The 501,620-nt window shown below is 49.2% G+C and overlaps 10 protein-coding genes across 26 annotated transcripts; 4 read left to right on the plus strand and 6 right to left on the minus strand.

Annotated features, from left to right (window-relative positions):
• Window positions 1-288: 288 nt before the first annotated feature.
• Window positions 289-56,572, plus strand: UNC13D (unc-13 homolog D). Its single transcript, XM_075014471.1, has 32 exons — window positions 289-336; window positions 18,938-18,970; window positions 19,573-19,680; window positions 20,494-20,553; window positions 23,709-23,775; window positions 24,117-24,309; window positions 25,302-25,346; window positions 26,302-26,370; window positions 27,748-27,817; window positions 29,011-29,115; window positions 29,611-29,703; window positions 30,620-30,723; window positions 31,474-31,591; window positions 34,120-34,244; window positions 34,898-34,988; window positions 35,456-35,512; window positions 37,778-37,875; window positions 38,276-38,327; window positions 38,945-39,075; window positions 39,570-39,690; window positions 40,882-41,025; window positions 41,341-41,439; window positions 42,661-42,867; window positions 43,329-43,397; window positions 45,752-45,831; window positions 48,387-48,492; window positions 48,589-48,660; window positions 50,743-50,826; window positions 51,656-51,776; window positions 52,583-52,706; window positions 54,024-54,229; window positions 54,668-56,572. Exons 1-32 carry the CDS (start codon window positions 334-336, stop codon window positions 54,772-54,774), a joined length of 3,162 nt encoding a protein of 1,053 aa, XP_074870572.1. The 5' UTR covers window positions 289-333; the 3' UTR covers window positions 54,775-56,572.
• Window positions 56,573-61,226: 4,654 nt separating this feature from the next.
• Window positions 61,227-140,116, minus strand: UNK (unk zinc finger). Of its 2 annotated transcripts, XM_075014160.1 has the most exons (17): window positions 139,726-140,116; window positions 102,010-102,219; window positions 98,117-98,293; window positions 97,554-97,684; window positions 97,298-97,433; window positions 91,718-91,835; window positions 90,864-90,948; window positions 86,669-86,811; window positions 85,756-85,803; window positions 84,278-84,478; window positions 77,316-77,384; window positions 76,542-76,716; window positions 75,156-75,257; window positions 73,267-73,455; window positions 68,616-68,797; window positions 67,594-67,851; window positions 61,227-67,210 (listed from the first exon to the last, which is right to left on the minus strand). In XM_075014160.1, exons 1-17 carry the CDS (start codon window positions 139,821-139,823, stop codon window positions 67,055-67,057), a joined length of 2,478 nt encoding a protein of 825 aa, XP_074870261.1. In that variant the 5' UTR covers window positions 139,824-140,116; the 3' UTR covers window positions 61,227-67,054. The 2 variants fall into 2 exon arrangements, with proteins under 2 accessions (XP_074870261.1, XP_074870262.1); XM_075014161.1 differs by lacking the exon at window positions 75,156-75,257 and having other exon boundaries at window positions 139,726-139,950.
• Window positions 140,117-144,666: 4,550 nt separating this feature from the next.
• On the minus strand, window positions 144,667-174,526 carry LOC142023369 (uncharacterized). 3 transcript variants are annotated; one of them, XM_075014163.1, is made up of 16 exons: window positions 171,278-171,353; window positions 166,615-166,722; window positions 166,302-166,377; window positions 164,241-164,397; window positions 163,843-163,888; window positions 161,172-161,230; window positions 161,023-161,058; window positions 159,826-159,878; window positions 158,982-159,114; window positions 158,435-158,631; window positions 156,880-156,925; window positions 156,709-156,774; window positions 155,113-155,172; window positions 154,640-154,722; window positions 154,136-154,230; window positions 144,667-144,818 (listed from the first exon to the last, which is right to left on the minus strand). In XM_075014163.1, exons 1-16 carry the CDS (start codon window positions 171,312-171,314, stop codon window positions 144,790-144,792), a joined length of 1,281 nt encoding a protein of 426 aa, XP_074870264.1. In that variant the 5' UTR covers window positions 171,315-171,353; the 3' UTR covers window positions 144,667-144,789. The 3 variants fall into 3 exon arrangements, with proteins under 3 accessions (XP_074870264.1, XP_074870265.1, XP_074870263.1); XM_075014164.1 differs by lacking the exons at window positions 144,667-144,818; window positions 171,278-171,353 and adding exons at window positions 150,212-152,173; window positions 174,389-174,526; XM_075014162.1 differs by lacking the exon at window positions 144,667-144,818 and adding an exon at window positions 150,212-152,173 and having other exon boundaries at window positions 171,278-171,348.
• H3-3B (H3.3 histone B) lies at window positions 148,840-150,763 on the plus strand. The gene is made up of 4 exons (XM_075014167.1): window positions 148,840-148,973; window positions 149,555-149,691; window positions 149,805-149,958; window positions 150,062-150,763. Exons 2-4 carry the CDS (start codon window positions 149,564-149,566, stop codon window positions 150,188-150,190), a joined length of 411 nt encoding a protein of 136 aa, XP_074870268.1. The 5' UTR covers window positions 148,840-148,973; window positions 149,555-149,563; the 3' UTR covers window positions 150,191-150,763.
• GALK1 (galactokinase 1) lies at window positions 174,073-187,692 on the plus strand. 2 transcript variants are annotated; one of them, XM_075014166.1, is made up of 9 exons: window positions 174,189-174,496; window positions 177,304-177,493; window positions 178,167-178,286; window positions 179,521-179,656; window positions 180,817-180,998; window positions 181,798-181,948; window positions 182,367-182,529; window positions 183,055-183,273; window positions 186,590-187,687. In XM_075014166.1, exons 1-8 carry the CDS (start codon window positions 174,329-174,331, stop codon window positions 183,124-183,126), a joined length of 1,182 nt encoding a protein of 393 aa, XP_074870267.1. In that variant the 5' UTR covers window positions 174,189-174,328; the 3' UTR covers window positions 183,127-183,273; window positions 186,590-187,687. The 2 variants fall into 2 exon arrangements, with proteins under 2 accessions (XP_074870266.1, XP_074870267.1); XM_075014165.1 differs by lacking the exon at window positions 177,304-177,493 and having other exon boundaries at window positions 174,073-174,496; window positions 186,590-187,692.
• On the minus strand, window positions 183,741-253,110 carry ITGB4 (integrin subunit beta 4). Of its 6 annotated transcripts, XM_075014159.1 has the most exons (41): window positions 251,740-252,199; window positions 238,735-238,829; window positions 238,179-238,261; window positions 235,000-235,101; window positions 232,742-232,946; window positions 231,746-231,842; window positions 230,761-230,932; window positions 229,805-230,068; window positions 226,932-227,021; window positions 226,633-226,755; window positions 225,305-225,472; window positions 224,562-224,638; window positions 224,128-224,339; window positions 219,565-219,668; window positions 218,849-218,947; window positions 217,284-217,413; window positions 216,957-217,079; window positions 215,871-215,977; window positions 214,861-214,894; window positions 213,917-214,105; window positions 213,253-213,356; window positions 212,891-212,949; window positions 212,104-212,127; window positions 211,443-211,591; window positions 211,165-211,344; window positions 209,714-209,862; window positions 208,548-208,752; window positions 205,037-205,197; window positions 203,399-203,579; window positions 201,113-201,250; window positions 199,433-199,615; window positions 199,139-199,270; window positions 195,497-195,718; window positions 194,481-194,651; window positions 193,599-193,757; window positions 192,113-192,256; window positions 190,886-191,074; window positions 190,374-190,529; window positions 189,802-189,966; window positions 189,181-189,297; window positions 183,741-187,838 (listed from the first exon to the last, which is right to left on the minus strand). In XM_075014159.1, exons 1-41 carry the CDS (start codon window positions 251,742-251,744, stop codon window positions 187,699-187,701), a joined length of 5,607 nt encoding a protein of 1,868 aa, XP_074870260.1. In that variant the 5' UTR covers window positions 251,745-252,199; the 3' UTR covers window positions 183,741-187,698. The 6 variants fall into 6 exon arrangements, with proteins under 6 accessions (XP_074870260.1, XP_074870257.1, XP_074870258.1 ...); XM_075014156.1 differs by lacking the exons at window positions 195,497-195,718; window positions 251,740-252,199 and adding an exon at window positions 253,074-253,110; XM_075014157.1 differs by lacking the exons at window positions 195,497-195,718; window positions 251,740-252,199 and adding an exon at window positions 252,208-252,238.
• Window positions 253,111-264,530: 11,420 nt separating this feature from the next.
• Window positions 264,531-322,821, minus strand: SAP30BP (SAP30 binding protein). The gene is made up of 11 exons (XM_075014450.1): window positions 322,698-322,821; window positions 317,165-317,274; window positions 313,550-313,597; window positions 282,003-282,045; window positions 275,209-275,297; window positions 270,905-270,996; window positions 270,347-270,407; window positions 269,442-269,493; window positions 268,927-268,985; window positions 267,496-267,580; window positions 264,531-266,537 (listed from the first exon to the last, which is right to left on the minus strand). The coding sequence occupies exons 1-11, from the start codon at window positions 322,810-322,812 to the stop codon at window positions 266,356-266,358; spliced, it is 936 nt and encodes a 311-aa protein (XP_074870551.1). The 5' UTR covers window positions 322,813-322,821; the 3' UTR covers window positions 264,531-266,355.
• A 219-nt stretch (window positions 322,822-323,040) lies between these two features.
• On the plus strand, window positions 323,041-381,460 carry RECQL5 (RecQ like helicase 5). 7 transcript variants are annotated; one of them, XM_075014629.1, is made up of 20 exons: window positions 323,060-323,239; window positions 324,245-324,380; window positions 325,086-325,207; window positions 327,444-327,962; window positions 329,925-330,030; window positions 330,484-330,595; window positions 334,838-335,000; window positions 335,848-335,930; window positions 367,574-367,801; window positions 369,163-369,262; window positions 372,238-372,274; window positions 373,499-373,557; window positions 373,715-373,788; window positions 374,345-374,438; window positions 375,065-375,205; window positions 376,876-377,549; window positions 377,817-377,895; window positions 379,240-379,491; window positions 380,040-380,112; window positions 380,274-381,460. In XM_075014629.1, exons 2-20 carry the CDS (start codon window positions 324,257-324,259, stop codon window positions 380,372-380,374), a joined length of 3,141 nt encoding a protein of 1,046 aa, XP_074870730.1. In that variant the 5' UTR covers window positions 323,060-323,239; window positions 324,245-324,256; the 3' UTR covers window positions 380,375-381,460. The 7 variants fall into 7 exon arrangements, 6 of the variants coding, with proteins under 6 accessions (XP_074870736.1, XP_074870732.1, XP_074870733.1 ...); XM_075014631.1 differs by lacking the exon at window positions 380,040-380,112 and having other exon boundaries at window positions 323,053-323,239; XM_075014633.1 differs by lacking the exons at window positions 324,245-324,380; window positions 325,086-325,207 and having other exon boundaries at window positions 323,062-323,239.
• Window positions 345,104-362,823, minus strand: SMIM5 (small integral membrane protein 5). Of its 2 annotated transcripts, XM_075014655.1 has the most exons (4): window positions 362,441-362,517; window positions 353,019-353,305; window positions 349,076-349,232; window positions 345,104-346,421 (listed from the first exon to the last, which is right to left on the minus strand). In XM_075014655.1, exons 3-4 carry the CDS (start codon window positions 349,200-349,202, stop codon window positions 346,303-346,305), a joined length of 246 nt encoding a protein of 81 aa, XP_074870756.1. In that variant the 5' UTR covers window positions 349,203-349,232; window positions 353,019-353,305; window positions 362,441-362,517; the 3' UTR covers window positions 345,104-346,302. The 2 variants fall into 2 exon arrangements, with proteins under 2 accessions (XP_074870756.1, XP_074870755.1); XM_075014654.1 differs by lacking the exon at window positions 353,019-353,305 and having other exon boundaries at window positions 345,106-346,421; window positions 362,441-362,823.
• A 2,751-nt stretch (window positions 381,461-384,211) lies between the features above and the next one.
• On the minus strand, window positions 384,212-474,664 carry MYO15B (myosin XVB). Its single transcript, XM_075015016.1, has 63 exons — window positions 471,980-474,664; window positions 471,844-471,905; window positions 469,787-469,850; window positions 468,139-468,248; window positions 466,503-466,577; window positions 462,276-462,372; window positions 460,683-460,786; window positions 459,474-459,537; window positions 457,537-457,650; window positions 454,659-454,820; window positions 454,041-454,154; window positions 452,113-452,171; window positions 451,890-452,013; window positions 446,990-447,121; window positions 445,449-445,574; window positions 445,096-445,173; window positions 443,627-443,775; window positions 443,368-443,413; window positions 442,800-442,924; window positions 440,874-440,994; window positions 439,545-439,715; window positions 434,731-434,808; window positions 426,032-426,089; window positions 423,907-424,037; window positions 423,177-423,272; window positions 418,490-418,725; window positions 418,225-418,403; window positions 416,496-416,568; window positions 415,123-415,320; window positions 414,937-415,034; window positions 414,634-414,731; window positions 414,337-414,424; window positions 412,768-412,881; window positions 411,773-411,867; window positions 410,520-410,735; window positions 409,498-409,594; window positions 409,023-409,112; window positions 408,119-408,284; window positions 407,906-407,993; window positions 406,917-407,121; window positions 404,481-404,599; window positions 403,604-403,663; window positions 403,302-403,377; window positions 401,335-401,453; window positions 400,367-400,479; window positions 399,567-399,708; window positions 399,331-399,442; window positions 398,584-398,744; window positions 397,797-397,909; window positions 397,625-397,688; window positions 397,370-397,442; window positions 396,040-396,122; window positions 395,596-395,663; window positions 391,725-391,855; window positions 390,995-391,089; window positions 390,737-390,814; window positions 390,136-390,232; window positions 389,345-389,493; window positions 388,337-388,458; window positions 386,899-387,032; window positions 386,337-386,470; window positions 385,813-385,953; window positions 384,212-384,347 (listed from the first exon to the last, which is right to left on the minus strand). The coding sequence occupies exons 1-63, from the start codon at window positions 474,662-474,664 to the stop codon at window positions 384,291-384,293; spliced, it is 9,627 nt and encodes a 3,208-aa protein (XP_074871117.1). The 3' UTR covers window positions 384,212-384,290.
• Window positions 474,665-501,620: the final 26,956 nt, after the last annotated feature.

Consider the following 501,620-nt stretch of genomic DNA (forward strand, 5'->3'; position numbering starts at 1 on the left):
GCTGATTTTGTTACTTCAGGGCCCAGTCTGACTCCTGACAGATGCCCACAGGAGGGGATCAGGGTCTTAGTTTGAAACGCTGGCATTTTGTTTTTGTTCTAAAAGTGGGACACCGGAAGCAAAGCAGAGCAGTTGTGTTATAGGCCCAGCCCATAACAGAGGCGTCCTTGTGATTCTGCCAAGCAGCACTAGTAATAAAATCTGCATTTTGCATTAATTTACTTCCAGCTGCAGCAGCTGAATCACATAAGCCTTGTCACTGGGACTGCAGTGGAACAAGCCTGGCGAGCCAGCTGCCCCATTCATATCCTGCATGCAGCTTTCCTTCCAGTGATGGTAGGGCTGATGCCTGCCTGCGTATGCTCGTAACTAATGGAGAAAGCAATTGATTTTGTCTCTAACGTGGTGATTGAGGTGGTCTGGCCTATCAGCAACCATAGCCTGGGAAGCTGTTTCCCATAGCAAATGCAAATGGGGAAATCAAGGGGCAAAGTTCAGCCTGGAGTATTTCAGTAGCAGGCACTGCAGGGAGTGCCCCTGTGAGGGAATCTCTCCTGATCCCCTCAGGTAAATGGGTTTAGTCTGTTTGAATGCGTGTTTGAGTTGCCTGAGAACAGCTGGAAAATGGTTTGCATCACGCGTACGCCTGGATGGGATTGAGGCAATGGGTGTGTTTGTTAAAATGGTGGCGACTTGGGCTAGTTCCAAGGTTCGAGGTTTGGCTTGGGGATGAGGTACTGGGCATGGGTTTGAGATGGCTATAGGCACCTGAGCTTCCGAAAGAGGGGATGTGAAACCTTGGGGTGGGGGCTTTCTGAATTGGCCTCTTGCTTGCAGTCTAGGAGCATCATTTAAGGGGGGGAAAAAAGGCATCAGCCTATAGAATATTGTGGGCGGTTTATACGATGTCCTTTAAAGTTGGGGGGGTGCAAACATGGCACATACAGATCTGTGTGGGGGAAGGCAGAAGGACCTGCCAGTTACAGTCATGCCTGGCCGTGCTCATACCTCTGCGCTGGACAGTGAGTGGCTTATGTTGCATGGGGCTGATCGTGGGATTAACCTGGAAGTTGTGGTTGTGTCCTGGTTGCTCTGGTGTGAGCTGTGCTGCCATGGGAAGTCGTATGGTTAAATACTGAGTTGCTGATAAGCCAGGAATGTTTTAAAAGGGCTGGATAATTGTAGGGATAATTGTATAGTTGTGCCCACCGACAGGGTGATCAAATCTGTTATTTTAGGGGTGTAAATTGATGGGTGAGGGGCGGGGAGGGCCGGGAAGGAACTCCACCCTACCCGCCCCCATCTCCATGAGCTGCATTGAACAACTGGTCACTTGTGCAATAGGAGTTGCTGCTCTGCGGAGCAACAGGCACCGGCCCTTTTCCAGTTAGCTGGCCTGGTGATCTGATCTGGTATGGAAATCCCGACCTTTTTAAACCTGCCTTTACACTGGGCGGCGGTAAGGTATGAATTTCTCCCGTGGGTCAGTGCAGGTAAACCCATCTTTGCCTGGCTTCTGGCTTGCTGAGAGTACATCTGCATGCTGCTTAAAAATAAAAACAAAACAAAAAAAACCTTGTGGGGCTGCATTTTATAGCAGGGCTGAGCAAACTTCTTCCATCAGGTCCCACTTTTTGTCCCTACAATTAGCAGGGTTCCCCGAACCTGTCTGATCTCATCCAAATTGATAGGAATTTTGGTTATGTTTCTATGAAAATTAAAAAAACAACCCAGTCTGTGTAAGAAAATTAGTGTCCAGAACGTAAAAGCTTTGCTGGGTATATAAATGTGAATACGCCTACCTAAGACACTTACATATTTCAGCATTTTTAAATGAGAGAAGCCTAAGACCCAGCAGCTGATCATGCTGTGTCCCCCTTAGGAAATTTCATGCCCCCTTGCAGGCCCACCCCCACGCTTTGCACACCCCTGCCTTAGAGCCTGTGTCAGCTGAGTTGTGCTCAAAGGCTGCGGAGCTAAAAGTTGCAGTGTAGATGGCTTGGCTTGGGTTGGAGCCTGGACTGTGGGACTGTTCCGGGGAAGGTCCCAGAGTCCAGCCCATGTCCAGACATCTACACTGCAATTTTGTAACCCTGTTGCCTTCCCAAGCGCCCATCATGCCCAGATCCCCACTGTCTCCTGCACCCATTGCCCTGACCTCCCTTCCATGACCTCGCTCTCCAGGCCTGCTGTACTCCCCACCTTTTGAGCACAGTACCCACCTGTAAGGCTGGCCCTGACTGCGGTGGGAACAGGGTCAGTATAGGCCTTTTAGATCCTGAAATTTGCTTCCTCCACTGGGCCAAATCTGCTGATCTTCTGGGCCCATTTCTTTTCCCCAGGTTCTCACCTGTGTAAGGAAGGGGTGACTGTGGGGGGAGTATTTAGGTTATATGTGGGAATATCGTAATATCGAACCTGGTCAATAATCTTGCCCCTGGGCACATATGATAGGCATATTGGATATATTATCACACAAACTACTTGGCAGCCCAGCAACATGGCATCGCCTTTCTCAGCAGCACCTGACTTGGGTTTATGGGGAAGCTGGTGTATGTTAGGATTTAAAGACGGATGTTTACGACAGAGTGAAATCGGTACAGGAACAGCTTGCAAACTCTGAAGCAACTCTTTCTCCCCCTCCTATAGCAGTGAAACAATGGCTGCTTCCCAGAGCTGGGCTGTTATGGCTGATGCTGGTGCAAATGTAAGGAAATGGATAAACAGCAGAGAGCGAGGTTGAATTTATCCTTCAGGAACCTGCGCAGGGAGGTAAAAAGTGACCCAGCTACCTGGGTTAAAGATGAAATGACTAGAAAAGGTTATTTTAACCTTCTGAGGAGAACGGCAAATGGAATAAATGTCCAATACTTTAAGACGTGGTTAACATCCTCCATAAGACACAGGCAACTGAAAGCTCATTCAATCTAATTTTAAACAAGCCCATCCAGGGCAGTAACTGGAGGATGGAAAAATCAGACAAGGTATGAGTCAGAAACCACTTGTCTCTCCATTAACTCTTTAATCACTGCTGTACTGGGCTTGTCTCCATACCAGTGCTCTACAAAGGAACGCTGGGGTAATGAGCCGCATGGAAGGTTTTACCCCTTCATTGTCACTGGAACTCACAATCATGAGGTGGACTGTCCTGTCCTGACCTAGCAGGTAATGCAGATTAGGCTAGGAGAGCTGGTTCCTTGGAATGTTGAGCCATGCCGAAAAGATTGTGTTATCTAAGAATTTCTGAGCCGATCTTGGAATTGGGCCTGCTACAGAGGCTAGCGAGTGGATCTGTGTCAATGCGTTGCTAGGTACCTACATGCAGCTGATTTACGGTAGCATAAATGGCACCACCAAATCAATGTTGTTGGCAAGGGCCAAGAGAGAAACTTCTTAGTTACGCAATTTGTTCAGTGCAAACCATTCCTCATACCTTCAGGAATGCAGCAGCTCCTGGCTTGGAAGAGCTAGGGTTGTGCGTTGCCTTTTGATAGGGTGCATTTAATGTGAGAACTATACACACTGCCCCGGGAGGCCTTGTGTGTGTGTGGAAATGCGTGGTACTGTACTGTTAGGGTGAGGGCTGAAACCCAGCTCTTCTCTGCTGTGGATCTGCATTAAAAGTCCCTGGCACTTCTTGTAAGAGTAGGTGTTTGCCCTGATGTCTAAAATTCCTTCACTCGTGGGCAATGTGCTTTGCATTTGCAGTTTCTTATCACCCGGCCCAGAGATGGCTGCTCTTCTGCAATACTGGAGCTAAAGCAATTTGGGCCTTTGGCAGGAAGGAAGACTTCCTCAGATTTCTAGGCAGGAGAGCTATAACTGGTGTGTGCGTCCTCCTGACTGTGTGTGTAGCTAACGAAGTGCAGCCCAGAGAGTGGGTGTCCAGTGGAAGAGAAAGGAATTTGATTTGCATCCTATTCAAGGTAAGGAGTGGCAGCCACTAAACATTCCCTGCTGGAGAGACCGATCCTGGAAGGCTTAGTCAGCTGATGGGATGACTGAGGCTTTCAGCCCAAAGCCAGCAGCATTATCTCAGAGAATCTGAAGAGGAGAAGGGTATGTTCTGATTGCATGATGAAAGTGCTTTCCGTTTTTATGCTGCTGTAGCCGCCTTATTTTTTTTTTTCCACTTATGACTTGTCAGAGGCAGGCAGCAGGCAGAGGAGAGTTTTGCATAGTCATTGGACCCAGCCTTCTCCTGAGCAGCCCCCTGGGCGTTAAAAGGAGAAGTGTTGAAATAATTTTTTCAACTTTTCGTGTGTTTCCAGCCTGGTGATCAAGATAAGAGTGGGGAAAGGCTGTGGGCCCACCAGCAGGATAGCCACACCAAGAGGTAGGAAGACAAGTGGTTACTTACATTTACAGGGAATTGCTTTCAGAACAGTGTTCTCTTAGGAAATCTATTGTAAAGGGTGACTTTTATTGATCTGTTCACTTTTCTCTGAAGGCTCCTATAGCAGTGAACATGCCCAAATCACTCACCTGGGGCATCATTTACTTTGGTATATTTGTTCGGAGGGCTCTGCTGTATGATGCAACGTTCTAGTTTGGGTACATTCAAATTCAAAAGTGATTTTGGGATCCCACTTCGAGATACCTTGAAGGGGGTCTAATTTTCAGAAAGTGCTGAGCATTCCGTCTTTGCAAACCCAGTGTCACTCATGCTTACTCTGAAAAATCTGGGCCGGTATATTTAGCTGATCTTTCCATTGCCTTTCTGTTTGGGTGCTCCACCAGTCTCTTGACCTGGGCTTTTTTGAATGATTTGCATGGGTGTGCCTAGTTATCTGTGCTTTGGTTGTGAAAATCGTTCAGAAGAAATCAATAAGCTCATAAGTCCATGCTAGTGTAACCCGGAGGCACTGAGACACTGACAAGGGAGAGAGAAGTCTCACAGTAAGCTGGATTTTAGCTCACGCAGTAGAGGCTCATGGCTTTAGATCCTAAAGTATCAGGTTCAATCCAGGGCCCATCAGCTCTACACTAGGAAGCAGAAAGTGCAGACTTAACACTAATTGTGAACACGCTGGAGGTTTTATCTTCTCTTGTGGAACATCCATATTCAGAACATCCCTATTCAAAAATCACAGCCCTAGAACATGCATGCAAAGTTCATGACGTTGAATGTTGCGAGTGGGGAAAGTTCAATCTCTTCTGTAACCAGTGCAATCTCGGTGTATAAATACAGTAAAATCAGACACTTGATCCTAACGGTGTTGGATGATATTGTCATGCTCTCACTCTTTTGCGAGGAGCCCAGATGCCAGGAGAGAGGCTGCCTGAATAAACACTGGGCTGGATGGAGAGAGCTCCTATCCAGGATTCAGCTGGTCCCTAAGTTAGGACCCGCAAGGACCTTGCCCCTTCTGTGCATGCGCACACACTGCGATTCATTCACCTTCCCTTGAAACCCCGAGCAGGGTCCATAAAGAGCAGGTGTATTCAAAGGGAACTGAGCATTGTGATCATTGTTTTAAAGGAGGTCGAATTTTGTATTTCAAGCACTCGTGTCTCCTTCTCCCTCCTGTCCCAAGCCATGACTGGTGTTTCCAAAGAGCACAGCGAAAGCAAGCTCAGGTGCCTGAATGCAGTGACCAGCTCAAACTTTCAGAGGTGGTTGAACTGTCCCTCACATGTTGAAACTGCTACTTTCCATGTTTCTAATTTAAGATTCTTTCTAGAATGATAAAACCACAGCGTTGTGGCTGGCCTGTGCCTGACGAATGCCTGTTTCATGGCGTTTCCTTCCAAACCAACTTTGATTTGTATTTCTTGAGTCTTTGAATGAAAGATACAGCAGGCACAAGGACTAACTAAACTCTGAAATCATCTTGTCAGTCTTTGTAGGGATCAAAGATTCCTTTTAGTTTTGTTACTTGACATCTGCAAGGTGCTGTCAGCTCATGGGGACAGAAGAGGTGTCTGTGTTTTACGCCACAGCTTCTTGCACCTCCTGTGAGCTGTGCTACACTAGATCTTGTTCTTGCAATTGCATGAAGCTTTGTCGTCTGTCACATGGCACCGAAAAGCAAAGAAGAAAGCAGGTTCCTAAAGTCTGACCTAGCTCATAATGTTTTGTCTCTACATTTCTTCAGATGTTGCAAAGCAAATCGTCAGTAGGTTTTTCCAGGGGAAACAGTAATGATCCTGACCAATAATTCCAGTCCACCAGACAGGGCTGGGGACAAACTAACCCCCTGTTGTGCAAGTCCAAAGTGAAGCAAATACCCAGCTGGAGCACCCGAATGCTGGCAGACACAAGCAGTGTTACTGGTGGAGGAATACCAAGATTCTGTGCCTACAGAGTGCTTCTGCAGATGTATCGGCAAAGCTGTGCTTGGCTGCAGCCTAGTAACACCATCCCGATGAGCAAAAACAACGTACCAGTAAAAGCCCAGCTCTGCTGGTATAACTGGGTCTACACTAGATACTTTTGCCAGCACAGCAAGGATCACACCCCTGACTGTTCTTGCTGTTCCAGCTGAAATCCAGAGCAGCCTGGTGGTCTCGGTTGACCACAGAGGAGTGTGTGATCTACTGCAGTGGGTCAGGACCAATGTTCCCACTAATTTCTATCCATAGATGGAATAAATTTTGTTATGGGCACCAAGGTGCGTGGGGATGTGCACCACTGCGCTGCCAGCTGTGGGCTCTCTGCTAATCAGCTGGGCAGCAGCTGAATCTCTGCTGGGCGATTGCCCAAGTGCTCAGCTTACAGGGAACACGGGTCAGTGGGTCAGTCCGTGTGAGAGTGGAGAGGGAGAGGGAGAGAGGCGGCCCTAAGGCTGAGCAACGTAGCCAACGTGCAAGGTGGTAGCACAAAGGCCTAGAGCAAGAGGTGAAGGTTACGAAAAATGCATTTCCTCCCCCGAGTTCCGCCAAGGCTGTTGTAATGTGCACCAAGATAGCAGCAACCAACTGAAATGCTCATTGAACGGATCTGCCTGCGAGGCCCTGGCTAGGAAACGACCTGTGGGCAATGCAGACTGAGCGTGACCTGTCCGCAGGAAGGGGAGCAGTGGGGTTATCGCATGTGCTGTTGAGAGAGAGCAGGCACGCTCTTCGCCAGGCACCGGCGCTGGGGGTTCATTGCTGGCCCTTGCAAAGGAGGAACCCGTGTCTCTAGCTGAGAAGGTTTGACTCTCCAGAGCTGGGAGTGAAAGCAAATGCTGTTGGGAGTTCTGTGAAACCACAAGGGAGTTGCAGTGTCACTGAATGGTGATCAGCAGCAATGAAAGGGCATGGGAAGAACTCAGCCTTTCCATACTCAGTTGCATCTCTGTTGTCTGATCGATGGACTAGTGTTAACCTCCACTTGGAAGCTCACTGGAAAGTCTGTGCAGAAGGCCCTGGCCTGCTTGCATGTCAGGGGGATGTGCAATGGGGATGAGATGTGAAACCAGTTTCTGGCTGACTGGGTCGTTAAGGACATTTGTCACAGGAGTGGCATTTTTCACTAGAGAGAAGGCTGTTAACCCACGTCCTGGCAAATTTTCTCTCTTGTAATTACCCACTCCCGATTTCAACTTCCGCTGCATATTCAGTTGGAAAGGAAATCCTTGTCTCATCCAAACCCAGGTGTTTGATTTTTTTTTCCATCATGTGCTGTTAAACAGCTGCTGTGTTCCGCCCCAGAAGGAGCCTACACTGAGTTAGGGAACTGTTGCAAAGACTTGAGTTGGAAGAAACAGCTAGTAGCCTCACTTGTCCTGACACAAGTGTTTTCGACATCATCCATGCACAGCACACCTACCAGTGCTTGCTGGAAATCCTAAAGTACTGCCCACAATGTACGTCGTTGCTGCGGAGAATCTGATCTTTATTATTATCTCCAAGGCAGACCACTGTAATATGGGTTGGAGTTAGCGGGGCTGCTGAAGAGGGACAGGCTGCAACCTTTGTGGCTTCCTGTCCCTCTTGGGGAGAAATCACTGTAGATTACAGGGCTTCAGCAGAGCAGGCAGAGCCCTTGTTGGTGTGCTGCTACCAGTGGTACAACCAGTGCTTTTCACGTGCCAGAGACAGCTGCTGCATGGGCACGCAGGTGCTATAACTCCAAGGCATTCCAGCCTAGTGCCTTCTGCAGTGCTAACTTCCTCCATTGCAGACAAGATCTCAGCGATGTGTAAAATGATCCCTTAAAGATCGAACCAGCCAGAAGCTGTTTTTACATCTCATCCCCTTTGTCCACACCCATGATAATACAGTTGGACCCTTGTGAACCTTAGGACCCTGCTTATGAAACCCAGTGGTGAGCGTGTTAGGGGTCTCCCGTTTGGTGCCCAACCTGTAGAGGATATGAATCTACTATGGCCCCAGCTGTCTTCGTCAGCTCAAGCTGCAGCAACTCATGGTTCTAGCTCTAGAATGTCAGTCAAGATGCTGACAAAACAACCCAGCAGTCATGTAGCACTTTAAAGACTCCTCCTCCTCCTCCTCCTCAAGTGCCCTGCCAACTGGCGTAGGCGATCATGGCCCTCCACCCCTGTCTGTTCTGAGTGCTTTCTAGCGTTTTTACAGTGCTTCTGCACCGTAACCAGGAAGTAATACTATCCCATAATTTTAAAGACCCACTTCTGGCCTGTGAAATCTCATCACCCAACACATTATTTTGTTAGTCTTTAAGGTGCTACATGACTGCTTTTTGTTTTGTTAGGATACAGACTAACCCGGCTGCCTCGCTGTCACTAGTCAAGATGCTGGAAATTACACTTAAGGGCAGTGAACATGTAGCTCTATCTAAATGTAAGACCAATCCTATCCTTCTCTGCATATACACGTGCACCAGGGCATCTCATCTCTTTCCTTCAAGCTTTCCTAACGTGCTTTTCTTCTGATTCTGGGGTTCTCTCGGTTCCCATCTCTCTTACACATCAAGAGAACAGGAACTCAGATCCTTTTGACTTGATAGGCGTCTCTTGAGTGAGATGACTGTTACTGTCAACAGCCCTTAACTCTTCTGTCTGGTGATCTGCAATCAGATAAATTGTATGGGAGAATGAAGAGTGCCAGTAAAACCAAACTTGTAATTCTGCTTCCCGTCGCTGGAGAGGAACTGCTTCTCTGAAATCTGTTCCGCCTGGCCAGTGTTCCCGGTAAGCTGAGTGCCTGTGTGGCTGCTCAGGAAAGAGTCAGATGCTGCCCCGCTAATTAGCAGAGTATCCACAGATGCAGTGCGTTTTTTTTCTGTGAGCAGTGCACGTCTGCACATGCCTTGGTGCATGTAACAAAATTTATTCTACAGAGGGGGTGGCAAAATTTAGAGGGACCATTGGTCCCAACGTGCCCCTTTCTGGCATCAGTATGGATAATTCCCTTCTCCATTCCCAGCAATCCAGTGGGATGATTGATTGATTGAATCAGTACTTTCCAGTGGCCTACATGAGCTGCTGAGATTGGAGTAGGCTCAGCTTGACCTCAGTTAAACACGATCACCTGCGCCTGAGTGGCATTTCTTATCCCCGCTTTCCGGTGCAGCGGCCTTTGGTTGGAAGATAGCTTCTGCTTTTGACAGGCTGTCACAGGAGTAGAATCTGGAGGATTCACTCACGCGCAGCGTTTCAGAGTGCAGTAAACTCCGCCCTCTGATACCCAACAGCTGGCTTCGCGTCCCCAGCCTCAACGCCACATCCTCACCTTTGACGCTCTGCAGGACTCTGACCCCATTGGCATCTTCACATGGCAGCTGCCCGCCACGCACCCTGTGCTTTGCTGCTGTTCCCTTCTCGTTCCCCTGCCACACCTGAAATAGCATCGTGCTTTCTCGCCCCTTAATGATGCACCTCCTTGGTTTCCTGATCCTTTGGCAAAGCCTTGTCCAGTCAGTTATATCCCTGACAAGTCTGCTTCAGAGCCTCTCTTGTTTCCTTTGCATTACTTTGGGTCTGAGCTGAGCTGTCAGGTGTCTCCTTCGGTGTCTGTGAAGTGCCACTCTCCCCTACGACCCTCGATAGCTAATGACTTGAAAGAAACTGGGTCAGCGGAACAGGGCCTCCATCCCTTCCCGGCACCAGGCTCCAAATGCAGTCCCCAAGCAGGGGAGAAAGTTGCTCAGCATCTATTGAAGGAGGCCTTGGTGCATTTCCGGTTGCTGCTAAAATGGTCAGGGTGAGATAGAGAGTGTGGTTTCCTCTGAACATGTGAACAAGGGGAGGGACGGAGGCAGAGATGCTGGTGGGGAGGGCTGTGGAAGACTAAATAAGCAGAGCTGTAGCTTTGCTCTCCAAGGCTCGGCCTCCACATCTCCTCCAGCATCCAGCTCAGGCTTGCTCCGCTCCACCCCAGCATGGAGTCCAGCAGCAACATGCCAGCAGGGGACGTCCCTGGGGAGGACGGCAGTGAAGTATGTGGTCTCTTTACTCGTGTTTTAAACAGGTGCTTACACTGCATGCTGTGCCTCTCTCCTTTCATGCCTGGTGCTCTCACTTCCCCTCTCTCCCACTTCGCTCAGCTCTTGAGATGGTACTGCACAGAGCATCTTCTTGGGGGGTAGCAGTTGAGAGGAGAGATGCAGCTACTGATTTCTGTAGCTCCCGGAGTTCCAGAATTGAGGGCTGAGACCTTCAACTTGGAAGGAGCTGAGAGCGCCCAGCCTCTTGGAGAAGGTGCGTGGCCCCGTGTCCTCTGTCTCTACACTAATTTGCTTTCAGTCCTTCGCGGCTGTAGCATTATGGTTGCTCCATCAGTTCTGGTAATCATGGGAACTCCCCTGGAGACTTTGTGCAGGTGTATGAGAGCTGGTAGTAAAAACTCTGCCGGCTGGTCTGCAAAAGCACAGTCACCGGGCCGTGTACCAGTGGAGCAGTGATGGTGGGAGATTAAGATTGGAAACCTCCATGTGCTCCTGGTTACTGAGCAGCAAGTGCGAAAGTGCCCAGTGAGAGGCTGAGGCAGACAGGAGGTAGGGCATTTGTTCTATCCTTTTCCCCAGAGGTGTTCTAACTTTCCAGTTCTGGTAGCGAAGGAGGACGTACTTGGAATATCTTTCTCCGTTAAAACAACCTCCGCAATCGAGGGCCTCTGCCCTTGGATTAAGTTTAGCCACAGCCTTTGGGTCCTTCTGGGCTCCTCCCTCTTATTGCATGCCCAAGTAGCACTAGCAGCTACAAATATGGACCTCCAGCTGCAAGACGTACAAGGACAGTACCACTGCTGATCTAGTGCAGGCTTGATTCCTGCAACTCAAAGCCACATGCTCTGGAAAAGCCTCTCACTAGTACAAAACGCAGCCACCCGTCTGCTTGGTCGTAAAGGTTGGTGTGAACACATCTTGATGCTGTGTGTGCTGACTCTCCAAGCTTCTCTGTCCTGATAAAACTCTCCATGAGCCGGGCGCTTGCCTCTCTCTCGGCACATCTGCTCTTCCACATGAGGTCTGTTCTGCCTGACCAATGAAGCTGCCCGCCGATGAGAGAGGCACATGTGTGCAGACTTTCACAAGGCCTGGACCTAGACCGTGGAGCTCCCTCCCACAAGAGGCAGGAATGACCACAGGCCTCAGGACCTTCGGCACTAAATGCAAACTGGTTTTGCAACGTTGTTTTGCCATAATAATATTCACGTGCACACAAATGAGCAAAACAGCCCAACCGTCTCACCCCCAACCAACTCCAGAACAAGCACCCGCCACTGCACTACTCAAGCTTTCTCCTATTGGCTGCTATAAGAAAGAGACTGTTGTGTCTATATGGGGGGGGGAGGCATGAAAATGTTGAGCGTGAGAGAGAATGAGAGAAGGAGCCAAAAGGAGCTCTTCCTCTTCTTCCCTCTTGCAGCCCTGCTGCAGCCTACATCTGCAGAAGAAGTAGAACTGGGGTCCAACAGATAAGGAATTGCATGAAGCATAACAAAGTCCTTTCCACATGCACTTGAAACTCTGCTGTACTGGTGGTTTAGTCTGAAGCGGTTGGGGGCTGGGAGGCTTTTCATCATGAGAAAGAAGGCCTGGGAGAAAAATCATTACACTCTGCCCAGTGGCCGAAGGGGGAAGACAATCCTTCGATTGAGGCCTGGCAGAGGACAATGGAGTTGTAGCCTGGAGATGCTTCAAGACTAGAGGACTGAGAGGCAGGAGAAGCTGGAATGTGCTGCTTTTAGAGAGGATCTTTGCAAGCAGGGACTACCAAGTTAATTACAGATCCCAGCTGTCTCCTGCTGTTTGCCAGTGATAACCCAGCCGACTGGAACAATGTGGGGTAGAAATGGTTTTCCCCTCCTCCTGCCAGTATGGGGCTCAATTTATCCAAGGTGTAACTACATACTTTAGTCTAATGCCCCAGGGATTACTATGGCCCTAATTTTTGTCTTTAAAAGAAAATTGTTTCCTTTTCTTTATCGTGGCACAGATCTTATAAGTAATGCAGCTAATGTTCCCTCTAATTTTTTCCATCCATGGGTGCAATAAATGTTATGTGCACCAAGGCATGTATGGATGTGCACCAGTAATAGAAACACCTGTTGCCATCAGTGGGTGTCTGATAATCAACTGGGCAGCACCTGGCTTTCCTGCACGGCTATCCCAAGCGCTCAGCTTACAGGGAACGCTAAACCCAGCTGTTGCATCTCCGCCATTCCAGTGCTCCTGAGCCTTCCTCTGCTTCCTCCAGTGGACATCATTTGCTTGTTTGCTCTTGGACCTTCCCTGAGCTGTGGGGGCTGCCGCTGGTGAAACTGAGTGGTGGTTTTGTGATGTACGTATTTGCTGAGCCCTGAGCTAAAAGGAACACTCATTTCACTTGTGGCCTAAGGAGAATTTGAAACTGATCCCTCACAAGACAATGTGATAATGCTTTTTCACACTGTCCTCCAACCATCCCACGCTTGATTTCTTGTGCCTCATCATTGTGCTGCTATGAGACATATGACACAGGCCACATGAGAATTTAAACTGTACCATGTTCAGTTGAGACATAACCTGATCACCCAGTTTGTGGTGCTGAAATCACCCCTTGTCAGGCAATGCTACGTGCCAGGAATGTGTTGCTCGGTTCTCGGGGTGTGGGTTGAGTGAGGAAATATCTGAAATAAAGGCCCATTCAAAGTCTGAGCTCATCAGGCATGCACAAACCCTTTTACTAAGCTGAGAAGACTCTGGAGAGAGATAATTTGGTGCTTGTGAGAACTTGCTGGTATGTGGCTTTGGTGGAGGAAGAGACATTGGTTGGAAAATTCCCATTTTGTTTAGAGATGAGCTTGAGCTGCAAAGTAGGGAGCTGAACTTCTCCAGAGTTTGAGGCTGTTTAGAGTCAGAAGTGCTAGGCCCTTCCGTTACACCAAGAAGGCCACGTGTGCACTTGTGTTAGATCCAAACTGGCTCCATGCTTGGGCATTCTAGGTCCAGCTCCTAGATGTGCTTTTTCAGTTGTGATTGAGGTTTTTTTTGATGTAATGCATAAGGTAAAAAAATTTTCAAAAACTCACCCAGCAGCAATATAAGATCCGCCATGTTGTCATGAACCACTTATTGTAAAGGCAACAATGCTTGGTCTTAGAGATCAATTTGTTGCTGTTCATAGTAAAGGTTAAATGTGTAACTTGCAGAAAATCAGATACTGTTACTACCCACGTTCCATTTCTAGGAGGCATGCAGGTATCAACAAAGAGCAACGTAACAATGCTGTCTAGACAATATTTCCTTCCTGGAAAACACGTGTAGGGTTTAGGCATCCTCTAGGCTTCTCCGTGTTAATTTTACAAACCCGAACCAACGCTGTCGCAAAGGGAAATGCAGACTGACAGTGTGACACGACCATGAAATGCAAATTCAGTCACCATAAACAGAAGAATTGTCTTGCTCTGTAACGAGGAATGGTTCCTGAATGCAAAGTGTTCCTTGGGGTTGCTGCCATCATGGTGTTTCTAGGAGATCAAGATGTATAGTGCAAGTTAGTGGCTCCTTTCAACAAATCTTAAAGCCGCTGCTTTTTAAAGAGCCTCCAGTCCCCTTGGTCTACGGCCGCAGTTCCTGGAATCCCCTGATAATCCCGTCCGTCCTCTCTTCCATCACCCCTGCTTACTACTGACCTTCCGAATGATGAAGCCACAAGACGCTTGTACCTCCATGTGGCTCAAACATCATATTAGCTTTTCCCCCGTTCTTTTGAATGTACCTGTCCTCACCACTATCTCCTGAACTGAGTCGAGATGTGTTTGACACAAGTCCATGCTCTCACTCACGAATGCTGGATTCTAATGAACTGTCTGCAGGAAAGGGCTCTGTGGCCGCTTCCAATCAGCTCTGATAGGTAGTTGGATTGGAAGAAATTGTTTCTTCCTCCTGATCAGGGATTTTTTTCCTTCTCCACGTTGAACAGCTGCCTTTTCAGAAGGGGTTTATTTCTGTGGTGGCAATGACACCATGCGAGAAAGTGAAACGTTCCAAAATACCAAGAGATCCCAGCATCTGGTGGTTAGTTCATGCAGATTCTTCTCTAAAAGCCTCTCAATGCTACTGAACCCAGGCCCAGTGCAAAGGTCATGCTGTGCTCCTGAGGCACCTGGGACTGGTCATGCCATATGACCATCCGTCCTTCAGCAGTGGCCAATCTTTGAAGCTTCAGAGCTAAGAACCCAGCCTAGGTGGCCAGTTCTGCTCTTCTGGCTACGTCTACACGTGCAGCCAACATCGAAATAGCTTATTTCGATGTTGCGACATCGAAATAGTCTATTTCGATGAATAACGTCTACACGTCCTCCAGGGCCGGCAACGTCGATGTTCAACTTCGACGTTGCTCAGCCCAACATCGAAATAGGCGCAGCGAGGGAACGTCTACACGTCAAAGTAGCACACACCGAAATAGGGATGCCAGGCACAGCTGCAGACAGGGTCACAGGGCGGACTCAACAGCAAGCCGCTCCCTTAAAGGGCCCCCCCAGACACAGTTGCACTAAACAACACAAGATACACAGAGCTGACAACTGGTTGCAGACCCTGTGCCTGCAGCATAGATCCCCAGCTGCCGCAGAAGCAGCCAGAAGCCCTGGGCTAAGGGCTGCTGCCCACGGTGACCATAGAGCCCTGCAGGGGCTGGAGAGAGAGCATCTCTCAACCCCCCAGCTGATGGCCGCCATGGAGGACCCAGCAATTTCGAAGTTGCGGGACGCGGATCGTCTACACGGTCCCTACTTCGACGTTGAACGTCGAAGTAGGGCGCTATTCCTATCTCCTCATGAGGTTAGCGACTTCGATGTCTCTCCGCCTAACGTCGAAGTTAACTTCGAAATAGTGCCCGACGCGTGTAGACGTGACGGGCGCTATTTTGAAGTTGGTGCCGCTACTTCGAAGTAGCGTGCACGTGTAGACGCAGCTTCTGGTGGCAGCTGCCGGGGAGAGAAAATTCATTTTTTTCCTGATTCCTGGGACAATAAGAGGACTCTCCTGGAAGCATGAAGCTTGTGTCCTCATCTTGTTATCTTCGCTTGCCTAGTTACAAATATTTATTGGCCACAAAGTTAACTAGCCTTTATAATTGATCTACAGCATTTGTCTTGGACCTATGGCTCCCAAGAATTTCTCATGTCAGCTGTGCCCTTTACGAAGGGTTCCTAATAGGGTTGTTCCCATGGGCTGTTTCTCTCCAAGAGGGTGAGCAGTCTACCCTCCAAACGGAAACAAACTACAATGTCTCCCTCCCCTGTGTACAGCAGGCAAGGGAAGTCCATCCTTTATCTGGGATCAATATGAGCTTGCAGTTATTTCAAATAAAAGCTCTCCTGTCTTGAGAGACAAGTAGTATTTGCCTTCTCTCAGCTCTCCACTATCACCTGTCTTTCTGTTCTAAGTGGCTCTTCTGGCCCCTGGTAGTAAAGCCATAGGCTGGAACAGCTACGGTAAGCAAAGTGCTGCTCGTTAGAAAGGCAAGCAGGCCCCGTCTCCACACCAAACCCTACCGGGCCACACAGAACCTGCCTGAATCCCTCATAAATGGAAACCTCAGACAGCCTTATCCTGCTGGCGGCTCAGGGAAGGGCATGAGTTTCTGTTTTGTCATTTCTCTGAGCGTTTCGGTTTTATGCTGCGGGGCCCTTGTTTACTGACCCGTGATGAGTTAAAGTGGCCGATGCTTTCGCTGTGAGTTCCTGGGAGGCGTACCTGCCACGCCTCCAATTTGCTGCGTGGCCCTGTTGGCCATGTCCATTTGATGTGGTGGAGCCGCTGTTTTGCAACCTTCTGGATCCGCATAGCAAAGCTTCGGTGTCTGTGCTTAGTGCAGGTTGCGCTGGTGGCATGATACTGCTCGGGCTCCGGGCCTGCGTGAGCCACCTGTATGGACCCTGCCCTTCTGCCTGAGAAGTTTTGTTGGCGTTCTTGTCAAAGTTTTACAGTACTATGAGCTCACCTGTGAGGGGCCTGTTGTATGGAGACATGACTCCTGCAAAGCTTTGTGGGTACAGCCCTAAAGGTACCTTCTCAAAGCCCTGTGTCATGAGGAAGCCCTCCAAGGATGGCACTGTTAATTGTTTGGCCCTAGGCAATGATTTTGTGACCAGCATCTGAAGGTGGGGCCCTGCAAATCCACAGATGTCCACATTATATCTGTGGATGTGGATGTGAATATCCAGGGATCATGTTTTCAGAAGTGGATGTGGATACAAATTAGGCCCTGGTGGGTAGAGATTTTCCATGCAAGTGTGTAATGATGCCAATAGATCAGGGGTGAGCAGTAAGCAGCCCATGTCCCGGATGCAATTCACCAGGGTTATCCTCAGGAAAGCAGCTGGCATTACATTTACCTGCGTCTCTGCAGGTAAAGCTGCTCTGAGCTCTGGTTGGCCGCAGATTGCCGGTCCTGGCCAATGGGAGCTGTGGAAGGTGGTGTGGAATGGCAGTCCGCAATCAACCAGAGCTAAGAGGCCAACAGGCACAACAAGTGGCCATATCTGCAATTGTGCAGGTAGATCTAGCGTGAGAGACCTACCAGGGGTTAACCCCGGTGACCCACGTCCAGCCTGTGGGCCACTTTTTGCTCACCCCTGTAACAGACCATCTGGAACAACTGTTCTCAGTCCGGGGTACAGACACCTCCTGAGGATACACTGACTCATTTAACTATTTCCCTAGTTATGGAACAGGCGAGCTGAAAATACCAATAAAACCGATACAAACTAAAATTTCATCCGGTGGCTCGTCGTATCGCTCGACATGTCATACGCTGACCACATAAGTACAGTCTGTTCCAGCAGAATTATTCTGTAATTGTAGGGTAAAACGAGAAAGACAGCAATCTGCCAGTAATCATGTGCTGTGACACCTTTGTGTTTTTGTGTCTGGGTTTGTAAGCAAGTGGCTTTTACCAGAGATGAAACTTGGGATATATGGTGCAAACCAGACTCCTGAAAGGGGGACTATATCTGGAAAGTGGGGACCCACTGATCTAGAAGTACAGGTTAGAAATGTCCTTGTGCCTTGAGCTGAAATAAGCTGTGACAGTGCAGGTCAACCACACCTGTGTTTCCCCCTCTGTGATCCACCCAGGGCACCTGCGGAGGCGTTGCACCGCCTGCTGTCACCTCTCTTGGGTGGAATCGTGAGTCTTTGTCACTGCTGACCAGGGTATTTCCAGACAGCCCAGTTCCCTGCCTGCTCTGTGAAGTCCCCAGCATGTCAGGCTGCCCAAGCAAACCTGCTTTGCTTTGCTTTCCTTTCTCAGAGCAACGTAATTCCCCACCGTTAAGTTACAACACAGTTCTTCCTACTCCAGTGTGGTTGGTCTTAAGGCAGAAGAACCTACAGAAAACATTAAAAATGATCAGTGCACCTGCATGCATGTTAATAAGCTTACCAGCGATCACCGCAGCTCTGGCAGGTGATCAGTCCTTCAAAAGTCACCAAAGGGATTTTTCAGCATCCCAAGTTGGTAGCCGCTCAGAACAAACACCCCCAAGAGCAGGCCAAGTCCTTGCAATCTGTTGCAGGGGATTGGGACCCTCCTTTGACACAAACGTCTGTCAATTTGCTGGGTTCAAAAATGGGCCCTGAGTCCGTTTAAATTCAGGCTATTTATCCAGCGTCTTTTCACTGTCATTTGGTTCTCTAGAGCAGGGGTGAGCAAATTTTTATGTCGGGGCCCCACTTTTCTGCCCTGCAGTTAGCTGCCCCCAGTCCCCAACCTGTGGGAGGACCACAGGAAGGGATGGGGGAGGGCACTCAGGAAGGAGGTGGGATGCTTGGGAACAGAATACGGGGGGGCATTTCACGGGGTGCCCCACAGGGGGAGGATCTCAGGAGAGTATGTGAGGGTCTCGAGGGGACTCACAATTGCACCATGTTGACCAGCAGGGGTGACAGCAGCCCGCATGCGGCTCTGCACCCCTTGGGCAGAACTAACTCCTCACCTGCATCTCGGGGGACTGCCAGGGACCAGCATGCACAGGCCACAGGGACCGATGTGGCCACCTTTCCAAGCCAGGAACTTGCCTGCTTGGCCCTACCACTTGACTGAGGGCCTCAGAACATTCTGGTTGGCCCAGCGGTGGGAGATGGGGACCTTCCCTTAGTGATAGCAGCATCAGAGGCTACGGGGGAGGAAGTACAGGGCTGGGGAGGAGCCGATCACGCTGCACTCACCCTCTGACAAAATGTCACACGCCACACATTACACACCCCTGCTGTAGAGAATCTGGTTTGAACCACAAGAAGTGGGCCTCTCTGGGTGATGGCACCTCTTGCGGGGTGTTACCAGTGAGTCTGTGTCAGTTGGCCTAATCACCCCTTGACCATCCTAGAGACCTTGACATTCCACAGAGAAATCCAGACAATCCCTAGCCCGTAATTGCTGTCTGCACTTAACACAGTACGGTCTCCCAGTGCTGGTGGAGGAAGTTGACATTCCTGTCACAATCTACATGTAGTTTTTAAACACGTGCAGGGAAAACAGTTCTGTGATGCCAGCAAAACTGAATGGCAACATGTCTCTCTCTTTCGTGTTTCTCCTAGATGGACCTGTCCCACCGATTTTCCAAGCGTGAGGTAAGAGTCGGGCATGGTTTCTTTAATCAAGGGAGTGTTGGTAAAGCCTGGGATATGGATGTTCTTCTTCTGTCCGTACAGACAGGTGTGGCAATGCAAGCTGCCCTGCACAGGTTCCGTCCTCACTGAGTACAAGTCCTCTGTGGCGCCTGCCAAAATCCAGGCTCATTAGTGGCAAATGCCACATTGACAGACCTGCCTCTAGAACTGGCTTGTAACAGAACAACGTCCAGTTGCTAGCAGCCTGGTCCAGCTATCCATGATGGCAAAGCCCAGGGAGGGCATTGCTGTAGAACCCGCCAATCACCTGCAGGCATCTGTTTGCCTGAAAGCAGGTGTGTGCATGGGCTGATGCCAAAGAGGGAACGCAACAGGCTTGATCAGAGGCGTGGAATAACAGAGGAGCTTCCTAGACAGTCTGTCCTGCTGCTGCTTCTGGGCAGCCAAGGCAGTTTGGGAGAGCAGAGTAGAAGCCTTATGGAGCAAATGTCTCATGGAGGCCACATTTAATATTGTGCATGCATAGAGAGCAGACTGGAGGCTAACTCGCGCCATGTCTAGTAGAGGAGCTGACTGTGACCTGTCACCCCTTTGCCCTGCAGCTCAACCTCTTGTACGAGGAGGTTCTCTACACCATCCTGCACCGGCTGGGCAAGCCCGAAGCCAACCATGTTGCTGACACCGATGAATTGTACGAGTATGTGCAAAAGGTCAGGCTCTGGGCCCAGCCCCAGCCCCAGCCCCATCCAGGCCAAGGGAGGGGGCGTGTCCTGAAGCTCCTTGCACTCTTGCCCTATGTTCCTGTCTCTTGCTATTCTGCAACTGGGGAGAGGCTGGCTCTGTACCTCCAGCCCCCAAGACCCCCTCTGTCCCACACTGGGAAGATGCTGCCACCATGCCCCTAACCCCGGAGTTCCTAGGTCCCACACCGAGAAGAAACCTTTGTGTTTTGGATCCTAGCAGCTGCAACTAGCCAGAACAGAGCAGAAATAAGGCCTGAATCTTCTCCGAGGCCCTGCAGTTGGGGTGTGTGTGTGTGTGTGTGTGTGTGTGTGTGTGTGTGTGTGTGTGTGTGTGTGTGTGTGTGTGTGTGTGTGCGTGCTTGACACAGACATTGTCAGAGCACCACATGGTAGCATCAGGCAGTGCTGAGTCACATCCACCAACCATCTGATCAGGGTCACAGGAGACCTGGGAGTGGGAAGGAAATAACAGCCCACCTACGAAGGGCAATGGAGTCTGCCCGAAGGCCAGGGGCAGAAGTGCCGCCAAGAGGGCAGTGTGGCTGGGAGGAAGCCTGTGTCTAGGGGAGGGGAAGTTTTTGGAAGTCTGTCTGGACAGCGCCCAAGTGTTCATGAGTCTGGGTCTTGATTAGGCTTAATCTGAGCTGTCATCTCCTTTCCCATCAAACCCTACCTGAGCACCAGCTGGCTCCTAGAAGAAGGGAAGGGTCATCCTTTGGATATAACCCAGGCTGCATGTTACAAAGTTCACACTGTTATCTTCTTCAACGTATTGAACAGGCCTTCGGCATGGACCCAGAGGAGCATGACGTTATCCTGCAGCGAGTTCAAGAGCTGGAGGTAAAGTCTGGACTTCTCCCAGATCACATCACCCATCAGCGGGAGCGGGTTACCTACATTTCTATTCTGCAGGCACCTGCAGTCCCCACAGAATTAGTGCGGGGTCACTTCCCCTTGAGCTTGTAGGCCTAGCCCAGGTAGAACTCCCACTGAGCTCAGCAGGTGCCTGTATATCAACGTGTGTGAGTTCCAGGAGTGGTCCCTTACGTTTGTCTCCACCCCAGGGCAGTGCAGCTGAGCAAGACCTCAAGGTATTCCCCGTTCTCTGGGGCGGTAGCCTGTTGTGGTAATGTGGCTGTGTGTAGCTATGGTCTGCACACATGGTACTGATCTCAGTGCTTCGGTTACATGGAATAACAAAGGCCACGTCAATGCCAGAGGTCCATTCAATGTGGATATCTGCATGGCTTGATCCTAAATTCTGTGTCCTGGTCAATAGTAAAATAGCAGCTGGTTAGCTGATGCACATATGGGCTATCTGTACTCCAAGCTTGCCCTTTGATACTGTCGGTTGCTGCTATGAAATGCCCAGTGCTTTGGGGAGCCAAGAGGGGAACCAACTGACTGCGTGGGTGGTGTATAGTGGATGCGCCCCAATCCCTCAACCTTTGTCTCCTCTGCAAACCTGTGGGGCTGCAAGACCAGTTATAAAAAGGGAGTAGGAGCCAGAGCCTGGGTGTGACTGTACAGGAGCTGATGGTGCAATTTCCAGCTCAGGCAGATGTCTGCATCCCAGTTGTCACTGAGCGAGCACACTAAAAGCAGAAGCGCAGCTGTGGTGGCAGGGTGAATTGCCTGCACCACTGACAAACCCACTGGGGACCCTAGCCCAGCTCTCGGGCTGCACCCTGGCAGCTACGCTTCTATTTGTAGCCTGCTAGCTCTGTGAGAGCTGGTGAGAGTATGACTCGATGATGGATTAGCCACTGGGCCACCAGGGCCTGTGCCTAGGAAAATACACGCTTCGACTCACTGTGCCCTCATGGTGGTACTGCTGGGGGAGACCCCACTCCCCAACCCTGCTCCTCTCCCGGAGTGGCAGAAGGGATGGGGAGAGCCCCCCCACTTGCTCTGGCCCAGGGCCCCACAAACCCTTAATTTGTCTCTGGGATGTCTGCCTGAGCAGAAAATCACACCTCCATCTCCAGCAGAGTTACCTGCAGTGGCCTGTTCTCTCTCACTCCATGCTTCTTAGTGGAATTACAGAGTACAGCCCAGTGGCCAGCAGAAGCCCTGTCAGGAGCCAGCTCTGCTGTTAGTATGGGAAGGAGCAGATGCTGGAGGAGAGAGATCCCATAACACCTGGCCTGGAGCTGAGGGTTGGGAGCAATATTTCCCATAAATCCCCTGTCCCCAGATGCTTTCTTTGGCCTTGCCCATTCTGCAGTGTGTTTCCACAGCTCTGATGCCCAGAAAAGGTGACAGAAAAGCTTCCTCATTAGTCTCTCGGAAGTTCAGTGACTAATTCGTTCCCAACCCCCACCCCCCAGTGCAGAGGTGGGAGAAGAGAAGGGCTCAGAAGCCATTGAAAGTATCATTGGTTGGGTTTGGTTTGGTTTTAGTTTCCTGAGAGAAATTTGCCACCTCTCTCAGCACCAGCCTCTGACAGCAAAAAGGAGAAGAGAGAGTCACGCAGGGATCTGCCTGTCAGCACCTTGCCAGTCATATCTGTAAAAGGGACCCAGCTGGCATCTGCATACATTGTAACCCAGCTGTTTGTTTAGGTCCAGACTTTGGTCTTCAGAGAACTGGTATGGGCTAATGACTGGAGGGGACTGGCAGGGTCAGAAGTCAGGATATGATGCTATAAAGACAGGCCTATTGTTATTTACTTTGTGTGCATGATAGCACAAAACCTAGTCAGTTTCACGGCTGGGTCCGTGGTCAGTTTCGCTTCCTATGCTGCTCTGAAGGGAAAGTTGTGCTTGATCTCTCCGGAGGAGGGAAGGGTTTGGTGTTGGAACAGAGTCTGGACACTGTGTTTGAAGGAAGCAGGAGGGTTTATTACACACAGCGCTGGTGGAGCGCCACTTCGCCCATCAGCACTCAGTGAAGCACTGCCAGACGATGAGTTACAATTGATTATATAGATTATTGATGGGCGGGGGGAAAACTATGACATGGGTGTCACCCACGCCTGGATATGTTCTCGCAGCAAGACAAAATGAGCACAGTAAGCCAATAATCTAAAAAGGTTACAGGCTATCCCTGCCCATAGCTTATCTCTAGTACAGGTGGTTTCCTCTGCATGTTAACCAAAACAGACATACAATGACCAGTTTGTGTCAAGATAGGATAGAGAATGTGGCGTTGTCTCCACACTGGCGCCTGCGGGAGGGAGGGAGGCTGTTATCTAGAAGATTTAAAGCCCAGGTCATTAACACAGCACTAACAATGGGTTTCCACATGTAGGACCTCTCCTTGGTATGTAGTTGCTGAAGCAGCTGTTCCTCCCTTCAGACTTCAAGGCCCTTCCTGCCCTTCTCTGAGTATTGTGAGGGAGATGAGGGAGAAGGGGGCCCATCCAGGTATCTGGTGAGAGAGATAAGGGAGAAGGGGTCCTAGCAAGGTATCCTTCCACTCATGCTAGCTGGGTTTCTATATTATAGGCCTACTCCAGACTCTAAGAATTGAATAGGGGGGTCTTTAGCACAAACCATGGCCTGCCTGAGGAATTTTCACCCTACTCGTGGTGAGAGTGGGATCGCTGTAAAAGCTGACTTGGAAGGGCCAGCAGACAGACGTGTCCAGTGAGGAAGGAAGGGGAGAGCTGTTTTTCTTAAATCCCCAGCCTCTGGAGTCATGTTGTTATGTGAGAATTGGCTTTTAATTTTTAGAAGACTGAACAGCTAGTCCTCCGTGTTGTGGAGAAGTGTGACCTGAGTGCTCCACGAAAACTAAATGAAAACCCAGAAGGCAAATTAAAAACAAGCCTTTCAAATTTATTATTTTAAAAGGTCTTTTCTCAGCCATTTTGTCATGTTTTGGGGGGAGCCTAATATTTGAGTGTGTGGGGGTGATGATATTGTAATTATGTGTGCTGCTTCCTTGGTTTATCAGGGGCTTTACATATCAATCCAATCCACATTCACTTCAGTGCAGGATGGAGATTTTTCCTTCAGGTGAGATGAGTTGTTTGTTTTCTTTAATTCCAGAAACCCATTTTTTGTCTGAAAGTGACGGTGAAGCAAGCCAAAGACATTCTGGGTAAAGATGTCAGTGGTGAGTGTGAATAAATGCATGACACAGATATATTTGTACCTGGTTAGAGCAGGGAACTGGGCACCAGGAGCTCTGGGTTCTGTTCTCACAGTGCCTCTGACTTTAGGCCAATGAGTCACCCGTCAGTGCCTCAGTTTCTCTAATTGTAAGAAGTGATGTGGGGATTAATATTTGTGAAGCACTTTGAGCGCCTCAGCTTGAAGGTGCCCAGTGCAAAATATTGTCATCATTGCCCCTGCCTCTGAGAGGCCGGGGGACCTTGGCACACACGGTGGCTGCTGCACTTTGTCACCATGGAGATTTCTGTCGGAAGAATTTTTTTTGATGCCTTGCACTTGCAGGGTTCAGCGACCCATACTGCCTGCTGGGGATAGAATCAAAGAGGCCAGAGCCTTCCAGGGACAGCAGCTCCCATCAGGAGAGCAAGAAGCGATTAAAGGCCGTGGTGAAAAACATGATCCCCGAAGACCAGACCCACCGCACCCAAGTCATAAATCAAACTCTCAATCCTGTGTGGAACGAGACCTTTGTACTGTAGGTCTCCCCCTTGTCCCTTCCTTTACCTGCTCTTCTGCCCCAGCTGTCTCCTCTTTGCTTGCATGGACAGTTGGCATCCTACGTCCAAAGTGTGGTCTTTTGCACTGACATAATCTGGGAGGTAACGTGGGCTAGTGGTTAAAGCAGGTTGTGAGAGATGGGATTACAGGCCAGGCGGCTGTGCTATAAACACTGGCCTCTGTGTGTTCAAAGAGCAAAAATTCCTGTATCATTTTAGCCTGGTGAAGAAGTTGGAGAGAGTGGACGAGCGATGTCCGATGAGCTCTTGGTATGTCTGCGCTGCCTGACCGAATGCCGCAGTGCTGAGTCGTAGAGCCCAGGCCTTCAGACTCAGACTCATGCTACAGCGCCGAATGTAGCCGTTGCTTGTCAGACTGTGAGACCCTACGAAGGGGTTAGAGCTTAGAGCCCCTCCGTGCCAGCCTGAGCAGGAATGTCTGTATGGCTGCTCTTAGCACAGTAGCACAAGTTGGAAGGCCCAGGCTCTGAGGTGAGCTGATGCGTGACTTTAAAATGTTTGCAGTTCACGCACTGAGTGGGCATCTTGCAGGCCAGGCCAGGCTAGCAGACCAGGTTTATTGCAGAGATTAGACTCCCTTAGATATTCCACCAGTAATTTCGCCCTGTGTCTTCCACATTTGGCAGCCATAAAGCTTCTTTCTGGTGTTCATGGGCAAGCCAGAAAACACTGAAGGTTGTGCACCGAAGGCCTGCCCCCGGTTCTGAGATACAGGACGCAACATGTTGCCTGGGAGTACCCAGATTTGAATCTGAGAGCAGTTGGGATGCTTCAGGTGCCGGACTTGTCTCTGTTCATTGGCACAAAGCAGCATCCCCAGCTCTAGACTGTTTCTACCCAGAGTGGGGCGGAGGGGTGGGGGAAAGGCGGCCGCCTGCCTTTAATCTCTCCCTTCCTAATATCTGTGACCATCTCAGAATCCTAAGAGTAACATTTTCTGTCCCCGCAGGGAGTTTGATGACGAAGCCAATTCCAGCTTCCACCTGGACATGTGGTGAGTGTCATGGGGCGCAGGGCACCTGTGCCAGCTTGGGGTGAACATACCAGGGTGGTCTGTGAGGAAAAAATCTTGCTCATTTGGACTGAGCCCTGAGAGGCACCTGCACCTTCACAGCTCCGTGCGTGGCGCCCCGGTGATGTCCTCTGATCCTGGCTCTCCGCTGCCACTGGCCGCAAGCTGGGCTTCACGCGGTGTAGAGCGAGTGGGCTGGGTCAGTGTACGAGAGGAGCAGTGTTTTGCTTTCACTTTGCATGAGTGGAAAGGGTCGCGCGAGGGGCAAGGCTACGGCGCCTCCGGCCCTGAATTCGGATGTGGAGATTCTAGCGAGGAGGGAGACGTGTGAGCGAACGGGAAACAAAGGCCCTGTGCCCTGAGCCGGTGCAATCTCTGTGAAGGTGATGTGCAAAGGCTTTTCCAGACTTGGGCTTATGCCCCTTTGTGATGGATGAGAAGGACTTTGAGCGCAGGGAGGGGAGGCTTGTTGCCACAGGTACCTCAGAACCTCTGCAGCTCTTGTCCCGGGGACGTCTCTCCTACGTGGGAGATCGATTTCACGCAGCTGGTAGAGACGTGTGAAATCGAACTATCTGGGGTCGGCAGTCGACCCCCGTGCCCCCCAGTACTGCGAGGAGTACGGGAAGTTGGCGGGGGCGTTCCTCCTGTCAAACTCCCTCTGTGAGGACCTCCAGGTAAGTCAATTGCAAAGAAGTCAGTTCTAGCTCCTTAATTCCCATAACTAGACTTTTGTGTACCTACAAACGACTTACCTGCCTGGGATAGACCTGCCAGCACCGCAGGGTTTCATACCGTCCCCGGAACTACACTGTATCTGAGCATCATCTCGCCTCCTTTACCCTCTGATTTTCTGCCTTCCACGTCAGAGTGGCTTCCCTGTGGCCCACTAGCTAATGGCTTCCTCACCTGCTGTGTTTCTGCCCGTCCCCTGCAGGGACTTGGATGCTGTGGAATCTGTGCGACAGAAGCTGGGAGAGCTGACGGACCTCCATGGCCTGAAGAGGTGGGTTCTGGGGAGCGGTGGCTGGTCTGTCAGTGACCCAGCTCTGTCAGCGGTGCGCACACTTGACTCCCATGCTGCTCTGTGCGTGGCACTGTAAGGTCCTTGCTCAGCACGTGTTTGCGCCACTGCTGAGTTTGGGGGTGAGTGTCAGACCTTTGCTCTGCTGAGCTGCAGACATGGGAGCACCTCTGCCCTGTGCTCCCGTCCTCCCCTGTGGTGAGTTGCTCCTCAGCTCTGGGCCTTGTTCTTCCCACTAGTTAATCCTCACTTGCAGCAGTAACATTTCCTCTGGGGCTACAGTGCGCAGCTTCCTCTGAGCAAGCTGCACCCTGGGGAATGCACCAGAAGACCTGCAGAGAGCTCCCTTTCCCTGCCCAGCACCAAATAGGTCCCAAGAGTTATGGGCCTGCTGTGCTCCAGCCTGGGACATGGGTGTCTGCTGTACTGGACTAACAAGGCCCAGCGCACACACAGTTAGAGACCGGGGTACATGGAGATGAATTTTGGAGGTGGCCAGGACTTCAGTGACTTGCACCTCCTTGCTGGGCCACAGCCTCTCTTCCCGCTCCGGTCTGCATCCTGCAGGGCATGTCTCCGTGACAGGTGCAGCGCGTGTCCTGGCTCACGTACATGCCGGTGTGAATCAGCCAACCTGGCTGTGAGAGCCCATGTGTCTGCAGAACACGTGCCTGGTTCCCTGGGACCTCTCCGGTGCTGCAGCCAGAGTTCGTGGCACCTCTTCTCTCCAGGGACTGTTTTGTGGTGTGCTGCGGAAAACTTGTCTGTCTTCCCTGGACTCCTTTGTGGATGGGGCTGTAACCATCCTGCACCTTTAGCTGAGGTGCTGCTTATTTCTCTCCCTCCCAAACCTGGGACAAGCCAGGGATCTCTCAGGGTGCAGGTTAGGGCTCAACACAGGCCTTGCCGCATATCTCAAGATAAGCCAGATCCCTTGATACACATGAGAGCTTTCAGAGTGGATTACAGGTGGGTTGGACAAAGGCAGCCAGCCTGCAATGCAGACATGCTGTCTGTGACACGGGAATTTGGACACCACTGACTCTGACTTTGGGGGACCAGGGGCTCATGTCTTGGTCCACAGCTCATCTGCATATTAAATTGCTCAGCTTGCATACCGTTGGAATAGAAATAAGTACAGACCATCACTGAGTGGTTGTAGTCCCTGCATCCAGGCTGTTTCCAGCTCTGCAGGCATTTTGCATCAGAAGCAATCAGTATGGAGATTCCAGGGACACCCCTCTCCTGGGCCCAGTGCTAGATTGGCCTGTCCAGTGCACTGCACAGCCTGGAGATGTCTGAGATTCCTGGGACATAATTGTCTTATTTCCCCCAGCTGATTTACATCTTCTTTTCCAGGATCTTTAAGGATGCTCGGAAAGACAAAGGGCAGGACGACTTCCTGGGCAACGTGGTTCTGCGCTTACAGGTGAGAATGGGGTTGTAACAATACTGTATTGTTCGGGAGCATCTTTCCTCTGAGACTCTAATACCATGTCACAAGCTTTAATTCGGCCTCTCCGGGGTTGGGCAGCACTGTCATTGCCATGTGACAGAAAGGGAAACTGAGGCCCACAGTGCCGGCAGACAGCAGGGCCCAGCTCTCCCATGCTCTCACCACTAGGTCACACTTCCTCAAAGAACTTATCATGAACTGGGATTTGTTGGTCCCCTCCACACCCCTGGGAGTCATCAATCCCTCAGGCCCAAGCAGCGCGATCATGAGGGGGGGCACAGGACCTAGGGCAACCCCCTCAGTGGCCCAGGCATGGGGCTCAGGGCAACCCCTGTGCCACAGGCCCTGCCACAAGCAGAGCATGACAGCAGACAGCAGTAGCAGCCTCAGGCCAGCCATAGCTCAGTGGTTTAAGCATTGGCCTGCTAAACTTACAGTTGTGAGTTCAATCCTTGAGGGGTTCACTTGGGGATCTGGAGCAAATAGATTAAAAAAGAGATGGTATTTGGCCCTGCCAAGAGGGCAGGGGACTGGATGTAATGACCTTCTGAGGTCCCTTTCAGTTCCCAGACACGTGTGTGTTTCTCCCCTTGGCCTTCCCCCCTGTCTTTGTACTCACTGCACAGACACCATGAGCAGCAGGCTGGGAGGGCACAGCATGGAGCAGGCTGTCGCTCACACTGTCTGTGTGACAAGTGCTGGGGTGGGCAGTGAGGGGAATCAACCCCCTGCTGGTGCAGCCACCACCTGCTACCACACCCTGGTCCAGGTAATCCTCTTCCTCCCTGCCCATGGGGCGGCTGCTGTGGGGCCCTCAAAAGTGCAGGGTCTGGGGTGGCTGTCCCACCTTGTCCTATGGACGGGACAGATCAGGGCTCAAAGTAACGTGAGTGCAGTTGTTAGCTGTGGCGTAAATAAGCAAAGGGTTTTTGCTTGTGATCAGTGCTGAGAGATAACAACAGCCGTGCTGTGCCGTGCCGCTGGTGCATTTTGTATTGAAAAATCAAAACAAATTGAGGAAAAGGGCCCCCAGCCGTGGGTTATTTTTAAAATTAAGTATAAATTCCACGTTAATTTGATGGATCCTGTTCTCTGAATGGTTGCTGGTGTTGCTGGTGTTCCAGTGTTTGACATCCATTTGTCTGTCTGTCCGTCCCTGTCTACAGGACCTGCATTGCAGGAGTGACGAGTGGTACAACCTGGAGCCACGGACGGAAACCTACCCTGACCGGGGGCAGTGCCACCTGCAGTTTCTGCTGACTCACAAGAAGGTAGGAGGAGCTTTTGGTGAGGGGAGGATGTTAAACAGGAGCTCTAGGGTTGTAGGCGAGGGGGGTAGCAGCAGGCCTGACCCTGTGACTGCCTGCTCTGGGGTTACAGAAGTGTAGGAGGCCCGTGGGCTCTGTAATGATGAGTGGGGAGTCCATTCCCATGTATCCTGGTTGTTCCCTTTTCTCTTTGGCACCTTCTCACATCTCCATGGATCCTCCCATGCTAAAGTCTATGCCTCAGCCTCAGCGGTGCCTCATGATGGATTACCCTGAAAACCGGGGCACTTGGCTTAACTCTTCCAGGAGGCTGTGTCAAACCTCCCACCAAGGATGCAGTCGCTTGGGTATGAACGCAAAGTCCTGCCATTAATCAAGGGACCTGTGAGTCCAGCTCCAGGTTTGTCCAATGGCTTGGAGGTTTGGGTGTCTGGTGGAGACGTGCTCCCTTCCATCTCACGCTCCGAGCCATCTCTCTGCTTTGGTTTCTCGTTTCAGAGGTCCACCTCTTTGAGCAAGACCCAGCCAAGCTACACCATCCACCGTCACCTGCTGCAGCAGATGGTGTTCTACGAGATCTTGCAGCACCAGGTACATGGGAGACCAGGAAGCTGGCGGGAACTAGGGGAGGGTTTAATTTCATGCAGTGCGGATGAGTTGGATTGCAGCTGTCTTTGGAGCTTGTGGGAATCTCCCAGGAGACTTTCCGAAGCGATGAATTACCCCCAGTGGTGCAGACGTCCAACACAACTGCCCATGGTGCTGAGAAGGGACATGCTGTGTAAGATACCGAGATCGCTAACATCCACCTGGGAGAGGCAAAAAGGGCCCTCTTTGATAAAAGAGGGTGACAAGGAGGAGGGAGAAATGCTGTTCTCCTCGGCCTCTGAGGATAGGACAAGGAGCAATGGGCTTAAACTGCAGCAAGGGAGGTTTAGGTTGGACATTGGGAAAATCGTCCTAATTGTCCAGGTGGTTAAACAGTGGAATACATTGTCTAGAGAGGTAGTGGAATGTCCATCTTTGGAGACATTTAAGAGCAGGTTAGACAGACATCTATCAGGGATGATATAGATGGTGCGTGGTCCTGCCAAGAGGGCAGGGGACTGGACTCGATGACCTCTCGAGGTCCCTTCCAGCTCTGGTATTCTAGGATTCTATGTCTCCATTAAAAGACCTTGGTTTCTGTGGCAATTGTGTGAGGTTACGTGAAAACTGGACCAGTCCCAGCAGACCTTCAGCCTTGTTCCTCACTCCTGCAACAGCTACTTGATCCAGCACTTTCCATTATCTTTCCAGTAAGCCCTTCAGTCCATCTGAGCCCACGGGTGGCTGAACCATGTGGGTATCGCCTGGACTGGGGCAAAGCCTATGTGGCTTTGAAGGGTCAATCCTAGAGAGGAGGTGCAGGGGAAATTAAAACCAAATACAAACCATAGAAGGATCCAGATTCTTTTCTCTTCTGTGGGATGGGATTAACTCCCTTGCTCTTTCCTTCCCTGGCCAGGCGGGGAGTACTTCCTGGGATGGGGAGCTGAGTAAACATGCCAGCACGATCCTGTACCTGCATGCTGCTCAGAAAGACGTGTCTGACTTTCACCAAGTCATGGCGTGAGTACCCCTGCCCGCAGCCAGCCCGGCCAGTGTTGGGCTATGATTATGACACGGGTATATGGGATCTAGGAGACCTAGGTTCGATTCCCCTCCTCTGCCACTGAGTCTGGGTGACCTTGGGCAAGTCCTTTAACCCCCACACCACCCCTTGCCTCTGTTTGTAAAATCTTACAAATCTAACGTTGCCCTATTTCACAAGCATTGTGAAGTCAGACTATGCTTAGTGGTGTGCTTTGAGATTCCCAAATAACAAGCCCTGTGGAAGTAGGAGGTATAGCATAATAATAATAATAAACAAACTGGAGATGCTCACACCTCCTGCCCACAGCAAGGTCAGTAGTCTGACTTCCTTGCTCTTCTCCATGCATTTGGTCACTTCTGCCTGGTACAACAAACACCTCTATCACCAAATACCCCTGACGGCACCCCACAACACGCCCTCTCTGCATGTTTACAGTAGCAGAACTATTGGAATTCTCTCCCTTGGCCGTAGCTATGGGTTGGGACGCATGGCGGTTGGTGCGGGAGCACTCACTACTGCTATCCGTAGCTTCTGGGGGCCACAAGAAGCATCTGAGCCTGAATCCCTTGGTCTCCTGAGAACATGTTCCAACCTGAGGACGTCCCTGGGCCTGGCCTACATGATCTCATGGCCGTCAGAATCACCCTTCCCCCACTATCCCGGTTCCCTTTGGTGCCTTCTCGCTTCTTGGGTGCTCAGAGTGTGTCTTTTCCCCTTCGTTGTAGCCAGTGGCTGGCTTACAGCAAGCTCTACCAGAGCTTAGAGTTCAACGGCAGCTGCTTGCTGCACCAGATCACCAGCATCGAGTACCAGTGGGTCCAGAAGAGGCTGCGACCTGAGCAGGTAGGAGCAAACACCAGAGCTGTGCGTGGGGAGGAGTTCCAGGGGCCAACGAGCAACCTCCAGTCAGAGGTGGAAGAAGTACTCCAAAAGTTACTTCAGTAAAAACACACCTGCTTTTTTTAGGCGTGAGGGGACAAATGTACTTAGGTGTCCCTCTGGAAAACTACTTGAGTAAAAGCGTACGTGCACACACGCACACACACGTGTCGCATCCTAATTGTACTCAAGCATCCAGAAGTGAAAGCAGCCGCACTTTTACTCAAGTAACTTTGGGTACTTTTTTCACCTCTGTCTCCAATAAGCCACAACAGCTGAGGGACCATCTTCACATCACCTCTCTCGGCTCCTTGTGGGCTGGCTGAGAAGTGCCACAAATGCAAGCGACTGGTTTGGCGTAGGCGGGGGCTCTCTTTGGAAGGAGCTTGTGGCACATGCCAGCGAGGTGAAAAACCTGACCGTGGTCTAAGGAGCTGCTTCCGACGCCTCATAATACAGACGGTCATTAAAATCCTGTTGTCCTCTAGAAATCAGGTTGAGATGGTTTTATGAAGTACCCCTTTTGCAAAACACAAAATTATAAGTACTCCAAGACTTCTCCGCATGCCCCTAAGGGTACATGTACCACCGGTTGGGAATTGTGGTGTTTACGTAATCGGAGGTCTTGTAACATGTGCCATTCAATCTTTCCAGATCACTGCACCCTTTTTAGGAGTCAGATTTGCTTTGCAAACCACCAAGTTACACCACGGTTAAAAACTACCATCCGACAAAAACATGCAAAAATATCACAGAAGACAACTACTGCAAACGTGCTGACATTCTACCATCACATTATCAAATGCGTGAATTGGAATAGAAATACTGTTTACCTGTCATTGGCTACGTCTACACGTGAAGCCTACATCGAAGTAGCTTATTTCGATGTTGCGACATCGAAATAGTCTATTTCCATGAATAACGTCTACACGTCCTCCAGGGCTGGCAACGTCGACGTTCAACATCGACGTTGCGCAGCACCACATCGAAATAGGCGCTGCGAGGGAACGTCTACACACCAAAGTAGCACACATCGAAATAAGGGTGCCAGGAACAGCTGCAGACAGGGTCACAGGGCGGACTCAACAGCAAGCCGCTCCCTTAAAGGGCCCCTCCCAGACACAGTTGCACTAAACAACACAAGGTCCACAGAGCCGACAACTGGTTGCAGACCCTGTGGATGCAGCATGGATCCCCAGCTGCAGCAGCAGCAGCCAGAAGCCCTGGACTAAGGGCTGCTGCACACGGTGACCATAGAGCCCCGCAGGGGCTGGAGAGAGAGCGTCTCTCAACCCCTCAGCTGATGGCCGCCATGGCGGACCCCGCTATTTCGATGTTGCGGGACGCGAATCGGCTACACGTGCCCTACTTCGACGTTCAACTTCGAAGTAGGGCGCTATTCCCATCCCCTCATGGGGTTAGCGGCTTCGACGTCTCGCCGCCTAACGTCGATGTTAACATCGAAATAGCGCCCGGCGCGTGTAGCCGTGACAGGCGCTATTTCGAAGTTAGTGCCGCTACTCCGAAGTCGCCGGCACGTGTAGACGCGGCTATGGTCTCAATGAACTTTTAGCTTGTACTGACTTTACTAGTGTTTTTATGCAGCCTGTTGTAAGACTAGGGAAATATCTAGGTGAGTTGATGGACCCTCTGGAAGACTTCTTTGTACCCCCAAGGGTATGTGTACCCCTGGCTGAGAAATACTGGGCTAGAGCATCCTTCACCTCAAGGTTACTGATTCAAACCCAACTCAGGGAGGTGGGACCTGAAGGTCTTTACTATCCAGCAGCTCCTCATTGACTGCTCTCGCTCCTATCCAGAGAGCGCTCACAGAAACTGCCCTTCCCCAGGAGGGCTGGCACCTTGCGAATAGGCGGGGGAGACCACGCTGTCCTCTTGGCCCTAGGGGGTGATCTTCTTAGGCGCATTGGAGTGGAAGCTGGTGCCTCTGTCTGTGCTATACCCATCCTGTGGTTTAATTCCCAGTCAGAAGCTGCAAATAACACTGATAGTGTATCCAGCTTGTCTGTCTGCTCGCCCATTGAGAGTCCTCAGACCCGGTCAGGCTGCTCTGAGGGAGTTAAAATGTGCCCATGTTCCCGCCTGGGAAGATCCTGCCTTTGCTGTATTTGTTCCATGGGTGGGTTGGGGGGTTATTCCCTCACTCAAATGCAAACCTCGGGAGCCTCAACCAGGGGGCTTCTGACCGTGCCTCAAGCAGTCGAGAAATCCATTCAAGATGATTCCCTTTTGCTTTTCCCCTCTCGTTTCTGAGAGACAGCTGCGAGTAATTTCAGCGCCTCCCTGGGAGGGCTGCCGTTCCTTTGTACTTCCCTGTACAGCGGGACAGGTTTTGGAAACAGGTGCAAGTTGCAAAATCCAGAATGAGTCCCTTCTGTAGCGAGACCATGTTGATTGGGGCCATGTTGTCCCTCTGAGGTGCTGTGACTGTTGGTGTCGCTGTTGATACATCTGCCATTTCTTCTTCCCAGAAAGCAGAGCTGGCCGAATCTTTCCAGTCCTTGCTGGCCTATGGACTCTCGGTCCTCCAGAAGTACCGCATCGTCTTCCCACTCTCTTCTGCTAGGTCTACACACAGGCTACAGTTGCTGCTCAGGTCAGTCAGCTGCAGTGCTTCATAAAGAGAACCACGCCAATCAGGGAAGAAACAGCATCCTACCCTAAGGAATACACAGACTTCCCCCATTCTAAACTGGCATCTTGCTGTCCTTCATCCTCTGAGGCCTAGGGAGTGTTCCCTTCTGGGTGTGCACTGGCTGAGTTAAGTGTAGTAGCCTTTATGCTATGGGATAACGTGAACTCCAGAGAAATGAGTAACCCCCCGGTCAGTTCCTGTTGCAGGTCCCCTCCGCGTTGGAGCATGTGGGTCTCTCAGAGCCCCGCTAGGTCCCCGGTTCAGCCCGTGGTGTGTGTGTTGGCCGGAGGGGTGGCTGTCAGCAGGAACTAACTTCCCCCAGTCACAGCTCCAAACCATCCCCTTTAACTTCTCCTATCCCAGGATATTTCTCAGGTGGGAGGGTGAATTTGGGTTGTGGACAACAAGTCCTGCCAAGCCTCATTGCTCTGCTGACAAAGTATTAGCACTGGGTCGTCTCTCCCTCTGGCTGTGACCTGGTAGCGAGGCCATAATGTACCGGGTAGAAGGGAGCTCTGTGGACCTCTGTGTATGGGGAGAGGCTGGCAGCAAATCTCTCATTTTGGAAGCTCTCTGGGTGGAGCTGTGGCTCAGCAGCGATTCTCTCTTCACAGGGTCCTGGTCCAGGTCTGTAAAATGAAAGCCTTCCAGGAACTTTGCACTCTCACCCCCAGCCTGCAGCAGATGGTGACGGAGGCTCTCAAGGTACAGTCCCACCTCTGTCTTCTCTCCTTCCCTTGGCCGTGGGGGTTCCTCTGACCTCCCCTTGGAGCCACCAGCATTGTCTCTTCCCTTACGCCAGCACACAAAACCCATTAGTCCAGAATGTGATTGCAGCAGGGGGTGGGAAGTAGTGTTCCCAAAGCTTGTCCAGGTTGGGCCTTTGACTGCCCAGTGGGGCCCCTCTTGAGAAGTGCAGCGTTCTCCTTTTGCTCCAGGACTGAACTTGCCACCTGCTCGGGGTGAGAGGTGGAGCCTGGACGACTAGCTCCCAGTCCCCTTCTTGCCATGCTGAGGGTCGCTGGCCTGCCCGTCTGGCTTTCATTCCACCTGGAATCACAAGGGAGGCGTTGTGCTGTTGTGTCTCTGTTGTGCCTGGCTGAATGGCACAGCTGGGTTGTCTCTGCAGCTCCTGCTTCTCCCCACTTATTCTTTCTCCTGTTCTCTTGCAGTCGGGAACCACTGACTGGTTTAATATGCAGAAGCAGCACCTGAAGCCAATGGTGAAGGTCAGATCCTCCTTTTCATTCATACACCTGTTTGCTGGGCCAGAGCCAAAGGGCTGGTTCCACAGGAAGAGGGAGGACTGGGGTGATGCTTTCTCAGGCCACACTCTTCAGAAGCGATCAGTGATTTTGAATGCCCAAAAGGCACGGTGAGCCCAATTTTCAGAGGTGCTGGGAACTGCAGCTGGAGTAGAAGGCAACCAGCTGTCCCCACCAGAAGAAATGAACAGCTGCCACTCACACCTGTCTCCGCCCTTCCTGCGTGTCAGTCTCCTCAGGTCATTCCTGTGAGCTTGGCACAGCTCCCCTTATAACACAGAATGGAGCAGCCACCCAAAAATGGCCCTCCTTCACTTGGCAGCATGGCCTTATGGTTAAGGCACCTTACAAGTGCAGCTGGACGTCTGGGCTCAGTGCCCAGCCCTGCCATTGTGTGACCTGTGGGAAGTTACTTCCCTGCTGTCTGTGTATCAGCCCCCACTGTGGTGATGAGACAGCCCTACCTCCGAAGGGCATGGGGAAGGTAAATCTATCAGTGAGTGTGAGGTGTTACTGCTAGATACATTTGTGGCAAGTTGGGTCACAGAGATCCCCTTGGGACTGTCTCTTAATGTGCTGAAAATACTGCTGAGACTGCCTGTCTGCCCTCTGGGGTGCCCTGCCACCCTGTCCTTCCCTGGTCTCCCCAGCGAAGGCACAGATTTGGGGCTGTAGAACAACACAGACACTGAGATGGCTACATCACAAGGACTTGACACAGCCCCCAGGTGCCGGGTCCCCAAGGACACTGAGAAGGGTCTGTCACTGCACCCAGATGCACAGCCCCACTGGGACCAGAACCCAGATAAATTTGTCTTACTTAGCATAACGTTTACCCAGGGTGATCTCGTAAGTTGTTTGCCCCCTTTCTCAATGGCTGAGACAGATGCCAGATGTTGTCCTCCTGGTAACAGTTATTTACACTGGATTGAATAATAAACAGAAGTGATTTTATTAAACATAAAAAGTAGGATTTAAGAGGCTTTAAGTGGTAGCAGACAGACCAAAGCAAGTTACTAAGCAAAATAAAGCAAAACACACCAGCTAAGCCTGATACGCTGAGAGAAAGTCATAATGTCTCACTCCAGTTCTTATTTCAGGTAATGTCCTTCTCAGGCCAGAGATGTCTTTTGTACCTGGGTGGAACAGTTCCCTCCACTCCGCTCATTATAGTTCTTTTATTTCCGGCTATTTTCATGTATCCCCTTGCAGGTTGGGACGCAGTCTATAAACCCTCATTGGGACGCAGTCTATAAACCCCCATTGTTTACTTCCCTCACCTTAAATAGACTTTGCCTCGGTTCAGTTCCCCACCCCGTCATAAAGTATCATGTTCAAGATGGAGTCCAGCACCGGATGACGTCGACCCATATCGGTGTAGCACGTCTGCAGGGAGAACGCACTGGTCTCTTTCTTGTTCTTGAGGCCTTGGAAATAGGGTTTTTCTCAGCGTGAATACATTTATGATAATGGTACAGTCAATATCCCTCATTTCAATACAGAAATGGTAGAATCGTAGAAATGGGGCTTGGGAGTCCATCAAAGCTGGTTCCCTGCCCCCTCTGCAGGACCAAGCACCAGCTAGATCGTCCCGGATAGATGCCTATCCAACCTGCTCTTAACTATCACCAATGACGGAGAGGCGTAGAGCTCCAGGTTAGGCTTCAACTCACAACTGCAGCATGTCTATTTGCCTATTAGCCCTATAACTGCTATTACCAACTCACTGCCCCTCTTGAGCCCTTACTACAGATACACAAATAAAATATACACGTTCAGGGGATTACCTGCTTTCCAGTGATTGCTTGCATGCAATATTTTGCATAAAGATGGTGCTTGGTCCAGCCAAGAGGGCAGGGGACCGGACTCAATGACCTCCCAAGGTCCCTTCCAGCTCTATGAGATGTGTATCTCCATATTAAGTTAACTCAGTGTAATGGACGGTTTCAATAGGAAAGGAAGAGCCTACGGGGAATGGGTAGGTGATATAATAGATTGGCGCAGAGCTAGTCTATAGAAACTAAGCCACTCCTCACTGGAAAGGGAAAGATCAGATGCCAACGGGCACCGAGCTCATGGTGGTTGCTGGTAGTCGGTTAGAATACATTCATATTCATGCGCATATTTCCATAGAGAATATGAGGTGCACAGTCACTGCGTGCGAGATGTTCGGCTCTGAGAGGTCAGGGGCTCTAAACCCAAGCGGACTTTCTGCCCTCCCCTTTGCAGACCATGGAGGAGCACGGGAAAGCGCTGGTCCGGCTTCTCCTGGAGGTGAATGGGGATCTCCAACAATGCCACAAAGTCTGGAACAAATTCTTCACCAAGTAAGTACCTGGCTCCTCCAGCATCTGCCTCTTCCTCTCGCAGCTGCTTTGCTTCGTGACTCGAAGGCAGCAGCTCCAAAAAACGTCTCCCAGCAGCAAAAGCTATCGTAAATATAAAGAGATTGTGAAATCAAGGATGAGACTGGAAAGCCCCGGGCACCGTTCCCTCCTAGGTCCTTATGTACTCCAGCTGTCTGTTGCTTAGGGAGCAGAGGTTAACAACTGATGTCTTCGCTTCCCAGCATTACTGGCCCTGCCAGCTGGCATCTTTCAGATTCTTTGAGTTCTGTCGCTTTTTGTCACTTTAGTTCACAGTGAGGGGCTCGGGAGGGGAAGGGTTAGTTGCTCTGGCTTTGAGCTGTGTCTGGCAGATTCCTGACCTCCCCTTTCTCCCCTGCAGCACAGTGAAGGTGGATCTCTTCTCCATTGCCTACATGGAGCTGCAGGAGGTGGTGAGTGTGTGTTCCAGACTTTCCAGCCAGGGCGGCAGAGAATAAAGCAACAAGGAGGCCCATAGCCAGCTGTCAGAGGGAGGAAAGAGTCTGAGATTCCCTCCCTCCCCACCTTGTGTGCTCCTCAGTTGCTGGTGGGAAGTGATCATTAGCAGTGGAAAAACCTTTGTATTCCAAACCACTGGCACGGAGGGGCAAATTCTTTCCCCAGCTCCAGAGGCCTGGGTACTGGTACGAGCCAGCCACTTGAGAAAGGCACACTTAGACCGTGCAGCCTAGTGGCTATAGCAAAGGAGCGTCAGCTTCTGGCTTTGAGGCCTAGCTTTGGAACTGAGTCAGCTGCAAGTCTATAAATCGACCTTGTTGCTGAAATTCTCTGAGCCTCTATTTCCTGTCCCATAAAATGGGGATAAATGGGTTTTCCCTGAATTATCTGAACCTCTTGAGCCCTCCAACAGCTGGTGTCCCCATCTTACACCACTTCCCTCTTGTATGACCATTGTTAACGACACACTTCCTTTCCCTAATCCTTTGGCAGGGCAAGCCTTCATAAGGCCATTCTTGTAAACCTTCTGGGCCTCAGTGCTTTCCCTGCGGTTTCCTCTCCTCTTACGCAGGTGTCCCGTCACGTCCAGGAAGAGCTGCGTGAGATTGACAGTGGCATGTCCCAGCTCACGGCAGAGAACCTTTTCCAGCTGTACCTGAGCCTGCAGGAGGTTTATCGGATGAAGAGTTTGCTGTGCAAGAGGTGCTGAGCCAGGCCCTGGTCTGAGTCCAGCCACCGATAAACCTGAGCAGCACCAGGAAAATGGAGGGGGTGGGAGGCTGGGATCACTTCAGTGGCTGACTTTCGGCTGGGGCGGTTAGAGTAGATGCGAGTACATTCCAGGGGTTTGCTGGCCTGGCTGTCTGTCGCTTTAGATTCGTGCAGAGATGTCGTAAACCTCTCCCAGACCACACGGGGGGTTTTAACGTAACCAGCACCTGCCAGGTCTCAGGCACGACGCTGAGCGGGCTCATGGTGTGCGAGAGCCGTGGATGCAGGCAAGCGGGATTCTAGGAGGCTCAGACAGCTACAGAGATGCCTCAGACAACACTTCAGGATGTGCTTCCACCAGCCTGTGGATCTCTCTCCCGAGTTGTCCGGATGGTGGCTGTGCGGGATGTGCTTCCTTCACAGCCAGACAGGACTATGTCAGGTCCGGTGCGTTACAGAAGCCAGCTGTGTGTCTGTTTTCCCAGGGACGGCCCCCTGGCTCTGACTGACTTCCACCTGTGGTTTAAGGAAGCCATCCCCAAGTGGCTGCAGAAGACCTACACAATAGCGCTGGAGAGGACCCAGAGAGCTATCCAGGTGGACCAGGTAACTGCGAGATGGCCATGGAGGGGGAAACTGCCCACAGCCTTCCTGAGGCTCTCAAGCTTTCATCATTATCTGAGCCGTCCTTCACTTCCTGCCCTGTTCTTCCCCACCTCCGCCTGCTGCACCCCTGCTTCTACGGAGCAGGCTTGGGACCCTTACAACTATTGTCTCCTGCACCCCAATATTTGACTGGCTCCAGCCCTGCTCAGAGCCCTCGTGGCAGGTGCACCGGGCCTGACAGATGGGACACACCTTTCCTCTAGGAGCTGATCCTTTGTAGCCCAGGGCCCTGGCCCTGCACGGCCTCATGGCATTGCTGACCCCGCTGTATTCTCATGGGTGGAAGGCCGTGCCTCCAGGGCACCCTTTTGCAGTGAGTTGAGCTGACCCTCTGCTTCGTTCCTTGTCACAAGCCGCAGGCGGCTCCAATATTCTTTGTCGACTTTTCCATCAGTGGGCGGAATATATTTGTTATATGCACTGAGGCGTGCCCGGAAGTGCACCAGCCGTGGGAACACACGCTGTCAGCTGGGGGCACTTGGCTCATCGGCTGGGCGGCACCCGAATCTCTCCTTGGCAGCAGCTCCAGCACTCAGCTTATATGGAGCTGTGGTTGGGGTCTCAGAGGAGGTGCCGAGGCTGGAATGGACCTTGGAAGGAAGGTCTTGCCAAGATGGGTGGTAGGCCAATGTGGGGGAAGCCAGGTGTCTCCCTCACGGAAATCTAAGGGGCTCAGCCCCATAAAGGGACCCACAGGACAATGTTCCCCTTAAGCTGAGTGCTTGGACACCTGCCCAGGAGAGACGTAGATGTCACCAGCTGACTAGCAGAGCACCCACAGGCAGCCACAGCCGGCAGTGTGTGTTTCTATTGGTGGTGCACATTGGCACGTGCCTTGGTGCACATAACAAAATTTATTCTGCCCATGGATGGGAAAAATTAGAGGGAGCGCCGGATAGATGTCCTGGCAAGAGAGAGCACAGGCTGACTCATACTCTACCACTACATGCAGTTGCTGTGGCCAAGAGGGATGGGTCTGGTCCCAGACCAGTGGCCATGGGGGGGGCAGAGGTGGGGAAGGGTCCGGAGGAGGGTAAACAAGGGGCCAGTAAGAGCCGGCTTCAGAACTGGTTCACTGGTTTATTTTCAAGTTTCTCAGTAAAATGTTTCTTTCTGTTGCCACCCACCCAGCTGGTGCCCCTGGGGGAGCTGACGAAACACAGCACGTCCACTGTCGACCTCTCCACGTGCTACGCTCAGATAGTAAAAACCTGGCAGCAGCTGGACTGGCCGGACCCAGAGGAAGCCTTCATGATAATGGTGAAGTTCGTTGAGGTGCGGATAGTGGGACGATTTACCTGGATCAGTGACAATGAGTGGTAACTCTGCTAAGAAGAGGGGATCAAATGTCATGCTTCAGAGCATCAGCCGCGGGGGGTCAGGAAGGAATCCCTCTCCTCCCCATACACGTTGGCCAAGTGCTGCGGGTGGGTTAATCCCTTTCTCTGAAGCCTCAGACACAGGGCACCAGAGTGAACGGTTCATTTGTGGCTGTGAGGCAAAGCCGACCTCTGCCCCCAGTGCAAGTCTGTGCAGGGTTCTGCCCGTCGGGCATTACCCAGGCTCACCGCTTGTTGCCCTCTCCCCTAGGACATGTGTAAAATCGCTCTGATGTACTGCAAGCTGATCAAGACCCGGGCAGATGAGCTGTCGTGTTACCAGGATGATGAGGGGGATGCAGCCAACAGGGTGAGTGTCAGTGCCGGGCTCTGTGGGAAGATCGGGGGAGGAGAGAGATTGGGAGGTTGTTCAGGGAGACAGAGCAGCCTCTGCAAAGGGCATGGGGTGCTGAGTGGGGATGTGGTTGTGGTGATTCAGTAGGGTTGAGGGCTACTCACAGCTCAGCCTTTGTCCCGTGTTCCCTGTAGTAGGAGGTGCATTGGCAGGTGAGTGGCCCAAGCTCTAAAGTGAGTGAATTTGAGCTGCAGAATGCTCTGCAAGCCCTGGGACCTTCTGGGATGGAAACTCTCTGAGTGGGGGAGCCAGTGAGGAAGGATGGTCTAGTGGTTAGTGCTAGCCTGGGTCTCCGGAGACCTGGTTTCAGTCTCCTACTCTGCAGTGGATTTCTGGGGGACCTTGAGCATGTCAGTTCGCCTTCCTGTGCCTCAGTTCCCATCTGTACCGTGGGATGACAGCCCTGCCCTTCTTTGCAGGGGTGGTGTTATGTGGACATATGCGTTTGATTGTGAGGGGCTCCGATAGGGTGGTACCAGGGGCCAGAGAAGTACTTGAAAGACCCATTTGCTGCCTGGCTCCCGTGACCCTGGGGAACATAATCCCACCCACCAGCTTCCACCTGTCTGCAATGTCTGCTCTGCTGCTGGCCCAGTCTTCAGTGTGCCTGTCCCCAGAATGCCTGTGATTGCCCTCAGTGTCTAATAGCCACGGCCAGTTTGTGGGGTCTTGGCCAGGATCAGGCCATTGTTACCTCCCCAGCAAAGGCGGCTGGATTGAGGTGCAGGGCTTGCCTGTTGCAGCTTTCGTTACGGCCTTGTGCAATCAGACTGCAAGGAAACAAGTGCCCAGCCATGGCTCTGCCTATGGGAACTGGGCACCAGCCCACCCTCTAATTAGTTCAGATCGTTCATCGTAGTGTGATCGTAAAGGCTTAGAAGTCAGCTGTCTGGATCTGCCATCTGCCTACTAGCCCCCTGCCTCAGTTTCCCCAGTTGCCTATGCTGCTGGATACTGCGTGTGTCCCAGCAGCTGTTTGTACCAGGCTGTTCACTGATGTCCTGCTGGGTGCCGGTTGCCTTTTGCGATGAGCCTCTGGGTGCTGCTGCGCCATGGCTGCACGAATGAGGAGCCAGGCCGGGTGTGCAGGGGATGGAACAGGGGAGTGGGCTGCAGGCAGTGAGGGTAACGTGTGTTCACCACTGACGTGGACTTTTCCTCTTCCCTCCGCCCCAGCTCTGCATCGTGGTGAACAATGTGGAGCAGCTGCGGCTGCTGATCCTGAAACTGCCAGCACAGCTGGACTGGGGGCGCCTGGAGCAGCAAACGGAGGGCATCATTGAGCCAGAGCAGATCCAGCACACCCTGCACAACCAGCTGCAGGGCACCGTCACCTGCCTGGACCATGAGATCAGAGACGTGGTCGTGACCCTGGCAGCCAAAGTAACCCCCCAGCCTGGGCTAAGGCTCAGCCAAGTAGGGCCAGATGCAAAGCCAATGGAAAGGCACCCATTGGCTCCAGTGGCTGTTGGGTCTGGCTGATAGAGATGCTGTTGGGATGACGCTAAGTCCTGCCAGCTCTCCCCTTGGCCCTGCGTGTCCTGAACCAGTCGGGGCAGCCAGGGTGGGATGAGGCAGCTGGGGTGAGGTGAAGATGAGACCCTTGAGATCAGGCCCTACAGTGGACAGGACCCAGTCCAGTGGTGGGTTGGAGGCAGCAGGGCAGAGCTCACGGCTCCCAGCTGCTGGGATGGGATGGGTCAGCTGCCTCGTTTGGGACCCCAGTGCTGGAGCGAGACAGAGGTTGAGCTCTAAGGACCTGGCACGGCAGGTTCTCCATCAGGAGCCTCGGGAGGCATGTGCAGGGCCAAACCTAGAGCTCTAAGTTTATGTTTCTTTGGCAGCTGGATTCAGGGATCTCCAGGCACATCCAGGAGCTGGCAGCCTCCAGTGACTCGAGGGAGCCAGAAGATGTAGGTGCCAAGCCCTGATCCGTGCTGCCTGTGGGGGTCACTCAGCCAGCGACAGCCTGGCTCTGCATGCCCTGTAGCCCGGCCGTGTGCCACGCCCCATCGGGGTTGGCCTAGGAGTGCTCAGTCCTGCCTCTGCATGGGGCAGGCGAGTTGACTCTGTGCTTGCATCAAGGTCTAGGTCATGGATCTGTTCCAGCTACGGGTGCTGCCGAGTCTATAGTTGCAGAATCCGAATATCCTTTCCCCCACTCCTGCTGAGTCCCTGCTCATTAGGAGTCCATGCCCCCCTGCTCACTCCATCCCCCCTCCCTCTGTGACTCCCCCTCCTCCCCCTTTGCTTACCTGTGTGCTCTGGGCTGGCAGGGCAGGGCAGGGCGTTGGCATGCAGGCTCTGGCTGGGGGTGTGGGCTCTGGGGGGGCGGAGGTTTGTGGTGCAGAAAGGGCTCCAGGCTAGGGCAGAGGAGGTCTGGGCTCCAGGAGGGAGTTGGGGTTAAGGAGGGAGCTTTGGGCTGGGGGGCAGGTTGGGTGCAGGCTCCAAGTAGCACTGACTTCAGCCAGCTCCTGGAAATAGCAGTGTTTTCCTTCTCACTCACTGCGTGCTGCCTTCAGCTGCAGGCACCACCACCATACTTCCCATTGGCCACATTCTTGGCCAATGGGGGCTGTGGAGCCAGTGCTCGGGGTGGGGGAGCATACGGAGTATCCCTGGTCACCCCTCTTCCCAGGAGTCAGGGGATGTGCTGCTGCTTCCAGGAGCTGGGTGGAGCCGGGTAGGGAGCCTGCCTGTGCTGCAACCAGACTTTTAATGGCCCAATCATGGGTGCTGACCAGAGCTGCAGGAGTCCCTTTTTGGCCAGGCCTTCTGGTGGAAAACTGGCCACCCGGCAACACCTGAGCCCGCCCCTTCACCCCATCACAAATGGAAGAGGCCCACTCGGGCCCTCTCCTGCTGGAATCACAGCACCCCCTGCTGGCTTTTGCCTGTAACTTTCCTCCTCCTCCCACCCAGGCTGTGCTGCCCTTTCGCCTTCCTCTGTGTTTTTGACAGATCACGGGGGGCGGGGGGACACACTGGAGTGTGCGCACACACACACACACACACACACACACACACACACACACACACACACACACACACACACACCCTGCATTGGCTGGGCAGTCAAAGTGCAGCTCTGGCAGCTGAGAGGGCAGGTCAGGACTTCTATGGGATGCGATCATGAAGAGGACTGGGGGTCGGTGGGCTAGGTCTGTGTTTGGGGAGCCAGGTGGGTCTGTGGTTATCCCTGATCCAGCTATACGCTCTGCGTAGCCCAGGTACCACAGAGAGAATCCAGGCATGGGGCGAATGTCGCTCCTAGAGTCCCTGTCAGTGTCTGCTGCTTCCTTTACAGACACATCTCAAAGGCGCACTGGCTCTCTCCGGCTACGTCTACACGTGCACGCTACGTCGAAATAGGCTATTTCGATGAATAACGTCTATGTGTCCTCCAGGGCTGGCAACGTCGACGTTCCACATTGACGTTGCACAGCACCACATCGAAATAGGCGCTGCGAGGGAACGTCTATACGCCACAGTAGCACACATCGAAATAAGGGTGCCAGGCACAGCTGCAGACAGGGTCACAGGGCGGACTCAACAGCAAGCCGCTCCCTTAAAGAGCCCCTCCCAGACACAGTTGCACTAAACAACACAAGATCCACAGAGCCGACAACTGGTTGCAGACCCTGTGGATGCAGCATGGATCCCCAGCTGCAGCAGCAGCAGCCAGAAGCCCTGGGCTAAGGGCTGCTGCACACGGTGACCATAGAGCCCCGCAGGGGCTGGAGAGAGAGCGTCTCTCAACCCCTCAGCTGATGGCCACCATGGAGGACCCCGCAATTTCGATGTTGCGGGATGCGCAACAACTACACCGTCCCTATTTCGACATTGAACGTCGAAGTAGGGCGCTATTCCCATCTCCTCATGGGGTTAGCGGCTTCGACGTCTCGCCGCTTAATGTTGATGTTAACATCGAAATAGCGCCCAACACGTGTAGCCGTGACGGGCGCTATTTTGAAGTTAGTGCCGCTACTTCGAAGTAGCGTGCACGTGTAGACACGGCTTCCAAAGCAAAAGCCAAACATGCAATTCCAAGCCTGCCTGGAGCAGCCCCCTTCTCTACCACAGGGTCAGGTGGGCACAACAGTGTAGTAGGATGGTACTGGCTGGTACCGCAGAGCTCTGAGGCTGGGAAACGGCAGAGGGGTGCAAAGAGCCCGCGAGCTGTTTGGCACAGAAATTTCAGATGGAAGCTTAGCTGGCGAAACCTCTTCTCCGTTGAGTTCCTGACTCCCCTCTCCCCTCTCCACAGTCCGTCATTCCCCTAATGAAGTTCCTGGAGTCGGAGCTGCAGTACATGAACCAGCATCTGGTCCAGGAGAACTTTAATTGGTGAGCTGTGAGGCTGGGGTCAGCCATGGACTGGATATGGGCAAAGAGGGTGGGGTGGTTGATCAGCACCAACAGCCTAGTGCTATGGACCGGACTATAGAGTTCACTGAGGTCCTGGCTGATTGCACACAGCAGTCCCCAGTAGGGTGTTTTCTTGGCTGCTATCATTCCTCTGTCCTCTTGTGACACTGGTACTTTATTCAGAGTGATGGACCCCTAAAGATCCCAGAGCACTCTGCAGCCCACATCTGTCGAGGTCTTCACCCATTGCTGAAATGCAACCACATTTGGGGTGGAATAAGGCAGCCTTTCTAGCTCAGAAACTCTACTGTCAACTCACAAGGCCAAGGCCGGACAGGATTTACGGGATTCGCTTCAACATAGGGCCAGTTAGGGATAACTGTTCTTTATTAAGTATCAGAGAGGTAGCCATGTTAGTCTGTATCTTCGAGAACAACAAGTCCTATGGCACCTTACAGACTAACAAATATTTTGGAACATCAGCTTTTGTGGGCAAAGACCCACTTCATCAGATGCATGAGTTCTTTATTAAGCTTATCAACTCCGAGTTACTGCACATTATTCACAAGATACACTCTAGCAAGCAAAGTACAACAGGATGTTTACGTCTGGACAAGAAGCTATTTGGCATGCTTACATCCCTTTCTGCCATGGGGAGTTCTGGTTCCAAAGCGCCTCACATCAGGGCCACGGTGGATGTTGCTCCAGCTGGGGGGGATTCCTGGGGCACCCTTGAAGCTGAGTCTCCCCAGCAAAACTCAGCTAGGAGCAGGACCTTGCAGTGATTTTTATCCCTGAGCTGTTTACTGGGTGAATGCGTACTGGCTCAATGCCAGTTGTAATGTTCTCACGGGAACTGAAGCCAAGGTTGCCCTGGTTACTGTTTTCTCTGGGTTCCTATGTTCCAATGCAGGTGTTAAGGCTAATTGCCTCAGTGCTTGGCTTACACTAGTAGTTACGGGGCAGCATCTAATAAGACCGGCCAAGGATGACCTGCTATATATGCTGATAAATTCAAGGCTGCGTTGAGCAGTACATAGCAAGTGTGGGAATTTCTACTTCTGCTCTCTGAGGTCTGCAGGCTGCTCTCTGAGGCTTCTGGGCCTGCAATGGACCTGCTGGTTTGTTACACTACATCTACACACAAGCTTTTTCAGGGGGATTTCAGCCAAAAAGAACTCAATAATCACAGTGTCCCAGCCAATTTACCACACAGGAAACAGCCCTCCCTGGTGTGGAGTAATGTGGGCTTTTTAACCACCACAGTGCTCAGGGCCTCTGCTTTCAGTTTAGACACTCAGGAGGCCATCTTCAGACTTGTGGTGCATTCCACCGCTGTACAGGGACATCGGTTCGGCCCTGAGCTGGAAGAGTGGTGTGCTCCCTCCCTACTTCCTGTCACTTCCCAGCTGCCGTACCCACCTGAGAGACATGTTTATGGGGGTCTCTTAGAACTTCGTGCCCAGCATTGGATATAAACTAGACATCAACCAATTTGGGTCTGAAATTAGGCTAAGGTTCCTAACCTTCAGAGGAGTGAAATTCTGGAATGGCCTTCCCATGGGAGCAGTGGGGGCAAGAAACGCAACTGGCTTCAAGACAGCGTGAGAAGTGTATGGAGAGGATGGTGTAAAGAGATTGCTTGCAAGCAATCCACATCTGCAACCCCCAAGTATCTCCCGTGGCAGGAGATGGCACACCGCATGGGGAGGGCTCTAAGCCACTACAGAGAATGGTTTCCCATGTGTCTGGGTAATAGACCCACCTGATCCCCATATTTGGTGGCTGACCTGGGAAGGTATTTTCTCCCAACTCAGGTTGACAGAAACCCTGAGGGTTTTTTTTAACCTTTCTCTAATGTGGGGCACAGGTCACTTGCAGTTTTAAACTAGTGTAAATGATGAATTCTCTGTAACTTAAAGTCATTAAACCATCATTTGAGGATGTCAGTGACTCAGCCAGAGGTTATGGGTCTATCACGGGAATGGGTGAGTGAAGTTCTGTGGCCAGCCACATACAGGAGATCAGACCAGATGATCATGATGGTCCGTTAACGTCTATGAGGTGAGGCCATCACCCCAGTTTGACGTGTACAGGCTACTACTGCCATAGATTAGGCCTATTACATTGCAGTGGAACGAGCCTGTGCTCCTCTTGGATAGAAGTGTCTCTATAAGTTTCATAAGATCATAGCTTCCTAGGGCTGGAAGAGAGTGCAGGAGGTCACCAAGTCCAGCCCCCTGCCCAGAGCAGGATCAGCCCTAACAATCATCCCAGCCAGGACTTTGTCAAGCCGGGATTTAAAAATCTCTTCCTCTTGCATCCCAATATGGCTAATGCCTTCTCCAACTTCCTTCCTGGTCTGGGTTTTCTCTTTGCTCATAACTTAGCTAAGTCTGGTGGTGTTATGTCTCCACTGAGCAATTACGGTCCCAGGTCTTCCAGTCCAGGGACTGGCAGTATCGGCTGGGCTGGCTTTGTTACAACTGGCTGGGTGCTGCAATCCATTCTCTGCCTTTCCCTACTTGGCACAGCCTCCTGGATCTGCTCTGGAACCACACCCTCAATGTACTGACAGCTGCAGTGAGGCAGCAGCACAGCTCCTCCAGGTACTACAGGAAGCTGCAGTTTGCCTTGCAGGTAAGCAGCACCGGGCAGCAGAGCACGGAACACAGGCCTGGCTTTGGGGGGTCACCGTCCAACAAATAACTCTTGGCTTCTGTCTGGTTGCCGTAGAATCTGGAGCTCTGCTTCTATGCTGAGGGCTGTGGGCTGCCAATGAACACCCTGCACACTGCAGAATTCATGGTAAGAAGCTACTGCACATCCCATAGCTGGTGCTAGCAGAAAAGCTGCTAGAGCCCCTTGCTTTCATTGCATGCCCTAGTAAATCACTAGGCCTTTCCCGTGCATGGACCGAGCTCAGCACACAGTCCCCTCACCTGGGAGACATCTGGGAGGAGTGAAGGGGACTGTATACCATTGTGGAGAAGCTAAATGAATTTTTGGTGTCAGTCTGTGCTGCAGAGGATGTGAGGGAGAGCTCAGCCCCTGAGCCATTCCTTTTAGCTCACATGTCTGAGGAACTGTCCCAGACTGAGATGGCTTCAGAGGAACGTATTGCTCAGTTATACAGTAATAAGTCACCAGGGCAGGATGTGATCTCAAGATTTCCAAAGGAACTCAAATATGAAACTGCAGGACTGCTAATTGGGGTATGTATCCTGCTTCTTAACTCAGCCTCTGTACCAGATGACTGGAGAGTAGCTAATGTAAGGCCAATCTTTTTAAAAGGCTCTAGAGGTGAACCTGGCAGTTACAGCCCAATAAGCCTAACCAGGCAGCTTGGTTGAAATTATAGTGAAGAACAAAGTTATCTGACACAAGAACATGATACATTGGGGAAGATTCAACAGAGCTTTTGTAAAGGAAAACCGTGCCTGTTTGATCTATTAGAATTCCTTGAGGATTTCAATTAACATGTGGACAGGAGTAATCCCAGGACAGTGTCCCTCACCAAAGGCCCGTAAGCAAAGTAGGGCGTCATGGGATAAGAGGAAAGGTCAGTAACTGGTTAAAATGTAGGAAATAAATGATCAGTTTGCATAACAGAGAGGGGTACATAGCGGAGTCCCCCAAGGTGGGACCAGTGCTTTCAACATGTGCATAAATGATCTGGAAAAGGTGATAACTGGTGAGGTGGCAAAGTTTGTAGGAAATACAAAATGACTCAAACTGTTTAAGTCCAGAGCTGACTGCCCGGAATCACAGAGGGAGCTCACAAAACTGGCAGATGCTAATTGCAAAGTAATGCAGATTGGGAAAACAACATCATCCCAAGTGTACGGACCTAAATTTACTGCTGCCACTCAAGAAAGGCATCTCTTCGGTGTGCTGCAGCGGTCAGAAAAGCTAAAAGCCAATACCGTTAGAAAAAGGGATAGATAATAAGGCAGAAAATGTCTTTGTGGCCACATATAAATCCATGGTCTCCCCACACCTTGAGTACTGACTGCAGTTCTGGTCTCAGAATCTCAAAAAGGTGTATTAAAATTGGGAAAAGTACAGAGAAGGGCAGCAGAAACAATTAGGCGTATGGAACAGCTTCCTTATGAGAGGAGATTAAATATTGGAACTGTTCATTGTAGAAAAGAGCCTGAGGTGGGTATGAGAGAGGCCTGTACAATCTGGGGAAGGTGGCTCAGGCTGTGTCATTTACCCCTTCCCAATACACAAGAGCTAGCAGTCGCTTTATGAACGCGCTAGGCAGCAGGTTTCAAACAAACAAAAGGAGGCACATCTTCCCACAACACCGTCATCCTGTGGCACTTGCCGGGAGGGTTCAAACCCCAATTAGCTGAGCTCCTGCAGGACAGCTCCATCAGTGGCTATTGGCTAAGAAGGTCAGGACGACAACCCCATGCTCTGCCTGTCCCTAAGCCTCCAGCTGCCAGATGCTGGGATTAGGTGGCAGCAGCTGCATCACTCAATGACTGCCTGTTCTCTTCATTCCCCCTGGAGCACCTGGCAGTGGCTGCTGTGGGAAGCCAGGTACTGGGTTAGATGGACCATGGGGCAGAATCTGTGTGGCAGTTCTTCTGGCACAAAGGCTCCAGTGAAATGTTCCCATGGTGGTGGTGGGGCAAGCGCCAGCAGCCTGCGAAGGCTTCTGGAGCTCCCTGCTCTTACAGCTCTTGGCTGGGTCATGGGAAGCCAATGCCCCTCGATCGCCTCCCACCCCAGACTTCCTGGTGGCTTCTCTCTGCTGCTGTTCCCTCTCTCTGGGACTCCTGGCCTCAAGCTCAGGTGCTGATCTCCACTGGTGTGTATGTGTGTGACTGTGGGCCTGCCCGTGTGCTTTCCTCACCCCCTCTCCCCTGCATTTCTCAGGCTCTAGAGAAAGAGCTGGCGCTCCGGGCTGCCAGTACCAGAAATCTCATCCAGCAGTACTTCAGCGAACGAATCCGGGAGCAGGTGAGAGCAGGCTGGTTTGGCCCTCCTAAGGAAAGCCCCATTACCCAACGGGCCAGCCCCTCACTTCACTCCTCCATAGCCACAGCTGGGAATGGGGTTGTGATAGGGTTAACTGAGCTACCCAGTGAATTCTGGGATAGAGGCTGGCATCACCCCAGCCACCCACTCCCTTCCTGTTAGTCAATGGGAATTCCAACCCAGTTAAATAAAGCAGAACGTTCCCAGCCTGCAGCCCTGTGATTGTGAGCGGACTTATTTTTGCTGCATTGAACAGTCCCTTTACAAAGCACAGCCCTGCTGTTTGTGTTTCCTTGTATGAACTGGGCCCGGCTTTTACGGGTTGTGCTAAGGGTCTGTCCATCCTGTAATAAAACACCTGCAACTGGCCCAGGCTTGCAGGGTCCAGGCTGCAGGGCTATAAAACGGCAGTGTAAACCTGCGGGCACTGGGATCCTTCCCCTTTGTTGGCCAACACTGTTGTGTTATTGCAATGTAGAGCTGTCCTAGCAGTCAACAATCCAGGACTTGCCTGCAGCCCTTCCTAATCAAACCCCAGTATCTTCCCATCCTCTCCACCCGTAGCGCAGGCTGGCAGGCTCCACTGTGGATGGAGAAGGTCCTGCTTAGCCATGGCGTGATGGGGAAGGAGAGGTTATTGGGCGCTCAGCAGATGAGGTGTGAGGGGCGAGCCATGGCTGTGTCCACCTTCCCACACCTAGTCCCCAGACCGAAGTGTGGGGAGCTCTCTCTCGGTCGGTGAGCCTGGCTCTGGCCTCCGTACCTGGCTGATACACCCGTGAGCAACCTTTTGTTAATCTTCTCATCCCAGCTGGAGACCAACTCAGAGAAGTACGGCGCAGTGACCATTAAAGCGCTTTACCGCCCCTTGGAACAAAAGCTCCGCATTGAAGTGCTCAATGCCGTGAACCTCATCCCCTTGGACTCCAACGGTGAGACCTCCTGGGCCATAGGAAAGTCAGTGGCCAGGTGCTGCTTGGGTCCAGCACAGCCACAGAGCTGGTGACGCCAGGGTAGGGTACAGCAGTGACCCTGTGCAGGGAGGACGCTGCTGCCACATGGCCTAGAAGGCCCCTTTGCGGTCAGCTGTGCCCAGAATCCCAGGGAAGGCTGTTTGCTAGCCGGGTCCCAGCCTGTGAGATCCCCTGATCTGGACCACACACTGGAGCGGCCGCCAGGGGACGAGCTTAGCACAGAGCCTGTTGGATTCAGTGTGGGGTGGGGGTGGGGGGGTGCGTGTCTGGCTCGCTTCATAGAACTGGTCCCAGTTTTCCTGCTCCTCTGGTAATACGTGGGGCACACGCAGAGCTAGTGGGGGGGTGTCAGACTGGAGCATCTGCCAGAAACACATGCACTGGGGGACTCCCCAGGGTTGAGGCTGTAATTCATGCAGCTGTCCAGCAGAGGGCACCCTTGCTTCACCCGCACGCAGGGGGCAACCCATTAGCGGAGATACCCCATCCCACCCCCCGCCCCGCCAGCGCCAGCCTGGCTTTGCTCTCGCGCTTTGAAGAGCGGAGACAGCGGGGGAGGGAACTGAACTGCAAACCTGCAACTCGTGTGCTGTGTCCCCCCGCTGCTCCCCTGCGTCCTGGTGGCCCGCTGCCTGGGGGAGGGGCGGCCTGCTGCCCCTGGCACTGCTGAATAAACAGCCCCAGTGTCCTGCAGGACACTGACTCTGGGGAGCGGAGGGGATTCCTGCGGCCGTCTTCTACCATCTCTCCTGCCCCTCCTCTAGGCTCCAGCGACCCCTTTGTCCAGCTGACCCTGGAGCCGCGACACCAGTTCCCCGAGGTGGTGGCGCGCACGACCCAGTGCCGGAAGAACGAGCTCCACCCCCTGTTCGACGAGGCTTTTGAGTTGTACGTCCGAGCCGCCTCCCCGGCTGCCCCCCAGGTGGCGGTGGGCAGCCCCCACAGCCATGCGGATGCCGACCCTTGGCCAGACCTGCCCTTCCCACTGGGATCCGCTTGCCAGGGTGCAGCTACCACACTGGGGGCCTTCTGGGAAGAGACCCACATGACTTTCCAATGCGATTAGCGGGTGCGGTGCAGGAGGGCTGGCCTCAGGCTCGTGTGTGCACAGCCTCCTGGGTAGGGCGAGCCCGGCCCGGCGTGGAGCAGAGCTCCGGGCCTTTCTTAGCTGCTAAAGTGACTTGCACCCAGAGCTGCTCTGGCTCTTGGTGGGCCCAGCCAGTGTCTGCTAGTTGGCACCCAGCCCTGGGCTGCCTGCGGGAGGTGTCACCACAGCAGCGTGACAGTTACGGGGGGCACAGCGGACAGTGAGCCTGGGGTTGGATCCTTCTCTCTCCTGCTGACAAACCAGCCAGTGAAGAAGCAGGGGCTGGGCGCCCACGCACAGGGCCCTGGGGTGCTACAGCCATTGGCCGGTCACACACACTGCAGCTGTGTCCCGGCTGCACAGCCCCACTGCCGGCTTGTGGGTAACTACCATGGGTCAAAACGCCCAGATCCGGCATCCTCTCGTCCGACAACATCCGTCTTCCGCCAGGACCCCGGATCTTGCAGGGCCAGAGAGTCCCGAGGCTGGGAGGAGGAGGAGGGGGCCAGCCAGACCAGCAGCAGGAGCCCAGGACAGGGCAGCCACAGCTGGTGTGGGTTGGGGGGCAGCAGCCAGGAAGCCTGGGCAGGGAGCAGCGGTAAGGTGGGGGAAGGGCAGCTCGCAGGTGCTCCTTGCAGGGGCTGGAGCGGCTGGCTGGGGAACCTGCTGGGGAGATAGACAAGGGGTCGGGGAGCCTGGGAGTAGGGGCTGAGGCCAGCAGGGTGCAGAACTGATCACCCCGGTCCAGCAAAATCACTGGGCCGGGCCCGTTCAGGTCTCAGCAGTGCCAGGCCAGGGAGGTCGAACCTGTGCGGGAAGCCTTGGGAGCAGGGACGGCTCGGTCTGCACAGGGGCTAGCGTGCTGGGTCCTGGCCTGTGACGGGCGCCAAAGGGCTCTGGCACTGAATCCCTCCTCTTTGGGCTCCTCCGCCCTGATGCGAAAGGGACGCGAGTTAGGCCCCTTCGCTGCCCGCTGGGTTTTGCTTCAGCAGGCCCCAAAGTGCCCCTCACCGTAGCAGCTGGGCTTCAGCAGGCTCCGCGCCCCCTGCTTGGTGCTGCCGGCGTCTCCTTGGGCCGTGCTGCGCCTGAGGCGGCCCGGGCCTGTCTCTCGTCTGCAGCTTGGTCCCTCCTGAGCCATGCCAGCTGGACTGCGCTTGCCTGCTGCTCACCGTGTTCGACTACGACACGGTGGGCGCCAACGACCTGGAGGGAGAAGCCTTCTTCCCGCTCTGCGACGTGCCGGGGCTGACCGGCGACGAGGAAGCAGCTGATGCAGGCCGGGTGTCCCAGACCCGGTTGCCACTGATGCACCCCAAGCCCTCAGGTAGGCTCGGCCCAGCCCCGGCTTCCTCCCTGCCCTGGAGCTGCTTCCCTCGCTGGGCCAGCAACTTAACCTCACTGCACCCGGCTGTGGCACCGGCCCTGCTCCAAGGCTGGGCACGTGGGGTTAGCGCTGCCTTTTGTCTGAGCCCGGGCCCCGGCTGTACCTAGCACTGGGGCAGGGCAGTGCCGTGCTGCCAGCGGACGGGCCTGGGAGGTGTCTGTCTTCTCATGGTGGGGGTCCCCTTGCAGACGGGGGTTCTGCCCCTGAGCACGCCCACGAGAGCACGGCTCTAGGGTCACGTGGGGGCAGCCCGGCTTAGCCCTGAGCTGTGCTGTGGGTCCTCATCCGCGCGCGTTGCTGTTCCGTGGGCTCAGCCTCGCCTCACCTCGCCTCGCTCTGCCCCCTCCTTTCTAACCCGGGCCTCTCACTCTGCTTCAGGGGACCCAATCCTGACGCTGCTGGAGTCCAGGAAAGGGGACAAGGAGGCGCAGGCCTTTGTGAAGCTGCGCAAGCAGCGGGCGAGGCAGTCCAAGGAGAGCGTGTGACAACTGCCAGGCGGGCACTGGGCCTGGAGCCGAGCCGGAGGGGAGCCGGGCTCAGCTGCCACGTCCCAGGGGCTGAAGCACCGGGGCAGTGGCCCAGAACTCCGACCAAGCCCAGCGGCTTCTGGCAGAGGAGGCCCCCGCTGGACAGCCAGGCCCCGGCAGTTTCCCATCCCAGCCGCAGGGGCCAGCGCCTGCCCCGAAGAACCAAGACCAGCAGCGTGGGCTTCAGTTTGGCTTCAGGCGGGCTCCCTTTCCCAGTGGCCGCTGCCGGGAAGTGACGGCTGCTCTCCCCACTTCAGCACTGGTTGCGATTACAGCTTAATGGCACAGGGTCGCATCTGACCACGGCGTGGGCTGCTGCTCGTCACACTCCAGCCCCAGCAACCCTGGCCCGGCAGCAGCAGCCTGTCGGGTGCCAGCTGGGCATGTGAGACGCCCCCTCTGCACAGCTGGCCTGGGCTTGCCAGATAGTGCAGGCGTGCAAAGGGGGGGAGGCCAAAGGGGGGGTTGATCTCTCCCCAGCTTGGCCCCCCCCCCACAAGCAGCAGCAGCAGCTGTTAGCTTCTGTCTAAGCCGCAGGGAGCAGGTGAGCCAGCGCTGGTGTCGAAGGAGAGGAGCTGAACAGCTGAGAAGGGCAAAGCAGCAGCCAATGTCCCTTAGTAAACACAGGCCGGGCCAGCGCAGCCCCTGCAGCAGCCACCGTGGGTGCTGAGCCCGTGCAAATCACGGGGACTCCTGCTACGGCTTTTATCCAACCCAGCAACCACCGGAGCGGCTCTGGGGCAGGGCTGCGCCCCTGGGTGGGGGCCAGGGCCGCGGCAGGCTGCAGTGGTGCTGCAGGCACTCATGATATTAGAAAAGGGTCAGAGGAGCAGCGTCGTCAGGCAAGGCAGGGGCCCTCTTATCTCAGAGGGGCCAGTCCCACCCCAGGCGCTGGGCTGCTCTGGAGAGGTTGCAGGCCCCTGAAGGCCACGTAGCTGGGGTGGGACAGTGGAGCCCGGGGGTGCCCACTGTGCAATTCCTCAGGCCGGCCTTCCCCAGAGTGCCGGGGTGGGCGAGGGCGCCGCTGGGTCCTTCCTCCAGGCATGTGCCGGCAGCACTAGCCACTGGCCAGCACAGCCGAGGGGCTGCGCAAGTGAGTGCTGGCTCGGGCACATGCAGGGTCCACCCACCTGCCTCTTGCGGGGGTGGCTGATTGTCTCAAGCTGCTGCAGCTGCAAGGTAAACCCAAACCCACCCCCGCCTCTTGGCCTAAGTGAGAGCCGGGCAGGGGCCTGTTGGTGTAGCCCAGTGGCTCAAGAGTTCAGGCAAGAGCTTTCCACCTGCCACTAACCGAGCCGGATCCTTGACAGCTTTTGAGTGGGTCCACGGGAGAGGGCTGAAGGCAGGATGAGCCAGCCTCATGTTCGGGCTGCGCTGCTCCCCTGAGGCTAGCACGAGGCTGCAGCCATGCCCGAGTTGTAAGTAAGGGCGGGGGCGGGGAGAGGGGGGACTCCATCCTCGTGGCCTTGGCCAGCCCCATGCATGATTGACAAGGGAGTCAGGTGCACCAGCTCAGCCTCCTGTGAAGGTATCTCAACTAAGCTATTCTTATTTAAACCATCAAAACAAAAAGCAGTCAAGTAGCACTTTAAAGACTAGCAAAATCGTTCATTAGGTGAGCTTTCGTGGGACAGACCCACGTCGCAGCTGCATCCCTTTAAAAGCCAACCTGCCTGACCCATAACTGAGCCAGGTAGGGCAAGGACCTGTCTGTGTGTGAGATTGCAGGCCAATAGGCAACAAATAAAGAGGCAACCACCTCCAATTAACCTGTGCCACTCTGCGCGGGGTGGGCCCAGTTACGTACACAATTAGCTGCAGCACAAGCAGCAGGTGTGGCTAGACGGCTGGGGCCGGGGCGGCCACAGGAGCCTTGTGCCATGGCATTGGGGGGGGGGTGTGTGTGGAGATGTTCCCCTCCCTGGTTAGGCTGACAACTGCTCAGCCCCACTCCTCCCCGCTTCCCCCCGTCCCGCCCAAAACCATACAGCGCCCAACCGCATCACTCCACCAGCGCGGCCAGGTGCTGTGTGGGGTTGGCCTGGGGATAGTTTAAATGGATTTAAAAAGGAAACGGGCGCCAAGGCCAGAACAGACACAGCTAAATGAGCTCCCGGGGGTTGCGTTACGTTCACCCCAACCAGCCAGCTGTGGTCTGGCGCAACAGGGCCATGGTTAGTGCAGGCCTAGGCAGCAGGTGCCCTGGAAGGGTTCCACACTGCACCAGTTGCAAGGGCCCCCCCCCCCCCCCCCCCCCCCCCGGCTCAGGGCTGCCCACACTGTAGCCTGGTGGGTTTGGCTACAGGCCTTGGCGCACTAATTGAATACCCTGTTTTTTTTTTTTTTTTTAAAAACCCCCAGCCACCATGTTACCCGGGGGGGGGGGGGGGGGGGGGGCGGGGGCGCGCGCGTAGCTGGGCACTGGGAAGAGCCAGCTGAAAGAATGATCCTGGCCGCGTTGCAGCGGAGGCATTTGACTCGCTGAGCAGCAGCTGGCTTTGCTGCCGGCCTCCCAGAAGTAGTCAGGGGCCTCTGGTGCACCAGCCCACACCAAGCACTGGCTCGGCAGGCCCCATGGGCCAGGCCCTGTGGCCAGCGTGCACTGGGGGAGGCGACGGCGCACGCGTGCGCACAGATCCTGCTCGCAGCCCTTGTGCCTAGGAGTGGGCTATGTTGGCTGTTCCCCAGACGTGCGCTGTGGTATGGGCCAGCCCGACCACCCCAATTTCCTCGGTGCCCCCCCCCCCCCCCAAAAAAAAAAACAACAAACACCTTCCTCCAGCCTGTGCAGCCACTTGGTGAATGGGCAGGCGTTTGGTGTTTTTTTTTTTTTTTTTTTTTTTTTTCAGGGGAGGGAGGACAGGCTGCCTGGTTGGGGTTGGGGTTTGGGGGGGGGGGGGGAGGTTTACATAAAATTTGCTGTTGCCCCAAATGAGGCCCAGCAGCTCCTGTCCATCCATAGAGCAACCACACCGGGTTTTGGGGGGGGGGGGGGGGGGGGGGGGGCTGTGCCCCATTGGAGGCCATGGGGGCTGGGGAGGGTTAGCAGTAGGCCGGGTGCTGGCAGAGTGAACACATGGACCGAAATTGGTGCATGTGACACACACACACACACACACACACACACACACACACACACAGAGAGAGAGAGAGAGCGCGAGAGCGAGAGACCCGGCATCACCTGGGGGGGGGGGGGGGGGGCCACGGCACTGGAACAAGGCAGGGTAGTGTCAGAGCAGGGGCAGGAAAAGACTGGGAGCAGTTGCGGGGGGGGCGGGGGGGAGGGGACACGGACTACTCACTGTTGCTGGTCCGGGGGGGGGGGGGGCGGGTGGGCAACGGGGACTGCAAGGCCCTGACGCTCAGCACCCGCCGATGTGTGAGGCCCAGGGTGGATGGCCTGGTCCTGCCTGCAGCTGGGCTGGTGCAGAAAATCCCAATGGTGGCGGGCACAGGGCCCACTCCAGCTGCTTGGTGGTGCATGGGCAGCCCTGTCCCAGGGGAGCCCCCCCCCACCCCAACTTCCAGGTCATGGGGGGGGGGGGGGGGCGGGAATTTGTAGCCCTTCCCCAAGTAGCACAGCTGGGCACTGATCCTCCCCCACCCCCATGACACTAGCCACCAGCTTGGGCTGTTGGGGGGGGGGGCACTATTTCCCATCACAACCCCCCCAAGTGAGGCCCCCCCCCCTCCCCCCACCGCTGTGGCCTCCCTGCCCTGTGGTTTCCCCCCCCCAACCCCCCCCCCCCAGTTCCCACCCCATGCTCCAGCCCTTCTAGGGCCCATTCTGCCTCCCTCCTGCCCCACGTGCCCTGCTCTGATGTCCCTGCCCCCCCGCCAACTGGAAGCCTCCCCAAGTTAGCCAGCTCCTTGGGCTGGGGGGGGGGGGGGGGGGGCCTCCCCTGTGCTCCAATTGCCTCATCTCAGCCCCTTGAACCAGGGATCCCCCCCTCCCCCCCCCCCCAGCCCAAACTACTGGGCCCCAATTTCCCCACCTCCTGCTGCTCTGCTTTTCCTGGCCCCTCACTGCAGGACCAGCCTTACCACACCTCCTTGTGCCCTGCTGTCCCCATCCCTGGCTCCTTATTCCAAGGATGCCCCCCCACCCCACAACAGCCCATGCCTCAGTTTCCCCACCCTGTGACTCCAGAGTGCACAGTGAGGCTGTGGGTCAGGACCAGGTCGCCACACTACCGCTTTTGAGTCAGGCTCTGTGCCAGGCCCACCCCAGCTGAGGCCCGTGCAATGGCCAGGGGGCAGGGCGGGGGCAGTGAACCCACAAGGCTGTTGCCTTCCCGCCTGCAGGATGCTACTCAAGCCGCGATGTGCTTGGCGGACACGGGCTGGTCATCCCTCTTCCACCTCCACAGCCAGCCGGCTGGTGTTTCTGACCACGTTCGGGCTCTTGGTGTAACAGCCCCCCCCCGGCTCTGTGAACAGCTCGGACAGGGCTGACACCTGTCTTCCTCGCGGTGGGACACATGGCCATTCTTGGGGGGGGGCGAGTGAACACAGAATAGCCCCGAACCCAACCCCCCCAACCCACCCTCAGGCTTAATACCCCAGGTTTACCGCCCCCCCCCCCCAGCCCCAGAATGCCCCCTCACCTGCCCCCAGGCGTAACCCTCCCCACCCCCCAGCCCTCCCCAGGCTTAACCCCGCCCCCAGGCACCCTGCACCCCACCCTTTTAAGAACAGTGCTACTGCCAGCTCCACAGGCTGGATTAAAAGGCTCCCTAGGCCCGAGTCTGGCCCACAGGCCCCATGTTGGACACCCTGAGCTGGGGAGTGGAGTCTCTGTTCCCATCTGTTCCACTGCAGCTCGGGGGTAGAACACAGGAGGAAAACACCCTGGTTAACATGGAACAGCATCGCTGGGAGGAAAGCAGGGTGGGGTTGAAGCTGTACCTGTTCTTATGGGCAAGAGCAGAGGGGCGCTGAGGTTCGTGCCCTCGGCTCAGACAACCTCGCAGCCGGAGGTCCTGCAACCAGGGCTGCCACCTTGGTAAAGAGGTGGAGCAGCGAGGCCTTTTAAAACTCCGTTGACCATGACACCGCAGCAAGGCGCGCACAGGTGGAATGCTGATAGGGTGGCTTGATGAGACCTCCCTGTGGAGCCCGGCAATCCTTGCCCTGTTAGATGGACAAGGTACCGAGGTGAGCATCAGGGACAGGCTCTTGTGCCAACCAGCTGGGAACGCTCTTCCCCTTGGTCAGGTGGCCCTTGCAGCCAGTTTCCTCCTGCCACGGAGGACGTGTCTGACCTGGTGTGAGCATCAAGAGCCCCATCAAGTTCATCCACCGAGCCGTGAGCTGAAGCAAGTCCAGAGTTGGGTGCCAGAGACAACGGTGGTCTTCCAGTAGAAGGACCAGGAAATGCGGTAAGGTGACCAGGGCCGCTACTGCCGTGTCTAGAAGGGATAGATACCAACGCTCACAGGGCCAGGCTGGTGCTATCAATATGACCTCAGCTCATTCCCTCCAGCTTGTGAAGTGCACCTTGAGCACAAGCTGCATGGGGGAACGGCCGAGAGGAGGAGATTCCCCAGGAGAGGAGGAAAGTATCTGCACAGGAGCCAGGGCTGTGGTTCTGGAAGGAGCAGAACAGGTGGCTCTTTGTGTTGCGTTAGTGACTAGGTCTATCTGGGGACAGCCCCACTTCTGTCAGACCGAATTCGTGATGTGTGTGTGACAGGATCACTCATGGCCTTGAAATGACCTGCTGAGGCGATCCGCCAGCTCGTTCTGTGGCCCAGGGCAGTGGGAGGCATGCAGCTGCAGGGCCTGTTCCATACAGAAGCCCCACAACTTGAGGGCTTCTTGGCACAGGGCAGAGGAGCAGGCACGCCCGGTTGTTGATACAGAAAAATACCTCCTGTATCATCAATCGACTGCTGCATCATGCCCTGTGAGGTGTGCCTGGAAGGCTTTGCACGCCAGGCGCACTGCTCTAATCTTGATGCAGAGGGCGAGACTGATCTGATACCAGAGACCCTGTGTTTAGAGGGGGTGGAGAGAAGGAATGAGACCTGCTGAAGACCCAGTTTGAAACCTGATCTCTCAGGCGCAGCCACTAATTTGGAAGCACCTGCCAGGAGTCTTTTGTGGCCCTCTCACTCCATTGATGGGACTCTCAGCCATGTTACATGCTGTCGTATAGGCTCAATTTATGTGGTTCACTTATATACTTGATTGCAAACTCTTCGGGGGAGGAATGTGAGCTGCAGAGCTGCCTGGGAGCCCCTCCCACCACCCGCACCAGCCTGTTACAGCTGCATCCAGGTGAGCTGGGTCTATATCTGCCGTAATTTCACAAGCTCTTTAGCTCCCAAAAGCAGGGCCAAGGCACACAGGAAGTTGTCCCCCGCCCCAGGTATACTGTGCGCACATACATACACAAGCTGCTTGGGGTTTTTTTTATTAGCAAAAAAATAAAAATTTATTGTCCTCTAGAAAATCCATCCTGCCCTTGGAAACTGTGACACAGACTGCGTTCCTTCCAGCCCCACATGCAAATCCACTCTGCCAAGAAAGAGTCTAAACCAGGTTTCCGACAGCCAAAACACGTATTTACAGAATACGAGAAAGAACAACAGCTGAAATCACAGTCTATACATGGAATCAACACCACATTGTACACACCACAGAATACCATTCTGCCACCGTCTACGCAGACTGAAGGACGCTCCTTCCCAAGCTCTTTCTCTGGGAAACTCTGAGAGAGACTGGTCAGGAACTGCCACCAGATCTACTGTAGCGTGTATTGTTTAACTTATTTATTTTGTTTTAACATCAGAAGCTACAGAGTGGGGAAGCCCCATAGATATCTTTGATCCACAGTTACTAATTTGCAGGAATACTTCACTTTTGCAATACTTTTCTTGACACCAGTAACATCTATTTTCTGTTTGCAGTGTTCCAGGGATCATTACAACCCTGGAGGAGAACACGGACAGGAATATTCTGCCTTCTGGGAGGAGGAAGAGGGAACAAGAGGATGAACCGTGGCTACGGGAACAGCAATGAATTACTGAATCCTTTCAGCACTAAACTTCCTCACACAGTGAGGAATTCACTTTATTGTCTGCATTGTTCAAGCCCTTGCTAGTGGCTCAGGTTAAGCTTTGGAGATTTAGGGAAAGTATAAAACCCTTTTGTCTGAGAACAGCTGCAGAGATCCCTTTGGGGGATGATAAAATGTTGTGCTCCTTATTTGGGCCATTTCTTCTGACCAGCCAACTACTGGGCTACCTGCCCCAGGGCCACAGTTCGGGTTTGGCTGGGCGGTTCACATGCTCAGGAGATCAGAAGGGCCTGAGTGCCCCTTGGCTATGTAAATGCACTGCAGCTTCCCAAACATGGAGAAATTCTCAGGCTCAAAACTATTCTCTAAGGGGATTTTCTAGCATTTATATATCTATATATGTAAGTAAGTAGGTAGAATACTGTTGCTCTAATTCATCTGTTTCAAATGGACAGACTTGTATATTTTTTCGTAATAAAGTATAAGTTTATTGACCTTTAAGAATACTGTGGTTTCACAACACAATTAATAATACTCCCTTCCCTCAAATCTGGGCTAGGAAACTGCCAAGCAGGCAGAATTAGTCATTGAGGTCAGCCTTGGTAGTGACATTCAGGGAGGAAACTGCTAATTGTCCAATAAAGACTTGGTGTGGAGGGGTGGGATCTACGGAGGGGCGTTCCTAGACCCACCCTCTCTATTAAGCATCAGCCAACTGTGCTGCCAACTCAGAAGTGCTAGAAACTGTCCCCTTTGACTAACTTTCTTACTCCTTTTCATGTGACTCAGTCCACAGAAGGGTCCCCTCGGTTGGATTTAATGATTCCATTCATTATACTATGGACTTTCCTGCTCCAGAACAGACAACATGTGACAGCACATTATAGGAGCTGGGTACCTGAGCACCAATATTGACCAAGTCCCCTTTTTGGAACACAAAAGCTGACCACAAACTCCTGCTGCTTTACGAGCAGCTCTGTGGCTCCGTGCAGGTATCACCTGGCTCAGATAATGCAAAGCCAACAGGCGTATGAGACAGTCAGAGCCTTTGCCTGAACTCGCTCTAGTTTTCTTGGCTTTTTTTTTTTCTTCAATTTCTAGCAAGAAAAGGGGGCCCCACAATTATTCACCAAAAGTCAAGTCCTCTGTTCCACCAGGAGCAAAGGAAATCCTTCACATTTCAGATAGTTCATGTTTTGCAAGAGCGGGCAATTAAACAGTTACAGAAACCTAGATTTAAAAATGCCTTTGTTAGAGGACTAGAGGAAGGAGAGGAGAAGTCAGTGTACAAAAAAAACCCAACTGAAATACAATATACTGGTGTGGGGTGGGAGCTGGGGGGTGGGAAAGGCCACACTTCATGCCAAACCCTTCAGCTGCCTCTGCCCTGTTTGGAGTGGGGCAAGGGAGAATTAAGGGAAGGGATGTGGAGGATTTCGATTCCAATTTGGATTCTTTGGTCCTTCAGGCTAAGTATTAGGCAGAGAAACTATTTTGCTCAGAAGGCAAAAGTAGGAAGTTCTCCAGGTTGGACTTTCTCTTGTATCCCACTTGGCTAAGCAATCTGTCAAACAGGGAAAAGTCTGACCCACCTCCAGCACCACCAGATAGTTCTGCATTACCGAGGAATTACCAAATCCTAATGGGACAGATATGAGTAAGCTGCTCATGGGTCCATGTTATCTTGGGAGGATATAGGAACGCATCGATAGAACTTCCCCTGTAGGAATCAGTTGTGATTATGCAGCCAGTTCTCTGGGCAAACCAATTTGTCCAAAAAGCACAAGGTGACAAGTGACAATTTTACAAGGAGAGTAATAAACCACATTGTTAACAAAAACAAATGTTACAAACCATCTAGTAATCATGTGGGCTGATCAACTTCAGCACTTATAAATAAAAACAGACCTGATCTGAGAATTTATGTCCTATTATTTTTCCATTAATTACCAAAACAGTATTGTAGATTTCAACTTCATTGTGTTTTTTCCTCCCCCCCTCCCCGATTTTTTGTAGTTTTTAATTTTTTTAAAAGAATGTTCACACATTTTAACAAATGATCTTTCTTATGATCAAACCACGGCAGGTTGACAGGCCTTTGAGACCAGGTCCCACCTCATGGCACAGACATTCAAAGGCTATAACCAAACAACATGGCCACAACAGTCACCCAGCAGAATCTCTCCATACAAAAAAAAATTAAAAATTGATGCTAGTTACAATAAAATACACATAGAAAAAAGCATTTTTACCAAAAACAAGTTAATGGGAGGTGAGGAGGGGCCACAACTACACAGAGCTGCACTTAAGAGATCATCTGGGAATGCATATTAGCCCCTTCCCTGCAGAGGAAGGATGGAATCATGGAAGCAAATCTAATTATTTCCTTGCATTAGATACAAAATACATTGAAAGTCTCTGGTAACAGTTTAATTGTTCCTATTAACAACCAGGGGATTTCCGGTGCACTTCCAGGGTGGGAAAAATCAACCAGAACCGGGAGTCTCTGATGGGATTAAATTAATTAATTTAATCAATGCAGGTAACATTCCCAGAGATGGAGGTTAGGGTCCTTTCAGACAGAGCAGGAACTTTAGTGTGTGTTATAGTGTCTAGAGACTGCCTGTAGGTGCACCAACAAACACTTGAGAGACTCTGATGAGAGTTTTAGTCCTGCAAATAATGTACGATTGAGCCACAAATGGGCCCTCAGAAAACAGCATCAAACTCAGGCCTCAGACACATATGCAGAGTCATGGGTACCTGAAAGGGAAATTTGCCCCATTAGCCGCAGCCTGTTCGCGCTGCCTGTTCAGAGCTGTGAGCACCAGTGCCCTAGAGGCTGCCCGCCCTGTATGGTGAAAAAGGATACTAAATTAGTGACCTGGTTGGCCAGATGGTTTGGAATCCAGCAAGATATTGTCATGCCCCGAAATAAAATGCCAATTTACACTTAGCAAAAGGGTGTCGCAAAGCTCAGCTGCCAAATAGGGCCCTGGCCAGAGGCATTTTTTTCTTCCTGCAGGGAGCAATGAACTTGAAAATTTGCTGCTGGTGTAGGGCTCATCTGGAGGTTCCCACCTCTTCCCTTGCCCGGTCTAGCCTAGGAGTAAACTACATCTCCAGCCAAGTGAACGAGCAGAGGGTGAGCTCCCCTGCTGATGGTGCTCGGAGGAAAAGATCCATGGTGCGTACAAGAGGCCAAATCCCTTGGAAGGCTCCAGCCAGGGTTTGCAGAAAGCTGCATGGCCCAGGGCTGAACCTGCATGGCAGGAGGAGAGAAAGAGAGACACCCCCACCCCCACCCCCAAAGGACACAGGAAGATTTTCCTGGCAGCAAGGAAAAGGAATGTCTTGGAAATGGAAGTGTGTTCATGCGACTTAAGTTCCTCCTTTCTCTTCTGTCCCCATTAGCAGAAGATTGAGTTTGGTGGCATTGTATCTTTCCTGTTAACTTCTCAGGTCCAGCAGCTGCTGCTAACCACCTGCAGGTTAGATTCTATTGCTAAATCCACCAACTCACTAGGAATTTTTGCGCACACTAGCTGGTGGCGTGACGATTTTCAATGTCAGGCTGAAATTAAGTTCTTTTCCTTTCTCAGCCAACAAGGTATCTTCTTCTAATAACAGTATATTAACCTGTGGAACTCCCTGCTGCTGCTGGACAATCCTGAGCAAACTGGCTTTAGTAACATTTCACATCAGTGTTGTACACGTATGTGAATAGGAATAGAATCTGCAGTCACACTAGTGGAGTTTAAAAGTCACAAGCGTTATCAGCTATCTTGTGTCAGTGTATAAAGTGGGCAGCGGTGGATGAGAAGAAATAACTTACACCTGGTTCTGAGGCCCCTGGCAGTGGCCACTGTTCAAGGCTGGAATAGGTGGAAACACTTTTGTTGCCATTGGCATAATGCTGTGTCAATAGCATGAGTACGACTGGAACCTGTAGAAAGAGTGCATCTGGGGAACAGCAAACAGAGCGTTTATCACCGTCCTGTGAACTGCCGGGCTGGTTTGGCTGAACTGTCCCTGTTCGTGACACAGGTTGGGGTGGCCATCTGTTTACCATGGCACAGCAATGGCTCTGCTCCTGGAAGGAGAACCCTGCACAGGGCTCTTGTGAAAATCCAGTACTGAAAGTGCTAACTATAAACCAGATGCACCGGCCAAGAAAAACTACAAATGGATGGGAGCCCTGCCTCAGAACCCAGGAGCTCGCCCACCAGAAAATCCTGGGGAGCGCAGAGCTGTGGGAATCCTGCTACCCTTGCAGCAGTGACACTGGAAATATCTGACCAATTCAAGTAGAGCTCAGCTCAGCTCCTGAGCCATCACTCCCACTCGCCTCTTGGAATTGCTTCCACATGCACCAAAGGCAGCGATTGCAAAGCAGATTCCCAGATTTCCATCTGACCTGGAGGTGCTGAAATACACCGCCACAAAGATGCTGCCGGGGGCTGCTGAAAAGACAGACTCGGTAGTTCCATCTCCCGTAGCTTGACAGCTGGGCAGCATTTCTAAGGACTCTCAAACCCAGGACGCTAACCACTAGCCTTGCCTGAGCTGCTTTAAATTCACTATTTGTCCCTTGTCTTGGTTTCTTACAAATATACAAATTGTGTAAAAAAAACCTCCAATCTTCCACAAAGTGAACTTTGTTGTTTAAAGGGACAGGCAAAGTTCCCATGTATTCAGAGATTGGCAGGCATCCAAGCGAGCAAAGCTCTAAACCCCCAGAAACCTGCTAGGGTTTCTGTCGTGGGGAGAGCTTTAACAAGCCAGGTCAATAAAAGAGGGCAGGTTTGAAGATATGATTAAACAATGTGACTTCCTCTCCTTCCTCCCCCATGAGTCCAACCCTCGATGTGGAAAGCGCCCAAAGGCCCCTCTCCCCAACTCCACTGTGCCCCCCTAGAAATAGTCAAAAATTTGTTATATCCTAAATAGAAAAGAGGGAAAACACAGATTCTTTGCAAATGGCCCTTTGTGCTGTATTAAAAACAGCTCTCAAAGTTCCGAAAGGGTTAGAATTAGTGGGGAGTGGGAGAGGGGCTGTTTAGACGGGGGGGATGTAAAATATTAAAAAGTGCTCTGCAACTAATTTTTTTATATATATATCTATATAGATATATCTATATAGATATATATAGATATAGATATATAAAGTTAAAAAGTTCTATGTGATATGAGAAACCAAGTGTCCTCGAAGGGTCACGATTGGAGAGTATGTGGCCTGTTGGGCTGGCAGATGGGGCATTCGCCCTCCTCAGCACACATTTCACACAGCACGGCGTGTTGGCACTGTAGCACCACCCGGTTCTCCTCCTGACACTTAAGACATTTCACCGATTGCATCTGGAATACCGCCTGCAAGAGAGGACAAACCAAAACACAATCGTCAGAGGCAAGGGAGGTGCTGGGGAGAGGGGAAGTCTCTTCACCTGCACAGGGTGGGGGCGTTCCCGTCCGCTTTATGACATGAAAATGAGGCAGCACAGGCAGGTGTATTGAAAGGCGGGTCCCTGGGTACTTTAGGTTCTGCTCTGACCAACAGGTTTAAGATACAGCTGGTCTCTGGAGCTGTGATGACCAGGGCTACAGCATTTGTTTAACTTGGTTATAACTCAGTTTGACTACTACCCATTCAGGCTGGGCAAAAGAAGTGGCTAATTTCTGTTTTGGCTGTGTAGACAAGGCCTCAGCTCTCTAGTGCCCAATTGGGAAGTAATTCCAGGGTCCCTCATGCTCACCTTGTCGACTCTCTCCAGGTTGGCGCGCAGCTGCTTTTGCAGGGTGTACAGTGTGGAGAGTGAGAGGGTCTCTAGATCAGAGAACGAGCGCAGGAGCTGGGGGTCCTGGCCAGCATGAATCCTCTCCATCTCCTCCTGCAGTTTCTTCACTTGCAGCTCCAGGGCTTCCCTCTGTTCCCGGGCCAGCTCACATTCCATGTTGGCTGTGGTGGCACGCTCATTCGCTTCCTCGGCTTCCTTCTTCCAAGCATCACATGCCTGCGAGTCCCGGCAAAAATAGAGCATCATTATAAACCTCTGCCAGCGTCCAAAACCAGCTCAGACTCCCTTTTACTGACCTACCAATTTAAATTCACACCACTATTCCAACATGTAATTTATATTCCCTTAAACTCAGCAGGCCACTTTCTAAGGTGTACTGGCATAACTTGAATGCTTAGAGACCAGGGAAGAGGTGTAGCAAAAAACCAGTGGCTAACTGAAAAACGTTAAGAAAGTGCACGTTACTGCAGAGACCGACACTGGTTTTAACTAAGTCCTTGTCTACATTGGGAAAGATGCAATGGTTTAACCAAAGGTGTGATTTTCCACCAACTTAATTCAACTGTCGTGAGCCTCTCTACAGAGATTTTTATTTCTATTTAAAACCCGCTGATTTCAATTTATCTTAAACAGATTGCTAATTGATACTAAAATGAAATACATCTAAACTGAAATACAAAGTGTCCACGATGTCTTTTTTGCCATTGTAACTAAACCAGTTAAAGACGCACCTTTCGTTAAACTGGTTCAATTCCACTGTGCAGACAAGGCGTTTCATCCTTCCAGCTCCTGACCACATGAAGTACATACACCAGCTCTCACTACTTAATCCATTGGTAAGTGGGTGTAAAGAAGCTTAACGGACCCGGGCTCTAAGAAGCTCTAAATTACTGCTCTTTATACCACCTCTAAGTTTGGAAAAGCCTCTTTGGCTGCTCCTTGATGTCCGGTCGCCACAACCCCTGCGAACTGCACTGTACCTGTTTGGCTTGTTTCCAGGACTCCTCCCACTGCTTAATTGTGCTGTTGGCTTCATCCAGTTCTTGTCGCAGTCTTGCCAGCTCAGCAGCACCTGGACCTGACAGAAACGCAGGTGAGGTACTGGGCGAAAAACTCCCCGAAGCAAAGTGCTCCCATATGCTGCTGTTCATCCCATTTAAACCTGCGTCACGAGGAGACAGAGAGGGTTATGTCACAGGTGTCGGAGGTTTCCCCACTCACTCACAGTGACCCTTTGGGAGTCAGAGGACTGTTTGAGGAACCAACTCCCTCCGCCTGGAGACGGTCATCCACTGGGGGACAGCACTGCTCGCACATTGACCCTATCACAACCGTCGGGCAGATGAGCGGGTAGTTCGGGAACTGACCCCTCTGGCCTCCAGAAATTAGCAAAGCAGCAGAGGCTCCCCTGGGATGTGGCTCTGCCTACACAGGCTACCAAGGGGGGTTTTCCAATCAAGTTAGCTTACCCAAAGTGAGATGCCCCCTTTTCACACCTAGCACAGGTGCACTCCCCACAGATGGTTTCAGCTTGTCCTGCCATAGCTTAGCTAACAGTACGCTAGCTCAGTAGCCCTCAAACGTCACTGCAATGCCACTCCCTTCTGACAACATTTACTATATAACCCCCAGCAGGCGGGACCAAAGCGTGAGCCTGCCCGTGGCCCCAGGCAGGCGGAGCAAAGCCAAAAGCCAAGGGCTTCCGCCTCAAGCAGGGGACCTAACCTGAGCTCTACCACCCAAGGCTGAAGTGCTTGTGCTTGGGCCCTGAGCAGTGGGGCTTGGGCTCCAGAGGGTGGAGGTCCTGACCCACACTCTGAGAACCCTTGCGCTAGCCTGACTGCAAACAAACACTTTGCCTGTGTAGACCAAGTCAGGTGTGACTTCACCTTTGGATACCACAGTAGGCAAACCAGTCTCATGCATGTCATCTCCAAGCATTAAGAGGGCAGTGATCTAGCTATGAGCACATTCCTAGCCTACAATATACAAACCCATTTCCCCCCCACCCCCACTGCAGGGCTCAGGACCTTGGGTGCAGAGGTGGAAGAAGTACCCCAAAAGTTACTCGAGTAGAAGTGCAGCTCCATGCACTTCTGGATGCTTGAGTACAATCAAGCTGTGGTGTGTGCATGCATGTACTTTTACTCAAGCAGTTTCCTCAGCAGAACACCAGTGACCCACCCCACCCCGCAGCTGAACTTTTACTCAAGTAACTTTGTGGGTACTTCCCCCACCTGCTCTTGGGTGACACAGTGGAAATACATGACAAACAACACCACACATTCGTCATGAAATCCGGGCTTTGTGCCTTACCAATAACAAAGTATTTGTTTCCGCTGAATAAACCTCAGCAGCTCTCATCCAGGACAGAATCAGCAAGAAGCTGAGTTCGGACTGGTGCACATGTAGCCGAAAGCTCAGAGGACTCAGGCATTGTCTGCTCACCAGCTCGCAGCAGTTTATTGAAAGGGTTGCTTAAAAGTGATCTAGTTGAGAGTGATTTAGTGGCAAATTCCTGTGAGGACACTCTTTAATTGATTTAAACTTGGCTTATGCAGAATTTATTTTAATCGAATTTCTAACTGTATTAAGCAAAATTGATATAAAAATCAGGTGTAAAATCAATGTGAGAGTGTCCACACTGAGGTTTGCACCAGATTAACCCAAATTAAAGATCAACCTTAAGTTAAACCAGTGCATGCAGACCAGCTCCTAGAAGCAAGACAGAGCACAGCTCGGTCAAAAGCAGCACTCAAGAACCAAGAAGCTGGTTACCCTTGCTAGGTATCTCAAACCCAGTGCTAGTCACTGACTTATTTGGGGTCTCTATTGCTTCTTTCAGGGCACGTCTACACTAGATTATTGTACCAGTTTAACTAAATTCTAAATGCGACAATGCCGTAGTGCACATGCAGTTATAATGGTGGAAAGGTGCCTTAAACTGCTATAGGGTAATCCTGCATGGGAAGGGGAAGAAATCGTACCAGGGCCAAGCACTTTTAAAGCAGTATAACTGCCTCCACACTAGGGGTTGTACTACTATAATTATTTTCTGGGGGAAAAAACCTCCCACCCCAACTGTCACAGTTCTTCCAGTTCAAAATCTGCCCATGACTTCCCACAGCATCCTCTAAGGAGACAACGTGTCCTGATCAGGATCAGCAGCAGGGGAAGTGAGACCTGCAAGAAGTTTAATGTTTTATTTTTACTACTGTTCTACATTTCTTGAAAAGGAGTTTGGCAGTGATGAGCTTGGTGGTGTGATGATAGCACAGCCCATCAAGTTGAGCAATGAAGTGTCATTGTTCCCTTGTAGTCCCCTGCCAAGTCTGGCTCCACGGGTGGTCTCGACCTAGGCTGCAAGGTTTCGGGAGAAGAGACCATCATTTCTGTTTGTCCAGCAGCTAGTGCTATGGGTCCCTGACTAGGGTAACTAGGCACCAACTACTCAAACTACGCATTCTGTCCTGCCTGCGTTCAATGAGCATATCCTAATGGTAAGTTGTTCTGGTAAGAAACTTTATCAAAAACTCAAACTCCCTGCAGTCTGCTCTAAGATGTATTTTGCTTTTTTTAAAAAAAACCTCTGATCACTAAATGCATTTTGCAATTTTATTCTTTTTATTTGATTCTGCACTCATCTCGACTGTGTGGCGATCTTTAACATTTTGCTGCTGAAACCAAAGGTATATTTTTATTAAAATCATATTTGGTTATATTTCCCTTTGCTTACTGAAACTGTGACTTCTCCCATGATAAAAGCCAGCTGTAATTAAACACGGATGACTTCTGAGATGTCTTTTCTCATTAATGTCATTGTTTAAGCCATTCAAGCAAGACCTAAAAGGCTTGTTCTGAACAAAGAAAGAAAGTGATTACAAGCTAGGCGACACAGCATTGTTAGATGCATGGAGCAACAGATTAACAAAGCATTTGTCTACTTTACTGAGATTTAACATCAATGAAAATACCTCCCAAGTTTAATAAATGCTCTGTGTTACAAAGGAAGCCCTCTTGTCTACTACTGCAGTCAGACAGGTTGATAACTCAAGTGTCACTGCAACATTCAGCCAATCAAATGATTTGCTTTCTTAAAACATCTCTGGATTTTTAAGAGACCCAGCTCCCCCGTTCTGCTGGAGTTGTGCCCCTCACAGCTCTAAGTGCAGAAGTCACACCTTTGGGAGTGGAAGTGGGAATGCGGCTGGAGAACTGCTGCATTCTGCTGGGCTTTGGCAATAGAATGGCAACAGGAAGGGAACCGCATATGGGCGTATTCTGCAGTAAGCTCGAGGCTGCTCTTCAATCCTGCAGGGCCAGTCTGGTTCCCGTTTGTTCCCAAGAACGGAACGCGGCTAAAACCATCTTCCCTTCCCCAACTCAGCTCTGTTGTGCTGAGGATCTAAGGCAGGGGTGGGCAATAATTTTCACAGGGGGTCACTCCATGAATGTTGGTATATTGTCATGGGCCAGCTCTGGGTCCCCAGAAGAGGAGGGGCTTCAGGTGGATGGGGGCAGGGCTGAGGGCTAGAGAGAGGGGGAGAGACAGAGAGAGAGAGCGTGTGCAAGACAGAGGCTTTGTGACCCAGACTGGTGCACATGTGGCACAGTGACACGGTGTGTGGCACAGCATACATATGTGACACAGCCCACCTGTGTGACGGGCTGTGTCCATGGATGCGTTGTGTGACACAGAGTGTGTGTGTGTGTGTGCTGGCTATCCGAGCAATGCCCTGCGCTGTCTTTAAGACAGGGAAAGTTACACTGCTCTATGGTCCTTCTCCCACCCCCCCATTCTGCAGAGATGGGGTATGTGGGGGAGAAAGAGAACGTGTGTGTGTGTGTGTGTGTGTGTGTGTGTGTGAACAAGAGCGAGCGCGAGCAAGCGCATGAACTGGCTGCTGAAAAGAGCTTAGAAACAGTGCACTGCCTCTTGAGACAGGCACTCATCTCAGTCACTAAACATGCTTCAGACAGGAGCAGCTCTGCTGTGCTTGGGTGCGTGTCTGTCTCGGGCAGGAGGACATTGACTTCATTACTCCCCTCTCCCCCCTGTCTCTGCACAGCTAGCAGGAGGGTCCTGGCAGCAGCGTGACTGAAGGATGGAGCAGGGCAGGGGAGAGGCAGGTGAACACATGCTGCTGGCTGTAAAGTACGCACGCTCTCCTAATCAGCTGGATGGGCTGGAGAGAAATGCTGGATGGGTTAGATTGGCCTGTGGGCCATGTTTTGTGCCTCGCCACCCACGGATCTAAGCTATACTCTCAAGAGCCCTGAGCTGAAAGGGACATAGTCTATTTGTCTGATTACATAATATGAAGCCAAGAAATCCCAAGTTTTCAACCTCCGCAAGTCATCATTTGCACGATGTGAACCTGGCCAAGTCACTTAACCCCTCTTCTTCAATTTCTCTGTCTATAAAATGGGGATATTTCCTCCCTCTAACACAGACGTGCCAGGAAGATTCATTAAATTACATGCTGGTGAAGCAGCCTGCAGTACAGTTACTATGGGAAGGAGAGGTACAAATGGCAACAGTGAAGTTAAGACATTCAAATTAAAGTTAACTTAAAATACTTACATGGTATAGACACGTATGTACATGTAGCACACACACTGTGCATTTACCTAATGATCCATGAGAAGCTGATGTCCCCAAGAATGTGTTTTCTGATTGGCTTAAGTGTCCCTGGGGCTGATGGAGGAAATGCGATGATAGGCTGACCGGTGGAGAAGGAGAGGCAGAGTGAAAAGAGGCAGAACTTCCAAGGGACCCAGGGATATTTACAGGAGCAGAACTTTGCAGCAAACTCCCACCTGGACAAAGAACACACAGAGAGGATGGGAATGTATGATCATGAAGTATGGGCCAGAGCACAGCACAGGGGTTTAGAGCAGCCGAAGTCCGCTTCCCTCTCTTCATCAGAAAGGAGAGCCCTGGAATTGTCAACATTTCCCTTCTACCTTACACAGCCTCTTAACCATACTGTGGTTAGCATCCTTCTGGCCAAGTAGGACCAGATGCGGCTCCCTTCAGAGGATGCCAAGACTGCTGGGCAACCAACCAAAGCCAAGAGGGGCACTCCCTCCAGGCCCTGAATATGCACCCCCTGCAAAGTTCAAACTCCCAGCCAGCCTACGGAAGACCATTTGTTTTAGATCTCAAGTGAACAACTTTGCAATCAAAATTCACTCGCACAATCTGCTCTTCCTTTTAATACCAATAACCCATGGGGCAGTCACCAGGAGGACGACCACATCACCACTTGGTCAATCTAAAACGAGCAATTGACTTCAGCAGTATGTGAACACGTGCATCTAGTTAAGACAATGAGAAGTCCTGTGGCATCTTACAGACTAATGGATTTTTTTTTTTGGAGTATAAGCTTCCGTGGGCAAAGACCCACTTCATCAGACACATCAGAGGTGGGTTTTTGCCCACGGAAGCTGATGCTCCAAAATATCTGTTAGTCTATAAGGTACCACAGGACTGTTTGTTGTTTATGCAGATTCAGACTAACTCAGCTATCTCCTCTGATACTAGTTGTAACAGAGTCAAGTCCTCCCCACCCTCGGAACATCACACCTCCTCCTCTAAACCAGACAGCAGTCTCCTTTCCCCTTCCCCTTTTGTACTGATCTAGCCCTGCTTAAAAGGTAATGGTTGGCACCCAGACCTAAGGGGAATGACAGAAAGATCACCATTCCTCTAATTCCATGCTTTCTGTCCCTGGGCCTACAAGGCTGAGCCCCCATGGGCAGGAATGGGGCCCTCACAGCACACACAATCTGGATGTTAAATCTGTAGGTTGCTCAGCTGAGGGGGTTGCATCTAAAATGATCCACAGAACGGAGCCTGGTTTCTCAGGTAAGGTTCTAAGCAGTCGCTGCACAGGCAACCAATGGCCATTCAGAACCAACTTCACTGAGTAAGGGAATGGTGGCAGTTGGGCCCAAACGTTCGGTGAAAAGAATCCTGAGACCTAGAATTTTTGAGCCACTAGAGACAGGCAAAATGGCCCCTGGCTCACACGTTACATACAGAAGAGGAGACATACAGTGTATGCTTTGATGGAAGGCCACAGACTATCAAATGACTCTGACACAGCAGATACAGTCTTGCCAGGTCACTGGGTTCCTTATGACTTTGATTGGGATTTTCCTCATGGGAGGCGAGTTGGTGTATTTTCGGCTGCTTTTTTAGCTGCCAGATACATTTACGTATTTTAGAGGGTCATTGTTTACAGACCAAAGACAAATAAAACACACTCATCTCAGAAACATTCCTAGGCCGCTGGCAGAAACTCCACTCTGTTAGCCATGGAGAGTGATTTTTCGCTTTCAGGACTCTCACTGGCTGCCTGAGTTAGTTACAACTGTTGCTTCCAAACAATAACCCTTTTTTTTCCCCCCCACTGAGGCGGGTTTTAGCGCTTCAAGGGCTGGCTCAGCCCGGCTGATCTGGCAACACTGCAAGTTGGCAGACGATCAAAGAAAGCTCATTTGCTTTCATGTACCTATCATGATGCCACTCGTGTGGGGCACCGTGCTGCTGTCAAATGTCTTCTCCAGGGCAGCCACTCCGAATTCGTTCAGGTCCAGGTCATCCAAGGCAGATTCTGCCGGACACAGAGGTACCAATTATGTTACAAAGGACCAACAACTTCAAGAGGTAGGGTGGCCCAAAAAGCCTACATACTGAAACAGCCATTGCTGTCTACTGCTCAGTGTACTCAGCCCTACTCCTGGTCCGGCGTTATATCATTACTACATGATTCGTTGTGAGTCTAGCAGCCTAGCTTTTCACTGGTCTCCTTTTCTGGTCTGATTCCCCAAGATTTTTGTATCAATTTGTTCCCAAGAATTACATGACAACAAACATACAAATCTCAAATCATTGCAGTCCTCCCAGATCTCCCCCATACTGATGGTCTGGTTCTGTCCTCGGACGATAACACCTGCCCACGTTCTCTCTGGTCATGGCTCATGCTGTATCACCAATGCACTGAGGAGAGCCCTAGAAATGGACTAGCAGCAGCAGCAGGCAGACTGCAAATCAGGTGAGGGTCGAAGACAGTATAAGGTGATGAAAGCTTACACAGTGCCTGTCCAATGCTATATGTAACCATGTTATTAAAATATACCTTATCACAGACCTACAGATATAGATCCACATATATAAACCATCTATCTATCTATCATCTCCCCAGGCTTATTGATTTGTTTTTGTTGGGGTAATTAACTGACATGGGAAAGGCTGGCTCATGAAAAAGGACACAAAGAATTTGAATGAGGAAACAGAGGAGTGGGCCCTCCTGGGGAGCTCCCTGCTCTGTTTGACTGGAGACTGTCCTGCACTTGGACCTCTGGAGGAGACAGACCTGCACCCAGCTGGTATAACCAGCCCTTCCTGTCAACATCCTCAAGGGGAAAACAAAGAAGTTTCATCTCTGGAGACTGCCACTGTGGTTTTCTGCTCTACGCAGTATACACCCCAAGTCTGAGCAACACAGTCACTTCTCACCAGACCAGGTTTTATTCTTATACAGAGTGAACGTCACCCCTGTGCAGTGGGCCAGTTTACAATCTATGCCCCATCACACCTCACTTCAGCACTATTCTGAAGGGCCAAGTTGCACTTAAGGAGCGTGCACGGTCCTTGTGCTGCTCCTCTGGGCAGAGGTGAAAGTCACGTAGCAGGGATCTGCTTAGCCACATTCACAGAAACCCCAGACTCATAGGGAAGCACGAACACTGGGGGGCCAGGGAGGGGGAACGTGAGATAAGAAATTAAGACCAACGTCACATCCCTCCACCTCACGGCTGCAGTATGTGATTCCAATTCTCATGCTTCAGGAGTCCCTCCTAGGGGCCCCGCTCAGTGTAAATGCAGAGGTAGTTACCTATAACAGACTCCACTGTGTCGCTGGTAGGGTAGAAAGGCAGGGCATTGGCATTCATGCCTGGGACGCTGCTGGTGCCAGCGGGGCTCGGGGGTGTTGCTGCCAGACTGGAAGTGATACTGGAGGAGATGCTGGAAGTCAAAGGGCTGCCCACTGGAAGAATCCCCAGTATGTCCTGAAACAAGAGTGGGGAGGTAAGAAATTAGATACATCCATGAAACTATCACTTCAGTAACGGGCACAGCCAAGGCATGTTGGCAAATGTGTTCTTTGCTGCTCCCCTTTTGACCGATAGGTACCACCACCAGGGTGGGGGTGGGAAAAGAAGAGGAAATGAACTGTTTGTGTTTCATTTCTAAAGGTTTGTTTCTTTTCAGCCTTACGAAGATCCTTCAGGTACCACCGAAATGAACTCACATGACCCACAGGTAGTATCGTGGTACGCACAGGTCTGGGTCACTCACCCAGCAAACATTTCCTGTAAACAGACAGGAAACCCTCTTCACTGAAACCCTCTCCCTGCATGCCACACTCCAGAACTGTGAATCTGCACTGAAATCATGCAGGCTTAGGCTTTCTCACCCAGGTCTCCAGAAAGCCCTGGAGGGGTGAACCCTTCTCAAAAGGTGGATTCTGACATGAGTGCCCTGACTCCGTCTGACCTGCCACTGGCTTCTGGCTGATTCATTTGGCTCTACAGATCAGGCTAGCATTCATGTTTGAGGTGGGGATTGCTCCAAGCAAGGTCTCAGAACCCTTCTGGAATTACTGTACCTGTTTGGGCTGTAACAGCGGCTGCTCTTGGCTCCTGTATTCCAGCGAATGGGATTTTATTTTTGCCTGCTGCAGTAAATAAATGGAACAAAAGATAAGCAAGTAGGTTAACTGCTAATAGAAAATGGTTGACTCCTGGCTTTTGGGAGGCCAGGAAGAATCATGCACGGCCTCCACCCCTTAGGCTGTCATGGATGCTTTAGAATTGAAAAAACAAGGCCAGGTGCTTAACGAACAGGGAACCCCCATATTGCTCATCCTCTCAATAAATTGACAGTCTGCTCAGTTGCTTAAGGATCTATTGCAAGTATGTTTATATTTAATGATATAAACCCCATTAGTAACATTAAGAATTTCTTAAGAATACAAGACCAAGAGTAGATTCCTTTCCATTGCTATAAACAGCTCATAGACTGCCATTCTTCAATAAAAAGAGGCAGAACGGATTGGAACCACACTGCATTTTTATGTATTTTGGGAATTATTTATTTTTGACAAGACACTTCAATGTTTATTTTACCACTTCCCCAGAAAAGGCCTGAGCCAGGATTATTTAGTTTAAAAAGGCGATAGAAAAGAAGTGACATCAATTTCCTCATCTGCAAAATGGGTGTAATGATACTGAGGTTCCTTTGTGAAATGCTTTCCGAGGTCTTCTGATGAGAAGAGACACAATATTACTATAAAGGGATATAAAAAAATAGGGTAGAGATTAGCCAGAATCTCCTAATTTCCCATTAACAAAAACAATAAAAGAACAGGTAACAGAATTAGAGCAAAAAAAACCAAGAATTGAGGCAAAGAAATCATTTTTAACTTGTGGAACTCAAAGACACAATATATACTACTGTGCTAAGAGTTTAGGGCATGGGTGTCCAACCTTTTGGCTTGCCTGGGCCGCACTGAGTGAAGAGGAATTGTCTTGGGCCGCATATAAAATATATAATATAGTTAATGTATATAAATCACATAATAATGTCAAAAGTTTACGATCTTGTGGGGCCGCATTACTAGCTGTCCAGGGCCGCATGCAGCCCGTGGGCTGGACACGCCTGGTTTAGGGGGATTCAAAAACAGAGTGACAAGTTTCAGAAGAAAAAATCCTGTGGCACTAACAGGTATTTTGGAGCATAGGCTTTCGTGGGCAAAGATCCGCTTCGCCAGATGCATGATTGGGGTAGGGGTATGAGAGGAGGATTTAAAGTGCCACAGGACTTCTTGTTGTTTTTGAAGATACAGACTAATTTGGCTACCTTTCTGATAAGTTTCAGAAGGGTAGGTGTGTTAGTCTGTTCTAGCAAACACAAGGAGATGTCTTATACATTTACTTGGGTATGAGCATTTATGTGCTGAAGCCCACTTGATCAGCCCCCCAACAGCTTATGCCCAAATGAATTTGTTAGTCTATAAGGTGCCAGAGGACTCCTCACTGTTTTTCCTAAAACTGAGTGGAGATCTATATGGAAATATATATATTCCACAGTTTCACTACCTCGGATAAAAAAAAAAATTACAAACTTCAGGGGAACCCCTGTACTACCAACTACAATAACTGGGATCAGGAAGAATCTTCCCTCATGAGCATGCCACTGCACAATGGTTTATTATGGAGATTTGGCTGCTGTTAATCTGCTGTACCTATGATAGAAGACAAAGACGGGATCAATTACACACCTTGAGGCTGTGAAAAGGTGCCCAGGATTGGCACTGCTTGTTTCTTTTCTTAGGCAAGGTCCTTGTGGTTCAGTGAAAGACACTGCAGACGTTATTCCGAGGGTGCAGAATGTGAACATATCCAGGAAAAGCAAGGCTAGGGGAAGGCTCAGGTGTGATGCACAACAGTATCGCACCTCTCCTTCCCGTGTGAAGAAAGATGGGGTGGAGAGATGGACAAAAAAAAAAAAGGCTGTTATGAAAATGATGAATGATTGACTGGTGAGGACAGACACTGTAACCCCATGGATTAAAGAGCAGGAAGAGAGCAGCAGAGTATAGAAGTCTTCTCTTGTACTTAATTGATTCATCTTCTCTCTTTAATCTGAAGCCCAGAGGAGGCCAAGGTCTGTCCAACAGGCAGGTGAGATATGGACACAAAACCCTTTCTGTACTGCTTTCACTAAACAGTGCGCCCTGCGGACGCGGCAGTCACAAGTGAACTGATGTCAAGCTTGTCTTTCATTGCGTGCAACCGATGCTGTGTCACATTAGCACATCTGCCTAAATTTGATAACGTGCCTGCTAGATTATCCGGTGCATCTTTTCCTTGCCAACGCTCCTCTGAAGGCAAAATGTGACATAAACAGGATTCAGCATTCGAGTAGAGTGACAGGCACACACAAAAACAGAATCAGTGACCATTGTTTGTCCCATGCCTGCCGAGAAGATCCTTGCCAATATACCTGGCAATGTCACAACTAAGCCTCACTGAAGGATTTTAGTACTTTCAGGGCCAGCCACCAGATCTGCAATCCCGAATTGGTGCAACGGTTAAAAACTCCACATTTTCACACATTTTTCTTCTTTATGTATTTCTGAACAACATCACATTGTGCAAAACTAACCCCTCCCCGCCCCGCCTCTCCCCCCAAAAAAAAGGGTGCGGATCAATTAAAAGAACACTGGAGTCAATTGAAAAATGCCATCATTGAAGCTTGTGGAGAAACCATTGGCTACCAGTCCAGAAAGCATCAGGACTGGTTTGATGAGAATGATGTGGAAATTGAACACATGACTGAGGCAAAAAGGAAAGGCTTTAGGGCCTGGCAAAGTGACATCAACTGCGCAATGGAGAGAGAAACACAAGCCCAGGCAGAAGTCCAATGTAAAACGAGGACTCTGAAAAATCAGTGGTAGACTGAGAAGGCACGAGAACGCCAGCATCTCGCAGACATCAACAATACAGGAGGTTTCTTCACAGCTACCAAAGCTGTTTATGGACCGAGAAACCATGGAATAAATCCCCTGAGATAACAAGGATGGTGCCCAATGCTTGCAAAACAATTAAGCCGCTGCTCCTCGCTGGACGGAGCACTGTAACAAGCTCTTGAACTGACCTTCCACCTTGGTCATAGAATCCCTTGACCAAATCACTCAGTAACTGCCTAGGGACGATCTTGCAACACTTCCTACTGCGAGTGAGGTCCAAGCTGCCATCAAAACGATGAAGTACAACAAGGCACCCGGACTAGACGGAATCCCGGCCAAAGTCTTCAAAGAAGGTGGAACTGAGCTCCAGAAACAACTCCTCCTCCTGATTCTCAAGATCTGGGGCAGGGAACAGATGCTGCGAAATTTCAGAGACATGCTGATCGTCAGTCTCTTCAAGGAGGGTGACAAGTCGGACCCTGGAAACTATCATGGCTTCTCCCTCCTGGCAACGGCAGGGAAAATCTTAGCTTGAATCCTTGTAAATTGACTCCTGCCACTCTCAGAAGAAATTCTCCCAGAATCTCAGTGTGGTCACCGACCATTCTGAGGAACAGAGCACATGATCTTCACTGTCCGTCAGCTGCAAGAAAAATGTTGTGAACAAAACCAAGCCTTATACAGGAGTTTCACTGCCCTGGCCAAAGCATTTAACTCAGTCAGTCGTATCCCCCTATGGACCATCCTCTCAGAGATTAGTTGCCCCAAAAAATTCAGTATCATCTTGAGGCTGCTTCACAACAACATGACTGCCAAAGTATTGAGCAACAACAGATCTCAAAATGACCCACGTGAGGTCAAAATGGGAGTCAAACTAGGCTGTACTCCATCACTGTTTCATACCTTCATTGCCATGACCCCTCACCTCATGGATGGCAAACTTCCAGATGGTGTGAAGATTGTCTATGGAATGAACAGGAAGCTTTTCCACCTCAGAAGAGTGAAAGCTAAAAGCAAGACCTCCACGACCTCGATCATGGAACTCCAATACACGGGTGACTGCATGGTTGCTGCTCCTTCTCTTGCTGCTCTTCAGACCATCTTAAGCACCTTCACCGAAGCATATAAGAATCTCATCGTCACACTGAACAAGAAAAAGACCAAGGTGCTCCACCAACCCTCAACGATGGAATACTCTCTCATGTACTTTCTATTGAAGTCAATGAAGAACTGCTGGAAAATGTGGAGCACCTCCCATATCTTGGAAGTCATCTTCGTGCTAATGTTGACACCGATGCGGAAATCCAGCATCATCTGAGCCACGCAAGCTCTGCTTTTGCCAGCCTGAGACAAAGGGTCTGTGAGAACCGGGACATCTATCCCAATACAAAGATCCTTGTACACTGTGCAGCTGAGGTTCCAACACTACTGTACACACATGAAACCTGGACAACATACAAGCATCATTTGAAGGCACCTGAATATGATCATCAACGCTGCCTCAAGAGAATCCTAAATATCTCTTGGGAGGATAGGTGCACAAACACCAGCATCCTGGAAGAGTCGAACGTGACCAGCATTGAAGCCATTCTCATTCATTCATTCGTCAATAACTTTGTTGGACGGGACACATGTTCAGATGTTTGATCACTGCCTCCCAAAACAGATTCTGTTTTCTGAGTTGGAAGGATGACAGTGGAAGTGCTATAAGGACATGCTGAAGAGACATGTAAAAGTGCAGCATCAGCATTGACACTTGGAAGAACCCTGCCCTAGACAGTCCTCAGCAGAGAATGGTAACCCATGAGGGGGTGGCACAATTTGAGAGGTCCTGCCACAGTGCAGATGAGGAGAGGCGGAGAAGAAGAAAAGAGCATCAAAAACCGCCCCGCGCCCCTCCAACAGCTACTAACACCTGCCTCTTCTGTGATAAGACCTGTGGCTCCAGAATTCGGCCAATCAGCCATGAACGGCCTCACAAACAATAGGGTGACATGAAGATGTCCTACTCGTTATCGAATGACCGCTAAGAGAGCCAAACATACATGTTGGTTTGGGGAAAAAGGTAAGAGACAACTTCTCATTGCTTTGAGAAGAGCATTCTCAAGCCTTTGCCGTTAGCTAAACATTAGCTAATGTTTGAAAATCTCTGTAAACATGAAGTTATGTAGATGCTAAGTGTTGATGTTAATTACGAGCACCGATGTTAGCTTACCCCTGCCAAAAGTTATCTTCAATCAAACAGCAAAAATGGCATGGGTAACTTCCTCTCCATTTACCTCAAAGACAGAGCAACAAGATGTGATGGAGTGGGGGATACCTGTGTGTGTGTGTGAGTGTGAGTGGCTCACAGAGGGTGTGGGGCTCCTGCTGAGGGTAACCCTGACAACCAGGTAACACCTTTGTACTGCAGACAAAGGAGGAGGTGGAGCCTGAGGGGTTTGAATTGGAACTGGGAGTTGGGAAGCAGTTAGTCTGGGCTGGGAGAGAGAGACAAAGGAGGGGGCCAGGCCCCAGCTCTGGGGCCCCCTCGGGGCCTCCTCTCCCCAACATGGATTGGACTGGCTGTCTCTGCCTGCTGTACTGACTCCTCTGTACAATGCTGTGTCCTGTCGGCTAATAAACCCGCTGTTTTCCTGCTGAGTGAGAGACTCTCCTGCCTGCGGACAGGGTGCAGAGCTTAGGGGACCCCAGAACCCCATCACACAAGATGGCCCTTTAAAATACCATCACAATAAAATCTTCATCACACCCAGCTCACAGATCTAGGCAAAAACCTCTGATCCAAACATTCAGCTATGAGCACCTAAGGTTGGGTGTCTAATTCCTGGCTGATTTTCAAAAGTGCTGAGGTTACTCTGAAGTCAATGAGAACTGCGGATGCTCAGCACCTCTTAGAAAAATACCATACCATTTTTATTTATTAGATGCCTAAACAGGGATCTAGGCGCCTATTTTGGGTGTCTGCCTTTCAACTTTGTAAATTTTTCTCTCCAGGGCTTTTGTACTGTTCAGTCATAGTTACTACGTAAGTTGGCTGCATGCACACTAGAAGGCCACACCATCTTAGAGCAGCGTGCCAGAACTCAACGTGTTCGTAGCGCAAACTGGACCTCTCCCCCACACTCATCTGGAGACAGGGCCCTTCTAAAAATTATATTTATATTCCCTCCTCGCTTCCTTCTCAGGTTGGGCTCTTTACCCAAGCAGGGTCTCCCTCAGACACACTCTCTGCTGGCAGGAAACTGGGATTCATTTGACCCTTCAGTCCTGGCGCTTCCTAGTTACTCCTTTTCCACAGAACTTGCAGTGGATAACGAGCATACAGCTTTTTTGTTTTTAAACCAGAGGTGGGAGCCTATGGCCCACATCTTGCCTTGATTCAGCCCATGAGGCTCAGGGCTCTACCCCCAGCAGCAGAGAGCTGGCACAGGCGCTCCCCTGCACGGTGGGGGCATCAGCACCGGCTCCCTGCGGCTGGTGGGAGGACGGAAGCCCCAAGTCTCACAGGCCAGATCAGGGCAAGCCACGGGCCATATCCAGCTCATGGGCTCTGCCAGAAAGGGAGTGGGGAGTGGCTCTGTGTTGGAATGGCAGCTCAAGGCCCTGCACTGGCTTGTAGGGTCCACTTCTATTGCTCCCATTGGCTGGAAATAAGAACCAATGGGAGTGTGTGGGGGGGCTGGCGGGGGGTGACTGCCAGCACGGAGTGGCACGGAGCCTCCTGCTCTCTGCATCCCCACACACGAGGTGTGCCAGGTAGGATTTCAGCAGGGGAGAGAGATGATTAATGCAGGGATTTTCTAAAATCTGTAGAGAACCTGGATGTGGAAGAAAGAGAATCAAATGACATCGATGTGCCATCCAAAGTTAACAGAGATGGAAAGGAGCTACGTTTTTGGCAGACTCAGGTTGCAATGGCAGCAGGACACTCGGGAGTTGACGCAAGGTTGAACAGACTGACAGAAGCTGGGAGCGCAAACGTAGATTTGGAAATCAAACACTGTGGCAATAGTGTGTAACTTTTGTTCTGATGGAGGAATCAACCCAAACTAAGCCAGGCAACTGCCCTTCAGTACCCAACACTCCCATCTTACCTGGCATTTGAAGTTCTTCAGATACTCTGCCCCCACTTGATCCTCCCGCTCAAACCCTGGTGCCTTCTTGTAGCTGCTGGCCGCTGTTACTGAGTCTGTGGGAAAACCAATGCTCTCCAAGCTGTGTGGTTTCCCAATGGCACCAGGAGGGGACCCACATATATTAGATGGACTTCCGAGGCTGCTGTTCCTACAAAGAATCTAATAGGGAAAGGAAACGTAAGGGTCAAACATTCAGGACCACTGAGTCAAATGATACCTAAGAACTCTGATTCTCTTACATCCTTGTTTGTGTGTTAGTTTTATTGATGGTCAGCCCAAATAGGTAACTTGAGGCACCCAACAGGGCAGAGCACAAAGTACTGTTTTTGAGCAAATCCCTCAAATATAATGGCTCTTTGTTGCACCTTCTCAGTAATGGACTGGTAGATTTAAGAGAGTGATCTTTAACCTGGGGCTCTAGAACAGATGTCTACAACCTGCAGCTCCGGAGCTCCATGTGGCTCTCTAAGGACTTTTTTATGGTTCCCAACACCATAATTGCAAAATAAATTAAAAACCCTCCTGCTTATTTTTGATAAACGGTGAATGCTCTAAAAGCTCAAAATTGAACAATTCATATCTAAATAGCAAAACAAGATGCGATCTCGAAACACTGGATAACTCCCCCTTGCATCCTCCACAGAGAGAGAGAGGGTTCAGGAGTGAAAGCCAGTGATACAAAACACACATAAAGTGTGAGGAAAGAGAATACGTAAAAAGTTTGTGAACATCCTGCAGTAACCATGTCGCATTACAAATCATGGTGCATGCACTGTTCTTAGTATAGGGCTTACAAAAAGTAGGGTCTGACGTCATTTATTAAGGACTGTCTCGTATTCACACGCATTGCAGCTCTTGAATTATTGATTTTTTTTTAAACGCACTTAAAAAAAATGGCTCTTCTTGCTATTCTGGTTGCTGACCCCTGCTTTAGACACACTTCCCTCTGCACCTTAACATGCAACTAATGGAGTTCACAGGCTTGCTCAACATTTTTCTCATTCTCCTTTGGCTAGAGGTTAAGTCAAGTTAGGATTCTGTCTGCACTTTGAGAAGGATCAGCGTTTTAAACTTGCTAGACAGCAACAAGCACACCCAAGCTGGCCTGAGCAGCATATATGCTACAGTAGCTAACAGTGGATCTGTACCTGGTGGTCTGTAAATCCTACTGTCAACAAGATGCAAGCATCGACAATCAGAGTTTAAATCAGGGGTCCCCAAATGCTTCTCTTCTTCAGGCCATAGCCATGCATCATGCATTTAAACAGTTTTATTTTTGTAACTTAGAGCTACATTTGCACATGGCTGTTGCTCCCACAGTCTGAAATGTAGCATGAAGAGGGCTGGAGTGAGCAAGAGGGACTGCTGGGATCATGATTTGTAACAAGGGCTGCCTGCTATTTTCCCTTCACTGCAGTCACAAAGTCACTACTTACTGTGGTAGAGGAGGGGCTAGTTGGCAGAGTTCCTGGTTTATTCCACACCTATAGCAAACATACAAAACAGAACAACCAACAGAGGTTGGTTACTTCATTGAATATTTTTCTTTGACTATTTACTTGTGAAAAATTATCATCAGCAAAGCTGTAAGTGTTTGCAGGTTACATGCAAATGACAAAATGGCATGTGTTTCTTATTTTGGTCTGTATTCCTGGATTAGGGAGGGAGCCATTTTCAAGACTGAAGAGCTCCAAAAAAGAGAAAACACCTCAGAGATCATCAGATGGAACAGACATTTGGTTTTCTCTGTGGCTTGTCCACCATTCAGACGGTGCTTTCATGGATAATAAAAGAATGTTTGTACTTTATTCCACAGTGTTATTTACTAAGAGAAAACAACACACCCGCTCCATCTTAACGATCTGGCCAGGCATTCAGGACCCAACAGATACGGGAGGACTTGGTTCTCCCTGGTAAATCAGATATTCTATAATACGAAGCCCTTTGCGCCCAGGTTAAACCTCTTCGAGCTTTCATGCATAAGCAAACTAAAACTGCAGTTTCATACTCAGATTATACTGGCTCATGGCCTGTACATGGAAACAGAAGCCCTACATTCATCTCCAATCAGAAAAGAGTTTCTGTTGCACTTCGCTCTCTGCTTCCCTGAACTAAACCTCAATCCAGAGCTAAAAAAGGAAACCTTTGAGAGAATGATAAGCAGAGCAATGCTATAGCCATGGAGTGCTGTTCCTAGGAGTCAGGCTGAAACTGATGCTTTGCCTCCCATATGCCCTCTGAAGGAGCCAAAAAATTCAAGTCCTTTGGGAAATGTTCCTCCTCTGGAAGATAGTGGTATAATAAGTCAGGGAAATGTGTGGACACATGCTTCCTAGTAGTAGCACATACATTGCTAAGGTCTGGGGCATGTGGACTAGAAGGGCTCACGGGAACAGAATCACCAGCAGCTGATGGCATATACATCACAGGGCCTGTTTGTGTTGGGCTGGATACAGAGGAGGATGGCTGTAAATCTTCATTGAGCGGCGGCTCTGCAAGAAATAAAAGGACATGCATCATCATTCAAGGCTGCATGAACAGCCAGGGATCACAACATATTTGGGAAGAACAGCAGCTACATACCTCTCCTGCTGCTAGCTCTCCACAGGGAATGTTTCATGGATTCTTAATCAGTATAGAAGCAGCAAGAAACCCTATCAGGCAAAATGGGCATTTCTCATCTTATATTATTACTCCTTCTCCAATTCTGTAATCTACTGGTCTCGAGCTCAGTAACAGCTCTTCTTCCAATAGTATTTTTACTAAGAGAATTGCATGCTACACATTCATTCAGGCTATCCTGCACTACTTCAGGGTTTTAGTCATGCCCTGAACACAGCTGACAGATGTGCTACAATTAAATAAGGGTGACAGATACCTTCCTATAAGTCCTCATGCCCAATCCTGACAGAACATGGTAATGTGTGTACAAGGCTACGGAATTGCCCCCTTCCCTTTAAATATCACAAATACCGAGGAAAAAGTGCAGACTTTTGCTGCACTCATCCAAAACATTACACAGTTCTCCACAATAAATGGCTAGTCACACATGACATTCATCAGGATGATTTCCAAGATACTTAGAAGTTGTTGGATAAGATCTTATTTTCCTTTCTATAGGGGCTTCCATCTATGCATCTCAAATCACTTCACAAATAGTAATTAATTAAGCCACATTACATTTCTGACAAGACAGATATTATTTTCACTTGCTAGATGAGCAAAACAAGGCACAAAGAGATTTGCTCAAGATCCTGCAGTGAATTAAATCTCTGTGCAACTTCTAGGCCCCAGTTCTGCTGGCTTGCAACCACCCCACTATAAGAGTACCAAAAATTTAGCTTTACAACTTGAGTGCACAATCCGAGAGGAACAATGGCATATGAAAGAGCTGCTGGCCCTCTTTTATAAATGCAAATTACTGACATTAGTAACCAAATTTATCCACCACAATAATGACAACGAAACTGAAAAGGAATGAAAAGATTGAAAATGACTTCCAGTATGGAAGTCCCAAATTCAAACAGACATTTGTAAGTAGCAATTTACAGTCATTTGGCTTTATTTTATTACACCCAGGCCGTGTCTCCAGTAGCCCCAAACTTCAAAATGGCCACGCAAATGGCCATTTCGAAGTTTACTAATGAAGCGCTGAAATGCATATTCAGCGCTTCATTAGCATGTGGGCGGCTGCGGCACTTCGAAATTGACGCGCCTCGCCGCTTGTCCCGACGGGGCTCCTTTTCGAAAGGACCCCACCTACTTCAAAGTCCCCTTATTCCCATGATGATGAGAATAAGGGGACTTTGAAGTAGGCGGGGTCCTTTCGAAAAGGAGCCCCGTCGGGACGAGCCGCACGGCGGCAAGGCGCATCAATTTCGAAGTGCCGCGGCCGCCCACATGCTAATGAAGCACTGAATATGCATTTCAGCGCTTCATTAGTAAACTTCGAAATGGTCATTTGCGTGGCCATTTCGACGTTTGGGGCTAGTGTAGACGTAGCCCCAGAGAAACATGAAGAACAAGCTAACAGCAGACTCTCTTCTCTCTTTTAAAAGGGCAATGGTCAGGAAGTATAGAGGTTTTCTAGAAGACAGTAAAACATTGCAAATTCTACCACTGCTGTTTTTAAAAATATTAATAAAAACAACTATCAACAGGCTTTAAATGAAGAACCTGCATAATAACATTCCTTAGTATTTACACAGCACTTTTCATTTTCAAAGCATATTACCATTAGTTAAATAATCTTCACATTAAAATGCTATTGTTACTTTATATGTGGAGAAACATGCTCAGGAAGTTGAAGTGTGCAGCTCACACTAGATGACCATAAGAACAAGAAGTCTTGTGGCACCTTATAGACTAACAGATATTTTGGAGCATAAGTTTTCATGGGAAAAGACCTCCTTCATCAGATGCATGATTAGATGACCATAATGGTCCTTTTTGCCCTCAAAGTCTATGACTCTCTGCAGTTTTGGACAAGTGAGTCAGGGTTGAAATTGGGACTGGGATTCAGAAACAAATCTATATTTGTTGTCTAATCTCAGTTACGATACAAGATGCAAACTAAACACACAAATGGTAAAAATAAATGTAATTTTCAAACGTTTCTGAGCTCATGTTAGAAATGACATTTTAAGGCTTAAGAACACCAGTGACAGAATAAATAGTTGTCTTTTTGTAGGGCTACAATCATGGTTATAATTTGCTAATGCAGCTTTCCGTATGCTCAAATTCACACACACACACACACACACACACACACACACACACACACACAGAGAAAGAGCAATGTCTTTCTTCTTCATATGGTTATTCTGGGGCACAGTCAAATTAATAGCACAAATTCTTCCCGATTCATTGTTTGTGTCCATTCCACATTAGGTGTGTGCGCTCCCCATGTGCACTGGTGCTGGAAATTTTCCCCTCAGCAGCACTTGCAGGGGAACAGCTCTGGCAAAACCTGGAGTGGCACCTCCATGGTGCAGTATAAGATGTGCTGCACACTTGCCCCATCTTCAGTTCCTTTTTGCTGGACACCCTGGTCATAGAGCAACATCTCAAGGAGCACCAGTTACAGAACAGGTAACTGTCTTTTCTTCGAGTGCTTGCTTATGTCTATTCTGTATTAGGTGACTCCAAGCAGTGCTGGCAGAGGTGGGTAGGAGTTCACAGCTCAACTGCAGCACAGCTCTGCCAAACCCAGCACCATTCCTGGCTTGCCAAGTGATGACACAGTGAGATGTAAACATGTGGAGGCTCTACAGATATCCTGGGTCGGCATATGCAACAGAAATGCTGCAGAAGCCCCTTCAGCTCCGGCTGAATGGGATCAGATGATCAGTGGAGGAGAGATTTCCTAGCTTATAGCAGCTCCTTATATACAAGGTGATCCAGTTAGAAAACTCTGAGTAGAAACGGGCAGGGCCTTTATCCGATCAGCCCGTAGTGACAAAGCTGTCTCAACTTACGGAAGAACTTGGGGCATTCCAGGTAAAAGGCCAAGGCCCTCTGGATGTCCAGGGTATGTAGACATCTCTCCACTGCTGTCTTGTGAGGCTTGAGGTAGACACAGGACAGAATATGTCCTGGTTCACATGGAAGGAGGAAAGCGAAGGCCTGGTGGGACCACAGCTGGACCTTGTCTTTATGGAAAAGCTGTGTAAAGCTGCTCTGAGATAAAAGCTTTGACTTCTGAGACTTACTGTACAAACATCACGGCAACCAAGAAATCAACCTTCGACGACAAGTAGGAAAGGGAGTAGGAACCTAGTGCTTTGAAGGGTGGACCTGTGAGCCTGGAGAGACCCAGGTTAGTGTTGCATTTCAGGTTGGGCCAGGTGGGTCCTCATATCTGTGGGTAAAGCCACGTGAGGCCTCTCAGGAATCTCGTCATGTCATGAGAGAATACCAGGTAACCCTGGACAGGGTGGTGGAATACAGAGATGGATGCAAGGTACAATCGGATGGTTCAGAGCGCCAGACCCTGGTTCCCGAGGTGCAGGATGTTACCGAAGATGGACTGCACTGAAGATCGTGAGGATGAAATGCTGCATTTGGATGCCAATTGGGAGAAGCTAATTAAGAAGCTATATACAACAAAAGAAATTGCATTCGCAGAGACAACAGACAAACAAGACCAGCCAAAGCCTCAGCAGTTGTGTTGCACAGTCACTGGCGGCAGGAAGAAACTGAGCATTGGAGGAGCATCCAGAGCTCTTTATACTGCGCTATGGAGGCACCACTCCAGGGTTTGCCAGAGCTGCTCCCCTATTGGTATTACTGACAGAAAGTCTTCTGGCAATGGTGAATGTGACAAGCACACACCGTTAATGTGCAATGGACATTAGCCGTCAGTCTGAGAAGAATAGCTATAGCCTTTGGCTGCGCTCACATCCCCTACTGGCATCCTGACTCTAAATGAGCTACCAAAGAAAGCTCTCCCCCTTGTGGTCCTATTTACTCTGGCCTGCAGCTCCAAACTACAGACATTCATGGCTAAAGCATCACTGGAAGATGAGAGAAGAAGCCAACATACGTTCTACATGTGCAAAGGCACAGAAGGGTCCCCGAGGACAGCTGCCAGACTGCTGCATGTCATTGCACTTGGTGGACTTGTAGATCTGAGAAGAAAAAAAAAAACAAAATAAAAACTCACAGAGACATGGTAAGAAAAGACTGTGTGCAGCAGTTCCGGCAGAGAAATGCCTAACATGGATTCAACAGTGAGACAGACAGAAATACAGTCACAGACACAAAGATCCCAGAGAATCCACATCAGTACTTTTCCTTAAAGAAGGAAAAGCTACCAGAGTTCTGGTAACATCATCAATCACCCCCATCAGAGCTAAGCTAAGGGTTAGCATTTGCCGTCAGTTCCCAATGATTTCAGTGGGAGCTTCATCAGTGGAACAATAATATATTACAATGCTAAAGGAATAACTAATTCCTAATGGGCTGGCTAGAAAACTGATCTCATTTGCTAAGAAAAGGACCAAGAGCAGACAATGGTTATCAGAGATGGGTCGCCCCTTCCTCTGATGGCGAAAATGACATTGACAGCATAGACCAGACAGAACCATTTTCAATGCTGTAACGTGTAATGTGAGTGCAGCATTCTTCCTGTAATTGTTCTGGAAAAGGCTTGGGCCAGTCTGCGCCAGCAATTAAGCCATTTTCACTCCTGATTCATGGGAACCCGATACTCACAACAACTATTAATTACTGACCATCTTCTGAGTACATCAATCCTATTAGTTCACTTGTGAACCCATTCAACACATCTCCAATACACACGCATTCCCTACGCACTCCTCCTCCTCCATTCTCCCTCACACTCAATTCTCCCTCTCAAATAGCAAAATGTCGGATGGGAAGGTTGGGTTACCATACCTCTGGGTGAAACTGCTGCTCTGTACGTGTGTGGCAGTACTGGCATGTGTCCCCATTCTCGCACTTACTGGGGTCTCCCCACTCGTCGCCGTGTTTCACACTGGGACATGGTGAAGATCTGTATAAAGAAGGGGTGGTGGAATGCATCAAACACAAAAAGGTATACTGGCCACTCTCAGCCCTGCCTCCTGACACTGCAGTGTCCTAAACTGTGGGCCAGGCTCTGCTCCACTCCAGCGTGCGCACAAACTGCTCTCCCAGCTTCCTCTCCTGCACACACTTCTTGGTGCCTGTACAGCTTCCTCCCGGCTACCTCTGCAGCTTGTGTCGCCTGCATGGACCACCAATTAAAGAAGTGGTTTTTTTCCCCCCACCGTTTGACTTGAACCAAAAAGTTTAAGTAGCCATAAGTGACACGATCAGTTTCAAAGATGCTGGGCCTGTTCTGTTTCACAACTGGGTTTTCATATATGTTCATAAGTGAATTGGCTGATCCCAAAACACAGATCACTGTGAGCTAGTCAGTTTCCAGGGTTGCACTGTGGCCCTATAGAAGACAGGCTGTGTGGAGCACCAATAAAAGGCAAGCCTGTTCCCTCTCCTTGTGCTGGGAACCGCCTCTATTTACTGGGCTATACTCTTGGGCTGTCTACACTTGCATTTCTCTGTCGAAAGAAAAAAAGGGGAGAAGGATTCTTTTGAAAGAGCAGCGTCTACACTGGTTTTCTTCTTTCGAAAAAAGCTATTTTGAAATAAGAATATGCAAATGAGGTATCAGATATGCAAATTTTACCTCTTCTGCATTTTCAATTTACCTCATTTACACACCTCTTTCAAAAGAGTAATGCAAGTGTAGACACAGCCTTGATGTGCCCCACAGACGAAGAAGTTACTCCCCTTGGGCAGTAATGATTGTTCTTCGAGATGTGTCCCCCTATGGGTGCTCCACTGTAGGCGTATATGTGCCCCGGCTCCTCTAATCGGAGATTTTTAGTAGCAACGCCCATTGAGCCTGTGCATGTTGCTCTCCTTTAAGGCTATCTTGCACTGCACAGGTGAAAACTCTTGCTTCCTTCCCCACCACAGAGCCCTATGGAGAACTGCAAAGTAAGGGGGAGGAGAGTGAGTGTGTCAGGTATATGAGTCAGATTTGTCATGGTCAAAAGGCGCCAATTAGAATAACTCTTTGTTTGTCTTGTTGAATTTTCAACAGGGTCTTGGATAGAAGAGAAAACTGGGAATAGGCATACAAGAGATCCCTGTGCTGTGGGTGGATGAGAGTACCTCCAAAGGAATGTTTCCAAAGGCCAGGTCAGGATATTTATTCTTCCAGTCAATAGTGACAAGATCTGCAGTCATTTCCCCTCCGCCCCGCTGCCAAAGGGGAAAAATACTTGTGAAAGCAGCTCCAATTTTAGATCCCGCTCACGGTTGTGCCAGAAATTCTGACTGAGACTGTTGGCTGCCATGTTCCGTATCCCTGATTGCCAGACAGGTGGAATGAGCACCTTCTGCAGAATGCGCCATTTCTGAAGTCTGAGGGCTTCCTTGAAGAGGGAGGAAGATCCAGGACAACCTAAGCGATTTATGTAGAACACAGAGGTCCATCACGACTTCCACGTGGGTATTCTTGATGAAAGGCAGGAGTATGTACAAGCACTCCTGCCAGAACTTAGCCCCCAAGTGATATGGAGGGTCATTTCTGTGGAAGCTATTTGCCCTGAACCTTGTGGTTGTGTAGGCGAGCCCCGTCAGGGACTGGGTGGAGCAGTATGTACGGATAATGGTCCTACCCAAAAGTAGAATGCAGGAAACCTCATCATTCTAGAGCTGGAATAATGGCTTTTACCAGGACCTTCTTGAACATTCGTGTCTTTCTATATTATTTAATGCCCTGGGATCTAGAATGGGACTCCAACCTCGCTTCGCTTTGAAGATGGGAAATAATGGCAGAGAACCCCCTTATGTGCCTGAGTTGCACCAGGAGTGGTTCAATGGCGTAACAAAGGACGTACTTCCTGAAGAAGGAGGTTCTCAGGAGAAGGGTCCCTGATGGGGGGACAGGGAAGGAAAGTTGGAATGGGGAAGAGATGCAAACTGAAGGGGTGTAACACTTTGAAATGATCCCAGGACCCCTCCGTCAGAGGTATGAAACAGGTCCAGATGACTTCTGAAGGGCATGACAGGTGTGTAGGTGGCAGCCGACTTTGCATTCAAGCCCTCGATCACCTCATGAAAAGTGCTCAGAAGAGGTGGGTTGATAGGTAATGGACTGAGACATAGGCTGCTTCTGCTTTTCAGCTCTGACCCTCTTACATGTTAGCTCGTAACTGTGCTCAGATGTGAGTACTGAGTGGCAGAGAAGTGTATCTTCTTTTCTGCCTTGCAGTGTAGATTCCCGGGGAGCACAACATGATCCAGGACTCCAGGACTGGATAGAAGAATCCATCTTTTCTGTGAAGAGTTTGGGCCCTTCATCCTGGAAGTCTTCTCCACCTCACTGGGCAAATCAGAAAGCTGTAGCCTGCTGCAGTACCACTGTCATGAAGACTGGTCAAGCTGTTTTATCAGCTCCATACAGTGTTGTGTCTAGCCCAATGTGATTATTATCTGATCCTCTTTACGAATGGCCTGTAGAGGGCAGCTCTTCTGGTAGAGATAAAGAGTTAAGTCTGTTGGAGGGTAGCTTTCCCTTTGAGTCCTTCCTCCTGTTCTGAAAAGCTTCCTCCAGCTCTGACTCGGGGGCTCTGGACAGCCAGGCTGTAGGGACCATCTGGTGGACTTTCTCTGAGAGACCCTGGATGGCTGTGATATGGGTATTGCCTATTGCCAAAGGACTGCAACAAGGCAAGGAGGAGGGGAGGGATGGATGATGGGACTACCCCATTGTTCTATATCACACTTACGTGCTGACTCCATGGAACAGGGGATGATAATTGTATTGTGACAGTGGGTCATGAATTCCTCCTGACGACTGTCAGACTTGCCTCTGGGTAGAGGCAGCACTGACTGGGGTATTAGCAGTATACAGCTCGGTGCCAGGAGTGATTCTTGGTGTCTGTGTGTGCTTGGTACCAGGGCCTTGGTACCACCGCTGTCCTTCCCCAATCACCTGGTCTCCAGGGTACCTGAGGCCATGTGATACCCTTGGCTCACTCTGTACCACAGAGGAGGCTCCATGATACTTATGTCTGAGAGGATGCAGAGCGCTTGCTAAGATACCAGAGCTTACGTGTTACCATGGGCTGACACTGTACCTCAGAGAAGGATTCGTAATACATTGTCTTTATTATTGGTTGGGAAGAGGCTGAGCATTCCCTAGATGGGAGTTTTACCACACCTGCTGCCAAATGTTTCCTAAGTGCCCTCTTTTAGAGATAAGGTAATTGTGTGGCTCTTTACTATTACCTCAGAGCCTGACCACCTCCGGCTTCTCAGGTGATGTGCAGCCCCGGCTGAAGAATAGACTGAAGAGTGGGCACGGTGGCCTGCTGAGGGACACACTGGGGAACACCCTCCGACTGGCCAAAACACTCCATAGCATTTTTTTTTCTCTGTTGGTGCTGAGGGCTGCAGGTTTTTTAACCTCTCCCTCTCTCTAAAGGAGTTTTTCTCCTGAGCTCAGGGCTGCTGGTGTGTGTATAAACCCCTCCACTGGGCCAATCACTGGGAGCTTGTTTTCTTCTGCTGCTGAGGTTGGGGGTGGAGGAACCCCCTCTGCCTGGCTAATCACTTGAAGTCTGCGTTGCTCCAGTGCCCCTGTTCTTCTGCCCAAGGGCAGCACTGGGGGAATCCCCTCTGGCTAGCCAACTACTTAGAACTCCCCACTTTTAGGAGGCCTTTACAGGAGTCCACCCCCTTTGAAGTTAAGGGCTCTGGATGGTCCTTCAGTCTCCTGCACACTGAAGTGCCGTCTCCATAAGGGGTTTTAACTTCAGTTCACAGGTCCTGTGAGACTGGCCCTTTTAGCTGTAGCAGGCAAAACACATTTTTTTTTTTTGTGAGGCTGAACCAGGCAGCAGACACAGCGAGTGTCTGGCTGGTAAAGAAACCGCTTGCAGGAAGGCACCTCTCAGAGCTGGGTAGCTCCAACCATGAGGAAGGCAGGAGAAAGATTTTCTTCTCTTTCTTTTCTTTACCTGAAAAAGAAAACAACTAGTCTTCTGAAGCTGGGGGGGAGGAGAGACCACTGGACAGGAAAGGAAAAAAAATCTTATGTTCTCTGTCTATTTTGCCCTTTTTTTTTTTTTAAACTCCTAAGGGAGTTTTAAAAAAAGGAAGCATTAACTATCCTAGACCAGTAAGGAGAACAAAGAAACCAAAACCAGCTACGAAGGATAACTGATCTCTCTGTGAGAGGCCAAAGGCAGCGGAGAAGGAAGTGAGGGGCTTTCTAGGCCGGCTGAGGCAGACCACATGGGAGAGAAAGCACACGCGTGGGCTCAATGAAAACTGTTACCAAAAATCTCTGATTACAGGCACAGGGCCACACATACACCTAAGTGGAGCACCCACAGGGACACTACTTGAACTCCCTGTTCTGTATGGTCCTTCCCATTTCCTCAACAATCTGAGGCACACAGCTGTGCCGGGGCAGCAGCCAGGACTGAGCAGACAGCCACATCAGTTGTGGGAGGAGGATGACCAGCAGCACAGATGTGGGTGGGTAACAGGATGTTCTCCATGCACTGCTAGGGAGCCCTCAACTCTTCCAATGCTTGTTAATACAGCACAGAGATGTGACAGAAAGATGGGAAAGAGCTCCTTCTGGATATAGGAGAAAGAGTCTCTGGCTATCACCCGACAACATTCATGACGTGCATGCTTTTGCTGGAAGTGAGGGGTTAATGATCCTTTGATCTCATGGGGTTTTACAACGGATTGGGAAAACGTGACAAAAATGTGAGGAGGAAAATGAGAACATTCTTGCTTTGCCCCTCACATTTTTAAGAGGGACTGAAGAAAAGACCCTTTCCCCCGGCCATAGTAGAAGTTCTTTTATGTTCTAGAAAATCAGAACCACTAAGCCGGACAAACTGTGCTCATGAATGAAGACACGTTAATGGTGACGAGTCAAGAGATAGTAAAATGATGTGATCACCTGTAACCTAAGTGGCAGGACCATTTACTGCAAAGCGAGCAGCACTGGTTATCTTCTGAAACCTTTTTCAATCTCAATCATCAGACAACACATGAGGTGGCCTGATAATTCTGAAATCTGCTTTCAGTTAAGCCCACAAAAAACGTGCCCTACATGCAGTGTGTGGTTTCATTTACAAATGTGACCAAATTCCCCTTTTAGTTTTTTAATCCCACATCACAGACAGACAGTGGCTTTGTTCACTTGTAACACAGTTATTTGTTTATTATAGGCATCTTTTACTGACCCAAGTTCTAAGACAAACCCCTAGGCCCAGGGACTAGCATGTTAACTCAACCCTTCTGACAGCAGAACTGTCAGAACAGGCCTTATGAAAGGACTAACTGTATTCAACGAAGCAAATCCAAGGTCCTTGACTGGAGACCTGCACCAATGCTCAACTCCTAAGCCAGAAAATGAAAGGCTCGGGATACGGGTACCTGTATTTGTGTTTTCTTGGGCTCCTTCTTCTATCTTTGCTGTTGTGGTAGTAGGGACAGGCATAACCCTGGCGACAGAGACGAGGAGGCTTCTTGCATTGTTCTGTCTTGTAGTTTCCCAAAACGTACGTTGTGTCTGTTAATGAAGGTCCCACTGGTTACTTGGAGATGACAGGTGCTTTGCTTACTATGCAAAAATTCTTGATGGGACCAAGCACACTGAATTGCCCCCTGTGCAAGACCCTAAGGGACTCACCTTGCCACCGTGGCTCCTCACTGAGTATTTTCTCTATCATGGCATGGCTAGCAGCGACTGCAGACTGACCCTCTATGCCACCCTCTGTTGTGGTCTGACCGTTCTGCAAAGCCTCCATAGCCTGAAGCTCCCTTCGGGAACAGAGTTAAATGAACAATAGACAGACAGAGCAGATGTAGAGACAGAGATGTACATCTAAAAATTTTCTTACATAGCTTCAAAGTCCAGTGCTCATGATAGTCACTGGCTTTTGCCACAACGGGCCTAGAAACAAGTGATCAAACAGCAGGCGTTCATTGCCTGGGAATTTCAGCCTCAGAAGCTTGAGCTTATAGGGTTGTTGGGCATGGTGCCACTAGCCTAGCATTCCACCTCTTTTGGGGAACCCTCTTCGAAGAGGTTTTTGCGTTTTTCCTTGCTAGGGAGGAACCATTGCCACCACTCTGATACTCAGCAGCAGCTTGTTACATTTGTATAGATTGGTTCATCCGCTGACCTTCCCTTACAGCTCAACGATCATCCCACACTGCACAGCCCCACAGTGAAACGTCACCCTCTGCTACCTGATGTCATAAACAGGAGAGCGCAGGTCATGAGGCCCATGAGCAAAGGCGCAGTGAAGGCCGTTCTTTGTGCAATTTCCTTTGGCATCAGTCTCATGGATGCAGATTCCGGTTTTGTAGTAACGCAGATGATACCTCCTCTCTGTGTCACCAGTGGTCCTGTGCAAGAACGGACACCTGAGACACAGGAGAAGAGACAGACAAATTCTGGTCATCGTCTTTTTGCCACGGTGGACTCACCGGCAGGAAAGGACAGGCTGGTGACGAAGACTGCTCCTGTTATCGTCAGCTTTACTAATACTGCCCCTCTCTTTCATCATGCCTTGTCGCAGTCTTTAAACTTTAAATCTGCCAAGGCATACTAGATAACAGCTTCTCTCACAGACAAATAACTGGAGCCTTAAGTCTGCAGAGGCTCCTTATTTTGTAGATCAGCGAGTGGCAAGGATCCAGAAAAGAGCATCAAGGCTTTATTGTTATATCAGAGGATAAGCTACGAAATAAGATGAGGCTGGTGCTTATAAAAGAAGGAAAAATAGATACAATAAAGCGGCATATCCTCTTTAGCACATCTATGAATTTCAGAAGTCAAGGAAAACTATGCTTCCCATATGCCAAAGTCTCTGGGACAGCATTCATCTAAAAAGAATTGTGTAGGCTACTAGAAACAATGTAAGGACTCGGGATCTTACTAGCTTAAGATCTAGCCATGTAAATTATATTACTGAACTAAAGGGGAGGAGGAAAACAAACACTGTTTCCCATACTATCTGCTTGGAAGAGGACAGAACATCATACCCTCTAAGGGAAGAAGGTTAGGACCACTGAAGTCCAGTGAAGCAGCAGAAAAAGCAGTTTGCACACTCAAGGAAATGACGACCTAAAACATAAGACAAGAGACAACTGCAGCTAGCGTCACTGAGGGGCAGCAGGAGCTGACATCTGAAAACAGTAGGTCACTGCTGTTTGAAGAGCCTGTCCTACCACCTCCCCCAGCCACCCCAGGCAGCTCTTTTAACAGCAGCTTCCTGCTGCTTAAAGAACCCACCCAACTGTTCTCCAGTAGTCTCAGGCAGCTCTTTCTGTGGCTGTTTCAAGAGCCTGCCCCACCTGTTCTCCAGCTCTCCCAGGCAGTCCTTTACACAGCAGATCAACGCATGGGGCAATTTGCCCTTTTCGGGAGAAAAAAAAAAAAAAAAGCCAGGATGCTCTCCAGGAAGCTGAAATACGGGACTGTCCCGGTAAAGATGGGATGGATGATCATCCCTTAGCATGAGACACCCTATGGCACACACATTTCCTCTGCTTCCCGCCTTTCATTTAGGTTCCTAGCTGATAATGTTTCCTGCTACTAAATGGCTATAGGGCCTGAGGGCTGTGCTAGCCCATCTATAGCTAGACAAACCCCTTACAAGAGAGCATGAGGTAAGAGAAGAAAAACAGAACACTATCATTTTAGCTGACACTCCATTTTTTTTCCCACTGCATCTTAGCCATCTTCCCCTAATTGGGAAAAAAATAATCACAAACCTGGCAGTGAGAAATATAAAAGAACCAGAAAAATAAGTGACACTGATGTACTTGTGGGACCTGTCCAAAGATATGGAACAACCAACAGCAGTAAGATGGCTTCATTCACTACTTTCCTTGGCCAAATATGAACCAGTCACCTGGAAGTCAAAGGCTCCATCTGCTATTACCGGCTCATCCAGAATTAATGAGAGAGAATCTGAATAGAAACTGACAGCAAAGGTCTGGTGGATTGTTTCACTCTCTTCCACCTACCATACCCTTTGGCATATTCTGCTAATTGAGTACTTTCCCAACATGTACAAGCTGAATCGCTTTAGTCTGGCACCACACAATCTGACATGATTTTAATTAACCGGACAACCACTTATCATGTGTGTGGCCAAGTTTCCTGTTGTCTCATATAGTTTGTTTACAACCTCAGTCCTGGCTCTCAGTGTTCTGTGCTGTTATGTAGCTGTAATTTACTCCTACGTGTCTTCCAAGGCCCAGTAAGCAGTGGAAGTGTTGAGACAATGGTACTAGACAGTGCTGACCTCCCATGGACCAGCAAATTCTACCGTTCACCAACAGTCAGGTCCCAAGGGTGCTGGACTAGAGAGGTTCGGCCGGCAGAACCTATTTTGTTTATGTTGGCATCACAAAGCACAACTGCAATTGCATCACTCTATATTTTGACCACAGTCAGGATATGCTATTCATAGAAACATAGAACGCTAGGACTGGAAGGGACCTCAAGAGGCCATCGAGTCCAGCCCCCTGCCCCAATGGCAGGACCAAGTACTGTCTAGACCATCCCTGATAGACATCTATCTAACCTGTTCTTAAATATCTCCAGCGATGGAGATTCCACAACCTCCCTTGCCAATTTATTCCACTGTTTGACCACCCTGACAGTTAGGAACTTTTTCCTAATGTCCAACCTAAACCTCCCTTGCTGCAGTTTAAGTCCATTGCCTCTTGTTCTATCCTCAGAGGCCAAGAAGAACAAGTTTTCTCCCTCCTCCTTATGACAACCTTTTAGATACCTGAAAACCACTATCATGTCTCCCCTCAATCTTCTCTTTTCCAAACTAAACAAGCCCAATTCTTTCAGCCTTTCTTCATAGGTCACATTCTCTAGACCTTTAATCATTCTTGTCGCTCTTTTTTGGACCCTCTCTAATTTCTCCACATCTTTCTTGAACTGCAGTGCCCAGAACTGGACACAATACTCCAGCTGAGGGCTAACTAGTGCAGAGTAGACCAGAAGAATGACTTCTTGTGTCTTGTTCACAACACACCTGTTAATGCATCCCAGCATCATGTTTGCTTTTTTTGCAACAGCATCACACTGTTGACTCATATTTAGCTTGTGGTCCACTATAACCCCATTATTTATTCCATTATAGTTTATCTTGTCCCTGATTCAATATTCTCCATGTCCACTCCTGCATGGCTAATGTCTGCCTTAGCATACTGCACCAATAACCTTCTAAAGTATTTCTCTATTCCAACAGAGCCTACCAAAATAGATGGCATTCCACATTTCTCCTTCTTGTGCATCTCCTATGGCTCTACTGAAGAATGAATGGTCATTAGGCATCAGTAAATCGTAGAATCATAGAACACTAGGACCGGAAGGGGCCTCGAGAGGCCATCGAATCCAGTCCCCTGCCCCGACGGCAGGACCGACCACTATCTACACCATCCCTGATAGACATCTATCTAATCTGTTCTTAAATATCTCCAGCGAGGGAGATTCCACAACCTCCCTTGGCAATTTATTCCAGTATTTGACCACCCTGACAGTTAGGAACTTTTTCCTAATGTCCAACCTAAACTTCCCTTGCTGCAGCTTAAGTCCATTGCCTCTTGTTCTCTCCTCAGAGGCCAAGAAGAACAAGTTTTCTCCCTCCTCCTTATGACACCCTTTAAGGTAAAGGGTAATTAAATTATATAGCTTTAAAAGCTGAGGCTGGATGGTTCAGGGCAGAGTAACAGGACACGGAGTTTTTCACAAGTTGGACATCAGTTCAGTTCCAGCTCAAGTGAAAAGTGACCACGAGCCATAATTTGGTGCATACATGGTGGCCTTCCTCCAGCTCTCAAGAAAAATCTGCTGAAGATGCCAGGACTAAAACAGGTGATGGAGACACAACTCCTCTCTCAATCCTAGAAGTAGTTCCTCTGCATTAGGGCTGAAATACACAGGTTGCTACTGTATTTCTCACATCTGGTCTTATGTGACTCTGTATGATCTTAAGTTTAAAAAAAAGCTTTGCTGAAATGTTTTGTCTCTTTAAACTCTGGTTAGAATAAAACACCTGGATGGATGCCAAGAGCTAAGTGGCAGAAAACAGGAATGAGCAGACTTTACTTACTCATCTCCTTCTGGGCAGATTCCTGTGGTCTCATCATATTTGGTGCAGTAAATGTCAGGGCTGTAGTTAAAGGTGCCATCCCGACGGCGGATAGATCTGCGACGACGCTGATTGACAAAGTGCCAATGGAAGCAAGTATAGGGCCGGTGCTGAGTGCATTTGTGCTGCACGAAAAGCGGGCACTGCTCCGTGCGGAACTCCTTCAGATAACTGCAGATACAAATCAAGGAGGACGAGGTTAGGACGAGACTGGTTATAACCCACATCAACTCACTCAGCAGAGTCCATGCAGAACTACACAGCATCCATCACAGAGATGCATGCTGTCTCTCCCATACCCTCTCCCACTTTAACTCTCAATAACATTGAAAGCTGCTGGTTTTCTGTAGCCAAGAGACATTAGTTTCCAGGTGGCTCAGCTCAAACTTGGAATTTAAACGTCAGCAATAAAAGCTACTGTAGGTTAAACAATTTCCTATCATATTTTTAAATACCATTTAAAAGAGGGCTATCTGAATGTTCAGTGAACTGCTTAAATATTTGGTTAGCAAGCAGTATTTCTAGTACAGGTCCATCTATTCCACCTTTAACTCAGAAACATGCAAGTGGGAAGAGATTTTTCTTCCCTTAAAGAGATACAGACAGGTTAAATACCACCACCATAAAAACAGCTTTAGATTTTAAAATTCTTTGGGTTGTGATAAACAGATATTTTTCTTCACTTGTCCTGACTGGTTATTTTTGCTTTTTCCTAAAACAAAAACAGTTTCACAATCTGGGTTTTTTTTCCATTAAGGACTCAATCCCAACAGCTGCTGAGCTAGGACTGCCACCCTTCCAGGACTGTCCCAGACTAGAGTGCCAGGAGTTAAGGATTAATCTCTGTCCTATCTAGCCAATTCATCAATTTTTATTTAGTTTTTTTCCTACCTGTCTGTTAAATTCTCTTCGTCTCAGTTATCATTTACCAGAATTTTGCAGATATGAAGAAGTGGGTCTGTCCCACAAAAGCTCATCACCTAATAAATTATTTTGTTAGTCTCTGAAGTGTTAGAGGGCTGCTTTTTCGTTTTGTGAAGATACAAACTAACATGTAAGTATCCCTTTAAAATCTGTATGTCTTCTCTACCTTCAGCATGAAAGAGGTCTTGAGCCTCTCTGTTGGTGACACAGCAACAGCTGAATCTCAAAAACAACCAGCAGAGGATTAAAAAATGATTTACTTTGATAGTGATCTGACTGGGATCCGGATACAGATTATGACAAAATACCACATTGGTCAACATTAAGTTGCTGTGAGAAATTTATTAGCAATGTAAAAACTGTCCTAGTGTGTCAGGCTCAAGGGCCATCTCATCCAATACCTTGTGTCTGACAGCGACCAGTACCATGTGCTTCACAGAAAAGCGTTAAGAACCCCAGACTAGGTCTCACTTGGGTCTCTAATAATTATTGTTTTAAACCCTGAATCGTGAGATTTATTCATGAGATTTATACTCTGTAAGGCGGGAAAATAAAATACACTGAGCTCTGTTAAGTACTTTCTCCTCTCTCAATGTATTGTGTTTTTTTAATATGGATTTTAAAAAACAGGAATGCATCACATTCTTGAAGACAGAGAAAATAATCTCAGGCTGTTCCACTACAAGGAGAAAGGCGTGTTTATAAAGATCACTGAAATACGGTGTCTAACACATTTCAAAAATACCCTTTCACCCTTGAGGCCTAAGAAATGGCGTAATATATCCCAAACCTTTCCATTTTCAGAGACCAGAACTCTTGCTGGCAAGGAGTGTTCTACAGGTTGATTCTGCAACTGAGAATAGCAAAAGCCTTTTCCAACTATTCATTTCCAAACATCTCAGTCCAATCCATGTTCAAGACCTGATTTTCAGAGGCGAGCACCCACCTATTCCATTGCCTTCTAGTAGAATGGCATTTAATTCTTCTTAAAATTGGGCTCTAAGGCTATCAAGTCCCAAACCACTTTAAACACGCCTACAATGCAGTTCGACTGTAACACCGAACAGAGTTATAAATATAGCGGTCATACGTTATAGAGCATGTCAAAAGCTGTGCTTTGGACTGGGTTTTATTCATTACCACTCTTTTGTTTTTTAAAAGGCGGCCTACTCCTCCAAGAGGAGATCCATGTCTCAACCACGTTCATGACAACTGTGCTGAAAAACAATTGCCTAGTAAGGCTGCGCCATGCTTGAAAGATTTTCTGGCACAGCTGTTCCCAGCAGTTTCAAGCCACCGCAGGAAGAATCACTCGTTGTAAAGGGCTCACCCTTATCAAACATGTAAGTTTTAGCTTATCAAGCCCAGCTGCTTTACCACGCCAATGAAAAACGACTGCCCACTGATGCCTGCTCCTTGGGGCTGCAACGACCAATTATGCTAGTTGACAGAATTTGAGAAGTCACAGAACTACTTAAAATGCCAATACCTAGAATGTTTTTCACAGTAAACACATAGCAGCATATAGCCCTTTGCATCTGTGGATCGCCAGGTGCCTCACCATGGTGAAATAATCAGAGAGGTAGCCATGTTAGTCTGTATCTTCGAGGGCACAACAAGAAGTCCTGTGGCCCCTGATAGACTAACAGATATTTTGGAGCATAAGCTTATGCTCCAAAATACCTGTTAGTCTACCAGGGGCCACAGGACTTCTTGTTGTTCTCATGGGCTACGTCTACACTAGCCCCAAACTTCAAAATGGACACGCAAATGGCCATTTCGAAGTTTACTAATGAAGCGCTGAAATGCATATTCATCACTTCATTCGCATGCGGGCGGCCGCGGCACTTCGAAATTGACGCGCCTCGCCGCTGCGCGGCTCGTCCCAACGGGGCTCCTTTTCGAAAGGACCCCGCCTACTTCGAAGTCCCCTTATTCCCATCAGCTCACACTATAAGCCTGCGACAGTCAGCAGCAACAGGACAGACAATTTTCTAACACCCTTGCTCCGTTCTTTGCCCACTCTGCAAGACCTCACCCCTGCCCCTCCTTGGAGGCCCAGCCTCTGTTCACTTGCCCCTTTCCTCACTCTGGGCTGCAGAAGAGGGTGAGGGCTTTGGCTGGGAATACAAAGTTGGGGATATGGAACTTGAGGTGTTGGAGGGGGCTCCAGCTGGGGCCCAGGGGTTTGGAGTGCTGCAGAGGATGAGGACTCTGGTAGGGGGTGTGGGCCCTTTGGTGGGATTGGAGAGGAGAAGTCTGGGGTACAAAAGGGGAGGTCCAGGCTGGGGCGGAGGGCTTTGGAGTGTAGTGGGGTGAGGGTGCTGGGGAAGGACTGATGGGTCTGGGGTGAAGGAAGAGGCTCCAGGCTGGGGCTGAGGGGTTCAGAGAGTGTGTGAGGGGGTTCAAGGATGGGGTCAGGGGTTAGACGGGGGGTTCAGACTAAAGGCCCCAGAAGGGAGTATGGTTGTGTGTGGGGGGGTGTTCAGGGCTGGTGCCGTGAATTGGGGCGTGGGAGGACATATGGGGTGCTGGCTCTGGGAGAAAGTTTGGGTGTGAGAGGAGGGTCAGGACTGGGATAGGGAGTTGGGTGCAGGAAGAGGTTTGGGGTGCAGGCTCTGGGGGGCACTGACTTTAGATACCTCTTCCCAAGAGCCACAATGTCCCTTTGATTCCTAGGTGGAGTGGTGGCTATGGGGGCTTTGTGCGCTGCTCCTGCCTGCAGGCACCACTCCCACAGGCTGTGGTTCCTGGCCAGTGGGAAATGCAGAGCCAGCACGTGGGGCTGGGCAGCCCACAGAGCCTCCGTGGCCAACCCGATGCCTCGGAGCCAGAGGCGCATGCCAGCTGCTTTGCAAGAGCCACATGGAGGCAGGTAGGAAGCAGTGTTCCCTGTAAACCGAGTGCTGGGGCCGCTGCCCATGAGAGAGTCAGGTGCCACCCAGCTCAGGAGCAGAGTACCCACAGCTACCCACAGTGAGCAGCATGTGTGTTCTATTAGTGGTACACCTCTGCACATGCCTTGGTGCAAATAATAAAATTTATTCCGCCCATGGATGGAAAAAATTAGATGGAACACTGGTAGAGAGCCTGCCAGCCCGGTGCCAACCGGACTTTTAATGGCCCAGTCAGTGGTGCTAACGGTACCTGCCAGGGTCCCCTTTCCACTGGTGTTCCTGAGACGATCTTTCCGAAAGGTGCTGTACCCCGTCAACTGCCACTGAAATTAATGAGGTGAGGGAGCAAAGCACCTAGCAGGAACAGCCCACTGGATTCCTGTCTCCTAGATGTAAACGTGCTTGAGTATGAGCACCCATGACATTGCCGGCATCACAGACACTTGGTGGGATAATACACATGACTGGAATGTTGGTATGGAAGGGTACAGCTTGCTCAGGAAGGACAGACGGTGAAAAAGGGAGGAGGTGTTGCCTTGTATATTAAAAATGTACATACTTGGACGGAGGTGGAGACGGACAGAGGAAACGGATGTGTTGAGAGCCTCTGGATTAAGCTAAAAGGGGTAAAAAACAAGGTGTCCTGCTAGAAGTCTACTACAGTCCACCTACCCAGATGGAAGAGGTGAATGAGGCTTTTTTGTAACAACTAACAAAATCATCCAAGGCCCAGGATTTGGTAGTAATGGGGGACTTCAACTATCCAGATATATGGTGGGAAACTAACACAGCGACACACAGACTACCAATAAGTTCTTGGACTGCATTGGAGACAACTTTTCATTTCAGAAGGCTGAAAAACCTACCGGGGGGAGCTGTCCTAGATTTGATTTTAACAAATAGGGAGAAACTGATTGAGAATCTGAAAGTGGAAGGCAGCTGGGGTGAAAGTGATCAGGAAATCATGGAGTTCACCATTTTAAGGAAGGGTAGAAGGGAGAACAGCAAAATAGAGACAGTGGACTTCAGGAAGGCGGATTTTGGTAAACTCAGAGCTGGTAGGTAGGATCCCATGAGAAGCAAGTCTGAGGGGAAAAGCAACAGAGGAGAGTTGGCAGTTTTTCAAAGGGACATTATTAAGGGCCCAAAAGTAAGCTATCCCTCTGCGTAGGAAAGATAGAAAATACGGCAAAAGACCGCCTTGGCTTAACCAGGAGATGTTGCAGAATCTCAAAATAAAAAAGGAATCACATAAAAAATGGAAACTAGGACAAATTACGAAGGATGAATGTAGGCAAGCAACCCAGGAACACAGGGCCAAGATTAGAAAGGCAAAGGCACAAAATGAGCTCAAATTAGCTACGGGCATAAAGGGAAACAAAATGCTTTTTATAAATACATTAAAAGCAAGAGGAAGACCAAGGATAGGGTAGGCCCATTGCTCAGTGAGGAGGGAGAAACAGTAATGGGAAACTTGGAAATGGCAGAGATTGCTTAATGACTTCTTTGTTTCGGTCTTCACTGAGAAGTCTGAAGAAGGAATGACTAACATAGTGAATGCTAGTGGGAAAGGTGTAGGTTTAGAAGATAAAATATAAAAAGAACAAGTTAAAAATCACTTAGGAAAGTTACATGTCTGCAAGTCACCAGGGCCCGATGAAATGCATCCTAGAATACTCAAGGAGCTGATAAAGGAGGTATCTGAGCCATTAGCTATCATCTTTGGAAAATCACGGGAGACAGGAGAGATTCCAGAAGACTAGAAAAAGGCAAATATAGTGCCCATCTATAAAAAGGGGAATAAGAACAATGCAGGAAACTACAGACCCGTCAGTTTAACTTCTGTGCCAGGAAAGATAATGGAACAAGTAATTAAGGAAATCATCTGCAAACACTTGGAAGGTGGCAAGCTGATAGGGAACAGCCAGCATGCATTTGCAAAGAACAAATCATGTCAAACCAATCTGATAGCTTTGATAGGATAATGAGCCTTGTGGATAAAGGAGAAGCAGTGGATGTGGTATATCTAGATTTTAGCAAGGCATTTGATATGGTCTCACATGATATTCTTATCAATAAATTAGGCAAATACAACTTAGATGGGGCTAACTATAAAGTGGGTGCAAAACTGGCTGGATAACCGTACTCAAAGAGTAGTTAATGCTTCTCCAACCCGCTGGAAAGGTATAACAAGTGGGGTTCCGCAAGGGTCTATATTGGGACTGGTTCTGTTCAATATCCTCATCAACGATTTAGATATTGGCATAGACAGTACACTTAAGTTTGCAGATAATACCAAGCTAGGAGGGATTGCAACTGCTTTGGAGGATAGGGTCAAAATTCAAAATGATCTGGACAAATTGGAGAAATGGTCTGAAGTAAAACAGGATGAATTAAAGTGCTCCACTTAGGAACAATCAGTTTCACACATACAAAATGGGAAGCGACTGTCTAGGAAGGAGTATGGCAGAAAGGGATCGAGGGGTTATAGCGGACCACAAGTTAAATATGAGTCAACAGTGTGATGCTGTTGCAAAAAAAGCAAACATGATGCTGGGATACATTAACAGGTGTGTTGTGAACAAGACACAAGAAGTCATTCTTCTGGTCTACTCTGCACTAGTTAGCCCTCAGCTGGAGTATTGTGTCCAGTTCTGGGTGCCGCATTTCAAGAAATACGTGGAGAAATTGGAAAAGGTCCAGAAAAGAGCAACACGAATGATCAAAGGTCTAGAGAACATGACCTGTGAAGAAAGGCTGAAAGAACTGGGCTTATTTAGTTTGGAAAAGAGAAGATTGAGGGGAGACATGATAGCGGTTTTCAAGTATCTAAAAGGGTGTCATAAGGAGGAGAGAGAAAACTTGTTCTTCTTGGCCACTGAGGATAGAACAAGAAGCAATGGGCTCAAACTGCAGCAGGAGAGGTTTAGGTTGGACATTAGGAAAAAAGTTCCTAACCGTCAGGGTGTTCAAACACTGGAATAAATTGCCTCGGGAGGTTGTGGAATCTCCATCTCTGGAGATATTTAAGAACAGGTGAGATAAATGTCTATCAAGGATGGCCTAGACAGTACTTGGTCCTGCCATGAGGGCAGGGGGCTGGACTCGATGGCCTCTCAAGGTCCTTCCAGTCTTAGCATTCTATGATTCTATGATATTATTTTAAATAAAAAATGGAACACCTGGAGAGCAGAGCGATTTAAAACAGTTTAGCACAGCAGGGAAGTTCAAAAATGCATTTGCTGACTAGGGAGTTCAGTCTCTGGTGTGTCAGTTGTTGCTGAGCCACAGTTCAAAATTAATTGCATTTTATGACTGGCTAAGTTCCCTGGAGATGCATTTATTATAATGTAAATGAGAGAAAATTACATCAGTAAATGGTTCACAAGAAAAGTGTTTAACACCTAACAGACTTCATCAGAAACTCATTCTTTAGCGTTGCCTATTAAACAAATGAACTCTTACTTTCAAAGCGAGCCTTGAAAACACTGAGTTCCATACCAATGCATCACAAATGTGTATAAACACTTCTCCAATATAGCTCAACAGTGCTAAATGAGGGACGTCAGCAGTTCCAAGACTTCCACTCGCTGCTGTAGGCGCAAATTCAAAGGCTACGGTTTTGTCAGACTAGTGGAACATTAAAAACCACTTTCTCTGCAACGCAAAGTAAATTCCCCTTACTGTCTCGATCCACGATGCAAAATCTGGTTCCAGTGGGAAAATATGAAAAACAGACCATTCAACCAGCCTGGATGGAAACATCCTCTGTTTTGAAGTGCATGCAAGGGTGAGTGGTCAGCATACACAGTGAATTGCCAACCAAACAGATATGGCTGTAGCTTGCCAAGAGCCCACACCATTGCCGGACATTCCTCCTCTATGGCTGCGTACTTCTCCCAAGGCAGCAACTTCTTGCTCAAGCGCACAACGGGGTGTCTCTCCCCATTTTCGTCTACCTGCATTAGCACCGCACACAGCCCAGCGTCTTCACCATCAGTGGACATCACAAAGGGCTTGCCAAAGTCTGGGTTTATCAGCACCGGGGCCCTAGACATTCTGAACTGCAAGTATTCTGACATGGTCATGTGCATCTCTTCTGCAGCTGAAGACCACACTTACCATGCTGGACTAGCTCAGAAACCAGTCATTACAGTGCTCTTTGCCTCTGTTGAGATGCCTTGCAGAGAGAATACAGTGTCAAAACAAGCTCTCACGTTATCGGAATGATCTCTAGACAATTTCTCAGCAGAGCTGAGATAAGCAATCTCTGGAATGACCCCTAAATTTAATAACGTGTAGTCAAAGTAATGGTTGGTTAGTACAGGGTCAGCCAAATGATGCTCGCAGGCAGGCAGGAAGAAATATAGTAACGATGCTTTGCACTTCTCATCTCTGATCCAATGGTCTCAAGAAACTTCACAAAACCCCTGTGTTGCAGGGAAGCATTATTAACCCCATTTCACATACAACTATCCCTATATTTACGAAACAAACAAAAAAAACAAAAACAAACAAGGCACAAAGAAGAAATAAACCTACCCGCTCTGCTAGCATTATCTGTGGTGTCCCTTTGGGTGCCTTTTGTATATCTTTCCAGATTGTAAGGCTTTTCAAGAAAGAGGCTGTCTCTCTGTGTTTGGAAAGTGTGTCTTTGGGTGTAATGCAGTCAACATAAATAAAATGGTAACAATTATTGGGGTGTTTACAATTCCTAAACCCATAAAGCCACTCTTCATTTTAAATTAGAAAAGAGAAAAAGTAAGTGATCAGCAGAACAATTCAGATGAAGATACTAGATCAAACTGAACCTGTTGATGAAACAGCTGAAAGCAATATTTCAGGTTAATATAATTTGTCCAGACAGCATCACATCCATTCCAATGTAAGTATGTGCGTGCGCATACCCCATTGCTGGAAAGTTTTCCCTAGCCTGTAGCCGGTGCAGCTCCCCCTGGAGTGGCGCTGATATAACGCTCAATATAGGGACCACCTGACCCACTCCCGCCCCCACTCAGCTCCTTCTTGTCAGCTATTCCGACTGTGGGGAAAGGCGGGAGGGGTTTGGGATGGACATGAGCAACACATCTTGAAGAAGTTACGGAGGTAAGTAATGTCTTTTCTTCTTCAAGTGATTGCTCACGTGCATTCCAATGGAGGTCAATGCAAGCTGATGTTAGCAGGTGGGGCTTGAAGCCCCAGAATGATTGCAGGACAGCCCTACCGCGTCCTATGACTGGAGGACAGCCCTGCACCGTCCTCCCTAGTGCGCTGTGTAATAGCGTAATGGGCTGAAAGAGTGTGAGTGGAAGACCACATGGCAGCCCTACAGATTTCATGAACAGGGACATGGGCTAGGAATACGGTGGAAGAGGCCTACACACTTGTAGAATGAGCCCTGATGTGAGGAGGGCAAACCCCTGCAAGCTTGTAGCATTCCTTAATACAAACCACTATCCAGGAGGAAATCCTTTGGGACAAAACTGAGAGGCCCTTCATCCTGTCCACTACAGCCCCGAAGCCACCGTGACTTTCTGAACAGCTTGGTCCTGACTATGTAAAAAGCCAAAGCCCTATGAACATCTACGGTATGTAAACTTTGCTCCCTCAGAGCAGCATGAGGCTTAGAGTAAAACAAAAGGTAATACACTATCCTGGCTGACATGAAAAGAGGAGACAACCTTTGGCAAGAAAGCCAGATGGGGTCTCAATCTAACCTGGTCCTTGTAGAACAATGTATAGGGTGTGTCCACTGTACGAGCCCTCAGCTCAAACTCCCTTCTGGACAATGCGATGGCCACCAAAAAGGCTGTTTTGTAACTTAGAAACAGCAGACAGCAGGAGGCAAGGAATTCAAAAGGGGGCCCCATGAGCTTAGCCAGAACCATATTGAGGTCCCAGGAGGGTAACGGGTCCTGCACCGGTGGCTTAACCTTCTCCAAGCCTTTCATAATTCTCTTGACCACAGGGTCCAAGAACACCAACAAAAGACCTAGACCAGGATGGAAGGCGGAAATAGCCACCAGGTGTACTTCGATGGAGGAAAGGGACAGCCCCAAATGACTTCTGAATTATTCATGGCACCTAATTGAGGGGATTGTGGCCTGCAAGGGAGATAACCTCTTCTGGGATGCTCAAGACTTTGAAGCCTGGAGATCTCGGCATGACCAGCACTGAGGCCTTGAGGAAGGGGAGTGGCCTCTCTACTCCAGCCCAAACTACACAGCTACGACAAATTACAACTATTAAATCATTTAACTTGTTAAACTATTAAAATTATCACCTAATTAGAACCATTTACCATAAGAACTAAGTGCTACTAGCTAACTGATAAGATTGCCCACAGGAGCCAAGGGAAGTTCCAACAACCCAAAGGCAGGTAAGAAGGAACTGAGTGGGGGTGGTGGTGTGGGTTGGAGGTAGGTGGGGTACCTCTATTGAGTGCTATATCGATGCCACTCCAGGGTGCGCTGCACCAATGGCAACTGGTTAAGGGAAGACTTTCCAGCAACCGAGCATGTATGCACACACACACTACATTGGAATGCACATGAGATAATCACTCAAAGAATATAAACCAGATTACGTTTAAATTAAAGTTGGAAACCATGTTTTATTCTAGATTTTTTGTGTAGGCTGGAATATGCTTTCTAAACTCAGTTTAAATACTATTTCATTCGGTTTCTAGGGGCAAATCATATTATGTTTCTACTGAGCTAGCATGAATGTATCTTGTCTATGAGATTGATCACACCAGGGGACCCAGTGGCTGAATATTTCAAATAAATAAAAAACAAGATTTTTGAGTGACTCAAAAACTAAGCTTAATTTAATAAAACATTGCATGGAAGGAAAATTTAACCAAATTTAAAAGCACCTCTGAATTGTGCTAAACCCTCCTCAAGACACAATTGTGACATAACTCAGCACTACCCATGTTGCCCAGCTGATGTGTTTTAACCGTGTCAGGGAATTACTGATCCCTTAACACAATTGTTAACTTTAAGAACACAGTTGAACAATTATGTTTAATGGTCTTGTACAGAGTAGAATTTACATACCTCCCCAGCTTCCTAGTCCAATTTCACAGACTGTTTGAGTTAATAGATTTAGTAGGAACATTCAAATTTACCACTCTATTCGGACTTCTTTCCTTCTGGCCCAACTAAAATCTCAACGTCTCTCTAGCATCCCCGCATGGATGTCGAGTCATCAACTCAAGCTCTACATGAGTAAAACAGAACTCTTACTCTTTTCCCCAAGCCCTTCCCCCAACCTTTTTTTCCTCCATCACTGTGGACACCACCACCATCCTGTCCACCACTCTGGCCTGTAACAGGGCCTCATCTATAGCCTGAGTTCATCATATCTAGGCTACACCTCAATCTTGCCAGTTCTATCTACGTAACATCTCAAAGAGACAGCCTTTCCCATACAGCCACTCAGCTAACACCCTCATCTATGTTCTCATCATACCATGTCTTGCTTACGACACCATTTTTCCTCTGGCCTTCACAAACACAATCTTGCTCTGCTCATATCCATTCAAAATGCAACTAGCTAACATGGCATAACAGTATGCCTTCAATCCTAATCAAATATATGGCCTGAATGATTGAATTAAACTAGACAGCAGCATGTCTCTTTACCTTTACCGACTGTATCTGCACAACTCAAAACGATAGAAATTTTCTGCATTTACAAAAATGGATGCTAACCTTAAACATAAAAAAATTGCAGGATTCACAACTTTTCCCCAGATATGCAGGATTTTCTTCTCCACTTTGAGGATATATTTTTGGGAGAATTTTGACATTTATATTTCAAGGACATAATTCAGTTTATGAGACTCCACATATAAAGAAAGTTATACACATGCTGAAGTATTTGCAGGACTGGGCCAAAAGCATTTAAGTGGGCAAAGCACGGAAGGAGGGGACCCAAAAAATCTTTAGGCGCAGAGATCAGAGAAGACCCGTCAAAGGCTAGACTTCCACACAGAGCCATAGAATGAGGAGGAATCTTGAGTTGCCTGCACTCATGGCTGGACAAGCACCATCTAGACCACACCTAAGAGGCACTTGTCTAACCTGATCTTAAAAATCTCCAATGATGGAGATTCCACAATGTCTCTAGGTAATTTATTTCAGTGCTTAATCTCCCTGACAGTTAGAAAATTTTAACGTCCAACCTAAACCTCCCTTGCTGCAACTTAAGCCCATTACTTCTTGTCCTATCATCAGAGGTGAAGAAGAATATTTTTTGTTCCTTTTCCTTTTAGCTGTAACAATACTTTAAAGCTGTTACCACGCCTCCTCTCAGTCTGACCTTTTCCAGACTAAACAAACCCAATTATTTCAATCTTCTCTCCATTAACAGGTCATGTTTTCTCAACCTTAATCATTTTTGTTGCTCTTTTCTAGACCTTCTTCAATTTGTCTATATGTTTTCTGAAATGAAACATCAGGCCAAAGCAATCTCAATCTGGACACCAAGATATTCTGTCATCAAGGATTAATGGACATTTTTGAAAATTTAGACCTTAGCCTTTGTGTCTCAGTGGTCACAGCTGTAAATGGAGACACTTTCCTAGCTCATAAAATTGTTGTGATGCTTGATGGTTATAAAGCATGCTGAGCTCCTCAGATGAAAGCCACTATAGAAATAAGAAGTGTTCTTAGGGTGGACAAACAGGCCCTACGATAGTGCAAAACTACATGGTGTCATTATAAAATAGCACTGATGGTGGAGGTAGTTGTCCAATAGCAAAGAGATCTTCTTGGGGAGGGGATAACATGACTTATATCCACTCAGAGCCTTTGCTTTTAGAGAGGTGGCCATCATTGTTCCTCCATTGCCCTTTGAAGGAAGTTTAAATAAAAATTTAACGTCAGTGTCAGGAAAATGTTGATGTTCCAGACTAGGTTTGGTAGGTGGCAATATGGTGAAGGCTATCCAAAAGGACTAATTATTCTATTATTTCATACTAGATCTTACTTCCCGTTGGTCTGGTCTGCTCTCAAGAAAGCCACGTGTGCTGAATTTCTGACGATTTTCAAGATTTAAGGGTTTCATACAGAGTTTTTTTGTTTGTTTTGTTTTTATAGACCCCGTGCTTGCTGCACAATGTGAGTTCTCATTTGAAATAAGATTTTTAGTTTTTCTGATGATAATGACAGTTTCAGAATGTAAGCACAAAGTGTTAATGAGCAAGATAAGATGTTTCCCCCATTCCTCTCAACATACAGTAAACCCTTGAGAAGCACGACTTCAATTTGCGCTTAACTCGCTGGGAGAAACCGTGGCATGAGCAGCTGTGTGGGCCCCCCCACAGCTGGGAGAAGCCAGGGGCCGCGCGGCTGCCCCACTTCGTCCAGATGCCCGCTGCCCTAACCCCTCCCAATTTACGTGAAATTCGATTTATGCAGAGACTAACCAGGATGCAACCTTTGTGCAAATCAAGGAATTACTGTAGTATTAAGTCTAAAGCCCAATTATGACAAATTTAAATACCAATGTTAACTATTTCACAGCTGATATTCTTATCAGAAAATTCAGTGGGGCTGGGTACTGCATTCATTTGAAAGGACTTTTCACAGGAAGAAGGCTGAAAAGCAAATGGACTTTAGCTGCAAAAACACTTAAATGGCTCAGGCAGCTACACCACTGTAGCGCTTCAGTGGACACACATGACAACAATGGGAGGGGTTCGCCCATCTGTGTTGTTAATCCACTGCCCCAAAAGGCAGTAGCTAGGTTGGCGGAAGAATTCTTCCACTGACCTAGAGCTGTCTACACCGGGCATAAGATCAGCTTAACTTCACTACCCACGGGTGTGACAGTCCTCTGAGTAACACAAATGGGTTGATGTAATATATTATTGAAAACCTGGTATTTGCTTAATTTTATTCTTAATGAGGGACTTTCACCTGCTACGATGGGGTGACCTAGTATCCCAGTTCATTGGAGAAGACTTGATTTTGTTTGCAGTGCCCTGAGTGACTGTACTGAAATCTGGGCTTTGCTCCACTTCCATTATAATCTGCTGACAAGTCAAGCTCTTTCTGCCCTTTGGCTGCGTGCCTCTCCGCACTGTACAATATCACTCTCCCTACATTACAGGATCCAGCTGTCTTAGTGCCATGCATTGCCTGCCAAATGCTACAGTAAATCATGCGTGCCCTGGGAGTAACAAATGAGGCATGCCAAAGCCTGGTGGGAGTGATCTCAAATCAGGGAAGTGGGCTGGGAGCACATCAAGGCAACCAAGCCCTAAGTTTCCCATTAAAGGCCCGACCCAAAGCCCTTTGACATAAACAGAAAGACTCCTACAAACAGTTGCTTTAGAGCGGGTCCTGAAGAAGGGAGAGTGCCAAATGTCTTGATGTTGGGACAAGGAAATCAGGAGGACTGAAGTGAGAAGCGCTGGAGGAATCTGGTAGTCAAAGGGGGCAAGCCAACAGCCTTTCCAAAATCTTCTCTCTCACACGACTACAAAAAGCACCCCCAACTCTCACCTTCCAAACTCTTTCAGCATCTGCTTCCCCAGATGGGGGAAAAACAAAATAAAAAAGCAGCTCTTCGCTAGTCTCAGCCCTTCTAATCAAAATTCTTTCAGCACCCATGAAGACGTGAGGGAATGGAATACTAGAGAACAGAGGCTGGGTAGTCTGCAATAGTGTGATATCAGAGAAAAAGCCTGGCCATTAGATAATCATTTGACTAATCCTTGCTAAGACACCGTCTACAGAAATTAGGGCGAAAATGAGATACATGGTGTTGTCAGCTACAGGGGACCTCAGCTACACAATGTTTTTTTGCTCATAAGTGAAGTTATACTAGGGAAGACCTCTAGTGTAAACTTGTATAAGAACTGCAGCATGAGAAGTGACTTGCTATGGTGCAATTTAACCTTGGTTTGAAACCAAGTGTTTTTAATAGAGGAAATTGGTATTAAAATAGAGGCAACAGGGTCAACAGAGCTGAAAGCAAAAGGATCATTTCTGGCAAAAATCTTGCTGGCTTTCCCTGGGATTTGAGGGAAAGTCCTGTGCAGATTTTACCCACTCTTCCACCTCAGTTTCTAGTGCTCATGGACACAGCATCCCTGTTTTCTTTCCTGTATTCCACTGTGGCCTCACGGCAACAGGCACATTATTTCTTAATTGGTGGAACTGTGTTGGCAGGGAGACATTACACACAACAATCATGCTGAACCAGAGTTATAGGCATGCAAGAAAATCTATTTTTGGACTCCCCCTAATCTGAATATAGTGTTACTTTCCCATACAACCAAGCACAGTTAGGCAGCCAGACCTTTTCATTTTGCATTTTGAATTCTCCCTCTTACACACATCTTCCTTACGCAAAATACAAATGTCTCATTTTTGGACATTTCCCTGAAGTACATAAGTATTAGCCAATTTTCTTCCCTCTATCCCCCACAGACAGAAAGGCAGTTGTGTAACCTTTGAAAAGATTATACAGCATTTAAACTAAAAGAAAATAAAATGGATCCTGGTATGAAAACAAAAGGCAAACTGGGAATGCAGGATGCGAGGGGGAAGACGTATGAGAAAAGAGAGACTGTTGTGCTTGCATCTGTCAAGATGACAGCATTCACAAGCCTCAGTATCTTCTTTATCACCTTAATAAATTGAACCACCAACTGAAAAGAGGTCACACTGCAGGCAACGCTATGTGATTTTAGAGCTGTTATAGTTCCCCTCCTCCATCAGCTCTTGACAATACTGTCAGTCTAAGGACAAACAAAGAAGGGTGAAAGTAGAGGAGATTTATTAGAGACCTGTGGTTTTTTTGGTGAAGTGTTCACATATTTCTGTGCACTTAGTATGCCAATTGCCTCAGTACGTTGAGAATGTGCTGTATGTCTTAGTGACTTAAAAAAATCATCTTCATAATTGTTTTAAATGTAACATATTGTATGTCAGAACGGAGAACGTTTAACAGTCTCCCCACCAAACCCAACCACAGCTCATGGCAGGAGGCATGGGCTAGGAAAGGAGAAAGAGTTTGCTCTCCTTTTCTAGACAGCTTGACAAAATGATGCAGCTCACAAGTAAAATGGCTGTGGTAATTGCCAACTAACTGCCAATGGCCAATAAATATTGCCTGCCGCAAAATCCACTGTGCAAATGGCCAGATTTCACCAGATTCTGTGCAAAGAGGTCCCGGGGCTAGAAGAGCAGGAGGTCAAGAAGGTCCCAGGGCTAGAAGAACACGTCACATTCAGTGATAATATTTTGGCCTCCTAAAGGACCTCCATTTTAGGACCTCAAAGTATGTCACTAAACAATTAATTTAATCTCTCCGGTCCTCTGACAATAGCAGTCTAGTACCACCACTTTACTAATGGTGCATCTGAGACACACAAGGGTTGAATGACATGCCCAAGGCCACACAAAGAATTAGCTGTACTAGCACAGCTGTGTTGGACCTTATAAGTAAAATCTCACGGAGTTACAGATCTTAAAAGAAGTGACTCTCACAGATAGCAGCCACCCCTTATTTTCATGAGCACCATATTCTCCCACAAGTTTAAACATGGAAATATGCGTCTAGGATTCTCAAGTGATTATGTCACAGGTGAAGACAGGCAAGAACATTGACAACTTTCTGATTTTGAGTAGTATAGTAACAACTGTCAGCAGCAGTTTTAAAACATTTGTGATGCTGTTGTCTGAAGTGGTTACAAGAAACATGTCTGCGTTCACAAGCAGATTTTTTCATAATACAATTATAACACCAACAGACCCAGGTTGCTGGCCTCAGGGATAGAACCTGCAAGCACAGGGTCTAAAGTCCTGCACTCTACCACATGAGCTAAAGGCCAGAGCCCTCTATGCCAAGGCTGTAGAGCAGAGACTTCACTCATCCCAGATACGGTCTCAGTGCTTCTGGGTACTACACAATCATTAATTGTGGGCACCCCCCCAACTCAGGTGGCTGCATTTATATTTGTACATTCTGGGAAAATATGGGTAGGTGCACCATAATGCTTCAGCAGATGATGGAATACATAGAGGACATACACAAAAAACCCACACCAATGGCGTGTGGCAACACACTCTGGGATGTACGATTTCACATTGAGGTGGGACAAAGGAGGACCAACACTGTTACATGGGCACAGTTGTCAGAGGAAAGTGGGCTTGTCTATGCTGAAAAAGAAAACAACCCAACCCCCCAAGATGTGACAGAACAATTACAAGAAGACAGCCACGTGCCAATAAAAGTCACTGACAAGGGGAAAACACTGTTAGTCTCTATTGTTAGTACAGGGTTGAACATCTCTAATCCAGAACCCTCTCGTCTGGCAGCATCCATAATCCAGCACGATTTTAGTTAGCCAGAGGACCACTTATGTGTGTGGCCAAGTTTCCCATGGTCCCATGAAGTTTACAGTCAAGTGTCCTGTGATGTTATTTAGCTGTAATTTACCCTTAAAAGTCTTCTAAGAGCCCAGTAAGCAGTGAAATGTTGGTAGTGAAGCTACAACAGTATTTCTCAACGTTTCTTAATAAATTACAACCCCCCCCCTATTTTTTTTTTTTTTAAGAAAAGTACCTCCAGCACCTGCAATTTTCAGACACACCATTTGATGAAAGAAATTGCCTATAAAAATCGCCTGTGCGTATGATTGTGCCAAAAGGATAAATTAAAAAAAAGTTAGATGAACATAAAATAAGTCAATTTTCTTTAATTCCTAAAAAGGTTGAGAAACACTGAGTTAATGTATCCTCTGGAAGAGCCCTGCGTACCCCCAGGGGTACGCGTACCCCCAGGGGTACGCGTACCCCTGGCTGAGAACCACTGTGCTAGACAACACTGACCTCCGGTGGTCCAGCAAATTTTCTCATCTGGCACTGGTCAGGTGCTGGGTTAGAGAGGTTCAACCTGTAGGCAAGTTCTAACTATATTTTGTGGGGGCACAGAGCAGAGCCAATCTTCCTACTGGACTTTATATTGATGGGCAAAAAAAAAAAAGAGATGTGGTTTTCAATCATGCTATGCAAACAACTGAAAACTGGGCATACTTTTCCCATAAACACATGCCTGACTGGCTAAACTTGGTTAAATTTGCACTGAAGTCAGGGCCTATAAAGTATCAATAGAAGAAGATTTGTGTTCACCATATACACCTTCTACAGACCTGACCTACACACAAAGTTGCACTCATTTAACTGCACAATTGTTAACCAACTTAGTTAAAACTGGTGCAATTTTGTGCATGGGCATTTCTAAAATTTATTTAACCCTGACACTGATTAAGCTTGAAAGACACAAGGGCAGTCTCCAACATAATAATTTGTATACAGATTTAGGAGTATTTTCACCAGCGTTTGCCCTGTTTTAATATACCAATTTAACAACAACAGTGCAATTCTATGCATAGATTAGCCTGTAGCTGCAATGCTATGTTTCAGAGCAGAAGTAGCTTTAAAAGCTGTTCTGTACAAGCTGAAACCCCACATACAGTCTGCTTTTAGGCTTCTTTGTGGTTGGCTTACTTTTCATAATCTAGATAGGTCTGAACACATATTTAACATGATTTTAACAACTTGACACCTAATTTAGACAGAGTACATAATGGTTAAAAACCAGTTAACTCAGTGTTTCCCAAACGTAAAACATTTGCGTATCCCTTTCGGGACTTCAGCCTTATCAATGTACCCCCTCTCCCAGTCCCGTTCCAGTGCTTCTCTCCTGATTTTTAATAATTTATTTTCTGCCATGTACCCCTTGAAATCCTTTCGCGTACCACACTTCGGGAAACACTTGAGTTACCTAGTTGCGGCCAACTCTAGCTAGCATGTTTTTAAACATGACTTGACTTATCTGCACTAAAAGCAAATACATGTTTAAAACAACATTAGTTACCATGTGTTGAAATAGGACTTATTTTCCCAAACTCAAGGAACCTGTTGTTGGTTTGCTGGTTGATCCCGACTTTAGACAGAAGAGCATTTAGCTGACAAAGATTTCCAAAAGCCACCTGATGCATTGGGTCCCCTCTGAGCATACGAGCTGGACAGTAAAGCCTTGTCTACACAAGAAAACGTATTGCTGTAGTTAAAGCAACCAAGGTTCCCATATACGCAGTACCAGGAGGATGGAAGAGTTCTTCTGTTGACCTTCGAGCTCTCAGTGAAACGAATGACCTTCGTCAGCAGGAGACTGTCCCCCATCAGTGAAGACAGTGGCTACACTGAAGTGCTACAGCAGTCCAGCTGTAGCGGGGGCAGGTGTGATGCTGTGGCATTTTAAGTGTTGACAAGCCCTGACTATGACAACAGAAAGGGCTCTGCAGTCAGTAAAGATAATCTATCTTGCTGAGTGGGGTAGTTCCGTTGATTGAAGAATCAAATCGACACATGGACTTAAACTGGCTTAACTACATTTCCCAGAGGTGTGAAAGATGTAGATATGCCAAAGCAAATTTTCAATGAAGACCAGGCCTGGGCTAAAACTTTCCCAGTACGGAAGACATCAACTCTAGCTGAAGTCAGAACGACAGCTGTTCATCGCAATGAGGGGTAAATGCTGATACTTGACCATAAATATTTATCTTATCTAGAGTTTACCCCTTGCTTATCATGATGATACCTGAACACCAGTTTAAATGTCAACATCATTAACTATTTTATTGATGGTTATTTAGCAAAAATATCCAGCTAACATGCTTCTCTCCTGTGGTAATTACAGAAATTAAAGGGATGTTTACACTGGACTATTTTGTACCTCGAGTTAATTGGATCTAAACTACCGATGTTTGTTTGTTCCCAAAATATCTGTAGCCTGGATCAAATATGTGGGGAGTGCCTAGCCTTTAAATGCCTGAAGTTAACTGGTACTATATTTATAATCAATTTGCTCAAGGTTAAAAGGTCCAGAAAAGATCAGATGAAAAAGACCAGAAACGTCTATGTTGTGCAAATCGTGACCCCTTGTTCCAATAGCTCTCTCTGCAAAGCAATTCTCTCACTGTTGGTCTAGCACAGGGGTCAGCAACCACAATAGCAAGAAGAACCCCTTTTTTTTTTTTTTTTTTTTTTTTAAAATTCGGTAAAAAAAATCAATAACCGAAGAGCCACAATGCATGTGAATAACTAGATGGTTTTTAATAAGTAATATCAAGCCATACCTTTTATGACCCCTATTTTAAGAACAGCGCGCGCGCGCACACACACACACAAAATGATTTGTAACATGATATATGCTTACTATAGGACGTTTATCATATATGAAAAATAATCAGGAGGCTTTTTTTTTTTTTTTTTTTTTTTTTAAAAACACTTTGCAATTATAGTGTCGGGAGCCACAAGAAGTCCTTAAAGAGCTACATGCGAGTCTAAAGCCGCAGGCTGCAGACCCCTGGTCTAGCATCAACATTACTGGTATAGGTTAGGTACAAGTGTACTGAATTGAACACTATGTCACTTATGCTTTCCAGAAGTTCCAAAGCTCATTATCCCCAGTGTGGGAATTTGCAGAGGACACCTCAAAGAAATATTGTTTTCAAATACTTATTATTGAATGGTGGGGAAACACACACTGGTTTTCAGCTACCAACTATTTTACAGGTATTTACAGTAGACCAACCTCTCTCACTCTCTCTAATTTACAAATTCTCAAGAAAGACAAGATCAGTAATCATCTCTATAATAAACAGACAAAAAATCTTCAAGATTACTTTGGCCAATGAGTCAGAGACTCCCTCCAAAACAAGACAGGAGAGATAATTTGTAAAGTGTTTGCAGACCCACACTCAACCAGTAAAGGAGGACAAAAGCTCTACAAAAAAATCATTGATTTACAATGGTTCAATCCAGCCTAATCTGAGTTTTACACATATATATGCATATTTATATATATAATTTGTTTCTTTGCCTGCTAAACATCAGATTTGTGGTAGGGCCTTTCGATGGGCATACAAAGGTGAACCGAATTTCTCCACTGTGAATTTCAATCAAACACTGTGATTACCTACCAAATATGAACCTGCACATTATATCACACATAGCCAACAAAGAAAGAAAGCCAGATATCAAGAAACTGGTTTTAGAGAGATTTCACTTGATGTTCCTTTTGCTGCAACCCACAAATCATACTTTGTGTTTTTATAAAGTACAGTGGACACTTTCAGCACTTGTTAACAAAAGTGTGCCTTTCTTTCTGAATAAAAATCTATATAAAATAAGATATAAATTAGGTGTGGCTCTTACATTCATTGACAGTTGCCAGTGTGATAATGTATGCTGCAAAGATTGTGTACCTCTGCTCTACAGTATTGACCCATGGTTTATTTCTCTGTTGTGATGATAATCCAAGTACTCTTACCTACATTTCACAGTCCTTTGAAGGTTGCAAGGAAAGCCAGCTTGCATAATATAGGGATATTGATTGATGGACAGCCTTCTTTAGTGTGTAATATAGCTGGATCAAAAAGAAAAAGACCCAACCAGTAAGATAATCTTAACTTTATAAGTAATTCAAATTCTTCAGCAGTTAATTACGTAGTATCTGGGGAATCTATTCTCCCCTCTGTATGTGTGTAATGCCTACTAACCTTAATGGGGATAAGCACAAAAGGACTGAAAAATAAACCCATTAAGGATAATCTTAATAAATCACTGAGCTCTAGAATATGTTGTTAATAGTTTTGCTCATCGTTATACCAAGAAGTGGCCTAGATTTTGCAGGAATCTAGGCAGCTCCTACTAGACACCTGTGCAGGTTTCCACCCTACGTGTTATGGTAAAAAACAAAATGAAATCTATTCAATAATTTTTCATCTGTGACTCTTTTCGAAAGGGTTAAGACTGGCCCAACTTTGCTCAGCAAACCAATACTTTTATCTGCACCATTGTGCTTCAGACTTTAATATTTCTTCTTTTTTAAAAAACAAGTTAAATTATAGCTTTTATTGGTGCAAAAATAATCTCTGATATATGAGTGATGTAAAAGTGAGGCAGTGATGTCTGTAAAAGCCAGAGGACAGCACTAAGAAAAGCCTAACCTTCTCCTTTTCATTTCAAGGGAATGTTAACCCTAATGCTGACATTTTAAATCTCAGTGTTAACCGTTTCAGTACCAATCAAAATACACAAAGAAAGTTTGGGAAAGTACCACCTCTACTGACAGAGGCCTGAAAGTTAAGACAAGTTCCAAGAAGGCAAGACAGTTAGGAAATTCCATCTCTTCCACAGCCTGTTAGAAACGGAATTAAATATTAATTCAGATCGTGAGTAGAAAACGGATGGGATCTATAAATGTGAAACATGAAGACATGCACCTAAAGCCTCTACAGACTTGGGTGCCAATGGTTTCATTGTGACTTGGATGACCATATATCCTGTTTATATACAACTGTGCATTAGAAAATTAATTTAAAAGAAATTATTTGAACATTATGACTCCAACTGGGAAGAACGCCTTTTAAAATCCGCTCTGTGGGTTTCTATATCAACTTTGTATATGTAATCCAACTAGTTTCTTTGAAAATATAAAGTTCTGAAGTTACTATTACATGCCAACATATAATTGCTTTTATGAAAGCAATTTTGAAATGATTTTGTTTTGCCTAGGTCTAAAAACTGGTCAGTTTAACTCATGGTTCTGTACAGAGAAACATTCTGACTGAGAAGTTAGTTTATGACATACATAGAACCAAGAGCAGACTGAAGAGTATTTATCAAGCATTCTAAAATACTGAGGGAAGGAGAAAGCATTTGCTGGAGAGACACATACATAACTCAGGCTGAGCAAAACTTTATAATAAAATTAGCCTTCACTCTACTAGGGTATAGAAGATAAAAACTAGATTGGGTTATTAAAATTTTGACAGAACCATTTTCATCTGAACACATAGCTCTGTTGAAAATGAAAAGCTTCAAGAAACCAAGCCAATTTTGCTGGACTTTAATTTTGGAAGAAAACCAAAGCCAAAAAAGTTCTGGCAATATCAAAATGTCCGGTTTTGACATTTTTAAATGAAGCCCTTTTTTTGACTTTCAAAACAACTTTTTGTACAATTTTTACTTTTGTGTTATATCACAGAAAAATTTAAAAATACAAATGAAACACAATATTTTAATTTTGTCAAAACAAAATGTTCTGATCAACCCCAAACAATTATTTTTCCCTTGAATTCCTCTTCCTTGTAATTTTTAAAATTTTTTGTTGTTTCCTATTCAAAATTAAGCCAAATTTAAAGATCTTTAAACCTTTCCTGAAATGGAACTTCTGTCATCTCCACAGCATTAGTTCACATGCTACACAATACTCACCATTGTGTAAAATCTCTTGACAATTCTGAGTCACTGACATGACTTTCAAAAGAAAAAAAATTGATCAATTGTCTGAAAACTATAATCTTCCAAACAAAGACCCCAATCACAAACTGTGGTTTAAGTTAATGGAGCCGCATACGGGTATAGCGTCAATCAATGGAGCTCAGCAAGACGCCACATGGACTTCAATCCAGGGTTGATAAAAATTATTTATTTTAAATATTTTTATTTACATTGGATTTATTTTATTTAAATCTGATTTTTTAAAAATCACCAATAAAATGCTATTTTTGTTTAAAAATAAGTTACAGTTAATCACAAACGTGCCACACCTATGCTTACAGTGTCATAAAATAAATTAATGGCTCTGGTATGCTCAGCTTAACTACCAACTCTTCTTTCTCGAAAGCTCTAGATTTTCAATTTCTGTGTCTCAGCAGACTAAAGTAACATGTTCAAAGACAAGCCACAGTACAGATGGGATTTGTTTTGTTCTCTGCGTATGTGGTGGTGGCCATGGGCCACTCACTGAAGAGCGAGTTAAGACAAAGAGACAATATGTAGGAAAGGGCGGAGGCAGCTTAGGGTACCACCTACACTTATTGGGAGATCGATCCACTCAGGGTCGATTTTCCAGGGTTTAATGTTGTGCACCACACGGGGATGTGTGAAATTGAACTATCAGGGGTCGACTGTTAAGCCCTGTACTTCTCATTCTGATGAGGAATAAGAGAGGTTGAAGAATTCAGAAGAATGACTATTCAGAATCATTTCTGAATTTTGTTTCAGGATCCCACTTAAGAATAAGAGACTTAGATGGTCTATCTGCAACGACTTCAGTCATCCACTGGTACTTTTAGCAGCAATGCTGCAGCTAAACATACTTCAGATAATAAAGTATCAGTATCAAGCAAAGAATTTCAATCATCCAGTAAACCACCACCATGGATGGGTTTGTAGTAAGAACCAACAAATTCCAACAAGACACCATAGATGAAAAGGCTTCTGGGTTCATTCATGCAACAAATTCTCTCTTTTTGCACTGATAACAATACACACATTCATTGACATAATTGAGTCCTTATGACCAGCTATGCTCTACCTGGCAGAGCAGACAGTGAGGGAAAGTTGCTAGATACAGTGCATGCGAAGGAACTTGAACAGCGTCTTAGAAAAATGGAGGGGAAATGTAACCGATTAAGCCTTGTATGCACATGACAACAGATGATGTATCTATTGTTTCTGAAAGATACCCAACCACATCGGGAAATGCTCGTACAAAAATATTCAGAAGAAGTGGCTGTGAAAGCTGTCATAAATTGTGAACAAAAATTCAACTGTCATGTGTGCAGTTTTGTCACAGATAATGCTGCAAATAAGGCAAAGGTGAGATGATACTTAGAAGATACAGAAGGATGCTCCTTAATAACATATGGGTGCAGTTCCAATTTAATGCATCTTTTAGCCAAAGGCATATGTACACCTTTCTCCAGGAACACAAGAAAATGATATTGAAGTAACAAAATATTTCCATAACAACCATTTTGCTTCAGCATTGCTGAAGAGAGCACGACGATACAAACTAATCCTCCTTGAAAACGTTTGATGGAATTCTGTGGTCGATTGTTTTGAACAATTTATTAAGAATTGGCCTGTTCTCACAAAACTTTGTGTAAAAAAGAACAAGACTAAACAGAAGTATTTTATTAGAAATATATAATTTTGGATTAATGAGGAATGCAGAGGATACACTCAGTACACCAAAACCTATCACCCATAATCATTAAGAAACTTCACAGAAATTGCTCCAAGCACTGCTTGAGATGTCAAAATTTGGAAGGCACTTCAAGAAACAATATTGAAAGAAGAAACATCTCACCAGAAAGTTAAACTATAGGCAAAAAGAAGTAAATGGGTCAAACGTTAAGTCCAAATCGTTTTCTTGCAAACGTTCTTAATCTCAGACATAAACGTAGCTGTCTAACTTCCGAAGATGATGCTGCTGCCATTGCATGGGCATCTCAAAATCATTCCTCGGTTATGACAGTCGTAAAAAATTTCAGGACTGGAGGAAAACCGTATAATCAGTACATGTTTACTGATGACGTTTGGAACAAAGTCACTCTCTTGAACTGGTGAGAATCATTATAGCCAAGCACAAAGAAAGAGAGTTACTTCAGTTGCCTAGTCAACTTTTCACGGCAGTAGCTTCCTCTGCAGGCAGGCAAAGACTATTTTCATCATTTGATGTTATTCACACAATTCTAAGAAACCAACCGAGAGATGAAAAACCAGGAAAGCTCTTACTTATGTTTCAGTCTATGAATCAAAATGGCAGTGGGAGTGGGGACGATGAGACCTAGTTGTAGAAGTTTTAAGGACATTGTACATTTAGTGTTCTGACAACTTGTCTGTCAGAGTTAATAACATTTGAAAATTAAAAAAAAAAAAGAGTGAGAGAGTTAAAGGACAGCCATCAGCCTGCAACTCAGGAGACTGCTGCAATTGCAAAACGTGAAACATTTATGTACAATTTAAGATTTACTTTAATAAAATATAAATGCTGTTGTGCTTGTGTGTATGATGTAGTTCTTAACATTGCTAATGTACTGTTGCTGCATCTGCAGCTTGACACAGGTAACGAGTATCAAGTACTATATGCTAAATCAATAAAAATCAAGTTATCTAAAAAAAATTACACAACATTTACCCTCTTTTGTGTTATAAAACGCTGTACTGAGTTGTAAATTAACATGTTCTAGTGATCAGACTGACACCATGGTTTGAAGGAATATGTAGTACCAGTGGGAAACTTGATTGAAGTCAATTTTTGTGTGTGTGACTTACATTGAGATTTAAATCCATAGCTTAAATTGCTTTGATTTAAATCAATCCATCCTGCTTCAATCCCAGTGCAGTATCAAGATAGCCTAAAAACTTTAAACATCCTCCCACCTAAAAAAACAGACCAAAACCACCTAATTTTATTCAAAATCTGAGAGTATAAAAGAGATTACTGGTTTCTAGCTTGCCTCTGTAGCCACTTTCTACAGCAAACATACACTGTAAATGCTGCATTCCTTGTAGCTGCTCTCGTACTTCACATTTTCACCTCCCTGTTACCGTTCACACTTCCGAACAACAATACACGATGGAATTGCTTTCTGGGAGGTTCAGTCTGCCAATAATCCAGCCTCTACTTGCCCAACAATGTAAATAAACATTTACAGGTAACAGAATACAGCACTGTGACAGTTTCTTGTTTTAAATTTTCTAACAGTAGGCATTTTGGTTTTTTCCAGGTACCTCAAGAGGTATCAGGCCTGACCAACACTAGAAGATTAGGTTGAATTTAGGTGATTTATGTTGATTTTCTAAGCAATCAGTCCACCTACAGGGGTGGTTCTATCAACTTTAAGGGCTCCTAATGTCAGCTTTTGTATTCCTGTTTTTCATTAGTAGTTAACACCAAAGATCAACCTTGCTTGGTCAACTTTAGGGTACCGCAGATGGAATGTTGTGAAATTTGATGTTCTTGGCCTCCTGGAGGTGTCCCACAGTGCCCCAGTGTGACTACTCTGGCCACCACTTTCAATTCTGCTGCTCTTGGGGTGTGCAGGAAATGGCTTGGGAAAGTAAATTTCATCTCCTGTTTGGCCAGTGTAGAGAACAGAGCAGGAAGCATGCCTCAGCAGCACATATGGCCACGAATTCCTAGCATCGCTTGCTAGCTCCAGCATGGAGCATGTGTAGGAGATCTAGGACCTCATTCCTGGGGAGGGGTTGTGAGGGAGGGGAGGGATGAAGCTGTGCTGACAGAACTATGAAGCAGCAAAAGAAACCTGGCACTGAGTGTAAAAATCTCACAGGACATGATGGAAAAAGGATACACCAGGGATGCCCCGCAGCGCCGCATGAAAATAAAGGAGCCCCAGCAGGCATACCAAAAGACAAAGAAAGCAAACGGATGTTCTGGGTCATCACTGCAAACATGCAGCTTCTATAAGCAGCTGCATGGGTTTCTAGGGTGGGACCCAATCGCCCTCCCCAAACAGGCCATAGATACCTCTGAAGAGGTTCCTCAGGCAACCTCTGGCAACAGCAGGGAACACATGGTGGACAAGGAAGAGAAGGATGACAACAGTGGTCAGTAAGCGAACTGAGCAGCTGATCTAACCAACAGCCAGGAACTTTTTAAAACTTTTGATCTTATCCCCTCCTCCCCAGGCAAGGAAGGCACCTGTGGTGAGTTCTTATTTTTACTCATGCTACAAGTAGGTTAAGGCAACTGGGTGTGATCTGTGGCAGGTGCTGTACCTACACACTCTGGGCCCCCCCCCCCCCCCCGGAACAACTCCTTAATCTGCCTGGGGATGGAGTGCCGGTCCTCCCTGCACATCACCAGACAGCTCTCAGACAGGTACTCTTTAATTCTGCTCAGGAGGTTCCTGGGAAGGCCTTCCTTATTCCAACTTCCACAATAGGACATTTTCCTCGCCAAGTGATCAGTAAGGAAACTGGCGTCACTGCACCACAGAACAGTGCGGCACACCAACCAGCCTTCTGTCCACATTCAGTCAGCTTCCATTCCTTACCAATGCTTGTTATTCTAAAGGAAGCTAGTATCTCTCTTGGCAACCTAGAGGAAACAGGGGAAGGAGCATTAAGCTATTAAGACAGCACAGGATGCTCTGCCACGGCTGGACCAACCTCCTCCTTCCCCAGACTCTTACAGGAAGGGAAACTTTTGGTGCCCAGACCAGGCAGGAGGAGAGTATGCGGCGACTGTGAGAGCCACACACACAACCACAAGAAGGAAAGCACAAACTGCATTGCAATGCCTGAGGGTCAGGGGAAGCACAAAGCAACCATAGAAGCCACGCAGCCCCGATAGCACAAGCTACACTGCCACACCGCTCCCCAATCTCATCTCTTCCCGGGACTCCTAGGGGAAGGGAAAAGCTCAATGTCCCAGCAAACCAGGGAAGAAGAAGCTCATGGTGACGGTGACTGCCACTGCCACAGCCCCTAAGCCCCGACCTCCCGCTCGCTTGCGGCGTGCACAGGTGCAGAAACTGCTTTTGGAATCACAGGCTTGAAAGCATGCTCAAATCTGTGCCGTCTCATGACAGTAGTGAACCCAGTCAAGCAGGTCCCTTAAGATCTTTGCACAAAGGACTTTTTAAAGACAAAGTTTGTCCTAGCGTATAACACTTCCCTGTTGTAGTCCACAAAAGCAGTTTCATGAAATTCTTTTGTGTATTGCAAAACTTATCTCATCAACAATAAACCGTTCACTGGTTTGAGCATTGGCCTGCTAAACCCAGGGTTGTGAGCTCAGTCCTTGAGGGGGCCATTTAGGGATCTGAGGCAAATAAATTAAAAAAAAAAAAAGCGGGCTGGTGCTTGGCCCTGCTGAGAGGGCAAGGGACTGGACTATGACCTCCCGAGGTCCATTCCAGCTCTGTGAAATGTATGTGTGTATCTCTATAAGAAGCAAATGCATCACCCTAATGTCTGGCCTTTACTCCTGCTTTGTTGCAGTGTGCTCAACAGTGGGCTCGCTGACCACCACTCCCCCTCTCTCCAGCTGTTACACTGGCAAAGATCTGAAAGAGAAAATGAACATGGAAAGATATGTTCCTAGAGCACATAGAAGATGCCCCCACAGACAGGGCACTATTAAGTGCATGGAGGAGAACCAGGATGGAGGAGAAGAGGGCAGATCAGGAAGGCAGGAGAACAGATTGTGAAGATAGCGCTCGCTGGCCATGTCTACACTAGCCAAAAACTTCGAAATGGCCATGCAAATGGCCATTTTGAAATTTACTAATGAAGAGCTGAAATGCGTATTCAGCGCCTCATTAGCATGCAGGCAGCTGCGGCACTTCAAAATTGACGTGGCTTGTCCAGACGGGGCTTCTTTTCTAAAGGACCCTGGCTACTTCGAAGTCCCCTTATTTCCATCTGCTCATAGGAATAAGGGGACTTCGAAGTAGCTGGGGTCCTTTCGAAAAGGAGCCCCGCCTGGACAAGCCGCGCGGCACTGAGCCGCGTCAATTTCGAAGTGCTGTGGCCACCTGCATGCTAATGAGGCGCTGAATACGTATTTCAGCGCTTCATTAGTAAGCTTCGAAATGGCCATTTGCATGGCCATTTCCAAGTTTTTGGCTAGTGTAGATGTAGCCAGAGAGCGTGAAGTCCAGACCCTAAAGAAGATGTTGAAGCTAATGGTGTAACAAACAGAACTCCTAAGGTGCCTGGTACAGGAACACAAAGCCCCACTGCAGACCGTGATGAACCACACACCTTCCTCACCATGCTCTGTACCCTTCCCCCATTGGCACCCCAGAATGCGGGGTGTGGGAGTCAAGAGTGGCCACGCATTGCCCTCCCACGGATGCTTGTCAGAGGAGAAGGCTAACATTTCCCGACCCTGTGATGGCAAAATGCCTCTTGCCTTTGCTTACACCCCACAAAGCCCCTTCCATTAACTCTTTTACTGTCCCCTAAACAAAAAACAATTAATCTTGCAAAAATAGTGTATTTACTGCTTGTTTTGTGGTGTGGGGGGGGGGCTGAGGGAGAGGGCAGGGGAAAAAAAGAGTTTACAGGATTTACAGACCAGCACACATCATGCAGGTGACACCCCCTTAAGAGCAATAGACATGACTGTCGTGTCACTATGTGGTCATTCATAAAGCTGTTTTTCAAAGCCTCCCTGATTAGCAGTGCCCCTTGCTCTGCTCTCCTCATTGCCCTGATGTCTGGCTGTTCATGATTAGTGGCCAGGTGATCTGCCTCAGCCCTCCAGCCTTGCATGAAATTTCCCCCCTCGCTGTCACATAAGTTATGAAGCACACAGCAGGCTGCCAGCATAAGGGAAATGTTGCTTTTGCTGAGGTCTACACGAGTCAGGAAGCACGTGAATCTGGCTTTTAAATGGCCAAAAACACATTCTACTACCATTCTGCACTTACTCAAGCTGAACTGCTCCTTACTGTGGCCCAGGCTGCCTGGGTATGTTTTCATGAGCCAAGGAAGCAAGAGGTAAGCTGGATCACCCAGGATCACTACTGGCATCTACACATCTCCAATGGTAATTTTGCAGTGTGAGAAGAACATTTCATTGTGCAGATTTCTGAACAGACCAGAGTTCCAAAAGATGTGCACACCTTTCCTGACCATCCCACGATGATATCAGTGTGAGGACCCTTGTGATCCACTGACACCTGCAACACTATGGAGACATATCCCTTGCGGTTTGTGTACTCTGTGGCAAGGTAGTCCTGTGCCAAGATAGCGATGTGCATTCCATTTATCGACCCACTGCAGTTAGGGAACCCCACTGCAGTAAAACCATCTACTATGTCCTGTACGTTTCCCAGAGTCCCTGTCTTTCACAGCAAAAGGGTATCGATTACCTTGGTTAGCAGGATCACAGCAGCCCACATTGAAGATTTGCCCACTTTGAATTGATTGTCCAGTGACCAGTAGCTTTCTGACACTGCAGGCTTCTACAGAACTATTACTACTCACTTCTGAACTGCCAGAGAAGACCTCGTTTTGGTATTTCAGCACTTGAAGGCAGCAGAAAGCAATTCCCAAAATTGTATAAAAGTGGCCTTAAACATGCAGAAGTTTTGTACCCTCTTCTGATTGTTCTGCAGGTATGGGACAATGTGGCCCTACTGGTTTGAGTTTTTTCATGGCATCAGAACCAGCACTCCATTATGTAACAAAGCACTGAGTTCAGACAGCATCTTCCTGTTCCTCCTCTCCAGTGTTTCATATTCACGTATGTCCACGTCCTCCTCAGATTCTCCATTATTGTCACACCTGCTCAGGTTCCGCACACAGCGCAACAGAATGTGTGAGGTGCTTACAATACTTGCCACAACAGTTTGATGCTGGAAGTGTTCCACACTAGCACTGCCATGTTGTCTACATGAATATGAAAAAAGGCTTGAAAACACGTTTTGCTGTTGCTTTCCACAAGAGAGGCAGGAGATAAAAGCACTATGGGACGCTGATGACACAAACCCAGGACTACCCGCAGAACCTTTTTGTCCTGTCAGATACCAAGAGCTTAATCCATAATGTAAGAGGACAGCAAGAACCGTGGGATAGTACCCACAGTGCATTGCTGACAAAAATCAAAGCTGCCCCCCAGTGGGGATGCATTCCATCGGCTTCATGTACCAATGTGGTCAGGCACCCTTGACTTTACAAAAATGGATACTTAAAAAAAAAATAAAAAAAAAAAAAAAAAAAAAAAAAATCGACTAACGAATTCAACTGAATTGCTTAATGTAAATAGATGTACCCTCAGTGAGTCTGAAAGCTATCTTTAAAATGCATGTCTCCTTTTAAATATGGCCAACTTCTGCTGTTTCCAACCCTAAATCCAGATTTAAAGGGAGTAACCAGCGTAATAGAGCTGAAATAGTCCAATTTTTTATTATTTGAAGAGTACAAAAGGCAATGTTTGAAAAACCATAAAAACCTAATTTTAAACAAGCTGCTTGTAAGTAAAAAACATTTCTGGGTAAACTGAAAAGACCACTTAAAAACTAGACCCATTTATAAGATTAGACTGGAGAATATGAAGTCCACTGAGGTAATAAGATCACTAAAAGTACCAATCTAATGCACTGCTGATATTAAACCATATTTCCAGAGCCGGTTTGTGCATATAAAGTCAGAACCATTTCTATACCACATTCACCTTGTCATCTCCACCCAATGATAAGAGTTGTGCTCTTAAATCTTAAGGACTCACACACTGCAGACACTCCAAACTCCCCCCCCCCGCCCCCCCCCCCCCAAAAAAAGATTTCAATGGTATGCTTATAAAAATGAAAAAGTGACTATTGATGAGAAAGAATTTAAACATAAGATTGTTTGCCAAAGGAATTCCGAACCCACACAAAAACAGTACGATCAGCTTTCTTATGATGTAACATTTATACAGCAGCAGCACCCACTGAGAACCCATTGGGTTAGGCCAGTGGTGGGCAATAATTTTTGATGGGGGAGGACACCGAGACTTTAGGAAGCAGTCAAGGGCCGCCCATTTTCTACGGAGGGGGTGTGGGGTCCGGGACGGAGGATTCCTGCTGAAGGGAGCTCAGGGTAAGGGACCAGAATGCAGGCAGGCCTGCCGACAGAGAGAACTTAGGGACCAGTTGAACGGTCGCTGGTGTTTGAAAGGGGTCTGGAGCTCCCAGCCATTGCCTCTGCTACTGGGGCAGTGGCTGAAGCCCTGGGCCCTTGAAATACTGTGGAAGTGCTGCTCCGCATGGCTCCGAGGACTGGGGAGGGAGGATCCAGCTCCCCGCTCTGGATGGCACTAAAGGCTGACTGTTCTCAGTTCTGCCTCTTCCACCCCAGGCTCCACTTCTTCTGGGGGCGCAGAATGGGGCTTCCCCACACCTTTCCCCTGGCCCTGCAGCAGCTGTCAACCCTGCTGGGTAAAGGATAGGGTGTGGGATAGGAGAGGGAGTTTGGGTGAAGGAGGGAGTTGTGACCTGGGGCAGGGGTGGAAGGTGTTGAGGATGCAGGAGAGGATTCTGGCCTGGCAGAGGAACATAGGAGCAGGTGTAGGGTCTGAGAGGAAATTATGACCTGGGGTAGGAGGGAAAAGGGTGCAGAGGGTTTGGGTGGTGACCTGGGGCAGGGGATTGAGCGCAAGGACCAAGAGGGGGTATTGGTGCAGGAGAGGATTCTGACCTGGAGAAGGGATGTAAGGGGGGATGCAGGGTCTGGGAGGGAACCAGAAGGTGCCTACCTAAGCAGCTCCTGCCAGCAGCACTCTCAGGAAGCCTTCCAACAGGCCTCAGCCCACTAGCTGTTCCACACGGTTCCCTCAGCTGGGGAAGGGAGAGCTTCCCATGGTGCTCCTACCTCAGCAAAATTTCTCAGCTCCCACTCCTAAGAGGAAAGCACACATCAGGGGTCAGTCATTCCTCTGCCCCATCCTGGCACCAGCCAAGAGGGAGAAGAATGGAGAGCTATTCCGTGCTTTCCTCTCCTTCCCTGAGAGGGACGGAAGGTCAACAGCTAGCAATAAACAGCCCCAGTGGGAATGGAGGGCTTCACCACCTCCTGCCTTCCCTAAAGCGCACCCAGGGATGAGGCGGCATGTGCTTAGGACAGTTCTGGACTGATACGGGGCATTCCCCTAACCTGCCCCTTTTGCCTGCCTGGTTCATAGTACAGAAGCCCACAGGAGAGCCCCCGGAGCCTAGCTAGGAGCGTACACCTCCTCCCACAGCAGAGCACCCCAGCCATCTCTTATTGAGGCGCACTGCCTTACTTTCACCTCTGGCCTGAACTGAAGTGTGTTCTCTCAGGGGAGTAGAATGGAAAAACAGGTTACTGTTCAAAACAAAAGTGAACACATAGATACGTATATTAACGAGTCTCATCAAATCTCACCCACATCTGATTGTTGGGATTTCTGTAAAGTTCTCAAATAATCTGGCACTCAGGGGAACATATGCTGAAGACAGTATTTCATCTTCACTTTTCTGGACACCTTATGACACCTAGGGTGCGTCTACACTTGCATTCCTCTTTCAAAAGAGATATGCAAATCGGAAATGCAAATAAGGCATAAATTTGTGTATTCAGCACCTTGTTTACATATTCTAATTTCGAAAGAGCTTCTTTCGAAAGAAGAAAGCCAGTGCAGACACTGCTCTTTCGAAAGTAAACCCATCTTCAAAAGAATCCTTCTTCCCTTATTTAACGGGAAGAAGAATTCTTTCGAAGATGGGGCTTACTTTCGAAAAAGCAGCATCTACATTGGCTTTCTTCTTTTGAAAGAAGCTCTTTTGAAATAAGAATACACAAATGAGGAGGTGCCAAATATGCAAATTTATGCCTCATTTGCATTTTCGATTTTCCTCATTTGCTTACCTCTTTCGAAAGAGGAATGCAAGTGTAGACACACCCCCACAGTTCAAAACTGTCCAGTGTCACTAAAACCAAACCAGTATTCATTATGTCCAAATGGACAAGGCTAACTAGGTCAAAACAAAATCTTCACTACATGACAACTGGTTTTTTAAAGGAATTGATTACTTGCTTTCCATTTCTTCAAACCCAACCTCTATTCTGATCTGCAAATTGTGGATATCTATTATGACAACTATACCAGTGACACACAAGAAACAATGTGAAATAATGCAAAACACACAGGTATTTCCATGCACTATTTAAAATATTTGAATAAGGTTTTACAGAACACATAAAAGGATTTTTCCTCATGCTAATGATAATCTAAAGTCTGACCAACAAAGATGTTACGCGAAACAACACATCCAGCCCTTATAAACCTGAAGACTGGTTTGGGTACCTTAAGGACATTACTGTACTCCTGCACTTAAAGCAGTACCACAGGGAACCATCATACATGTTAATAGCTAATACAATAAACCCAGAGACAAATTAATAACAGAAGGTACTTATAAAATTACTATTCATTTGAATTCTATTTCTGAAATCAAGAGATTTGAATAAGAAAATAAATGCCCAGAAGAAAAAAGCACGTGTAACAATGTAATAGCTGGCAATGAAGTACTATTGCCACTAATGGAAAAGCTAACATTTTATAAGATTTTTGGTCAATTCACAAAAGAAGTAGAACAAAAGGCGCAGAATAGTAGCAACAGTTGTTTCTTGTTTCCTTCTGCTGTTTTTCTAGAGCAAATAAAAAGGACCTTCCATCCACATATAAAACCACAGTTGAAAGTAAATTAGACACATATCAATAGTGCCAACAACTCAAATACCAATAAGGAAACTGGAACAGTTCCTAATAAACACAACCAAAATTCTTTAAAACAGATTCTCAGTGCTGCCCCTGTTCCCAGAGGATAGAACAGGATGTGGCTAGTTCTATTTGAATTTACACTTTGTGACCCTAACATCCCCTTACTGAAACAAAAGGAACAAAAAAGTACAATTAGAGATTTAAATCTTATAGCATGCTCACATAACAAAGAACAACCAAAATAGGTTCCCTTATATTATAGAAAGAATATGAAATAGCGTGCTATAGCTCAAAAACATTCTAACTATTTCAAAATAAAGACCACATCTTAAGAGGCAGTTTCACACACATCTCGCTTGCCATCCTGCAATCATGCAGATCACCTCAATATTCCTGTGGCAACTCTAGCAATTGCTTTTATGGATACAGATAAGTATTTTTAGCTGCCTTTTATGCAAGAGCTTTTTGTCCTCTTTGAGAAAAGTTAATCATATAAACTTTGCTCTCTTTTACTTCCTTTTCCTTTGTCCATTCTTCTCTACCATTCAGTCGCCTTCTCCATTCTGCTCCGAATGTCCCATTGCCTAGCTTCTCTTCTACTGCATGAGATGTTTTGCTGCTTGGTTCCCTTTTCCTCTACTTTTGTAAGTTTGCTCAAGAACCACATGGTCTGCTTCTTGCTATGCTACATTCGACATATACCTAAATTCTTTTTTCATGTGGACATTCCCCTCCCACTCATGACTGATAGGTTCACTCATACTGGTGACTCCAGTCCCAAGGACAGCTCATTTCCCCGCCTCTACCTTTGTAGCAGCAGTTCTAAGAAAGAGAGCCAAGATAGCTTTTCATTTGTGCTAGATTCAAATGATTCCCAACACTGTATCTGTTGAAGTGGCTAGTAATATGAAGAGCCAGCACAACATGACCAAGTCTCTCTCCAAACAACAGTTGGGAAGTTGACGCCGGTAGTTCTTGTAAGTGACTGTAAACTAGGACTCCTAAAATTTTATTCCAACATCTGCTATAGACTGACCATGATTTCTTGCAGGCACATTATTTAACCCTGGTAAACCTAAATTTACTGCCCTGTAACATGCATGGAAGTTGTGTGATTTAGTGCTTGTAAAACACTTTAGGTTCACTGGATGAAAGGAGTTACAGAAATATAAAAAGTATTATTTTCTAGCAGAAAAAAAAAAGTCCACAATCAGCTTTAAGGAAAAACAAAACAAAACACAGACTACACTCTGGAACTAAGACACACACTAGTGATATGAGTAATTTGTTCTAGTACTTTTCCCTTCTAGCGGCCAACATATCCTAAGAAGGGTGACAAAATTCAGGGATTTTTTCTTCCCAGGATACAGTTCCAAGATGCACAAGAACTGCCACTTATTTCAACTCTCATTGCCCCCATCACCAACTCAGCCCTCACCATGATCCTCCTGCCACTTTCCACACTTCCATCTTCTTCCAATTTAAAACAGGAAAATGAACTTTATTGCCACTGTTTCCAACCTGAATACTTCAGCTGCCAAGGGGACATCACTGGCCAGGAGCACTGCACAACAAACTCTAATAACATTTTTATATTCTTGCAGAGGATGTGCTCCAGCAATAAATTCCCTTGTGAAGAAACAAGCTCTAATGAGGGATGCAACACATACTGGAGCTATTGCTTTCATGGAGAAGTCATGCTTCAGCATAATGGGAGTGTGGTGGGAAGGAGGAAGAGTAACATGCTCTGCAAGAGCTCCTTGAGAAGGAAACACTTTTGTAACATCTGCCACATGTGGGTCGGTCTGTGATATCTCCCGTATGTGCATGTGCAAAACATGGGAGCAATAATTCTTTTCAGGCATGCAGGTTAGATAGAGAATTCTTCACCAGAACCTACACACGATGCATTCTAGTAGATATGCGCATGCAGCATGGACTTCCTGTAGCGCCAAAGAGCTGCAAATGACAGCTCTGCGACGGAGAGTGGAGCTTAGACCCTCCAAATATTTTTGGGGGTGGGGGGGGAAACTTGGTGATGTCTCCTTCTCAGGTCCATACCTGAATTTATGACCTTCCCTGGGGGTGTGTCCCAGTGGGCCATGTACCCTGTCCAAGCATTACTAATCAGAAGTGCACTTGTGGAGGAGATGAGGCACAACAGACAGACATGCGCAACACGACAGCCACCCAGGCCACAGATGGGAGGAAGGGGCTTGTACTCAGGCCCTGGGGCCCACACCCCCTTCAAACAGGGGGAAAGACAATGTATTGGGGGGGTTGCACACAAGCCAAGAAAAACCAGAAGGTGGGGGGTTAGCAGACTCAAAGTTGGGGTGCTCCACCTTCTTGCTGAGGCTGACACACTCTGCCACAACAGCCCCACCATATGGCAAGGAGCCAGGCAGCCTCACCCAGGGGCAACGTGCCCTGATAAGGGGAGGGGAAGAAGGACCCCCGCTCCAAGGCACCCCGGAGACAGGGCTGGTGGAAGAGAGAACTGAGGCCCCACTGCATCATGGTCAGTGCGTGTAGGTGTCTGCGCGTGGGGGGGGAAGGTGAGTCACTGAGTCCCTGCCCCGCCCCCTCCCCTAAGGCGGGATCCCACCGGCCCGCGCCGGCCACGGCCGGTTCCAGCCGGTGCAGGGCGGGTGGTTGGTCTCCGTGCGCGCGTGCCGCACGCTGCCCGCTGACGTCAGGCGTGTGTGGCGCGCGGGCGAGCGCCGGGCGGAGGGCAGCGGCGGCGGGTGTTCTCGCTACGTACGTGTAGTGCTGCGGTTTCTCGGGCTGCGCCTGCAGCGCGCTGGCGGGGGCCGCCGGCCCGGCCGCAGGGGGGCCGCTCGCCACTGGGCCCTTCGACATGCTCCTGCCTTCCGCTCCCTCCGCCGCCGCTACCGCCGAGGAGACTTTATTATTCACTCTGCGCGGTCCGCACGGAGACCGCAATGCGCAGGCGCCGCCGCCGCCATTACCGCCCCGGTGCGCGAAGCACGATGGGACTTGTAGTCCGGGCGCTCTTGCGAACTCCACCAACCCGGGACACAGCGTGGCGGCGTTTCCCGGCTCTAGAACTACAACTCCCAGGGACGCTGTGCGGCCATTGCCCCGGATTTTCTTCAGCGCGGGGCCTGATGGGAATTGCTGTTTGGGAAGTCTTGTTGATTCCTGAGGTAGGGGGAAGCGCTCTTAGTATGTGAGGGTCGTTGGGGACCTGGAGGGACTGCGAATTCCGCGCGGCGCGTACACTAGCGAGTCACGCCAGCAAACGCCGCCCAGACAACGAGGGGCTTATGGTTAGACTTTGAAAGATGACTGGTAAATGTTGACTTCTCTGCACACCCCCCACACCAACCCTTGACAAATATTTTCATAAACACAAACCAGCAATCACGTAGGACTTGAAAGACAAAATAATTTATGAGGTGATGAGTCTTCCTGGGGCAGACCCACTTCAGGTGAAGAAACAAGCTTCAATAAGGGATGCAACACACACTGGAACTCTTGCTTTCATGGAGAAGTCATGCTTCAGTATAATGGGAATGTGGTGGGGAGGAGGAAGAGTAACATGCTCTGCAGGAGGTCCTTGAGAAGGAGACGCTTCTGTAGCATCTGCCACGTGTGGGTGGGGCTGTGATATTTCCCCTATGTGCATGTGCAAAATATTGGAGTGATACTTACAGAAGTATCAGAGGGGTAGCCGTGTTAGTCTGGATCTGTAGAGCAATGAAGGGTCCTGTGGCACCTTATAGACTAACAGAAAAGTTTAGAGCATGAGCTTTCGTGAGTTAACTCACTTCTTCAGATGCATCTTGAGCATCTGAAGAAGTGAGTTAACTCACGAAAGCTCATGCTCTAAACTTTTCACTTACAGAAGTGTTTCCTTCTCCTCAAGGAGCGATTGCAGAGCATTCCTCCTTCCCACCACATTCCCATTGTGCTGAAGCACGACTTCTCCATGAAAGCAATAGTTCCAGTGTGTGTTAAATCCCTCATTTGAGCTTGTTTCTTCACTTGAAGTGGGTCTGTCCCACAAAAGCTCATCACCTAATACATTATCTTGTTAGTCTTTAAAGTGCTACGTGACTGCTAGTTTGTTTCATCAGAATACAGACTAGCACGGCTACCTCTCCCTACTTTCCATAAAAATGTATAGTAAGATAGGCAAAGTAAGAAAATACTGCTTGAGAAGTATGGGGTTTATTTTTCAAATGTGATGTTGACAATTTGTTTTAATTTATCCCAGGAGTTCTCATTAATGTGAAAATGTAAATAAATAAAAATGCTTTAAAATATACTCCAAAGGATACAAAACTAGAATTATGTCTTGTTATGGTTAAATGGGTTGTAGGGAAACATGCCGTTGTGACAATATTAATACAGTAGTCCTTCAAGTACATGAGGGTTGTGTTCCCATGGACCCTCGCAGAACTCAAACTTTGTGTAAGTGGGGTGGGTGGCTTTTTCCTCAGCGGAACATACATTCTGCAGCCAGGAAAGCAGCAGGAGCACCTGGTGCTCCTTTTGAAAGGTAAGTCCTGAGGTTGGAGAGGGCACTTGGGAACGCTTAAGCCTGGCAGTGGGTCAGGGCCATGGGAAGGGGGTAGGGCTGCAGGAGGGGTGGGAGGGTGGAGTTGAGCCAGAGCCTTGCAGAGTGGAGGGTGTGAATTGAAGCCACAGGAGTTTAAGCTGGCGTGGGCAGGGTTTGAGCCAAGTTTGGGGGTGTGGGGAGTGGGATTTTGAGTTGCGCTTAACTCACATTAATAGGAGTTAAGCATAACTCAGAATTGTGCGTTTTGAGAGTTTACTGTATATGGAGATATACCTATCTCACAGACCTGGAAGGGACCTTCAGAGGTCATCAAGTCCAGTCCCCTGCTGCACTCACAGCAGGACCTACCACCATCCCTGACAGTTTAAAAAAAAATCTATTTGCCCCAGATCCCTAATTTGAACTCACAACCCTGGGTTTAGCAGGCCAATGCTCAAAACAATGAGTTATCCCTCTGTTGTTGTTTTAAAACAATAGAGATGTGGTAACAAATGTAGTCCTTAAGTAGTGTCCTGATAACAGCTGGCTTCTTTTTCCTGCTACAGAAATTAAGTGTAAGAACTTTGTGAGTAGTGTGTGTTTTGAGAGATCTCTTTTAAATTAGGAGTCCGGACTCTAGGACCTCCTGTCCCTTTCAATTCTAACATTCTGTGCAGCTTTTGTGAATGTCATGGATGAATGGTTTTACAAGGGATGAGGGAATTATTTTCTGTAGACAACTTCATTTTCTCCCCATCCCCTACTTTAAAAACAAAAGGAAGACTTTCCAGCAGCATGCCATGCAGAAGTTGATTGTATAGTAATTTTCCACTCTGCCTTTCTCTGTGCTGCTTACCTTATGCTATAAGGCAGAAATGTCCAAGAACAGTCAGTGAATAAGTAACAGCATGCTCCATTTGAGGATTCAGAGGATTGTATGGAGCATCCTTCTCTTCATAGGTATCCCAAACTCTGTTATCAATGCTGGGTTATCATGTGATTGTGCATACCTTTCTTGCTTCCAAGGAAAGGAAAACCTTCAGATGAACATTGCTTCAGGAACTTGCAAAGTTTTCCACATTATCCTTCAGTATAATCTCTTAGGCTAAGGCTACACTACAGTTTCTATTGTGGTATACATTTGTATCCCGAAATAGAAACCATGTGGCCAAACACCACACTTGAAATAGCAGTACAAGGAGGCTTACCAAGAAGCTAAAAATAGCATCTTATTTCAAACCCCAGTGCAATGTAGCCTGCATCGGGTTTGAAATAAGGTAGCTCAAAATAACTTCCACGTACTGCAAATTGAGTAAGTTATCTCGAGCTGGGGTACAGTGTGGCCATAGCTTCACTATAGACAGGGGAGGGGTTCCTCTGGTGCAGTACTTAATCCATCTCCCCAGGAATTCTCTTTTTGACCTAGTACTGCCTACATTGGAGGTTAGACTGGCTTAACTAGGGTCCTAGAATATAGATTTTCTTACCCCTAACTGATGCAGCTTTGTTGATTTAACTGTGGAATGTAAACTTGGTTTATAAGTATGATTTATTTATTTATTAACTAGAATAGCTATTCAGCTACCCTGTGGACACTGACACACTATAAGAGCTCATTATCCGACATTTACAGAAATAAGATAAAATGTATAAGTATCTTATAATGTAACTATGTACTTATTTGGAAGAGTTGTACTACTTTAACTATATCAATATAGTGAAAGTGATATACAAATTTTGTACATAGACAAGGCCAAATAGATAAAGTCACAGTAAGAGATGAGCCTGTAAAAGGATGAAATTTTGGATTATGAAATACTACTCAATTCATAATAAAATTTTAATTATACACACGCTCCAATGAAGACTAACATGTTGGGTCATACACCTGCACATTCACTGATGCGATATGTGTCATCACATGCCAGCAATGCCCCTCTGCCACATACAGTGGACATACTAAACACTCTGTGCCAAAGGATGGATGTAAATCTGACTTCAGGAATCGGAATACACATAAACTTACGGAGAAACACTGTAACCTCCCTGGACATTCAATAAAGGGTTTAAAAGTAGCCATCCTTCTACAAAAAGAGTTTACCACAAGGTTACAGAGGGAGACATCTGAATTGGAATTCATTTGTAAATCTGACACTTTTAAATTGGGCTTTAACAGGGATCCCAATTATCTTATGCACTACAAGGGCAATTTCCCCACCTTTGATAGTCACAGCAATGGCACACATCCTACTTAACTTAATTTGCTTCCACTATTGGTCCTATTAGTGACAGGTGACTTTGTTTTTTCTCCTCATTCCTGCCCCGTTCCCATATAAACCCTGCATTCTAACTGTCCAAATCTGAGGAAGTGGGTTTTACCCAGGGAAGCTCATTAGCTAATAAATAAATTTGCTAGTCTTTAAGGTGCTACAGGACTGGTTATTGTATGTTGTGATGCTGTTTAACCAGGGGAATCCCAAACTTTTCATAATGCTCTTGTCTAGAAGATCTAGCCTCCCAATTATGGTGGCACTTAATCCCTGTAGTAGCTACATTTGTTTACAAAGTAATATTAGATGAACATGTAATCTGTTTGTATCTGTCTTTTAAAGGAAGTTAGTAGCTACAAACAAAGATTAAATCAATACAGGTTGGACTCTCATCTGGCACCCTCAGGACCTAACAGGTGCCAGACAAGAGAATTTCTTGGAGGTCGAGAGGTCAATATTGTCTAGCACGTTACATACACTTCTACTGCTTAATAGGCTCTTAGGACATTTAGGGGTAAATTACAGCTAAATAATAGCACAATAAATAGGACTGGTGGTTGTATACAAACTTTAGGAGACCAAGGGAAACTTGGCCACGTCCATGGTAAGTGGTCATCCAGCTAATTAAAATCATGCTGGATTATGTAGTTTGCTGGATGAGAGAGTTCCAGATTAGAGAGGTTCAACCTGTAGGATGTAAATAGTCAGCTTTGTGGACTGCCAGGAGTGGTTCTACACACCCACATTTGAAAATCATTAGCTTAAGCTTACAAACCGACTGACTTTTTTTAGATCAATTAGTCCTGGCACTATCTTGGTTTCCTCTGCTAATTCTCTTCACTATTCCAGAAAGGAAACCCCCATATACACGCTGAAGGAGAGGCAACAAAAACAAATTAGATTTTACCTGGTAAGTTTGCTTTGTCAGCACTTTGTGTTTTATTTATGCATGTCTGAGTACATAAATATATTGCTGGAATTTTGTATATGTGCCTTCCCCTCCTGTCTTGTTTTACTTGTGATTTCATTTTCAGTAATTGCTGAATAGCTCCTCAAGTCCTAAATCAGAACAAAAAGCTATAAAAGTATTTCAATAATTAGAAGCTTGGGCAATCATAATTATGGAATCAGAGGAAAAAAGTCAAAAGTTAGGACATACTAACTTTTTTTTAAATGAATCCTAACCACAGATTTATCTGCAGTATGAATAGTGTACCATCCAGTAAAAAACAAGCATTTGATTACCTTCATGCCCTGAGCAAAAGCCTGTATCTCTATTGTGTTGTACGCAGCAGCTAAATCTACGGATGCTGTTCCAGTGTTTAGACTCCCCTGGAAGCCAGACTTGATGTGACCAATAATGATGAGAACCTGATTGCAGCAACCTTGTCCCAATGTAAAGCCGGCCCGTTCCTTTTGCAGAATGACCTCAAAATATGGGTGAGATGGGGCAGTAATACCCTCTTGTGATGAAGTCCCTGTCTAACCTCCCCCCATCCTTGACTGACCCAAGAATTGTTCAGAGACTCATCTTTTAATGCCAATTCTCAATAATATATTCAAGTCCCTTCCACTATCACCAGTATAGTGCAACACAAAAGTCCAGTTTATCCCCATGAGAGCCCTGGGAAGACAAGGGAGCTCTTTTCTTTGGGATCAACTTCAGTCTGGGCAAAAACAACAAGTCCTGGGGTACCTTACAGACTAACAGATATTTTGGAGCATCAGCTTTTGTGAGCAAAGACCTGCTTCGTCTTGCCCATGAAAGCTTATGCTCCATAGTATCAAGTATGGGAGGGGTAGCCGTGTTAGTCTGGATCTGTAACGGCAATGAAGGGTCCTGTGGCACCTTATGGATACGTGTCTATAAGGTGCCACAGGACCCTTAATTGCTGCTCCAAAGTACGTGAGTCTATAAGGTGCCACAGGACTTCTTGTTTTTGCAGATACAGCCTAAAACTGCTACCCTCTCTGAATCTGGGCAAAGTGAGCCCTGTCCTCCCACCTAAAAGTTCTTCCCTGCCTTTTATAAATACTGTCATCTGATGGACCAATTAATTCCTTAATTCATCCTTCCCAATTGATCAGCACATTCCTCCCTATTTTCTCAGTCAGCCCTCACTGGAGAAACTGAGGCTACAGTGATCAGAGCACTGACTCATCTGTCAGGCTTACAGCTCTCTTATCGCTCAGCTATAATTTATGATCTTGAAAAGATGTGCCAATCATGCTCATCCCTGGAGGAATTTAGAATAAATGCCATTCTGGATAGCATCTTTGCCACTGTGTGTGGCCATAAGAGTCTTATTTATTTCTCCTCTAGTGTATCATAGAGCTTTCTTGGATGGTAAGAATGAGTTCCTTCTGAATCTTCTGTACTTTTGGGAGTGTGCAAAACCTGGTACAATGTCTATTTGACCATATTTTTCAGTTTGGAGGACATACAGATGTGATCAAGAATCAATATTAACCAGGCAGTTTTCAGTGTTTGGTTTATGGCCTGCATACAGTACTCTTGAAAACTCATCTATAGTCCATGTGAGGCAATTTTGAGCTTAATCCTGTTTGTCCTGATCAATTCCCATTGAAGTAAAGATTGCAGCTTTAGCCCCTTGGTTGTTTAAAATGTAATTAAGTGGTTTCATTTAATACAATATAAACCTTGAGATGGGCTTTCCTTAAGAATGTGGAAAAAAAGGTGTCTTCTTGAACAAAGGCGCAACTGATGAAAACCCCAATTTTTCCCACAGAGATCTACGTTATGTTAATGCTGTTGACAAAAAGAAAATGGAAATTTTTGAAATATGGTATTGGTGAAGAATTGCATATTACTAATCTGAACTTTGAAGAATTTTTTCCAGTTATGATGTATTCATATTTTTGCTCTCCAGTTTTGAAAATAAGTTGATACATTTGTAAACATTTGCGTGTGGAACATAGTGCTACAGGATGGCAATTGAAGTTTTGCATTCGTAAGAAGTGGAGAATGAGTGACTAGTAGGTGCCAGAACCTCAGTCTTGCAAATACTTAAAAATAAGCTTTATTTTACGCATATGAACTGGTGAATTCCTGGTCCAGCTGAAGTTAGTGATCAAACTCCTAAGTGGATCAAGATTGTACTAGAGCAGTGGTTCCTAACTTGGGGTCCATGGACCCCTGGGGGGTCTCTCGGGGGATACCCAGGGATGCATAAAAAAATAAAAATCATCACTGAAAATACATTTTAAATAAATTCAAAGTTAGTCAATTATTTTTAAATTAAAAATCTTCCATAATGTTATTAATTGCTGTCTGAAAATCCATGCTGTGGTTTCCTTTTTCATTTAATGAAATTTACATAGCAGCTAGAATTGGCCGCAATGAGGGGCTGTGAAGGGTTTGGAGGGGTGATTGTGGGTCCCCAAAACAGTTTGGGGAGGTGACTGGCGGTCTGCACTAGTTAAAAGGTTGGGAACTGCTGTACTAGAACCCTATTTTTTAAATACTTTTCCTGTCCTGCCACCACCCTGCAATACACACTTCCATCCATTCCTGCATGTTTTCTTACATTTTTATCCTGCTCTCAGCCACAAAAACCTTAGATCCCACATATCCTGGAAGAGAGCCAGATTTCCCCACCAAGTTACTAAAATAAAAAAGTCAGTTAATATATTAACAGAATTCAGTCAGTTTTTACTACTAAAAGAATAAAACGTATCTTCCTTAAAGGATGTAAAATACTGTTATACTAGATAACAAATCTGTATCCCTTATTTAAGTATTAAAATTTTTGAAGTGATTTCCCACAAATTACTGCAGTCTGTCTTTGTTTCCCACCCAATCCTTTACCCGGATCTTGTGGGATGGGCAGGATATCAATTCCGCTGGAGGACTCTGGATTGCACCTCTTGACTTGAGTGGGACTACTTGTGTGGTTAAAGTTACGTCCACATGTGTTTCTAGAACTGGGCCTAAATTTTTCTTATAGGGTAATAACCATAATAATAATAGAGCTATACACAACTATAAATCAGATTTGTTTGTATGGTTTTAGATACAATGAGGAACATTCATGTTGGAGAGATGAACAAAGACATATATTTAACTTTATTTTTAAGTATGCAAAGCTATGTATCTGTTCTATAAAAGATACCATAGAAAATGCTAATAATTCTGTGTATGAAACACATACAGGAAATCTTAAATGATATTAGTATGTGCATGAAAATCACTACCACACAAGGCCCCAATCCTGCAATACACTCCATGAGGCCCAATCGTTTAACTTTACACCTGATGTAGTCATGTAGGATCAAGGTCTTGGTACATAAATGTGTCGTAAAGTCAAATGTATGACATTACTGATTGTTTTGCTTTATTTTTAAACACATTTATCTACTCCGACTGTCCCCATTTAGAAAGAGCCATCCTTATTTTTTAGCCAAAAATTTATAATATTCCCTGTTGTCTTTAAACAACACATTTCAGTGGAATTAAAATACTTTAATTCGGAAACATCCCTAAGTTTGTCACAAATTTCAAATATTGGTACATACAGTATGAAAGACATTATATAGAAAATAAATTTTACTAATCGTTTTAAGCCTGAACAGTGCTTTGGAAAATGAATTTAATTAATTATTCAAAAACGAAAATTCAAAATGCATTTTTGTTAAGATACATTTGCTTGAGGGACTTCAGGAGCTGGTCTACAGACATTAATAAAGCCTACTGCTCCTACCAGCATGTTTCGCGAGCCCCTGTCCCCCAGCTGTCCTCCCAGCTGTGCTTAGGACGTTCACGCTCCCTGCCTTCCCATTGCCTTTCTATTGTGGAGCTTCGCAACAAAGGGTAGGATCCAAAGCGTATTCCTTCGTCCAATCAGAACAACAAACGCAGAGGTAGTTCTCATTGGGTCGTTCCTGCCTCCCAGTAGCCAATCGGCGTGTTACTTTAACAACCAATCAGCGGTGAGGCTGGCATCCAATCAGCGCTGAGAAAACGGAGCCCCACCTTTGTGTCCGGTGACGGCACGGCGCCGGCGGAAGCCCCAGCCAATGGGGAGGTGCGCCTTTTTCAGGTATTATGACGTCACCACGCAGCATGCCGTCCCCGATATAAAAAGCAAGTCCCCGGAGTGGGGAGGGTACAGAGAGGGGAATCCTGGGCTGCGGTGTGCTTCGTGCGCGGAGTGGATTATAGCGGCAGCAGGCGGAGGGACCCTTCTGTAGGCGGTGAGTGGCTGTTCCGCGCCGGACAGCGCTCGGCCTCTCTGAGGACAACAGGAGGCACCACCCACAGCCGCGGCCCCCACTGGCATCGGACGGGACGTGGGCCGGGCGGCGGAGCCGAGTCCGGGCGTCTTCGCCGGGACACCGCGACCCCTGTCTGGTGGCGGCCGCCCTCCTTGGCTTCCCCTGGTTCCTGCCACCACCCGGCCTCGCCGCCGCCTGGGGCTCGCCGGCCGCTGGCGGAGAGAGGCGGCCGTGACTCACCCCGCCCGCCGAGAAGGGCCACGCTGCGGAGCCGTGGTGACTCCTCCTCCTCCTCCCAGGGGAGGCTGCTGGCTGGCAGGCTGCCTGCCGCGCGGGGGAGGGGAGCCAGCCCACGGACATCTGCCTTGGACTGGCAGCCCCAGATCCCGCTTCCCCGTGGGGAGGAAGACGAGGGCGTGCGGGGGTCTGGCTGTCTCCCTGCCGGAGCGCCCAGCGTGCGTGGGGGGCGGGCAGGTGGGAGGCTGCAGGGTGGGGAAGGAAAGGTTGACTCGTGGGTAGGGACTTTCCTGTGTCATAGCCGCGTTTGCTCTTTCCGTCAGTGAGGGAAGATGGCCCGTACAAAGCAGACTGCCCGTAAATCCACTGGTGGCAAAGCTCCTCGCAAACAGCTGGCCACGAAGGCGGCTAGGAAAAGCGCTCCCTCTACTGGCGGAGTCAAGAAACCTCATCGCTACAGGTAAGGGAAAGAACCCGGCTGGTGCACTGACAGGGCTGCCGGAGAATACGCTGTCACCGGAGACGTGCATCTCGCGGTGGTACCCGTGGGCTGAAGTCTCTTCTTTCTTCCAGGCCCGGTACTGTGGCCCTTCGTGAGATTCGTCGTTATCAGAAGTCTACAGAGCTGCTGATTCGCAAGCTTCCCTTCCAGAGGTTGGTAAGGGAAATCGCCCAAGACTTCAAAACAGACTTGAGGTTCCAGAGTGCAGCCATTGGTGCTCTGCAGGTATTGTACTGCTGTTGAGCTACCTGCCTCTTTTATGATAACTGAGGGAGCAGGTGTTTTCTGAAGGCTGGTAACACGCTTTTCTTGCCTTTTTTAAAAACAGGAGGCTAGTGAAGCATATCTGGTGGGTCTGTTTGAAGACACAAATCTGTGCGCCATCCATGCCAAGAGAGTCACCATCATGCCCAAAGACATCCAGCTGGCTCGCAGGATACGGGGGGAGAGAGCTTAAGTGAAAGCAATTTTTATGGTGTTTTGTAGTAAATTCTGTAAAATACTTTGGTTTTAATTTGTGACTTTTTTTTGTAAGAAATTGTTTATAATATGTTGCATTTGTACTTAAGTCATTCCATCTTTCACTCAGGATGAATGCTAAAAGTGACTGTTCACATAAACCTTAGTGATATGAGCCTTGTTGCTCAAGGGTGGCAAGTTGCTAATATGCAGAAGGGATGGGTGATCTTTCTCGCTTCTCATGCATGTTTCTGTATGTTAATGACTTGTTGGGTAGCTAAAATTGTAAGGTACTAGAATTGATATAAATGTGTACAGGGTCCTTTTGCAATAAAACTGGTTATGACTTGATCCAAGTGTTTAACCATTGGGGCTGTTAAGTCTGACCATACATCACTGTGATAAAATGTGGACTTTCAGAGGGTGAAACTACCAAGTCTTAACCACAGTGTAACTTACAGTTTCCTAAAAACGTAAACCTGGCAGCTATAGAATACACTATGTGCATTTATAATAGCTATTTTATATATTGTAGTGTCAACATTTTTAAATTAAATGTTTTACATTCACACATGAGGTGTCCTGTTGTTTGGTGTCCATAGAGTTAAAGAGCAAGCTGGACAAAATCTAAGGGACTGTTAATACTTTGCCTAGTAAGGGCAATTACTTGAGCATGTCCTACTTTGATGTAGAAATGAGCTCCAATGGGGAAAACTTGAGCATTTTGTCCTTGAGCTGCTTTGAAGGTTAGGGGTGTTAAGTAGCAAGTGGCCTTTTCCAGAACTGCTAGGTCTTAACACCTTAGATCACAGCCCTATGGTGTTAGGTTTTTTTGTTCTAAAGGAGGTAGGCCTTAACATACTCACCTTTAAGGAACAGTGTGATATGTCTTCCTCCTACAGTCAAAGCATAAGCTTCAGGAACAGCTGTCAGAGGGCTTTAATAGTTTGAATTAATGACTACTAAGCTATGGTGTTAAGTCACTTCAAAGTGCCTTCTCATTTTTAAGGGAGGGAATAGTAAGGTGCCTAATTTAGGAGACAAGTATTGGAGGGGTAGCTGTGTTAGTGTGGATCTGTAACAGCAACAAAGGGTCCTGTGGGACCTTATAGACTAACAGAAAAGTTTTGAGCATGTGCTTTCATGAGCACAGCCTCACTTCTTCAGATGCACATAACTTAGGAGAAGCCTCCATCTGACAGCCTATGAAATTTTAGGTGCTCTTGAAAATGTCAGCCTTTCTTCATTAGGCAGGTGGGAGCAAGCTGTCTAAGGGAATGCACTCTCTTCACCATCCCTGTGTTTACCAGAAGCAGGAAAAGCTTTGCTCATAAAAGGGCTATACAGAGTTTGAAGGGATTGGCTTAGGAAATATTTCCTTGGGTTTAAAAGGGAAAAAAAAAAAAGTTAGCCTTTCTTGAGGGCTGGTCATAGTGACAGCCATAACTTTACTCCCACTGAGAAACAAACTGGTCTTAATTCCAGTAATTGACACTGCAATTACTATTTTGTTTTTTTTTCCCCCTGGGAGGAGGGTGTCACTGTCTTCCTAAATGTAGAGTTGATACAAGTACTTTATCAGTCAGGCATATAAAAATTGACACTAGGAACAGCTAAAGTATTCCTATCTTGATTTATTCCACATAAATGTGAAAGCTTTCAGTGAAACTCCATTTGGAAGCTTGTTTGAGGGAGACAGTGGGCAGTAAATTAGTGGTTTCCAGACTAAGTTGTTCAGCAGTGGATGCATTTGAAACACTAAATTACAACAGCTTAAAAATAAAATCCTAAATTGAGTTCATGTTACAGGTGGAGACAGTCTCTTAATCCATTATCAGGATCTCAATAGCAGAACACTGGATGGAATTATCAGCAGGGCTCCAACTGTGGGTCACTGGAGGGCTTAGAGGATGCTCAGCGATAGAGCCACTCACTCCCCTTTCTCATCAGACAAACCATTCAGTATGTTTAAATCCAGCAGCTGAGGGAACAAGTATGTTACCATTATACAAACTCAAGTTTTAAGGGTGGCACCAGCCCCCTCTAAACTGTTGAGTTAGGGACAGAATGCCACAGTAATAACCCCTTTATAAATACATAGAAAATCTTCCATTTTTCTCAAGTCTTGGATACTCTGAATAGCATCAAAATAAGTGCCCAACTACTATGTAATACAACATTCTTGTACATGCATCAAATTATGTAAGTCACTTGAAAATTAAAAGCAGAGAGTTGAGCAAACCAGAAATGAGGATTTTATTATGAAGGGTGGTCCAGTGGTGAGGACACCAGGATTTTGGAAATCCAGGTTCAATCTGCTCTAGTAGACTTCCTGTGGGTGAGTACCCAAGCCTCTACTTTAGTTCCCTCCTCTCCTGTAAAATGGCAATAAGTGCACTGCCCTTGATCAGATGCTAGATAGATACCTGGAGGTGCTACACAGGGAAGAAAAAGACCTGCAGCACTGAGTCTCAGAGCCCTGGCCAGCCAGCCTGAACTCACCACTCCAATGCTAAAAACAAAACCAGCTATAGGCAATCTAGGCAAGTGAGTGGGGCACAGGGGTGTCCCTCCATCTCAGTGGGCTGCACAGCTGTCGATTAACAGGTAACAAGAAGTCCTGTGGCACCTTATAGGCTAACATTTTGGAGCATAAGCTTTTGTGGGCAAAGACCCGCTTCATCAGATGAAGCGGGTCTTTGCCCATGAAAGCTTATGCTCCAAAATATGTTAGTCTATAAGGTGCCATGGGACTTGTTGTTCTCCAAGATACAGACTAACATGGCTACCTCTCTGATACTAATCTGGGTAGTTTGCTAATTGCACTCCTGTGTATCTGGAGTTTGGGGCTTATGCCAACAACAGCAGCACTTTGATCAAATACAGAGGGAGAACACAGCTCTCACAATGTTGCATACAATTCACACACACCTCAGTTCACCTGCCCTTGCTTTGTGTGTTCATTTAGGAATACTGGTAGGAAAAAACCAGCAGAATCTGGAAGCTCTGCACATGAGCAGCAGTAAACAAGAAGTCTCAGGGCCACACACACACAACCCTCATCAGCCACATATGGCTTTTGGGCTGCAAATTACCCAGCACTGGTGTAAAATGTTCAGGTTGGAGACCCAGACTCCAAGACTTGGCGCCTGCCAGCTCCAGCCCGAACATCTACACTTACTTCTAAGCCCCACATTACAAGGCCAAATCAATTGAAACAAGCTCCGAGAGTCACTGCTGCACTTTGTGCTTTTTCTACCTTTTAATACCTGGGTAAATAAAACCCAAGGCATGTAAGCAATGAACTTCCCACAGCTTGATTTAGTCCTACTTGGAGTTAGTATTGTATTTAAAAAGATACTCCTCCATTGGTTGAGTGGAGATACTGAAACTGGCATATTTCTACCCGCTACTACCTTAAACAAGCTGGGTATATGACAGATAATTTAACCACAATATTCTAGGAATCATTAGAATAGTTCATTTTACCTACTTATGCGAAGTAGACATCACAAATAGAAATGAAAGTAAAAAGTTACTTGTGGTTTATAATTCTACCCCATGCCTTATGCTTTTTCAGCCCACCTGTTCTCACCGGGGACAGTTTCTAAAACACCAAACTTCACACACAGATACAGCTCATTAGATCTTGTCATTAGAGCAGTTTAACTGAGAGGGTGTTTTCCAGAGAAGAATTACTTCACAATCTCAGACCTCAATTCAGGAAAACATTAAAGCGTACATGTGGCTTTAACTTATGGACAATATTGATCAACTTCAGTAGCAAGTAAGCACAAGCTTTTAAAGATCACATAAAATTCCATTTTACCTGCATGGATACCTCACACACTACTTACACATGTCAGGATATGGTGGCACACAAAGAATTTCCATCTTTTTACTCTTAATTTATATTTTAAAACAGTAAAATATTTAAACTTACCAATTCGCTTGATAATTTCTTCACATTCTTGCTCAGAATTTGATTCAAACACCAGACAGTCAAAGGTACTATGTTCAGGGGTCCCTGGTGAAACCCTGAATAAGAAACTTCCTATCAATAGGCAAAAATAAATCCAGTAATTCATAAAGGGGGCTAAAATGATCTCCAGGTACAGGAAGCACAATAGAGGGCCCTCATCAACAGCTGGTGCACCTGCGCCTGTTTCCAGTCAAGTAACAGCAAGGCTGGTGGTCCATGTACAAGTACAGCAATGGTACACATCTATTGAACCCTACACTGATAGCCCCGTTTCATTTATTGACTGTGGCACATGAAGGCAAGCGTGCCAAATCCATTCTCCAAAAGAATATACAGAATATACAGATTTCCTACCACTAACTTATATGGCAGTGGTTTAAGATGTTACATGAAAATGTGATTGATAAGTCTGTGATCCCAAATACTGGGCCACTCGACTAGGTTTATCTCACAATCAACACTTACGCAACACAGAAGGCAAAATGATTGTTGCTATCTAGACGGCGACCCACACAGGAGATCTCTGGATAGGGGTACTGGAACAGAACCTACAGCATGACAGTCAAGAGAGAAAACAAGCAGTCCTGTAGCACCTTTGAGTCAAGAGAGATACTGGGTTAGCAACAAAGCTGACAGTTCAGGATTCGCTCTCTAGAACCTGCTGTTTGTCCACTGAATTGGTATTACATGAATTGCAGCAAAGGGAAATTCTTTTCCCATGTTAAATGAAGTCAGAGCTGCTGTGCCATGCATGAGAGAGAGACGAAATAGTTTCCCTGCTTTGCCACCACTGTGTACACACAAAGCTCAATGCACTCTACAAGCTAAAAAAACTACAAATGCAACATCTAAGAGAAATGAGAAAAAACAAATCCGGGTATTAAAACATCACTAACGTGTCGGAATGTTTCAGCTACACTCGAGGACATCTCTCTCACCTTGGAAGAGGTTTTCTCTTGTATGAGGACTTCAGTTTCTTTCACGTCAAATAAAACCTCCTGAATAAACAAAACAAAACAAAACAATCAACTTTTTAGATTTATTTTAGAGGAAAAAAAACACAGCAAGAGTGTCCTTAACCGGAAGTGATGTAAATTATTCGGAAGCACAGTTTTTCAGAAAGCCTCCCACTGGTGGCAAAATCCACACATCACAACAACAGGTTGGTGCAGCAAGTTACTGAATTTACTTTTCAGCTTATCAGATTTTGGTTCAAATTCAGTGTGCTCAGGAATAAAAATAACCATGGTGATAATCTCTGTTTAACCCCTGGTGGTGATCTGACACGACACGACTAAATTGCCACATAATTTAGTTTGCTTATTCCACCTGAGTAGAGAGCCACTAAAGGATGGGGAGCCAGGACAGAATATTTCAGGTCAAGACAGGCAGAAGAGTGAGTGGAGAAGGAGTTATGCAATACTCATGTTCTCTCCCATTGAGCTCACAGGACCCTATTCACTGTTCCCCTCCACACTGTGCAGTTCATACTGGGTATTAATCACTGCCACGCTAGGTACAGTAATGTTTTAAACCTACTTCACAAATACCCACACAAGGTTTGAGGCAATAGTAAGTCAGGCCCAAAAATACAGACAGACAACTGACCGAGAATTTAAATCCTCAGATTCTCTATTTTAAAGGCTTTTCTGGTTGCGAAGCTCCTTTGATTAATCAGATCTCTCCTGGTGGATTACTGAATACACAGCCCTGCTAGTTCAAGCTGGAGCTAGAGTATGCAAACAGCTCTGGCAGAAACAGGACCTTCCTGTTTCTCTTACTGAGGTGTGGCGATAACTTCAAACTCCTAGCTCTGCCAGCTTTAATGGGCCTGTATTCATAGCACACACCCACCAAGCTTGAATGACTGAAGAGCAATTGTAAACACAGCTGGGGCTGAGTCTCATTTAGACTACGTCCCTCTGTTTTTGCCAGCCACATCATCCCCCACACATGCTCCAACCCAAATCCCTCTGTTCTGTGCCTGCTCAGCTGACAACCATAGAATTACTCACCAGCACTTCTACAACGTGGACACTGCACTTTACAACCGGCCAGTAGGCCAGACAAAAACCAAAAATGCCACCCTGTGGAGTTTCCGTACAAACAGACAGGCACAGATCCAGGACAAGAATATTTAAGGTGGCCTGAAGAAGACAACTGTGTGCCTTTATTGTCCTCCTTCCTGAGCTCTAAGAGAGGCCTGGCTGTTTTTAACAGGAAAGGGTTCTGCTTGTATTGTCTCCTTAAATCTGATCAGAAGTGACTGGACTTGTCTTCCCAGGGTTTCCTGATGTGCACTGTGTCTATTCTCTGACTACGCCACAATCCCAGGCCCCCAGTTCTGGAAAGCCCTGAAGGCTGGTCAGAAAGGTGAAGAGCTAGAGAGTCTGCAGAACGCCCGTCTTAGTCTTTGATGTGCTGTCCTTGTACTTTGCAGGTCCTCAGGAGCAGAGACCCTTCTGCCACACACACACCCCCTGATGCCAGGTCACCGGTCTATTTTTCCTGCGAGGTCACAGCTAGGTACTCACCTTTGGGCACTGGTGCTGCTCTAGCACTGTGGGTATGCCTTGGTCCAGCACCTCTTTGCCACCATACTGAAAACAGATTGGGAGGCAATGAAATCACGAGCATGTTAAATGAAAGTCAGTGGAAACAAGACACCTTCCCCGCCCTCCAGCCCATCAGAATCACAACCCTACCTGTCCTACATTGGCCTGGCCCAGGTACCGCAGGTTGTACAGCAGCCTGAGGAGAAAGAGAGGGAATGAAGCCAGGGAGTCCATGCACTGCCCCCTAAGGGGTTGCCTGGCTCTGGGGGAAGAGCACAGAGACAAATTTATTTTATCTATCTATCTAGAGATGACAGACATGTTGCATGTTATATTTTTATCTGTGTGTGGCTCTTTGCATTCTATCCACTTGCCTCTTAAGGGGGAGGCTGTGGTACAGCTTAAAGCATGCGCTACACCCACTTGCCCTCATAACGGCATGACTCGGGCAGCTGGATGGTTGAAAGTCTAGATCAGTGTTTCTCAACCGTTCTTATGAAGGGTCCCTTCAAACAAAAAAAAAAAAAAAAAAAAAAATTTACAAGTTCCTCCAGACTTTTCTCACGCACCCTTAAGGCGGCAGTGGCCAATTTGCGGGGCTCTGAGCCATTAAACGTGGCTCCTCCTCAGAGCCACGCGCCGGAAGCAGTGGGAGAAGCGTTTGGAGGCAACGGCGGCAGCAGCCCCAGTGAGTTACCAGCATCGAGTTAGAGCAAGAGGGGGCGAGGAAGGGCATTGAGTTACAGCGGGCAGGGCTGAGGGTGCCTGGATCTGGCGGACGGGTGGGGGATTGTGTTAGATTGGAGGAGTGGGGCTGCCTGGCTCTGGGGGAGGGCATTGAGACACATTTATTTTTCTCTCTCTCTATACAGGTGACCAACAGGTAAAAAATATAACACACAACACGTAGGTCTTTGCACTCTGTCCACTTGCCTTAGTCCCTAACAGGTTGGCTACCCCTGCCTTAAGGGTATATGTCCCACTGGTTGGGAAACATGGTCTTAAAGTATCCTTAGGTCTTGAAACAAGTGCCAGACAACCTGTCCAGATTACTGTACCCTTTGCAGGAGTCAGACTGGTTTTGCAAATCACCACATTACACCTCCCTTAGAAACTACTTACAAACACATGCAAAAATAAATATCACAGAAGACGACTGCTGAAAACTTGCTGACTTTCTACCATCTTATCCAATAAATGAAATGGAATAGAAATATTGTACTTACATTTCAGCATGAGACATATGAAGCAGTAGAAACAGTCATTGTCTGAATGAATGTTTAGATTGTACTGACTTTACTAGTCTTTTTATATAGCCTGTTGCAGAACTAGGCAAATATCCAGATGAGTTGATGTACCCCCCAGAAGACCTCGGTGTACTCCCAAGGGTGCACGTACCCCTGGCTGAGAAACTGATCTAGACGAAGCTCAGTACCGGAGCCAAGCTTTAGGATTTCCACAGTGCTAGGTGTGGAGCGTGCATTTGGGCATAAACACCCAGCCTCCAACCCACACTGGGCAGCTGAGCATTGCACCAGAGCACACGCTGCAGCGAAACCCCCGCCCAGCCTCCCATATGTAAGAGACTCTCCGCCCTTCCCCCTCCTAGCTTGGCTTCGTTTCAGGGCCGACTCCAGGTTGGGCACATGGGATCATTTCACCCCTAGCAACCCAAGGCACATGCCTCTGGTCTGTCCAGCCCTACCTGCCCCCCTGCAGGCACCGCTCCTCCTTCTCCTCTCTGTGCTTGTGCTCATGTTGGAGCTGGAAGCTGGGGAGCTTCTCCCGCAGCACTTTCAGGTACGGCAGCAGCGGCTTGTACGTCCCTCCGTCACGCCACTTCCAGCGGATCAGGCAGAAGCTCAGTGGCTTGCCTTTCAGCTTCTGCAACACAGCCCCAGCCTGAAGGCAAGGCGAGAACCGGGGCACTCACTGAGGGCAGGGGGACTTGGCTCACCCCAGGCCAACACCTCCCTCATTTCTGTGGCGCGGCTGCGTGTTAACATCAGAACAACCCGGCTTGGCCACACCCTTGGGATCTGTGCACAAGCTGCTCACCACAGCTCCTCCCCTTCCTGCTCCCAGAGCTTGGGAAACCTGTTCTGTACCCATCCCACCACCAGACACCTCACCCGCCCACCCACCCTGCCCAGACCAGCGAGGTGTTCACTTCCAACAGGATCTCAGGGGAGGGGCAGCACATCAGCCCCTGAAGGCAGGCGTTAGCCTGGCCACGGGTGCTTCCACCCCACCTGGCCGTTGCGTGCATTCCTCAGGGAAAAACCATTGATCTCATCGATGACATCTCCAGCCAGCACCACCTCGTCCACCTCGGCCTGGCTCTCAGGAAGCACCTCGATGACGAAGATCCGGCCGTCCAAGTATCTGAGGGCAGGTCCAAGACACAGTTCAGCCAGAAGGACCAGCTGAAAACATCTCTAGTGGCTGGAGAGGCCAGAGTCCTCAGGCTAACACAGCTCTACATCCCCTGGCCCAAACAGCCCGTGTAGCTGCGCAGGCCCAATGCTGTTTTTCTCTGTTTTTGTACTGAAAACTTCTCATAGAATCATAGGGCTGGAAGGGACCTCAGAAGGTCATCAAGTCCAGCCCCCTGCCCAGAGCAGGATTGACCCCATCTAAACCCCAGCCAGGGCTTTGTCAAGCTGGGATTTAAAAACCTTTAGGGATGGAGGTTCCACCACCTCTGTGGGTAACACATCCAGTGCTTCACCATCCTCCTGGGGAAATAGTTTTTCCTAATATCCAACCTACACCTCCTCCCTCTGTAACTTGAGACCATTGCTCCTTATTCTGCCATCGTCACTACTGAGAACAGCCTCTCTCCATCCTCTTTAGAGCCCCTTCTTCAGGAAGTTGAAGGCTGCAATCAAATCAGCCCTCACTCTTCTCTTCTGCCAACTAAGGAAGCCCAAATCCCTCAGCTGCTCCCTGCAGGTCATGTGCTCCTAGGTCAACTTCTCATGTTTCAAGTCCATCAATCATAGCAGCACCCTAATCTCTCCCATGGGCCCACTGCAATACGGCCAGGGGGATGCCATGCAGCAGCAGAAGGGAGGAAGAAAGCTGGCCTCTTACCGCAGCACCATCCCCAGTTCTCTGCAAGGTACGGTCTCATAGGTCATGCGCACCTGGAACACAGCATTGGTCAGTGCAGCCTCCAGCTATGGCTCCAGGTAGCACAAAGATTCCCCCTCCAGCTCCTTTCAACCTTGCCAAAAAGGAGGCCACTTTGCTCCCACTTCATGTTTGTGCCATTTACACTTGGGGGGGGGGGGGGGGTTGCTCTGAGAGATACCAGACTGAGACCTCTGGAGTCGGAGGTCATCCACTTATCCACAGAAAAGGTGCAGCAGCAGCGAGTGCCAGCCCAAATGCAGAAGCCCACCGCCATGTCTTTCCAGAGTCTGCTCAACGCCCACCTACAGGCTCTGCTAGTTTTTGGCACAAAGGACACTCTCTGATCACGGTTGGCCCCAAATTTAAGCTTTGCAAGAAAAAAAAAAAATTTAAAAATGAAAAACAAACATTTCTAGGGTCCTGAAAATCCAGTGCAAAGAGGGAGGGGATAATTTCTTTTAAAAGTTAATACCTCCCTGTAGGTTTGCAACCTCCTAGCACACACACAAAACAGAGAGAGAGAGCCGTGCTAGTCTATACACTATCAAAACAAACAGCCGTCAAGGAGCACTTTAAAGACTAGCAAAATAATTTATTAGGTGAGCTTTCGTGGGACAGACCCACTTGAAGTGGGTCTGTCCCACGAAAGCTCACCTAATAAATTATTTTGCTAGTCTTTAAAGTGCTCCTTGACGGCTGTTTGTTCTAAAAATGAGCCTGAATGAAGCTGATTGGCCTATTTTCATTATCTAACCCCAGAGAAATAAGTGCAAGCTGTATGATGCAAGAACAGTAGTAACAACAACAGGAAGGAAATGAGATTTTAAAAATTCCTCCAATTCCAGATAACTGGGGTGTTGTAACTTAACCCTAGTCTGTCAACACTGACTTACCTCTTACGCTTCACACTGCATTGACTTGGATGCAGCTATGCCAATTTGCACCAGCTGAACAGCCAGTCCAATAACTTTTTAGTTTAACCTGAACCACAGCATCGGTCAGTACAGCCCCCAGCAACGGCTAACCCTAACCCTTTCGAAGTCTACCAATGCGCTGGGTTTATTATTCACAGAGTAAGCCAGGGGCCACCCAGCAGATGGAAGGAGGAAGCAAAAATTTTTGGATCCCACCTCAGAGGGAGAAGAAGCGTCTTACCGGCAGCAGCCAACTTTCATCCAGGAAACTGGCATTCTGCAGACAAAGCACACCACAGCAACTGCTGTCAGGGAAGGCGACCAAGACCTCGGCACACCGAGTTGTACTAGAGACCCAAAGCTGCGGCCCAGCTCAGTTTGTCACCATACCTGCAGATCCAGGGAGAAATTCATCTCTGACACCACCAGCATCAGGGAGAGGAACGGTTCTGTAAGAGGGGGGACCAACAGCCAACATTACAGCCGGACTCCTCACCGGCAGCACCCTGGGCTCAAGCCCGCTGACGGGAATTCCAGACCCAGGGCAGCACAATCCATGAGCCCCTTTGTCCACCCCACATCAGCCCCCAGGCAAAACCCGAGCACAACGCTGCGCTCAGAGGAGCCCCTGGTCAGCCACTACCCCATCCCCCACCTGCCTGAAGGTGGTTCTACTCTCTGCCCCCCAGAAGCCCTGTGCCAAGCTCCGCTCCTCTCCCCTCTGCCACCTCCCCAGCCCAGCTTCGCCCCCAGCTCCTCTGGGGCCTGCTCAGCCCCTTCCTCTCTTTGCCTCTCCAGCAAACTCCCCACCCAACTCTGCCCCGAGGGGTCCCGTGCCCAGCTCAGCCCCTTCCCCTCTGCCCCCCACCCCCAGCCCCCCTCTGCCCAGCTCTGCCTCCCCAGTGTCACTGTGCCTAGCTTGGGCCCTTGCTCTCTCTGCCCCCCAGACCACTTTCCCCCCACCCCAGTGGTCCTGTGCCCCCCCCGGTTGGCTTCTTTCTTCCAGCACTCCTCTGCCACCAGCACTTTGCTCTTTTCCCTTCCCAGCCCTGTTTCTCTGCCCTCTCAGCCCTCCCCACTCACTCACACCACTACAACCTCCCAGCCCCTCCTGCCCTGCAGCTCCTCGGATCCCAGCTCCAGGGCTCCCCACAGTCCTACCGTGCAGCTACAGCAACGCTATTTAAAAGGGCCTGGGATGTGGGCAGAGCCACAGCGGCGGCCCTGGGTCCCCTGAAGTCCACTGGGCCCAATGCACAAACATTTGCCCCATTCTACACCCAAAGGGTACTTTCCATTTCGCCACTGCCTCGTATCCAAGGATCTCAAAGCACTTTACAAACCTCAGTGGATTAAACCTCATGTCAGCCTGTGAAACAGGCATTATCATGCCCCTTTTAAAGAAGGGAAAAGCACAGAGTGACTTGGCCCTGGAGGCCAGCCAGTTCAGGCTTAGGGCCTAAGGTTACACAGCAAGGTCGTGACAGAGCCGGGAGAAGAATCAAGGTCTTTGCAGACCTCTGCTGTAGGAGCGCATGCTAGGTCACGCGGTCACAGAACTCTGACCAAACCCGCACAGCAAACTAACCAACCTCGGTGCACGAAATCGAGTTCTGCTACAGAAGAACAGCTGGTGGAGAAGCACGCCCGACAGGGGAAGGATGCCTCCATGGGCACACTGGCCTGTGGACACCAAGGGATCTGCCAGATGGCTAGTAGGGCTTTTACACCTTCACTTCTGGCAAGCTGGCTTTCCCCCATCCTGCTCCTGGCCAGGCCCAGGCCTCTAAGACCTTGTTAATGCCAGTGTGGTTTTGTTTTTGCAAGAAAGCCCTTCAGAGCCCTATCAATAGCATACCTCTCTGCACGGCTACTGCCGATGGAAGGGCACAACTGAGGCACCTCTCTGCACGGCTACTGCCCCCAAAACTTAGTCCAGACACCCATCTAGAGTACAAATAGAGATGGGCCTCAATGCAAAGGCCACTGAGTTCAGTGAGTGTCCTTCCACTGGAGTTCAACGGGCTTTGACTCCTAGAAACTCCCCCTAGCAGGTAACCTCTTCCACTTCTGTGTTTTTATCTCCAGACTCTCTTTCCTCTCCAAGGCAAAAGCTGCAATCATATTAGCAGCCCAAAGTGATTTAAGAACCACTAGGGGTTTGAAGCCAGTGGAACATCTCTTGTTTGGATCTAAAACTCCCTCCAGCATTTGTAGACCAGGTATCACAGCCCAGTACCAGGGCAGAGAAGCAAAGCTACCATCCATTTAATTTTCTAAGCAAAAAGAAGTGGCCGAAGTAAGAGGCCTCAGTGCTGGAAGGTTTAGGAGACATTTAAGATTCAGTTGGACTCAGTCGCAAGGTTGCAATAGGGACCTGAAATGGGAATGACTTGTACCTGGAGCGCTTCTTTAAGTACAATGCAAAAGACTGATTTATTTAATAGGTAACGTACGGTGTATCCTCACTATGCAGAAGATCGACTTGGTCAGGGTCCATCTTCCAGGGCTCAATTTTGCATGCCTAGTGGGGACGTGTGAAATTGAACCATCTGGGGTCGACAGTCGGCCCCCGTATTCCTCAATATCGTGAGAAGTAAGGGAGGTAAATGGGAGAGTTTCTCCCACTGACCTCCCTCTGCGAGGACAGCCAGGAAAGTCAATTGCATGTAAGTCAATTCCAGATACGCAATTCCTGTAGCTAGACTTGCGCACCTATGACCAACTTTAAATGTCAAGTGTAGACCTGGATCCAGCAGCCTAAGCCCCCCTGATCCTGACTGTAATTAATAAGCTCGTTCAATTTCTTGAAAGGGTCCCATCACAGTGTCTCTATTCAGGTGAAATTCCTAAGGAGTGAATGAATAAGTAGTGAAGGTATAATAAAACCTGGAACTCCAAACAAACAGGAGGTTTTTCAGGATACAGCACTGTGGATCCCGGCTTTCAGTCACCTTCACTACATGAATGGGGACTAAATGTTTTTAGATCAACATCTCAGCCAGTTGTGTGCTTTTTTCAAAGTGCCATTACTGAATTTTGGAGGAAGTCTCAACCTTACCCATGAAATCTTCATTTCCCACCACTGAGATCAGAGGATCGTAACACTGAAATTAAAACATTTAAAAAACAAAAACACACACACACACAGATACACACGATTTAGTTGAATGCCAAGAATCAAGCAACACGGCCACAAAACCATCTCAAATTCTACACTTTACACTGCGTCTGTGGTACACAGAGATGAAGGAACCCAAAGAAGTTCTGGAAGGTGACACCAGACCTAGGGAACTCCAGAGAGACTGGGGGGTTCTTCCTCTTTTTGGCCAGGCTGTTCATACAAGAAATCAACCTTTCTCCTTAGGCCCAAGATTTGGGTCACTTGTTAGTTTAGCCCAAACTGGTTCCCAACTGCCCCTCGTCATAGAGAGATTTCATGCTAAAACCTCCTCCTACCTCCAGGAGCTTTGGGGCCCGAGCCAGCTGTTGAATGGTGGTAGCTAGTAACTTCTGATTTAAAGCTAGGCGCAGGAAGTACCGCCCTCGGCCCTGTGCTGTCAGCACCTTCTCACAGGAACTGGCTTTCTCTATCATGATTGACAAGGGGGTCACCCTGTAAAGATGAAAAATTAAGAGGTGCTAGAAGTTACCCGCTACTTCTTTCAGCTTTGATGCCTGGAAACATTTAAAACATCTGCAGGCGATGACCCATTCCCAGGCTCCGGTCATCTGCCACAGGAGTCACTCGTAATTGGTATTCTCTCACGAGAGCAAGTAGTTGTGCCAGTTTCTGTAGTGCTACTAGTTGCCGTTCAGGGAAACTGCAGCTGTATTCCTCCTCAAGGGTCCTGCCAGGGTACCCACTCTCAGGTTTCCTGCTCTCCGGCTGTCACCTTTCTTAGGTGGAGATATGCCTCGCTCCCGTCTCACTGGGGTGTTTCCAAGTTGCATTGCTCCCTGCTCATACTATGAATTGACTTGCAAAGTCAATCTGCTTTCTTTCCCTACAGAGATGGCACACACTGTAAGTCCTGCCATTATCAAAGTATAGGTTGAACCTCTCTAATCTGGCACTCTCACGACCTGATCGGTGCTGGAAGAGAGAATTTGCTGGACCATGGGAGGTCAATATTGTATACCAGCAGTACCAACACTTCCACTGCTCACTGGGCTCTTAGAAGACATTTAGAGGGTAATTACAGCTAAATAACAGCACAGAACATGGAGAGCCAGGCTGTAAACAAACTTTATGGGACCACAGGAAACCTGGCCACACTCAAGGTAAATGGTCATTCTGCTAACGAACATCATGCCAGATTACGGAGGTTGCCAGACGAGAGCGCTGCGGATTAGAGAAGCTCAACCTGGACCACACGTTTCTCCCTATGCAGGACTGCTAACGGCAGTTCCGGGCCTCTGGAGCAGAGCAGTCAGTGGGCCCCCATGCACGCCCAAGCCGTGCCCATGCAGACATAGGCCGCCTGACAATTGGGCAGTGCTGCCTCTGTGAGGGAGCAGGGATGCAGGGTGCAGGCTCTAGGCTAGGGCAGGGGCTTGGGTGCAGGCTCTGTGAAGGAGTCGGATGCTAGTGCCACACCGGGCAGGAGGTGGGAAGTGTGGTACAGGTTCTGTATGGGGTTTGGGTGCTGGCACTAGGCTGCGGCTGGGGGTTGGAGTGCAGGAGGGCGATTCTTACCTCAGGCAGGTCCTGAAAGCCAACCAGCACATCCCTCTGCCAGCAGCTCCCAGGCAGGGGCAGCCAGGGAGTCTCCACCCACTGCTGCCCACGGGCCCTGCCTCTGCAGCTCCCGTTGGCCACAGTTCCCAGCCAATGGGGACTGCAGAATCAGTGCTTGGGCTGGAGGCAGCACCCAGAGACCCCCTCCCAGGAGCCACAGGGATGATGCTGGTTGCTTCCGGAAATGATGTGGAGTGAAGGCAAGCAGGAAGCCTCCCTTAGCCCCGCTGCAGCCCCTGGGCAATTCGCCCTCAGGGGTAGGCCTGTCCTTATAAAAGCTATTGTGTTCCTAAGGCAGGAACGCTCCATTAGAAACAATAGAAGAACTTCCACACATGCTAATAAGCTTAGCAGAGATCACTGCCACCCTAATGGGGGGCTCTGGCAGGAGCAGTCCTTTAAAAGCCTTCGCAAGGGATTTCAAATTCATCACAGATTCAGCCTTCTGGGGGCCTCAGCAGCCCCTGTCCTTCCAACCCTCGGGGTTCTCCGTGGATCGGGGTCCTATCCACCGGCTGCATCAGGAAGAAGGCCTTGAGGCAGTTTAAAACAAGGCTATTTATCCCCAAATCCTCTCTTTGTGAGTTAGGCCCTGGAGAATCCACTTTTAACTGTATACATGCACCTGTCCAGGGGGTGGCTTCAAAGGGCAGTTCACAGAGGAACTGTAGCATCGTTGTCCTGGTACGGAGTTCCAGCCATTCACATATATACCAACCCATTTTTCATGCCATAGACCCAAAATTTGTCCAGAATCCCGTTATGCAAAGGCCACTCACCCACTGCAGGTATCCTGCTGAGGAAGCTGCTCTAACCAGTGCCAATAATCTCGCCTCTTGAAGCCCAACACTGGTTCTGAAGGAGAAAGAAGAGGATCTCCTTGAGACAGGCCTGGAGACAGGTAACCAAGAGCCTGTTTCCCTTGGAGAGACTGGAAAGGCCATCGCTGTTTCCGCATGGGGCCGCCCCGCCACCAACACACGATTCCCCAGGGAGTTCTGGGGCTCCCTGGGCTCTGCTCATTCTTACCGACAGCACCATCTGCCCCCGGGCCTTCCCTGCCGCATGCACAGAGCAGAAGTGACCACTCACGTTTAATTCCCTTGCGAAGGATCGTTTCCAGGATCTCGCAGAAGGGGGCGAGGTGTGGGGAGGCGTCCGTACACATACTGCTCCCCTCCTTGAGGCTGAGGATGCACACTGTAAGAGAGCGGGAGGCAAAGCGCTGAGGGAGCCTGTTCGCATCATCGGCTCACGGGACTGGACAAGCTGGTGTTTTAACCAGGGCTACGGCAGCAGCTCCCGGGTAACTCTGCAGGCAGTCAGCTACCAGCAGGCTGTTCCGTTTGGCTGGAAGGACCACGAGCAGACCAAGCTCAAGTCACTTGGCCAAACCATGTGCTCAGCCCCCAGAGACAGAAGGTCAATGTTAAATACCAGGAGGGAAACAAACTCCCTCCTTGCTTCAGGCCTGGCGCACAACAGGTACTTGGGTCTGAGGAAAGAACACAGGGCTGGGCTTCAGCACTGCCCGAGTTTAATTCCAGCTCTATCAACAGGTCGCTCAGAGACTTTGAGCAAGTCACAACCCTGGGAATTACCTACGCAAGAGGAAGGCAGCACCATTTCCTCGGCCTGGGGAGAGGGTTAGAGAACGTCTATAAAGCACATGGAAGAGATGGAGCATTCACAGCCTTTGCTATGTAGCATGCGCAACGGGGCCAGGACTGAACTGTGTCAAGAGCCCTCAACTCTCCCCGACGGTCAGAGACTTTTGAGAACGCCTGATACTGGCAGAACTGGGCACAAAAGCGAGCAGCCCTCCCCTTCTACCCAAGAGGAAGGTGGGGATTTCAGCCACTCAGCTGGAAGTTGCAGTTGTCCCCTTTCCACCCACTGATGGGTCAGCCCCATTACCGACTGGAGCACAACATATAAAAGAAAGTGGCTTAGAACATGTCCCAGGGAACAGGGGAATCTCTGATCACTGCCTGGGACAGGACACAACTGCCCTGCTGATTAGTTTTACTTCCTCTACTGGGCTCCTGCCACGTTGCCTGGTTTCTCTGAAACCAGCAGTGTTTCCCTATTTCCTAGTACACTGCAAGAAACCACCAGGTGCCAACAGAGCTTGAGCCCGACAGTCTCACTTTGTGACCACAAACTGCACTTTTGCAACAGAGGCCAAGGCAGGACAACTCAAAGCCTCAGCTCCTTACGGACTCTTCTCAGCAGCAGCAGTTTCCCAAGCTGTAGCAGAAGCACCTCCTTTCTGAAGCTGTAACCCCTCTGGCTCCATACTCCGAGTCATTCTCCACTCCCAGTTGCTCAGGCCAGCTTTTGCATGGGCTCTGCAAAGCACCACGTGGACCACTGGTGGTGTATAAACAGTAACGGGCTAGCGAACAGCGGCTGCAAACCGAGGACGTTGCAAAGGGAGGCGCTGGCTGCGGGTTACTTCTGGCAGTCGCCAGTGCTCCAAACCTGTTTGCAACCCACCCGCTGTAGAAATGAGGAACCATGGTACTGCCCTGGCTTCCAGTGATGGGGATTCACCCCCCAAAAGATGGAGGAGGAGAAGTTGCGTTCCCCCAAGGTTGGGAAGTTTGCAGTCACCAGCCCCAGGAGGAAATGTAGGATAGTTGTGTAGGTTAAAAAAAAATGGAGACTGGTCAAAATGAGGGGGAGAGCATGGGCCATTATAGGACGAACAACAGAGAGACAAGGGGAGACAGAGCAGAAATTAAATCAGTATCTTAGCTGTCTGCACCCTAATACAAGAGGTTCAGGGAATAAAGAGGTTGAGCTAGAAATGCAGATGAATTACAACAACTATGACATAGGTGGCATCACACGCTGATGGGACAATGACTGGACTATTGGTATGGAAGGGGAAAGCCAGCTCAGGAAAGACAGGGGTGAGGGGGGAAAAAAGGAGGTGTTGCCTTGTATGTATAAAAAACATGTATGGACTGAGGTTGAGGTGGAGCTAAGAGACAGATCTGTTGAAAGTCTCCATGTAGAGATAGAGGGATGAAATCAAGGGTGATGTCACAGGAGAGGTTTCTTACAGACCACCTAACCCGAAGAAGAGACAGAGGAGGCTTTTTTAAAGAACTAACAAAACCATCCAAAGCAGGACTAGCAGCACTGGGGAGAATAATATCTGCAACATACCCACAGAAAACACCATGTAGCAACACAAATATGCAGACACGCACAGTGATAGCGGCACAAACACACAGAGAACACATGCACACAGTTACAATGCAGAAAAAAAATACACGCATAGACTACATTTACATGAGATGGTTCCCCAAGCCTGAACTCTTGCAGCTCTGGGAGAGCGCCGGGACCCTGGCCGAGGGCAACACCCCCGTGTAAAATTGTTGCAGGAAAAAAAGCAAACACCATTCAGGGATGTATTCGTAGGACTACTGCAAACAAGACAAGAATTCTTGCTTATAAGGTTTTGACTGGAATATTCTCTCCAGTTCTGGGCATCACACTTCAGGAAGGATGTGGACAAACTGGAGAAAGTCCAGAGAAGAACAACAAAAATTAAGCCGAAAACATGACTTCTGACAAAACGATTGAAAAAAAAATTTAGTCTGGAGAAGACCAAGAAGAGACATGATAACAGTTTTCAAGTCCATAAAAGATTATTAGGGGAAGATGGAGAAAAATTGTTCTCATTAACCTTTATGAAGAGTCAAGAAACAATGGGCTTAAACTGCAACAAGAGGGATTTAGGTTGGAGAGAAATTAAAGCTTCCTATTATACTAGTGAAGCTCTGGAACCAATTGCCTAGGAAGGTTGTGGAAACTCCATTATTGGAGGTTTTTAAGAACAGATTAGGACAGCTGACATGGATGGCTTAACTATCACATAGTCCTGCCTTGAGTGCAGGGCACTGGACTAGATGACCTCTTGAGGTCCCTTCCAGTCCTACTCCTCTATGATTCTAAGACTCCTCCTCCCAACATCTTTGACACCTGGACAAGCATCTGGAGACACTCCCAATTATCCATGAAAGGACAGTGTTAGGCTTCTGTAAATATTGATTCATTTTCTCTGGACTATATGCTCTGCCCTTCAATCCCACAGGTCTGACAAAGCTTTGGTGGGACAGATCCACTTCTTCAGATCTGGAACTTCTGAAGAAGTGGATCTGTCCCATGAAAGCTCATCACCTAATAAATTATTTTGTTAGTCTTTAAAGTGCTACATGATTTTATGAGGTATCCAAGACGTACCTTAAAGTAGTGAATCCAGGATTCGCTCACCCAAACCACCCCCAAAATAAAGGAAGTGTGGGAGGAGAAGAGTCACCAGAAGAAAGTGTGTCCCCAAAAGGTGTAAAAGTTTATCAGAGATAACAAAGATAGAACCAAAATATGCAAGTGAAGGGATGCCTGGTTTCCAGGAAAGGGAAAGATGGGGTGGAAGGAAAGAATGTACAGGGGCTCCACCCTTCATTACAGGAGAAACTGGATTCTACTTGGAAAGGACAGCAACCCACAATAAAAGCGACTAGGGATTATTACAGCCTGGCTGAAAGACAAGACAAGACTTTCCTTTAAGAGGGCTGTTGATTCCTTAGCAGATACTATACAGCTGTTGCAGCAGCATTTGTTCACCAGGGCAGCTTGGCAGGCAGCAGCTTAAAAACCAGGAGTGCAAGTGAGTGTAAGGCCCTTGCACATAGACGGTGTCCCAAGAAATGCACATGCAGGTCACAGCATCCAGTGCAAGGCCCTTGCTGATAGAGAGTGTCCCAGGGAATGCACATGCAGGCGACAGCATCCACTTTTTCCACACTCCCTAGTGTGTCCTAAGGCACAAAGCCGGTGTTCTGGCAGCCATGTATGCACAGAGGAGATGTGTGATGAGGGGTGCACCAGGAGCATGCCTTGCTCCCATTGAATTACTTTCCTTAAACACCCTGTATTGGTCAAACCATCCTTCCCAGCTGTAAACAGCTCCTACCAGAGCACTTTAATGCCACCTCTTCATTCAGCCGCTTTGGGGTCACTCAAGAGTTCTGGGAGAGGAAAACTCTCCCCAGGGCTGACCATGCTGCCACTGCATTGTTCTCGGGTTGGCCCACGCAGAACAGTCTCATTCCCACCGCCGCTGGTTTTCCATAAATGCCCTCGCCGTGGCGTCTCAGTGCAGCATCAGAAAGCAGTTGCGTTATCTCAGTGGATCACCGTGGGCCCCAAGATCAATTGCAGGGCTCTGTCAGCAGTGTTCCCTGTAAGCTGAGCACGCGGGTGGCCACCCAGGAGAGATACAAATGCTGCCCGGCTGTTGAGCAGAGCGCTTACCACCAGCAGTGCGTGCTTCTTGCTGGTGCACATCCACACGTGCCTCAGGGCGCATAGCAAAAAAATAGTCAGCACATGGATGGGAAAAATTAGAGGGAAGTCTCCTTGTCAGTGTCCACCGTCCCCACAAGAAGACTAGCCACACCCAGGAAAGCCATGGCAGGTGATGCCAACCTTGCAGGGAAGGGAGCTCAGCAATTACACTCAGACCCCCTGCAAATACCAGTGCCCCAGCCTGGGGAGTCCTCGCTCAGTGAAACACCAGGGCAGCCTGGCTCTCGAGTCTCCGCCGAGCCCTCCGGCTATCAGGCACCTGCCCTGCTCCCCGCAGCATCAGCCACCCCCTCGCCGCTGCCCCCGCTGCTTGCAAACCCAGCCGGCCGTGCACAGGTGCCTGCATCTCCCCCCACCTCCAGCCACGCACCTTTCAGGGTCCCCAGCAGCGGCTCCTTCCCCGTCATGCCGCTGCCGCCCCACTGACACCTGCGGGCTCCACCCAGCGGCGGCCCAGAGCCCCTTCCGCGAACACAAGGTAACAGACTGGGAGATGCCACTCTGTCTGCAGGAGGCGGGGGGGAGCAGACGGGTCAGGGCCCCGTGCGGTGCCTTTGCTCGGAGCCCACGCGGCTGTGCACGGGCAGCAGGAACGGAGGGGTCTCCTCAGCTCTCCTGGATGGGGACGAATCGTCCCTCTGGGGCGGTGGTCCTGGGTGGATGATGAAAGGCGACGCAGCCACCCCTCCCCAGGAAGCGGCTTCGGCTGCTCCACCTGCTTTGGAATGTTGATAGTTACGAGCCGGCAACAAGTCCCTGGCTTCGATGACGCGGCTCGGGGAAGCAGCGCCGAGCTGGAGGCTGGGTTGCATCCTGAGCTCCCCGTGGAGGGCCGAGGAAAAGCCGGGCCCGTTATCATTAATTGCGATGATTGGCGAATGTGCCTTTAATACCCATTAAACACACGTCGTGATCCCCAAATAGGGCAACGGTCCATCAACTCTTCACATTACTGTCTGTGCTACCAGCATGCCATTAAATCTGACTAGAACAATTAGCAAGGGCCAAGTAGCGGTGCTTGCAATGACAAACAGGAAGGCTGCGTCTCTGACGTGAGCCCCAGGGCTATCAAGGCGCGCCAGAGTGCGACTTAAAACTGATCTGCTGAATGAAATTTCAGTATTTCATTGGAACAGATTTTGTAAAGGGTTTCACCCTCAGGAAGAAATTATTCTTAAATGATATTGTGTGCCCTCGTGGTCACTGCTGTAATATTGCCTGGAAGCTACAAAACTGAGTGCTATCAGACATTAGATAGACCCACAACTCATTTAAGGATTCTCTACGCATCTGCAAACTGAAAGCAAGCTCCCCTGAATGACACATTGCTCTTAGAGGTTACAGATAGCACAAGTTGCCAGTGGCCCTGCAAGCTGATAATTCCACGTACAATTAATAATATTTAATTAATACATTTTATTTCATCTGCATTCTTCATGCAACATGTCCCAGAACCTTATACATTTTTTAACTTCTCCAGGCCTCAACCCCTCATTCATAAAGTGACCTGGCTTCTTAAAAAGTTTGTTTTCAGTGGCTCTGTGAGTTAATGTGCTGGGCTGCCTTCGTGTGGAATAAAGGTGGGATGGGAAAACATAAATGCCAAACCCCATGATTTAAAATTTGTGTGTGTTAAAAGCAGCAGCAGAAGGTGGAAAGGCTGAAACCACTGTGATTAGCGAGATGGATGGATGAAGAGTCTGAGAGGCCATATGGCTGACATGGGTGGAAAAATGATTTTACCGCTTGCAAAAAATGTTTAATAAAAACTTGAAAAAATGTCTTGGTCTAGTTTCCTGGGGTAACAGTGTTAGTCTGTTTCAGCAAACATAAGGAGTCCTGTGGCATCCTAAAGACTAACACATTTATTTGGGCATAAGCTTTTGTGGACTGGAACTTCTCATGAACTGGGCTTCCAGCCCTCAAAACCTTCTGCCCAAACAAATTTGTCAGTCTTCCACAGGATGTCTGCTTATCTTTCTTTTAATAGTTTTTGGTTTCCCTTGAAGAATCTAACTGCCGAAACTGATTTTTTAAAACTGCATTTTTTGTAACGGACAATCACTTTTTTATTGTTGTTGCTGACAACTGAAAAATGCTTGGGCGTGTTAGTTTTTCAAGGAAAACCAACACGGTTGTGCTGAAAATGGCCATGTTTGGCTCCAGCGGTGCTCCAGAGATATTCACATGGAACTACAGTACCGGAATCTGGAACATCCACTTGAAAAAGGCTGTCTCCTCTGCTATCCCTTCCTTCCCCTTTGCACGGGACAGCCGTGCCTTATCCTCATTCCTGAGGCCCTGTCAGTACTCCATTGCCCACCTCAGTCTCCGAGCATCGCTGGGAATTCTAACGTAGACAGGTCAGCTGCTCCCATCTGGGTGGCTACTGTTAAAAACAGCAGCACCCAGTGGCCCCTCTGGGCTAGGATTTCCAAGGTAGCTGCCCCCAGCAGAGCTGAGCTGGTGTTAGAAAAACAAGCAAACCGTCCCTACAGTATACAGAACCCAGCTCCTGACAATGACTACAGGTACCGATGGCAGAGAGATAGCCCTGTTAGTCTGTATTCTATCAAAACAAAAAAGCGGTCCAGTACCACTTTAAAGACAAACAAGATGATTAGGTGATGAGCTTTCGTGGGACAGACCCACTTCTTCAGATGAAAATCTGTTCTACTGAAAAGGAACTTCTAACAATTGCTTACAGAGAGAGTGCTCAGAACCGCCATTTATATTCAAATTCGACACATTAACACGTGGTTTGAACCAGGACAGCAATACCCTGGCCCATTATACGGACTCTTTTACCTAATTTGTTTCATCTAACTCCTGACTTCCCCGCCTCACACCCCCCTCCTGCTGCCCCTCTGCTCGTCTGATTTACCAACCTTGGCAACAAATTTTTCTGATTTGTCAAACATCATTTTTGGACCTCTGTGCTTGATCTATTGCGCCTGCCCTGGCAGGGCTGTGCATGGGAAGAAGTGGGTCTGCCCCACGAAAGCTCATCACCTCGTACGCTATTTTGTTAGTCTTTAAAGTGCTCCTGGCTTGAGACAGGCCCGGCTGGAACGGCCCCTCCTTCACCACAAGCACATCGGCAGCTCTTCCCCCCCCCCACCACACCCCCGTGTGGCTGGGGGATGGCTCCTGCTCTTAGGGCGCGCGCCCTCCTACCGCGCTTTGAGATCCTCCGGCAGGTGGGAGATGCAAGGGGTTAACAACGTCACACGGCTGCTCTTTGACCCGCCCACGGGGGGAGGCGCCTGGATGAGCCGAGGTAAAGAAAGGCACCAGCAGCGGGCCGCGGGGCGTGTCCGGAAGGGTGCGCGAGGCGTGGCCCGGCCCGGCCCGGGAGCTGCTGCAGCCGCCGCCAGGTGTTCCGAGCCGGAACGCTGCAACACCGCGCCCCCCGCTGAGCATGGCCGGGCCGCCGGAGGCCGATCTCGGCTCGCTGCGGGCGCAGGCCCGGGAGACTTACCGAGGCGCCTTTGGCGGGGCGGATCCCGAGATCGCCGCGTCGGCCCCCGGCAGGGTGAACCTGATCGGGGAGCACACGGACTACAACCAGGGCTTCGTGCTGCCTATGGTAAGGGGGAGGCGGGGGTCGCACCAAACCCGGGCGCTTGGCTCCCATCCCCTCCCCTCCTTCCGCGGAGGAGCGGGCCGAGCCGGAGGCCGCAGGGTGGCGAGGAGCCGGAGCAGACTCCTGCGCGTCCGTGGGCACGCGCGTGGCCGTCTCTCCCCGTGTTTCTGCCGCGCCCGCGGGGGCCGCCGCCCCCCGGCTCGCGAGACAAGCCCTTGACCTTGCAGAGAGTCGCGCGAGGAACCCGCCCCCTTCCACACGCACCCCTCCTGCCGGGAGGACCAGCGCAGTCAGGCGTGGCCCCCGTCCCAGCAGCACAGTCCCAGTCACCACTGAGTTCTCCCCTCCTCCCCCGGCTGCAGCCTTCCGCCAGAGCAGCACCGGGCCGTGCAAACGGTAGCCTGGCCTTTGTCCGGGCCACAAGGCTTTGTGGCAAAGCCATCAGAGCGCACACGCGGCGGTGTGATATTTCTGGGGGGAAAACACCCAGTTTTTGGCGACAAAAGTCTTTCCCCAGGACCAGAGACTTTTTCTTTTCCCCTTCCCTTTATTGTCCGTTAAGAACCAGTGTAGCTGCTGCTGTTAGTTTTATCGACAGAACTGGCTTCCACCAGTATCCCCCCCTGCCTGCCCTGATGGCTCTGCTGCCCTGCAGGCATGCACCTCTCCCCTTTCAAAGCCCTGAGCTGAGTGAGCTGTTCTGGGTGGGGAACAGCGCAAATCTCTGGAATGCTCCTGTTCTGCTCTGTGCTAGGAACACAGCCGCAGGCAGATGGCTGCTGCAGGAGGATGGGCTGGGCTGCTGTGACGGGGTGGGGGAGCTGCTCATCATGACACTGCCAGCAGCTGAAGAGGCCAGGGGAGAACTCCAGGAGTCCCAAAATCTGCAGCCGTCAGCTCTGCCTTCCCATAACACTGCCTGGTGGGATCCGTACTCCCAGTTGATGATGATGTCCCCAGTGTGGACATGATCTGTGGTCAGAGGGAGCAAGTGTGAACACCCTCTGGCAGGGTTGGCTTTTGGTTATTGATGTAAATTTTTGTTGACAAGAGTTGGTAGTGTAGCCGTGTGCCAAGTCACTTGGCTCTGGACAGAAATCCGGCCTCAGGCCAACAACAGTAGTAGGTGATGAGCCTTCATGGGACAGACCCGCTTAGAAGCTCATCATTGAAAAAATCACTTTGTCAGTCTTCAAAGTGCTACATTTCTGCTGCTGTGTCTTGTTGGAGTGCAGACTAACACAGCTGCCTCTGTTACTATTCAACAGCAGTAGGTGTTAAGATCCCCTTGTTTGGGTGTAACAGAGCTCAGTGGCGGCTGTACGGCTCCACACAGTGGGTATATTTGGAGCACTAATTTGCACCCTCTTGGCCTGCGTTTGGATTCACTTCCCCCAATGAGAATCCTATTTCAGAGGATAACTCAGTGCTGAAGGTTGGAACCAGTCTCCTCCTCTTGCCATTCCAGAAAAGGGGTGTTAATCCATAGATATAGAGCACCCCCTTGTGGGCATAGTGCTACGGGAATAACCTTTAGGCCTGTGGTCAGCAATCCCCGGCATAGGTGCCAAGAGTGGGGTGTGAGCGGGGGAGATACTCGTTATGTATCTCTTAATGAAGCTGTTGGAAGTAGGAAAATTAGTGACTTTAAAAAGGTATCGCCAGCACTCAGACTGAACATAGAGGTCAAAAGGTCCGATTTCAGCAAGCACTCTGTCCAGGAAAGGTTGCTGACCCCTGCTTTAAGCCAAGATGTCCCCACACCTGAGTTACATGGCCTGATTTCCAATGGCACTGAGCACCCAGCAGTTCTCTTCCACTTCCCAGGCTCAGCACGGCTTTCAAAGATCATCCTGCTTATTGAGAGTCTAAAATATGGATTTGGGAGACAGTCCTTTGACCATAACTACAACTTCCTTTCCTTCAGCACTGCAGACTCACCGCTGGGCTGGGCATGGGTAGATGGGTTCTACTGCCCTTCCCCTAATCTGAAAGTATGTTCCCAGCCAGCAGCTGGGCAGTTAAACTGCCTAATTCCCCTTATCTTTCTTGCGCCTCCACCTTGTGATTTGCAAACACCTCTGGATGCAAACAAGTGTTTTTTCCCCACTGGTGGGACTGCTGAGGTTAGTCCTGACTCCAGTTATTTGATCTCCGGGGGGTGGGGGAAATCAAATTGCCAGTGAGAGCACGGGGCACCCTAGGAGGAAGGGCTGGTGGAATGCCCTCATTTGCCACAGAGCCTCTGCTGTGAGGATGGTGTTTATGATGTGATTTGTCCACTAGCAAAGAGCAGAAACCATCCTGCTTCCAGCCTCCCAAAGAGCCGACGCAGCATAGTTGCATCTTCAGGTCTCCTGCACTAGGATGGCAAATCAGTGATTTAAATTTATTCCGGCACGCTGCACATGAACAAACCAGCTCAGGGAGTAAAATTCTGAGAACAGCCATGTGTCGTTCTGCTGCTGTGCATAGTAAGGCTGGGGTCTCTCTGGGGTTAAAGTTAAGTTGCCTAGATTAAGGCAGCCTTAATTCCTAATCGCAGGGCACAGTAGCAAGGCCATGACCGTCCTTGTGGTAAGAGGCACAGAGAAGCAACCAGTTCATAGAGAGTGGGCAATTCCAGCTCCTTGGAGCTTCACGGAGTCTGCTTCCTATGGCCATTTTTTCATAGGATCAGGATCCCAGCCTTGCTGCCAAGACCCTTGTATATCTCTGCACTGCTGGTTGTTCCAGAAGCTGGGGGCGTTGCATATATCCCTCGTTTCCTTTCGCACCGGGTGGGCTTCAACCAGCATCTCTCTCCATAGGCCCTGCAGCTGGGGACAGTGATGGTTGGGAGCCCCAGGCAAGATGGAACAATATCCATCATTACAATCGCGGAGCTGGCAGAGGAGCCCAAAAGGGTGCAGTTTCCAGTTCCAACAGAAGGAAACCCCCTGAGGCCTGGGGAACCTCACTGGGCCAACTATGTGAAGGGCGTGGTCCAGCATTACCGGGGTAAGGTTCAAACACTCCTGGTTGCAGGCTCTGAATACAGCAGGCTCCTGTTGGGAGGGTGGGACAGACCAACACACTTCTGTTACAGTGGGACAGAATTAAGAGCAGCTGGAGCTTCACCTTCTGATGAATGTGAGTGGAACGCAGCTGATTCCAGCAGCTGCTGCTCCATTATCTGCTTCTACAAGGTAGTGTCTGAAATCTAAGCACCATCTCTCTGCTGCCACCCTGGACACCTGCCCCTCTGACTCCCAGAAGGGGCTGCTCCAGGGTGGAACTGGCTGCGATTAGGGGGATCTCTTTCTCCACTGCCTTTTTCTCTCCCTGAAGCTGCTGCCCCAGCACTGGGCTGCTGCTATAGAGAGACCAAATATCAGTGGGCCAAGCATGGTGTCAGGGTGCAGCTTGGTCATCTGAATTACCTCTGGGGAGTTGGGGCAGAAGTTAGGCCCTGGATCAGCTCGTTACATCTGTAGAACTCAGCTCCTTGGAGACAGACTTCACCTGTCCTCTGTCTGGTCAGACACTGCCTGAGGGCTACCAGCCTTTCTACACTGGACATAGTTCCCCCAACCTCCTGCCACTGGCAGCTGCACCCAGGAGTGTCGCCAGACCAAGTCCTCTTCATTTTGTGTCTCGTCTCTTCTTCCCCTCTCTTTGGTCTCCATTACAGCTGGTCCTCTCCCAGGCTTCAATGCAGTGATAGCCAGTAACGTCCCGCTGGGTGGTGGCCTGTCGAGCTCAGCCTCGCTGGAAGTGGCTACTTACACCTTTCTGCAGCACCTCTGCCCAGGTAACAGCAGCCCTGTGGTCCAAGCCTGGTGCAAGAGAAAATCTCTTCTGGGACCCTGGGTGCCAAGTTTAGGCACATCGAGATGGTGCGGTGTTGCACGTGGGGGGGAGTCGCAAGGAATTTTCCCCAGCTGGTATATGCTCGTGAACAGAACCAAGCACGGAATTTGCCACGTACACAATTTCCACCTCGCTTATGCCAGTGGTGGGCAAAATCCAGCCCACAACCCATCAGAGGCCTCGGACAGGATCCCTGCCTGCTTCTCTCCCCCCCGCCCCCCAGCCATTCAGCGTGGCCAGCTGCAGGGGCCAGGTGCTTCTCTGAGCACTGCTGTGAGCCTGGGAGGGAGGGCAAGGCTTGGTGTGGCCATTGGCTAGCTGCATGACTGCGCTGGTGGCCGGGGCATTGTGCAAAGCCTTTTATCCCCCTGCCTGGCTCCCCATGCTCAGAAAAGCACGTGGCTCTGGCTGGAGCCAGCTGCTATGAAGGGTGTGCAGAGATGGGGCAGGCAGGGAGCCTCCCTGCCCTAGGGACCTCTCTGGGGGCCACCCAGGTAAGCACCTCCCTGCCACAGCTTGCCACTAGCACCCTGGCCCCCCCCCTCTGCCCCTTCAACCCTCCGCTTCCCCCCTACCTCCCCTAACCCACACCCTCTGCACCCCAGCCCAGACTCTGCACCCCACCCCCAGGTCACGACCCCCTCCCAGACCCTGCAACTCCTCCTACACCCTCCTCCAGGTCAGAAACCTCTCCCATGCCTATACCTCCACCTGGATGCTGCAACCTGATCCTCGGCCTCAGGTCACTCTCTCCTTTACCCCACCTCCGCCCCAGCTCCCCCCCCACCAACCTTTTCTAATAACATCATAGGCAAGTGCAGCTCTTGATGGCTTTCCAAATTCCTGGAGGGGGCCCCATGAAAACTGATTCTGCCCCTCCACTCCCGGCCGCCTTTAGCCCTGTTTGAGACCTTGCACAGACTCTCGAGAGGGTGAATTTTCTCTGGACTGCAACTCCCCTTTGCTTGCAGAGCTCCAGGGGCTGTTAGCCAATGGGTACCAAGCACAAAACTTGGGTTTAGAGTCTGGCGTGCCCCCTTTTTAAACTGGCGGGTGCAGTGCCGGCACTGTGCTGAGAGAGGGAAACTGAGCCGTTCCCCCACCCCCGGGTCCCTTGGGCAAGGCGAGAAGTGGCAGAAAGTGGGCACCATGCTAATCTTTCTCCTTTGGCCCAGATGATGGGGACTTAGTGGCCAAGGCGCTGGCCTGCCAGAAGGCTGAGCACACCTTTGCTGGTATGCCATGCGGGATCATGGACCAGCTTATATCCGTGATGGGCAAGGAGGGCCACGCGCTGCTGATCGACTGCAGGTCAGGACACGGACTTGCAGCTGCTTGGATGGGCTGACCACGATTCCCTGCACTGTGACAGCCCCTTCCCTCCCTTCATGGCCATCTGGCCACTAAGCCTTACAACAGAGGGGCAGGGCCAGATCCCCAGTTCCATTAGTGCCCCCTTTTTACTGCTCTGGTAGTGTAAAGGGCTTCCCAAGGGGAAGTGAATTACCTTTAGATGCAGAGCGGCCCGCAGGGTCTTTAACCCATGTGAGTGTGTTTTTGCTGGCCTGCATTCCCCCAGCAGAGCTCCAGGGCCCAGTTCTGTGTTCTGCTCACTATGCCCTGCTTCCTTCCCGCGGAGCGGGGTCATGGCCTTGGCCCCGGCTCCGCCGTGTAACTCTTGCACACGCAGCTGGGCCAGGGCCAGCCTGGCCTGGGAATTTGGACAGTAGGTGAGCTGCTCCCCCCAGGACTCGCCTCAGCCAGTCACAAAGGGTCAGGCCCTGTTATGCAGCGTCCTCAGCTTTCAGGAGAGAGCCGTGTGGACTCAGACCACAGAGCTCTTGCCTCAAGGCCACCAGGGGGCCACATGTCTGCAGATGCAGCATAGCCTTCCTGAGGGTTACCGTGGCAGCAGAACGAGGGGCCCACGGACACCCTGTCCGTGAGTTCACGCTCAAAATCCTCCCAGGTAAAACCCACGTCAGAGAGGCGGGAGCGCCAGTGTCACTTGTGAACATTTCCAGTGCAGCTGTGCCTACGGGCCATGACCTGGTTGGGCCCCCTGGTGCTCGGTGCTGCGCATAGCGAATAAACGACAGGCTCGGAGAGCCTCACGGCAAACCACCGGGGTGGCTCTGGAGGGGGGCGAAGTAGCTCCTTCAGCACATGCAGGATCTAGCTGAGAGGAGCCCGGACTGCCCTGCGGCTGATAGTGCAGGACGCATGGCGAGATGATGGAAACGCAGCATCACAGCACCTGACCTCTCCCCTGTGGGCGCCATGCTCCCAGCTGCACGGATGGAGTCATTCCAACTGGCTTCATTCCTGCGCGGCTCTGAGCCTATGTCCGATGTCCTCAGGCTCCTGAGGTGTGCCAAGGGGGTTGCTCCAGTGCAGCTCCCAACCCAGCAGGGGCTTGGCAGGACTGGGGAAGTCCTGTCCCTGTGACCCTGCTGTGACCTCTCTTCCAGGTCACTGGAGACCCACCTGGTGCCTTTGGCTGACCCCAACCTCGTGGTTCTCATCACCAACTCCAACGTGCGGCACGCCCTGACAGGCAGCGAGTACCCCACCCGCCGGCGCCAGTGTGAGGAGGCAGCCAAGGCTCTGGGCAAGGCCAGCCTGCGGGAGGCCTCTATGGCTGACCTGGAGGGTGTGTGTGGAATCTTCCCCAGGGAACCAAATCGTGTGGGAAGGTTGAGGCAGGGAGGGGATGGGGAGCCAGCCTAGGGGGTGCAGGACAGGCACTGCATGTGCAGAGAGCTTGAGTCTGCAGGAGGCAGAGAGGACAGCTCAGGGTGCTGGGCCACTTAGGCGCCATTCCCGCTGCTGCTGTTTGGAGGCTCCAGGCTGGGCTGGGCAGTAATTTTGGATGGGACCACTCCAAGAATTTGGAAAGTGGTCAAGGGCTGCACTCTTCCAGGATGTTAAAGGAAGGAGGGTGGGGTCTGGGGTGGAGGTTGGGTGCAGAAGGCAGCTCAGGATAGGGGATTGGGGTGAAGGGTCCCCAGGGGACATGGGTGCAGGAGAGGGTTCCACCCTGGAGGAGGGGTTCAGGAGGGGGTGCAGGGTCTGGGAGTGGGTTATGACTTAGGGGCGGGCAGGGGTTTGGGGTGTGATCTGGGGCAAGGGATTGGGGTGCAGGATCCAAGGGGTGCACAAGAGGGTTCTGACTCAGAGGGGAGTGCAGGATCTGGGTGGGGTTGTGACTTGGAGGAGGGGTTTATGGGGGTGCAGGATCTGGGAAGTGTGGTGGTGCAGAAGGTTTGGGTTACCTGGAGGATATAGGAGTGCGTGCAGAAGCTTGTGGAGGAGGGTCTGGGATTCTGGCTGAGGCTCCTGCAGGCCAGATCCAGTGCTTTGGTAGGGCAAGATCCAGCCCCCAGGCCGTACTTGGCCAGCACTGCTTTAGGCCTTAGGTAACTTCTCAATCCAGCTTTGTACCTGTCCAGCTGCTCAGGCCCTGCTGAACAAGGAGGTGTGCCAGCGAGCGAGGCACGTCATCGGGGAAATAGAGCGCACCTCCCAGGCGGCCCAGGCACTACAAGCCAGGGACTACAGCACCTTTGGGAGGCTGATGGTGGAGAGTCACAACTCCCTTCGGTAAGGGCAGTGCCAGCCAGGCTGGGTAGGGTACCAAGAGCTCTCAGGCTCTGGGCTGAGACTTGAGGGCAGCTGGAAACCACGTGATTTTCACTCCCGTGGCTCTTTCACAGCTCAGTGTTCCTGAGAGAAACCTGCAATAATTGATGGACTTCAGAACGCCCTCAGCGGTGGCCTGTACCAGAAGATACAGGAGGCCTCTGTCCCCTGCTACCCAAACGTGCCCCTGGCCAGTTACCCAGTTCCCTGCCTCTCAAATTGTGTGCCCTGGCACCTTTCAGGGACATGGTCCTGAAATTTGACCTCAGGAGGAATCTTCCACCTCCTGCAGCAGACAGGGGCTGTAGGCCTGGCCACGCTGACCTGCCTGCGCTAGAGCAGGCTGGGCAGTAGGGTGTCTCTGGCTTGTATTTCCCAGGGATGACTATGAGGTCAGTTGTCCTGAGCTCGATGAACTGGTAGCTGCAGCGCTGGAAGTCCATGGGGTTTACGGCAGCAGGATGACGGGTGGAGGCTTCGGGGGCTGTACGGTCACGCTGCTGGAGGCTGGGGCAGCGGAGGCAGCGCTACAGCACATCAAGGTATGTAGCCATGTGGTTGCCACAGCTATGGCCTTCAGCCTGGTCTCTGGCCTTGCAGCACAGAGCCCAGCTCTGCCAGCGGGAGGGGAGTTCTGATCAGGCAGCATTTAGAGGGGAGGGAGGTGAATGACCAGGCAGGTTTGAGGCAGAGGATCAGGCCCATGGAAGGTGGCTGAAGGCAGCTCAGCCCCAGTTCTGGCTGTCCCCTGTGGAGATTGGGCTGGACTAGTGAGACAGTGTTTGCAGAGAGTGAGCAAGCAAGTGACACGTAACTGGAGCCCATGCTCAGGGGGTTTGGCTTGGTAACGAGTTGATAAGCCCTTTGGCTCACTAGGGTGCTAGCTTCAATGTGACCATCTTGCTAGTACCGTCCGATGGCCATACAGACGGGTACATGAAATGCGTGGCAGCCACGGGGCTGTGACATTCAGTCCGGCAGCGTCTTCCCTGAATGCCACTTGTGGCTTGGCACGTTACATTAGCATGCAAGCTCTGTCCTCAGAGCTCTCCTCTTCTGTCTCCTAGGAGAAGTACAGCGGCACAGCTACCTTCTACTTCACCAAGCCCTCAGACGGGGCAAAGGCTCAGCCTCCATAAGGCGGGACTTTCCTCTCTCTCTTCCCCTGGCACCCCCGAGGCTCCTGGAAGTCAAGGTCCTGAACCAGTCGCCTTCCCCCTCGAGGAAATCAAACCTGGCTCGGTTGCTAACCGCACTGTGGAACACAGGGAAACGTACAAATCTGGGTAATAAATCTAGTTTTGCACAATTGTATTGTTCCTTGACTAGGCTGTTACAGCAGAGCAGGTTCTGATCTCAGTTATGCCAGCGTAAGTCTGCAGCGTTCACTCCAGTGTAACGGAGACCCAGAGACTGATCTCGATTACTGCAGCGGTCTGGGTAGCGATAGCGTAGTAGTGTCTTGCCTGAAGCTTGGTAGTTACTGAAGGGAAGTGTATGTAGTCTGACAGTCACTGAAATGCTTGGAGCACAATACATCCTAGCCCCTGGCGTCCATTCCTTGCCAGCTGTTGTAACTGCCAGCCTTTACCTGTCTCAGAGGGGCAGCCGTGTTAATCTGTAGCCACAAACAACACAGTCCTGTGGCACCTTATAGATTAACAGATTGGAGCATCAGCTTGTGTGGGCAAAGACCTGCTTGCTCAGATGCACAGGCTACCTGTGGATTTTTAAATAAAGGGAGCAGCCAAGCTGTAGAGAAAATTTGTTTATTAAGTGCAACATAAAGCCATGTGGGCCAGAACACCTGCAGACAGACTCTCTTGGTGGATGCTGGAAGTATTTGTATTCCACCACTGGAGTTTGTTTGAAAGCTACAAAAAAGCGGCTCTGTTGTATTGTGGCTCTTCTGTCCAAACCTTTCCCAAAGGGCCAGGTGTTCAAAGGGGCACTGCCAAGGCGCCACCTTCTGCCCAAGATAATACTAATGCTTTGGTTCAAATTATTGTCGGGACTCTTGTGGTAGCAAATCGCTGTCCTAGCTGCAGTGCAGAGCCCCCGGGATGCACTGCAAAAGGAGGCTGCAGCCCAGGGGGGTGTGGCTGTGGGGAACCACCACTTAGCTTGACAATATTGTCTACCAGCAGGGAAAAATATAGGACCAACAGCAGAGGGCCCAGGAAGATACTGAATGGAAATCCAGGTGGCAGTTGCATTAACTAAATATTTCTAAGGGGCTATGTAAAACCACAGGTGGTTTTATTTTCAACAGAACAGGCTTCTTCTTTTCAGATCAAAACCGGAGCTAGCCTGAGGGCCCAGCTAGGTTGAGACCAGGATGGGCCTGCACAAGGAAGGGAGCAAATGTGGATTTTAACCTGGGTCACAGAAAAAGCAGTGGCTGGATTCCCATTGAAGGCTGGTGCAAGTGGGCTGTGCTGGGAGTTCTGCTTCCTGAGGAATGGCAGAGGAGTTGCTTAAATAAAACAAATGACTCCTCCAGGGAATAAGGGCAGCCGAGTTTTCTGTTCTGCGGCCTCTGAAAACTGGCCTTGCCCAGGAGAGGTGGGTGCTGCCAGTCTCCCTGGGAACAGGTTTCCACTGTCATGAGCATCTCCCCTGCGACTGAGCTGAGAGTGAATTTGAACCAGTGCTGCTGCCCCCAGCCCCCCCACCATCCAAATGCATTTCCTGGTAGATCTCAAATGGGGGGTTCTGGCAGCTCCCAGAGGTGAGCAATGGCTCACTGTCTGCTTGGTAGTTTGGTTTCAAGTGCACCCTCAGCAAATTTGCAGATGACATGGAGCTAGAGGGACAGGTAGGAGGTATGTTGAAGGGGAGGGAATAAAGTCCAGAGTGACCTAGGCAAAGGGGAGGTCTGGGCAAAAAGAAAGCTGATGATGTTCAGCAAAGACAAGTGAAGAGTCCTGGGCTTGGGGTGGAAGAAGCCCAAGCACTGTTACAGGCTGGGGACTGACTGGCTAAGTAGCAGCACAGCAGCAAAGGACCTGGGGATTACAGTGGATGTGAGGCTGGATATGAGTCAGTGTGCCCTGTAGCCAAGAGAGCTAATGCATATTGGGGTGCATTAGAAGCAGCCCTAGAGAAGTTATTCTCCTGGGCACTGCTGAGGCCACATCTGTATTACTGTGTCCAGTTCTGGCCTGGTGTCTCTCTCTCCCCCACCCCCATAGAGAGAGGCTGTGGATGGAGAGGCTTCAGCAGAGGGCAACGAAAACAATTTGGGGGCTAGAGCACATGACCTACAAGGAGAGGCTGAGGGATTTGGGCTTATTTAGTTTGCAGAACAGAAGAGAGAAGGGTGATTTAATAGCAGCCTTCAAGTTCCTGAAGGGGGCTCTAAAGAGGATGAGAGAGGCTGTTCTTACCAGTGATGGATGGCAGAACAAGGAGCACTGGTCTCAAGTTAGAGGGGAGGTGGCTATTAGGAAAAAAATATTTCACCAGGAGGGTGGTGAAGCACTGGAATGTGTTGCCTAAAGAGATGGTGGATTCTCCATCCCTTGAGGTTTTTAAGTCCTGGCTGGGATGACTTAGTTGCAGCTGATCCTGCTTGAAGCAGGGGACTGGACTCGCTAGCTCCCAAGGTCCCTTCCAGCACCAGGGGCTTATGGCTCTTGCCCATACTCAGGGAAGGAGTCAGTGGTGCAGCCAGAGCAAGATACACCCCCTACCCCAGAGCTGCCCCTCCCCAGCTCTAGATTTTGGCTTATGTTGTTTCCTGCTCCTGCTGAGCCAGCTACTCCGGAGGGGCTTAGGAGGAGGTTTTCAGCCATAAATAGGAGGTAAGTACCCAGTTCTCACTGCCTTCCCGGGGACTTGGGTACTTAACTGGACTTTGCCAAGCTTAGCAGCACAGCTGGGTTGGACATGTGGCTAGGGCACTGAGTGCACAAACCTTGCAGTTAGCACCATGCATTATGAGCAGACCTCGCTTCAAAGACCACCCTCTCCTGCCCCCCCGATAAAAGGATGAGCCCCCCACCCCACCCCACGACAGCGCTTCAGTGCAGTGTTTGCAGCAGCATGTGGGACAGAAAAGCAAAGGTCGTTTCCCCCACCCCAGCGTGCAGCGTCCATCACCACTGGGCTGGGAAGCAGAAGGGGGAGCACTTAGCCAAGGGTCCAGAAAGACACTAGGAGGCTGCATAGACCCAGAAGCTGGACACACACAGCAATCACTAGTAAAGGATAACTGGACAATGGTCAGCGGCACGCCTGCCCCAGCTGCCCTCAGCACAGGGTAGCAGGGCAGAGGCAGTGACTTGGGTCACACAGCCGCAGCAACAGCAGGGCTCAAAACAGCTCTTGGGGGTTGACTAGCTGAGGCTAATAGTTCATCCCCTCCAAAGGGGAGAGGTGAGCCCATCCCATTCCTCTCACTGTCATTACTGGGTGACAGTGGACTGAAAGGGCATGGGCGGGGGGGCTTGAAATGCCTTTACAAGTCATGCAACATTTCCCCCCTGACCTGCGCTGAGCTCCACTGTGGGAAGTGTAACACCAACAAGACCTTTGACTCTTTGGGTTATCCCTAAATTGATCTTTCAGAAAACTCAAACCTATTACCCTTGTTTGCAGGCCAGTTCTTCTGATCATCTGCCGCTAAACTAGCCAGTCTGATTCTGCCCTTGGTGGCCTTCAGGCACTCCCCTGGCCTTCACCCAAGCGTACGCTGTAGCTACCGTACAACAAGGCTGGGGTAGGCTCGTGCAGCTGGGATCCTGTTTGAGCCTGGGGTGCTGTACTAAAGGGATCAACGGTGGAGGACTTTGGTACTGATCCAAAGTCCGCCGAAGTCACTGGGACTTTTTCAGGTTTCTTAATTAGTCTCTGCTATTACAAATGTTTTCCCAAAGCTGTGTCCTTAATGTTCCACCTCATCTACCCCAGTTTCTTTATAAAATAAAATTTTTTATATATATATATATATATGTATGTATGAGAAACTGTACAAGAGCTTCAGTACAATTGCATCGTAGGACACATGGCGAATGCGCTGCCGATTTAAGGCTGTAGGCTGTTACTGCAGTACCGCACGCTGGCAGCTGGGGCTTTAAACAAGCAGTAAGAATGCAGCCACTACAAAATGCACTTACAGATAATAGAACTGTGAACATCTGCAGGATCCAAGGGAGGTGCCTCCTGCTGGTGACATTGATAGAGGGAGAGAAGGGCTGGGAGAGCAGGGCTGAGCCAAGGGTGCGGGCGTGGGGTTGTCATGCACGACGGAGAACACGGGGCTGTGGGTGATATGGACGTTTGACCGCAACCTAAAGCCCAGTGCAGCCAGGCTCCCAGCAGGAGGCCAGCGTTGTGCGTCGGGGTGGGCAGCGCGCACAGCAGGTCAGGGTTACGCCCCCATGGGACTCCAGCAACAGCTGGCCAATGACCCCGCACCGAGAAACTTCTGCAACAGACCACTCAGTGGAGACCCCAGGCCAGCCAGCCCCGAAATGCCGAGCTCCAAATGACATTCGCGTATCTGCTGCCCCATCCACTGCCTGTGCTGCCGCCTCCTGGGCAGGGACTGGACTGGAACGACCAACGTGTCTGGTGCCGCTGCAGTTCTATGCCAGAGGGATCAGGTGGGCAGGGTGGCCCAGAGCCCAGCCGCTGGCCGCGGCATGAGCCTGCCTGAAAAGCTCTGCAGTCGACACACGCTCCCCATAGGCCACCTCGCCCCCAGCTCACGCTTCGAAGAATGGTCTCTCCAGCTGCTTGGGCAGCGTTCCGCTGGACATTAGGGTCCTGCTGACGAACTCTTGGGTCACCTGCTTGGTGAGGGTGCTGCTGCTCTCCATCCGCTGAGTGGTCATCAACGTGCCATCTGCAACAAGAGGAGCGGGTCAGCTGTGGGCACCTTGGCCTATCTGAGGCGCCGCTCTGGCTCCATCCCCCATGGACGATGCCAGACACGTGTGCCAGAGCAGCCACTTTTTGCGTTGGGAACTAAAGGATCAGGGAAAAGCCGTCGGGCACAGCGGGACCTGGGCGGCACTCAGGAAATGCCACCAGGGCACACTTCAGACCGGCATCCCCCGGGCTAGGGGAGAGTGAGCAGGCTGTGCTCTGTGCTAGGGCATGGAGTGGTGGGGTCAGTTCCCACGGAGCGGGGTTTATCGTTTCTCAGAATCATTATCCCCTCAGCATGGGGGAGAGGTGATGGAGAGCTTTAAGGTGCTGCTGGACTCCTTGCGATAGCTCAATGTGGCTTTTTAAATCGTTCGTTCTGCCTCTCCTTGCACCCGCCCTGCTGAAGGCCTACAGAGCTTGAGGCAGCCCCTAGCAGACCCTTGCTGGATGTCTGCCCAGCTAGGACCCTGAGATCCGTGGACAGGCACCATTGTGCTGGAAGCATCAGAGAGGCAGCAGAGTTAGTCAGTATCTTCAAAAGCAACAAGTCCTGTGGCACCTTAGAGACTAACAGATATTTTGGAGCATAAGCTTTGGTGGGCAAAGACCCGCTTGGGCAGATGCATGAGGTGGGGGGGCGGTTTCAGAGGTGGGGTCTCAGTCAAGGGGAGGGCCAGAACTGACAAGGTCTATTCACTCAGGGTGGACGTGGCCCATTATCGGCAGTTAATGTTTAGTTGTGAACATCAAGAGAGGAGAAATCAAGTCACTTTAGTCAGGGGGGATGTGGGCCATTGTCGGTCGCTGGTGTGGAGGTGTGAACAGCAAGAGCGGAGAAACTTCTTTTCTAACAGACTGACCACTCCCCGTCTCTGTTCAATCCGTGGTTGACAGAGTCAAATTGGCAAATGAATCACAGCTCTGAAATCTCTCTTTGCATTTTATTTTTGAAATCCTTTTGCTGTAGGACTGCGGCTTTTAAATCTGTTACTGAGCGTCTGCGGAGATTGAAGTGTTCCCCCACAGGCTTCTGTACATTACTGTTCCCGATGTCTGATTTACGTCCATTTATTCTTTCATGGAGAGACTGTCCAGTTTGGCCAGTGTAGCTTGCAGCAGGGCACTGCTGGCACAGGATGGCATATACTATATCAGTAGATGTGCAGGTGAAAGAGCCCCTGATGGTATGGCTGGTGTGCTATAACTTTTCACTACACCAGGCACCTTTATGCTGTGCGAGACCAATGAATGCCACTGAGTACAACAATCTTCCCCCATTCTCGGTGACGGAAGCATTCCGGACAGGAAGCCCTTACCTGTGTAGTAGGGCTCCAGAGAGGAGCGGCTGATGGTGGTGTTGGTGCTGTACTCTGTGGGGAGGTTGTACACTTCCTCTCTCATATACTGCTGCCCTCCGAAGTGCGAGAAAGCTCCTGGAGAGCAGAGGAGAGGAGAGAAGTCAGCCTGGAGAACGTCACAGGAGCTGTACGGTCACAACTGAGCCCTGTGCTACCTGTCTCTCAGCAATCACCACCACAAATCTCACCTTACCGTGAGGCAGGAGCCTGTAAAGAAAGAAACCTGAGGAATGCTCATAAAAAAAATCAGGAGGGTTAAGGAGCCTCTGGGCTGGCTGCTGGGTCTCAGCCGTGCAGTCATGGAAAGCAGAAGGTTGACAAAGAAACAACGGAACTCAGTTCTCACACCCCAGGATCTCAAAGCACCCTATAACTATTGCATGAAGACTTGATGTCCGCAGGAAGATATGTATTATCTTCATTCTACAGACAGAAAAACTGACACAAAGAGTTCCACCAGCAGAGGTGGAAAGAGACTCCTGGAGTCCTGCCACCATGTCCTGCTCTGCCCCTATCACCTTCCACACAGACCCCAAGGTCGTCTTTTGCTTTCCTGCAAATACGCAAGAAAGGTGGTACCTCCATCCTGAGACTCAATGGTGATGATGCCTTCTCTCTCGGGCCCAAACCCTTGGGTGGTCTTGGCCTGCACTTTGAACTTGTAGGGGATGTTCTCGCTCAGGCAGGGCACCGTCAAGGTGGTTTCTGGGTTATCCCCCTCCACGTATATATTCCTGAGTTCCCCTAATCCAAACAGAAACAAGGGTGTGAAGAGAGAATACAATGGTTCCCACGAGCTGCCAGCTTCCTCCCCTGCAGCTGCTACCTTCCCGTAGGTTCCACTGTCCACTCCCTATCCCCCATGTCGGATCTCATCCCTGCTTCTGACTGCCATGGTTCACTGTTGAAAGAACTCCATGTCAGTACATGGCTGGCTCTTGGTTCCACTAGAGCTGAGCCAACAGGCTGGGCGGGTGTGAGGGGTGCTGGCTCTTTGTCCCACCACAGCTGCTCAGGGACTGAACGGAGCAGGAGGCCCTGACTCCTGGAACAGGTTCGCAGCTGCCCTGTGCTCCGCAGAGGGAGAGGTTGTCATTTCACCCACGGCTCTTTCCTGCCTGCGCCGAGATCCACCCCGTGAGATAACGCACCTCCTCCGTGCAGCATCTCGCAGGTGACCATATAGCCAAGAATGGCCCCGTTGGGCTTGCGGGGTCTCTCCCAGCTAAGCTGAAGCGAATCGGGGCTCAAGGCAGTGAAGACCAGCGGGCCAGGCGCGCTGGGGGTGCTCAGTGTGAACGGTGACCCTACAGGAGCAGCAGCGAGAGGTCAGTGCTGGAGAAGAGGGCTGGGTGAACAAGTAGCAGCTGGGGTCTACGCAGGTCACTGATGTAATGAGCCGGGAGGTCTCAGCTGTTTGCATGCACTGTAGACTCAAACTCGGGGTGGGGGGTTCATTTTAGAGGGGGAGCGAAGGGGCAACAGATTGGCAGCTCCTAGGCTTCCACATGGGGGGTTGCGCCTCAACCCCCCCAACATGCAGAGCAGCCTGAGGCCAGTCTCTGTACCCTGGACAGCAGAGCTGTGTGCAAATCAGCACCCCCAGGGGCCTGCACAGCCCCAGGCCGAGGGACCCAGGGCCACGCCTGTGCCAGTCGCTCACCTGGGACAGGGTTCAGCGGGCTCTGGGGATCCACCTGTGACTCGATGGTGATGACGCCTTCCCGCTCGGGCCCCCAGCCCTCCTCACTCTGGGCCTTCACCTTGAATACGTAGGAGTGGTTCGGCAGCAGGTTGTCCACCACCACCGAGTTCTGAGCCGGGCTGGGGATGCTCAGCCTGTGCACCTCTCCTGGAGCCGGAGGAAGGAGAGAGACGCCCCCGTGACGGTCACCGCAGGGGCAGGGCTTGGAGGCACATGCGTCAGCCCTGCTAGCCTGCCTCTGGCATGGCCTGTGCACGGGACAGGACGTGTCCTAACTGCATGTGACCAGCCATGGTGGGGCTGTGCTCATGTTTAATGGGCCTGGGGGGGGATCCTTCCAAAGCCCCCAGACCTGACCCCCCGTTGCCTGACCTCTCCGCTCTTTGAGAAGTCTCGTGAGCTGGGGTCCTCCACCCTCACTTCACTCAAGGTTACCCAGCTCCTGTTTGGACCTGGCCGGAGCCCTGAACTCAATGGGACAGGCTGAGGGGGGTGTGAGTTGGCTGCAGGGAGCATCAGGCTGGTTGCCACGGTTACCCCCCCCAACGGCTGCTCTCTATCTGTGTTTGCCACTCGCTGTCTCCAGCAGCGTTCCCTGTAAGCTGAGCACTTGGGCGGCCACCCAGGAGGGAGTCAGGTGCTGCTCAGCTGATTAGCGGAGCTGGCGGCCTGTGTTTCTACAATGGTGCACATCTGTGAATGTTTCAGTGCACATAACAAAATTTATTCCACCCCAGAGGGAAAAAATTAGCAGGAACCCTGCTTTCCAGCATCCATCCCGGGGGCCAGAGGTGATGGGCTCTAATCACTGACTGGCATCAACCTTATGGAAGAAGGAGGCTGAACGAAGCATACTTGGCCCCCTCCTCTATCAATATCCAGCCAGATACCTCGCTGCACTTTGCAGCCAGCAGCAGCCAAGTCCCCATCACCCTGGGGGTGAGAGGAGCAGCTGAGCTAAGAAAATGAAGTATCAGGCAGATAAATGATGCACCCAAGGCCACCCAAGGAGTCTGTGTCAGAACTGGAACATGTGCCTAGGGATGTGGTGCCCCCTGCAATCTTGGCTCTGGTCAGTCAGTTCCCACTGGCTTCAGAGAACTCGTGTTCCACCCTAGGTCCCCCAGCCCCATGTGGTACCCTGAAGACTCCTTTCAGGCCCGCGGCCGAGCAGGGCTCACTGACCTCCATTGAGGAGCTGGTACTGCACGCTGTATCCCTGCACCTCTTTCTCGCACTGCGGCTCCTGCCAGCTGACCTTCAGGGACGTGGGGCCCAGCGCGGAGAACACCAGGCGGGTGGGCGTGTCGGGGACGCCCATTCTGTAATCTGTTGCAAAGGGGGGAAAGTCACAAGCTTGGCTTCAAAGGTGAGGGGCAGAGGAGGAAAGAGATGGACGCAGTCCAGCACGTGATGGGTCTCTCAGGCCAGTGAGCATGTAGCAAAACATCAAGCAAGGGCCGCATTGGTGAGCACCTGCCTGGAGGGGCTTTGGCGGGGGGGAGCTGGGTGGCTAGGATGGGATGGAGAGGTGTAGGAATGGGGTCTGCAGTCTCTGGACTGGGAGAATCAGCACCCCGACTCCAGCCAGGGCTTGCTGAGAAGGTCTGGCCATCTGCCCTGCCGTCCTGGAGCAGCATGTCCAGGTGGCTTGGTGCTTCGAAGCCCCCTTGGGAGTGAGCGTAGTTCCTGCCTTCGGGGCGGATGCGTGGGGAAAGCCACCTGGGGTGGGTGCTCTGCCCTGACACTCCTGTGCAGAGGGGAGGGGAGTCAGCGCAGCCCTCTAACAGCCCTGGCCTTGCTGCATGGCTGTTGGGGAGGGGATCAGAGACACCCCCATCCAAGAGAAGGGCACAGAAGTGCTGCAAGGGATGAGCCATCCCCACCCACTCCTCTGCTTCTGCACAGCCACTTCTCTTCTGCTCACCGGACCGGCCACCGCCCATCCTGGCTGACACCTCTTGAGGGGGGACTGTCAATGAGAGAGCACCCAGCTCCCCTGGGGCCTGGCTGCCCTTAGTAATCCCATGTCCCAGGAAGTGATTCAAACTCTTGGGGAGTATTGCTGGCCCTGGTCTACAGCTGGGGAAACTGAGGCACGGAGGTTCACGTGAAACATCCGAAGTCCCATGAGTCAAAGGGGGAGCGGAGATGAGACCCTGGGAGCTCCCAGCTCCCAGGTCATTAAGCCACGATGCTCTCGCTACAAACAACTTGGGCTCAGTGGTGCTAAGGGCAGTCCCTTAACCCCTGCCTTTGTGGCAGCAAAGGGATTCCCTGGCCGCTCAGTGCCAGGCGCTCTCAGCTGCCGTGCGTGTGTTTGGCATTGGGCAGGCTGTCCCCCCCAGGCCTGCGGGAAGAGAGACACAAAACGGTCGGCTTGTTAGGTGCCGTGAGGTCAGGACGTGGACGGCGAGTCAACAAGGTCGTTAGAGCAAGGGGTGGGTTAATCAGCTCACGGGGCTTTAATGAGGTCAATGAGCCCTGCGGAGGGAAGAGGGTCTGGGGGATGGCGCAGGCAGGGCAGGGCAGGGCAGGGCAGGGAGCAGCGCATACAGGAAGCTGGACGAGCGGGCAGCAGACAGCCGACGGCGGGTGGGCTGGTGATGGGATGCGTGACCGAGGGAGACACCCACGAAGACGCTGGCCGAGGCTTGGCCGTGGGCTGTACCTATGTATTTGGCAATCCCAGCGTGCCCATCAGTCATGATTATAGACTCCCGAAAGCCATTGCTGGCCCGGGGCCTGCTCCTGAGCCCTACGTCCTGGGGCGGCAGGGCCACCCTGCCAGTGGCTTCCTGGAGAGGAAGGAGAATCCTCCTAGGCTGGTCTACAGGACAGTGGAGAACAGAGAGAGAGATTGAGGGAGGACAGAAGGCACCTGAAGCCAGAGCAGCCCATGTGCTGGGTCCCCTGCACAGAGAGCTGCCTTGAGGAAGAGCATGACAAGGTTTTCTACCAGCCCCGGCCCCCTGGCCTGCCTGACTCTCAGGCACTTGGAGCTGGGAAGTAGCTTGTGGAGATAGTCAGAGGCCTGGAGCAGTGCCCCCTTTCCCAGGGTGCTCTGGGGAGCCCATGGAGGCAGACCCTCCTTCCCTTAGAGCTTGGGGGTGCGCAGAGGCAGCCCCCTTTTCCCACAGTGCTTGGGGGGTCCCACGGATGTACCTTCTCCTTTCTCTTAGAGCTTGGGAGTGGATGGAGGTAGCCCTATTTCCCAGAGAGCCTGGGGGGCCATAGACACAGCCCCTTTTTCTAGGAACCCTGAAGGGAGTGCATGGGGCAGTGCCTCCTTTCCCAGAGCACCCTGGGAGACCCCATGGAGGTGGCCCCTCCCTTCCCAGGACCCACAGGGTGGGGCTCATGGAGGCACCCCCCTGTCCCAGGGAGCCCTGGAAGGGTGCATGGAGGCTGCCCTCTCCGAGTGGAGAGAGGGAGCCCTGGAGGTGGAGTTAAAGGGAATCCCCCTGGTTGGTGTCACCCAAGAGCTCTGAGGGCCAAAGGGCAGGAAGAGCGCCATGTGACCGCAGGGTCCTGCCCCCGCCCACCTACTCACCGTATCCTGAGCTCACTGTGCTGTAGTCTCTAGTCAGAGACGAGCTGCCCATCAGCCTCCTCTCCTGGTGGACGTGGGAGGTCAGCTGGTTGTAGCTGGCATTCAAGGTCCTGGTCAGGGAGCCCCCGCTGCCGGGGAAGGTGAAATCCATCCGGCCGTTCAGCAGATGCTCTGGGGAAGATCGTATTCAGTCAGTCCCTGCAACTGCTGTCTAGGCATTCGGACCAGCCCCTGGCTCCAGCCGGCTGTGTCCTGTTCTCCAGCTCTGCTGGACCACACCTCCAGCTCCTCAGACACATGACCACAGCACAGCCTACAGCAGGGAAACAAACGGGCCCCCTGCATCCCCTGCACATGACTGGCTGGGCCCACAGTGCCCAAGGTAACTCCAGAGCTCAGCCTCTCGGGGGCTGCTAAGGTCCCACTTCCTGTGTCCCAACGGTCAGATCTCCTGCCCCCGGTCTTAATGAAGAAGAAGAAATGCCAACTTAAGGAGGTGGCTCCCACCGGTTTCACATGGAGGCCCATCTCAGCCTGACCTGAAAAGCAAACCCTACCGTTAATGGTGTCTACGAACCCCTTTGGAGTGACCACCCAAAGGGGGAGCAGAAACCAGGCCCCTCCTTGAGGCTGCTCTCTGACTAGCCGTCCTGCAGGTTTGCACTGGATATCTGGAGGATACTTCAGTGCAGCCACCGAAGACGGGGAGTTGCCTCCAGGAAGCAGCTGTTATTCGAGGCGTCCCCACTGCTGGGAGCCGTTCCTCCCCAAGGGTCCGTGCCTAGCACGCTCCTGGCAGGTTCCCAGTCCATGCCCGAGTCGGGCGTTACCTTGGCACTCTCCTGAGCAGACAGACCATGACAACACTTGGCAAGCAGACTATTACACACGACCAGTGCCTCATGCCAACACCAATGGGGGTATAGAGGGTACGAGGGGGACAGGACCCAGTTCCACGCTCTTGACTTGGAGAAGGACGAGACATGAGAGTCGCTGCAGAAGAAGCCGGCCTTCACCTGGTTGGGGCCGGGGCGTTCTGCTCCTGGTCAGGCTGCGGCTGGCTGTGTCGCTGTCCACCTGCTCAGAGTGGGGGCTATCCTCGCAGAGGAGGCCCTCGGTGTCCGAGGAGAAGCAACTACTGCTAGAAAGGCGGGGGATCATTTCGGGTGGGAGCCTCCAGGTGATGCGGCGAAGGTCCAAGTCCTCCCCCAGCAGCGGCACATACTTCCACCTGGAGCCTTTTGGAACAATGTAAGTACTCATGTTGGCACGGCCTGCAAGGGCACAGGGTCGGGACCCGCCCAGCGGGCTGCTGGCAGCGCACAGGGGCCAGCCTCTAGGAGCAGCTGTGACAAACCCTTCCTTCTAGGCGGATGGGCCACGGCTGTGCCGAGATCATCGGGCAGAGCTGGAGAACGGAGGGAACAGGACACACGGGGTTCAGCCAGCCCCGGGGAGACCAGAGCTCCAATCCCATTTCCAACAAGATGGAGAACAAGGTCCCTGCACCCCTGTTCCCATCACAGACACTGCTGGGTAGAGCAGTCCTCCCGGGCTCAGAAGAGGCTTCCTCACTCCACGAAACGTACAGGTCACCACGCGGCTGCCCTAACGCGCGTGCTCTACTCTCTGCAAGAACGTGTCGATCCCCGAGGCAGGGAGAAAGAGAGAGCACCCCAGGGAAGGCCACCTCAGTCCAGCCACCGTCAAGCCTGCTCCCGTCTAAGCCCCACCCCCACTGTCCACACGACAAGTGGCTTTCATTCTTCCCATTGCAAATGGCTAATCCCAGCTGAGCCTCTTGCACATTCACCCTTAGCCTAGCCTGTGGGACAGCCCCAGGGCATGATGGGAGAGAATGAGACCCTATAGGACAAGAGGTGCCTTCTGGGTCTCAAGCTGCTGTTAGGTGAAATGTCTGTGCTCCACCCCCAGTGAGGTCCCTCTCATTAGCCTAACGCTAAGGGGTGAGACCTGCTTTTCATCCCTGCCTTTAGCAGGGTGCCACCAACCTGTCTCACATCATCCAAGCTGACAGAAATTTGAGTTATGTTCATATGAAAAAAAAATGTTTTGGCATATGTAAGAAAGTGTGTGTGTGTGTGTGTGTGTGTGTGTGTGTGTGTGTGTGTGTGTGTGTGTGTGTGTGTGTGTGTGTGTGTGTGTGAGAGAGAGAGAGAGAGAGAGAGAGAGAGAGTCATCATTTAATTACATCAGTTGCACGTCTTGCTCCAGCAGATCGTTCAGGGTTGTGCTTTGTAAGTAAACACAAACTAAAAAAGCAACAGCCCCTGTGTGCTGCTGAATAAGTGATAGGCCTTTGTCATGGTTGCCACCTAGTTGTGTGTGTTGGGCTACGCAGTTAGAACCACAAGCAAGAAGAATTCAAGCTGTTTGTCATTTGGAAGTGTGATGTCTAATAAACGGGCATCATTCTGACCTCAACACCACACATGCACCGGATCCCAGGCAGGCCCTGTGCTTTGAACGTCCCTGTGTGGCTTGTTGGCTGTGAAACTTAAATACTGAGCAGAGCTCAAGAGAGAAATTGTCTTAGATTGTCAACAAACGCCTGCATTCTGAAACGGACAGCAGAAAGTCATTGCCCAGTCAGAGCCTGGTCCGGCCGAGCCTCGCACAAGCACAGGATGAGTTCCATTGATACATACAGCAATGTTCGCCTTGCTCAGCAGCACTCGGAGGAGCAACGGTCCCTTAATGCTAACAACCCCAGGATTTCATCCTCTCTTTAGTTCAGTCTTATCCCCCCTAAATATTACAGCAGGTAAAAAATTTCCCAGAAACCCCCTGGCCTGAGGATAGCTATTATTTTTGGTGGGCTTTTCTTCCAGCTGCGTTATTTTGCTCCCCTTGGAACCGTTTTGCCCAAGGGAGGAGGGGAAGGAAATTCCTGGAGCTGCCTGATTACAGGCACTGCTAACCTGTGAAAGCACAGCAGGGAACTGCACTCCTCAGGCTGCTCTTTAGACAGCATCAAAATCCCTCTGCGCATCTCTGGCTGCAGCAGCTGGAACGAACATTCGGAGTCCCACTCACAAAACGCATGTTCTTGCAGATCTTTCCGCTCTGACCAGCTGTTCTGACACCAGCTGCTGGAGCGGCTGAACAGACAGCAGAGCAGCCTCCAGCCAAATTTCCTTCAGTCCCTTGCTGCAAAAGGCCCAGCTTGGGGCAGGAAAATGCAAGGGAGCATGCACTCAGTGCTGAGCCGGACTGGAAGACAATTAAGAATTGTCTTCCAGGTGCCACAACGCCAGCCACGACATATCTGTCCTCATGCATGCACTCAACGCTCTGCAAGAGAGTGTCGACCCCCGATGCCAAGAAACAGAGAGAGCCCCCATTGGGGGGTGGACACCTCAAACCAGCCACTTTTGAGCCTGCTCCAGTCTAGGCTACTTGTGTGCTTACCCCAGTTGCCACAGGACAAGTTGCTTTCGTGGGATGACTTAGTGGGGGTTGATCCTGCTTTAGGCAGGAGGCTGGACTAGATGACCTCCTGAGGTCCCTTCCAGCCCTGTGATTCTATGATTCTTCCCATTGCAATTCTTAATTGTCTTGCAACCTGGCTCAGCACTTTGTGCACGCTCCCTTGTGTTTCTGTGCTCAGAGCTGGGCCTTTTGCAGCAAGAGGCCGGACGAAATTTGGCTGGAGGGCACTCTGCTGTGGATGGGAAGGCTGAGCTGGTTGGGAGCAGAGGTCAGGAGAGCTAGCAGAGGTCACAGAGAGGCAGGGGGCGATCACGCTGCATCTCCCTTACAAAATTTCACATCCCCCTCTTTGCACACCCCTGGCTGAGCGAAGGAACGTGCCCAGGAGCTGACGAGTAATCTAGGCCAGCGAGTGGGCCGTAGGAGTGGCCCTCCTTCCTCTCAGTGGGTCACAAGACTGTCGTAACCAAGAGTCACCCAGGATAAGGTAGTTTTGCTAGCAGCGCTTGCATGCCTGGCATTTGCAGGGAGTGCCGCTGAACCGTAGCAGCCCTTTGGGCGGCTGCGGATGGAGCACATGGCAGTAGGCAAACATCTCATGCCCTTGCCTTTGGCATGTGTCGCTTTCGTGAAATGCAATGCTTTTTGGTACCGGCACTGCAGCAGCCCCAGCCGTGGGACTGGATGGGAGGGAGGCGTTGGTTTTAAAAACAAAAAAATCTGGAAGAGCTCTGGTGGAGGAAACAATGACGGGAACGGAAACCAGGGGAATCTGGCAACTCTGTGGCAACGGTAAATAAAACGTCTTGCGGGCCACATGCAAAACCCCGATGGGCTGCAGGTTGCCCACCCCGGAGCTAGGACGTCAGGGTGGTGCACTGTTCCCTAACCTCACGGCAACAGAGACCCAACCTCAGGAGACAGTATCCCCGTCCAGCCCTGCCTGGCTGAGGCACCATGCTGCTTGCTCTTCGGGAGCTCAGCCTCTGCGTGGTCCTCCCAGAGCTGGGTGGTCTCCCTGCCCTTGCAGCAGCAGGAGGGAGAAAACCACCCGTGTGTCTCCTGTGGCTTGTACATCACTCCCAGCTGCGAGGCATGCAAGCCTTTGGAAGGCAGCTCCTTTGCCGGTTTGTTTTCTCACATCCCCGGCGTTCAAAGCTGTCAAGAGAAACCAGCGAAGCCCTTTGCCAACCCAGTGCACGTACCGGAGTCGTCGGAGACGCTGGGGTGCTTGCTGCCGGACGGGGAGCGCAGCACGTCCGCGCTGTACATCAGGTAACTGTCGTAGTCTTCGCCGCCCTCTGCATCGATGATGGGGACGTCGGGGATGATGGGAACTGTGAGGGGCAGGCGGAAAGCATGGTTGCACAGGCTGCTTGTTTGGGAGAGCTTAGATCCCTCCCATGCAAGCAGGAACCCCCTCACCCTGGTGCCGCGGTGACAGGCACGTTAGACGGGACCCAGGCATGTTAGTTCCCCAGCCCCGGAAAGGCACTCACTGGACATCGGGCGCTTGGGCTGCGTGGCGAGGTTGATGGTTGCTTCCCGCTCGGGCCCCCAGCCAGCGCTGTTCTGGGCCTTCACCGTGTAGCGGTACGGCTGTGACTCCCGCAGGTTTTCAATCAGAACCATGCGCTTCTTCGGGTCCTCAACCAGGACTGTCTTCATGGGCCCGACAGGAACTGCAAGGAGCACACCCACAGGCAGCGGGGTCAGCTCCCGCTCTCTCACCCCTCCGCAATCTCTCCAGTTCCCCTCTCGCTGCCGCGATGCATTGGACTAGCCGCCTTTGCTCCCCCGAATTTGAAAGGGAAAACAGCGCAAGAGAGCGCAAAGGCCCAGCGGCTGCCCCCTGCACACCCCCTTTGATCTGTGGTCACGGCCACCAGAGTGCTAGAGTTTGGTGTCTGCGATGTGCAAGCAGCTCAATCTCTCATACAGCTACCGCGCTCCTGGTCACTGCTCTTTCCCCCTCCCTCTTCCAAGTGGCCACGCTGCCCTTCCTTGCCTCCGACACCCCTCGTCTTCCGCCAGAGCCCCCAGCACTGCTCCCAGCTCACATGGAGGGGGTGCTGCAGGGTGACAGGAGAGACTGGCTTGAGCAGGGTGCGAACGCTCCATCAGAGCCGGAGGTCTGCCCTGCTCACACCGTAGGATGCTGGGCTGCTGCTAGGCCATGAGCAGCTCCCCGCCCCCTAACTGCTCACACTGTCAGCGCAGCTGGAGTCCAGGCACTGAGCCGAGCAGCAGTCCACGGGGCTCCGAGCCGAGCTAGAACCCCTCCTCGCCAACCCACGGAGGGGTCGCGCTGTTCCATAAGGGCAACACAGACAGCGCTGGTGTCACTTGCCACTGGACTCTAAGAAAGACCCAGAAATGGGCCAGAACCAAACCCCCACCCCCGGGGCCAAACTCCCCCAGGGAGGGCTGAGACCCAGGCCCAAACGTCACAGCTGGCCTGCCTCAAGGGGCCAGACCAACAGACCCTGCCACGCTTTGTGGCTGTTCATCTGGGCGTCGTGGCATCTGCCCACACCTAAGAATAACAGCTGGAGATCTCGGTGCAACCCTGCTTCATGGGACTCACTCCTGCTTCTGTCACTGTGCTCTGCCTCTGACGGCCTCTGCCCTGCAGCACTGCACCAATTCCTGACCGTGCCCCGGGATCCTGTCTGGGGCCCCACGAGCCCAAGGGTCTTGTTAAGGCTTGGGCCATAGGGGTCAGGACAGAGGCAGGTGATGTTATCGGTCGTGCAGTCAGCTGTCCTGAGCATCTGTAACTCCAGCTCTGGGAAGCTCCCCAAGTGAGCAAGGCCTCCAGCAGGGGGTGGCCCTCTTCCCACCCAGGCATCATCCCTGGACCAGTTAAGGTGAGGAGCATCCCCAGCACTCACTGAAGTCATACATGGTCCATGGGAGCCAAGGGTCCACAGGACCTCACAGGACCATGTCTTCAATACTGAGCTTCTGTCGGGGCACTGGCTCCCAATACCACTCTGCCCCACACCAGCCTGCACTCCCTCATTCGCCTGATCGTGTGCTGCTCCCAACCCCAGTTCATGGCATGGGAGCAGTGACTGGTCAGGCACAGGTGCTGGCAGTTTCTGCCATGGTCTCAAGTGTTTCAGTTGGATGCTGAATGGCCCAGTAGGGGCACCTCCAAGGGAGCCTGCTCTTACCATTGTCCTCATTGACAAGTCCATAGCTGACTTTGTAGGCCGTGATCTCCCCATTGGTCTCGGCAGGCTCAGCCCAGCTCAGCTGCGTCACAGTGGAAGAGATGACGTTGAAAGCCAGACGCCCAGGTTCGCTAGGGACTGAGAGGAATGAGAAGATGGGGTTGGAAGGAGCCAGGGAGAACAGGCTATCGTAGGGTGTTGGCGATGACAGGACATGACTAAGATAAGTGTGACTCGACTGGCTCAGTCCGGGGACATCTCCTGATGGCCTGTGGCACCACCGCATGCTTCTTTTACACCACTCGGTCTGCAAGGGCGTCTAGACCCTTCCAATAATGCCTATGGCTGCCCATGTCCATGACGGGCCGTCTTCTCCTCTCCTCCCTCACTTCGGTTCCTTCCCATGGGCCCCCCTCAAGGGAGGTATTTGAGGGAAGGAGAAGTCTTGGCCACCACAAACCAGAGATGGAAGAGCACAAAGCCCATCATTTGGGTCTCCTAGAGTGTGGCCATCTTCCCACTGCCTCACCCTCTCATTCTCCCCAACCCTCTTCACATCCTCAGACTTTCCCAGTACACAGCGTTCAGAGGCACATCAACAAAGAGGCTTCATACGAGGCGGGCACCGGTGGTGGTGGGTGTAGCCGCCACTAGAAGCTGGGCAAAATTTGTCAACGGAACGCGCTCTTTTGCAAATGTTTCACAAATTAATCTTGATTTTGCTGGATATTTTTGATATCCCCCCAAAATACTTAAAAAAAAAGTCAAAACGTTTCACCTCAACACTTGAGATATAAACCATTTCATTTTTTCATTTCAAAATGACCTTTTGTTTCAAAATTTTATAAAAAAACTAAACCAAAAATATTCAAAAAGGCTTGAACCCAAAGCAAAATGTTACATTTTGTGTCAAACAAAAGGTTTTGTTTAAGCCCCAGGTTTATTTTATTATGTATTTGTGATTCTTCAGCATTGCTAGAGAAGTGAAACATCCCATGTTCCTCGAGCTCTGTTCAGCATTTCACAAGGCAGTCGCTGGAGGAGAGAAACCCTGTGATCCATATTTCCATTTGTTTGGGTCCTTCTGTTTTGCTGTTCTTTTTAATACGCCAGCTTTCCCAGCTACTGACCAGGGCAGTACAATGTGAAGTCTCACCCACAAAAGCTCATTACCTAATAAATACATTTGTTAGTCTTTAAGGTACCACAAGACTGCTTGTTTTTCGTGGAGCTACCCCTCTGAAACTATGAAGTGAGATAAAAAGCAGTCAAGTAGCACTTTAAAGACTAGCAAAATAGTTTATTAGGTGAGCTTTCGTGGGACAGACCCACTTCTTCAGACCATAGCCAGACCAGAACTGGCTATGGTCTGAAGAAGTGGGTCTGTCCCACGAAAGCTCACCTAATAAACTATTTTGCTAGTCTTTAAAGTGCTACTTGACTGCTTTTTGTTTTGATAGTGTATAGACTAGCACGGCTTCCTCTCTGTTACTATGAAGTGAGATGTTCAGACTGGTACTCGGAGGAGCAAATAGTCTCTAGTTGATGAGGGTCTGAGTAGTTCTTGTACCTACAGCCCTTCGTAGAATGGTTGTAACTTGTTTAATCTTCATTAACTAGTTCATCCCCACAATCGTCCTCTGGGAGGGCAGGAAAACTCCTCCATTACCACAGTGCTCAGATAGGCCTGGGACAAGAATGGGCTAAAACCTGGACACACAGGGGCTGAGTTTAATCACTTGGTAGGTAGGGTGCTCAGCAGTGAGGAAGATGAGGCTAGATGGGTATGTCTGCACTGCATCAGGGAGCCAGTCTTCTAGCCCAGGACCACGGACTCAGGCTAGCGAGCTGAACAGAGAGGTGTAGATGCTGTAGCTCGGGCCCGCAAGGTGGAGGTGCAGGGAGGTGAGCTTCAGCCTGTGCTGCAATGGTAAAGCAATGGCTACACAGCTGTTGTTACCCTAGAACGAGCCAGTGACCCCGGGCCAGAGACTCGTTCCCAGATGCAGTGCAGACACTCTCTGGGATGTCACAGCTGGGGACACAGGGTGGAAGCGGTTCAGCAATTTGGCTGAAGCCTCAGATGATGCCTGTTTCAGAACCAGCAGCAGAGCATCAAAACTTCTGGCTGCCAGGCCTGGGCGCAGCCCACCACGTCACACCGAGGACATTTCCAAGGAGGCAACAATCTTCCATACATGCTCCATGTCCTCTGGCCACGTTCACCGCTCATTAGGCTCCAATCCCCACAAGCCCCCATGGGAACAAGCTGGGGGTGCAGCTCACCTTCCTCCAGGGTTCGGCAGTGGATGATCTCTGAGTAGGGCCCCTCGTTCGCGTTGCTGTAGGCACAGACCTGCATATCATAGTCACAGTAGGGGTACAGGTTAGTCAGCTCCGCTGAGGGCACTGTGGACTCGATCCACCTGGCTGCCGACTCAGGGTCTCCTTGGATCCAGTACTTCACCTGAAATCAGGGAGAAAACCCTCAGTACGTCGCCCCTCCCTGGTTCTCCTGCTGTTCCTCTTCCCAGCCACAAAGAGCCACTACAAACCCTCAGGCAGCCTGAGGTCCTGCTTGTTATGCCCAGCGGGATGCAATGCCCCTCAGTGGTCAGAGACGACCAGGCACCAATGAAGCCCTCTTTTGAGGGCTTACATCAGATGTGGCCAACCTGCCTCTCGTGAGCTGCATGGGGCTCTTTGCTTGATGAAGCGCAGCTCCTGCTCGGAGCCACACACCTGGACGGCTCCCCGCCGCCCTGCGCACGCGCCCCAGCCCAGCACATGGAGGGAGAAGCGCACGGCGGCCGTGAGTCTGCAGAGTCCCAGACATAATGGGCATTGGATTAGAGCAGGGAGGCTGGGGGTGCCTGGCTCTGGGGGAGGGCATTGAGCCATCCAGCCAGCCATCTATCCAGACGGATGGATAGATGGATAAATAGGTGGATGGATGGATTTTATGGTTCTTTGCACTCTATCCACACCCGTTTTGTCTCTTAGTCTCTAACTGGTTGGCTGCCTCTGGCATACACAGCCTGCACATGGGTGGGGAGGCAGTTTCACCCTACATTGACCACCGACCATCCAGTCCAGCCCGCAGCCAGCGCAGGATTGCTCCCTGCAGTACATTTGCTAGAGCTTGGCTGAGGCTGGTTCTTCCTGCGCCACGTGATGGAGTTGGCCTCACTTTCCCTGGTTGAGGTTTCACTGATGGGAAGCTCTGCCTGCTAACCCCGCCTCCCATCACCCCTTCAGGACAGCAGTGAGAATGTGGTGGCCTGTCCTGCTGGGGAAACGCATCTGTAAACTGAAGGACGATACCTCCTAGCCCCCATTGGGCTCTGCATCAGGCAGCACACGATTAGGTGCTACGCGCATGAAAGAGAGGCAGCAAGGGCGAGGTCCCTGTGCCCTGGCACAGCCACGCTGGGGCTCAGGTCTGTGGCCTGTCGGGGTGGCGATATGCTTCAGGAAAGGAGTGAGGGACAGTGGCTGAACTGTGGGGGGTGGGGAGGGCTGGAGCAGCGGGGCACACGGGAGCTAAAGGTTCCCCGACAACGGTGCACGGAGAAGATTGGTATTATGACGTGTTCTTCCCCGAGCTACATGCTCTTGCACTTCCACAAACTCCACCACCGCCTCAGCCCGGACGGACGGACAGGCAGGCAGGCTCCAGCTGCGAACAGAGCCCTGGCTGACTTTCCCTTACCGCACCGCAGTAAGATCTGCGCTGGTCAGAGAGAATCCGCCCAGCACCCGACTCCCATCCATCTAGGTCTGCGTTAGTGCAGGCCCCCACGATGGCCTCCCACCCGCCGGCTCCTCCCCTACCGCAGGACAAACGCTCTCTGGACTGATGTGGCCCTGATGCCCATATGATGGGCTGTCCACGGCCTCCCCAGGAAGTGATTCAGCCCTTACCTTGTACCCAGTGGGTTTGCCGGGGGGTGGTAGCCAGTTGAAGCGGATTTTCCTGGAGCTTAGAGCTTGGGCATTGGGGTTGAGTGGAGCACCCAGCTTGCCTCTGGGAGATTGAGGGAGCTGGCCCAAGCCAAAGGGGATCGATATGCCATCCACAACCTCTGCAGCAAGGAGAGCAAAATGCCACCAGGGCGTCAATAACCATCCCTCAGCATGACAGAGCGAGATAGAGACAACCTGCACCAGCACGATTCTCCATCTCTGGCTCTGCCAGTGCCTTACGGTCATTACCGGACAAGCTCTCAAGCTAACCCCCAGGAGCAGATCAGCAGCCTCTTCACATCACAGAAAGGGAAACCGAGGCAGGACAAAGCAACATGACACGCTCCCACGGCAAGGTGGACCAAGACTCGGGAATGGAGCCCAGGTATCTTGTCCCCCAAACTAGCCACCAAGTCACCCCTGCCTCTTCTGTGATACACGCAGGACTTGTGGCCCAGATGCCAATCAGCGAATGCTCCTGCTGCTTGTCCTGTCTCTCTGGAGAGCATCTGGTTTTTCCACTGTACATTTTATGGTGCTTCACGAATGGTTTCTCCTTTGGATCACAGCCCCTTTGAGCCCCTATGACAGCATCAACTATGTACCCACTAATTCCTTTAGCACAGTCTACCCAGCAGGCGAGGAGAATGCGCTGCTGTCTGATAGATCCTGCCATGCAACCCGCATCGCCTGGCTCACGCAGCAAGGGTCTTTCCATACGGTATCTAAACCTGAGGCCACTGATGTGGGGCGGGGGGGGAGGGGGAAGTAGAGAGGGCAGCTGCCCCTGGGCTTGTTGATTTAAACGGGCCCAGGGCTCTGGCCCACCATTGTCACTACCTCAGTTGCAACAGTAGCTAGAGCCCTGAGCCCTTTAAGTTGCCGCCAGAGCCCTGCATGACACAGTTCGGGCAGCGCTGAGGGCTGGCTGTGGGAGGCTAGTTGCTAGCCCTGCCCCTTTTGACCGAGGCCCTGCCCCTTCTCTGACCCAAAGCCAAGCTTCCCATATTGCACAGGGGCCCAGCAGTCTGTTGCCAGCCCTGTGTGAACACCACAGAGCCCCTTGATTGGGGTTAACCATCAACAGTGCAGACAGTACTATGTGATTTACTGATGCCCTCAGAACCACTGCTGTGTACACCCCCATCCACCGGGAGAAGAAACAGGAAAACCAATTCCATTCCAGGCTGCAATTCCCAGGATCCATCTCCTCCCATCACTGGGACAGGGATGCTCTCCATGCACGTCTACCACTAGAGGGAACCCAAACTATACCATTAAATACATGTCAGAGAGGTAGCGGAGTTAGCCTGGATCTTCAAAAACAAACAAGAAGTCCTGTGGCACCTTATAGGCTAACAGATATTTTGGAGCATCAGCTCCAAAATATCTATTAGTCTATAAGGTGCCACAGGACTTATTATTAAATACATATTGTTGGAACTATATCATTAAATATATCAAGTGACAGGTAACTTCTACCCCCTCACCGACTATATAAACCCTGAATTCTGTTTTTCCTCTTCACTTTCATCTGATTAAGTGGATTTTACTCATGAAAGCTCATGGCCTAATAAATTCATTAGTCTTTAAGGTGCCACAGGGCTGCTAATTATTAAAACACACCAGTGTAACATGCAAAACCTGCAGCCATCTCTCCAAGGCTACAATGATTCACCCTCCCAAGAACCCACCTTCGAAGGTCCAGGGACGCTCCACATGCTTATCACATATGTAGCCTACGTCACGCAATTCACTAACCCCACCCCATCACAAGTAGACAACCGCTACACTCTCGCACGAACACACATGGGGAAAACGATAAAAGGCCACAAGCGTTCACAAAGCAATCTCTCAGTATTGGACTTGTCGGACCTCATTCTCCACAACGCCTTCCAGAGACGAGCCAGGGAGCTGAGATTCCGTAATCCCCTAGACGCTAGAAACCACGCGCCAAAGCTATGGTTTGTTTATGTCCTCACGATGCAAATTTTGGTGATGGGGCTGCATGGACATAGCCCTGTGGCTAAAAGTTGTTGACTGTGAATGCCGCTTGTCCACACTTTGGCTGACAAAATTCTTCCACCCTCAACCAACAGAGCTAGCGCTCTTACGCCACCAAAGTAGCGGTTACACTCACACTTGCCACTTGTTGAGGAGGAAGGTGAAGCACTCGTGAACGACCAACGTTTTAATGATCAATTGCAAGTGTAGACAAAGCCGGAGGCTCTGGATTTCTGGCATATTACAACAATCTGTGACCCAGTCTCTACCCCTTCCCTTGCTACCTTCCTCCATGACTGGATCATGTGTGTTAATGGGCCATTGCTCCACTCTTGATGTTCACATCTCCACATTCGCTACTGATAATGGGCCACATCCCCCCGACTGAACTGACTTGATTTCTCCTCTCTTGGGCTGTGTCAACAACACCGGCATTCCTCTTTCGAAAGAGGCATGCAAATGAGGTAAATCAAAATGCAAATAAGGTTTAAATTTGCATACCAAACCTCATTTGCATATTATTATTTCAAAATAGCTTCTTTCGAAAGAAGAAAACCAGTGTAGACGCTGCTCTTTCGAAAGTAAACCCCATTGTCAAAAGAATCCTCCTTCCCTTTTTGCATGGGAAGAAGGATTCTTTCGACGATGGGGTTTACTTTCAAAAGAGCAGTGTCTTCTATTTTGAAATAAGAATATGCAATGAGGTGTCAGATATGCAAATTTGTGCCTCATTTGCATGCCTCTTTCGAAAGAGGAATGCAAGCATAGACACAGCCTTGATGTTCACAACTCCACATTAACTGCTGATATTGGGCCACATTCCCTGTGACTGAACAGACCTTGTCAGCTCTGGTCCTCCCCTTGACTGAGACACCCTCTTTAAATCCCCCTCTGAACCCGCCCCGTCCCTCCACTCATGCATCTGATGAAGCGGCGCTTTGCCCACGAAAGTGTAATGCTCCAAAATATCTGTTAGTCTCTAAGGTGCCACAGGACTTCTTGTTTTTTCTGAAGATACAGACTAACTCGGCTCCCTCTCGGATACTTGAAATATGTAAGCAATCCGCTCCACCTTGCATTTAGCAGCGACACTCTGAGTACTTTCCCCAGCCTGAAGAAGAGCGCTGGGTAAGCCAGAGAGCTTGTTGGTCTCACCAGCAGATATTGGGCCAGTAAAAGATGTCACCTCACCCACCTCGTCTCATCAACTACCCCAGACAGGTGTCCAACTAGGGCTGTGGTCCAGCTCAGCCACACGCCGGGGCAGACACATTGCCCATGGAGGGAAAGGAGCATCGCCGGTAGCTCACGCCACTTATCTGTCCTTGTCGCTGGTGTGAGACACTGGAGGGATCACATGCCTCATGCTACTTCGCCTAGCCTGGAGTCATTCACTCTACCAGCAGCACATGGCATAGAAAGGTGGCAAGGCTGGAAAGGCCTGGTTTCCTGGCTGCACACCCACCTGGGTCGGTGATGGTGACTGTGGTCTGGGGGTATTTGCCGAGCTTGGTGCCGTACTTGGGGCTCAGCAGATCCATGGCAAACTGTTTGAGCTGGCGGTTTTGCAGAAGGGCGTCTATCTCAGTCAGCTCCAGCAGAGGCACCTGCACCTCCTTCTGAATCTCCCCCGGCTGGAAGACCAAGTCACCCTCTGTGAAGACATAGTCCTGGGGAAGGAGAAGAAAGAAAATGCTAATTATCTATTTAATCCCTAGGCGCTGCATCCTTGGGACACTGCTTATTCCAGTGACCTTACTGCCACTGCATCCTTGGGACATGGCTCATCCTGTGCCCTTCCTCTCACTGCATATTCAGGACATGGCTCATTTCGAAGCTCTTCCTCCCAGTGCATCACCGGGACATAGCTCATTCCTGTCCCCTTACCCCCACTGCATCCTCGGTTCATGGCTCATTCCTGCACCCTTCTCTGCACTGCATCCATGGGACAGGAGTCATTCCTGCACTCTTCCCCACACTGCACCCCCCACAGACGTGGCTCATTTCTGTGCCCTTCCCCTGTTGCATTCACAGGACACGGTTCATGAGTGCACCTTTCCCTACACTGCATCCTCAGGACACGGCTCAGTGTCCCCTCCCTGCTCCACCCACAGGACATGTTCGTCAGTGTGTTCTCCCCAGCTCCCACATACCCATAGGATACTGCTCTTTACAGTCGTGGTTCAGAAAGGAACCCACACAGCTGTTTTTGCCTATAGTATAAACACAGAGAGTCTCCCTGTCACTCCTGCAGTATGCTCCATATCTGGTTGGACTTCTCCAGGCTGACCCTGCTACAGGACATGACCAGCACGTGATTCGAGGTGGGATCTTCCTGGCTTACCCTGGCTTTTCCCAACTGTCCATTGTTACAAGCATGTTGGAAGGCTGGTCTGGATGCCTGTAAGACCTAAGTTCTTGCTAGCCAGAGCCCAGGCCTCCAACAGGGAAACCTGGTGGGATGGAGCTGGGAAGAGAATTTGTGAGTCTGTGCTCAGACCTCTAGAGCCCCTCTGTTCACCACTCTAGCAGAGTCAGCATTCATCTTGTCTGTACAATAACCAGTTCCTGCTTGCTGGGCTTCACAGCACTCAGCTCATCTCCATCAGCCCCAGGGAGCACAGTCCTTACCTTGCCATCCTTGGCAGTGAGATCCCGAGTTCTGTAAGTGATCTGGGACTTCCCATTGTCCAAGATCTCCCGAACCACTGGGATTCGGGCCACCTGGTCAAAGCGGCTGTAAGAGTAGGCAGGCTGCAGGAAGGTGACGATGCTCCTGGCTGGAAGGAGTCAGACAGTTGGAGCACATGAAAAACACATTTCTGATGGTGGCTTCTTATCAACAAATACGCACACACTCTGAATAGAGGTGGGTTCTTAAAGCCATCATACTGACAAAGCACTTCAGTCTCATCCACTAAGACTCAAGAGCCCCGAGAGGCCAGTATTCACCCTCAGTTAACAGCACAGAGATGTTAAGTGGCCCACCACAAAACAAAACAAAAACCAATACAAGAGGTCCTCTGTCTTGCTCTACTCTTCAGACCACAATGGACTAGTTTGTTGGGCTCGCATCTCGATGGAGTAGACAGCGCTATGGCCATCAATATTCTGAGAGATATGGACTGGTTTTCAATGGCAGCAAATGTCACTTGACTTATGAGGAGAGACTGAGGGATGTGGGCTTCTTTAGTCTGCAGGAGAGAAGAGTAAGGGGGTATTTGACAGCAGACTTCAACTATCTGAAGGGGGATACAAAGAGGATGGAGAGTGGTGACAGATGACGGAACTGGAAGCAATGGCCTCAAGTTGCAGTGAGAGAGGTCTAGGTTGGAGGTTAGGAAAAACTATTTCACCAGGAGGGTGGTGAAGCATTGGAATGTTACCAACAGAGGTGGTGGTATCTCCATCCCTAGAGGTTTTTAAGTCCCCTCTTAACAAAGCCCGGACTGGGATGGTTTAGTTTGCATTGGTCCTGCTTTGAGCAGAGGGAAGACTTGATGACCTCCTGAGATCTCTTCCAACCCTATGATTCAAAGAAACTGCAACAAGAACCCTGAGGATCCGGTGGTCAAAGAGTGCAGGTTTTAAGAAGAAACACCTGCAGGAAAGGAGGAGTGAGGAGATCACTCTGAGATTATGTAAAAGATAAGAAATGAAAAAAGGATGTGAAAGGGGAAGGTCAGCGAGAAGGAAGCCCAGAAAAGGTCAGAGGAAATAAGCAGCTGGAGTTATCCCGTCATGTCCAACTAAACATTCTCTCCGAGCCTCATGACTCAAGGCTTCTGCTGCAAGCGTGAGCCCCTTAGTAGGGATGGGGGCTGCCAGCCAGGACAGCCCAGGAAGGGAGCGACCAGCTGTGTGAGACTCTCCATGTCTTGTCCTCAAATCAAGATGATCTAATTCAGACCCAGATCACTGGGCTGGATGCAGGAATCACTGGGTGGGAGTCTCTGACCTGTGCTAGGCAGGAAGTCAGACTAGACAGTAATGGTCCTTCCCGGCCTTTGGAGCTATTAACCTAGGTTTGAGAATGCCTTATCACACCCCACTCCCCGCTTGTCATGGCTAGGGGCCTTCACCTTGCTCTTTGATGATGGTGATATTGACAAGTCTGCGTCCAATCTCCGCTGTCCCCACGGGCACATCAATGGCCTCCACCTGCAGTTGCTTCTCATCGTCATCTTCATCCCTGATGAAGAGTGGGACCCGGACATCCACTAGATCCACCCCTTCCTGGAACTCTACCATGCCATGGGCATCTGTGCAGGCAGAGAGGGTGAAAGGGCAGAGCTGGGAGGGTCCCTCCGCACAAGCCCCTACTTTGCTTTGGTCAATAAGCCCAGGGCTCGCCTCCTACCTTGGTCAGAGGTCACAGTATAGTAACCCGGTGTCACCTTCAGCTCACTGAAAGCCTCCTGAGAGACGTGTTTCTCCGTCACTTTCACGATCTCCGACTTGGCCGAAAGAGGAGCAGTGAGCACCGTGTCCACAATGGTGTGGTCCTGCCTGCAGCCCGGTCAGGGGAGGGAGAGAAGGGAGGTCACATCCTACCCTGATCCGTCAATCAGACACCTCCACCAACACCAGCCGGGCTGGCAGCTGCCATGGGCCCCGGCGCATGGTGGGAGGGCAGCCCAGCTCCATGCTCCCACAAGGAGTGAGGCCAAGGGTGGAAGGAGCTGGGCCTAGGGCAACCTGCCCTTAGCACTGCCCAGACTGTGGTGCTGGGTACCCCACACACGCACTGCACGGAGCGGTAGAGCAGCTTTGCCAGAGCACTTCCAAGGGGGCTGAAGTAGCAGCAGCGGCAACCGAAGTTCTAGGTCCTTATGAAATGCCAATCCCTGGGCAACTGCCCTCTTTGGCCCTCTCCTACCCCCTGTTGGAGGGCCTGGCCAACAAGCCACTCCCGGCGCTAGTCAGCCATGAAAGCTTTTGAACAACCGTTCCATGTGCGCGCACAGACGAGCAGCGCCGAGACGAAGGGACAGACAGACAGATGTGAACACTCCACCTACCTTTTCCCAGCGTTGGGCTGCACCCTAGGAAAAAAACAGACCCACGAGAGTGAACAGCCCCATCCAAGCCCTCTGGAGAGCCAGGCAGCTCTTATCCAGAGTCCATCTTCAGCCGCCATGGAGCTCCGAGAGCCACTCTGGTGGCCCCCGCTGCAAAGCCCCCTCCAGGGACCAGTGAGGCCAAGAGTTCCCATTTCTGTTCTTGCTCTTGGGGCATGCAATGGCAAGCTCCAGAGAGCCCCACCTGCTGCGAGATGCAGTCTCTGGCTAGCGTCTACCCGCCCGATGTATCCTCCAGAGCTGCTCATTCCTATTCAGTATATCCTGCCGCGCCCTACAGCCCAGCTTCTCCGCCCACCGAGGCGGAGGTGGTTTACAGTGAGTTAACCCCAAGGGAACGATTCTCCCGGCCGAGAGGAGGAGACCACGTTCGCAGGGCCAACACTTTTTCCCCACTGCCACTTTGTCACTGGCTTCGGCAAGACTAGATCGGACCTGTAGCAGTTGAGTTCCTTGTATGGACCCAGAAGTATTCCGGAGAGCCCAGAGTGGTGACTCTGGGGTGTGCTGGGAGGCCCCTGGCAAGGACGTGAATCCCTGGCACTCACCTCACCGTACTAGGGGGATCATCGCACCCAGGCCCCTGCACCCAGAAACTGCCCTTATAGAGCTTAGGCGCCCCGGAGGTCGGAGAGCCTGCCACAGCGCCAGAGCTGGGGGACTTTGCAGCTCTGCATGCCCCTCAATCTCACGCCCATCTACCCGGCCCTCTCCCTGGGTCACTCACCTGAACTTAGTCTGCTGGACTTTGTGGGCCCCAGAAACGTGCCTGTAGACATCACTCAGCTGTAAGGAGCAGAAGAGTCTGTTACAGGCCCAGGGGGACTCCGCACAGCAGGCACCGTGCCGCTTGCTTTGCTGTCTTCCTCGTCACAGCCCCTCTCTCCAGTCCGCCTCACTGGCAGCCCAGAGCCTCAGCAGCGGGTGAACCGCGGCAGAGAGAACCTCCCTTCAGGAGCTACGTCTGTTCCCATCCGTTCCCCAGCCTCACAGGCCGGCTTTCCCGGCCCTAGCCGCTGCTTATACTGGCTGAACCTGGCTCCCTCTGCCCCAAAAGACAAACCCCTGAGGTAATAGCTTGGCCCTTACGTTCTCCTCCACCTCCTTGCGCAGCTGCTCACATTCGCGGGTGTCCGGTTTCATGAGGTTCTGAGTGAAGAGCCGGGCCAGCCTCAGCGAAACTCCATAAGGAACTGGAGAGAGGAATCCCCCGTCAGACTCCCTCACCGGCCGCCAGAGAAACCAGCTCGTGAACAGCTGGCCACCAGAGCAAGACTTGAACAGGGCCCTGGTGGCCCAGACCCCAGCCGGCAGCACCCAGTTTCCAAGGCATGGCCGGTTCCCATGGTGCTTGCTCAGACCATCAGCCGCTGCGTGCCGTAAGCGGTGGGCAAGACACAGCCGGAGCCCAGGGAAGGCAGGGAGCTGGAGGTGCTCTCTCAGAAGCTGCCTGCACTAAGAGCGGTTCTAGGAGCGAATGACCGAGAGACGCTCATGGCGGTGGGCCTGGGAGGAACCTCACAGTTACTGTGTCAGAGCCAGGATATACAGTCCAGGGCTTGCGTTGATCCCTTGGGAGCAGGGGAGTCTCCTTGCAGGGAGATGCTCTCGTGGGAAAGGAGCAAACTTGGACCTGGGGGTAGCCAAGGGCCAGGAGGAGATCCCAATGGAACCAAACCCTCTTCCCATCTGGCACCAGTGGGTGGCCACACCTGGCCCCTCCCCTCCGGCACCCCCCAGCGTTAGTGCTCACTCAGCTCCTTGGGGTTGGTGGTGGTGTGGGAGGAGAAGCCCGGCTTGTGGACGTTGTTGTTGATCTTCCAGCGGACAGCGTCCTGGCCTTTCAGAGAGCCGCTGCGCACCATGGGGGTGTCCAGGTGATCCGAAGCCATGAGGCTCTGCCGTAGCATGTAGTGATCCTCTTTGAACCCAACGGTGCGGCCTGTGGGGTGAGGAGAGAGCAGGTGAAAGCCGGTCGGCTCCAAGACCTGTGCTTTGCCCTGCGCTCTCACGGTGCTCATGGGAAGAGCTGGACTGACAGCCCCCTGCCTCCCCCACCATCTATCCACAGAGCTTGCCCTGCCCTCTGCTGCCCAGGAGCGCGGGCACCATGGCCCAGCTCAGCCACAGCCTCTCTGCCAAGACACCAACAAGGGGCCCAGGAAACTCTCTCTCCTGACAGTAGCTCCAAACCCTTCCTGGCCCCCGTGGAACTCGTCCTGAGACCGCTGGAGGACAGTCCAGGAGACCCTGGGTCCAGCTGCTGCCTGGGGTCTGGTGCTTTGCTCTGAGGGATCCTAACTGCGTGTGAGGAGCCCAGGGTGCCAGCAGCCTCTGCCCAGAGCTGGCACAGCTGCTGGGGGCCCAAGGGCAGTGCGGAGGCATCATGCCTGCTGGGCACATACAGAGGACGTCCCAGGTGCCCACTGAATGAACAGCGCTTGTTCAGCTACCATGCATCCGGGCACACAAAACTCGGAGACTTCAGCCCTCTGGACTCCCACCCAGGTCATTGTCTGGCGGTCTCAACTAAGGACCCTGCTGAGCCTTCCAGGCACTGGAAGGGTTAATCCTCCGGGGGGGCGGGGGTCTTGCTGGTGCCCACTCCCTTTCCTTCCTGTCTGCATAGGGAATGGGCCCCCTCACCCGCCTCTGCGCACGGCCCCTGCCCCCCAGAGCAACGTAAAGCGACGGTACCTCGTGCACAGCAGGGCAGCAGGGCCAGGCAAGCCTAAGGGACAAAACACAGAAACGAGGAGTCCCCCCGTGGCCGAGAGCTCCTGGGAGAACGCGCCTGTGCTGACGCAGCGGCTAGGTCCACGACCGGAAGCCACAGGGTGGCGTGGACGCCTTGTGGGGCCAGCCAGAGCTACCTACCGCAGGTCATTGTTCCACTGGGAAGACCAAGACCAGGTCTCCCCCAGCCTCCCTTAGCCCCCTCAAGCCACCCTGGCCTGTGCACAGCCACAGCCCCAAGGGGGACGGCTGCAGATTCAGCAGCACACGACAGGCTTCCATTGGAGCCTTGCCTCAGGGCTGAGGGGAAACCGCTGCCCACGCTGCTCATGGAAACCCACGAGGCAACCCCTGGGTGAAGCTTAGATGCCATGTGGGAAGGACATCTTACCTCCTCCCCCATCTGTGGCCTAGAGAGAAGGCCTGCACTCCTTTGGCCAGTGCCGCATTTGGCTGGGGGCGTGGGGGGAACAGAGTTAGATACATCAAGCCACGGTGGCCTCACAGCATCCCCGGCAGCAGGTACTGCGTCGGAGACACGGGCTAAGCGACCACGTTTGGCAGCAGGCCCAGAAAACTGGTGGCTTAATTTTTAAAAAAAGCAGGCGGCTAGAAGCCGTGGCTTGCATACGAAGGGCCAGACCCCAGTGGCTTTTCCTCCCCTGGGCCCGCTCTGCCTCACCAGCCCGCTGGTGGCCTAGCCAGCACTGTGAGACCATGGCTTCCTTGGGGCTGCCTGGGCAGAGCTCGCCATGCCAGGGAAGCCTCGACATGTGCCCACTAAGCCACAGGGGCAAGCCAGGGCGCAGTGGGACACGGCCCCAAGAGTGCCAGGACACTTGGCATATTCCACCTCCCTCCGACTGGCAAAACGTCCCTCGGTTCGGAGCTGCTGCTTTCCCGGAGCCGGGTTCCAGCCCAACTCCGTGCCCACTGCTCCCAGCCCAGGCGCCCCCGGGGCCGGACCTCACCTTGCAGCAGGGGCAGTACTTCCAGCAGAGCATCAGCAGCAATCCCAGCAGTAGTATCAGGAACATGAGCAGGGGGATGAACCACAGGAAGCTTCCAGGTGGGCACTCTGCAACAAATTAGTGGTTAGCGTGAGTGGGAGGGCGGCAGGACCCCAGCGCACGTGGGTTGGAAGAGAGGGAGAGGAAGGAACGCAGAGCCAGAGACAGGGAGGGGGACAGGAGAGCGGCTGGTCAGACTTCTCCTAAGGAGGGAACAGCCATGCCAAGATCCAGTAACATCCCTGCGACTGCTCCAGGAGCTCACTCAGAGACTCCCGCAAGTGCCAGGCCAGGGAGCTGGGGGCTGCCAGCTCTTCATTCACGTCCCAAGCAGGTAGCCAGTTCACTGCCAGCCTAGGGGCAGGAGGGACTTAAAAACACTCCCCTGCTGCTGGCTGGTGGGTGGCCAGTGTGGGATGAACTGGGAGGAGTCCCAGGGGACAAGATCCAGCAACCAGCTCTGTGGGCCCTTCCAGGATATTTCAGCTGATTGCTGGGGGACCAGGCAAGCCAGGGATTCCAGGTGCCATTGGAGAACCATGATTTGCAGACTGAACAATGCGCTCCACCTGGAGGTGGCCTCTCCAGGGCAGAGTGAAAGAAGCTTGCACCTTCCCTGCCCAGGCTGTGGCTAGGACAGGCTCTTGCCCCTAGCTGGTGCCTTGCATTGCATTGGAGAGAAGCGACCACCTGTATAATCGCCTGAGGGCTCCCAGATGAGTGTTTGCAGCAGGGTTCCCTCAATTTTTTCCGTCCGTTGGGCAGAATACATTTTTAAGGTGCACCAAGGTATGTGCAGATGTGCACCACTCATAGCAAAGTTGCAGGCTGTGGATAGCAGCGGGCACTCTGCTAATCAACTAGGTGGCACCTGACTCTCGCTTGGGCAGCCACCCAAGTGCTCAGCGTACAGGGGACACAGGTTTGCACCCCAATGCCAGCCAGGGCCAGAGAGGTCGAGCTCTGATCAGCAGTCGGTGGGGGCACTAGGCCTTGGGAGCTCTGAGGCTTCACCACGTCTCCTCCCCTGACCAGGGCCCTGCTCACCTTTCTTCTTCTGCACCAGGACGGTGCCGTTGTGCAGCATGCTGGGATCCCCTTCCAGGATGTAACGGAATGTGCAGTCATCCTCCTCATCCTGGAAGGAGCAGTACTCGTTCATCTCCTTCACTAGAGAGAGAGGGGGCAACTGGAGTCATGGGCGGGAGCACCCCGAGGCTGAAGTTACACGTAGGGCCCCATTGCGCTAGGTGCTGTACAGATGTACAGGTGCATGCACACACAGACACACACATGGACACAGCCACACAAGGGCCCTGCCCTGCAGGGCTCGAGGAAGCCAGCGCCTTTGGCAACTGCAGGAGGGCACTGTACCTTTTTGCAGTTCATCCACCATCTGGATCTTGAAAGGGCAGTTCTTGCATTTCTGCCCCTTCTTCTCCCCTGTCCCCCAGGCTTGGCACTGGACGCAGCTTCGAAGGTCTTCACACACCCCCAAGTAGTGCTACACACCGGAGACACGCCATCGGACAGCGAGGGGAACAGGGGGAGGGACATCATCAGACTCGAAAGGGGGAGTGCTGGAGAGAATTCCCGGGCCCACATCATCAGAGTAAGGGAGGGAGGGGCAAGGGGAGATCAGACTGCGGGGGACGTGAGTGAGGGGGGTGGAGGTGACATACAAAGAGTGGCTCTGCAGCAGGAGGGGAGTGCGTAACCAGCTCATTTGAAATCCCATCACAGACTGAAACTGAAACCCCAGGTGGCCCCGGATGCTTTGCCTTGGGCACCAGGAGGTGGATTTTGGCAGTTGGTTCCTAATGTCTACAGCGGGCAAAAGCAACCCGCAGATGCAAACAGGTGCACCCAGTGTATGAACAGAGAGACTCTGGCTCACGGCACTTTGATCCCAACTTCCCTGGGTGTAGGAGACATTCAGATCTGGGGTTCTGAATAGGCCCCATCTCAGTGAAATCATCAACATCGATGTTATGCCCTGAGATGGCAGCTCTCATCTCTGCACCTCTGGAGCTTTCATAGACAATAACAGCCCGAGTCTCCCATGCTCCTGGGAAGTATATTCCTCCTCGCACAGTTGGGGAAACCGAGGCAGTGAGACGTGAAGCATCTCAGAGAATCAGAAGGAGAAGCCAGGAGCTAAATGCCAGAGATAAGTTCTAAGTCAGTTGTGAGCAACCTACAGTCTGCGGGTCATATACCTGCCACTGGGGCTTCACCTGTGGCCCAGCGACCTCCTGGCTGCCCCCCTCCTCTTGTGCACTGGGGTCTTGTCCTTCCTACCCATCTCCCTGCACTTTTGGAGGTTCTGTCCCCGCTCTCCTGCGCCCCCCTCCCAGAGCTGGAACAGCCATGACTCAGCTGTTCGCAGCATTCCAGCTCAGGCAGGGAGGAGGAGGAAAAGGGACGAGCGCAAATCAGAGGATTTGCAAGTGCTTCTGAAGGGCCGGGAAGGAGGCTTGGGAAGTGTGGGGCTCCAGTGCCCTCGAGCACAAGAGACACATAGCGGGTGGCCGGGGGCACACGGGGCTGCAGGTGGAGCCCCAGTGAGCTGTGGGCTCCTGCAACCCACTGGGGTGAAGGAGGCTCACTCATGGCTCACTCACTACCCACGGTTGCCATCACTGCTCTAACCAGCAGGCATGCTCCCCACCTGCAAATGCATTTCTTGGCATATTGCTGCATGTGTCAGTTTAATAACGTCTGTGAGCAACACACAGGATTGAAACTAGCCTGATGAGCCTGAGAAGACAGCAGGCCTATCCCCAAGGGATTTCTTCTGGCATGGGTGTGTGCTTGGCCTTGTTTGGAGTCCTCCCAGCCCTCTCAGAAGCCCCAGGCTTCCCTAGAGTTCAGGAGCCAGGCCATGAGCAGCCAGGTGACACGTTAGATGTGTCGGTCTCTGACCCTGTGAGCCTTACCTGGTAGTAGCTGCCTTCACAGGTGGGGTCACTGTATGGAGAGGACACGCTGCAGATGCAACGGCCACATTCGCATCTCCCGCGGCCATTGCAGATCCCCTGCAGGAGTAGAGGGGGCCCCAGATCGGCTCAGCCTCTGAGACTGGTGACAAGCCCACCCTCAGCGCGGCTGGTAAAAGATGCCCTAGACCAGCGGCCTGCCAATGCCACCCTGCCCCCGTCACTCACCCATGGTGACACCAGATAACAACGGTAAAGGGATCAAAGCCTCAGGCACCAAGGCAGGAGGGGTGAGTGAAAAGCCTTATGTTACCCAGAGCTGCACCTGCTTCTCTCCAGAGGTGGAAAAAGTACCCCAAAAGTTACTTGAGTAAGAGTGCAGCTGCTTTCTCTTCTGATACTTGAGTACAATCTCGGTGTGACTAAGATGTCGCATGCGCGCACGTGTACTTTTACTCAAGTCGTTTTCCAGAGGGACACTGGGATGTGTGCTTAAGTACATTCCTCCCAAAGCAGGTGTACTTTTTCCACCTCTGCTTTTCTCAGGCCATCCACCTCCCCGGCTTAATTCAATCCAGATTTCTCTTTGACCTGCAGCCCTTTGAACCCAGGGCAGCCGAAAAGTCAGACTCCGCCTCCACCTCTTTGGCCCCACCCTGCCCCCCGCATGGAACAATCCCGCACTCTGTGCTGGCCCCAGCGGAGATGTGACCTACCCCTTTGCTGTCGATGCAGGTGTCATTGCTGGTGGGACATTCGCAGCCAAGACCCCACCAGCCGTTGTCACAGGCACACTGGCCCATGTAGCAGCGACCACGGTCTACAGAGAAAGAGAAGATGCTACAGGTGAGCGCAGAGCTGAGCAGTATCCCTTGCTCCTGATCTCATGAGGTTGTTCCTGCCTTTGACTCCCAGGCTCATGAGCCACCCCAGCTGCTCCCCAGGATTTCCTCACTATATCTTCAGCCTTGTCCTCCCATTTCACCCTTTGAGAGCAGATGCCCTCCTGTCCCTGGGGGAGAGGAAACGGGACAGCCATATGCATGGTAAGAAGAAGCAGCTAATGACCCTGACTACAGACCAAGAGGCAGCGTTTCATTCACTTCAAGGCCAAGACTCAGAGCTCAAATCAGACCTGCGTGGTCCAGTGCCTTCATTATGGCCCTGGGTCCAAAGCAACCCAAAGGTGAGTGACACGTACTCCTTTCCTTGTGCTCTTCTGCAATGTTATCTTCTGGCTCAGGATACACACGTGGGATCATCTCTCTCTCTGGTGCATAAAGGATCTGCTACCATCACTGTGCCAGCTAAAGGCAATCTCCCTGAGGTTAAGTGGCAAAGGTCTCTCTTTTAGAGCCCCAAGCCCTGGGCTCCCTCTCAGGGCATAAGAACGGCCATACTGGGTCACATCAAAAGTCCATCTAGCCCAGTATTCTGTCTCCTGATAGTGGCCAATATCAGGTGCTCCAGAGGCAGAGAACAGAACAGGTAATCACCACCAACAACCAGTTTCATACATACAAAACGGGAAGGGACTGTCGAGGAAAGACCTGAAAGCTCGTTACCAAACACAGTAGACCTGTTCCGCGAGGGTTATGTGAGGGTTCCATTCCGCGTGCCCGCGCGTAATCTGGATTTCGCGTAAGTGGGGATCTGGCTTTTTCCCCCCACGAAACACACGTTCTGCAGCCGGGGAAGCAGCAGAAAGGTGAGTCCTGGGGTGGGGGGGCGCAGTTGGGGAGGGTTAAGCCTGGTGGTAGGTTGGAGCTGTGAGAGGCGGGTGGGTTAAGCCTGGGGTGGGTTAGGGCTGCAGGGGGCAAGGGGTGGAGTTGAGCCGCAGCTGTGCATGGGGGTGGTGAGCTGGGCTACGCGGGGTTTGAACCACAGAAGGAGGACGGAACCAGAGTTGCATGCGGGGGGCTTGAATCAGGGTGGGGGTGTTGAACCAGAGCCACATGTGGGGAGTGGGCTTGAACTGGGGCCGCACGCAGGGGATTTGAACCGGGCCAGGAGGATGGAACTGAGGCCGTGTGTGAGGGGTTTGAGCTGGAGTTGAGCCTGAGGGGTGGTAAGCCAGAGCAGGGGTCGGGGATGACAAGGAGCTGTGAGTGGAGCTGGGTGGGGGGTTGCTGAGCCAGGGCCATGTGGAGACAGGAGGGCTGAGCCAGGGCTGGGGAGGGGAGCAAGTTAAGTGTAACTGGAAATCATGCATTTCCAGGATTTACTGCAGAAATCAGGGGTCAGCCGCGTAAGAGTGGGGTCACGAACTCTGGTTTCACGCACTCTGAGACCGTACTGTAAATAACATTGTTAGTCTTCATGGTGCCATAGGACTGCTTGCTTTTTTGTGAGGCTACAAACTAACACAACTCTCCCTCAGACTGCCTCGGAAAGAGTACTGCAGAAAGGGATCTACAAGTCATGATGGACCACGAGGTAAGTATGAGTCAATCGTGTGACACCGCTGGAAAAAAAAAAATTCTGGGATGCATTAACAGGGCTGTCGCAAGCAAGACACGATTAGTAATTCTCCTGCTCTACTCAGTGCTGATTAGGCCTCAACTTGATTATTGCGGCCAGTTCTGGGCACCGCATTTCAAGAAGGATGTGAAGAAACTGGAGAAGGTCTAGAGAAGAGCAACAAAAGTGATCAAAGGTCTAGAAAATAATGCAGTATTGTAAGAATTAGGCTTGTTTAGTTTGGAAAAAGAGAAGACTGAGAGGGGACATGAGAACAGCTTTCAAATCCCTAAATGGTATTACAAGGAGGAAGGAAAAAAAAAATCACTCTCTTTCACCTCTAAGGGCAGGACAAGAAGCAATGGATGTTTAGATTGGACATTAGGAAAAGATTCCTAACTATCAGGGTGGTTAAGCACTGGACTAAATTACCTGGGGAGTTTGTGGACTCTATATCATTGGAGATTTTTCAGACCAGGTTAGACGAATATCTGTCAGTTATGATCTAGATCATGGGTGTCCAACGTTTTGGCTTGCCTGGGCCGCATTGAGTGAAGAGGAATTGTCTGGGCCACATATAAGATATATAATATAGTTAATGTATATAAATCACATAATAACGTTAAAAGTTTACGATCTTGTGGGGCCGCATTACTAGCTGTCCAGGGCCGCATGCGGCCCATGGGCTGGACACGCCTGATCTAGATGGTGCTTGGTCTTGCCATGAGGACAGGGGACTGGACTAGATGACCTCTCACGGTCCCATCCGGTTCTAGTGTTCTGAGATCCTAAGCAATCCCTCCCCTGTTGCCTATTTCCAGTTTCTGACACAGAGGCTAGGGACACTACTCCTGCTTATCTTGGCTAATAGTCATTGATGGACTCCATGACTTCATCAAGCTTTTTTTTTTTTTTAAACCCTGTCATAGTCTTGCAGATATTATTTGTAATGTCCGTATGGGATGAAGAGTCTTGAATGAAGCTGTTGCTTTATGTATCCTGGTATTGATATCCTTGTCTATTCCTCCATCTCTGCCCATAATACTGTTCCATACCCCTTTCAATTTTTGTTGCCGTTTCCTGAACTTACCTTCGTTTTGGATGAAGTAACCACATCTGCATGCAGCATTCAAGATGTGGGTGTGCCAAAGATTTATACAGAGGCAATAAGATATTCTGTCTTATTCTCCTTCCTTTTCTTAATGATTCACAACATTCAGTTTGCTTGACTGCTGCTGCATGTTGAGTTGATATTTTCACAACCTCATTCCATTCTGAAAACTCACCACTTATTCCTACCCTTTGTTTCCGATCTTTTAACCAGTTATCAATCCATGACAGGGATCTTTCCTCTTACCCCATGACAGCTTACTTTGCTTGTGAGCATTCACTGAAGGATGTTGTCAAAAGGCTTCAGAAAAATCTAAATACGCTATATCCCCTGGATGCCCTGGTCCACATGTCCTCAAAAATTCTTGCAGATTGATGAGGCATCGTTTCCCTTTACAGAAACCAGGCTGACTTTCCCCCAGCAAATTACAGTCATCCACATGTCTGACAATTTTGTTCTTTACTATAGCTTCAACCAATTTGCTCAATACTGAAGGTAGACTTACTGGACTGTAGTTGCCAGGACCAGCTCAAGAGCCATTCTTTAAAACTGGCATCACGTTAGCCATCCTCTAGTCACTTGGTGCAGAAGCTGATTTAAAGGACACCTTACAAGCTAGTTAGTAGTTCCACAATTAAGTTCTTTCAGAACTCTTGGGTGAATACCATCTGCTCCTGGTGACTTATTTCTGTTAATTTATCAATTTGTTCCAAAACCTTCTCTAATGACACCTCAGTCTGGGACAGTTGCTCAGATTTGTCACCTAGAAAGAATGGCTCAGGTTTGGGAATCTCCTTCACTTTCTCAACCATGAAGTCTGATGCAAAGAATTAATTTAGTTTCTCCGCAATAACCTTGTCATACTGAGAACTCTTTTAGCATCTCAGTCATCTAGTGGATTCACTGTTCAGCAGGCTTCCTGCTTCTGAGGTACTTATTTATTTTTTTTTTTGACTATTACTTTTCAATTTTTGGCTAGCTGTTCTGCAAATTCCCTTTTGGCCTGCCTAAATTATATTTTTACACTTTGACAGTTTAGGTTCTTTTCTTTTTTCCTCACTCTGCTTTAACTTTCACTTTTTAAGCTTTGCCTTTTTATTTCTCATTGTTTTATTATTTGGTTGGTAAGCCATGGTGGCTCTTTTTTGATTTTCTTACTGTGTTTAATTTGGGGTATACATTTAAGTTGGGCCTCTTTTCTGGTGCCTTTGAAAAATTTCCATGCAGCATGCAAGCATTTCGCTTTTAACACTGTGCCTCTAATTTCTGTTTAACTAACCTCCTCCTTTTTGAGCAGTCCCCCTTTCTGAAATTAAATGCCACAGTGTTGAGCTACTGTGGTGTTTTTCCTGCCACGGGATTGTTAAATTTAATTATGTTATGGTCACTATTTCCAAGCAATCCAGCTATATTCACCTTTTGGACCAGTCCTGTGCTCCACTTAGGACTAATTAAAGAATTGCCTCCCCTCTCATGGGTTCCAGAACCCGCTGCTCCAAGAAGCAGTCATTTAAGATGTCAAGAGACCATCTCTGCTTCCTGTCCTGAGGTGACGCATACCCAGTTAATATGGGGATAGTTGAAATTGCCCATGATTATTGAGTTTTTTAATTTTTATAGCCTCTCTAATAACCCACAGCACTTCACAGTCACTATCACCATTCTAGTCTTAGGCCAACGACCACCAGCCTGGCAGCTCTGGACTCACCATTACAGAGGAAGCCGGAGGTGCGTGGGCATTGGAACTTATCAAACTGGCAGAAGTCTCCCTCGTAGCGCCGGGACAGGTCCTCGGAATAGCACTGGCATTTCCCACAGAGGCACTCGCCCCGTCCCGAGCAGGGCTCTGTGTCACCGGGCCGAATACAGGCCTGGTTGTCACTGGAAGAGGCCATGGAGCAGTCACACGCATCCCCTTGCCTGGCAGAGAGAGACATGCTTTGTGAGTCCTTAAAAACCAGTAGCACCGCGGGGGCCCATCAAGGACCGATCCCTGGCACAGGAGCCAGGGAGATATTCACATCCACAGAGAGAGCATCACATCCAGGGTGAGGGAACCTAAGCCAAGATCTGAGTCCTGAAACCCCCTCCTCCAGGCCTCGGATCTGGGTCCCCTCCCTATGGAGCTGGACAGGAGCTTACCAGCCAGGGTAGCAGTTGCACTGCCCACAGACGAAGTCCCCATTGAAACTGCACCTGGATGATTGGACCTTTTTTTGCTGCAAAGGAGGAAGAGAAGAGAGAGTTACTGACCCTCCTCGGAGCCAATCATGTGTCCCTGGGACTAGCAGGCTCTACGTTCTCTAGGACGATGGCCCCCGGAGGCTATGGCACATGAAGACAAGAGGACAGATAGAGGATGGGAAGACCTTCAGCAGGATGTGAGGGCAGCTGTTTGACCAGCTACTGCACCCCTGGGTCTGCGCATGGGGCTGTAGCAAAATGTCTCCTGGGCCAGATGAAGAATCTGTTCCATAGGAAGCTGGGAACAATGAACTCATTTCATCTGGGAGCCTTAACCCTCAAAACCCCCAGAGACTCACAGCACCCTGTGCCGACACACCCGTAAACTCCCTTCCACCCACAGATCCTCAATGGTGAAACAAATCCACAGCCGCCGAGCTCTTTGCAGCTGATACTATACAGCTCACCCCAGCTGCTTATGCGTTCACCAGCCTGGCTGCCTGAGCTAAAGGAGAATCTCCATTAGCTGGTACCCGCCAAGGGCATATGACATGTAGCTGAGCACTAAGGATTCCATCCAGGAGAGGGCACCGGTGCTCAAGCTCACCAGCCTGTTCATTACAATGCCTGTCAGTATCCGAGCAGGAAACGCCCTGCGGCTTCCCCTGGAAGCAAAGAGGGCGGGAGTGCAGTCTCTCTACCTGTTCGCAAGAGCAGGAGTCGCAGAGGATAGAGGCGACAATTTTCAGGCCGTCAATCGAAGACGAGGGTTTCACGTAGATTTCCTCCTGCTGGTCTTGTGTGGGGAGGTTGCAGACGTGCTCCCCACCCACGTACTTGTGAGCTTTCACATGCACCTTGAAGCCACCCTGAATGGAAGAGATGCGTTCGTTAGCTGGCAGCATCCCCACGTCCCTTTTAGGTCCAACCACGGCACTGGTGGATTTCAGCAGGTGGCCTGGAGCGGGGAGAGGCTCGGGGATTGTAAAGGGAATGATGGAAACAGCTTTTTATTTTGTAAACCTCTATCTCCTTTCCAGGACAATAAATGAATTGGGAGGCCCTATCTTGCCCTGGCTGCAGAGAGCTTGCAAGGTACATTCTGCTATTCCTCATCTACGCTGCAGTAGCACCGAGAAGCCATGATGTTAATGAGGACCCCGTTTTTCTAGGTGCGGTACAAACACACAACAAGACTGTACGTGTTTCATGGAGCTTAGATCCATCTGTTCCTCCGATAATACCAGGAACATGGTCATTCCAAAACTGCTGTTAATTCACACAAGGCAGGATGGATGACCCAGAGGTTAAGACATGAGCCTGAGACTCAAGAGACCTAGATACATGTCCTTGCTGTGCCAGAGACTCCCTGCATGACCTTGGGTAAATCTATTAGTCTGTGCCTCAGTTCTCCATCTGTAAAATGGGGATAACAGCACTGCCCTACCTCCCAAGGGTGTTGCAAACATGGATACACAAGACTAAGGTGCTCAGACCCCATGGTGATGGGGGCCAGATAAACCTCTAAGACGGATGGTATGAAGGTTCTCAGGGTGCCAAGCAATGCAGGAACCACCTTCCAAAGCCTCATTAATCAAGCATCAAATGAGTTACAAGACTTGGCCTGGGTTTATGCTGACAACATCGAACCGTTCAGTAGCGCTTGACTGACTCATGAAAAGCACCTGGGAACTGCCCTACCAACACTCGGAGATGCAGGTCTTACTCTACAGGTGTCAAAATGTAAAATGGTGAAGTCTCTTGTTTAGGACATTGCTTAGGAGGTGGTCAGATTTTTCTCCATCCCCTGCAATCACAAGCTGTTGTTAACTGGTCTATACCCCACACTGACAAACTCACAAAGTTCAGCTGGCACAGATCAGAGAAGCTTGTTTGGGTGACTCACAGGGAGCTGATACCCAGTTCAGCACAGGCAAATCTCTCTCATGCGGGAGGTAACAAGGTGACTCGCCACTCTGGGTACTCCAAGAATCAGTACAGTCGGACAGAAGCTAAGTGTAGGACGTACCACTTCCCCACGGGTGACATGGAACGAGCCCGACTCAGTCTTTTCATATTTCAAGGAGGTAATTTCTGTCTTCATGGACTTAGGAACAGAGTCTGCCCGGATGTCCAGCTTGGAACGGATACGCTGGGAGGGAAGAAAGAAAGCTGGATTCCAAGGACACTTATCTTTAGAACGTAACCCATCCACGCCCTCTCTTCTCACTTGCCCACTGCTCTTTCCTGGCAGAAGGCTCCCCCCAGCCCAGCTGCCCAGTGTTTGATTCTGTGAGCTAGACTGTGATCCCAAAAGCTGTGTCTCACCTCAAAGGCTGTCCGAATCAGCTCCAGGATATTGGAGGAATCTTCCTGAAGCACCCCGATTTCAGAGATGGGGAAATACTTGTGCAGCTTCTGCAAAATACATGGAGAGGCAGGTAAGCTCCAAACCCTTGCATAGTACTGCGATTCCGGAGACACCCAGGCAAGGGTCGGTTTCCATAAAGCAGCGACAAAGGTAACAGAGCCCTGCCTCTGGCTGTGGACAGCCAACGGGAGTTTGTGGTGGAGCTGACGGCTGGTGGGTGATGTTTCTCTGCTGCCTGTCCAAAGCAAGACAGCCCCAGTGCCAACTTGTTCAGACATTTGAATTTATTTCTCCCCCACCAGACTCAGCAAGCTTCATTCCCAACACAACCACAGCGGGCAATGGATGGGGGCACCTTCGAAACAACTGCTGCTGCTATTACCATCACTTTCCCAGGCCAGGCACAGGTCGCACGTGCAATCTGGTAGTTATGAATCCCAGGCTGGTTCTAGGCCCGGTATTGTTCAACATCTTTATTAATGGCCTGGATGAGGGGATGGATTGTACCCTCAACAAATCTGTAGATGATGCTAAGCTAGGAGGACAGGTAGAGAAGTCGGAGGGTAGGGATAGGGTCCAGAGTGACCTAGACAAGTGGGCGGACTGGGTCAAAAGAAATCTGATGAAATTCAACAAGGACAAGAATTCAACAAGAATCCCAAGCACTGTTACAGGCTGGGGACCGACAAGCTAAGCAACAGTACAGCAGAAAAGGACCTGGGGATTACAGTGGATGAGAGGCTGGATCTGAATCAACAGTGTGCCCCTGTAGCCAAGCAGGCTAATGGCATATTGGAGGACATTAGGAGGAGCATTTCCAACAGATCTAGAGAAGTCATTATTCCACTCTATCCGGCACTAGTGAGGCCACACCTGGAGTAATCTGTCCAGTTCTGGGCCTCCCAGTACAGAAAGGATGTGGATGCATTGGAGCAGGTTCAGCGGCAGGCAACAAAAATGATTGGGGGCTGGAGCACATGACCTATGAGGAGAGGCTGAGGGATTTCGGCTTATTCAGTTTACAGGAGAGAAGAGTGAGGGGGGATTTAATAGCAGCCTTCAACTTCCTGACGGGGAGTTTTAAAGCTGCCGCGTCCAATACTTTCACCACTTGCCACATGTGGATGCTGCGTTGCAGCCAACACAGGAGTGGCCAACCCGCAGCTTTCGAGCTGCATGAGGACCTTGCAGCATTTAAATGCAGCTCCTCCTGAGAGTCCCGTGTGGGGCATGCTGTCCGCCTGCTCCGCGCACATGCCTGCACCGCTTGGGCTTTGGTGAGCCACCGGCACTGAATTAGAACAGGAGGCCTGGGGGTGCCTATGACCTGTGAGGAGAGGCTGAGGGATTTGGGCTTATTCAGTTTGCAGAAAAGAAGAGTGAGAGGTGATTTGATCGTATCTAGGAGTGGGGCTGATGGCAGGGAAGGGGCAGCGTGCAGAGCCCTGGGACTGGACGCAGGGCCGAGAGGTGCTGAGTTGCTGTGTGCGGGGCCACAATCAGACCCTGCTGTGCTACAATACTGCCGCCTCCTCCTTTGCCCTGAGTTCCCGTGCCTATGTCCAAGTCTCAGTCCCGGTCCACATTCTCACAACCATTCTTCCCTCTGCTGTCACTGAGCAACGTGATGGTGCCCCAAACCGCTCACCTGGCACAACCACTCCAGCATTTCATTAGCTAGCTGGAGACGGAAGGAGGGCTGGGCCTGAATGGGAAGCCTGGATTCCACTGGGATGGTTCTGACCTGGATCCGAATTTTACTGCTGGCCCCGCTCTCTACAACAGGCCAAACCAAAACCCCGAGGCATTCTGCCCCTGGCCTTATGACTCAGACCCATCTTCCTACGGGCCTCAAAATACCTTCAGCAGGAAAACAGAGCCAGAGATCTCCACTGCAGAAAACACCCCTGGGACAGACCTAGCCAGCTGTTGAATGTCTCCATCGCTCCCCAAGAAACACACACCCTAGCCCTGGCCAGCAGCATTGTGCCCCAGAGGAAGTCAGAAGGTGGGAGGGTTCTCCGTGGCATCCGCTGAAGAGGAAGGCAGATTAGGTCATGGTTTAATGCATCAGAGAAGAGAACCACATTCCCTCTCCACACTGTCTCTCTGGAACTCCACCTTTGGAAGTAATTTAAAGCTCCAGGTTCAGAACTGATCAGCCCCTGCAGGTCCCTTTGCTGCTTGTCTTGTCTGAGTCAGGACCTGCAGTGCCCAGTTCAGAGGGGGTAACCGTGTCACCTCCCACGGCCTGTCTGCTCCCTCGCAGGAGAGAGGAGAGACTCTGAGGGAAGGGGACATGCTGGAGTTTGCCAATGAGGGAGAGTGCCTGAAAAATGCAGTTTTGGGAAAAGCCCAATGGAATATTTTGGCCTGGCAGCTGCCTCTCTGGAGGGCAGAAGGGGACACTTGACAGGAGCTGTTGTTTTCCTGAGGGAAGATGAAATCATTTTGTCAAAACGGAGATCTTCCCTCACAGAAACTAGCAAAATTTTTGAGAAAGGGGCATTTTCCATTGGCAAATCATTCTGACTGAGAATTGCTGGCTGGCTCACCACTGGGGCCATGACCAGCTCCCCTTTGTGACATGGCAGCCAAACTCCCAACAGATGTTGGTCCAATAAAAGGCATTACCTCACCCACCTTGAACTGCCAAGCCACCGGCTGATAGGTGGTCCCCTGGCAGAGATTTGATCTCATTCAGCATGTATCCATTTCTCTTCCAAGGCAGTCCCCTGGATCTCCCTCTGAGGTCCTTATCTCGCCCCACAACCAGAGCCTTAACCTCCTTGCGCCTCCCTCCAGCCGTCTGCCTCTCCACCCCTCTCACCTCGTAGTAGCTGTAGGAGTGGCTGGTGACGGCGAAGATGGGGATGATATTGTGCTGACCCAGCAGGCGCACAAGGGTGGGCACAGAAGGGTAGTCCTGCTTGGTGTCGTAGGTGTAGGTGCCCGCTTGGTTGAGATGACACTCCTCGTCATTCCTCGGCAGAATGCCCGACAGCACGTTGATGCCATCGGCTTCGTAGTGGAAGGCGGACTCGGTGGAGAACACCAGCAGGTGAGTGCTGTCACTCCTCCAGCCAATGTGCTCCTAGGGCCGGGGGGAAGGCAGGTGAGGGGCGTTTCATTTACTTGCCCTTCAAACACACCGCCCAGGGCCAGTCTCTACGGCTGGCAGGCGGGACTCTTAGGAGCACGGTGCCCGATGCCTCGCTGAAAGTTAACGCGGTCAGCTGGGTTCCGCCTTCTCCATTAGCGCCCTGGTCAAAAGTGCCATGCAGCCCAGGGAATGCAAACGGCAGTGATGACAGTGTTAACCCCCTTCCCTGCTCCCCTCTTCTGCCCCCCGGCCTTTTATCAGGTAGATCCAGCTGCACCGGAGGAGCAGGTTGTCTCCGCGATATATTTGGCAGGTCGCTGGTTTATGGATAAGGGAAATATCCATTTCCCCTGCCTGCCAGAACAGCTGCTGCCACCACAGGCTGGCCTATGAGGAGCACAGCCATGCAGCCCTAGGAGTAAGGGAAGAGCTCAGAGGGCCAGGGGACCCAAGGGGAGTGCAGCTTGCCCAGGGACTGGCCCCTGCTCCTGGTATTCTGGGGGCCCCTTCCCGGTGGGGTCTACTCTAGGAAGACCAGACAAGATGCCATCCTAACAGCGATAACTGGTGCAGTGGATTAGCCAATCGGGGAGAGCAGCATCTCCTGCCATGCATGGCCCTGGCTGTCTCTCTCCCATCAAGACACACGCTGCCTCACGGAGCCAGCCCCCCTCCACGCTCACCTTGCAAACAGCCGTCTGCAGGATGGCATCGAAGCCCCCCTCCGGGGCGTCCAGGTTGCCAGAGATGCGCTCTTTCATCAGCTCCTGGCGAAAATGGTTGACGTTGCTGGTGAGGCGGATGACGTTCTTGAAGGAGAAGGGTGGGTCGGCATCCCTCCAGGGCTCTCGCAGCCTGAGGGGGAAAAGGGGGAGCTCGCATTTTCAGCTGGGATTGGAGGCATCAGGAGATCGCCGACGGTGCTGTAAAAAATGCGTCTGGCGCAGAACAACAGACTGGCCCTGAAACTCATGGCAAGGTGTGGGGCTAGAGGGGGTGCAAGGAGAGGCCCAGCACGAGGATCACTGGCGAGAAGATAGAAGAAATCCCGGGAGGAACTGGGCATAAAGCAGTAGGATGACAGGTGGGCTCAGAACAAAGAGCCCCTTTTGCCAGGTGTCAAGGCAGCACGAAGGCATGAAACAGAGGTCCAAAAAGTGACACGAGGAGCAGTGAGACTTGGGGGAGCGTTGGGAATGACAGCAGAGATGAGAGCAAGACAATGTCGGGTGCTGAAGGCACGCAGTAGTCTAGTCTCCTGAGGGTGGTGTGACTTTGCTCTAATTTTGGTTGCTGGCTTGGCTTGCTGTGGAGAGGGCTGGGTGGCTTCTGGTGATGGACAGACGGCCAGACTGCTCCCTTTGGGCCTTAAACGCTAAGAGGATATGCAACTTATGTCTCTCTTGGATGGAAAGGGGAAGCCAAGGGTGGGACCCAAGGAGTGGAGCTGATGTGGGTTTCTGGCAGGCCAGGCAGCAGATGGCATTAGCGGGGAGCAGGAAGCAGGAAAAGGAGAGGATCGCCATGGTCATCAAAGCAAGAGAAGAAACCAGGACGGGCATCGAGTACTGGAGACTGAGGTGTGGGTGAGCCAATGAGAAGACAGAGGAGCATTCCCTGACCAATCGTATTGAAGCTCATCCATTGGGGTCCCTCAGCTTCACTTACTTGTCCGGTCTCATGTCTGTTTGCGGAACTGTGACTTTGTCCACAAACTTGCCAAATCCGATGGTGTAATTGGAGGTCAGGGATTGCAGGAATTTCGCTGGTGGTGGGAGAAGGAAGAGAAAGAGCCATGAGCTGGGATGCGCTGGCAGGGACCGGGGCCGTTTTCCCACCTCTGTCACAGGGAGGGGTCTGAAAGCCACGCCTCAGGGCAGGCTCCTGGCTAGTGCGGGGGCAGATGGGCTGAGGGGGACAGAGCATGTGGTCATTGGGCACCATACAGAACATATGAGCTCTGTAGGACACCGGCTCCCAGCTTTGCTTAGGACAAGTCAGGATGGGCCCTGTCGTGAAGCAGTGGCCAGAAGGAACACCCCAGGGATACATCTACACTAGAGGGTTTTGCTGACAAAACTCATGGAGCGTCCATGTTAAAAATGCGTTCAGCTGACAGCGTGTGGACAGAACTCAGCACTTTTGCCAACAGCCTTCTGCCTCTCCCCAGCGAGGGGGACGCCTTTCACGACAGAATCTGTTGACAAAAAAAGCCGTGTGGCTGCTCCAGGGGGCCCTCTGTTGACAGAAGGGGCTTCTGGGTCACCGGGCAGCCCTGTCTGCTGTGCTTCTGGTTGGCCGTTCTGTCCACAGAGCGTCTGGGCAGTCTGGCTGCTCTCTGTTGATCGCTTTTGCAATCCGCTTTTGTGTGTGGACATGACCTGTCGACAGAGGTTTTGTTGGAAGATCTCTTCTGACAGTAACTTCTGTGGACAGGTCGCTGTAGTGTAGACGTAGCCAAGGTGAAGAAGGGGGACCCAGGCTAGAGATACCAGCAGTGTCGCTATGCAGAGCGGGCCAACGAGACACCTGGTGGCCAGATGCACACTGCCCCTCTTCTGGTTGTGCTGCTCTTCCCTGCCCTGGGTGGAGGGTCTCTGCACATGTGGTCAATAGGGTAGTCCGGCTTCCCACCTCCTCCACAGTGTTCAACTCCAGCCTCACCTAGACTCTGGCCCATCTTTTTGAGGTTGCTCAAGTCGTCTGACATAGAGTGGGAGAAGTCCATGAGGATGTAGAGATCCACCGGGCTCTCGAGGGGCTCGAAGATGTCTATGTTGACGCTCACTTCCTCCCCAGGTCTCAGTCGCATGGATATGTGCTGGGGGGACACCTGGGTTTTCTTCAGAGACGTGTCAATGCTGATGTTCTGCCAGAGGAGAAAGAGGACACATGTTCGCCAAGCAGTAGAGGAGATTCAACATAGGTGCTTGTAATGGAGAGCAGGGGCAATACCTGGTGTCTGGTGAACAATGGGTTAATGTTCATTTGCCGTCCCTTTGCAGGTGCTTATGGGAAAGGCTGCTGAGGACACTTCAGTTGTGTCTACACTTGCATTCCTCTTTTGGAAGAGGCGTGCAAATGAGGGAAATCAAAAACGCAAATGAGGTGCCAGATTTACATATCTGGCACCTCATTTGCATATTCTTTCAAAAGAAGAAAACCAGTGGGGACACTGCTCTTTCAAAAGTAAACCCCACCTTCGAAAGACTCCTTTTTTTAAGGGGAAGATGGATTCTTTCGAAGATGGGGTTTACATTCGAAAGAGCAGTGTCTACACTGGTTTTCTTTTTTCAAAAGAAGCTTTTTTGAAATAAGATATGCAAATGAGGTTCCTGATATGTAAATCTGCACCTCATTTGCATTTTAATTTCCCTCATTTACATGCCTCTTTCAAAAGAGGAATGCAAGTGTAGACACAGGCCTGGTGAATCCCCAGCTGGTGACAGCTGTTTGCTTTTGTGCTAACAGAGATGGATCACTTCTCATCCATGTGATTTCAAAGGCCAGGGCCACATTAACTCTGTGACTGGATGTGTCTCACCTGCCTGAGGAACAGGAGCTTTGAGAGGAGTTTATTCCATTCCCCTGTCAGCACAAGGGATGGTGGCTGGATATTCCCTTCCATTGCCCACCGCACTCCAGCTGCACCAGCGCTAGCTGGGGGAAGCTCCAGAGAGGCCACACAGAACTTTTAACACCACACTGATTGGGCCAAGTGAGAGGACGGGGCCAGGATGCTGGGAGCTGGTCCACGCTAAGGCTGTAGGAGCTACACCAGGGAAGAGCCACAGAGGGGAGAGTTCCCTAAAACTCTCCATGCTGACAAGGTTTCAGAGCCCATTGTGGTGGGGTGGGTGTGGCCGTTAACCCCCTTCTACGAGGAACTCTGCTGCCATCCCAAACAGGCAACAGGGCTTCCCATCAATAGCTGTCAACTGGAGCTGGGCAAAGGAAAAAGGCTGAAATAATTGGGCTTGTTTAGTTTGGAAAAAAGATTGAGGGGCAATATGATAGCGGTTTTCAGGTATCTAAAAGGGTGTCATAAGAAGGAGGGAGAAAACTTGTTCTTCTTGGCCTCTGAGGATAGAACAAGAGGCAATGGGCTTAAACTGCAGCAAGGGAGGTTTAGGTTGGACATTAGGAAAAAGTTCCTAACTGTCAGGATGGTCAAACAGTGGAATAAATTGCCTAGGGAGGTTGTGGAATCTCCATCTCTGGAGATATTTAAGAACAGGTTAGATAGATGTCTATCAGGGATGGTTTAGACAGTACTTGGTCCTGCCATTGGGGCAGGGAGCTGGACTCGATGGCCTCTCGAGGTCCCTCCCAGTCCTAGTATTCTATGATTTAACATGGGTCTGGCGTCAACAGGACTGGTTCATCGACATTTCCAATAGGCTGGAGAAAAGTCAGGGACATTGTCACTACATTTCCCTGCCCCTCTCGCATCTCATGTCCCACTCAGCTCTCAGCCTTAGTTAAATTCTGACCTAGATGGGAAAAGGCTGTGTCAGCCCACACCCCAACACCATTCATAACTTCCTGTGGCATTTCTAACAGAGCTTGACATGAGCCTGCCTTTTTGTGCTTGTATCTGTTTCCCCGGCAGGGCTTTGAGAAGTGGATCTGTTAACTAGCAGCTGCACAGCTAGCAAATTGGAGGAGGAGCTGTTTTGGGGTAGGCCCTACCGTAAACAATAGCTGCTGGTATTTATATTGGCCTCACTATGAAAAATTGCAAAGAAGCATTTAGGAATCTGGAGGGGGTTTCTCAGCTGATTACAACACCCAAAAGTTGAGGAGGATTGGGACGTGCCGAGGTCCCTTGCAGAGGGATCTGAATGCACTTAGACTTGTCAAGGAAATGGGGAGCAAAACATCGGCGGCTCATTGCCGCAGTTCAGCTACGTGGTACTCACCTGCTGCACCAGCATCTCTCCTCTAACGTACATGATGCTGGCCTCGTTGCAGCCATAGCTCACCAGGTTCTCTCGCAGGTCACAGCGGGATTCTTTGAAGGTCTGTGAGCACAGGGAAGGCAAAACCAGAGTTAGGAAATAAACAAAGCCCTGGACGGACAGGATGTGGCCAGGGCGCCAGCTTCTCTTCCACTAGGATGGGCTTGGGGGTGGAAATCTCGCCTGGACGTGCATTTCAGCTTCATCAGGTACAGTTCCTCAGGCTCCTTTGCATGCGGGGCCCCTTTCCCCTTCCATCTGTGAGGGCCGGGGTGCTCAGCGCTCCCCACTGCCCACGCTGACCCCCCCCAGAGGGCTGAAACAGCATCTCGGACTGAAGAGAGGAAGAGAGTCCCCAGCCTCAAGGGTGAGCTAATTTTTACGTCAGGCCTCACTTTTCATCCCTTCAGTTAGCAGCTGTCTAATGTAGTCCAAACCGACAGGAAGTTCGGTTATGTTCCTATGAAAACACCTGCTTTCGGCGTGCGTGAGAAGAGACGTGTCGAATGTAAAAGCTTTGTTAATTGCTATATAAATGTCAGTACACACACGAGAACAGTGACATATTTCAACATTTATAATGAGCTGGATGAATCTGATACCCAGCAGCCAATTGTGCAGTGTTCCCCCACCACTGGCTGTAAGGGAGACCCTAGCAATTATAGACCGGTAAGTCTAAGGTCAGTACCGGGCAAATTAGTGGAAACAATAGTAAAGAATAAAATTGTCAGACACGTAGAGGAACATGATTTGTTGAGCAAAAGTCAACATGGTTTCTGTAAAGGGAAGTTGTGTCTTACTAATCTATTAGAGTTCTTTGAAGGGGTTAACAAACATGCGGACGGGGGGATCCAGTAGACATAGTATACTTAGATTTCCAGAAAGCCTTTGACACGGTCCCTCACCAAAGGCTCTTATATAAATTAGGTGGTCATGGGATAGGAGGAAAGATCCTTTCATGGACTGGGAACTGGTTAAAAGACAGGAAACAAAGGGTAGGAATAAATGGCAAATTTTCACAATGGAAGGGGGTAACTAGTGGCATTCCCCAAGAGTCAGTCCTGGGACCAATCTTGTTCAACTTATTCGTCAATGATCTAGAGAAAGGGGTAAGCAGTGAGGTGGCAAAGTTTGCAGATGACACCAGACTGCTCAGGATAGTCAAAACCAAAGCAGACTGTGAAGAACTTCAAAAAGATCTCAGGAAACTGAGTGATTGGCCAGCAAAATGGCAAATGAAATTTAATGTGGGTAAGTGTAAGGTAATGCACATTGGGAAAAATAACCTTAATTATACATATAATATGATGGGGGCAAATTTAGCTACAACAGATCAGAAAAGGGATCTTGGAATTATAGTGGATAGTTCTCTGAAAACATCCACACAGTGTGCAGTGGCAGTCAGTAAAGCAAACAGGATGTTAGGAATAATTAAAAAAGGGATAGAAAATAAGACAAAGAATATCTTACTTCCCCTATATAAAACTATGGTACGTCCACATCTTGAGTACTGTGTGCAGATGTGGTCTCCTCACCTCAAAAAAGATATATTGGCATTAGAAAGGGTTCAGAAAAGGGCAACTAAAATGATTAAGGGTTTGGAAGGGGATTCTTATATGAGAAGTCCCATATGAGGAGAGGCTAGAGAGACTGGGACTTTTCAGTCTAGAAAAGAGGAGATTGAGGGGCGATATGATAGAGGTATATAAAATCATGAATGGTGTGGAGAAAGTGAACACAGAAAAGTTACTTACTTGTTCCCATAATATAAGAACTAGAGGACACCAAATGAAATTAATGGGTAGCAGGTTCCAACTAATAAAAGAAAGTTTTTCTTCACACAGCACACAGTCAACCTGTGGAACTCCTTACTAGAGGACACTGTGAAGGCCAGGACTCCAACAGAGTTTAAAAAGAGCTCGATAAAGATTTGGAGGTTAGGTCCATAGATGGCTGTTAGCAAGGGGTAAGGTACGGTGCCTTTTGTCGAAGGCGGGAGATGGATGGCAGGAGACAAATCGCTTGATCATTGTCTTTGGTTCACCTCCTCTGGGGCACCAGACATTGGCTACTGTCGGCAGACAGGATACTGGGCTAGATGGACTTTTGGTCTGACCCAGTATGGCCGTTCTTATGTTCTGTTCACTGCAGCTTGGTCCACGCTTAGTGGTCTCTGTGCTTCCCTTGCCCGAGTTTTGCTTCTCTATTTCTCCCTGCTCCCTCTCCCTCTCCCCTCCCCTCTCCCACACTCGTGAGCTGAGGACCAGGCTTGTCCGAGCCTGAAAGGACACCAGAGCCCTCTCGCAATTTCCTCACCTGTCCTCATTTCCTGCATCCTTGAGTGCCTCCCATCCCTGCTCCTGCCTTCCTTTCTCCCCTCACCTGGAGCCAGGCCGAGCCTTTCCCTGGGCGACCCCCCGACACCTTGCTGGGGGAGGGGCCTGGCTATCTGCCAAGGCAGCTCACAGGAAATGCTTTGCATTCATGTCTGGGTAGATTGGCTGGTGGGCAGGGTGTGGGGGTTGTAATTTGGGCCTCTAAACTGGACACACTGGGGGGGGGAGGGTCAGGAACCAATGGGGTAATTGCTTACTCGGCAACCCTTCCTTTCACAGTGTGGAGCATAGGGCCCAAATATTGACCTGTAGCTCTCACTCCAGTGTTTGGGGGCTGGTGTCTCAGCTAGAGATCCCTGCTCTGAGCTCCCTACAAGCTGTCCCCTGCTTTAGGGCACATTGCCTGCAGGTTCATTTCTTGAGGAAGCACAATCTAAAGCCTCTCCCACCCAGCTTCTCTCTAAACAGCAGGCTGAGCAGAGCCCTGCACTCAGGAGGTGACAGGTCAAAAGAGAGACAGGTGTGAGCCCAAATCTTAGGTAACCCCAGAGACACTGCGGCCATTTCTTGGTGCCTCTGGAGTCACACTTGGAATACCCCCATGCTGTGCCTGTGAGGGCACCTTTGAGACAGACAGACGTCCTGAAGCCACTTTTCCAAAGCCAGGATCCACCCGTTAGCAGGAAAGGGCTCAGTCATGAAGATGGAGCTGAACACAGGCTCCTTCTCTTGAATGTCTCTCTCTAGCAAAAGGCCCTGGGCTCAGACTGAACCTGACGTGGTCCTGAGAGGGGAGGCTCTCACCTCGTCCGTGCAGTAGGAGCAATCCTTATCCACTCGGATGCACTCTGTGCAGCTTCTCGCCCGGGAGGTCACGCAGTGATTAACTAAGAGGCAAAAGCGAACGCATCAAGGGGAGGAAAAAGCCAGTCTGGCTTGACCTCGGAAAGCGAGAAGGGGGCAAGCCACCAACAGAGGGGCTGGGCCTGCTCCCAGTCAAAGGAGTTTTATCACAGAGTTGGAGCTGCCTCAAATTCAGAGACAGCGCGCGGCTCAGGCAACGCCAACAGATGCAAGCTATGGAGGAAGAGCGCACAGAAGAACTCAGGTGTGTTAAAGAGCATTGTCTGCTGGATAGCACAAGGGGCTCCCAGTAGACAGGATATGAGTTCTGCTACAGAGTCAGCATTTCAGGTAGGGATGGGAACTGAGGCAGATACAAGCAGCTGGTTTAGCAGGCCAGAAAAAGGCAGCTGAAGAACCACATGCCCCCCAGCTCCTGGTATCTAGGACTTCAGGCGCATCACCGAGTAACAGAGAGAGAGAGAGAGCGCGAGAGACACAGAAGAGCTGAACTTACTTCTGTTCCTTTGACACAGGCATGGGTCACAGACAACGGCCAAGAGGAGCAGCCCGGTCCACGTCCTTCGGAGCAGTGCATCCATCCTCTTCCCCCTGAAATGCACCAGCCAACACATTATGACCTCCCTAAGGTGAAATTTTATACTGGAGTTTGCCCATTGAGTTAATTGCAAATGCATCGAACGCATGAGCAATCACAGCCAAGCAGCTCCAGAGGACTCTCCTTCTAGATAGGTTTGCAGCATGGGATGATAGCAGACTCCTCCAGAGGAGGAAAATCCATCACTATGCAAGAGAGAGTGTGAGAGAGTGTGGGGGGTAGTTTTATATTGCAATTAACCATGGCATACTGGGGCAGGACAGGAGAACGAAGGAGGATCTTAGCTTCCCCACTGGTGTGTCAGCTTTAAAGACTGGCTGTGCAAATGGGTTGAATTTCCCAGTGCATCCCTGTGTGCAGTCCCCACACACTGTGCTCTGGGACTGGGCCCAGAAGGGGCCCTGTAAGGACGCCCACAAGCATTAGCTGAGGCTAGCGACCCCTGAACAGGAAATGCCCAGTCCTGTTATATCAGGGTCCAGAGTGAGATGCTACATCAGCAAAGCAGCAGCACAAGCAGGTAGGGGCAGCCAGCTGCACTCAAAGTGCATTGGCGGAGCTGCATGGGGAGGTATGTGCAATGCCTGACTGGCTCTGGCAGGGCTATCAGTCTCGGCTCAGCCAGGGACCCACAGACTCTCCCTTCCCTCTCTGAGCTGCCCAGTCCTCCCTTCCCTGAGATCCTCCAATCTCAGCAGTCACGGTGCGGTTTAAAGGCCGCAGTAACCTCTGGCTTGTCCACAGATCCCTTCACACCTCTCAGCAGAGCTACAAACTCATGCCATTCTCTGCTTTCCAGGCCCAGCTAAGGAGAAGACTGGCACAGACTGTCTGTACCCTCCCTTGGTGGCTTTGGACCAACACGGGGTGGGCTCTGGCTAATCCGAGCCATGTGCCAGTCAGCCTGCATGACTCACAGCCAGCCCAAATTCCTCTTTTTCCTGGGGTCAAGGCCCAGGAGTCTAAGAAGAGATGGAAGAGGACCAAATTCCTCTTTTTGGCTAGTTCCTACTGAATTTCCAGACTGGCAACAGCCATCCTGGCAAGTGCCAGGCTTCCCCAGTGAGCCCTGAGGCTTGGGTGCATGACAGGCTATAGAAGTGTTTGCAGCCTTGAGAGCCAATGAAGAGCGATTTGCACTCTCTGCCCGTTCCCAAGCAGCAGCCTCACTGAAAGCAAATTAGCTGCAAACGCTGAATTTTTAAAACACCTCTCGTGAACTTGCAATACTTCACTCTGCCACCAGATGTCCCTGGGTTGTGCACAAGAACTCCAAATGGGGCGTGGGACCCCACATAAACAAAGGAGACAAACTCCAAGCTTTGCAGATCCTATAGGAGTTCATAGCTGTTTTCCATTACGGACCCCTCCTCAGCCAGGAGGACTGTGATTTCCTCTGACCCCCCCACGCGGGCAGTGAAATTAAAACCTTCCAGGCTGAAGTCTAGCGTAAGGCACTTGGAAAGCGCCTCCAGCTAGAAGATGGTCGGTGCTGCTGCATGCGGTTGAGTCATGCAAGCAACACTGCCGGAGGCTACTCTGTTTCTCCATCTCAGGATTAGCCGTGCTCCTGAGTTTCAGCATGAGGGCCACATCTCAAAAGACTGTAAAACCATTTGGGAAGGTGGGGGGGTGCCGTGGCTTGGGCTGTCACATACAGCGCTAGCTCCCACTAGGAGAGCACTCCGAAGAACTGAGCTCTGTGAATGGGCCAGCCAGGGCTGCCTAAAAAAGCGTGCATAATCAGTAGGGCCTTCCACTGACTTTATAAGCTTTGCACCAGATGCGCCTCCAGGGCCTTTCCAGCCTTGCCTCTCTATGGCTCTGTGTTTAGCTGCAGGGGAAATGAATTCCTCAACTGAAACTATAAAGGGCGTGATCCATAGTCTATGCAGACTGAAGGATGCCTATTAGCTGCAGGGGGAATTTCTCTGTTGAAGCCGACAGAATGGCTTTCAGCGTATAACGCTGAGCGTGTGCATCAGTCTGTCTGCTGGATCGGGCCTCAGCATGCAAGCATTGGCTCCTCCCTCTGGTCGTGATGCTGTGCCCTTCATTTGAGCACTTGGATAACATGGCAAAATGGTCCTTGTTTGTGCTGTGGCTTAAGCGTTCCACCCCTTGGGTTTATCAGCAAGCTACCCCTCATGCTGAGTGTGGCCTGAGCTGAACATAGAGCTGGTGGAAGACTGACAGCCCTCCCGTGTCCTCTGGATATTCACAGCTGTGGCCTCCTCTCTGGACTTCCTGACAGAGCACTTCACGCCCTGACCTGGAGGCACCCACCTCTAGAGAGTCTGAATATTTCAGCCTCTCTGCCCCCATTTAGACTTTGGTGCTTCTGATGCTTCTGCCAGCAAAGCTCCAGCTAATGCCAGCTTCGCTGTGGGCAGCTGCCCGTTCGGCACTGCGCTGAGCCAACCATCACACTGAGCACCAGCTATCGAAGGGCCGTTAGATGGTACTAGTTTGCGATTACTACAGGGTCTGAACTGGGAAAGTCTCCCTTTCCCAGGAGCTGTGCCTGTCCTACTGAAGCCCAGGCCTGACGAGAGGATCAGGAGAGACAGGAAAACAACATCGGCTCTGTCTTTCCTGCAAGGAGCACCACAGACATGCCTTGCAACACCACCAACAATCAAGACCTGACGAATGGGAGGTTTTTCCCAAGCCAGCAGGAGAAAGCACAGAGATAAAGCTCCTTCCACCGCTGCTCCCGGCCCTCAGCAAAACCCATTTTGCCACACATCCAAGGCACAGCTGGGAAGACCCTGCCTTTGACGCCTGCTGGGTCATATCGGCCCCAGTGCCTGCGTTGCAAGGCTGCAGTTAATGATCGAATTCCAGAGGAGGGAGGCTACTTCGATTGTTTAAAGGAAAGCCAGGAAAAAAAAACCTCATAAGGAGAGCGAGTCATTGTGCGCTGTCCAACGCCTCTGACACACACACTGCCATCACGTCGTGCTGCGCAGGTAAATAAAACACGATCCGATCCAGCCTCATTTTATCAGGGTTGTTGCCATGCAACAGACCTGGGACCATGGACAGTAACTCCCTCCATGGCTTGGGCGTGCATCCACAGACCCTCCTGTTGTTAGACTGGGCATTCTGTGCCAGGGCAGGGGTGGTCTCTGTTGAGGTTTTGGTATTACACCAGCACAATGGGTCCCTCATTCTGAGCAGAGGCCCCAGACACTGCTGTCCTACATACAACAGAGTGCTGGAGCTGTAACACCCGCTTTTCCTTCTCGCACGCCTCCCCTAGCTCCCTGAGCCATTGCTGAGGAGGGCCCATGTTCAGCCCTGCCCAAAGCACCTGGGGCAGGTAACGGGGGGGATGCACTGGGGGAAGTGCCCCTCAAAACAACCCCCCCCCGCCATGCCTGGCACACCAAGGATCATCCCAGCTGCCTCACAACTGGTCAGCCCACGTCAGAATCCTGAAGGACGAGTGCCCAGCGGCCACAGAGGGAGGGCAGGAGTTAAAGGCAGGAGATTACTGTGTCTTAACAACCCTGGCATGTTCTGAATTCTTCTTTTGTCTCACGCTTCCTCTGAGCCAGTGAAAACTGCGCCAAGCCCCTGCGAGGAAGTTAAAGTTTCTCAGTGGGAAAGATTAGTTGTCATTTATTCTCCCTGTTGTCTCTAGCAGATGCATGGTCCGTTACGCTCTTGCGCTCTGCCTTTTTTAAAGGGGCAGCTTAGGAAATAAGTAGCTCTGACCAGTTGTAGAGCAGGAGACGTAAGGCGGGGGCAGCAGGCAGGGCACCAGAATGGGCACCCAGAGACCTGGGAGTTAAATCCTGGCTCTGCCAGTGCACTCACTGGGCAAGTCTGTTTGAGGAGGACTGAGGTGCTAGAGTACTAGCTTGGCATTCAGGAGAGCCAAGTTCAAGTCCTACCTCTACTGTTACCCTACTGGGTGACCTTGAACAAGTCACTTGTCCTGTGTCCCATCAATTCCCCACTTGTGAAAGGGAATTAATTGCACTGGCCTCCTTTGCCAAGTGCTTTGAGAGCTGCTGATGAAAAGCACTCGACAAGAGACGGGTGTCAATTATCACTGTGCTTCAACTTCTCCATCTGTAAAATGGGAATATGAATGCAGCATACGTTGTAATACTGTAGCAGTAGAAATTCCCAGCTGTGATCAGGCATGTTTGCACAAAGTGCCGCTTATGCGCACAGTAATACATAGTCCAGTGATGGGCCACCTCAGCTAATGAGTAGCCCTCCATCTCAGAGGGCCACAAGATTGTCGTAACCCAGATGGTCTCCCACGGTAGGGTAGTTTTGTGAACTGCACTTGGGTACCTAGAACTTGTGGGTTGTGCTGCTGGGATGTGGAGGGTGTACGTAGCTCTCAGAGGCAATACTGCCTGCTATCAGTACACACGTTGCCTTATGTGTGCGTCACTTTAGTTATATGGGTAGAAAACAACTAAGTGGAGAGAAACCAGCAGAATCTGGCATGCCTGCCTTTAGGCAACCGTTAACAAAATGTTTTGTGGGCCACACACAGAACCCCGCTGGGCCACATACAGTCCCTGGGCTGCAGGTTGCCCACCCATAACATAGGCCCTGCCTCGCAGAGCTTACAGCTTAAACAGACATGCCAGTAACAGGGCATAAGAAAGGGGCAGCTGCCCTCTGCAAAGCCCATTAAAAAGTAACTTTTAGGAGTATGGGGTGCTTCACTTGGGCCCCGGCCTGCCGACTGGAGCAGGGGGCAAAGCAGCCCATTGTCCTGGCCCCCTGTGCGGTGCCACGGCAGTGCTATTCTGCTACCGTGCGTGGCTGAGAGGGAGGGAGCCCAGCGTCGCACTCCAGGTGGCACTGACTGCTGGCTGCCCTAGGCCCCACCCCTTCTGGCCTTGGCTCCACCCCTTCCGGGACACAGAGGCAGGCCCGCCTCCCACCTCGCCTCCAAGACCCACGACAGCTGTCGGCCTGGCTGCACGAGCCACTTTAAAGTTTTGGCCAGAGTCTGCTTCTTGTACCCTTTCTGAACCAAGATGGCTGTGGCAGCTAACAGAATGGGCCAGGCTGAAATCTGACAGGAGGCTGCGCTGGGTTCTAATGGGAGAAGGGACCATGCGTGAGCCCTGGTGGAAAGGGGAAGCACCTAGTCCCAACAAATGTAACGTGTCTTTAAGAGGGCACAGACCAATGAGGTATTAATGTGAGCGCAAGAGCCAGAGCTGTTTGCAGCTTGACATCCTAGGAAGGCATCACAGCTCAATAAGTACCAGAAAAACTGCCCGACAGGATCAAATCCAAAGCCCAACTAGGGTAGTGTCCTGGCTCTGACCGTGGCACTAGCCAGTACCCCAGGTTTCAGAGGACGCTGTGGGCTAATCTGGCCCCCAGATTAGGCTTCATGCTACTCATTAGTAGAGACTAGGGCCATCAAGCGATTAAAAAATTAATCTCAATTAATTCCACTCAAACAATATATATATTTTTTAATTTAGCCCTTGTTGGCGTAGAGAAAAAGCTAGAGCATGGGAACCCTAATGGACCAGAACCCAGTAAGCAAACAGACCCACGTTTTATTTTTCTGCAAATCTCCTGATTTTTGAATGCTTGGGGTTAGCAATATGGCAGGAAGCGCAGCATGCAATTTTGCCCAATGTGCACAGGGTTTCCTATAAGTGCTAATCTTACAATGAGATCTGCTAACATAGACCCATGCAGAGTCTAGGACGGGGAAAAGACATTCACAAGAATCATTCTTCTGGCAGGAGCAGGATTGTATTTGGTAACGTGACTCCGGCAGAGGCCAGTTTCTGACACAGGAAAAACATGAATCTGGCCTAGGTTTGGGGACGGGAGCAAAGGGAATTCCTATCTGGGAGCTATCAGCCTGTGACCCAAAGCTAAACATTCCATCATCCCTCATCACAAAGGATATTGGTATGCAGCAGGCCTTTTGAAAGATTTAATCACAACCTTTACATTTATTGAGAGCTCTCTTTAGCTCACTAGACAATATACTGCACCTTCACTGAAGTATTCAAGTGACTATCATTCTGCAAGCCGGCTGTTAGGAGTTCATTGCAGCACCTCCACTTTTTCGCTCTCCATCCCTCCTGAGTAAACTACTTTGCAATCAATACACAAACTTTTTGTTAAGGGGGGTAAATGATATAGGCCCCTTTCTTCGGTTGACACATTTAATTTACAATTCTATAAGGTATTGCCATCGTTTAAAGGTTTCCCTTCAATGTGCATTACCTGGCAACTGAAGTTAACTGTTAAATGCAATTATGGCCTTCAGTCTCCTAGCTTGGGGAAGTCCCTCCCAAGTTTCTCCAGTAATGACTACCAAAGATAGAGGTGTGACACCTACCCAGTATTCCCACCTCACTTCTCCCTCTCCTTTCCAAATAATTAAATACATTAATGAGAAGTCCTGTGGCACTTTGTAGATTAATAGCTTTTTTTTTTTTTTTTTTTGGAGTATAAGCTTTCATGGGCAAAGACCGGCTTTGCCAGATGCATCAGGATGTTTCGTTTTTGCAGATACACACTACCGTGGCTACCCCTCTGATATCAATAAATTAATGCTAATGATTGAAAGTTAGAGCTCATATGGTATCTTGGTACCCATGATGAACACTGACTCTTGAATCCTGCTCTTTGGCTTTTGTCTCTCAGCAGAGGGTAAAGGAGCTGGATTTCTGATAACTGTGGCAGTTGCAATAATGCATGCCTCAAAATCAAAAAGCAGACTCAACCACAGTACAGAGTAACAGTGCAAATTCCTAAACAGACACAAATGACAGCTGATCTGACCCCAGAAACCCTGGTACTTTCCTCCTTCACCTTCTTTGACCCTGGACTTGTTTTTAAAAAGGACCATCAATAGAACAGAACAGGGAAGCTGTATGGTGATTAGCAAGGTTATCCACGACTAGATATCTGTCCATCCATCTATCAGCAGACAGCACCCTTAAGGCAGTGAGTGGTGGAAGATAAGAGGTCAACAGGAGTTCATCTGTGAAATGCTGACCCCACCACAGACCGGGGCAAAACTCCCAGTGATTTCTATGTGACCAGGAGTCTGTTTTCTGACATAAAACTGCAAGGGCAAGCATTTTCCCTGGCAAGTTCAGCAGTGGGATACCAATTTTCTGCCATGCCTGAGAGCCAGGGCAAAGCCCTTGGGCTCAGTGGGAAGCACCTGCATGGGACAGAGGCTGGCTGCACATCAGAGAAGGGGACTGGAGAACTAGCCTTCTGCTGCAGTTTGTAGCTTTCCCAAACTTGCCCTTGGCCACAGCTTCTGGAGTTGAACAACTGCAGGAGGGGCAAAACAATATAGCCAGGGAGGTCCAGACTCCCACCTCCCAGTACAAGATGGAGGCCCCTGCTAGCTCACCTAGGACGGACATGACCACAAGGGTGGCAGGTTCTCCGCTGTGGTAACACGCAGAGGACACGCTCAGAGAGACCGGCTATTGAAGGGAGGACTCCACCCACTTGGGTCCTTCATAGCAGAGGCAACGGCTGTTTCTAGACTAAGGTGGAACTGGATGGGAGCAAAGGGAACACAGCCAAAAGGAAAACCAGGTGGGAAAAGACCAAGACTGGACTCGATGATCGCCTGAGGCCCCTTCCAGTTCTACGAGACGTGCATCTCCATGCGGTGTGTGTAAGAATCCATGGTCTGCAGAGAGGCAGCTGCCTACGTCCAGGGGTGGGACCTCTGGAGTCGGGAGGGAACAGCCCCACCTCCAGCCTGGGCGTGGGTGTCCCGTGTTCGTGCCCAGCTGGTACAAGCGTGTTCTGATGAGAGCTGGCTGGAGCTGCCGAGGGCGCCACACACAACGGCCTTTTGTTGTGCTCCACTCCCATGAGAGATGAAACAACTCAGCGTGCTCAGGTTTCCCCTCAGGCCGTCTGTCTGTCTCTGATGGCAGTGTGGGGCTGCTGGACGATGGGAATTTCCTCAGTCTTTCCTAAGGAACCGGCTCCCTCTTCATTTCCCAAAGCACTCAGGGGGTGGGAAGCAAACGGCCTCACCGCAGCCCTCACCTCACCCCCAGCAGCAGCTCAGACCCCACCAGCGATGACGAAGGGCCCACTTGCCTGAATACAGCCCCCTTACTCCAGAGGTTCCACAGGCACTAGTAAGAAACATCCTCCTCCCTAACCCTTATCCCTCGACAATCACCTCCTCTGGCCAACAGACGGAGACACCAGCACGCTAGAGGGCCATCTGGGGGCAAAATGCATGGCTCTTTGCACTGAAGTGCGACCGGGGTGCAAAAGGGGGTGAGATCTGCTAACAGGACACATGAGCAGGGCCTCTGGTCCCAGACTGCCCCTGCCCCTCTCCCCCTCACACTGAGCCTGTCCAAATCTGAGCTCCTTGGCCTGCTCCCCAGGGCGAATCTCCCCTCATTTCACAATTTCCCTGCGTGAGGGACTGATGATCTGGCCCTTTAAAAACTATGATCTCAGCTGCCCTTGGAAGCTCTTGATGCTGGAGGTTCCACATGCTCCTGCTGGGACACTCAACATCTGTAGGTGCAAACCAGGCCCTTCCACCTCCACATGCGCAGAGCAAATCCCTCGGAGGGAGCCTGTCCAATGAAGGAAGCCGGGTTCTCTTCCAGAGCCCCCCTACATCATCATCACCACAACCCCAGCCTCAGAACCGACGGCTCCTAGTCCAGTGTTTAGTGCACTATTTCACCCAGCCTCACAGAGCTGCACGCCCCAGAGCCACGGTCACTCTGGCTGTTCAACTGCAGGCAGCGGCTGGCAAGGCCCATATGTTGGAGGGCTCTGCCCTGCAGCTATCAACGCAGCAAGGGACCTGGACACACCAAGGCCATCCCCCTTCCCCTGGCAAGGTGAGGGCAGCTCGTGTGAAGGAAGCCTCTTGTTACACAGAAAAGGGCTTTATGGCAATAAGGGGCAGCACAGGTCATTGACAGCAGCATCTGATCCCGCAGGCTAAATATCCCAGACCATTCCACAGCAGCTTTAACGTTTCCTGTTTGAAACGCCCTCTCTCCCGCAGAATGATTTGATCTGAAGTTCTTGTGCAAGGAACATCAGGCGCTGAGTACTCCTACAATCCTTTACACCCCCAGCAGGAGTTAAATCACTGGGGTGTAATCTGTGAACGTGCCCAGCAGAGACTGCACCTCTCTCGGCCTGTCCTGGAGTCTCCTGTGGTTAAAGATTAGGCTTTAATTAAAGATTCTGCCATGTGACAAAACTTCCAGGAATACGTCCAAGCACAGCTGGGGAGTCTAGATTCTGCCCAGGCATAAGGCTGAGCTCTTTGCTAAGCCAAATGAACCCTGTTTGTTTGTTACTCCCTCTTCCTAGCCCAGCAAAGAACAGAACTGTCAGAGGCACAGATGAACTTTACGCACTGGGAAAAGTCAGCCCGGCTTTTGTGAAGGGAAGTGACACCTCACCAGTCTTAGCAATCTGAGGGTGTCAGCAAGTAGGTGGACAAGGGTGATCTAATTGAGATAATGTATTGGGGCTTTCAGAAAGCCTCAAGCAAAGTGAGTAGTCATGTGTAAGAGGAAAGGTCCTTGCATGGATAAAAGATGGTGTCTCTTGGGGTCACAGGCCTGGACAGCAAGGCAGGAGAGGGAGCTGGCTCTCTGCCCCCCAGAAGAGGTGGGGTCCAGGGCAGAAGGACATTCAGCCTGGGGACCCCTCCATGCTCCCTCTGAACTGCCTGTGGAGCGGTACGCATGCTCCATGGCATTTCAAAGGTGCCTGAAGCTGCAGCTGCTGGACCTGGGGACTTGGACCCCTTTGAAATGCTGGACCTGGACTGCGGGCAGGCCTAAGGATAGGCAGCAAAGGGTGGGACTAAATATCAGTTTTCCCTGTGGAGAGAAGTCAATGGCAGGGTCTTTGAATGATCTGTACCGAGATCAGTGCCATTCAAGCCATCTATAAACCATCTGGAAAAGAAGACATCACAGGGAGATGACAGTCTGCAGATGATACCAAATTACTAAAGACAGTGAAGTCCAAAGCTACTACCAAGAGTTACAAAGGGATGTCACAAAACTGGGGGTCACTGGGCAACAAAATGGCAGAGGAAATTTAATGTCGATAAGTGCACGGTGACGCAAATTGGAAAATAAAACCCCTACTCTACATACAAAATGGTGGGGTCTAAAGTAGCTGTTACCACTCGAGAGTGAGATCTTGGGGACGCTGTGGATAGTCTTTTGAAACCATCTGCTCAATGTGCAGCAGCAGTCCACAAAGCTGACAATGTTAGAACAATGAGATCAATATCAGTTGTACACCTTCAATGCTACGTACAATTTTGGATGCCTCATCGACAAAAAGTTGCCTTAGAATTGGGGGAAAAAAATAAAGAGAAGGGCAACAAAAATCATGTGGGGTACGGAACAGCTTCCATATGAGGAGAGATCAAGAAGATTGGGACTCGTCTGTTTAGAAAAAGAAATGACTAAAGAGGGCGGTATGATAGCAGCCTAAAAACCACGAACGGTGTGTAGAAAGTGAACAGAGAAAGTGTTAGTTATCTCTTTATATATCATGAAAACTAGGGGTCACCCAATTAGATGAATAGATATCAGATTTAGAACGAACACGTGGAAGTACTTCTTTACACAACACACAGTCAACCTGTGGAACTCCTTGCCAGAGGATATTTGGAATAACAAAATTATAACTGGGTTCAGAAAAGAATTAGGTAAGTTCATGGAGGATAAGTCCATCAACAGCTACTAGTCAAGATGGTCAGGGACACGACTCTGTGCTCCATATGTCCCTAAACCCCTGACTACCTGGGACTGCATGACAGAGGGCAGATCACTCAACAAGAGCCCTGTTCTGTTCATTCCCTTTGAAGCATCTGGCACAGGCCACTGCTGGAAGGCAAGACACTGGGGTACACGAACCATTGGCCACACTGAATCTGACCATTTTTATGTTTGCACACATGTGCCTAAGCAACAGGGCCAGTCAGAGACAGCACTTCAAACCAAAGCCAAACGGCCATTCCACTGGCACATGGCTCCAGCTGTAACTCTCCAGAAGGGTTGGTGTTTGACTGCTCAAAGAGCTGAAGGATGTGACACTGGCAATTTATCTTGGGTTTGTACAGCACCTAGCGCAACGTGTCCTACTCTGTGTTTAGACCTCTCAGGCACTGCCACAATACATACTAATAATGAAGGTGGACTAGCGTGGCTAGCGCTGGAGGCAGTCCCAGCAGCTGTGTCGACTCCCCTGCAGGCTGCAGAGCAATGGCAAGCTGCTCTTCGGCTGAAAGCACAGCAGGCTCAGTTTGAGCTGAGTCCATCCCTGGCCAGTAGGGCTGCAGGCAGGTGCAACCAAGTAACTGGAGATTAATTCCCCACCACCAACTGCTGCTTGCAGATAGTCTGCGCAAATTTACTAGGTCATGAGCTTCCATGGGTAAATCCCACTTTAACCCACGAGCTAATCAATGTGTTGGTCTCTGAGGTGCTGCAGGACTGCTTGTTACCAACAGCAATGTATTTTCGGCCCCAGGTGCAGAAACTCCCAAGACCAGGGCCCCTAACATGCCTGGCTCTCTACAAACACTGTACAAGACAGCCCCTTCCCCCAACAGCTTATAAACTAGTGCAAAACAGAGGGGTGAGTCCATGGCAAAGGGAACTGGAAGTCAAACTCATTAAGGGCCATCAAGTATTCAGAAGTGGGGAAACAACCTTAAATCCCTGCTGAGTGGGGTTGGATTCATACTAGAGTTGAGTGAAATGCTTTGTAGCTCATTAGCAACGTTGGGGATATTCTGTCTTCTCATATGCTAATATGCCACTGGGATGCAATGCCCCTGCCCACCTGGGCCAGTGTGGGGTGAATGCCTCTTGGAAAAACACACTCACTCCAGTGGTCCTCTTCCCCATCACTCTCCCACAAAGGGGCTTGGCAGCGCAAAGACTGTTTCACTGAGGTGAACATCTACAGTACACTGCAAACCTGATCAGCGCTGTTCCCAGGGGATTCGAATATAGGCCCATGCCCACCGAGCCCCATGCTTTTTCCCTGCTCCCGACCCCCAGATCCTTAACCCTCAGCTGCCCAACACACCGCTCACCCCCCGTCCTACCCTCCCTTGTCCCCTCTCTCACCCCCTGATACACACTCAATTCCTCTCCATTCTACCCCCTATGTACACCAGCTCCCTTATCCACCCGCTCCCAGCAGCATGAGCTATGCCAGATTTGTGGGCAAGAAGCAGAGTTCTATCTATCTGCAAGCCAGATGAGACCAAACTCCCTGATCCTGAATCTGAACCCAGACTTCATGGTTGGCTCCTTCTCTAATGGGCTCAACCCCAAATGTTGCATACAGATCCACACTTTGCAAAATGGCCCCTGGGCTTATAATTGGATAAACCCCACCTGCAGTTCTCAATACCTTGGGCCATCTTAATTCAAATTCCCTGCGTCCAGTTCTTGGCACAGTTGGTCTTTGCTTGGCTAGAAAAAGGTGGAATGAAAATAGCAAATCTTGGAAACTTGGGACAACTTGTGCTAATCCCAAAACTCAGACATTGTTGCTGGTCTCAGCGTGGGAGGAAAAACACAGCACAAGGTATCACTCCCCCTCCCCCACCACTAAAACTGCACAACTCTGCAAAACAAACCTGTCTGATCAGCCAGGGCCAATTCCACGCAGCACAAAAGAATGAAAAACAACCAAGTTCAAAAAAAAAAAACAAAAAAAAAAAAACACACGACATGTACAATAAACAATCCACCTCAGTCTGTCCTGTACCTACCTGTGAGAGGAGCCCTGAGCCTCATTTAATCGCTTCCCTTTGTTAATCAGTTGCAAAAAAATGAAAGCGAGCACCACACTAAAGAACACAGATAAATTAATTCCACAAACCTCATTAGTGCAGTGTCTGATTCAAAGTCCGAATCCTGTACAACAATGCAAACAGCAGCCACCCACACAGCAAGCCAAGAAATTCCTCTGACGGCAAAAGGGGAATTTCACTGCTTCGCCGCCACTTCCAAACGGAGCCTGTTTAATTGCTTTGATCCCCTCTCTCTCTTTTCCATTCAGGGTCCAAGCTGAAATCCTCAGGGAGGGCAGGTGGCTCCCGAACTTGACAAACCTTTGCAGGGCTCTCTGTCCACTCTAATCAAACACTGACTTCTCTTTCTCTGCAGCGTTACTATCTCTGCCTGTCTCTCACCAGGGGTGCCTGAGGAGTAGGAGAGAGGGGCAGAACAGTTACAGTGGGAGCCCTTTTCAGGTGAGAGCAGAAAGGGACAGTTTTATTCTAACGCAGGTAGAGGGGAAGGGGAGGTGCCCATGACTCAGTTTGGCATTCCTTCAACGACTGCACACCTGTACGGGCAGGAACGGTGAGGGCAGTGAAGCACATTCTGCCGCCTCCTCCCCAGCCACAAAAAGACACCCTCCCACAGGAAAAGGGCTGGGGCTGGAGCTGAGACACAGCCCAGCCCAGTTACACTGTGCAAACAAAGATTTGCAGAAGGAGTTGTTTGGGAAGGGTGTGGGGGGAGGCGGAAGGGGGTGTCTCAGCCTGTTTATTTCAGTGCAGCGCGTGCCACCCAGAGCTTAGTTTTGCAGCGCCCAGTAGCTGGTTGTCGGTTGTTTTGAATTCCCCCCGCTCCATAATCCCCTCTCTCTGCCAGGAACTTCCCTCCAGACTTCCTATGCTGGGCAAGCTGAGAATACCATAGAGCAGCTTTCGGGTCCCAGCAGCTGCCTGCAAGAAAGGTCAAGCAAGATCCAGCAACGACAACCAACAACCCTACCCTGTCCCTTTCCATGCCTGGCTGACACCAATGAAGGGCCAGCACCCTCTATTTACACCCTGAATGGGGGGAAACAAACAAACAAACAAACAAAAACACCCTCCGACCTCATCTGTGTTACCACTAGAATCAAACCTGGGTTCTCGGGTGCAACAGTGCCATGCAGTCATGTAACAGGGACTAACCCATATCCCTGACTACTGTAACTGGAAGGTGATTCTGGTCCTGGCTGCAGCTCCTGCTGGTTGCCTGATGGCGTAAAGTTCCCAGCTTCTCCCTAAACCTCACACTTCATTATTTCCCAGCCCAACTAATTTTGCATCTTCCAGCTACTGCATCATTTTTATCCCTCAGCCCAACTTCTGCAGCTCCAAGCGTTCTTCACCCTCTTTTCCCAGCCATGGGAGTCAGCTCCAATGGAGTCCTTCTTACCCAGTTTCCAGGCTGGTGGGGACAGCTCCAGAAACTCTTCGTTGCTCTCTCCCTCTCCTTCATAGGCCTTCCTTCCACAGCAGCCCTGACTGACTGCTCTTGTCCCAGAAGCAGGGAACCAAGGACGACAGATCGTACGGGTGGTTTCCTCTGGACAGGGCTGGAGTTTCTCTGACCAATGGTCTACTGGCTCCAGGAGGGACCAAAATTGCATTCCTTGTTGGAACTGGCTGTACGACCTGGGCTGAGCTGGCAGAACAAAGAGCGTGCGTGAAAATTTCCCTGCTGCCCCTTGTACCCCAGGGATTGCCACCAGCCTGAAGGAACAATGCAGAAAGTCCTGCTCAGCTCTGAAGTCTGCAGGTTGGAGCCTGCTCAGTCACCCTTTGGGGAGATGTAGCCTGTGGCAGCTGTATGGGGATGGAACATGTGTCGTGCGAGTGACAGCTTTGAAAAATAACACTGCCAGGCTCCAAGCATATGAAAACGGTGATGATCAGAAGCACCTAACTTGAGGGGAAGGGATAGCTCAGTGGTTTGAGTGCTAACCTGCTAAACCCAGGGTTGTGAGCTCCATCCTTGAGGGAGTAGTTTAGCACTATGGGGCAAATCAATTTTACAAAACACACACACAGGAAGAGTGCTTGGTCCAGGCAGGAGACTGGACTCGACCTCCTGAGGTCCCTTCCAGCTTTATGAGATGTATATCTCCATATGCATGTAACTAGGCCAAATGTGGGCAAATGTTCACTGGGATGGCAAAAGCTATATCCTTGCCAAAATTTCAAGGCACTGCTCCAGAATGGGGAGAGATGAAAGGTTCCCAGCAAAAGGGGTGTAAGAATTTAGCATTATCAGAACATTCATTTCCCTCACCTAAGGAAAGAGCTGAATCACTTCTACAGAAATTGCCTCCGACTAAAATATTTTGGCAGACAAAAAGACAGCATGGCAAATTTCTGACTGAATTCTAAAAGGTTGGCATAGTTATAAGCAACTGAAACAAAGGAGTTTTCCCATGGGAAGGGCTCACAAATTTAACTATAGGCCTCTCTACCGATGACAATGGATGCTCATGTGAGGAAGTCACTGATCTGATTTCCCAGGGGTTGGTGGCATGGCATAACGGTTTTCTATCATGGAGTGTCAAATGCAGTGGAAGATGGATTTTGTAGGTTCAGGAGTCATTTTAGTTTAGTTTAAATGTGTATTTCCCTATGGAATTAGCTGCTTTCCCTGTGTAATGATGGGGATCAGAATTTTAGCCTTCTGAACAGTTAATGGGATGTTCTTGCAAGATTCACAAAGGCCAAAATATCTCAACAAGAAAATCAACAACCTTACTACTACTACTACTACTACTACAACAATTATAAAAGTACTAATTACACACTCTTGATACTGCAGATCATTACACCTATTCATCATTCACACATCATCTGTTCTTTTTTGCCCAAATATCTACCAGTCTCCAATCATCTGTTTTTAAATGCCTTTTTTTTTTTTTTTTTTTTTTAAAAACAGACCAAGGGCAATTTTTTCAAATCAAAATCCCCCAGACCAAAATGCCCAAATCAGGTGATTAATCTGGTTTCCAATTTATTTGGTCTGCACTGCTACAATTACACAGCTTCCCATTAGGACATCTGGACCAGCCAACACACTAAGTAGAAGTACTTATGGCTATACCTGCCCCTACATTAACTGTTGGCCCTTAAGGCCTCTTTGATTTCCCACTTCAACAGCACTTAATCAGAGGAACTTAATCAGCCCCGACACTACGTATGCTGTTCTAAGACCGCAATCCAAATGTTTCGAAACTGCAACTAACTCCCTGAGTTCCCCAACACCAGCACTCGCTTACTACAGAAGACATGAGAGCCACCAGTCAGGTCAAAGCCACACAATCAAATAAAAATGAATGTACAGTAGACCCCCAACTTACAGGGGGGTTGTGTTCTTGCACAAACCCGCATAAGTCAAATTTCGCACAACTTGGGGGAGCCAGGAAACTGAACAGTGCAGCAGTGCTGGTCAGTTTCCCACCCCTCTCAGTGGCAGGGAGCTGGCACCTGGCGCCAGCTCTTCACCACTCAGAGTTGCGTTAACCCAAGATACGTGCAACTCGAGTGCACATGTCTTGTGGGCCTACTGTACACACCCTCTAATTTGATTGTAGGTCGTGATTCTGAAAGATAACTTACCCTCCGCACTGTGCTAAGAAACTGCTGGGATTTTGTGGTACCCAAATGAGCCAGGTGTTTGGCAGAATGAGGAGTCTCCAATGCTTCAATTCAATTTCACAAACCTTTATTCAACGAGCACAGAGGGAGAGCCCCTGGTACAAAATCAGCCCTCCCCTTGAGATTTTATAGCACATGGCAGTCACACAACATGAACCGTTAGCCAGTCATATCATGCTCCCACCATGCTTGTACTTTTCCACGCCACATGTTGAACTCAGCCTCCCGCGGGCCTCTTTCGAGAACGTTTCGGGGTGGGGGTGAGACAGCATTCTTCCCTATGCACAAACGTACGCTCCAATTCACATCTTGCATAAAAAGAACAAAGGCATGCCCTTCACATGTTAGTTATCAGTTATAATTATATAGCTAAAGAGCTTAGAAGGAAAGGAAGCCTCTCTCTCACTGCCACTCCTACATACATCAGAAACATTGGTCATCATTAAAATGCAGTTACCACTGCGGCGGGCAAACAGTGGTCACCTGGAGCAGAGGCACATGGCATAAGAACAGGAAAAGGAGAAACACTGGTCAAGGGCTGCAGCAGAAATTCTCACTTTAGCTGAAGGTCCAGTGGGACCATCAATCTCCATACACACCTGATCAGACCTTGGTTGTGTAGCATCTCATCTAACTGACTTGCAAAGAGAAAACCAGGGAGAAAGTGCATTGACCTAAAGAAAATGAGTCTGAACTTCAGCAGAGTGGATGCTGGGTGATTGTTCCTCCACATTCAAATGCGACAGCAGTAATGAGCTCCATAAGGCTGCTATGGAACCAGGAATGCTTAAGGGGCTCTGAGCACAGAAAGAGGCATGGAGGGGAGAGAATTTTATTTTAGGAATGTCCCTTCTTCCCTCACAAATTCTGCAGACCACTTGACTAGTTCTATTGCTTCATACCTTCTTCTTTGGACTCTGTGATGGGCTGTACCAACCACATATTGGCCAGCGGGTTGGGGCCAGGCTTACTGGGTGGAGAAGATCCCTCCCCTACAGCCTTGCTGGGCATGCTCCAGCTGCAACCCTAGTATAAAAGGCCAGAGAAGCTGGCCAGTTGGGGCTGGCCAGCAGGGGGAAGGAGTTCCTGTCCTAGTCTGAGGAACAGCAGCCTTGGAGAAACAGCAACTTGGGGAGCAAGCCTGCAGAGCAGCAGCAGTTGGAGGAGCAGCGCGATCCATCTGGACTGGGATAGGAAGCAGCCCAGGGCAGGGAGCCAGGAGGCTGCCCCGGTGAGCTCCTCATGATGCAGAGGGATTCCCCGCTGCGCTGCTGGTTGGGGGCACACCTCCACCAACAGGGCCCTGGGCTGTGGTCTGGGGCAGGAAGAGGTCCTCGGCCCCCCCAGCCTCTACCCCATGACCCAAGGAAGGGGGAGCACGAACAGCTACATTGGACTAGGGCTGCTGAAACTGGCCTGCTGTATTGGATTAGACCACTGAGCCAGACTGTGGGGTGTAAACCCCCCAGAGAGATGCAGGACGGGAGGCCACAGACTCAAGCAGGATTCGAGTACGAAATCTTCCTCTTGATATTTCAGTCCCTCTTCCATGCTGAGCTCACACGTGGCTGTCGTACCAAATAAAATAAATAAGACAGAAGATCATCAGGACCGCGCTTCCTGCTACAAACACCTCCTCACAGCAACTGCGCCGGACGAGGACGTGGCTGGAAGGCTGATGGAAACATCAGGTTCTAGTTCCCTGACAGGAGAGCAGTCTCAACAGGGGCTCTCAAGTGTGCCATGCGCTAGCACTTGCTATGAGCCTGCACTAGCTAGCTACGGGATGGGATTTCAGACCTCTTGCAGTGATGGGGCTGCTTTTGCATTCCCTTCCTGTGTGCTCCAGTTTAGAATACCTGTGAAGCAGAGATTTAAAATTGACAAAAGGCGCAGGGAGGTTTGTTCTCTGGAAGCCCCAACTTGCTTTACAGTGATCCCTGGTAGGATCCCTAAAGGGAGAGAGGCCTTGGGACTGCATATATAAGATTCAGAACGTCAAGTGGCATGAATCAAAGAATGCTGAGACTGCTTCTGCTTGCCAGAGTCCATCAGGTGCATGCAACCTGTTGCTGTATCTAAGTGCAGAGTGAAGTTCTGGATGTAGTGGGAGCAGGTTCTCATCCCTTTGGGATGTACCATACTGATCCTCCCTCAGCTGACTCACTGAACCTTTCAGGCCCGTGGGTCTGTTGACTTTGCCTCCAGATTTTCATTCCTCCCTAATGAACTAACATTCCTGTCTTTCACATTGCAGCCTGCATTGGAAGAGTCCAGAGAGATGCTCTTTGAACCTGAAGAAGCAGACTGAAGGTTCCATAAACAATCTGCAGAAGACACGCGATAAGGGGCTGAATCATCAAGAAAGTAATCCTTGCAGATCAGACAGCACCGAAAAGGAGAAAACACATTGTGACAGGGAAATGACTAATGGCCCAGAGACACACCTTTCCTACATGCTCTGATCAAACAGAAAACTATCAAGCAGTAGCCCGTGAGGGCTAGTTACCCAAAGGAATGATTATGTAGGCTCATTCAATTATATGGCTTCCACATCCTGGTGACTTTCACATTTGTTCAATTTAAAAATTTCCCATGCAGTGATACTTGATGGATGGTTACCAGTACTCAGAACTTCTAAGAAAAGGAAATCAGGAAGCCGTTCTTTGCCATTTTTTTAAAATGGGAAAGCAAACATGAGTTTATAGCACGCCATAGAGAAAAATAAAAATTTGGGAATTGTGTATTTGACAAATTCTGTGTTGTTTCCATTGTCCCTTGACACTCTTGGGCTGTGTCTACACTACAAACATCACTTCCCAGTAAGCAACTTCGAAGTAGAGCGTCTGTATACCCTACTTTGAAGTAGGGCACTACTCCATTCCTGGGAATGGAGTAAGGACTTCGAAGTTGGGCTCCCTACTTCAAAGGAAACTTCGAAGTACGGGAAAATGGGTGCAGCCCCTCCGCTGGCTACTTTGATGTAGTGCCGAACTTCAAAGTCAGCTTCCAAGTTAGTTCCTAGTGTAGACGCACCATTGGAGTAAAAGGAGAAAGAACAGTTCAGCACTTTACTGGACTCCAGAATACTAAAAGTTAGTTGTCTGCAATCCCAGGAGAGGGTAGAACGCTATGGTGTTGTAGTAGCTGCTGGCATAAAGGGAGCTACCAGAGAAAGACTGTTCATGTGGGGCCAAGTCCTCAGCTGGAATCATTGTCACATCATTGACTTCCCACCAAGAACCTCTCCCCAAGCAATGTCCGCACAGAGTGGTTTCAGTGTGGGAAGATACATGTCCTACAACCACTAGACTTGATGTTTCATGCCAAAGTAAGGGTAGCAGGATGGTAAGTTCTGTCAGCTGCAATAGAGGGGCTTGGTCAGGCAAACATGCACTAGAAGGAGGATGTGTCTTCTACATGCAACTGCAGAATGGGCAGAAACTGATGAAGTTTCTGATGAAGTGGCTCTAACATGGTTTCTAAAGAATGAAGCAGCATTGACATTGTTCATTAAGGGCACCTTCCTTCTGGAGATTTAACAGTTGTCCTTTTCAGCAAAATTAGGGCAGTCAAGCAATTAAAAAGTTTACTGTTTAACAGCACCATCAATCACAATTAAAGATCATTTAAATATTTTGAGGTTTTCTACATTTTCAAACGTTTTGATTTCAATGGCAACAGCTCAGTCTCACAGCACTTTCTTGCAGCTCTCATTGGCCAGAAACTGGCCAATGGGAGCTGCCTGAGCTGTGCTTGGGGCACAGGCAGCACGTCAAGTACTCCCCCCTGCCTCACAGGGCAACAATCAGGCAGAGCATACATGGCCTCCCCATAGCTGGCTACTTTGAGCAGCATGCGGAGGTGTGGAAGGCAGGAAGCCTGCCTGATAATCCTGCTGGGCTGCTGGCCAGGAGCTGCCTTGGTAAATGCCGCCCAGCTAACGCCTACAGCAGTCATCCCAGCTCATCCTCCTCCACAACTCCTCCTCCCCATCCTGCATCACTGACCCAGGTTGTAATTCAAACCCTCTGCACCCCTGCTCTTGAACCCATAACCCCTGAACTCTCATCCCCTGCCCCAGGTTGCAACCCAAATGCCTGCATCCCTTCTCCCACGTCACAATCCCCTCCCAGATCCGGCACCCGAATCCCTGCCCTAGATCACAAACCCACTCCTTCACTCAAACTCCCTGCCAGACCCCCACACCCTCCTGCACCCCAGTCCTCTGTACCAAGCTCCCTTCCGCACTTACCCTCCATCCCAGATCCCACATCTCTGCCATTGATAGTGATTGAAAGTGAGCGGCCCTCGACCACATACAACCTTCTTGGAGTGGCCCAACACCAAAGATTATTGCCAACTTTGTACTAGTACATGCTGGGATGGAGCGGTTGTAGTAAGGGTAAGGTACACAATGAGTCTAGCTTTCTTCCAGTGCTGGTCTAAACAAATGGGCTAAGGGAAAGTAAGATTTGTAGTATCAGAAGGAAGTGAGAAATTTCCTAGTGAAACCCAACGTGCTTCAGAAGCAACCAGCTCGGAGTAACTTGTTTACAGGTGAACACAAAAACATTAACCCAGACTCACCAGAAAACGTTCAACAAGTGAATGAAAATTAGAAGCTATCAGCCTCTGTGGTTCTTATTTAGAAGAAGTACCATGGTTCTTTAGAACAAAAAAGACCCTATTTAAAGAGGAACTGCAAGTTGCAAGGACAGGCAGCGGAAGAACCCCTGGGTCCAAGTTATAAGAAAGAAAATGCTGGGACTAACAACGCTGGTCCCAGTAGAGGGAAAGAGGGACCTTCCTGGGATCTCGCTGCTCATTTGCAATTTGTGGTGATTAACAAGTGATTTGTTGTTACATGTGTGTCTGGTGAGCCCCCTGGGAAATGCAGTGCTCTCCTGGAAGAGGGAGAGAGAAAAAGAGAGAGAGACAGACACTTCTGCCTCCCTCAGCTCACAAATCTGGAATACTTCATCCTATTTGCTGACCTTCTGGGCACCTGCAAGAGACATCTGTTTGATGGCGGGTGTGTGTTTAAGCAGAAAGCTGGGAACTCGCTTGTCCATCATGACACAGGAGTGGGGAAAAGTTTTTCTATGTGTCTGGCTGAATCCCTGTTGAGATGATTCCTCCAGTGCTGCTGGGATTTGAATCTATGATCAATGGCGGGCTTGTATATAAAATAGACAGCAGGACTGGCAGCAACAGGACAAAAGCCATAGCCTCGGGCTCCACCATTTTAGGATTTGCAAAAGCTGTCCAACCTGCTTAGGTTAGAGGCCACATTTAGAGAACACTAAATGAAGCCCAGAACAAAATCTCACACCCTTAGGGGGAAAAAAATATCTGATCCAGAAACAGAGAGGCACAGGTCTCTGAACAGCAAGCTGCAGCCTGCAAAGGCAGTCAAAAAGCAGCATGTATGGGCTTGGAGGCAGAAAATCTTCAAAAGGAAAGCTGACACAGCAGAGTCTGCTAGAGATGACTTCATTCACCTGATCTATCAAAGGGATAAAAAGTTCAGGGACTGGCCTGCCTGGGTATACCCATGGCCTTTGAACGCATGGCTTGGGCCAAGATAAACGCATGCAAACACAAGGAACAAGTGCTTAGAAGGCAAGGAGACTTGAAACCCATAGAATGAAGGAGCCACAGACGTTGAATGGTACTAAATATATGACCCAGAGAGGGAAGATGGGAGCAGAGGCTGACTTCATTGTCAGGGTACAGCAACAGTCTCCCGCTGGGAGACGGGGATGTGGAGCTGGGTGAGCCTTTTTACAAAAGCTGTAAATGATAGCTAACATAGCATTCAGGTGAAGAACCTTTTATCCTTAGGTAATCAGATCACATCAAACCAGTTTGGCTGCCACTGATAATATTGCCATTTAAATGGGATTGTGGAGGCCCGTGTGGGTGGAGTGGATTTGTTTCAGTCCAAGCTAGCTCCCTAGGGGACAGCACACATTATAAAAAGGCAGCTTCCTTTGCTGACAGCATGAGATGACAAAGATCAAATGGAACCAATATGGGCTCCCCTAGGTAGAGGGCATATAAAATGTTTTGGCAAGGAAGCTCGCATTATGGCTCCCTGTTAACAGGAATATTTCAACACAAAGTCACAGTACTGCAGGAGTAACACTGTTGTTACTGGCTACAGAGAGGTTTGTTACAAAGATTTTAACAGGATGTTAGTCCTGGAAAAATCATAAAAGGTTGAAATTCCAAATGCCCATTAATAGACAGAGATTATATTCAAGTGACAATTTAAAAAGACAGCTCCTGCTCATGGACAATCACTAGTTTTCCTTCAATTATATTAATGTACCGATGTATGGAGCGTCAGCTCAATGTGTGCTTCCACAGCCAGCGCTTAATACATCCATGTTGATTTCAGATTTAACACACTCATGCATATTAATATTGACAAATACAAAAAAGATTTGCAAAGCACAGTATGGCTGGAAGATGTTTTCTAGCCCACATGAACGGTACAAATGATGACTCTGCTGGGGGGCTTGGAATTATTACAGATCCTACAGGCAGAGAGGGGAAGCGGGAAAACAGGAAGAGGAAGGGTGGGGCAACCAGGAAGTCTCTCATGAGTAAGACGTTAACAAAAAAAAATAAAATAAATGATCAGCTAACTGTGTAGCAAGTGATTCACCTCCCAAATCTCTCAATAGTCACACTGGGTGACTGGGGTGTTTAAATGCTAGAGAGCAGGCTCAGTATAAGGAGAGGTCTGCTTCACACTGGCTTTGGCAACACCATAATCTCTTTCCAGCTTTCCACTGTAAGAGTTTCCTTTTCCTCCCATAAACCCTGTTTGCTGGTAGCTCCCCAGGAAGCATCTTTGTTTTACTTTTCCAAATAGCCACTAGCAAAAGAAGGTCTATGTATTTACGCACCGTCTAGTCGAGTTTTGAAAAAGAACAATTGTCTCTCTCTGCTTCAGTGATATGGGAAGGGGTGTTTATACAAACACACAAGAATGATGCTCCATTATCAGTTATTAGCTGTGTGACTTTGAACAAACTACTTTACTGAGAAGTGAGCTGCTTACATGTAAACTCATCTGAAAGGACAGAAGTAGTCCTTCTGGATTTCCACCACATCTGCTTCTGAGACAGCCACCTATATGGATAAAAATTAAAGCAGATCTACACTGCAATATAAGTCTTGTACTTATGTCACTCAACTGTCTTCACAGATCAAAAAACTAACATCTACAGCAGCATAAACTAATGCAAAACCTCCCTGGTTAGGGCCTATGCTGGACAGATGAAGCATCACCTCTAGTGTGAAGTACTGTGGAATACACTTTATGGAGGACATCAGGTGACATGAGATAGCTTAGATTGGCTAACAGTCCTACCCAATGCAAACAGGATTTGTCATTCATCAGGCACAGCGGGAGGCAGGGGGAAGTCACAAAATTATTAGAACTGCACAAAGTCATCTTTTCCATCACAACTGATGCTGATGTTGGGGCTTATTTGATGTTTTTTGAAGTTAAACCGAGCCGGGCTTTATCAAGTGGTCACACCTTCAGCGTTCTCATTACAAAAATTATAAACTGTACTAGGAAATAAATACACAAGCCACAGAAGCTGGTACCATCGCTAATTCTCTGGCATTACTGACAGCAATATTGCTTGTTCACATTCTCAGCTGCAAAATCTCGGCGCCTGCTCCTGGCAAACTCACTTCGAGGATGCCATTAGTTTCCTGAGCAATAGGCTCCCTTGTTTACCATACTCATCACCCTCGCATTTATGGGATTGCAAAGAACTGCACTAAAAATCGTTGGTGACGGAGCAGCATCTTTTGCACTACAGCAGACTGCTTAAATACAAAGCTTAAATACTCTGCAGAGTGGGAGCTCGAGGAAGCTGTACCACTGCATTTGCTTTGCTTCCAGCTTCGGCGATTCACTGTCAGCCACGCAGTCTGGCACAGTTAAAACTGCCAACATTCACACTGTGCATTTATACACAGACAGGCACCACCACACAAGATGAGGGAAAATGGCTTTAAGAGGCTGGGTCCACTACACGTAAAACCACCTCACCATCTATACTTTTCACCAACTCACAAACAGCATTTCTCATTGCGCTGAAGAAAGTAAATACACTCTGCACAACCTTTGAGCTTACCCCCTGCGTGGGGCTTGGCTTGATCAACAAGTAAGACCCAAAGCAGAAATTCCAGCCTAATCTTTTACTTAGATGAGGAATGCTCTCGAGGGCCTGTCTTAAACTCTAGGCCAGAGGTGTGCAAAGTGGGGGACAGATCCACCCCCCTCCCCAGGAAAGCACAAAATTTAGTAAGGGGGGGCGGCACGCAGCATAATCAGCTGCTGGCAAAATATGTCACTGTTTTCACGCCTGTGTAGTCACATACCAATTAATGAAGTTTTTTACATTCTACACACTTGTTTTCTGACATAAGAATGGCCATTACCGGGTCAGACCAAAGGTCCATCTAGCCCAGCATCCTGTCTGCCAACAGTGGCCACCGCCAGGTGCCCCAGAGGGGGTGGACCGAAGACAATGATCAAGCGACTTGTCTCCTGACATCCATCTCCAGCCTCTGACAAACAGAGGTCATGGACACCATTCCTACCCCTGGCTAACAGCCTTTTACGGAGCTAACCTCCATGAATTTATCTAGCTCTCCTCTGAACCCTCTTATAGCCCTCACCTTCACAGCCTCCTCTGGCAAGGAGTTCCACAGGTTGACTGTGCGCTGGGTGAAAAAGAACTCTCTTTGATTAGTATTAAACCTGGTGCCCATTAATTTCATTTGGTTTCATGACACATGCCAAAAGAGCTGTTTTCATATGAATGTAACCAAAATGTCCACTGGTTTGGATGACATTAGACAGGCTGGGGGTGGGGCTGCTAAATTGCAGGGATGAAAAGTGGGGCCCAATGTAAAAAGTTTGCTCACCCCTGGTCTAGGTAACCCTTACTCAGAGCCATTCCACCTCAAAGTGCACTTGACAGGCACCTGCCAGAGTTAATGAGAATCAAGCCAGCAGCTCTGTGCAGGGTTTTTAATATATTAATAGTGCCTCAATCCTACCAGTTCTCCCGTAGGCCCTGGAATTTTCCAGAAGGATAAAACTTGACATTTGGCAAAATGATTGCCTCTAAAGTATATCAAAGCAGAACAGACATGGGGGGGCAGAGGGAGGGAACAGATTTATTTTAGGCAAGCTACAACTTAGGAAAATAACCAGAAATCCGGGGGGTGGGAAATCACATTTTTGCTCATCTCTTAACCCCTCTCTCAATCCTGATTTACGCCTTAAAAAGACTGATCTAGGTAACAATTTTTACTTCAATACAATCTGGAATATTGAATCTGAAAGAAATCAGTGTTTATTATTGCAATTAGCAATCACATGCACTGAAATCTATCCTATAGGGACTGGTACAATAAACAATTCAGTAGTGATTTCTTCAAAACAATTATGGCAGTGTAAGTTATTTCATCCACCTACCCACATCAAATAGCATTTCACTGGTTTTCCAGAGGATTTCAGACAAGGTATTTTACCATATAATACCTACCTCCCAGTAAAGTACTTTGAGATCTATGCATGAAAAGGATTACAGAAAACACTTGTGTATTATTAAGGGCTCATTGCCAGTCAAATTAAGAAAAACTGAATCAAGTTTACAAAAAGCAGAATTTTAAGAACAATTGCGGGATCAAGTAATTCTAGAACATAGGTTTTACAATGGAAGAGCTGAAAAATCTTTATAAAGGAATATAAACACAAAGTATGCCCAGAAAATAGACTTGTTGGTTGATTGAGACCAAAGATGTTTCTGTGATTTCTTAATTCCAAGAGGATAAGTTTTAAAGTAAACACAGCCCTTCAGCACTTATCTGACCAGGTATCATAGCACCAAAAGTGAAAATAATTTTTCTTTGGTCAGAGAAATTCACATAAGATGATGCAAAAAGGACACAGAATTTTTTAAATTTTTCATTTTTATAATGAAGAATTTATAGTTACACAGGTAAGAAGGTTTGGCATTTCCCCACCCCCCCCACACACAATAAAATGTAAGTTAACAGAATCCTTTTCACTACAATGGAGCAAACAGCACTGCTGTGTGTGTTACACAGTGTAAGTCACCACATTATACCCAGATATCACAGGCTCCTACATTAGGCACATTTTCGTCTGATGATCTGGTATCTGTTTTGACTCCATGGTGACAAAAACTCACTGTAGCTGTCTCCAAATGCATATTCTGACTTCACACAATCCAGGTTCTACAACTGTGTGTGTGGAAGTTCTCCATCTCTGTAAGAGGCTAGAAAAACTTAACATTTCGTTATTTTATAGCCAAAAATTTCAACATTTTTGAACACCTGATTACTGAAGTAAGAGCTACCTGGATTGGCAGGTTACAGAGGTGAATAGCAACTGCAAGGAAACGAGTCTATTCATACACATAAATTATACACTCACATCTCAGGTATGCTTACACTCAAGGATGCTGATTAGCCTTCCATGCATTAACTCCCTTGAGGCAGTGTGTATGTGCATGAGGGAGACCAAGTCACAGGGCATCCACCTTTGAAGTGCGGCCTGAGGTGCAAGGGAATGACCAACATTTTCCCATTTATTTTTAAAATTCGTATTTCCAGCAGGGATAAGATCTTCTCAGCCATAATAATAATAATAACAATGAGCTTATGTTTACAAACACACCACTGTTCTTCAGCACACTACAGAGCGACTGGTTGTTTCAGCAGTGACATGGGATGGAGTAACTCCCTTCTACCAAGGTCAATCCTGTGTGCACGTACCTGATGTTCCTGCTTCCTCCACTTCCCTTAACGGGGCTAGGGAGGGGCACGTTGGGGTGGTGCTGTCTGTTTTCATGTCTTGCCATTTTGTACTGAGGGAATAAGAATGACATCTTTGTCCCCCCGCTTTCAAAAGGGCCATGCCACCAATGAGACTTCAGTCTGGAAGCCCAGGTCAAGTTTCACTGCACTGGTCACTGCTTTGCCTTTTTCACTATGGTGCCAACAGCAGAGATAACTGTGGTTTTTGAGCCGCTTGCGCTGGTGGTTACTGTGACAACAGCTGGCAACGTGGCAGTGGTGGTGAGGATGGTGGGCTGGGCTATGGTTGTTACTGGGATGGCGGAGTCCCACTTACTCTTTCTCTTCTGAGCGTCTGATTTGGAAAAATGAAAGAGACCAGTGTTAACAGTAATAGCCACATTAATGATCCCTCTCATCACCCCTCAAAGCACCACTGCCTGAGACAAGAGCAACTCCTCACCCCTACCTCAGGCAAGGGTGCATTAGCCAAGAAGTACTGAGCAGCAATCTACTACAACACGGAAGCCCAAAGGCAAGACTGAAGAATCTGCACTGTTCATACCCCGAACTTTTAGAAAAGTGACATGAGAGTCACTCGCTCCCCCCAGTACCAAAGCAGGTTTGGTTCTGACAGCAAACATGGCTCTCCCCATTCCATGAGCATGAGACCATGGGTACAGCACTGACTTGAGTCACTATGCAAAATTACATCAAGTTGTTCATCTCTTCTCTGAACTCCCTCCCTTGGGTTCTGGGGAAGAGACCCATTAGGAGACTTCTCATCTACGTATAACAAATTTCATTAACCCCAACACAAAGAAATCCCCCTCTTCGTGATGATACTGCCAAGTGTTCCGATCAGGGGAAACAGACCCGCATTGCCCAGTCCCAGATGACTAATACTGGTAATGGCCAGGCTACCAGCTCCTGGCAATCTGCTTTCTATTTACTGGTCTACACTACCACTACCTCGGTGTAGCTTACATCACTCAGAGATGGGACAGAGACATTCCTTGAGCAATGTAAGTTACACTGGCCTAAGTGTTGTCCACCTTGGTGCCACATCAGTGGGAGGTGCCCTCCGCCGACCCAGCTTCCGCCTCTTGTAAAGGTGAAACCTTTATGTCAAACAGGAGAGCATCACATGCACATCAGTGGGCAGCTGTGCCGATATTGCACCGTAGTGTAGACTAGCCCTTTGGGTCACGGGGAGGAAGAAGAAAGGAAACTTGTAGGGTCCCTGGGTCCCACGAGCGGCAGTTTTCACAATTATGTTGCAATTTAAGTTTAAGGTCATTACATGACGTTACCTCCAACGGCAGTGCTGACTGTTGTGGTCGTGGTGGATGAAGCATTTGTTGTTGTGCCCTTCTTAGTGCCAGTCACAAACTCAATCTAGGAAGGAAGATGGGGAGCAGGAAGAACAGACGTTAATATTTATGTCTTCTTCCTTTACTATAAAGTTAACTTTAAGATCCAGAATCTAGCCAGGTACGAGAGAGACAATGTAGGTGAGGTAATATTTTTTTTATTTAACTAACGTCTAATAAAATATTATCTCACCTACTTTGCCTCTCATACCCTGCAACCAAGACTGTTACAACACCTCAGAAAACAAAAACCACGTATTCTGCTATGCCTGTTGACAGTGTTATGCTGGAGAGAAAGGCTCATGGTCCTCAATCCAAATACTCTACAATGTATTGGTTACAACCATTATGAAGATTCTCCCTACGTAGACAGGCCAAAAAGTTAGCTACCATCCTTAGTGCACAGACCAGGACCAGGAACCTGGCCTGTACAGACACAATCATTTCTTCAATGAAAAACAGGCAGAAAAATAAAAGCTGTCCTAGAATGTAAGCCCCCATATGCATGGTTTACAGGAAGACCGCACCACAGAAGGAAACCTAGCAACCAGAGCCACAACTGCTCACAATAACATACCTATGAGTTTACAGCCATGGGAGATGAGGAGAATAGTCACAGGTGATTATTACTGTGCATAAAGCAAAACAAGAGGCAAGCTAAGATATGGTGATAGAAATTTGCTGCAAAAATGTATCTGCTGATAAAAAACATGAATTCTACAAATATGAAGTGGGATCTCATTAACTAATTCTTTGGTTATGATTTTCTAATGCTAGCCACTAATCCAAGTGCCTCACTGTTTGGTGTGGGTGATGTGAAGTTGTCCAGAGCTACAGAGTGTTTTAAATGCACTGACTCAATTTTCCAACAAGTCATGATATTCTCAGGCATTGAGTGGTTGATATAGGTCTAGATGCAGTTGTAAAGAGGTAATGAGAGAAAACAGGAACCAGGCCTGAGTTCGGTGTGATCTGCTGGGGTAATTAAGCTCTGCTAGTCTTTCACACTGTGTCTCTAGTCACACAGCCTAAAGACATGGTAGTTATTTACAGGAATATTGTTTATCCTGTATGTAAACTATTGGCTGCAGTTAAATTTGCTCTGATTTAAGAATATTGACAAAATTGGTTGGGACTCAAAGAGCAACAGCAATTATGCCTGGAGAGAAAATGACCTATACGGAAAGGCTAAATACTTAAATCTATACCATTTGGCAAAGAAATTACGATGCCAGAACTATCCAAAAATACCTAATGGTCAATACAAGGGCTAGTACATTCATGAACATGAAAACAATGGCATGAATTCCAGCAACGAATAATAAAGATTGGGAGACTGATTTCTAAATTCCATAATTCTTGATATATTACCTTTGTGCGTTCCTTCTTGGCCTTTTCCAATTTGTCCATTTCAATCTTCTGTGCTTTGGCTAAAAAGATTAAGAAAAGAAGTTACAAAAAGCAGATTTAGCAAAAGCAATAATTCTACCCCACAACAGTCCCTCTCCCACCGACCAATGAACAAGGCTCAGATACTGAAAACTATCGAATTAGCTATGAAATACCTTTCTGTCAAAGAAACACATTCTACTAATAGTATCTTCAGTCACTTCACAGCACCCAGAGCCTGCTTGCATTTCAGACCAACAAGTTTAAGCGAGGAGCTTTCCAAGCTAATGGAAACTCAGGAAGGTCTAGATCTACCTAGCTAAACTGGATGAGTGCTTTACCTGAAAGTGGCAAGCATGGTCTGACTTCCCGTTCATTCAGTAAGGGGATTTAGATAACACAGGGCTACTAACGGTCTAGCATGATTCAGAAGCAATGAAGGAATAAAAGCTGCAGGAGTGTCTGGAAAGAATTTAAACAAATATCCTTAAGATTACCTAGTGCCTCATAGTAGGAGTCTTCAGACCACCCATGAGGGTCAAACATGTCCTGAGAGAGAAAAAGTTCAGCATTATTTCAGTACTTGTTTGAATAGCAGGACATACAAAACACTTCAATGTTTTGCTCAGCATCAACCATATACTTCTATTACAGTACTAAAAGGAAGAGTGGGAAATCTTGTCCCTCTCCCGAATCCCAGTCAGCCATAAAAAGTTCATATGCAATGTCATTGTAGCTGTACTAGCCCCAGAGAATTGGAGAGACAAGATGAGTGAGATACCTTTCAAAGTTCCAACAGAAGTTACAGCAATAAAAGACAAGACATAAGCCAATAATCTATCACTCTTTTATGCCTGGGTCCCAAAACTATGAAGCACCCCACTCCACAGGGGTCACAGCAGGCACAAGCCAGCCACTCCATGGCAGGGATGGGAGTGGAAGCACCAGCCTCAGCACAGCTCTGCACCCACCTGGGAACCTGGCTGCCATTCCCTATAATGGCTCAGTGGTGTCTCTGCCCCTGACCTCAGCCTCACCTCAAACACTGGCTCCATTCTTGACCAGGGGCTGAGGTGGGGCTGGGAGCATTTCCACAGCTGTGTGTGGTGCTGGCTGCTCCTTCCCTGCCCCTAGCCTCGGTCCCTGGCCTCAGCCACGCCTGGCTCCAGAACTACTCCCAGCCTTTGCTCCCTCAGACCATTCATGTGCCCCCTACAAGCCCCACTTCCACTCCCATTTGCAATGCTCTTTGGGGTCACTGTTACACAGAGCACGTTGTGCTTCAATGCAACTGGAGATCAAATGCAGACAGATCTCTGACTATTTCAGTCATCAGCCCTAAATGACCTGTCTCAGAACAGAACTGATGAGAGCTTCATATACTCACCCCATCTCCTCTTACCTTAGGATAATTTGTACCAAGTTCATCAATTGCACAAAACTGGATGAGCTTTTCATAGATGCTGAGACAGAAGAACCACCATTAGATTATTTCTAGCTTTTCCCCACCTTTTACAATTTTAAGCTCATCACATTTCCTGGTACAAAGAGGCTAGTGCTCCTTTTCAACAGACGAGCGGACAGACCAAGCGTAAAGAGCATCACTCTGACGATGCCCAAACACCACAGTACGCAAAGCATTCCGTAAATCCGAGTTATTCCTCTGCCCAACTAGAGGTTCACCTCCCAACTCCTAACCCAGAAAACTGCCACCCAGAGTCATACCTAAAGTCCTATACAACCCGTTTTAAAATGTGCATTTCAGTTGTATATTTCATGGCTCTGCAAAGAGTCTCAGGCTCGCTTGTTTCTAAGGTGGTGTTTCTAGATTTTCTTGCTGATTTCATGATCAGCGACAGCATTTGTTGCTCAACATCCCCATTTCTGATATGGGCCCAGTGACAAGGAAGACATCTTGGATTAGTTTGAGTGGTGGTGTAATTCCAAAGGCAAAACCCACCTGGGATTACGAAATTCCTTCTTTCTCTGAATGATGTAGTTCATGTCCATACCCTCTTTTATCTTCCTATCATACAACTTTTGAATCTTATCCTACATAAAAAGGAAGCAGCGTAAGAACCAACACCAAGTTGTAACATATAGGTAGACAATAGTCAATATGAACAAACATGGATGTCTCATATCTGTGCAGTTAAACCCAAACTGGCCCTCTCTTACCTTAGAACAGTAATTTTACAGAGGTAGAAGGCTGATGGACACATAATTTAAATTAATTTGTGGTGACACTTTCTCTTCTCAGACTCACCGCATCACTCTGCACCCCCCAACCCTGCATGATCCACTATACAAAGTGGGCTACCAAGCTCTTAAATGAGCAATGATACCTCCCTGCTTTGTAGGGTTGCTTAAATCTCCCCACACCATTAGTGATGTTAGAGTAATATAAAACCCCAAGGCAAAGCAAACTAAAAGCTCATCCCCCTGGTTTCAGCTCACAAGAGAAAAAAAGATGGATTAGTTCAGTGGCTTTCAAACTGTGGTCCACAGAGTCCCACCAAGTGCAGGGGTGCATGCATGGAGCAGCAGAAAGCACTGTTGTCATGTGGCTCGGCGCTAGAGAGACCACATTCCCCTAGGCTAAATATGGGACACCAGGGGACAGGAACTGTCCCAGCTAAAATGGGACAGATGGTCACTGAAAATCAGGCAATGGCTGCGCCCTTCTTCCCACCCCGACCTCTCACCTCCAGCCCGCCCCTGAACCCCCCACCCACTGCTGCACTTTACCTCCGACCTAACCTCCCAAACCCCAGCCCGCTCCTGCACCCTCCCTCCTATCTACACCCCACACCCCACCCCTGGCGCACTGGGCCTGGGGAGAGAAACAGGCCTGCAGCAGGTTCTTCAGGACTTGGTGCTGTGGACTCCCAAGGGGCTCTGGCCCTAGCCCCAAGCTGCACAGGGCTCCAGGGAGGATGACTCTGGTCCTGTGGAATGTCTGGGGGAGGGGGGGCCATGGCCCCACACAGTACAAGACTCCAGCCCTGGCCCTGTGATGTGGCAAGGGCTGGGGAGGGTGACTCCACCCTCGCACCACGCAGCGCTCTCGCCCCAGGTCTGCAGCAGGGACTGCCCCAGTAGGGCTCCAGTCCCAGTTCCATCCCAGCCCCGTGGTGGGACTCCGGGAGTAAGGGCCTCCACACCATACAGGGCTCCAGCCCTGACCCCGTAATGTGGTGGGGGTGGGGGCTTTGCCTTCGCACTATGCAGGGCTCCTGCTGCAGTAGGGCTCTGGCTCTGCCCTAGCCCCGTGGCAGGCACTGGGGGTGGATGGGTCTCCAGTGATGGCCCCAGGCCTGCACTATGATGTCCCCAGCTCCAGCCCCCACACTTCCCTGCCCCCCAGCTCCATCCCCAGCCCAACCACGCACCTGAACAAGGCTGGGGCTGGCACTGGCGTCCCAGTGGTGCAGCAGGTGGGGAGCTACATTTTTAAAATGGCGTTGGCCATAAAAAAAGCCCTGCGAGTCTCCAGCCAGCACAGGAAAAGGTCACAGGGGTGGGGGTCAAATACAGGACAATTAGTCCCATTTAAAAAATAATAGGAGGCCACTTTTTGTTTCCTGAAATACAGTACTGTCCCACGTAATACGGGATGGATGGTCACCCTACTCAGAGTCACATTTAATGGCTGAAAGAGCTGCGTGTTGGCCACCCTGGACAAAGCAAAAACTAGCGGGTCCCTCTGAAAAGTAGGAAGACTCTTCACTTTGTACAGAGCTTTTCAAGATAACAGTGTTAGAGGGAATCTGCTCAGGGGATGGTGGAGGGATAACTGAGCAAGGGCTGAAATAAGAGGATAATTTATTTCCAAATCTCCAAAGTATGCTGATCTCCCTACAGAAATGCAAAATGTTCCAGTTGTGCAATTTCCATAAAAAACACAGTTTGAACTGCTTGCAAAAGTGGAATGAGTCTGTTCTTTAAGGTAGTTTGGGGTAGACATATTCCACATGGGGGGGGAGATGGTACTGAAAGGAAATGGATCTCTCTTAATTTATCAGATCTTTGCACTAGTTTGCTGCATTCCCCAGACCTATGCACTCTTACTCATTCCCTGATGTCAAGCCATTAAAATCTCTTGCAGTACAAAACAGAACTAACGGGTGTGTCAGATACGTTGCACAAAGAGGGTGCATTGTGTACTGTCATTCAAAACAACTTGCTATTACAGGCTGCTGTTTTGTTTTATTATGGGCTTGTAACTCACCTTTTGGACATTTCCCCACAACAGTTCACCATCACCGTGCCATCTAAAATTGTCCACCACTATTAACCCTTCTAGCAGATGGCAGGAAACAGCAACCCCTCATACGCCTTCCCCCAGTCTACAGCATGCATGAATGTGGACCACTGTTAAGTAATATTTGAAGTACTCTCCCACCTGTTTCAAGGACTAACAGTTTTAATACACAAAGGGGCTGCTTCACATTTCTATGGACAACCCTCTTAGATACATGAGTAGAAAAATCTGACCCTCCAGAGTCAGTGTTGATAAACAGATTTCACCACATATACAGAAAACCAATGAAAAAAATATATGTTTGACCATCAAACTTTAAACAGACACAGGAAAAAAATGCTCCTTGAAAACTTCAGATTTTGATTTAAGGCTATTTACTTTGTATATTCTGATACTGAGCTTGACAAATTGTATTTTAATGGTTATAAAGATAATTTTGTATCTAAGTCTACTGTCATTAAATAACTGTTTAACCCCTACCCCACATTTCCTGCCACTGTGAAACTGAAAAAAAAGAATATAAATAAACTTAGATATATTATATATAAATCAAATTCTGCTGTGCCCACTTATGCATCAACTCCACTACCAGCAGACGACAACAACTCCAGGCTATAAGACCTAATATGATAAAAGAGGACATTAACATTGAATGCAAACAAGTAGCACTAGCAGCAATCATATACTTGCATGAACTTCCCACCCCTAAACTAAATTCAGCTCCACATCTGCCTCAGAAATATGGGTGAGGAAATATCTTATCAGACCCACTTCTGTGTGGCTCAACATTCTCGCCAACAGCGTACGGGGCTGTGAAAGGTACTCGCCAGCATCCTAGCAAGACGCAGCAGCATCACAGAAGCTGGGTTTGAGCCTGTGCCCATATGCCCACACTGCAACTGAACAGCCCTGTAGCATGAGTCCCATAAGCTGAGAGACCAGCTATGGGTGTTCAACTGCAGTATATCTATACTCAGAGTTAAAGAACACTGTGGAAGTATGCTACAGTTAGTTAGATGGGAGAGCTTCGACCAAGAGTGGAACACAAGCAGAAATGGCAGCTTCTCAGTTTAGATCAGTACCCACCACTTCTACATTTCAGCAGAGCACAGGCCAACACACAATGTGGGCTATATCCCCACCCTATCCAATTATTCTCCTGGGTAGCTCTGGGGCAGGACAAAAGTTACTCACTCAATTTCCTGCCCCGCCCCCCCATAGATGGAGAAATTTACTACACAAAAGGCCATGTCTACATGAGCCCCAAACTTCGAAATGGCCACACAAATGGCCATTTCGAAGTTTACTAATGAAGTGCTGAAATGCATATTCAGCGCTTCATTAGCATGCAGGCGGCCACGGCGCTTCGAAATTGATGCGGCTCGCTGCCGTGCGGCTCCTTTTCAAAAGGGCTCCGCCTACTTCGAAGTCCCCTTATTCCCATGAGCAGATGGGAATAAGGGGACTTTGAAGTAGGCGGGGTCCTTTCGAAAAGGAGCCTCGTCGGGACGAGCCGCACGGCAGCGAGCCACATCAATTTCGAAGTGCTGCGGCCGCCCGCATGCGAATGAAGCGCTGAATATGCATTTCAGTGCTTCATTAGTAAACTTCGAAATGGCCATTTGCGTGGCCATTTCGAAGTCTGGGGCTAGTGTAGACGTAGCCAAAGACTTAAAAGCAGTGAAGGTGATAAATTAAGTTCCTACCTACTCAATTAATGTATCATTTTGCCCCGTTGCCTGAAAAGCCTAGCTGTAGTGCTCACAATGAAGCCCAGTATGCAAAGTGGGGAACTTTTATACCACATTTGACTTTATGAGATTGAGGAAAAAACTCTCTCTCAAATTGTTTTGATTCTGTAGAAATCTGTTCTGCTGCATTTTAGGTCTAGATTTCCCAGATGAATTTTAGATTGCTAGGTCTTGGGATGTTTGGTCAACGGGTTAACTGAAATTTCAGATAAATCCTTAGAGATTGAAAACTGGAAGTTCTGTACCTACCTGTAAGTGGTTGGAACACCTGCCTGGGGGTTCTGGTGGGATTTTGATCTCATCTGGAGACATATTTCTTACTCGCTCTGAGAATGAAGCTGCAATGAAAGAGCAGGACATGATGCCTGGCACTGCAAGCAGTTTTGAGCTGACCAATCATGAAAGCCCATTTTACACCCTCACTGGCACCATCTGGTCATTTTGAGGATTCAGGACTGGCAAAATGGGGAGGAAGCACCCAGGCAGCACCCAAGGAAACTTGGCAATTTTGAGCAACAGGCTTGAGACTAGAGTTTTGCAGAATGGAGGATGGAGACTCAGAGATGTGCATAGGAAGTTTGTGTAGCACTTCCATGCACCTACTACATTTGGCTTAATCCTTCCCTTTCAGGGATATAAGAACTCATTTAGATGGCCTGTGAAAGGCAGGTGGGCTTTCCTACTATTGACTGCTCTTCTATTCCAAAGCAGTTAACAGTATGCTGTTTTTCTGGCGGGGGCTGGGGTGGCGTAAATCAGACACAAATGGCTCTGCAGGTACAGGAATGAGAGCTGTTCAACAGGCATTATCCTATCCCAGCACTGCATACCACCCTATGAAATGTGCTTCACCTCTGCACCAAACTGCGCACACCAATTACTTGCCGTCTTGCTCTGAAAGTTTCAGACAATGTGCTGTCTGAAGCCACAGTCTTCCTCCTGGCTTTCAGCATATAATCCCATGAAGAGTGTCTAACTGTGCAAGTGAGGAACCAAAAGGAGGGACAACCTAAACTAGTGCAGATTATGGTCTGCTAGGTTTGAAAGAGACCAATTTTAGATTCTGCTTATTTCAGGGCAGCAAATTTATACTGAAATGTAGTCTGAAAAGACGACACACAAACACCAAGAGTCACCAGGAGTTAGTAATCCCAGCCCCCATTCTTATCTTGAAGTTAATAGCAGATGCTTTGATTTCAACTCACAGGGTTAGATTATTACTAGAAAGAACAATTTACTGAGACGGATGACAAAACAGTACAGGTTTGACACATTGCTCCAGAATTCATTTTTAATTTGGCTTTACAGCTCAGCTAGGAAACCAGATGGGAATGTCTGCGCAAAGTAGGGTCTCAGATTCTGAAAACAGCTAAGGCTGCAGATAAGAAGAATTACATGGCTTCAATATTATTTCCTCCTCTTTTATATGAGCATAATAAGGACAACAGAGAATGCAGATCTGGCAAGCAACCACTCTTTCTGCTTGATTGGGACGTTATGGAGAGTTAAATTCTTCAGCAATTGCAAGTAAATAGAAATGTGTCCTTTGGCATTTACAAATAGTACACACGCCTCTGTGGAGAGGGGAATGCTTGCCAAAGTCCCTACAGAAAAGCAGCCACTTTGGGACTCCTAGACAACAAGGCCACATTTGTTATAGGTTACAGCTGCTAGCAGAATGGGGGGATAACTCTAATTTAATTAGCATTTCACAAATACAGGAAAATATGAGCGAATGCATGGAAATGGTGAATGACAAAAGGGAGATGACACACTCCAGAAAAGGTAGAATAGAGTATTGGGATCATAATGTAGTCACGTTTTTGGATGGAAGACTACAAGAGCAAGGAGCGGATCCAATCCAAACTAAACACAAAGGGGTGACACTAAATTCAGGTACATGTTCAAGATCAGTGTCTTTCGCATCTCCTCTGCAGATGGTTAGAAGATTTATTAAGGGAAATAAACGGATATAAGGAAGTGAGAAACAGAACTTTCACAGAAAGGGATTTTTTAACTGAAAGTCAGCCAGAATTTGAATGCAGGAAATCTCCACTACCCAGTATATCATTCAAATTAGCCCAGAGAACAGTGGTGGGCAACCTGCAGACCCCCTGGCTGTGCCCTGTCCCATGCGCCTCTCACACAGTGAGGCTCTGGAGTCCCTCGTTTTCTACTCTGCCTCCTCCTTCCCAGAACTTTCAGAGAGTGATTTGCACTCCATCCCTGCTCCTTCCCCTTCCCCTTCCTCCCAGAACTACAAGAGGCACAAACAAATGATTCACGGCATTTCAGTTATGGGAGGGAGCGCAAATCAGTGCGAGGAACCGGAGCGCCAGTGTCCCAATGCGCAAAAGGCCTGTGGGGGTGGGGGGGAAGGCAGGGAGAGGCCACTGCAAGTGATACCCTGGTGAGCTACTGCGGCCCACTGAGGGGAAGGAGGGCTGCTCATGCGCCCACTCACCATTCATGGTTGCCCAGTGCTGCCAGGAAAAGAGATGGCGTGGCAATTGGTCAACAAAACTCTACTGGAGAGGGATAATGAGAATAACATGCTGGGCTTGTGCTGGGAAACAGAAGGATATACTGACCCAGAGTTTTCACTTCCCTCCCTCATTTGGTTGTCTATATTTGATGCATCTGGAAGTGCTCAGTTATCAGAGCAACCCTGATGTGCAATCCAAACTCTCCTCCTGCTTGGAGCACACTTCTCAGTGTTAGGCTCATCTTCAAAGAACAGTTAACCCCAACTGTGCACATGGAAAATACTCTAATTGGGTTTGGAGGTGGTTTAACCACATGCTACCTTAACCAGCTGGGAGTATGGGCGAGAGCTGAGGCTTCACCTTAACTTACCTGAAATCTGCCATCTTTGCAGTGAGGACAGACCAAAAAAAAAAAAACAAAAAACAAACAAACAAGCACTCAACTAGGAAAAAAAGTCCTCCAATTTCCTTCCAACGATTCCTCCCAAGAGGACAAACTCTTGGGTAATTGACAAATGACTGGAAATGCACCCTAGAGCAGCCCAGCCCAAAGAGCCATGGGATATGCCCCAGGCACACAGGCCAGTATGAAAATAATGAAGACAAATTAATTATGTAGAACTCTGAGGTGGAGATGCTGATGCCAGGTCTGGACTAACACAGATGCTCAGATCTGGAAGCCAGTCAGCTGGGGTTACAGCTAAGTGAATAATTTCCACTAAACTGAAAAATCAGTTATGTGCTCAACCTGACAAGAAAGGAATACAGCAATCCCCCAGGGTCCACGATTTCAATTTCTGCTTAACTTGCACTAATGTGAGTTAAGTGCAAATGGAAAGCGCTCCCGCTCCCGGCTAGGGGAGCCAGGTGGGCACACACTGCAGCACGGTTTCTCCCAGCTGGAGAGAAGCTGACTGCAGCAAATGTCTGCCTGCTGGGTTCCCCCAGCTGTGGAGCCAGGCAGGCAGAGCTCCGCCGTGTCTGTCTGCCCACCTGGCTCCCACAGCTGGGGGAAGCTGGGCAGGCAGATCGCTGTGCTGCTGTGGCTGTCTGTCCCCTGGCTTCTCCCAGCTGGGGGGAGTTGGGAGAAGCTGCACCTGGCTCCCAGAATGGCAGGAACTGGGAAATTGACCAGCTGCTGCCTGGTCCCTGGCACCCCTTCACTTGCTGGAGCCAAGAAACTGACCAGGGCTGGTGCCCTCCTCAGTTTCCTGGCTCCCCCGCATCATGTGGGAAATTTGAGATATGTGGGGGTTGCGAGAACACAACCCCTGCATAAGTCAGAGGTCTACTGTATTGTAACCAGTGAAAGTCTTTGGAGAAAGTGTGTCAGGGTATTTTGGGGTATGTACATTCATACTTTTAATATACTAAACTGCTCTCTGCCAGTGTACACCAAGATTACCCCAAAATTCTAGAGCCCCCTTTTCCATTAGTTTTTTTTCCCCCCCAGTTGGTAGACTGAATGATTTCAGGCAGATCCTGGGAACTCCAGCCTACTGAGAAAACAGCCACCCAGGCCGATTTGACAAGTTTTATTTGTTCAGGATTTGTAGTGCCCCTTTATGTAAACACAGAGAGCTTTTAAGTGGCAATTTAAGAGCTCTGCTCTCTACATCTCTTTCCATGTATGCAGGTGTGAATCTGCTCAATCAGTGGTGACCGAACCACATTTGGCTCTTTCACAGGTAAAATGCAGTTCAAGGAGCACCCCATCCCCCCACCTTCTCCAACTACCAGACTCGGGGAGAAGCTTGGGATTTCTGCCTTGCAGCAGGGTGGTGGGGGAGAGGCTTCTGCCCAACCTGGGGAGCAGGGTCCCCCTTGGGGCATGCCGCGAAAGCTTAGGGTTTTACCAGAAGCAGAGCCGAAGCCCCAAGTTGCCAAAGGTGTTTCCCATTGGGCAGAAGCCCTGAACCCTGAAAGGCATGTCCCAGCTCTTGAACTTCTGAAGAGTTATATACAGCTCAGTGGGTCAAAAAGTGTCCTTATAGGACATACCCAGCTGCTCTGTGGTCCTGTTATTTCATACATTATCAAAGCTCTGCTTTTTGTGCAAATCAGGAGGGAGTGACATTGGGTGTGGCTTCTGACCGAGCCTGCAGTCTTCTCCCTCCTACCCTAAAGGTTTTCAGGAAGTCAGGTAGCTAACGTGAGTCACCATTTCAGGCACACCCAAGTTCTGGCTTGTAATAAGTAACTATTCATACCTGGCAGCTAGAGATCTGATTGGGCTGAGAAAACTTCCACAGGACAAGTCGTCAGACAGACAGACTGGCATGAATCAGCTAGTGGTTGAACTGTATTTGGGAGTATGTCCCAAGGACGCTTCTTGAGCTGCAAGTCAAGGCATCCTCTTCCAAAGAATGCCAAGATGACCAATTTGTTAGGTCTACAGATTTGCTTTCAACAACCGACAACGTAGTTTACGTTAAGAAATCAAACAATTAATTTGTTCAATTATATAGCTAGCAGAGATTTTGATAAGTACAAAATGGAAGACTTCCAAACAATCCACACACTGGAGTTCTGCAAAAAGCACAATGGAAACTACTCAACCTTCCCCTTCACACTCAGTTCAGTGTTACTCCTCAAGGAATGGATTGTGACTGCACAACCATAACCTAGTACTCCAAGATATCTCTGGATGCACTGTGGATAGCACAGAACCAATTGACTCTACCTTCATGTGTACGATGGCCAAAGATATGTGAAGCCCTGATATATGGACAAGTGACATGCAAAACTCGGGCAAGCCGAAATGGGGCACCGTCTGCATTCTGATCCACCCCAAACATAATTGCTTTCTCATACATAATTGCAAGTGTGGGTTTCTACAATTTCTTGGCAGCAAAAAGCAGAATCACAGGGAAGAATACCATGCATTAACATGCCACAGAGTAACCCATCTTTGAAAGGCCACTGTTAATTAACAGCTCTTTGTGGGCTGTGGAATGCAGAGGAAGACCAGTATATACTGGCCATATTTTCCGATGTAAAATATCCAAATGCTCTCTTTGCATAGGCAGAAAGGAAATTCTCTCCTTGAACAGCTTTGTACACAGCAAAAGAATCAGTATATTGCTGCCAGTGGCTACTTCAACAGTATATTTCAGAATGGCTACCTGAAGCCACACAAATGTAATGGGAGATGCAGCCACCAGCATTACAACTCCTCACACTTTGACGCAGCTAGCCATTCTTCTGACTTGCTCTAATGAACAATCCCTTTAGAAGAAGTTTCACATGTGGATGTATGTTGTGCTCTCTGAGCTCTTTTCCTTTAATGCTTGGCACACAGTTATAATGGCTAGAAAAAGAACTGGTATTTTGAAATTTAGGTGGAAGGAGAAATTGACCTTCAGAGAGTTATGAAACAACTTCTGTGGAAGATTTTCAACATACTGGTATCACAGATAGAGTTTAGATGCCCGTTTTGAACTGAAAGGATTTGGAATACTCGATCCAGGCTCCAGGTTAACTGTAAGCCTTCAAAGGGCACTTGGCTGCAATATTAAACAAACAGTCTCTGCAGTGGAACAGAGCATAGACATGGCCTTACATAGGCTACATTACAGGCTTTTTGGTGACGTGACTGTACCACTGCACTGACATGGCTGTAAGGTCTGCTGTATACTCGCTCCATACCAACTGAGGGAAAGCCATCTGTCAGCCCATTTAAACCACTGCAATGAGCAGTGTCTCCTTCCAACACAGTGTTGTCTACCCTGGAGCTTTTGTCAGTGAACTTAACGTCAGGATATGTCCACACAGGCAACTGGACGACAAAACATTTGTCTTTGGCACCTCTGAACAACAAAGCTTTGCCAATTACAAATGACAGCGCAAGCAGCAGTTGTCGGCAGGAATATATATCATAGATCTGGAAGGGATCTTGAGAGGTCATTGAGTCCACTCCCCTGCACTCACAGCAGGACCCACCACCATCCCTGACAGACATTTTTCTCCTCTAACCTGCACCAGGCCCTTGAAAGGGCCCCTCAAAGACTGAGCACACAACCCTGAGTTTTCAAGGCCAATGCTTTAGCCACTGAGGTACCCCTCCCCCCAGTGCTCTCCATCCTCATTTTTTCTTGTTGGTAGGCAAGCCAACAATAAGCAACTATACTGTCTGCCATTAGCAGCATGGCTGCATGACTAAAGCTGTACCACTAAAAGCTGTGTAGTGTAGATATAGCCTCAGTCTGGGCTGTTCTCCCCCACCGCACACTATTCAGTGACAAAAGCGCTAACGCAGGAATTGTGTGAAGAGTCACCCTTTTCAGAGCCGCAAGTTTCAGCACAGTAACTTGCTTGCATAAGCTATGCTCCTCATCAAAGTGGTCATGAAGCTATGCCTCTCATGAAAGTTCAAACCAAACAAACATTAGCCTGGTAGATGAGGTCACTGAAAATATTCCAGTGAGGAGAGCCTGAGCACAGAGGAAACCCCAATTAAATACCACATGAACAGGATCTTCACTAGTGGAGAGAGAGAAGTGTAAAGAGATTATGTGCATGTATAATTTTACAATATATAGCACTATGTGAACTTACCAACTAGCTCCTGTGGGTCTCTCTTCTCCATTTCTGAGAACTCCTGAGGGGGAGGAAGGGAGAGAAAAAAAATAACTGTTAGCAAGATAGGTCTTTTTGATTTATGCACTAGCGTCACTGACTAAACATCAAAACAAAAAGCAGTCAAGTAGCACTTTAAAGACTAGCAAAATAGTTTATTAGGTGAGCTTTCGGGGGACAGACCCACGTCTTCAGACCATAGCCAGCCCAGAACAGACTCAATAGTCTGTTGTGGGCTGGCTATGGTCTGAAGACGTGGGTCTGTCCCCCGAAAGCTCACCTAATAAACTATTTTGCTAGTCTTTAAAGTGCTACTTGACTGCTTTTTGTTTTGATAGTGTACAGACTAGCACGGCTTCCTCTCTGTTACTGGCTAAACATGTTTATATTAACTCTCCGAGCAGCTACATAAAGATTAAAAAGGAAAAATGGAATGTATAATACACGCAAGGAAATGCTTTCCATCAGAATTGCAAATGCAGGACTGGAAGGAACCTCATCAAGTATAACCCTCCGAGCTGAAGCAGGATCAAGTAAAGCTGGACAGTCATCCCTGACGTGTTTGTTCAACCTGTTCTCAGAATTCCTCAGTGATCAGGATTTGACAGCCTTGGTGGGACACTTATTCCAGAACTTAACAACCCCTATACTTCCCCCCACCACCACTCGAAATCTCCTTTGCTGCTGATCAAGGCTACCATTCTTGTCTTGCCTTCAGTGGACACAGAAAACAACAGCCCTTAACATATCTGAAGAGTTATCAGGACCTTTTTTCAGTCTCTTTTCCCAAGACTAAGATTCCCAGAGTATTTTTAATCTTTAGTCATAGGTCAGATTTGCTAAAGTTTTTATCCTTCTTTTTTGTTCTTCTCTGGACTCTCTTGGATCTGTACACACACTCACTTTTTTAAGCATGATGTTCTGAAGTGAACAGGTACTTCAGCTGAGGCCTAACCAATGCCAAGAAAAGTTGCACGATTACATTCAACACTCCTACAAATACACCTTCATATGATATTACAGTAAACCTTCGATTTAACCAATTGTGGGGAGGGAATGTTCATTAAACCCAAAAGTCCATTAAATTGTAGGGTTTACTTCCCACCAATGCCCGTCAGGTACCCCGGCTCCCTCCCCCCTGCCCCTCAAAACTCCCGCTACTCACCACTGGAACTGCCGCTGCTGGCGGAGCCACTGCAGCCCACCAAAGCAGCTGGGGGTGCCGCCGTGCACAGCAGCAAGAGCCCCACCACAGACTGGGAAAGCCAGCACTGCCACTGGAGGCACCACCCGCTCCTCCCACCAGCGGTGGGATGCACAGGTGAGTGCTGTTTGTGCATGTACATGCCCACCCCGGTGGGAGGAGCGTGTGTCAGCTCCAGTGGCAGTTTTTCAAGGCTGCGGCAGCTGGAAAAGGCTGCTCCGTTGTGGTAAATCCTTGAAGGGGTCTGATTTAGGATCTTCTTCCCAAAGTCCACAAAAATCGAGGGTTTACAGTAACATGTTTTGCAACTGCATAATATTGTAGACTCACTCAGCTTGTGAAGAACTATAACCCACAGTTCCTTTTCAGCAGCACTACTGACATCACAAAATCCATCAAACCTTTACACAACTCTTTCTAGTCTTTCAAATTCAGTCGATTTTATCTAGGAGCCGAAGCTCGATTTCTAGAAACACCAAACATTCTCAGCTCTCAGTAACCTCAGTGAGGGCTGTAGTGTTCAACAACTTGGGAGGGTTAGGGGGGATGGATCAGATCTGAAGAACTGACCACATGAGATCAGAAGACCATTGACTCATCAAGACCGGTACCTGAACACTGACAAGGGTGGTTCAGAGGTTGTTCCCCCACTCCCCCACTTTTTACCAACAGTGCAAAGCCATTGTATGTCCCCCTTTTATTAAGGGAGACTTTTTATTCCTTCACAGCTCAGACTTCAAAATTAGAACTCCCTCAAAGGGCCATAAATGGAAACAAGATCGCATATAAATTGCTTGTTAGACTCCAGTGCTGTTCAAGATATCAATGAGACCTCCATGAAAGAAGCAGCAGCAGTCAACTGGAGAAGTGAAACTGCTCATGTATCAGGTCATTATCTTCACTGAGACAGCACTTCAAACGTATAAGTTGCTCTACTGAAAAAAGTCACTTCTCAACAGTAAATATTGATGATTTGAGAGGACTGCTAAGACAAAAAAGTGACCAAACAAAGTGACCATGAGCCAAACTGTCTAAGGTCATGTTATGTGAGGTAATTTGGATTTACAATTACATGACTGTAAGAACTTAATCTGGCACTATGCATTTCTACAAGAGAAGGGGGTTTTACGGAAAAAGGTGGTCTTGAGAATGTGGTGAAAGATTATCCAAAGCCAAGCAAGTATCCAAATACACTGGAGGTCCCAGGAAAATTACTAGCTCTTACACAATTCTCCCCAAATGGCACAAGGCCTCTGAGGCAGCCATGGCAACAGTATTCTAACCACCTCCCTCTTCCCCAAAACAGTCTTTCACGATTCACTGGACTCTTGTGTCCAAAATTCCTCAGCTGCTCAGAACACTGAATCTATTCATTCAACCTGAAGTGAACACAATGCTGCCTTCTTGTTGCTTAGCAACCAAACACATTATACTCCATTATGGAGCACCTTTTTAATGTTGGGAAGAGGGGGCGAGGTCAGTAAGCTAATTTGGAAATTTGCTGTGCCAAATTCAGGCTGGCATTATAAAAATCACCAGTTCCCAGAGGGCTTCAGTGCCTTCGGGATCAAAAAACTTTTGTAGGACTAAATGGAGTGTAGTGATATTTACCGCCTTGCATGAAAAAAAAAGCATTGTGGCTGCAAGTACACTCAGGTCACAGAAACACAAGGCTGAGGCTATTTTTAAAAATGAGGTACATGGAGGAACACATGTGCCTGCTAGCCAGCTGGCTAGGAACCAATCTTGTCCTTTTATGTGGAACTGAAGTGGACTGGACTAGTGGGTCTTTGATCGTATCGATCTACCTCTACGCAGCTAATGTGCCCACACTGGAGTCTCGAGGCCTGTATTCTGCCACCTAATCTCTCAGGCCATTTGAAGCTTTTTGACAGATAACGATATACGCAAGAGAAAAATTTTAAATAGATACTGAAATTAGGAGGATGCAGGACATTTTGTAGCAAGTAATTTTAAGTGTCCACTAAGGAGATGGATGCTGTTTTCAGGTTAAAGCACTGAACTGGGGCTCTGGGGATATGGGATCTGTTCCTGTATTCCTAACAAATGCTATGTGACTGAATAAGTCACTGTCTGTCTCAGTATCCCATCTGTAAAATGGGGATTATCCTTCCCTTCCTCACAGGATTGCTGTGAGGGCAAATTCATAAATTAAACACTCACATACCAAGAATGTGCACAACAGACTAGCCTATGAAAAAAGAAAATGCAGTTACAGATATGGAAGACAGTCACTGGTTGCTTCTCCTCCAACCAATGCAGGATTGTTCCTAGTATGGTTTATCGTACCCCAAATAATGTCTTATGGGAGACTACTGCACACCCTAACGGGTATTACTACATACACGTTATCACACTTTTCACCTGGATGTCTAGGCACTAAATACACAAATTTGAGGTTAAGTTTACACTGCCACTTCACTGGCTTAGGGGTGTGAAAAAACACTCACGTCCCAAATACAGCAAGTCATAGTACCGTACAGTGCCAAAATAAGCCGGACTACAGCACCAGGAGCTGCGTTCCCAAAACAGTTAGCTGCTCCCCTCCTGAAGGTGGTTTAGCTAGGGCACTGGGAAAACTCTCCCTGTGCTCTTGTTGTGACCACACTTCTGCCTTTAAACACTGCTGCAGCTGTGCTTTAAACTTTCAAGTGTGGAGAAAGCCTAAAACTTAACATCTTTGTAGGGACAGAGATGCAAAGCAAAGGAACACAGAAGTCAGATTTTAGGGATCTCTTATCACCTACATTTCTGAACTATGGATTTGTCTCATGCATAAAGGATTTTTTATGTGCATATTCCAGAGAAGTTTAGTGAGACTTCCAAAGATTACCATTTTCACCAATGACTGACTTCAGCAACTATTTAAATTTTCTCACTGCTGTTCTGCCAGCACGTAGTGAACATTTCCCATTTACTGCTGTTGAGCAGGCAAGAAAGTGCCTTTTTCAAGCCTGGGGCAATGACAGCCTGATAGTTGTATATGTTATCAAGATGAACCACCAAGATGGAGTCATACCTGTTGACAAAGGACAGGCACTGTTTCTGCTTGTTACTTGTAAGAACTACAATATGAAAGCAAACTCTCCATCCCACTGTGGCGAGACATGGACTGTTAGTAAGAGATTCAGTCTAACAAAACTACAGGGTGTGTCCTCCCCTGGGGAAGGTTGAAAAAAAGAAAACACATTGGAATGCAGCCTACAATCAGGTCCCACAGCAAAAATCAACAGCAATCCCCTCACTTGGAACACAGATTAAAACATAGGAAGGAAATGAAAACAATATGAATCTGTGACACTGAAGAATTTAAGCTTGAGAAGATTTACCAAGAAAAGCCCATTTTATTTGATGGAAAGAATGGACTTATTTACAACAATGCTTGCTAAATCCTCCCTGAAACAAAATCCATAAATCCAGTACAAAGCTCACACCCACACTGTGGAACACAGCAGCTACCACACTTAGCGCTTGCCAAAGGACACCAATCCTACCATCAACTTCTCATGCTGGAGAGGCATAAGTTACTGGAGGCCCTTTTAACTATGCAGAAGGGGACAGAGCAGCGGAGAGGGAGAAGATAGCTGTCTTGGGGGGAAGGAAAGTATGTAATGGCTAGAGGGATTTGGGTGCTTAAAACAAGATCTAAGAGGTGGAACTGGATTGACAGATAAATCAATGTCAAATTCTCCAGCTTGGTTTCTCTCCTTTTCCACACTGTTTCACCCCAGACAAACCCACAAACTCTGTTTGGTGTCCCATCCCCACCATTACAACGATCTATCGGGTTGGAAACACCAAGTTCCACACAAGCAGCCTGATCTTACTTCCGTTAGTCAGATCCTCCCTCCTTTCATTTGTTATATCTGTCCTTTCCGCCATGCCTCAAATTAGACCATCACTATTCCAAAGAGCTTACTGTGTCCTCCTATAAGCCCGTACAGAATCCAGCACAATGGGACCCTCATCCTGATTAGGGCCCTTGGGCACTTCCACAATATTTTCAACACACCTTGATAGGGCTGTAACGTGTTCTCTGCCTGTCCATCCTGAGGCATGCTGCTTTCCATGATTTAGAAATGTCTTTAGTGTTCACCAACTGGGTATCTGACAACTGAACACAGTTTTAAATCAAGTCCACATACGCAGGTCACGAAGCCTACATCTACACAAGGGGGCTTTTCCAGCAAAACTGGGCTTTTGTCAGAAAAACCCATGGAGCATCTGCACACAACGTGCTCTGTCAACAAAACTCAGCACATCTACCAGCAGTATTATACCCCTCTGCGTCCAGGTGTAACGCCTTGCTTGACAGTTCCCGGTCAACAAAACAGTGGTGGAGAAACTCCAGGGCACTTTTGTCAACAGACAGGGCTTCTGATTCACTGGGCAGCCCTGTTTGTAGACCTTCCGGGTCAGCCATTCTGTCAGAGAGGGCCAGGCAGTCTGGCTATTCTCTGCCGCCACAACGGATTGCTCTTTCAGTCTGCTTTTATGTGTAGATGCAATCTATCGACAGAAGTTTTGACAGGAAATCCCTTCCGACAGTCACTTCTGTCAACAGATGCATCTCGTATAGCTGTAGCCAAAGAGCATACTGCCCTGAAAAAATGAGAAGACGAGCGTTCCAAAGTAGAAGCAGAGAGTAAATAACTGAATGACATGCCGCTCTGGTTCAATCCCAGCAAAGCCAAGAGCACGCTAACAGATAGGCTGGCATAGCTGCACATCAGGAGAAGGCATACTAAATTAAATTAACCCACTGACTCTTGCAATTCAGTGTCCAGACCCAAAGCACATGGGTCATATTGGGCTGGGAGAGACTGATCTGTTACAGGGGCTGCTATCTACACAAACATACATTTGTAAAGAGGCAAAAAGAAGTTACAGCAACACCTGTGATTACACACAGGGTTCAGCAGAACATACAACTTGATGACCTTTAATCCAAGCTTTTAGCACAGTGTTTGATCAATATAAAAATTACATAAACCTGAAACTAGCTACAGTCAGGGCCCAAGCACAGTATTTTTGGAGCCAGCAAAAACTTTTAACACGGGCCCTCTCTCACACACATCCCAGAGTTTGAAGCCTGGGCCAGGCCACCCAGGGCCTTTAGGCCCCAGTAAAGCATACCCTACCCCCCCCGGGTACAACTAGAAGTGAACTGATATTTTTCTTCTCTCGACAATTCAGCCAGTGGCTGAGGGGCGGGGAGGGAAAGCTAAATTCTCTCGTTAAAGAAACTGCTAAGACAACAGTATCATTCTGCTGCCGTTGATGCAGTATAAATATAAATCTGGATCCAAACATTTCACTTCCACAACCAGCCATGACAAAGCACAAAGGAAAATCATCTATATGTAGACAGCAGTTTATGATTAAATTCTCAACCCTTCTCATCTCAGAGCGATGCAAATACTTCACTTGTTAGCTGGATGATCTAACCAATCTTACAATATAGAGTCAAAAAATATTAAAATCCACCAGACTTCGAATTAAGAGCAAAAAGAGTGAGCTACAGGAAAAAAAATGGCAGTTTCACCCCTCACACATCAAAGTGTGTCAGTTATACTACATAACAGAAGCTGGCAAACAGAATAAAGTCCAAGTGTTTGGGGGGAGAAGGAGGGGAGAGCAAGAGTACAAAGTTTTATTTCCTTTCTCAACAAAATGAAAAGAGAAAAAGGAGAATCCCGGGAGAAAGCCCAATACAAGCCCATTTCCTATGGCCATATCCTGTTTGCCAACTCTGTCACATGGCTCCAGGCAAACTGCCCAACTTGGAGAAGAAAATGAACTTATCACAAAAAATGAGAGGAAGCTGCTGGGGCCGAGTATTGCAAGCACCGACAAGCACAGAGGCAAGCCGCCTATGGGGGAAGAACTCATTGTTTCCATACGCAATGTGTGACTTCTACACAATCTTTGTATATTCTGAGGTTTTATCTTGCAGACAAGGGAAAAAGAACAAAGACAGGAAAAAGAATTCCACAGATTCTTTCCCAATTTTAAGTATCCCATCAAAAGAAAAAGGAGACCCAGCTTTCACCACCTTTTACTTTTTAAGCTATATTAAGCCTCTATGTCCACTGCCAGTTCACTTCAATTCTATGGCAAAAAAACAGCCAGACAAGATTTGGCTATGTATGAAGGTGATAAAATGTTTTAGCCCAAGGAACTTACATAGCAGAAGAGCCTTCAAAATAGTTCCTGTTTCAAATTTGATTCTATTCACCTCACACATGGTATTGAAATATTTTTTCAAAGACATTTGTGATTTAGAGTAGTTTCTAATCAGGAGTTAGAGCAAGGGACCCTGAGCCAAGGCTCTTGTATTCTGGTTTAATATCAAAACCTGGATCACTGTGGCATTTGGGGAAAGTCCGTGAACCTTTGTGCCTCAGCTTCCACACCTTTAAAATGAGATTAATGTTTTCTTCACAGGGTGAGGAGTTTGATGTCTGCCAACTATGGGTAGTCAATTATTTTTGTACAGTCAAAGCCTACAGAGAAAAGAAATAAACAAACAAACAAATAGAGATCTTTGGGTTCAAATGCATCTGGCAGTTCAGAGCTGGCCCAGGATCCACCTATAGACTATCCCTGTTGTAAAGCATTTGCAGAGCTTCAGCTACAGGAGTGCACAGTAAGGACTCAGTATCACAAGCAATGTGCCCAAATATGGTGGCATACACATGTTTAAGAGCAGTAAAAACCGACCCAAAATAGCTCTTACTGATTGGTCAAACAGACCTATTAATGACCAACGGGGCAAACAAGCACTTGAGTGGGGTTGCCAAACTTCTGAGCCCACCTCAGCTCGTTTCCATTGGACAGTGAAGTCGATTATATCTATTAGCTCTGATTAAGTGATCTCCATTTTGAATGAAAACAAGCAGTCATAAAAGTAGCAAAATTATAGCCTCTGGTAATTACCAGCGAAAGTGGACAAGATCAAAGCTGTTTATTGCTGTGGGAAGCCCACAAACCCAACCATTTCTCTTATCCCATGTCTGCCTCCTATTCAATTACCCAGAGACATTAGAAGGGCAACTTTATGAGATCATAAATGTCAGTATCACATGGCAATGACCGAGGCCTTTTCTACACCGATTTAATCCATAACTTCAGGTACACAAATAGAGTAGCTGAAGTTAACGTATTTACCGTGGTGTCTTGTGTATGGTAAGGTCATGGGTTCTGCTCTTCCCTTCATGCTGGATATTCTTCTCATCCTGGTGGAGTACCAGTGTGGACAGGAGAGTGCTTCATCGCATCTAAGCGGATATGATAAATTAACAGCTGGTGGATCAACCACTGCAGCACTGATCCCTGGTGTAGTGGAGACAAGCCCTTAGATGTCAAATTATCCTGAGGATTTTTCTTTAAATGTTATTTTACAGAAGGTGACACTGAGTTGTGAGAAAACTCAGATCTCAGCAGCAGCAGCAGCAATGGAAACATGCAAGAGTGCTGGTCAGGGGAACTTCTTGCACAAAAAGTCTAAGTATATCCCATTGAAATTCCTTCTTCAAAGTCTAAAGGACGAGACTAAGGCTCTGTCTACACTGCCACTTTCAGCACCAAAACTGTAATCAGTTAGGGGTGTGAAAAAACACACCCCTGAGAGAGAAATGTTTTAGTGCTGAAAAGTGCCAGGAAAGACAGGGTTTTATCCTGGCTATAAAACTAGCAATCCTTGTTTGGGGTGTTTTGTTTTTATTGCTGGGAGAGCTCTTTTCCATCCATAAAGTATGACTACACTGCCCACGTCACAGCGCTGCCATGACCGCACTGCGATATGGGCATTGTAGACATAAACTTAAGGCTTTGTCTATCCTGCAAAGAGAACAACAAAAGTGCTAAAAATCCTGAAAAAGACAAAAATTTTGGGGTGGTAGTGTAAATGGCTGTTGGCTGGTGGAGCACTCTCGTTAACTAGGTGAAACCTCTTCATAGGAGGTGAAGCATTTTGTCTAGTAGCATGCCGACGAGTAGCATTTATACTACTTGACTTCGAGCAAAACGGCCATGTCACAAAAGCTCTGTAGAAAGCCTATGTACCACAGAAGAAATTCAGAGAGATGGTAAGAGCAACAATCAGAGAAGGCTGTACTGATGCAGACATTTAACAGCAGAAAAAGTACCATGGGCATGTCAGGCATGAAACAAGTATTGTTCATTAAGTACAAAACTGACAGAAGTTGCATGATTACTTAATAAAAATCCATGAAAATCTCATTATCCTAGCAGTTGTGGGGTTAATTATTTATACAAGCAGAAAAAGGGTACAAGGAATTTCATTTTCTAGAAAGCATATTAGAAACTTATACCAAGAAAGCATTGGCTAAATAAGGATTCCCTGTGCCAAATTAAGTTTCTGGCATGCACAACAAGCTGCTATAAAGAAGCTTAAATGGTATGAGAGAGAGACTGCTGTACTGGTAACGTCAATTAGTCTCCGAGTGACAGGTATCAGTAGCACAAAACCAAGCCATCATGATTTGTAGCACTATTTGCACATCTGCGATCACTCTCAGAAAAGCCTAGGATTGGAGAAGACCTGGAGACCAAAGGCTAAACCTACTTTACAAAATTAAATGGACAAGTTACTGAGGTGGTTGTATGCTGATGTGACTGAACTGGTTTTACACATCCACACTACGTTTCTTGTATCGGCAGTACTCGTCCACCCCAGGAGTGCTTGCGCGGATTTGCCTGACAGCACTTAGTATTTTGGTCCAGCTTCTGAACGGCAGCAACAGTCCACACTGATGCTGTCAACTTAACTACATCAGCTTAAGTGCCATACCTTGTCAGGAGATGGAGTTATTAGATTGGTGTAATGCACGAGCTATATTTGCAGGAGCTACATGTAGTGTGGATGCTTACAGAATTAGGTCGAAGTAAGCTACCTTACATCAGCCTAACGGTAGTTTAGACCAAGCCTGAGGGACAACCTCTAGGCATAAAAGGGTTGGTCAAGATATGGGTAAGAGTGGAAGATTTGCACAGATGCTGTATGGTGTCCTTGTTCTGCAAGTAGAGAGCGCGCCCTGGAAACGTAAGTCTATCTGGCAACATTCAAGAACATTTAATAAAGAGTTATGACCCCAACAACATAAAATAAAACGGCATGTTTCTCTACAGGTACTTAGAGGGTTAAAAAAATAAGCCACGCTTTAGTATAAGTGTGCATGTTCTTGAGCCCTAGCTATGGCTGGTGAAAAGAATGCAAGGAAAGTGGCACCACAAGTTACTCGGTCTTCTGGAAGTTTTTATAAAACAGATTGAAAAATATTTCATGACTCTGTCTGAAGAAAGACCTGAGCCACACCTGCGTCAATAATCTGTGGTATTCAGCACTTCAGGGAGAGAAGAGTCTGTTGCAGCTTGTGTGCCTGGCAGGGGAAGAATGAGACATGTCCAAATGTGTGTCTACTCATCTTCCAAAACAGTTCATAGAAGTTGGTTTACTGGGTTCAAAGCTGAAGCCCTGAATTCAGTGTTTCAAGCCAACAATGCCACAACTTCTCTGCAGATGTTAAGCCAAATGGGGGAGAGAGGCTGGGGGAAAAAAAAAATGCATGAGAGGAAAATAGAACAAAACTTGTTCAATGCCAGGTTCACTCTTTCATGTGAAATTGTGTTTAGCACATGCCAGTATTCTCAGGCAGATAAAGTTTTTCCAACCACCCCCACATGCCTAGAAAAAAATGACTGAAAAAAACTAACTGCTTTAATTTCTGGTATAAAAAGCACTTGTTTTAATAGTGGGTGAGGACTGAGCCAGAAACTGACTGATCTGTATTCTTAAAAAACTTCAGGCATAACATCAGTGAAGCCTTTCAGTACTTTTGGTTTCTTAATAGGAAGCTGAAAGGCAGTGAGTCTACTGCTGAGAGTAAGGGGGACAGCCAGAAACTAAGGCTACATCTACGCTATGACATAAATTTGATTGTATAATGCTGGGTTTCATACATTTGAATTTGAGTATCCTCACCTCCCCACAAATTCGAGTTAGTGCTGCCACACTGGTGGATATGGGGTGTCTGGGGTAGAGGTAGTACCTTTGACTCTCCGGCAGCTGTGCCTTTTCAGGCAGACGGAAGCACTGGTCCTCACCCACCACTCAACTCTCACTGTTGGCTCCTAGCAGCTGTTTTGCATTACAGCGACTCCATACCCCGGGCAACTGCATCAGCTCGCAGGCAAAACACAGTGAGGGGGGTCTGGTCTGTTTCACATACCGACCTTCTGGAGGGACTTGTTCCTTCTTCCTTCTAATGCACAGTCTCAACGACAGACCAGGAGCTGTGGTGCTGCAAATAGACAACTCCTGTGAAGGCGGATGAAGATGCCCCACTGCCTTGTGGGTTATCCTGGGAAGGAATATGGCGAAGGGAGTAAACCCTGACAGAAAATCCGGAGGGGAGTCCTAAGGTGGTTCTGTGTCAACTTCTGGCACTGTCCCGGCAACTCCTGCAGCTGAGCTGGTACCAAAATGTAGCGGTTATCCTTTCCTTTGGATTATATCAGTAAAGCCAAGGCGGGGGGGCCTGGTGTCTGGGCAGCCCAGGGTCTCCATAAAAATTGCCCAGGCTCGTGCCTGGAGAGGTACTCCAGCATCGCTTAACAGCATTGAACCAACACGGGAGGCAGATACCGGTTATAAGCTCTTGCTTGACTGGCATAGAGAACGAGCGCCAGGGGTTGCTTCCGACGGTGAAAGAGATCATCGCATCTTATTGGATAGTCACCGCCCGCCTTAAGCTGGGCAGCCCCCAGCCAGTAGGGTACTGTCTTGCCACAAACCAACAAGAAAATTATTAAAAAAAGGAAATTAAAGTTTCAAGCTTGCTTGTTGGAATGTGTGGACAATGTTGACCGGTTTGACTGAAGATCTTCAAGACATCACCAACACCTGAAAGACTGCTGTAATCAACGAGAACCTGAAGAGGCTCCAACAAGTACCGTGAAGTCTCCCTCCGAAGTATCACTGGTAAATTGTTCGCTCGTGTCATCCTCGGCAGACTCCAGAAGCTCGCTGAGAGGGTGTATCCTGAATCCCAGTGCGGATTCCGCACCAAGAGATCTATCATTGACATGATCTTCTCCCTGAGGCAGCTGCAGGAGAAATGCAGGGAGCAGAGGAAGCCAGTCTATGTCGCCTTCAGCGACCTGATCATTGTTCGGGATCTTCTTTGCACCACTCCTGAAGCATGCCTTTGGATCCTCAACAGAGGACATCTTTTTGCACACAAGATCTGACGGGAAACTGTTTAATCTTGCAAGGCTGAAGGTTAAGTCTAAGGTGCGGGAAGTGTCCATTAGAAACATGCTGTTTGCCGACGATGCTGCTGTAGCGACACACGCAGAAGGCCAGCTTCAAAAACTGCTCGATCAGTTCTCCAAAGCATGCAAGGGCTTTGGGCTTTCCATCGGCCTAGAGAAGACAAATGTACTTGATCAGGACGTTGCTGAACCTCCATCAATCCTCACTGACAATTACACGCTAGAGGTCATCCATGAGTTTACTTACCTCGGGTCCACCATCACCGACACCCTGTGTCTGGAGTCTGAGCTAAACAGGATTGGAAAAGCTGCCACAACTCTGTTCAGACTTCGCAAGAGAGTGTGGAACAAGCAGCAGCTGTACACAGACATCAAAATGCAAGCCTACAGAGCCTGCATGCTCAGCGCCTTCCTCTACGGCAGCAAGTCTTGGACCTTGTCCGCCCGCCAGGAAAAGAGGCTGAATGTCTTCCACTTGCGCTGCCTCAGGTGCATTCTTGGGATAACATGGAAGGACAGAGTGCCCAACAACGCTGTCCTCGAGCAAGCTGGAATTCCAACCATGCATACCCTCCTCAGGCAGCAGCGGCTCCGCTGTCTTGGCCACGTCCACAGGATGAATGATGAAAGGATCCCAAAAGACATCCTGTACAGTGAGCTAGCCTCTGGCAAAAGACATCCCGGACGCCCCCACCTGTGCTACAAAGATGTCTGTAAGAGGAACCTCAAGGAGGTAGACAATCGACCCAGATAGTTGGGAAGAGCTGGCAGACGACCGCAGCAGCTGGAAGCAGGAACTACACAAGGGCCTTCAGAAGGGTGAGATGAAGATCAGACAGCTGGCAGAGGAGAAGCAAGCCTGCAGAAAGGACCTGCTAGACACCCACTACATATGCAGCAGATGTAACAAGGACTGTCACTCTCACATGGGCCTCCACAGTCACAGTCATTTGCAGCATTGACTATCTTAAATGGAGTTACGAAGGGCGCGATCCATAGTCCATGCAGACTGAAGGATGCCTTGGACTGCTGCCACACTGAATCACCAAACAGTGACTGTTGCAGCAGTGCATTGTGGGAACCTATCCCACAGCTCCCTCAGCCCCTTAGCATTCTGGGTTTTTTTGCTGGTGCAGTATGGGGGGGAAAAATGCTCCGTAAGTGTCTGTGGGTATGTGATGTCCTCCTCCCACATTGCATTGCCCTCATTCCCTTCCCATGGAAAGCAAATGGTTATTTTCTCCCAAGAGGAAAGAAGTAAAAGTAGGGAATCCCAAGAGAAAGAAAGCCAAATAGGCTGGCTTCAGAAGGTGACTGAACCATGTAAACTGGTTGCTGAGTTGCTCTTCCCCTGTTGAAAAAAACCTTTGCATTATTATTCTTCCCTCTAGGTATGACTTTTGCCTGAACAGCCAACTAGCGCAGCAACGAAGTTTCTCGGCCTCTCATGTAAGCATGACCCCCACAGCCTAGACACCATGGGGTAGGGCAGGGGCTGGCACCAGTGGTGGCTGGAAAACTAGCTGGCTCCAGGAGTATCCCAGTTGTCGTCCTTCAACCCCAGTAGACCTCCAAATTGTCTCAAGTCTTCCTCTTTTGCATGTTCCTTGAGGGTTCCATGTGAGAGCTTGACTGACTATTCTGGATGATGGTTTTCTGAGAGTGCAGCCAAGCCATCCTCACTTTCTTCTTTTGATTTCAACGTCAATTGGTCTTGCTCTGTTCCAAAGCTTCTCATTTGTGACGAAGTCTTGCCATTTGATGTGAAGGATGTAACCCATGCATCTGTTTATGAATGTCTGTAGCTTGTGATTTGAAGATGTTTTATTAAACAGAGAGATAGCCGTGTTAGTCTATAAACTATCAAAACAAAATTGCAGTCCAGTAGCACTTTAAAGACTAATAAAATTTATTAAGTGGTGAACTTTTGAAGAACTGGGTCTATCCCACGCAAGTTCACCACCTAATAGATTTTTTAGTACACCAGGTCTCACATACATACAAGAGCACACTCTTAACATTTGTGTTGAAGATCCAGTTTCATCTTCACAGATATTATCTGTGAACTCCATATGGGAAGGAGAGTCTTGAATAATTGTGTAAATAATTGCCATTTTCACACAAGCATTAATCCAATCTCTTAAATTCAAACTTAGCACTACACTGACTTACCTCGTGGGTGTAATATTGAGCTTAGCACTCCCTAAAATCAACCTGATGGTGTTCACAGCAAAGACAGTGACATAGTTTAACAAAGACACTTTATGATATAGTGTAGGCATAATCTCACTCTGTAAACCCAGGCAGATCAAGCAGGTGTTTTGATTGCAGGAAGACAAGAGAAAAATAGACAGACAGACTGATATGTTTAACAGACACAGTTTTACTGCTCCAGAAGCTCTTAAGGCTGGTTTATTGTACTTCAAAGTCTAAAACCAAGACCAAGTACTTTGAAGTACATCAGGGTTGGTGGATTCCAAAGAGGATTAACTGACAAATATCAAACCTACCATTTGTTGTGGAAAAGTTAATTCCTACCAGAACTTACCATGTCTTTCAGGTCAATAACCTATCATGTCTTTCAGGGAACACCCACTGCAATCATCACTGAACATGGAGAATTTTGAGGTTGAGGGACAGTTTGGTTCAAGATCCAACTACTTTTCAGAATTCCCCAATGATGCACTTGCCCTGTTTTGAAGCTTTGCCATACATAAAATCAATCATCATCATAAGATTGGCCACACTGAATCAGACCAATGGTCTATTTAGCCCAGTATCCTACCTTCCAACAGTGACCAGTGCTAGGTTCTTCAGAAGGAATGGACTGAACAGGATAACTCAATCCACTGTTAGACCCAGCTCCAGGCAGGGGTTTAGGGACACCTGGAGCAAGAGATTGCATCCATGGCATCTTAGCTATTGATGGACCTATCCTTCTTCATGGACTCATGAAGTTTATTTTTTTTTTTTAACCCAGTTGTAGTTTTGGTATTCACAACATCCTCTGGCAATCTGTTCTGCAGGTTGACTGTTCGTTATGTGAAATATTGCCTTTTGCTTTAAAGTTTCTGGCTATTAATTTAATTGGGCAACTCCTGGTTCCTATGTTAGATGAAGTAGTAACATTTCCTTATTCACTTTCAACATACCATTCATTTTGTAGACTTCTATTATACCGTTAGTCATCTCTTTTGTAAAATGAACAGTCTCAGTCTTTCTAAGTTCTCCTTCTATGGAAGTTCATGCTTTTAAGACATGTTAAATACAGGGAATGGATATTATAAGAATTAATACTGTGAGTTGCTTGCATCACTGCTGGTTGAGCAGACCTAAAGATATTAGGAATATTTTAAAAGTTACTAATTTGAGCTTCATAACTCAAAATGTTTGCCCAAGTAATCTTAGAATTTCCAATTAAAAAAAAAACCTGTCCACTGGAAAATAACTAATCAGGTAATATTTCAGGCCAAATCAATTTTATACACATGCACAAATTTTTGCCAAAAAAAAGGAACAAGTCCTTGTAACACTTTTCTTGTCCTCTTACATCATGGTACCCTTCTTTCAACGGAGAGAGCAGGACCTGCTTTGGTAGGCAATGGTCTATCATTTGGACAATGACCAATCCAGTGGAGTTGCTGATGGACAATCATGGTCTTGATATCAGTAGTCTTTGCCTCTTCCAGAGCACTAATGTTGGTGCATCTATCTTCCCACTTCATCCGCAAGATCTTGCAGAGGCACTGCTGGCAATGCCTCAAGAGCTTTGAAGTGATGTGTGTACATTGTTCAGGTTTCAGCCCCATATAACAAGAGAATAATGGCTTGATAAAAAAGCTTGGTGTCTGTTCAAATGTTGTGATCCTCATAAACCTTGCTCTGTAATCGAGCAAAGGCTTTACTGGCACAGCTCACAGAGTGTTGGCTTTCTGCATCAATATCTGCCTTGGATGAGAGATGAATTCCAAGGCTGAGAAAATGGACAACATTCTCCAGTACTCCTCCACTGATTTTACTAGATGGAGCATATGGCACCTTATCTGGAGAGGGCTGCTAGAGCATTTTGGTCTTCTCGATGTTGAGCGTGAAACCAAGACATGTGTAAGGATAAGCAAATATGCTCAGGATAGTTTTCAGATCTTTGTCAGAGTGGGCAAAAACTGCGTAGTCTTCAGCATGCTGAAGTTCCACAATAGATGTGCTGGAAAACTTACTCAGCTTTCATCTTTCTATGTCTAAACAGCTTTCCATCCATTCTATAGTGGATTTCAACACCAGCTGGTTGGGGCGATGATACAGCCCTTTCACTCCTGTTAGTACTTTGAAAGATTCATTATGGGAGCTAGTACTACTCAAAACAGTCACTTTCATGTTGTTGTGAAGCAACTGTAAGACACCAATGTACTTCTCAGGACATCCAATGTTCAAAAGTACAATCCAGAGGGCATGACAATTCACTGAATCAAAGCCTTTAGTTAGATCAGTGGTCAGAAAGAAAGCAGTGGTTGCTTCTGTTCTTGACACTTTTATTGCAGCTGCCATGTTCTGAAGATCATATATGCAGTTCTGTGACACAGCTGGAAATTACTCTGACATTTTTTCTGACAAGGGCAGAAGGTGAGTTGCAAGGATCCATAACACAACTTTGCCTGCAGTAGCAAGGAGAGAGATACCATGATAGTTTCCACAATCCATTTATCCTCTTTCTTGAAGAGGGTGACAATCATGGCATCCCTTATTTCACTGAATACTCATCCTTTATCCAGGCAAAGCTGTGGAATTAGCACTGGTCCATCGTCTTTAAAGATTTCAGCAAGGATCCAATCTGGACCCGCTGCCTTGTTGTTTTTCATCTGCTTAATGGCACTAGGTACTCCATGCAAATTTGGAGGGTCTCCAAGCTCACTCCTAGGAGATTGTTGGGGTATTTGCCCAGGGACTTTATCTGCAACCACGGAGTCATGGTTAAGAAGATCTTCAAAATATTCTTTCCAGTGAAAATTGATGGCTTCACTGTCCTTCAGAACAGTAGCCAACGGATCACTCATCCATTGAAGGAATTATTTTACGGGAGGGCTGGATCAGCATTAAAGTAATAAGCATCTCTCTGAAGGTCATCAAAAGGCACTTTGTCAGATGTGTTTAGGAAATGCACCATTTCTCTACAAATCTGACATGGCAGCCTCCCCGAGTCCCAACACAGAATGTGAGAGGAGGGTTCTATAAACAGATGACTTTTGACAGGACAAGCTTTCAAAGTGTGTAAGCAGTGCTGGACATTCAGGGTATGCGTACAATGGAGTTAAAAACTTGCAGCTGGCCCAAGGCAACTACTTAGTGCACAGGGCTTTGACTAACTGGTTGTTTAACTGCAATACAGACATTCTGGCTGGAGCTACGGTGCAAGGTCTAGGAGACCCCCATTTGACAGAGTCTTGCAGCCCAGGTCAGCTCAAGACCAAATAATCTAGATGTCAATTAAGCAGCTGCAGGTTTTCAGTAACAAAGCACACTTCAGTGAGACAATTCCACAACACACCCACTTTTTTCAGCTGAATCAATTGTTCATAAACATCACACTAAATACAGTTCTGGTCGGAGAGGTTTGCAGATAGTAATGAATACAAGCTAAATAAGGATTAAATGAAACGTTGAGTAATCGAGTAACTGACAAAACATTTGATTACTCAGAGGATGGGCAGGCTGCTCTCCAGGGCAGGCTTCCCTTCCGGCCAGCCTGCTGTATCTAGGACATGGCATTTAAACTGCATCTCAGCTTCAACAGGTTCCCACCCTCCCTTTGTCCCCCCATGCCACTGCAGGGAAGGAGAGCAGGCTCCCTGTCAGCCCCTGTGGGCTGAGAAGCAGCATTTCAGCTGCCTCGTGAAGCACTGGTATTTGCCAGTCTCTAAGCAGCGCTGGACATTCAGGGTATGCGTACAATGGAGTTAAAAACCTGCAGCTGGCCCAAGGCAACTACTTGGTGCACAGGGCTTTGACTAAGTGGTTGTTAGTCAAAGAGCCACTGTGCGGGGTTGGTCAATTTCCTTGCCACAGTGGCTCTGCAAAGAAATTTTACGTCAGACTTACACAGGTCTCATGGCACACCAGTGTGCCATGGCACACTGGTTGAAAAGCACTGGGTTAATAGCTGCAGTATAGACATCCTCACACGCAAGGAAAGGTCATATAAACTAACTTCCTGTTACTAATCAGAGAAGTAATTAGGGCTTGGGAGTTAATGATTGCCCGGTGAATGCCTCTGAAGTGAGCTGAGTGGTAGGGTTGGGCTCACAGTCCTGGCTGGACTTCAACATTGCACTCTGCTTTAACAGTCTCACCCCACAACGCTCAGAATCCTTCAAGCCAGAGTGTGGAAGAGGAGTGTGCCCAATGCTCTTTTTCAAAAATTAATTTCTCTTTCACCCACAACAACTAGCCCAGTTCACAGTGAAGGAATTAAAAACAAGAGACCCAAGGGCTTATTTCTTTACTTGAAATAGTAACAATATTTCTTCTGGCATTAAGTCAAGTACACTGTAGGACTGCACACAGCTCCTTAACTATTCCCACCCTCAAAAAGATAGTCATGAAGGCCAGCCAAGTATCACATTTTAGACCCAGGTTTACACAGCTGGCCTTTTTGCTTCAAATCTCTGACTCCACACCCAAAAAAAGAGGACCTGAAGAGGCCCACACATGCTGTTGTATACCTTCCATAAAAGTCCTTTCCATCCTAGCTGAACTGTTGATCATTTCCTCTCCCTAGTAAATATTATAATTCTCTGTGTTTCTGTAGTTACATAGTTTTATATGACAACCTGCATATAGGCAATGGGTTCACCTTCTTGCTCATTACAATACCCCTTTTAAAGGGATTTGGGTTTGCACTCAGCAAGCAGGGTCTCATACCAGGGAAAAATCTCCCCTGGGAACTTCTAGAGATCCAGCAGCTTTTTGGAAAGTTACAACCATCAGAAATGTGTGCTTCTGTTCACTAGAAGAGCATATTGCTGAACTAGATGCTTGCTTGGTATCTCTTCTGAGCAACAGTTTACAATGTATTAATCAGTCTGAAGGTACACACTTTTCATTCACTAACATGCCCTTCTTCAGACAGTCAAACCTAGTGCAAAAAATACTTTAAAGAAAAAAGAGAAGTACTGTGGCACCTTACAGACTAAACAGATTTTTTAGAGCAGAAGCTTTGGTGGGCAAAGGTCCACTTTGTCACTTCACATGCATCTGATGAAGTGGGTCTTTGCCCACCAAAGCTTCTGGTCCAAAAAATCTGTTTAGTCCATAAGGTGCCACAGGACTTCCTGTTGTTTTGTGGCTACAGACTAACACAGTTACACCTCTGATAAAATACTTCAGTTAGTCTTGCCCCAGGCTAAGGAGAAACAGCAGTGTGACACATCAGTCTGGACCTGAAAAAAACTTATTGGAACTTGCTGCTCAAAAGTTCACTGTCAACATGAACAGGAAACTGCAGTCTGTTCAGTCATTCAGGCTGATCCAAGATAAGCAAGAAAGGGAGCGTCGGGCACGAACAACAAACAAAAAGAAACAGGATTCCAAGGCAAGTTCACTAATTTGATCAAAAACTCAAGGGGAAAGATATTGGGTAAATGTGAGCATAAGAGCTGTGTAGGAGAGAAGATCCCATGTACTTCTCTATATTGGTGCTGTCTGCATGAGTCACAGGTGGGGATCAAAGTTGGAAAACATTCCCCCACCATACCCTTTACTATTCAATTATTACAGCAAATTATGCTTTTATCCACTTAACCTCCACAGCCTTTGCTTTGGACAGCAATGATACCTGATGAGCCTTTCACCATGTGTGTTTTTGCCTCAGTAAGCAATGAATACTGAACTCTGCTTATGCAGTCTCTGAATGGACCTCATCTGCAGTGACCAGGAATATTAACACCATGTAACCTCATTTAAACTAGGGACTCAACGTTTTGCTTGATTATTGTTCAGACAGACTTCTACATTTAAGCTGAGAAAGCACAAACTTAAGTATTCATTCATCAATTCCTCACAGCTGTTATGAAAAAGACAGTAGAACACATGCGTATTGGTTATGAATAACTGCACAATTAACTGATCTAAGAATAGCTCTTTAATCTCCTTTTTAAAACAGGATAGCATGGGTTTCATCTTCAGGACAAAGGCTGGTCCTATAACCTGAAATAGTTGCACCAGGCCATTTCTAAAGCACATAGAAATGCCCAAGCCTCACATTTGATAGAGATTTCCAACCATGAACTGTGACTTTATACTGAAATATACAATATTTATTGCATATTATCTGTTACACACAATAGCAACAATATTTTAAGTGTATCAGAAGCAAGCAGCCTATCAACAATCAATGGGGCCACTGGATTATCAAGATACTAATGGAGTAATCCAGGACGACAAGGCCATTGTGGAGAACCTACATGAATTCTTTCCACTAGTCTTCACTGTCCAGGATGTGAGGGAGATTCTTATACATGAGCCATTGTTTTTAGGGGACAAATGTGAGGAACTAGCCAAGATTGAGGTATGAATAAAGGTGGTTTTGGAACAAACTGACACATTAAACATATACAAACAAAAAAGCAGCCCAGTAGCACTTTAAAGACTAACAAAATAATTGATTAGGTGGTGAGCTTTCCTGGCATAGACCCACTTCGTCAGACCATAGCCATACCAGAACAGAACAGTCTTTTCTGTTTTGTTGGAATATAGACTAACATGGCTATCTCTCTGTTACTATTAAACATGTAAGTTACTAGGACCAGATATACCCCAAGAGTTCTGAAGGAACAGTCATATGGAATTGCAGAACTACTAAATGTGATATGTATAATCTCTTAAAACAGCCTTTCTACAACCAGATGACAGGAAGATAGCTAATGTGAGGCCAATTTTAAAAAAAGGCTCCAGGGGTAATCCCAGTAATTACAGGTAGATAAGCCTAATTTCAGTACCAGAGACAGACAAACCGCCTGAAACAAGAGAAGAGAAAACAATTTCAGACAGACAGCTGAATGCAGCATGTTGGAGGACAAGTCAATATGGCTTTTGTAAAGAGAAATGACACCTCCCCAATCTGTTAGAATTCTTAGAAAATGCTAACACAGGTGATTCTGTTGATATAGCATACTTGGACTTTCACTGAGCTTTTGACAAAGGCTATCACCAAAAGCTCTTTGGCAAAGCAGGTAGTCATGGTACGAGACAAAAGCTCCTCTTATAGATCAGTATCTGATTAAAAGATGGAAATAAAATGGTAAATTTTCATAATGGAGAGAGATCAATAGCAGAGTCCCCCAGTGATCTGTACTGGAACCAGCGTTCAATATATTCATAAATTACCTGGAAAAGGGGATAAATGGTGAGGTTGTGAAGTTTGCAGATGATATGAAACTACTCAAAATAGTCGAGACCAAAGCTGACTACAAAACTGGAAGATGGACAACAAAAATCAGATGAAATTCAACACTATTAGTGCAAAATAATGCTCACTGGAAAATATTATTCCAGTTTGATATAAAAAAGGCATGGGGTCTCAAGTAGGTGTTACCAACAGTCCTGGGGAAATTCTTCAGTTTTACTATAGCTCCAAACGCAACAATTGCAAAATTCCCCCAGTCAGTGTGCAGCAGCAGTCAAAAAAGAAAAAGCTATGAAAGTCAGGAACAACCAGGTAAATATGCCACTATATAAATTCATGTTATACTCACATTTCAAATACTATATATAGCTTTTGTTGCCCCATCTTCAAATGAAGATATGTTCGAATCGGAGGAAAAAACCAGAAGAGCAACAAAAAATGATTAGGTGTATGGAACAATTGCCATATAAAGGAAAGATTAAAGACTGGAAGTGTTCAGTTCGGAAAAGAGACAACTAGGGGGTGGATATGATAGAGGAATATAAAAATTATGAACGGTGTGGAGAAAGTTATTTAAAAAAAGGGTTATTTGCCCCCTTTCCCACAACACAAGAATTACAGAATTCACCCACTGAAATTAAGAGACAGCAAGTTTAAAATGAACATAAAGAAAACATATCAGAAACAGCACTGTCCATCTGTGATGATCATTGCCACCAAATGTTGAAAAAGCCAAAAGTTTAATTGCCTTAAAAAAATTAGGTTAAGTTCATGGAGGATAGGTCGAATGATGGCTCTTAGCTAAGATGATCAGAAACATAACCCCATGCCTGGGTGTTCCTAAACTTCTGGCTGCCAGAAACTGGGACTGAATGACAGGGAATGGATCACTTAGTAATTGCCCTGTTCTGTTCATTCCCTCAGGATACTGGGCAAGATGGCCTATTGGCCTGACCCACTATGGTCATACTCATGTTCTTATGAAACCAACGGAGAGAGAAAGAACTATTATGTATGGCTGGAACATTTTCATCTTCAGTTTATGATAACCGTCTGGGATTCTGTTTACCCCCTAGTTTGAACATGTTAAGACCAAAAGGATGGGAAGAAAACAAAACAGAAATATACTGCCACTTGGTGGAAAAGGTAGGCATGAAATTTTTGCTAATTGTTAACAGCAGGACTTTTAAAATGAAGTTTCCTATGGATTTCTTGGTAGACCTGCTAGTGAAAACTCAATCAGTGCCTTAGATAAGATAATATGGCTTACCAAAATCCCAGTCCACATCAGGAAACTGGTGTTCAGCCACCTGGCAGAATGACATACCCAGGAAGCCCACGATTGGGAAGTCCTCAGGCTAGAAGTTCAATTAAAACAACAAAACAGAACGGAAAACAAACCAACCCTGAAACAGGCTAAAGCAAGGGTGGCTCAAGATATGGGCTGTGGGCTGGATCTGGCTCACCAAGCCATCAGATCCAGCCCCTACTACCATGCTGGGACCTTAATGCACACAGCAGGAAGACACCTGCAGTATGGGGCTGCCCCAGGTCACCACCCAACCACTCTGTACCCCCTTCCCCTCCAGATCTCAATTTTCTCTGACCCTGCACCCGCCTCCACCCCCCAACATTCTTCCCCCAGCCAGACTCCTATTCTACACCCAGATCCTGCCTCCAAAGCCCTTGGCCCAGGTCACAACCCCCCTGCCTTCACTCAAATTCTCTTGTAGACTCCTTGCAACTCTCCTGCATCCCAGACACCTATTATGAATTCCCTTCCACATCCAACTTCCACAATGGGCCCTGCAGCCTCCCTACAGTAAAACCCCAACTTAAGCACAGGTTGCGTTCCTGGTTAGCCACGCATAAGGCAAATTTCGTGCAAGTCAGGAAAGGGCAAGGGGCAAAGAACTAGCTCAGGGAGTGGGGTGCCCTGCCACCTTCGGGTCCCCTGAACCAGGGCTGCGAGTGGCAGAGGGGTTTGGCAACCACGGCAAAGATGGCGGTGGCTGCATGTGCCTGCTGGCTCATGTGGTGGTGCTGCTCACAGCCCTGGCCCACGGCTTCATGGCTCTGGGCACCCAGTGGCTGGCTGCAGACTGGGGCGGTGAGAGCAGCAGAGTGAGCGCCATGAGCAGTGCTGCCGCACCAGCCGTCCGGCACATGGAGCCGCAAAGCAGGAATGAGGCAGCAAGAGCAGCAGGGTGAGCGCTCCAAGCAGCACCGCCTCGCCAGCCAGGGGGCACATGCAGCCACCACCATCTTTGCCACAGCTGCTGAGCCCCTAAGTCTTCAGACGGGCAGCAGCGAGTGGAGGAGGGCCGGCGTGCAGCAGGGCCCAGAGGGAAGGCACAGCAGCTGGGCAGTAATTGTTGATTTCGACTCATGTTATCCCAAGAAATGCACAAATCTAAATCACGTAATTAAGGGGTGTACTGTATAGAAAAGTGCAGCCCTTCCATAGCCTAAAGGATATTTTGTGGCACTTGTTTTTTGTACTCTATGCAGGTGTGTGTTCTGTTTATGCCAAACAGCCAACAAATAAAGGAAATAAAACTTCCATTTCCTTTTGCTCTCCCTGCTGTTTCCTCCACCTCTTCCCCAAGATAGTAACAGAGAGGTTACTGTGTTAGTCGGTATTCTATTAAAACAAAAAAGTAGCCATGTAGTACTTTAAAGACTAACAAAATAATTTATTAGGTGATGAGCTTTCATGGGACAGACCCACTTCTTCAGATAGACAGATCTGAAGAAGTGGGTCTGTCCCACAAAAGCTCATCACCTAATAAATCATTTTGTTAGTCTTTAAAGTACTACATGGCTACTTCCCTCCCCCAAGATAGATGCAACTTCATAAGACCATCTCCTCACACAGAAAAGATACCTCCCTCTCCTGCCGGCCAAGATCTAGCGTAACATCACTCCATCATCCAATGTTTTATAATGAGAAGGGAATAATTATATGCTGCACTTGAGATGGAAAGATCAAGCCACATACACATGCATTAAGAATGTCTTCTCTCAAAAGATCTGAATGCACTTCAGACAATAAATCTCAAAACCACCTGGAAGTAGAGGGAGAGAGATCAAACAAATTGCTTAAGGTTACATTAAACATGCAGAACACTGACCTTCTCTCTGCCAGTGCTCAAGTCCTCTGCCTTAGCCACAAAAACTCCCTTCTTCTAATGTCTCTTCCCCGCAAGAAAGTTCAATTCTAAGTTACCTAAGAATATTTCAAACCTCTCCAAACCAAACAATTAAATAAAGCCTTAATTGTATCAACTGATTTAAGTGTAACAGAGAGGAAGCCATGCTAGTCTATACACTATCAAAACAAAAAGCAGTCAAGTAGCACTTTAAAGACTAGCAAAATAGTTTATTAGGTGACCTTTTGTGGGACAGACCCACTTCTTCAGACCACAGCCAGACCAGAACAGACTCAATATTTAAGACACAGAGAACCAAAAACAGTAAGCAAGGAGGACAAATCAGAAAAAGATAATCAAGGTGAGTAAATCAGACAGTGGGGGTGGGGGGGGGGGGAAGGTCAAGAATTAGACTGAGCCAAGTTTGCAGACAAGCCCCTATAGTGACTCAGAAAGTTCCCATCACAATTTAAACCATGTGTTAATGTGCTGAATTTGAACATAAAAGCCAGCTCGGCCACTTCTCTTTCCAAAACGGTGCGATAATTCCTCTTTAGTAACACACATACCTTTAGGTCATTGACAGAATGCCCCATTCCATTAAAATGTTGACTAACTGGTTTGTGGATCTGGAGTGTTTCGATGTCTGTTTTGTGCCCGTTGACCCTTTGTCTAAGGGAGTTAGAAGTCTGTCCAATATACAAAGCATCTGGGCATTGTTGGCACATGATGGCATATATGATGTTAGTAGAGGAGCATGAGAACGTGCCCGTGATTCTGTGAGTAACCTGGTTAGGTCCAGTGATGGTATTTCCAGAGAAGATATGTGGACAAAGCTGGCAGCGGGCTTTGTTGCAGGGAAAGGTTCCAGGACTGGTGTTCCTGGCGTATAGACTGTGGCTGTTAGTGAGGATCCTCATGAGGTTGGGAGGTTGTCTGTAGGAGAGAACAGGCATGTCACCCAGGGCCTTCTGGAGTGTAGCATCCTGAGTAAGAATAGGTTGTAGGTCTTTAATAATTCGTTGCAGTGGTCTGAGTTGGGGGCTCTTAGGTACAATCGCATTTGCTCTGATCCAACTGACAAAGACCAAAAGCGACAAGAACTTTACCAAATATTCATAAACCTGAATTACCCACCAGGAGAAGTAAAAAAAAAACAAATCGACAGGGCCAGACGAATACCCAGAGACCAGCTACTCCAAGATCGGCCCAAAAAAGCAGAGAACAGAACACCACAAGTCATCACCTACAGCCCCCAACTCGGACCACTGCAACGAATTATTAAAGACCTACAACCTATTCTTAATCAGGATGCTACACTCCAGAAGGCCCTGGGTGACATGCCTGTTCTCTCCTACAGACAACCTCCCAACCTCATGAGGATCCTCACTAACAGCCACAGTCTATACGCCAGGAACACCAGTCCTGGAACCTTTCCCTGCAACAAAGCCCGCTGCCAGCTTTGTCCACATATCTTCTCTGGAAATACCATCACTGGACCTAACCAGGTTACTCACAGAATCACGGGCACTTTCTCATGCTCCTCTACTAACATCATATATGCCATCATGTGCCAACAATGCCCAGATGCTTTGTATATTGGACAGGCTTCTAACTCCCTTAGACAAAGGGTCAACGGGCACAAAACAGACATCAAAACACTCCAGATCCACAGACCAGTTAGTCAACATTTTAATGGAATGGGGCATTCTGTCAATGACCTAAAGGTATGTGTGTTACTGAAGAGGAATTATCGCACCGTTTTGGAAAGAGAAGTGGCCGAGCTGGCTTTTATATTCAAATTCAGCACATTAACACATGGTTTAAATCGTGATGGGAACTTTCTGAGTCACTATAGGGGCTCGTCTGCATACTTGGCTCAATCTAATTCTTGACCTTCCGCCCCACCCCTCCACTCTCTGATTTGCTCACCTTGATTATCTTTTTCTGATTTGCCCTCCTTGCTTACTGTTTTTGGTACTCTGTGTCTTAAATATTGAGTCTGTTCTGGTCTGGCTATGGGGTGAAGAAGTGGGTCCGTCCAACGAAAGCTCACCTAATAAACTATTTTGCTAGTCTTTAAAGTGCTACTTGACTGCTTTTTGTTCTGATTAAAGTGATTTTTGTAAATACATGCTGTCAGGTTGTTATGGAAAAAAACAATGCAAGCTTCTCCTCCAGTTTTCCATGGTTGTGTTTTAAGCCATTCCATTGTTTCTTCTTTTTTCAGGTTAAGTCAGAGCTCTCGGACACTCACTTTCAAGACGGTGTGAGAGATTCTTTTCCTTATTAAGAGCATTAACTGCTATAGTAGTGGGTATAAGTCCCCCGGCTTATGCATGCATTGAGTTTGGCCCCAGATCTCAGCTTTTACTTCCTCCTAGGCATAGCCTCTCTCCATCACCAACATACCCTACCTGCCTAAATGCACCTTTTGCCTCAGGCCCCCATTCAGCTTTATATTTTCTCCCATGCTACAGGTTATGATAGCAACAGTTTGGCCACACCAGACTCTTCAATATTTTCTCAGTTCCCAATGCAGCTATTCCAAGAATAAGAGTCTCTCTTTAATACCATATTGAATTAGACCATTGAAGTCTTTCATGCAAGACCATCTTTTATATTTGAGCAATGCTTTGTTCATTTACTATACAGCTCTCAAATTACATTACTTTATGTAATTCTGCATTTCCCCATTATCTTTCCCGCTATAATTGTTATGCCCCAGAACAGGTTTAGCAGGCACTTTATTCCAGCTTTGACAAGTCAGCAAGGGAAAGCTAAAGTGAAAAGACAGGCCTTAAAAAGAGCCACTGCCAGTTCAAAGGAGGAATTGCAGAGATTTGAGTGGTGTCTCAGTTCCTAGAACCACTTGAATTCTAGGAGAGCACTACATCAGTGGTAGGAAGATGACAAAGTAGAATTTATTTTCTGGGGACCAAGAAGGGTACAGGCAAGGTTCTCCATGTTCAGACACTGTAATATGAACCAGTACTTATTGCCTTGCCTTAGGCATGTCACTCAGCCTTTGCGGCTTTATTCCCATTTGTATTTTCTTGCCTGTTACTCCTCATTACAAATGTGCACACAGTGAAGCTCTATTCTGCCTGTTTGACTTAGCAATGGAAGAATCCAGACTATAAATACCTGAGGTGCAGGAACAGTCTTTGTTATGTGTTTGCACAATGCATAGCACAATAGGGTAAGCCACAGACTGGGTTCCTAGGCAGTACAATAATACAAATAAAACTAAGTTTTTGTGGCATCACAACTGCTGCCCTAAGATTGCCTGGGATAGCAGAACATATTATGCAACAGAAGCATGGAAGTTATAAAGGAGAAAACTGTTTATGAATATGTCGATAGCTGGCAAGATGACAGATTAAATTGTAGCAAAATAACACATAAGATGAATCAGGAGCATTTTAACGTAGTGATTGCATCAACGCTATAATGGACTTTTTTTTTTTTTTGGTGTTTTCGTTTGCAGCTGAATGACATAGAACATGAGGACAAATGTTAATGTTAATTTCTGGTGGAATTTACTGCTGGAGAAAGCTTCCGCATCCCCTGTTCAGGAGTGTGGACCCATTCATTCACACAGCAGGTCCAGAACAAGTACTCAAACCAGGGCCCTGTGTTCTGCAGCAGGGTCTATATTCTGCGAGAAATTCTAAACTTTAATTTTGAAAAATTGTGCCTAGCCTATAAGATTGTAAAAATATGAGTCACGTGCAAACCAATGTGTATTTTCTTGAGTCTGCTGATAGTTGCAGAAGAAACACCTGGCTAACCTGCTCAGCTATTGGTGATGGATACAGTGGCCAGTATTTAGAAGTGAAAAGTGATTGCTGAGGAGGGGAAATGGGAATTTAAAGTCTGTTGCACAGACCCTACCCCAATTAACATGAGAATGACCATACATCCATCTTGTCCACTACCCTGTCTTCCAACCATAACCAATGCCAGGTGCCCAGAGGGAATGACCAGAACAAGCAATCATCAAGTGATCCATCCCCTGTTGCCCGTTCCCAGCTTCTTGCAAACAGAGGCTAAGCACACCGTCCCTGTCCATCCTGGCTAACAGCCACTGATAGACTTACCCTCCTGACTTTATCTAGTTCTTTTTTGAACCCTGTTACAGTCGAGCTGCAATCACTGTTCACCTTGAATAAAGCCAGAAGAAAAAGCTGAAATACCTTTCTTCTTTTTCCTCGTACCAAAAGCCTTAGCCTTGTCATGTATGCCAAAAACCTCCACCACATTCCATACGTTCCCTGGTGCAAGACACCCACAGCCTTGTACCAAGCTGTCAAAACCTCTAGGTCAGCGGTTCCCAAACTTTTCCAGATGGGGACCCATTCTGACAATTCAGAAAGACTTGGTGATCCAAGGCAATTCAAAAAAAGGGTGGGGGGAGAGAAGCAGTGCCGTCACAAGCTAATTTTGTGCCTGAGGCAAGAATATAAAATTGCGCTACCTCACATTTACATATTAATAGTAGTTATTTCATAGAAAAAGGAAAAACATTAATAAAATAAAAACACTATTTATTATAGTTTATTATTATAGTTAATCGAGTTGCAGTGGGGGAAGACATTCTCAAACTGCTTCCCCCTGCCCCTGGCTTAAACCCCACACTCTGAAGCTGGAGGGGCTCGGGGCAGGGAGGGAGGTCACACTCAGAGGCTGGGGGTGTAACAAACAAAAAAAATGAAAACTGAGAAATCGGCTACATAGAGAGAAGAGGCGGGGTTGAAAATTACTGCAAGAGTCTATTAAATGGCTTGCCTGAGATCACTATGAATATCAAGAACTCCTGTGGCACCTTACAGACTAACACATGTTGGAGCATTAGTGACTGACACAGCGTGTCTTTTCCACAAAAGCTGATGCTCCAAAATATGTTAGTCTATAAGGTGCCACAGGACTTCTTGTTGTTTTTCAAGAGACAGACTAACTCAGCTACCCCTCTGATATGAATATCAAAGAGGGGGAAGCTGTCTTTGTAATGCATAAGGCAGGGCTATCCAGCTTTTTTCCACTGGGGGCCGCATGGCAATTTTTTAAACGTTCCAGGGGCTGAACACAAAATAGCAGTTGTTAAACCCAAGCATTAAGCTTTTACCACACGGGCATAAGATAATTGCTATCTCTGTTGATAGACACTTGCCAGAGACGGCAGCATTAAGAAACTGCAAATGGCTCCTTTAAGAGCCACATGCAGCTCGGAGCTTCCATCTGGTGACACTTAACAAATCTAATTGTGACCCATAGGTTGGGAATCCCTGCTCTAGGCATACTAAAATTATCAACCAACTTACTACAAAGAATTATGTAAACTGATGAGGAAGAATTGTTGTGGAACATGTTTAAAACTAGGATAAAGATACTGAAATCATTGTTAATTTTCATGCTATTCAATAAAGACCTCTATAGTTTAAGAGTACCTGAAGTTACCTTAGCTTTTTCAGTTTGCAGCTGAAAATCAGAAGGTTTCCTGTTCAGTTTAGGTATAGCTTGTCAGAAAGAACACAGGTCCTTGGTAAAACTAGTGCCCTGACATTTTCCTTTCTTTACATATCCAAAATTGGAGTTATCCAATTTTCACACTGTTAGGATAATTCTTAAAATAATTTCCTAGCCAAATTCTGAAACAGTCCTTTCTCCATAGGCGTTCCCTATGCAATTTCAAGTGGATACAGCATCCCCATCAAATATACTTACTGTCCCTATTTACTCTACCTACATGCTATTAAACAGCTGCTGTCATACTTCAGAAGTGTGTAAAACAGTCCCTTAAATACACTATACAAGGGAATGAAAGGTAATTTATAAAGACCATGAAAAGTAATTTATAAAACCAATTATTTGAAAAATCTCTATTTTGATGCTATTAGTGATGGTGAGAGCACTATCAGATAGCACTGAACAAAGAATCCTTACAACAGGATCATTAAGTAGACTAGTGCAAAGTGCTTGGATTGTTTCTCAATGATTTGTCTGATTTAACAATCTCTAGGAATACACTCAAAATTGATTCATCTATTAAAATGTTTCTCATGTAAGACCTGTCTGCCAGATGAGTGATCAGACACTTGTGTTTCTGAATATTCAGGATAGGCTTCTTGTATTACAATATGGTTTCTTTAAGGTCATTGAAATAATGCCTCCCGTCAGTACCTTGTTACATCAGATCTATTTCACAGGTCTATATGCCAAAATCAATCAATCAATACTCCTGCTAGATAGTGCTGCTGCCATTTCCGAACTTTTTCAGGAGCCAGAATTAAAACCCCCTGAATATTAACGTTACAGTTACAATACAATAAAATAAAAACAATTTAGTGCTAAGACTAACCAGAGCAGAAAAACTATGAACCAAGCCATGGAATTAAGATGTATTCCTGTTGCAGACAGCTACCCAATCACACCCCACCACACTTCCAAATACCTTTAGGTCACCAGCCTCAGGTTTTTCAGTCTCTGAATCGTCATCTTCCTACAAGACAAGAATTTACAGGATTAAGCTTAAAGGGTGGGCTGAGCAAGATCCTGCATGTTAGCCAGGGGCTTGCATTCAAAAGCCCGTTGACAGTCCAAGATGCTTTCAAATCAACAAGTCACCAGGAGCTCTATCCCACCCTTTTGCATGATCAAGAGATTAATCAAATAAATGATGGAAAAAAAGAGTTGTTTAGTAGAAGCACAACTCCAAGTAGCAAACATCTGTTGCAAATTTCAGACAGCTCATGAATACTAAAAAGATAGTAAAAGGCAACAAGATTTTGTCACCTGATAATTCCAGCGCTTAACATTTGCTTGCACTTGCTCAGCAAGCCTCACAGAAAAAGCAGCGTTTGCCAGACCTACTGCATGCCAAGCACACACCAGCAATGCACCCAGGACACCGCTTTCCTGCCATCCCACTCAGCATGGGGGCTTGGTAGTGCTAGGCCAAATCCACATGCTTCAAAGATGCAGTGATGCCTGCAGACACTGCATCTCTTTTTAATTTTAGTTTAGTTTAATTTTAGAAAGCCCTATTTCGCTTTCACCCACTTCCAAAAACAGAGAAGGAAACAGCTGGTGTTGGGAAGGATTTAATTCTGCCATTTCCATTACCATTTCCAAGAGACAGATGATGTACAAAAATGCCACAAAAAGAATATTTGAAGTACATCCCCATGGTAAACCCTCCCACAAGTGACCTATGGCTCTACCAACTGGGTTGATTATCAGGTGGAACTATAGTGCTCCATTAGTATAACTTGGGCTATACAGAGCTACGTACCTTTAGAGGTAAATACATTACTTAAGTCAAAAGGGGTCACTTTTGTAGGGAAAAATATATATTTTTGTCCTCCCATAACTTGAAAAAACCACTTAAATGGACAGCCCCCAAACATCTCTATTCTATTTCAACTCTGACCTGAACCCAAACAGTTGATGTTTCACAAAATAAAAGCAGTCATGTAGCACTTTCAAGACTAACAAAATAATTTGTTAGCTTGATGAGCTTTCATGGGGCAGACTCACTTCTTCAGCTCTGGAGACACTGCACTGCTTTTTCGTTTTGTGAAGATACAAGCTAACATGGCTACCTCTCGGTGATTTGATATTTCAGTTTCCAAGAAAAAAATCAGAACATTAAAAACCTGAAAGATAAGTTGCTAATGAAAGTGACATCTCAGTCTTAACTGGCATGTCCACTGGCAGAAAATTCAATTTAAAAAACACACAACAAAAAGTCCTGTGGCACCTTATAGACCAACAGATATTTTGGAACAGATATAAGCTTTCACGGGCAAAGACTGTGTGTATAACGATCACAGTAGAGAATAATTCAATGTTTTTAATCAGACTCATGATGTTTTAACCAATGAGAAGGTAGGCCCTTTTTTTAAAATGGCTATTAAATCAAAGATAACATGAGGTGTAATACTTCCATGAATATTAAGTCCGAGACAATGTAAGGGTTTTTCAAAGTCTGCTGCCTTAACATATAGGTATTATTTACAAAACTCAAACATACAAGTTACATGCAACTAGTCAGGGAAGTAGCTTACCAGCCAATGCCATAGCCAACATAGCTTCCAAAAACACACACAGAGAAGCAGACAAAAACCTCATCAATTATGTGCAATTAGCCTGGCTCTCTGAAGGCTACCAAACCTAGGCCTGGTCTACACTAGGGAACAAAGTCAATCCCACATAGGCAATTCTAGCTATGCAATTAGCGTAGACAGAATCAACTTATCAGGGTGTAGATCAGGGCTCTTTGGGTTTCCACTGACTTCCCTTTCTCCAGACGATAGTGTGGAGTACCAGGATTGATGTTCGAGCCCAGAGCGATCGATGAAGTCACTGAAGATGTGGCAAAAAAACTGAACTCCATTGGACTGATTGTGGCATGTCGAACTCGCAAAAAATATAGCTATACCCTGAACCAGGAGAATTAGTAAATTCCAAAGTTAAAAGCCTTCCACAAAGAAGGACTCTAATGCTGATCACTGTATTGTCCCAGAAACAGATGTCTTCATATTGCAACAGCACATAAGATAAGAACCAGCCTAGTTAACTGAGTCACAGACTAGATAGGACTGTAAGTCATAATGCACAGACTTCCAGCTATGTACATAAATCCAGAGATTTGAAAAAAAGTTAGATGCTCTCCACATCTTCCCCCCAGCCCATGGTAGATAGCTACATTATACAGTCCAAATAATTGTACATGCTTGAAAAATCTGCTCAGTGCTGAACGAAGTTCTTCCAGCAAGCAACGCAGTTTCTCTGAAATTTAACACACACTTTTAGCTCCTATGGTTTCCAGAATAACCTTCAAACACTAAGAAATTGCATTAGTTTACAGTCTTTCGGAACACTCGAAGACTACTCCAGGGTGTCTCCTGATAAGTTTTTCTACATTGCAAAAGAATGAATTTAACAATGACAGTCTTTCACTTCTGCTATTCAGAGCCAGTGAAAGTATAAAACTTAAATTCCAGCTGTAGCTTGGGACAGCTAAGAGCAGTTGAGACATAAGTTAATCATAACGGAAGGTCACAAAATTGGATTTTGTGAAGAAGGATTCTAGTGACAACAAACCCTTCCCCATTGTACTTCTCACAACAAGTGAAAGGCTGGAGAAAGAGCAAAGCAGCAAGAGATAGCTTTGCACTGGCCAGTACACTGTACAGGGCAGGAGAGAAAAGCTCCTTCTCTTCATTTCTGCAGCTAGAGGAGGGAAGGTGCTTTATGTTTCTCAGCCACCAACTACCAAGCGTTAGATTTAGAAGGTAAACCTTTTAGCTGGATCCAGTGATGGAAGCCTAAAAAGATTCCCAACTTCCTCTTTCCTAGCAGTTGGGCTTCTCACTAAGCCATTACCCACAACCTCCATGATGAGGCTGCCCACCGTTTTAAACCACATAACTACATTTGGCTACCAGGTGCCTTTGAAGCTGTCATGCGCTGGATACGTTTTTCGGATGCCTTGAGATACGATGTACCTTGGTATATAAGTGCTGTTATAAACATGCCATGCTTTTATGACAAACAAAAGCCATACTGATCTAGTCAAGAAACCACTGCTATATCAAGATAGTGAAGAAACCCAACATGATGGTCCACAATTTCATTCCTAGTAATCCTCCAGCTTGATCATGCAAAAGCTAGCTGTTTTTTACAGGACTTTCCTTGTGCTTCTTAGAAATGAAGCTGAGCTTTCCACCACACCTTTGCATTTCCCCGTTATTTCATACACCAATTTTATCTACCAAGAAGCCAAGGTTTATTTTAAACTTCTGTTATCAATACATAGTCAGTCCCTTACCTTATCCATGAAGCAGAGTCAAAATGGCAACTAAAAAGTTAGCAACAAGCAACACAAATGAGTGCAGGTGATATTTTTAGATCTACGGGATTTTAAAGCAGACAAAAGGAAATGAAGTTGTTTGGCAAACATGGTTTGGTGGCTGAAGAGCCAAGATTTCTGCAGTCCATTCTTAGTTCACAGATGATGAACAGGCTACAGGGGCAGACCGCCTAGAGAGAACAAACTACTTACTGATTGTCGGCTGTTTTCATCATCTTCTTCCTCATACCCATCCTCATCTCCCTCCACCCGGGAGAAGTCATCTTCACCATACGCTTCGGACACCAGACCTCCTTTTTCTTCTAATCCATACACGTGGGGGAAAAAGAACAGGAAACAAAAGAAAATGAAAAAGGATAACAACGGCATAAATGGTGGACAAAAATATTAATTAAAATTTTAATTCAAATTAACATACTTGACATTTGACAGCATGAGAGCCCATGTTAAGACTAAGTTCACTATAGTTTACATCATTTAAATTAAAATAACACTGAGTTGTACTAGTCTTTGTTTTGAAGATTTAAGGGAGTCAAGCCATCAAATTGGTCGAAGTCTTTGGCTAAACACCTGGTACCAGAGTCTGTTGAAGTACTACACCAGTTTTTGACAGCAGTTGTGTCTTCTCCAGATTCAGGGAGAATATTTTCTTTATTTCAGTGTATTCAATTTGTTCAGTTCAATAACTCGTTCACTAGTATAATCTGCGGAAGTGGGTCCTACCCACAAAAGCTCATGATCTAATACATCTGTTAGTCTCTAAAGGTGCTACAGGTCTGCTTGTTATTTGCTTTCTTAACTGAACTCACAACAGGGAGATGAAAAAGCAATAAAGCTTGTTTTCGTCTTCTGAACTAGTACTAAAACTAGATCAGAAGAGATGAGATCTACTAGTTCTAAAATCCTAAATAACTTGGTGACCAAAAATGAATTGGCTCAGTTTACTAACTAGACACTTGGTATATTTAGTTTTGTAAAGCATGTTTTGATAATTTTTAAATTTTTTTATATAAATGAGCATATTTATGTAAGCTTTTTTCCTTCATTAAAATAATTTTAAAATGCTGGCTTTGTACTTTAAGTGAATTAGATTTCTAAGTATACCTAGACATACAAAGAAACTAAAAAACTGATTGAGTAAATCAAAAAATGGTAACTAACGTATTTCTTAATATCATAAAAATGTATGATAATTTAATCTGAATTAAATGAAAAAAAATATAATCTGAATAAATGTATGTTAAGCTACATAACTGGTTAAATATGTAGAATAGCGCATCTTCCCCATTAGCAGCTTTTAGCATAGCAGCCATATTTTATTTACAAATTAACACATTTAAGTTGTTACCAATGACTGTCAACCACTCTTTAGGAAAACAGCTTAAAAAGTACAAACGTAAATCAAGATTAAGATGAACTCACCCTGATTAGGTGGATGCAGTATTAAAAAGATGGAGTTCTGCTATAATCAGACTGAAATGTGGGACTGAAAGGGACCTAAATAGATCATCTGGACCCATCCGTTCTCAGCTGGGGGTGGACTGCCTGCTGAGGGGCTGTGAGCCCTTTCAGGGTGTCTACCATGCGGAGCTACACAGAATCCTGGACCACACTATGCCAAGGAAGGAGTTTTCATAGCATGTTGGGAAGGTTTCTGAAAGAAAGATTGAGAATCCCTAATCTAGACCAATCCCCTGTGCTGAGGCTGCACTAAGTATTATCTACACCAAGGTGGGGAACCTTTTTTCTACCAGGGTCACTGACTCACAGAAAAGGCAGTCACAGGCCACAAACAGTCATGTGGGGAGACAGAAGTTTGGGGCTTCCCCCTGCAGCAAGAAGAACCAGCACTTGTAGCTCCAGCCCCGTGAAGGGAGGGGTGCAGAAGCTCAGGGCCTCTCTTAAGCTCCAGAGTGGAGCCCAAAAAAGAATGGCTCAGGGGCTCAGGGGCCCTGTAAGATCAGTGCTTGGGCAACTGCACAGAAGAGGTTCAGGGGCCACCCAGCTGATTAGCAGAGTGTTCATAGCTACACACAGAGGGCAGTGTGCTTCTATTCATGGTGAAATTCCCACATGCCACAGCACAGACCTGCTGTGCTGCCAACTGGGATAAGCACCAGCCAGTCCAATCATGAACCCATAATCTCTTCCTCTACCCCAACCCTGAGCCCACTCCTGTACCCCAAAACCTCTGATCCTCAGCCCCACCGCTTATACCACCAGCCAGTGCCCTCACACAGTCCCGTACTCCAACCAGTGTTCCCTCTAACTCTTTCCATCCCTTGATGGAATAAATTTTATCTGTGCTGTGGTATGTCCTCCCCCTGGCCTGGGACTAGGCTGGTTGCACCGTGTTAGCTTCAGCACTGCTTTGCTGCTGGAGCACTCATATGAATTGGGAGAGGTGGCAGCCAAAGTGCTGCATGCAATTACAGAGTTGCAGGTTACCTACCCTTAGTCTACTCTGGGAAATCTCCAACACTGGAGGTTTTCAGTAACAATCTCACTGTGTAATTTGTTTCAGTACTTAACTACCATTACAGTTCAAGATTTTCTTAATACTCAAGCAAATCACCCTTGCTGCAAGTTAATCCCTTTCTTCATGTCTTGTCTTTAGTGAATAATTCATCACCTTCCTCTTACTATAACTTTTACATTCCTGAAGACTGTTGTGTCCACTTTATTCTTCTTTTCTCCACACCAAAAAAAAAAAAAAAAAATTGGGGTTGTTTAGTCTTTCCTCAAAAAGTCATTCTTTATAAACCCTTAATCTTTTCCATTGCTCTCTTCTGAACTCTCCCCTATTTGTCCACATCCTTCCTGAAGTACGGTGCCCAGATCTGGACACAATACTCCAGCTGAAGCTTTCTCAGTGTTGAGTAGACCAAAAGAATTTCTTCATATCTCTTGCTTAAACCTCTCCAGAATTACACAATTCTTATAGTAAGTTTGTGATCCACTATAATCAAGATTCTTTTCTGCAGTATTTTCATTTTCCATTTGTATTTGTGCAAACAAGTATTCTTTCTTAAATGCAATACTTTGAATTTGTTCCAATCAAATGTCATCCTATTCCAGATTTTGTTACTCCAAACTGTCACGATCATTTTGAATTTTAATCTTACCTTCCAACATGTTTAAAAACACTTCCTAACTTGATTCTCTCTGCCAACTTTACAACTGTACTCTCCACAGAATCAAAGACTACTGGAACTGAAAGGGACTTCAAGAGGTCATCAAGTCAGTCCCCTGCCCACACAGCAGGACCAGGTACCAGCCCTGTTACATATTTATCCAACCTGTTATTAAGTATCTCCAATAATGGAGATTCTACAACCACCCCAAGCAATTTATTCCAGTAATAAAATGACCCTGACAGTTAGGAAAATTTTCCCAATGTCCAATCGAAACCTCCCTCACTGCAATTTAAGCCCACTGCTTCTCATCCTATCACCACAAGCTAAGTAGAGTAATTTTTCTCCCTCCCTGCTTTTAGGTACTTGAAAGCTGATATCATGTTCCCTCTTGGCCTTCTTTTTTTCCCCAAACTAAACAAACCCAGTTCTTTGAATCTTCTCTCATATACAATATTTTCTAGATCTTTTATTCTTTTTGTCGCTCTTCTCCGGACCCTTTCAAATTTCTCCACATCTTTCCAAAAATGCGGGACCCAGAACTAGACACAGTATGCAAGTTGAGGCCTAACCATTGCAGAGCAGAGTGGAAGAATTACTTCTTGTGTCTTCCTCATAACAACATCCATGCTATTATCCAAATAATTAACAACATCTTGGATAGAAGTGTGGGATCCCACTCTATTCAAGAGCCTAAATGCATGTGAACATGAGAGGGTCTTTAATAAATAACAAACCATACTCTTTGTAACCCTTACTTTAAGAATAGTGCATGCACATATCTCACAATGTACTACCCATATTAAAGGGTGAATTATCCAATGTTTCAAGATCACATATAGTTTGCTATTTAGATATGAACTGTTCATTGTTTGGCTTTTAGACATTCACCGAAATAGGGAAAATAATCAGGAAAGGTATTTTAAAATTTGCAATTATAGCATCGGGAGCCCCAAAGAAGTCCTTAAAGACCCGCAGGTTGTACACCCCAAGCCATGGATAACTATCCGCTGAACAGTTTTCCAATCACTTACATGCAAACTGCATGGGATGTTTGGCTAAAATACATTCCCTTAGTTTGCTTGTGAGAAAGTCATCAGAACCATTATAAAAAGCCATACTGAAGTTGAGATACTGTACATCATTGCTTCCCTCATACACAAGGCTTGTAAGCCTGTCAGAAAAATATATTAGGCTGGTTTGACTTGATTTGTTTTTGAAAAATCGATACTGACAATTTCTTATTATCTTCTAGGTGCTTATAATCCAATCACAATTATAGGATTATTTGCTCCATTATCATTCTAGGTACCAAAATTAAGCTGATTGGTCTCTAACTCCCAATATATTAAACTTCCCCCTATACTCAAATGGGTAAAATTCTGCCCTCCAAGCTACTGCACTGAGCAATCAGCCGCTGCTGCTTTAAGCAGTCTCCTACTCCCTATAGTTCTCTGCTCCAGACAGCAGGAGGGAAGGAGAGGCTTTGTGCAATGCTTCAGATTCCTTTCAAAATTATCTCAGCTCCAATAGTCCCATTTACAGCTTCCTTCTGTAGCCAACCTCCACCCCAGACCCCTCACATTCTCCATTAATAGTATGGAAGAGTGTGGACCTTGATCACTTTCCAAACTCTTAGGCTACTACAGAGATCTTCTGAAAGAGTTCATCCACACACAAAGCAAGTGGATCAAGAGTGATCTGCTCGTTCAAATAAGAGTGTCCACACAGCCCCTCACTCTTTCAACAGAACAGGCCGGGGATTGAAAAATCAGCCCCCCCATGAGGACTGCCTTTCAAGAAAAAAAAAAAAAAGGGCCTGCAGAGCATCGACACAAGTTTTCTTTTGAAAAAAGCTTAGGAAAGGAAGAATGATTTTGAAAGAAGCACCACGCTTTTTCCATTTACTTTTGAAGGAACACTGTGTGTGTGTAGACGCTCTGTGGGATGTTTTGAAAGAGCCCCCTTCTTTCAAACGAACTGGCAAGTGTAGACGCAGCCTTAGAGAGGCTCCCCGTCAAAAATTATTGCCCACCCCGGCACTTGACTCTGGGAGGCCTCTTCTTGTTTAAGCCAGATTATTTACGCAAGCATGAAAGGTGGCCGATTCCTCTGCAGCCAACCGGGGATGGGAGTTTGCTCCCCTTCCTCAGCTAAGGGAAACGAGGAAATTTCTTACTTCTCTAACTACCACAAGAGATTGAACCCCCCCGTCGAAGCAGGAGTAGCCGCTCTCTTGGGGTCCCATTGGCCTCGTATCCTCATCACTGATGGGACCCCAAAAGAGCGCCCCACTCCTGCTTCGACAGCGAGAAGGAACGTAGGAGATTCTTCCCGCCCCGAGGGCGGGCTCCCCCGATAGATTACAAGCGAGGAACGTTTAATCGCTTCCCGGAGGCGCCCGCCTCCCGTAGGGCATTTCTCCGCCGCCACTCGACTCCCGCCGCGGGTGAGGGACGGCAGCGCGGGAACAGGCGGAGGACGCGACCCCGGCTGCGGCGGACGCTGTACGGCCGTTGGAGGAGCCCAGGCGGAGAGCCCCGCTGAGGCGGGGCGCGGGGGGAGGCGGGGCAGCTTCTCCCGGAACTCACCCGCTGCCGTCCCGCCATCGCTGCCCGCCGCGCCGGCCTCGCTGTCGGATTCGGGCTCTGAATCCTCCGCGTAGACCGCCAACGAGGAGAGAACGTTGCGCTTCGCCGCCGCCATCTCCCTCAGCCCGGCTAGTGAAGGCACAACTTCCGGCGAGCGATGATGACGCAACTACAACGCCAGCGAGAGAAAACGGCACGGACGAGTGCCTTAGCAACAAGACCCACCTCTTCCGGCGGCCGCAGACCCTAATCCACCGCGGAGCCGGCGGCGCTTCTCGGTTTGGCGCAGCGTTCAGAGGCGCGTGGCCCTCCTAGGAGACAGGCGGGAGAGGGGAAGAGGCGCCCATGAGCACGGGGCTCTAAATTTAAAGGGACCTACCGGGTTGCTACGGGGACTTTATATGACGTTATCATCCCGCGCCAAGGCGGGACCGCAACTTTGCAGCACGGGAGTGACGGAAGCTGAATGAAGTGCGAGTTACGAGGTGGCAGCGCCTGGGCGGAAGGATATAGGCCGGGAGAAGAGCAGTTGTTGCCGTGAGGTGTGGGCAGGGTCTAGTTTCTTGGGCCTTAATCCTTCCCCAGGTGGGAGGGGTGGGGACCCTCATTCAGGCCGTTCCTTTGGCAAGGGGAGTTTCTGCCCTAGAGCCCGCTCTGGTCTGGATGGGAGGGGGTCCTGGACCTGTCCATTCCCTTCATCCCCTGCTCCTCCTCGCAGTTCAGCTTTGCTGCCTCAGTGATAATTTGAGGGGTGGGGGAAGCTTTCTGGGGGCGGGAGGAGGTGGGAAGAAGCTGGAGCGCGGCTGAAAGCGAGAGGATCTGGGTATAAACAGGCGGTGGGCGTGTGAGAGGGGAAGGAAGGAAGTAGTGGAGGAAAAAGGCTGTGGGAACAACGGGGAAGCCAGTGCAGTGAAAAACCCAGCGCCACAGAGTGGGGAGTAAAATCAGTCCTGGAAAGTGGTAAGATTTGCAGAGGGGGAAGAAAAGCAGGTGGAGAAGGTGCCAGTGGGAAAAGAGCTGGCGTGAGAGGATCGAAGGCCAGAGCCCCTGGGATGAGGATGGAGAGCAGGCAGAAAGCTACACAGATGTTCCCTTAGTCTTTCCTGTTTAATCTGGCCATTCTCCCATAGTAAGCGTCCTAATGGGTTGGCGGTTGTGTGTGAATCAGATGCTCTGCTCGCTAGAGAGTATTGATTTCATAAACTGGTTCTTTTTTTGCTCAGTTGCTTCAGGCACGTGGCTCTATGTTAGAGGCTGTCACTAAGAGGGGATTTGCCTCAAGTGTAAATGGGATTAGTTTTTCCTTATTTTTAGAATGGGAAGGGAAGCTTATTTAAAAGTGATTATGCTTCTGTCACAGAGAAGTTTTGGAGGTATAGATACTCTCAAAAATATTCCTGGAGCATTTAATCCATGATGCGTAGGCAGCCAATAGTCTAATGGAAAAAAGTCTCTCTTTGGCCATGATTTATGATTAGTTGCTGATGTAAAGAACAGTTGAGTTAAGTAAGCTCCTTCCCTTCTCGTTTATCTTGTACTATTTGCAGTACTGTACCTATATGATGAATGACTACGCTACCTCTGGCCTAGATGGCAAGGTCCAGAAAACTCTGAAAAAGATCTTTGGGTTTGACTCCTTTAAGACCTCTCTGCAAGAGAGTGCAATCATGACAGTGGTGAAAGGTAAGGCGTGACTGTCTTATTTGGGACTCCAACCTTGTCTTCTTGATTTTTCCAGTCTTGCTGCATCAGATGATGTTCAAAGAACCAGTGTCGCACTTGTCTTGACATAGTGTCAAAATCTCAGGACCCTCCTTTTGTTTCCGATAGACACCAGTATATACACAAAGTTCTTGCCGGCAGCAGGGGGGCATTAGATCACCTGTATGGTTGTGCCAGTTAAATATCATATTTGATGGTACTTCTTTGTCTGTGGATGCTGTTTAATGCAGTTCATTTGGTAAAAAAAATATTCTCTCTACAGCTGAGAGATTCTTAGCTCTACTCCGTTACAGGGAGAATCTCTGGTAAAAGATTAACAGGCTGGAGTAAAAGTCCAAGTGGTTTGGTAGCTGGATGTAGAGCCTACCAGATGAGTTTAAAGCAAGTTTATCTAGAAGTAAGCTGATGTAAGTTTGGAATGTCATTTAACTTCTCTGTAGTCTGATTTACATGTCCAGGTAGAATAATCTCTGTCTCCTTGGATGTTATGAAGCTTAATTGATATTTATAAAGTGGTTAGTTGGCATGCAGCATTGTTCTTGCAGAGACACTCTTCTCATGCAATTTGTCTTGATCCAAAATACTCTTTGGTCAGTCCTCTAGAGTAGAATCTCCGCAAATTGTTATAGTTTAGTAGCCTTGAGCTGTGTTTTGTTATCTTTGCAGGCAAGAATGATGTCTTTGTATGCATGCCCACAGGGGCAGGGAAGTCCTTGTGCTACCAGCTTCCTGCAGTTCTGGCTGTGGGCATCACCATTGTCATTTCACCTTTGATTGCACTGATTCAGGTAACCATCTCCTGTTAGCCATGGAAGAGCAATCAGTGAAGGGAAAGTAGGGAGATTGTGGGATGACAAAGTTGGGTCCAATCCCTTCCTCCCTGACAACCCTAACCCCATTTGTCTCTTTAATCTCATCTCATTAACCTGGTTTTGTTTTTGATCCTGTGAGTAGCTAAGATGACTGCTGCTAACTGCCTGTCTTGTAGAGTTTTTTTCTAATTTAATTGTTGGTTGAACTGTCCTGTCTTGTGGAACCATGTCTTTATCCCACTCTACTATCTTGAAGGTGGGAATAAGGGGACTTGACCTAAACTAGCTGCAGGGGGATTTTTATAACATTTAAAATGTGATCTAAATGATTACTTTTTTTCTCTTTTTGCCCCCGTTGCCCCCATTTCTGAATCAAAGTGCCTGGAGGCAGCAAAGTCAAACCACTAAAATGAATTAAATTGGACCATTCGTAAAAAGAGAACTTCTGTGTTATCTATTTCTATAGTAAACCCCTGGGGAAATACCTTGTTTTTCCTCATAACGGGTGTTTTGCTCAGTAGCTATCTGCCTTTCTGTCATTCTTTCCAATTCCATCATGGAAAGAGGAAGTTTCAGGCAGCACCCTCTGGGAAGACTTCAGGGCAATTGTGTGGTTATTTGGCCTTTTCTGGTGCTTTTTCACCCATTTGTACAGTGACTTTTCATGCGTATAACTGCTGTTTTACTTGGACTTTTGTGAGGCATTTGACTTAATATCATACAACATTCTGATAAGCATTACTTTGGCATTTTCTTTTACTTCTTGATAAAAGGGGTCAGAAACGGGCTAATTGATAAATCTTAAAAAATAGTTTTCAGTGAAGAATTCCCATCAGATGTCATTGGTTTTTAGTGATGTTCCACAGGGATCAGGACTAAGCTTGGTCCTTCAATTTTTGTTGGTTATTTGGAAATTAAATTTACCATTTGTGGATGGCATGAAGATTGCCAGAATGGTAAATAATACTGCTGTGGAGCACCTTAGTAAACTGGGCCTTTTAAAATGCACTTTGAGTCTCCCCAGTACAAGTTTACACATTCCGGAAAAAAGAATGTCAGCCATAATTACAGAGTGGAGGACTGTATCGTGGACGGCACTGACCCTGCAAAGAATTTAGGAGTTAGTGTACCAGCAACTCATCACTGGCAGCCAGTGAGATGCTGTGGCCCAAAGACTTGCTGCAATCATGAGATGAAACTGGAGTAGAGATGTGATCTTATCTTTTTACAGGGCGTTAGTGAGACTGATACTGGAATTCTGCATGTTGTCTTTAAAAGAATGTTGAAAAGAGAGAGAGTGAAAGAAAGCTCCAAAAATTATTTGATGGCAAGAGACTATACCATACAGTGAGGAATTTAAATAGCTCAGCCTGTGTATTTTATTGAGAGGTGAATTGATTTCAGTGTAAAAGAACCTTCTAGGAGAGAAAATACCAGACATTAATGGGCTCTGTAATCTACTGGAGAATGTGACAAGAGCCAATTGCTGGACATTAAAACCAAATAAATGAAAATTGGCAAAACAAGGCACAGCTATTTAATGGAGAGGCTGTTTAACCATTCAAGCAAACTACCAAGGAAAGTGCTGTATTTTTCCTCTTTTCATGTAATCAGATTAAGACGGACACCTTTCTGGAAGAGATGCTTTAGCCAACATGCAGTTCTTGGGCTCAGAGTGGGGGATGACCAGATGGAATTCTGTGGCTTTTGTGTTGCAGGAGTGCAGACTGGGTGATCTAATAGTCCCTCTGGCTTTGCAATTCATCCCAGAGATGGCTCCATTTTAGTGGTGATTGAAATGGTCCCTGCGCCAGAGTCTATGCTTGGTTTAATTTGCAGAGTGCCTTGAGATCCTGTGGGATGAAATGCACTATAAAATGTGAGGTGTTGTACTCAGTGTAATGATCTGATGCGGATCATCCTGAGAGCTCATTGTCATCTCAGACTTCCGAAAATGACTGAGTTCCTTCTGACACTCTCATGGACAATAAAGCTGAACAGTTTTATTAGCTGCTGCAGTTAGGCCTGTTTAATGGAAAAAACTCATGGACTTTGTATAAAGACAGCTGGAGCTGAGACTATGCAGTAGGTGAGATATGGGTGGCAGTGGTTTTCAAACTACAGGTCTAGAGGTTATTGTATGTATCTCTGTAGTAGTTGTTTTAGTAAAGGTGAATTTCTTCAATGCCACTTGCTTTTTCTTTACTAACAGGACCAAGTGGATCATTTGTTGGCACTGAAGGTCAAAGTCTGCTCTCTGAACTCCAAGCTTTCAGCTCAGGAAAGGAAGACCATCCTGGCTGACTTGGCAAGTGAGAAGCCGTGGGTGAAGCTCCTGTATATTACTCCAGAAATGGCAGCTGCCTCCTCCTTCCAGCCCACCCTGAACTCCCTGGTCTCTCGAAACCTCTTGTCCTACCTAATAATAGATGAGGCTCACTGTGTCTCCCAGTGGGGACATGACTTCCGACCTGACTACCTGCGGCTGGGCATTTTACGCTCTCGCATACCCAGCACGCCGTGCGTTGCCCTGACTGCCACAGCCACCAAGCAAGTCCAAGAGGACATAGTGGTGTCACTCAAGCTAAAGCAGCCTGTTGCCACCTTTAAAACTCCTTGCTTCAGATCTAATTTGGTCTATGACGTGCAGTTTAAGGAGCTGTTGACTGATCCGTATGAGAATCTGAAGGATTTCTGTCTGAAGGCACTGCAAGAGAAGAACACCCAAGGGGTAGGTTTAAGTCTCAGAAGCTACTTTCAAGGACAGAATAGTAATTGAAACAGAACTGTCCTAAATGTTGTTGTGGCATCAGAATGACAGTCGTGGGTCTGGGATGTGGAAGGGAGAGACCCTGTAAAGAGCATGCTCAGGTACTTTTTCAAGAACTTCTAAATCTCTGAAATACTTGGAATCCTTCCAGATATTGGCCTCGCCTTGATGACAGGGTAGCAAACGCCTTCTGTCTTTGGAGAATGACCCCCACAGACACTGTTGCTGCCCCCTTCCTCCAATCTTTCACGAAACCTAAGTGGATGCTTATTAATGGAAGGCCTTCCTGCAGGGAGCCAGGAGAAGAATCTCCCTACCCTTCTACTTTCAGGCTGTGACACAGCCATCCCACAGCTGCTGCTGCCATAATCTGGCTAGTTCTGTGTTCTCTCTCAATGTGGTAGAGAATTAGCCACTGCAGATGTGCTGTTCAGTAGTTAACTGCAGGGCAGCACTTCAGTATGTATCTGATGGAGAAACTCTATCTGGGCTCCTTAAATCTAGCACCTTCCTCCTCACAGTAGAATTTCACTGCTTCTTCTGCAGCTGGAGTGTGTTTCAGAGGAAAGGTTAGGGGTGTCACGTGGAAAGGTCTACTACTGTGTGCTACTTGGAATCTGCAATTTAGGTGATTTGATTGTTTGTTTAAAGAAAAAAAAATCTGAAAACCTTTCTAGCTCTCCTCTAGCCCCCAGTTTCTTTGATGCCTAGATCACATTCCTTAGCTCTGGAAAACTGAGAGGGAAGCAGCTCTGCAGGTCTCTTGAACCTCAAAGTGTAAAGGTATTGTAAAGGTATTTACTTAGAGAGAACCCTGAAAACCACAAATTTGGTCATAGAATGAGACCATTCAGCCACTCCAGGGCTTTCAACTGCTGTCAGCAACCAACAGTGGTTGCTTGTTATACACTGAGTTCATTTCGGAAATCTTCCTAGTGTTAGTTAGTGTTTAAAGCCTTAAATAACCTCAGGCCAGCCTACCCAACAGATTGCGCCCCTTCCTTCTCATGGTGTGGCTGGGACTGCTGTCCTCTCTCAGGTAAAGCTTTGGAGGGCACAGCACTCGGGAATGTTCTCACTGCTTATTGGGTCCAGTACTGTAGGGTACCCTCCATTCTTACATAAGTCAATGAGAATTGCCTGTGCTTGTCAGTTCAGGCCCATCATGCCAAAGATCTTTGGCTGACACCCTTGCTGGTGAGCCTTCGTGTGTCCTTGTTGTTTCAGCAGATGCTTATTTCCTTTATGCTTAAGGGATCTGAGAGTTCTGGGTGTGGGTTCCTGTGCCCAGCTCTAATCATTCTTCAGTCTGGTTGGCTTTTTATTTATTTTGGTGAGCTGCATTTGTATCTAGTTCAAACGAAGGTGCCTTTCAAGATGGGGCCACTCCTGATGAAAATATATTATTAGAAATGCCGAGGTAACATTTCTTTCTCAGCTAACATTTTCCCCCACTTGACACACACACACAGGTTTGGTTTTGCTGTGTTTATTTTGTGGGGGGGGGAGTGAAAGAGCACACTGGTTAGGACACTAGCCTAGGATTTAGAAGAATTGGTTTCAGTTCTCGCCATGTAATGTTGGGCCAAGCCACTTAGCCTCCCTGTGCCTCAGTTCTGTGTGCCCAAAATGAGGAGAACTGCACCATCCTGCCTCTATTACTTGAAAAGGTAATATACTACAGTGATGGGCCATAGAAATACCTAAGATAGACATGCTTCCTGCTTGGTTTATTTCCCTGCTGGTTTGTCAACCTCATTGGGAATACATATAACTCAAAGGATATTTTGCAGCTTTTTGGGGAACTAGCACAGTGGAGAGAAGAGCTTTTGAAGCCCTGTCCTATCAGTAGCAATGTCTGTTACCTTTCTCCATCTTCCCCTGTATAGCCTGCCGGATTTTCTCTTCTCTGGTTCTATGTAGGTGTACTCTGGCTGTGGCATTGTGTACTGCAGGATGAGAGAGGTCTGTGACCAATTGGCTATTGAGTTGAGCTACAGAGGAGTGAAAGCCAAAGCCTATCATGCAGGTACTGGAAGTTATGTCCACATTTTACAGCACCTCGGTCAGGGCTACCATAGGAAGCAACTTTCTATGTGTGATTCTGTGGCTGCTGCGATTTAGTCAGGAACTTGAACTGAGAGGCCCCTTGATATGGGTAAGGTGGGAAGGAAAGATGCTCCTTTGGCTCTAGAACTCAGTACACTCTGCCAGTCCAACAGACACAGAATGTACTGCTCTTCAGGATGTACTGCCAGGCCCACCTATTCAGGCTTTTGCCTGAAAGAAAACTGAATTTTCCTCTTGGGTATGCAAGTCCTTGTGTTTGAGTCAGTCTGAAGTATGGAGTAACATACTTGGCTTTGACCAGCACGTTTGTATACATAGGGGAGTGGGGAGAGATTGCTGGGGAACTGAGGGGTGAAAGGGTACCTCCTCTTTCTCTCTGATGTCCCTGCTTTCTCTCCTTTTCCCTCCCCAGGGCTGAAGGCAGCAGAAAGAACTTCAGTCCAGAATGAGTGGATGGAGGAGAAGGTGCCCGTTATTGTTGCTACCATCAGTTTTGGAATGGGAGTCGACAAAGCTAATGTCAGGTGTGTAGGAGCTTGGGCAGAGAGGGGAAAAGCATCCTCCTTAGAGTCCCTCCACTTACAGGACTTGGAGTCTCAAGAGAGCTTGATTTACTTCCCTAGCCCTCCCCATGAAGAAATCAGATGTCCACAAGGGGGAGCAAGGATGGAAGGAATTCATACTCGAATTTCATAAATGTGTGAGAGGGATTTTGGTTTAGAAGCCACAGAGCGCAGAAAGGCTGGGCTTTTACTTGTTATGGGATATCAGTGCTACACACAAATCATTAGAGGATCTGACTTGAGGGGACCTGCTACAGACAAAGAAAGTGCACTATCCTTTTCTCCTCTCCGTGGCTGTGCCTAGACTACAGAGGTTTGGTGACAGAAGTTTTTCTCCGAAGATAACTTTTGACAAAACTTCTCGTGACAGATCGCTTCCAGACTGCCAGGCGGATTGGTCTTTCGATCCGCTCTGTCGACAGAGCGTGGCTGAAGTGCCTGGTCGCTCCTTCGACAAAACAGCCAACCAGAAGCATAGCAGACAGGGCTGCCGGGTGTCCTGGAAGGCCTGTCTGTTGACAGAGAGCACACCCCCCGCCGGGAACATCCGGACCATCTTTCTGTTGACAGATCTCTGTCAGCAGAGGTGTTATTCCTCAGGGGGAGCGGGATAAGCTGTCAACAAAAGTGCTGCATTCTGTTTATTTACTGTCAACAGAATGCCTTGGTAATCTGGATGCTCCACAGGTGTTGTCGACAAAAATGCCAGTTTTGCCTACAAGGACCTCTAATGGAGACATCACCTGAAGTATAAAGGGGCCTGATAGTTGTTTTTGCAATACTGGGTTTTGATTTCCTTGTTCTGCTAGAGGTGTCATTGGAGGATTCAAGACTGTCATGACAAAAACTTGAGCAGTGGTAGGGAAAGACTTTCTTAGCTGCTGTTTAAAACTATGGTTAATACCTGGTTAACTCAAACTGCTGACAGGCACTTTGAGGAGAATCTTTGTGAAAGATTCAACACACCTGCCCCTTCTGTTAAGCAGCAAGAGAGCCCAAATTTCTTAGTCCTCTACAAAAATGGGGAAAACAAGACTTGATATTCCTGACTTTTCTAAGGTGTAGAACAAACAAAAAGCAAGAGAAGTCCTATGAGGCTGCCTTTATGCATCAAAACATTTGGTTTTTTTTTCCCCTTTTAAATTAAAGAGGGGCATATGCAAAACACACCTGATTGCAAGTCACCTGGAAATGCAGAAGGATGTGCCTTCTCTTGCAGTTGTGCATGAGCATTATGGTGGGGCAATATCATCACACTAGTGAGGATGAGACTTATTAACAGCTGATTTTTTTTTTCTGAGTGCACTAAATCCTTGTGCGTAACAGCATTAAGTAGATAAATAGAAGATTGAGGTCTCCTGTCAGAAGCAGCATCATTACAGTAATCTGACAGTGCTTCTCACTCAGGCCGCAAACAGCTGGGGACTAAGCATGGTTAAGGAGGCTGCTGACCATCAGCAAAAGCAGCCTTTATTAAGGGAGTTGATAACAGTATCACATGACCCCCTTATCCGTAAACTAGGGAAGTACAACCTAGATGGGGCTACTGTCAGGTGGGTGTGTAACTGGTCGGATAACCGTTCATGAGAGTAGCCATTAATGGTTCTATGTCGTGCTGGAGGGGAGTAACCAGTGGGGTTCCACAGGGGCCCGTTCTGTTCAGTATCTTCATCAATGGTTTAGACAATGGGATAGAGAGTATGCTTATCAAATTTGCATATACCACCAATCTGGGAGCGGCTGCAAGTGTTTTGGAGGATAGGGTCAGAATTCAAAATGATTTGGATAAACTGGAGAAATGGGCTGAGGGAAACAGGATGGTGTTCAATAAGGACAAATGTAAAGTACTCCACTTGGGAAGGAACAATCAGTTTCACACACCCAAAATGGGAAGTGACACCCTAGGATGTATTATGCAGAAAAGGTCCTAGGGGTCACAAGTGTCAGAGAAGTAGCTGAGTTAGTCTGTATCTTCAAAAACAGCAAGAAGTCCTGCGGCACCTTATAGACAGTCTGTTAGTCTATAAGGTGCCCCAGGATTACTTGTTGTTCTAGGCATCATAGTGTACCACAAGCTGAGCATGAGTCAACAGTGTGGTATTGGTACAAAAAAAGTAAACAGTCTGGGATGCATTAACTGGAGTGTCTGTGAGCAAGACATGAGAAGTAATTCTTCCACTCTGCTCTGCACTGATCAGGTCTCAATTGGAGTACTGTGTCTAGTTCTGGGCCCCACATGTTAGCAAAGATGTGGAGAAATTGTAGAGGGTCCAGAGAAAAGCAATTAAAATGATTAAATGTCATGAAAATATGTCATATGAGAGAAGATCAAAAGATTGGGTTTGTTTAGTTTGGAAAAAGGGAGGCTGTGTGTTACAGGGAATGGGAGGAAAGTTATTCTCCTTAGCTTCTGAGGATAGGAGAAGAAGCAGTGGGCTTAAAGTGCAGCAAGAGAGGTTTAAATTGGACATTAGGAAAAATTTCCTAACTGTCAGGGTGGTTAAGTACTGGAATAAATTGCTTAGGGTTGATTGTAGAATCTCCATTATTAGATATATTTAAGAACAGGTTGGATAAATATCTAACAGAAATGATATTGATGGTGCTTGGCCCTGCTGTGAGGGCAGGAGACCGGATTTGATGACCTCCTGAGGTCCCTTTCAGTTCTAGTACTTGATCACAGAGAGTTTTAGTGTGAGGGTGACACCAAATCTCTTATCTTTCCACAGAGTAATTTCTGTTTATCTTGAAAAATAGCCACAGAAAACAACTTTTATCTTTCTACAATAATTCATCCAGTCTAGAAACACCACAATTTTACAGCTGTCCATAGCACTGCAAAGAGGGCTGTAATTTCTATGAAAGAGTTCTGAAGGAAATGCCAGATACTAGACAAATTTTAGTCATATGGCTCTTTTAAAACAATCATAGCAAACCTCAAATGAGATTCTTTCCCACAAACACCTGTAGAAAAATCAAGCTGTTAACAAACAATAAAAATTTAAAACCTCTCCATTGAAAGACAGACACTTTGTATACTCTTGCCACTCTGGTCAAAATGGTCATTTTGGGGCACTAGAGCCCAAGCCCTCAATATGGCTGTGCCACCTCAGGGCCAACCATAGAGTTAGAAGGGCAAATTGGGGGTAACTTGGTTGCAGGGTTCTTTAAATACAGCTCTTGTCCCCTAGGAGGAGCTGATTTTAATATTTAAATTGTTCTAAAACCTGGAGGGTGGGACTAGATGGCTTCTCCAAGTCACTTTCAGACATTCATTTCTATATTGCGTCTCATCCTCCCTGACTGAATTGACCTGATTATTCTTCTCTTGATGTTCACAACTCCACATTGACTGCTGATAATGGGCCACATCCTCTGTGACTGAATAGACCTTGTCAACTCGTGCCCTCCTCTTGACTGGGACTCCCTCCTTTTCATAATTCCACATATTTAAACCCTCCTCTGGAACCCCCACTCGTGCATTTGAGGAAGCGTCTTTGCCCATGAAAGCTTATGTTCCAAAATATGTTAGTCTACAAGGTGCTGCAGGACTTCTTGTTATTTCCATATTATTACTGGGAGGGAGGCCTTACTGTACAGCTGAAGTTTCTGAGCTGGAATTGCATATGCATAGCTTGTAGACTAAGATGTTTCTAACAGAAGTGTAAATGGGGAAAGTTCTATGGACTTGGGGATGTTCTGTGGCCTGTGTTATACAGGAGGTCAAACTAGGACACAATGGCCCATGCTGGCCTTGAAATCAATGAGTAATACAATTCTAAAACATGTTGCAAATCCTCAAAGTAAGTAATGCATATGAATAACATGCATAGCTTCATAGTAAGAGAACCTAAACTCCTGGATATCGGCACTGGTTTTGACCCCCGTCATAGCTATATCTCTTTATGCATGTATTGTGTGTATATATACCACGTTTATTCTCCTCCTTTCGTTTGGCTGTGTCCCACTGACTTATTTTTCACATAGACACTAGGATTTTGTTGTAGTTTCCCTTGGTGCCTCTTGCTGTCTTAAGAATGCCCAGTTAAGAATCCCTTTATCCATTTCCCACCGAGGTTCTTGCTTTCATTTTTGCTGCTCTGTTTCTGTGTTATTCTTGTCTCAGTAGAGAGAACATCTCTGTGTTTATAGTGACTGGGGGAGACTTCAACGTCATGCTTACTATTCTCTTATCCCATGCAGATTTGTTGCCCACTGGAATATTGCAAAGTCAATGGCTGGATATTACCAGGAGTCTGGAAGGGCTGGAAGAGATGGGAAGATGTCCTTTTGCCGTCTCTATTACTCTAGGAATGACCGGGATCAGGTTTCCTTTCTGATCAAGAAGGAGTTATCCAAAATCAAGGTAGGCGCTACAGAATTGCTTCCGGCGGCACTGCTCATGTTAGGTTTGTACTTTGTGTATATCGCAGGCCTGGCTGCTTGCTACCACCGCTTGTTAACACGACACATGCTCCCTACCTCAGTTCCCAGATTGTGGTATCTATTTGAGCTGGGCACTCTACACTGCCAGCTCAGCATCCATCTTCACACAGCAAATAATAAACTCAGAATTTGGTTGTCTCTGCCTTTAAATAAGCAAGTGCTTGAAGCCAGGGCCCTAGCCTGCTTCAGGCCTTGTACTGAATAGCTCCTTCTCTGTACAAATCTCCCCCAGGGCTCTCCTGGAGAGGAAGCAAACAAGTCTTCTTAACTAGCCTTCTGGCCTCTGATTGGACAGGTCTCCTCTTGGCCTTTCTGGATCTCTGGAGCACTAAGTCTTGTGTATAGCCTGGGTTAAATTGGTTTTCCTAGACTGGGGGTATCAGTGATCCAATAACTGCAGCAAGATGTACATACACCCCATAGCTGTCTAGTTCCTTGGCTCTCAACCTTTCCAGGCTATTGTTCTCTCTTCAGGAGTCTGATTTGTGTTGTGTACCACTGGGGACAGAGGCATTGGGGTTGGCTCTGGCCACAGCAGAGTCAGAGGTTAGAGGCAGACGTGCTGAAGAAGAAGTGGCTGGGGATCCGAAGGTTTGGCTAAGGGTGGTGGTCGCTCTTGGCTGTGGTACTACCAAGGGATGGAGAAGAGTTATCTAGATCTGGTAGCAGATGGAAAGATGATCCGATTTGGCTGTCAGCAGAGGTGCTGCATCCATCCATAGCTACATGAAAAGCAGCTTTAGGTATTTGTCTTTTCTCATTTGCAGGAGAAAAGAGGCACCTTGAAAGAATCCGATAAAGCTGTGCTGATGGCCTTTGATGCTATGGTGAGCTTCTGTGAAGAGCTGGGGTAAGAGGAACTCTTGTATGCTTCAATAGGGGAAAGAACAGGTGACTTAATCTCCTCTTCCCCTCTTTGGCACCATTATCGCCAGTGTTTTCTGTAATGTGGCTGTGGAAAAACTTACATTCAGTTTACATTTTCCACCACAACTCAGGTCTAGAAATTTTAACAGACGCAGTGTTGTTTACAGACTCAGGAAGACTATCAGAAATAGTAGTTTGAAGAGGTGTGAACTGCCTGCTTTCATTTTAATTGGCTGTTACTCCTGGAAGCCCAGATGCTGGGCTAAGTGAGCCATTGGTTTGTCTCACAGTGACCATTCTCCTGTTCAAACACCCGATCATCCATCTCCGGGGGCATCAAAATGCATTTCTAATTGTCTCTTGGTAAAACCCTTCACTTCCTTACAACAGCTTCCGTGAGACAGTTATTCGCTGCCAATACAGAAATCTCTGGCGTGTTGAAAATCCGAGAGCAGCGTAAAGAACCTGATTTTACTTTTAAAATTAGTAGCCAAAAGTAGAATTTGCGTGTTTAAAACACTTTACTTTTTAGTGTACTTTAAGCTACCTCCGAATTCCTAATTTGCTGCAGAATTTTGAACCAGGTTCTGCATTGAAGAAATCAGGAGCCCTTGCCTTAGGTTGCACAGGGTCTTGGCTATTTCTTGTGGTGACTTAATCTGCCTAGCCTGTATCCACGTCATGCCACTCCTGAGACTGGCTAGTGACTTATGAAACCATAGTCGATAGAGTCTCTCCTCCATTCTGAGCATCTCCTCTTTCTCCATATAGGCCCATTGCCACCAAGATCTCAGAGTTTGAAACTTGCATCTAGTATTGTATATTGATTATTTGGTTATGGGAAGGGGCAACTTTATGAAGCATGAGACCCCCCCCCATGCTACCACGTGGAATTGCTGTGCAGCACCAGCATTTTTCTGCTACAGAAACCAAAGGGAACAGGCAGTGTTTCTCTGCACAGCGTTTCCTATTGTCTTACTTACACTGGAACCTCTACTTCTCTGTTTTCGACATTTTCTTTGCCACATCATCTCTCCTGTGAAGAAATGCATAGTAAACCCAGTGTTTTGGTATAGAAACATTTAGTTAATGTTTCCCTCTGGCTCAGAAGGGCTCCATGCTGCAAGTTGCCAAGTGTCTCGAATTCCTGTTGTCCTAAGCAGGAGTTTAGGGTGTTCAGCATCTTTCAGAAGGTGGCCCAAAGCATGCATACGCCCAAGTTGGGAAACCTAAATGCAGACTTGTAACCACTACACACATTACAAATAGTACGCTGTAAATCCGAGAAGGTCGTAATTATAACAAATTACTATGTGCCACTCGTTTGAGACAGCAAGATGTTAATTTTGCCAATAAAAGAGTAATGTATGTTTACAAAGTGGAAAATGACAATCCTCCCTCCCACATATAGCCTGGAATCCATTTTCATTGTGCTGCTCAGGGTCCAGGGTGGTTTTGTCAGAATTCACTGTAGAAATAGAAATATATATTTTCTCATTGTTAGTGCCTGGCAAGGGGCGTTGGCCTTCGGTCATGTTTTGGATAGGTTATTTGGAAGGATTTTTCTTAATAGTCCTGCAGTGCGGCCCCAATATTAAAATAATTGACATTCCTTTGGAACAATGCTTGATTGGCTGTAGTTTAAGGTGACTCCACTGGATGTCTGCTGTGAGGGATAGTGCTCTAATATTTCAGTTAGTTTATGTAGCCACATCAATCTCTAGCTGCCGTCACATGCCTTTAGTTTAGGGCATATCTCGAGTGGCCTGCTGGTTGTCTCGGTGTTGCTTCCACATCAGCGGAAAGCCAATTGACATGAAAAGTCCTTTCAGGGTAAAGATTGCTTAACTTCCCTCTCTGATTGCTCTACAATCTCTGAGATTATTAGGAAGAGTTTTGGTCATGGCTGGTTTGCACTGGGACCTGAACTGAGACTGGAAACTAATTTTGCACAAGCTGTCAGTAGCTATAGCAGGACTTTCCAGGGTAAGTGTTTAGTTATGGTTCATGTAGTTGGTCCTTCATCTCGACTGACCTCTTCAACTTATTGTGACTGGAGCCTGGATGCTATTTACAATGATGACTGTCTCCACTGCTGTTACACAGCAACAGTAGAGTAATGGTTGTGTGTTAGGACACTTGGTTGTGAAAGACACAAGTGGTGTTGATGTACATGTAGAAAATAGATTTTCTTCAGCTAAGGCTATTGGGGAAGGAAATATTGCTTCATCTCTTCCCATAAGCATTTAAAAGTGAAATAGCCCCTTTTCTTGCATCACTATTGTTAGGAGGGAAGAGAAATGCTGATCACATATATTCAAGGGTGAAAGTAGCTACCAGTTACACATCTGCCTGTTTTTTTCCCCCCAAATTCACTCAAAACTTTCCCTCCCCTAATTTCACCCCCTGAAATTTCACATCCCATAGCTCATCGCAGGGCAGAATCTTATAGTGCTCTTCCCTGTGTCACTGCAGAGCCACATCTTGGTTTTGTCTGCTGCGCACTGCAAATTCCTAATAGCTGGAAGCTCTCAGTAAGAGGCAGTTCAAAGGAACTTCTCATTTTTGGGTTATCCAGATTTTTAAAAATTTAAACTACTAATTTTTCTACCTACTTTCTTAAAAGATGCAAACTCTCTAAAAATCAAAACAGCAACAAAAACCATGATCCTGTGAGGGCCTGAATTACAACAAAAGGGAGGGAAGAGATGTATGAGTTGTCCTGCATGCAATTTATTTTCGGTTATGTACCCAGAGCAGATGAATGATTGCATCAGCATCTTTTAATGAAAAAGCTTTTCACGTAGAAGGGTCGAGCTGAGTTTTTGATCTGAGGGCTATTTCTTCTTCATCGGAACGTGGGGCGAAAAGATGGTGTCGCTGCTGTGGTGGGATTCCTTACAGGTCCCTCCCATCTTCAGAGTGGCCGGGGGTCATTTATGACGGCTTAACCCAGAAGTTTTCCTTATCAGGTAAAAGTCCAGATAAGCAAATATCTTGACTGTAAGGTTTGTCCGGTCACGTGGTGCTGAATTCTGATTGCATTGTGTGTCGAGATTTGTAATTGAGTATACAACAGCATGGGCAGGAGCAATCTTTTGTGTGAGTTTGTGAGGGCTTCAAATCTTTTTGTGAAGAAATAACTGCACAGAAAGGATAAAAAAATGAAGCTTTCCTTTGACCTGATCAAATAATTCATGCATGGGTCACTTCTTGCTGGGTAGTGGTATTCTTGAAATGCCCCACTCTGGTTCTTGCTGTTCATATGCAACTTGATTTATGCTTTGGAGCTGAGCAGCAGCCAAAGATGGCAGCAAACAAGAGGAAGGCAATGAAGACTGTACAGAATGACCCAATCACCACTAGGCCCCCGAGAGCCCATGTATCTGTCAGAATGCAACTCTCCAAGTCTTCCAGAACTGAAGAAGCCGCTTGTATTGAGGATGACATGCTGGCCTGCCCCTGCTGGAATTAGAGTGGGGAAAGCAGATGAGTGTCAGACGCTTATCTGCCTTCTCTATTTCCTCAACAGATATACAAACGCACACACCCTTTACAGACTTATTAGCATTGGACTTTCAAATGTTGTAGTCACTCTTTAGCGAAACCAATCCCATGAACATAAACTGAATATAAAATACAAAAGAACTGTCCAGTGGTCAGTGCTATCAATCAGAGAAGAGAGAATATTCTGCCTTTAAAGAAAAATTCTGTTCATAGATTAATTATTGCAGCAGTGGGCTTTTATTTTGCCAATGTTTTAGCCGTGTTGGCTAGCGCAGCTACCGTTTATAGCTTTTTCAGAATCTTCAGTATAAGAATTGCAAAGTCTGGAGGTAGAAGGTCTATAATAAAAATCAGTGACCATAAGTCTGCCAGAGCAGATGACATTTTGAACCAGCTCTTTAGCTGCACTGAAGTTAGTGGGATACTCAGGTTTACACCAGTTGAGGGTGTAGCCCTTTTAAAATAAGAAGTTAGCCTCTCATGTCATAGGATGCCCCCCCAGAAATGGAAGTATACTCTTGTATTCCTATAGCAAAAGAAATCTGTTCTGCAGGCATGTTAGCAAATGGAGGATTTCAACTTTTTTTTTTTTTTTAAATGCAAAAAGATAAGGAATTGGAACAGCCAAGTTACCACCATACACACGTTTCTCCTAGTCAGGTGTGGTTATGCAAAGAGTGTTAGTTTTATCGTTGAATCCCCTAGCTTTTCCCTGTTTTTGGCTCAAACCTTAACCTTTCGGTAACAGTACCACCACGTATGTGTACATGCACACACTTTATCATTAATGGTGTTAGACTGCAACTCAAATATGTTTTTTCTTTTTATTGACATAATTTAATCTGGACTCTTGTTAGGCTCTACACACTTGGTTATTAAGTGCCCTGTTGTCTGGCTCATGCCTGTACTCTTACACCATTTAAGTAACCTGTGCCATTTCTTTGCAAGAAGCAGTAATGCTTCACTGCTTTATACTTCAGTGAGAAACAAAAGGCTGAATGGATTATTCTTCCTTCCATCAGCATGACAGCCGTGCTGACTTGGTATAAATAATGGAGGAGAGGGACACAACATTTCGTTGAATTATTTCAGTTTGCCTATTACTTGTATTAGCCACCTCCCCTGGCATTTCTGCCTTTAATACTGCATGAAAGGAAAGGGTTTGGGGAATGCAACGTTAATTTCATGCTCACAAAGCTGTGCCCACTAGAATCTCAGGATTCAGCCCCAGTTGCTGCTTGTCACTTTTGCCCAGCAGTCAAAGTTTTTTGACGATGCTTTTGGTTTTGAAATCACAGCAGATCATTTTGACAGGTTCCTTTTTAACTCTGCAGTTAGACATGTAGTGACAAAGAGCCTCTCTGGATAATTCACCTTGAGAAGGCTGCATGCAGATCCTCTGGGACAATTCCCTCTTCCCGTAAAATAGTGACAGTACTGAGAGCCTCAAAATAGATCTCCTCCAAGCCCAAGGTAAGAAATACAGTCTGATTGGATACCCCCAAACTACTATCTTTCCTCCGAATGCAGCCAGCCTTGAAACAAAGAATCTGTGGTTGGTTCCATTATTACCTGAAGCAGCCGTGGGTGTAATGTATGTGCCTTCTCCTGCTGATACCTGTGCTGCAAGTCCTGCAGAAGATCCTGAGCTGAAGAGAGGACCCTTTCAGTATGCCCGGGAAGTGCGACTCAGTGGGAACTGCCTATTTGTACTTCAGTAAATTATTAACAGCAGGGGCAGGGTGTTGTGTCTCCCATGCAGACATTTCTGAAAGGGTGGTGGGGCTTATCTGTGGCTTGTCCAATTGTGCAGTTCAGAGACTTGGTTTGCCCATGACTCAGCCACTTCCAAGCCTCATTTGTGTTTGCGTTTCAGAAGGAGTGGAAAGGTAGTGGAGGGAAAAGCATGTGTCCAGCCCTCGATGGCAATGTGACTTTGTGATTAAAAGCTGAGGCCCCCGTTCTCTACTGATCATGGGGGCATGTTACTCCTTGACTTGTTGATCAGGTACCAACCAGAGTGTGAGCCTGTGGGGGGTGGAGGGATGTTGGCAATATGAACCTTTTTCCTAAAGGAGTAAAACTTTTATTACTTCGGTAGGGACCTAGAGTTGCTATCTTTGTTTTCCTGCCCATGGACTGCATTGATTGGATCCGGTTCAGACGTGGTGTGAAGTCGAGTGGCACAAGTGTGCACCTGGTCTGAATTTGGCCACGTTTGTCATCCTGTCATGATGCAATGTCCTGACTTGATGCTGTGCTGACACCAAAGGATATTTGTAAATATTTCAGTGTCCTGCAGCTCTTTCTTGTGAGACTCATAGGAAACGATGCAACAGGCAGCAGCCCTTCCTCTCTGTTGTTCATCCCACTGATCTTTTTGCTGTATGGTCTCCACACGATGCCGTGACAGAATCAAACATCCCTTCTTTCCTGCTTTCTATGCCTTCATCCTGTTGCCGGCATCCTTGCCAACAAAAAGCATTACTGATACTTGAAAGGACCTGCTACTTTCTGTAGCTGCTAGGTCAGGTGCTATCTCACAACCTTGCTTTCGGGGAGGGTGTTTGGTTCCAGTCTCTGATTTACGTACGGCAGTCAGCATCCTTAGCTCAGTTTAGAAATAAAGGGTGTCTCCACTGAAGCCACTAGAGCAGAAAAGCTGCAGTACCTCAGCCAAAAGGTTTTAGCCTTGCACAACCTAGTCGGTCTAATGGTTAAGCATATTCCTTTCTTTTTAGATGTATGTAAACCAATGCCATGTTTCCAATCAATATCTTCATCAATCCGTAACAGTAAAAACAGAGTAGTCCCTTACAGGGCAAATGCACTGAGGGATAGCTATAATCAAATACTTTTTGTTGTTTCTTAATTAAAGTGGAAGGGGAAAATTTATGCAAGTAGAGGGCTCAAGATGTGTGTGGGGGTGTGTTATATGAGAGAGAGTGTTCAGCTTTCAGCTTGTTGCTCACCATCAGATCCTAACGGCTGATCAAAAGTACCGTTAACTGGAGTCAGTTTAGCACCCTACTGGGCAGAGGTGGGGAAGGTTACTTGAGTAAAAAGGCAGTGGCTTTCACTTCTAGATACTTGAGTACACTCGGGATGTGATGTGCGTTTGTATACCTTTGCTCACGTAATTTTTCAGAGGGACACTAGTGACTTGTGCTTAAGTGTCCCCCAGTAGCTGTTCTTTTAATCAAGTAACTTTTGGGGTACTTCTTCCACCTCTGTTACTGGGAGGGTTAATCCCGGTGAATAGAAGCTTTTATGTAAGATGTATAAGTGACCACACCCCATTGTACCAAAAAGAAAATTGCATATAAAGAAAACAATGACAGTTGCATCATGGAAAACTGAAGGAACTGGTGCTGGTGTCTTGCACTTCCTGCTTCCATGCTAACTCCAGATGGTGCATGTTTAAAGAAGCTTCTGCATTTGAAGTGAATTATTTTCTGCCTGCGCTTGCTAGACTTAATTCCCCTCCTCCTCTCTGAGCAAGGAGTTACCCCTCCATATCCAACACCATGCAGGGTAAATCTGCTTCTGGCTCCTAGCCACTTTATCTGTTTTATTTAAAGCCAAGAGCCTAGAAATATGTACATACTGCGTACAGGAGGAGTTGGTGTAGCATTTATTAGCCAATCATGAACTGTAGAAAAGTAGTGAGTTAAACTAAGATTTGTGGTGTTACCTGAAATTCTCTGTGTTGGGACTTAGACCTCACTAGCATGTAATTAAGCATCTGCTGAATTTCAAGCACATGAGTATTTCCCCTGACTTTGACGGGACTGCTCACATGCTTTAAAGAGCACTTTGCACATTCAGCACTTTGCAGAAGTGAGCCTATAATAGCTGTCTCTAGGGGCCAGGGGCTGCCTGTACCACCTCTTGGTAGAATACCACTCCCCTGCTTGAAGAATTATCTTGGTTTTAAGCTGTTTTTAGTGAGAGTTTAATTTCTCTATTGCTTCCCTTTTATCGTTCCCATTTTTATTCCCAGTTGTTGCTAATTTGGGAACATGTGGCAGTGGAGATAAGGCAGAGGCCTCCTCTTGCTGCCCTCAGTCAGTATTTTAAGCCTGTCGGCCGTTACTCTTGTTGCTATGCCTCTATAGATAAGGTCTATTAAATATGGCCTTGCTTGTAGCAGTCTATTGTAAGTACCTAGGGTGAATTTACTCACTGCAGTGTCCTTGGGAAGGCCACGCCAAGTGCATTAGTATAGGTCAGCTCCATGATGGTTAAATGCTTCTCACTGTACGCCTGTTCATTTTCCATAGCAGACACTGCTTGGCTGGGGGTAGAGAAGGAAGGATGGTTTCACTGGTCACAGATATCCTGAGGTCTAGGTTTCTAGTTCATTAGAAACAAACAGATCATCAAGCTCATCTTTGTGCGTGAAGATTTACCAAGTTTCCTGTATCACCTTGGGTAGTCAATTAACATGTCTGTTGTGCCTCAGCAATAACCACACGGATGTAAGCTGTGTGAGTGTTGTATCTCTTATGTCTGAAATGTTGTTGTAGCTGTATTGGTCTGAGGATGTGAGAGACAAGATGGATGAGACAATATCCTCTATTGGATATAAATACCCAGTTGCACGTGGGCAAACACTTTTTGCAGAGTGTTACATAAGATTTAAACTTTAAAATTAAACATTTAAAGATATGGAGTGATCAGCCCATGACCGCCAAGGAAGCCTGCACAATAGCCAGTGTTCCCTATAAGCTGAGTGCTTGGGCAGCCATCCAGGAGAGATTCAGGTGGGATAGATTTTATGTGCACCAAGATATGTGTGGATTGTGCACCATCAACAGAACCACATGCTGCCCAATGTGGGTGGCTGTGAGCGCTCTGGTAATCAGCTGGGCAGCACGTGAATCTCTCCTAGGTGGCTGCCCAAGCACTCAGCCACCAGGAAACACTGGCCTCAATCAAGTTTGGTCCAAAACTTTTAATTTTTTGTCAAAACCATCCCAGTCAGCAACTAACATGTAGCTTTTATTTTTGCACAACTGAAATGCAGGGATGGTGATCTTTTCTTAATCTAAACATTCCTTTGCATTGGTGGCGTCTTCCAAAATTGTTTCAAACTATGAGAATGAACTCCGATGCAAACTGGACACATCTAGTAGAATGAAGAACAAACACTTAAACAGCACAGGTGGTGAAAAGTAAATTAGCTGAGTGTGTGCGCATGCACAGAGGGTATTGTTAATCATCTAGGGTGATTTTAGTAGCTTAGGAAAAGGAATCTTTTAAATATTTTTCTTCTTTTCATTGCCCCTTTGCACCGAAGTCTGAGCAGCTCTTACAAAGCTTTGAATATGATACTTTTTTAACTCAGACTATTGTAGCTGAACTCTGGCACTATAGCTATGTCGTCCCTTTGGCGTTATCATTCATAGTACTCAAAATGCAAATAGGAGGAAGGTTTGTTTACATTCTCTTAACTCCAAAATGGGCTTGTTTTAATTTCTCTTAAAGGAGATCAGTTCATATTGTGGCACAATTGTTTTCATTTTTAAAAATTAAACCCCTTTGACCTAACAAATTACTGAGAGAGAGAGATTTTTCTTTTCTATTCTTAATTACAAATGTTGGACCCAATATTGTAGATTTTCTTTTTATCTACATGTAATTTCCTTTTGAAGTTCATTGGTGTATAAACCAAATATACACAGTGGCTGCAATGTTGAAAAGATATTTATTTGCACTTGTTAACTTTAGTGGCACAGTTTACTTGGCTCCAGTTTGGTCCGCCACTTGTCATGATGCCATCTCAGCTGCTGCATGCAAATCCCGAATTAACACTGCCCTTACTGTGTATTTGTCTCTGAAATACATGTGTGTATATAAATATACCTTAAACATTTGCTGCCATTCATATAAACTACCTAGGCCTTTTTAGTGCAGGGTGCCAAACATGCCACTGCCATGAATAATAGCCATTTGTACAGCTGCTTCAGTGCCCAGAACACTGTACTGAACACTTGCCCTGCAATATGCAGACAAAGCTTGGAAAGATCTAAATAAAAAGTTAAAAAATACTATCGGAGAAAGCAAACTAAACAGTTCATTATTAGGGTTTTACCCTCTTGCCTTCATCCTTCAGTATACGACAGATATTGTACGTAGTCTCATTGTGTTTCCTCTTTGGCAGTTTTTGTTGTCTTTGTAACACTTAGAAAATAAAAGCAGGGCGCATTTGATGCTGATTGTATTTCCAGTCTCTGAACTCACGTGCCAGCTGAAAGTCCCTGTCATGCTGTACTCTGAGTGGTTGTCTCCGTTAAATTTCACGTGCTCCATTACTCATGGTTTTAGAGAAAGTAGGACAGGGAGGGGAAAACCATACTTGTTTTGGGCTTGATCCTGAAGGGTGCTGGTAATGGATATCTCTAGTGATGACCATACAAGTTGCTGGTGCCCAGTACTACCTCTCTGGACTAGCTCATTTTGTCAAGAGGGCAGGGGACATTCCTAACCCTGGCCCAATCGATGTATGTGCTGTTTGTCATGGTTTGCTGCTCTTTGCTTGCAAAGAGAGAGGCTGTTGAAATTTGCTGTCCACCCAGCTGCAGTATTTGCACTGAGAAAAGCCGGGGGTTTCATTTTTATCTTTCTATGGCAAGGCGACAAGGCCGTCAGAATACTGTTTTCTGTGGGGGCCACATAACACAACCTGGCAGTGATCAATACAAAACAACCTAGTCCATCTTATGATGTATTTTTCTCTGCAGCATATCCTCATTCACTCCCAGCAGCCCATTCAGAGTGTCATTCCCAGGCAATTCAGCTGCAGTGACTGCCTGTGTCCTTTTACTTTCTTCTCTTGATGCATTTCACACATGAGCAGTTGGTTGGACCTGGCTCTTTCTGCCTCTGTGATCAGGGCCTCCCTTGCAACAGCAGCGAGAACAGCAACAGCTGCAGGCTATGGTCATCAGTGACAGCACAGTAACTGGAGAGAGAAATGAAGAGGATTGGCTTCTGGAAAAGATACTCCAAGATCACAGTCAAACCAACTTTGCAATGCCTTGCAGAGGCTAAATTTCCCAGAAGCTCTGCTGTAAATGTTAGATGTATCTCTGAGCAGGTGAAGATAGTACTTGGCAGCAAAAAAGCCCAACAGCCTTGGCTTACCAATACACAAGAGAATGACCTCTACAGAATATCACTTAGAATTATGAACATACAACGTATTTCATTCCAAAGGATCTCAAAATACTTTCCTGAATGTGCACCCTGTGATGCAGTCATGGCCATCACTGGAAATTATGTTTCTAAGGCCTGGGGCATCAGACCTGCTGGGAACCCCACCACTGCTCTGGAGTGCAGTGGATGTAAGGGTAGAAGCTGAAGAAAAGTATTCCTTTCAGCTTAAATTACAAGGGCGGAATCTTAAGGTGTGCATGAAACAGTTACCAGAGCTGGGATTTGTCTGTCAGTGTTAACATCCCATCTCTTAAGGGAAATGACTTTAAGGACAACAGGTATTCCGAACTTCGGGGGAACAGGATATTCATCTAAATTGGTCAGTCAAACTGGCAGGCACTTATATTTTTGTTAGTTGTTGACAGAGCCAACCTTAAGATTTTTGGTGCCCTACACTTCCGAGCACCTGCACCCTCCAGTCCCTGCAGGAGGGTGGGGGGAGCCACTCTGAGCAGGACTGTGCCCTGAATTTAGCGATGCCCTATGCAGCTGCATATGCTTGAGGATGGTCTTTGAATTCAAGGCCAGAAGGGACCCTCAGATCCTTTAGTCTGACCCCCTGTATCTCACAGACCATCCATCCCACCCCACAGCTGTCTGTCCAACTTTTTCATGCCCAGCAGCGCTGGGACCAGGAGGTTGCCAGCTATTCTGGTTAGCAGAGAGCAGCTGGGGAGAGGCACACGCAGGGGTCAGGGGCCTCCCCCATAAAAGTGTTCAGTTCCCCCCACTCCTCAGCACCGGCTCCTGCTCAAATGCTGCCCTTACCTTATGGGTGGAAACAGTGTGGAGCTGCTTGAAGATGACAATGGGGGGCTCGCCGTGCTGGACGCCACATAGGCATCCTGGAGGGATGCAGGGCAGCACTGAGTGGGCCAGCCCCCAGGGGCAGGGCATTGCTTGCACACTCAGTAACACAAACCCCAGCCATGAGGTAGTTTCTCCATGTTCCTGCCTGGTGTCGGCTGCCCAGAGCTACTCAGCTGTGAGTTATGCAGGTTATTTGAGTTACTCAAATACTGGATAAAAAGAGTGTATAGTATAATGTCAAGCAGATGGTGTGCTTTTAAAACAGAGCTCAACTGCCAGGATCCTGGGGATGGGATTTCTTACCTTTCTCTGGAAGACATAAGGGTGATGCGTTAACTGTTGCAAAACACCTCTTGTGTTTTGTTTTTTGGATATAACCCATTGATAGGCTGCCAGGTAACCAGAGCTAGTGGGGAAACCAGTTGTGTCTATGAGAAGCAGATATACCTGCTTCCAAATTCCAACTGAAAGAGGGAATCCTTTTGTGGTAGACACACACCCTTCCCTTTGGCAGTCAAACTCGGTGCCTGTCTTCTCATTTTCCACTGTTAACAAAACTCCAAAAACCAAAACAAACCTCTCTCCACCTGACCAGTTTATTCTCCCTTCTCCAACATCAGTTTTTCAATTAAAAGCTGACTCCATGAGCTAACTTCTTCAAGGGGAAGGCACCCTTTCTGTTCAGGCCAGGAAAATTAAATGTGTCCATCCTAATGTGACAGACTTGTATCTAGCTACCAGACAGGACACACTAATTCCATTCTTCACGAATGCTCTCCTACTCCTCGTGATGCGACTCTCTGGGATTTATCCAATCGTAGCGAGAGTGCTAACTTCTGGATCGGTATGGGGAAAACTTTCACTTCTGCTGTCTATGCTGTATGTTCTGTACATACACAGGAATTAATTCTTCAGGGCCGTCGATCTGGTCCTGTCCTGCGTGCTATGATTCACTTCATAGAATCATCGGGCTAGAAGGCACCTCAGGAGGTCATCAAGTCCAGCCCCCTGCCCAAAGCAGGATCTATCCCAACTAAATCATCTCAGCCAGGACTTGGTCAAGCTTGGATTTAAAAACCTCTAGGGATTGAGATTCCACCACCTCTCTTGGCAGTGCATTCCAGTGCTTCACCACCCTCCTTGTGAAATAATTTTTCCTTTCATATCTAACCTACTTCTCTCCTTGTGTAACTTCAGATATTTGCTTCTTGTTCTGCTTTCTGTCACCACTGAGAACAGTTTCTCTCCATCCTCTTTAGAGCTCCCCTTCAGGAAGCTGAAGATTGCTATTAAATCACCACTCAGTCTTCTCTTCTGCAAAGTGTGTAAGTCCAAATTCCTCAGCCTCTCCTCATAGGTCATGTGCTCCAGCCCCTTTAATCATTTTCGTTACCCTCTTCTGAACCTGCTCCAGCACTTCAGTCAGAATGGATTTGTGGAAGAAAACAAGCTAGTGAATCACACTTTTTAGAACAGCTGCCATACACGCCTGCCCTCAGCAGTCATCAACACGACCTGCCAGCCTACGAGAGCTGAGAAGTACAGGCAATAGTGAGCACGTAGGATCCTAGTGCTCTTCCATGTACTTACCAATAAACAAGAGGAGAAGACAAAATGACACTATCTCCACGGTTTCAGCCTTGGGCAGCTTCTGGAGCTTAAGCAGGAATTTCTCACCAATGGTCTGCATCTCCTTCAGAAAACCTTCAGAAGGCATTCTGGCCAGCTCTGTCCAAGTTACGTTACACTGGAGAAAAGCCAAAGAAAGAGAGAGTGCACATGAAGCTTTTCACCATTGATATTACTAACACTAGGGAAACAACTTTCTTTAAGGGTTAATTTGAGACCACAAGTAAAACACGTTTATCTGGTCTCAGCCCTTGCTGTCAATAGCTAGGGAGAGATGTTAACTATCTGCCTATCCTATTTATATTCAGAGCAGGAGCTTGCAGACTTTCTATCAGACCGGTTTGTGGGTGAATTCTCCAGCTGGGCTCTGCTTCACTGTTGTTAGAAAGCCACACGCACACTTGGGCAACTGCAAAAATATGGGTGTTCCCTCTGAAATAACAGCCTGGTATGTATCTGATATTAAAACTGACTGACGGCTGGCCAAGGATTGGGGGTTATCTTCCACAAAAAAATAGTTGTTGCTTTTTTGTTTCCAACTGTCCATGTTCTCTTAGATTCACAGGCCGGCAAGTGAAAGTCTGCTTACTTTCTGTGTCCCAGTGTGCACACAACACTGCCTTCTGTGTACTAAATTGTCTTCCCCTGTGTAACACAGCACATGCTCACTTTTAAGGGCTCTGGCTTGCTGCAGCTGCAACTAGAAACTTATGAGTGCTTCTGTTATCGGAATGTGCACGTGTAATACTCATGTAATATGTTTGGCTTCCAGGGAAAGTGGTGTGTGTTGATGTGGATTTTGACTGATCCACATCTCTTTAGACACACACATGCCTTAAGTTTATACAGCTGTATAATTCCTTGCTGTGCTTTGATATATTCCCTTGCAGTGTTCCCTGTAAGCTGTGTGCTTAGGTGGCCCTCAGAGATTTAGCTGCTGCCCAGCTGATTAGCAGAGCACCCACAGATAGGCTTTTTCTTTCTACTGATGGTGCATATTCACACATGCCTTGCTGCACATAAATTGATTCTTCACATGGAGGGAAAAGATTAGAGGAAACATTGCTCCCATGACAAAGCCGGGTATGAAGGCATACTAGGGAATGCTTAGGTTAGTGTGCTTAGTAGCATTTGCATAGACAGTTGATGCACAGCAGATTAACGCTGGTATATTCACACACTCACATGGTGTAGGGAGGAGTGGTTTAGACTTATAAGGAGGTGGGGAAACTTTTGGAAAAGGAGGAACATAAATACCCTGGCAGGATGGGCTTCACTTAAACCAAAATGGAACCAGATTGCTGGCACTTAAAATTAAGAAGGTTGTAGAGCAATTTTTAAACTAAGGGCTGTGGGAAAGCTGACAGGCGCAGAAGAGCACATGGAGCAGACAGAGATATCCCGAAGGAGAGGGTTTATTAACAGAGATTCTCTGTCCTAGTAAAGAGGAGAGGAGCAGCGCTCCAACCCAGCCAGAACAGCCCCTGGCTGTAGCAGAGGGGAGGGTCGCTCCAGCCTCGCTAGGCTGCAGTGACCTCCCCAGTTCCTCCCCCTCCTCTGGGCGGCCTCAGATGGAGGCTGCTCTAGCCGTGCTGGAGTGCCCCCTACCTGTGGCAGCCCCCTCCCTTTCCATATTCTAGAAAACAATTGAATTCCAGGCACAGCCATTTTCCTGGGCCAACCAACTCTGACCTTGCTTTAAGCTGGAGTAAGAGGAAACTACATACCAAATTTGGTGGTCCTAGCTCTTACTGTTTCAGAGGAGTTCTTCAACAAATGGATCCACAGACACACAGCTCTAAAACACATAAATTACACTTCTGCCACTATGTCTGGTGCTTATTCAGAAGGGGTTTCTCCCCTCTTCCTTCATTCTATTCCCTTACCTTGCTAATGCTAAAGTGTCCTCCTATAGGTTAGTATACCAAGTGATCCCCACTTATTATCATAAACGTCAGTTCGTTGCTATGGTGCCTTTGTGGCTGGGTGTCTGCGGATGTAGCTCATGTATCTGTGTGTTATCGTGTATATCAAGTCATCAACATGACATACTTGTGTGGGATTTCCCCTCGAACACTATTGTCAGCTGTCCGCTACGTGAAGGTTTTCATAGAGCCATTACCTGCGTCAGAGGTGATAAGCCTCAAGTCTGATGTTAACTGCTGAAGCTAAAGTCTTACAGGATACAGGTCTGTAGGTTCCTTGCATTGCCACTGAATGTAATAAAGGCAGAATAAAGGCAAGGCAGTGAAAATAATAAAGGTAAACTAGCACTGTAGGCTACAATAGTCATTGCTTAAACCAGGGTTAAATATTTCTCTCCAGGACTGATCTCCATGCCCCAAGTGAGCTGTTCCATGAATGGCTTTTCTTCCCCCTTTCACACTGTTAGAGGTTTCTGTGTCTGTCTGTCTCCATGTGATGTCCAGTCCAACAAATGGAAGGTGTGAGTAGAGGTGAAACAGTATGTAGTTTCTGATCGTGGCTTTGGAGGTCAAGCACTTTGATTTGTCCCTTCTGATGGCATCTTTCTGCCTGGAAGATCCCACAGCAAATAATCTGGCAGAAAGGTGTTTGTACCAGGCTGTGGGCCAGGGAAAGTTGTTTGTATGATATGAGCTAGCTACATCTACACTACAGTGACCTTTCTAAAGAAGTTCCCCTGGAAGATCTCTTCAGAAAAAAGTTTCTTCAGAAGAGTGTGTCCACACACAAAAAAGGGGTGGAAAGAACAGGCCAGGGATTGAAAAATCCGGTGCCATCAGTACTGCCCTTTGGAAAAAAGGGCCCGCACAGCATCTACGCTTGCTTTTCTTCAAAAGAAGCTTTCGAAAGGAGGTGCTCTTCCTGATCCGGGAGCAGAAGACAGCTTCCGGAAGAAGAGCCGCATTCTTTCCATTTCGGATCAGAAGAGCACATTTTGTGTGCGGACGGTCCACAGGTTCTTTCAAAAAAAGGCCTCGTTTTCCAAAAGAACTTGCTACTGTGGCCATGTCCCCGGAGTTTTGTTGTGAAGTGTAAAAGTGCTGCTATAGTGTGGGTGTGCCTCTGTGTGCCTTAATGTACAGCTCAGCCTAAATAGGTTGACCAGAATCCTGCCTTGGTTTTCTTTCCCCAGTAATGGGTGTTCTGTTGGCTAGGCTACCAACCTAACACCATGGTGGGTGAAGGAGTCCCTGATGTTTAAAAGTTACAAGGAATGTTGATTGATTGTCTTGGTTTGAACATTCCTTAGGAAGAAAGCTTGAACTGCAGTCAGTGGTGCAGTATCTGGCTGCCAACAAGCCGGTAAATACTTTCCCATTCTACTTGAGAGGCCAGCTCCAGAAATTCTCAGTATTTCAGGATTTAAAACTGAGGAACCAAACAACTTTGCAGAATTCACTCTCTTACTTATTTTCCACCCTGCCCTTCTCCCCGCCTGCCCAAAATTAAATAAATATATAAAACCAAAATCTCTGTGTCTCTTCCACCTATTATATAAATTGTTCAGAATTAACCTTGGACTTGATCTTGTTCCCACCAAAATCAGTGGTAAAACTCCCATTGACTTCAGTGGGGCCAGCTTTTTTACCTGAGGATTATCACATGGGAAGGACTGGTTTCGAGTCTTGGCTCTACCGCTATTTCATTTTGTGACCATGAACAAATCACCCAACTTCTCCGCACCTCGGCTTCTTTACGTATAAAGCAAGGATGATGATACTTATGGACATCACAAAGGAGTTTTAAAAATTCATTCATTTGGTACACTTGTTTTCAAGCCAACTCCAGAAGACCTACAATAACCGTTGAAAGGTAGTACTGAAGATTAGCACGAATGATAATGATTATAATGGACACTTCCCTGTTCTCCTTTGCGAGGGAAAGTAGCTGATCTTATTCAGACTCTCTGTTCCTTTACCAGAATTTCAGATGGTAAGAAACCAGTTGGGCCACTGGTGATCTCCGTGTGGTACTGGAGATGCAGTCCTCAGATGGCTAGAAGCCTCCACTTTAACTGGCAGGTTACTTTCCAAGGATGGAATGTTGTTGAGAATTAGAGAAGGCAACTGGAAATCAGGTTTCTGGATTCTGTACCAAGCATTGCCACCAATGGAGAGTGTAACCTTGGGCAAATCAACCTCTTCATGTCAGAGTTTCTTCATCCATGTGTCTCTTCCCAGCTGATCTCCATCAGCAGTACATTCACTGGGAAATGCAAGAAAAGGAACATGAAAGCAGGATCCAGTGCTCTTCTAGCAACGGGGGGCAAAAGTTTGGAGCTCAGTACAGGAGAAGACCAGAATGTCCAGAGATCTCCTGCCTTTGCAGCCAAGAGTAAAACTCATTATGGTTTGGCATTCATGCAACTGTAATTAAAGGCAGGAAAGAAGAAATGAAAAAGGCAGCGATGAAGGCAGGAGAGAGGAGGAAAACAGAAACATGAACAAAAATCAAAACTAACCCCACCTAGAATTGCTTCATGACAAGCAGCCTGGAGCATTCCTTCTAGCCTGCCATGGCAGCCTTAGACTGTGGCCACACTTCCTCAGCTGAGAGGAATAAGGGGATTTTGAAAGGTGCGGGGTCCTTTCGAAAAGGACCCCCATGTAGCCGTGCAGAGCTGTGAGCGTTCAAAAGCGGCGCTTCTGAAGCGCCGCAGCCGGAAGCGCCCTAATGCTAATGAGGTGCTGAATATTCAATCCAGCTCCTCATTAGTAATCTCCGAAATGGCCATTTCGAAGTTTGGGCCAAGTGTGGCCACAGCCTTAGAGTTTTATGGTTTCAACCATCTTCTATTCTGACCATTTCTGAGAAACTCCTCTTTAAAGCCACAAAACCCTACATTACAGCCAATGGAATTTGCTCTTCAGATCTCCCATTCGCACTGTTGGGAAGTGAATGTAGTAAATAAAATCTTTAGCTCTCTGTGTTGTTTCAGAAGGGAGGCAGAACCTGCCATGAGCTCTGGGTATTGCTTGGAAAGAGAACAAGCAGAATAATAATGTAGAAAGACGTACATTTGGTTTGCTGCGCATGCAGCTCAGCTGCATGAGTTAGGGTATTTTAAATCAACAGGGCAGTGCCTGTGCTCAGGGCACATCCAGGTTGTTATAGTTTTCAGGATAAAGTGATGCCTAGAAAGTACTGTCTTGTTATTTTTAATGCAGATTTATCCTGCAGCGCCGGTTATGTGAAGCCATGCAAATTGCAATAATTGCCTGGAATCCAAATCTTTCCAACTTTTTTTTAAGAGAAGAAAGCTGTTTGTAGGTACCTAAATAAGTGGCGTGACTGTCAGCTGATGAGCATCTTATTGATTCAGTTGATAATTCTGATTGCTCAGCATTTCTGAGAATAAGAACATTTATTGAGGCGCCTAACTTTAGTCACCTGAGGTTGAACATTTTGGCTACAGCCTTTTGTGACCGAAAACCAGCTGTATGTGTCACACCGCTGATGCCCATTGCGAGTTAGCTGTGGTACGTCACTGGACCAAGAATGAAGGCTGCATAATATGGCGGACCCTCCAGAGGGCCCGGATTCTGGTGTCTGACTTAAGTCTCTATGAGTAATCTATTATTTGCAGAGTGTATACGCTTAAATGCCCATCCCTATAACAAGATACACCCTTCCTTTGTGCTTTCACCCACTGGGTGGAGAAGTAGGTGTGTTTGGAGGATGGGAGGGCAGGTGAAGCTAAACGTATTGTTGAGGACTAAGCCGTGAGTTAGTCATAATGCTGGTGCTGTTTCTGTAGCATGTTTTGCAGAGGGAGAGAGATGATGACGATAACGACAATCTTGTGGTTAGCGCACAAGACTAAAAGTCAGGAAATTTGGGTTCAGGGCCAGCTCTGCCACTGATTCACTACACGTTTGTGGGTAAGTCCCACAGGCACTGTGTTCATCAGTTAGGTTTCCATAGCTGTAAAATAGGATCGTATTTGACGCTAATGCTTCTAAAGGGCTTTGAGCTCTTTGGATGGAAAGTGCTATGGGAGATGTATCGCTGTTTTATTCAGCTGCTCTTGCACTAATGGAAACAAAATGAAATAACCTTTGAACTAGATATACTTCATGAGAGTATAGTCGTCGCTGTGCCACTGTTTAGAATGACAGTAAGTTGTACTTATGCCCACTCCTTGTCATTGCCTGGCCGTCTGTTTACACAACCCTAGTTTGCTTTTATTTCTCTTGTCAAAATCCTTCTAACTAAACAGCTTCAGTGGCCTCTTGTAAGCAAACTCTTCAAGGTTTTTGCTGCTGCTGTTGCTTTCTGACAGCTGAGATGATGCTTTGGGAGTCTGTGGTTGAAGATGTGGAGCTAGCAGCACATGTAGTTCTAATGCAGCACTTCCTAGCCATGTGATCTTAGATTTCGCCTCAAGACTGGTACCCTCTTCATCTCCCATCCCCACACTGCAGCTGTTGAGACATCTCAAATCCACAAGAGAGGCACTTTCAGAGAGTGGTTACTGCCTGGCACTTCCAAGTAAGGAGTTTGCCTGTTTGTCACACATCTCTGACTCCACGTTAATGTCGTCTTTAAGATGCTTTCTCAGATTTTCTTGTCTGAAGCTGTTAACGCAAACACTGTGTGATATGATCTGTTCCCATCAAGTCATAAAGATAAGCAGGGTGACTTTGGGCTAAAACTGGAATCGGAACCTCCCCTGGACTGCGCAAGAGCTATAGGTTGGTAGTGCTGGTTGCTTATCAAGGAATGTCCGAGTGCGTGCCATTATGGTGAAAAGGGTACTGTCACCCCAGTGAGGTTTAAAACTAAGGTCCTGAGCAGTTGTGATCGCTTTCCCAAGAGTAGGTATTCAGCTGTGGTGTCAGGGATGAATTCTAAGTGCAGTAGCTGCTTTACACTTTACTGAATTACTGTTCTAGTTTTAAATGAATGAGATCATCTTCACTTCCTTTCCTAAACTATTGTCCATTGTTAAATAAGATCTGCATTTGGGCAGTAGATGAAATCATCCTCATATATAGTTCGTATATTAATTTGTTTGCAACATGCTTGAAGATGAAAGGGCTGATAGAAATGGGTAAATCCACCAGGAATCCTGTGTTGTTACTGCAGCTTTTGCTGGCATGGATGTAGCTAACCAACTTTACGACAGCCCATGAGCATGTTCTGAGTCTGTAATAGGACTGTGCAGAATCAGTCAGGCCAATAATTTGTTCCCTGGCAAAGGAAATGGTTCTCCACTAGAGAATTCAGCCTTTACCTGCTTGCACATAAACTGGTGAATTGTGGCTAATTTGCATTGGAGAAAAGCTTTTATCTTTTCAGTCCCAGTTGAAAACTCTGAAGTTCCCTGCCTTCAGATTATAAAATAGAAATGATTTAGGCATAGCAGATTCCATTATACATCTTCCCACTTAATACTGTTTCACATTTACATCACTGTCGAAAAGCAGAACTATTCCGCTTTATGTCCTTTCGTTCCCTGCGTTTATGTCCCCGGGCGCACACCTGCCTAATTCATATTTTGTGCTGATGTAGATCTGAAGCAGATCTGGAATTGGAAACTCCCCTGGAATGTGTAGGAGGTATAGGTTGTTAGTGCTGGTTGCTCTTTGATGCATCTCCCTTGGTCAGAAACAGTGAGCTCTAAGCGTAATGCCAGTTCTACCAGAGTGAGTTAGTGTATGTAAGCAGCCCTACAGCAGTGTGATGTGAAACTGGACATAATAAAGCACAGTAAAAAAGGTGATAGTTCTGTTGATGTTGCTCACCACCTTGAACTGCCACGAACACCCGTGAGTGCTATTATTAAGAATGATGAGGACATTGTGAGTAAACCAAAGCATGCTTCAAAGCATTCCTCTGTAAAGCATTCCACTCTGCTCTGCACTGGTTAGGCCTCAGTTGGAGTATTGTGTCCAGGTCTGGGCACTGCATTTCAAGAAAGATATGTAGAAATTGGAAAGGGTCCCGAAAAGGGCAGCAAGAATGATCGATGGTCTAGAGAACATGACCTGTGAAGAAAGGCTGAAAGAATTGGGCTTGTTTAGTTTGGAAAAAAGTAGATTGAGGGGGGACATGATAGCGATTTTCAGGTATCTAAAAGGGTGTCATAAGGAGGAGGGAGAAAACTTGTTCTTCTTTGGCCTTTGAGGATAGAACAAGCAGCGGTGGGCTTAAACTGCAGCAAGGGAGGTTTAGGTTGGACATTGGGAAAAAGTTTGTAACTGTCAGGGTGGTCAAACACTGGAATAAATTGTCTAGGAAGGTTGTGGAATCTCCATCTCTGGAGATATTTAAGAGCAGGTTACATAAATGTCTGTCAGGGATGGTCTAGACAGGGGCGGGGGGCTGGACTCGATGACCTCTCAAGGTTCCTTCCAGTCCTAGCATTCTATGATTCTGTGAAAGACTGTGCAGCAAAGAAGTGCAAAAATGGGGAAAAAATGGAATGGATATTAGCTATGTGGCTGGAAGATCTGCATAAAAACAATATCCGATCAGCCTACCCCTCTTTCAGGAGAAGGCTTCAGCTTATATGAAGACATAAAAATTGTTGAAGAAGAGATTGCTGGGCAACTTTCACTGCAAGCCAAGAATGGATTCACAGATTCCCAAAAAACATAGGGATTTAAAATCGTGGGAGTGCAGGGAGAGGCAGCTAGTGCAGACACAGAGGCAGCTGAAGCGTTTCCTGAAACGTTTAAGAAAGTGATTGATGAAGGCAGCTGTGATCCTTGTCAAATTTTCACTGCAGGTGAGATGACTCTGTATTGGAAATGGCTACCATCTAGAACTTAGACAATCCTAGAACACTAGAACTGGAAGGGACCTCAAGAGGTCGTCAAGTCCAGTCCCCTGGCCTCGCAGCAGGACTGAGCACCATCTGTATCCTCCCTGTTTAGATATTTATTTAACCTGTTCTTAAACATCTCCAATAAAGAGAGTGCTCTTGGCTTCAAGGCCTTTAAAGATCACCTAACTCTGCCAGTGCTAAAGGTGACAAGAAGCTCAAGCCATTACTCGTCTATCAAAGTGGAAGCCCAAAAGCTCTGAAAAATCATGTCAAAGCTAGGTTTTCTGTCATATGGAAATCACACAGAAAGGTCTAGATAACAAGACAAATTTCCTGTGTATGGTTCGTGGACTATTTTGTCACTGCAATGAAAAGGTATTGCCAGGAACAGAATTTGACGTATAGGATTCTTCTGGTTCTGGATAATGCAAGAGGTCATGACCTGAATTATGAAACCCTCTGTCCAAATGTCAATTGTTTTTTTTTTATTCCACCTCGGACAACATCAATCATGCAGCTAATGGATGAGGGAGTCGTTGGCACCTTCAAGGCATAGTGATTGCAGAGCACATTTCGAGCACTCATCTGGGAAACTGGATGAAAAACTGTAGAGAGAACCTACAGTCCAGGAATTTTGGAAAAATGTCAACATTAAGAATGCTGTGCTGATCGTTGGTGCCACCTGGGAAGAAATCTCAGTTCGCATGATGAGCAGTGTATTTGGGGGAAGAAAAAAAAAAAAAAATTTATTGTGAGGCCATGAAAAACTGAAGAAACTCTTGTTCATTCTGAAATAGCGTGAAAAGCAAGGGATGCTGGCTTTGACGAGGTTGAAGAGAAGGATGTGGAAGAGCTGTTGGATCGCATGCTATGCCTCTCACTAATGAAGATCTTGCTGATTTAGACAAAAAAGTATTCCATGAAGAAAGTGTGAATGAAGAAGACAAAGCTGACCAAAAACATGAAAGAAAGGGGCTGACAACTGCCATCCTTTGACATCTGTTTGAACTGGCTGGAGAGCTCATTGTTTGCCTTAAACATGTCGATCGTCTCATTGATTATTCTGCAAAGGTGGCACGGAGTATAAATGATGACTTGGCATGCTACAGGGAAATTTACAATCCCAAACTTTGGCAAGGTAAGCAAATGAAGCTGGACTGTTTCTTTAAAAAGAAAGTGGTGGAGCCCGAATTTGGTGATGTTGAGATGACATCCTCATCCTCCTCCTAAGTAGGAATTTTTTTTTTAAATTGCTGTTTAAAATGTTAATAAATCCAGTTTTCAATTCTAAGTGCCGTTTTAAAATGTTAGTAAAAATGGTGGGATCATTAAAATGTTTTGGAAGTGCAGTTTAAAAGGGATACAGTAATGCGAATGGTTTTAAATTTAAAATGCTGTTTAAAACGTTAATAAAAATAGGTTTATTTTTTAATGATGTTTTAATCACTAAAATTGCTAATAAGAATGGTTTGCGATTTAAGATAAGTGTAAATGAAGTGGTTTTAAAAATGCCATTTAAAAGTGCCAATAAAATGGTGTTCAATTTAGAATATGTGCAAATTAAAATTTTTAAAATGTGTGTGAGGTGTGAGTTATGTTTTAGGTTGTTCGATCTGATGAGTTCAGAACAGTAGTGTTACATCTCTGAGGTCCATGAGCCGAGCTGTCCCGTATTCCTTTGTTTCCTATGGGATAAGGTTCCCCACTCTGCATCTCATACGCAACTTAGAGGACTTTGTGGAATGCATCCCCCTGCTATTTACATTAATTCCTATGTGGGGGATGTGGGGATTTCCCTACTTTATGTGGTTTCATTGTAAGTCCCAGTTTCCTGGAATGTATCAACAACGTATAGCAGAGTGCCTTGTTCCCTAATAGCCAACATAGCCTGCAGTCTAGTTTGTCTATTTATGGGAGCCAGTTTTCCCAGCAACAGTAGAGATGCCCCACTTCTGCCCCTAATCACCTCATATTTAATTAACAGGCTCAGGAAGGTATTGAACCTCCTGAAATGTCAGTTGAGAATCTGAAATTGGTTTTGAGACCACTGAGTTGGGAACTTCTATAAAACTCTTAATAATGCTCTATGCCTGTGGTCAGCAACCCCTGGTACGAGTGCTAAGAGTGGCACGTGAGCTGATTTTCATTGGCACACGAGGTGGGAGCTCATCCCCATGCAGATGAGAGCTTGCGCAAAGCCACACTGCCTATGGGTTAACAAAAAGACCAGCTACTGCTACCAACCACCATCTAAATGGTAAAGCTCTGCATCTTCATTTATTTATTAATGAAGCTGTTGTAAGTAAGACTGTTAGTGACTTTAAACAGGATCACCGGGCACTTGGGCTATACATAGAGATCAAAAGGTTGCTGACCTCTGCTCTATGGTTTTATAGCACATCACGTATAAAAACTGCAAATGAATGAAGCATCTTGAGCTAAGTCATTGTTATTACTCCTGTCTTACAGGTGGAAGAAACTTTGAGGTTCTGCAGTTACTGCTGCTTGGATCTCAGCTCTGTGGTAGACTGAGAAGTAATTAGAACAGCTTTTCTCAAGGACAGCAGTCAGAATGAGTTACACCATGTTTGAGTGTGTTTATCCAGGTCTGTGGAATCCCAGCACATATCCATTTCAGGAAACACAGGTTTTTCTGTGAATAACCCGGCATATCTCAATGGGATGTCAGATTCTTTCTCATGGTATCCGGAACACGTTCTCCAGCTGTTTTCCATAGCACCTGGATCCTTATTTGCACTGCGCTCTCCAGAACTCGGAAGTGGAATGAATCCAGCTTTGGGTTTTGAAATATGCCTTTAACTCCTCACCAGGCTGGACCTAGGGACCTGGAGAATCCAGGTAGCTGAAGCACCTACGTCTGGTCTCTTGGAAAAAGCAGTTGAAATTATGGGTCAGTTGTGAAGTTTGTGAAATGGAAGGTGCGAGAGAAGTGATTGCATGAGCTGGGGTCAGGTAAGGGCATGGCCACGCCCTGCCCTTCCCTGCCAGCTTTGCCAAGACATCTCTGTCCTGAGTAGCTGCTCCATTTCTGGGATTGTCTTAACAGACTCTTCACTGTGGAGGATTCGTAGTGCAGACTAAAATCCACAGTTTTTCCCTTCCCACCTGCTTGGATTTAAGCCTCTGCTTTCAAAGGTGAATGGTTAGTGTACTAACCGACTGAGCACCTAGCCTTCAGCGAAGGCCTTTCTCTAACTCCGTCATGTTTTATGCAGGCTTACAGCCCTCTCTGCTACATGACGGCTGTAACGCAAACCATGCCTCTGCCTTCCTCCTTACAGACACATGGTTCAGATTGCTTATTTTTTCCTCCTCTGCTGCTGGATAAGTCCCCAGTCAAAACCCTTTGGATTTTCACTGCAAGGACAATTTGGCCTGTTGCTCTCCTATTCTCCTTGTTTTTTCTTTTGCTGTTTCCCCCTTCTTTTACTTTGGACCCCCATCTGAACTGCTGCATTTAAAAAACAAACATAAACCACTGACCCTCAGAGGAACACTAATGAGTCTCTGGAATTCAAACTAGTTTGGGGGTGGGGAAAGCCCAGTAATTACTGTACACAAGCAGTTCCAAGAGGCAAGCAATAAAATGCACCACTCTTTCCAAATAAGCAGGATCCACAGGGAAATGGAAGGAGAGGCTGAAAGTACTTGATCCTTCCCACTCCTCTGTCTGTGCACCTTGTGGGAGAATTGGCTTTCTGTCTCTTTCCCTGCTTGTTTGTAAACAGCTGAAACTATGTTAAGGAAAATATGGACTGAGGCCATGGCAGTCTCTGCCAGAGCTGTGGATTTCTGGTGCTGTTTTGGAGAGACCAGACTCTGCTCTTGGTACCATTGCTGAGCTCTGATGGGAAGCTATGTAAAAGCTTCCCTTTATTTCCACTGAGCATAGATGTTTATACTAAATCTGCACAGTATGCTGGTTCTTCTGGCTAGGTTTTGTTTTGTGAGCACTCTGCTTGTTTAGGGATAAAACCCAGCTCCAGCTGAGAATTCCTCACGCTTTCCCTGATGGGCGCTTGCTGTGATTTCATGTACACTTGCCAAAGTTGGTATTTCCCACTGAGCTGGGAGTCACCAAACCTGCTGGCCAAAAGCGGAACTCATACATGAAAACACCTCTGGGAAGAGCGCCCTGTGGCAGACGCATGGGCAGAGCCAGGTTCAGCACTGACCTGCCACCCCACATAACTCCAGCGAACATGTCAGGGCTGCAGCCTGTGCTCACTTTCCCACTGATCAGCTCAAAGTTACTTGCTTCTGCTTCAAACTGTTCCTGACGGTGTATGTGACCGGAGTCATGCCAGACTGGGGAGTAGCCACAGTCTGCGATTGCCACACAGCTTTCCTGGCTCCTCAAAGCTCTCACCGTCCTCCCTCTGAGGGCCCTTTGCAACCCAATCCAGGCAGCAAACTCAGTCTGCGAGTGACCGAACGCAGTTTGCCAGGCAAACACCTACCAAAGCTTAAGCTACTGCTGACTCGCTGAATTCTCCTGCTATCGAGATGCTACAGTGGAAAGGACCCAGACGACAACCCAGCCTTACCCGAGCAGCGCTGCTGGACTGTCGGTTTTCTGTCTTCGTAAACTTCACGTCACTCTCTCCCCATCCTGGGGTTCTTTCCTCGCTTGGCTCCTCTCCACTCTGCTGCTGACAGCCAGCTGCCGTCTCTGCCTGAGCTCTTTTTTTGTTGTTAGTCTTCCTGGAGATGTAAAGTTTCATATTACATGTGCGCTGGGAGGGAGGCGAGGAGCGAACACGAATGGAGCCTGGGAGCACTAACTGTCCAGAACCCACGGTGCCAGCACTTGTTGGAAACTTCTTATGCGTCTTCCTGTCAGCAAGGTCTCGTCTTTGTGCAGATTAATGACAGGTTTTGATGGAGTAGTCTGGGCTGGGATTATATTGATTTCAATAGTTCTGTTGCATGTTAAAGCAATTAACTTTATACTTTCCAGTTTCCTGCTGGCTCCCAATGGCTCTTGTGTTCCTTGAAGCAGCCGAGAATAAAGGGGATGAAATAATGGTACAAGTGTCTTTAAAAAAGAGGAGGAAGTAAGGACGATGCTGTGGTTAGGGTGTGGTGGTTGAAGGCAGGAGATGGGTGTTTGTTTTCTTGGCTCTGCTACGTCACGTTGGCCAAGTCATTTCACTTCATGTCATCTCAGCTTACCCTTCTGCATACTGGGAACAATAATACCTACCTGTGTCGAAGGGCTGTTGAGGCTTACTTGCCACTGATACATTGTTCATTCTGCTATGTGGTACCCAGCTGCCTTTTTTTCTTTTTTTTCAGCAGCTGACAACTAGCTGAATTATTTGTCCCATTGGTTTTGATTAACTAATTCCTGAGTTGTCTTGACCTGCCCCGCAGACGCAGACGGCTGAGAGCCCTAATTCATCCTTTGTGATGTATCTCACTGGAGATGCAATTTCTTTTCAGATGCAGGTAGCTATGCTAGGCGAGGTGAAATTCACACTTCTGCCCTCTCTAGTTAGAGATAAAGGGCTCTTCACTGGACAGAAGCAGGTGGCTTAAAGAAAGGAGAGGTAGGACACTGACCTCTGGTGAACATCCACATTATCATCTTGCCTGCAGCAAGAGTTTCACTAACATTTCACATTGTGTTTCACATTAGCCTGTTCCAGCAAAAACAATGAGGAATCCTGTGGCGCCTTAAAGACGAACAGATTCATTTGGGCATAAGCTTTTGTGGGCTGGAACCCACTTAGTGTACCACATCTAAAGAAGTGGGTTCCAGTCCACGTAAGCTTATGCCCAAATAAATTGGGTAGTCTGTAAGATTCCACAGAATGTCTCTCTGATTTTGCTTCACATTACTGACGTGTATTAGCATTTGCTTTTCTTGCTATCCCTTGTGTCAAAATCGAGGGGGAGTGACTCTGTGAAATGAAAGGGGACTGTATTTAGGAAAAAAACAGTTGTGGGGACAACCTGTGGAACTCTGCTGAAGGGAGAAAGAAATACAGCAGCTGGATTTTTAAAGGACTGGATGATTTCAGGACACTTATGACCATGCATTCTAAGTTCATGGGAGCAACCAAATTCCCCCCTTCAAGGTATAAATTAACTGCTTGCAGGCCTGAGGAAGGCTTGCCTTCCTTGTAGACCGTGGTGTGCAAAGTGGGGGGGGCAGGCCCCCTCGGAGGGTGTGAAATTTCATAAGGGGGGGTGGGGCGCAGCACAATCGGCTGCTGGGTCTCAGGCTCGTCCAGCTCATTAAAAATGCTGAAATGGGTTCCTGTTCTTCTGACCGTGCACTCACATTTATGTACTGACTAATAGTGTTTTTACAGACTTGTTTTCTTACAAGTGCCAGAAGGGCTTTTTTCCATATGAACATGTCCAAAAGTCCCATCAGTTTGGATTACGTTAGAAAGGTTGGGGAGGGGGGCTGCTAACTGCAGGGATGAAAAGTGGAGCCCAATGTAAAAAGGTTGTTCACCCCAGTATGGACCATTGTATAACACCCGTTTTATGACCCACCCGTTAAAACTCTGTTTTTCAGCGGGGTGGGGTAGCTGGAGGGGAAGCACAGGTGAGGTCTATGAAGGACAAGTCGTCATTCCTTCTCCCTCTGATTCCTTCAGTGCACTGGACGTTTTTGCAATGGTTTGAAGGAGAAGAAAGTGGTACGGTGCCTTGTACTGCAACATATGCACTGTCTATGCTGTTGCTGAGATGTTTGGTTAGTTTTATGAGCACTTCAATTTTATAAACCACTCAACTGTCAATTTAATTTGTAAAATGGTGGCGGTGGGGGCGGGGGGTGTTGCCCTCATCTGAGGCACTAAGGTTTTGGCTTTTAACAACACGAGTGGCTTCAGATCTCCTCCATCCTTTACCACAGCATGCCATGGCGAAATCTGGTGTGCTGGTACTCGCCCTTGGTGGTCGCTCAATAACGAGTAGGATGTCTTCAAGTCACCCTCCTGTTTGTGAGCCTGTTGATGGCTGGAGAGCCTGATTCTGGAGCCGCAGGTTTTATCGCAGAAGGGGCAGGTGCTGAGGGGCGCGGGGCAGTTTTTTCGCTGCTTTTTTTATTTCTTCTTCACCTCCCCTCCCAAACTGCGCCACCCCCTCATGGATTAGCACTCCCCACTAGGGACGGTCCTGGGCAAGGTTCTCCCAAGCGTCGACACGACGCTGTGCCTTCAGCACCTCCTGCTATTTGATTTGACAGTTTAATTGCTTTTTTTTCCTCTCTTTTTGGTCCTCTGTAGTTATGTAAGTCAGTCTGTATTGGAAATGAAATGGAGCTGAAGAAGTGGGTCTGTCCCACGAAAGCTCATCACCGAATAAATCGTTTTGTTAGTCTGCAGAGTGCTACATTTCTGCTGATACTCGGGGGTTAAACGTACGTGCAAATGTGTTCTCATCCCCCCCAGCCCTGTCCTGTGAGCAAGCGCTGTGAGGAGAGGGAGAGCAGGACCAGCCGCTATTATACGCTTCACTCTTAACTCCAAGAGGAGTGGTGGGTGTTGGCCTAATGCGAGAATAATGCCTGTGCTTTTTTCTCTCTTTGAGAAGCAAAGCGCCGACTGGCAGAAGGCTTTTGACATTTCCCTACTGGTGCTGCAGTGGCAGGAGCCGCAGTACTGTGCCGCCCTTTTGGAAGGGCCGGGGGAGAGACTCCAGTGCGGCTCCCTTTTTCCCCTGGCTGTGAAAGGATCTCTGTCTCTGAATCCAGGAACAGAGTCCTGCTGCTCTGCAGGGGGCGAGAAAGCCATCTTTGTAGTCGCCCCTATTCAGCCCAGCACAACAAATTCACTGTCCTGCTCTCCCTACCTGGGTAGTTCTGTTTTCCTTCTGACTTCAGCACACACACTCTCACTGAGCTTGGCTGGAGCCTGCTGCTGTAGTTTCTTCACCAGCTCTTGGCTTGTTTTTCTGCTTGGTAAATTAACCCCCAGGCTGCAAGAGAGTTAATGAATAGGCAGTCATTGTGGACCCTTACCAGTCTGCATGAAATGCCTCCAGCTAACACATACTCTGCTGGATTCCTCACCATTTTCTGGCCAGGAATCCAGCCTTATGACCCCCTCCCCCTTCCAGGCACCTGTTTAATGTCACCCTTCAGACCTGCCTTCCAACTTAACAGGGAGTTTCTATGGAGGAAATCCTTCCTTTGCACTTTTCCCTTCGTGATCATTGCGCTGCTGGAGCTGCCAAGCCAGCTGGAGCGAGTGATCTTGGTGGAGAATTAAAAAATGCCCCCCTCTAGTAATAGCAGAGTTGTTTTTTTAGAGTTGTGGTGTTTTAATTACAGAGCCTGTCAAAGGTCAAGGCCAAGTCTGCTGAGCTAAGCAGGCGCCCGGTGAAATAAGTCCACTGGAGTTACATTATAGCCAGCACCCACCTCTAGGAACAACATATAAATGCAGGATCCCAGAAATAAAGGTTAACCCGTGTTCTATGTACCAGTCCAGTTTCCTGTTAAAAATGTGTAGCTTAATAGGTTACTGCTTTGTGATAGAATGCATGCAGCCATCCAGTGTTTGCACAGTAGGTGAGTTAACATAACTAAAGCCCCACTAGCGCATGTGTCCACCTGGGTCAGGAGGCTGGCTCCCAGCTGCAATGTAGACATACCCTAGGAGGTCCAAATCCAAGGTGTACACCAGCCGGGTACAAGAACTAACCTGTCGTCCTTGGAATTGCCTCCGTGATCTCCATCACTTTGTCTTCTTGATTAACTGGTCCATCTGCCCTCACAGAGGGAGCGCAATCGCAGCACATTGTGTATTCTCTAGCCATTCCTTCAGCCACCCGCTGACCAGGCTGTCGGTGGCAGTGATCTCCGTAAAGTACTGTAAATTAGCTCACTGATGTGTGATCTGTGGACTTATCCAAAACACTGAGGTTCTGTGCAGCAAAGCTGATCTAAATATATCTGAGTCCTAAACTGATCAAAAGGCTCTAACACAGAACAGGTTTATCCAAAGAGCAGAACTAGTCCAAGAGTGAAGGAAGTCTCTGAGAACAAGACTCAACTCTGCATCTTGTGGCTCTGCTCTTACAGAAGTCAGTGGCAAACTTTAAGGTTTTCAATCTGATTTACCTTCAGCTGGGTGGTAAGGTGTTGACTAATCCACAGCTGTGATTCCTCTGGTGCTTCCGTCGTTTCAGCAGCCTTCCCGACCTCTCTGGTCCCGGTTCAGAACAAAACAGTCTTTGGAGCATGAATGAACTAATAAAGCCTCTTTTCTCCTTCCACCTAGCTGTTGAAGTGGAGCTGAATTTCTGTTTGTGTATCATATTGGTGTGGGTGCCCTGGGGGTTCAGGGTGGCTGTCTGTTTGCAGTGGAACTGCCTTTGAAAAGTAAAGTGCTCCGCGTCTGCCTGACTGTGCTCTTTCAGAGATTACTGTAAAGCTCCCTTTGACTTCAGTGGGGGAGTTAGGCCAGCACTGTGTGCTTTCGAAAATCCCAACTGAAAACTCCAAATTAGCTGAGTTTGGGACAGCCACGTGCGTTGCTCTTGCTATAGTGATTCTCTTCCCTGACCCATGCTACAGGTGGTACAGATTTGATCTGGAACGCTGGGTATCTTCCCAGACTGCTTTCACCCCTTTCATGCCCTGCATACTTTACCTCCTGTTTGCAGTAATTGATCTAGCGGTGTGTTGCTATTTCGTCCTTCCTCTTGTCTCCTAGGTGTCGCCATGCTGCCATAGCAAACTACTTTGGGGACGTCACCCCCTCTTGTAACAAGGGCTGTGATTACTGCAAGGACCCAGGAGCAGTGAAGAAGCAGCAGGATTCCCTGGAACTCTGCAGCAACAGCTGGAGCAGAACCAGCATTGGGCCCACAGGTTCCACATGGGATGCTTCTGACCCAGAGTTATACGAAGGAGGGAGGAGAGGCTACGGAGGCTTTAGCAGGTTTGGATTTGGTTGCTCAGCCTCCCAGAGACTGCGGCGTGTTCTGTTGGGGAGGGCGGAGCACCTTCTCTTTGGTCTGCCCCACTGCCAGCCCAGCTGCTCCTAATTTCAGCAGATATTTCCGCTCGGTGTTTTCCTGTCACTTGTGGCCTCGAGGCCAGGAATACTTTCCATACACTATGGCAGGCTCAATCAGATCCAAAGCCTTGGGAGCCAGAAGCTCTCCTCACATGGTCGGAACAACTGATGGTCCCACAGAATGTAATTGTTTCAAGGAGCTGGTCTGAATTTTGCATCTGGGCTGGGAGACAGAGGAACCAGACGAGTCCTAGCACTGATCCCTGACTTTGGGCAAATTGCTTGATCTGTGTCTGGTTCCCGCTTATCTGCAAAGCAGAGGTGGGTGTTGGGATGGTGATTTAAATCTATAGAATGCTAAGCACACTTGGAGGATGGGGCTGTAGACACGTTGCGTGGTGGTGGTATTTATTTTTTCCCCCCAGTGCCTAACTCACGTTTTGCAAGTGGATTTTGTGTTTGAAGGCAAAGGGCTGTTAGCACGGCTGGGCTGTAGCCATGATGCAGTCAGACACAGAGCAAACGTGTCTGCATGTATCAGCCAGTGCAACTCTGCAGCACTGCTTGCCATTCTGACTCTCTGCTTCAACAGGTTGACACAGCTTGGTAGCTGGATTCGTCAGATGAGCTAGCAGTAGGATACAGCCAAATGACTTACATTCCTAGTGCCCTGAGCTATATCTGAACCCAGGACCCAGAGACAAGGGCTGTTGCTTTAACAGAGAGCACTGCATGCCACCTACTTTGCTGATCTTGTGCTGCTTGGCTTTACCTTCTGTTCAAAGCTCTAGTGGTCAGTGAGGGCAGGTGTATGTTACCAGCTGGATTGACAGGCTGCAATCCATCCAGCAAGGGTTGATTTACCATGTCTGGTTGACTCTCCCGTCAACTTCGGTATTCCGCCAGAACGAGAAGCGTAGGCAGAGTTGATGGGAGAGCATTTGCTACCAAATCGCCACAGTGAAGACCCTACGATAAGTCGAGCTAAGTATGTTGACTTCAGTGAGATTATTCACGTAGCTGAAGTTGCGCACCTTAGACTGATTTGGCTGTGGTAGAATAGACTGGGTCTGAGGGACCCAGCCAGGCTGACCTTACTCACTGGTGTTGATTTCAGTGGCCTCTTTGTTGAGGCAGTACTGTTCAGCTTGAGTCAGGGTGGCAGAACTGAGCTCTGAGGGGCGTCCATTTCTGATGCAGGTTTACTAAGGCGTTTGCATCAGCTCCTGCTGTCTCTTCAGGGACTCCTCTCGCTTTCCTAACTCTTCTGCTTTCTCATCCAGGTATGACAAAGAAAGCGGTGGGAGTGGGGATGAAGCCAGTGAGGAAAATCGGAAACGGGAGTGGAACAACTTCTACAAAAAACAGATGAATCTGCGCAAAGTGAGTTGCTGCCCCTTCTGTAAGAGATCAGAGGGCTTCTGGCTTTTGTGCACTTGCCTCTATTGCAGACATAGCAGAATCCTGTTGACTACGGCAGTTCTATCAATGGTGCAGCAATCACCCAGACAGGCTTTATTGGATGGACTTGTTGGCAAATAAAAAAACAGAAGGCTGTAAATCTGAGTATTGCCACGGCCCTCTTTAGTGCATTGCTAAATTCAGATACCTGGGTCTTGTCTCCAGACTCTGGATCAGAGTCCCCTGTGTCAGTTTTCCAGTGGAAGGGGTGCTCAGAGGAGGAAAACTCTCCCAGGCTTCCTGAGCTGAGTTGTCCTGAAGTCACTGTCTGGGGTTGGTTTCCATCTCCCAACCTCAGTCCCTCTAATCTCCCATGGAGCAGAGAGTTCCACCACAAGTCAGAGCCATCTACTCAAGTTCAGGAACCACCTGACTATTCTTCCTGCTTTCAGGAAATATGTTTCCATTAACATTCAACAGTGCAAAGTGATCTCAGCAGAAAAGAGTTCAACCTCCATCCTCTGAGGATTCCTCCAGGAGCTGGGGGTGCAGAGGGCTGGAGAGCAGATGCATCTCCAGCTGGCCTCAGTTGGTAGACCAATCTCTAGCTGGAGAGCCGTCCATTGGTAAGGGGCAGCGTAAGAGGAGGATGGTCTATGAAGGCTGTTGATGGCTCCTGTCCTTCTGCAACCTATTGTATGGAAAAAACTGAAGGCTCTGGGAGCGTGACAGGATTCTTGTAAATGGCATCTGGCATAAAGGGAACCAACTCCTTACACTGAATAGATGTAACCACTTTTAGATCTCTTATCAGTCCTCAGGGTTCAGGAATAGTATCTTTGTGTCCAGCTAAGTCTCTGGTAAACTGGGAGCCTGCATTCCTGCTCCAGGAAAAAGTGGAAAATGCAGCAACTTGTCAGTGCCCTTCAGGATAAATCCCAGCACAGATGAATGAAAAAGGGCTGCAAAGATAAGAACCGGAAGGGCAGGGAAACAGAACCATCTGTGCTTCATTTTTTCACTCTTTTCCCTCTCAACGCCTATGCTCCATTCCTGCCCAGCCTGTCTCCCCACGGAGGATTAATGACTTACTGGAGCAGGAGGAGGGACTCAGAAATCCACCAGGAGACTCACCTGTATGTAAAAACAACAAGAAGTCCTGTGGCACCTTATAGACAGATATTTTGGAGTACAAGCTTTTGTGGGCAAAGACCTGCTTCATCCTGTGCAACAGGACTTCATTGTTTCTGCAGATACAGACTAACATGGCGACCTGTCTGATACTTGTCACCTGAATGTGACATCATAATGATGATGCTTCATCTTCCCAGGGAGCTTTTTAGCTCCGGATCTCAGTGCTTTCTCATTAACAAATAGAGCCTCACCCCCACCACTGTGACGCAAGATAAGCATTACTTTGAGCCCTCTGTAGCATGGTGTGATAAGGCACAGAGAGCCACAGACTAGCCCTGGGCGTGTCAGTGCTGGAAACAGAACCCAGCAGACCTGTCTCCCAGGGCTTGTCTACTGTACCAGTTAGTTTGTGGCAAGCTGGGGTGTGACTCTGTCTCTGGCCAGCCTGCCATGGACTGACTGACCACAGACCTTCATTGATGCACTTTAAATCAGAGCCCATTAACGAACTGCTAATGCATTTCAGCAGGGTCCCCATGGACCATTTTCAGCAGGCTAGCGCAGAGTGGATTAGTGCCCCAGCTTGCTGCAAACTGATTGTTTGGGTAGGTAGCCCTTAGCCACCTCTGCCCATTAAACTGCATTTCCCACGGGTTGAACCTCCCTGATCCAGCACCCTTGGGACCAGACTTGTCCCCTGCTGCTGGTCCCTCAACCATCCCTTGGCTCCACTTCCAGTCCCAGCTGGCTGCTGGCCCCAGCCGGGTGCGCTGGCCCCATCTCCCAGTCCTGCCACAGTATCCCCAGCTTCTAGCCCTCCCATAGGTGCCCTAGGGCCCAGCTCTTTCGTGGCTGCCACGGTCCCAGCTCACAATTATCCCCTGCTACATCCGCTCTTGTGCCTTGCTGTTGCTTGATCTGGTTTCTGTAAAATGTTCCAGTTGCTGCCTTTACTCCATGGTCTGGACCCCTTCTCTCATTTTCCCATTTATGTAAAGAAAACCTCCATAACGTATGTACAAGCTGGCCCCTGCCCAGCTCTAGTGAAGGGGATCCCGTCTGCTTTAATGTATCTAATATTTGATGGTCTCCAATCAGCCCCTCTGGCCACTCAAAGTGCTGCATTAGCCCAAAAGGCAAACAGAAAGCTAGGAATCATTAAGATAGGGATAGAGAATAAGACAGAGAATATCTTATTGCCTCCATATAAACCCACGGTACGCCCACATCTTGAATATTGTGTACAGATGTGGTTGCTCATCTCAAAAAAGGCATTGGCATTGGAAAAAGTTCAGAAAAGGGCAACAAAAGTGATTGGAGGTTTGGGATGGGTGCCGTAGGCAGGTTTAGAACTAACAAAAGGAGGGTTTTCTTCACACAGCACATAGTAGGCCAGTGGAGCTCCTGGCCAGAGGAGGTTGTGAAGACCAGGACTTTGAGGGTTTGAAAAAGAATTAGATACATTCATGAAGGTTGGGCCCATCAATGGATGGGATAAGTAGGAATGGTGTCCCTAGCCTCTGCTTGTCAGGAGAGGATCGCTTTCATGATTACCTGTTCTGTACCTTCCTTCTGGGGCATCAGGCATTGACCTCTGTTGGAAGACAGGATACTGGGTTAGGTGGACTTTAGTCTGACCCAGTATGGTTGTTCTTATGTTGGTCTTTGCATTGTACCTGCTCCCCAGGCTGTTTCTCCCACCTTCCCTCTCCCTGGAGCAGGTGAGTGGAGCTGCCTGCAGGGTCTCTTATGTTTGCTGTGGCTTTTCACAAATGTTGGTCTTGATGGAAAGGTTTGATCTCAATCTCTCTCTTTTCCTGCAGGGCAAAGAGCCAGAAAAAGACAACTTTGTTCCTCCAGGTAGCTCTTGCCATTGCTTTATAGCTTTACCAGATGGTCTCAGTCACCAAGAGGTTTCCATGGGGAAGGGGAACTGCTGGCATTGTCTTATGTAGCATTAACCTCTAAGATGATGAAGAATGCAACTTAGTTGTCTCCTCTGGCTGCGTGTTCCATGCTACAGCTCTTGGACATGAGGACCAGAGCAGTGGTCCCTGGCTGTGGAACTCCTTGCTGGCAGAGATCAGTCTCAGTTCAAATCTGAGATGGTTCGGATCAAGAAGCAGATTGCATCTTTCTGACGCAGCCTGCCCTAGAGGAGCACCTTTCGATCGGGGCTTTCAGCCTCCCTAGTTTTGTGCAGCATTTAAATGCCCCGGTTCTGACCATTGGGTCAACCCTGAGCACCTAAGGGAGGTTTTGTCATTTTGACCTGGGTTGTCTGAAGCTTTGTCACGTAGCAGAATTGTTGCTGCAGGCCGAAGGGGGTGCCCCTCTGTGTGACTCTCAACCTTTCCACACTACTGTGCCCCTTTCAGGAGTCTGATTTGTATTGTGTACACCCCAAGATTCACCTCACTTAACAACTTAAAAAATCAGACTCACAAATATAAAGGTGCTGCTGCATACTGACTACTGAAAAATGTGTTACTTCCTCCCTTTCCCCTGTAAATCCACTGGCAACTGTTATACTTACATTTCAGTACAGTCTATAGAACAGTAGAAACAAGTCAGTGTCTGCGTGAAAAGTTAAGTTGTACTGACTTTACTAGTGCTTTTTATGTAGCCTATTGTGGACTAGGCGAATCTCTAGCTGAGCCGACGTACCTCCTGGAAGACCTAAGTGCCATGGGGGGTCAGATACATCTGCCCCACAGAATATGTTGGTGTGCTCAGCTCCCCTCTCCTGCCAGCTGGCCCTGAATGAGGTGGTGATTTCTTGGAGCTGAAGGCCCTGAAAAGAGCCCGCTGGGACGGAAGGCTCTTTGACCAGCAGAGTCTTGTGCTAGTGACACAGAGGTGCTCACGCTCCATGAAACCCCACCTCTAGCTTCCTCCTGTTCTTCTTGAACTTATCCCCCCACTCCAACTAAAGGGGAACTTCGTAATGGCCCGTGGGGGGTGTGTGGAAGGGCAGGCCCCAGAGGTATCATATGAACACCCTTCCTGTTAAGGGAGGTGGGGTGATACGGCAGGGAACAGAAAGGTGCAGAGTGTCTCTCTGAATCCTCACTTCTCTGGCAGACGAAGGCTGCCCCTTGAAAGACGCTGCCAGCCGGAAAATCTCCAAACTCACGGTCAAGGTAAGGAAAGGCCTGCGTGAATTCAGCGTCGCGTTGCCTCACCCTTCCCCCAAGAGGCCAGAGGTTCTGCCTGATCCTTCCGGCCCCCTTGGGTGGGTGGGGGAGAAGGGCACTGTCACGCCTGCGAGAGGATCTCCTCTCTCTCCTTTGGTTTTAGGCCCGAGAGCACTGTCTGAAGATGTTGGTAGAAGCTCTGAGCAGCAACCAGGAGGCAGCCCAGACGGGACATGGGTATAAAACAAAGCACAAGAAGGGGGCCCTCCTTGCTCTGAGCAAGATGCAATGGGCACTCTTGTCCGTGGCTCACCACACGGGGGCTCTTCCCTCCCGTCCCCAGTCGTGTCTCCTGGCTGAGCCCCGCAGCTGAGTTCAACTCCACATAGCATCACCTACCCCAGCCCACTCCGCCCCCCGCCTCTCCAAAGTGCTGGCCAGGGGATTGGGCTTCCTGGGTTAAGTCCTACCAGCTCTGTTCGGGGGGGTTCCAGGCCCTGCTCTTCCCCTTTGCCCCACCAGAGGGGGATCGTGTGCCACTCAGTCAGTGCAGATCCACACAAGGTAGTGACTCTGAATGTGCCAGGGGAGAGAGCTGTGGTTTGACCCTGCCAGGTGCCAAAGCAGCCCCTCGACCATCGCCTCCAGGCGTTCTACAGTCCAGTGCAAATCCCAGCCCTGCTCCCACTCTGGCCTAGACTCCAAGGGGACGAATTCATCACCCTTGCAGGGGACACGTCCCCAGTAGTCGGCCCTTCCGTCCTCCCTGAACTGACCGAAGCCTGTGTTGCAGGTCAGACCCTCATGCATGCGCCGTGGAGATGGAGTATGAGGCTTTCAGAACCAGCAAAATGTCCAACTTATACAAGGCAACCGTGTTGAAGAAGGTAGGGAGTGAGGGGCGCAGCACCTCTCCCTGGTGTCACCATTGCCTTTGCTTTTGAGCGTGGTCTCCAGGGGCCCGTTCCCTCCAGGTGTGTTCCAGCTCTGCCCTGCCCCTGCTTATCTCCCTTGGCTTGTTTCTTCCTGGTATCACTTTCAGAAGGAACCTTGATCTCACTAGACTCTTCCTCTCTGTTGGCCAGAGACCAGGTGTTTGTCAGAAATCCACCTGGTACCCTTCCCATCTCCGTGAACATCTCTGGAGTGCTATAAAAACATCTCCAGCAGGAGGAGAGCAACCTAGCATTAAAAATAGTAGGGGTGGGGTGAAAAATCAGGGCAGGGTGAGGTGTAACTGTAAGAAAAAAACCCTGAAATGAGGTATGTCCCTATAAAATGGGGAGATCTGGTCACCGGATCAGCCACCCTGTGACTGCATGCTTATTACGTGGTAGAAAACCCCTGACTTGGGTTAGGCAGTTGGCTTGAGCCATCCTGGGGTGATTCATGGCCATGAGGCTGGAGCAGCCCTTGATGAAGGGCTGCCAGCGTGGATTATGACACATGCTGGGGAAGAGGGAGATGTCAAGACTCTGCCATTGGTGAGGTTTTTCTTCTCCTCCAACCCAAGGTGGCGGAGATCAACAAAGCCTCGAAAGAAGGGGAGCTGTATCCAGCATTTGGGTCAGGAGGTGGTGGTGGAGGCAGCCCTGGGACAAAGCCTGAACCCTCAGCTGAAGATAGCTTCCTCCCTGCATCCCAAGTCTATTCGGTGAGCAAGGAGGCTGCTGCACAGAACCATTACAGGGCTTGCAAAGCCTAGTGCCTGGCAAGCCACAGGTGTGTTGTGGTGGTGCCCAGCTGGTTGTGTGAGAGCACTGAATGCCTGAGGTAGGAGATGGCCCGGGCAGGTTTTGGCTTGGCTAAAGAACGTGCATGAGGTGAACACTGGGTTTTGGTGCCTGGCTCGTGGCAAGGCTTGTTGCTCAGCTTTGGCTGAGTGTTCAGGGTGGAATGTTTTCCTTCCCTTCCTGCTCCTCCTGCAGGTCTTGCTCTTGTGTGAGGACAGCGCAGGCCCCTTGTTTTGCTGGATCTTCTGCTTATAACAAATGTATCTTCATTTCAGCCTGTATTGTGCCCAGGAGGTTCCCCGCCCACCTGACTTATCTCCCCACCAGTATTCTGAGCTACAGCTTTTCCCCACCCCTCATCCCTAGAACAGCCGGCCCCCTTCCCTTACTGTGCAGCCAGGACTGCTGTGACGCGTCTGTTTGGGGTCTTGTGAGTGCTCGCTGATGGGAGCTGCCAAACTAGCATTCATTGGCAGACTCCATCCAGTGACACTGGACTGTTACCCATCATTTATCCCGCTGCCAGACCCAGCCCAGCCCAGCCCAGCCCTGCGTGAAAGCTGTTACCCTCTGATGGCTCTTCAGTAGCTCTGTGATGTGGGTTTGCTGGGCTCAGTACAGCGAACAAGGGCTCACATTGCAAACACCACTCTTGCGCCTGCCTGCACCTTTGTTGGCAGGCTCAGCAGAGGGCCTGCAGGAAATCAGTTGGGCTGATTCCTCCAGATCAGGGTGAAGCACTATGCCAGGGTAAATTCGTCCTTCTGCTTCCTGTGGGGCTGGGAGCTCTGCCAACCAAGACTGTGAGTTTGGCATCTTTCCCATTACCTGGCAGCTCCTGCATGTTGCTGTAATCGAGGACGCTTGGCTGGTGTGGCTCATGGCTGCCCCTTGTGCCAGGAGGAGGTGACCCTGGCCCACAGCTGCCCACCACGTCCTTATGCAGCTTCTCTCCAAGAGCCTCCTGCTAAGGTTCTGGATTCCACCCCCCCACCCCACCTCTTTCTACTCATCCCATCCATGGCCCTGTGATGTCACAATAGCTTGTCAGCTGCCTACTGGCAGTGGCCCAGAGGGCCACCCATTCCAGGAAGCAAAACGTTCTCTGTGGTTGGAGGAGTCTTTTTCCATTCTCAGGCCATTTCTTGCCTCTGGGCAGCACCACGGAAGCCTTGCTCACCTTCGCATAACCGTGGGCAGTGCTCAGTTTTCTCTGCCTGGTGTGCCCATCCAGTTGCCTAGTTTTGCACCTTTGACCTCCACCCTGGTGCCAGTTTTGTCATTGCTTGGCTCCAGGGAATCCCTTGTTGTCCGGGTTGCGTAGCCCCCTCGCTCACCAGACGGGGCAGGCCGCTAGGTCGGTGGCTCTGCCCATTGCCTCCTTGAACTCAGAACAGACAGTATCTTTTACCAGCACAAAATTTTTAAACCAAAATCAAACTGTCTCCACTGACTTCTGAGTAACCCTCTTTAATGCATCATGCGCACATCACCGAAGGAACCAAGTTTCCATTTCTTGTGTCCGAGGGGGAGTAGTGGGGGTTATAAACAGAGACCTTCTCTCTAGTGTCCTGCCTCTTTCTCTTTGTAGTTTAAACCCAAGCGGATAGGCGCTGGCTTTCGAAAGAGCTCCAGCTTATTCCAGACAGCCGCTGAGCTGTTGAAGACAACAGAGGAGAGAGACACGATGCCTGTGGTGAGGGAAGACGGTAGTCCAAGCAGGCAAGGTGACAGCAAATCTGATTCGTGTTTGGCTGGAGGCTGTGCCCTCAAGAGCAAAGGAAGGGCAGCCGAAGTCATGCGCCACAGTGCCGTGGAAGCAATACAGGCTCATGAAAAGAAGGGGCAGCAATCAAGTCCAAGTGCAGGTGGTCTGTGGGATAGCCCCACTAAGAGGGCAAAACTCACCAAGAAGCAGCAGCAGTTATTAGACGCAGCCAGAAAAGAATCCCAGAATATTTCCAAATTCTTCTCTCTCACCAAAGCTCAGCTTAAAACCTCAGGACGTGTCTCGGCAGGGGAAGACGATTGTGCTGTGAGCGAGCTACCTCCGTCTCCTCCTCACGGAGAACGTCTGGAGATGGAGGAACCGCAGGTAGACGAAGATGTCTTGGGAGGAGACCTGGCTGGACAACCCCCTGTGGAGGATCATGAGCCGAGGAAGCTGAAGGAAGCAATGACTGAGAGAAGTCAGGACTCGGAGTCGAAGCAGGACCTGGGATCTGAGGCCACGCAAGCAGGATTCCACGGTCAGACAAAGTCAAGGTGAGCGAGCTCCTGAGGCTCTGACCCATTCATTTTTTCTTTGCCCAGGTACCCCACAATTGGGCCTCATTAGCTAATTTTGTGGGCAGCCCCGTGAGCTGCCATGATAGTATTTAATCCATGCTCTAGCTGAGCTGAACTAGGCAAGGTGTCTCATTCAGGCTGTACGGTGAATCAGCTTGGTGAACTCTTCTTCTCATAGCAAGTCCCTGCCATTGACTAATCAAACCACCAGAAATAATCTTGTCCTTCTCCCTCCATCCTCAGCGGTGATGAAGCTGGTCGGGAAGTCGAAACAACCTGCGCTGGGGAACGTGAAGTTAGGAAGAGGCCAGGAGCAGATGAGGTGAGACCTTGAATTTAATTTTCCTCACCTCTGTCTGCTCAAGTGGGCAGTATCAGTTGCCCAGTCCCAGTCCCAGCAGAGAGCAGCAATACGCTCTATGTGGGAGCCTGCACACCTCAGATCTAGGCCTGGCTCTGCCCCAGTGCACTGTACAGCACAGGCAAGGATTTGGCATGATTCTGGGAGGTGCTGAACACCTGCAGCTCTGACTGAAATCTCTGGGAGCTGCAGGTGCTCAGCATAGGCTCTTCCCCTGTGTGCGTCATTTTCTCTCTGTGACTACGTCTACACGAGCCCCAAACTTCGAAATGGCCACGCAAATGGCCATTTCGAAGTTTACTAATGAAGCGCTGAAATGCATATTCAGCGCTTCATTAGCATGCAGGCGGCTGCGGCGCTTCGAAATTGATGCTCCTCGCCGCCGCACGGCTCGTCCAGACGGGGCTCCTTTTCGAAAGGACCCCACCTACTTCGAAGTCCCCTTATTCCCATCTCGAAAAGGAGCCGCATGGGGACGAGCCGCGCGGCGGCAAGGCGCGTCAATTTCGAAGCGCCGTGTCCGCCTGCATGCTAATGAAGCGCTGAATATGCATTTCAGCGCTTCATTAGTAAACTTCGAAATGGCCATTTGCATGGCCATTTCGAAGTTTGGAGCTCGTGTAGACACGGCCTGTGAGATGTAGATGATGGGACCTACCTTATAATCACCGTTGCCTGATATGGGCGGGGTCCTGAGTATCTCCCCTCCTCTGCTACACCCAGTTAGCAAATGAGGCGTTACTGGCTAAGAGGGCAGCTGCCAAGGCTGACCCTACAGACCAGTCGGTACTGGGTGGTCACACAGCAAGGGCCGAGTGCACCCTGCCTTGCAGCCCTTAGCCCAGGTTTTGACACCTGTAATCTCCCCAAGACCCAGCTCTCTTGGCTGCAGTGCTGTCCCTGTGCCTGGGGTGAAGCTGAATGGGGCGTTTAACTCCAAAGCAGAGCGAATTGCCCTTGTTTCCTGCAAGCTGGTCACCCCAGGGGTTTTATTCCCAGTGGGCAAGTGAGATTTCCCCACTCTCCCCGTCTGAGGCAGGCCCAAGAACTTGGATACAGCAATCCCTGGAGAGCTGAATTCCACAGGATTTCTTCCCAGGCCCCTTCCCTGCCTCAAAGGGATTATGGGGCTACCTAGATTTAATCCTTTGAATACCATCCCCATGACCAGCTCAGGGCCTGTCTCCAGGGGACTGAGTTGACTTAAAGGTATATCCTATGGGAATAGCTTGGGGATGGTTCTGCCTCAGATGGCAGTTTGGGCTTAGGAGCCTGAAATCAGGGTTCCTCTTTGCTCTGTTCTAGGATCTGGAGAGCCCTGCAATGAAGAGGCTGCGAATGGCTGCAACATCTTCCATCCTGTCGCAACCAGAGGGCAAAGGCCTAGGCCCAGTGAAGAAGAAGGTGACTTTTGATCCAAGTTTGTCCCAGGTTGATAAAGAAGGAACTACCAAGAGCATCCATCCAGCAACCAAAGGCGTGTCCCTCAAAGAGACAGCAGATATCGTTGTGAAATACTTGACCCCTTTCTACAAGGGTGGAAAGTTTGCTTCCAAGGTAGGACACTGACTTCAGCTTCCTGTATCAGGAGGACCCGGAACTGTGGCTCCTAAGGCCCTTTTGGTACAAGGGGTGGGTGGTGCACAGTGCTGGGGGTTGTTCATATTTAACCATAGAGACTCGCTGGGAGGGTGTGTCCACCTGCTCTAGTGACCCAGGAAGTGCTCTAGTGGAGAGGTTCTGGAGCGGCCCAGTGTGTGGTGACTGCAGTTTATGGCTGCTGTGTTGCTCTGGGGATCCCACCTTTATTCCCCTTGGACGTGTATGTTGTTAAATGTGAATTTTAAGAAGCAGAACGTGGGCTGTGATGCGAGGGCAGAGTCCATTCAGCCCTGAGCCACTAAGGGCAAGGATTCTCTCTCCTACCCCTAGGTACCATGCCTAGCAAAACAGGGCCCTACCTCACCTCTGAGCTGTAAGTGCCTCTCTAATACAAACAGTTGTTTCTCTCATGCCCCGGTGGTGCTAGGGGCTGTGCAAAGTCATGCAAACCTAGTCCAGTTGTGTGATGAGATGGTGATGGGAGCAATTTCTGTCCCCGGCAGGAACTGTTCAAGGGCTTTGCCCGACACCTCTCTCATTCACTGACCAAGGAGAAGAATCCTGTCCGCAAGGCTGGTGAGTCGCCGCGGGGAGGATGCGGCCATGGGGAGGTGTCATGTAGACAGCTGTGGAAATGCTGGTGCTGAATGGGTCAAGGTGGGAGCACTGGCGGCTGGGAGGGGGTTGTTCCCAGTCTGACAGAATCTCCTGTAAGGGGCTGTCCCCTTTCCTTGCAGTGAAAGAAGAAGCCCAGAGACTCATCAAGGAGTTTTTCGAAACCCGAGTCAGGTGTGAGAACGAGACGGACTGGCAAGAGCTGCCCAGCTCGGAAAGCTGATACTGGCTACCCCGCAACATCCATCCCCTGCTGCAGTAGGTGGAGTTGGCGGCTCACACGGACACAGTGGCGTTTTCCAGTCACGTGGCTGCTTGTTCCCCACAGCATCTGTGCCATAATGTGGCCTTGAGAACCTCTCTGGGGAGGTGAGCCCTGGGAATTTGTGGAGCTCCTGTTGCCGGACAGATGGAAAAATCCCTCACCAGCTCTTGCTAAAGGGTTTGGTGCCTGGCTCAGCCATGCTGCTGGCTGAGAATTTCAGACTCTGGTTCCAAGTGGGATGCACATCCTGCTGCTCCCCACATGTCTGATCCTCCCCTCCTGCCCCCTGCTCTTATTTAAATGTTACCATTTGAAGCCTTACACTGCAAATGCATTCAAAGGCCCACGCTTGGCTCAGGGTTCGTATGACGGGAGCTGATGGTTAAGCTCCTAGCAGGGACATTTATTTTGGAAACGGTGTTTTGTTGTAATGAGGGGACGTGCGGCATCTCCTTTCCCAAAGCCTGGCCCCCCTGCAGGCTGCTTTTTTTCTTTTCCAAAAACACCCTGAATTTGGTTTTACTCTGGCTGGCCCTGTGCGTTCTGTAACTGGCGTGGGCAGTAGGGCCACAGCCTGGGCAGACAGGCAGGTCTCTTGCTACTGCCCACTTCCGCCCCAGCTGGGTGTTACAAGGAGGCAGCACCAAAGCGGACGTACTTCGTAGTATTTGCTTACGGCTCCCGGAAGCCATATCCACTCACTGTGCCTAACCCAGGGACTTAGTACAGGCCATAAGTCGCCTGCTGCTGCTGTGGCACTCAGAGCCAGGAGCTCTGATGCATCTGCTGCTATATTTATGCAAGGGCCTGAACTGGGGGACTCAGAAGGTGACCCTTGTGCCCAGGGTTGTCTTTTATGTTTAGGTTTTGTGGGCGTGGCCTTTGCTTTCTGCCTGCTGCCGATCTTGGCCCTGCCAGCGTTTAGTGCTGCAAGATCAGCCTGCAGTCTGAGAAGCCAGGCCTGGTTTGTACTTGGGGAATCCGGGCTTTTATGTGTTGCTGAAGGGTGCATGGTAAACTGGCAATAAAGTGAACGGGACAGTTGCAATGGGCTCTTTGCCTAGTTCCTGCTGCGTCGTTACATGCGTTGCACTTGGCTGCGCCTGGCTTCCTTTCTGGGCGCACATGGAGCCTCACCCAGTGAGCCCGTGGGGAAAAGCTGCCCTTTGCTCCCTGGAACGTGCAACTGCTGAACTGAATGTTAGGAGTGGGGGCAGAGGAATAGCAATACTGGTTTGAAAACACGGTTCTTCTCTTCCTCTGGAAGTAGTTCCCTGGCGTCCTGGTGCAGCCCTTTTCAAGGGCCAGGCTCCATTTTCAGCCTGGCCCAACTCCCCAGAAGCACTAGCTCGGGTTACTTGGTGAGGGCGGCATAAAGCAGGTGAGTTAGCTCGGCGCTCTCTCACATTTCTCTAACCGGTCCCCTTGCTGCTTGTGCTGCAGCAGCAAGTGACTTCACAAAGCAGGAGCTTTTAACACCCAGTGCTTCTGAACTGCATGGTCATGTCCCATGCAAGGCCGCCTTTTATCACACAAGTCATTTACAGGCTGTAATCCTCAGGCACTGGGGTCCTTCAGAAAGGGTCATCAAATTATTCAGCCTCTGCTTTGCATTGCCATTAAAACCCCCTGGAACTCTTCCTGTGCCTAGAGAATTGTCTCTCTGTGCTTAGCCAAGACATCCAAGCAGAGCCGTTGTTCTCTTGGCTACCTACCTGTGGTCCCCAGAGGGGCTGCCTGTTGCTTGTCATCCCCTGGGTTCCTGGATTCACTTTGTTAGTGAGGGCTGAAAGGGGTGGGAGAAGCTGCCTCCGTCTGTGCTGTGACTGGGGGCTCCAGCCCAGAAACGCACAGGGCGCCCCCTGGGGTGGGTGAAGGGGACAGAGAGGCTTATAACTGGCAGAGGGGGCTAGTCCCAGAGGCTTCTCTTGCCTCTGCTGTGACTTACGGTTCTGCTAGTCCTCCCCCTACTCTTTCACAATGTCCTGGTGCTGCACCTGCCCTTCCAAGCCCTTGGGAGAAGGGAGGGTGGGGCAGTTTCCATTAGCGTGGCTGGAAGATAACACACAGGCAACACCTGTAAAGCAAGGGGACCATTTCAAAGGTGAAGGTTGACTTGGCCTGGCTGACCTGCCAGTCAGCGCTGTGCTTTGTACTATGTGACGTTTAATAGTTAATGTTATACTTGGCTAATGGAGCAAAGCAGCCAGCAGACCACCTGGCTCTCAGGCCAGCTCAGCTACTGAGTCACTGGGAGCCCTGGGCTCCTGCAGACTGACTGTGCTGGTGTCATTGCAGCGTAGCACCATCCCGAAGAGAGCTCAACTGCTTTTCCCTGCCCAGCTGGTCGTGCCCTGGTGGGCTCAGCCATGGGGCTGCGGGAACATGGGCAGCAAAAATGCAGCATTCGTTCATGGCTCAGACTGGGACACACCAGTGCCAGTGAGGAGGGCCTGTCGCCTCTGTGCCAGAGGTGGGAAAAATACTCCAAAACTTATGTGAGAAAGTGTAGCTGCCTTCGCGTCTGGATACTTGAGTACAGTCAAGCTGTGATGTGTGTGCATGCCTGTTTACTCAAGTAGTATTCCATAGGGACATCAGTGACTTGTACCCCACCCCAAAAGGCAGCTGTGCTTTTACTCAAGTCACTTTTGGGGTACTTTTTCCATCTCTGTTCTGTGCCCCGTAGTTGTCTGTGTTCAACCAAGTGTCCATGTTTTACTTTCCAGGACCGGCTGCCTCTGCCGGCTCACATCACGGGGGGCCAGACTGTTCACTCACTGAGCAGTGGGGCTGGCTTTCAACAGGAGCCCAATGAGCCATGTTCATTCCCAGTCTGCTCCGGCCCTCCCTTCCCAGCTGCTTGTCTTTTTCAACCCCACAAAATGCTCACTCGCCCCCGTGACGTGGAAGCCCAGGGTTCTGTCTTCTTAGCTCCAAAATCAGGAAGCAACTGAGACTTTAATGATTTATTCGTCATTAAATATTTTGATTTCTTTTCCCCACAGAAGCTTAAGCATCTCTCACCCGGCTGGAGATCTAGCGTAATAAAATATATTAAGGATTTATTTCTACATTCTGCTTTTTGCCCCAGTGTGCTGTGGAGGGCACTCTGTGTCGTCCTTCCCTGAGCGAGCTGTCATTTAAACACACAGCTGTACAGGCAGGCTGAGTTCTTCATATTAGAAAGAAACTTACAACATGCAGCTTGTCAGGAAGAAATCGATTAGCAGCCAACTTTCCTACCCCTGAAGCTCGAACGCTGCCTTGGCCAACCTCGTAGTTGCACAGTCCAACTCACTGACCTGCTCTCTAATTAACTGTGAACCTTGGGGCAGCTCTCGGCCAGATAAGATGCAGGAGGCCCATCTGGGGATGTCGTGGCCTTTTCTTTGTGATAGAAAATCTCTGGCAAGTAGCAGAGTCCCCTGCTGCTGCCTTTTTTGAATTTGTTAGAGCAAAAGAGGGCTGTAGTACCTTGGTTTCCATGGGCTTCCCCGCCCCTCTTTGCTTGTAGCAGGTTAGGAAAGGGCTGGTGAAAGGCAAGGGCCTTGTTCTGTTGTGTGCTGGGCTCTGGCCGGTGGGACCATGCAGCTGTACGAGACTCTGAAAAGGAGTGTCTTACCAACCAAATCTGGGGGCTCCAGAACTGAGCAGCAGCACTCCAGTGAAGATCCAGGTTCTGGCACATGGCGGTGTGGGAAATAAGGTGACCACAGGGCTTGGAGGACAGGTGGCCAAGGCGGTGTGCTGTAGAACAAGGCAGCTGGAGAGCAGTGTGGTGAATGCGGGTGGCCCTGCCACAGGCCAGCCTCAGGAGTGCTGAGTAAGCTTTCCAAGCTGAGGCTATTGCTGTCTTGTTTAGCCTAGGGCTCTAGGGATGAGATTCATTCTTCATGACGACTCTCATTGTGTGGTACATCTCTTTGGCCTGTGAAGATTATAGCCCAGTAGAAGTGAGTTCTCTGAACCCCACAGTCCGGCCCTGTCCCCTTCCTTGTTTTCCTCACCTCTGCTAAGGTGGAAATTCAGAAACCACCAGAGGTGGCCTTTGGTTCAAGTCCAGTCCTGCTGGTTTAGCAGCTGCTGCTTTATTGCCAGGAGTGGGGAGTGGCACTGCAGTGCCACTGCCCTTGGGAAAATGTCCATCGCTCCTTGTCTGCTTTTCCTTCAACAGTCCTGTCCAATGCCCAGGTGACAGTGGCAATGCTTAGAGCTTGGTCACTGCGTATGAATCTTACGGGCTTTGTTTATTCCCTATAGGAGGGGGCTGAATGGGAAGTGCTGCTAAGCTACATGACACAAAGACCATTTTACTGGGGCATATGAGTATCTACTTGGGGCAACAACACAGAGGTGCTGGAGCACTTTAAATTTCTGCTGTCACTTAACTCCACATGAAGGCCATGTCTGGGCCAGAGCTGCAGGGTGTAATGGCCAGCCCAGGCAGGAAACACTTCCCTAGCTCTGACCTCATCAGTTTGCTAGAAGTAGACGGGAGCATCCAGGACTTGGGGGCCAGCTACCCTGAGTTTATTTGTCTAAAACTCTCGGGATGTACTCAGGGCGTGATCAGCTCTTCGCACCATCCCAGTTATGCCTCTGTTCATAGCCCACTGGTGTGGGACCAGCTCCAGAGCTGGAACAAACACCTTCTGACCCTAGTGTAGGCAAACCCTACCAGCGCTGTGTAGGCGAGCACTTGGAGGTTTAGCAGCCCCAGAGCCTACTGATGGCATTATAATCCCTGCACCAAAGGGGCTGCTTTTGCTTCAAATACAATTCAGCAGCGAACCAGCTCCAGGCTTGAGCCTGTTCCTCACGCAAAGAGAAGCCACCACTGACTTCCAGGCAGAGTTCCTGCTCAAGGCTTTGGCAGCCCCACTTCGTGTCCTGCAAACAGGGCATTGTGTCTCACACTATGCCTACTGCAGGAGCTTGAAAGCTGGTTTTGCCCAGCAAAAAGTCTGCAAGCTCTCCTTTCAAAGCCTGGGGAGGCCATGAGGCCGCTGCAGTTATTGCAGACCCAGGCACGGCTGAGTTCTGGATGCCTCCAACAATTCCAGCCAGGTTCAGGGAGAAGGAAAACAGGACAGCTTGGAAGGAATGTGACCCTGCTGAGCCATGCCCGGCTCTAGCCAGCCTGCCTCCAGTAGCCAGGCCGGCCCTTTGGTGAGTACGGTTCCCAGCATTCCACACCAACCAGGCAGCTGGGCTCAAGTTAGAGTGGTGGGTGCTGGGACCTGTAGTCCACCAAGCCTCCAGCTCTTGGCTAAGGGATGGCACTAGTGCTAGTAGCCTGAGTCTTGGCTGGACAATGCACGGGCTGGGGAAAACTGAGTGGGTTAAAAGCAGCTGAGCAGGCGGGTAGCCAGCCAGCACTCAAGGCTCTTTACCTGCTGCAGTTCAAACCAGATGGTCTTAGGGTCATCTGCAGAGCCGTAGTGCACTTCCAGGCCCGGCACGCCAGAGTCTTCCAGGGCCCGTAGCGTTCGCATCCTCTGCACCTCCGTGAGCAAGAGGCGGAAGCAGAGCTCCTGCGCAAGGGGAGAGAACCGTTAGAGGGGCTGCTGCAGTGCAGGACGCAGCATGAGAGCTGAGTGCCCTCAACCCCTCCAGCAGGGTTTCCTCACAGCCGTTTGAATGGAGAACGCTAAGGAAACAGACTCGGCCCTTGAGCCTCTCCAAAGCCAGTGCAGAGCCGCAGGGCAGATAATGGGGAAACAATCCAGCCAGGGTAATGAGTGGGTGCTGGGGCTGGCTCACCTCCATAAGGGTTGGGGAGGGGGACAAGGAAGGGCTCAAAGCCCACAGGTTGCAGCACCTGCTGTGGACTCATCTTGGCTGAGAGGCGGCAGAGAAAGTCAGCCCAAAGCGCCTGCACGAGGGGGCTGGGGCAGCAAGTTACCGGGCTGCATACCTGGGACCTGCTGGCCACGATGACAATCTCGTCCCTATTGACGCCCAGGACGCAGGGTTGCGGGAGCCCGGGCTCGCTGCACCGCTCCAGGTGGTACGTGTTGTAGCCGAAGAGGGGCAGCTGGACCGCCAGCTCTGCGGGGAGGGAGAAGAGAGGCTGTACTAACACACGTCCGAAAGCTGCAGCAAGGCCCACGAGCTGGCGCTAAACGCAGCCGCACCCAGGCGGTGGGCTGCCAATCAGCCATGCTAATGAGAACGCCCTAACCCCACGCTGCTGCTGCGTGCTGGCTCGACTCATGCCCAGCCCTTGGAAATAGGCACAAACCCCAATCTGCATGCTGGTGCTGGCTGGACCCTGGCAGGCCTCCACACAGCACCAACACCAGAGGCGGGGACTTTCAGATGAATGCCCTGGGCCCAGCCTGCAAGACTGGGGTCCCTGATCCTGGCCTGGTCCAGGCTTTAGGATTGCTGTCAACCTTGCAAACAGCCCCTAGCAGCAGTCAGGGTGTGGGGCTCTTTCATTGCCTCAGCCTGGGACCCCTGTCCAGTCACCTCACCTATGAACTGGATTCTTGCCTCCTGCTGTCCGAGCGGCTCCATGGTTTCCACCAGCTGTCTGACTTGGCTTTGGAGAGCCTGCGTGTTGATGAGCTGGCGCATCGGCTTTGGGACGTAGTCCATCAACTCCTGCCTGCTCAGACAAGCAGCAAATTTAAGGCCAGGGCTGCACGAACCCTGGCTAGAGAGCAGCTCTCCAGTGCCCCCTGAGGGCTGCGCACACCCTGCCCCTGCACTGGGGAGCACGGAGAGCCCAACAGTAGCCTTCCCAGGCATCCTTCATGCACAGCCGCCTGCAGCGTGATAGATGGGCTCCCCAGCTTGCCAAGCAGTAAAGGACCACGTAGATGTGCTCAACTCACTTCCATACAGGGTGAGCAGAGCAGCCCCAGCTGAGGGCAGCAAGAGGTGGTGAGATCGGTTTTCAGGGGCAGGGCTGGGGTGGCCCTTTTCTTCTACAGCTGCCCAACGTGGGTTCTGGGGCCACCAGTCCCCTTAACTCACATAGCACTCCAAGCCTCACCCCCCGCGTCTGGCTTGCTGAAGTGCTTCTTCCAGCCGCCACTCAAGCAGACTGCCTACCCCGCCAAAGCCAGTGGTTCCAATGCACCAGGCCTGCCCTGTGGGCAGCTCAAGTGCTATACGTGGCAGCCAAGGTCACTGCAATGGAGGCTGAAAATGGCCCTTGCAGCTGGTGGAAGGACTCTGTCCCCATGACTGTTACCTCTGCTGCTTCCTCAATGCCCATGATAACCTGGGCAACTGTCAGCTGTATTTGTTAGCCACCTAAGCCCAGAGTTTTGGTGCTCCAGTGTTACACTCCCAAGTGAAAACTTTGCCCTTATGAGAGCAAACCAGGAAATGTTCAAAACGGAAAGGCAACAAGTTTAAACCAGATCAGTTGTACTCAAGACATTGTAACCTCATGGCACTTTCTGCCCTGAGGTACCAGTGCTAAGAGTTTAGTGGCTAAGGGCTAGTGAGAATATTCACAGGTCAGTTATGAGCTTAAGAGGGACATAAAGCCGCCTGCTTCCCGGGCTGAGCCAGCCACCAAGTGCCTGAGGTCAGGAAGACACTTCCTCTACTGGCAGGTTAGGCCATAATTGTCCACTGCAGGGATTCCTCCAGCTTGTTTTGAAGCAACAGGTGGTGACCACCACCCGCACCAGGACTCGGGACCAGTGTTTCCCTGTAAGCTGAGCGCTTGTGTGGCGACTCAGGAGACGCACGCCACCCAGCTGATTAGAAACAAAACCTAGCTGTGGGCACTCTGCTACAGGAGGTGCACATTCACACCTCCCTGTGCACATAAAATTTATTCTGCACATGGGTGGAAAAGATTAGCGGGAACTTTGCTCTGGACTACCCTGAGCTCTGCTCTGCTCCAGGCTGGCCAGCCCAGGGTGCCTCTGGGAACTGTACAGAGATACTTACATGGATGGCAGGGAGCCTGGTGCTCTGGCCCAGTGCTGGAAAAGAGCCATGGTGCCCACCTGCTTCTCTGATTCACTGGTGGTGCTCAGCAACAGCTTCCCTTCCAGGTAATCCTGCTGCACCTGAGAGCAACCAGAGCAAAGGGGCTTTGCTGAGCCTTGGCCTGGGTGAGGCAGGCAGAGGACTGGACCCAGCACCGCAGGGCGTTCTTACTGTGAGAGCGAGAGCAGAGCTGAGCTTCCAGTCCTGTTCTTGCCATGCGAACAGCCGGGCATGACAGGAACCCGAGGCACAGCGCTCTGCTTGGCCTGCCACCCCAGCTCCCACCATGCCAGGCTGCACGCCCCTGCAGGGCAAGGGCCCTGCTTTGTTCACCCAGGTACTCAGCCAAAAGGCACCAGCAGCTCCCTGGGCGGCATGTTCTGGTACCACACAGGCCCCACGCTCGACCTCTGGGCTCCATCCGCCCTGAGTTACCTGCACGGCCCCCTTTAGCTCTAACTGGCACACTGCACCACAGACCCCATGGCGCTGCATGAGTCCCCCAGATGGGACCGGGTCTCCGGAGCTGCTGGAGGGAGGGAGTTGGCTCGCTGACACCTAAACACTGAATTTAGCCAGGATGGCTGCAGTCTCCTGTGAGGGCGGCTGCCCCATGCACTAGGCTGGGTCCCGACGGAGCTGGGAGGGAGGGCTGGACACCAAGGAGGGTCAGGCAGCGATGGGAGCACTGGGTGCATTAGCAGCTACACAAACTGGGACAAACGCCCATAGATCTCGGGCTTAGCTGGCTGCCTCCCCTACCGCCCGGGAGGACAGCAGCGGCTACCCCTGGAAACAGGATAGCGTACTGCATGGATGGTAGCTGGGGGAGACCCTTGGGGGGTTCCCAGGAGCCCACGAGCAGGGGGTGGTGGCTCACTCTTTGGAGAAGCCCCTTCGCTGTGTGCGAGCGTCCCAGTCTGGCTGTTTGGGCCACGCCAGGGTAGCGCAGCCAGCACAAGTTACCTGACTGTAGAGAACACCGACGCAGATCTCGTTCTCGAAGTGCAGGGGCGTCTGCCAGGAGACCCGGCGTAATCCCAGCGTTATGGAGCAGTCCTCCAGCAGGTAGTCGTGGACGTACTCCCCCTGGAGCATCGGCCTCACCACCTTCCCTGCACACAGCCCCGGCCCCCTCTCAGAGCAGCTCCCGGAGGGCGAGTGACCCCAGGCCACCTGCGACCCGCCCCAGCAGGTCTCTACATACCCCAGCATCACACTGCATGAGCCACCCGTCGTTTGCGGGGGGAGGGGCAGCTTTAGAAGCAAGCACCACAGATGCTCAGACCAGGGTCCCCAGCCCTGGGGATGGATGTCATGAGCCCGGCAACCTCATGCAGGGAGGGGCCATTGGTGATGGGACCCGAAACCACAGTGAGAAGGGCCCAAGGGGCTAGGGGAGACAGGTGAACACTGCTTGGGTCGAGGGCAGCACAGCTGCAGCGCGACAGGGCCAGACCCCAGCATAGGGGAGCAGGCAGGTGAGGAGCTGACGGGCGAGGCCTGGTTCCATCTCAGTGTTATCTGAGGCTCAGGGACAGCTCCCTGCAAAGGGAGAGGGGAGAAGCCAGGCTGTGCCCCTCCTCGCGGTGCACCTGGCAGCTGGCTCCCGCGTGAGCTGCCCCGGCTCCCTCTACCCAGCTGATTTCAGCAGCGGGTGCCGGGGGCACCGCGGGAGCAGGAGGGAGGCTCCAAGAGGCCCAAGTCCCTCCGCGGGGATCTGACTTGACACCAGCACAGGGCGTCCTTCCACTTGCCGTCGTTCTTGCTGGCGATGAGAGCGAACTCCTGGATCTCCTCCTGCCGGCTGACCCCCATCTGCTCACAGATCTCCCGCACCACTTCCGCAGCCACCTGCAGCCAGGGCAGGAGATGGGCACCCCCCTTGGGACTGGGCAAAGTCACCCCTTCCTAAGGGCCATCGTGTGCTCTGGGGCGGGCGCGAAGGGCAGCGGAGGGCTCAGGGCAGCACCCAGAGATGGCAACATTGGTTTGTGCAGCAACTCAGCCCCCGAGGGCTGATTCCAACCCAGTTCCACTGAGCCCCAAGAGCTCAAAGCACCCAGGCAACTCACAAGCCCAGCCCGAGGAGGAGGGGACGGAGAATCTCCAGGGCCCAGCCAGCTCTCCACCAAGGAGCCAGGGCCCACCTGGCCCTGCAGACCGCCCAGGACTCCTGGCACAGGGCAGCCACTAGTGAGCAGTGGGAGCCGGTAGCAAACCCAGCACTGGCCGACACAGCCAAGAACCAACTGAGTCCCACCTTTGGACTCCTCTCCTGGGTCGTTAGGCAGGGCTCAGCCCGTCCCCTGCTGCCTACAGCCTGACCCAAAAGAGCTGCCGGGGCAGGGAACTCACGGTGAAGGTCCTGATCTTGGTGGTGTATTCCAGGGCCCCGGGCAGGACGATCACTGTCCGGCGGGAGCTGCGCCCCTTCTGCCCGGGGAAAGCACAGGGTTAGAGATGTAGCAGTGCACCTGCTCCCCTTTGCACCCTCCCCACCTCCACACCCAGCACCCCCATGTCCCCTAGCGCCCACTCCCCTCCTCTGCCCACCACAGCTCCCTCCAGCTCAGGCCAGACCCTCCTGTGTGCCCCAGGCGCTCGCCCAGGTACCAGAAAAGCTCCTATCTCCGTGTGGAAGGGCAGCTGCTGGCGCCCGCTGTACAGACTCGTCTTCTGCAGGTTGTTGAAGCAGCTCCTGGCTAGATCTGGGGAAAGGCAGAGATGCTGCAGAGGTGGCACAGGAAGGGCTGAACAGTGGATCCCCCTGCCCTGGGCCAGGTCAGGCCGGAGGCACCAGATCCCGATCAAGGCCTCTAGGCAATTGGAAGAAACAGCTAACCCCTCCCCTTCCTAGCAATCCAGCCAGGGCAGCACCCTCCTCTGGCAGGTCAGGCTCCTGCATCCCACACATCAGGGGACCTGCCTCCAACGGCCCGGGCTCCTGGAGTCAATCAGGGCACAGGAGGGAGGAAGACTGGCAGCCCCCCCCACCCCGTTCCCTTTGCTCGTCTGAGAATGTCACCCCCAGAGCCTCAGATCCTTGTCCCCAGCCAGCCAATGGCTGAAGGGACAGAGAGGCCGGCCTGACCCTCAGCCCCAGGGGGACAGTTCTAACATGCTGACTTCAGGCTGCTGGCAATGAGCCACCGGTCCCAGGCTCGCCCCGCCTGGCAGAGCCGCCAGCAGCCCCCCGCCTTGTGCTAAGAGGCTTCTCAAACTCTGCCCTCCGGTCTCCCCCTCTGCCCCCAGGACAGCAGTTTTCTTGGGGTGAGGGAGGCACTGCCAGACCCCCCCACCCCAGAGGCAGCACCAGGAGCTGGGCCGGGGAAGCGGCCGGTACCTTGGTGGGTGCTGGCTGGGTCAGAGCTGGTTTGCTGCAGGAACTGGGTGACGTACGGCAACAAGGTCTTGGAGGGAAGGAAGAAGCCGGTGAGCAGGTGCAGGAGCTGCCAGCCACGGACCCTGCTTTCCCTGCAGCGTACAGAGAAACAGAAGACACTGGCCCACTGGGTCTGCCGGGGGTGGGGACGGCACACGACCGGGCACTGAGAGGAACTAAAAACCGCATCACCAGCTCACACCTCAACTCACGGATCCTGTCGTACTGGGGGCTGATCCTAACGCCCCGGAGCTGTAAGCTCAGAGGAGCGCAGCTTTCGGCCACAATCAAAGAGTCCAGCCCATCGGGCTGCAGGGAAAGGGCTGGAAAACTGACCCTCAGGGGGCCAGGGCTGAGGTCAACAGAGGGAAATCATGGGGGCTGGGTCTTCACAGCAACAAACCCCTCCAGTGCATGCACAGTTTTCCCTGGAGGCGGGGAGCAAAGCAGGTGGTGATGGTCAGCTGTGCGGTGTAGCACATGGCTGGCTGGGGCCTGGTGACCAGGAAGGTAGAAGAACCGGCAGCACAGAACCAGGGGTGGCGGTTGACGTAGGCGAGGGAAGCCGCTGCCTTCCCAAAACTGCCTATGTCCTCCAGCTGCCCGGGGAGAGCTGGGGCTGGAACCAAGGCACAGCTCCGCAGGGAGGGCAGGCGCTCTGGCTGGCCAGGTGGGGCCACGCCATCTGCAGGGACGGGACACTTAGAGGTCTGGGAATGGTGAGGGGGCCAGGGCTGGGCTTGGCTCTACGCAGGGGGGGGTGCAGAAGGGACGTGGCCTCAGGCAAAAGGCATGAGGCTGGGACCTGCCTTCCCTGGCTGGATCTTCACCCACCACCCACGAAGAAAACAGAACACAGGAGAATGTTTTCTCCCTCCCTCCAGGCAGCAAAAGGCAGCCCAGCAGCTGCCAGGGGAACTAGCTCCACGTCAGGGGTCCGTACGACTCGCACCACAGCCGGGTCCCTCACGGATCAGTGCCTTCCTGTGCCAGCCTGTCCAGGCACACCCAGGCCTCCTCCGCACATGCACCAGTCATGCAGCCTCAGCGCCTGGGCGGTGACACTGGTACAGGCTCCCCAGGGTGGAGGCAGTTACAGCTGTGTGGAGCCTCCCTGGGTTCGGCCCCGCTGCCCCCCGGCTCAGTGGGGAACACCGCCGCTGGATGCAGCAGTGTCTTCATTTGCACGTGGTCTCCCGCCATCACTTTCCACAGCCAACTTTGCCCAGGGCCGGTCGGGCCAGCGACCGACCAAAAGGGCCCCAGTTCCCTCTGGTCCTGGCCTTTGTCTCCCGCTTCCTCTCCTCCCTGGCTTCCTCTGAGCCTCTCTCGCCCCAGCCAGTGAGGCTGGCAGGTGCAGCCAGTTAGCAGGTAGGCTAAGGGCCTTTCAACCAGCCCCAGCCCTGTCCTCTTGAGGGGGCTGGAGCAGCAGGAGCTGATGAAGAGCTTCTCACTCAGGACGCTGCCACCCTGTGGAAAGTACACGGACTCCCCGTGCTGATCAGGAGCAGGCATTGTGGTCTCGCCCTCTTCACCTGCACCTGCAGTAGGGCTTGTACCTGTATAACCTTGCCAGCAGACATCCCCCTGCCCTCAGCCATTCTCCCAAGAGACAGACTCTGTCCCAGGGAGTTCCCAGTGCTGGCAAGTGGGAGCGCAGGGATGGATGGAGGCAGTGACAGCTGCCATTCAGCCTTGGATCAGTGGTCCCTAATGGGGCGGGGAGGGGCCGATCTACACCGGAGGAAGAGCAGAGCAAAAGCACAAAGACGTGCCCCAGCCCGGAGCCAAGCCACAGCCCCAAGAATGGGGACGTCTGAGGCGCCAGGAGCGTTTCAGGGAGGTCAAGAAAGAGGCAAGGGGGACTCAGGAGGCTGTACTGTCTGCCAGTGCAAATACACCTCTGCAGAGGAGACACAAGAGCATCCTTCCCCTGGGTGACTGACTCCAGCCCCGTGGATACCGTTCCCCTTCTTCAGGCCCATGGCCCTGCGGTGCTGTTTTCTCCATCGTTTCCAGCAGCAGAAGGAAGCTCAGCACGGCCAGGGGAACTGGCTCCGTGCATGGGGTCAATACGACACGGAGCTGGGGGTCCACAGGAGTCCACAGGGGGACTCAAACCTGGGATCTCTGGAGCTTAGTGCAGGAGCCTCTACATTTGGAGCTAAAAGCCAGCTGGTGCGCAGCTAAGGCTGTCGAGGAGGCTCCTCGTCTTTCTCTGTAACTGGCTGAGGTGCCACTACATGGGACCGTGAACCACACCTAGGTGTGTGGGTTACACACACACACAAGGAGCTGGAAGTGCTTACAGACATCCACCAGGTGCCCTGGTCACCGCACGGCCTGTGGTAACACACAGGCCAGGACATGAACACCAATTACTGCCCTGCAGTGGGTCCCACCAAGTTTAAACCAGGGTAACTTTGCAGACTGCAACGGATTTACTGCTGCCTTGCACCAGTGTAACATCAAACACCGCAGGAGATGTACTGCTGATTTACACTGCCCTAAGATAGGAGAACCTCAGGCCCAATGTTTCTGCATTGCACTTGCTGATGAAATACTTGAAAACTGATTCTCCGCACCGGCTCCTGAATGAACATTAAGGTGACTGGGCCACAGAATGGCAGATGAAACTCAGCGTCGATAAATGCAGAGTAATGCACATTGGAAAACAATCTCCATTGTACGTATATAATACCATGGAGTCTAACTGAGCTGTTACGACAAGAGAGAGAGATCTTCATAGCAACACAGAGCTGGAACCAACCTCAAGAGGTCATCAAGTCCAGTCTCCTGCCCTCCTGGCAGGACCAAGCACCATCTAGACCATCCCTTGACCTCCTGGAGTCGTTCTGGGTAGTTCTCTGAAAACACCCACTCTGGGTGCAACAGCAAGCAGAAAGTGAACAGAGCGCTGGGAATCATTACAAAAGGGGTAGAGAATAAGCCAGCGAATATCGTAAAGCTGCATCGTGAACCCAGGGCACAGCCACATCTTGAATCTTCTGGGCAGATCTGGTCGCCCCATCTCATAAAAAGATATATTGGAACTGGAAAAGGGCAACAGAAATGACCACAGGTTTGGAACAGCTTCCGTACGAGGAGAGACTCATGTGACAGGAACTTTTCAGCTTGGAAAAGAGACGACTAAGGGAGGATGTGACAGAGGTCTATAAAACCATGATGGGTATGGAGAAAGTTAAGGAGGAAATGTCATTTACTCCTCACAACTCAAGAACTTGGGGTCAGCAAATTAAATTAGTAGGCAGCAGGCTTAAAGCAAACAGACGGATGTCGTTCTTCACAAAACGCACAACCTGGGGAACTCCTTGCCAATGGATGTGGTAAAGGCCAAAACTATAATGGGTTTCAAAAAAGAGCTAGGAAAGCTCACAGAGGATGGGTCCATTGATAGCTATTAGCCAGCATGAGCAGGGACACAAAACCATGCTCTGAAATGCCCCAGCCTCCGTTTGCCAGAAGCTGGGAAGGGGTACCGGGGAGAGGTCACTTGATGGTTACCTTTCTGTTCATTCCCTTTGGGGCACCTGGCACAGGCCACTGTCAGAAGACAGGCTCCTGAGCTAGACAGACATTGGTTTGACCTAGTATCATTCCCCTCCCACCTCCCTCCCTCTCTCACCTACTCCCCCATCTCTCCAGCCCAAGTATGGCCTCACGCACTCACCAACCTCACTCTCTAGGGTCGCAAGGCAGGCTGCCCCCGTCCAGGAGGCTGCCCTCTCTGTGTTCTCTAAGACCCTCCCTCCAGCGAGGCAGCCCCCCACACACACCCAGCTCCTACCACAGACAAACCCTGGGTACTCACGGCTTGGGATTCTGCGTAATCTGCTTGATGACCTGGCAGTAAACCTCATCGTGCAGATTCTCCTTCTCCTTCTCCTTGCAGAGCTGCACAGGGGAGAGGAGCATCAGAGGGGGCAGAGCTCTGAGCCACCCCTCTGCCATCTCCTAAGGACCCTCAGGGTCTCACCAAAATCCCCCTGGGGGTTCCCATTCAATGACCTCGGAGACTTCCTGCAACTGGGAGCCAGCTGGCCCAGCAGGGACTGGAGCCTGCATCAGTGTTATGGAGACATGTTCAAGGAGATGAAACCGTGGGTTCTCCTGAGCAGTCCCCATTGAGAATCCACCTCTCCGTTGAGGAGCACAAGTCCCAGATCTCTGGCCACACAGCCCCCCTGTTCCCCAGAGAGCCCCACTCCTGACTGCAGTTCCCCTTGGCCCCTGACACGTTCCCCTCAGGAGGGACACAAACCTGCAGAATCTCATAGACACAATTGATCTCGGACACGTTCTTGAGGGCTGGTTGGTCTCCCATGAACCTCATCAGAGCTGCAAGGCAGAAGCCAGCATCAGCTTGGGACTGTCTGGGTGGAAGGCTGGGCTGGATCCGTGGGGTGTGGCTTCTGATGTGTCCAGGGGCAGGGGTGTGGATCAGTACACTAAAAGACACTCATCTCCAGTGCCAGAGCATCGCGCGCCAGGCAGAGGTGTGTTTTGACAGTTCCATTACTGGGTGCAACGCAATGGGGGGCACAAGCAGTCGCATGCACCCCAGAGATCGTGGGCAGGCCGCAGAGACTAGCATTGGGAGGGGGCTGGCACCCGGAGTGGACGTCCAGGCTGCCACAGGTGTGGGGGGAACCAGAGCAGGGTAGCCCCAGATGTTCTGCTCTCCTAGCCATGCCACTCCAAGGCAGGGGGTGGGACCACCCCATGCTGCCCACAGGAGCTGAGTGATGTGACTGGGGAGCCAATTAGCTGAGGCCGCCTTGCTCCGGTTACCCCACTACTGCCAGTGGTGGGAGGAGCTTCTACTGCCAGCCCCCCACCCCACTGTGCCCCCAGGCTGTCCTGGTTTGGGAAAGAGGCAGGGTGAGGATGGAGCAGGGGTGGGGAGAGGACCGGCCTTGGGTGGAAGGCAGGAGGTTGTCCTGGCCCTTCCCTGGGTTGGGGGGGCACATGACCGGTGGCCCCCTGGGTCTGCCCTCACCAGTCACCTCTGTCTATTGCTAACAGACAGGTGGTTATTAGAGGTGGAAGTACCGTGGGGCACGAAGGTCCAACCTAGGCTAGTGAGTGGGCCGCAGGAGTGGCTCTCCCCACCTCAGCGGGCTGCCAGATTGTAACCAGACGCTCTCTGGGGATAGGGCAGTTTTGCTAGCGGCACGCGTGGCCCTGGAATTCCGGGTGCGCTGGTTGAACCGTGGCAGCGCCATGATTGGCCACAGAGGCCACGCACGGCCCCGGCAACGTTGCGTGCCATTGGCGCACCGCGCTCCACCTGCCCTCGGGTTACATGCCCATCACTCCTGCTCCGCTACTAGGAAATGGCCAACGCAGATGGAAACCAGCGGAATCTGGCATGGGCAGCGGGAAACACAATGCCTTGTGGGCCACGCACAGAGCCCCAGGGGGTCACAGGTCGCCCAGCACTGCTCTAGGGCCACCACTACTCTCCCTGGGCACCAGGCTATTCTTCCTGCCTCTGGGCAACAGATGTCTTTGTGTGGCCTCTGGACCGGTCCCTCTCCTGCTCCCGCAGCCCCTCCCTTCTCTGGCCCAGGGCGGTGACATACTCATGAAATTCTTCGTTGCCAGCTGGTTCGTCTCGCTGTCGGCGTAGGGCAGCAGGGACTCCTGGATGGGGACCTGTGCAGCCAGAGCACGGGGTGAGTGGGAGGAGCAGAGCAGGGGACCGGCTGGCCTCGCCGGGAAACGCAGCCGGCCCAGGAAATCAGTGCACCCGGCACGACCGGCAACTCCGGGAGGGGCCGGGGCTGGAGTTGCAGCTGCGGACTCCCGCCTCCTTCCCTCACCCCAGATACACCCACCTTGGTGTGCTGGACCAGGGCAGCTGGGCTCCTCCGCTCTGCGCTCGTGCCCTTCCAGCCCAGCCTAGAGAGAGGGGACACGGCTTTGGCACCAGGGACGCCCACCGTGCACTCTGCCGCACGCCAGGGCGCACACCTGTGCATGCGGGCAGTAGGGGCCCGGGCTACTCACGTGGACTGGGCCTCCCGGAAGTGTGCTAGGGCAAACTCCACCATGGTGTAGTGTTGGGCATCCGGAGAGGAGGGTGGGCTGGGGATTTCTGCTGCCGGGCTGAGGACAGGGCTCTGAGGGGAGAGATACGACACCCCCGTTAGCTTCCCCACCCCGAGCTGGCGCCCCCTCCTCTGCTTGAGGGCCACCTGGCTGTCCTCTGTAGACCCCTCCCCGTCCCGCCGGGATCTCGGTCAGGTGCTCAGCTGGTCCCCTCACCACCGTGTCCGAACACCTCCCAGCCGCTGGTGGGTTTATCCCCAACACCCCTGTGAGGCAGGACTGTGCTGTTACCCCCATACTGCTGCAAGAGCCCGGCCCCTCTGAAATGCCCCAGGAGCGCCACTTGGTCAGGCGTCGCTATGGGCTGACGGCCCTCAGCCCCGCCCCTTCCACCCAAGGCTCCACCCCCCCGGGGGCACATTGCTGGGCTCTCCTCACACCTTGCCCCCTGCTGCCCGCATTGGTCAGAGGGAGATTTGAGGCACAGGGGGGCCAAGTGACTCAAACAAGGTCACACAGGTAGGATGTGGCCGAGCAGAGAAGTGAACTAGGGCTCTGCAAGTCTTAGCCTGGTGCTCTGACTATTAGACCGTCCGTCCTCTCCCGTGCTCCCCTACTTCCACCTGGCTGTCCATCACTGGCAGGATCTTCTCCCCAGACACCTCCCTCTGCCTTGCCAGAGTCCCTCGTTCCACAGCCGCGCCAGACCCCAGACGCGTCCCTCCTACCCCACTGGTGACCTCACCTCCTTGCTAGCATCCGTCTCCAGACTGTCCCTTTTCGGGCTCTTTTGCAGCCGCTCCTGTCTGTCCAGGTGCGTGCTGAGGTAGTCAGGCGCCGCCGCCAGCTGCACCATGCTGGAGGGGAAGAGACCGGAGCGGCCACCAATGGAGCCAAACTGCCAGCCTGCCAGAGGCGGGTGAAGAGAGGGATGGGTCATAAAGGGGCGCGACCGCATCTGGCAAAGAGCAACAAGGAGCTGTGCTTCCGGCAGACACGTCTGAGGGCTTCCCAGGCTGCACAGAACCTCCTGGCCCCCCGAGGTAGCTTCCCGGCCAGGCGGGTGAGGAAACAAGCCCAGGAGGGCTGTGTCTGGCCCAGAGCCACTCAGTGGCAGAGCTGGGCAGGAGGGGGTGTGGAGGGGAGCTCTCCCCTGCTCTCTCACCTAGACAGCTCTCCTCATGCTGTGCCAAGCCACTGCATGCCCCACCCCCAGCACCCTACAGGCGGCAGGTGATGGGGAAGGGCCCCGGAGGAGCTCCTTCCATTTGCTGGGACTGGGAGGAGGCAGTGGGGGGCTCTGCTGGTTCTGAGGTTAGGCTGGGGCAGGCCCAGCCCTAACCCTCCCCTTGCCTGGCTCGGTTTCCCAACAACGTCGTGTTATACAGCGAAACGCCCCCTGCATGGCAGGCGGAACACCCAGGATCCAGCCCCTGGGCACTGCCAGTGCGGGTTGAATCCTGTCCTGCCCAGCTCGGCTCCATGCTCTCACCCGGCTGCAGCCCCTGCATGGGCAGTAACCAGATGAGGTCGCCCTTCTTGAAGCTCAAGAGGCTCTTGTCATCGGTGACGTAGCTGCGCAGAGCGATGACGTAGTTGGAGTCCTGCAGGAGAAGGGGGCAGTGAGGGAGCTGCTGCCTGTTTCTCTGGAGACTGAGGAATTCTTGTAGGCTCGTTACCATGCTGGGGCCACACCCGCTCCCCACCGTGCCTCAGCAGCTCCCTCACCTGCTTCAGCTGCTGCAGGAAGAAATCCACCATGGCCTTGACCTGCCGCGCCTTCTCCGAGTGCAGGATGAGCTGCTCGTTCCTCATGGAGAACTCCAGGGTGCTGCTGCCCCTCAGCTCCACCGACAGCACGTCTGCAAAGCTGAAAACAGCAGAGCACACTCCAGCCACCAGCCCCAGGCTCGGGTGGGGGCCAGTGTTCCCTGGGAGCCGAGCGCTTGGGCACTCAGGAGAGATTCAGGTGCCACCCTGCTGATTAGTTCAGCGCCCTCAGCCACCCACAATGGGCAGCATTGGTGGTGCACATCCGCACATGCCTTGGCGCACATAACATTTATTCTGCCCACGGATGGAAAAAAATTAGAGGGAGCCCTTGCAGGGACTCCCCTGATACTAGTATCACCACGGACAGGCTGGGCTGTTCACTGGTTTGCCAGCATCACAACCCCTTAGGCTGCTGCCCCTGGGAATAAAAGTGAGGTGCGGCTCACACCTGGCACACGAAACACAAGGCCCGTGATGGGGAGAGGGTCTAAAAGGAAACTAAACAGCCTCAAACTTGACAGGGCTGGCTCACAAAATTCACCCCAGGTGGGTAGGCAGGGAAGCCGCTGCCCCTTCTGAACAGACACCCTCCTGTCTGTCTCCTGCTCCAGGGTCAGAGCTCCACTCCCTGCGGAGTCCCAGGATGGCACAGTCAGGACTCCCCAAGACCAGGCAATGGGCCTGCCCTCCTGCCCTGCAGGAGCCCTGCCCAGCAGCTGGTTCCCCTCAATGCCCTTCTGGGCCTGGCCCCTCACCTGTACTGGCAAAGGGTTTTCAGGTACTCAGGGCTCAAGCCGCCTGCCATCTTCAGCAGCTGGAGACCCCGATGAGAAACACCCAGGAGCTGGACATCGCTTCCCGCTTCCCCCTGAAAGAAAAAGCCGCCCACAGGTGGGTCCTGATTGCAGACGGGTCCTGACTGCAGGCCCCCAGCAGAGACCTCAGGGTGGGTCCCATCTGAAAGGACACCACTGGGGAGGCCTCTGCTGCCACAGGTACAGATGACGAGGCACTGCCTGTGTAACCCACACATGTGGGGTGGTTCCCTGAGCCGTGTGGTGGCCCCTGGACCACTCACGGAGGGAAAGAGTGAGCCTCCTCTACAGCCTTAGCTCAAACTGCAGAGGCTCCTGCACTCAGCTCCAGGGGTCCCAAGTGAAAGGCCACCTGTGGTCGGTTACACCTGCACACCGTGAACGTTTTGACACCAGTCTGACAAACCACAGGCCCCGCGCACAGGCAGAGGCCAAGGGACGGGCCTCAGCAAGCACTAAATTGGCCCACAGACGGGTGGGGAGGGTGGTGGTAGAATGGACGCATGGGCCACGGGAGCACAGGAGGCGCTAAGCACGGCGCCAGGGCAGACGGGGAGATAGAGGAATCAGGGGAGGGGGCTGAACAGACTAGCGAGGAGAAAAAGACAAAGGCTCAGGACAGGAGAGGGACAGCACAACCCAGACAAGTGACGGGAGAACAAGGCATTGCCGGGCGGGGGAGCCAGTGACAGATGGGTGGGAAGGGATTCAAAATGGGCCAAAGCTGCAGAATCTGGGCTTTTACCACCCCTCTGGGTCGGGGTTTTGCAATGGGGATTATATGCAGACAGGAGACGGGGCACATGCTGAGCCGGGCCCGTGTTTGAATTTTGATTCCCTAACTGTCCCTAGGCCCGGGGGGTCAGGCCAATCTGGGGTTTGGGTTTGGAGAAGAGAGACAGACTTACCTTCACTGGGAAGAGCCGGGAGAAATAGTTGGTCCAGTTATCCCGAGCAGCCACCACGATCCTCTTCTTTATCCCGTCCTCCAGAACGGAGGTGGCATCTGAGCCGAACCGGAACTCCGCTGCCAGGAGCAGAAAGCAGAAGCTCTGTCATCCCCAGCAGGCACAGCTGTCTGCTCCGCGTTAACCTCCTGATTGTGTTCAAGTAGTGAGGGCCACTACCAACATCCCCCGACATCGAGACCTTCAGAAATCAGGATCCAGAGGGGAACTTGGCAGCTGAAGCCCAAAAAGCCACCAGAAAAGGACCCCCTGGTCACCGACTCTGCGAGCAGTCCCATCCATAGCCATGTTAACAGTATGGCCCTGAATATCAGGACACCTGTGATGGGCTGGACTAACCCCAATGCCCTACAGGAGGTCAGGGGCCTTGCCACACCCCATCCCAGCAAGAGGAGAAGAGAGGTCCTCCCAGAAGGAGAGAGTGGCTGTCTCTGTGGCAGCCAATCAGGATCCAGCAGGCCAGTATAAAAGGAGCTGCTGGAGTAGGGCCTGGCAGTTCCCCCCAGGAGCTCAATCTGGGTACATCCTATATTGTGTGGGAGACGAGCAGCACTTTGCATAGCTCTGATTGTGAGCTGAACTTGGGCTAGGTGCAGGGCCAGGGCCAGGCCCAGGCCCAGGCCCAGTGGCTGAAGACTGGCCACAAGAACTGACAGCACTGTGGACAAGGCTAGTTAGATCCTAGCCTGGGAGATGATTGAGCGAAGGCCTTACACGGCATCCCTTTGCCACAGTGGGGTGCTCAAAAGCCGGGGGCCTCCGTTACAACACCCTTGCTGGGGTCAGGGGAACTGGGTTCTCCGTGCTAAGAACTTCTCCCGCCTCATCTTTCCACAGCTCACTTCCTGCCACCAGCCGGTGTCTCTTTGCGGCTAAGGAAGCCACCTGCTCTGCTGCTGTGTCTGAATCTGCCCTGGTGGAAGTAATATCTAGCCCCCAAAGCCACCAGCCACTAGCATAATCCTCAAAGCCAGCCTGCCTCTGTTGACTTGGCAGTTCAACACAGACCTCCTCAAAGCCCCACGCCATTCAATCAAGCTCTCATGGAGGCAATGGGATTAATGGACAGCCTGGGGCCAGGAGGTAGGAGCACCAACCTTCTAATCAGGCTTTGCCTCCAGTTCACTATGCAGCCTTGGGAAACAACACGCCACTGCTCTGTGCCTCAGTTTACCCCGCCTATGCAAGGGACCGTGTGCCTCAGTTTACCCCACCTATGCAAGGCAGGTTGTGGAATCTCCATCGCTGGAGATATTTAAGAACAGGTTAGATAGGTATCTATCAGGGATGGTTTAGACAGTACTTGGTCCTGCCATTGGGGCAGGGGGCTGGACTTGATAGCCTCTCAAGGTCCCTTCCAGTCCTATGATTCTATGATTTTTGGGTCACAGGGCTGCTCAGATGATCAGCGTTTGCAGACTGCTTTGCAGATACAAATACACTACAGGTCAAACCTCTCTAATCCAGAACTCCCTCAGCTGGCAAACTCCATAATCTGGCATGATTTTTGTTAGCTGGATGACCACTTACCATGGGTGTGGCCAAGTTTCCCATGGTCCCTTAAAGTTTGTTTTCAGCCACCAGTCCTGGCTCTCAGTGTTTCATGCTCTTATTTAGCTCTAATTTACCCCTAAATGTCTAAGAGCCCAATAAGCAGTGGAAGTGTTGGTAATGTGCTAGAAAATATTGACCTCCCATCATCCGGCAAATTCTCTCATCCGGCACCGGTCAGGTCCCGAAGGTGCTGGATGAGAGAGGTTCAACCTGAATGTAAATACTGAGGCTTAATGTTAAGGAAGCCACGCTGCCAATCCCACTCCTGCTTCCTGTAGTATCACCCACACCAGGCTCTCCCCTGTTTGGAGTTCTGTATCCCCGCCACAGGCGAGAGGCAAGCCACTAGTTACCCAACAAGTCTTTCATCTTGCGCCTCTCCTCCTTGGAGATCCGGATGCAGGACTCAGAGAACGTGTCTTGCCTGATCTGCAGAGGAACAGAGCCGAAGGGATTCCATTGGAGAGGCCTCCAGACACATCAGCACGGTGGAGTCTTGGATGTTGTGTGTGAGCTAAAGACTCAGGGAGGGGAGAGCAGGTGTGTGGCTTGGACACACACAGAGCGGGGACCAGCATTGCTGATGAAGACAAGGAGGCAGCATGCTGGAGAGACCAGTGAAGAGAGAGGCTGGAATGCCTATGAACACACTTACCTGCTCACACAGCAGGTTCAAGCAATACGGGTGGCTGAAGTTTTCTTTGGGGTAAAACACCTGCAGCAAACACAAGGAAAACATCGTAACAACGGCCTATTCCACGGGAGCTGCTTTGTGATCCAGCTGTCCGACCATGAGACAAAGCACTGACCTCCTACATGACACAGGAGCTAGAGAAAAGAGATGTCACCACAGCAGAGAACCAAAGGGAGAAGACTGGCTGTGTCACCACAGTTGGCTGCCAGGTGTGCGTGTGACAATGGCAGAAATCAGAGAACTTCAGGCAGAGAGTCAGTCAATGCACATGGGATCTCCTCAATGCCAGACTGGTTAGGGCTTGAAGAAGGCAGTAGGCGTCCCTCACTTCTCATACTGTTCTGGGACCATTCCCAGGCCCTGCCTGCAGCTCTGCAGCAGCCATAACTCTCCTTTTGTGTGGGTCTGTTTCCCAGAGACACTGGGTTACAAAGTGGGATGCCCCCCTATGCGGCAGGTGGGACAACTGGGATCCGAGAAGGAAGAGGTAACTCTCAGAAATAGGTCGCCATTCTGTATGTGCTTTTCCTCCATCACTTGCATTTTACAAAGATGGACAAGCACATGTGGGGAAACTGAGGCACGAGAGGGGCACTGACTTGCCAAGGATACACAGCAAGCTGGAAACAGGGCATCTGGGTCCTGCTGCCCAGTTCAGTGCCTTCCCTATCCACTGGGTCATGCTGGGCATATGCTGCTGCTGGCTTTGTAATATCTCCAGCACCGAAAAGGCACAAGGCAAAGCCAGGCTTCCTTAGAACAGCAGACTGTGAGGGTGACTGCATCCTTCCCCTCCAGCTGGCCCATGTCCTTGCAGCGGGTGTCTCCACAGCCATACCTCTTTGCGTAGGAAGATTTTCCAGGGTGTGGTAGCGTACGAGAAGCTGACGCTGGCCGTGAGCTTGTAGAGCTGCATCTTGACACCGGCCTCTTCTTCTGCCAAGGTCTGAGCAGAACCTGGATGGGAGGAAAGGTGGTCAGGGAGCTCTGGAGCACCAGGGGACTGCTGTGTCCCCAGCCAAAGATCCACCAGGACAGGCTGCTCAATGGTTTCTGACATCACAGTCGTAGGCCTCTGGCAGGTGCTGCATCGTCTCGACGGATTACGTTGTCAGAAACCATTGAGCAGCCTGTCCTCACTGCACGTGACCACACGTACAAAACGGGCCATGGCTTGGCTTACCAGGCACACCTGGCAATGTGTACACATGGTGCTATGCATGCAAAGTCCATTCCCGGGGATGAAATCAGGAACTTGAGAGTCACACACTACAAAGTGCCAGGAGGAACAGCTGCCCTCTTATGCATATGTCCTGGAACGTGCCCTCGCTTTATGCCATTATAAAACAACTGTTTGTCGAACGAGCTAATAGAAACCCGTACACGATCTCACAGACCGCAAGTTACCAGGGCGGCACGCAGAGCCTTCACACTGTGCTTGATTCTTAATTCTCCGGGAGATTGACTCCACAGTCTGAGTGTGAAGACAAGCGATTGGGCAGCTTTGTAGTTCTGAGTGTTTCTATCTCAGTTGCTCTCAGGTTTGACGCCTCCCACTTTGGAGACGGCCCACAGACCGAAGACATCCCAAGGATAAAGACTTCCATTACACTACACTTCGGCATTTTCATCCAATCAAATAGCTTGCTTTGCCAGGACATTCCTAAACACTTGTGTTTTTGAAGTGGGTGAGAGAACAGGAGAGCTGTCTTCTACAACAAGGTGATTTCTGCCCCCAAACATGTGGGCAGCAGGTCTGATAGGCAGCCTGGCCTCTGCCCCCCTTCACTGCATCTCCCCTGGGCTACCCTCTCCCCAGCATGCTCTGGCCAGGGCTGGGTAAAGCCACATGCCACCTACCCTCCTCCCATGCTGTTGGGATGCGGGGAGGTGAGGGAAGGCTGAGGATACGCACTGTCTGCTGGGGGAAGGGCAGGCACTTGTGTGGGCCCTGGGTGGCAGGGGTGTGGCCTCAGGCAGAAGGGGCGGAGCTAAGGACTTGCCTCCCCCATCCCTATGTTCACCCACCACCCACGCCCAACTGGCTTTTCCATGCCAATAGCCAAACAAGAATTCAGGCACATGCGTGCGTGCATGTGTGTGTTATCACTGTTGCAGGACCCATGGAGGGCTAAGGACAGTTATATTCGTGCTCTGCACATCGGTAGCACCCTCCCCCCATGGACCATGGTATTTGTTTATTTATTCACTAATATTTATGAATGAGGGCTCCCCTTGAACTCAAAGACAAAGCTCCCATAGAATTCAATGGGCTCATCCCAAGGTAAGTAGGTAGGTAAGGATCATCCCCGTGTCACAGACAGAGAGAGCTCACACGGCTCACAAAACCACGTCTGCGCCATGGACACCGCAGCGGCACAGCTGTGAATTATTCATGTCCCAAAGCGCTGCAGCTATGTTGACCTAAGCTTCAAATGCAGGTCAGGCCTGAATGGCAGGGCCAGGAATAGAGCCAAGATCTGTCCCTAAGGCCTGGGCTCTAATCACTGAGCAGTGCTGCCTCTCAGACGCATCACGTAATTTCTGCGCTCTGAGGGCATGGGAGTGGGCTGTGATGCCTAAGGCCCCTGGACCCTGGGAGGGCTCTGAGAGGCAGGTTCCCTGCTCGTTGCATGCCTCACCTTTCCAAAGTCCACCCCCGCGTTAATTGCAGCTTTGATAATAAGTCTCATACTGAAACTTGGCTGGACTTTGGCAGTGTGTCAGCCCAAAGGTCCTGGGCTTTTTCTGAATTGCAGTTTGAAGACCTGCCCAGCCCCTCTGATACTTCTACCTGATGACCTTGCAAAGCAAATTTAGCACTGGTCAAAGAGGCCCCGTTCACAGCCCTGGATGGTGAGCTCCTCATTGTACCCACAGCAGCTGCATGAAAGTCCCTCCCACCCCATGGCTGGGCTGCCTCAACCACAGCAGACAGGTCAGCTCTGTGGGACAAAAGCTGGTTTAGGTCCCATGCAGGGTTCCCTCTAATATTTTCCACCCATGGGTGGAATAAATTTTGTCATGTGCACCGAGGCACGAGTGGATGCGCACCACCAACAGAAACACAGGTTGCTGGCTATGGGTGCTCTGCTAATCAGCGGGTGGCACCTGAATCTCTCCTGGGCAGCTTCTCAAGTGCTTAGCCTACAGGAACCATGGCCTGTTGACTGACAGCAAAAGGCGAATTTAGCACTTGCCCCCTGGAAACTGGGCTGAGACCCACCAAACTCATTCTGAAAGGAAAGGCTGCGGACTAGAAGGCCCCCCTCACCTTTCAGCTCTGATTGCTGCCTGGCTGGGCCAGTAGGTGGGAGTGGGGGAGGTGGAGGGATGAGGGAAGCAGGGCCAGAGGCCGCCTGGTGACCAAAGAGGTTCATAAGCGGCTGCTGCTTTTCCGCGATGGAAGGCGCAGTCTGGCCCTTCTTGGTGGGCGGTGGCGATGGAACCCCTGTGGGGCTCTTCTCCGGAGAGTCCGCCTGGGAGCAAGGAGAGAAAAGTGTTTTAGATGCAGTCCCGCTCTGCCGCTGTCGGTACAGAGGCCGGATGCTCTCTGAGAGCCTCTGCAGGGCAGCTGCCCAGGCCCTGAGGCAGGAACCTTGTAGGTGACAACATGGAACCCGTAAACCAGCAGCCAGCTTACGCACAGGCAGGCGCTTGCCACAGCCCAATATGCACTAGGCCGGCACTCAGCGGTGGAGTCCCCCATGGCAGAGTGGAGCAGAGATGTGACTTTGTCGGGACCCCAGGGCCAAGCCAGCGCAGCTCTCCTCAGGCTGCTCCATTCCTAGGTCAGCCATGAACACATGCTGATAGGCAGAGGTGGAAAAAGTACCCAAAAAGTTTGTACAGTCAAGATATGATGTGTGTGTGCACTTTCACTCAAGTAGTTTTCCAGAGAGACACCAGTGACTTGTACTGAAGTAACCCCCCCAACAGCTGTACTTCTACTCAAGTAACTTTATTTTTGGGTACTTTTTCCACCTCTGCTGCTAGACAACTTGCAGTCAAGACTCCAGGCCTCCCAGCCACATATCTCCAAGGGCTTTCCCAACGGGCATGAGGACCCAGAGCCCATCCTTCCACTCGAGTGGTATAACCAGGGAGGTTGGGTGACTTGTCCAAGGTTACACAGCCAATCAAAGGCAGTGGGAGAAGTCCTCGTTCCCAGTTCTCTGCTCTAACCACTAGACAGTCTATTTCAGGATACTGACGCAGTAACAGCACCTGTGCTGGTTCAGGGCCAGCGTGGGAACTGCTCACCGATGTTGGGGACTGAGCGCTCAAAATCCCAAGCTTGGCCAGAGCTTCGCTCTTGGGGTCACTCTTCTTCTGGAAGGGCTTGAATTGCCTCCTGCAGGACAAGAAGCAGTAAACCTGCCCAGTCTAGCACACAGAACATGATGGCGCCAATGCAAACACACAGAAAGCCTGGGACACAATTCCTCCCCTCCCCTGCCTGCCCCATCTCCTCACCTGACGGGCTCAATGGGCTGTGGTGCCGGGGCCGGCCTGCTCTGATACATCTTAATGAGGTTGTGGATCTCCCGGCTGGGCTCTTGCTTTGGTGCTGGGTCTGCAGCCACCTCCTCGTTTGCTTTCTTCTCTTGCTCTTTCTGCTTTGGCGCAGGGGGGGCTGGGACTGGAGAGCAGGAGGGCGTTTACCAAAGGAGCTGGTGGGTAGCACAAGAGAAACCCCCTTCCTCCACCAAAAGCTGCCTCCTGTCCCCCAGTCCAGGGGCTCCACATCACACTTCCCAAAGCCCTAGTCCTTGTCCTGCCTGATCAGCAGCTTTGTTCCAGGACTGGACGGCAGAGGCTGAAGGGGGTGGTCGCGGAACCACGGAACGCTCATGCAACCCGGCGCAGCTGCCGCAGATGCAGGCAAGCTTCACAGCTGCGGACAGCAGGGAGAGTGGTGGGGGAAAGCCTGACCAACGCTGAAGTGGGGCAGGGTGGGAGGGAAAGGCATTTGTGGGTTGCTCAGTGGCCTCTGGAGAGTTCCCATCCAGGTCAAAACAACGGCTGCCTGCATCTTGCCCTGTTAGTGGCAGCTGCAGTGGGATCCACGTGTTTCCACTGAGCCAGAATGCAGGGAGAGCAGGATTACTGGGGTTTCAAGTGCTGGAGCACAGGGGCCCTCCTTGCACCGTTGGGAGGGGTGAGGCCAAAAGCGCAGTTCCAGGGGTCTCACTGCTGCTCCCTGGGTGGCAAGGGGGAATCTGCAGGCCTGGGGAAGGGTTTGGCAGGGGACAGGAGGGTCGGCAGACTCTGGTGCAGGTTTGGAGCAGTGTTCCCAGAGAACTGGGTGCATGTGCCATGTGTTGGAAGAGCTCTCCACCTGCCCGTCTCTCACCCCCTCCTCGGCGCTCCGTCTCACCTCTCTCTGGTTCCGCCTGCTGGGGACCTCCGGTCGGGGCCCCTTTCTTAGAAGGGGGCCTGACTTTCCTCACGTGGATTTTTTGCTGTCCTGAATGGAGAGCAGAGCCAGGGATGAGCACGAAGCAGGCCAGGGCTCAGTGGATCTGGTAGTGCCAGGCCCTATGCTTGTCGCCCTGCCATGGGAGCAGGCCGCTCTGTGGGAAAGTGCCACTTTGCTCTGCATGGGGGTCATGTCCCCTGCAGGAGTCACACACACTCCCTAACCCAACAGGCCCCCAGGAACCCTGAGAGCCTCCTACTCAGAAGCAGCCCAGCCTGGGACAGGCTTGACCCGGCTCACAAAGGGCTCACAATGAGCTCTGCATGTCTGGGCTTCCTGCTGCCACACCGGGCACTGCCTCGGAAACAGGCTGCTCACCGCAAGCAGAGGCTGGGTCCCAACTGGTGAAATTCATGGCCAGGCAGTGACTCACCCATTCTCTGGAAATACTCCATCTTCTGCTGGAAAGAGTCTTGCATGGCTGAGTCCTCGACACCATCTGTCAGCTGTTCTTCTGGGTAGACTGTATGCTACAAGACACCCCCACCCCAAAAAAGCCCAGTCAGGACTATCAGTGGACACAAGTAAGGCTTGGGGCGTTGACACCTGCCCTGGCTAACCCCAAAAGCCTCTTGGTGTCACCCACTCGCACACAGAGATGAGGCCCATTAGTGAAGTTCGGACTCCAGTCCAGATCCAGAACTTCCCCCGGATCTGGGCGTTTTTGAATGGATTCAGGCTTGGGACCCTTTTTGAAGCATTTGTATCAAGCGTGCTGTGTCCGTGAGGTATGAAATAGACAGTAATTCCTGCTGCGCTGCACAGAGGCCTCACCTCACCAACACACCTAGGAAGACCCACCTCCCTCACACCCCTATGGGATTCTAAACTGAGCCCAGAACAGAGGATGGATGCCTGAAGGAAAGCTGGAAGACCCTGTCCCCACCTCAAGCCAGGTAACTGCAAGGGACTCAGGCCCAATCCACACTTAGAACTCAGGTAACCTAATCCCCACACAGCGAGGTGGGCAGAAGAATGCTGCTGTTGATTGAGCTACCGTCACTCAGGGAGGCCGTGTTCCTACAGTGATTGCAAATCCCTGTCAGCGTAGACTGCATTTACACTGCAGCATTATGTCAGCCTGGCAAAGTCGCCAATACGATGCCGAGATGTGGCCTGAGCATTGAGACTTTTGACACAGGTGTCAGGGAAACTGCAGGGTTTGCACGAACCTCGGAGAGATGGGGATGGACTGGCGACCACTGCCCTTTCTTTGACATCAGCGGCAAACTGGCCTGCCAGGACTCAGCACAGTATCTGCATCCAATTCTCTGAGAAACGCTCTCTGCCACCCCACCACCCCAGACCCTGCTCCACCTTCACTAGGCTACTGGAGGAACGGGGACCCTGCCACATGGAAACCCAGTCAGCTTCTAGAGACAGCTTGGCTGGTACCAGTTCTTCTGCTGGCTCAGCTGCTGGTGCAGCCTTTTTGCTGTTATTCATTTTCTTTGCTTTAGAAGCTGGAGCCGGGGCTGGAGCTGGGGGTGGTGATGGTGGTGTCAAGGCTTGTCTTGGCCTGGAGGGCTCAGAAGACCTCAGCCGCTGCTGCTGCTGCTGTTGCTGCTGCTGCTGGGAAATCGTCATGGCTTGAAGGGTCATCTGCTGAGCCTGCAAGAAGAAATCCAAGTCTCCATGGCCTCTGTGTGCCCACACACCGGAGACTGGGCAGCCACCCTTATTCTTCCCACAGGCCACTCCTTTCCTAACCAGGCCCTTTAATATAACCATGTTATGCCTAAGGCAGGCCCAGATCCCGCACCACCCAAACAGGCATGTTCCAGGATGCCTGGATCCCCACCACCTGTCCAAGAAGAGCTCTGGGTGAGGCACTTGTCCCATCAGAGGCTAATACGCTCTCAGGTACTAGGTCATGGAGTTCATACACCTTGGCCCAGACTGAAAGAGCCGTTGCAGGTTTGTATCCCCACTGGCTCCCCACGTGGCAGCTTTGGTCTAGAGCAGGGGTCAGCAACTGTTCCGAGGCGGAGTGCCACAATTTGACCTCTTGACCTCTATGTACTGTTCAAGTGCCGGTGACACTTTTTAACGTCACTAATAGTCCTACTCACAACAGCTTCATTCATAAACACAATAAAAGGCAGCACTTTAGTGCTTAGGTGGGGGTTGGTAGCACTAGCTGGTCTTTTGTTAATCCCCAGGCAGCCTGGCCTTGAGCAAGCTCCCAGCTGCAGCAGGGAGGAGGGTGGGGTGTGCCCCGACCTCACATACTGATGAAAATCAGCTCGTGTGCCATTCAGGGCACCCGTGCCGGGGATTGCTGACCCCTGCTCTACTGCTTCAAGCTGTGGATTCCTGTGGTCTGTCCTGGTTCCGCCACTCATCCACAATGTGGGCTTGGGCAAGTCAGTTACCTGCTGTGTGCCTCAGTTTCCCCTGCCACACAATGAGGATAATAAGGATTCCCCACTTCACAAGCTTGTGTCAAAGTCCTTACACACACACACACACACACACACACACACACTTATCTCCTCAGATGCACACAGCTGTGAAACACAGCACATCAGAGACATGCTCACCTGGCCCAGGGGGAAGGGAATGGAATCGGTGCATTCACTCTGAGACATTCTCTCCTCGGAGATGCCTGCCCCCACCCTTGCCCTCCTCCACTCCCTTCCACTCACCATGAGCAGGGCCTGCTGGTTGATAAAGGCTTGTTGTTGTGCTGCAAGCTGATTGGGATCCACAGTCTGGACCACCGGCTGAGGACCAACCATGGCTGAGAGAGAGACACGAGACGATCAGGACACGAAAGGCTGCGGCTCTCCCAGGGGGGCAGGTGAGTGCCCAGACAGCCCCTTGCACGTTAGGTTTGGGACACACAAGTGCTCAAGGTGTGTCTGAAGACAGGGGCAAATGGAAATCACAGCTGGAGCGTGAGGTGCCTGTGGCTTACACACCTCCCAACAGGTTGGGGACTATATTCTGCCTCCTGCACCATCCATTGGCTATAGCACGTTTCCCACTTCCTGTTCTAAACTATGGCCCATGGCCATGGGGCTGTTGAACAGCCAGGCTCCTCCACAGAGGTGGCTGCATTTCAGGGGGCAGGTGCAGAGAGCTGCTGCCAATTCCTGTCTGTGTCACTGGTAATAAGCTTCACAGAATCAGAGGGTTAGAATGGGCTGCGAGGGTCGGCTGAGGCCTGGTCTCCACTAGGGGGATAAAAATCAAATTTAAGGGACTTAAGTTGATTTTATAAAGCATCAGTCTTCACCACAGGGCTCACTAGGTCGATTTTAAGAGGCTTTTAGTTCGACTTTTGTAAATCTGATTCCACGAGGAGTGACACCAAAAGCGATTTTTCAATGTCGACCTTATGCTAGAGCAGACGGCAGCGTTATTAAAATCGATTTTATAAGTCTCCGAAAGTAGCCCCCAAGGAGTCCCTTCTGGCCACCGCTTTCAGCTCCGCTGCTCTCCAGGTGAGCAGGAAGTAGGTGACAGGAAGCAGGGATCATCAGTCCGGGAAGTTGGAATTCATTTCCTTTCCTTTCTGGCCAGCGTAACTAGCAGACCTCAGGAACACACCCACTAGCCATGAGTTTAGAGGGCCTGGTGGAACTGCACTCACTCAATGCCCACCCACCCCTTTGGGGCCAACTCTGCATTACGTTACCTGGCACAGGTGCAAGGCCGCCAAGGCCTGGCATCACCGGCATGGGGGCTGCCATCATTCCCCCCATCACTGGCATGGGCTGGTAAGCAGGTACTTGCATCACTCCAGGGTAGCCTAGGGGGGAAGATGCCACAAAGAAGATAGTAGAAAAGCCTTTTCCAGCCCCAGGCAGACCCCTACGCAGACCAGGCGCTGTTGGCAGCGCCAATGTGTCCGGAGCACGGTGGCACGTGATGGGGCTTCCCGTCACTCCCAGAAGGCTACACAGCATCACGCAGGCGGGAGGAAAGAGTCAGGAGAAGAGACGGAACGGGAGGAGCCGCCCTGCAGATTAGCACACTTTGATGCCACTCATTGGCGTGTTCTGGATGCCGCCACCGGCCCAGCCCCACTCTGTGCCCTTGTCCCAGCCCAAACAGGGAGCTCCTGTCACCAATAAAACAGTCTCCAGGATTCCTGGTTACAAGGGATAATATTGTCAGCTGACGGACAAAGCTCTCTGGATCTGCCACATCCAGTGTGTCGATAGTGTCCATCCCCAACTGAAGCCAACGTGGCTGGACATGCAAACAGCCCCTGGCAGAAACAGGGGCTGGGAATGCAGGGAAAAAATTCCCTTCCCCTCCTGAAAGGAGCCCCTGCAGCACACCAGGCTGTGAAACAGGCAGTCCGCCTTGAACAAAGCTGGTAGCTCTCATGGCATCCAGGCTGTGGTCTCTGCTAGCAGAGGCGGGAGGGTTTTACCCTCTCACAGAGCTACAGAACAGTACAGACCTGCCCATGGCCACGTTCCAACCCATTTCAAAATCCCACATAAAAAATTCCACACCGCTTGGTCCGGTACAGACAATAGGCACAAATATGTCCCAGAGATGGCCAGGCCCCAAAGATCAGCAATGGCTCCTGATGCCCCCATCTCACAGACTTGCAATGAGCTACACATACATCCACCTCCCACGTGGCCCACAGGTTTCTACTCAGAATAAAACACGGCACCACTTGGCCATGGCCCAGTGAGGTACAGCTGAGTCCCACCTGGACTCCGAGCCGAGGGAGAGAGAGACAGAGAGAGAGAGCACCAAACACAAGCGTGAGAACCTGACTGTGGTTCAGACTTACTGACCCACTGGATAGGTAGTGCTGATGGGGAAGGCTGTGAGGAAGCAAAAAGAGGGATTAAAATCTTCCACTCAGAGGCAGTCCGTGTTGTCTGCTGCTGGGGGAAGGGTTAAAGTGGGCCCGAGACACCTCTGATGTCCATGCTCGAGGAGGGCGTGGCATGGGGCAGGGACGAGCAGTCTCCAGGTTCCACTTGGAGAGAGGTGTTGGCCTCCTTACAGGGGCAGACATTCATCACAGAGACTTGATGGTGCTGGTGGCGGAGGGCCCCTGGCCAATCTGATTCTGGGAGGAATCCCGGCCCAGAATGCACTGTGAATCACCTGGCCTCCCCTGGTCTTGAAGACCAGCTGTCCCGCACTAGCTCACGCACCCCTGTGTCCCAGCAGCGCCCCCTGCTATGGGCTTGCCACATGCTGACCCAGGGATGCCCAGCCCTCCCCTCCTAACCTGCAGCAGGGAAGGCTCCTTGCTGGGTGGGTCCAATCTTTCCACCTCCTTTCATGTGTCTGGTCAGGCTCCCTTCATTCTCCATACCCTACAGCGAGAGCCCAGTGTTACACAGCTCACCGGGACAGGGTGACAGCAGGACAGACAGCCATACACAGGCCTGCTGGGAACACATCTCTCCAACCCACCAAGCAGAACGCGGGGGAAGGAACAGACAGACTGCTGCAGAGCGGCGGGAGGACGGGAAGGGGAGGCAGCTGCAGGCAGGCAGAGGGAAGGAAGTGGCGTGAGACTTACTGGCATTCTGGACTCATGATGGAGCACTGGGTCGAAGAGGTTATCCACATAGTGATCTAAGCCTTTGGAGGACCTCGGGATGCCCTGTGCTCCTGGCCCTGGGAGCAAACAAGAGGCCAGTCTCCAGTTAGGTGTGGAATAGCCCTGCTCCTTCCCCTCATTTTATTACACTGGTTATGAACCTCACCTCTCCCCCATGACCTCCTGCCTCACTGAACACTATTGACTTCAGCCTCCCGCCGGCTGGGGTCTGCTCTGTCTGGCTCCCCCAGGTGCCTGCCTCGCTTCCCGGGAGGAGCTCACCTGTGTAGGTGCTCTTGGTGTCTGGGGGTGGCGGCAGGAATGGAGGAGGGAGAGATGGAGCCTGAATGGCCGGCGCTGGAGGGATGTCCAAATCCGCCCTGACCGAGGGAAAAGCAGAGCATTCAGGGAAGCAGTAAGTGCTGTGACGGGGGGGTGTCTGCTCAGGCGGCAGCGAGGGACACTCACAGGCCCTGAGAGGTGCTCTGGAACAGGCCCCTGTCCCGCTCGGCTGTGATGGGATAGTCAGCAGAGGTCAGGGATCGGAGGTCGGCCTCCTCCATCTCGCCAAGGAGATCCAGCACAAAGTCACAGCCCAGCAGGTCCCGCTGTACCTCGCCTGAGAGCATGGAGACGGACCACCCTCGCGGATCCTTATCCAAGCCCCTGAGAACACGGGAGGCAGAGAATGGAAGAGTCAGAGCAGAGGAACACCAGAGGGATGGGGAAGGAATGGAGGGAGAGACGCTGGGAAGAAAGATCAATTCCGTTCCTCTAGCACCAACTTTTTCTAGTGCAAGTCAGTTAACCCTCCCCTCAGCAGAATCTATGCAGCCCCCAGCAAATCCTAACCTTCCCCCAGCACGTACAGATCACTCCTCAGAGCCCTGCTGTGAGGGACACATCGCCATCCCTGGTGTTCAGAGGAAGAAAGCAAGACAGACAGTGATTAAGTGGTTTGCCCCAAATCCAACAGCAAATCTGGCAGAGCCAGGGACTGTTTGCAGATCTGCTGATTCACAAGCCCCAAGATGATTCCTTTTCTCCATGGCATCCGTGGTCCTGCCTCTCTCCCTGTACTCTGAGCTAGGCCAGACAGACATTGGGAGACACACAGCTCCTGCTCCTGGCTTGATAACACTTCACTGGGCTTTACCAGACAAGGTTTCACCAGCCCCATCTCACTGGCCGGGCCAGAGGCTGCATGGCCTAGTGGATAGAGCATAAGACTGGGACTCAGGAGACCCAACTTCTATGGCTGGCTCTTCCAGCTGGTTGACCTTGGATAAGTCACTTCCCAGCCCCATGCCTCAGTTTCTCCATATTTAAAATGTGGGTAATGATACTGACCTTCTCTGTAAAGTGCTTTGAGCTCTACGGATGAAAAGTGCTATAAGAAAGGTAGGGGTCAAATCACCACCACCACCACCACCACCCTCTTTGGCTTCACCATCTGTGCTCCCCCCACTCACACAGGGGAGGCTGCATGTTCACATCAGTTCTGCTCTGAAATCAGGATGTAAGGCTTCAGAGCAGGAGCCAACCACTAAGGGCCTGGGGTCAGGAAGAACAGTCCCGGGTGGGGCTTCTTTCAACTTCCTCTGAAGCAGCCAGGCCAGCCAGATTCAGTAGTGGGATCCTGGACTAAATGGGCCAGTCTGTATTATTAAAGGTATAAATGGTGCCATCCCATGTGCATGTACTGGAGAGAGAGAGGTGAGAGAGGACAAGGCAACTCTTCCAAGGATTACTATATAATTCCTGGCCCACAGCCCTGCCCAATCTGAACTGAAAGAACAGCAGCACACCCACACCCACACCCCCTGCCCCCCGAACTGTACCTTGAGCTCAGGATCCAGCCTGCATACTGTTCCGCTGTTGTCCAGGATTCTACTTCGGCAGAGAACCTTTCCTCTAGCACGCGAAAGAGAGAGTCAGCACAGAGCCTTCCACCGAACCCAGACATCAGGAGACGGCAACATGTGGAGAGCTCTGCTGGAGGATCTCTTCCAAGGAGACCCCAAGAGACCCAGAGCAGGTCGAGTGCACTCCCGGGGAGCCTCCCTTTGCTAGCCCATGGGGTTCTGTAATTACACCCTGCTTGCCAATGCCAGGGCATTCTGCATCCCAGAATCATAGGGTTGGAAGAGACCTCAGGAGGTCATCAAAGTCCAACCCCTTCTCAAAGCAGGACCAAGCCCAACTAAATCATCCCAGTCAGGGCTTTGTCAAGCCAGGACTTAAAAACCTCCAGGGATGGAGATTCCACCACCTCTCTTAGTAACACATTCCACTGCTTCACCACCCTTCTGGTGAAATATTTCTTCCTCATAGCCAACCTAGACTTCCCCCCACTGCAACTTGAGACCATTGCTCCTTGTACTGCCATCTGTCACCATTGAAAACAGCCTCACTCCATCCTCCTCGTAACACCCATCGGGTAGCTGAAGGTGGCTATCAAATCCCCTCTCACGCTTCTCTAAAAAAGCATAAGTCCCTCAGCCTCTCCTCTTAAGTCATCTGCTCCAGCCCCCTAATGATTTTTGTTGACCTCCGCTGGACAGTCTCCAATACATGCACATCATTTGTGCAAAGAGGGCACCAGAACTGGACAAAACATTCCTTATGTGGCCTCACCAGTGTGGAATAAAGGGGAATAACCACTTCCCTAGATCTGCCGGCAATGCTACTAATGCAGCATAATATGCCGTTAGCCTTCTTGTCTCCAAGGGCAAATGGTTGACTCATATCCAGCCTCTCATCCACTGCAATGCCCAGGTCCTTGTCTGCAAATCCCACCTGTGGAAGTTGTAATCAGTAGGCAGGGCCTTGCGGCCACTGCTGTAGGCGCTCAACCTGCCATACCTGGGGCCCAGTTTGCAGACATGCCGAGCACACGGTGTACCACACAACAAGTGCTTCGGGAACATTTCCGGGGAGGGAAAAAAATGGGAGGGGCAGTTCAGATAATCAGTGAGCAGCAGGGGAAGTGGCTCATGCAGGAGCACACAGAGCAATGGGGAGTGGGGTCAGAGGAAGATTTTGTGCTGGCTGGAATAGAAGCAGCCGGTGAGGGCTGCAGCTAGGGCACCAATCCCTAGTTAGAGGGGTCCCACCTGAAATCCAAAGGAACTGAATCTTTGGCTCTGGATCAGTGTTCCTGCTAATTTTTTCCATCTGGGGTAGAATAAATTTTGTTATGTGCACCAAGGCATGTGCTGATGTGCACCCAATAGGAACACATGCTGCCAGCTATCGGCGGCTGTGGGCACTCTGTTAATCAGCTGGGTGGCAGCTGAATCTCTCCTGGGCAGCCAAAGGGAACGCTGCTTTGGATCTAGATGAGCATCTAACCTCTGTCTCTACAAGAGGCAAGGCCCTGAATCCAAACACCCTCTACACTTTTGGGGAGTGGTTGGGCACTGGGGTTCAAGCCCTCATGGTCATGCCTGGCAATAGTACAGGTCTTGGGCCCACTTCCAGCCATGGGAAGAACTTTCTGAGCCATTTTCTGAGTCCAGCAAGAAGCCCTGAAGGGGCTCGAAGTTTGCAGGGGCAAGAGTCGATTACCTTTGTAGGTGAAGACATCCAGTACCATCTTCCCTCTTCTCTGGTTAGCAGTCCACTCCAAGAGCGTGGGAGGGTGGGCGCGAGAGAGCTCAGGGTTCGTCTCTGTTTGCCGCATGGCCGTGAGGATCTTGCGCTGGCAAACAGCATTGTAGCCTTCCAGCCCGTGGTCTGACACAAACCTGCCAACCAGGCATCTGTCTTTAATATACATTGCTCATCTTGGGATACACCAGCGAAAAAAGAGCCACTTCTCCCGCTTCCTTACTTCAGCAAGGGCTTCTCCAGCTCTGGCGAAGGGGCAAAGGCACTCAGGAAGGCAGCCATCAGAGCGTAGCCTCGCTGGCTCTGCTCTGGGTCTGGGTTCTTCCACACCTGGCTGACCACCTGGCTCAGAATCTCCTTCCGCAGGGCTGGGTGGCTCAGCCCTCGGCCGGCGATGTAGTTACCCAGCAGCACTTCCTGCCAGCTCTCCAGGTTCCTATCCCCAATGAACCGCAGGATCTAAAAGAAGCCCAATGGAAAAGCAAGTGTGGGGTTTAAACTGCAAAATTCAGATCTAAACTCCAATAGCAGGTACCTCACGTTTCTGGAGCTCAAAGTCTCATTAAACTCACTAAACTGCAAAATTCAGACCTAAGCTCCCATGGCAGGTACCTCACACTTCTGAAGACAAATGTTGAAATCCTTTGTTTTGGACATAAAATCAACATTTTACCTGATTTAAAACAAAGTTTGGTAAACTAACACGATATATGCAATAAGGGCTAAATATGCATCCCCTCATGTTGTACCCGGGTATTTGTGTTGTTATGCTCCAGGCGGCTATCAGAGAATCACAGAACTTTAGAACTGGAAGGGACGGCAAGAGATCAGTGAGTCCAGTCCCCTGCCCTCACAGTAGGACAAAGCACCATCAGACCGTTGCTGTTAGATGTCTGTCTGACCTGCTCTTAAATATCTCCAGTCCAGCGTTTAACTTCCCTGGCAGGTAGGAAGTTTTTCCTAATGTCCAACTTAAACCTCCCTTGCTGCTGTTTAAGCCCATTGCTTCTTGTCCTATCCTCAGAGTCCAAGGAGAACAATATTTCTCTCTCTTCCTTTTGACACTCTTTTAAATACATGAAAACAGCTCTCATGTCCCCTCTCAGTCTTCTCTTTTCTAAACTGAACAAGCCCAGTTCTTTCCTTGTAGCTCATGTTCTCTAGATCTTTAATCATTCTTGTTGCTCTTCTCTGGACCTTCTCCAAATCTTTCTCCACCCTGCTGCGCCATGCCACCTCACCCTCCCAGCCTGTCTGCTTTGCTTCTCCACAGCAGCGGTAAATGGAGCATCCCTCCAGTTCCTGCCATCTGTGGAGAAGGGAGACGCAACAGGCCGGGCAGAGCAGGCTGCCCTGCCGCTGCCTCCATGGTGAGTGGCGGGGGAAATTGACCTCTGCTGCCTCAGCCACCTGACCCTCAGCCTCAGGTAATCCCTGTGCCCAGGTGCCTGGTGCGAGTGGTCAAGGGACCCAGGCAGGGGGTGAAACAGGCAGAGCAGAGCCTGTGGCACAAGGGGATATGGCTTGCGTCCCACGCCTGGGGCACTCTGGGCATACTGCCCTCAGGACGGTCCTGCATAATGGAAAGGCTCGATAGCCATGCTCAAAGTCTCATTAAACTTTGAGCCACCAGGGTGCACCCATGCCTACCCAGAGAGCAACCGCACAACTGTTTCGCTGCAAATCTGACCTCCTCCTTCCACCCCTTCCCTCTGGTTTGTCATTCTCATGTTACACCAGATCCATAAAAACTAGCCCCACAAAACACTTCCAGGCAGAAGCATCAGTGTGGACATTTACAAAAGTAAAGCAAGCTTTGCCACAGGATAGTTCAGCCCACTCTGTGCCACAGACTACAGCCCATGTCTACACAGCCAAGAAAAACCCGTGGGGCTGTTTCATTGTTGTGTAGGCATTGCTGAAGCCCAGGCTCTGGGACTCTCCTACTCCACATGTGCCTCTCGTTGCTGTGTGGACAGACCTAGAGTGCCCTCACCCCCACAGGACCAAAAGACACTGCCAGGTTGCTGTAGGGTTTCTTTTTCCCACTGAAAGGCCCTCCTAGCAGAATGGCACAGCAAGAGTGCGTGGGTCACAGTGTGGCCTAATGGTTAGAGTGGACGACTGGGCTTTGGGTTCCTAGGTTTGGGTTTCTAGGTTCTTCTCCTCCTGGCTCTGAGACCATCTGGGCAAGTCATTCCATGGCCATTTCTGCTCAGTGGCAAAGCTCCCATGGATTTTAGTGAGGCAGGGCTAAGAGTCTCTTATGCTCTGTGCCTCTGTTTGTGGAGCCTTAGGGGGAACACTAAAGAGCCCCTCCAGGGCCTACTCATTATTTGCATGCAGCTGGACAATGCGAGCATTAGAAGCCTGCAGAATCTCATTGCTAGATCATCCCCACACCTGCGAGGTGGGGTGGGGAAGTCAGTCAGTCTTTGGCCTCCTGCTCCACACCCTACACTTAAGACAGCCACAGCACCACACCCATTGGCACTTAGTACCTTTAATGACTCAGATACTGATTTAACCTCTTCTCCGAAGAGTCCCTGCTCAGGGAATGAGCCTCTCTTAAACCCTGTGCCACTGTAGGTCTATGTCTTTTGCTCTTTAGGTTATGTCTTCACTGCAGAGTTAATGCAGGCAACACAAATGACCTCTCCCTGGGCACATACCTGGTTCCACACAGGTGTCTCTGGTCACTAGGACAGCCGTTCTACCACTTGCAGCCTCTGCTAAAGACACTTGCCTTTAAATGCATCAGCTAAGGCTGGCTGTTGTTCCAAGCTAGGTATTTCGAGAACCCTCTTCAAACCTGCCCAGCCTGACCATGTGCCCATTGCTGGCTTTGAAAAAACACTGGTCTTTTATTTAACCCGAGTAAACATAACCACCCTCACGACAGTGTTCAGTGATCTGCTGTTATACCTAGAAGAAGCACACAGCATCTTACATTCTTACACTCTTAAATTAAACAGGAGGGCAAACCAAGGGCCAAAGAGCGACCACAGTGAGTCACCAGGACTCTTCCGCTCTGTACCCAGCTCAGGCTATCTGACCCAGTGTGGGTTATAAACGAAAGTGCTTTCACTCAAGCTGGCAACCCTCCACTTTCCCTGGGTGGATGCAGGTGAAACCACTAGAGTGTGGATAGCCTGGGGGATGGGCATTTCCTTTCCAAACCTCTCTCTCCTCTGTCCACCCAGCGCACCCAGGAGAAGAGACAAGTTCGCCCACCATTCCCTGGAAAAGAAACAAAGAGTGGCTCCCTTTGATGCAGGGTTAAGAACCACAGGGTACGCCCCAGAAGCCCAACCAATGTACAGGGATGAGCACAGCACCAGTGCGGATCTAGCACAGTGTTTTTCAACCAGGGGTACGTGTACCCAAGATCTTCCAAGGGGGTACATCAACTCATCTAGATAGTTGCCTAGTTTTACAACAAACTACATAAAAACACTAGTAAAGTCAGAACAATATAAAAGTTCATTTAGACAATGACTTGTTTCTACTACTTGGAATGCCCTACGCTGAAATGTCTGTACAATATTTCTATTCCAATGCAGTTATTTAATAATAAGATGGTAGAAAGTCAGCAAGTTTTCAGTAGTTATCTTTTGTGATATTTTTGCATGTTTTGTAAGTAGTTTTTAAGTGGGGTGTAACTTGGTAGTATGCAAAACAAGTCTGACTCCTGAAAAGGGTACAGTAATCTGGAAAGGTTGAATGGAACTTGTTTCAAGAGTAACAGAGAGGTGGCCGTGTTAGTCTGTACTCCAGTGAAACAAAGCAGCAGAAATGTAGCACTTTAAAGACTAACAAAATGATTTATTAGGTGATGAGCTTTCATGGGACAGACCCGCGTCTTCAGATCAATTTCATTTCCAATACAGAGTGACATATACAAGTACAGAGGACCAAAAAAAAAAAAAAATGCAATAAAAAGGTTTCAAGACTTCAGATTACCTTATGACAATGCTTCTCAACTGGCGCTATGCGTACCCTTAGGGGTATGCAAGAGAAATCTGGGGGTTCTTATAATTGTTTTGAAAAAGGAGTACTTTATGAAAAAAAAAGCTTGAGAAATACTGATGCAGCAGCTCGCGTGTGGCTTTGCAGTGCGGCTGGCTCCCACCCAGGTGTCTCTGGCCAATGTTAACACCACCCTGAGGACATATCCTTACCCAGTTGGCTTCCCCAGGACAGCTCAGCTCAGATGTTGCAGAAAATCCAGCCTTCTCTCCTGCCTCCCAGCTTGTTTGAGGAGGCTCTGGGACTTCTGGGGAGCAGCCCATGGGCAGAGAGCGAATCAGTGACTTGGTGGTGTATAACCCCCGAGTTTTTTCATTGTAACCTCTAGAGCAGTGTTTCTGATCCTTTTTCTTTTTTCATAAAGTACCTCTTTAAAAATATATACATATAAGTAGCCCCAGTACCTACAATTTTCAGACACTCAATTTTTTTTTCCTACCATTAAGACACGTTTGTTTAATCAACTTAATCGTAACAGGTTGGTTGGAAGAAATTGCCTGGGGGCAACAGCCTTGCCATTGTCTTTATGATTGTGCAAAAAGGATAAATAAAAGAAATTAGATGAACATGAAATAAGTCCAATTTTTTTGTTCCTAAAAAAGGCTGAGAAACACTAATTAATGTACCCCTGGAAGAGCTCTGAGTACCCCAAGGGGTATATGTACCCCGGTTGAGAACCACTGCTCTAGACTTTCCTCGTGGGGGTACCAGGGTGCTTGGGGTCCTGTGAACCAGCTCCTAGAGTGCCTTCACATTCGCTAATGCCCACCCCTACAAAGGCCAGTGGGCTGCTTTGGGGTTGGCCAATAGAATAGTCTGGCTCTCTGATGAACAGCTGCTGGCAGAGACATACACAGAGGCACACTGAGCCCTGCACTCACCAGTTTGTTGATCTCCAGAGCACTCTGCTTGTCTTCGCCCTGCAGGCGGGTTAAGGGCTGCTGCAGGGGCTGTCCAATGGCCGGGAAGCTAGTCTCCTAGGAGGTGAAAAGGGAGTGAGTCCGTGGCCACCCCCCGAGGGACTCTGCATTCTCCCAGCTGGGCCCAGCAAGGACAAGGAACGGGATAAGGAGGCAGCAGACAGCTCCTTGTGGGGCTCAGTCCTTTATCAGACTTCCAGGCAAAGTCTCTGATGACAAGCCAGTGTCATAGATACAGTCCACGGGGACTCACAGCACAGACACGGTATGCAGCCCGGTGAGGGTTCCTGCAGCTCCCCGCCCCCCGATAATCAGGCACTTACTGGAGCGGTGAGGTGAGGAGGTGCAGGAGCCCAGGAAAACCTCCTGACAGAGAAAGCACATGCAAGGGGGCTGGAGCAATGTGTGCGGTGGGGAGGTGATGAGAGCCACTGAGCAGTGAACCCTGTACATGACGGAGACCACTTCCAGGCAGGGCATCTGGCAGTGCCCCCACCCCCTGCACCTCTGGTTCCAACACCCCTGAGGACGCGAGGGCAAGGGGAGAGGCAGAACGCTGTGGAGCCTGGGGCAGACTGGCCGAGAGGGAGAGAGGAGACCGTGCTGAAGGGGGGTAGAAGGGCAGCCAGCAGCGAGGAGGCAGGCGAGAATGGAAGGGTCCCTGGGGCTTCTGGCATCAGCAGCACCTTACCTGGAAGTGGGACCTTACGAAGGCGGAGAAGGGAGAGTCATTGATGTTGGGCGGGAGGGAGAGGTCACACTTGGCCTTGACCTCTGGGGGCGACACCTCGGTGATCTGATTGGCTGGGGCATAGCGCTGCCCTGCAAGAGAGTGAGTGAGCGAGAGAGAAAATGGATCCTCTGCTCAGCTCCATCTAGCCACTGTGCCGTAAGCCCAGCTCCCAACACTGCCTGCCCACCCAGAGACACCCACACATCTCCCAAGCCCCCCATGACAACCCCCTGCCTAACACACTGGGGCACCCCCGACTCTCCCCACCACACAGCCGCAAAATCCCCCTCCCCTGGAGACATCTGATCCCCCCCCAGGCCTCAGTACCATCCCCCCGAGACACCCACACCATCTCCTCACCCCCTAGGCCACTGCCACACACAGCGGCTGCCTGCCCAAAGCTCTCTGCCAAATGCAGTTTGCTGCCATCTTCTCTTTCCCCTTCAGACAGCATGACCGTTGTCACCCTCCTGCTCGCCAGCTCCCCAAGCTAATTGCTGTGCCCATGTCCTGGGGGGCAGCAAGAAACCTGGGGGGCTGTGAGGCTGGCACAGGAAGGGGAGGACAATGGGTAAATGCCTTGACATCCATTCAGCACAGCACTCTCATGCTGCCATTTCTCTAGCTAGGATTGGATTGACAGCGTAGGCCTCCTCCGACTCAGGGGGTTAGCAGAGAGAAGGTGGTCATGAAAACGACACATCCAGGATTAGCTCAGCGAGGGACGTGGCCCAAACCTCTGACACCTGCACCCCTGGGGCAGCTCGTAGGCAACGCCCCAGCCCAGGGCTTGCAAAGAGTTTCCATTCCATCAGGGTGTACAAACAATGGAGCACTGCAGAGACTCTGCTGGCAGTGTCCCAATCCCAGAGGTCACCACGAGAGAGGCGCGAGATAAGGGACTTATCGAGGCAATAGGACAACAAACGCCTCCCAGGCTCCAGACGTCTCAAAGCAGCAGCGTTTCTGCACACCTTCTCCAGCACTTCAGCCACACACCCTGCTTCCTTCCCCTCCAACCACTGGCACTTCCCCCACTGCCACCTCCTCTGGTTAAACCCTCCTGGCTCTCCAGGGAAAGCAAAAGATTTGCACTGGGACAAAGTCAAGATCTTTCAAAAGTGTTCAGGAACTGAGAGCAGAGAAGGGCAGGGGAGGAAGAGTGAACAGCCTGTTGCCTGGCGTTCAGGGTACTCAGCTGGGATCAGGGGGAAGCCAGGTTCAACCTCCTGCTCTGCATCAGGCTGTTCCTGGGAGGTCTCTGTCTGCCCCTCTCTCCCCCCAGATGTCTCCAAGGACGGGAGATTTGGTGGGTGTCCGGTGGTGGTGGTGGGGGTCATGAGTGCTTCTGGTATCTCAGGGAGAGGGGTTGGCGTGGGTGGCTTGGGAGATGGTGTGGGTTCCAGAGGAACCCTTCCTGACGAACGCTTTGCTGACACAGATATGATCCTCCATCAAGTTTTAGTTTTGACGAACTAGCATTTTCCAATGGAGGGCAAAAGGAATTTTGTCAACAAAGATATCCTAATCCCTGCAACTTGCACGCATCTCTATTGACCGCAATGCTTCTGTGGGCAAGGTGCACAAGGAACCCAGCACCATCTGCTCATTAACATGTTTCTTGCCCCAGTGATTCATCTGGATTATGGCAGCACCTAGAAGGCCCAACTGAAATAGGGCTCCACGGTGCTAGGTGCTGTACAAACACACCACAAGAATTAGCTCTGGCCCCAACCATTCCAGTCTAAATATGAGCCATACAAGGGAAAAGAGGCCCAGAGATGGGCAACGACTTGCTTGTATTAACAGGGTAGGCCAGTGGCAGAGCCGGGGGATAAAACCCCATGTCTCCCAAGCTCCAGTGCAGTGCTGCACCCACTGGGAAATGCTGCCTCTCTATCTAGGCATCTTGGAGAAAGCCCAGATACACATTCACACAGTGTTATGGTGTTTACATTTCCAGCACCAACGAAGCAGATATGATCCAGGCAAGAGAGTGTGCCTCGCACACGCAAACCACACGGAATGCAAACAATGCGAGTTAGGACAGAGCGATTGGGAAGGAGGTTTGTTTGTTTTTTACCTTTGGCAGAGTGCAGGAGCGCCGCAAGTTCTGCAGGGATTTCCAGCAGCCCCACATCCTGCCGAGAGAGAGAGAAAAGAGTTGATAATCAGATGAGCCAAAGAAAAATAAATTAATTGCAGTCAAAACACAGGGTCAGACACTCAGATGTTTTTACTCGGACTTCGGGCAATGCTTCTACCCACGGAGGTCCATGAGAGCACAGCTAGGGCCAGGACTTGGGCAAGGGAGCCAATCAAAATAACTGGTGTATGCATTTTCTAGAACGTTATAAACACAGAGGAGAAATAAGAGTCACAATGAAGAGCACACTGGCAAACAGAGTAAAGCAGGAGAGAGGGTCATGGCTCTTGACAGACAAGCACTACCGGGGAAAGATACAAAACTTAGTGCACTTCTCGAGATCCAAGAGGTTCCTAGTTCTGCACAGATGATTCCATGTTTTTCCGCCTCGTGAGCTGCTTTTTCATTATTTTACAGCATCCAAGAACGCTACTGTACAAATAAATAGAGTCTCAGTTAAATTAATCTGGATTTATGAGCTCATAAGATGGCTCCGAGCATATCTTCTCCACCCCTCTGCACCTTGTGTTGATGCGTACTCTTCTGCAAAATGGATGTCCTTTGCTACCACTTCAGAATGACACCACTTAGATTTCCCTGGGTATGAAGTGTGACTGTAACGTGTGTAGACAAAATGGAGCTAGTTTTGACTCAGCTAGCTCATGTAACACTAGCAATGAAACCATGGCAGCCTGCCCAGGATTCCGCAGGCTGCCCCATGCTGCTGAGGCTTTAGTGCAATTGTTACTCAAAGCTAGCTAGATCAAAACTAGCTTGGTTATGTCTACACATGTGCAGCAGTCTCACCCCTGACTGCAGTCTAGTCGTATCCAATGACGGCATATGGTGTAAAGCAAAAGCGAACCAGGCCCCAAGTCCTTGCCCTGAATGTCTTACACTTATTGGGCCTGATTCTTTATCCTCCATCTGAATAGTACCTTGGTAGCTCTGAAATCCCATGCATGTCAACAAGTTAGTCACCCGAGTCTAAGCCATCTGACCCCTGAACAGCCACCTGTGCTGTGTCATCCCCACCAACATTCCCTTTAAGCTGAGGCTACCTGGGGAGATTCAAATGCCACACAGCTGATTAGCCGTGTGCCCACAGCTGTCAGGGTATGTATCTACTGGTGGTGCACATGCCTTGGTGCATATAACAAAACATTTCCTGTGTGGTTGGAAAAAATGAGAGGGAATACTGATCCGCACTGCTATTTTTAGCATGTGCACTCGAGCAGAGCTAGCATCAGTCTGTCCACCTAGGCTGGGAGGCGTGCTCCCAGCTCTGGCAGAGACATACCTTAAGGCTACATCTAGGCTACACTCTAGCTTGAAGTAATTTACGCAATTTGCACAATGCAAATTGGGTAAATTATTTTGTTATGCCTTATTTCGAACTTTGTCCAAATGGCACCAAAGTTTGAAATAAGGGCCTATTTTGAAGGTGCCATTATTCCCTCACGACAAGGACAAGCAGAACTGGAATACTGCGCTCGAAATACCTACGCTATTTTGAGTAAGGAGAAAAGCCACAGAGTAGTCATTTTGGGATGCATAACACACGCGGTCTATACCTAGCCGGATAATACACAACCTGAGTAAAGCACACAGAATTTGGGCTTTATGTTTAAGCCACACATGATTAAGCCGCTCAGTAACTGATCATTTTGATCTGTCTTTCGTTTCTCTCATGACATTTATCCAGCAGTTACTGATAACTCAGACAACTTCCTGTATTTTAACCAGTGTGGTTTTGTCAGTCAGTACAACAACTGATTTCAAAACTACCCTTGGTGAAGACACGGCCTTGTCCAGGGAATCTGGTAGCAACATTTCCAGACTTGGATCCAAATCTATGAGTTTTAAAGCACATGACTATCTCAGGACTGTGACCGAGTCATGCACAGTTGTGGGTGGCAAAATCCTAAAATGCAGAAAATTTAGGTTTCATTGAAAACTCAGGCCTAGTTGACTCAGTGTTTATACTGGTGTAAATTGCATTAGGCAGGGCGGGCGGCGGGGCAGGGGCAGCTGGTTAACTTAAATAGCTTTCCCTGTACAACCCATGATGTGGATGCAGTTATACTGGTGTTGTTTAATGCCCTTTTCCACAAGGGAACAGCTATAACAACGTAAGACACCTTAAGAACAGTGTTATATCACTCCAACCGGACCAGTAAAGTGACACTACTTTCCAGTGTAGACAAGGCCTACATAGATGTATGCTAAGGAGGGTGGGTTGATTTAAATCAAGATGCTTTAAATCACAATTTAAATTACCAAGAAAAAAGAATCATTGATTTAAATCAAACTGTTCACTGATACTTCTTCACGTATTTCTTAAACAATGGTTCAAATCTGATCACTACTATCAGTTAATTTCCAACTCACAACAGCATTTTTTATATGCTTGTGAGACCTGGACTCTGACAGCAGAACTAGAGCGCAAGATCAAGGCCCTTGAAATGAAGCTATACTGCAAGCTTCTTAATATCCCCTACATGGCACATATTAGTAGTGAAGAGGTCAGAAACATCATGAACTCAGCAATAGGACCTCATCACGACCTACTATCCAGAGTGAAAAAGAGCAAACTAAGATGGTATGGACACGCAACGAGATCATCAGGCCTGTCCAAGACCATACTGCAAGGCACGGTCAATGGCAAAAGGAGACGGGGCAGACAGAAAAAGCAGTGGATAGACAACATTAAAGAATGGACAGGAATGAGCATTGCCGCAACAGAAGAATTGGCACACGGCTGCCAAAAATGGAGAGACAATGTAAGGAATGTTGTCATGAAGGTGCCCCAACGACCTCAGTCAATGGACTGATGATGATGATGAAGAATTGTACATAATATTTATTATCCGTATCAAGCTGCAGATGCAGCAGCAGTACATTCAGAATGGTAAGAACTAAATCACACACACAAGTGTAATAGCACTTATAGTCAACTAAATCTTAAATGTTACATAAATGTTTCATGTTTGCAGTTGTGGTGGTCTCCTGAGATGCCATCTGATGGGTTTCCTTTAACTCTTTTATTATTTTTTTTTTAATTTTCAAGTGTTCTTAACTAACAGACAAGTCCTCAGAACACTAAACGTATGATGTCCTTAAAAATTCTACAACGAGCTCTCTTATGATGTTTCATTCTTGCAACCAGGCCCTACATCTTCTTGCACTGCTTACACTTGACACATTTTCCCTTTTTACCAGGGAACAAATTTCTTCAAAGTATTCCCAGATAGGGTCTGTCTTACACCCAGGAGCCATGACAGTTTTTCTGTTGCAAAAGTGCAGGGGAATATATTGGGTGGCCACATTGCCCTGTGGCAAATATGGGACACTGGCCTCCAGGGATGGGGGTGGGACTGCTGTCCCATCGTAGGGCTTTTTGGCGATGGGGGCTGCTTCTCCAGGGTGAGGCACCAGGGATGGGGGCTCTGCAGCCTCCAGTGGGGAGGCACCAGGGATGAAAGGGAGTGGAGGACAGGGGTTCCAGAGCCCCTTGGTGGGAGGTGGGTGTGCCAAAGCCTCCTGGAGCGGGGGGCCAGGGAATGAAGCCGGAGCTGCCTCCCTGAGGCGTGGGAGGCTAGGGAATGAGGCAGCCAACCCAGGGAGGGGCTCCCTGGCAGCAGGAGCTGCTCCCCTTAACCGTACGGCATCAGGGAATGAGACAGCTGCCCTGTTGTGGAGTTCACCGGTAGCCGGGGCTGCCACCGTGGGGTGTTGGGGAATGGGGCAGCTGCCCCACAGAGGAGGAGCTCCCTGGCAGGAGAGGCTGCCACCCCGAGGCACAGGGGGCCAGGGAACAGGAACCCTGCAAAATATGGGACAATTTGCCTATTTTCTTAAAAAATTTGGAACGCCTGTGAGACAACTTAACTAAGGGACTGCCCCAGTAAAAATGGCACAGATGGTCACCCTACCAACGAAGGAAGCCATGTGCATGCTGAACAATGTCTTCCCTTTTTCTTTCCAGTACACCCCACTGTTCTCCTCTATTCTACCTCCGCCCTTGCCTATATATTGCCTCTCTAGCTGTGTCTACACTACAGAGTTCTGTTGAAAGAAGTCACTGACAACAAATGTTTCCCGACAGAATCTCTGTCCACAGAACACGTCCACACTTAATAGGCTCTCCCCATCAACGCCCTCTGTCGACAGAATGGGCACCTGGAAGCTCTGCAAAAAAGCGGTGACCGGTGAACCAGAAGCCTCTCTGTCAACAGAAGGCCCCCCTTACATGATTATTTTGCCGACAGAGATGCTCTTCCTCATATGATCAAGACAGAACTCTGCTGGGAAAACGGCCGCGTGCTGTCGATAGATTCCAGACAGAAGTCATTTGCAGTGTGGACACTTCCTAGTTTTGTTGACAAAAGGCCTCTACTGTTGACAGAACTCTGTTGCATAGAACCAGCTTCTGTCTTTAAGACAATGACTTAACTCCTCCTCTGCCATGATTGGCCAAGTTCCACCGCCACAAAAGCACAGAACAAAACAGTCTTATGCAGCCTGTGTCGCTCTTTGCGCAGGTGACCTTAGTCTGCTGAGAAACAGAAACTGAAAGCCCAGAACTTTCGAGAAGCAAGAGCTAAGAGTAGTTCGGCTGGACAGACAAGAGCCATTAATACATTTTTGTAAGACTAAGTATATGTGTAGCACGTTTGTGATGAGATTCAATTGTAACTATTATTTTTCAATGAAAAATTTACTATTTTATTGATGACTTTTTTAAAAAATATGATTGAAATAAAATCTGATTTTTATTTTTTTTTAAATCATTGTTTTTTATCCACTCTGTGCCAGCTCACAGGGCCAAGGTGGACAGGATTATGGATTTGCTTTCAGGCAGAATTGATTAGGGATAAGTATCAGAGAGGTTGCCAAGTTCTTCTTGTTTTTGAAGATACAGACTAAGTCCTGTGGCACCTTATGGACTGTTAGTCCATCAGGTACCACAGGACTTCTTGTTAATTAGGGATAGTTTATTTTATTAAGCTTACTACTTTACCGCTACTGCACAGGTAATGCTGTTGAATGGCTGTTATACAGTTATTACAGTGCATACTTTAGCAAGCAAACACAACCAGGCAATGCATATAAGGAGTAAAAGGCACTTGGAATGCTTACATCCCTTCTGCCACAGGGCTCCCATCCCTGTTGCCTCACAGCAGGGCCACGGTGGATGTGGATCCAGCTGGGGGAATTCAGGGCACCCCAAAAGCCAAAGTCCCTTAGCTGTTTACTGGGTGTGCATGCACTGACTCAATGCCACTCTGAGCATTCTTATGAGGCTGAAGCCAAGGTTACTCTGTCTACTGGTTCCCGAGGTCAGGGGTGCAGCCCCCAGAGGAAGCGTGACATTTTGTAAAGAGGGGGCAGCGCAATTGGCTTTCCCCTCTTTCCCCCACAGCTTCCAGGGCATCTGCTTTCTCCTGCACGGCTTCTGCACCTGCGTCGCTAAGGGAACACCCCCCATCACCACCCCTGGGGTCAGGGCTGATGTGTCTATCTGGTTTAAGGCTGTAACAGGCCATAACATAGGGATGGGAACTCGGTTGTACTACAGGAATGGAAACTTCCATCCTGGCCCTTAGGCCTACTTATGTTTTTTTACAGGACACCTTGATGTTAAGGTTCATGGCTAGTTACAACCTGAACTCATTTTCAAGCCAGCCTGGGTGAAGCACAAGCTCAAAAACCTAGTGCAGCTCTAGGCTTTGTGTGAGTCAGCTCCCCACCCTAACCCCACAAGGCAATCCGGAGAGTGAGGATGTGTGAACTGAAACTGAAGGCTACGTTGGCACAAAGCGAAAGCACCGTACTTTCCACAGTGCTCAGCGTTAATGGAACAGAGCAAATCCCAAGCAGGGGCCAAGCCTTGAAGGGGTGGGGCTGGTCTTTGCTTGTTTTGCAGCAGCACAAGGTGGGCTTCATGTTGCAGACAGAACAGCATCCCCTGCGAGCTGCTGAGCACCAGTGGGACTCACAGGCCCCAGGGCAAGATAGGAGTGTGGCCTGGCTCCGTATGCTGCAAAAGGCAGGGCCTAGGGCACTCAGACAGTGGAGCTGGGCTCCTCCCCATCCCTCAGAGCTGCACAGAGTGGCAGAGCAGCACTGCTGTGGCAGTTCAAAGGGTCCTGGAGCTTGGCTGCCGAAGTACCAGCAGCAGCAGGTGGTGCGCCAGGCCCCTTTGAAACGCCAGGCGCTGGGGCAACTGCCCCCTTTGCCCCTCCCCACCCCCAGCACCCATTCGCAGGCCTGCTGCGGAGGCACAGCTCTCTCCAGTTCAACAGCAGTTGACGAGCCCTGCTTCAAAAGGGGTTCAAGGACAGGAAAGCAAGCCAGACTTGTCCCAAAAAACGGTTCAGCAGGACTCACTTGTACAGTTGCCTCCTTGGCCCTTGCTCACTGCTGTTGAGCAGGTGACAGGCTGACGTTTCTGCTCTACCCTGCATAATTCATCACAGAACAGACAGCAGCTGCTAAGTTTTACTAGGCCCTATCCCAGTATGACGTGAACACAGGAATAGTTTAGAGGTATTAACTCCCCCATAGCAGCGGAAATTTGCACCCTCGTCTCTGAAATCTAGGAGCAGAGGGTGTTTACTGGGTGTGCAGGCTCTGGCTCAATGCCACTCTTAGGCTACGTCTGTACTACAGTGATGTGTCAAAAGAAGTTCTGCCAGAAGACCTCTTCCGAAAAAACTTCTTTTGAAAGAGCGCAGCCATGCACAATAGAGACCGTCCACACAGCCCCTGCTCTTTCGGAAGAACAGGCCAGGGATTGAAAAATCCAGTGCCGTGAGGACTGCTCTTTCAAAAAAAGGACCCCCGGGGTGTCCACACACATTTTTTTCTAAATAAACTCTTTCAGAAAAAGGCGCTCCTCCTCATCTGGGAGAGGAAGAGGGCCCCTGGAAAAAGTGCTGCGCTCTTTTGATTTCAGATCCAACGAGCACATTTTGTGCGTAGACGTTCCGCCGGTTCTTGTGGAAAAGGCCTGGTTCCCCCGGCCAAAAGAACGTACTAGTGTAGACGCAGCCCTAGTATTTTTATGAGTCTGAAGCCAAGGTTACCCTGTCTACTGGTTTCCTAGGTTCCCAGCTCAAGAGCACATGTTAGGACTGATATGTCTATCTGGTGTTTATGTTTGCGGGGCTTAAGGCTGTAACAGGCTGTAACATAGGGATGAGAACTTGGTTGTACTACAGGAATGGAAACTTCCTGGAATCCTGGCACTGCACAGGGAGACACTTGGAGGCTGCTCCTGAAATAGGACTATCTACAGGCGGCACCAGTCCAGCTGTGACTACACGTGGCAGGCTTGACAGCCAAACACACACCCCTTTACCCATGGACAAGTTTATAATGCGAATGTTTGCGAGCAAGTTTAAAGCACAAGTTTAACAGCAATGGAGCGGATGGAGTATCCAAGGATCGATTTCTGGGATGGGGTGAGAGTGGGTAAACCATGTATATGACATTAATGTGACACTTGAGCACAGTATGCTGATTACATGCCCTGCTGCCACATTACTTCATGTACACTGTGGGAGTGACCCATGCATACCCACGAGCCCACATTGCTCCAGAATACAAATTGTGCCCCAATTGTGTGTAAATGCTGGTGGGTGCTGGGAGGGAAGCAGGGGGAAGTTATAACAGGTGGCTTTTTGAAATGTCCATTGAATATAACGGGGAGTGTAGTGCTCTGGATTTTGGTGAGTGGTTGTTTACAGTAACCCAGCGTACATTTATCATTGAGGGCGCTTTCCCTAAAGGGTTACAATATGCATCAATTCAGTTGTGAATACAGGTATCAGGTGTGATCACCAAACAATGCAGCCCTTTACAGATATTACAATTATAAAATGTATTCTTCCTCAAAGTCCTTGATCCACACTGCCTCTCTTACATCTAAAGGCAGACCCCTCTCCTCAACAGGCCCATAGCAATGACTATGCCAAAGGAGCCACCTCTGGGGTGGAACACAAGTGTATAACAGCACATAGCAACAGCATGATTCAGTGCTGGAGAAGACGATGACACCATACCTTCCCTCCAAAACTGCAGGTGGGATTAGGAATTACAAGGGGGTCTTTGGCCCCTGAAATCCCTAATTCCAAGGCAAAGTCCCTTGAGATCTCTTACAAGGGCAAATGGCAGGGACTGACAGCCTTGATTTTGCAGGTCACCCGGAACAACAGAGCAAAGGAATGAAAATGAGATTTTTAGTCCCTTCAAGCATTTGGATACCCAAGACCTATTAATTTCTAACTGGAATCCAAATGCCATAAGCATCTTCCCAAAGCTCAGCCCCAGCACTTAGGTGTCTACATCGCTTCTCACCACTGTAGGTCCTTTCATGGAATAGCGGCACTTTGGCTTCCTTGGAGGGACAGAAATGGTCCCTCTGTCAACTGGCTTCAGTTACACAAACACCCTCGTGCTGCAGCCACTGCCCATGACAGCAGCGACAGATGTGTGGACTCAAACCTATGCAGTGGGAACTCCCTCCCTTCTCTCTAACACTCACCCTGTTTGAAACCCCAGCAGACTGGTTTGTTTGGATAAACAAGGCCAGGCCCTCCGAGCTGATATGCTGGAATTTTGCCACCTACCATTCCTGGGCAGCTACCTCTTTCCTCTCCACCTTTGGCCAGTGACGCTTCTCTCTGCCAGCTGTCCTCACGCCTCTGCTGTCAGAAGGAAAAGAAATGGCATGAGGGCACTGCCTGGGGTGGGCCAGGCATCTCGGAGGGGCAATGCTTTGGATCACCAGGTACTTCTAGCTACAGTTCTGGGGATGTGCAGGAGCTGGTGTGCCATTTCAGCAGCTAGCGTGTTAAGAGCACAGCATCTTCTGTCTGGGATCTGTCTACACCAAGAAACTGAGGCTTGGGCACCCGCAGTACTCCCAGGCTGAATGCAACCAGAAAGGAGCCCCCTCTGGGGTGGAACACTAGTGTACAAAAGCACACAGCAACAGCAGGATTCAGAGCCCGAGAAGATGACACAATAACCCCCTCCAAAACTGCAGGTGGGATGAGGAATTACGAAGTGGGCTGCTTTGTAGCCCCCCAGTTTGCTCCTCAGGTCGCCTGGCACTTACTGTCTCTGGGGATACAAGTGACAGTGCTGCACAAGGCACTCAGTGACCGGAAACATGGTTCACCACCCTCTCTCCTGGCAGCTGGAAAACCTGAATCCAGCCTGGAGAGGTGCCCAGAGGGAGGTCCCACCAGAGGGCTGGACAAGGACTCTAGGGGAGCCATGCTCCCATCCAGCTCTGCCCTTCCCTAATCTGCGGGCACTCACCTGCCTCCGGCTCAGAGGCTGTGCAGCTCTCTCGCTCCCTCTCTCTCCTGTTTGTCTGTGGCGTGTGTGACGAGATGGGAAAGTGCCAGGGCTGGGCTGGCCTGGGCTGAGGAACAGGCAGGCGTACTAAAGTCCGCCCCAGGTGACACCACAGGGGAAGGAGGAAGGGAAACTGCTGTTCAAGCAGGTGAACTTTGAGATCTTTTATGGTCTGTCGTCACTGTCTGAGTGAGCAGAGCCTTGGGAAGCAACCAGAGGGCAGGGCATAAGAGACTTTGCGGTGGTCAGTCTGGCGAGTGATTGGAGCAGAGCTGAGACCACATGCCCTGCTCAGGCAGCACAGCCTGGCAATGCCTCACCCTGTGAGGATTTTCATTGGGTGCTCTCCAGGCAGCCTTCCGGCTACAGGGGCAGCTACACGAGTGTCTCTCGAGCCTCCTCGCGAGCCCTGTTACACCAGAACAGTACGTGCTGGGCACCTCCCCTGCCCCAATGGGAAGCTGATGTCCCACCCTCTTCAGAAGAAAACTGAAAGCAACAACAGTGACTACCATCTCGCCATCCTCTGTGAAACAAGTTTGATGGTCTCTCTTCTTGTTCCTGTGGGTGTGTGTCCATGGCACAATTACACTGCCACTAAGGCTGGTGCTAAGGAGCAGGGCTCATGGCAGGAAAACAGTGGGAGGAACAGAGGGTGGTAAGCTTGTGTGATAGTTGCCATTTTGGGACTGATCGGGTGACTGCTGAGCTAAAAAACGCATGCGTCACTAGAGCTTGAGCCCTAGGCTCTGTAGTGGAGAGGTTGCACAGATTCTCACCTCCCGTGGATCGAGAACAGAGGGGGACACAACACATCGGTGACCGGGGCTTATAGTAGCACTGTCCCTGCCTATGCTGAACCCAGTGAGTGGAGAGAGAAGGTCAGCCGCTGGGACTATCTCTGTCATTTGCAGCCTTCACCTCAAGACTGGGTCTCTTCCTAAAAGAAATGTATCCGCTCCACCACAAGAGATGGGCCAGAGGCAAGAACTGCTAGCTGGAATTCTACAGCTGAGTTATGCCAAGGTCAAACTAGACTATCACAATGGGTCCCTTTGGACTTTTAGACCTATAAATCAGTCTCTCTTCCCTGGGCTGGATTCCAGGGATATGATGGGAGATGAGCAAAATCACAGGGAAATGCTAGGGAAATACAACCTAGATGGAACTACAATAAGGTTGGTGCATAACTGGTTGGATAACTCGTTTGTATCTCTCTGTTATAAAATTGTCATGCCAATTTTCTTTCAGCACCATTTCCAGTGCAGCACTATCTCCAGATCTGAAGAAGTGGGTCTGCCCCACAAAATCTCATCACCTAATAAATTATTTTGTTAGTCTTTAAAGTACTGCTTGACTGCTTTTTTGTTTTGTTAGGGTGCAGACTAACACGGCTGCCTCTCTGTGGCTGTGTCTACACTTGAAGTTCTTTCGAAAAAAATGGACCTATTCCAAAAGAACCCGTGGAGTGTCTACACACAAAATGCGCTCTTTGAACCCAAAAATCAAAAGAAGGCAGCACTCTTTCCGGCAGACCTCTTCCTCTCCTAGATGAGGAAGACCACCTTTTCCCAAAAGAGTCTTTTGGAAAAAAAAGTGTGTAGATGTCCCAGGGGCCCTTTTTTCGAAAGAGCAGTCCTCATGGTTCCAGATTTTCGATCCCCAGCCCCTTCTTTCGAAAGAGCGAGGCCTGTGTGGACGCTCTCTATCGAAAGAGCGGATCAATCCACTTTTTGTGCGTGTGGATGTGCTCTTTTGAAATGTTTTTTCAGCAGAGATCTTCCAGAAGAGCCTCATTCGAAGGATTGCTGTGGTGTAGACATAGCCTGTTACTGTTCACCCCAGAGCGTGCATGGTTCATGCAGCTCTGACATGTGTGCCAGCTGTTCCTATTATTACCTGGCCACGCTTCCATGTCCGCGACAATGGCCTGGAGATTAAAACCACTGTCCCAAACTGCACCAGCACCATCTTCAACCTCCTGTAGCGCTTCCTGAGAGCAAAGTGGGGCAGGAAGAGAAGGGAAATTAAGTAAACCATGCCGTGCTGAGGACTAAGCACAGTACACAGGCCCAATGCAGCTCTAGTGTGAGCCAGACACGAGCTTCGCAGCGCCAGAGAAGCTGGCAGGCTGAATTTGATCTGATAGCCACTCTAAGCAGTTACAGCTGTGCCTGTTGGGGTTGGGGTTTTGTTTTAACCAGTAGAACAACACAAGCCTGACATGGATGCAGTTATCCCAGTATAACTGTACTTATATCTGTATAGTATATGCCAGTTTCCCAACCTACACCAGAACAGGTTCTCTTGTATCAAGATGGACAGCATACATGGCAGCGGGGTTTTGCTAAATGTAGCTAAATCCGTACAACGCTTGGCAAAACTTTCTGAATGTGAACAATGCTTCTGTTTGCCATGCGTATTCATCTGGGTTGGAACTCCCAAGGGAGTTAGGCACCAAAATCCCAATGTAATTCAATGAGGTTTAGGTACCTACAGCCCCATGACAGTTTTTCGAATCCCAGCCATTGAGGGGCCGTGACAGCACACAGGGATTAATAACCAGTTATAAAGTGCCTGCCTTAGGAGTAGCAAGTTAGGGTTACGACTCAGAAGGAAAAGATCCTCCTTGCAGATACAGGAGCTGCATGGGGGCCCAATGGGAGAGGCACTAGACACGAGGCAAGACAAATACAGAGCACGTAAGGCCCCCTGTAAACAATTTTCAAAGCACACTCACCGATGGACAAACACGGTGAGAGCCCCCACGTTATGCTGGCCTATGGAAGGGTCGCCCTCATGGCCAATGCACCAGGGATTGAACTGGAAACTTTTAAAGCTGAAGGCTTGGGCCCTTTGAGCTCAAGTCAGGGCTCTGTTACAGGGGTGTGGAACCTACGGCCCATGGGCTGAATCTGGCCCATGGCTTGCCTTAATCTGGCTCGTGAGGCTTGGGGCTCGCCCTCCCATCCCCACTCCAGTGAGGCTCCTCAAGTCTCATGGGCCCAATCCAGGCAAGCTGGGGCCAGATCTGACCCATGGTCTCTGCCTGGCTTGGGCAGATGAAGGGGTTCTGCATGCTGCCATGCACCCTTCAGCTGGGCAAAGGGCAGCACGGGGAAATGCTGGCCTGAAGGCTTTTCCCCTGCTGCTCCCATTGACTGGAACTGCAGCCAGTGGGAGCAGCAGGGGGTGGTGCCTGGGAGCAGCCAGGGTGCAGAGCCGCATATGCCCCCAGGGAGCTGCACCGGTAAGAGCCCCCCCCATCACACTCTCACACACCCCTCCAGGCCTGACCCCCCACCCTCAGCCTGCTTCTGCACTCTACCTCCTGCCCAGATCCCGCACCCCTGCCTGCACTCTACCTCCTACCCAAACCCCAAACCCTCAGCCCCCTCCTGCACCCTCCTTCCAACCTACCTTCTGCCCAGCTCCCTGGCAGCCCCATCCCACACCCAGAACCTCTAATATTTGTCCACATTCAAAAGCCTGGGGGTGGGGCTACAAAATCTACTATCCCCAGGTCCCCAGAAGAGTGAATCTGTCCCTGGGGCTGGCGCACGACGGGAGTGAGGTGCCTGAGTCGGGGCCACATCATTGAGGGTTGGGGTTTTTTTTGGATTTTTTTTATTTTGCTTCTCACTTTTGTGGGGGCCCCGACACCCGCTCTACAGCCACACCTCTAACAGCCCATATCGTCTGTGGAGTGACAGAGGCGGACCTGCAACAAACACTCACTGGTGTGTTGCACTTGCTTCAGAAACTCTGCTTCCCACCAGCAAGGGGGTGAGTTTGCAACCCGAGAACCGCTGTCAGGGTTGTCTCAGGAATTGCACCCTGAAGCCACGTTAGACCCTGGTGAGCTGGTCGGCAGGGTGCTGCTTCTGCCGGGCACAAGCACACAAGGTGGGCAATCAGCCCTGGCAGTGCGTATTCTGTCCCTGCCATCTCCCTGGACATGGGGACACAGAGCTGGACGCTGAGTTACTGCATCTTTTCACGGCCCCCAGCAGGTGCTTATGCTTGCAACTGATCACAGACTACGAGCATTGCTGTGGCCTATGACCTCTGACCTTGCCTGATGCCCCCGGAAATGAGCCTGGATGATCGTGACCTTCTGCCGGAAGACCTGGAATTGCCTGCGGCTGATGAAGCCTCGGATGTTCCGCTGGAGGGTGATGATGGCCCAGCTCTGCTTCTGGCTCCATCGTCTCTCCAGCCGCTGCTTGGCCTTCTCCTTCAGGAAGACCTGGGCAGAGGAAACAGCTGCTGACCCCCAAGAAGAGGCAGAGTCCATGACGGACCATGGTGTTTACAGCCCCTTAATGTAACTAACTCCCACGGAGTCGCTGCTGCCCATCAGAACACAGGCTGGCCACGGACACGAGCCCATTGTTCTTAGATCGGGCGACTCTTGGTCTCTGTTACTCTCTTCAGGGAGGGCTGGAACCAGGCCAGGTTAACTATTCTGGGAGGCTGGGGCTATTAGATTTTGGGGGATTCTCCTAGCCTCTGAAACGGGGCCAAAACCAAGAGGTTCAGAAAGCCGGACAGGGCTGTGGGTTGAGGCAGGGGGCCGGGTGCAAGGGCCCCACTTTGAGGTGTAGGCTCTGAGTTGGGGTTGGGAAGGAGTTGTCTGGGGGGCAGGAGGGTGCCCCCGGCTGGGGTCAGGGGTTTAGCAGTGCAGCAAGGAGGCATGGGGACGGAGGGGCTTAGGTGCTTACCTAAGGCAGCGTCCCTTTGGTGGCATAGGCACCAGGGAGGGAAGGGGGCAGGTGTTCCTGCAAGCCAATGAGAGCTGCAAGGGGGGGAGCCTGTGGAGCCACCCACAGATGGACTCAAATCTGGGACCTCTGGAGCTTTGTGCAGGTGTTTCTACAGCTGGAGCTAAAAGCCAGCTAGCTCACAGCTAAGACAATGGAGGAGGCTCATTCTCTCTCTGTAAGTGGTCTAGGTGCCAGCTACACCTGCAGGCAAGGGAAGTGCATGGACAGAGCTTTCAGGCATTTGCAGCTCCAGCCCAGAGGTGGGTCTGGCTGAGGACTGGGGCACCTCAGGATCGCCAAGCATGGGAAGCCCAGCAGTGGCACACCAGAGGATGTTGTAGGTTAGCACAATGAAGACACAGGTCCAGACTGGGATGCACTGGCTGGCCAAGGGAGCCAGTTCCTGCACTACAGCTGCCTGCAGCCACATTCTTGGTTTGCCTCTTTCAGAGGTGATAACGTTCTCCAACTAAAAAAAATAAAATAAAATAAAATGGAACTCAAACAACAGAGATGGCCCGGGCAGATCAGTTCTCCCACATTCGTGTGTGTGCGGGAGCTAAGCACCTATTTAACCCCAGTACCTAGGGGCTGGACAGATAGGGCTCTGGGATCAAGACAGAGGAATCCTCAGACACCACCTTTGTTACTCCAATCTGATAGAGGTCCGAGGGATCCCCCACCACATGCGACAGCACTGCAGCACATTGGTCCCTGTCCTGTGAGTAACTCTGCCCTGGGGTCCCAGTCAGAGTCCCGTACCTGAAAGGCAAGGGGAAACCCAGCATACACTGGATGACATCAGGAGGCTCAGGGAAGACAACCAAGCCCAGCACCCGGCAGCTATGCAAAATCAGGCACAGATGATCTCCCATCGGTCTGATGGATACAGCTGGCTGCAGGTGTCGGGGATATTTCATTAGAAACTGGAGGTAATTTCATACAGGCCACCATAAAGCCACCACGCCGAAGTGGTTTTCAGTCTTGACAGCACTCACACTCTGTATGCCAGTGCATTCCCCATGTGCAGAAAGTTACTTATATAGGATACATCTCTCTAAAATGGGGCAGGAGCATGGATGTTCCCTGGCCAGAGAGCTCCAGGGGCCATGAGAAGGTGGCCACCTGGGGCTGGAACTGGAGACAGAGGCAGCTGGGGGGCTGGTGGCAGGGTATCTCCTCATACGCAGCAAATTCTCTCGTTCAGGACCGGACAAATCCCAAGGGTGCTGGACCAGGGAGGTCCAACCTGTATGTGTTTGTGCCTGCAGTTTCCAGGGCCAGGGCTGGATTTGAATTCACAGCCTACTGAGGTGAGCACTCTCCATTTTCCCATGGGTGGCAGGTAATGGAGGCACAGGAAAGCATCGCCTTCCCAAAATTGCCTACATTTGCCACTCCCAGCAAGGCAGGGGCCGAGGCACAGCAGCCCCAGACCGCCAGGTGGCCAGGAAGCATGGGTCTGGAGTCAGGAGTGCATGGCTCCACAGGGAGTGGGAGGCCTGAGGGACAGAAGAGGTGGGGCCTCATTGGGGAAAGGGCAGACCTTGGATGGAAGTGGCAGGGCTGGGGCTTGCCTTCACCAGCCACCCCTGCATTCTCCTGTTATAAAAATCTCGTGCCCTTCTGTTTGTAGACACCAGATGTTTTCCTTCCCAAACCAAGACACTTTAGACACATGTGGGGAGAACATATTTTGATTTGCATCATGCACCAACACCTCTTTATTTTCTCACAAGGAAAGACATCCATATTTCCCTGCTCCACGGAGACACTGTGAAGAGAAATACGTTAAAGTCTGTGTGGGGCTCCGATACTACAATAATAGGGGCCAAAGAAATAAGTGCTGTGACAGAGTCAGGCTAGAGGGCTAGCTTAGGACTGGGAAGAGGCAAGACTAAAGGAGCAGAGGCAGCCTGGCTAATTAGCAGAGGGTCACTTCCAGGCAGGGAGGAGCAGCTGCCCCGTGGAGGCAGCCAAGAGAAGAGCTGCTGTAAATCACTTCAGGCCCGCTGAGCTCGCCTGAGGCTGCTACAGGACTGTTTAAAATGCCGTCCCTGCTGGGAGAAGGGGAGGAGAGCAGAAGAGGAAGTTGGAGTCGGGTGAGGGGGTGACAACAGATAAGGGGAGAGTAGAGACAGTTAGAAAGCTGAGAAGAACGTCAGCGTTCCCAGAGACAGCAGGGCAGGTGTAGAGTTCCCACAGGGAGTGTTTGGGTTCCCCACCTCCTAAGCAACCACGGGTCAGCCAGAGGCTGGGGTGGATGGTTTACCCAACCCAGGCAGACCATGAGGTCCCCCTCAGCCAAGGGACAGATGTCCAACCCATGGCTCAGGCACGTGGGGCCCGCTGTCTGCAGTACCCAGATTACCTGTGGAACTGTGACCCAAACAAGGGGCTGGGGATAAGGAGTGAGACTGAATCTACCACAGTGCCTTAAAATAGATCCAAACAAGCCGGAAAGAGGAAGAGAAGTAGCCACACGCCATAGCTGCTCACTGGCACTGCATTCCCCTTTAGCTGCTCAGGAATCTCAGCCAAAAGGAAGAGAAGACCAAGTGAAGTACCTGACTAAAAAGTTCTGGAATGGGATGCGAATTGGGTAGCCCTCCTTCCTGATGTGGATGGCCTCCAGTATCCCAGAATGCCTCAGCTGACAAGTGACGTATTCCACATCAAAAATGTCGGCGAGCTGCAATGGGAAGCCATGGGAGAGGAAAATAGGGGTGGATGGGGAAGCGTTGAGGGTCACTCCTTGTTGATTTATCCCCCCAAGCTTCCATGAATCATGCTCTCCACATCCTGCCTGTCAGTTCTGGCTGCCCTGGTGCAATTTCCCAGCAGCGTGAAGGAAGGCTCACAGCAGTAGAGGTAGGAAGAGACAGTGCAATGCTGGTAGCTTAGACACAGAGTAGTCCTCACTGAAATCCTGCTCCAGGAAGGGTCTGTGCAGGCAGGGCAAAGGAGATGCCTCGAAATGCAGCCCCCGTCCTCCCACTTATGGGAGTGGACCTCAGATGGCAGCAGGCCAAGTGGGAAAGACTGGGGAGCCAGGGGATATGCTCTGATGTTGGAGGAGTCCCCCAAAAATCTGTGTCTGCTGCTTATGCCACCCAAAACAGGTGGTTTTCTTACCTTTTTTGGATTGGGCGTGATGCAGCGAATGAAGAAAGTGTGGCTCCTGCAGGACAAAGGGAAAGGAGACCACATTAACAGCCCCATTCCAGGAACATCTGACAACACCAAATGCCTCGAACAACTCAGTCTCTGCCACTCTGGTCCTGGAGCTCATTCCCAGACCCCAAAGTTTCCCACTCAAACTGTCTAGCCAGGGGTGACGTTGAGTAGACCAGTCAACTTGCAAATGGAGCCAGCCCATCTGGGAATCCCTCACCTCCTCAGCTTGGCTGTGAGGTCCTGCAGGGACTGCTGGAATTGGGACACCAGCGTAGAGGCACGATGCTTAAGTCCTTTGGCTCTCACAGCCAGGTCCTCCTGCTGTCCATGATGCACCCTGGCCTGCTGGAAAAGATGGGACACCAGCTGGAAAGGGGATGGAAAAGGAAGGTCAGTGAGTAAAACTCCTTTGTGCTATGAGATATAAGTCTCTGAAGTGATCAGAGTCAAAGAATGAGGACATGGGCCCACAAGAGCAGGACTGTGTTCGCTTGTGACCAGAGTATGTTCCCAGGTTCCCTCTGGGGGGGAAGGGGTAGAGGGGAGGTATAGGGAAGGGGAGGAGAAATCAAAAATAGGAATTTAAAAGTCTGAAAGAGGTAAAGGATAGAATGGGTTAATACGCAGCCAACATACACCCTGGGCATGTCCATGAATTAGTCTAAATCCATCACTTAGTCCAGGTTTCCCAAACGGTAGCGTAAAGTTTCTTGCTACTTCCCAAACTAACTAACCCCCCATCACCCAGGTCTTTGGGCTTCCCTGAAGGAAGCAAAGTTTTTACGTGTTTTGTCCCTGCAATTAGCAGAGTTCTCCCCCCAGCTATCTAATGTAATCCAAACTGGATTATGTTCCTAGGGGGAGAAAAAACCCTTTGGACACATGTAAGAAAATAAGTACAGTAAATGCTTTCATATCCAGCAGCCCTGAGACTGGGAGGTTGCCAGATATTCAAATATTCTGGATAGTAGAGAGGTATACCTAGCAATGCACAGCAGTAAAGAAAATGGTTAGATATAAAGAAAAAATCAAAAATTTATGCAGAGTACTATATTTACCAACACCAGTAGTATTGTACATTGTGTTTGCCATATGTATTTGTATTTACTTTTGCTATACTGTACTTTTGGAAAATGTAACTAAAATTTACTTATGGTTAAAATGCCAGTTATTCGAGAGTTCCAGATGATAGAATGTCGGATATGAAAGAGTTTACTGTATGTTGAATGTAAAAACTTTATTAATCGGTATATAAGTGTGAATACACATACACAAAAATAATAACAAATTTCGAGGACAAGATGCAACGGGTTCAAACTGAAGCAAAGAAGATTTAAGTTGGACATTAGGAAAAACTTCTTAACTGTCAGGGTGGTTAAACACTGGAATAAATTGCCTAAGCAGGTTTTGGAGTCCCCATCACTGGAGATATTTAAGAGCAGGTTAGACAGACATCAGTCAGGGATGGTAGAAGGTACTTGATCCTGCCATGAGGCCAGGGGACTGGACTCGATGACCTCTTGAGGTCCCTTCCAGGTCTTGTGTTCTATGATTCTATGAACATTTTAAATGGTATGGATGAGCCTGAGACCCAGCGGCCTTATGAAATTTCGGCCACCCCCCACTCTGCGCACCCCTGCAATAAAGGATCCTGCATCAGAGGCAGCACAACCCTGAGTACTGTACCTTGAGGTGACTCTGGGAGAAAATCTCAAGGAGCTCTGGGCGCAGCTGGTCATGGTTTTTATTCAGAAACTTGTGAACCTGTAAAGTCAAACTCTGATTGATCAGCCACAGACCATCAAAGCCAGACACAAAACCCAGCACTGACAGACACCGCCCAGCATCCTGCAAAAGTTCCCATCCATGGATCTTCTGATGGTTCCTACCGTGGCTCAGAATTAACCATGTGTAACCTGAGAACACAAGGGCTCCCCTAAGCTCCCACTGCACCTTCTCTAATCTCCTCCACCCTTAATACCCTGTGCTCCCTGCTCAAGCTGCTCTGAGAGTCCTCCAGCCTCATCCCAGGAGTTTACCTGATAGGTGACAGGACCTGCATAGTGCCGCACGGTGAAGACTGGCAAAGGCAGTTTGGTTTTGTGGTACCAAGGGCTATTTCCATGATGGTAATGGCACTTCTGGAGGAAGGTGTGGTCCGTGGCCTGTGCAGCAGATAGATACATGCCTCACAGAGTTGTAACCTATTCTCAGATTGAAGACCCATTGATAAACTGGGATTAAAGGATTAAATACGTAATTCAGGTTGAACCTCTCTCATCCAGGACTCCCTCATCCAGCAACATCCAGGGTCCAGCATGATTTTAGTGAGCTGGATGACCACATATCATGGGTGTGGCCCAGTTTCCCATGGTCCCATAAAGTTTATTTAGAGCCACCAGCCCTGGATCTCAGTGTTTTTTGCTGTTGTTGAGCTGTAATTTACCACTAAATGTCTCCTAAGAGCCCACTAGGCAGCGGAAGTGTTGATCATGCCGGTAGACAATACTGACCTCCCATGGTCCAGCAAATTCTTTTGTTCAGCACTGGTCAGTTCCCAAGGGTGCTAGCCTAGAGAGGTTCAACCTGTAGTACCTTAAAGGGAGTCAGGTACACCCTACTGTATGTGCCACCCACTGTTAAATTGTGTTATATGCCCCAGCTACTAGTTGATAGAGGGTAGAAGTTTACTAAAGCTGCCAGTTGTTAGAATCACAGTTTAAGAGGTAGTCGCTCTCTTTTTCAGCATTAGGGTCAGGGGTTCAATCCCCACTGACAACCCCAGAAGGATGGGGGAAGAGGATCATCCTATAAGCTCTTCAAGGGCAAACAACAATCATGTCTATCTCTGATCATGCCATGGAATTTTAGATCTGCAAATAACTCTAAAGATAACCACCCCACCTTTTCAAAAATAATCAAGCACCAGTTCTCACCGAGGTCTACTAAATAAAACATACCTGAACCAAATTTTCCGAGAAGGATTTTTTTTTTTTTAAAAATGAAGTACTGCAGTTTCCAAGCAGTGAAATATCTCTACCCTTTTCAGAATGTTTTATCTCACTGTCTTCCGCCACTGTACCCCTTACAAGAGAGAAACACAATCCCTGCTAGTAGAACAGCAGTCCTGAGAACTTTCAGTACAACTGGAAGTGAATGTAGAGTGGATACCAAAATCAGGATTAAGTAGTCGCCAGTGACCTTTCTCCAAAGACCAGGCTATGTTTAGACTATGACTGCTATTTCAGGACACAAATGTATCCCAAAATAGCAACTCTGCGCTACACCCTGTGCTCGAAATAGCAGCACTGTTTCTAGTGCGGTATTCCAGTTTCGCTACCGCTTGTCGTGAGAGAGGTCGCAGAAACTTCAAAACAGGCGCTTATTTGGAATTTCAGTGCCATTTGGATGGCACCAAGTTTGAAAATAAGGCAACTCAAAATAATTTGTGCAATTTGTATTGTGAAAATTGCATGAATTGTTTTGAGTTAGGGATGCAGTCTAAACACAGCCCCACTGACCTTCTCCCCACTTAATTTGCTATCCCAGGCATGGCTGACTGCGAGGATGCATTCTTAACCTGAGCCAATGAAGTCTGGTCATCCAGGATGCGTAAGATGCCATGGGGCTTTGCAGCAATCAGATCCAGGCACGACTCTTGGTCCATCTTGGAAATGAGAATCCAATCTAGCTCCTCATGGGCGTACTCCTCCTTCAGGGCAAAGACATCCAGCCAACCCCACCAACAAGCCATGAAAATGAGATGAAATCATGGAGTTAGTAAAAGGATCCAGTTATTAAATCGATATTGTAAGAAACTTTCATGGGAGCTCCCCCATCTTAGCTCATGGAACCGTCTTCTAAGATTATGAATGTTCTTTCTAATCTGTGAGGAGAGAGCTATAACAGAGCAAGAAATAGGGGGAGTGTAAGAGAAAATGATTGTGGAAGTTACACTAATCTCCTGCCCAAAGTACAACCACTTAGCTGCCGGAACAGGCCTTGAAGTTACAGGTGTGATCAGGATCCCAGATCCCAACTATGCTGCTTATAAACCCTGTAAAATAGAGACATGCTCTAGCAGATTCTCTCCCACGATCTTACTGCAGAATTAGCACAGGGTCAGTAACAACAGAACCTCAGAAGCATGACCTGTAGTGGGAGCATATCAGTACTGGATAAGTGAACGAAGTCCACCCCTCTTTTCCTGTTAAGGAGGAACCTCGAGCTGAGACCGACCCAATTTGCTGCAGCTGTCATTCCCCATCTCCTGGTGAGGTCTCTGTTTTACCTCTTCCTGGGTAATGACTGTCTGTCTGAAGAAATGTTGGAGATGCTCATTTGCAAAGTTGATGCACAGTTGCTCTAAGCTGTTCACCCCCAGATCCTGTGGACATGTAGAAAGACACATCCCTCACTCTTTTCTGTTATTGTTACCATCTTTGTCACAGTAATGCCGAATGACCAACCCTGAATAGAGTCCTACTGTGCTAGGCATGGACCAAATGGCATTAGAACAGAAGGCAGCCCCTGAGCCAAAGAGCTGACCATCTAATAGGTAAGACAGACACGGGGTCATAGAACCCTACATGGAGCTATAGTAAAGCAGGTGCATAAATGCTTGGCTATCTGTTCCCAGAGAAGTATGAGAGAGACAGCCGTGTTAGTCTGTCTCTTCGAAAACAACAAAAATTCCTGTGGCACCTTATAGACTAACAGATATTTTGGAGCATCAGCTTTCGTGGGCAAAGACCTGCTTCTGAAAGGACATAACAAGCGGGGTTCCACAGGGATCAGTTCTGGGACCAGTTCTATTCAACATCTTTATCAACCATTTAGATGATGGCACAGGGAGTAAGTTTATAAAGTTTGCACATGATACCCAAGCGGGGAAGGGTTGCAAGTGCTTTGGAGGATAGAATTGTATTTCAGAATGATGTGGACAAACTGGAGAAATGGTCTGAGGTAAATAGAATGAAATTTAATAAGGACAACTGCAAAGTACGCCACTGAAGAAGGAACAATCAGCTCTAACTGTACAGAATGGGAAATTAGTACCCAGGAAAGGGTACTCCAGAAAGGGATCTGGGGGGGTCCTAGGAGACCACAAGCTAAATATGAGACAACAGTGTGACACTGTTGCAAAAAAAGCAAACACCATTCTGGGATGCATTAGCAGGAGTGTTGTAAACAAGACACGAGAAGTCATTCTTCTGATCTACTCCACAATAATTAAGCCGGAGAACATCAACAAAAATTATTAAAGGTCTAGAAAACACGACCTATGAGGGAAGAGTAAAGGAATTGGGTTTGTTTAGTCTGGGAAAGTGAAGACTGAGAAGGGACATGATAACAGTTTTCAAGTACCTAAAAGGTTGTTACAAGGAGGAGGGAGGAAAATGATTTTTCTTCACTGCTGAAGATAGGACCTAACTTGTACTGAGGGAGACTTAGGTTGGAGATTAAGAAAAACTTCTTCTCAGGGTGGTTAAACACTGGAAAAAATTGCCTAGGGAGGCTACGGAATCTCCATCACTGGAGATTTTAAAGATCAGGTCAGACAAACACCTGTCAGGGATGGTCTAGGTGGTGCTTGTCCTGCCATGAGAGCAGGGGACTTGACTTGATGACCTCTTGTAGTTCCTTCCAGTTCTAAGACTCTGAAAAGGGAGAGGGGAAATTGTGGGGAGGAGCAGAAGGGTGAAAGGGCCAGACAGAAGAGGCTTGGGGTAAAGTCAAGCTGAAGAATTTGTGCTGCAGTCCGTCCTGGAGGGCGTACAGAGCTGTACGTAACATGTAGCATCTTCCTCTGCTGACTCGAGCCCACAGCCCTGCCAGCCTGTTCTCAGCAAATCCTGATAATTAGTCTGAGAAATACAGTTTGTCTCATTTCTGGTTTTCCCTGCTCTGTTCTCAGCTGGGCGGGAGCAGGGTTGGGGCTGCCTTATGTTCACAGGACAGGCTGCACAGGAAGAGGCAGGGCAAGATAGGAAGGGACCTGGGGAATAAAGGTCATATATTGCCCCTATGTACATCCTTCTCTATATATGCACGGCCATGCACACACACCTGGAACAGCACAAGGATGCGAAATACCTGCAAAAGTGTCATAGCATCCATTCAGGCCACATAACTCCCACTCATGCTGAGACCTGCATGTTATCTACACTGATGGAATCTGGAGAGCCCTTCGGGGCAGGGACTGGTTTGTACAGCACCTGGCACAATGGAACTCTGGCTCTTGATTAGGGCTTCAAGGTGTTGCTGCCATACATTAGTAGTTTCACAAGACCTCTAGTAGAGATCCTACTTCCAGGGTCTGAGCCAAAGCCCCATAAATCAACGGGAGTCTTTCCATTGACTTCAGTGGCTGTTGGGTCCTTAATGAGGTTGGGAATGGCACAGGTGCAGGAAGCACAGAGGCACATGGAAAACAACAATAAAAAGACGACACCAAGCTGGGAGGGGTTGCAACTGCTTTGGAGGATAGGGTCATAATTCAAAATGATCTGGACAAACTGCAGACATGGTCTGAGGATGATGTTCAATGAGGACAAATGCAAAGTACTCCACTTCGGAAGGCACACTCAGTTTCGCACATACAGAATGGGAAGTGACTGTCTGGGAAGGAGTACTGCAGAAAGGGATCTAGGCGTCCTAGTGGAACACAAGCTAAACATGAGTCAACAGCGTGATGCTGCTGCAAAAAAAGCAAACATGATTCTGAGATGCATTAACAGGAGTGGGATGAGCAAGACACGAGAAGTCATTCTTTTGCTCTACTCTGGGCAGATTAGGCTGATCGGATGGAGTGTTGCACCCAGTTCTGGATATTACATTTCAAGAATGATGTGGAGAAATTGGAGAAGGTCCAGAGAAGAGCAACAAGGATGATTAAAGATCTAGAGAAAATGAGCTATGAGGGAAGACTGAAATAACTGGGCTTGTTCAGTTTAGAAAAAAGAAGACTGAGCGGGGACATGATAGTGGTTTTCAGGTATTTAGAAGAGTGTTACAAGGAGGAGGGAGAAGAATCGTTCTTCTTGGCCTCCGAGAATAGGACAAGGAACAATGTGATTAAACTGAAGCAAGGGAGGTTTAGGTTGGACATTAGGAAAAACTTGCTAAATCTCAGGGTGGTTAAACATTGGAATAAATTGCCTAGGGAGGTTGTGGAATCTCCATCACTGGAGATATTTAAGAGCAGGTTAGATAGATATCTATCCAGAATGGTCTAGACACTCTAGGATGCTTGATCCTGCTGCAAGGGCAGAAGACTGGACCTGATGACCTCTCAAGGCCCCTTCCAGTTCTAGTGTTCTATGATTCCATGATTCTATAACCCTGAGAGAGTTTCAATTTCATCACAAGGCCAGGGATGAAGGCCAATGTCATAATTAAAAATCATACATAAGAAACCAGTTTCTTCCTTACATTAGGAGGGATACCCAGGAGGATTAAAACTGAATTTTATTCTATTTTTAAATCAAAGACATTTTCCGCCATCTGTGCTGCTTGTTTACTTTTGGCGTTTCTCTGGGCCTGGACAATGAAAGTGATCGGGCAGGTTTCATTCCCAGCTCCCCTGCCCTATTGCAACACGGAAGGGTTGGCAGTGCTGGGGAAAAGTTAAATCCAAACTATTTCAGTAGGAATCTATTTAAGAACAAACAGCTGTGCAAACATTTCTATTGCTCCTAGGTTCTGTAGGACCTTCTTTAACCAGAACCTAAACAGAGCGTTTAAATTAGTGTCTCGCTAACGGCTATGCACCAACTTTCTTTGTCTTTCAACTACAGCACTCTCTTCTGGGCCATGCTTTTGATCTATATTCAATACAGTCTGTATGTTGGAAAGTGCCAGGGACTTTCATGACCTGGGAGAAACTAAACAGAAATGCGGTTTGGATTCAGTTCAAGGTCTGGGCAGAGACCTGGATTTGTTCTGATTTAAACCCGAAGTGGCTTGGTTCTTTGCATGCACACACAGAAAGGGCCAAGCTGGCCCAAGGCGTTATTATTTTTATAGCATTAAACATACATATGGTGTTTTGCAGACAATACACAGGGTCCCACCCTCTGGGGGACACTGTCTTCCCTCAGCCAACACCAGGGAAGCCAGGTGCGGGGGTGTAGTTCTGTACTCCCAGAAGGGGCAGGGCCTCAGGCAGAAGGGGCGGGGCCTGGGACAGCCAGCACTTAGCACTGCCTGGAGTGCACTGCATCAGTCCCTCAGCCAGCCCTCAGAGCCTGGAGCACAACATGCAGTGCTCCAGCAGTGATTTAAAGGCCCCCATGGCTTCAGCCATTGCCGCTCCTGCAGCTGCAGCTGGTAGCCTTGGGCCCTTTTGAATTGCCAGGCCTGGGGGCAACTGCCCCCTTTGCTTTCCCCATCAGCAGGCCTGGCCCACACCTATGAATGAGAAGCCCAAGCAGCCATGTCAATGGCTCTAAGACCATACAATGGAACCAGAAAGCGACCTCAAAGCCATAGATGTCAACCACGCCCATTGCGCTGTCCATTTCCCAGGGTGCTAGCCACTCATTGATCTTCTCCAGAAGCCAATTAAAGAGCAGGGAATAGAGAGCCTTGGCAATGGCATCCCTGGGTGGAGAGAAGAGCAAAGCAAGTCACTCTGAATTGAAGACAACACAGTGGAACTAAACCAAACTAAGACAAAGAGACAAAAGCATTGGAAGTTACCTGGCATCAACAGCGCTTTCCACGGACAAAGGGGTGAATATACGATCATATGGTGTCACCTGGGCAGAAAGGCATGAAAAAGCTGATGAGAAATGGCTTTGTCCGGAACCCCCCAGGTAACTGACAGAACCTAACAAAGCACTTCGCTTGGGAATTTTCTTGGCTTAAAGCAAGGTGAAAATTAGAAAAGAGTATTAATAAATCCCTTAGGGTAGGTCTACACAGGAAAGTTTTCGCAAAATAACAGCTGATATTTTCAAATAACTCACCGAGGCCGTTTCTACACATGCCACTTTCTTCAAAAGTGGCATGCTAATAAACAGTGAAATATCCTAATAAGTCACAGATGCAAATTCCCTGCACCTCATTAGCATAAGGTCATGTGGTTTGGAGTCCGGAAGATATCCTTCCGGACTCCAAACCACATGACCTTATGCTAATGAGGCACAGTGAATTTGCATATGTGCCTCATTAGCATATTTCAGGCCATTTATCAGCATGCCACTTTTAAGAAAGTGGCATGTGTAGAAACAGCCCTAGAGTCTACAGGATGCAACCACTATTTTGAAATAAATTTGAAATAGTGGTTGACTTATTTCAAAATTGGTAACCCTCATTTCACAAGGAATAATGCCTATTTTGAAATAGATGCTGTTAAGACAGGGAATAGAGCCTATTTCGAAATAAGCCATCGTGCTTCCAAGGGTTCTGTTTTGAAATAGGTGCTATATGTTTAGATGGTGTTTTTCAAAACAGCTAACCGCTATTTTGAAATGCATTTTGTGTGTAGCAGTCTTATTTCAAAATAAGCTATTTTGGAATAGATATTCTGGATACATTTGTATCCCGAAATAGAAACCCCACAGCCAAACACCCCACTTGAAATAGTATGGCTATTTTGAGCATGGTATTTTGTTCCCTCTACCCCTTGTTGGGAGAGGGGTAGCGGGAAATTTGAAATAGGCACTTATTTCGAACTTCGGTGCTGCACGGCCAGTACTAATTTTGAAATAAGCTACATCAAAATAACTTACACAACTTGCATAATACCAATTGCATAAATTATTTCGAGATGGGGCTAGTGTAGCTCTAGCCTTAGTGGTCTGGAATATCCAAGATATCAGGTCCGAAACTAATTTGCACTTTCACATCTTTACCAATCGAAAGGGGTATTTGTGGTAGGTGTGGATGTAATTTAGGCCCCTGCCAGGTCTCTTTACACTGTCACAGTGACAGAAAGGGGTCGCAGTGTAAATAAAAATCAAACCCATCCAATCTCCCTCTGTGATCTGCTGCAGGAGTCACTTTCCAGTAGATTGCTCTTACTGAACTCCCAGAGTTTATGCCTTCCGGGCCAGTGCCAGGACATTCTCACCAGAGGATCCACCCGTTCAGGAGCTTTCTCCCTCCAGCATACGGCCAGACCCTAAGTTCAATGCACTTCAGAGTTACCCTTTGGTCAAGCACTTGATTCACTATATGGTGTCACTTAACTGTAGAGGCTGGGGAGTGCCCAAAACTGTTGAGAAATCTTTTAAAGTGGAAGTTTTGGATTTTGATGATCGTTAGCAGTTGTAGCTGCTGACAGCCGCCGCAGGCTCTGGAGAAGGTGGAAGGGGAGCATGGCTCCATGCTCCAGAAGGGATGGGGCCAAGGTTCCCAGATCTCCCCCCAGATTTCAGCTGTGGGCACAAATATGAACTTCATACTAAATAGGGCCTTTTGCAAGCATAATTTAGCCTGGCCAGGAATGGAGTCTTTTACAGCATGAGCCCATCCACAGCAACTCAGTCTATGGCTTCTCGGGACCAAATGCCATGGGAAAGCGTGAACTTCTCATGTCTGCACTCTCTCTACACGATGCAACCTCACCACTGAAGTCCCTCAGGGCAGCAGGGAGTCGGCTGAGGCAGCCATGCAGTACTCACTGTGACTCGGTGAGTGATGGCACTTTGGAGGAGATCTGCTGAGACACGCAGCAAATTGGCCACAATCTGGATTTCCACGTTACTCGGGATGGCTGCAAGGCCAAAGGATTCCTTCTAAACCACAGGGCAGAAGAACTGGTCTAAGTTTATACTCGACACAGACCCAGTCGTCATCACCAGACTTCTGCAGATAATTGGACTCGTCCCACCGAATGGGGACAGGCAGTGGCGCTGGAATAATATGCATAGTGGGGGTGCCGAGAGCCATTACAGCAAACTGTAAACCCCGTATATAGTGGAAAACACTTCAAAACCGAGAAGTGCTGCAGCGCCCCCGTCACCGCTGGTTCCAGCACCTCTGGGGGCAGATCATACTGTAGTGAGCAAAATCTTGCCTTGGGCCTGTAAATCAGCTCTCCAAGTTCTAACGATCCCTTGGCAGCCCAGGCAACTGGGTCCTGCTCTCTTTTTTCCTTGGTATTTGCTGCAGTCTGGCAGGAGGGGGTGGGGCTCTAGGGGGATCATGTAGACCTGAGGCTACTGTCCCAAGGCCCATCAAACAAGGCTGATGCCCTGTTCCATATGAGTCACTGCCAAACGGGCAAGGTGCCAACGTACCTCGCAGGAGGTAAAACAGATGTTCCCCAACTGCAGGACAGCAGCCAGCACTGCCCAGATGGAGCTCAGCTGATCATCTGAGAGGCCGATCACCTGCAGAGCTTGCACCAAAACCGCAAAGTCCTGATCATCTTGTTTCCCCAAGAGGTCGCATGCTCTGCCCTGAGAGAAGCAACACAAGCCCGTGGTCAGACCTATAGACTGGCCCCTTCACATCTGGTACCAACAGCGCTAGCGGGGTCCAAATGATGAAGCGCAGATTTAGGTGCCAAAGCCCAGGGGCTTGGGGTGGGCTCATCAGAAGGAGAGAGGCCTACCCAAACTTCTGAACTCCACAGGCCTCAGGCAGGGGCATTGGAAGGGAGGGGGCCAGGGGACTCTGGCCCTCATGCTTGATATAAGGGCGAGAGATGGGGGTGTGGGAACAGCATGAGGGTGGGCAACAGTCTGACCATGTGCCTGACGCCCCTTTCTAAGGCACTTCCTCCACTCCTGCCCTAGGGGTATCCAGCACTTGGAATGCTAGACTGCACCTCTCTCCAGCTGGGAGCTCTCATTCTCCTGTTCCCGATACAGCATATTCCACTACTGGGTGACACAACACATGAGGAAACTTTGCTACTGACGGGTATAGTTACACTGATGTCAATTACCACCTTCCTCAGCTACTGAGAGGGCAGGAGCTTGTATCTGAGCATTGTCTTCTCCCTTCAGTCCAAATCCTTCCCTGGCTAGAGCCTGCCCTGCAACCTCAGGCCGCTGGAGGAAACTCATTTGAATAAAGGTCAGAGGGAGTGGGAACCCAATACCAGACTGCACTTGGCGCCAGCTTGCATTGGGATGGGTTGAGAAGAGAGAGCTCTTCTTGGATTTCCCCAGTGTGTCCCGTCTCTTCTCTCTCAGCTCTTGGGGGCAGATTCTCTCTTTATCTGTGTGTATGAGCTACCTGAAGTCACACATCAGCACCAGTGGGGCTGACAGCCCTGGGGCAAGGTGGGAGGGCAGTCTGGCTCCCTGCTCTGGAAGGGGTGGGGCCAAGGGCAGAAGGGGTGGGGCCTAGGCTATGCAAGCCCCCAGTGCTGCTCAGACCATGATGCTGCCTCCCAATGCCCTCACAGCTGCATGTGGCTCTTCACCCATCATCCTATTATCTGAATGACACCATGCACCCTGCATGTTTCATGAACAAATTAATGAATCCCATGGAAATCGGTTGATGCCACAATTCTTCATAGGACACGGCAGCAGACTGAGCCAGAGTAGAAAGATCAGCTAGGCCCCCCACGTGGGACACCTCCAATGGCCCAGCCTTGTCAGATGCATAGCAGGGGAGCCCTTAAGTGGTAAATAAGGGTTGTACTCTGTTTCCACAATAGGAAAAGCTTCTCTCACCCTGTGGCAGGATCTGAAGTTGAACCTTTTTTGATAGCACCAGGCAGCAGGGCTCAAACCATGGACACAGCACAAGGGGTCAGCAGCAGAGCCCTTGGTGCGTAGGCTGGCAGCAGACACCTCAGGCGTGCAAGGCTCAAACGGGGACCCCAGCATGTAGCCTGGCAGCAGAGCCCCCCCGTGCATGAGGCCAGCAGCTGGGACCCTGGGCAGTAGGCCAGGAGCGGCCCCCCTCCCGCCACCCTTAGTTCCCCGCTTATGACTAGGACTGGAAGGGACCTGCAGAAGTCAAGTCCAGCCCCCTGTGCTGACGCAAGAGCAAGTGAGCCTAGAGAATCCCTGCCAAGCATTTGTCCAGCTGCTCTTACAAATCCCCAGGGGCAGTGGGAGCTGTGGGAAGCAGAGGGACCCTGCTTCAAAGCAGCATGACCCAGCAGCTTGCTCTACTCCCCTCAGCAACACAGCCAGGAGCTGGGTCACTCCGCTTCCTGCTGCTGGGGTGAGTATGCTGCTCCTGGGGTGGGAGAGGGCTGGAGAGAGTCCTACTCTGGCCCCCACTGTTTAATTGTGCAGTGAAAACTGTGATTAATTGTGATTCATTTTTTTGAGTGGAATTAACTGCGATTAATCAACAGCCCTGTTTCTAGCTCCCATGACTGTGGAGAAAGCTTCAAAAGGTGACCCCGCTGCACCCCACAGACTCAAATAAGCAGAGGGCAAATGAAAACACCAAAAATCTATTCTTTTTACATAAGCTCATGGATTTTGGTGGGCCTGAGGCGTTATTTTTGAACAGCTGGGGTTGAAATATTGGTTCTCTCCGATAGGTGGAGCCAGAGGGTCTGCATATTTGGGTGACCTATATAAAAACAACATCTGTTGCATCTGATGAAGCGGGTCTTTGCCCATGAAAGCTTATGCTCCAAAACATCTGTTAGTCTATAAGGTGCCACAGGACTTCTTGTTGCTTTTGAAGATACAGATTAACTCGGCTACCTCTCCGATATATATAAAAACAAGAGTCCCAATAATACAGCTTTTTGCAAGAGGAAGCAGACCCTGAATCATGAGAGGGGAAGTGGAAATGACAGAGACTCTCCAAACAGAAAGATACACGTTCCTTGGGTCAAGAGTGAGAAGGGACCAGACAGTGGAATCTCCATCAGTGGAGATATTTAAGAGATGGTTACACAGACATCTAACGGGGATGGTCTAGAGACAGCGTCATGCGGGCAGGGGACTGGACTCGGTGACCTCTTGAGGTCCTTCCAGTCCTAGTGTTCTACGACTCTGTGAGTGCAGAAGGTAGCCAAGAGCCATTCCAAAACAGAGCCCTGTGTCACCTCTGGGAGGGGCAACCCAGAAGGGAAGCAGGGAACTCATCTTCTTACCTATTTCTTGTTGGGTCCCCAGCACTAGGCTGTTGAGCAATGAAAGCTCTGGTTCGATCATGCCTCTCTGCAGTTTGCTCCACCCCCTCACTCACCTGATTCAGGTAAAAGTATGTCTCTGCCTCGTGCAGGTAAAGCTGCTCTTTCTGCTCCATGGGCAAGCCTGCCAGCAGCTCATAAAACACATGGTAGCTCCTCTCCCTACGGGCCTAAAAGGAGATTGTCCAAAGAGATGGCCAAACGTTCCACTCCACCAGTCCACTGCTTCAGAACCGAGGGAAGACATATCTCCCACCACATGGCACTCATGCAAACCTCTGGGCTCTGCAAAGCCAGGCTGGAGACTCCAAAAGAATAGGCTTACTCTGACATTTCCATCCAGTGCCTCTTGCTACCAGAAACACCATGAACAAGAATGCCCCCTTCACACTGCTGGTCCTGGCCTACCCACGCAGAGCGTGGGGGAGGGGGTAGAATTTAATGGAACTTTTAATAAACTTTAAGAAGTATAGTTCAAACTGCTGGGGATTGAGGGACCTCATATTTAGCAATACATTTAACCCTACTGCAAATCTGAGCCAAATTCCGCCTGTTTACTTCAGTGGGACAGATTTTTCACTGTGGTTTCCTGCACATCGGGGCAGCTCCCACATGGGTGGCGAATACCACATGCAACAGAAGGCACTGCCTTTCCAAAACTGCCCAGGCTCCCACTGCCTGGGAGGGCGGAGGATATACAGCTACCCGACTCTCTGGCCACCGGGGAGGGCTAGATCCATGGCGTGGCCACCCAGCTCTCCAACCACCAGGTGCTCTGGCTGGCCAGGAAGAGTGGGACTGCGCCACTCACTGGGGTGGGTGAGATTAAGGGATCTGGGGGCAACAACCTGGGGTGGGGGCTGTGCTTGGATCCATGGGGATGAGGGTGCGGAAGGGACTGGGCCTTGACTGGAAGGGGTGGGGCTGGCGTTCAGCCAACACCCTTGAGCTATCCTGCGATACACCAGCTGTGGATCTACCTCACAGGGGTTAGATGGATGTTAAATCAGGGCACATTTTGTCCTTATACCCTTGTCTAAGGAAAAATATACCCACGTGGAGAATTTAGCACTTCTTCTGGGGGAGCAAATACAGCAAAGAAAAGAAAAGTGCCCAAAGAACGATGGAAAACCCAACACTTTCAGCAGCTTCTAGGCATCTTGTTCCCAGCTCTGTCTCCAAAGATGTTTAACTCAACACAGCTGAATGCCACAACATTACTTGCAAAAATGTTATGCTGCCAGTAGGAACACAGCCATGTATATGGACTTAGTGTTTAGCCTGTGTTGCCCAGGGGATGGCCGTCACCCTGGCCAAGACATTGCAGGAGGGACACGGAGATCTAAAAATAATTTAAAATCACCTCATTGGATTTGGGTTTACTGAGAACGTGCTGTAATGCCTGGCCAATTAAAAACCCCGCTGCAGCTGAGCAAGGTGTTTGGGATGCCTGTGATCTGTCTTATTAAGGGAAAAAAAGACAAGGGGCGTCGACAGAACAGTGGAATGGGGGCAAAGCCCTCTAGGTTGATCTGTCATCCCAGGCACCTTTGCTCCCAGGGCAGCGAGCTCAATGGTAGCTGAACCCAGGCTCTGGTGGATATTTGTCTGTCTCACAAAGCACCACACAGGTCATCACCACTGGTGGCTTCTCCTCCGGAGAGGCCCAGGGCTGGCTTAGCACTGGCAGAGCAGAGGTGGTGCACGCAGGACTCCACTGTGGGAGGGGCTCTACCACAGGAAGGGCTCCAGATACCTTGATAAAGCTCATCACGTGCCCCCCTAGGTGACCCATGAGACAAACCCAAATCCCATACCTTCCACTAGGACTACGGGCCTGCCTTTGGCCTTCTGACTAGAGAAGCTGCAGGTGCTCCCTGCATTTGGGCCCCACTTTGGTAACTCACTGAGACCCTCACCACACACAAACAGAGCCTAGACAGCAAGAGACTGTCTAAAGAGGTCTGGAGATGAAGGGGTGTGTGGCTCTTACCTGGAATACAACGCGGGACTTTTCCAGAAGGTACTGGGAGATGGACGTACCCACCACGGCCCCACTGTGGGAGGGAGAGGGAAGGGTTCTGTAAGAGGCTTACTGGAGACCCAGCTGTACTCTGTGCAGGGGGATGGGGAGAGGGAGTCTTTACCTAGGGATAAAGATCCCCACAGAACAAGCCCCAGAATGGTCTGAGCTGTAACTAGTGCATGTTCCTGAACCATTCTCCATACGTCTGTGCTCATTATTTCCTGGTACTCCCTTGTTGGTCTACACCCACCTGTCTCTTTTCTTACACATCAGATGTAATGGGGCAGAGACCTGCTTTTTGGCCTGTATATCTACAGCACCTAGCACAGTGGGGGCCTGAGATATGACTCCGGCTCTTAGGGGCTTTTGAAATAATAATAAAGTGCTGTCGGGGATGGAGTTTGGGAGAGACCTAAACATTATCTGGGTGTTTTGTTGTAGGAATGGTTTTATTACAGACCTTTCATTAGTAAAGGGTACGTCTATCCTTACCGGGATATCGACCCAATCAGGGTTGATTTTCCGGGGTTTGATTTCACACATGAAATTGAACTACCAGGGCTCAACAGCCGACCCTGGTTCTCCTCATTATCATAAGGAGTAAGGGAGGTCAATGGGAGAGTGTCTCCTGTCGACCTTCATCTGGGAGGATGGCCTGATAAGTCGACGTTAGATACGTCCATTACAGCTATGCAATTGCCATTGCTGTAACTCGTATCTATGATCGACTTTCGGGTCTAGCGTAGAACTGGCCAAAATATTTGCCATGTCAAAGTAAGAGCATCTAAGTGGAGCTTCAAGGAGGTTTGCAGGTGCTGTACATACTCTCACTCACTCCCTGGGTACATGTACAGCACCTAGCACAACGGAGCCCTCAGTGCTACTATAATAAGGATAGCCCAGTAGATGGAAGCTTGGTAGTTTTAGTCTGGGAAATCGTGTAAGATTCAAGGGTTCTTTTGTAGACAGTCTGAAAAGCAAACCCTGAGCGAACACTGATCTCCACCCCAATAACCAATGGCGGGGAGGGAAGACAGTTGTTGTGTAACCCTCCTGCATAACTCACACTCCAACAGATTAGTCTTGGATCTGTTCCTTTGCATGCCTGGCTAATTCCCCTCCCACCCCAGCACACTTTGCTGCACAGCTGGCTAAGGGCAGCATCCTTTAACTCACTGCCTCAGGTGGATGTGCAGAAACTTCCCAAAGCGGCTTGAGTTGTCATTGAGGATGGTTTTAGCATTCCCAAAGCTCTCCAGGATGGGCAGTACGTCACAGGGCTGAGAGTGGAGGTGGACACAAGACATTGCATTAAACAATCAGATAAAATTGCCCCATAGTGCCAGGTACACACAACCATAGAACAAAGGAACGATCTGTGTCCCAAAAGGGCATTGGACTGAATGACGTGACCAGATAGACACCATGCATCCAACAGCCAGCTGGGGCTACAGCTCAACATTGAATCTCATCTGCCATTGTGTTGCCCTGTCACCCAGTTTTGTGAAACTCCTTTGCAACTCTTCGCAGTCTGCCATGGACCTCACTGTCCTGCATACATTTTGTATCACATACAAATTTTGCCAGCTCACTGTTTTTCCTTTTTTCCCAGATCATTTATGAACGTGTTGAACATCCCTGGTCCCTGTACAGGCCCTTGGGGGCTACTGCTATTTATTTCTCTCCATCCTCACCCGCTGGTACAAAATTCAAGGGAGGGCTTCATCCCCTCTCTGCCCCCTACAAAATGGCACTCCCTGAATTATCAGTTGCTAAGTTCCTAACAGGTAGGTGCCCAGATTTAGAATCTGTTCACAGAACAAGCAATGGACAAAGCAGCATGAGCGTCCCCATGTGGCACATCCCCTCTGACTCGGAAGGCCCATCTGTAAGGGCACGAAGGTTTCTGCAGTGGGTTCTACAACAGGGTACCAAGCACCCCAAGAGCAGTGAGTGCACTCAGCACCCTCACATACTCAGTGGGGTTTCCAAAGGTGTCTAAGCCCCACTGACATCCCTGGGACTCCAGCTCCTTTCCAACTTTCACTCAAGTGATCTGCATCCCCAGCTGCGTCCTGTGATCCAGGAAACTATTAATGGCTGTTGCTCACCAATGGGCCAAGTGAAGCTAGAAACGGTTCTCACTGACTTTCCATGTTGTTTAAGCAGGCCTTAGAGGTCGGTGTACCAGATCTAGGCGGGCAGGCGGGTCTGCCAACGAAGGGGCAAATGGGACAGCTGCCCTCGGGCCCAGTATTTCAAAGGGACCCAGAGCTCTGGCTGCTGCAGCTCTGAGAGAACCTGTGGGGGAAAACCCAGGGCTGACTGCCCTAAGCCCTGCCCCAATGGGGGCAAAGAGCCAGACCCCCACTCCCACCTTGCCCCCAGGCCCACAGTGCCTCTCGGCCCCACTGCAGGCTGGTGTTTGGGCCTTCAAAAGCTGGATCAGGTTCCTTTGAAAGGACACAGGCTCAAGCGTGTGGTCCCCAGTGCCTTATCTCACAGTGAACATGACCAGCCGCACTCCAGTGCCAGACACTCACCCCGTCGCCACATCCAGCTCAGAACAGACGTGGATGGTGTAAGCCCAGTTTTGCTTTTGCCTTCCAGTGCTGGTCAGCTTGATGTAGCCAGTCCATGCAGAGCCATTCTGTGCTCGTCAGTTGCTTATATAGTGCTCATCACCACAAAATCTGACTTTACACGTGACTATACTCCGCCGCGCCCCCCCCCCGCAGCCAGTACATAGAAACAGAAGCCACCTCTTACCTGCCTGATCCCAGGGCCGTCTTGTCTCTGGTACAAGGTGGTCAGGTAGCGCATGATTGCTTTGAGAGCTTCTGTTTTACCTGATCCGCTGTGCCCACTGAGGGAGAAAGGACTAAGGATCAGAGACAGCTGTGTGCATCAGACCAGCTGTGCCTACAGTAATTATGCAAAACCTTCAGCAGGTGTGAGTCACCATAGCTCTGCCAAAGACAATGATTTCCAGCAATTGAGGATTGGGTCCATAGTATTGGGAAGTCTGGTGGCAAGTTAGAAAAAATGGCCCAAGCAAAACCCCCAGATCCAGAGCAAACCCACCTCCCTTCCCGTCTAGGGTGGCCAGGGGGTCCGGTTTTTGACTGGAAAGTCCAGCTGAAAAGGGGACCTGACAGTGCCCAATCAGATCTACTGACAGAACACCCCAAGTCCAGTTACTGCAAGCAGGGGAAGTGGGAAGGTGCTGAGTCATCACCCCGGCTCAGCCAGGACTGCCCCTATCTGAATTGGGCAGCTGCAGTGCCTTGTCCCTCCCAACCCACTCAGGGAAAGGGGAAAAGCAGTGAGGAATGGAAGGAAGGAGACAGAGGAGCAGTGGAAAACTGAGGGCTCAGGGAGAGGGGAAGGGTAGGGTGGAGCCTCCAGGGGAAAGGAGGGATGGGTGGGGGGGGAGTAGGACAGGGCAGGTTCTGGCATTCCTTCTAGAGAGCCTGGCTTTTACATATTATAAAGCTGGTCCCTTGTTTCCACCTCCAACGATGAGGAAATCACCTCAGGTCTATGTCTGCTGAACAGCTAAGTTCAAACTACAAGAGCAAGTTGTGGAAAGGATATTATCACTTCTTCCAGCTCTCCACCCACACAGCTTCCCCGCGAGACAGAGTGACACCACCCATGACCAAAGAAACACAAGACAAATGCCCTACATCCAGGGGTGGCACGTCAGGGCTTTTATTTGGGGGGTGGGGCAGCAGGGCTGATAGCCATGCCAGGCCCCATGGCAAGGTGGGAGAAGGCCCAGCTGCTTACCCCCAGAAGGGGTGCGGCTGAGGGCAGTCAGCCCTCAGGGCCCCTCCCAAGCTGGTGGAATGGCAGAGAGCTTAATGCTGCGCCAGCCTCTGAATGACTCTGCGTAGCAGTCCTAAGAAGCCAGGAGATCCCAGCTGTCCTTGAAGGGCTGGCCCTGGGGCAATTTGTCCTGTTGGGGAGGGGTTCCTCCCTTCCCTCTGTGTGTGTGTGTGTGCGCGTGCGTGCGTGCGTGCGTGCGCGGGTGCGAGCCTGCTTTAAAAATACCTCTGTTAGTAACTGCTGGGCGCAGTGCCCTGGGGGCACACCTCTCATCACGCACACGTGACCTCAGTACTGGTGCACAAGAGGGAAGTCTCTCAGACAAGTGCAAAGTGGAACTAAATGAAAGAACACAGATGCTGCACCCTGGGGTTCTGTCATTCCCCCCAGAAGTGGAGAGTTGGGAATATCAGGGAAGTTTTGTGTAATTTAAGCAATATTTGGGGGGTGACAGCATGTTTGCTTCTGACAGCAAGGAAAGATCCCAGCACAGGGTTATTCCTTAGCTCCGCTGCTCTTACAGTGAAGCATTCCTAGGTGACGGAGCAAAGAATAGCCAGCCGAGTGGGAGGAGAGAGAACAGTGAAGGAGCTTTTCAGTCGGTGGGGGTGGGTAATCTCAGAGAAACAGCAGAGCCAGAGATGCTTAAAAAAAGTGCCTTACATTCCTCACACTCCTGCATAGAGGGGAGGCAGGAGCCAATGTCCTGCAGTGGCAGGGTTTGGGGACAGGGGAGCTCATGCTCCCCCTTTGCTCCCCATGTGATGTCCCTGCTTACATCATAGAAACAAAACTGTCACTGCTGACCAAACTGTGAGGGCAGGCCACTGTTATCCAGCTACTTCTGAAAGTATTAACCCTTCCATGGATGTCAGGCTCACCACTGAGCCAGTCAGCCCAATTTTGTGTCATCCTGTTTCATCGACCTGGACAGGACTGACTCCTTCCACGTGGCGAGAGAGCCATGGGGTGTGAAATGTACAAACAAACAGCATTTCCTCCAGCAGTGATGTATTTGCAATGGCAACCAGTCAGCCCAATCAACTTGGCACCATCACTGCAGGGAGTGCTGAATGGCAGGGTGACTGCTTCAAACACGACACTGACAAACACGATCCTGCCTAGCCAGATGTGAGTGGTCACATCTCCCACAAGCACCGACCGATTCCCCCGGGAGCAAGGCTGTTTGCGAGGAACATAGGAAGTGCCACAATGGATCAGAATCGTGGTCTGTCTGCCAGACAGTGGTCAGCATCAGATTTTCTTCAGAGGAAGGCGTGAGAGCCTTGCAAAAGGCAGATGTGGAATCATCTGCTTCCTAGATGGGGTCTCATCCCGATTTCCAGGTTAGAGATGGGCTTAGTCCCTCAAGCCTGAGTTTGACAGCCCTTCCAGTGTTATCATTACAGTAGAACCCCGAGATATGAGCACTCAAGTTGCACGAATCTCAGGTTAACACAACTGAGTGGCAGGGCACTGGCACCTGGCTCTCGGCTGCCCACCACTCAGGGGAGCTAAAACTGACCAGTGTGGCAGTGCTGGTTAGTTTTCTGACTCCTGTGAGGGGTGGGCAGCTGAGAGCCATGCGCGAGCTCCTCGCCACTCACAGGGGCAGGGAGACTGACCAGCAATGCTGCAGTTGTTTCAGAGTGTAACAGATCCGGGTGGAAGCCAGAAGTTGGGGGCTGCAGACAGAGTGCTAGAGTCAGTGTTGCTGAATCAGGCCTGCCAAGTGCACATGCACACATGCACACACTCAGGATGCGTCCTTGTGAGCTGGCTGTGAGCATCCCAGGATGGGAGCTATTGTGAAGCACTCTAGGGCAACCAAGGTGACAACCTCTTGCTGTTCTGGATTACATCCCCTGAGATGCGACAGTGACATCTGCGGATTTTGCTACCTCCCTTCTCAATCCCCTTTCCAGATCATTAATAATATATAAAGAACGCAGCACCTACTGCAAAACCTTGAGGTCCCCCTTTTTAAAATTCAGCATTTAATCTTACTCTTTTCTCTATCTTAGCCATTTTTTGATCATGATGTTTCTTTGCCTTACAATCTAATTTCTTAGTTTCTTCGGTAGCCTTTTGTATGGACCTTTGTAGGAGGTCTTTTGGAAATCTAAATATCAACCAGGTATCCTTTATCCATGAATTAATGACACATTCAAAAAATTATAAGAGATTAATGAGGCATGATTTTCCTTTGTAAAATCTACCTAGTTAACCCTTATTATATCAGGATCTTCTAAGTATTTTGCTGTTCTGTATAGAATCGATCATTTTGTCAGGCACAGATCTAAGGCTTACTGCTCTATAATTCCCTGTCTCACTCAGAAATTCTTGTTAAAATATGCATATGAGATGTGCTACTTTTCAATCCTCTGGAACAGTTGTTTCAATGGAGGGAGAGGAGGACTCTCGTCCACACACAAGGGCTACGTCTACACGTGAAGCCTACATCGAAATAGCTTATTTCGATGTAGCAACATCGAAATAGGCTATTTCGATGAATAACGTCTACACATCCTCCAGGGCTGACAACGTCGATGTTCAACTTCGACGTTGCGCGGCACCACATCGAAATAGGCGCTGCGAGGGAACGTCTACATGCCAAAGTAGCACACATCGAAATAAGGGTGCCAGGCACAGCTGCAGACAGGGTCACAGGGCGGACTCAACAGCAAGCCGCTCCCTTAAAGGGCCCCTCCCAGACACAGTTGCACTAAACAACACAAGGTACACAGAGCTGACAACTGGTTGCAGACCCTGTGCCTGCAGCATGGATCCCCAGCTGCCACAGCAGCAGCCAGAAGCCCTGGGCTAAGGGCTGCTGCCCACGGTGACCATAGAGCCCCGCAGGGGCTGGAGAGAGAGCATCTCTCAACCCCTCAGCTGATGGTCGCCATGGCGGACCCCGCTATTTCGAAGTTGCGGGACGCACAACGACTACACGGTCCCTACTTCGACGTTGAACGTCGAAGTAGGGCGCTATTCCTATCCCCTCATGGGGTTAGCGACTTCGACGTCTCGCCACCTAACGTCGAAGTTAACTTCGAAATAGTGCCCGGCGCGTGTAGCCGTGACGGGCGCTATTTCGAAGTTAGTGCCGCTACTTCGAAGTAGCATGCACGTGTAGACACGGCTAAGGTCCTCATTTCCTACCTGATGATAATGCATTGCTCTTGCTCTGAAGTCTGGGACAGAGTGTAGGCCAGTTCCGCAATGGCAAAGATGTGTCTAGATGCACAGGAAAAAAAATCCCATTTGTTACTTTCATCCTGAACTCCTGCCTGCACAAATGCACCACCAGAGGTTGGACAGAGAAAGCCTGCACCATTGGGGGGCGTATAACAGAATCTCAGAACTGAGTGCCATGGCTGGCGTAAACACTCACAGGCAGACTCAAACCTGGGACCTCACGGCAGGTGCCCCTACAGTTTGAGCTAAAAGGCAGCTGGCACTCAGCTACAGAGGAGACTCATGCTTTCTTTGTGTAAGTGGTCTAGGTGTCACTACATGGGACAGCAATGCACACCTCAGTGTGTGGTTACACTAGCCAATTAAAGGCCCTAAACAAGAATTTCCTTCCCCTGCTCCCCCCACCCCCAGAAATAATAAAACAGGTGAGTTTTTATAATAAAAAGCAAATGGGGCCTCCTTGAGCTGCTTAGGGCCCTAAGCAACCCCTTAGTCTGTTTATACCTAGCGCCAGCTCTGGGTGTGCACCATATATTGTACAGGAGGGCAAATCTCTCACTGCCGCAGTTCCACTGGCAATAGTCACTCCAGGAGCCCTAGTATAGGTAAGGATCCTGAAGCCTGCTGCTTTTTTAAATGCTGAGTGTCATTTAGACTCAATCTGAGCCAGTTACACACCCCGGGGGCCACAGGAGCCTAATCCAAACCAGGGCTCCCAATGTTCTTATCTCCAGTGAAGCTGCACTGGTGGTGGGATGCTACTGCCAACGTCCCTAGAGATGGCCACAGTCTCCACGATCATCAGCTAGAACTGAACCATAAAACGAAGAGGAAAGCTGTTACAGTGGCTGGATCCAGCCTAGACAAAAGCATCTGAACTAACGGCCCAATTCAAAACCTACTGAAACCAAGGGGAGTTTTCCCCATGTACTTCAATAGTTATTGGACCAGGTCACAAACCAGTGCTCTATTTAAGGGTCTCTGAACTTGGATGGTTCATAGCTAGATGTAGAACCCAACACCGCAGTTGGGTCTTATCCTCAGAACAGGCTGCATACCATCCAGCCTGGCTGGATGGGAAGATGCCACTTTCAACCTTATGGCTCAACTGGGTCAGGCACAGTTGGGTAGGTAAATGGTGAGTATCGTTACAGTGTGACATAGGGAGGGATATTTGTCAGTCGAGTGAAGAGTTTGGCATCTTAATCCCTCAAGTTGTTACTGCAAGGGGAAGAGGGAGGTTCAGTTAGGCTCTCAAGTGAGGTTCTTTTCAGCATCTCGCCTTCAGAGATGAGCCCAACAGTCCCGCACAGGTCTTAGCCCAAGCTGCCCCAAAGCTCAGCGGTGTTTGCATCACCCCCACATTTGCTCCTCAGGTGGAAACCACTAGCAAATAAAAGATGGCATGTAGCATCTGAGGCAACAATATCAGAGTGCTATGCAAGTACCCACATGCAGGGTGTAGCATGTACTTCACCCCGTACGAGGCCTATTTTGGAGACGGCCAAGCAGAATGGTCCTGGGAGCCCAGAGGCAACATGGCACTCTGCAGGTCAAGAATAACAAACAGACTTAGTAGTGAAGAAACGGGCCTACATACGGAGCATTACTGGAGAGCGTCCCCTGCTGGTACTGCGTCATCACCTCTTCCAAGTAGAGACTGAGGGGCTTGAAAGGATTCACAGAGACCAAGATTTGCCCAATGTAGGTCTAGGAGGGGGAAAATAGAGTTTATTACATCCACTGGATGATTAGAGATTTATGGATGGGATCCAGAATTAACTAGGAAAGTCTCACATAGATACTGCCTAACCAAACCAAAAATTAAATCATCTTGAAAGCAACATTAAAACATTTGATTTAAACTTTTGGAAGCCAAAGTTATTCTGGGCAGAACTGGCTTAATGGTTTTGATTTGCAAAGGGGCTAAGTTAATTTGGAGGAATGTTCTTTATTTCTCACCTTCCTCTGATCCCCATTTGGACTTTCAGCATCAAAGTCAAACTTGGACAAAGCCAAGTCCTCCATAGTTTAAGGCCAAACTCATAAATCCCATTTAGCATTCCAGGGAGGAAAGGCATGGATGTTCCCTCCTAACTTCCCTGAGCCTCACACAGGAGCCAGGTGCTGAAACAACTCTCACAATTCAAGGGAAACGCAAGGATATCAAGGTTGCACCACAAACATTTCTTGCTGCCCCAGTTCTGGATTCAAGGCAATGATCATCCTCTCTCTTTCTGGAGCCTCACTCCATTATGCCTACCCATCAAAGGAGTACATGCCTGCATAAAATAGGGTTACAACACCAAAGCCCAATGGGGTGAGGTTCCAGAGTTAAGGAATGACTACTTGGAAAACATTATTGAGTTCCACACATCTTCTCTGTCCACTTACTGGCTTCATTTACCAGTGAGATTGTTTCTCTGGCATCAGCTTTGCAGTCTGCCCATTGAGAGACCAACACAGCCAGAAGGCTTCTGCCTCATCAGCTGTTATAAAGATTCTGCCCTCACTGTCCTCAGTGGTGCTGCTGATGGACAAGGCAAAGCAGTCTCCCATTCGCCCTGCTTCCTGTAGCTGTACTGGCTGTGCTAGGCTAACCAGAAGTAGGGTCTTATCTTTGCCAGCAAAGTGAACAGATGTGTCTTGTGTTAAAACACACAAGGGACAGATCTGTTGTGCCAGTTTTACCTAGTCACCTATCTAAGCACAACCACATTCACTCTGTGCTCCCCTGTCTGGATTGCACAGAGCAGTAACACACACAGTGGGTGTCTATTACTGGATGTGCATGGAGTGAGGACAATTGGTACAGGCGTTAACAATGACCATGCAACTACAGGAAACTGCTGTGGCAGAAGAAGGTCAATTATGTGTGTTCATTTGGTGCCTTGGTCGCATGTATCCTGCACCAGCCGAAATTCTGCTTAAGGGGAGAGGAGGGAAGAGGAGTAGCCTAGCACTGCTCTGTGACCTCCTTTAGAGGTAGACATAGAGACTGGGCATGCAGTGGGAGCAGGCAACTGTTTTGTGAGGTTTGGGGAGGGGGACCTGGGGCGACAGGAGGAGGAGGCAACGTGTTCTATGCCAGACAGATACAGCAGACGAAACCCTGGGATGCCAACATAGCTTCGCTCCTGGAAAACCCTGGAGCCTGCTCTCTGCTAGAGCTCGATGAGGCAAGGGAAACCCCACCCTCCCATTCCCAGCCCCACCGCAAAAAGACTGTAAAAGCCTGGCAGCCATACGTAAATGAAATTGCGATGGAATCTCTTCTTCAGGCACAGAAGCACTGAGCTCTCACAGACCTCCCTAGAAACACAAGATGTCAGCTGTCAGCCAGTGGCAACTGGCGCAAGGGTTCCGGGACAGGGGGGAACCAGCAGCCACGTGCCCCTGCCCCACCATATACCCACCCTGTCCCACCCCTGCTCTGCCCATGCCCCACCTGCTCCCTGCCCCGATCCACCCCCTCCTGCCCCAGAGCAGTGTGGCCAAAGAATAGCATGACCTAGGAAGCTTGCATTGCTCTTGGGCTGCATCATTCCAGGGGGAGGGGCAGAACTGCCCCCGCACTCACCGGAAGCTGCATTCATGGTGAGTGTGGGAGGAGGAGGGGCAGATGCAGGAGGGTGTGTGCATGTGACCCCTGTGCAAACTGCCCCCATGTCAGACAACTTCATCCAAGGACTTCACCCATGCATTACAGCCTGTTCATCGTCTGAAGGATGCTGGGCAATGGGGAATCCTCTGTATGGTCGGCCCAAAACAGGACGGGCTGAAACAGAGCCAGCCTGAGCTGTTTTGTTAGCCAGGCTGGAAAATGCTTTCAGCATTTTGGAAGAGATGAGCAAACAAAGAAAAAAAACCTAACCCTCAGTGTGGTGCCCCTGGAAGCTGGCGCCCAGGGTGACACCAGCCCCTGTGCTCAGGATTGCACATGCGCCTGTGTATAGGAGGAGAGAAAGAGAAAAAACACTGCCTCGGTGGCTGGACTGTCTGCCCTGTCTGTGCCTGGGTGACTGCACTAGCTGCTGCTGCCTGCAATGTGGTATCAGCCTTAACTCAGCTACACAACCACGTGGGTTGTGTGTGTGTTACTGCTAGTTTCAGCAGTGCTAAATTGTGGGCCACAACAATGGGCATTCCTGCCCTGGCGCAGGAACAGTTTTAAAAGCGAGGGTGCTGAGCCCCCTTACCATGTCCTTCCCACCCCCAGCTGGTGCCAGGAGCAAAGCCCTGGCATGTGAGGCCAGCAGCCAGGACTCAGGGCCTGGGGCCAGCAGCAGAGGCCCTTGGCATGTAGGGCTCATGGGGCTGGCAGCAGTGTCTCTCACAACTGGGGCGGCAGCCAGGAACCTGGTAACAAGGGCAGCAGCAATAGGCCCTCAGCATGCGGGGATGGAAGTGGAGCCCCCAGTGCATGGGGCTGGCAGCTAGGAACCCAGGTGCAAGGTCAGGAGCCTGGAAGTGCTGCAGCCCCCCTGCACCCCTAGTTCCTGCGCCTATGCATTCCTGTGTCAGCCAGGCTAACAAACCCAGTGATGGAAGGTGTGTTAGAGATGTTGAGCCTGAGCCTGCTACAGCTGGTCAATGGGAGGTTTGCTGCAGATTTCAGCGAGAGTAGGATTACGTCAGTAGACACTCTGCTTCTCATCCCACAGATTCTCCTTTTCCAACACATATATCACGCAAGAACAATGCGCTCTTTGTTTCTGTGGTCTAGTAATTAGAGCAAGGAGTAAGGCCGTTCCAGTTCCATCCCTAACATTCATTCTTGGTCTGCTATTAGGAAAGGCACCTCAGTTCTGTGTGACTCAGTTTCCCAATCTGTCAAATGGACTGATCCTTGAAAATCCATTTCAGGATGAGGTGCTTCTTACAGTATAGCTGGGCTCCCTGTCTGCACCGCCCCAGGAGCCTGATAGCCATTATAAGCCCCTTGTTTGCTGGAGCTCCTCCCTGGAGATGCAGTGAGCAACATATACTCTGGCGATACACAAAGGAGTTTGGGGAAGGACTGCACAACATTGCTGTGATTCACCCTAAACAAGTGCAATTCCTCATCCTCTCCAATGCAGGCCCAAGCCTCACTAGGACAATGCAGCCCATCCTCTGGCTTAAATGGTCATCAGACCTTCGTGGTCCTGAGCCGCAGAGTTGCCCCCCCCGCCTAATTTTTTTTTTTTGAGTTATGGGTGGCATTCTATAATCCACCTTCTGCTGAGCCAACCATGTCTTTGATGGGTAACAAACTAGCCCCTGCCACTTCCTGCTATCCACAGAACGCCACTGACATACTTACTCCAGTTTGGACAGATCTTCAACCTCCTCAAGCTCCACTGAGTGGTTCTCGCCCATGTACACCTGAAACGTATGGGAGAAAAGGCTATGAATTACATCCAGCACCTCAAAGCCTATGTGGCTATTGCAGAACGTACCTGTTTCCAAGCCATGTCCATCCCTATGATATCCTCAGAGAACTCTTCTGCCTCCCACCTCTCTCTCAATGTCTCCGGCCTGTGGGTCTTGACCAGATCCTGGTCCTTATACATGGACCACTTGCTGAGGTTCTCAATGGTGAGTCGCGGAAGCAGCCTTTCAGAGTTCAGCCACGCCATGGGATCACACCCTAGAGTTCGCCGCTGAGTCCAGTGCACCTGAGCTGTGGCTTCAGACCCAGCATGCTGGATGAAATTTGCAGCCTGTTTGTCAACCTCTCCATCGAAGAAAGACTCCACGAGATCCTCTGAACCCTCTCCTTCCTGTGCCTGGAGGCCCTGCTCATACTGATAGCTTTCAACCATGTCTGGGTAGAGGAAAGGCTTAGTGGCCTGGTGTGCTGACTGCTCTCTTTTCCCCTTTGTGAGGAGCTGGGATTTGGGCACACCTTTCCCCTCTGACGTCTTTATCACTTGGGATGAGGAGGTCAAAAGCCTAGTCACTCTGTACTGGGCTGCAATGCATTTTGCCTGACTCGAATCACCCGCCATTGACAGATCAACTTTGTCACTGCAAGAAAGCCCTGGACCGATCCTGTGACAGGTTTGGTCCTTTGGGAGGTCATGTCTGAACTTGCAGCCCAACTGCACAGGCATCACAGCTTTCCCGCGTGGTACATCCACTAACCCTGGCTGAGACTCACTGTTCCCAGAAAAAACACCTCTTGACTTCACCATGTGATGGATCCTGGGGAACACAATGGCAAATTTGGCATCAGGGACTTTGGTCTCCTTAGCAGCTCCATCCAGATTTAGCAATGGTGGAGAGGAGCTAGGGTCATTCACGGGAGAATCACATGAAGCCAGTTGGGCTTCTTCCTGTTCCTCTGCCACTTCAGCTTCAGTCTCATCCCATTCTAGCAATGGCTGAGAAGAGCTTTTGCTACTCAACATCCTCTTTCTCTGTTCTCCCCCTGGGCCAGGGGAGCTTCTACCCTGTCTATTGATCCTCCCAGTGGTGCTAGCAACCCTGACTGCCATTCTTCTGAATCCAAACGGCTTGCGGCTTCTCTTCTCAAACTTCTTCAGGAGCCAGCCCGAGATACCAACTGCACGGATCACACTCAAAAAACGATCTTTCAGGCTTGCTCTCTTGGGAGGCTTTTGGCTGAGCCAGCTGGTTACTTTGCTAAATGCCGAAAGGGTGTGCAGGGACTGGAAGCCCTTTGGTTTCAGCACACATTCTCTCTCACTGGGTGCCTCTCCAACCACTTTGTCCTCCGCTACCTCATCCCTTACTGCTAGAGTCTGGCATGAAGCCTCTTTGAGTTTTCCATTTACTTTCTCAATCTTCTTTCTCTTGCCAAGATGCTGCTTATCAACAGACAGGCTTTTAGTCCTAGAGTAGGAGCTTGAAAGAGTGGAAAGACTTAATCTTGGCTCTCCAAGACCCTCATCTAGAGTGGAGTCCTTATGTGCCTTCCAGGTTTTTGTGGGAGTCTTTTCAGAAGGGCCCTTTTGAAACTTCTCCAGTTCAGAGCTAGTTTCTGCTGCCTTTTGCTGTTTACTTCTTGCCAATAACTTGGCCTGGGCATCTTTATGATTGTTTTTCAGATTCAGGAGAACCCGGGATTGCAAAGTGAGGGGACTGCGCTTCTTTGTAAGCACAACCACTGAATCTACCTTCCTGTTGCTGTCTGAGGAAGAACTACCCTGAGGTACGTGTTCTAACTTTTCACCTTGTTTTATTATCTCAGGCTCCTGTGATTCCCTTTTTGGTGTTTGCTGGGTGGGCCACACAAGGCCATCTTTTGCCATGCTGAAGTTGTCACTCACATTTCCTTCCCAGCTGATTCCTGGAGGGCTTATGCTCAAACCAATGTTAAGAAGGTTTGCTTTGACGGCGCTAGTCAGAGGTTTCCTTCTTGGTTTGTCTAGCTTGCCTTCTATTTCTTCAATGCCACCCTCATCCTTCTCACTTTCAGATTTAGCATGCTTATCTTCAGACATTTCTTTGCTCTTGTCCTTTTCCAACAGGTCTTCCTGTTCTTCATCGCTCTCCTCTTCTCCCTTCATAGAACTTTTGACTTCATCTTCTGAAGTCCTTGAACTACAATCTTCCTCACTGCTATTGCTTACAGAAGAGTTTCTTTGCTTAGGGACTTTATCCTGCTCATCCATTTCCCCATTTGCCTCAGACTCTTCAGAGACAGTATCTTCCTCTTCAGATTCTTGCCTTTTGCCTGTCGCATCCTTTTCGCTTTCACTGGTTGCTTTGTTACTTCCATCATGAGGCTCTTGACAATCTTTTCCTTCAGACAGAAGACACTTTTCCTGTATAATTTTTGCATCAATACAGAGATCTTCTTCCAAAGAGCTTCTCTCATCTTCACTGGTTTGGGTGTTCTCATCACCAGACTTTCTCTTTCTTCTTGCCTGGCTATGACTCACTTCATATCTAGAGCCATAACAAGATGCATCATCTGAGCTTTCCAGGATCTTTCCTTCCTCACTTGCGCTGGACACAGTCCTGGCTGGTTTTCTAACTTTTTTCTTCTTGTGTCCATCGCTCCCACACTTCCTTGTCTTAGGTCTGAGCTCCAGACTGCCCTGGGGCTGGGAGCCTGACTTTCTGATGGTGTTTGCTTTGGAGTCCTGCTTCTTATTGCATTTTTTCCTAGCCATAACACGGCTATCTGCCTGAGGCGACTCATGTTTCTGAGTGGAGCTCCCCATACATCCCACTGTGAAGGACTCTATGGATTCACTCTCAGTGGACATTGCACTCACACTCAAGTGTTCTTGGTGCTCCCTTTTAAAAGTATGCTTCTTACGGTCTTCAGTGGCCTTTACTTCATTGACCTTGCTTCCTTGGCCTGATCTCAGATCCTGTTGCCTGGAGCCTCTTACTTTTTTCTTTTCCTTGGATATTAATGGCTCTTTGTGTTTTCTGCCAGAACCAACTTCTCTTTTGTCCTTGTGCCTGGAGGTTCTCTCCCCTTTGTCTTGCTGTTTGTGGCCATACTCTTTGCCTCTCTTAATCCTTGCCTCCCTCTGACTCTTCGATGTGCTCTGTACCCATGTGACTAAAGGAACTGTCTCTTGTTCAGAAGAGGGTTCTTCAGATGTAGCTTGGGCATTGCTCTTTTCTTTCCTCCGTCTCCCACCTTGGATCCTGGAATTCTCAGGAAGGCTCTTTCTTTCACAGCCAGCAGCTCTCTCCTTACCCACTTTCTCTGCTTTGTTGGCAGCTTTGTTCCGAGTCTTTGATCTCGAGGGTGCCATCAGGCCTGTACTCAGAAGTGCGTTGTCATTTAGTGAAGCTCCCCTACAAAAAGAAACACACATGGTGTCTACTGCACAACTCTGCAACTGCTAGAGATACAAAGAGGCAAGTGAAGAGGCTGGCTCCTGCTCAACCAAAATCATGCGACTTTTACAGGATTTACTCTCACCACTGAAGGACTGAAGAACCTTACCCATAATGCTGAGGGATCTGAGCTGTGACTGACAGGTGCCAGTTTACTTCTCTCAGTGTATCCTCTATCTGGCTTTCTCATTAATCCCCTTCAGACATGGGGCACAGGTGCCTTTGCACAAACAGCCGACTTACAGACAACGATAATTTTCAGCTTCAACATCTAGTGTGCCCAGTCCCACAAACAGGGCTGTCCTAAGGCAGAGTCGCGGTCTGGGATTGCTCTGATCACAACTATGGAGGTGCTGACGGTGCCTAGTACCCTCTCATTGTCTGGCCTGATCAGAACATCTTTCAGGAGAGGAAGAAAGAAGTCCACGTGGTTGTAACCCAAATTCTGAAGCCCCAGCATACAGCAGTGAGGCCTCTGATGCTCCTCAAGCTGCTACGAGCTCCCCAGGAAAGTAATATCCCAAAGTCGAGACAGCCTGGCCCCACCAAAAGTGATCAGATGAAACAAGCTTCCAGTGGCCTCCAGGCTCAGTTCCTTTTATCTACAACATTTGGGTTTATTGCTGTGACAAAACCATACACCCTCCTGTGGTCCTGAGAGCCCCTCATCCAGAGTTCTTTTCATTCTAACTTGTCCACTACCAAGGAAGTTACTGCTTTCTCCTGATCTCAGTAGTTAAAGTGACAGAAATCCTCCTCCCCGCCCATGCTCACGCAGTTATACCAGAACAACTATTTTCATGTGGGAAGGGTTAGCATATTAAAAAAAGGGGACACCCTGGAGAGGGAGTGTACCCATATCTACCACCTCACATTGTATTACTGTGTTATAGTACATTAATACAACATGAGTTACACATGCCTCATAGAGCTGGAACTCACAGTAGAACCAAGGCACCATCCCTGACAGAATTTTTTTTTAACCGATTTGCCCCAGGCCCTTAAACAGCCTCCTCAAGGACTGAACTCACAACGTCAAGGCTCAAACCCCTCAGCTGTCCCAGATACGGTTACAGCTACGCTCCCTCCCAGGAGTGTCTTCTTTTTCGAAAGGCCAGTTATGATAACCCTACATGTGGGAAGGGGACTAACGCCCTTACTGCACTAGAGCAGGTTTGCTACTATAGTGGTGGGTAACTGGTAGAGCTGTACCCATAAACACTTCTAAGGTAGATACCGCTTATACCAGTTCCTTAAGCAAAATTAAGGCTTTGTCTCCGTGAGAAGCATCTTGCCGGCACAGGAATACCAATATATTTATGCCAGCAAGGCGCTCTCCCAGGGTGGCTGCGGCTATTTCAGTAATACTGTGCTTTCTATCAGTGTCATAAAGCTGCCCACCTCCTAGAGCAGCTGAGGTAAAAATGCCACTTTGTGGGTATGGCTACATCTACACTGGGGTCAGCCGGGCCAAGGCAGGAGGAGGGCCTGGTTCTGTGCCCTCAGAAGGGGCAGGGCCAAGGGCAGATGGGCCAGGTCTTGAGCAGTCAGTCCTTAGCGCCACTCACACTGTGGCACTGCCCTCCTCCTCCCCCAGAGCTGCACAGAGCGGCGCTGCTGCAGCATTTCAAGGGGGCCAGGAGCTTCATTTGTCGCTGCCGCCGCGGTCAGCACTCCAGGCCTCTTTGAAAGACCAGGCCTCAGCGTAACTGCCCTCTTCGCACCTCTATCAATGGGCCTGACTAGGGCTTTGGCTGGTACAGAAATCACGCACCAAAAGTGCTCCCCCCATGACACTTTTACCTCATTTCTATACTGGCAGGAAATTCTAGCTTAGACTTGACCGAAGTTATAGTGATAGCAGGCATCTCTATTGCAGAATAACCGTGTCTATTCTGCACTAGTGGCTGTCCCATTGTAACTATATTGGGGAAGGCGAGTCACCATCTCACCCACTTATGGACATAGCTGTATGAGTGCAAAGCCAAAGCCCAAGTTTGCATTATTTCTCTGCCTGTCCGCCATTCTCATCCACAAAATAGTTTTGCACGACACAGAAGACAGCTCTCCACTTCAACCCACTTGGGACAACTTATGACTTCAATCCAGGCCAGGCTTTCAACACAACAGGCCCTCAGGTCCCTACTGTGTTTCCTGGGGCATCAGCCTTACCAGGCAGATTTCACTGGCAAATCCTGTTAGTGGGGGTATAGTTATACTGGCACATTTTGTGCTTTTGCTGGTACAGATCAGGTTTGATGAATAAAATGAGCTCTCCGGGCAAAAGCACATTTGTGCCACTATAACTTATCGAAACTGGGGTTTCTGCCAGCAGAGTAGTGTTGCAAAAACTAAAACCGTGGACCTGTCCTGAGTCAGTGGTGCATTCATCCCCATCTTTGCTTTAAGGACCTCACCCAGCACCAAGTGCTTAGCATTGCTCAGGAGCAGGTGGCCCATGTTCTACCATGAAACTAGAAAAAACCATCATCCCTTTGGAGATCAGAATCCCCACAAACCCACCTAAGCATTTATTTAGCTGGTGGTTTCGGGGGAGACACCAGATTTCTCAGGGTCAGTCAAGCAAAGGTAATTCTTTACTAGATCCATAATTGTTTACTTTTCCCCAATCACGGACCTGTAATAAAGGATTTTTGGATTTGCCCTGACTCCTCTGTCTGCTGGAGAACCTCATCTCTCCTGTTTTCTGTTAGGACGACCCTTTACTCTCCAAATCAATCTGCTGTTGCCAAACGGAGGGAAATTCCAACTGGGCTCCAGAATCCAGACCTATTAATTTCCTTCTTCCCATTTGACTAAAGGAGGTGTTAATGACAGAGCTTGGTTTTAATCCTCCAAATGCTAAACACTGCTGGGCAGCCAAGAAAGACCAAACACTATTCAGTTAAAACCATTGAGGACATAACTCAGGCCTGGTCTACACTAGGGACCAAAGTCAATCCCAGATATGCAGTTCCAGCCAGGCCATTTGTGTAGCTAGAATCAACATATCAGGACTGACTTTCTTCCCTGGTGTAGATCAGGGAACTTCAGGCTCGCAAAGGTATTCCTTACTCCATGCATCAGCATGGAGTATCAGGTTTGACAGCCGAGTCCAGAGAGATCAATTTTGCCTCGTCTTCACGCATGTGGCAAAATTGATCCTTGGAAAATCTATTGTGGTGCGCCAACCCCCGCAACCCCCCTTAAGTATAGACACACCCTAGGACGACTCTGGTTGAAGGGAGGAAGGGAAAACTGAGGGTGAATATCAGAGAATAGGTCTAGCAGTGAGATCTACTAGGCCAGGGTCAGCAACCCTTGGTACTGGTGCCAAGAGTGGCATGCAAGCTGATTTTCATTCACATGCAAGACAGAAGTTCAGCTGTCCTCCCACATGCAGCTGGGAGCTTGCTCAAAGCCATGCCACTTATGGATTAACAAAAGACCAGCTAATGCTGCCAATCACCCCCTAAATGGTAAAGCTCTGCACCGTAATTTATTTATTAATGAAGCTGTTGTAAGTAGGACTATTAGTGACTTGAAAAAGTATCACTGACACTCAGCCTGTACATAGAAATCAAAAGTCAAATTTCGGCACTTCGCCTTGGAAAGGTTGCCGACCTCTGTGCTAGGCTGTGGCATTGTCTCCAAAGAGCTCCATTGCTTGGGACATTTGAAACTATTTAAAACTAGATCCATAAAGCAGGAAGGCATGATTCATTCATAACAATCCAGCCACCAGCGGATGGAGATGATCATATAATTTCTTCACCTCCCTAGCTGCTGTGATTAAACTCTTCTCTCCCATGGCCTCCTCCAGCCTCCTTCCTCTTTGCTCTCAATTAGTCTTTAATAGCACAGTTGATTTGGGGGCAGGGGAAGAGAAACTTCGGCTGCTAAGTTTGCAGCAAACTTCAAGATAACAAAGACCTATGAGTCAGGAGGAGTCAGGAGTTAACCCTCAGCTTCACTGTAGCCCTTATACAGAGCTATTTGCTAAGAGCTTCCATGGACTGTTTGGGGAGTTCTCAGCCTATCAGGCATCACGGGCCACATCCGCAGCTGTGTGTTGAGGGGGCTGCAACCACACAACGTATATGTGACCCCTGTGGCCCTGGGGATGTTGCAAGGCTGCACCTGCGTGCTGATTGGGCCACAGGCTGAGAACCACAGCTACGTATTGAGCGCATTGCTGAGAAATCAACAAATTGAACAGCTGGTTGTCTCACTTGTCCTTAGGTCCCACACCCGAATATACCCCTGACAACTATGGCTGTACCACTCAATTTGGAGAGGCTGAAGCACCTATCCCATAATACCCAGTATTCTTGCAGGAAGCAGGAGCTTTCTGGTAATTTCCAGGCCAGGGGAGGTTCAGCCTCCCCTGGGGCTGCCACAGCAGCCAGACTTGCAGGGTTTGGAGAAGTTTTTTTTTAATTTATTATGCCCATGCAGGGTCTGGGGTGGCTGAGGAGCCAGTCTGCGCTATTCAGGTGAAAGGAATGTGGAAGCAGAAATTGGAGGAATGTGTTCTTTACAGATCACTTACATGGAAGGGGAAGAGTTACAGGGCATGTCTATGCAAATAGATAGTTGCTTTCTTTGCAGGACCTGCTGGGTAGCACACAAAGCCATGGTGCTTCCAACTATGGAAAAACTTGTTGTAAAGTCACAACTTATGTTATCACCCAGTGTAAGAATTGTGGAATGTCACCAGTGCTTGACATTATTGTGGGGATACAGGGCAGACACCATCACTGTTAAGAGGTGGATTGCAGAGGGCTCCCCTCTGCAAAGCACTGGGGTAGGGGGAAATACTGGTTGAATCAGCTGGGAAACTTCTGGCCCTGTAACCACAACACTGGTTTGACTAGTTGCCCCCAAGACAGAAATAAAGCCCAGGCCAAAGCTGGGGTCTGTAGTTACTCTGTGAGAATCCACCCTGGTGGATATTGAGATTTTTGTAGCTAGGTCTAGAGCTGAATCCACAAAGCAGCAGACAAGCAGCCAGCAGGGGCAGCACGTGAATCAAGGAATGGGCCAGAAAGTGGTGGCCAACAGAGTGCAGCAGGCCAGGAGCAGCTGGTGGAGGGCAATGGGCAAGCAGCTGGCAAGAGGCTGTGCTGAACATGAACAGGAAGGCAGCTGGGTTAATTCAGGTCATCCACAGAACCACAGAATCATAGGGCTGGAAGGGACCTCAGGAGGTCAAGCAGGGTCAACCCCCACTAAGTCATCCCAGCCAGGAGCTTGTCAAGCCGGGACTTAAAAACCTCAAGGGATGGAGAATCCACCACCTCTCTAGGCAACGCATTCCAATGGTTCACCACCCACCTGGTGAAGTAGTTTTTCCTAATATCTAACCTACACCTTTCCCTCTTCAACTTCTGACCATTGCTCCTTGTTCTGCCATCTGACACCACTGAGAACAGTTTCTCACCCTCCTTTTTAGAGCTGCCCTTCAGGAAGTTGAAGGCTGCTATTAAATCACCTCTAAGTCTTCTCTTCTGTAAACTAAACAAGCCCAAATCTCTCAGCCTATCCTCATAGGTCTTGTGCTCCAGATCCTTAATCATTTTTGTTGCCCTCCACTGAACCTGCTCCAGCAAATCCACATCCTTTTTATACTGGGGGGGCCCAAAACTGGACACAATATTCCAGATGTGGCCTCATCAGTGCTGAATAGAGGGGAATAACTACCTCTCTAGATCTGCTCGAAAAGCTCCTCCTAATGCACCTGAGTATGCCGTTAGCCTTCTTGGCTACAAGGGCACACTGTTTACGCATATACAGCCTTTCATCCACCATCATCCCTAGGTCCCTTTCCATCATACTGCTGCTGAGTTAGTCAGTCCCCAGCCTATAACAATGCTTGGGATTCTCCCGCCGCAGGTGCAGGACTCTACACTTCTCCTTGCTGAACCGCATCAGATTTCTTTTGGCCCAGTCCTCCAATTTAACCAGGTCACTCTGGATTCTCTCTCTACCCTTCAACATATCTACCTCTCCCGCTAGTTTTGTGTGATCCGCAAACTTGCTGAGGGTGCAATCCAGTCCCTCATCCAGGTAATTAATAAAGATGTTGAATAACGCCGGCCCCAGAACCAAGCCTTGCGGCACTCCACTTGAAACCGACCGCCATCCAGATATTGAGCCATTGACCAATACCCATTGGGCCCGACCATCAAGCCAGCTTTCTATCCATCTTATAGTCCAGGGATCCAATCCATATTTCCTTAACTTATAGACAAGAATGTTGTGAGAGACTGTATCAAAAGCTTTGCTGAAGTCAAGGTATATCACATCCACTGACTTCCCCATATCCACAGAGCTTGTTACCTCGTCATAGAAGCTAATCAGATTGGTCAGGCAGGACTTGCCTCTGGTGAATCCATGTTGGCTACTTTTGATCACTTTCCCCTCTTCCAAGTGCTCCAAAAAGGATTCCTTGAGGATTCCCTCCATTATTTTCCCAGGGGTGGAAGTAACAACTATCTTACAGGTGCTGTCCTATTGCAACCTCCGCTCAGGAGGGTCGGGGTGGGGTGGGGTTGTGACAGGACAGTGTCTGTAAGAAATTTAAGTGTGGGATGGAGTGCAGAGGGCTCAGGATAGGGAGTTGGTGGGGTGAGTGGGTATGGGAGAGCTGAGAACAGGGGTTAGGAGGTGTGGGGCAGACGCTCAGGGTTAGAAAGATGCGGGAGGTGAGCTCAGGGCTGGGAGTGCAGCCTCTGTGCTGCCCAGCTGCTAGATACCTGGGGTGGCTGGGACCGCACTGCCCAATCACCTGATCCTCTGGGCAACCGGGAACTTACTGCCTGAGCGCCAGAGCTAGAGCCTGTGTGCACTGTGGCCATGAAGCCCAAGATGCTGGCAGCATCCGGAGCCTGCCCGCTTGCCGGCCAGTCTCTTAAGCACCGGGGCACGCCGGCTAACTTCCACCTGTGATTGCTCCAGAAGCCTCAGTTCATTGCTTGTTGCTCTGCTGACTAAGAGTATATTTACACACACCGGATGCTACAACAGCAGGACAGCTGTACAGCACCGTACTGCACACGCTTGCTCCAGGGGCAGAATGGGGCTTCCTGTCAGTAGTAAATTTACCCCCTCGCAAAGTGCTGGCTAGATTGACAGAAAAAGTCTTCCACTGCATAAGCGGTGTCTCTACCAGGGCTTATGGTGGAAAGCATCTCTCTAGGTGGGTGTGTGGGTGTGTCTCTCTAAGCTTCAGGTGTAGACCAGGCCTGAAATTTGTCTAAGGTCCTCAGAGGTAATTAAAAATACAGTCCACGATATCTTCCAATTCTCTGGAGAACCCCTGCCTGGGCAGCTGAGGCCTGGTCTGTACAGGAATTTAGATCAGTATAATTACGTGGCTCAAATGTAGGACAAAATCCGCCCCCTTCAGCAATGCAGTTAACGCAACCAAACCAGTTGTGTGGACAGTGCTAGGTGAATTCTCAACCTAGCTACCGCCTCTCAGAGAGACGGATGATCCTTGCACACCCTCCTGCTGGCATAGGCAGCACCTTCAATAATGTGCTAAGCAACGGCACCCCACTGCAGCATTTGAAGTGCAGACAAACCCAAAGCATAGGACTGGCAGCGGGCTGGGACCCCATGGGGCTGGCAGCCAGGCTGAGCGGGCCACTGGAGGCAGGGCCAAGCAGGGGGTTGGAGATGGGGCCAAGTGCGGGGGGCCAGAGGCAGGGCTGAGTAGAGCAGAGCATGGGACCAGTGGCCAGGACCTGGGGCAGCAGGGGCATGGAGCTGGGATACCCAATAACCTGGGGGTGCCTCACCTTTTCACAGGCTGGGTTCAGTTAGGGCCTTTCCAAACCCAAAGCACTTGTCAAGTGAGCGCCTGTGTGGTAGAGAGTTCGGTTTGTGAGGATTGGGTGGCATTGAGAAGGCAAATAAAATCCAATACATCCTGCAGAAGGACAAACGCCAGGACACTTGGATCAAAGAACCACACCACCTCGAGATTCAGGAGAACTCAGACTTGGGATTTTGTTTTGGCTTATTATAAAGACTGGGATTGTTTCCAGAATTTGGATCCATCCCAGTTCTGAGTTTAAACAATCTCACAGTTCAAGACTATTTAGAGGCAGGGTTTCAATTCAGGCACTTCTCTAACGTGTAACCCATAAATCCAAACAAATCCTTGGCTATAGCAAGCTCAGAATCACAGTTGCTTTCATTAGCCACATGGACCATCCACTTGTGGTAGCCACAGTAACCTGCCCCTCCGTTCCTCACTCCAGCTAACGACAAAAACGTGCTCCGATCAGCTCCAATGTTTCTAGCTGCACTGGGAGCAGGGGAAATGTCCTTCTCTTCGGAGAAGGAGGAAGCCAGACCTTGTGAAGAGATACGGCTGCAACTCCAACACAGTGACAAAAGTAGAGACTTCAGCATTTCTGAGACAGACAAAGCGTTACAAAGAATTACAAGCCTCATCTTTCCTCTATCCTCCACTTTGGACCTGTCTCATCCCACCCAGCCTACAGCACCCACAGGAGACACCATGCAGCCATTCATCCCAAATGGAAACACTTGAAATTGTACATGAGTCATTTACATTCTCATTTGCCCAGAAGACTTGAATAAGAGCCTTGCTTCTCTCTATCTGTACAGTGACTCACCAATCTCGTTCTTCCCGGTCCCAGCGAAGAGCTCAGCAGCACATGACAGGCCACCTTCAAACACAATAAGGTTTTAAGTACCCTATTTCTTGCCTGCACCCCAGCCTTGCAAATCTGCCGGGCTGTGAAGTCTAATACCGAGCCTGGCTGAGCTACACCTGGCAATGAGTGATTGTGGGCATATAGAGGGAAGCTGGCATCAATAATTCAAGCTTCCTCACGGCACCCTTGAACTTTTCAACCACCGGTGGCACCAGCTGGTTAGCAGGGGCTTGGGAAAGAGGAGATGAGGGACTTTACTTGAGCCAGAGCCAGCGTCAGACCCAGGATATCCAGAGTCTAAAAGAGCAGGTCGGCTCAGAGTCATGGAGCAGCAGCTACAAGCCCAGAGGCTACCAGGCAGAGCAGCACTGATGCCATCCCATGCATTGCTCTAGCTAGCGAAGGCAGCACAGTGTCCTGGTCTCTGATTTCTGGGCCATGAGAATTCCGTTCTATCACAGGCCCCCGGTGGCCCCAGGTTGGGAGGCCTCTTTTCCATTCTCTGTCCCCATCTCCAGCTGTGGCCTGGCCGCAGTCCCTGCTGGGGAGGAGGACAGAAGCATGGCTGGGTTTCCAATCAGGCCAGCAGCGAGGTACAGCAGCAGTGTCGCGCTGGGAGAGGCTGCACCCCCACCACTTGCACTTGTGACACGTGCATAATCACGTCGCCCCTCACTCCCGCCCCACCAGCTGTTTCGCAGGTAAGCCCCGGGTAGAAAAGGTACCCAGAGAGTTACTTGAGTAAAAGTGCAGCTGCTTTCCCTTCTGGTTATCTGAGTTCAAGCAAATCCAAAATCAGCTGCTGTTAGGGGCAAGCCCTGGTTTTTTTTTGTGCCGACTTTAGTAATCTCAGAGGAATGTGCGAGGGTATGAGGAAGGCATTAGGACCCACCCAGAACAAGATGGCACCTCTGAAATCCAAATCTGGTGAAGTCATTGCTGACAAAGCCAAACAGATGGAGCGCTGGGTTGAGCACTACTCCGAGCTGTACTCACGCGAGAACGTTGTTGTTGACGCAGCCCTCAATGCCGTTGAGCTCCTACCAGTAATGGACGAACTGGATCAAGAACCGACAGTGGATGAACCGAAGAGAGCCATCGACAGCATTGCAGCAGGAAAGGCCCCTGGTCAGGATGGTATACCACCAGAAGTAATCAAATGTGCCGTGGACACCCTCCTGGAACCCCTACATGAGCTACTGTGCCTGTGCTGGAAAGAGGGTGAGGTTCCACAGGATATGTGCGATGCTAACATTGTAATGTTGTATAAGAACAAAGGAGACAGAAGCGACTGCAACAACTACTGTGGAATCTCCCTCCTAAGTGTCACTGGTAAACTGTTCGCTCGCGTCATCCTTGGCAGACTCCAGAAGATTGCTGAGAGGGTGTGCCCCGAATCGCAGTGTGGATTCCGCGCAGAGAGGTCTACCGTTGACATGGTCTTCTCTCTAAGGCAGCTGCAGGAGAAGTGCAGGGAGCAGAGAAAGCCACTCTACATAGCCTTCATTGACCTGACCAAGGCCTTTGACTTGGTCAGCAGGGATGGTCTGTTCAAACTGCTCCGCAAGATAGGCTGTCCTCCACGGTTACTCAAGATGATCCAGTCGTTCCACGAAGACATGAGAGGAACCATCCAATATGACGGCGCATTATCTGATGCTTTCGAAATCAGGAGCGGTGTCAAACAAGGATGCGTGCTTGCTCTGACATTGTTCGGGATCTTCTTCGCGCTCCTCCTGAAGCATGCCTTTGGATCTTCAACAGAGGGCATCTTGCTGCACACAAGATCTGATGGGAAACTGTTTAACCTTGCAAGGCTGAAAGCTAAGTCTAAGGTGCGAGAAGTCCTCATCAGAGACATGCTGTTCGCAGACGATGCTGCTGTAGTGTCTCACACAGAAGACCAGCTTCAAAAACTACTGGATCAGTTCTCCAAAGCGTGCAAGGACTTTGGGCTTACCATCAGCCTAAAGAAGACAAACGTACTCAGTCAGGATGTTGCTGAATCCTCATCAATCAGCATTGACAACTATACGTTAGAGGTCATCCACGAGTTCGTTTACCTCGGGTCCACCATCACTGACACCCTGCCGTTGGACACTGAGCTCAATAGGAGGATTGGCAAAGCAGCCACAACTCTGTCAAGACTCAGCAAGAGAGTGTGGAATAACAACAAGCTGTACACTCACACCAAAATGCAAGTCTACAGAGCCTGCATCCTCAGCACCCTCCTTTATGGCAGCGAGACTTGGACCCTGTATGCCCGCCAGGAAAAGAGGCTGAACGTCTTCCACTTGCGCTGCCTCAGGCGCATCCTTGGAATATCATGGAAGGACAGAGTGACCAACACCGCCGTCCTCGAGCAAGCTGGAATCCCAACCATGCACACCCTCCTCAGGCAGCGTCGACTCCACTGGCTTGGCCACATCCACAGGATGAATGATGGAAGGATTCCAAAAGACATCCTGTATGTTGAGCTAGCCTCTGGCAAAAGACCTCCCGGACGCACCCAGTTGCGCTACAAAGATGTCTGCAAGAGAGACCTCAGAGAGGTAGACATCGAGCTGGACAACTGGGAAGAACTAGCAGATGACCGCAGCAGATGGAGGCAGGGGTTACACAAGGGCCTCCAGAAGGGCAAGATGAAGATCAGACAGCTAGCAGAGGAGAAGCGAGCACACAGAAAGCACAATAAGGACTTGCCAGACACCCACCACATCTGCAAGAGATGCAGCAAGGACTGTCACTCTCGCGTGGGTCTTCATAGTCACAATAGACGCTGTAAACAAAGTCCTCAATTGAAACTTTAAAGGGCGCAATCCATAGTCTATGCAGACTGAAGGATGCCTGCTATCTGAGTACAACGAAGGTGTGGTGTGTTTGTGTGCACGCACGTGTGTGTGCACTTCTACTCAAGTAGCTTCCCAGAGGGACACTGGTGACTTTTACTTAAGCACATCTCCAGCACTGCTCCTCCCCCAAGCAGCTGTATTTTTACTCAAGTAACTTTTCGGTTACTTTTTCTACCTCTGGTTAAGCCTCATCTCTTTTTCCCTTGGCTACAAATCTCCCAAGAGTTGCACTTCACTGCTGACCAAGGATCCCTTCCAATTGAAGGAGCCTTCCAGTGAGAAAATCACCTCTCCATTGCCAAGCATGCAGTGTAATGAGTTTTGCCTTCCCAGATTTCCCAAGGCGTGACTTTTTTATTGGGATTGAGAACAACAAGAAGTCCTGTGGCACCTTATAGACTAACAGGTATTTTGGAACATAAGCTTTCGTGGGCAAAGACCCACTTCACCCCACTTTTGCCCACGAAAGCTTACGCTCCAAAATATCTGTTAGTCTATAAGGTGCCACAGGACTTCTTGTTGTTCCTGAAGATACAGACTAATACGGCTACCTCTCTGATACTTACTGGGATTGGGAAGCCTAAACATGCCCCAGGCCATTCGTTTTTGTACACCAAGTGCCAGTCAGATGGCAAACCAGCAGCCTTGTTTATGGTGGGTCCTACCAAGGGAACTTTGGCCTGGCCCTTTAAGTCAAAATCTCCTAGCCCTATCCAGAAGTGTCCTTCCTGATTAGACAAGATACCTTAGGTGGGGCCAGCCAGCAGGGAAACAAGTGGCTTTAACCCCAAACGTGATTAGCACTGTTAAGATAAGAGGTTGGATGCTTAACAGCAGCTATTTGTGTTTTGGGTGGGGCCTGGTTCCCTATCTCCTGCCAGGAAGCCCCTTGCTGCCTTACTCTGCTCTCTGCTGCATAAGAGCAAAAACTGGATGCAGAGGGGGAGAACTTAAAACTCTTTCCTTCCCAAATTCCTCCTGCCACCGGATGTTACTCTCCTCATTAGCTCACACAGAAAGGGGCTGTAGAACAACAGGTTAGTTAATTATTTCATGACCTTCTTTAATTCATTTGTTATGTATAACTGATTTCCTCCACCACCCCACCCTGACCAGGGAGTGTTTATTTGAAACTACTTGGTGCTCAGTCACCTGATGCCTGGATCCTTCCTTAGCCCTGTCAAACCTTCCCGGATGCTCCTCTGAGGCTTGAAACCCTCATGTGGAATAAGCGCAGGTTCCTTTGGAAATCTAGCTGGTTAGACTTTTTGTAACAGGGAAGCAGCTTCCATGTGCTGGTTGTCAGCAAGAACTGTGTGCTGAGAAGGTTTATTCTCTTATCAGAGGCTTTGCACTATCCTGAGCAATTTAGTCAGTGGATCTGTTGCCCAAGCTTAACTCTTACATTCTCTCCTCCCCCACCACGTTCTTGACACTCCAGTGGTGTCTGTTCATAAATAAAGGGTGGGGGGCAACTCTGAACAATGCCCCAAAGAGCACTGGAGGAGGGCACACCTGAAACCAGCAAAACACCCCTGAGCACCTAGATAGGCACCAGGTCACTGAGGTGGCAGAGCTGATTTGAGTTCCTAGCTCTACCACTGGTTTACTGTGTGTTCTTGGGCAAGTCATTTAACCTTTCTGTGCCTCCATTTCCTGACTTCTTCAGTGAGGAGGAGAAGGTCAGGCTATTAGCCAGCAATCTAATCAAATGGCCCCTCTGGATCAGAACTTTACACACGCTCCATAACTCACCTGAGCTGCACAGGGACTCATTTGAAGCATTTGAACAGTACTGCCTACATGGGGCAGCACCTCATCTGCCCAGTGGCAGAAGTGCCACCAAACCCAGCCAGTGGGTTGTAAGCGTGTGGAACAAGAAGGGAAAATAGCAGGTAGGGCAAAGAGAACTTCATGCCACTTTTAGTAGCATCCCAATTTTGAGACCGGTTTGGCCCATGTGTAAGTTAGAGCAGCCTCAGGGTTATTCCAGTTTAGGGACAGCTGCCTATGGCCCCAAAGGGACATTCCAACAGCTAGGCACAGCCAAATAGTAGCAATGCTCTAAGCATACAGCTCTTTCCTACATCCATGCCACCTCTGCCTAGGTAGGCTGAGCATCTTAGAGAAAGGGAGTAGATTGCCTTCACCAGCTGCACACCAGCTAGGGATTCCTATACCAAGGGAGCCAGATCTTCTGGCTTCAGTGACCCTTTGCTCTGAGGGGATGGCAGAAAGAACAATATCAGAACAGAGATTATGGCTCCAAAAAGCCTAGGGAGCAATGGCAGACATCTGCAGCAGAGGATCTATTTGAAAAGGAAGCCACGTTCTGCAAGAAAACTCCAGATTCTCTGCTTCCTACAGGGGGCTTCACGTATGTCACATATTAAATCCCTTACGTTAGCTGTTGTGGGTGTTTTTTAATGAGATCATGCAGGGACAGCTCGTCCAGCCAACTTCCCATTCAACTGACAGAACTCACGTTAATGAAATTGCAGTTCACCAAGTTAATTGAGTGTGCAAGTTACAGGCCTGCTTTGATCAGATGGTTAAAACCTCCTTTGCTAACTAGCCCTCACCCTCAATCCATTCTACATCACACACTGCCCAGTGCTAAAATAAATATGTCTTTCCTTGGCACATGGGCCCCCACCCCTAGATGACACTCTGTGCTGATAAGGCCTCTTTCTCTCTTTCTTCCTCACTGCCTTTTTAAGGTATTCAACCTTCTCATCCCTAGAGGAAACCTGAGGAGATCAGATAAAGTATTCATGACTGCAAGAGGAAACTGCAACAATTAAGCAACAAGCGTTTAAAAACAGCCCACTTTAAAATTTCAGGACTACTTTGTTGCCTAATTGTCTGTAGCTCAATGAGGCAGGGGTGATCCTGTTGCAGTGGAACGTTGGAAGTTTGCTCCCCATTACGCCTGCCTGGTTGTCCAGAGGGGCAGGTGATCAGGCTGAAATGTGGTAGGAAGTTTTGGGAGGAAGATTGTGTGTCCACTGAACTGCAGGGCTGGGCTTTGCTTTGTTAGGGTCTTACTTGAAGGTGTCTCAAGTCCCCTCTGGACTATACGAAGCCCAGCTCAGGTGTTCCTGTTATGAATGCCCAGAGCTCCTCATCTGACCCTGGAAAGGGAGCAATCTCTGTTCCCCTTTGGTCATAAAAGCTCACATTTGAAGAGCTCTCTCCAGAGCAGGGAACAATGGCCCATGTGATAGATCCAAATCTGGCTACAGCAGTGGAAATAGTCCCAACAATTTCAATGAGTTTATGATCAGCTTGTGCTTGTAAGAGGCGGCTACTTAACTGCCTGGGATATGCACCTACTGGTTGAACCTCCCTAGTCTGGCACCCTTGGGACCTGACCAGTGCTGAAACAGAGAACTTGCTGAACTACAGGAGGTCAATATTGTCTAGCAGCATTACCAACACTTCTCCTGTTTACTGGGTAAATTAGAGCTAAATAACAGCACAGAACACAGAGCCAGGACTGGTGGCTGTAAACAAACTTTATGGGACCATGGGAAACTTAGCTACACCCATGATAAGTGGACATTGGGCGAACAAAAATCATGCTGGACCATGGATTTGCTGGACCAGATAGTGCCAGATTTGAGAGGTTCAGCCTATAGTAAGTGCCTTTACAGTAAGGTCCATCAGTGGCTATTAGCGAGGATGGGTAGGAATGGTGTCCATAGACTCTGTTTGTCAGAGGCTAGAAATGGATAACAGGGGATGGATCACTTGGTGATTACCTGTTCTGCTCACTCCCTCTAGGGCATCAGGCATTGGCTTCTGTCAGAAGACAGGATACCGGGCTAGATGGACCTTTGGTCTGACACAGTATGGCTGTTCTTATGTTCGTATTCTTTCATGAGTAGTGGCCCTTCTAATCCATGAGGAGGCAGCAAAGTTCTCTATGAATAAGAGAATCAAAATGTTAAGTTAAAATTGTACAAAATAAGGTTTGAATAATTAGGAGCAGGCACCTGAAAATTCCCAAGGTAGGCTGACAGGCTTGGGGAGGTAAGGGCAGAAAGAACTGAAATCTCTCGTCTAATTTTTTAGTTCAATGAAAAATACACCATAACATCTATTTTATCAGGAAATTGCTGTCTCCCCACAACAGGCCCACCCAGGACAATGCTTGGCATTTTGTATATTGCAGACTTACCCAAAGCCCACAGTGTGATGAGTTAATACTAACTGGTCCCACATTACCACAAGCAAAGTAGTATCCACACTTTTCCATGAGGAGAAACTGAGGCACAGAGCAGGTCTGACACAGAGGTAGAGCCATGAAGAGACTGCAGCAGCCCCTTCTCCAAGCGCTAGCACATGCTGCTCCCCTTGACATGTGTATGTTGGCATATTAGAGAACAGGGATCAGCAGCCAAAATAGCAAGAAGAGACTTTTTTTTTCAGATTTGGTAAAAACTCAATAATTCGAGAGCCACAATGCCTGTGAATACAAGATGGCCCTTAATAAATAACATCAAACCATACTTTTCGTAACCCGTCTTTTAAGAACAGCGCACACCCTGTGATTTGTAATGCGATACAAGCTCACTGCAGGGCATTCACAAAAGTTGTACATATTCTATTTCCTTGCACTTCACGTGCATGTTTGTACCACTGTCTTCCTGACTCTCACTCCCAAACCCACTTTAACGATGTCGCAGTTTTCTTTCTTAAAATGCGTGTTTGCTCTTCACAGCAGAAATGCTGCAAGCTTCCTTTTCTTTTTCAGAATCAAGACTTTATTAGCAACACGGGCAAAACAAAGATACAGTATCATATCCCACAATGCACTGCACATATGAAAGGGGGAGTTATCCAGTGCTTGGAGATCGCATATTGTTAGCTGTTTAGATATGAGTCGTTCATTGTTGGGCTTTTGATATTCACTATTTATTGCAAATAATCAGGAGGATTTTTTTTTTTTTTTTAAACTTTGCAACTATAGCATTGGGAGCCACAGAAAACTCCTTAAAGAGCTGCAGGTTGCAGACCCGTGGGACAGACCTTTCACTGAAGTTATATAGGATGGGAGTAAATTATCCAGTTCCCCCTGAAGTTCAATGGGAACTGAGTGCCCAAACTCCTCATGACTCTTTGAAAGGCCCAACCGTGAGTTTTATCCTTCAATGAGGAGAGCCATCAGTAACTGGTGGAAGTTGCCTCTTCAAATACCACGCAGATAGCTTACATAGAGCGATTGTTGCACAATTTGCAGCTGTGGCATTGGCTCGTGGCCATGTCTATGTAAATTAGCGGCCTGGGCCATGCAGCAGGGCACAAGGAGCAGCCACTGGAGGCAGCAGTGACATCACAGAGCTTATGACATTGAAGGGGACAGCACCTTGGCTTGATGCAGCTACAGATGCCTGGGCCTGCACCAAGAGCTGCCTGCCGAAGCATTTGTTCTAGAACCTGCAGTCTCCTGGCAACAGTGAGGCTGTCCCTGGGCAGTGGTCAGAGGGAAGGAGAAGAGATTTCAAAGGGCTTGCCGAAACCCCGCACCCCTCCTTCTCAGAGTGATTAACTGCTCTCTTTTCTCAACCTTTACCTCTCAGAGACACCCCCTACCACCATCCCTGTCCGCCCTGGGCACAGCTGCCATGCGGGTGGAGAAAGTCAGGTGCTGGAGGAGTGGCCTAGATGGGCCCAGGTCCTGCAGGGAGAAGTTCCTACAAGCTTGGAATGAAAAGCTGAAACTCCAGCCTTGTTCCATCTCTCCACCAGCGCCAAACTGCCGCTCCCCGGGTGGCATTCCAACCCAGGGGCAGTGGCCTGAGGCTAAGCCGGTACCGTTCTCTCTCAGGGGAGCCCGGCTGCCTCCCAGCTCCAGCCCTGGTGATGATGCCCTTTACTTCCTGGCCATGGTGACTACAGTGGACCACTCAGGCTCCAAACCGATGTCGGTTGTGGCACCTGGGAACTGCTCTGGGCACACCCCCAGAACTCCAGCTGGCACACAAGCCTGTGACAAAGATCCAAGTCCTTTCTACAAGGAGCTGGCCAGCCTGCCCTTGACCTGGGAAGGGGACTCAGAGGAGGAGCTCCTTCAGATCTGTGCTTCGGACTTGCTGCTGGGCTCCTCTGTGAGGAAGAGGCCACGGCTGTTACCCCCCAACAGGAAGATGCACGTTGAGGTCTGGAAAAGAAAAGCTGCTTCCCACCAGCTGGAGGAGGGCGTGAGAAGCCCGGTCCCTCTGGAGTACAGTCACCTAGTTGACGCCATGGTAATGACGGAGCCTGCCGACATTTCTGAGGTGGAATCTTTCTACCGTCAATTCACTCCCTGGCCGAGGAGACGAGGCTCTTGCAGGGGCAGATGGACTCTTCACGCTCAGGCGGAGAGCGTGTCACGTGCCAGGGAAGCTGCTGAGGTTGCTGACCAGAAGCATAGCCTCTGGGGCACAGCAGGCATTAGCTGCGAGTCACGCCCCAAGACCAATCGCAAGAGAGGCCTGGCCTCTGTTTCCACCCTCAGGGCTGCCAAGCGGCCCGGAGACACCGCTTGGAGTGAGCACCTCCCACCAAAGAAACGGTACATCCAGCACTGACGCCACGGAACAAAAGGGCTCTCGTTGTTCACTGGGACTAGCTGCCTGGCTCCTATGACTTCAGCGTGACGAGGAGCTCTCTCCCAGCCCAGAGCGAAGCGCTCACCTGAGCAGCCGGCCCCGCAGCCGCACCCACCCTGGGGACTCTTGCGGCATGGCCATTTGTCTCCATTTTACATAGATAATTGTGGTTTTAAATAAATTCTCTTTTTTTTAGATGCCATCTGGTGTTTAGTCACTGAAGGTGGTGGGCTGAGGATGAGGTGCTTGGGAGCTGCCTCAAGGAAAAGCTGTGGGCACAGTGCCTTGGCCTCTAGCTCAGTGGTGGGCCAAATGCAGTCCACTGGGGTATCTTCTGTGGACTTCAGATCCCCCTGGATGTCCTCCCCATCCCCTAACTCTAGCGCACAGGGGCACCAGAACCCCACACTCTCTCCTCCTCCTCCCTCCCAGAACTTTTGAAATGCAGCAAATCTGCTATTCCCTGCTCTGTCCCTGTTCCTCCACCTCCCTCAGACCTAGAACAGCCAAGACTCAGTTGATTCCCAGCAGTCCAGCTCTGGGAGGGAGGGGGAGACAATGCAGTCTGGAGGAGCTTCTGCTCTGAGTCCCCTTCCCAGGCCAAGGGCAGACTGGCCTGTTCCTTGTAGAAAGAACTTGGATCTTTGTCACAGGGTCGTGTGCCAGCTGGAGTTCTAGGGGTGTGCCCGGCGCAGTTCCCAGTTCCAGCTCTGGGAAGGAGAGGAAGACAGTGGAGCTTGAAATCAGCAGTTTGCAGCACTTTGAAAGTGCTGGGAGGCGGGGGAGCTGGGAGACAGTGTGGGGCTCTCGTGTGCCGGTGCACACAAGGTGCATGAAGAAGAGGGTGGACAGGTGCCTGGTGTGAGGGGAACTGCAGGTGGCACCCCAGTGGGTCACAGGCTGCTGTGGCCCACTGGGATGAAGGAAGGCCACTCGTGCGGCTCACTCACCATCCGTGGTTTCCCATCCTTGTTCTAGGTGCTATTGGATTATTAGTGTGAATTAACAGGGCATCCCCATAGCCATCTCAAAGAGGGGATGCTTCCAGCAGGACAGAGGTCAATAAAGCCTCTTAGGAGTGCTGGCACCTTACTGAAAGGCTGCACACCAATTAAAGCACCCTATGCTAAAGGCAGGCAGAGGGCCTGTTCTGGAGCCCATCTGACCTTGTGTTTTGATCGGTCAAAAGTCACAGGCAATTAAAAACTGCTAATCACTCCTGCACTTCTAAGCAAACCATACTGAAGGGCTCTTGAAGAAGGGTAGACTCTCGGGGAAGGTTTTCATATTTCACATATCTGTTTGAATGGACACCGCAGAACCAAAAAGGAGGTCATGCCCACGAAATTCCACACGCATTGGCTGCCTGTCAAACTTCAGCATCCCTTGCATTAAGTGGCCATATACTTCTTTGTACAAAGAAACCTGTTACTTACCCAGGAACAAAAATATTGTATCTACATGCCGATTGTATCAGCCAGAATTTATACAACTTTCTACTAGTGCTGTAGTCTCCTGCCGCCACCTTCTTAATTCCTGGAACAGCAAAAAATGAAACATAGCCTCTGAGAGATGCTAGGTCAATGCAAATTTCTTTGTCCTGGGAGCATGGCCAGCCTCAGGTGGACTCACATTCTGAGCTAAATAAAATCGTGAGACTGGCTTAAAATAATGAGATTAAAGAGAAATAAATAATTCATTCTGGGTGTTTTTTTGTGTCTTTGCTTTCTGAGCCTGGAGGACACACACAGGTCATGTTTTCAGCCTTTTCTCAAACAAACCGAGGACCTGAAACACATTTTACCTGAAAACAGAAGGTGCGTCTACTCTACAGAGCCTCTGTTGACATACTGTGCCAGCATAGCTCCTTAGCTTCCATGCAGCTGTCCCACGCAGAAGGAGTTTTTGTGTTGGTATAAGAGCACCACCTCTAGATACAAAGCCCTCTTAGACTCCTAGTGTGAGCAGTCACACATAGCATTTAGAGCAGTGACAGTCAGAGACAAGGATCCAGAGACATGGTTCAGAGCTGGAGTCTGAGAGCCAAAAGGCAAGCCTCTTTGACTCAAGCTTTAAGGGCAGAATGGACCATGCTGGTGATCTGGTCTGACTTCTTGCATGTTGCAGGTCACGGAACCTCATCCGTCCACTCCTGTGATAGACCCACAGTCTCTGACTGAGTTGGTGATGTCCTCAAATCACAATTTAGAGATGCCAAGTTATGGAGAATCCACCATTTACGCTGGTTGAAACCAGCAAGTGACGCATGTCCCATGCCACAGAGGAAGGCAACCTGGCCCACCCAGCCCCCAAGGCCTCCGCAAATCTGACCCATTGCAAATTCCTTCCCAGCTCCAAACTAGGGGCCATGAGTGTTTTGCCAAAACCCACCAGGCAAGCACCTGGGAAAGAATTCTCTGTAGTAACTCAGAGGGAACTTTGACCCCTAAATCAATGCTAACATGAGAAATGAAGGGAGAGAAAGCGAACCATTCTGCAGCCTGTAATACCCCCCCACTACTCCCGACTCCACCACAGAAATTACAGCTGCTGAAAAGAACTGGCCAATCCATGTGCAGCAGCACCACCTACTGGCTCCTGCTACCACCACATCCCTTAGCAGGGGGAATTCCCCCTTTTCTCCCTACCAAGGGAGACGGCCTGTGGGGGCTGCTAGACCATCCAAGCTAGCACAGTGGATGTTGGCAGGTGAACCAAGTGCTGCAAGGAGACAAGAAGAGCTCACCTGCTGGCATGGCCTCCCCTCGGTGCCTCTGCATGGCCAAGTGCAGCCAGGCCTAGGGGAAGGTGGGCAAAAGGGCTGAGTTGTGGGAGAAAGCCACCCTCCCCCCTAACACCAGGATCCTGGCCCAACCAGTGGCTGGCTCCTCTGCAGTTCTCCCCACAGGCCACCTGCTGAGGGAAGGAATCAGCTGGATTCTTGTTTCCTCAGTGTGGAGGGTTATTTTGCCTGCCTTAGTAATGGAGAAGCTGAATTTATAACTAGGTCCTTTTCTTGCATGGAGGATGGACAAAAAGAATTAGGTTAGTTTGCATATCCTACCTCAGCTTCTCTTGTATATTCTTGGAGCATCAGAGTGTCTGCCCAGCCCTCATGAGGAGGGCACATGAGAGTACGGAAGGGCTGGCCGACTTATTATTAAGGGCAGACTGATTATTAAGGCAGACTCATCAGAACTCCCAGAAGCCCAGTGAATACTGCCCCTTTTCTGTCTCTCTAGAGAGTAACTCACCTCTTCGCAGAGTTGGCCTTCACATGCATCTAAGGGCTTGCCATGTGGGCACACTCTGGAAAGTTAAGATGAATTAGCTACAGAAGTTAAGCTAATTCACCTAAACCACCATATGGATGCTGTCCCTGAGGAGAGTGGCTGTAGTTCACTAATGCAGAGGATCAACCTTCATTTAATTCATTTTCTTCTGCACGTACCTCTGTACACATACCCCATGATGGGCTATGCAAGTGTAGAAGTGCTAGTTGAACCTTGTCAGGTCTGCTTCCCCACTCTGACGCACTGAGTACAGAAAGTGGGGGTCTGCAAAATACCTGAAAAATACCTTGCTGCCACCACCAAGTGGGAAAAGTCCCCCTTAAATCTAGGAAGACACACTTGGATATCTTCCTATGGGGTAAACTCCAAGCTTCACCCTGTCTTTAGGAGATAGCTTGGAAACAAAGAACTGTAATTGGACAGCTGACCTTGCTTTAGGCAGGCATTCACACAGACTCTCTCTAGGAGACAGAAATCAAAGTCATTACCTTAAAAAGTAATTTATTCATAAAACAAAAGATGGAAAAACACCAAGAAAGTAAACATGTAAGCTGCTAGATGTAATTAAAGCAACTAAAGTTTGTTACAGAGAATTACTTCCCCGGGATTCAGCTTAAAAGTTACAGAGTACAGAGGAAAGAAAAAAAATCATTAACCTTGGAAATTCCACATCAAGTCCAAAATAAAAAAAATAACCTGATCGCATCAAAATAAAAATTTCATTTCTACTTACTTGCTTTGATATGTGGCCAGGATATTTAGCGGATTCATCAGTGTTTTTGGTCTCTCCCTGCTCCAGTCACACAACACAGACAAAGACACCTCAGACTGGAATTGTTCTCAGTTCAAAAGAATCTCTCTTCTTTTCCTTCCTTCCTTCCTTCCTTACCTGGCTGACCCCCGCAGAGACCTCTCTGTTAACGTTTTACAGGCATTGATTCATGACAAACCTAAAGCCAAAGAATTTTCCGGCCCAGCCCTGTCCTCTGTCCTGAAGCCTGCTCAGCACCTTGCTCCCTGAAGAGGCTACAAAGGTGGCAGTGAAGAACAGCAAACTGAGATGAGAAGCTTTATAGCCCTCAGAGAGGTGAGCAAACCCAAGTCGCTTGATGCAATACAATATTCCCTTGAAGAGATTAATCCTTGCAAGACTGGAGTAAGGAAACCGTGGCCTCAGCGCCCATTGGTGTCTGATGCCTCTCTCACTATTTCCTTCCATCTTTCCCTGTCCAGTGCAGAGGGGCTGTAGTTTTTGTAGCATAGCTCCGCACCAATCTACTATATCGCTATCCATTCTCTGTAGGGTCTGCCTCTCCTGTTTGAACCGTCCATTATGCCGAATACCAGGGTCTTGATTTTTCATTCATTGTTCATTCTGCAAATATGCCCAAATTGTTGTAGCTTCCGTTTTATAATCTTCTGCAGCAGGTTCTCTTCTGGCTGTATCTTTCTATATAATTCCTCATTGGTGACTTTCTGCATCTATCCTATTCTCAGAATCTTTCTATAACAACTCCTTTCAAACGCCAATATTCTTCTTTCAAATCTTTCATTATCACCCATGTCTCACATCCATACAACATGCTGAATACACACATTTTCAAGATGCTCAGCTTCGTTCTTAAGCTAATTGCTTTGCTGTTCCAGATCTTATCCATCGCTTCAAGCTTGCTCTTGTTTTCGCTATTCTAGTTGCTATCTCCTTCTTACAGTCTAGATCATGTGTTATGTTGCTCCTCAGTTACTGCTGCGGGACAACTTATAATCAAAATCAAAGGCAAAAACTGAAGCAGCAGGAGATGGACATTTGTATTCAGCCAATACCTGCCCCAGGCAAGGACGCATTTAAAAAAAAAAATCATTTCATTCTACACCGAGACACCCCTCTTCGTACACTCCTCAGCTTCCAAAGCTCAATTTGTGAATTGAGTTTGTACCTATGCAGCTTCAGTTAATCAAGGGGGGCTGATGGGGATGAAAGTGATTGTCACACAGTTCCACTGACACAGCAACCTTTTCTTAAAGTGATAACTGGGCATTCCAGGAACCTCTTTTAAAGAAGAGCTTCCATCTACCTTGGGGTTTTAGGCCCCTCCCCAAACACCAGGAGATGAAGTTCCTTTATCTTTATTAATGACCTGGATGAGGGACTGGGTTGCACCCTCAGCAAGTTTGCAGATGACACAAAAACTAGGGGGAGAGGTAGATATGTTGGAGGGTAGAGAGAGAATCCAGAGGGACCTGGATAAATTGGAGGACTGGGCCAAAAGAAATCTGATGTGGTTCAGCAAGGAGAAGTGTAGAGTCCTGCACCTGCAGCGGAAGAATCCCACACATTGTTACAGGCTGGGGACCGATGGGCTCAGCAGCAGTACGATGGAAACGGACCTAGGGATGATGGTGGATGAAAGGCTGGATATGAGTAAACAGTGTGCCCTTGTAGCCAAGAAAGCTAACGGCATACTCGGGTGCATTAGGACGAGCATTTCGAGCAGATCTAGAGAAGTAGTTATTCCTCTTTATTCGGCACTGGTGAGGCCACATCTGGAATATCGTGTCCAGTTTTGGGCTCCCCAGTATAAAAAGGATGTGGATTTGCTGGAGCAGGTTCAGCGGAGGGCAACAAATATGATTAAGTGTCTGGAGCACAACACTTATGAGGATAGGCTGAGAGATTTGGGCTTGTTTAGTTTACAGAAGAGAAGACTTAGAGGTGATTTAATAGCAGCCTTCAACTTCCTGAAGGGGAGCTCTAAAAAGGAGGGTGAGAAACTGTTCTCAGTGGTGTCAGATGGTAGAACAAGGAGTAATGGTCAGAAGTTGAAGAGGGAAAGGTGTAGGTTAGATATTAGGAAAAACTTCTTCACCAGGTGGGTGGTGAACCATTGGAATGCGTTGCCTAGAGAGGTGGTGGATTCTCCATCCCTTGAGGTTTTTAAGTCCCAGCTGGACAAGGTCCTGGCTGGGATGACTTATTCGGGGTTGATCCTGCTTAAAGCAGGGGGCTGGACTAGATGACCTCCTGAGGTCCCTTCCAGCTCTATGATTCTGTGAAGTTCTGAGTAGACACAACTCAGACACCCAGGGCTTATGACTCCCCTTGGTTTAGTGCAAATTTTTTCTTCCCTTGTACCAAGGTTGTATCTAGCCTGCTTCACTTTGGCTGTGTCCCTGAACCAGCACCCCACACAACACAACATAAGCCTGTACTCCAGAGAGACCCAGGAGTGAAATAAGAGGAAGTGAGATAGAACAGGACTGGGTGCATGCACAGACTTGGGAGGGCTCAGTAACAAAGTGGAAGACTCTGGGCAGGATGCAGGTACATGAGCAGGGTGGTGTGGCTGTCGCATGTGTGGGACACGTCAAGGCTGAGGTTCACTGGCACACCGGAATAGGGCTCCTGGACCAGAGCGATACAGGGGGCAGGTCAGCATTGGAATTAATTCCCTAGGAAAAGAAGTGAGGGGTTCGGGGGAGCATGAGAGCAGTTGAGACTGGTCAGGAGTGAGGTGGTCTGGTGGAGAGGTGGTGGCAGAGAGATGGGCATTCACCCACTGCCTGTTTTCTAAGTGAAGAGCCCCAGTCCAGGCAGTTTGCAGGACACCCGGCCAACGTCCATCAGCACTGACAAAACTAATCTGAGGGGTCTGTGGCACTTCAGGCCAATGGTACTGGAACAAGGAAGCTCACTTGTCCAGTGCAGTCTGAAGACTGTCCCTAGGGCATGTTTACCTCCACGGCTCAGTCTGACTTTCCTCCTTCGCTCCTAGCAAGAGGCTGGGACTTGGAGGCAGAGACTTATTACAGGAGAAGCACCTGTATTCATAGTAGACATGAAGCTAATATAATATGGATAATTCCTACATTAAAGTCCTTGTTCTGTCACTGACTGGCTGTGTGTCCTGGTAAATGCTGGGCCATTAATTTCTCTGTGCAGCTGCCATCCCACCTGTATGAAGGAAAGAATAATTGTGACATAGCTCCATAGAGTCTATGGAATTTAACAGAAGTGATCAGTCCTTATGCAATCTGCAAAGCGATTGGTCTTTGCATGCAAGCAGCATAGATGCTAGCAGCAAAATATGTTAACTGGGTGGACTGTGATATAAATCGGAATTGTAGTGTCAATCTGTACCTCAGTCCCCTGCATCTGAGTCTGGCCAGCAGAGGCTGTTACGTGCATACTATGGTAACCTGGGTGATCAGCTGGAGTCAAAGTGAATTTATTTGTATCCCAAAACACTGGCTGAAGTGTTCTCCCAGAACTGAATGCGGTGTTCTGAATAAGCCTGGTGGAAAAGTCTTAGAGGGAATCCCCATAAATGTGCCCAGTGATGCAGGGCTGAAAAGCACTATTAAAAGACAAATGTTTGTAAAATGGCAAAAGCTTCCATCTGATACCCACACCAGCCCAGCTCCGCTAACTTGAGCCTAACTTGTTAGCCATGCTGATATGTCCCATTGGCTTTAACGAGAGCAGGATTAAGCCAATGAGAAACCACCACCTGACTCCACGAGGTCCAGGCTCAGACGCTGTGGGAGATAGCATGACCTAGAGGGCTGAATTTAGAAGTGTGACAGACACAGCTATGTTCTAGCCCCAGCAGACCAATTAGCCTGGGAAGTAAAGCCAGCTCCAATGGGGACTGTCTTGCTCAGCAGAGGCTGATAGATACATGTGGACTTTGCAACCAGTCAGGTGTCAGGAAAACAATTCTCTAGATTAACTGTAATAAAGAGAAAACAGCAAGCGTCACACTCCTACAGCTCCTATTCTTCTTGAACATGGGAAACCGTCCTGGGCCTTATGACTGTGCTGGATATAACTATT

This window comes from Carettochelys insculpta, chromosome 20 (genome assembly GCF_033958435.1).
Source record: "Carettochelys insculpta isolate YL-2023 chromosome 20, ASM3395843v1, whole genome shotgun sequence".
In the NCBI taxonomy this organism is placed as follows: domain Eukaryota; kingdom Metazoa; phylum Chordata; order Testudines; family Carettochelyidae; genus Carettochelys; species Carettochelys insculpta.

Excerpts from the sequence above, each read along its gene's own strand:
- UNC13D (XM_075014471.1), top strand. Across the intron at positions 23,776-24,116 it reads TCTGGGTAAAGATGTCAGTG|GGTTCAGCGACCCATACTGC; the intron begins GTGAGTGTGAAT and ends TTGCACTTGCAG. Across the intron at positions 27,818-29,010 it reads ACGTGGTTCTGCGCTTACAG|GACCTGCATTGCAGGAGTGA; the intron begins GTGAGAATGGGG and ends CCCTGTCTACAG.
- UNK (XM_075014160.1), bottom strand. The coding sequence starts at position 139,823 with ATGTCGAAGGGCCCAGTGGCGAGCGGCCCCCCTGCGGCCGGGCCGGCG. Across the intron at positions 98,294-102,009 it reads ATCTGCCCAGAAGGAGATGA|GTGTCCGTTCTTGCACAGGA; the intron begins GTAAGTAAAGTC and ends CCTGTGTCTCAG. Across the intron at positions 76,717-77,315 it reads CGCTGTTACAGCCCAAACAG|GACATACTGGGGATTCTTCC; the intron begins GTACAGTAATTC and ends CTCTTGTTTCAG.
- H3-3B (XM_075014167.1), top strand. The coding sequence starts at position 149,564 with ATGGCCCGTACAAAGCAGACTGCCCGTAAATCCACTGGTGGCAAAGCT. Across the intron at positions 149,692-149,804 it reads AAGAAACCTCATCGCTACAG|GCCCGGTACTGTGGCCCTTC; the intron begins GTAAGGGAAAGA and ends TCTTTCTTCCAG. Across the intron at positions 149,959-150,061 it reads CAGCCATTGGTGCTCTGCAG|GAGGCTAGTGAAGCATATCT; the intron begins GTATTGTACTGC and ends TTTTAAAAACAG.
- LOC142023369 (XM_075014162.1), bottom strand. The coding sequence starts at position 171,314 with ATGACGGGGAAGGAGCCGCTGCTGGGGACCCTGAAAG. Across the intron at positions 164,398-166,301 it reads CAGCAGGATACCTGCAGTGG|GGTGACCCCCTTGTCAATCA; the intron begins GTGAGTGGCCTT and ends TCATCTTTACAG. Across the intron at positions 156,926-158,434 it reads CGGTGCCTGCAGGGGGGCAG|GCTGCTGTACAACCTGCGGT; the intron begins GTAGGGCTGGAC and ends CTTTCTCCTCAG.
- GALK1 (XM_075014165.1), top strand. The coding sequence starts at position 174,115 with ATGCAAGGGGTTAACAACGTCACACGGCTGCTCTTTGACCCGCCCACG. Across the intron at positions 179,657-180,816 it reads GCGCTGCTGATCGACTGCAG|GTCACTGGAGACCCACCTGG; the intron begins GTCAGGACACGG and ends CCTCTCTTCCAG. Across the intron at positions 180,999-181,797 it reads CTCTATGGCTGACCTGGAGG|CTGCTCAGGCCCTGCTGAAC; the intron begins GTGTGTGTGGAA and ends GTACCTGTCCAG.
- ITGB4 (XM_075014159.1), bottom strand. Across the intron at positions 214,895-215,870 it reads AGTACTGCCCCTGCTGCAAG|GCTTGCCTGGCCCTGCTGCC; the intron begins GTGAGGTCCGGC and ends TTTGTCCCTTAG. Across the intron at positions 201,251-203,398 it reads CTGCCGAACCCTGGAGGAAG|TCCCTAGCGAACCTGGGCGT; the intron begins GTGAGCTGCACC and ends CATTCCTCTCAG.
- SAP30BP (XM_075014450.1), bottom strand. The coding sequence starts at position 322,812 with ATGGCGGCGGCGAAGCGCAACGTTCTCTCCTCGTTGGCGGTCTACGCG. Across the intron at positions 313,598-317,164 it reads ATGAAAACAGCCGACAATCA|GAAGATGACGATTCAGAGAC; the intron begins GTAAGTAGTTTG and ends CTTGTCTTGTAG. Across the intron at positions 275,298-282,002 it reads AGACCCACAGGAGCTAGTTG|CTTCATTCTCAGAGCGAGTA; the intron begins GTAAGTTCACAT and ends CTTTCATTGCAG.
- RECQL5 (XM_075014629.1), top strand. The coding sequence starts at position 324,257 with ATGATGAATGACTACGCTACCTCTGGCCTAGATGGCAAGGTCCAGAAA. Across the intron at positions 335,931-367,573 it reads AGCTTCTGTGAAGAGCTGGG|GTGTCGCCATGCTGCCATAG; the intron begins GTAAGAGGAACT and ends CTTGTCTCCTAG. Across the intron at positions 375,206-376,875 it reads CTGCATCCCAAGTCTATTCG|TTTAAACCCAAGCGGATAGG; the intron begins GTGAGCAAGGAG and ends TTCTCTTTGTAG.
- SMIM5 (XM_075014654.1), bottom strand. The coding sequence starts at position 362,617 with ATGAAACTTTACATCTCCAGGAAGACTAACAACAAAAAAAGAGCTCAG. Across the intron at positions 349,233-362,440 it reads AGTCCAGCAGCGCTGCTCGG|TGTAACGTAACTTGGACAGA; the intron begins GTAAGGCTGGGT and ends GCTTTTCTCCAG. Across the intron at positions 346,422-349,075 it reads TCTTCTCCTCTTGTTTATTG|TTACTGTGCTGTCACTGATG; the intron begins GTAAGTACATGG and ends TTCTCTCTCCAG.
- MYO15B (XM_075015016.1), bottom strand. The coding sequence starts at position 474,664 with ATGGCTAGGAAAAAATGCAATAAGAAGCAGGACTCCAAAGCAAACACC. Across the intron at positions 468,249-469,786 it reads TCCATCGCAATTTCATTTAC|ACCTACATTGGGCAAATCTT; the intron begins GTATGGCTGCCA and ends TCCCCCTCCTAG. Across the intron at positions 466,578-468,138 it reads ACGCTCTCCAGTAATGCTCC|ACACATCTTTGCCATTGCGG; the intron begins GTATGTAGGCCC and ends CTGTGCATCTAG.